We start from the raw sequence: 508,906 nt of genomic DNA on the forward strand, positions 1-508,906 counted from the left end.
AAAATTATCCAGGTGTGGTGGTTCATGCCCGTGATCTCAGCTACTTGGGAGGCTGAAGTGGAAGGATCACCTGAGCCCCAGGAGGTTGAGGCTACAGTGAGCCATGATTGTGCCACTGTACTCCAGCCTGGGCAAGAGTGTGAGACTTATCTCAGAACAACAACAACAACCAAAAAAAACTGGTTATTTACTAAAAGACCTTCATGTGAAAGTTACATAGAATACTTTTTCTCCGGGACCAGATGTGGTGACTCACACCTGTAATCCCAGAACTTTGAGAGGCTGAGGTGGGAGGATTGCTTGAGTTGAGGAGTTCAAGACCAGCCTGGGCAACATAGTGAAACCCCCATCTCTACTAAAAATGAAAAAGTTAGCTGAGCATAATAGTGTATGCCTGTAGTCCCAGCTACACATGAGGCTGAAGACGGGAGGATTGCTTGAATCCAGGAGGTTGAGGCCACAATGAGCTATGATAGCACCACTGCACTCCAGCCTGGGCAAGAGAATGAGACCCTGTTTCAAAAATAAATAAATATATAAAGAATACTTTTTTCTCCTAATCTCTCTCTCTCTCTCTGTGCTGTCTTCTCTGGTTTGCAACAGTCAGAGCAGCTATGTTACAACCACAGAACAAGGTTTTGCAACAGTATGGCCTTGAAATAGAATACTGCCCAGTTGAAAACTTAAGCAATCAAAATGGAATATATGAAACCATGCCTGCTAGACTTCGTGTGTTGCTTCTTATTAAGGAAAGCTATTGCCTTTTCAGGAGAATGTTACTCTTTAAGTGGCAGTTTACTCTCTCTATATCAGAGTTCTCAATTGCTGTAATATTCAGACATAGCAGTGCAACTAAGACATAATCCTGTTGTCTAAAGTGTTACTTTAGTCACAAAAATGCAGCTTCAGAAAATGTATGTGTGCAACTACTTGGTAAAAGTCATTGGTAAAAACTTACTGTAAATGTCTACATACCTGAACTCCATCAGCACGTGAATTTAACAGCTGCAATAGTGCTCTGAAGCCAAAGCCTGTTTGTCAAAAATGTGTTAATCTCTTTCTCTCTCATTTTTTTTTTTTTCAAGAGGCCTCATTACTCAGGCCCCAGATGACTTACTCGGGTTTCAAAGTGTTTTCTTTTTCCTCAGTTTTGATTCTGATATGAAATTGAAATGATAAATAGCAGCATGTGGGCCACCCTGATACCCTGAAAATTCTCCTTAGGCTACACATGGTTCATGATAACTGTGTAATATGCTGCCATTAGTACTGCTTATCTGGCCATCTCAAAATATTTTGTAAACACAGCATATCCACTCAAGGCCAGCCTAATGGGAATAACTCTTCCACATTTTCTCCATTCCTACATGCATAAGGTTATTTTTAATGTGGAAACTTGAAGAATTTTTTTAAAGTTTTTTTTTTCAGCAATTGTGGGTAGATTGCCCAGCTTCTTATAAATGTCACATGCCAGTGGCCAACAGTTCAGTAATAGGGCTTTCCTAACCACACACAGTGTGTCCAGCCAATCATCAGTCTCATGCTCTATCAAATAGTTTTAATTGTGTGACTGGGGGCACTATTTTAGGACAATTAGGTGAAACTGAACCCTCAGAATAAGCATGATTCCAGGGCAATATAGAATACCAGTTTCCTTTGCTCTTTTTTTTTTTTTCTATACAAGATTTTTGGTTTTTTGACTGGTTGGAATAACTTACTTTAGGTGATCTTGGCATTGGTTGAATTTTTCTATAAATTAAGATTTGTGTTAAGTAGTTTAATGGAAACTCATGCACCGAATAAGCTGTTATAAGCGCTCTTAAATCCTTCCTTATATAGCCCTTGAAGCTGTGAGGAGTTACATAAAATTGTCTTCACTTAATCTATTTTGACTCATAGTTAATGAAAAGTGATTGTTCACCTGTTACATATAACAGGACCAAAGGATGGTGAAAATTTGACCTGAAAAGTGAAGAATCTCTTGCATTTGTGACAGTGTCTATATAATACAAAGAAAAGTGAAGATTTGATGTGTACTCAGTTCTAGTTATTTTGAGAAACGGGAAAAATTAGTCTGGACTTTGTGGTCTAAATTATTTCATTTGGATTGGACTCTTTGGGTTTGACTCTTTACATTAAAAAAAATACTATTGCTCAAAAAAATGGCAATATGTCCATGTTGCTGATTCTCATCAGAAAAAGAAAGCAAATGAAAGCAACTATTGAAGTCTCCAGCAAGAATAAGCAACCACATATATTCCTCTTAAATGCATTCCAAAGCAAATGTAGTCATTCAACTTGCAGGAAAGAATCATACACTATGATTTTCATTTTGTTTTTCCCAGATTGAGGGAAAACTCTATTTGGAAGTTTATCTGCATTTTAAAGCCCATTAATAAAAAGGATCTGGAGTTCAACTCTTATGAAAGCTCACTATGATTCTTTAGCTAAAAGTTTCTTGGCTTAGCCTTAGACTTATGATTCAGATTATTCTCGGTCTGCTGGCTTAGTTCAGAAACCAAGCACCCTGTACAACTCTGAATTAGAAGTCACAAAAAAACCCACTACTTTTCTTAACTACATGTATTTTATAAGAAGATTACGCCTTCTAAAATTAGCTCTATGATGGTAAAACAGCTGGATGAAAAGGGAAAAATTCAGACTCGTTTTGCTGTTTTAGACATATAAAATTCAACCGCCTCTTTGATTCTTAATCTCCATATGTTTTACAGCTTTATAAGACACACAAAACTGTGGTACATATGTATTTGAGTGTGATATGTATGGGTTTTTTATTTGCTGCTACATATTAGCAATCTAAAAATAGAAATACTTTTCATTTTTTAATAATGAGGTTTCGTGCATAATCTTGTAAGAATGAGAATTGAACCCACTTTTTTTTTTTTTTAGCAAGTTTTCCTTTTGCCAAAAGATACTGTCAGAGACCCTGACATTGTATTTTTACCCAGTCTGAAAATCTTTGTCTTTTTTTTTTTTTTTGAGACAGAGTCTCACTCTGTTGTCGCCCAGATTAGAGTGCACTGGCATGATCTCGGCTCACTGCAACCTCTGCCCCCCGGGTTCAAGCAATTCTCCCTGCCTCAGCCTCCCAAGTAGCTGGGACTACTGGCTCACACCACCATGCCTGGCTAATTTTTTTTTTTTTTTTTGGTATTTTTAGTAGAGACGGGATTTCACCATGTTGGCCAGCCTTGTCTTCAACTCCTGACCTCAGGTCATCCACACACCTCGGCCTCCCAAAGTACTGGGATTACAGCCTGGCCAACATGGTGAAACCCTGTCTCTACTAAAAATACAAAAAAGAAAAAATTAGCTGGGCGTGGTGGCGCATGCCTGTAGTCCCAGCTACTCGGGATGCTGAGGCAGGAGAATTGCTTGAACCCGGGAGGCAGAGGTTGCAGTGAGCCAAGATTGCACCATTGCACTCCAGCCTGGGCAATAAGAGCGAAACTCTTTCTCAAAAAAAAAATATTTAATTTTTTTTTTTTTTTTGCAAATGCAGAGAGTATTGAAACCACTACCACAATCAAGACATGAACACACTCCATGAAAATTCCCTTGTGCTACCTACCCCTTTGTGATTGAGCCCTCACCCTACCCCCAAGCCCAGGCAATCACTTATCTGTACTCTGCTCCTATAGTTTTACCTTTTCCAGAATGTCATATAAATGGAATAGTACAATATGTAGTCTTTTGAGTCTGGCTTCTTTCACTTAGCAGAAGTTTTTGTTTTTGTTTTTGAGACAGAGTCTTGTTCAGTCACCCAGGCTGGAGTGCAGTGGTATGAACACTGCTCACTGCAGTCTTGACTTCCTGGGCTCAAGTGATCCTCCCACCTCAGCTTCCTGTGTAGCTGGGACCACAGGCGTGTGCCACCGTGCTCACCTAATATTTTTATTTTATTTTTTGTAGAAATGAAGTCTCGGCATGTTGCCCAGGTTGGTCTCCAACTCCTGGGCTCAAGCAGTCCTCCCACCTCAGCCTCCCAAAATGCTGGGATTACAGGCGTGAGCCACTGTGCCCTGCCTGCAAAATGCTTTGCAGATTCATTCATATTCTTGTGTGTTTCAAGAATGCATTCCTTTTTAAAATATATATAAAATATATACATATTTTATATACATATATATATATATATTTTTTTTTTTTTTTGGAGACAGAGTCTCACTCTGTCCCCCGGGCTGGAGTGCAATGGTGTGGTCTCGGCTCACTGCAACCTCCGCCTCCCGGGTTCAAGCAATTCTCCTGCCTCAGCCTCCTGAATAGCTGGGACTACGGGCGTGTGCCACCACACTCAGCTAATTTTTGTATTTTTAGTAGAGACAGGGTTTCACTATGTTGGCCAGGCTTTTGAACTCCTGACCTTGTGATCCCCCCACCTCAGCCTCCCAAAGTACTGGGTTTACACTGCACCCGGCCTAAAAATATATTTTTTAAAGCTTCTGCAAAAAAGATAATAGCTGGATACTGTGGCTCATGCCTGTAATCCCAGCACTTTGGGAGGCTGAGGCGGGCGGGTTGCCTGAGGTCAGGTGTTTGAGACCAACCTGGGCAACATGGTGAAATCCCATCTCTACAAAAAATACAAAAATTAGTTGGCATAGTGGCACATGCCTGTGGTCCCAGCTACTCGAGAGGCTGAGGTGGGAGGATTGCTTGAACCCGAGAGGCAGAGGCTGCAGTGAGCCAAGATCATGCCACTGCCCTCCAGCCTAGGCAACAGAGTGAGACCTTTGTCTCAAAAAATAAAAAAAAAATAGTAATTTATATTTAAAAAGAGGTGGTGTCTTACTATGTTGCCCTGGCTGGAGTGCAGTGGTTTTTCACAGGCAGGACCTGACTGCTGAAGAACTCATTCCTTATTTATTTTATCTTATTTTTTTGAGACAGAGCTTCACTCTGTTGCCCAGGCTGGAGTGCAGTGACACGTTTTTGGCTCATTGCAACCTCTGCCTCCCAGGCTCAAGCAATTCTCCTGCCTCAGCCTCCCGAGTAGCTGGGATTACAGGTGTGCTCCACCATGCCCAGCTAATTTTTGTATTTTTAGTAGAGACGGGCTTTCACTATGTTGGCCAGGCTGGTCGCAAACTCCTGACCTCAAGTGACGCGTCTGCCTTGGCCTCCCAAAATATTGGGATTCCAGGTGCGAGCCACCGCTCCTGGCCTCATTCCTTTTTTATTACTTTTGGCATTTCATCATATGGATGTGCTACAGTTTATCCATTCACCAGTTGAGGGACATCTGAGCTATTTCCAGGTTTTGGTTTGACAAACAAAGCTACCACAAACATTTGTGTTCAGATTTTCAGTGAACAATTTTAACTTCACTATGGTAAATACCTAGGAGTGAGAGTGCTGGGCCTTGGGTAATTCTATGTTCAATTGTATTTTTAAAACTGCCAGCCAAGCACGGTGGCTCACGCCTGTAATCCCAGCACTTTGGGAGGCTGAGGTGGGTGGATCATTTGAGGTCAGCAGTTCGAGACCAGCCTGGCCAACATGGTAAAACCCCATCTCTACTTAAAAATACCAAAATTAGGTGGGTGTGGTGGCAGGCGCCTGTAGTCCCAGCTACACATTAGGCTGAGACAGGAGAATCGCTTGAACCCGGGAGGTGCAATTGAATTCAACTCAATTGCAGTGAGTTGAGATTGTGCCATTGTGCTCCAGCCTGGGTGACAGAGCAAGACTTCATCTCAAAAAAAAAAAAAAAAAAGACACTGTTAAGAGAATGAAAAGACAATTCATACAGAGAGAGAAAATATTTCTCCCTCTCTGTCTTGCAGATATGCAAATCACGTATCTGAACATTTGACTTGTGTCCAGAATACATAAAGAACTCCCAAAACTTGACAATAAGAAAACAAACAGCCCAATAAAATAATGGGCAAAAGACTTGAGTAGACATTTAACCAAAGAAGAGGCATGGCTGAAAAACAGACACATGAAAAGTTGTTTAACAACTTTTTATAGAGGACCTCCAGCAAACTCCAACAGACCTGCAGCTGAGGGTCCTGTCTGTTAGAAGGAAAACTAACAAACAGAAAGGACATCCACACCAAAAACCCATCTGTACATCACCATCGTCAAAGACCAAAAGTAGATAAAACCACAAAGATGGGGAAAAAACAGAGCAGAAAAACTGGAAACTCTAAAAAGCAGAGCACCTCTCCTCCTCCAAAGGAACGCAGTTCCTCACCAGCAACGGAACAAAGCTGGACGGAGAATGACTTTGACGAGTTGAGAGAAGAAGGCTTCAGACGATCAAACTACTCCGAGCTACAGGAGGAAATTCAAGCCAAAGGCAAAGAAGTTAAAAACTTTGAAAAAGAATTAGACGAATGTATAACTAGAATAACCAATACAGAGAAGTGCTTAAAGGAGCTGAAGGAGCTGAAAGCCAAGGCTCCAGAACTACATGAAGAATGCAGAAGCCTCAGGAGCCGATGCGATCAACTGGAAGAAAGGGTATCAGCGATGGAAGATGAAATGAATGAAATGAAGCAAGAAGGGAAGTCTAGAGAAAAAAGAATAAAAAGAAACGAACAAAGCCTCCAAGAAATATGGGCCTATGTGAAAAGACCAAATCTACGTCTGATTGGTGTACCTGAAAGTGACGGGGAGAATGGAACCAAGTTGGAAAACACTCTGCAGGATATTCTTCAGGAGAACTTCCCCAATCTAGCAAGGCAGGCCAACATTCAGATTCAGGAAATACAGAGAACGCCACAAAGATACTCCTCGAGAAGAGCAACTCCAAGACACATAATTGTCAGATTCACCAAAGTTGAAATGAAGGAAAAAATGTTAAGAGCAGCCAGAGAGAAAGGTCGGGTTACCCACAAAGGGAAGCCCATCAGACTAACAGCGGATCTCTTGGCAGAAACCCTACAAGCCAGAAGAGAGTGGGGGCCAATATTCAACATTCTTAAAGAAAAGAATTTCAACCCAGAATTTCATATCCAGCCAAACTAAGCTTCATAATTGAAGGAGAAATAAAATACTTTACAGAGAAGCAAATGCTGAGAGATTCTGTCACCACCAGGCCTGCCCTAAAAGAGCTCCTGAAGGAAGCACTAAACATGGAAAGGAACAACTGGTACCAGCCACTGCAAAATCATGCCAAATTGTAAAGACCATCGAGGGTAGGAAGAAACTGCATCAACTAATGAGCAAAATAACCAACTAACATCATAATGACAGGATCAAATTCAAACATAACAATATTAACTTGAAATGTAAATGGGCTAAATGCTCCAATTAAAAGACACAGACTGGCAAATTGGATAAAGAATCAAGACCCATCAGTGTGCTGTATTCAGGAAACCCATCTCACGTGCAGAGACACACATAGGCTCAAAATAAAAGGATGGAGGAAGATCTACTGAGCAAATGGAAAACAAAAAAAGGCAGGGGTTGCAATCCTAGTCTCTGATAAAACAGACTTTAAACCAACAAAGATCAAGAGACAAGGCCATTACATAATGGCAAAGGGATCAATTCAACAAGAAGAGTAGCTATCCTAAATATATATGCACCCAATACAGGAGCACCCAGATTCATAAAGCAAGTCCTGAGTGACCTACAAAGAGACTTAGACTCCCACACAATAATAATGGGAGACTTTAACACCCCACTGTCAACATTAGACAGATCAACGAGATAGAAAGTTAACAAGGATATCCAGGAATTGAACTCAGCTCTGCACAAAGTGGACCTAATAGACATCTACAGAACTCTCCACCCCAAATCAACAGAATATACATTTTTTTCAGCACCACACCACACCTATTCCAAAATTGACCACAGAGTTGGAAGTAAAGCTCTCCTCAGCAAATGTAAAAGAACAGAAATTATAACAAACTGTCTCTCAGACCACAGTGCAATCAAACTAGGACTCAGGATTAAGAAACTCACTCAAAACCACTCAACTACATGGAAACTGAATAACCTGCTCCTGAATGACTACTGGGTACATAACGAAATGAAGGCAGAAATAAAGATGTTCTTTGAAACCAAGGAGAACAAAGACACAACATACCAGAATCTCTGGGACACATTCAAAGCAGTGTGCAGAGGGAAATTTATAGAACTAAATGCCCACAAGAGAAAGCAGGAAAGATCCAAAATTGACACCCTAACATCACAATTAAAAGAACTAGAAAAGCAAGAGCAAACACATTCAAAAGCTAGCAGAAGGCTAGAAATAACTTAGATCAGAGCAGAACTGAAGGACATAGAGACACAAAAAAACCCTTAAAAAAATTAATGAATCCAGGAGCTGGTTTTTTGAAAAGATCAACAAAATTGATAGACCGCTAGCAAGACTAATAAAGAAGAAAAGAGAGAAGAATCAAATAGATGCAATAAAAAATGATAAAGGGGATATCACCACTGATCCCACAGAAATACAAACTACCATCAGAGAATACTACAAACACCTCTACGCAAATAAACTAGAAAATCTAGAAGAAATGGATAAATTCCTCGACACATACACCCTCCCAAGACTAAACCAGGAAGAAGTTGAATCTCTGAATAGACCAATAACAGGATCTGAAATTGTGGCAATAATCAATAGCTTACCAACCAAAAAGAGTCCAGGACCAGATGGATTCACAGCTGAATTCTACCAGAGGTACAAGGAGGAATTGATACCATTCCTTCTGAAACCATTCCAATCAATAGAAAAAGAGGGAATCCTCCCTAACTCATTTTATAAGGCCAGCATCATCCTGATACCAAAGCCGGGCAGAGACACAACCAAAAAAGAGAATTGTAGACCAATATCCTTGATGAACATTGATGCAAAAATCCTCAATAAAATACTGGCAAACCGAATCCAGCAGCACATCAAAAAGCTTATCCACCATGATCAAGTGGGCTTCATCCCTGGGATGCAAGGCTGGTTCAACATACGCAAATCAATAAATGTAATCCAGCATATAAACAGAACCAAAGACAAAAACCACATGATTATCTCAATAGACGCAGAAAAGGCCTTTGACAAAATTCAACAATGTTCATGCTAAAAACTCTCAATAAATTAGGTATTGATGGGACGTATCTCAAAATAATAAGAGCTATCTATGACAAACCCACAGCCAATATCATACTGAATGGGCAAAAACTGGAAGCATTCCCTTTGAAAACGGGCACAAGACAGGGATGCCCTCTCTCACCACTCCTATTCAACATAGTGTTGGAAGTTCTGGCCAGGGCAATTAGGCAGGAGAAGGAAATAAAGGGCATTCAATTAGGAAAAGAGGAAGTCAAGTTGTCCCTGTTTGCAGATGACATGATTGTATATCTAGAAAATCCCATTGTCTCAGCCCAAAATCTCCTTAAGCTGATAAGCAACTTCAGCAAAGTCTCAGGATACAAAATCAATGTACAAAAATCACAAGCATTCTTATATACCAATAACAGACAAACAGAGAGCCAAATCATGAGTGAACTCCCATTCACAATTGCTTCAAAGAGAATAAAATACCTAGGAATCCAACTCACAAGGAATGTGAAGGACCTCTTCAAGGAGAACTACAAACCACTGCTCAATGAAATAAAAGAGGATACAAACAAATGGAAGAACATTCCATGCTCATGGGTTGGAAGAATCAATATCGTGAAAATGGCCATACTGCCCAAGGTACTTTATAGATTCAATGCCATCCCCATCAAGCTACCAATGACTTTCTTCACAGAATTGGAAAAAACTACTTTAAAGTTCATATGGAACCAAAAAAGAGCCCACATAGCCAAGTCAATCCTAAGCCAAAAGAACAAAGCTGGAGGCATCACGCTACCTGACTTCAAACTATACTACAAGGCTAGAGTAACCAAAACAGCATGGTACTGGTACCAAAACAGAGATATAGATCAATGGAACAGAACAGAGCCCTCAGAAATAACGCCACATATCTACAACTATCTGATCTTTGATAAACCTGACAAAAACAAGCAATGGGGAAAGGATTCCCTATTTAATAAATGGTGCTGGGAAAACTGGCTAGCCATATGTAGAAAGCTGAAACTGGATCCCTTCCTTACACCTTATACAAAAATTAATTCAAGATGGATTAAAGGCTTAAATGTTAGACCTATAACCATAAAAACCCTAGAAGAAAACCTAGTCATTACCATTCAGGACATAGGCATGGGCAAGGACTTCATGTCTAAAACACCAAAAGCAATGGCAACAAAAGCCAAAATAGACAAATGGGATCTAATTAAACTAAAGAGCTTCTGCACAGCAAAAGAAACTACCATCAGAGTGAACAGGCAACCTACAAAATGGGAGAAAATTTTCACAACCTACTCATCTGACAAAGGGCTAATATCCGGAATCTACCATGAACTCAAACAAATTTACAAGAGAAAAACAAACAACCCTGTCAAAAAGTGGGTGAAGGACATGAACAGACACTTCTCAAAAGAAGACATTTATGCAGCCAAAAAACACGTGAAAAAATGCTCATCATCACTGGCCATCAGAGAAATGGAAATCAAAACCACAATGAGATACCATCTCAGTTATAATACCATACCAGTTATAATGGCGATCATTAAAAAGTCAGGAAACAACAGGTGCTGGAGAGGATGTAGAGAAATAGGAACACTTTTACATTGTTGGTGGGACTGTAAACTAGTTCAACCATTGTGGAAGTTCAGTGTGGCGATTCCTCAGGGATCTAGAACTAGAAATACCATTTGACCCAGCCATCCCATTACTGGGTATATACCCAAAGGACTATAAATCATGCTGCTATAAAGACACATGCACACGTATGTTTATTGCGGCACTCTTCACAATAGCAAAGACTTGGAACCAACCCAAATGTCCAACGATAGACTGGATTAAGAAAATGTGGCACATATACACCATGGAATATTATGCAGCCATAAAAAATGATGAGTTCATGTCCTTTGTAGGGACATGGATGAAACGGGAAATCATCATTCTCAGTAAACTATTGCAAGGTCAAAAAGCCAAACACCACATGTTCTCACTCATAGGTGGGAATTGAACAATGAGAACTCATGGACACAGGAAGGGGAACATCACACTCCGGGGACTGTTGTGGGGTGGGGGGAGTGGGGAGGGATAGCATTAGGAGATATACCTAATGCTAAATGTCGAGTTAATGGGTGCAGCACACCAACGTGGCACATGGATACATATGTAACAAACCTGCACATTGTGCACATGTACCCTAAAACTTAAAGTACAATAAAAAAAGAAAAGATAGAAAAATGAAAAAGCGTGGTCTTAAATAAGTAGTATCAAGCTGGGAGCTTGTTATAAATGTAAATTGTTAGGCCTTCCCCCAGACCTTTTGAATCCTGCTTGTTTTTTTTGAAATAAAGGTCTCACTCTCTTGCCCAGGCTGGAGTACAGTGGTGCCATCAGGACTCACTGCAGCCTCAAACTCCGTGAGTCAAGGGAGTCACTACACCCGGCCAGGATCAGTTTCTTAAGTACATTCTTTAGAATTTCCTTTTATGAATATTGTGGAAGCAAAATCTCTCACTTAATTTGCCTTAAATGCCTGTTTTTCATCTTCCTTTTTGAACTTTTTTTATTTATTTTTTCTTTTTTTGAGATGGATTCTTGCTCTGTGGCCCAGGCTGGAGTGCAGTGGCTCAATCTTGGCTCACTGCAGCCTCCGCCTCCCGGGTTCAAGCAATCCTCCCACCTCAAACTCCTGAGTAGCTGGGATTATAGGTACACGCCACCACACCTGGCTAATTTTTGTATTTTTAGTAGAGGCAGAGTTTCACCATGTTGGCCAGTTTGGTCTTAAACTCCCGACCTCAAGTGATCCACCCACCTCGGCCTCCCAGAGTGCTGGGATTATAGGTGTGAGCCACTGCACCCGGCCAAAAGCTATTTTTTGGGGAGTAAAATTCTAACTTCGCACTTATTTTTTTTCTCTTGTGAAGTCAGCAGTCAATCAGCTTCTGAGATCATTTGTCTCTGGTATGCTGCTGTTTCACTATGTTGTGTTTAACTGAAAATACTTTTTTTTTTCAGTCCTGGTTGAAATTCAGTGGACTTCTTAAATCTGTGTTTTTAAACAGATTGGTCCTAAAAATTTCTTAGCTACTGTCTCTTCAAATATTACCCTTTTGGCCAGGGATGGTGGCTCACACCTATAATCCCAACACTTTGGGAGGCCAAGGCAGTAGAATGACTTGAGCCCAGGAGCTCAAGAGGAACCTGGGTAACATAGTGAGGCCCCGTCTCAAAAATAAATTTTTTTAATTAGCTAGGCATGTTAGCACATGCCTGTGGTCTCAGCTACTCGGGAGGCTGAGGTGGGAGGATCCCTTGAGCCCAGGAGTTCAAGGCTGCAGTGAGCCATGGTTGTGCCACTGCACTCCAGCCTGAGCAGCAGAGCAAGAACTTATCTTTAAAAAAAAAGCTGGGCGCGGTGGCTCACGCCTGTAATCCCAGTGCTTTGGGAGGCCGAGGCAGGTGGATCACGAGGTCAGGAGATAGAGACCATCCTGGCTAACACGGTGAAACCCTGTCTCTACTAAAAAAAATACAAAAAAATTAGCCGGGCGTGGTGGCGGGCGTCTGTAGTCCCAGCTACTCGGGAGGCTGAGGCAGGAGAATGGTGTGGAGGCAGGAGAATGATGTGAACCCAGGAGGCGGAGCTTGCAGTGAGCCGAGATCGCGCCACTGCACTCCAGCCTGGGCGACAGAGCAAGACTCCGTCTCAACAACAACAACAACAAAATTCCCTCTTTACCATTTTCTCTCTCCTTGCCTTCCAGAACTCCAAATTTATCAATATATGATAGATTGTCTTAATTTATCCTCCATATCTATTTACTGCTCTTTCATGTTTCCCTTCTTCTTGTCTTTCTTTACTGAAGACTGAATAATTTCTATTGTCATATCATTCAGTTCGTTTATTTTTCTGTTCACTTGTATGTAATCTGAGGTTAAACTTGTCCATTATTTTATTCATTTCTAGAAGTTCTATTTTTTTAAACTATTAGGCTATTTTCTGTAGTTTCCTGTTTTAAATAGGTATTTTCCTTTCCTTTTTTTTTTTATTTTTTTGAGACAGGGTCTCACTCTGTCACCCAGACTGGAGTGCACCCTTGACCTCCTTGGGCTCAAGCAATCCTCCCACTTCAGTGCCCCAAGTAGCTGAGACTACAGGCGTGTGCCACCACACCTGGCTAATTTTTGTATTTTTGGCAGAGATGGGGTTTCACCATGTTGCCCAGGATGGTCTGGAACTCCTGGGCTTAAGCGATCCTCTTGCCTTGGCCTCCCATAGTACTGTGATTACAGGAGTGAGCCACCATGTCCGCCTTAAACAGGTATTTTCTTTCTTCTTCTTTTTTTTTTTGTCAAGAGAATTAAATTGTTTATTGATTACATATGATAAGGGATGACACACAAACTTCATTCCCATCTATAATTTTATCTGGCACCATTATTCAATTTAGATACATTGCATAGGATATGCCAACAATCTTTTTTTTTTTTTTTTTGAGACGGAGTCTCACTCTGTCACCTAGGCTGGAGAGCAGTGGAGCGATATCAGCTCACTGCACCCTCCACCTCCTGGGTTCAAGGGATTCTCCTGCCTCAGCCTCTGGAGTAGCTGGGAGTACAGGCGCAGGCCACCACGCCCAGCTAATTTTTTTTTTTTTTTGTATTTTTAGTAGAGACGGGGTTTCACCTTGTTACCCAGGATGGTCTGGATCTCCTGATCTCCTGATCCGCCCGCCTCAGCCTCCCAAAGTATTGGGATTAGAGGCGTGAGCCATCACACCCTGCCAACAATCATTTCTATAACCAATAATTCCATGATTTTGCTTGAGTAATCCTTTTTAGTGATGAACTTAAGGTCGCAACAGTAACTATCAGTTCAACTACACCAAGGTTTCTGAAGACAACGGCTTTTCCACCCAAGCAGGTTGCATATAAATTCCAAATAGAACCTGGTGTCAGGCCAGGCACGGTGGCTCACGCCTGTAATCCCAGCACTTTGGGAGGCCAAGGCGGGTGGATCACCTGAGGTTGGGAGTTCAAGACCAGCCTGACCAACATGGAGAAACCCCGTCTCTACTGAAAATACCAAAAAAATTAGCCGGGCATGGTGACGGGTGCCTGTAGTCCCAGCTACATGGGAGGCTGAGGCAGGAGAATGGTGTGAACCCAGGAGGCGGAGCTTTCAGTAAACCGAGATCGCGCCACTGCACTCCAGCCTGGGCAACAGAGCGAGACTCCGTCTCAAAAAAATAAAATAAAAATACAAAATTTAGCTGAGCATGGTGCTGCATGCCTGTAATCCCAGCTACTCAGGAGGCTGAGGTAGGAGAATCGCTTGAACCTGGGAGGCGGAGGTTGCAGTGAGCCGAGATCGTGTCATTGCACTCCAGCCTAGGCAACAAGAGGGAAACTCCATCTCAAAAAAAAAAAAAAAAAAGAACCTGGCATCACCTGAAGGAATTCTAACTTCATGCTGTTGGAGAAATTTACCAAGATGGCTTCAGAGTAGACTAACTTTACACAGTACATTAAAAAAAACACACATTTATTGAGCGTCATGATCAGACTATTACATTTAGCAATGAACAGCATGGGTGCAAAAAAAAAAATCTACATTAAAACCCTTTGTTGGAATGCTTTATACTTTCCACAGAACAGAAACTAAAATAAGCTCTTATACATAATTAGTCACAAATACAGTCCTCGAGTTTTTTGCCCATCCACATGAGTATTTGTCTAAAACATGTCTTCTTTGTAGCAGCTAGGCCTTGCCACCGCTGTGCTTGGCTGAGTTGGTGAATCTATTGTAACCTGTAGCTCCACTGGGTCACTTCTCTGGCTTTCCTCTCCTGCTAAGCTTTGTTTCCTAATTAAAATCTTCTGCCACTGCCATAGCTACTGCTGCTACTGGAACCGCCATGGCCACCTTGGTTTCATGGTTGGGGAAAGTATTGGCCTCCACCACCATAGGGGCCAGAGCTTCTGCCTCCAAAGTTTCTTCCCTTCGTGGCTCTGAAATTTGAAGACGATTGTTGTAATTGCCAATTTCCACCACCCCCAAAATTGCTTCCATCATTACCAAATCCATTATAGCCATCCCCACTGCCACCATATCCACCACCACCACAGCTGTCATTAAAGCCACCAAGACCACTTAAATTTCCTCCATGACCAAAATTGTCATTCCCACCGAAACTACCTCCATGACCACCACCAGTTTCCAGAGCCACTTTGACCTCTGTGGCTGGCTGAAGCACCAGCCATCTCTTGCTTTAACAGGGCTTTCCTAACTTCACAGTATGGTATTTCTGAATGACAGTCTTATCCACAGAGTCATGGTGGTCAAAGGTTATAAAGGCAAAGCCCCTTTTCTTGCCACTGAGTCGGTCAGTCATGATTTCAATCACTTCAATTTTTCCATACTGTTCAAAATAATCTCTTAGGTGCTGTTCTTCAGTGTCTTCTTTTTTTTTTTGAGACGGAGTTTTGCTCTGTCGCCCAGGCTGGCGTGCAATGGTGCAATCTCGGCTCACCACAACCTCCACCACCCAGGTTCAAGCGATTCTCCTGCCTCAGCCTCCCGGAGTAGCTGGGATTACAGGCATGCGCCACCACACCCGGCTAATTTTGTATTTTTAGTAGAGACTGGGTTTCTCCATGTTGGTCAGGCTGGTCTTGAACTCCCAACCTCAGGTGATCCGCCCACCTCGGCCTCCCAAAGTGCTGGGATTATAGGCGTGAGCCACTGGGTCAGGCCCTGTATCTTCTTTAATGCCACCAACAAATATCTTTTTCACAGTTAAGTGGGCACCGGGTCTTTGAGAATCTCTTCTTGAGACAGTTCTCTGTTTCCACAGCTCTTCCATCCACCTTGTGTGGCCTTGCATTCGTGGCTGTATCCACTGCCTCCACAGGGGCCTATGTGACAAACCCAAAGCCCCTGGAGCGCTTGGTGCTTGGATCTCTCATTACCACACAGTCTGTGAGCGTTCCCCATTGCTCAAAATGGCTCCTCAGGCTTTCATTCAAAGCTCAACCCTCCAGTGAAGAGCTTCCTCTGCTGTTCTGGTTCTTTAGGAAACTCTGCCTTAGACATGATGGCAAGGGGAAGAGAGACTTTAACGATGCTCCCTCATGGTGTTCATGAGCCTAATAAATAGGTATTTTCTACTTTGTATTTTTTTTTTCTTTAATAAGTAAAATGATGACCAGGCACGGTGGCTCACACCTGTAATCCCAGCATTTTGGGAGGCTGAGGAGGGTGGATCACCTGAGGTCAGGAGTTGGAGACCAGCCTAACCAACATGGAGGAACCCCATCTCTACTAAAAATACAAAAGTAGCCAGGCGTGGTGGTGCATGACTGTAATCCCAGCTACTTGGGAGGCTGAGGCAGGAGAATTGTTTGAACCCAGGAGGTGGAGGTTGCGGTGAGCCAAGATCGCACCATTGCACCCAGCCTGGGCAACAAGAGCAAAACTCTGTCTCAAAAAAAAAAAAAAAAAAAAAGGAAGTAAAATGTTTTTTTCACCTTGTATATGTGATAGTTTAAATTTCTCAAATATTTGTAGATGTTTTCCATTTAATTCTATTGTATGTGGTTTCTTCTTTCTTCTGGTTTTCATTTATATAGTAGCATTTCTTTGAGTGCTTAATGTTTGTTACTATGAGCTGCTCAATTTTCTTAGAAAATAATTTGTGAGTTATTGAGGTACATTCCTCCAGAGAGGATTTGTATTTGTTTCTTCCATGCACCTGGGGCCTGCCTACTCAACTTAGAGTAACAGCTTCAGGCTTTTATGGACCTGTTTTGGCTGTAGATATCACAAGTCAGTCTTTCAGTGACAGTATTTTTTAGTACTTAGTTCTTCTTAGTTCCACAGGAAATTTTTGTGCAGTACCCTGAGGATGAATGGGTATGCTGGTTTTCATCTCCACCTAAAGGGTCCAAGCTTTATTGGGAGAATGGTCTCCTATGGGATTCTCCAAGCCCTGGGCTTTACCTTGTCTCTGGAACCATTGTGAAGCCAAAGCTGCAGTTCACCAGGTTGAGCAAATGCCCTTAGGGCAAGGTGATCTCAGGGCCATAGCATCAAACAACCCCAAGAGCATCATTTAGGTGAATAGAATCCAAATGGTGCCTCCTGGTGTTGTACACCTGGACAGTGTTGTCCATTTACCTGTCTGGATTCCTTCTTCACTTCTCTTTGACCTAATAATTTCTTTCTTTCTTGCCCATGCTCAATGCTTCTAAGAGGTTTAGGATTTTTTTTTAAATTCAGCCTTTTTAATTGTTTCCAGTGGGAGGTGCAGTCTGAATTCCTAGCCTGCCATATACCTGGAAACAGAGATCTCAAAACTCAACTTGATATACTCTACGATTTATAAAAATATCTGATAGCCCAATTTGTTCAATTCATAATTACCTTCTTTTTCTGGCACCAAAGCTTTAAGTAGGAATAGTTTGATGGAATCGGAAAGAATCCATAATCCATGGTACTTAACTCTTCCCTCATGAATATTGCTAACAAATGTATGGATTTACATTGAAATACCAAAGTAGCTCGAAGATCTCATAGTGACCACAGTTTTTAAAATAGTGACCACATTTTAAAATGCTTCTCAGAAAATGAGTACGTTAAACCAAAATCATGTGTGTCACTTGCATGGAAAGTGCTGTGTCTCCATAGTTACACTAAAACATAACAAGTACAAAGGGGAAATGTCTTTTGGTGGTTGATAAGCTAAACGGAAGTGAGTCTTGTACTATAATACTAGAAACGTTTTTAAACTTTCGCTCAAGGATGGAGGGTTTCATATCCTCCTGTATTACCCCTTGCTAAAACATAAGTAAGCATAGTTATGGAAAAAACACATAGGCAGTCATTGCTAAGACTCAGTGTATTGATGTCATGTAGAAAAACATGATACAGAGATCTGTTTTTGTGGTTTATTTGTCTTTTTTGTTTATAGTATTTGCTCTGAAGTATAACTCTATAAAATTTTAACAAAGACAAAGACAATCTGTCTTAGCCCAATATTATATTAGCCCTATTCTCCACTTGGGAAAAAGTATTTTATAACACATATCAAATCAGCCTTGGAGACCATAGCATCCAATTATGCCTAGAGTGTACTAGATATTCGATAAATGTTTGTTGAGTCAATTACTTAATGGACAATACATAATGGGTTGTTGTAAATAAAGCAGAGCAGTGACTAAAATGTTGACTTGGTCATATTATGGGAACATTAAAGAAGGAAAATGCCTGGGATTCAATGCCCATTCTAGGGCTCTCTGGTGCTATGGCTCTGGGTAATCCATAACCACCCGGGGCCCCAGTTTCTTCATTACTTGCTCTGTTCTTTGGTCAGACTGCATAGTCACTCCCTGTACATGCTGCATAATTTCCCAGTTCAGGGTCTTTGTCCTTACGGTTATCTAAAATGCCCTTGCCCTATCCACTGTATGACTAAACCTATCTAGTCATGATATCCTACTTCTTGTAATCCTTCTAGTATAAATACTCTCCCACCAAGCATCCTTGACACCACCCTGACTAGAAGCTAACTTTTCCTCTGAGCTATTTGAATAGCATCTTTTTTCTTTTAACTCAAATGGTGTCATTATTTAATACTTTATAGCTTATATTATGATCTTTTATGTAGATATCCATACTATACTGCTTCTTTGCTAGACTGAATGTTCCTAAGGGTAGAGCCCATGCTTGCTATATTTTTGTAGTTCTCCATAACACCTAGCAAAATACATTAGAGAGTATATGTGCTCAGTAAATATCTGTTGAATCTGAATATAGAGCATAATAATGCTTCTAATGCTTTTCTTTCTTTTCTTTAATCTTTCATTTTCTCTTTCTTTCTCTTCCTTTATTTTCCTTTCCTTTTCTTTCCCTTCCTTTCTTTTCTTTTCTTTCTTTTTGATAGGCTGTCACTCTGTCGCCCAGGCTAGAGTGCAGTGGCACGATCTTGGCTCACTGCAACCTCCACCTCCTGGGTTCAAGTGATTCTCCTGCCTCAGCCTCCCCAGTAGCTGGGATTACAGGCGCCTGCCACCACACCCAGCTCTTTTTTGTATTTTTAGTAGAGACAGGGTTTCACCATGTTGGCAGGCTGGTCTCAAACTCCTAGCCTCAAGTGATCTGCCTGCCTTGGCCTCCCAAAGTGCTGGGATTACAGGCATGAGTCACTGCACCGGGTCCAATAATGCTTTTGTTTTTCTTTCTTTTGTTTTCTTTTCTTTTTTTTTTGGCAGAGTTTTGCTCTTTCCCCCAGCTGGAGTGTGGTGGTGGGATCTCGGCTCACTGCAACATCTGCCTCCCGGGTTCAAGTGATCCCCCTGCCTCAGCCTCCTGAGTAGCTGGGACTACAGGCATGCGCCACATACTCGGCTAATTTTTTTTCTTATTTTAGTAGAGACGGGGTTTCACCACGTTGGCCAGAATGGCCTCTATCTCCTGACCTCCTCGTGATCCACCCACCTCAGCCTCCCAAAGTGTTGGGATTATAGGCATGAGCCACTGTGCCTGGCCCCAGTAATGCTTTTCTTGCTGATGATAGAGGGCTGCATCAAATTATAGCTTGAGGCCATTTATACCTTTTAGACCAATGATTGTGGAGCATTAATGGGAAATGCTGGATATAAATAAGTAAGGAAAATTGCATAAGCTATTTATCCATTAGTGGGAGAAGAAAAGAGAATACTTGGGTGGATCAGATCCCATTTCAAAGCAGAGATGAGTAGAAAGCAACAAGAGCAGCATAGGTTGGTTATTCTATTTTGGTCATTTAAGAAAGTTCTTTTCTCAACTGCCTGTTTTTAGACTATGCATACATGTGTATAGCTAGCATAGTATGTACCTGGTTTTGACAGATTCCCCGAGGACTTGAGCCAGAAGATGAATTGCATCTTTAGAATATGGTTAATAATTTCACAGACATAGTGTTGAGTGAAAGAAAACAAATACAATATAATATGTGCTGTCTGATTCTATTAATATGAAGTTCAAAAACAGGCAAAACTAAATTGTGGTGATAAAAGTCAAAATAGTGGTTATCCCTAGAGGTGCTGAGTAGTATAGGGCACAGAGATTCTTCAGAGGTGCTAGTAACAATCTATATGTTGATCTGAGTGGTGGTTACGTGGTACATACACATGTAAAAATATTTTGAGTTGTCCACTTAGAAGTTATGCACTTTGGCCAGGCTCGGTGGCTCGCACCTGTAATCCCAGCACTTTGGGAGGCTGAGGCAGGCGCATCACCTGAGGTCAAGAGTTCTAGACTAGCCTGGCCAACATGGTGAAACCCCATCTCTACTAAAAATACAAAAATCACCTGGGCATGGGGGTGGGCGCCTATAATCCCAGTTACTCAGGAGGCTGAGGCAGGAGAATTGTTTGAACCTGGGAGGCAGAGGTTGCAGTGAGCTTCTGAGATTGTGCCAATGCACTCCAATCTGGGAAACAAGAGCAAGACTCCATCTTAAAAAAAAAAAAAAAAAAGGCCAGGCGTGGTGGCTCATGCCTATAATCCTAGCACTTTGGGAGGCCGAGGAGGGCAGATTACATGAGGTCAGGAGTTTGAGACCAGCCTGGCCAACATGGTGAAACACAGTCTCTAGTAAAAATACAAAAATTAGCCAGGCGTGGTGGCAGGCACCTGTAATCCCAGCTACTCGGGAGGCTGAGGCAGGAGAATTGCTTGAGCCTGGGAGGCAGAGATTGCAGTGAGCCAAGACTGTGTCACTGCACTCCAGCCTGGCTGACAGAGCGAGACTCTGTCTAAAAAAAAAAAAAAAAAAGTTGTGCACTTTACTGTAGGTAAGTTATATCTCAATTTAAAAAAAGAATCCAAATTGCCTTCTGTATCCCTGATGAGCAGGTAAAGGATAGATTGGAGCTATGTAGTGTGTTTCCTGGAAAAATAAAGCAGACTTTTAAAAATTCCAGAGTTGTCTCCAGGAACCTGTGACCAGATGGCTCTTATAAATAATGCATCAAAATATGGTTAGGACTAGAAGAATTCATGATGTGTGATAAAAAGAAAACAACCAATGATCATATAGTTTACTCTTTTTGGCTTTCATCGCAATTTTCTGGAAGAGTCAGGATTACTAATAAATGGTCATGCAGCAAGAATGGAATAAGTCCTGCAGCACGAGGATACTTGCTGGCTGTGAAACCTTCAATAACTTTCAGGCTTTCTGGGCACTGGATGCTTCCTCTGTTAAATGGAAAATATTTACCCGCTAAAATATTTACCTGCTAAAGGAAAAATATTTACCTGCTCAAATATTTTACCGCTCAAATAGGAGAAAGGATCAAGTGATCTCTTAAGGCTCTTTCCAGCTTGTAAAATCTTTGGCTTGGCCGGGTGCAGTGGCTGATGCCTGTAATCCCAGCACTTTGGGAGGCCAAGGTGGGCGGATCACAAGGTCAGGAGTTCGAGATCAGCCTGGCCAATATAGTGAAACCCTGTCTCTACTAAAAATACAAAAATTAGCTGGGCGTGGTGGCACGAACCTATAGTCCCAGCTACTTGGGAGGCTGAGGCAAGAGAATTGCTTGAACCCAGGAGGCAGAGGTTGCAGTGAGCTAAGATTGCACCTCTGTACTCCAGCCTGGGCAACAGAGGGAGACTCTGTCTTAAAAACAAAACAAAACAAAACAAAACAAAAAAACAAAGACTCTTTGGCTTATGGAAATTGAAACTATAAAGAACCAACTGTGAGCCGAGTGCAGGGGCTCATGCCTGTAATCCCACCGTTTTGAGAGGCTGAGGCGGGCAGATCACCCGAGGTCAGGAGTTTGAGACCAGCCTGGCCAACATGGTGAAACCCCATCTCTACTAAAAATACAAAAATTAGCCAAGCATGGTGGCAGGCACCTGTAATCCCAGCTACTCAGGAAGCTGAGACAGGAGAATCGCTTGAACCCGGGAGGTGGAGGCTGCAGTGAGCCGAGGTCATGCCACTGCACTCCAGCCTGGGCAACAGAGCAAGACCCTGTCTCAAAAAAAAAAAAAACTGTAATAATAAAATCTGTAAAAATATGTAATAGGCAACAAACAATGTAGGTGGCCACACCAAATAGAGATCCAGGCAGAAAACACCTTTTCAGATACAGTGAGCTACCTGAAACCATTTGCTGTTGTTCTCTTGGGATTTCCTTATCCTTCAGCAAGTTTACCTAATAATACTTAAAAAAGAAAAAAAAAGAAAAAAAAGGTAAGGGAACAGTTTTAGACCCCAATCAAGGAAAGCATTAATTATATGGTGAGTTTGTCTGTTATGAGTTTACATTTGCAGAGACTAAATCCACTGCAGAAAGTGGTATTTTGTAAAATATATGAGCAGAGAAGGAGCACTAGTCTAAGTTTGGCTCAAAATCTCACAGCTAGGTGGCTAGGCGCGGTGGCTCACTCCTGTAATCCTAGCACTCTGGGAGACTCAGGCAGGTGGATCACTTGAGCCCAGGAGTTCAAGACCAGTCTGGCTAGCATGTTGAAACCCCATCTCTTCTAAAAATATAAAAATTAGCCAAGTGTAGTGTGGCCCACTCCTGTAGTCCCAGCTACTTGAGGGCTGAGGTGGGAGGATCACTTGAACCCTAGGTTGGAGCCGAGATCGCACCATGACACTCTAGCCTGGGCGACAGAATGAGACTGTCTCGAAAACAAAAAACAAACAAACAAAACCCCTCACAGCTAGAAGGAACTGCATGGCATCATCTCTGCTTTCAACACTAGTAAGCAAGTGTCATCTCTTCATCTCTATTTTTCTAAAGAGGCCAGTAAGGCTCCGTGAGGCTAAATGACTTGCCTATGGTCACACAACTGGGAGAAGCACAGAGTAAAGAAAACAACAGTTCTCAGGCTTCCAGCTAGCTATATCCTCCAGTGCACCATTCTGCCCCTTGTGGTTCCTTTCGGATTGACTTGAACTCCATGGAAGAGCCAGGATAGGCCTTCCACTGTGCTTCGTTTGAAAAGCAATTGAGAAAGTGGGAAGCTAGTGGAACTGGGAGTCAGAGGACCTGAGCCCCTCCACTTATTAGTGACTATGACCTTGGAAAATCATTTAACTTCTCTGAGATTCAATTTCCTCTTCTGAAAATAGCACCTCCCACTGTCACTGAAGCAGAGATAAATGATAGTAATTGATGAGAAAGTGCTGTGTAAATGGTAAACTAAACTACAGCTATTAAAATGGAGATATTCGGCCAGGGGCAGCTGCTCCTGCCTGTAATCCCAGCACTTTGGAAGGCTGAGTCGGGGGGATGAGCCCGGGAGTTTGAGACCAGCCTGGGCAGCATACCAAGACCCTGTCTCTTTTATAAAAAAAAATAGATAATAGAAGATAAAATAGAGAAATTCGTGTCTACTTAGTGAATTAATGAATTAGTGATTAGAAAACAATGATATAAGAAATAGAAAATACAAAAGAAAAAAGAAAAGAAAATAATGATACAAGATAAAAATGCTCAGTGGATACATGTTAACAGCAGGGCTGCTATTAGCACACATAAAATAACCAATGATCCTGTAACAGAAGCGTCCTTTGTTTATTTATCACAACAATCTAGCATAATATAATCACTTTTAATCTCTCTCAGGAACACTCCCTAATGTGTAGATTCTCGCTGTTAAAAGAACCTTTATGTGAGGACAAATGTCTCTATCTCCCTCCATACTTTGCATTATCAACCTTTTGACATTTGTGAACTCAAATGGGAAAAAAAATGTCCTGTTATTTTAATTTGCATTTTCCTGATTATAAGTGAGGTTTAGCATCTTTTCATCTTTTTATTGGAAATGTAAATTGATAAAGCTTTATGTAAGGCTAACGGACAGTACCAAGTAAAAAAAAATTTTTTTGGGAGGGTCACCCAGGCTGGAGTGCAGTTGCACAATCTTGGCTCCACTACAGCTGACAGCTCACTGCATGGCCTCCCAGGTTCAAACAATTCTCGTGCCTTAGGCTCCTGAGTAGCTGGAATTACAAGCACACACCACCATGCAGAGCTAATTTTTGTATGTTTTAGTAGAGACTGGGTTTTGCTATGTTGGCCAGGCTGGTCTCAAACTTCTGGACTCAAACAATCCACCTGCCTTGTCCTCCCAAGTGCTGGGATTACAGGTGTGAACCACCATGCCTGATGCTACAGTTGTGGGAAAAAAAAATTTTTTTCTTAAAATTTTCAGAGTTGCAAGATGAGTGAGTCTGGTTAAAGCTGAATTGATCTCATACCTGTCACTATGAGAGAAGAGAGACAGACCCTCTCATGTTGTTTTATACTCAGAAAAGGAAAGAGAAGCAAAACTAAAGGCGGGTAGCCTGGCGCCTAGGAACCAGACCCAAAACCTAGGAACCAGACCCGAAACCAGGCCTGGGCCTGCCTGACCTAAGCCTAAAATTCGACCCCTGACCTAGCAACTGATGTTATCTATAGATTATAGAAAGACATTGTAAAACTTCCTGGTCTGTTCTGTTTCACTCTGACCACTGGTGCATGCAGCCCCTGTCATGTACCCCCTGCTTGCTCAATTGATCATGACCCTCTCACGTGGACCCCCTTAGAGTTGTGAGCTCTTAAAAGGGACAGGAATTGCTCACTCAGGGAGCTCGGCTCTTGAGACAGGAGTCCTGCCGATGCTCCTGGCCAAATAAACCTCCTCCTTCTTTAACTCGGTGTTTGAGGAGTTTTTCCTGCGGCTTGTCCTGCTACAACTAAAGTGAAGAGGGAAAAATGTAGTAAAGAATCAAAATCATCTAAAATATCTATGTGCGTGTATATATGTATGCATTTATGTGTGTGTCTGTGTGTGTGTATATATATATATGTTTTTTTTAAGACAGGGTCCCGGCCGGGCGTTGTGGCTCAAGCCTGTAATCCCAGCACTTTGGGAGGCCGAGGCGGGTGGATCACGAGGTCAGGAGATCGAGACCATTCTGGCTAACACGGTGAAACCCCGTCTCTACTAAAAATACAAAAAATTAGCCGGGCGAGGTGGCGGGCGCCTGTAGTCCCAGCTACGCGGGAGGCTGAGGCAGGAGAATGGCATGAACCCCGGGGGGCAGAGCCTGCAATGAGCCGAGATTGCGCCACTGCACTCCAGCCTGGGTGAAACAGTGAGACTCCGTCTCAAAAAAAAAAAAAAAAAAGACAGGGTCTCACTCTGTTACCCAGGCTGGAGTGCAGTGGCTCAATCTTGGCTCACTACAGCCTCAATCTCCCAGGCTCAGGTGATCCTCCGACCTCAGTCTCCCTGGTAGCTGGGACAGCAGGCATGTGCCACCATGCCAGGCTAAAAATATCTGGATATTTAATATCATGTAGAAATTGACTGATTTTTCTTTCACTTTTTGTCCAGATATCAAATGGAGACAGATTGAAGTTCACTTCTCAAGCCACTGATTTTAATACACTTAAATAATTGTGTCCTTTGTTAATATTTTCTATTGAGCAGAATCCATTTCAATAAGAAAGTCTCTCCTTTTTGGCATTGGCTTTTTTCCTTGATCACAAAACTATTATATGCTTAATATGAAAAAAAGAAAAACATTGAAAGCTACTAAGAAAAAAAAAGTAATCCCATCATCAAAAGTAAATACTGTTCACATTTTTTAGATGTTTTTCCTTTTGCATATAGGTGCTCAAGGAACTGGGTTAATACTGTGCATATAGTTTTGTGTCTTTGTTTTTTTCAATTAACATTTTATTGTAAGCATTTCTGCATATCATCACAGATTCTTTAAAAATGTTTGTTGTGTCATGATGATATTCCAAAGTATGGATATACTATAATTTATCCTTTTATTATAGGAAATTTAGCTTATTTTCTTTCTTTATTTTTAACTATTATACTTAACCCTGTGAAGAACATTCTTATATATAATTCTTTGCTTCCATCTTTGATTATGCCCCTAGGATATATTTTAAGGAGTGGAACTACAGGATTGTGTAGGTTATTTTTCACTCCTGCCCCCACCCCTACCACAATCTCTGTCTTTCTTCATTCCAAAGAATTGCATCTCCAGCATTCCTTGCCCCTTGGCTTCCTTGGGATTTATTCAGGGGTGGCACCAGCCAGAGATCACATATGCTAGAAGAGAGAGAAGTCAGGGTATTTCCTCCTTACTCTCTTCCTGCTTTGAGCCAGCTAGCTGCTTACCCCTCCCCACCACCAACCTAGTCTCCTTTCTTGGGGTTGGATCTCTCCTCCACCATTCCCCACTCTTACTGGATTCTGTAAGATTATTTCCTCCCTCTGTTCCTTTATCCCTAGGAATGGTAACTGCTTCCCACTGTTGCTTTTCTCTTGGTGCCTTAACATCCCTGTTTACCCCTTAGCCCAGCCTACCTGTCTGTAAGTAGTTCTTTTATTAAAGTCTCTTCATTGCCAGGTACAATGCTCACGCCTGTAATCCCAGCAGTTTGGGAGACCAAGACAGGCGGATCACTTGAGGTCAGGAGTTCGAGACCAGCCTCGCCAACATGGTGAAACCCCCTTTCTGCTAAAAATACAAAAATTATCACGGGGGTGGTGGTGGGTGCCTGTAAACCCAGCTACTCAGGAAGCTGAGGCAGGAGAATCGCTTGAACCCGAGAGGCAGAAGTTGCAGTGAGCCTAGGCTGCACCACTGCACTCCAGCCTGGGCGATGGAGTGAGAGCCTGTCCCCCTGCAAAAAAAAAAAAAAAAAGAGTCTCTTCATTTGAACCATCCCGACTCAAATCCTTTTTCTTTTTCTTTTTGACGGGCTCACTGCAACCTCTGTGTCCTGGGTTTAAGTGATCTTTCCACCTCAGCCTCCCGAGTAGCTGAGACTACAGGTGTGTGCCACCATGCCTGGTTAATTTTTGTATTTTTAGTAGAGTTGGGTTTTCACCATGTGATATGGTTAGGCTTTGTGTCCCTACCCAAATCTCATCTTGAATTGTAATCTCCATAATCCTCATGTGTCAAGGGAGAGACCAGGTGGAGGTTAATTGAATCATGGGGGCAGTTTCCCACAGGCTGTTCTCGTGATAGTGAGTTCTCACGAGATCTGATGGTTTTATAAGGGGCTCTTCCCCCATCAGTCAGCACTTCTCCTTCCTGCCGCCACATGAAGAAGGTGCCTTGCTTGCCCTTCGCCTTCTGCCATGATTGTAAGTTTCCTGAGGCCTCCCCAGCCATGCTGAACTGTGAGTCAATTAAACCTCTTTCCTTTATAAATTACCCAGTCTTGGGCAGTTCTTTATAGCAGTATGAAAACAGACTAATGTACCATGTTGCTCAGGCTGGTGCTGAACTCCTGGGCTCAAGCAATTCGCTCATCTTGGCCTCCCAGAGTGCTGGGATTACAGGCGTGAGCCACTGCTCCTGGCTGAAATCCTTTTTCTTTTGGGATCCTGACAGACACAGCATTAAAGAGTACTTTTGAAATACATTTTAAAATACATTCTTGATAGATACTGTAAAATTGTATTGCAGAAAGGTCATATCAGTTTACACTCCCATTAGTAGAGTATGAAAGTCTGATGAGATGGGCTCTTGAGGTTGCAATAGATTTTTGAAGGCACTCAGTTTCCTGTTTGTTATCTAGTGCCTTCCTCTCTGATGTCACTCATATACAGAAGGTTCTGCATAGGCCATCTAAAGAAAAGTCATTCATGACACAGGTGAAAATATTGAAATAAGCAGTATTATATTATTTACAAACCTGAAATTCTAAGTGCAAGAAGAGACCCTGGATTGTGTTGTGAAAACAAGTCTTTTTGATCGATGTATAGGGAAGAACACATCCTGGCTGGGCACACAAATAGTGTGGTGTGGTTACGGAATGTCAGCTCACGTGCAGGTTACAGCGTAAACATTAACCTAGGAAACCAATGGGGATGCAGTGCTGGTACCCTTAAGGTCTTAGTACTCATGTTGTGGAAGAATTCCTACTTCATCTTCCTAGTCCTGACTTTAAGAGAACAGTTTTTAAGTACCTGTATTATGAGAAGGAGAAAGAATCCACAGAGACATCTTTGTGGACATTCTCTACTTCTATTCAAGTGAGAGGTAACCACTGGCATTTTAATCAATGGTTGCTAGAACGGGGCTGAGATTTTAGCTAAGTGATTCCCATGTTTATCCTATAGCTGACTGGTAACACAGGTAGAAACATTGTGCTTTTCCATTTTCTTACAAAATAACGAGACACCTAGTGGGCACAACATGAAAATACCGTCATGGGAGATGGTGAAGTCAGTCAATACCCAGGTGAATGATATTTAGTAACTGCCCCAATGTTTAATTCTACAAAAGTAGTTTGGGCCAGGCATGGAGGCTCATGCCTGTAATTCCAGCACTTTGGGAGGCTTAGGCTGGTGGATTGCTTGAGCTCAGGAATTCAAGACCAGCCTAAGCAACATGACGAAACCCCATCTCTACAAAAAATGCAAAAATTTGTTGGGCGTGGTGATGTGTGCCTGTAGTCCCAACTACCTGGGAGGCTGAGGTGGGAGGATCACCTAAGCCTGGGGAGGTTGAGGCTGCAGTGAGCCTAGATCACACCACTGCACTCCACTCTGGGTGACAAAGCGAGACCTAGTCCTCTTAGAGAAATACCCAGGTCCAGAAATCAGACCAACCATTGACTCATACTGGATAATTAAAATATACTTATTGTCATATATTTTAAAGCACTCAGAGTTTTCAAAGTTCTTTCAACATAAAGTTTCTTTCCGTAACACTAAGAACATACAATAGTCTCCCCCACTGGGCTGTGGGCTCCCTTAGACAAGGGGCCACACCAGTTTCCTCCCAGCACAAGCCTAGTGTGTAATATATAAAGAATACATAAAGAATAGGGGCTTTGGTAGCAGTTTGATGACTGAACTACCCTAGCAGGTGGGATAATTTCTGTTTTTTTCTAGGTGAAAAAACAAAAAATCAGGCCGGGCACAGTGGCTCATGCCTGTAATCCCAGCACTTTGGGAATCTGAGGTGGATGGATCACTTGAGGCCAGAAGTTCAAGACCAGCCTGGCCAAGATAGTGAAACCACGTCTCTACTAAAAATATAAAAATTAGCCAGCCATGGTGGTGCATGCCTATAATCCTAGCTACTCAAGAGGCTGAGGCATGAGAATCACTTGAACCCGGGAGGCAGAGGTTGCAGTGAGCCAAGATGGCACCACTGCACTCCAGCCTGGGCCACAGAGTGAGACTCTGTCTCAAAAAACAAAACAAAAAAACAGAGTGGAGAGAGTTGTCCTCTAGTTAAATAAGTATAAAAGCCAACCATGAACTACACCCTATATACCTTGACCTTTGCCCATGCCCAAACAGACCATGTGGAAAAGCCTCCTTGCTGACATAAATGCCTACTGGCCTTCCCCTCTGTTTTGAGTTACCAGCATCCATCTTTATTCCATCACCAGGGACCCTTTTGGAAGGTCATAGTATCTAACTCAGGAGTGGTCAATCCACGAACCAAGTGAGGCCCCAGTGGGAGGCCTTCTCAGAGGATCTTCCATGTTAGATCACCTGATATCATACTCTACTTTCATCTCATGATGGGGTTAATGCATTTCTATCCTCATAGCTCACATGCTCAATTAAGTAGCTGGAGTGTAGATGGAGTAATAACATACTTATGTTACCAAGGTTCAGCCAAGAGACTTATAAATCCCAAGGTGTCCCTGGCCAGACTTTGTCTTTGGAAAGTACATTATAAAGAGTTCTCATCACATAGCATGTAAAAGGGTCACAAATCCTGGGAGGTTACCTGGGCTAATGTTTCTCACATTGGGGTTCAGGGACCCTTGAGAGTTCTACTGATGAGTTCTTAGGGCCTTGACTTTATCTACAAGTATATTTTAGATTTCCCTCTATGATTATCTACAATTAACCTACACTTCTGGACCACCTGGCTAGCCACCACATAAGTGAATCTTGACACAAGGTTTCACTGTTCTGCACAAACTATTTAACATATTCTAGTACCCAGTAATCAACTAAAATAATATGTAACTTTTAAAATTAAAATAATATGTAACTTTTAAAAGTTAGATGTGGACTGAGGTTACAGTGGCTCATACCTGTAATTCCAGCACTCTGGGAGGCTGAGGCGGGTGGATTGCTTGAATCCAGGAGTTCGAGATCAGCCTGGGCAACATAATAAAACCCCATCTCTACTAAAAAAAAAAAAACAAAAAACAAAAAACAAAAAATTAACCAGGCATGGTGTCATGCTCCTGTAGTCCCAGCTACTTGGGAGGCTGAGGTGGGATAATCACCTGAGCCCAAAAAGTTGAAGCTACAGTGAGCCAAGATGGCATCACTGCACTCCAGCCTGGGCAACCAGAGTGAGACCCTGTCTCAATCAATCAAATCAAATCAAATGTAGATGTAATTCATACACCATAAATGCATCCTTTTAAAGTATACAATTTAGTGGTTTTTGGTATACTCATAAGATTGTGCAACCATCACTGCTATATAATTTCAGAGCATTTTCATCACCACCCCCCACCTCAAAAAACCCCAAACCCATTAGCAGTCCATTTCCCTCTCTCCCCAACCCCTGGCAACCACTAATCTACTCTCTGTCTCTTTGGATTTGCCTATTCTGGACATTTTATATAACTGGAATTGTACGACATGTGGCCTTTGTGTCTGGCTTCTTTCATTTAGCATGTTTTCAATATTCATCCATGTTGTAGCATGCACCAGCACTTCATTCCTTTTCATTGCTATTGTATCCCGTTGTTTATCCACCATTTAGTTGATGGACATTTGGGTTGTTTTCACTTTCTGGCCATTATGAATAATACTGCTATGAAAAACTTGTAATTCTGGGCCGGGCACGGTGGCTCATGCCTGTAATCCCAGCACTTTGGGAGGCCGAGGCGGGCGGATTACGAGGTCAGGAGATTGAGACCATCCTGGTTAAGATGGTGAAACCCCGTCTCTACTAAAAGTACAAAAAATTAGCCAGGCATGGTGGCGGGTGTCTGTAGTCCCAGCTACTCGGGAGACTGAGGCAGGAGAACGGCATGAACATGGGAGGCGGTGCTTGCAGTGAGCCGAGATCACGCCACTGCACTCCAGCATGGGCAACAGAGCAATACTCTGTCTAAGAAAAGAAAAGAAAAACTTGTAATTCCGACTTAAAAAACTGGAGTCTACAAGTCTTCAGATATGTTCTTGGGGCTCTGTGACTTCTCGAATTTGAGAAATACTGAATCAGACTCCATCGCTTAATAAAGAAAAAAATTGGTGAGGTCCCACTCACAGTTAATGGAAGCTTCTATGAGTAGATTTGTAGCACAAGCTGCTGTCGTTCTTATCTATAAGGAGTGGACATCTTGTTTTAGGGCCTTCCCAAATCATCTGTTCAATTCTTTCCAGGAGAGGGCTGCAATTAGCAGTATGGTTAACATTTAACTAATAATACTGATGTATGTTGGTTTAGCCCAGATGCTGGCAGCTTTTAATTCTCCAAACTCCTGGCCTGAATACTGATCATGTTTCCTCAGGCTAAAAGCCAGCAAAAAGAATCACCTGGCCAAACATCCCCATTCAGTCTGTTTTCCTTAGAATGGCCTCCCAGGGGAGCTCTCTGGGCAAACAAAGCTGTTGACCTAGTTTGAAGGCCTGGAAAATTATCATGTGAGTCACTGGGACAACAGAGCAAAGTGCCAGGCCCCTGAGAAACTGTAAGCACAGGTTTCCGATGTCATCTATGTCCTCATAGGCTGAGAGAGGAGTCCCATAGCGGCCTGCCACTTTTCACCCAGCTGCTCCTCCAAGTGGTTTCCAAGCTCCTTGGCCCTGTGCATGGTGCCGCAGGGGCCCATTCCTGTTTTCCTCCCAGCGGGCTCTGCAAACAGCAACTCAGAGAGTGACAGCTCAGTTGTAGGAAACCAAAACAAAACCGGATACTTAGCGGAAGTCCTGTGGTGTTGTTTGGAGCAAGGCCACAAGCCCTCTCTGGGAAGGAAGTGCTGAAGCAGCTACAGAAATTTCAGACTGAAGACCAGGAATCCAGAGGCAGTATTTTAGAGTAATACTCACATGAGTGAGGCAGGGCCTTGCAAAAGAGCACCTACACATTACTTAAGGAGTGTTTTATAATGTTTTGAAGACGCCACTTCCTAAATTACACAAAGAGCTAGAGAAACTTAGCCAGAAAAGCAATGTGGGTAAAACTGTTGTTACATTTTAGATGGGCTGGACAGTTTGTAGCCTAGATGTCAGAAAGAGTGCTAAAACCTCCATGGGTCCTTATATAACTTCCCTGGGCATAAAGGACTCCTTGAGAAGGGTGAGTATCAAAGCAGAGGCTTCTAAATATTCCGGATAGCATGAAGACAGAAGGAGTACATGTTGACAGGACTAGGTGAGGAGACAGTTCATTCATGGCTTTTTTTTTTTTTTTGGTAACACTTGATTTTTTCAACACTTATACTAGGGTCTTCTTCATCAGGAGGATGTGGATGTTTAACATATCATTAGGCCTCGGATCATTTAAATCCATATTTCGTGAGTGCTTTAAGAGAGTGAGTGATTATTAAATTCCTTCCGTTGTAGGAATGGCAAATGAAATCTCCTTAATGGTTTTAGAGGGTAAGCTTTTGTGCCTGGAAGAGCTAGAAGACAATTCAATCACCAAGTTTTGGTGTCTTTAGCCCCACTCCTCTCGTTCTCCTCACTTCACTTCTTTCCTTTTTCCTTTCTGCCCCTGTCTACTTCTGACAGAGGGGGTGAACAAACAGCAGATGTGCAGAAAGAGAGTGTTCACTTCCCACCCTGGTGCTGTTGCTGCAGACTGCTTTAGAGCTGCTGTCTCCTGGGCTCAGGCAAAGTGCCAGCATCAATCTTTGTCATCAAAATCCCCGTGTCTGCCCTGTGTGCTGGGTGCCCTGCAGAGCCAGCAGGCCAGTTCCAGGCATGCATTCAGGTAGAAGACTGAAGGAGGGACTAGAGAGGATATTCAGAATTAGACCATAAAGATGAAAGAGGGGCAGAATCAGGTAAAAGTAAATATTTCACCGGTCTGACTGTGTCTTACTGATGCATACAGTAGTGTGTCAGTAACGCTGTTCATTTCAACTTTTTGCAAGGATGGAAATGTTGTATATCCATGCTGTCTGATACAGTAGCTACACATGGGTACTGAATACTTGAAATGTGGAAAGCGAGGATGTTTTTGTTCAGTTTAATTTTTATTTATTTTTTTGAGACAGAGTCTCACTCTGTCGCCCAGGCTAGAGTGCAGTGGCGTGACCTCGACTCATTGCAACCTCTACTTCCCAGGTTCAAGCAATTCTTGTGCCTCAGCCTCCCTAATAGCTGGAATGACACGTGCATGCCACCATACCTGGCTAATTTTTGCATTTTCAGTAGAGATGGGGTTTCACCATATTGGCCAGGCTGGTCTTGAACTCCTGACCTCAAGTGATCCACCCACTTCGGCCTCCCAAAGTGCTAGGATTATAGGCATGAGCCACCACACCCGGCCCAGTTTAATTTTAATTAATTTAAATGCAAATAGTCATTTGTGGCTGGTGACTACTGTATTAGAGACACTAATGTTTCGTTGTTTGTTTTTTTTGAAATGAGGTCTCTCTGTGTTGCCCAGGATAGAGTACAGTGGTGCGATCATGGCTCACTGCAACCTCTGTCATCTCCTGGGCCCAAGCTATCCTCCCACTTCAGCCTGCTGAGTAGCTAGGACTACAGGTGAATGCCACCATGTCCAGCAAATTTTTGTATTTTTAGTACAGATGGGGTTTCACCATGTTGTTCAAGCTGGTCTCGAACTCCTGGGCTCAGGCGATGTGCCCGCCTCAGCCTCCTAAAGTGCTGGGATTATAGGTATGAGCACCCTCACCTGGCCAAGACACTGGTGTTTTAAAAGATAACAGAGAAACATAGGAGACCAGACATTAGTGTTGGAGTTCTGGGGTCAGATCCCAGCTCTTCTATATATATTTGTTATTAGCTTGTAAAGAAGACACTTAACCTCTCTGTACCACTTTTCATACAGGGGGTTAATAATGTTTACCTTGTGGTATTGTTATGATAGGTATGGTGGATGGAGGCTTGGATAGGAGGAAGGAGTCATTGACAAGTATACTCTATCAACAAAACTGGCCATAAGTATCCGGAAGAGGCAGAGGCCCAGGGGATGTGTACCTTTTCACAAACCAGGCAACCCTGGATTACCAATTGTGTTGCCAAATTGTTGCAGTTGCATTAAGATGTCACATTCATAGCTCTTTTTACTTTTTCAGTGTTTTCATTGGAATCTTTCACTTTTATTCTGAGAAACAGATGTTATAAGAAAAACTGTAGCCAAATTAAATTTAAAAGAGTTTAATTGAGCAAAGAACAATTTGTGAATCGGGCAGCCTCCTGAGCCAGAGTATGCTCAGAGACTCCAGCGCAGCCACATGGTGGAAGATTTATGGGCAGAAAGAGGAAAATGACAAACAGAAAAAAGAAGTGAGGGACAGAAACAGCTGGATTGGTTACAGTTCGGTGTTTGCCTGATTTGAACACGTTTGAACAGTTGGCCACCCTTGACTGGCCAAAATTCAATGATTGACACAAAAGTAGACTACAGCCTGTATGCAGCTCCATTTAGGTTATAGTTCATGATGTACAGAGAAACCTTTAGGCTGAACTTAAGATACGTAAGGAGGCAGCTTTATGCTAAACTTGATTTAACACTGGTAAGGCAAAGGCTATCAGTTGGATTTTCCAGATGAGAACACAGGACAGGCACAGTGGTTTACGCCTGTAATCCCAGCACTTTGGGAAGCCAAGGTGGGAGAATCACTTCAGGCCAGGAGTTTGAGACCAGCCTGGGGAGCATGGTAAAACCCCGTCTCTACTAAAAATACAAAAATTAGCCAGGCATGGTGGCACACACCTGTAATCTCAGCTACTCGGGAGGCTGAGGCAGACAAGAGAAAACTCAGTCTCAAAAAAATAAATAAAATAAAATAAAATAAATTCTATGGTTCTTCTATTTTTCCTGGGCTTTTCTCAGATGACAGAGCTCTTAAAGAAGGTAATTAAATAATTATAGGATGAAAGTATAAGCAAATGGATGAACTTGGGAGGTGGAGGTTGCAGTGAGCCAAGGTCATGCCACTGCACTCCAGCCTGGGCGACAGAGTGAGACTCCATCTCAGAAAAAAAAAAAATGCGTAACAAAACCTTCTCTCTGGAAGACAGCAACTGCAGTCTTTACCACCAGAGAATCTCATATATGGCTTCCACATGGCTGTGAATAAATGATTTTGTCCTGCAATCTCCTCCTTTGTCTGGCTGAGTTTATAAAGTGCTTGCTACTCAGGCATCAGGAGTATTTCAGCAGACCTCTGCACATCCATTTGCTTATACTTTCATCCTATAATTATTTAATTACCTTCTTTAAGAGCTCTGTCATCTGAGAAAAGCCCAGGAAAAATAGAAGGACCATAGAATTTATTTTATTTTATTTTATTTTATTTTTTGAGACTGAGTTTTGCTCTTGTCGCCCAGGCTGGAGTGCAATGGCACGATCTCGATTCACTGCAAACTCTGCCACTGGGGTTCAAGCGATTCTCCTGCCTCAGCCTCCAGAGTAGCTGGGACTATAGGCATGCACCACTACATCTGGTTAATTTTGTATTTTGAGTTAACTTCAGGTGATCTGCCTGCCTCGGCCTCCCAAAGTGCTGGGATTACAGGTGTGAGCCACTGCACCTGGCCAGAAGGGCCGTAGAATTGAAATTGAGGTAGGAAAACCACTTTCCCATCTTGGCATGCACAACAATGCCCCCTGTTGACTGAGGCATGCTAGCTTAAAAACAACAACAACAACAAAGAGCAAGAAAAAAAACAAAATAAAACAAAACAGTCATCCCGGCAATAACAACCAGCTTTATTGAGGTATAATTGTTGTACAATAAATTGTCCTACTTAAAAGGTACAATTTCATGAGTTTTAACATGAATACATGCTGGTGAAACCACCACAGTCAAGATAATGAACGTTTCTATCCCAGACAGGTTTTCCATTTCAGGGCAAACAGGGTGAGCACACCTAGTTCAAAAATATGTGGTAAAAGCTATACCCTCCTTTTAAAAATAATAGCACCGGCCCCTGCAGGGCCTTATTTATTTATTTATTTATTTTGTAGAGATAAGGTCTCCCTATGTTGCCCAGGCTGGTCTCAAAACTCCTAGGCTCAAGTGATCCTCCCACCTTGGCCTCCCAAAGTGCTGGGATTACTGGTGTGAGCCACCACACCCAGCTAAGGGCCCTCTTTATTTCAGTGTCTATTCTCATTGGAAAGAGAGCCCCCCATTTGATCTGTATGTGGCCTTTCCTCCTTCCTTCCAGTTACAAGGTTTGTCATTCTGTTGAAGGCTAACTTCTGCGGTGCTCTGGTTCTTATCCTCTTCCACCTTTCTAGAGATTCCTTGTTAGGGAGCAGTCTCTCTCTCTGCTGAATCATCCACTTATCTACTAGCTCCTTTTCAATAGTAAAAACAAACACAAACGAAACAAACAAACAAAATTAGTACCTCTTTCTGCCTCCCCCTTCCTCCCTTTAGGCACCCCTTGCTGTACCTCATGCCTTCTTTTCTTGGCCAGACTTCCAGAAATAATTGTCCAAACTCACTCTCTCTCTCTCCACTTCCTCACTTCCCTCACTCTCCTAAAGCCACCCCCGCCACCACCACCACACAGATACTATTCTTGACTAGGTCACTCACTACTTCCCTGTTGCTCAGTCCACTGGACCCAATTCAGTCCTTATCATACTCAAACGCTGTTGACCACTCTGTCCTTTAAAAAATAGCTTTGTTTTGGCCGGGCGCGGTGGCTCACGCCTGTAATCCCAGCACTTTGGGAGGCCGAGATGGGCGGATCACAAGCTCAGGAGATCGAGACCATCCTGGCTAATACGGTGAAACCCTGTCTTCACTAAAAAATACAAAAAATTAGCCAGGCATGGTGGTGGGCACCTGTAGTCCCAGCTACTCGGGAGGCTGAGGCAGGAGAATGGCATGAACCCGGGAGGCAGAGCTTGCAGTGAGTGGAGATCTGGCCACTGCACTCCAGCCTGGGCAACAGAGTGAGACTCCGTGTCAAAAAAAAAAAATAGCTTTGTTTTTACAAAAGCAATTGATGCTTTACAAAAAAAAAAAAGGCAAACAATAAATGAAAGCATTAGGCGGCTCCTCCATGGTTCACTCGGTCTCACTGCTGCAAACAGGGCCAGTACTGCAAGAACTCTCAGCGGCCAGACAGCCACCCAGTGCAGCTGCTCAATTCACAGAGCAGCCCCAGGAAGTCCCAGAAATTAGTCACTGTAGCCTTCTAATTTGGGGAAATTTTCTTTTCTTTCCTCTTTTTTTTGAGACGAAGTCTCACTCTGTTGCCCAAGCTGGAGTGCAGTGGTGTGATCTCGGCTCACTGCAACCTCCACCTCCCGGGTTTAAGCGATTCAACTGCCTCAGCCTCCTGAGTAGCTGGGACTACAGGCCCATGCCACCATGCCCAGCTAATTTTTTTGTATTTTTAGTAGAGACGGGGTTTCATTATGTTGGCCAGGCTGGTCTTGAACTCTTGACCTTGTGATCAGCCTGCCTCAGTCTCCCAAAATGCTGGGATTACAGGCGTGAGCCACCGCACCCAGCTGGGAAATTTTCATACTTGCTCTATCATAGACATTGTGGAAGCTATGGAAAATTTTTTTTTTTTTTTTTTTTTGAGACGGAGTCTCGCTCTGTGGCCTAGGCTGGAGTGCAGTGGCATGATCTTGGCTCACTGCCACCTCCGCCTCCTGGGTTCAAGTGATTCTCCTGTCTCAGCCTCCCGAGTAGGTGGGATTACAGGCACGCACCACCAAACCTGGGTAATTTTTGTTTTTGGTTTTTGTTTTTGAGACAGAGTTTTGCTCTTTTTGCCCAGGCTGGAGTGCAGTGGCGTGATTTCGGCTCACTGCAACCTCCGCCTCCCAGGTTCAAGTGATTCTCCTGCCTTAGCCTCCCGAGTAGCTGGGATTACAGGCATGCGCCACCACGCCTAGCTAATTTTGTATTTTTAGTAGAGACGGGGTTACTCCATGTTGGTCAGGGTGGTCTCGAACTCCCAACCTCAGGTGATCCACCCGCCTCAGCCTCCCAAAGTGCTGGGATTACAGATGTGAGCCACCATGCCTGGCCTTGTATTTTTAGTAGAGATGGGGTTTCACCATGTCGATCAGGCTGGTCTCGAACTCCTGACCTCATGATCTGCCCGCCTCAGGCTCCCAAAGTGCTGGGATTACAGGCGTGAGCCACCGTGCCCAGCTGGAAAAATTTTATATAAATACGTACATGCATACATGATCGGATGCAGTGGCTCACGCCTGTAATCCCAGCACTTTGGGAGGCCAAGGCAGGTGGATCACCTGAGGTTGGGAGTTCGAGAGTAGTCTGACCAATATGGTGAAACCCCATCTCCACTAAAAATACAAAAATTAGCCAGATGTGGTGGCACGTGCCTGTAATCCCAACTACTGGGGAGGCTGAGATAGGAGAATTGCTTGAACCTGGGAGGCAGAGGTTGCAGTGAGCTGAGATCATGCCACTGCACTCCAGCCTGGACCACAGAGCAAGATTCCATCTCAAAAAAAAAAAAAAAAAAACAGGAATGCCATCATCCAAACCAGGTGCTCTGGGAATGGGGTTGGCAGATTAAAAAAACAAACAAACAAACAAACAAACGTACATATATATATAAACAGAGAAGGGCCTATATTCAGTAACTCTTCAATTCTGGTCCTAAAAGTGGCTTTCAATCCTGCCCTAGAGATGACACAGTCCTGGATCTACGTAAGTAGCCCATGTTGGTCACTTCGAGCAGGAAGCCAGTCAGTGCATGGCTTTCCTGATAGCTACCAGTCGTGTTCCCCTCCTTAAAGCTTATCTTTAAGAGAATGACAGGAACGAAGCACACAGACAGATGGGATCTTGGGAGGCTGACCAAGTCATTTTAAAGGCTTATGCATTTTTAGACACATACAGAAAAATGGGTTTCTCATGACCAGTGTTTTTCACCCAACATAAGAAGGAAATAAAAGTCACCGCCAAAATCCCACTGCCCATAGCATCCATACCAATTTTGGTGAATATCCTTTAGACATCTTTATGCAGTATATATACCTAGAGGTATATGAATATAGTTTCACATATGTGAGATGATAATTTATATGTTATTCTGTAATTGCTACATTTACTGAGAATATGCAATGGGTAGATTTCCAAGTCAATAACCGTAGACTAATACCATGATTGTTAATGATCAACAGCTATTTGTAATATTTACAAACCATGATTTATGCAACCTTTCTCCTATTGTTGGCCATTTCGGTTGTTTGCATTGTTTAATATTGTAAACTACACGTGAAAAACATCCTGTGTTCTGCTTTTGTGCAATTTTCTCCTCAGGGTAATTTCTAGAAGTGGACAAGTTCAATACAATGGTGTGTCCATTTTATGATACAGTTACCTAACTGTCTTCTGGAAATTTTACTCCTACCAACACTGGATTTAAGGACATGTTTGCCCCACTGTCAACAACATTGAGTTTTATCAATTTCTGATTTTAGATATGGGTCTTGTAGTCTGATTCTGTTTTTGGACTAATTTAAATATTTTTCTTTCAATAACGGTTTATTTCATTCACATAATTTTAATTATTAGATGTGACTTTAATTCTGTCTTTCTGTTTTCTATTGTTATGCTTGCTTGGCATATATTGTTTTCTGTCTTTCAGTAAAGTATAAGTTCTTCAGATTTTTTTTTCTTCCGGTAATTTTGAGAGGATTTTACCTGCTTTAAAAAAGTTCTAGGCTGGGCGCGGTGGCTCACGTCTGTAATCCCAGCACTTCGGGAGGCCAAGCTGGGTAGATCACTTTGAGGTCAGGAGTTCGAGACCAGCCTGGCCAACATGGTGAAACCCCATCTCTACTAAAAATACAAAAAATTAGCCGGGCATGGTGGCATGTGCCTGCAATCCCAGCTACTTGGGAGGCTGAGGCATAAGAATTGCTTGAACCCCGGGAGGTGGAGGTTGCAGTGAGCCAAGATCATGCCACTGCACTCCAGCCTGGGTGACAGAGTGAGACTGTGTCTCAAAACATAAAAAAAAGATTTTTTAAAGTTCTGTAAGTGGACATTTGTGCCTTTCACATATACTTAATTTTGTTTTTCTCAAACAATGCAATATTTACTCCATTATAATAATAATCATAGCTAACATTAACTGTATGTTTACTGTGTCCTCGTAATAACCCTATGAGGTGGATGAAAATATGTTTTCCTTCCTTCCTCCAACTTGCTCATATCTCTAGGCTTGGGTCATCTAATCTGAGTGCTTTGTGTACTGCTCAAATTCCTTTGGCTGAGTGCAAGAAGATGAGGTGGGAGGATCCTGGAGCCCAGGAGTTTGAGTCCAGCCTGGGTATCAGAGTGAGACCTTGTCTCTAAAAAAAATAAAGAAAAATTCCTTTCTGCAGGGCATGATGGCTCATGCTTGTAATCCCAGCAGTCTGGGAGGCAGCACTCAGGAGGCAGCCATGAGAATCGCTTGAATCTGGGAAGCAGAGGTTGCAGTGAGCCGAGATTGTGCCACTGCATTCCAGCCTGGGCGACAGACCGAGACTCCTTCTCAAAAAAAAAAAAAAAAAAAAAAAAAACAAAAAATTAGCTGGCATGTTGGTGTGTGCCTGTGGTTCCAGCTACTTGAGAGGATGAGGTGGGCGGATCACTGGAGCCCAGGAAGTTGAAGCTACATTGAGCCGAGATTGTGCCACTGTACTCCAGCCCAGGTGACAAAGTAAAACCCTGCCTCAAAAGAAGACAAAATGAAAAAGAAAGGAAAATCCCTTTGGAAAGAAAAATCATACCCTGCTGGGGTCTGAGCTCAAGTAGCTCTCCCTTGCACTACTGAGCAGCCACGATTATTTCTGTTTAGAATTATTAAATGTCCCTCCCTCACTTCCACCCCCATAATCAGTGACATCCCAAAGACACTGTTTTTTAAATCAATCCAGGCTACTGTGCTATAGATTGCACTTTCACATGGATAATCCCATTCAGTCCTCATGGCAATCCTGTTAAAATGTCTCTAATCCCCCACATTAGTGACAAGAAAACTGAGTAAAATAGCTTGTGTGATTTGTCTTCGTGCTCAGTACTTGGTGGGTGTTCTTAGCTACTGTCCTTTGACTGATTGCCACATTTTACTTACTTGTTTTTTTGTTTGTTTGTTTTTGAGACGGAGTCTTGCTCTGTTGCCCTGGCTGGAGTGTAGTGGCACGATCTCGGCTGACTGCAACCTCTGCCTCCCGGGTTCAAGCGATTCTCCTGCCTCAGCCCCCTAACCCCTGTGGCTGGGATTACAGGTGTGTGCCACCACGCCTGGCTATATGGAAGAGTTTTTTTTTTTTCTTTTTTTTTTAAGAGGGAGTTTCGCTCTTGTTGCCCAAGCTGGAGTGCAATGGCGCGATCTCGGCTTACCGCAACCTCTGCCTCCCGGGTTCAAGTGATTCTCCTGCCTCGGCATCCCGAGTACCTGGGATTACAGGCATGCACCACCACGCCTGGCTGATTTTGTATTTTTAGTAGAGATGGGGTTTCTCCATGTTGATCAGGCTGCTCTCGAACTCCCGACCTCAGTGATCTGCCTGCCTTGGCCTCCCAAAGTGCTGGGATTACAGGCATGAGTCACCATGCCTGGCTGGAAGAATTTTTATGTGAAATTTTGAGCTCAAGATTTCTGCATCAGATGCAGAAAATTTTCGGCTGTGTATGTGTGTGTGCATGTGTGTGCATGTGTGAGTGTGCAGTGCCTGCCTAAGGACATGAATAAATTAGCTCTTTATTTCCTTTGGCATTATGTAGGCACAGAATTAGTAGAATGGTGTTCACGGTTTTAAAATCTGTCTCATTTTTCTCAAAGCTCTTTCAGCTCAGTTTTTCAATTTTGTTTCAAAGTAGTAAAAATTGAGTTCCTACTTTCATTCCTTTATGTCGTAAAAAGCAGGATTTGTTGTTTTAAATGAAATCAACAGTTCAATACTTGAGTACTTTTTCACGCTTTCTCTGTTGGCTGTTTCTGGTTTCTCCTCTGGGATGGAAGGCAGTGAGGCTTGAAGAATAGACTTGTTGTCTATAATTTAGACTTGATTGGAATGCAACGTGAATTATCCTTATGAAAACATAATGATTCACTGCTTGTTGGGGAATTGGAAACTATTGATCTATGTTCTGCCTCAGGAGATAATGCTTCTCTTTGCGAAGGGTGCATTATAGGGCTTAGTTTGGGTTTGCATTCTCTGTCAACAGGCAGACTACTGCCTACTTTTAAATCTAGGATACAAAGAAGTCTTCGTTAGCTCTGGCAGGTGAAATTTTGATATAGAACTGTATATATTCCCACATCTTTCCCTCAAATGTTAGCCCATTAGACCAAACTTTCCAGAAAATGACAGATTTATTTGTTCAAGACATGCACTGTCCAATAAGGACATCACTAACCACATTTCACCTTGTTCATGTCACCCTTGTGGTCAGTTGGAATTGAGATGCATTGTAAGTGCCAAATACACACTGAATATAAAAAAGATGTAAAATATGTCCTTAATAATTGTCATACGGATCATACATTGATTATGTATATATATATATATATATTTTTTTTTTTTTTTTTTTTTTTTTTTTTGAGATGGAGTCTTGCTCTGTCACCGAGGCTGGAGTATAGTGGCGCAATCTCCGCTCACTGCAACCTCCGCCTCCCGGGTTCCAGGAATTCTGCCTCAGCCTCCCGAGTAGCTGGGATTACAGGCATGTGCCACCACACCCAGCGAATTTTTTTGTATTTTTTTTTTTTTTTGAGACGGAGTCTCGCTCTGTCGCCCAGGCTGGGGTGCAGTGGCGCAATCTCGGCTCACTGCAAGCTCCGCCTCCCGGGTTCACGCCATTCTTCTGCCTCAGCCTCTCCGAGTAGCTGGGACTACAGGCATCCACCACCACGTCCGGCTAATTTTTTGTATTTTTAGTAGAGACGGGGTTTCACCGTAGTCTCGATCTCCTGACCTCGTGATCTGCCTGCCTCGGCCTCCCAAAGTGCTGGGATTACAAGCGTGAGCCACCGCGCCCGGCCTTTTTTTGTATTTTTAGTAGAGACAGGGTTTCACCATATTGGCCCAGCTGGTCTCAAACTCCTGACCTTGTGATCCACCTGCCTTAACCTTCCAAAGTGCTGGGATTACAGGTATGAGCCACTGCACCTGGCCTGATAATATTTTTGATATATGGCCAGGCATGGTGGCTTTTGGGAGGCTGAGGCAGGTGGATCACCTGATGTCAGGAGTTCGAGACCAGCCTGAGCAACATGGTGAAACCCCGTCTCTACTTAAAATACAAAAAAATTAGCTGGGCGTGGTGGCACATGCCTGTAATCCCAGCTACTTGGGAGGCTGAGGCAGGAGAATCGTTTGAACCCGGGAGGCGGAGGTTGCAGTGAACCGAGATCATGCCATTGCACTCTAGCGTGGGCAACAAGAGTGAAACTCTGTCTCAAAAAAAAAAATTTAGATATATATTAAGTTGAATTAACTATATTGTTAGTCTCACCTGTTTTTTTTCTTTTTTTGAGACAGAGTTTTGTTCTATCACCCAGGCTGGAATGCAGTGGTGTGATCTCAGCTCACTGCAACCTCTGCCTCCAGGTTTAAGCTTTTCGCTTGCCTCAGCTACCCACGTAGCTGGGATTACAGGCATGCACGACCACGCCCAGCTAATTTTTGTATTTTTAGTAGAGACGGGGTTTCGCCATGTTGGCCTCTACATGCTGGTCTTGAACTCCTGGCCTCAAGTGATCTGCCTGCCTCAGCCTCCCAAAGTGCTGGGATTACAGGTGTGAGGCACCGCACCTGGCCAATTTCACCTGTTTCTTTTTCCTTTAAAAAAGAATGTAGCTTTAACTGGCAGCTCTGGTGTAATTAAAACAACAACAACAACAACAACAACAAAAAAAAAACAGCAGCTACAAGAAAATGTAGAATTATTTTTGTGGCCTACATTATGTTTCTATTGGACAGTGCTACTATAAAGTGTCCTACAAACAAGGAAACCCATAAATTCTCTAATAAGAACTTCCTGTCTGTCATTCTTTTCCTGTACTCCCATTCACCATTTTTTTTTTTTCACAATGTCATGATTTTTGGTTTAAGTTAATGCTCTACTACTGCAATCCAGGCAAATGTATAGGGGATAGTATCTCACCTGAGTGAAGTCCAAAAGTCCGCATATAGATGAACATTGAATATAATAAAAATTGCCGTTGGAAATCTTTTAGGAAGGCCTCAAGCTGTCCCAATCTTTTATTAACTCTCACCCAGTTTTTCCCCTAGCATTAGGGCAGATCATTGTTTTTTCAGGTACTATTAATAGTTGGAGAAGTACTTGTTTGTGTTTGGTACAGTATTATAGCAAAATACAAATCTTAAATTCAGAATCCCCCTCAGCCTGGAGAGATGCCCGACTATGAGAAGCAGAAGGTTCCTGTGGGTGCCTGAGGTTTACACTTCTTGTTCATTTGGGGTGCACATTCACTGAGTGCCAGAGAGGAGGGCCTTGCCTGCTCTGTTTATTTCTCTCTCTTATCTCCAATCAATTTTTCTCTATTTCCCTAATTTTGTGTTTGGTAAGTTCCAGTAGTTGTATTTACATACCTTAGTATGTAAAGATCTCTTTCTTCCCCAGACTCTGTAGATATATGATTTGAAAGGTACATTAAAGGCCAAAAATGAAATTGCAAAGCTAATGTGAATGTACTTAATGCCACTGAACTGTACACTTAAACATGGTTAAAATGGTAAAGTTATGTTATATATTGCTGGGCACAGTGGTTCATGCCTATAATCCCAGCACTTTGGTAGGCCAAGTCAGGTGGATGGCTTGAGCCCAGGAGTCTGAGACCAACCTGGGCAACATGGCAAAACCTTGTCTTTACACACAATATATATATATATAAAATTAGCTGGGTGTAGTGGTGTGCACCTGTAGTCCCAGCTACTCAGGAGGCTGAGATGAGAGGATGGCTTGAGCCTGAGAGGTCAAGGCTGCAGTAAGCTGTGATTGTGCCCCTGCACTCCAGCCCATGCAACAGAGTGAGATCCTGTCTCAAAACAAACAACCAACCAACCAACCAAACCCAAAAGTTATGTGTATATTTTTTACTACAATTTTTAAAAGTCATAATGAAGCATAATTACATCTTGTGGGGAAAGAATGTGGGACTTTGACATCAGACAGAATTGGTGACTGGAAATGTCACAGATGAGTTCACTCTTTCCAGACTGCGGATGGGGTCATCCCTGCAGCCCTTCTTCTAGCATGTCTCCTTCAGCTTCCTATTCATTCTGTGGGCTGTTCAATATTCCTCTGACTAAGGCCCCCTTTTTGGGCTGAACTTAGCCAGTTCTTTTTGTTTGCAACCAAAATAGCCCTAACTGATGCACTAGGGTTCAGATCCTGGCTCTACCACATTTAAGCGTTTGCTCTTGTGTACATCTTTCTGAATCTTGGTTTTCTCAACTGCAAATTTGCCATCATAATATCTTCCTTACAGGGTAGAGCCAGGGTAAAAGATAGTGTATGTGCCTAGAATTGTAACTCATAGTCCAATGGGGTTAGAAAACTAACAAGGGCAGTCTCTCGTCCCCCAGTTTACACTGGTGAGTTATTCTACCAGAATGTCAAATGCCTTATGTGGGAAATATGGGATAATGAGGATTTCGTGTTTGTCAAATTTCTATTTGCTGCTGCGCTTCAACACTGTCTCTTCTATACCGATCTTCCCTCAGGGGTTGAGGGGTAACACCATTTATGACACTACAGCATGAAATAATGGGATGAGGGAAGGAGACAAGAATCTATCTCTCTGAAAATGTCAGATCAATGAATAATCAGATGGAAAATGTAAAAAATAAAATTTATCCAAAGGGGTTTATAGTGAAGTCTTTTAAAATAGCCGACATTGGCCAGGCGTGGTGGCTCACATCTGTCATCCCAGCACTTTGGGAGGGCAAGATGGGTGGATCATGAAGTCAAGGGTTCGAGACCAGCCTGGCCTACATGATGAAACCCTGTCTCTACTAAAAATACAAAAATTAGCTGGGCGTAGAGGCACACTCCTGTAATCCTAGCTACTCAGGAAGCTGAGGCAGGAGAATTGCTTGCAGTGAGCTGAGATCGCGCCACTGTAACTCCAGCCTGGGGGGACAGAGTGAGACTCCATCTCAGAAAAAAATAAAATAAAATAAAATAAAATAGCTGACACTGGAGAGAATGACTAATAACTGCTTTAGAATTTAGTTCTATTAAATAATTTTTGTTTTTTTTTTGAGACAGAGACTCACTCTGTTGCCCAGGCCCAGGCTGGAGTGCAATGGCACAATCTCAGCTCACTGCAACCTCCATCTCCCAGGTTCAAGTGATTCTTTGTGCCTCAGCCTCCCAAGTAGCTGGGATTACAGGCATGCACCACCACACCTGGCTAATTTTTGTATTTTTGGTAGAGACAGGGTTTCGCCATGTTGGCCAAGCTGGTCTCGAACCCCTGACCTCAAGTGATCCGTCCACCTCAGCCTCCCAAAAAGTGCTGGGATTACAGGCATGAGCCACCGCACCTGGCCTTAAATTTGTTTTGATGATTACTTCAGTCCATGTCACATTGTTGTTTATATGATAACACATGGAATTTTAATGGGCTTCTACTGCACTTTACCACACAAAGCAGGATGGGGATAAAAATGAAAAGACTCAGTAATAAAGCTCTCCAGATGTTGTAGCTTTTATACACTCTTCCTTTGCCCCCCAAATCAACCCTTACTGCCAATATCAGAATACTTAAAAGTGTTTTCGTTGAATTATTTATGTCTTTGTCTTCCTTAGGCTGCAAGTGCAAAAAGCTGAATGAAAAATGGAAAGGTTACTGCTGAAATATTTACAGATGGAAGGATGTGATGTCTAGAATTTGTTTCAAACAGTGAGTATGTGGGTGGGGCAAGTAGCTGGTGATGTAGATGGAATAGGACTGGTCACAGGTTAATGTTTTAAGGTGCTAGGTGCTAGTACATGGGGTTCATTATTTTATTGTGTCTATTTTGCATATGTTTAAAATTTGTCGGCCGTGCGCGGTGGCTCACGCTTGTAATCCCAGCACTTTGGGAGGCCGAGGCGGGCGGATAACAAGGTCAGGGGATCGAGACCACGGTGAAACCCCGTCTCTACCAAAAATACAAAAAATTAGCCGGGTGTAGTGGCGGGCGCTTATAGTCCCAGCTACTCGGAGAGGCTGAGGCAGGAGAATGGCGTGAACCCGGGAGGCGGAGCTTGCAGTGAGCCGAGATTGCGCCACCGCACTCCAGCCTGCGCGACAGAGCGAGACTCCGTCTCAAAAAAATAAATAAATAAAATAAAATAAAATTTGTCACAATACTTTTTAAAATTGGATAATTACACTACTTAAAATATGCATGTGTGAAGCAAAGACAGAACGAGAACAAGAAAAATAAAGTTATGTTGGGTTTAGAGTAGCTGAATTATAGGTGAATTACTTTTTAAAACTTTAATATTATTCTAATTTTATCTTTCAATAAATAAAAATCTGAAGGAAAAACACACACAAAAACTCTTTGAATGTAAGGACCAGTGGCATGCTGGATGTGGCTTGTTATCAGCTTGAGAGAACTGATTGTTAAATTTTCAGGAATTTTGCATCCTGGCTAATGTTATGTCGGCAGCTTGAAATTGACCATGGTAGGAGTATTTATACCTGGAAATTAGCAAACACTACAAATCAGTACTCCCAAAAGCCAGTTGTTAAACATTTGCCATTTGTGGGCTGTATTGTAAAGACTGCATTGTATACTTTCCTACCCCAAATTATCTAAAGGTCCTGAAATCAATGGGCAGGTACTTACTAATTTGTTTTACACATATTTAATGAGGTTCTACCATGGGCAAGAAATCATGCTAGGCACTTTGGGGGATACAAAGAATTATCTAAGAAAGGAGGATATCCTAAACTTTGTGTGAGAGCATGCATGTAAAAATTTATAATACAGGCCGAGCACGGTGGCTCACGCCTGTAATCCCAGCACTTTGGGAGGCTGAAGCGGGTGGATCACCTGAGGTCAGGAGTTTGAGACCAGCCTGGCCGACATGGCGAAACCCCAACTCTACCAAAAATACAAAAATTAGCCAGGCGTGGTGGTGGGCACCTGTAATCCCAGCTACTCGGGAGGCTGAGGTAGGAGAATTGCTTGAACCCGGGAGGTGGAGTTTGCAGTGAGCCGAGATCATGCCACTGCACTCTAGCCTGGGCAACAGAGCAAGACTCTGTCTAAAAAAAAAAAAAAATTACAATACAAATATGGCAATATAGGGGTGCTGAGGCAGGAGGACTGCTTGAGGCCAGGAGTTCCAGACCAGCCTGGGCAACATAGGGAGACTCCCTGACTCTATTTTTTTTTTCTTTGAGACAGAGTCTTCCTGAGTCACCCGGGCTGGAGTGCAGTGGCGCAATCTTGGGTCACTGCAGCCTTGACCTCCCGGGCTCAAGCAATCCTCCCACATCATCCTCCCAAGTAGCTGGGACTACAAGTGTGCCATCACACCTGGCTCATTTTTGTATGCTTTGTAGAGATGGGGTTTCAGCATGTTGCCCAGGCTGGTCTCAAACTCTTAGATTCGAGCCATCTGCCCATCTCAGCCTCCCAAAATGTTGGGATTACAGGTGTGAGCCACCTCACCCAGCCTGCCTTGACTCTATTAAGAAAAAAGAAAACTTGCCATTCAGCTACAAGGAATGTAGCTGGTTAACAGCCTCCAGCTGCTAGTGACTTTAGGCTCCATCTCAGCTTTCTAAAAAACACTGAATTGTCATGCCAGGTGTGTTGGCATATGCCTTTAATCCCAGCTACTCAGGAGGCTAAGGTGGGAGGATTTTTTAGTAAGTGAATTGTATCTCAATAAAACTGTTATTAACAAAAGGAAGGAGGTTGGGCATGGTGGCTCACGCCTGTAATCCCAGCACTTTAGGAGGCCGAGGCGGGCAGATCAGTTGAGGCCAGGAGTTCGAGACCAGCTTAGGCAACACAGGGAGACCCCATCTCTACAAAAAATTTAAAAATTAGTCAGGTGTGGTGGTACACACCTGTAATCCCAGCTGCTTGGGAGGCTGAGGCAGGAGGATTGTTTGAGCCCAGGATGTGGAGGTTGCAGTGAGCGGAAATCATGCCATTGCACTCCAGCCTGGCTGACAGAGGAGACACTCTCTCAAGAAAAAAAAAAAAAAAAAAAAGAAGGAAACAGGACAAAGATGTCAAGATGTCAGCACTAGTTCTATTTTTAAATTTTAAAAAATGTTTTTCTGGAAGGCCTAGCTAATGCAATAGGACAATAAAAATAACTTTTGAAAGAGAGTTAAAAACATCATTATTTGGAGGCTATTTGATCTACTGAGAAAATATCAAGAAAGAAAATAATATTAGTTCAGTGGAGTGGCTAAGTGGATATATACTATACACATGTGTGTGTATGTCTTAGTCTTTTTGTGCTGCTATAACAAAATATTGCGAACTGGGTAATTTATAAATATTAGAAATTTCTGTCTCACAGTTCTGAAGGCTGGGAAGTTCAAGATCAAGGGGCAGGTTTGATGTCTGGTGAGGGTTGCTCTCTCTCCTTTTAAGACGGCGCCTTGTTGCTGTGTCCTCCAGAGGGGACAAATGCTATATGCTCACATGGTGGAAGATTAGAGGGCAGAAAAGGAGCAAACTCTCTCTGAAGCCTCTTTTATAAGGACATTAATCCATTCATGAGGAGCCCTTATGACTTAACCACCTCCACAAAAGCTTCACCTTTCCATTCCACCACAATGGGGATGAAGTTTCCACATGAATTTTGGAAACACACATTCAAATCACAGCAATGTGTTTATAAACAGACACACACACACACACCACCTCTCCACATGCCACTTAGAAAAATACTTGATTCACAGTAATAGCAACAGCTGTGAAATACCTCTGATAAAACTTAATCTAAAATGTATAAGACCTTTACAGAAAAAACAAAAATTCTGCTAAAATAAATAAAATAAAACTTGAATAATAGACATATATATTTATGGAAGGGAAAACTCAATATATAAATCAACTCAAAAATAAATCACTTCTTCACATATTAATCTAAGATTGCAATGGAATTCAAAACAAAATCCCAATAGATATTTTAAAATTTGTCAAATTGTTTCTAAAGTTCATCTGAAAACACAGATGTGAGATAAGCCTAGAAAAATTTGAAAGAAAGAAAAGAATTATGAGAAGCACTGGCATGTGGGTAGAAAAAAATTAATAGAACAAAACGGAAAGTCCAAAAGCTAATCCATGTACTATGGAGTCTTAGAGTGGGAAATGAAGATATAAAAATGGCATTTCAAAACAATGGGATGGGCCAGGCATGGTGGCTCATGCCTGTAATCCCAGCACTTTGAGAGGCCAAGGCAGGCGGATCACCTGATGTCAGGAATTCAAGACCATCCTGGCCAACCTGGTGAAACCCTGTCTCTACTAAAATTACAAAAATCAGCTGGATGTGGTGGTGCACACCTGTAATCCCAGCTACTCAGGAGGCTGAGGCAGGAGAATAGCTTGAACTCGGGCAGCAGAGGCTGCAGTGAGCTGAGATTGCACTGCTGCACTCCAGCCTGGGTGACGGAGGGATACTCCGTCTCAAAAACAAAACAAAACAAAACAAAACAAAACAAAACACAAAACAATGGGATGGATTATTCAATAAATGATGTTGGGGCAATTGGATATTCATATAAGAAAAACTAATGCTAAAATAAATAAAACTTATATATGGAAAAGATTCCATTTAAAAAGTTAAAATACAGCCAGGCACGGTAGCTCATGCCTGCAATCCCAGCACTTTGGGAGGCCAAGGCAGGTGAATCACCTCAGGTCGGGAGTCTGAGGCCAGCCTAACCAACATGGAGAAACCTGGTCTCTACTAAAAATACAAAATTAGCCGGGCATGGTGGCACATGCCTGTAATCCCAGCTACTCGGGAAGCTGAGGCAGGAGAATTGCTTGAACCCGGGAGGCTGAGGTTGTGGTGAGCCGAGATCATGCCATTGCACTCCAGCCTGGGCAACAAAAGTGAAACCTTATCTCTAAAAAAAAAAAAAAAAAAAAAAAAAAGTTAAAATACAAAGAATGAACTGAAGAAAATATTTGCAACATGTATGATTGACTAGGATTTGATATCTTTAATTCTATAAAGAGCTTTTATGACTCAATAGGCAAACAATAAATATGCTGGTAGACAAACAAAGGATTGAACAGGCAATTCACACACACACAGAGGAAATGGCCATTAAACATTTAAAACTTCTCAACTTCACTTGCAAAAGAATACTGCTAATTATAATAAAAGATATAATTTTTATACGTTAGCAAAGGTGAAATTGATGGACAGGATAATATTCCATATTTTAAAGAATATAGAGAATCAGTGGGCGGGTGCCGTGGCTCACACCTATAATCCTAGCACTTTGGGAGGCCAAGGCAGGTGGCTCACTGGAGGTCAGGAGTTAGAGACCAGCCTGGCCAACATGGTGAAACCTTGTCTCAACTAACAATACAAAAATTAGCTGGGCGTGATGACACGTACCTGTAATCCCAGTTACTCAGAAGGCTGAGACAGGAGAGTTGTTTGAACCCAGGAGGTGGAGGTTACAGTGAGCCAAGATCGAGCCACTGCATTCCACCCCCCTCCAAAAAAAAAAAAAAAAGATAATCAGGAACTCTCAAGCATTACTAGGAATAAAAATTGGTACCACCATCAGGAAGGCATTTCTTCTAGAAATGTATTCAAAGGAAATGTTTAGAAGGAGGCTCACTACAACATGTTTATAGTATCAAAACATTGAGAAGATCCTAAATGTTTATCAATAATAGGTTGGTTAAACAAACTTTGGTTCATCCATATAACAGAGGTATATAAGAGTTTAAACTAGATCTGTATTTCTTACTATTGAAAGATTCAGAGAAAAAATGAGATTGCTCAACAGTGTATATTTCACTTATGTAAGAATTAAATACACATCTTCATATATTGTATATTAAAGATTCTGCAGGTTGAAGAGTCTGAAAGACTATATACCAAAATCTTAATGCTATTTGAGGAAAGAAGGGGAAGGTATCACTTGTATTTTCAGTTGCAAACAATAGAAAATTAGAGTCAAATGGACTAAAATAATAAGTGGAATATATTGGCCAAGTAGTCAAATGCCTAAAGGCAGAATGGGCTTTGGTGATGGGTTGACATAGGTGTTCAACGTGTGGTTCAGCTTTTTTTCCATCTTGCCCTTTGCCTTCAAGGTAAATGCCCCCCTTTTTTTTTTTTTTTTTTTTTTGAGACAGAGTTTCCCTCTTGTTGCCCAGGCTGGTGTGCAATGGCGCGATCTTGGCTCACCGCAACCTCCGCCTCCTGAGTTCAAACAATTCTGCCTCAGCCTGCTGAGTAGCTGGGATTACAGGCATGCGCCACCATGCTCAGCTAGTTTTGTATTTTTAGTAGAGATGGGGTTTCTCCATGTTGGTCAGGCTGGCCTCGAACTCCCGCGTCAGGTGATCCATCCACCTTGGCCTCCCAAAGTTGCTAGGATTACAGGAGTGAGCCACCATGCCTGGTGGTAAAAGCCTCTTAAAGACATTATATTGAGTGAAATAAGTTAGACATAAAAGTATAAATACTCTATGATTCCCCTTAGATGAGATACCTAGGGTAATCAAACTCATAGAGACAGAAAGTAGAATGGTGGCTGCCAGGACATTGTATAATGGGTATAGAGTTTCAGTTTTGCAAGATGAAGAGAGTTCTGGGGCCAAGTGAGGTGGCTTATGCCTGTAATCACAGCACTTTGGGAGGCCGAGGCAAGAGGATCACTTGAGGTCAGTAGTTCGAGACCAGTCTAGGCAACATGGTGAAACCCCATCTCTACTAAAAATACAAAAATTAGCTGGGGGTGGTGGCGGGTGCCTGTAGTCCCAGCTACTCGGGGGGCTGCACAGGAGAATCGCTGGAACCCGGGAGGTGAAGGTTGCAGTGAGCCAAGATCGTGCCACTGCACTCCAGCCTGGGCAACAGAGCAAGACTCAGTCTCAAAAAAAAAAAAAAGAAAGAAAGAAAATAGTTCTGGGTATATTTGTTACATAACAATGTGAACATACACTGTACAATGTAAAAATGGTTGAGATGGTACATTTTATGTGTCTTTTATCACAATTTTTAAGAAAATTACATTGCATAAAAAGGTATATTAAAAGCCTCATCCTAAGGCTAGCTCCCCCTGGTGGTGGGAGAGTTGCAGTACATTGAGGCGAGGCTACAGGTGTCACTAAGGTGCTGGGTGTCTCCCTTCACCCATCATGCAGCGGACTCAGGCTTCTCTCTCGTTGGACCATAATAGTATGTTTCTGGATCATGCACTCTGCTGGCATCACATTCTAGGGCTCTCTTTGGAAATTTGGGGAGAAACTTTTTTTTTTTTTGAGACAGAGTTTCACTCTTGTCACCCATGCTGGAGTGCAATAGCGCCATCTCGGCTCAATGCAACCTCTGCCTCAGTCCCCCGAGTAGCTGGGATGACAGGCACGCACCACTGTGCCTGGCTAATTTTTGTATTTTTAGTAGAGACGGGGTTTCACCATGTTGGCCAGGCTAGTCTCGAACTCCTGACCTCAAGTGATTCGCCCGCCTCGGCCTCCCAAAGTGCTGGAATTGTAGGCATGAGCACTGCACCTGGCCTTGGGGAGAAATTTTGGCTGTCCCAATAATTGGTCATTTAGAGGATGTGGGCCGGGGCATTAGATTTCTGATAATGTATGGGTAAACACATTACAGAATTTTCCTACATTCCGTACAACTTTTAATGCCCTGCTCGACATTAATGTAGACTTTTAAAAACTTGTGTGTAATAATTTGAACCTAGCCTCTCATTCCATTTTATATATAAATAGAAACTATTTTTGCATGGTTTTAATATAAATGGAATATCCAGATATGAGGCTAATGGGTAAATTGACAGAAAATAGTACTTAGCCACATTTGGAAGTTTACCAAAGTTGTTCACTGTTTCAGAAAATCATGTCTTCCACAACCAACACTTGTGGTATTTGAGTCACTGATTTAGCCCTGCATATTGCAATTCACACTGCATAATGCAATTCACACTGCATATTTTAACATCTCTGAAATCAGGATGTATCCTACAATCAATGACGTCTACGAAATATACTAGTGAATATTAGTCTGCATTTGAAGCTGTTGCATTGATTTCTTGCTTGGATTCTTATAACAACTTCCCAGCTGGTCTTCCTGCTTCCACCCTTCTTCTCCCCCTACAATGTTTTCAACAGAGCAGCCAGATTTTTCCTTTTAAAATGTAGGTCAGATCATGTCACTCCTCTGCTCAAAACCTTCTCATGTTTCACCAGTTTACTCAGAGTACGAGCCTTACAGTGGCCCGTGAGGCCTTTCAAGATCTGGCTTCTTTACTTCTCTGACCCATCTCCTACTTCTGCTTTTATTTATAGTACCTGCTCTAATCCACCTCCCTGGTCCGCTTACAGACCACACGCTTGCTAGACAAGCTTCTGCCTTAGGGTCTTCACATTAGCTATTCCACCTGCCTGCATATTTTTCCCCTAGATAATCGGTGTGATTCATTCCCTCACCTCCTTTAAATCTTTGCTCAAATGTACTTTCTAGTGAGGCCTGCCTTGACTACTCTATTTTGAACTGCAAGTCACTACCCACCTCCCTACTGCTCTGAACTCTTATTTCCTTTTACCCTGTTCTACTTTTAAAAAGTCACAACAGGGGCGGGCACGGTGGCTCAGGCCTGTAATCCCAGCATTTTGGGAGGCTGAGGTGGGCGGATCACCTGAGGTCAGGAGTTCAAGACCAGCTTGGCCAACATGGTGAAACCCCATCTCTACAAAAACACAAAAATTAGCCGGGCGTGGTGGCACGCACCTGTAATCCCAGCTACACAGGAGGCTGAGGTGGGAGAATCTCTTGGGAGGTGGAGGTTCCAGTGAGCCAAGATAGCACCATTGCACATTGTACTCCAGCCTGGGTGACAGAGCAAGACTCCATCTCAAAAAAAAAAAAAAAAAGATCATAACAGTTGTCATCTTCTAATGTAATATATAACTTACTTATGTATTATGTTGATTGTGGTCTATAACCACACCGCCCTGCTAGTATGTTTGCTCCATGAGGCAAGGATTTCTTTTTCTTTCTTTCCTTCCTTAATTTCCTTTCTTCCTTCTTCCTCTTTTTCTCTCTTTTCTTTCTCTCTCTCTTCTCTCCCTCTTTCTCTTTCTGTCTTTCTCTCTCTAACCCTCCCCCCCTTTCTTTTTTTGTTTTGTTGTTTTTTTTTTGACATGGTCTCACTCTGTGGGGCAGCTGGAGTGCAGTGGTGTGATCTTGCTCATTGCAACCTTTGACCCCCAGGCTCAAGCAATCCTCCTACCTCAGCCACCCGAGTAGCTAGGGCCACAGGGATGCACCACCATGCCTGGCTATTTTTTTTGTATTTTTAGTAGGGACAGAGTCTCACCATGTTGCCCAGGCTGGTCTCAAACTCCTGAGCTCAAGCGATCCACTCACCTTGGCCTCTTGGAGTGCTGAGATTACAGGCATGAGCCACTGTGCCCAGCCTAAGGCAAGGATTTCTGTCTGTATCCCTAGTAAACAGGGCCCAACACATAGTAGGTACTCAATAAACATTGTTACATAAATGGTGATTCTGTTAGGTGCAAGTATCTAATTACTTCATTATGTCTTCTATTATACTTGTGCTCCATCATTTACTTTTTTTCTTTTTTTTTTGTAGAGACGAGGTCTTACTACCATAGCCCAGGCTGGGCTCAACTGATCCTGCTGCCTCAGCCTCCCAAAGTGCTGGGATTACAGATGTGAGCCACCATGCCCGCCATCAAGCATTTACTTATTGAAACACATATCATTTTATAATGCATTATTTTCTTATTTATCCTTTATACTTATAGCATTATATTGATTTTTAAAATGTGTGCACTCACCTATGCAGCACTCAGAAGGTTCTCTAAAATGATGGTTGACATCTTTCTTCAGCTCTGGTGTTTTCCTATGTAACTTTTTCTAAGTGTAGTAGGTACTCAACAGCTAAAATAGGATGCATGATATGCACATGCCTGCATGGGCATACAAAGACACACATACACATATATAAAATAAAGAAAAAACTAAAATATCAGCAAGCTTGACTCCCAACTTAAAATTATGTGTGCAGGAAGGTATATCATAAGATCTATTGATAAGTCAGGATGGTAAAGACAGTGTTATGAAACGTTTGTTACAATATCAGGGTTTGGATGTTAGGATTGAGAACCTCAGGATTAGATAATTCCAGAAGCCACTCCTGGAGCTGTGGGTAGGGATAATCCCACCCAAACTGCCTGGCTGTTTTCTGGATGGAAGGGGTGGGGTGGTGCTGGGGAGGAAACCACAATGTTGGCAGCCAGGAGGAAATAAACTTCACTTTCCAAGTTTACTGTACTTCTATATTGTTAGTGTTATTTGAATATTTTACAATGACTGTTCATTCCTTTTGTAACAAGCAAGACCAATAAAGCTTTTTTATTTTAAAATCTCCTATAAAATACAGAAAACAGATAAACAAAATAATAAAAATCATCCGTAATCCTATTCTGCAGAAATAACCACTGCTAACATTTGATTTTTATAACCTTTTGTTTTCAGGCATGTGTGGACTTACATAGATATTTCAATGATGGCTCTGAATAACAGGAGTCATGCAGTTGGAGGTGTCATTTGTTAAGATTATTCTGGCAGCCACCAGCATGTTGGATTGAAGTGGGAGAAAACTGAGGGTAGAGTTAGGTTGTAACCAAACAGTGGAGAAGGAAATCACACCAGAGTGGTGGCTATGGGAGTGGAAATAAACATACAAAGAGATATTGTAAAGAAAGGAACCATAGGCTGGGCACAGTGGCTCACGCCTGTAATCCCAGCACTTTGGGAGGCCAAGGCAGGTGGATCACAAGGTCAGGAGATCGAGACCATCCTGGCTAACACAGTGAAACCCCATCTCTACTAAAAATACAAAAAATTAGCTGGGCGGTGTGGCACGCGCCTGTAATCCCAGCTACTCGGGAGGCTGAGGCAGGAGAATTGCTTGAACCCGGGAGGCGGAGGTTGCTGTGAGCCGAGATCGTGCCACTGCACTCCAGCCTGGGTGACAGAACACGATTCCATCTCAAAAAAAAAAGGAAAGGAACCATGTAGGTGACTTAGTGGTTAGTGTGTGTGAGAGTACTGATAATGATTTTTGGCATCTGAGTATTCCAACCTTGCATTCAAGAATATCGAAGATGAGAGAGGACTTTGCTTTTGTGCTCTCCTTTTTCTTTCTTGATCTTGCTCTTTCCAGAAAACAATATAGCGCACCTGTTTAAAATGTGAAATTTGATGAGTTCTGAGATATGTATACACCTGTGAAACCATTAGCACAATAAAGATAATGAACATATCCGTTATCCCAGCAAGTGTCAGCTGGGCTCAGTGGCTCACACCTGTAATCCCAGCACTTTGGGAGGCTGAGGTGGGCAGATCGCTTGAGCCCAGGAGTTTGAGACAAGCCTGAGCAATAGAGGGAGACCCCTGTCTCTACCAACATTACAAAAAAATTATCTGGGTGGGGTGGCATGCGCCTGTAGTCCCAGATACTTAGGAGGCTGGTGTGGGAAGGATCACTTGAGACTGGGAGGTCGAGGCTGCATTGAACTGTGATCTTGCCGCTGACTCCAGCCTAGGCAACAAACCCAGACCCTGTCTTCAAAAAGTCTTCATACCTTGTAATCCTTCCTGTCTTTCTCTACTCTGTCCCCAGATAACTACCAATTTGCTTTCTGCTTTCTGTCACCATAAGTCAGTTTGCATTCTGTAGACTTTATATAAATGAAATAATACAATATGTACTCTTTTTTCCCCTCTGGCTTCTTTCACTCAGCATGATTATTTTCAGATTCATTCACATTGTTATGTTTATCAGTAGTTGATTCTTTTTGGTTGATGAATAATAGTCTATTGTGTGGATTTACCAAAATTTGCTTCCCCATTCACCTGTTTATGGACATTTGGGCTACTTCCAGTTTTTTCTACTGCAAATAAGACCGCTATCCGAGAATTGCTTGAACACAGGAGGCAGAGGCTTCGGTGAGCTAAGATTGTACCACCGCACTCCAGCCTGGGTGACAGAAGGATACTCTGTCTCAAAAAAAAAATTTTTTTTAAAAGGCCGCTATGAACATTTGTGTACAGATTTTTGTGTGGATATATACTTTCATTTCTTTTGGGTAAATACCTAGGGGTGGATCGATGAGGTTGCACAGTAATTATTCCCCTGTTCTAAGCCTTGGCTCTACATCTAGAAGTGTCATCTTTATTTTTTTTTTAAGTGTTTTTTTATTATTAATTTTTTTTGCACACGAAACAATAAACATTTTCTAAAAATACATACAAACAAAAAGATGCGTATCAAACATATTAGGAAGGTTGCACATGGGAAGACGGGGAATAGAAATGGGGCATGGGAATTAAAGAAAATAAATGAGAGAGGGACTTTATATGGATCAATGATAATAACTCAATCCTCTACTTGACAAAGAAGGAGGAGAAGGAAGAGGAAGAAAAAGAAAGTGGGATAAAGGATCAGAAAGGGAGGAAAATAGAAAAAATTAGAGTATGACTCCAGGGTAGACCTGTTTTGTTGTCACTGGGTTGGTTGGTTGGTTTGTCTGTTGTATTTTTCATATGTTTCGCCATGTTGGCCAGGCTGGTCTCGAACTCCTAGCCTGAAGTGATCAACCCCCCTCGGCCTCCCAGAGTGCTGGGACTACAGGCGTGAGCCACCACGTCCAGCCCCCACATTGCTTCTGGCCTCCGTGGTAGACCTCCCAGACGGGGCGGTCGGGCAGAGGCGCTCCCCACATCCCAGACGGGGCGGCCGGGCAGAGGCGCTCCTCACTTCCCAGACGGGGCGGCCGGGCAGAGGCGCTCCTCACTTCCCAGACGATGGGTGGCCGGGCAGAGGCGCTCCTCACTTCCCAGACAGGGTGGCCGGGCAGAGGCGCTCCTCACTTCCCAGACGGGGTGGCCGGGCAGAGGCGCTCCTCAGAAGTGTCATCTTTATATCTTTATCTTTTTTTTTTGAGAAGGAGTCTCACTCTGTTGCCCAGGCTGGAGTGCACTGGCACAGTCTTGGTTCACTGCAACCTCTGCTTCTCGGGTTCAAGTGATTCTCCTGCCTCAGCCTCCCGAGTACCTAGAATTACAGGTGCCCACCACCATGCCTGCTAATTGTATTTTTAGTAGAGACGGGGTTTACCCATGTTGACCAGGCTGGTCTTGAACTCCTGACCTCAGGTGATCCTCCCGCCTTGGCCTCCCAAAGTGTTGGGATTACAGGTGTGAGCCACCACACCTAGCCTAAGAAGTATCAGCTTTATCTTCTTTTTGCTCACCTGACAATTTAGTATTGTGGTGTTTTTGTTTTTACATTACCAAAAGGTCTAGTATTTTCTAAATAAATGATTGAGAAACAAAAATGAGACTTTACTAGTTTTTTTCTCCTCCTTTGAGTGAGCATGGTTCTTATCCACATGGGAGAGTGCAGGAACTTGATTGAGTCCCATAGAGCCAAGGCCAGTTCACTCCTCTGGGAGGCAGTTGTAAACACACAGCCATATACAGAGGCACATGGTGGGGGTGTGGGGAAAGGGGAGGAGCTGGCAATCAGTACATAGTTAAAGAAATGACTCTCTAGTAGTGGGATTTCAGAGGCCAATGGAGATGTCTTTTCTGGGCTGGGTGTGGTCAAGGGTGAACAAGCTGATTTTGGTCTTGGAAGCCAGCCAGTCCACAGGAATTCTGGGAGACTGTCAGGAAAGAGGCAAACAGCCCCCAGAGAGACAGGGATCTTGTGAAGACTAAGGACCTCACAGGAGCCTGTCCCAGTCTTGCACCACTATCAGCCCCTTCATCCTAACCTTGTTTTTTGTCTTTATTATGATAAAATCTGAGATTTAAGTTCCTTTTAGTTTTATTTTCTTTGTGGTAAAATACACATAACAAAATTTACCATTTTAGCCATTTAAGTGTATAATTCAGTGACATTAGGTACATTTGCAATGCTGTGCAACCATCACCACTACCTCTTTTATTTTCTTTGAGATGGTCTCGCTCTGTCACCCAGGCTGGAGTGCAGTGGTGCAATCTTGGCTGACTGCAACCTCTGCCTCATGTGTTCAAGCAATTCTCCTGCCTCAGCCACCTGAGTAGCTGGGATCACAGTCATGCGCCATCACACCAGCTAATTTTTGTATTTTTAGTAGTGATGGGGTTTTGCGTGTTGGCCAGAGGTCTTGAACTCCTGACCTCAAGCGATCCTCCTGCTTTGGTCTCCCAATGTGCTGGGATCACAGGCTTAAGCCACCACACCTGGCCTAGTACATTTCTTTATTTGTAAATATGTATATTTTATCATTTTTTTCTTTAAGACTAGCTGATACTTTAGTTATTATAAACAAATGATCAGGCCAGGCGTGGTGACTCATGCCTGTAATCCCAGCACTTTGGGAGGGTGAGGCAGGTGGATCACCAGAGGTCAGGAGTTCAAAACCAGCCTGGTCAACATGGCGAAACCCTGTCTCTACTAAAAATACAAAAATTAGCTGGGCGTGGTAGCGTGTGCCTGTAATTCCAGCTACTCGGGAGGCTGAGGCAGGAGAATCACTTGAACCTGAGAGGCAGAGGTTGCAGTGAGCCAAGATCGTGCCACTGCACTCCAGCCTGGGTGACAGAACAAGTCTGTCTCAAACAAACAAACAAAAACCCAGCTAATCAAAGCAGAGAATTTTCCTGATCATGTGTACAATTTGTCACCTCATAATGTACTATATACTATATATAATATGGTATTATATATATTCTAATATATATAATATGGTATTATATATATTCTAATATATATAATATGGTATTATATATATTCTAATATATATAATATGGTATTATATATATTCTAATATATATAATATGGTATTATATATATTATATATTATATATATATATTCTAATATATATAATATGGTATTATATATATTCTAATATATATAATATGGTATTATATATATTCTAATATATATAATATGGTATTATATATATATATATTTATATATATAATATAATATGGTATTATATATATTCTAATATATATAATATGGTATTATATATATTCTAATATATATAATATGGTATTATATATATTCTAATATATATAATATGGTATTATATATATTCTAATATATATAATATGGTATTATATATATTCTAATATATATAATATGGTATTATATATTTTAATACATATAATATGGTGTTATATATATTCTAATACATATAATATGGTGTTATATTCTAATACATATAATATGGTGTTATATATATTGTAATACATATAATATGGTGGTATATATATTCTAATACATATAATATGGTGGTATATATATTCTAATACATATAATATGGTGGCATATATATTCTAATACATATAATATGGTGGCATATATATTCTAATACATATAATATGGTGGCATATATATTCTAATACATATAATATGGTGGCATATATATTCTAATACATATAATATGGCGGCATATATATTCTAATACATATAATATGGTGGTATATATATTCTAATATATATAATATGGTGGTATATATATTCTAATATATATTCTATATAAAAGATAAAAAATACAAAAGACAAATTTCACCTCTTTTTAAATTTTTTACTTATTTTTATTTTATTGGAGACAGAGTCTCGCTCTGTTGCCCAGGCTGGAGTGCAGTCATGCAATCACAGCTCACTGCAGCCTTGACTTCCCTGGGCTCAGGCTATTCTCCCACCTCAGCCTCCCAAGTAGCTGAGACTACAGGTGAACGCCACCATACTCAGCTATTTTTTATTAATTTTAGTAGAGATGGGATTTTGCCATGTTGCCCAGGCTGGTCTCAAACTCCCGAGCTTAGGCAATCTGCCTGCCCTGGCCTCCCAAATTGCTGGGATTACAGACAGGAGCCACCATGCTGGGCCAAATTTCACTTCATAAGGTCTGTCAACCTTTCTCTTTCAAAAACATTTTTGTTTTTTTTTTTGGAGACAGGGTCTTGCTCTGTTGCCCAGGTTGGAATGTGGTGGTATGATCATGGCTCACTGTAACCTTGAACTCCTCAGCTCAAGTGATCCTCCCACCTCAGCCTCCTGAGTTGCTGGGACTACAGGTACATAGGTGCCATCATGTCTGGCTAATTTCTCCATTTTTTGTAGAGATGGGGGAGTCTCGCTAGGTTACCTAGGCTGGTCTTGAACTCCTGGCATCAAGCGATACTCTTACCTTGGCCTCCCAGGCACAAGCCACCATGCCACATCTGAAAATTGTATTGTGAAATAAACCTAATATTATTACAAAAGTGCATAAAACTGGTATGTACAGTTTAACATACAGCTATAAAGGGAACAACCCTGTAAAAATCCTTTGAGTTAAGAGATAGAACACTGAGGCCGGGCACGGTGGCTCACGCCTGTAATCCTAGCACTTTGGGAGGCCGAGGTGGGTGGATCACTTGAGGTCAGGAGTTTGAGATCAGCCTGGCCAACATGGTGAAACCCTGTCTCTACAAAAATACAAAAATTAGCCGGGTGTGGTGGTGCATGCCTGTAATGCCAGCTACTCAGAAGGCTGAGGCAGGATAATCACTTGAACCTGGCAGGCAGAGGTTGCAGTGAGCCGAGATAGCACCACTGCACTCCAGCCTGGGTGATATACAGAGACTCCATCTCGAAAAGAAGAAGAAAAAAGAAAGAAAGAGAACAGTGAGATGTTTATTGAACAAATGGAAACCACTATGGAAGCCTTTTGTGTCAGGCTGGTGGCCCCCAGGCTCTGCTTTATGGGATACTGACGGGAGGAACGTCTGTCCCTGGGCATTCTTCCTGAGACCTAGGGAGTGAGGTTCGCTTTCTTCAAATGAGCTAGGACAGGGAGGTGAGGATCATGGCACCCTGCCCCTTTCCCATCATAGGCTCTGGCTTGGCATCTGGCTAATTCTTACAATAATAACTCATGGTTCTCAACTTTGGTAACTATTGACATTTTGGGCCAGATAATTCTTTTTCTTGGGAGTGCTATCCTGTGTGTTGTAGAACGTTTAGCAGTATCCCTGGTCTCTAGTAGATACCAGTAGCACCCCCAAGTAGTGACACTAAAAATGTCTCCAGATATTATCAAATGTCTCTGGGGACAAAATTGACCCCTGTTGAAAATCATTGCATTTGGCCAGGCACAGTGGCTCATTCCTGTCATTTTAGCACTTTTGGAGGCTGAGGTGGGAGGATCGCTTGAGCTTAGGAGTTCAAGACCAGCCTGGGCAAAGATGGCAAAACCCCATCTCTACAAATAATACAAAAATTAGCCAGGTGCGATGGCGCACACCTGTAGTCCCAGCTGCTTGGGAGGTGGAGGTGGGAGAATTGCTTGAGCCCAGCATACAGAGGTTGCCGTGAGCCAACATCGCACTACTGCACTCCAGCCTGGGTGACACGGCAAGACCCTGACTCAAAAAAAAAAACAAAAAAAAAAGAGAAAAGAAAATCAATGCATTCATAAATATTTATTATGTGCCATGTGTGATATTAACAGCTATACATATGTTACTTAATTCCTTCTTCCTGTTTGTCCCCATTTTGCAGATAAGAAACTGGGATTCAGCAGGATTAAATTATTGAAATTAACACAGCTTTAGTGAATGGCTGAGCTGAAGTATAAAAACAGCCTTATCAGTCCTCACTTTGTTTTAAACAAATATGTAAAATTACCTCCCCCGATGTGGAGGGTGAGATATATTTCAGGTCTTGCTTCTCCCCCATAGTCTAAGGCTAGGCATTTCTAAATTTATAATTCCAGGCTTTTTACTAGAGAGTTCCTTTTGATTTTCTTACCAACTGTATTAGTCAGGGTTCTCTAGAGGAACAGAACTAATAGGATAGACATATATATAAAGGGGAGTTTATTAAGTAGTATTAACTCGCACGATCACAAGGTCCCACAATAGGCCTTCTGCAAGCTGAGAGGCAAGGAAGCCAGTGCGAGTCTCAAAGCTGAAGAACTTGTAGTCCAATGTTCGAGGGCAGGAAACATCCAGCACGGGAGAAAGATGTAGGCTGGGAGGCTAAGCCAGTCTAGCCTTTTCATATTTTTCTGCCTGCTTTATATTCGCTGGCAGCTGATTAGATGGTGCCCACCCGGATTAAGGGTGGGTCTGCCTTTCCCAGCCCATTGACTCAACTGTTAATCTCGTTTGGGAACACCCTCACAGACATACCCAGGATCAATACTTTGGATCCTTCAATCCAATCAAGCTGACACTCAGTATTAACCAACACACCCTTTTTATTAGTTATGCTTGAGACTAAATTAAACATTAATGTCTTTTTTTTTGAGAAGGAATCTTACTCTGTCACCAGGCTGGAGTGCAGTGGCGCAATCTTGGCCCTCTGCAACCTCCATCTCCTTGGTTCAAGCAATTCTCCTGCCTCAGCCTCCTGAGCAGCTGGGATTACAGGACCTTAGATAAACTTACTATCACTTTATAGCAGCAGAGAAAGCACTGAAATTGGCAATGTATTTGTTTTCTATTGCTTCTATAACAAATTACCACAAACTTGGTGACATAAAACAACACAAATTTATTGCTTAAAGTTCTGTAGGTCACAGGTCTGACAAGAGTCTCACTGGGCTAAAATCAAGTTGTCAGCAGGGCTGTGTTCCTTCTGGGGGCCTTATGGAAGAATCTGTTTCCATGCCTTTCCCAGCTTCTAGAAGCCTCCGGATTCCTAGGCTCCTGGGCCCCTTCCTCCATCTTCAAAGCCAGCAAGGGCAGATTGAGGTCTTTTCAAGTCACATCACTCTGACCTCTTCTGCCTCCATTTTCCACTTTTTTTTTTTTCTTTGAGAACGAGTCTCTCTCTGTTGCCCAGGCTGGAGTGCAGTGGCGTGGTATCAGCTCACTGCAACCTCTGCTTCCCGGATTCGAGCGATTCTCATGCCTAAGCCTCCAGAGTAGCTGGGACTACAGGCACCCACCACCACGCCAGACTAATTTTTTGTATTTTTAGTAGCGACGGGGTTTCACTTTGTTGGCCAGGCTAGTCTTGAACTCTTGACCTCAGGTGATCCACCCACCTCGGCCTCCCAAAGTGCTGGCATTAAGGCGTGAGCTACTGTGCCCAGCCCATTTTCCACTTTTAAGGGCCTTATGACAACACTAGGCCCACCCAAATAATCCAGGATAATATCCCTAATTTAATGTCAGCTGATAAGCAACCTTAATTTCATCTGTAACCTCAATTCCCCTTTGCCACGTAACCTAACCTATTCAGTCTCCAGGAATTAGGAAGTGGACATCATTGGCAGGGGGCATTATTCTGCCTGTTATAGGCACACTTGCCCACAAGTCTAAATCGAGAGTTTGCATATAGGAGGTAGGAAGTGTGACAGTAATTGGATAAAGGCTTTTCTGGAATGACAAAATTCTCTTCAAATACAGGGAGGCCCTGCGACATGATATCTGGCAAATCACTTGAGTCTTAGTATCCAAATTTCCGCTAAAATGGAAATTACCATCCTTTGCTTGGCATGTTAAATGAAATACTTATGTAAACGGACTTAGATTAGAGGCCTACAAATAGGACTCAAGTTCTTGATGAATCTTGATGAGGAGGGTGGGCGAAGTACTCTAAATGAAAACAAGATAGATTGAGAGATTTCCGGAGAGGAGTGAGTGACAAGCGCCTACCCGTGCATGAAGCTGGAGGTAGAAAATTCCAGCAAAAGGAATTTTCAAGTTTCATTGAAGCTTTTGAATCAAGGTTTGAGAGCCCAGGGTTTAAAAAAAGGCAGTGAAGAAGCTCATTAAGACAATCCGCGCCAGGTAGCAGATAGTACCTGAAATGCAGTGGGAAATTTGTGAGGTCTTCATAGGCGAGGATTACATTTTACATCTCCATCTTAAGATGTGTTATAGTTGTTCAATTACTTAGTGACCAAAAAAATGAATTAAAGGTGTTGCTAAGATAAAAAAAAAAAAAAAGGCCAATTGCAGGTTCCACCGAGATTTGAACTCGGATCGCTGGATTCAGAGTCCAGAGTGCTAACCATTACACCATGGAACCGCCACGCATGTGTAGCTGCCATCGGCTCTCTAATCCTCAGAGAACCCCGCCCCCATCCACAAACCCACCACTCACAGGCGGTCCCGCCCGGTTCCAGCGAGCCGCTTCCGGGCACGGTAGCTCAAGAAATGAGCAAAAGGCCACTAAGACCATGGTAAGGCGTTCCAGGACTCAGTTTCCCCTTTGAGACTCCTTTAGCGACGAAAGTTTGAAGCCCCATGCATCTCGACTCTCCCGCACACCGCCCTTATTGGGCTCAGGGGCGGGGCGCCGCCCCCGGAAGTACTTCCCCTTAAAGGCTGGGGCCTGCCGGAAGTGGCGCAGCGGCAGGGAGGGGCTCTTCACCCAGTCCGGCAGTTGAAGCTCGGCGCTCGGGTTACCTCTGCAGCGACGCCCCCTGGTCCCACAGATACCACTGCTGCTCCCGCCCTTTCGCTCCTCGGCCGCGCAATGGGCACCCGCGACGACGAGTACGACTACCTCTTTAAAGGTGAGGCCATGGGCTCTCGCACTCTACACAGTCCGCGTTCGGGGACTCGGGACACTCCCGGTGGACCCTCGTGCCGGCCACCCCTGCACTGATGTAGGCCTCCCTCAACCCTTCCTTTTTGTGCTGTTCCGTCTTCTACCCAGCTCAGCCTCTTCTCCCCCGCTCAGACGGGTCCCCATCACATGCCGCTCTCTGAGCGACCTCTCCGTAGGCCTTCGCTGGCCTCAGAGCCCCTCCCTGCGCGTCCTTCCCCTGGCGGACTGCCTTCTCCCACATCGTCGAATTCCTTTCCCCGGGTTCTACGGCCCCGCCGCTCCTCCCACCATCTCTCTTTTCGGGTGTAGCGCCCCCTCCCCCTCGGCGTACACCCTTCCCAGCTCGCGTCCTCCCCCGAAGCCCCTCTGACGGGTTCTTCGCTTCCCTCTTGGCCTTGCCTTCGGTGCAGACTCCCACTACAGGTCTTTTTCTTATCTGCCACCTTTCCCCCCTCGAGCGAGCGTCTCTTCTGCATCTCCCCTCCCCTTGGACGGCCGCCCCTCTAAGCTTCTCCCATCCCAGGTCCAGGACCCCGTAAAATCTGAGCGGGCCAGGGGCCCACCCCCACCCTCACCCTCCTCCCCGCGGTTCTCGCGGTCCTTAACCTTCCCTGACCGCTCTCTCCCCCACTCCCCATTTGGCAGCTCTCTCTACCTTCCCTCCCCAAATCGTGTTTAGAGCTCCGTTGTCTCCGTTGCGACCCGGGTGGTGGGAGGGAGGGTAAGAGGGATCGCCCATCACCCACTCGCGCACTTGTCGCAGTGACCCGGCAGGCTGACATTACTTTCCATCTAGCCTTTTATTTTCTTGCCCTCCCTACTCAGTGGCACCCAACCCGGGATAACTCTTTACTCGGTTCGCGAGATGAGGTTGCGGATGGGTGGTGGCTGTTATCCTTGCCAGACCTGAAGGCCCGGTTCCTGAGCAGGAAAGGTTGTGCGCTGCACAAATACTAGCTTGCTTTATCTCTATGGACTGGTTGCTTCCTGCTGCAACGCTGGGAGGATCCAACAGGAAGGGAAGAGCCCTAGTTGGCCACATACCTTTCCCAAAAGGTTGGGGGTGGGAGGAAGTTGTGTGCTCTTTTGGTTACATTAAATATTTATTATAAGATACGGAAACATGTAGTGCCCTTGGACAGAACATATTGGAGGGTCAGGGTTGGTTAGAAAGAATTGCTTATTGGTTGAGTCCGGAAGGAATCCAGTTTTTTTTTTCTAATCAACGAAGATAAAGGGTACATTTTTCAATGAGAAGAGAGTACAGTAGATGCTTTTTTTGTTAAGTGAATGCACTCTCACTCTGATGCTGTTTCTCTGCTCCTGAATTGGGAAGGTAGCCATCAGTAGTGTGCCGAACAAAGATCATTACCACAGAGGAAGAAGCCATTGCTATTAAAGCTTTATTGTGGAGGGTGGAGTTTCAAGAGTGTTAAGCATGGTGACTGTTTCTGTCTTTGCCATTGGGTGCTAAGAATGATTGACTAAACCAAGCAGGAAAGATTTCTTTGCTTTCCCAATACTTTGCAAATCTTGTTATACTAACTAGCCTGCTGTTATACTCTTACCATCTCTTACTCCTCTGACCCAGAATATTCTACTGTATAGGGTGAATACTTTTGGTATCCACCCTCCCCCTCCATACTGGAAAGTACTTTCAGGGTACTTAGTTCATTTTACAAATACAAAACTGAGGCCTGGATTACAGAAAGTATACGACAGCATACCTTTTGCCGAAGGTATCTGAGATGATGTGAAATTATTTGAGTCTCTTGAGACTTTGGGGTTAAAGGTTAGGTTTGTGTTTTAAAATATGGTATAATGGTAGTGTGCCTTTATAAAGGTTGTCTTTGAAGTAATTAATTCAGAGCAAGATAGACTGTCAGGGTCTTTCTCCTGTTTGGTTTGAACTTGAATGTTGGTTATACAAGGTCCTTTTATTTTTTAACAAAGAATATTAAATATTCTGAATTGGCCTAAAGTATTTTAACTTTTTGATTAGACCATCCTTCTAGCAACAATTGAGAGCACCCAGCTTTGGAATCACGTAGACCTCGGTTTAGATCCTGACTCAGGTCTTATATTTACTTTATGACCTTGGAAAAGTTAACTTTTCTGAGTCTCAGTTCTCTCATTTATAAAAAGGGAAATATCTGCCTCTTAAGATTGTTGTGAGAATTAAATGAGACTGTTTGTAAAACTTTAACCATGAGGACTCAATAAATGGTAATAATGTGAAAGAAGTTACTGTGGTTTTGTCAGGTTTTGTTTTTTTTTTTGAGACAGGGTCTCGCTGTGTCCCCCAGGCTGGAGTGCAGTGGCACAATCAAGGCTCACTGCAGTCTCGGCCTCCTCAGGCTCAGGTTACCCTCCTACCTCAGCCTCCCTAGCTACTCTCTAGCTCCTAGGAGTAGCTGAGACTACAGGAGCACGCCACCACGCCCAGCTGATTTTTTGTTTTTTTTGTAAAGACAGGGTTTTGCCATGTTGCCCAGGCTGTCTCTCACTCCTGGACTTAAGCAATCCACCTTCCTCAGCCTCCCCCAGTGCTGGGATTATAGGCGTGAGCCACCATGCCTGGCCTTTGTCAGTTTTTTGAACCTTAAATGTAGGTTCAACTACAAGAGCATTTAAATATTATTAAAGAAACATAAAACTAGGAACTTCTCATGCATTTTATGTTTCCATGGGTTATGGTTTCATTTTGTTGTGCATTTTGCTGTTTAAGATAGGGTGTTAAAAATTCTGCTAAGGAGGATTTCTACTTTTTTTTTTTTTTTTTTTGAGACGGAATTTCGCTCTTGTTGCCCAGGCTGGAGTGCAATGACGCGATCTTGGCTTATTGCAACCTCTGCCTCCTGGGTTCAAGCGATTCTCCTGCCTCAGTCTCGCAAGTAGCTGGGATTACAGGCATGCACCACCACAACCGGCTAATTTTGTATTTTTAGTAGAGACGGGGTTTCTCCATGTTGGTCAGGCTGGTCTTGAACTCCTGACCTCAGGTGATCTGCCCGCCTGGGCCTCCCAAAGTGCTGGGATTACCGGCGTGAGCCACCGTGCCTGGCCAGATTTCTACTTTTTTAAAGCTCTTACAGGATATGAGTCACTTTTTTCTTTTTTTTTTTTTTTAACTTCAATGCTGATTATTTAGCCAATTTCTTGTTTATACAAGTATCCTACTTTAAAGTGAGGCAAGAATGATTTTATTTCAAAATGGCTTTATTGTACAGAGATTTATTCACTGAGACGGACTGCAGCTGTTTCTACTTAGAAGGTTTACCTAGCAAATGCAATAGTTGAGGGAATTGGAGTTAGTTTGCAACTAACCAGTTCAAGATAAAGGGATATTTTGATTAATAGGGGATGGAGTGGTTTAAATAGGAATGTATTGTGGGGCAAGCAGGACAATTATTCTAAATTACGTATTTGTTCTTGAACAGTAATGTGAGACTTTTGGTGGGAGGGAATTAGTTTTATTTTATTTAAACTTGACTTTTTATTTTTAAAACTTTAATTCCATAAGTATTTACAAACAATGTGGTTAAGGCCCTGTGGGACATAAGTAAGCATCAATCATGATTTCTATTTACAAATGTTGTGTGGTAGACACCAATCCAAAGTTCGATTTTCTGAAAATATCTGGATACATAGTCTATTGCTTAAGACATTTTCTTTTCAATCACATTGGAGGTCAGTGGTAATTAACCATCAGCTGATTGTCGGTAGAAATTATCATAGGAACTTTGCTGTCTTGCATCTTGGTAGTAGTTTTTCTTTCACAAGTTTTGGTTGAGTAACTCAGATTCTGCTGAATCTGGAAAAACTTGTCTAGACTTGAGCCTTATTGTATGCATTATATATGTATCTGTATTTTTTTTTTTTTTTTGAGGCAGGGTCTCCCTCTGTTGCCCAGGCTGGAGTGCCATGGCACAGTCATAGCCCACTGCAGCCTCAAATTCCTGTGCTCAAGAAATCCTCCTGCCTCAGCCTCCCAAGTAGCTGGAACTACAAATGTGCTCCACCATGACTGGCTATTTTTTTTTTTTAAGACTATCCCACTTACAGAAATAAAAATGTCTTTTTTGTAGAGATAGGGTCTCCCTACGTTCCCCAGGCTGGTCTCAAACTCCTGGGCTCAAGGGATCCTCCCACCTTGGCCTCTCAGAGTGCTGAGATTACAGGCATGAGCCACTGTGTCCTGCCTTGAACGCATTGTATATTAAAAACTTTTGAGAGGTTGGACTATGAATATAGTTGAAAGAATAGAAATATCTCCAAATTTATGAAAACCAGATTGAAAATTACCAGTTATTCTCTCAGGTGGTAACTTTTAGGGTTGAGGTACGGTCTTTGATGAATTATATTTTAGTCCAGTAAATTAGTTTGCAAGAGAAAGTATAAAACTAAATGTGGTTGAAGAGGCAGAAATTTTAATTAAACAATGGATAATTAATATGTATATTCTGCTTTTATGCATTTAGCAGCTTGATATTTAGCATTAGGTATTTGCGATGATACTCAAATACAGCAGATGTCTAGTTGATAACTTTTTTTTTTTTTTTTTTTTGAGACGGAGTTTCACTCTTGTTGCCCAGGCTGGAGTGCAGTGGCGCGATTTCGGCTTACTGCAACCTCCGCCTACTGCTTCAAGCGATTCTCCTGCCTCAGCCTCCTGAGTAGCTGGGACTACAGGCATGCGCCACCACACCTGGCTAATTTTGTGTTTTTAGTACAGACGAGGTTTCTCCATGTTGGTCAGGCTGGTCTCAAACTCCCGACCTCAGGTGATCCACCCTCCTTGGCCTTCCAAAGTGCTGGGATTACAGGCGTGAGCCACCATGCCCGGCCTAGTTGAGATAACTTTTTAAAACATTCATGAATTTTGAGTTATTTTCAGATTAGAGTGCTTTTTTTATAGCGTTAACATTAATTGGTTACATTAAGAAAAAAGTTCCATTACTATCTTTATGATGGTATAAGGAATTGAGATTGGTGAGATAATGAACATAATCATTAGTTAAAAGTGGAGGTCAAAAGGGAGGAAACCAAAACTTGAAAGTGCTGGAGTTGGCCAGGCATGGTGGCTCATGCCTGTAATCCCAGTACTTTGGGAGGCCAAGGCGAGTGGATCTTTTGAGCCCAGGAGTTTGAGACCCAGCTGGGCAACGTGGCAAAACCCCATCTCTACAGAAAATACAAAAAATTAGCTGAGCGTGTTGGCATGTGCCTGTAGTTCCAGCTACTAGGGAGGCTGAGGTGGGAGGATCCTCTGAGCCTGGGAGGTCTAGGCTGCAGTGGGCCCTGCTTGTGCTGCGGCACTCCAGCCTGGGCGACAATGAGACCTTGTCTCAAAAAAAGAAAGAAAGAAAGTGCTGAAAGTTTTTTTTTTTTTGAGACAAGTTCTGGCTCTTTTGCCCCGGCTAGAGTACAGTGGCACACAATCCAGGCTCACCGCAACCTCTGCCTCCCAGGCTCAAGCCATTCTCCCACCTCAGCCTCCTGAATAGTTGGGACTACAGGCATGCACCACTGTGCCTGTCTAATTTTTTTGTTTGTATTTATTCGTGTATTTTTTGTGTACTTTTTTGTATTTAAATTTTTTTGTGTGTGTAAGTGATTCAAAGGCCATTTTCTTAGCAAACATCCAGCCTTTTGTACTAAGAAGCAACAGTGAATGTATCCTATTAATAATAGACTATTAACTGAAACTGAGATTTGACTTCATATCCAGAATGGTGGACCTTGGAAACTAATGTATTAACTAATCATCCTATAAAATTGAAAGTGCATTGCTTTTGTGCATCACTTTAATAACTTGGACATTTTCTTCTGATATCAAATAAAAGCATGTATGTGTTTGCCACAGCACCTTTGACACCCTCTAGTTGACTCTCTAGTTAGAAATAACCATTCTTTGTGCTGCATTGGATTCACTGCCTCCTGAATGATTTCTTGCTGAATCAGCTGACTGAGGAAGCCAGAAAGATATGCATTTGATAATGTACTCTGTCCAAGACTGTCCAGAGGCCAGCTTATATCCGCTCCTGTGGCAAGGAGGGAATGTATAATGGACTCTCTTTGCCCTCTGACCAGAGTGCAGTGAGCTCTCAGTTTTTACCGTTCTTTCCACTCATACCACCAAATCCCAGTCTCTTTAGTAAGGAATGGTCTTATTCCTTGGCCTTATTTTTATATGTTTGATTTTCTAGTCCTGGTGTCTAAATCAATTAGCTAGTTTAGATAAGAAGTCTTAGTAGTCAAAAGTAGGAATGAACGTAATGTTTCCTGAAATGCTGATACCAATTTTTACAAAGGAAAAAATGTCTAGCTCAGATTCTATAAACGTGTGAACTCATTTTGAACTTTAAATTCAGATAGAAAATGTCTTAAAACAACTTAACTGCCTGTTTCTCCATTGTTTTTGAAATTCTTAAGTGTAATACCATCTTGAGTGAAAAAGAATCTCCATGTATCTAGTTAGTAAATAAACTGCTGCCTATAGAAATCACAGGAAGCAAATTCATCTAATCAAGACCTATTTTCAAAAAAATCATGGAGTCATAAGTGAAAGTATATGCCCTCCTTGCTTTGTTGTATTTTATTTTATTTATTTTTTTAAGACAGAGTCTCTGTGTCGCCCAGGCTGGAGTGCAGTGGAACAATCTCAGCCCACTGCAACCTCTGCTTCCAGGGTTCAAGCTATTTTCATGCCTCAGGCCCACAAGTAGTTGGGATTACAGGCGCCTACCACCATGCCTGGCTAATTTTTGTATTTTATAGAGATGAGGTTTTCACCATGTTGGCCAGGCTAGTCTCGAACTCTTGGCCTCAAGCAATCTGCCCACCTTGGCCTCCCAAAATGCTGGGATTACAGGCGTGAGCCACCACACCCAGCACTTGCTTTGGTTTTGACTCACAGTATGTCAGAATTATTAGTTTCCTAGTACCCCTGTTTATCTTTAGTGGCTTGGGCTTTTTTGGCAGACGGGTCTCTAACTTTGAACCAATCTGATAAATGCAGCTATTAAAAGTCATTTTAGTTTCTGTGATCTGTATGGTGACGTTTATAAACCCTATGCCTCGTATGTTAAATGTTTTTCATTTTGCCTAGGTCTGAGTCCTGAGGTCACACCCAGTCTTCGATGAGACGAAATATATTCATTTTGTCCTTCCCTATCCACTAACAGCCTTTGTTGTTTTCATTTCTGATACATTACATTTTAATATCATAAATTGTTCATTTAGTTTAGGATTTATCTTTGAAGTTGTTATCTTCTAAAGTAGTAACATTGGTATAGCATTGATGGTAATTAATGCCTGTCATCAGTGCCAAATGCATCTGAGATTAAAACTGCATGTTTAAGACAGGGTACTGTATCTGTGCTAAGCAGATGATGTGTGGAAGTCATGCAGGTAGAAACAGGTTGAAAAGAATAAATCGGTTTTACTGATTGGTAACTGGTCAAGAACATGCTGTTCAACCCCCTACCCCCATTCCTTTTTAAAAATCATATAGCTTATTTTTCTTGCTTTATTTACTCCGAGGCCAAACTTCATCCTGTTGAAAGCGTAGTGGTATTCTGAATGTGTTTGCCTCATTCATCTGACATTAAGTTCTTTGTCTTTCCAGTTGTCCTTATTGGAGATTCTGGTGTTGGAAAGAGTAATCTCTTGTCTCGATTTACTCGAAATGAGTTTAATCTGGAAAGCAAGAGCACCATTGGAGTAGAGTTTGCAACAAGAAGCATCCAGGTTGATGGAAAAACAATAAAGGCACAGATATGGGACACAGCAGGGCAAGAGCGATACCGAGCTATAACATCGGCGTAAGTCTCATGGTTTTTAAGTTATGCGAAATGGGTTGCCATCGAGTGAATTAGCTGACTTTTGGTATTGGAAAAAGAACTGTTGTTTTTTTCTTTTAAGAATTCTAGTATTAGGAATCCTTAGAAATTTATTTATAAGTATGTTTTTAAAACTCATAATCCATATTTTGAGTTCTTCCTGGTGTTTGCTTCCATCTTGTGGTTTTCTGATACTAAATATGTTTCTGTTTTCAGATATTATCGTGGAGCTGTAGGTGCTTTATTGGTTTATGACATTGCTAAACATCTCACATATGAAAATGTAGAGCGATGGCTGAAAGAACTGAGAGATCATGCTGATAGTAACATTGTTATCATGCTTGTGGGCAATAAGAGTGATCTACGTCATCTCAGGGCAGTTCCTACAGATGAAGCAAGAGCTTTTGCAGGTTAGTGATAGGAATTCCATGACATTTCTTACCATTGTGTCTTGTGGTTTTGATACCTTTCCAATGAGAGGAATAGGTTATAATAGTTTCAGAAAGGTAAACATGAATGCTTAGCAAGAATTGTTTTGAAAGTTTGTGATGACTGTATAGCTTTTTTTCTTTGAGTCATTAAAACACGAATATTTTGCCGCCAAAAAATGAATATAAACATTGTGTATTCTGTCTCTTTTTCTATTATGTTTCTGTGTTTACAAAGGCTGCTGTACGTGAGCTGTATGTGAGTGAAAGGCAGAGGCTCAGGGAGTGTCAGGGACCAACAGGGATGCAGCTGCTTAGGAGCTATAACTTTTTGGCTTCATAAAGAATTCACATGTCTCTTGCTCCTGTTCTGGTAGGGACAGCATGCCAGAAGACAACATTGTGCATTTGTTGCTAGTGAAAGTCTTGTGGCCGGGCGCGGTGGCTCACGCCTGTAATCCCAGCACTTTGGGAGGCCGAGGCGGGCGGATCACGAGGTCAGGAGATCGAGACCATCTTGGCTAACACGGTGAAACCCCGTCTCTGCTAAAAATACAAAAAAGGCAGGCGCGGTGGTGGGTGCCCGTAGTCCCAGCTACTTGGGAGGCTGAGGCAGGAGAATGGCATGAACCTGGGAGCGGAGCTTGCAGTGAACCAAGATAGTGCCACTGCAGTCCGGCTTGGGCGAAAAAGCGAGACTCCCTCTCAAAAAAAAAAAAAAAAAAAAAAAAAAAACCAATAAAAAAGAAAGTCTTGCCTTTGCACTAATGCTTATGCTGTGAATAACTTTGTATAACAGTTTTAATTTCCCGTGCAAGAATAGCTTTATTGTAAATAATATGGCTACACCATACTGAATACTATAGCCAATGTAGTTGATGGAGAGGATAGCAAGAGATGGAGATAACTGGGCACTTGATACATTTTTACCACATTTTAAGTGGTGCTATTCATTACTAGTGAGTAGTATTTAGGTGTAACGAGTATTTATTTTAATTAAGGAGCCAATTGACAATTTCTTACTTTTTTTTTTTTTTTTTGGGGAGCCAGGATCTCACTTTGTCACCCAGTCTGGAGTGGAGTGGCATAGTCAAGGCTCACTGCAGCCTCGACCTCCTGGGCTCAAGTGATCTTCCATCTCGGCCTCCTAAGTAGCTGGGACTGCTGGTGTGTGCCACCATGCTCAGCTAATTTTTTGTATTTTTTATAGAGAGAGAGGCAAAACCTCTCTCCGGGGTTTTGCCATGTTGCCCAGGCTGGTCTTGAACTCCTGGGCTCAAGCAATCCGCCTGCCTTGGCCTGCCAAAGTCCTGGGATTACAGGAGTGAGCCACCATGCCCAGCTCTCTCGCTATTATTTTTAATCTATTAAAGTGTAAATATTAAAGTGTGAGTAGGGTCGGGCATGGTGGCTCATGCCTGTAATCTCAGCATTTTGGGAGACTGAGGCAGGAGAAACGCTTGAGGCCAGGAGTTCAAGACCAGGCTGGGCAACATAGTGAGATCTGCATCTCTACTTAAATAAAGAAGTAAATAGATAAAGTAAATAAATAAATAAAGTGTAAATAGAATGGTGCCCTTACTGTCCCAGGAGTTGAGGAGGTCTTAAGTTTTAAAAAGTTCTGTTATTTTTCCTTTTGAGGGCTTGAGTATATCCTATTCCTTGTTTTAAAACTTGACAAGACTGAACTTTTGTGTCTCCCCTCAGAAAAGAATGGTTTGTCATTCATTGAGACTTCGGCTCTAGACTCTACAAACGTAGAAGCTGCTTTTCAGACAATTTTAACAGGTAAGACTTGTATTTTCAGATTACACCAGTAGGACTAGAAGTTTTAGGAAGGTAATTTAAACAAACTAATCAGTAACTAAACTATATATCAGCCGAGAGTGACTATCATTTGAGAGCTACTCTAGCAAAAGCTGTTTAGAGTGCAAAATTAACTACAACCCTTGCTCACTGAGCTTCAGTTGTCCTAATTCATCTGATTTATAGTGGGAAAAATACTTTGAAAATAATTCATTCACTTCCATTATTACTTCAGTCCAGGTATTCCATTCTTCATGGTCACAAAGTAATGTTTAAATGTACTTCTATAAGGTAAATATTGAGATCCCCGCTATAGAAAGATATAAATGCCCCTTTTTAAATTTAGTAAAGGAAAAGCTAGGGAAAAAACATTTTAAAAAATTATAGCGACAAAATAAAATTCTCCCATGATACAGAAGAAAGGTATCACTTGTGTGTTCTATATCATATCATGGGAAATAATTGGTAGATAAAATCAACCAATGATTGCATATAGAAAAGTTTTAAAAAGTAGTGGGAAAGAGATGGAGTTCATGCTGTTTTGGAATGTGAATGACCAGGTCGGCCTCTGAGATAAGAAGTGTTCACTCGGCTGGGCGCGGTGGTTCACGCTTGTAATCCCAGCACTTTGGGAGGCTGAGGCGGGCGGATCATGAGGTCAGGAGATCGAGACCACGGTGAAACCCCATCTCTACTAAAAATACAAAAAAAATTAGCCGGGCGTGGTGGCGGGCGCCTGTAGTCCCAGCTACTCACAGAGGCTGAGGCAGGAGAATGGCGTGAACCCGGGAGGCGGAGCTTGCAGTGAGCCAAGATTGTGCCACTGCACTCCAGCCTGGGCGACAGAGCGAGACTCCGTCTCAAAAAAAAAAAAAAAAGAAGTGTTCACTCATATTTATCCCGAAACTATTAGAATAACCAGATTTATTAGTAAGATTAGTCTTAATCTTCTGATGAGTACTTTGATGGGTTGTTTTTAAATACTTTTAAATTGTATGTTACTTTTAAGAACTCATGATTTAAAATGTGGTCTTAATATATAGTATAGTTTTACGTGGCATTGTTCTAAAGAGTCTATACAGAGATATGATTGAGTTTCCAATTATAATGTAACAAGTTTTGATTTATTCTTTGTATGCAGCCCCTGTATTAGAGATTAACAGATTTTAACTTTAACATGTTATCTTCTTTTACTGTAAAAATGTAAGCTTAAAGTCAAGGAGTTAAATGTAAGCATAAAGTCAAGGAGTTAAGATTTGGAAGGCTGACTTGGGTTCTAGTCCTGGCTCCTCCACTTACTATTAGTTATACAATCTTAGGCAAGTTACCTAACCCTTTTAGGCCTTAATTTCTCCATCTATAAAATTCATATATATTTTGAGGAGTTTTATTATTTCCTTTTTGAGAGAAGGCGTATATTTATAAAATCTTGTGATAGGATTTGACTTGACTTTTGTGACCTAAAGGTTTTTTGTCTCAGTAACCCTTAGCAAAGAATGGTCTGTCACTGCCCTAGACTTCAAAAATGAGTACCTGTAAAGTACTCATTTTGAATACTGTAAATTACTTATCTATCCTTGGTATATAGAGAACAGTTGGCAAATTAGTAGCAGAACAGCAGTTAAGGCATGAGAAAATTGGTGATTTATGTACCTATTTTATTATAATTGTTTTCTGTTATCAGAAGAATAGTGCTGGGGTTGTATAAGCAGTCTTTGGAACACAGTAGCTTTCCTTTAGAATGTTCTCTGTCAAAGTTTCACTGCATATTGTTTTAAGCAAGCAAGATTTGATTAAATATGCAGTATGTCTGCAAGTCCTTGTTTTCTTCATAGCCATTTGTGTGCATTTTATTAAGTCAACATGTAGAGTACTAGATTGAGACCCAGGAGTTCTAGGGCATTACATTTTTATCACTTTGCTTCTACTCCCTGTTTAACTAAAGTCACTGAACCTCCCTGCTCCTCAGTGTCATAGTCTTAAAACATGTGAATTAAATTACGTTAAAGATGTGTGAGCATTTTAAGGCCTCAGAAAATCTCGTCTGAAAAAACTTTTTAGACAGTCCTCATTGTTGGAATATTTTTTATGTTCCATCAAATCTCCTCTGCTATAATTCTGGCCCATTTATTGTGATACTAAGTGAAGATGAGCCCAAGTCTTTCATCTGCAGTTAACTATTTTATGCATCATTTTGTAACATTGAACTTCTGATCCACTCAAACGTGAACTAGTCGGTACTTAATATTGAGCCATTTGTCTTTAAAGATGAGAGCTGGGTGTGTTGATGCACGCCTGTAATCCCAGCATTTTGGGAGGCTGAGGCAGGCGGATCGCTTGAGCTCAAACATCCTAACACCTGTAGAACAACACAGATATCTGCTGCCACATGCAGTGATCTCAAAACTTCAAGACCAGCCTGGACAACATGGTAAAACCCTGTCTCTAAAAAAAAAACAAACAAAAAAAACACACACAAAAAAATTAGCCAGGCATGGTAGTGTGTGCACCTGTAGTCCCAGCTGAGGTGGCAGGATTGCTTGAGCCTGGGAGGTTTAGGCTGCAATGAGCTGAGATCATGCCACTGCACTCTAGCTTTGGGGGCAGAGTGAGATCCTGTCTCAAAAAGAAAAAAAAGATGAACATAGGGTTACTTTTCTTAAAATTCACTGTAGATTGAACCTTTGTTACAGCTTAATTGTTGCTTGAAAGCAAAGAAGACTTTAGTTTCACTTGCTACCACTTTTCCTTTCTATATTCACTATTTCCTCAGCTTCCTGCATAAATCTCACTGTTGATCTATAGGATCAGAGATCACTGCATGTGGCAGCAGACATCTGTGTTGTTCTGCAGGTGTGAGGATGTTTGTTCTAAACTTTCTTCCTCCTGTATGCCAGTGGAAGTGTGAATGCATAGAGAAAACAGTAAAGAGAACACTTTATTGCACTTGATTCTACCTTAAATGTTAACAGTCTTAAGGGAGTATTTACGTTGTGTTTTGATATTGCTGAAAGAAAAAATAGCTTTAAAATTTTTAAAAATTGAGATGGAGCCCAGTCTGGTCTTGAATTCCTGAGCTCAAGCCATCTGCTTGCCTTGGCCTCCCAAAGTGCTGGGATTATAGGCATGAGCCGCCATGCCTGGCCAAAAATTTTAAGTTGTAAAATTATATATCAGAAAATTTACATTGTTACTTCAGAGTTAATTGTGTTGTTGGTTTCAGAATAGACCCATGGCATTCTTGACACCCATGAATCTGAAAGTGACTCCATGAGATGATTTTGCTGATGGTATTTTTTAGAGGTAGTTTACTAGTATGAGAGTGAGACTGGTAGATTGCTGCATCTCTGAATTTCAGTGCAGCTTTGTCTTCTCTCAGGTTCACTAAAGGATGTTTTTAATGCATACCTTTTACTTTTTTCTTTTAACTTTGCATTTTGACAATTTCAAATTTAAAGAGGTTGAAATAATAGTAAAAAGAATTTGCAAATACTCTTCACCCATATTCCTCAGATGTTAATATTTTACCACATCTGCTTTGTCCTTTTCTTTCTCTTCGCTCTAAATATATACATATTTTTTTGGGCACCATGTGAGATTAAGTGGCAGACATGATGACCCTCATCCTTGAGTACTTTTCAGTGTATATTTTGTAAAAACAAGGATATTCTCTTTTATAGCCACAGTATAATTATCAAAATCAGAGAGTTAGATAATAGTGCCACATCAATGTTTAATTACAGACCTTATTCAGATTTTGCCAGTTGTTCCAATAATACCCTTATTAGCCAAAGAAAGTCCAAGATCAGATCATGCGTTTCATTTAGCAGTCATATCTCTTTAGTCTCCTCTAATCTCGAACAGTTCCTCAATCTTTTGTTTATTGACCTTGACATTTTTGAAGGGTACAGTCCAGTTATTTTGTTGTGTACCTCATTTTGGGTTTTTCTGATTTTTTTCCTCATGATTAAACTCAGGTTATACACTTTTGGTAGGAACACCACAGAAGTGTTCTCAGTGCATCATATCAGCAGGTTTGTGATAATTGGATGTCTTATTAATTACTAGTTATATTAACTTTGACCACTTCGTTAAGGTGATGTCTGCTAGGTTTCTCCATGTAATTAATATGTCCAGGATATCTTTTTAGTATGAAAACTAAATTCTTTTTTTTTCCCCTGAGTCTTGCTCTGTCAGGCAAGACTCTGCCTCCTAGGTTCAAGCAGTTCTCGTGTGTCAGCCTCCCGGGTAGCTGGGATCATAGGCCTGAGCTACCATGCCCTTTAATTTTGTATTTTAAGTAGAGACAGGTTTTTACCTCGTTGGCCAGGCTGATCTCTAACTCCTGGCCTCACGTGATCCGCCTGGCCTCCTAAAGGGCTGAGATTACAGGTGTGAGCCACCGCCCCTGGCCTTATTCTACTTTTGGTATGTCAGAAAATTTCCATAAAAAAGTTAAAGAGAGATGTATTAACTGAATTACTACGTTTTCCAAAATTAAGAACTAATTTCTCAGAAGTTGAAAAACAGTAAGCTGTAGTCAACTGAATATGTAAACTAACAAAAACAGACAGCAAGTCTATCTTTTCTTAGATTCTTTTGTGGGGGAAGGGGAGTGGCTAAAATTTGAGAAGGTTGACAGTGGTTCAAATGTGAAGAGGCATTAAGAAAAGACAACTAGGATTCAATAAAGACAGGCTACTAAAATTAAAATTAAAAAAAGGATATGGAATCTTTATTTAGATTTTGTTTCAATGAAAAAGGATGGGATGGGAGTGTGCCAAGGCTAAAGAAAAGGATTTACCCTTCAGTCATTCAATCAGATGAGTGGCTAAGGAATAAAGATAATTAACTTCATCTTTAAACTTTCCCTCTAGTCTCAAACTGGGAGGCTCTTCTTTTTCAAGTGTAAATTATGTGTGTATATTAAGATGAAATATGTAACCCACTATAAGTTTTAACTTCTTTATAAATTGTATTGAAGATTAAATTAGGAGAACCAAAACAAAAAGTTCTTACATAAAAAACAAATATATGTAAAACTGGAAGAGAGGGAAAGGCAGACTTCTCAAAGAACATAGAGAAGTAAATAATTAAAGAGATCTCATTAAAAAGCAAGAATTTGAGCAGTGTTGGTGTGTACAAGTACAGCATACTGTTTTTTAGAAATGGATTACTGCTGCACTTACTCCAGTTACCAAAAAGGATGTCTGCTAATAAAAATGCCACCAAAGCAATAAAGAGTGATTGGCTTTAAGAGGTTCCACAAGTAATTTACATACTTAAGTCTCTTGTGGCTGGGTGTGTCATTAAAAAAAACAAAACAAAACAAAAAAAAACAAACCAAAAACCTGATAAGAAAGTAGGAAGCAGGTAACTTCTAGCTATCTGATTAGAGAAGGTTATTTCATTGGGAGTTTTGTGGGGGCTGGGGGGGTAGGAACTTGCTAAACTAGATCTATTTCCTTCTTTCAAAGGCACGTTCTCCTTTAGAACCAAATGAATATACCAATTCCTATGCAGTCCCCCCCACCGATTTTTTTTTGGAGACAGGGTCTCACACTATTGCCAGGCTGGAGTGCAGTGATGCAATCTCAGTCTCACTGCTCACTGAGTGAGACTCTGTCTCAAAAAAAATAGGCATTCTCCTACATAATCACAATACCATATGTCGTATCCAAGAAATTTAACATTTATACAGTTTTTTTTTTTTTGAGACAGTGTGCTCTGTTGCCCAGGCTGGAGTGCAGTGGTGCTATCTCACTGCAACCTCCCCTCCCGGGACAAGCGATTCTCCTGCCTCAGCCTCCCAAGTAGCTGAGACTACAGGCGGGTGCCACCCCACCTGGCTAATTTTTTTTGTATTTTTAGTAGAGACGGGGTTTCACCATGTTTGCCAGGATGGTCTCGAACTCCTGACCTCGTGATCCCCCTGCCTTGGCCTCCCAAAGTGCTGGGATTACAGGCGTGAGCCACCTCGCTTGGCCCATTTATACAGTTTTTAATGTGTCATCCATATTCATATTTCTTCAGTATACTAATAATGTCCTTGGTAGATTTGTTTTTTAATTAAAAAATTCAAGATCCATTTAAAGATCACATGTATAGGAGCCAAGGGAAATGTCCCTATTGCCCTCTGAAGGTTTGCTGAAAGCTATCTGATATAGCTTTGGACCTTTCACAAGGTCCAAATGATAGGTAGAGGTTAGGAAGAAAAAGAATCCTGCTTTATCATTTTTATATCATTTAGATTTCTCTTGTAGGAGATCTAAATAGAAACCTCTGAAAGTTTGCTGGAAAATCAACTCACAAAAGGCAGATTAATTGGAGAAAAGGCATATGAAATTTATTAACACGTACACTGTACACTGGTTTTCTCTGGGGAGAACCAGAGAGATGACCCACCTCCCAATGGCATTCAGAGGCTTATGCCATTCTGGCAAAACAGGTTATGGGAAGGAGGAGAAAAGGAATTCTGTTGAGGGGATTACTGGGGAGGATCAATAGATCAGTGGACAGAAATTAATTGGTACATTATCTCGTGAAAGAGTCTGGTTAAGTGTGGTTACATTCTTGGTCTTACAGGGAGGGGAAGAAAAAACAATTGTCCCTTTCGGTGGGTCTGGATCTCAGGCAGATGAAGGAACTTCGGCTTCATCCTGTGCCAGGGAGAGAGGATGAGGGGGAGAAGGTCAGAGAGACCTTGAGGCTTCTTTAGTTCAGCATATCAAAGTGCCATTTTGGAGTATGGGTTTCTGAGCCTCAACAGATGGAATTGTTTTGTATCTGGGATGTTGAACAGAGTAGCCACAGGTTACTATTGAGCACTTGAAATATGGCTAGTTAGATGAGGAATTGGATTTTAAATATTATTTAATTAAAATAGATGGCTACTCTGTTGGATAGCACAAATTTAGAACATTTATCCCCATCTCAGTCTGGATTTATCTCATTATTTTCTCATGATTAAATTAGTTTTAAATATTTTTGGCAGGAATACGTGGTGTCCTTCATAGGAATACATTGTGTCTTTCCTAGACATCGTATTAGGAGGCTAATTGTGTTAATTTGACACATTTTTGGAATTATCTTGCTTTTTGAGAGTAGTGTTTTTGGAGGGACAACTGGGAGAGTAAACAAAAATAAGGTACATTCTCTGTTCTTAAGGACTTTATAATCTAGTCAGAGGGAACAACTTTTAGGCAGTGCAGTGTAAGACCAAACGTGTTACATACAGATACTTATTGTGGAGGAATTTAGTGACATTCATGCAGTTATTTATCACAACACGTTATATGTTGCAGTACAGCAGTAAGACAGACACAGTTTTGATCCTTACAGAGTTTAACACTTAGTAAAAGAGGCAGACACTAAATTATTTTTGATAAGTGTCATGAAATAAAAATAGAGTTTACATATAACATCTAAAGTTGCCTATTTTGTATCATTCTTTAATTACAATTTAAGTTTTGTTCAGGAGGTCACTGATAAACACATTATCTTTTTTTCCCTTCCAAGAATCCTTTGGGATTTTAGCATGTTTATTAAGATGTACTCTACCGAATGCGTCTGATAGTGCAAATTTATTTATTTATTTTTTGTGTGGTAAAATGTCATTGTGTGTAGGCAATTTTTTGTTTGTTTGTTTGTTTTTTGGGGTAAAGGTAGACTGAAAATACTCTTATGGTTTACTTCAAATCTAAGTCCATAAACTATGTAATGCTATGGGCTTACCTCTTTTTTTTTTTTTTTTTTTTTTTTTTTTGAGAACGAGTCTTGCTCTGTTGCCTAGGCTGGAGTACAGTGGCGCGATCTCAGCTCACTACAACCTCCGCCTCCCGGGTTCAAGTGATTCTCCTGCCTCAGCCTCCCAAGTAGCTGGGATTACAGGCACCTACCATCATGCCTGGCTGATTTTTGTATTTTTGTAGACAGGGTTTCACCATGTTGGGCAGGCTGGTCTTGAACTCCTGACCTCAGGTGATCTGCCTGGCCTGGTTTACCTCTTTAACCATGTTGGGCAGGCTGGTCTTAAACTCCTGAACTCAGGTGATCTGCCTGGCCTGATTTACCTCTTTAAACAAAGGTTTATTTGACTGGTGAACCTTTCCCTCTGAAATGGAAAAACCTTTGTTTCTTTTCTTACCCCAAGGGCAATTGTTAAAATAAAGGGTTGAATGTAATCATAATCAGTGGCTGTTTGAAAATAAAACTTTAAATTTATGTATTGTCTGTTCAGTTTCCTTATAGTCTTTGATGCAAATATATCTCCTACCTCTATGTATCTTTTATCCTAACTGTGATAGGTTTATTCACACTAAGTATTGTGGTTTCTTTTTTCCTTCAGAGATTTACCGCATTGTTTCTCAGAAGCAAATGTCAGACAGACGCGAAAATGACATGTCTCCAAGCAACAATGTGGTTCCTATTCATGTTCCACCAACCACTGAAAACAAGCCAAAGGTGCAGTGCTGTCAGAACATCTAAGGCATTTCTGTTCTCCCCTAGAAGGCTGTGTATAGTCCATTTCCCAGGTCTGAGATTTAAATATATTTGTAATTCTTGTGTCACTTTCGTGTTTTATTACTTCATACTTATGAATTTTTCCATGTCCTAAGTCTTTTGATTTTAGCTTTATAAAATCATCCACTTGTCCCGAATGACTGCAGCTTTTTTTCATGCTATGGCTTCACTAGCCTTAGTTTAATAAACTGAATGTTTGGATTCCTCAATTATTGTTTACTTTTCATCATGGAAGCCTGTCACTGTATGTAGGACATAATAGAACTTGATCACTTGAAGCTCAGACCTATTGGTCTTGATCAAATCAAACTAAGAAGACCTTAGAAATAAGCTACCATTTTGCCACAGAGCAGCTTATAGGTAATACACTCTTTCAGTGCAGTGTATATTTCCACAAATCTAAGAATTGCCCTATAAACATAGCAGGATTTTGAGAGCTTGAAACTTTTCCATTATTCTGGACATGAATTTCTAAAATGCCTTAATAGGTTTATGTAGTTGAGTAAATTTTGTTTTTTAATTTTTGTAAGCATCAAAGTTGATTAGAGAGGGGGGCACTTTTTCTGGAGAATTCTCTCAGTAAACACAAAAGATTGTTACGGTTTCATTAGTAGTATGGTTGTGGGGCCATAAATTAAACAGTGCTGCCTGGTAGGCTGGGAACTGAAGAGACTTGTGGAATTCCATCTCAGGTGCCTCTGTTGCAATGATCAGGCAGCCTAAAAGATTTAAATGATCTATAATAATTTCCAAGCAGTAGATTATGTGGCATTTTATTGCTCAGGCAATAACTGGTTTAATGCTGGTAGTGTCAAATTTTGAAGTGTTAATTTTGTCTTAGAACCTTCCAGTAAGTGAAATACAACCTAGTTTTATCACCATATCCACCAGCAGGCATGGATAATTATTTTAACAATGCTAATATTTGAGTTTTGCAGTATATTATGGAATATAGTCCAGTTAAATCTTTGGTTTCAGTATGTCTGAAGAATACAGTGAGAGGTTAATTTCTGCTCAAGTGGTACCACTTAAAGGCATGTATTCTTTTAGTATGTAAAATGAAATAGTACCTTGAGTTTAAATAGAATGCATTTAGGCATTGTAGAGACCTGAAGTAGTTTTCTTCCCCTACATTGTTGAAATCAATGAAGCAATTAGTTTCTCATTCAGAAATGTGCACACTAATATTTAGTTTTGCTTTCTCGTGGATAATATTAAGCACTTACTCTGCAGTTTCCTGGAAGTTGTGTCAACTGCAGTGATACTATTCAGGATGGTGGGAAATCCCCAAAATTATGTATGTGTGGGCTTGCTTAGATTGCTATATTTCACAGTTAATCTTTTGTCTCTTGCGGTGCTCATGATGTGTGGGGCACACGGAAGGCATTGCTGTAGTCAGTCATTTTGGTTTTCTTCTATAGCCATTTTATTTTAGTGTATTGGTTATGAAGATAATATTATCTATTTGTAAATTGCTACTTTGTATTTTATGCATGCTCTGTAATTTGATTTTTTTTTTTTTAGTTATTGATTTGGATTATATTCACATTCTAATAAACAGTTATAGGGGGATTATTTCTTATGCTGTCAGATTACGTTTTTCCTTTGAGTGCTTTGAATGCAGCCGTGGAATCCTGATGTAAAAGCATAGGTTCTTGTATTACTGAGTAAACATTGAATTGGGAGCATCAGTGTGTGAATTCAGCTTTGATTTTAGACCTGCAGTTCAATTATGCTTTTCTTGGAAAAGGTATGTCCAAAAACATTAGGAAAGCAGTGTGTATTTTCATATATAACAGTGTCACCAGACCCAGGAAAAGAATCCATCTCTATTTTATTGAAAGTTGGTGGTAAATTTTTTACAAAGTAAGGAGAAAAGAGAAAAACTAAATAGTGAATCGAAAATGAATAAAGTAACTTAGAATTTTTCCCCAAGTGTAGACTTAAATGTTGCTTTGGGTATGGTTGGATCTTGGGAGAATTCCAGGAAATATTAGGTATTAGAAAATGACTTTGATTGCATTTCAACAGGTGTCTTTATTCTGAGTAGTATCTTAGGAGACAGACTGTCTCAAGCAAGAAACAATACATTTTTAAATATTATGACAGTTCAGGGCTTTAAGGCAGTTTAGAAGTATTTTGCTACTTGACCTTGATTTTCAGTTATTTTAACTTTGAATTTTTCTTTTTTTTGTTTTGAGATGGAGTCTCACTCTGTTGCCCAGGCTGGAGTGCAGTGGCGCCATCTCGGCTCACTGCAAGCTCCACCTCCCGGGTTCATGCCATTCTCCTGCTTCAGCCTCCCGAGTAGCCGGGATTACAGGCGCCAGCCACCACGCCTGGCTAATTTTTTATATTTTTAGTAGAGATGGGGTCACAATGTTAGCCAGGGTGGTCTCGATCTCCTGACCTCGTGATCCACCCGCCTCGGCCTCCCAAAGTGCTGGGATTAAAGGCGTGAGCCACCGTGCCTAGGCTTGAATTTTTTTTTAACCTGTTATATAGTCTCCTGAATAGTTAGCCATGGTGCCTTGATTTAATCATATGTCATTGTTCTCAAATGCCATGATTTCTCTTTAATAGTAGTTGTCATTATGTAAGGGTAAGTTATTGCCCATTGCATTGAATATGTTAAACTGTAATTATAAGAAGAGGTGCCAGCTAGTGACCTTACATCAGTGATCTTTTAAGTTAGAAAAGTTAGACTTCTTGAGTTTGGGTTGCCCATCAGAGCTGGTCACATTTCTTTGATCATTGAGAAAATGAATATCTTAATTTTTGTCTTTGCTGACTTGTATTTATAAAATACAAATGCTTTTAGTGGGTTGAGCTATTGTGATAATCTCTTCCATCTACCTTAGAGAAGAAGCTGTACTATTTAGACGATTTTGGCCAACACTAGAAGCAAAATAATTCAAAGGCTGGGTGGATAATTAAGAACTTATTCTAACCTGTTAGGTTTCAGTTTGGGGGGCTTGCTTTGTTTGTTTTAACGAGGAAAAAAATATAAATTGATTTTCTGATGTCTCACAAATATCACAAACCTGGAAAAAAATTAAAACAAAAAATGAATTTTGTAAAAGGTTATGTATGACTTCCATTTGCTCTGTAAAAAAATGAACAAAGATTGTGAAAGGATCCTCTTCCACCACATCATTTAATAGGTTAGCGGAACAGATAGGGAGCTATGACACTAGCGCCAGAGAGAGATTTTTCTTCTGGTTGGGTGGTGCTGGTGCCACGCCCCTTTCTGGGATTTGACAGGTCTTTCCCACTCACCTATACCATATGCCAAATAAACTGGAGTTGTCATTCTAGTGTTTTAAAGAATGATTGGGTTCCCCCAAACTGTAGGAGGTTGATGGTAACAATAAAGTGATACAAAATGCTAATGTCATTATAATTTATGTAAGGGAGACCATTAGGCTGAGAATCAATATGATTGAGGTTATCTATTCTCCTGAAAAGTGAATTGGAGAATAAAGAAAGAATATTTGAAAGGATGTTGTGTACTAGGCAATATACTAGCATGTATTAGAAAATATGGTAAACTGTGTGGGTTAGAAGAGTGAAAGTAGCTGGTATGATAGAGCACTGGACTGAGTAACGAAGAGTTTCTTGTCATGGCTCTTGTGGTCATTTCATTTTTGAGCCTCACATTCTTCCAATTAATGAGGGTACCAGATTAAATAAATTCTGGGGATTCATCCCAACTCAAACTGTAATTCTCTGAATGAACTCTCTTCAATTAAAGCCAAATTATTAACATTCTAACTCAAGTTTAAATTTAATAGAGAAGTCAAAATGAGGTATACACTTTGTGGAATGTTTTTGGTCTTATCACAATTACCTGATTAAAATGGTGCCTTTATTTCCATGTTTACTCCTTTAAGTAAGATGAAAGCTTTCAGAACATTTGTTTGCAAAATGACTGTCAATATCAACAATATGCATCAAAGTACCATATATGCTAAGGGAGAGGAGCACTTGATGCGCTGCTATATTAACTGTAAATTGAGAACTGCTTGTTTTATGGCTTTTGCTGTTAAAAAAAAAAACTGCTGGCTTTTAATATGTACTTTAAAATATACTCATGTCTGGGAGAGAACTTTTAAAAACATTTTGTGTTTAATTTTTAAAAAATTATTTCTTTAATAGGAATCTACAAGAAGGTAGATCAATCCACAGGCTAGCTATCCAGTAGAACCAGTGATTAAATCCAAGTGTACAGGTTTACGTGTGCATGTACATGATATACATGGTATTTTGGGGTTGTTGATATAGTGATCTAATTATTAATAGTCAAAACATTATTTAAATTCAATTCTTTGACATTTATTAATTATAGGATAGTTCCTGACACAGGTGTGAGCACAAAATGTTACGTATATTGGCTAACTATGTTACTAGTACCAGTGATGGTAGTGAGAATTAGCAGCCAACAGGATTCCTTTACTATGTTTGAGTCAGTGGAACTTAACCTTGCTCCAAACCACAAAATCTCAGATCTTTTTAACTGTCATCTCAATGAATAATGTACTGTTTTTAGCACCTGTCCCCCTGTTGACAACCTCTAATCTCAGCATACCGTTTTCTCAGGTATTTCTAGGGAAGTGATACTGTTTCTTGTCATATCTTTTAAGAAGTTGCTGACCATTGTACTAGCCTCTGTGCCAAAGTCTTTCGTCATATGGGCCGAAGAATACTGTAGAAGAAGATCATGCCTGAGACGGGACAGTCTGGGAAGCCCCAAGAAGCAGCACTTTCCATAGGCTGTCTTCGATGTGAAACCAATTCTGGAGGAGGCAGTTGGTGTCCTCAGTTACTAGTTTTGGTCTACATTAGAGTGGATGCGTAAATAACAGGACCGTACTTTGTACAGTCCCCATGCTTTCTCTTACCCAAGGATCTGGAGGGCCATCTGCTAGGCTGGGCAGTGGCTTGGGAAGCAGAAGGTGGAATGAGGAGGGAATCTGACAACTGAAGCTAAAGACCAGAGCTTCCACTTTCTGTGGGTTTGGATTAGAGCACTGTTTAGTCTTTCTAGCTCTGCAAGCCCAGGGAAGAAAATACATAATCAGCACCCCACTAATCACCAGGGCTCTCCATTTATCTCTCCCCTTTGGTAATCACTACATTGTAAGATCCACAAGGGCAGGGAACATGCTTTTTTCATACAGGTTGAGCATCCCTAATCCAAAAATTCAAAATGCTCTAAAATTGGAAATGTGAGCACTAACATGAAGTCACAAATGGAAAATCTCACACCTGACATCAGGTGACAGGTCACAGTCAAAACGCAGGCACGCCACACACAGTTTATTCAGTGTTCCCGCAGAGGTGTACAGTAACCTTTCAATCAAAACAGCATCGTAGGTGGAGACTGAAAGCCAGCTGTTGGTGGTGGTGGTGGTGGTGGTTGTTTAACTGCTGGTACAGATTCTCTGGTGATGCTACTGTGCTGCTTAGTTACCCTGAACACATTCTTTTTCACTGTATTAATGATACATCATATTTTTTAAATACTAGTGTGAATAAGTGTAAGAAAATGAATTGCTTATTGGTAGCATAGAAATTAACAGTCACGAATGATGGTGTTGCAAACCATCACAGATTGTCCACATGGGTGGCTGAGACAGTGACACCTTTGCTTTCTGATGGTTCAATACACACAAACTTTATTTCATGCACAAAATTATTAAAAATATTGTATAAAATTACCTTTAGGCTATGTGTATAAGGTATATATGAAATGTAAAATGAATTGCATGTTTAAACTTGGGTCCCATCCCAAAGATAGCTCATTGTGTATATGCAGATATTCCAAAATTTGAAAAAATCCCAAATTTGAAACACTTCTGGTCCCAAGCATTTTGGATACTCAATCTGTATTTACATTCATAGTATCTATCTCCCCCTCCCCTTGACAATTCCATGTCAGGACAATTAGGGAGGGCCATCTAGAAGAGTGAGAGGGCTAATCTTAGGGTTCATTCTGGTGTAGCCTGGGGAGCTATGAGAATTACTATTCAAATTTTAAAGTTTTTTATTAAAAATTATACAGAATTATATATTACAATTATATAAGTATATACTTACATATAATTATTATACAAAAGTATAAAAGTACAATGAACCCCCTGTGTATCCATCCCTTCATAGAAAGATTTTCCATCTCCTGTTGCTGCATATTGATTAAATGGGCCTCTTCTTTCTTCCCTCTGGTTAAATGAATGGCTAATGTGTCATTCTTGAGTGTACAACTTGCAGCAATTGGCCATTAGTTATCATTCATAGTATTGAGTAATATTCTGAGACTTGTAATGCATAATCTTACACTACTGTCAGTAAATATCATTTTTAGTCTTAAAACTCTTGATTATGTTTTGTCTTTAACTGAGATGTCAACTCATAGCTCTTGAGAATTACCTATTAGTAATCTCTTCTGAATGGGTCTTCAGAATATGGGGGTTATATACATATGAGGATTATATACAAACCTTTGGAACTGTGAAGGAGGAATTTTAAACTTACTTGAATGAACTCAGTAAGCCATATTTTAGCATCTGTATTTTATTACAAAATTAATCCTGTTGCTTCTTTACCAGTTTGATCACAAGTTTATGTCTTTAAAGTTTGTAAAACAGATATACCCATAGTAACTATACTGGATGATAACTTCTACTAGTGGAAAGCTATTCACTGCATTATAGAAATGAAGTGGCCCTTACACTGGCCCTTACTCATTCCATATAAGTAAGTACCTTTGTGCCTCTGGAGCTGAGCACAAACTGTAATAGTTGTCTTTGAGTCCAAATATTTGTGAAGCTGAGAAACCCTCTAATTTTAGTATACTGAATGTATATGAGAATTTTTTTTTTTTTTTTTTTTTTTTTGAGACAGAGTCTCGCTCTGTCGCCCAGGCTGGAGTGCAGTGGCGCGACCTCGGCTCACTGCAAGCTCCACCTCCCGGGTTCATGCCATTCTCCTGCCTCAGCCTCCTGAGTAGCTGGGACTACAGGCGCCCACCACCAGGCCCGGCTAATTTTTTTTTTGTATTTTTAGTAGAGACAGGGTTTCACTACGTTAGCCAGGATGGTCTCGATCTCCTGACCTCGTGATCTGCCCGCCTCGGCCTCCCAAAGTGCTGGGATTACAGGTGTGAGCCACCGCGCCCGGCCCCGAGATTTTTAAATAAGTTTTGAACATGAATAAAATATGGTGCTCACATTCATTACTTTAAAGAAAGAGACTCCTCTGTCAAAAATTTGATACAAGTTTTTCACTTATTTTTAAGCATCTACTAGAATAATTTTCATTCTTCCAGCTGTTTAAAGTGCCCAAGCAGGATGTAGGTTAGTTCTACCCTTAAACTTAAGGTGTAGATTATAAACACGTTTTCCATTTGCGATACAACAGTAAGCATTCTTGTTAAATTAGTTTGAGAAATTTGTTTTATTTTGTACAAGGTACAATCCCTCTGCACAGTGAACATATATATTACAAATCTGTGATTTAAAAAAGTATTGCCATTTCATAGTCTCGTTAATACCACTGTACAATAATGGTTTTTCTTTCATTCATTTTAATTGTACACATATTAATTTTTTGAAAATTTAGTTTCTGAAAAATAATTGAACAGATCTTTCAAAGTCACCCATAAAATGCACAGTGCACATGTTTAGGCTGACCATGAACCTATTTGTGATGGTGTTAGACAGAAGTTTCTAACAGTTGCTTTGTAAGATTGAAATGTCTTTTACTGATAACTCTTCGATAGGTGAAGGCAGCTATTGTCACCATAATCACACCCTCTGCCTTTCCCTTCTCCTCTCTATTGCCTGGTTTGACTTGTATTACATTTCCTTAAAAAGTCATGGAATGCTAGAGCTGAAGGGTTAGTAGAGCTGTCTTCCCACTCTCTGCTTCTCCCCTTTTTATGCATAGAAAAAAAAGGGGCCCAGAGAGGGCAACTAACTTGACCAGAGTAACACTGAAATCTCTTGATTCAGTGCCTAGCCATTCCACCTCTTGCTGAATACCTTTGCCCAGAGGATAGTTGACAAAAGGGGCGAAACTTCAAACTTGAGTGATGCTGCTTGTTTGCAGTTTGCCAGGCAGCAGTTATTATACATGCAGGATAAGGGAAGAAGAGAAAACCTGGGACTGAGTTGGAAGTTTCTCCTTGCTGATCTGACATCTTCATGCTTCTTCATCCTTCCTTCACAAACACTTGCTGCCCTGAAATACTGAGGTAAGCTGCTTACCTACATTTCTTTCTACATATGTATGAGAAAGATTTACTTGGGTCTACAAAGTAATTTTCTAATATTTATATTTTAATAAGGCTTTTTTGGAAAGTAAATTTACTATTGCTAATCAGTTGCTCCCATGCACACATGCAGCATTCATGTAAGTATTATATATTGTCCTCTAACAGTAAAATTTGCTTATGCCTTGAGTGACGTGGGAAGGGGAGATGTACTCATTTATTTATTTTTTTGCTTTTTCTGATTATTGCACAAAATATTGTGTTCCATGGCAAGCTTCCAGTTTCTATCAAGGGTTTCAGAACTCTCATACTTCCTGTAGCAGTATTCCAGCTTTGCAGTCATTTAGTTCCTCTTTTGTATATCTTTTTGGAAGTGTTTTTTACTGGCTGGACTGTACCAGTGAATAGAGTGGTACAGGAGTAGCCATTAGCTTCCTAGGTTTGCCCTTTTTGGTTTTAATTCTTGTGAGAAACTTCTCTTTAGGGCTTGGGAGTTGACTTCATTTGGACTTATCTGAGCCTTAGTTTATCTATGTTCATAGTGGAAGGTATAGACACATCTGAATACTGGGATCTGGAGCATTGGCTCATTGTAATGCATATTGGGCTAGCTCAGTAAGTAGTAGTTTTAAGATAGAAGGTGGAAGGGCTTCATATCCTCATGCTGTTTACAGTAACATTTTTACATCACGTTACAGCAACTGGTTACAGTCCATTCTTTTTTTTGATCATTTAGTTCCTTCAAAAAGCATAATAATGTACTTTAAGCAGTGTAAACTTGCTGTATCCACATTTGTCCAATTTCCTGTATACTTTTAGGTTTCATACTATGTCAGTCTCAAGATTTATGAAGAACTTGAAAGCAGGTACTCTTTTTGAGTCAAGGGATGCTGACCAAATAAAATGAGGAGGCCAACTAGCCGTCTTTAGGGATACTTAATCCCGACCAGTCTATGACTGCTTACTTAAAGGATCATCTTAGAGCTCTGTTTTACATGGAATGATTCAGGTGTTGGAGGGACTAAGTAGATATGACAAAGCCAGGACTAACTTGTAATGTCCTTGAACTTTGAATTGGCAAAATTTGATAAAGCAGCCCTAGGAATCTTGTTGTAGACTGAAAGAGACACTGCTGCACTTTGGAAACGTGTGTGTGTGTGTCTATGTGTGTTTAAACCTATCACTTAGGGGGCAGAAGAAAAGTCTTGCTTTTTAAAATGGAAGTTGTCAGCATTAGACTACATAGATTCTGTAATCTTGGCTGTTGTAATTTGATGGACCAAACATATATGTACAGATATTTTAAGACTGTTCTGTTTAAGAACAGTTCATGTCTATGTACTAATTGTCTTCGGTAATAAAACAGATGTTGATGGTAACAGCAACCAAAAGTACATATACGTTTCAGGTGCTTTAAAGTAATCCTCTTCCCTCCCCAGTCTCCTTTTTGTCCTAGGAAGGTTAAACCTACATGTTTTTAAAATATCACGTTTCAGATAAATATAAATATATATGTCAGCTGTATTTAGCTGATGTTGATGAGTAGCTATATCTTAAAATGTTTTAAAAATCATATAATCCAGGGCATTTGGGGCTGAGTGGGTGATAGGATTTGCCTTTGAGAACACAATTCCCTGAACAATTATCCCAGTCCCACCTGGACGCTCTTCTTTAGTTCCAGGTGAACGTAATAACTAACTTGCAGCTGGAGCCAGTCTGTACCATTACTTCAAGTCAAGGGATTGTCTTCTTTCAGAGTCAGAATATTCAGTAGAGCACACTGCAAGAGAGAAGCTTATCCCTCTTAAGATTGCTTGTCCTGGGACGGCCCATTGGCAGGGCTCTGTCTTACTGGGAGGAGGTCATAATGACCAGGAATATGGCTGTTCCTAGGTAGGTCGTATGCATTCTGGATATAGCTGGAGTTATGACCGCAACCTTCTTGGACCACACTGACTGTGGGCTCTAAGAAATATAGTGAAAAATGAGTTCAGAGAACAGATTAGCTTTGGTTGCCTTGTTGGAGAGGAAGAGAGTTCTACTTAACTTGGGGAAAGGAGCTAGGGATTTATAAATCTATGACAAATATGTGAGGGTTAGGACTGAGGTTTGCTCAGGAGATGGAAAACTAAGCGAATGTGCTGTCAACATCCAAGCCTCTCGTCAACACCAAAGGACTTAAAATATCCTAGAGGTAGAAGTCTTACCAGTGAGCCCAGGGACATAAACTGGGAGAAGGTAGAAGGTGATTTAGAGACTTGTCAATGTCTCTGCTTTCTTTTTTAAAATGAGATATGTATCAACAATCAGTTGAGTGTGTGTGTGTGTGCGCACGCGTGTGCGCCCATTTCCCACCCCCAGTATTTGTTTCATACTAGTCCTGGTGTTTTTTAAAGCAGAGTTAGTACAATAATTTGACTTCCTGCATTAGCTAGGGGGGTAGTCCTAGGAAAGACACTTCACCTTAGAGATGCCTTTAAAAGCACATCCTCATGTGTGGTCAAGATGGGGTGAGTGGAGAGGGCTTGCTTTTACTTCAAATGTTGCACTATTGCCCTGATTTCACTAAGTTACTTATTTGAGACACCTACCAACTTCATATATATTTTTATTAGATGTCGACAAGGATGGCACATCTGTGTACGGAGACCCCATGTGCACAGGCGACTTCATTTCTACATAGCTGCTTTCTGGAAGCTTGCAGGTGAGGATGGGTGGGTCCTTAATTGTGGCGTAAGGGTTTTCACTGCTATTCAAGGAACAAGTACTAGAACTGCACACGGATTCTTTCATGTAATCTGCAAGGCAAGAGACATTTCTTAGGACAAGCAAGAATACAAGTCTTCATGTTAATACCAGAAGCAGACTGCAGTTGAGTTTATGTGCCTTCAGGATCCTAGGGCTGGAAAAGCCAGGATAATCCAAGATTTATTTACTTATTAAATGTGCTGAGAAGTGCTCTCCCAGGTAGGCAGAGTTCTTTTTCCAAATAAACTTACGTTTTTGGAGGAGAGGAACATTTTTGTTTTTAGTAGTCAGGTATTATAATTCAAGATATGCATAATATGCTTTGACATGTATTTAATTTTTGTAAATTCCTGCAAGGATTGCTGATAGTTGCATTTTATGAGATGAAGGCTCAGAGATATGAAGTGACTTAGCTAAAGTCACACAGCTAGTAAATGGCAGTGCCAAGACTTGAATCCATGCCTTTGGAGTCCTTGGCCTGTGCATTTTCTGTGATGATATTCTTGTGAATTCTTCTTTTTTGAGATGTTGCCTAGGCTGGTCTCAAACTCCTGGGCTTAAGTGATTTTCCCGCCTCAGCCTCCTGAGTAGCTGGTATTATCGGTACGTGCCACCACACCTGGCTTGAATTGTTTTCGATGACTGAGAAGCTTAGGTTCAGAAGAAGTAGGCGTGCATGTTTCAGCACAGATGTCAGCAATTTGACAGCCTATAAGTGGCAGACCCTTAGCAGTATCCCTGCCCTCCAGGAGCTCATCAGAATAGGGTAGACTGAAGTGTAATTGAGGTGTAAAAAGCACGTCAGTCTTAAGCTAGCCTTTGGAAAGTTCCTGTTTTCTAGCAAGCCTGTAACGTGTTCTTGGGTTGCTTACCCCTTTTCTTGTCAATGCTAACTGAAACCTATTTCAGCAGTATCTTTCTCATACTAGAGCTCATGCTTCCTCTCCTGCCACCTCTCAGTTGTATAGTTGTACCATCCCCAAGACTTCAGAGTACAAAAGGATGCAGGCTGGTTTCCAAATATGAAATGAGGTACTGTAGCTTCACTGGAGGAAGAAGGGTTCTTTAGTGACTGGGAGTTACGGAAGGAAAGGGGATTCCCTCTTTCAGCCTCTGTACCATTCTCCTTTTGGGAAGGATCACTGCCTCCTGCAGATAGTCCCAGGCAAGGCAGGATTTGTCTGGAAAGAGCAGTAAACTCTAATCTAGCAGCTCTGACCTTCATCTGTGAGGCTCTGCTAGACAAGGGATCTAGACACAAGCACTGAGTTGCTTGAGTTGGTAGAAGTGATCTAAAAGGCGTCTCAGCACTAAATTTCTGTGAAAGTAGCAGATGGTGAAATTCTTGGATGATCTGTCACTAGAACTACCACAGTTTGCATTTTGGGCTGCTATTTATGCTGTCTCCAATTTGTGAGAGTAATGAAAATGGTAAAAAGTGAAAGTGATAATGTAACTCAATGGATGACTTAGATGTACCTTGGGACCCTGAAAGCAGAACACTCCATATGGCCGAAGTAGCTAGATGTAGTGCCACCACAAGTAGTCTTATCTCCCATAAAAGGCAACTGGTTGGAAGAGGATTTACTTTTCTGTTAAAGTAGATGTCCATTCTGTTGATCTTTGTTTCAGCAGGTAGTATTTCCTCAATCTTGTACAAAAATATGTTCACCCATTAGTTCTTTCAAGTGTTCACACAACACTCTGTGGTATAGGTAGAGTAATAATTATCTCTCTCCTCCTCCTCTTATTGCTTATTGAGGAAGTCATTGCTTATGAGATTTAGAGTGGAAATTGACTTCCTCAGGATCACACTGCTTATCAGTAGCAGAGCAAACTGTAGAACCAGGCTCAGCATTTTCCATCACAATTTAGCCCAGAAGTAGGGAGGGATGTTGGCTTTAGTCACGTCTTAAGATTGTGGCCTCTTTAGCATATGACTCGAGAGAGAAGGAGAAAACATCCTTGCGAGACACTGAACGATCTCAGCTAGCACCAGCAAGGCCTAAAGGGAGGCCAGACAGGCCCAGATGCTGGTTGACTTTTACTTCAAATGCTGCGCTATTGCCCTGATTTCACTAAGTTACTTATTTGAGACACCTACCAACTTCATATATATTTTTATTAGATGTCGACAAGGATGGCACATCTGTGTACGGAGACCCCATGTGCACAGGTGACTTCATTTCTACATAGCTGCTTGGGCCCTTGACTGTGACCTGCCCAAGCCACATAAATTTGCCCCTTAGAGGGTAGTTTTTTAGTACAAGGAAGTGGTGGTAAGTCCAAGAACCCCAGCATGGCCCATCTGTCCCACTTTGGGTTCTCTGAACTCACCAGCCAAGGAGTAAGGCAATAAGGCACAGAGCTTCTGGTTTGGAAGCTGAGGACTAGTAGTATTTAAAGAAAGGCTATTGCAGCTGCCTCAACTGCATATTTTCTAACGTGATGAATAACCACTTTATGTAGCACTTACAGTCTTCATTCCAGTTAGGTCATTTGAAACTTGTTACGTAGTGAATAGGGCTGGGCAGAAAGGACTATTACTACTTTAGAATGAGGAATCTGAAGCTCAGAAAATTTGCTAGTATAATTCCTAATGTTAGTAGTTTAGTCAGGACTCAACCCCTATCGTCTCTTGATTGATACCAATCAAGATGTTTTCCCTCACTACGTGTCTTGTTATCCAGGGCTCCTGTCCGTATCTCTAAAGGCAAACTGTATCTGCAGCAGCTCCACCGTACTCTGAACTCACCAGCCAAGGAGTAAGGCAATAAGGCACAGAGCTTCTGGTTTGGAAGCTGAGGACTAGTAGTATTTAAAGAAAGGCTATTGCAGCTGCCTCAATTGCATATTTTTTAACATGTGAGGAATAACCACTTTATGTAGCACGTATAGTCTTCATTCCAATTAGGTCATTTGAAACTTGTTACATTGTGAATAGGGCTGGGCAGAAAGGACTTTTTTCTACTTTAGAATGAGGAATCTGAAGCTCAGAAAATTTGCTAATATAATTCCTAATGTTAGTAAATAGTATAGTCAGGACTCAACCCCTATCTTCTCTTGATACCAATCAAGATGTTTTCCCTCACTACATGTCTTGTTATCCAGGGCTCCTGTCCGTATCTCTAAAGGCAAACTGTATCTGCAGCAGCTCCACCTTACCCTTAACAAGGAATGTCTTTCATCTGTGGGGCCAAGCTCAGCTGAGAGAAAAAGGCTAAGCTCTTAAGTTTTTTTGTGGATATCCCATGACTGAGTTAGGGCAGTAGGAGAGCCTTGAAGTTCAATGCCTAAAAGAACCTCAGCCAGTTGACAGTGCCTCTTCTCATTTTCACCAGAAAAGTCAGGGCTACTTTAAAGTTTTGGGGAATCAATTGTTGGCTCTGGAGCAGGGGATGATCCTAAATGGATAAAAGAGAAGTTGATGTTTGTGGGGAGGGGCTAAGCTCAGGGGGAAGTATCTTCCATACAGGGGCAGAGGATGGAGCAGTGCATGTGTGTGTTGGCTGGTTGGTGAGAAAAGGGTGTTGAATTATGGACTCATCCGTACCCCATCTCTACTGGGACTGGACAATGGGGAAGGGCTGGGCAAGCTGGAAACTCCACCTCAGGAAGCCACTTTGTTCTCCAGCTGAGTCATCCACCTGCCTGCAAGAGGGGAGGGCAGGGTTGAGTGGAAGAATAACCAGTTGCTTTTAGATACTTCCTCATCCTTTTATAGCCCCACCCCTGTCCCAGTCCCAGCCCTTCAGGGCATTTTGCAAAGAAAGAGGAAGCATCAACCCAGGCTACCCAAGCTCTGGGAGTCACTCCTCCAAGGCTTGTCATTTGCATCAGGATTGGCAGCTTGGTCCTGTAATGCCCTGGCATTTGCTCTTATCTGGTTCCTGCCTCCCCACATAGTCATACACTATCAGAGACAGAGGGGGCTTCTGAGATGAACTAAACATTTTCATTTTATAAAGGGAGCATCAAATCCAGAGAGAGGCAGTGACTTTCCAGGGCCACCTTGTGTGTGGGATCTGAGCCCACCTTGGCTTCTAGGGGCATGCTAACCTCCACTAAGCTAAGGCCCAACTTAACTGTCAGGGAAAAACCCAGGCACCGAATATCCATCTCTTGCTTCTTGGCTTGCTACTACTAATAGAAGGCCACACTGCCTCTTCTCTTCCTGGGCCATAAATTAGCATCCTTCTCTTGATTGAGAGATAGGAGGAGGAGGTCTTGGGGTCAGAACACTGGCTTTAAAAAGTAATCTTCAGGATGTCATTGGGCTCCTAACTACCTAAGAGCCCAAGTTTATGCAAAGAGAGACTTGGAAGTTAGATGGCAAGGAGCACACAGGTGGGGAAAGTGGCAGCAACAGTGGGCTCAAGGATTGCAGCATCATAAAGGCAATAGAGAATAGCAATTTGAAATGGCTGACAAGGAATTGAACACGAGGCAGTTTGTTGCAGAATCATTGTGCTGGGTGGAGAAGGGGAAATAGAAGGGTGTTGAGCAGTGTAAGTGGTCTCCCTTAACCTCCAGGATGACAGTGAGTGGAGTTCTTCAGTAAGTAACAGGGGAAAGGGCAGGCATTGACTACGGCTTTTGGAATGTCAGAGCTTGAAAGGGCCTTAGAGATGCTGCTAGTACAGCCCCATCGTTTTATAGTAGAAGAAACCAAGACCCAGAAAACAGTGCTGTGACCTAGTCAGCACCATACAGCAAGAACTAGGACTACAACCCACATTCCTTAACTCCTAGGCTAGGGCTTTTTCCCACTGAGTTCAGAGAACACTGAGAGTCTTAATTCTTAGTAGTTCTGATTTGGTTTGGCCCAGTAGTTTTAGGAACTAGTTTCATTTGTGCTACAGACTAGCTTATTTAAATGTTTATTTGTGGGGGGGGGGGGGGGCGTTAGCCAATTAGTGGGATTTATTCCATATTTTGGTAAGTATTGCTATAAAGTTCTGAACTGTGACATTATAGTTTCCTCTTTTTCAGTTCTCTTATTCTGATGTATTGGTCCCCAACACCTGCTGGTACATTTGCTTACATAGCTCTCTCTTCTTTTTAAAGGATGATTGCAGCCAGAGTGGTAAAATAAGATCTGGCTGGCTGCCTGCTAAGCCCTCTCCTGCACTCAGAGGTCAGATATATGATTCTACAAAATGAGAATGAAATGTATGCTGAGGCAGAGACACTGCTTTCCTGAGCTTTGTTTTACATGTATGATTGCGAATCTGAAAGTAACCACCCTAATCACAATGTACAGGACAACACAGTGTATAGGAAAGTTGTGTGTTCCGTTACTGGAGTTTCTGGTCCTGAGTTTATTCATGCTTGAGTCATGTGTGGTCTTGAGCTAGAAAGGCCCTTAGAGATCTTTCTGCCCAATCCTCATACCTTTTTGAGAAAGAAACTGAGGTGCCTGGTCATAGTCATGAAATAGAACTGTTCTTTGTTTTCAGCCTTACCTACTGTTCCTCATTTGGATAGTTTAAGTCAAAACACACAGAAAATTGCCACAATAATGCTTCCAAGGGAGTAATGTCTGTTGGCTGCCTGGGGATGACCTTTTGTCCTCAGACAGTTCTCTTGGGCTGTGTATATCCTAACAAAAGCCGATAGTGACTCAGCCTTAGTGCTCTCTTGTTCAGAATGCAGCACTTACCACCACCCCCTACCCTGAGCTCACCCCACATCTAATGACCATCTCTCCCCAAAAGGACTGTAGACGACTAGCTGTTCTTGGTTAGGGAATGGTTGTGTCTTGGTGTATGTAAAGCTAGGTCTGAAAGACTAGAACAGTAATCAGGGACATCTGGGTCAGTCTAGACCAGTGTTTGGGGAATGAGCTGCATAAGGATACCCTGAGGGTGCTCTTCACACATGCAGATTCCAGGGCCCCACTCTAGATCTGCATCAGAGTTTTGAGGAGATGGGGTGTGAACATCTGTATTTTCAATAAGCTTTCCAGGTGATTCTGGTACACTGTTAGATTTAGGATATTCACTGGGACTTTTGCTGTCATATCTGTTTGGCTTAAGCACTTTTTTTTTTTTTGAGACACAGTCTTGTTCTGTTGCCTAGGCTGGAGTGCAGTGGCATGATCTGGGTTCACTGCAACCTTTGCCTCCTGGGATCAAGCAATTCTTGTGCCTCAGCCTCCCAAGTAGCTGGGATTACAGGTGTGTGCCACCACGTCCGGCTAATTTTTGTATGTTTAGTAGAGACAGGGTTTTGCCATGTTGGCCAGGCTGGTCTTGAACTCCTGACCTTAAGTGATCCACCTGCCTCGGCCTCTCAAAGTGCTGAGATCACAGGTGTGAGCCACTGTGCCTGGCCTTAAGCTGTTTTAAATAGACCTCCTAGACAAAAGAATAGCCCCATTACATTAGTACCACCTTTACAGTATGCAAAAACACTTTCCATCTGTGATTTTATTGGTTACTCATGATAACCTTGTTAGACAGTAGGACAGGCATTAGACAATAGGACAGGCAAAATTATCCCAACCTTGCAGATGAGGAAACTGAGCCTTGGAAAGCTCACAGTCTAAGGTCACAGTTAATAAGCAACAGAGTGGCAAGTGACAGAGTTCCAAAGCCCCCTATTTCACACATTCCGGCATTTAAACCTAGGGCAGGACCTGACCTTTCATCTTTGGCTTCACCTGTAGACTTCCTAGAGGGATGATCCAACTTGCAGTTCCCATGTGTTAGGGATTTGTCTTGGCTTCTCTGCTCTTGGAGGCAGAGATCTCTTGAGGTTGGAGTGCCATACAATATTAACACTGCGTATCATTTTCATTCCTTGTGCCCCCAGAAAGCCAGCAGGTGCAGGGTGGCATTCCTTGCTAGTGCAATGACAGGAGGCCTCTGGGGCAGGTAGATCAACTTTATTTCAGATTTTATAATCAATTTAACTCGTACTAATTGGTTGGATAATGACGCTTTACATTTCCGAAGACATTTAGTTGGCATCTATAAAAAACCCACAAGCATTTGCTAAGCAGGTGCAACTGAAATCGAAAGATGAATTCATTATTATTATGATTGCTCCTCCTGGGCACAGCTACCCAGCAGCCCCAAGCCCTGTGGTCTTTTAACCTTCTATGGGGGCAGGCACATGCAGTTTCTCTCAAGTGGAATTCCTGGCCATTTCAGATCTGCACTCTTTATCTTGCTAAGCCCTCTGTAATAAGACATCAGGATTGGATACTCTACCTTTGAAGCCTTTGTCCATAATGTATGTGTTCTGACGTCTATCCATTCCACAAGCACCTGTGTAAAAATAACATGTAAGGAAAGAAGATATGGGGGTGAGGTTTACTTAGACTGCTTGTGTTCTTTTTTTTCTTGCTTTCCCCCCCTTCTCCCCTACCCAGAAAATAAATAATTGTTTATTGCTAGAAAATGATTCTGGGGGTTTAATCCACCTGAAGTTGTTTTGATTATAGGAATTCGTAAAAGGCTCATAAGCTACAGTGACCCCCGGCATATTCAGCACTCCTTCCCTTTAACGTTCACCCTAGGGGAATGTCTTTCAGGAAGTAATAAAAGGCCATTCTGATGCCATTCCCTGCAGGTGAAACTGCAGACTCCAAGGGTATAGGATAAGGGGTGAAGCAGAACCAGTTCTTAGCTTGAGGGAAAGTTGTATGACATTACAAATCACAGTTCTGTTGGAATTTGGCATGGGTTTGAAGACAGTATTTATCACCTCTCAGCTCTGGTCCTGTCTGTCCTCTCCTGGATCCAAGGCTTATCTGAGGGTAGCCAGAGAGAAAGAGAGGGAGACAGGTGGCTGAGGTTCTTGATTAGTCATCTTTGTAGGATGTACAGACATTCCCTCCCATAGCCAGTTCTCTTAGTTACTCATTTTTTGGGGTGGGCCATTTGCACATAATGTAGAATTGTTTTTGAAAAGGATTACCAGTGTTTTCAGCCCAAGGATTTCTTTCTACCTTTCGGCTGTCAGTTTTTTCCTAGGCTCCAGCAATGCATGATGGCCCTGAGCCTCAGCCAGAGGCTTCAGGGACTAAGCTTGGGTTCTTTGCTGCTGGTAATCCCAGAAAAGAAATTGTTTGGCATTTCTAGGTTGGGACAGTAATGACTCTGGCTCAAAGTCAGAGCAATTTTTTCTTCTAGCTTTTAACTGAGGACACAGCACCAAGCAAGGCCTGCAGCAAGTACTTACTAAAATACAGTTTGACTCTCCTTGACTCTTCCCAGTTTCTGACACTGAAGACCATCCTGTTGCTATAGCTCCTCTACATAGAGTTCCCATGTTGAATTTGAAAGAGTCTACTCCCATCTGCCTACCTTCCACATATTACTGAGAGATATGGCAGAACCAGGCCCAAGTTTTTCTTTCAAGTTTGCTATTTTTCTTTCTTTTTTTTGAGATGGAGTCTTGCTGTGTCACCCAGGCTGGAGTGCAGTGGCGCAATCTCTGTTCACTACAACCTCCACCTTCCAGGTTCAATCAATCAATTCTCCTGTCTCAGCCTCCTGAGTAGCTGGGACTACAGGCATGCGCCACCACTCCCAGCTAATTTTTTTGTATTTTTAACAGATGGGGTATTATCATGTTGGCCAGGCTGGTCTTGAACTCCTGACCTCACGTGATCCGCCTGCCTCAGCCTCCCAAAGTGCTGGGATTACAGACATGAGCCACCGTACCTGGCCTCAAATTTGCTATTTTTTCTGAAAGGCGTATAGGTACCTGTGTCCTTCAGAATCATGCCTGCAACTGCCTATATGCTGGCATTAGTTCAGCACTTTATGCCAGACAAGGGCTTCCTTTGCCCTCCCTGAGGGAAGGTGGCTAGGGTATTAACTTTTTCTTTTTACAGAACAGGGAACAGGCCCAAAGAGCAACAGTGACTTATCCAAAACCACACTAGCAAGTGAGAAGCTGAGTTACACTTAGAGCCCAGATCTCTCCAAGTATTCTCTCTCATTGGACACCAGCCTGCCTGGGTCTAAGACAAATGCCAGCACATGCTGCTCTGGCTACACTAGTTGAAGAGTGAGATCTGTAAAGCAGGGAGAAATCTGGCCTAGCTCAGAGGATGCTCCCTTGTAGAAAGAGATACAGGGTGGTGGTGGTGGGGCTGTGTGTATGTATATGCTGGAATGGGAGAGACTGTAGTTGGTGGGGTTATTAAATGCCCTAGATACTGTCCAGGGGACCCACAACTAATAACACAGCCTCCTGAGTATAGGCGCAGGGTCCATGCAGCCCATGCCTGCTCAATGGGCAGATGAATTCAGAACCTTCACCCTTCCTAGTGTTACTGGACCCAGGGACCTGCAGGGATTGGTAGAGCAGCTCAGTTTCCTTAGAGTTCTAGAAGCCACCTAGAGCCTGAGGTCAGGCCTAGAGTTGTCTGGTATACCAAGGCCCTGCCCCAGGGTGCCCCAGAGGAGCCACGTTGTAGGGAGGCCACATTCTCTGTCCATTCATTGCACTTATTCCCATGATACCTTCTGTAACTCCTACCCACACGTTCCCATCTCAGGGCTAACTTTCCAAGTCTCTTGTGTGTGTGTCTCCCAAGCCACCAGGTTTCAGCCCAGGCTGTACTCAATACATGAGTACAGATGATGTTGGTTGATACATCCTGCCCCAGCCTCTCCAGATCCCTGTTTGACAACCCTACCCTGTGATCTGAGAAAGCTTGGCTTGGGCCACTGGGGTTTCTGGAGTCTCTGGGAGACATTGGACTTCATTGGTCAGAGAGCTAACTCCCTGTTATCCACTCCAACAGGGCCCAGAGAACCCCAAAGATGTCGCCATCCCCAAGTCATTTTTGAATGGTATAGGGTTGTGTATTGTGGCCTGTAGGGAGGGCAGTTTTGTTGTATCTTCTCCACCCTAAGTAGCCCGTTTGTCCACATCCACTGTTCACTGTGGGAACAGAATGGGTGATGGGGAAGATCCAGACAGGTTTCCATCTTTAGATAGGGGATTGAGCTAGTAGACATGTTGGGAGGGAAGAGGGCTTAAAAGGGAGAGTTCCGGGACCATAGGGTGGGGGTCAAGGTGCAGGGATGGGGATTAGGGCAGGTGCTGGGTCTGGTCTGGCATGAGGGAGTGGAGGGTAGGGCTGGGGTCTAACCTGGTGAGTGTGGCTCAGCGGGGCGGCTGAGGTGTCTAAGTTCAATGTAGAAGTCCTCGGGCGGGTACCTGGCCTCCAGGGCACTGATCTGGAAATGGGAGTCTAGTGAGAGGAATGACAGGGAGGAGCCATTATTCCCAGGGCCCTGGTATGGCAGGGGAAGGGGGTAGGAAGTACACAAGTGGGCCAGGGTCAGGGTGAGGCAGGCTGGGAGGACTTGGGGGCCTCTGTGTATAGCATCCAGAGGGGCCAGGGGCTCTGCTAGAGCCAAGGTCATCTGCCTTGTTTCGCCTGTCCTTCCCTTTCTCCCTCCCTCTGCAGGAATTAGCGCTCCTCCACCAGGGAGGAGGCAGGGGAAAGAAGTCCTTGAAAGGAGCACCTTGGTAGGGTCTGGGTCAAACAGAGGTTACTATCCAGATGGTGAGTGTGTCTTTTGCTTCCATCCGGAATCCCTACATCCTGGCCCTGGTTTTCTCCCTTATGGCCCCTGGGTCATAGCAGGGACTTAGCCCTAATATAGTAATGGAAAGGGATTCTTGGGCTTCATCCGCTTGTGAGAGCCAAAATTTCTCCCTGGGGGAAACCATGTTCAGGACTCATAACCCTTTCCCTTCAAGCTGGGTGCCTCTCAATATGGAAGAAGAAGAATAGGGTGGGACATGATGGTGGGGACCAGACTCAAACCACTACTGACCTAACACGTTCACATAGCTGTAGGGGGTCCAGCCTGCCGTGTCTCTGTCAAGGGACTTGTTACTGAGCTGTTTGGAGAGTAGGAGAGCCAGTTAATATCTAGTGCCCCAGGTACCCCTCCCCAGTCTTCACTTTGTGTAGCTTCAGTGCACGCACCCTGTAATAATCCTGACCCACCTGGGTCCTAGGCCGTTGAGAGAAAGGGCGAGCTAGGTGTTCCATGACAGGCCACCATGGTGTGGTTGATGCCAGTGGGAAGAGAACATACCCCACCCCAGCTGTTGGGCTGAAGTTATAGGGTTCCCAGGCCTCCTGGGGTAGCTTGAACCAAGCTGGCCCTGACAGAGGAAGCAGATTAGCTGGGGGGTGGGGCTGAGCTTTAGGAGAGGGGCCTCTGGTGATGTCTCAGCTGCAACATGAGGCCATCTCCAGCACAGAGGGAAGTCTTGAGGCTGCCTGCGATATCACTGTCACCTCTGCCACCTGATCCTGATCGGGGCTGAATGTGAGATTTTCCTTTTCCTGTGACCAAAGGAAAGCTTCAGAACAGAGTGTCTTGAGGCTTATATTGTAGTCCTTCCTTTCTCCGCATTTTCACAGCTGCCCTTCATATGAGGCAAGGATGGTCATTTCACAGATGGCGACCTGAGTCCTGACTTGTGTGCCTTGCTCGTGAACACACACGAGTCAGTGACAAAGCTGTGTCTGGAACTCAGGTCTCAGTTCCCAGTGCCATGTCCTTTCCATGTCATCACAGCTGCCTGCCTCTGCTGCAGATGCCCTATCTGTTAGGCTGAGTGGTCCTTAACCATAGAGAACCACTCTGGGCTCCTAGGCTGAGGTGATCCAGAGGGTCACCAAGTTGGCTACTCTGCAGTAATTCCAGCCCCTTACCAAAAGAGGGTGGATGGAGGCTGAGAGTGGCCTTGGGGTGTGGCTTGATAGTGGTTGCCATTGAGGCTGTATAGTATCTATGTTACTGTTGCTGGACCAGGTCTGTAGGTTGATGGTCATTCTCCATGGGACAGACAGGGAAGAAAGGACTCCTAGATCTCTAGGGCATAGCCCTGGACCGTGAAAGCCATGCTTTTGTCCCTGAATGGATATTATGGGAAGCTAGGAGTCCTGAGATTCCCACTCCCACCATGGCCCCGCTCCCCACTGTTTTGTGTCTATGGGCACAGGCACAGGTGGGTGTCCAGAGGTATGCAGCATGAGCCTCTCAGACCTGTCCTTGGGGGCTGTTCTTCCTCATTTCTTGTTTCCCACTCTGCCTGGTATGGGTCCGGGCACATTAAGGGAGCTCCCTATGTATTATCTACACATAGGTGCTGAGACATCCTTGCCCAAGGGCCTGTGACTATAAGAGGACATCTTGCCAACAGCTAGGGTTATGCTGGAAGCTGTCAGGGAAGGTCCTGTCCAGAAGGGTGCACACCTGCCATGACGACCTACAGAACTCACTGTCCACAGAACACTGGCTGTAGCTGAAGTTTGGGTTCCACATCCCTTGTTGATTCACATTGCAACAAACGGTTATGAGTGGGTACTGATGAAATGGATATGTTCAGATAAAAGAAACATTGTTAGGTGGTTATCTGAGTAACAGTAGTTACTCTATAATATGCCAGTTTCACACATTGTGTTGGTAGCATACTGCAGTGATTTGTGGTAGGTGGTCTAGTTGTTGATTGTTTTTTTTTTTTTTTTGAGGTGGAGTCTTGCTCTGTCGTCAGGCTGGAGTGCAGTGGCGTGATCTCAGCTCACGGCAGCCTCCATCTCCCGGGTTCAAGCGATCCTCCTGCCTCAGCCTCCCAAGTAGCTGGGACTACAGGCGTATGCCACCACGCCCAGCTAATTTTTTGTATTTTTAGTAGAGATGGGGTTTCACCATCTTGGCCAGGATGGTCTCAATATCTCGACCTTGTGATCCGCCTGCCTCGGCCTCCCAAAGTGCTGGGATTACAGGTGTGAGCCACTGTGCCCGGCCTACAAGGTGGTCTAGTGTTTTGATTACATGTTGACATGTGGCAAAAGTGTCTACATGATTATAGGTGATAAAGCTAATACATGATTACATGACTTGGTACCAGTTGGTTACACACACGGTGCAGGGGTATATGTTATACTGAGTGATGCTGTGGGTTGGTTACATGGCACTTGGCTCCACATAACATGCTGGCTCCATTACATGCCTCACAGAGTGTTTACGTGTACCCTGGATCGCAGGGTTGCTTTTAATGTATTGGTGGTCAGTTCTACATGGACCCTCCATGTGGGGGGAGTGCAGTTCCTTCCTGGGCAGAGGTGAGGGTTAAATGAGAGGGCAGTGAGTGGGGGCTGGGGAATCAGGGGCCCGGTACCTTGGTGGGGCTGTTCCTGTTCAGAGTGCTGGCCTGGCTGGTGGCAGGCGCCCCACATGCCAGTGCGTGGTAGCTGGAATTGGAAAAGCAGTGGGCATGGCTGCTACTTTGAGACAAATCTGGGAAGAGAACAAGGTGCCACATACCATCATACCCCTGCCCCTGGCATGAGATACCCCCAGTACTAATGCTTGCGCTGGGAGCCTTGAGAGAGCCCTGCAAAGACAAACAGGCAAGTACCCCATCCCCCAAGCTTCCTGGCATCCACTACTCCTACTGAAATCTGGAGAGCCTGATTTGCTCCTTCCCTTATGCTGGCCCTCCCTGCAGCATGCAGAATGCAGGATAGGCTCACCTGTGCCAAGGGGAGGCACCATCAACTGGAGCCTGGATGGGGCATGTTTGCTTTGATAGCCTTACATGTCCCTGAGTCCCTATTTAGGGCTGGACTCGCCTGCTTCCTTCTAGGGTCACATCCTGGTAATGAGATCATAAAGAGAACCTCACTCCTGACTCCACTCTTCCCTCCTAAGGATTCCAGAACCTCTCCATAGGGCCGGGGAATACCAGAGGAATGGCATAGGAAACCCTAGCCAACCTTCGCAGTATAGTCGTAGAAAATCTCCAAATCTGTTTGGGGGATGTCTGCTTTGGCTGTAGTGTGGCATGTAGACCAGGAGCTCCTTGAAGGCATGGTGTGCACTGGCCTGCCTCTGTCTATCCTGCAGTGCCTAGCATGAAGCTGGACATACAGAAGGCAACACTTAGCAGGAATGGGCTGAAGTGATCTGGGTTTTCTAAGCACAAGATGCAGGAGGCTGCAGATGAGCCACGAGCCACGTGCCATGGAGCCACCTGGATAGAGCTGTCACCTTGTGCTCACCCAGACAGGCTCAGCCTCGCATAGCCCAGGACTATAGGGCAATTTCAGAGCATTTTGGCCTCTACTGTTTAGCCAATATGAAGCAAAAAACCTTTCTTATTTCCAAGGCAGCAGTCCAGGGTTCAGGGGAAAGGAAGGATATCGCCCAGCAGCCCCCCCTTGACTCCACTCAGACTCCCAAATAAAATGCCTATTGGAGCTGTTAACCACATTCATGGATGCACTGGGCTCTGGCACACTTGCCAGAGGGACATTATCCAAACTTTCAGACCTCCCCTAAGTCAGGTACTATCCCCTTCCACTGTACTAATAGGACCCTCCTAACTGGGAACTGGGAAGGAGGGTTGTCCTGAGGCCTTCACCAGGGAAACAGAAATGGACAAGCTCTGGGCACTGGGCTCCAAGGTCTAGCCTCCTGAGGTGGTACAGGCATCAGGTTGGGGAGACGGTCCCCTGGAGAGCTTAGGAAAGTGACTGGTTAGTGTGGATGCTCCTGAGGCTGAAGGCTAGTGAGAAGGATAGGGAAGCTCTGGGAAAATGGCAGGAGGCTCCCAACCATAGCTGCTCAGAGCTAGGGACTCAGGAAACAATTTTCCCTTGGAACCCCAGATATCTTTTCTAGGTAAGCTCCTGCTCACCATCCCCACTGTCACTCTAGGGGAGACTGAGCTTCCACATTCAGCCACAGCAGCCAACCCCTACAGGCACAACCATTCCTGGGGTATGTGTGTGTGGAGGGGAAGAGGAGGGAGGCCAGGAACATGGCCCTTACCTGAGAGGGAGTAGTCGGTGCTGGTCATCCTCATGGCAGGTGTGTAGGAGACACGGGGAGCCAGGTCTCGGCCCTTCTCTTTCTGTCGCCGCCGATGCCAGGCAAATAGGCCCAGCAGCACCACAATGAGGAATAACAGGAGCATGATGCCTGTGACAGCACCCACCGAGTGCCGCTCTGCACTCAGTGCTGGGCTGATCTTGGTGTAGGGATTCAGCTCCTCCATCATGAGGGCAGCTGCGGGCAGAGGGAGGGCCTGAGCCTGGGGCTGGCCTTCTTGCGCTTCAGGTCTCCTGGGCCTGAGTTCAGATGCCTGTAACCCCTCTAATGTTAGGAGACCTGGTTCTGGCTTTGGCCCGATTCCTCAGTCCCTACGTGACTACCCCCAGCCCTCACTGTGCCTTCATCCCTAAAGGGGATGGAGTCCCAGGGCCATGACAAGGAGCAATTGTGACTGTGGATGTGAAACAATATTATTTTACTCTGTTCCAAAAATGAGTTAGCAGATATTAATTCATTTACCCTTCAGCCCTATGAAGGGATTAGTATTTTCCTTTCACAGATGAAAAAACCAATTTATCAAAAGGTTAGGTAATGTGCCCAAGATTACATAACCTGTAATTGGTGGAGTCAGGAAAAATTGAACACAGCTCCTCTCCCTGCTTCCTAATTGTGTGGCTCAGGGTCCCTGGCTTGCTCATTTGTAACATGGGGACAATAACCCCACCCTCCCCAGTCGTTGTGAGCACCAAGTGATAGACTGGCAAGGAAAGCTCTTAAGTACTGTGCTATTATTTCCAGGATTACTGCCCTCAGGACCCCTCTTGGTTGTGTATGTGAGGGCTGCCTCCACCCTCCATGCTGATGCTTAGTCTAGGAGGCTGTCCTGCCAGGCCCACAGTGTCTAGACTTCTCCTTGACTGTTGGCTGCTGGCTGAACTGAGCTGGCCAACATCACTAGGGAGGTAAATGTGCTGCAATATCGTTCTCAGTGATTTATCCTCAGAATGCAACGGAAATCTGTCTTTTGGCTCCTTTTCTATAATGTGAATAATTGAGAGCCCATTTTCATCCCCCATCTAGAACCAACATGTTTGCAGCACGTTATAAAGGCTTTTATATAACAAAGCCAGCATTTATTGGAGTGTTCACTTATGGGCCAGGCACCGTGCTGAGTCTCTTACTCATACTGTCTCAACTTGATTCTCACAACTGGACCCTGGGACTCCATCCCCTTTAGGCCCTATGAGGTGTTGTCCGACTGTAGTGCTAGAACCAAGGTCGAGCCCCTTTGGGCTCCTTGGCCTTCAGAGTAACCTTGTGTCATGGGGGAAGACGATTAATCTACTCTTCCCACTTTGCATGTGGAGTAACAGGCCTAGCAAAATCAAATAACCTACCCAAGGACACCTAGCGGGTAAGGCAGAACTAGAACTTGGCAGATATTCTAACTTGGTCTGGTGGCCTTTCCATAGTACTAGCTTGTGGCTACCCTTGCTTAGCTCATGGGAAACTTGCCAAGGGTGAGTCTAGGGAGGATGTGACTGAGAGACTGCCTGCTCCTTATGCCTCTCCAGCACGTGGAGCCTCTGCAGCCCACCCTATTCCTGCTGTCCTCACAAATGTGAATAAAGGGAAGTGTCATCAAATCCAGCTGTTCGAGTTGGAATCTCCCTAGAGCTTCCATGGGGCCCTTTGCACAGAGCCCAGGGGCTCTGCCACCTGTGTATTACCTTGGTCACACCTGATTCCTTTGAAGCCAGGGCTGCAGTAACAGGTGCCGGTGACATGGTCACAGGTGGAGTTGTTCATGCACTCACATAGCTGCTGACACCCATAGCCAAAGGTTCCTGGGGCACATCCTGTGTGGCACAAAGATTTAGGGTAGAGGACCCACTCACTCTCCACCCCTCCCATTCCATGTTTAGACAGCTATGGCGATAAGCCTGTTCTGCCTCCCACTGAGTGAAGCCTATTCCCTTAGCTCCTGTTGAGAGCATTTATAGCACTGAGTGGGGGACGCAGGGACAGAGGAGGAGAGAGCAGGGCCCACTCACCCCTACTTCCTCCTCATGCAGTATCTTCCACCTGCCATGCCCTAATCTGCGTGCCATAGGGACTTTAAAGAATAATAAAAAAAAAATCCTGCCTCCCACTATGCTCTCATTACCTGCTATGACCTCTGCCCTAAATGCACCCCCGCACCCCCCCACAACCGAAGGGAGAAATTCTTCAAACAATAATGTAGGCATGACCTTCCTCAGCATTTTTCCTTGGACGTTGTCCCCAAAGTCAAGGGACCAAGGGGTACAGAGCCCTGAGTGAGTGGACCTTGAAGCGGGAGGTATCCTCTGCAGGAGGCTGGGGCCCAGCAGCATCACCCAGGATCTGGGGTCAGGGCAGCTTACTCTGCTCACAGTGTTGCCCGGTGAAGCCTGTGCGGCAGGTGCACTTGCCACTGATGTGGTCACAGCTGGCGCCATTCTGACACTGGCATACGCGCCCACAGTCCTTCCCAAAAAATGCTGCTGGGCAGCCTAGAGAAACAGGATTTCCAGTCACGAGAGTTGCTGCTGGGTGGGGACAAGGGGTGCAGCGAGAACCAGACCTGTCTTCTGTCTTTTTTTTTGCTGAGCATAGGATGAAGACTAGTGAGACCCTGCAGCAGAGCTGTCTTCCTGCTCAGGATCTTCATGCTGAAGCAGTAGGGGCGAGGTGATCCTTGCCTTTCCAAGACAGAGGGGCCTTGGAACCACAGGCCAGGCTAGGGTCTACTTCCTGTGTGGACACAGGCTGCTCCTCCCCACTCTGGGCCCCACAGTCCAAGGAAGGTCTGGTCTTGGTGATTGCTGGGGTACCTTGCAGCCCTGACCTTCAAGGACTTTGGGCTTGTCAGTCCCCTGAATCCAGTCAGGTCTGGAGCTGCCCCTGCAGAGCTCCTCAGTTCTCATGGGGCAGGAGTCAGGTACCAGTCCTGGGGCCGCCTTCCTTCCTCCCTCCCTGCTGGTCTGGACAATGCCCACAGTGGCCAGTAGGCTGCAGCATGGTATTCTAAGTGGCTGGGAGACCAGGAGGTGGGGCTTACGCTGTGTGCAGAAGAGTCCAGTCCAGCCAGGGGTGCAGTGGCAGGCCCCGTCCTCGGTGCTGCAGCTCGCCCCGTTGTGGCAGCTGCATGCGTGGAAGCAGGCAGGGCCCCAGAACCCGGGTGGGCAAGCTGGGATGTTGGTGAAATGCAGAGGGTGAGGGGAAGGCAGAGAGGGGCAGACGGAGAGGGAGAAGAAGGGGGAGTACATGTCAGAGCCAAGATGCCAAGATGGACCTGGCTGACATTTCCTGGCTTTCAGGGGCTTCATGCACTGTTCCCAGAATTCCTGCACTTACTTCTCGGATTAGTTACCCAGGATTCCCATTAAGCCCAGATTCTCTGCCCACTCTCCAAGTCTTTGATGACTGACTCAGCAGGGCTCTATCACTCTCCTCTCAGGGGACTGATTTGGAGCATGCAGGTAAACACTGTGGCTTACCGTGTATGTACTGTGTGTGCTTCCCCGTGAGAATGGGGACTTTCCTAGGGCAGGAGCTCTCTTCTCTCAGTTGGTGAGCTCCTGACAATGGAGCCTATGTCTCCTCATCAGAATGGAAATTCCCTCAGCCATCTAACTAGGACTTCCCCAAGGGTACTGGCTAGGTCTCACCCATCAGACAAGGAGCTCCACAGGGTCTCTGTCCTTAGTTTGGGGGCTTCTGGAGAGGGGCTGTTCCCTCCACATCAGATTGGTGCACTTTACATGAACAGCCTTAAGGACGACATTCACATGGGCCACCCAGAGGGCACTGTACCCTCCTGAGGTGGCTGCCCTGGCCTCATCTCACTTCCCTACTCTCAAACTCGAGTATGCTGTTGCCCCTCCTCTTCCCCATCCAAACTCAGGGGCTGCTGCTTGTGCGGGTGCTGATGGAGTGTTAAGTCTCAGAATTCATAGCATTAATGGTACTATCAACAATATCAATACCTTTGATACCAGCAGTTAATACCAATGATCAATCCTAATAATCCATCATGTTAGGTATAGAGCTAAATGGGGCTCATTCCTACATGCAGAAGGAGATTTCATCCCTGGAAGTGGAGGCACCAGGACAGAGAGGTTTTGGGCAACAAAGGGAGAATTTTTGGGCCTGACTGCAGGTAGGGGCATTTCCAGGTGGCAGCAGCTTACCCTGTGAGCAGTCCTTGCCAATCCATCCAGGAAAGCACTGGCAGGAGCCGTCGATAGGGCTGCAGGTCCCGTTGTTGGCACAGGAGCAGAGCTGAGCACAGTCCTGCCCAAAGTGTCCTCCAGCACACACTGTGGGCACAGGGCAGCCTGGCACCCATCTTCCCACCTGTGTTCCTCTGACCTCCACCCACAGCCTCATCCCTAGAAGTTCCCAAGCCACAGCCATGATCACTCGGGGGTCATGGATCTGGATTGAAACCGCGCCCGCCTTGGTACCCTCATCACCGTTCTCCATTTGCACATAAATGAGTTGCCCCTCTCATGCCTACAGCTGCATTCTTCAGAAGGCTCTATTATGATTGCCTTTAAGAACCACCTGAGGCCCATGGAGGTAGAATCACCTGACTTAGGTCTCACAGATGAGAAGTGGGAGGCTGAGCACTATACTTCTGGACTCACAGTCCAGTGCTCCCCGTACTGTTCCACAGCCTTCTGCTTTCCATTACCACTTTCACCAACATCATGATTCCACAACCACGAGGGTAGAGAATGTGTACAGCTGGACAGAGAGGGACAAATGCCATGTGGCAGGTCTGCCTGCGGTTTAACTGTTAGAGGACCAGCCCTGAATGTCTGTCCCTGCCCGCCTCTTTCCTCTGACGTGTCGCTCAAGCCTCTCAGCTCAACATCTTCCTCAGGAAAGCCCTCCTGAGTTCACAAGGCCCTCTCCATCACTGGTATTTCCAATTTGAGTCACTTGGAGGATTTTGGTCACGGGCCTTCCTGGAGGAGTCACTCCTTGGTCGCTGGAGGAAGAGCTGGTTTCCTCAGTCAGGCTGCAAAGCTCTTTTAGGACTAGGTTTGAGTATTTATTGAGCATTTAACCTTTTGTTTCCCCGTGCAATTCATCCCCCACCTGCTTCCTGCAGCTCGAGCTCTCTAAAGCACAGCTTTCTTCATGGCACTCCTATGTCCTGCTCAGAGAGCCTCAGTGGGTTCCCCATCACCACAAAATAAAGTCGATCCTGGAGAGCAGCACAGAGGATGATGGGAAGGTGTTGATTCTTGAAGATACATGACTTCCCTAGGGCCCAGGTCTCTCACATCTTGGATTGAAACCCTCTGCTTTATACCACACTGCCTCATATTGGTAGTTCATCCCCAGCCAGACCGTGGGCTGCTAGTGGCTAGGATCTGAATCTACTCAGTACCTCTCCTGGACATGATTGGTAGTTGAGACAAATAATACAGGCAGCGTGGTGGACCAGACTCTCCAGTCCAAAGCCTTGGATTTAGGTCTAAGTTTTCTTTAGGTATTCAACAAACATACGCATGACACTTAAATGCACCAGACACTGTTCAATGTGCTTCACAAATACAGGCATACCTCAGAGATGTGGGTTTGGTTCCAGACCACTGCAAGTGAATATTGCAGTAAAGCAAGTCACACAGATGTTCTGGTTTCCCAGAGCATACAAAAGTTATGTTTATATTATACTGTAGTCTATTAAGTGTGTAATAGCCTTATGTCTAAAAAACAATGTACATGCCTTGATTAAAAAACACTTTATTGCAAAAAAAAATGCTGACACAGACACAAAGTGTACACATGGTGTTGGAAACATGGCACCGACAGGGCTTGCTTAAGGCAGGGTTGCCACAAACCTTTGGTTTTTTTGTTTTGAGATGGAGTCTCGCTATGTTGCCCAGGCTAGAGTGCAGTGGTGCAATCTCAGCTCACTGCAACCTCTTCCTCCCAGGTTCAAGCAATTCTCCTGCCTTAGCCTCCCCATATAGGCACGTGCCACCACGTCCGGCTAATTTTTGTATTTTTAGTAGAGACAGGGTTTCACCATGTTGGCCAGGCTGGTCTCAAACTCCTGACCTCAAGCCTTGGCCTCCCAAAGTGCTGGGATTACAGATGTGAACCACTGCACCCAGCCAAACCTTTAATTTGTAAAAAAAAAAAAAAAAAAAACAACAACAACAAGCAAAATGCAGTTTCTGTGAAGCACAATAAAACAAGGTATGCCTGTATTTAGTTCACTTACTCTTGGAATACTATTATACAGTCTCATTATTATGCCTTATCATTAACTCTGCTTTATAGATGAGAAACTGAGGCAGGTTAAATAACTTGCCCAAGGTCACACAACTAGGAAGTTGTACTGCTTGCTGGCTAAGTGCCTTTGAGCAAATTCTCTGTTTCCTCATCTTTGAGGTAGGAATGGGAACCCTCACCGACTGTCCTAGGGCCATGGTTAGTAGCTATGGCAGGCTGGCTGATTTGGGGCCCTGTGCTTCTCCTGGCAGAAACCTTAGCTCTCTTCCAGGAAGTTCCAGTGCCAAGAGGGTGACATGCATCTCACCTGTTTGCAGCTCAGGCTCCAGCTTTTTGAAAAGCAGGCTGCCCAGCCTCTTCTTTCCTACCTCTGGGAGGTGCTTGATTTGGGGAACCCATCCCCAAGTCCTGGCCCTCTGTGGGGAGTAGGGTGCCAGAGCTGCTCCCCCTACCCTACCCCCAAAATGAACTCTGAGCTTCTCTAACAAGACAGTCTTATCTTTGAAGTCTTTCTCACATACACGAGGCCAACAAATTTACCCACAGAACTGCTAATACGATCAATCTAATCCATTAATTGGTCAACTTCTTAGCTGAATCAAGAGTAAGGCAAAGAGAGGGGCAGTGGACAGAAGGGGGCTGGTGAAAAGAAAACATCTGGTTATGTTTAATCTATGTTTAATGGTTCTGCATAAGCAGTGTCTGTAATTTGTAACTTGCTGGAAAGCCAGTCATTAGAAAGTGTCAGTTCAATTTTTTACAAGGTTTGAGACTTAACCAGGGCAGATGGCCATTAATAGCAAACTCTATTAGATCTATATGTGGGAAATACTCATTAGACCAGTGGGCGATAAATCAGACAATGCAGTATCTGAGAGTTACTCCTCGGGCTGCATGGGTCCTAATTTAGACCTAGACTATCTGTATTGATGACCGAGTCTCCTATGTTTAATAAGTAAACCTCGACATGTCAGGTTATGATTAAAACATCCTAGGAGGGCTGCAAGTAAATGAAACTGTCACATATGTTTCCCTGGGGCTCAAACTTCTCATGACCTCAAAGCATCATGTAGTAAACTTTCTACTCATACATACATATTAACAGCCCACACACTTGCAAAAATAGCCCAGCTCAGCAGTGATTATTCATCAAAAGAATGGGTTCCCCTGGGAGGTAGTGAGCGCTCAGTCAACAGAAGTATTTAAGCAGAGTCCAGATGAGATTTCTTGCATAGATGACCTTGAAGTTGCTTTTAGCCCTAAGTTTAACTTATCCTAAACTCTATTCACTCTTTTCAGGTTAGAATGCAAGTTCTGGAACCTTGTGTTCAAACCGTTCTGAAGGCCCCAGACTACCTTCTGAGCCCCATTTCCCACCCCCAGCTACCATATCCATCAGCTGTTCCCTATAGCATGCCCATGTCTCTGTGCTTTGTCCAAGCTACTTCCTCTACACAGAATGATTTTCTTCCTTTTCCACCTTTCAAGCTAAGGCCCAGCTGAAGTCCTGCATGGTCCATGGAGCCTTCCCCCAAATCCACACTGTCTTGTCCTAAGAAAGCCAGGGATGGCAATAGGCAATGATGTGTGGAGGCAGCTCCTACCTTCTCACTGGTTGTTCAATATTTGGGAATTTTGTGAATGATGTTAAACCACTGGTACCTTAAAATCAGCCATGGTAGGAATATATTTTAAAAATCCGCAGAGGTTACAGATCAGGGGTTTTCCCCCACAAAGAGCTGGTAGGGCAGAACACCAATGCAAATAAGCTTTATATCTCTTTTCGACTCCTGCTGAGTGGTAGCAGTTCTTGGAAGTCGGTATTGTGAAGGATTCTGAGGTCAAGTCAGGAAAGCATGTGGGGAGGGATTAGGGATGGTGGCCTGAATATGACGGGGAGAAGGGCTTGGAAGTTGCCATCGCCAGCCAAAGCCAGAGCCAGCTCTTCTGCACTCCCACAGCATTCTCTGCCTTTACCCTTGGCACTCGGCACAGACCACATGGTGCCACTTCTGATGCAGATCTCTACGCTTGTTTCACTTTTCATCCTTTTAGCATGCATGTTGGAATCAGAATATGTTTCTTCCACTTGCTAGCTGCGAAATCACAGACAAATCATTTCACTTCTCTGAGCCTGTTAACTGCGTTAGGGCCTTTGTCTCATGCCATGTGGGGCTCAATTCTCATAAAGGCAGCCCAAGTCCTGAAGAGGGAAGGAGCTACCTCCACAGCGTATGATGAAAATCCCCAAGCCCTTCCTTCCCTGCCACTTTCCTCCCAGAACCTCTCACCTCCCCGCCCAGTACCTTCCCACTGGAGACAGTACCTTGGTTGCAGAGAGCTCCAGAGAATCCTGGGAGGCACTCACAGATGCCGCTGATGTGGTGGCAGGGCCCGCTGCTGTGCACGCAGAGGGGGCATGGCTGGGCACACCCGTGGCCATAGAACCCAGGGGGACAGACTGAGGGTGAAAGGAAGATGGTGGTCAGCAGCCCAAGAGACCCCAGCCAGCCTAGCTACCCTTCCTGTTCCACACTTCTCAGAAACATGGGGAGACCTGCATCCTTCCCACATCTTGGAGGGCACATCCCTTTCTGCAAAGAAGAGCTGTGGTGTGGCCCTGTTTCCATTGAGTAGCTGGGCTGGGCCCCAAACCTGGGGACAGAACTGCAGAGAGAGAGGAGACTAGAGGGAAGGAAGAGATGGGGGCTGATTCAAGAGCCCAGCCGAGTCTCTCAGGCCATGGCTAGTTCCAACTGGAGAGGGCTAGGGAGGATGAGCCCTCTAAACTCTTCGGGGTCAGGGGATTAGCCTTACTTCTCTGGCATAAGGGTCCTCGGAAACCAGGGGCACACTCGCAGCTCCCATCCTCTGGGGAGCAGGAGCCTCCATTCTCACAGCTGCAGGAGACGGAGCAGTTGGGGCCCCAGCGGCCAGGTGGACACGTGCTGTCACAGTGGATGCCTGTGGGCCAGAGGCAGACTCAGGTCAGTGGTAAGAGAGGTGAGGGTGAAGGGAAGAATGGAGGGAAGGGGGACAGTGCAGTATGAAGAGGTGGAGGCAAGCGTAGTGCATCCAGGAATGTAGAGGAGAAACCCGGCTGAGGCTTGGCTGGTCATGGAGGATTTTCAGGAAGAAGTGATGTCCAGAGCTCTAAAAGTCGAGGAGGAATTGACCAAGAAAATGAACTTATATGTACAAAGAGCAGGAGGCAGGAGAAAGAATCACATTTTGAAAGAAATTACAAATAGCGAGTGTGGCTGAACCACAAAGTGCAAAATGGGGAACGGCAAGAGATGAGATTGTGGGAGTAAGAAGGGACCAGATCACAAGGGCCTCTTCTGTATGGCATCCAAGAACAGGACCGGGAGAAACCAACTATGGGCAAGTAAGTGCCAGCTGGGAGTGAGCCATATGCCCACACGTTAGCCCAGGAGCCACTGGTGCTGCTGGGTCCCTGCCAACCCACCCAGGGAGGGGCTCAGAGAGTAGGTAGGATCTTTTCAGATTCTTCTGACCAGACTCCTCAGCGCAGTATGTGTGTCATTCATACACACAATAGAAACCAGTGCTTTGCAAAAATTCCATTTACTGTCACTATGTATGATGGACTCTGATGTTTTCTTTGTACTATGATGTATTCGATTTCAGCTTTTAAAATGCTAGTTGTAACCCAACAATTTGATTTAATGACCCTCAGTTTGACAGAGGCTTATGGGGGAATGGATGGAATTTCTCAATAAGAAAAAGGAACAAAGTCTATAGTCTTTTTGGGCTCAGGTAGAAGAAATGTGTGTTAGGTTCCCTACAGCCTGAAGGTGAAGAAGGAATTTTAAAAGGCCTGAGGCTGGATGCCCCAGCTCTGGGGTAGGTTTTCTTCCCAGGCAGAAAGGCTTCCAGTCTGACATGCATTAGGGAAATGGAACATGTGAGCCCAGGAGATTGGCTTGGCTTCAGAAGGTGAATATCAGAGGCTCAGAGAGGGGCAGAATTAGCTGAAAAATCATGTCTGCCTTGTTATAAGGACAGCGATTGTGGGAAAGAGAAAGAAAGGAGAAAGACACTCATGCCTAGTGAACAGAGCCAGCCCTAGCAGCAGCAGGAGAGCAGTGGGACCAATTTAGAGGCAGACTGGAATTGTACAAGCCCACCTGGGCTGGCAAGGAGAGGGGAGGGAGGGTGGAACCGCCGGAGAGGGGAGAGGGAGGGGGATGCAACAGGTTTTACTCATCCTCCTGTTCCTCAGTCTAGCCCAGCATCTGTGCTTCCTCCCTGTAATGTCTCAGTTTTGCAGCAGGGTAGAGGCTTCAGATGCCACTCTCTGGGAAATGGTTGCGGGTGGGTAGGTGGGGTGGGGGGGGCAAGTGGTTTCCTCCCCAGGGAATGGGATCTGGCAGCCATATTTGCCATATTTTACCCATTGATGGAGGTCTCTCCCAGTGGTGTTTCAGGTGCCCAAGAGGTGAACCCTGGACAGGCAACATAGATTGACTAGAGGGAGTTTGGGAAAGTGGAAACCATAAAACTGTTCAAGGTTTTGGATCCATCTTCAAGTTTCTCCTTTTCCTGGGCATAACAAAACTGTGATCTGCCACAGGGCTTTTTTTTTTTTTTTTTTTTTTTTTTTTTGGAGACAGGGTCTCACTCTGTCACCCAGGTGGGAGTGCAGTGACGTGCTCATGGCAACCTCTGCATCCCAGGTTCAAGCAATTCTGCCTCAGCCTCCTGAGTAGCTGGGATTACAGGTATGAGCCACCACCACAGCTGGCTAACTTTTGTATTTGTAGTAGAGACAGGGTTCCTCCATGTTGGCCAGGCTAGTTTTAACTCCTGGTCTCAAATGATCCGCCTGCCTCAGCCTCCCAAAGTGCTGGGATTATAGTCGTGAGCCACTGCGCTGGCCTAGGATTTCTTTTGCCTATGGTTGTTGGAAACCCAGGATTCAGACCACAGGCCTAGGGACAAAGCTGTTCCTCGCACTAAGGTGGAGCTTTGCTGCCCACAGGGCCTCCAGTTCCACTGCACACCAAGCACTCTGCCAGCTGACCAAGGCACATGTGTCACACGTAGACACTGCTCTTTCCTAAAACTATAGGTATTACTGTGTTCATAAAACACAGTGTATGTGAAAGCACCACTGAATTCATGGCAGCTGGTTGCTATTGTGTTTATCCCAGCCAATGGCTATTAAAAGTATAGCTACTCTCATTGTGGAATCGTTAGTATCTTCATGTCAAAAGGGGTCCTCATTTATGGAGATTGAGAACCGTAAGTGTACCGTGTTTATTCTCAGACTGAAGGTGGCTGCAAAGTCCCACTGGGTTCTAGGACTTTGCAGTTATTATATTCTGGGCCTGTTTCTGTGGGAGTAGGGCTCCTGTTTGTGGTTCTTATATGTCCCAAGACCTTCTTGGAGCTTAAGACATGGGATCTAAGTGGAAAGAAGGGTCAAAGATTTCCCCATATGGAGTGCCCAGTTCCAGAAGCGACTTACTGATATGATCAAAGGGGCTGGCCTTGGCCTTGTGGGAGGCTCCCAGCTATAGTTTCTGAAGAAGCAGCTTCAGTTACCTTCCTGGGCCCCAGTTTTCCCCGCAGTTGTATAGGGATAGTCCCCCTCAGAGGTCCTTTCCTTTCTTACTCTAGGGAATCCCCTTGCTCTATTTTTCAGGACTCCTCCCCACCCCCACATCTATATTGGTGGGTAAACCTAGGCTAGGAATCCATACATGAAGATCTCTAGTTCATGCAATGAAGCTAGTAGCCACTCAGCAGCCCATATCCTTCAGGGTCCGTTTAGGGCCCTCCTTCTCCAGGAAGCCTTCTTGGATGTCTGCCCAGGGAGACAAGCATCTCTTTGATAATCAGCAGCATACAGCTGTGTCTCCACCTGTTACTTGAAAGCTTCATACACGAGTCCTGTCTCTCCTGTCAGCAATTTGAAGACAGGTACCATGGCTTACTGACACTTCTGACTTTGCTTACCTAGGTGCTCCTCATGGACAGGATGCCATCGTGGTCATTTTTGCATCTTTGGTGCCCAACACAGTGTTTGGCACACAGTAGGTACTCAGAAACTGTTGCTTTTTACCATTTACTGCTGAGTCTGGCATGGTGCTGGGCACAAGTTAGCTGCCAATATAAAGGCTTGGTAATTGCTTGAGTCAATTAATGCTAGTTGATTGAATAAATGGTTCCCCCTTAAGATACAATCCTGAGTCTCTCATCCTGTTGGCCCTAATGTCCTGAGACCCCAGACAAACTTTTCCTTATCTGTGGCATGAGAAGGTTGGTGGAGATAATCTTTAAAGCCTCCATCACTTTAAGGGGAAAAATCATGAATGATTATAGGCCAACTTCTTCCAGTTTATTTCAATAAACATTTAATAAGCACATATTATGTGCAGGGCAAGATGAATAAGACAAAATGCCAGTTTTCTGTAAGCCTGTGGCTTATGAGGGTTAAGGGGAGACACGTGCACAGCTTAGGGCAGCCCCAAACCTGTGCCAAGCCAAGGAATAAGCAATGTGCCAGGGACTGGGAAGTTAGTCACAGATTTTTCTTGCGGCAAAGGTGAGTGGGGAGGGCTCAGTGGGAGGCCCATGTGTGTCTCTCATTGGCCCCCTTCTGCATGACAAACCTCAGGGTATCAATCACTTCTTTGAAAAGACTTCAGGACCACATTTGGGGAAATTAGGTTTAGAACAGCAGAGGCCTTGCTGAAAGCTTGTTCACCAAAGACAGAATTTTTAAGCACTAGATGTCATTAAAATCTTAATCGGCTCACTCAAAATTAAGGCAATGAAAAATTAAAGTTGATTTCCACTTGGCTCCTGCTGAGATTCTAGGGTGCCAGTGACCAGGGTAGAGCCTTATTCTTTACTGAGGAGCAGGAGCCAGCAGGGCAGGGGAAGCCAGGCTGGAGATACTGCAGAGGAAGCAATGTCCCTGGCTCTTGGCTGCTTAGAAACTTTCTGGTTATGAACACAGGCTGTGCAGCAACCTGATGTTGATTATTTATCTGAGAACCTATACTGCCAGAAATGACTATATTTCTTTCTTTCTCTTTGCTGCTCATCACCTTGGGACTGGCTAGTAGGTTCACTCCTGAAATGCTTATTAAGCACTTCCTGTATTCATGGCCTGCTTTTACTGAGCACTTACTATGTGCCAGGCACTGTTAGCACTTTATAGGTAGTAACTCATTTAAGCTTCAAAACAACCCTGTAATTGCAAGGATAATTGTCTGTATTTTATGGATGGAGAGTTCAGGCCCTGAGAGGTTAAATGACTTGCCCAAGGTCATAAACCCCAGCAGTCTGGCTCCAGAGCTGAGTTCTTAGCTACCGTGTTATCCATATCTCAGCGTGTGGCAGGCAGTGGATACAATGGCGAATAAGGCAGATGCCTCTATAGAGCTGATGGCCACGTTAGGGAGGCAGATAATAAACAGTTACCACAGTTGTCATTGAACTCTGATTTAAGTACCACAATAGGAAAAGTGTAGGGTAGAAGAATTAATAAAGGGGATGCTTTTGTCTTGGTCAGGTTGGGGGTGGGTATTGTAGCAGGGGAAGTGCCTTCCCAGAGGAAGAAAGCTTTACACTGAAATCTGGTAGACAAGGAGTTATCAGGTGAAAAGGGGAAGGAATGATCCAGACAGAGGGAATGGCATGTACAAAGGCCTGGAGGCAGGAAGGTGGTTGGCTTCCTGAAGTAGTAGACTGTGGCCCTGGTGGCTGGAATGTAGTGAGCCACAAAGTGAACAGAGTGAGGTGGAGGAGTCAGGCAGAGCCAGAGCCAGATCCCGTGGGCCATGGGCCATGGTAAGGATTTAAAATTTTATGTAAGAGTCATGGGAAACCATTGAGGCATTCTGAACAGGGACTGAAACAGCACATCTGGGTTTGGAAGGCTGACTCTGGCCACCAGGTGCAGAATGAATGCAGCTGGGCAAGAGCGGAGGCCAAGGCAGTGCCAGATGCGGGATGGTGCCCAGCAGACCGTGTGGTGGCAGTGGGATGGAGAGAAGTAGATGGATTCACCTTGTATTTAGGAGGCAGGCTGACAGGATAGATATAAGGACCAGGATTCTGAGACTGGACTAAGGAGAAAGGCCCTTGTCCCCTTCTCCATCATATTCTCCAGATTGAGCACTTACACCCACCATATGTCAGCTTTTGACCTACTGGAGTGACTCCAGCGCTTCGGACAGAGCTTATACCTAATAGATGTTCAATAAATACTTACTTGAATTAAATGGAATGGAGAACTGGAACCCAGAGCAGATAAAGGGAAAGATGCATACTCAGGTATCAAGAAGAAAGATATTGAAGAAGAAAGAACGGTCAAGAGAAGTAGAATACCAAGAACCCAGTTTCACAGTACCTGGGTGGTGGCACAGCAAGGGAAGGTTACCTGTCCATCCGGCCAGGCAGCAGCAGTGGCCTGTGACGGGGTCACATCCATCAGCATGGCTGCAGTCACAGTGTTCACTGCAGTTCAGCCCAAATGTGCCATCCTGTGGAAAAGACAGGGAGAGAAAGATGATCAGACCCAAACTTCCAGAGGTTTGTATACTTCTATGGATCTTTTCTTTAATTTTTACTTTTGGAGGGTCCAGTGAGATCTACTGGATCTTGATGACAAAACTGAGCCAGAACCCCACAGGGATGCAGGGAGACTGGGGCTGGGGCATGATGGGGACACGTTTTGTAAGTGGGGATCAACACAGCCATGAAGACACCCTGAAGAATTATTTGGCTGCATTAACAGGAGTATGAGGTTGGGAGGGAGGTGATACTCCTGCTCTACTTTTCAGTGGTCAAGCTCAAACGCCTGTAGTGATCATTAACTAAAATTGTAAATGAAAGTGCACTTTGCAAATTGTAACACATTGATCACCTGTGAGGAATGACTATGCCTTATTCTTTGTTGCTGGGGAAGAAGGTAGTCACCAATTCTTATATGCTCATTAGGTATCAAGAGCCTCATATACCTAATTTTTCTTAATCCTCACAGCAATTCCATGATATTATTCCATTATATTCCCACTTTAAAGATGCGAAACAAGGTTAGAGAGGTGAAGTAACATGCTCAAGGTAACAAAGGATGTGACAAAGCCGATTTGAACCCAGGATTGCAGGACTCCAAATTGCTCATTAGGGACTGCATTGCTCATCCAGCAATATCATATCAGTGGGTTTAACTTATTTGTGTCTCAGACCTGTAAGATCCAGTGATTAAGTCTGGGTGGTTATTATTGAACAGTGCTTGCTTTAGTCACCACACTCTCTGATCATAAAAGTACAGACTGTTGGAACCAGAAGCAAGCTTCGACATTATCTACCAATGAATGGCAACTCTCATGGATTAGTAAGGGCTGTCTTGTAGCACTGGGTTGTGAAGGAATCTGAAGCTGCATTTGAGCTCGAGTGCCAGAGTCAATAATGTTTACCAAGAGCAGCATGGGAAAAGTGATGCCATGTCACCACATCTGCCAAGTATTTGCCATTTTATAGACGAGAGGGATGAGGGCCAAAGTAGTAAAATAGCCACAGAGAGGTTAGGACTAGGACTGTGACCTAAATCCAAGTGCCCCATCACCTAGCTTAGTGCCCTTCTCTGTGCACTCTTGTGGACAAACTAACACCAGGGAAAGGGCGTGAGGGGATGCTGAGCCCCACCTGTCCCTCCCCACCCTGGCACTCACCGGGCAAGGCAGCTCACAGGTGTCTCCCAGCCAGCCAGGGGTGCAGGAGCAGGAGCCGTCTATGGGGCTGCAGGCTGCCGCATTGGCACAGGTGCAGCTCTCGTTGCAGTTCAGGCCCCACGTCCCACTGGGACACGGCAGGGTGCAGTCCAGGCCCTGCCACCCTGAGGGGAGGGAAAGGGACTGTCACTTCTCCATCCAGGTCCAGTGTGTCTTTCTGCCCACTCCCCCCAGCTCTGCACACAGCATCCCACCCAAACCACTGCTTTCCTGAGGGCTGGGTTAGAACACACATTCCACACAGAGTTCAGAAATACAACAGAGCTGTTAGGAGAGCTGGGGCTAGAACCCAAGTCTCCTGCCTCCAGGTGCTCACTGTTTGTGCTGCAGGCAGATGATCCTACCTGGAACAGGCACCAGCTCAGGTGGGGAGTGCTGTCTCTGCCCAGGGTGGAGTCTGGCAGCTTATCTCAGGGCCCTCTATTTGAGGGATGGCTGATTCTCCATTCTTAGGCTGGTCACTGGCCTCTTTGCCTACCACACCATTTCTCCCCTTCCCTGTTCATGGTGGGGGCTGACCCCTGCAGGCTGCACATCCCAGGCTCCCCGTCAGCTGGCTCCCAGCTGGGCTGCCTGTGGGAGACCTTCCCACAGACTGGAGAGCGGGAGCAGGAGAGACAGGTGTGTCCTCTCCCTCTTTCTCTGCCTGGGGCCTCAGGTGGTGGCGCAGCCCCTCTCTCCATGTCCCAGCTCTCACCAGGTGGCCCTCACTCCCAGGCTCTGGGAACTCTTTCTTTTGTCCCTCCAACCCTAGGAGTGATAGCAGCATCTCCCACAGGTGTTAATGTGTCTAGGGGTTGCACACTTTCCCTGTGTGCTCTTCAGCTCTTCGAACAACATTGCAATGAATCCCCTCATTACATTCCTGCTATTGAAATTCCTGGCATGGGTTTTCTTGCCTGGAACCCAACCAATATAGGCTCCCTGACCTTGCATGTGGGTGGGGTTGGGGCAGCCCCACCTGAGACCCCTCAGCTGGCAGCACCACCTGGGGAGTGTGCTCATATGTGGGGGATGGGCTTGGGAGAGAGGGCACATTACCTTCCTTGCAGGTACAGGAGCCATCTACTGGGGAGCAGGTGCCACCATTGTTACAGCTACAGATGGACGAGCAGTTGGGGCCGTAGGTTCCTGCTGCACAAGAAACAGCACAGACCTCTCCCTGGAAAGGGAGGGGGTGAATTTTGGATCAAAGGTTGCTCCACGTTGGATGGCTGTGGTAGGCAGGATAATGACCCCTGCTGCCCCCAACATGTCCATGTCCTAATCCCTGGGATCTGTGAATACGTTACCTTACATGGCATAAAGGGACTTTGCAGGTGTGATTAAGGACCTGGGGATGGGGAGAATGTCAGGGGTGCAGGGGTTATCCAGGTGGGCCCAATATAATCACATGTCCTTAAGAGTAAAAGATGACCAAAGAAGGTAGGTCAGAGAGATACACCACGAGGAGCCCTCCACCCGCTTGTGCTGACTTCGAAGATGGAGGAAGGGGCCATGAGCTGAGGAATGCAGTGGCCTCTAGAATCTGGGATCAACAGCTCTTTTACAGCTACCAAGAAAATGAGGGCCTCAGTCGTGCAACCAGAGGAACTGAATTCCGTCCACACCGTGAGTGAGCAGGAAATAGACCCTCTCCTAAAGCTTCCAGGAAGGAACATGGCCTGCCGGCACCTTGGCTTCAGCCTCATGAAACCCATGCCAGATTTCTGACCTTCAGGACCGTCAGATAATACATTTGTGCTGTTTGAAGCCACTAAATTGTGATTTTTTACAGCAGCAATGGAAAACTAATATAACCCTTCTCAGTTATTGGAGGGGTCAGGCCTCCAGACCACAACACCAGGGACCTTGACTCCAAAGTCTGTATTAGGTCGAAGCAGCACCAAGTCTAACCCGTTGTCTCCCAATCTGATTTCTCACCCATAACCCCATGACATGAGTAGTAATATCCCATCCGCATTTGCCTGAGCCTCAGAGAAGTTAAATGTAAATGATAGCCAATGCATATTGAGTCCTTTCTCAATATCATGTGCCACACACCATCTCATTTAATTGTCACAGCACTCATAGGAGATACAAGCTACTGCCTCAGCATTATTCTCACCTCACAGATAACTGCATGGAGAAGTTACTTAACTCTGCCAAGGTCACAGAACTAAACCCAGTTGCTCCTTGCTGGAACCCAGGCTGGCTGCTTAACCATTACGTTACCAGGGATCCTAAACTGGCTACCCTAGAAAACATTCTGAGATAGAGATTAGTGAGCTCTTGAGAATAATCCCGATAAGGGATAAGGGAGGCGGTCGAGGCTGAGGAAAAGTTGAACCAAGGCACAGTTACAGTAACTTCTGTGGATCTGGCAGGAAGCTCTGAAGCTGAGATGACCCCTGGAGTTGTCCCACATGGGGGTAAAGGGAGGGAGATCCTTTATGCCTCCATCAATCACTGGCCATCCACTGGGATGGGGGAAGGGGCCATAACTCCTCAGGTGAGTTGGCTGACTTGGAGGGCGATGTCTATAGAGGGCCTCACCTGGGAGCCACTAACTTTCTGGCAGCTGGGGAAGAATGAGTGCTTCTGTCCTGAGGGGTGAATCTGGGCATCCACTCTACTGGTAAGTGGGTACGCTGTTAGCTCCAGTAAGGAATTTGGACGAGGGGCAAGTTACCGGGTAGGGAGACCAGGAATGGAGGCTTCAGAGGCCTTGAGGGGTGGGAGCATTTAATCAGAGAAGAGTGGGGTAAAGGGGATCCAGGTGGGAAGAGGGTTGTGGATAAGAGTGCAGAAGAGTATGAGCTGGGAATGCACTAGGGGTGGCTGAAGGGAGGAGTGAAGGAGATAGGTAAAAGGGGGGCTGGGAGTCTGGAATGCCAGGGAGGGAGTTCGGGCTTTCTTCCCTGAGTCCCCCAGGACATGCTTCCCCACTGAGGAACCTACTGTGGGGCTGTCTATGCCGGAGCAAGTGGTCACTGGATGTTGAATTCCCACCTCCAGCCCCTAGGGAGTGTCTCCAGCCAGCGTCTCAGGCCTTACACCTAAGCTTTCCATAGGAATCCTGATAATAAATTTGTCTGGGCTGGGAGACCAGAGCTTGTCTGGGCCCCACTAGCTGTGTGACACTGGATATGTACTACCCGTCTCTGAGTCTCAGTTCCCGCATCTCTGAAATGACAGGCTTGGCATAAAGGAGCTCCCTTCTCAACTCTAAGGGTCCAGGCATCTGGCTTCACTCCCATGTGGGCCACAGAGAGAACCGAGGGTGTGGGTCTTTGCCACGGAGAGGCTCCTCTCCAGCCCTTTTCTGCTTCTGTCTCACCCTTGGGGGCAGGGAGTGTGGAGTCCTTCCCCGAAGGCCCCACAGTTCCTGCTCTTTCCCCCGCCAGTCCCCAGCAGGCCTGACCAGCTGGAGTCTGTCAGCTTTCCCATTACCCAGAAAACTCCAATTTCTCCAAGATGATAAACAGCACATAAGAATCTGACCTCTGAGGGCCTTGGCCTGGGTGCAGACTACGGGCACAGCGTATGCCTTTCTCTGCATGAATCTGCTATCAGAGAGAAGGGCTTTCTCTCCCAGCGTCCTCATTAGTGTCCCCAACCCTAATCTCCCAGCAGGGCCTCAGGTTGCCTGTGATCCCTGTTGCAGGTCTGCTGATGGGGCTCAGAGAGGCCTCCTGCCCTGGCCATGATCCATGGGACAGGATGCAGGGAGCCAAGCTCGACACATCTGCTCCCCACAATGCTGTATCAGTTTCCTCCTAGAGAAGTCTCTGCCTGGTCTTTGCAACAGTCCTGGGAGGCCACTGGGCTGAGATGGCTTTCTGCTTCCCAGAGAAGAAAAGGGAGACTCTGAGAGGGGCAGTGGCTTATCCAGGACCCCTGGTGTGTTAGTGCCAGTGAAGGTTAAGGAGAAAGAACCAGATCTTCCATCCTGAAAGGCAGCAGGGGTGAGAGATCAGAGGATGGACTCTGGTACCATCCTGCTTCCACAGCTTATTCACCGTGTGACCATAGGCAATTTACTAAATCCCGAGCCTCAGTTCCCGCATCTGTTAAATGGGAATTAAAATGTCCCCTTCTCATAGGATTAAGAGGATTAAATTAGTTATTATTTGTGTAGCAGTTAGAATAGTGCCTGATGGGTAGAAAGCACTATACAAGCTATTAGTGCAAAGATACAGCATCGCTTAGGGAAAGAATACCTTGTTTACCATTTTATCACCTTCTCTGGGCTGGCTCCCTGTTCCCCCTCACAGCTGACACAGGCTGGAACTTTTGTCACCACACACTACAGGTATGGTCTTGGAGGATGGAATGACCATTCCCTGAGGGTCACTGTTCCAAACACTTTGCATTTGTCAGTTCCTCTGATATTGTGAAATATATATTAGGTCTTCATCCAGTTTCCTGCCAAGCAACTCCTGGAATCCTTAGAATCTCCAAAGTGCGGTTTTTTTTTTTTTTTTTGAGTCAGAATTTCACTCTTGTTGCCCAGGCTGGAGTGCAGTGGTGCGATCTTGGCTCACTGCAACCTCCACCTCCCGGGTTCAAGCGATTCTCCTGCCTCAGCCTCCCGGTAGCTGGGATTACAGGCATGTGCCACCACACCCAGATAATTTTTGTATTTTTAGTAGAGATGGGGTTTCTCCATGTTGGTCAGGCTGGTCTCAAACTCCCAACCTCAGGTGATCCACCCACCTCGGCCTCCCAAAGTGCTGGGATTACAGGTGTGAGCCATCGCACCTGGCCAAAAGTGAGGTTGTTTTGTATGCTAATGACCGATGGCTGCTTCAGGATGGGGACTGGTCACCAGAAAGACGAAGGCAGGATTAGAAAGTTGGGACTTACAGCTCCACCCGCTGAAGGGGGAAGGTATAAGGAAGAGGGGCTGAAGTTTAAGTTGATCACCAAAGGCCAGCGATGTAATCAATGATTCCCATGTAACGAAGTCTCCATAAAAACCCTAAAGGACAGGGTTTGGAAAGCTTCTGGATAGCTGAAATATGGAGGTTCCAGGAAGATTGTGCACCTGGAGAGGGCATGGAAGCTCCATACCCTTTCCCACATGTCTTGCCCTCTGCATCTTTTCATCCATATCCTTTGTAATATCCTTTATAATAAACTGGTAAATGTGTTTCCCTGAATTCTGTGAACCTCTCTAGCAAGTTAATTGAACCCAAGGAAGGAGTTGCAGGAACCCCGATTTATAGCCCGTCAGTTAGAAGCACAGGCAAGGCCGGGCACAATGGCTCACGCCTGTAATCCCAGCGCTTTGGGAGGTTGAGGCAGGTGGATCACGATGTCAGGAGATTGAGACCATCCTGGCCAACATGGTGAAACCCTGTCTCTACTAAAATACAAAAAAATTAGCCCGGCGTGGTGGTGGGCACCTGTAGTCCCAGATACTTGGGAGGCTGAGGCAGGGGAATCGCTTGAACCCGGGAGGCGGAGATTGCAGTGAGCCAAGGTCACACCACTGCACTCCAGCCTGGGTGACAGAGCGAGACTCTGTCTCAAGAAAAAAAAAGAAACACAGGCAAAACAGCCTGGAGTTTTTGACTGGCATCTGAAGGCAGGAGGGTGAGCAGTCTTGGGGCCTGAGCCCTCCACCTGCGGGATCTGATGCTGTCTCCAGATAGATAGTGTCAGAATTGAATTGGAGGGCACCCAGCTGATGTCTGCTGCAGAACTGATTGATTGCTTGCTGCTGGGGAGAAATCCCCACACATCTGGTCACAGAAGTCTTTTGTGTTGATTGTTGTTGAGTGGGAGAAGAGAAGAAACTGTGTTTTTTTCCAGTCAGCTCCTAATAGCAAAAAGTCCAAATGGGGAATCAGACAGTTTCTAAAGTGCACAGCTCTGCCCTGAAGGGGCAGCTAACTTGGCACAGCTAACTTCGAGCACTCTGCTCTTCCATCTCACTGTCCCGGCCCCCTGGCCTCAGTACCAATGCATACCGAGTTCTAACGCCTCAACAAGCACAAGTATTACACTAACTGTTAAAGTTTTTTGTCAAATTCCCTAACTTCTAGCCTCTGATCTGAGGGTGAGGCCTGGTCTATAATTGACTGGCCAGTCTCTGGTGATTGATGTTCATAGCAAGCCAATCACGAGCCTATCTCAGGTTAGACTATCAGCTCTGCCCACCCCAGCGTATCCCCTGGCCCAAGGTGTAGTGATACCTTTTTGCTTTGGGGGACCACTAACACACAAGCCTTAATCATGATGGTCTGTGTGGGACCCAAGTCTACATGGGTCGGCATTGATGTCCACACGTGCTCAGGCAGTCAGTGTATACATCTGTGTGTTTCTGTAGGTGTTTGCCTTGGGTATGTCTGTGTACATTTTCTCCTGGGTGTCTTCCCTGACACTCCTCTCCATCCCACCAGCCCTGCCCTGGTGGGAATTGGGTGCATACATAGCAACCTTCATCCTAGCACCGGATGGTTGTGGTTGGCTCAGTGCCTCCCTCCACCTCAGGCCTGTGAGCTCCGTGGGGATGGATCTGATTGCATTCATGTCTAGATTCTCAGAGCTTGGGCCCCTGCTGGTACATAATGGATCCTCGATAAATGTTTAATTGAAATGAGATGTTTGTGTGTACATGCTGGCTTCTACTGTGGACAGGAGCAGAAGGACTGGGCACTTCCCATATGCTTTCTCTCGTATGCCAGGCAATTCAGCAAATGTTTGCTGAGTAAGGGCCAACTCTGAGCTAGCCATGTCGCAGGCTCCAAGGGCACAGAAGAGACTGGGACCCAGTCTCTGGCCTTGGGCAACTCCCAGGCAGTACCCACACAGGTATACTCCTGCCTACATCCAGGTACGTTTCTTTGTCCACTTATTTACTCTCTGCCTCTCCCAGAGAGACTAGAAGCTTCATGAGAAGAGGGGCCTTACCTGTCTGGGTTCCCCAGTATGTGGCACAGAGTATGGGAATTTTGTAAATAATGTGTGAGTGAGGGGCCCTGGTAGGCTGGGTTCTGTGGTTCTCATCACACACAGGCAACAGAATATTGTCTAGTCTAAGGATGGGTCCCACGCTAACACACTGACTCTGAGCCTCCATGGGGCTCTTGTGAGAAAGGAAAGCCAGGAGATCCTGGTCTATGCTTCCATGCCTCACCCCATCACCCCCTGCCCAACTCTGCCTACCAGAGAGTGAGAAGCACAGGCAAAAATTATCCAGTTGGCCTCTAGAGCATCCACTCTGGGAGACAAGACCTTCTGAGCTGAACAGACATTAGAGATAATCAAATCACTATGAGCCAAAGTGGGCCCACAAGCAGAGCTGGGACTTGCAGGCCACTGCTCCCAGGGAACTGGCTGCAAGGGTTGTGCTGTCTACACCTGCCTCCTCCTGCCTAGAGCCTGACCCAAACCAGCCTTCAGTTCATGTCAGTTGATCTTGTCACACACTGGAGAAAAGGCCAGGATGAGAGCCAGAGTTGTGAGCTGGGGAGTTTGCATTTGGCATGTCATGTGCTTTGCTTAGCCTAGCAACTCTGCCCACTCCCCCAGCCAGGCCTGTCCCCTAAGGTCCTTTATTGAGGTTGTTCCCCTAAAATCACCATCCGGAATTCCTGCTAGAAGTAGTCTATCTACTCTTCTGATAGACTCATGTTAATGCAAGATAATGTACAGGCCCCGGTTTCTGTATCAGTCATCTGAGGCTATTGAAACCAGTCTCCCCAACTTTTCACCACTAAGGACTCTTTTTAGTATTCTCCCCCTACAAAGCTCTCTCCGTTTGAAAGACATTGCAGTCACTCTGGGCTGGTGTCCAAGGCCAGTCACATATTGGACAAGTACAATTTGGCCAGTGACCGCATGCCATGTGACTCTAGTGGCAGCCTCTTGTCCACCAATCATGATCTAGATATTCCTATGATGTCACCTATGACCAATCAGAGCTTCTGATCAGCACACACTAACCAGGGATATCACATAATTTAATTCTAATTAAAAGCAAAAGAAAAACCTTGGTATTTCAGTTAGCTTCATCACAGTTAATAATACAGGATTTCCCGTAGGTTTTGTGAAATGTACCAAACTGCTCTTGGCAACCTGCTGCAGCCTTTACAAGTGTCTAGCTGGGAACCACTGGCTATGTCATCTCTAAGGGCCCTTTAGCTCTGACTCTGAATATCTTCTTGCCTGGACTGGGGGTCTTAACCCAAAGGTGTGAGGAATGGTAGGAAGGAGGGCCAGAGATGGGGAGTCCTCTTGGGCCTCTAAGAATCCCACCAGCTGTGGTCCGCCTGCTCTGCTGATGCATGGCCTGGGCCTGGTCACACACCTGTCCTAATGGTGGGTAGATAGCCCATAATGCAAGAGCTGAAAGGGACGCTGGGAATCACCCGGTCCAGCTGCCTTGTTTTATAGGTGAGGAAACTGAGGCCAAAAAAGGGAAAGTGACTTGCCCAAGATCACACAGCCAATGCAAGGTGAACATTCATTTGGAACTCAAATCTCCTAGCTCCCATGTCAGTTACAGGATGCTAACAGCCCAAATGTGGGAATTCTGGGTTAGCCTGTGCCATCCCTGTTGATATGGAAAGTGCACTTGACACCCAAGCACAGAGCAAGACATCCAGAGGACATGGCCCTGATCTTGAGGGAGCACTACCCACCAAGGCCTAGATGCTCTGACCCTTTCTTAGCACGTGGAAGTTGATGCTTGGATGTCTTTCTATCTTCATCTATCCCCATCTCCCCAATCCACACCACCCACAGGGCAGGTCCCCATGCTTCTGCTGGGGATGCCTGCCAGTCTTGTTCAGCATCTTTGTTCTATGAATGCAGAATGAATGTGAACCCTTCCTCCCATCCAAAGGCCTGTTAATTATAGATGCAGTATTGGCTATTAACATCTTGAACTTGATTTGAAAGCACTACTAACAAACCCTCAACGCTGGTCCCACTAAAGATGCAAATCGCTCCTCTACCTTCCACCTGCCTCCATGCATAACGTGACGGCACAGGCCCAGACCCCGGTGGGTAATGAGTTATACATTCTATTAAATTTGTTTCAAATATCATTTATTGAATTTTCTCCCCTGCAATATGCTGCTTTGTAGTTTGGCCCTGTTTGGGAAAATTAATCAACAGCTGAGCTTCTCATGTTGATCATCTGTTTTCCTTGCAATGGACAGGAGGTTAATGAGTATTTTTTGGAGTAATTGGAGGAGGATGGAATATGGTTGACCCTCCCTCACACAAAAGAGGGAGGCAATTGTGTGACTTTGTCTTCTAGTCCCCTTAAATATGCTCTGTGGGTAGGAGGCAGTGTAAACGGAGTGGAACTGAGTTCTCTAGGTCCAGGCCAAGGTGGCATGAGCCTGCCAGCCTGTGGGAGCTCAGCAGAGATCACTCTGGGACCAGCAACCAAGGAAGTTGGCCTGGCTCAGCTATCCTTTTGTTGGAGGGGTAGGTGGGGTGGGATGGCTCAAGGCAAGAATGGGTCCTGGACCTGGGGTCAGAGTACATAGGTTCAAGTGAGGCAAAAGCACTAGCCCAAGGTGACTTCATTCATTCATTCAATCTGTGTTTCTTGAGCACCTATGACAAGCAAGGCACTGTGATAAGCCCTGGATCTTGCTAACCATTACACTAGACTAGATGAGACCTAAGGTCCCTTTCAGCTCCCAATTTTTTTTTTTTTTTTTTTTTTTTGAGCCAGAGTCTCACTCTGTCGCCCAGGCTGGAGTGCAATGTCGCTATCTCGGCTTGCCGCAAACTCCACCTCCCAGGTTCAAGCGATTCTCCTGCCTCAGCCTCTTGAGTAGCTGGCATTACAGGCGCATGCCACCACACCTGGCTAATTTTTGTATTTTTAGTAGAGACGGGGTTTCACCATGTTGGTCAGGCTGGTCTCAAACTCCTGACCTCGTGATCCACCTGCCTCAGCCTCTCAAAGTGCTGGGATTACAGGCGTGAGCCATCGCTCCCAGCCCTTACTCTTTAACTCTCCCCCAGCCCTCCCACTTCCAGGGCAGGTTTCCCTGTTACTGCTCCTTTGTGTCACTTACCACAGTTGTAATGAAATAATCATTTAAAAAATTCAGCTCTCATTTACTTGATTGCAAGTTCCATGAGGATAAGGATTGAGTCATTTGTGTTCAGTACACATGGGTTGAATTATTCAGACATTCAGGAAATGTTTCTTAAGTGCCAGTATGTGTCAGACACTGTGCTAGGTCAGGGGATACACAGGGAGTGGAATAGAGCTTGTCGGTAATGTCTAGTGGCTAGATGGGGTGGGGCATAAAATGAGGCTGCAGCATGAAAGGGCACAGGCTAGTCTCGCCCTACTTCCATGGGTTCTGCAGGCGGCCTGTAGTGGCTCTGGTTGCTTCTGTTCATCACCCCAGCCATTCCTGGAGTTCCAGAGCTACTAATGGGGACTGCTTTTGGTGTCCAATGCCGCATCCATGCCAGCAGCACACAAGAGTTGCATGCTTTACTATTTACAAAGCCCCTTGCCAAGCAAGTGCCTGCTCCTTGTCAAGCAGAATGCCAGCCCTGGGCTGCTGCACTCTCCTGCCCACCCTTGTCAGTCACACCCCACTCCCAACTCTAAGAGCTAGGACAGTGGGACTCCCAAGTGGGGAGCCTCATTTGTAATTTCCTAGGGAGAAAGAGTGACACGTGGCCCACAAGGCAAACAGAATAGCTTGTCCAAATGCCAGCCACGGCAGCCTCTCCAACGTAAAGCAAACCTCGCTGGACCTAATTAGTGCGTCACTGATAAAACAGCAACTGACAGCAGGTGCATGTTGGGGAAAAGAAACTCTGCATAAGGTATGAGGAACAGAGAGCCACAGGGATGAGAAAGAGAGAGACTTGGAGGCCACTTGTCATATCCATCCCTGACCCTGCCTTCGTATGCTGAGGGAGAGATGTCCACAGCCTGTGGGGCTGAGTCATTCTGTCTGGCTCCCATGCAGGTGGAAGGAGGAGAAAGGTTAGGATTGGAAGCCCCTGTAATATTCACTCTCACTTACGTCTGTTAAAAATGAATAGGCTGCCAGTGATCTGAGGTTACTCTGTGCAGTTGTGTAGGGTGTGCACTGCACAACTCTAGAGGTTTTATTCAAATGACAGTCATTATAGATTTGTGTATATATTACATCAGTTTTCTGGCAGATGTCAGTAGAATGTCTTGAGAAAGGGGTAACTTATTCTAATTTGCACAAATATGTGATATGGCTCTGACATCTCAAGGGGCCTCTTTGGAGGAGCACAGACACCTTCCAACAGTTCCCAAACAGACACCAAAACATTTCAGAGAGATCTGGCTGGGTGCAATGACTCATGCCTGTAATCTCAGCACTTTAGGAGGCTGAGGCAGTGACTGCTTGAGGTCAGGAGTTTGAGACCAGACTGGCTAACATGGTGAAAACCTGTTTCTACTACAAATACAAAAATTAGCTGGGCGTGGTGGCAGGCACCTGTAATCCCAGCTACTTGAGAGGCTGAGGCACGAAAATAGCTTAAACCCAGGAGGCGGAGATTGCAGTAAGCCAAAATTGCCCCACTGCACTCCAGCTTGGGTGACAAAGTGAGACTCCATCTCAAAAAAAACCAAAAAAAAATTCAGAGAGACCCAAGAGGCAGTCCATGTGGCCAAGAAAAAGTGTTTTAGATCAAGTTGAGGCCGTGCCACTTACTGGCTGAGTCATCCAGGGTGCTCCTAAGGACTCAGCTGCAGTTCTCGTGGAGCAGTTTCTTTTCTCCTCTGTATTGATGCTTTTGTGCTACCTGTAGCCCCTTCTCCTTTTCTAGCCATTCTCTTTCCTGAGATTCTGTACTGAGTTTAGAGAAGGCATTACTGGCTAATATGGACTTACTGAGCAAACTCATGAGAGGTATTTGTACCTTATTAGGAGACCCAAAATCTAAAATCTCTGGAGATGTTTGCACAGTATATGCATGATGGCCAGCCCCTGGAGGGAGTGGGGAGCAGGACCCTGGTCCTCACCACTGACCACACCCCTTCACCCCTCCAGACAGGGCTGGCCCTGTGGCTTAGGGCAGACCCACACATCCCTAGTGCTGATGACAGGAGAAAGGAAACTCCATATTTTTCACGCCCCCCTTGGTGACAGGCTTGTGAGAGGCACTTTTTTTTTCCTCTTACCTCCTTTTGTTCTATAACAGCCCTGAAGGGAGAGAATTCCCTTCCTAGAGAGAGAACTATCCTAGAGAGGGTTTGCAAACCAAGGCCGGAGAAGTCCATTTGCCCCAGGTCACAGCATGGGAAAGGGAAGGGGCAACTGATTCCAAAGCCCAAGTTCTCTCCCCTGGACCAGGCTGCCTTGACTGCACACAGGTTGGAAGTGATGGGGATTCAAATGTCCTGAGCACATGCAATGTGCCCGGCTTGCTACCAGGTGCCTGTGATGTGTAATTTCATAATCTCCTGTCCTACCCGTTTGTTGTTAAATGTATGTTGACAATGAAGGCAGAAATGGCTTATGGGGGCTTATGGTGGGAACTCTTAGGGGGGCATTTGTTCTTATGTTGTTAGGAAGCTCCTGAAGTACAAAAGGTTTCAAGACTTTAGGGTATAAAGCTAAGATGGCGGAATAACAGGCAGTGGGAGTGAGTTAGTATTTAATAATGTATATCCTTTGAATGAGAGAAAGCTGGTTTGATGATGATGACGATGGTGGTGGTGGTTGTGCTGCTGCTGCTGCTGACCTCGGATGCTATCAGCATCCCACATCCAGGCAGGTCTCTGCCCTTATTTAGAAGGAAGAAGCTTCCTGCTGCAGCTTTGATTCCCCGTGCCTGGCCTCATCTCTCCCTGCTTCCCTGGGGCTGAGCCCTGTCCAGAGCTCTGTGGTTCCTTAGGGGCTGGGGGTGAGGATGGTTATGGCCCACAGGGATTCAGAGCATCTCTTACAGGTCTGCTGGGACCTGCTCCCTCTGAGAACAGAATGAAGCTTCCCTGCAAATCCTGGGCCTCAGTCTTCAGGGGTTTCTGGGCAATCATTGACAGCATATGACCCTAATCAATCTATGTTAGGTTTCATGATGTCCATAGTGCTAAAAAACAAAACGAAAACAAAAAACAAAAAAACAACTTGGCTTTTTTTTTTTTTAGACGGAGTTTCGCTCTTTTGCCCAGGCTGGAGTAAAGTGGCGCGATCCTGGCTCACTGCAGCCACCGCCCCCTGGGTTCAAGCGATTCTCCTGCCTCAGCCTCCCGAGTAGCTGGGAGGCACATGCCACCAGGCCTGGCTAATTTACTAAAAGTAGAGATGGGGTTTCACCTTGTTGACCAGGCTGGTCTCGAACTCTTGATCTCAGGTGATCCACCTGCCTTGGCCTCCCAAAGTGCTGGGGTTACAGGCGTGAGCCACCACGTTCAACTCAAGCCTTATCATTTTTAAGTGCCAAAAAAAATTGCCTCTAAACTTCTGGGAAAACCTACGTTGGGTGTTGAGGGAGGTCTTTCTGGGCATTTAGAGGAGTGTGTGTGTGGACCATGGAGGCAGGGAGGGGCACAGGCTGGCAACTTCTCCACGTGCATGTTCTGCAGGCTGTTTTTGGTGAGTTTGTGTATGTGTGCTAGCGGTGGTATATATTCCTGATGTATTTCATGTGATTAACACATGTGGGCCTTATGTGTGTCATAGGTACTAGATGTACATGTGCTCTGCATGTATGGAGAGCAGGTTAGGGATAGGATTTGGGCCTGCTGTCCCAGTGTCCTGGTTTGCATGGTAACTTAGAGGGTCACCCCCTATGTGATCCATGTAGTATGTGAGTTTGGTATCTGTGTGTGATACGTATTGGTGGTGTGACAGCTGTGGGGCAAGCTTAGCATCTGCATGTCAGACATCTGGGCTGATCCTGGCCATAGAGCCCCAATGGCGATTTGATCATAGTGGCTTTGAGCATGGTATGGGTCAAAGTCAGGGAGGGGTGGGTTGGATCTTTAGGGTATATATGCATGTGTACTGTAAAAGAGCCCAGCTCCCTAGGTGAGGGCTGTGTAGTGTGGACTTGGGGCAGTGGCCTGCAGAGCCAGAGTCTGACAATAGTGATGGTGACAATGTCCCAGGTGGGAACCGGACTGTGGGGGACAGAGGGTCCTGCAGAAGCTAATAAGGAAAACTAGGGTCCAAGTAAAATGCGGTGCATTCACATTTTAGGGGATGCTTCTAAACTACCTGTGCATTTATTCAACACATATTTACTGACACTCTGTGCAGGGGACTGTGCCAGGCATGGATAGGCTGGGGGTTAGGAGGTGGCAGGGTGGGGAATAGAGTAGGCACACAGGGATGAACTGGACAGACCCTTGGAGCTTTCTGTTTAGTAGATGGGAGAAAAACATCCACAATGTGTTACCAGAGTGGGTATGTCAGTGTCCTATGGAAAGGCTCTGTCCCATAGGGAAGAGAGCAAGAAGGCTTTATAAGGAGGTGGCAACTGAACGGAGACTGGACGGTGCACCGGCAGGATTTGGCTGAGGGGGATGGAGAGCAAAGGTATTCGGGGGAAGGGGCAGACTGAACAAAGGCGTGGCAGTGGGGCCACACGTGGGTTGTGGGGGCTGCAGGGTAAGGCAGTTTGGATTTGCTGCAGTTCAGGGGTTAGGGAAGGGTGATGAGAGGCAGCAGCAGGAGCCTGGAGGTCAGGCTGGGCCCAGCCAGGATGGCCTTGAGCGCCAGGTGTGAACTTTGCTTGGGAAATAAAAGAGGGCCTCCTAGAGCAGGTGAGTGACTCAGTGTTCCAGCCTGTTTCAGAAAGGTGCCTGGGCCCTTCCTCTCTGGCTGAGAGTCTAGACTCCAGCAAATCCAATTGCTTATTGATTGTGGAATCATTATAAAAACAATTATAGACTGAATGCAAAGACAGCCCAGAATGTAACACTGGAGAGGCTTTTACTAGAGAACAAAAAAGGAGTTGGGGTGGGGACGGCTGCCTCTACTGTCCATAGTGTCCTCTGGTCCATCCTCATCCCCAGCTCCCCAACTCATATAAACTCTCAGGTTTTTTTTTTTTTTTTTTTTTTGAGACGGAGTCTCACTCTGTCACCCAGGTTGGAGTGCAGTGGTGCCATCTAGGCTCAAGTGATTCTCCTGCCTCAGCCTCCCGAGTAGCTGGGATTACAGGCGCACACCATGCCTGGCTAATTTTTGTATTTTTAGTAGAGGTGGGGTTTCACCACATTGGCTAGCCTGGTCTCGAACTTGTGACCTCAAGTGATCTGCCCTCCTCGGCCTCCTAAACTGCTGGGATTGCAGGCGTGAGCCACCGTGCCTAGCCCGTTGGGTTTTTAAAGCTAGTTTCCTCTAGATTTTTCTGACCCTAGAGGTTTCGCAGTCAAGTTTTCACAGAGTGCTTCACCACACAGAACATGGGCCTGGAATGTGCCCTCCATGAAGGCACCCAAGCCCGGGAAGGGGCAGGTTTGATGGAAGCTCAGGGCAGAACTCCCTGCAGGGCAGACCTGGCGTGGGGCTGCAGGCCTGAGGGAGGAGAGGGGAGCAGGGCTACTGAGGGAGATGGGGTGGGAGGGGTCACCCTGGGGAGCAGTGAGGGCCTGAGGAGGGGCTCAGCCCTGGGCTGGGGAGTGCTGAGATGCACCAGAGACTATGTAACCTTGCCACGCCAGTTTACTTATTTGTAAAATGTTGGTGGCGCCATCACAGCCCTCAGAGGGCAGTGACAGCACATGAGATGGTGATTTGTATTGGAGTGTTTTGTATTGGAGAACAGTGATGTGGATGGACAGCGTGGTGACTGGGTACTCCATCCCCGCCACCACCTAGGGAATGGACACCTCCCCTGAGCTGCCTGAGAGGTGCCTGATTCCCCCATCATTTGTCAGCCATTTCCAAATTCAGCTTTCCTGGCTCCATCACCCCCAAGGCCACAGTTAAGGTTTCATCCTGTTGGGAGCAGTGAGGATCACTCTGGGTTTACCCGCAGCTCACAGGCAGGGGCAGGCGGGCGTGTCAAGCTCATGGACTCTGCAACCTGACTGTTGGGTTCAGGTCTTGGCCCTGGGGCTTTCTGGACCTTGTGCAAGGTGTTAACCTCTCTGTGTCTTAGTTTCCCTATCTGCAAAATGGGAATTACAATAGTACCTTCTTCCAAGGGTAGTGGTGAAGATGAAATAAGTTAACATACATAATGTTCTTAGAACAGTGCCTGGCCCAGAGTAAGTGCTATAGATGCTTTCAGCGTTTTATTATTACATATGACCCAACAGGAACTAGGCCCACTGCAGGTGCAAGAAGAGGCTACGATTTACCTACTCTGTGCCAAACACTTTTGTAGAGCTTGCCCTGTCTCATGCTCACAACCATCCTCCAAGAAACATCCACATGCGAGGCGAGCAAACGGTGAACCTGCCCTAAGCCACCCAGGAGGTGGAATGGCAAGGCTGAAATGCAAACTCAGGTTTCCCTGACTCAAAGTCCATGCTCTCCCCACTCTGCCAAGCAGCCTCCAGTGAAGACATGTGGGGAGGATGGAATCCAGCATCTACTGAGCACCTACTACATGCTCTATCACCCATGCTGGAGTACAGTGGCGTGATCTCGGCTCACTGCAACCTCTGCTTCCCAGGTTCAAGCTATTCCTGTGCCTCAGCCTCCCAAGTAGCTGGGATTACTGGCACCCACCACCATGCCCGGCTAATTTTTGTATTTTTAGTAGAGATGGGGTTTCACCATGTTGGCCAAGCTGCTTTCGAACTCCTGAGCTCAGCTGATCCGCCCACTTCGGCTTCCCAAAGTGCTGGGATTACAGGTGTGAGCCACCGCACCTGGCCTGCATGCTGGTTCTTGTTCTGTGACATCACCATCTCCCGACACAGAGAATGGAGGGCAAATACAGTACTGTTTTGTCACACCCCTGCTTGAGACGGCAGTGGCTCCCTCTTGCCTGCTGACTTAAGCACAAGACCCCACCTTGGCATGCAGGGCCCACCTGCTCTGCTCCCACTCTTTTCCTTCCACTCCCTACACCCTCCTCGACACCTGTGCCTCATGGCCAGGGAGCCCCTGCCTGGCTTCCCTGGGCCTGTCTCAGGGAATTATATCTCCCTTCTCAGAACTTTTAGGAGAAGCAAGAACATTAATTTTTTAGTGTTTTTGGGAGGTAACTTTTAAATAGATTTTTTTTGTTGTTTTTTCTGTTTTTTGCATTTACCCCTATTGTTAGTTTTCTTATTAGCCCCACCTTGAAATAATTTATTCATGACCTTTTTTTTGCAATATCCTTCATTTTCCAGACATAATCACATCTTCTGGCAGGAATCCCTTCCCCTCCTGGGGTTGATAATTACTCTTGCAGATGGAATTATCGGCGCTAATGACTAAGGGAGAGGTGGCTGGGAGGGGCTGGGCTAGGGGGCTGGGGAGCTGAGGCACTGAAGCTTGAGCGCAGGGCTAGCAGGAACTTTCTTTGTTCCAGGCCTGCAGATTTTGTGGGGGGACTAGAGCCCGTGGGCTCTTCTGCACAATGAGGGTGCAAACGCTGACCCCCAGCCTCCTGGGGCTGGTGTAAAGCTCCAGTGAAACAGCCTGTTGAGAAGGATGGGTAGAATCCCAGAGTGCAAAGTGGGGATGCTACAGCCCCACTCTATAGGGTTGTTGTGAGGATTAAACACAATGTATATAGAACAGAGTGCCTGGCCTAGGGCCCACTGCAAAATATGAGCCATCATCAGCCCCATTTGGTTGTCTACTTTCTCCAGACCTTTCAGGTAGCCTTCTCTGATTTGTGGCCCTATCCCCACCCTCTAGAATTGGTGAGGTCAGACCCAGGCCTTGGGCTTTTGCTAGGACTGGGAGCCAGCAGAAGCCCCATCTATGCTAGAGACTTGGACAAAAAGAAAACTGGATATACTTAAAGCATAGATGCCTCAGATCTGCTCTAACAGCTTCTTTTGCTGCACAGGTTGCTGCAGCCACTAGGCCTGAGACAAAGCCCCAGCCTGGATCCCAGTAATGAGGGCACTGATAATAAGGACATCAGGAACATGACAGCAAGAGGGTGGTCTGAGATGGCAAATGTTTATTTTTTAGAAGAGAAGAGTCAGCAGTTTTCCCTAATAAGCTGTACGATGGGGTCCCAGAGGGGGAAGGCTGGACTCATCTTAGTGACATAAAACCAGTTTTTCCTACTTTGCTCTGCAAATTAATTGACAACATGACTTAACCTCCTGGTGACTCCCCTTATGCCCCCACCGACCTGCCACCCCCACCATCCCTCCATGCCCAGGGAAACATCAGTAGGTGTCTGCTCTGGGTACAGCAAGCTCATGAGATGGAGGTAAAGGTGGAAAGAACAGTAGGCTGGGAGTCATGTCGCCTGTATTCCATCCCAGCTCTGTTACAATACGCTGTGTGACCTGAGGGAAGTTCACTTTCCCTTTCTGGCCTTGCTTTTTTTTGCTGTGCACTGTGGAAGCCCTGAGCATTCTTCCAGCTCCACCATTATGAAGACCAATTCCTGTTTTACAGCATTACACCCTGCATCTCGCTCAGTGGGCCTACCGACCCCGAAGGGCTGGCATTATTAATCCATCTCACCAATGAGAAACGGGCTCTAAGAGGCTGTGTTTCCTAAGGTCACACAGCTACTGAGTGACAGATGTGGGATTCCAACCCGGGACTGTGTGATTCCAAAGTCCATGTCCTTTTGCTTGCAGTGTGTCTTGTCTCCACAACCACATAATAAACCTTGACAAACATTTACTGAACATTCACTACGTGCTGGGCTTTGTTCTACATATTTTATCTAATTCAATCCTCAGAATAACACTGCAGCATAGTGCCATTAATTATCCTGTTTTATTGATGAAAAAATGAGGCTTGAGAAGCTTAAGTAACTCCAACAAGACCACACAGGAGGTGATAACAGAGCTGGGATTTGGGTACTGGAGTGTGTGTGTGTGTGTGTGTGTGTGTGTGTTTTATTTTTGGATGACCATTTCTGCTATTTTGCAGTATTTGTACTCCTCTGTTCGCACAGGCATGGCAGCTAGAGGGTGAATTCCTCATTCCCGGTGCTGCATTCAGGAAAATCTTTTACTACAGTAATTGGGAAATGAGTCAATAGTGGGAGGTGAGGGGATGAGAAGCTGGTTTTCTGTTCTTAGGGCTAACAGCCTGTAGATCTCAGCTTGATGAAGAATGAAACAATTAGAAAAGAAAATGCACACACATGATATCCACGTCACCTGGCTGTCATCTTCAGTCTGCATTCTCTACTGGTCACACTTCTCTCATTCCCTAGTTCCAGCTTAGAGCTACCCAAGAGGCAGACACGCACTCTGCCCAGCTGGGGGAGGCCAGGGGAGTGTAACGTCTTTAAAGGACATTGGAAACCTTGGAGGGAAATTCAATCACTGCTCCACCGATCTGAATTTTCATAACTCTTGCTCCCCGCTCCCACCTTCCCTGGTGAGAACAGCTGAGGTTTCTGTATGACCTACCAGTGGCACAGAGAAAGGGGAGAAAAATGAGGAAACAAATTTGTTCATTTGGGTGATGGAGTGCCCGCTCCCCTCGCCAGCATGCAGGGTTCAATAATGGCAGACAGGGCTTCAAAAAATTGCAGCATAAATAGATGAGCCCTTTAAGATAATACAAATGCTGTCATCCTGGGGAGAAATATGGGCCCTGAATCTTATGGGGGGGGACACTCTCTCCTCTGCTTCCCGCATTCCTGTCCCCATCACAGTGGAGCTGAAAGGGAGCATCTGGGCTGAGGAATGGCCAGAGGGCCCCTTATCTCCCAGCCACATGGGATCCATGCGGGAGGAGGCAGCCGGAAGGGGGTCTGAGAAATCAAGTCTTTGCAGCCCTGGCAGTGACCTCACAGACGGTTCACTGCAGGCACCAAGGTGGCAGTAATTAGTCCTACAGCAGTGGAGGAGGCTCCATCAGTCTGGCCACCTAGGTGAGGCCTTAATTAAGGAAAGGAAGGCTAGTCAGCAGAGGAGCATGGTGGGGCCAAGAAATCAGCCTTCTTCCCCCATGTGAGGAGGAAGTCTGTTCTCGGTTCTGTGGCTGCTCTTGAGAACCTAGGAGCCCTTGGCAACCCTGCCGTTCCCAGCCAAGGGAAAGATTCAACTAACTGCTTCCTTCCTGTCACCCCCATTTCCATCTCTACCCCCAAACAGGGCATTCAGGCCAGGACCAGTCAGCCTCTTCAAGTGAGAGACCCCTTGGTGTAAATAACAACAGCAGCAGCAGTAGTGGCATCATCATCATCATCAACAGCGATAATAGCTAATGCTTGTTGAAAGATTACTAATATGCTAGACGTTCTAAGCACTTTATATTTGCTAATTAATTTAGTCAGCCCAATAATCCTACAAGGCTATGTTATTATTCCTTTTTACATATAAGAAACTAGAGGCAGGCTGGGCTTAGTGGCTCACGCCTGGAAACCCAACACTTTGGGAAGCCAAGATGGGCAGATCTTGAGAGGCCAGGAATTCGAGACCAGCCTGGGCAACATGGCAAAACCCCATCTCTACAAAAAAAATCAGCTGGGCATGAAGGTGTGCACCTGTAGACCCAGCTACTTGGGAGGTTGAGGTGGGAGGATCGCCTGAGCCCAGAGAGGTCAAGCTGCACAGTGAGCCAAGATCACACCACTGCATTCCAGCCTGGGCAATAGAGTGAGGCTTAGACACACACACACACACACACACACACACACACACACACAAAGGAAATAAAAGAAACTAGGGGCACAGAGAGGTACAGTATCTTGCCCAACGTCACACAGCTAATATGCAGCAAAGCTGGTGTTTGAAGGCAGAGAATTTGGCACCAGAGTCTGCAAACCACTACACAAAATTTCATAAGGCAGAAGCTCATGCCACTGCTCAAAGAATCTGGAGATGGTGTCAGGGGTCAGCTGCTCCAGTCCCGCTGTATCTGCCTGTTTACATAAATTTCAGAGAAGCCAACAGGTAGAGTCAAGTCCCGCCCTACTGGCAAGGCCTCTTGGGAAATGCCATGAATTTCCTTACTGTAAAGCTCAGGAATGTTCCAGAAACTTCTACTTTAAGGGCATTGGGTCTACTAGGGATTTCATTCATTTCAGGGAGTTTGCTGAGCAAGATATTTGTGTGGTAGGCATTGTAGGCTTGTTAGGAGGTCCAGGGTTAGAGGGAAACATGTTGTTGTCCTTAGGGAGATAGAACCTGAGTATGAGCCATACACAGTGGAAACAAAGGGATGGAATGGTTAATTCCAAAGAGAGGAGTATTCAGGGAAGGCTTCATGGAAGAGGCAGCCTTTGATTTCCTGAAAGGCTAAGAAGGATTTTCATAGATGTGATAGTGACTATGGGAAGGGCATTCTAGGAAGAAGGAGAGGTTTGAGAAAAAGCACAGAGGCCCCAAAGAACATATAGTAGTGCCCCCTTATCCTTGGTTTCACTTTCCATAGTGTCAGTTACCTGAGGTCAACCGTGGTTTTAAAGTAGTTTGTGGCTGGGCGCGGTGGCTCACGCCTGTAATCCCAGCACTTTGTCAGGCTGAGGCGGGCGGATTACGTGAGGTCAGGAGTTCGAGACCAGCCTGGCCAACATGGTGAAACCCCGTCTCTACTAAAAATACAAAAATTAGCTGGATGTGTTGGCACATGCCTGTAATCCCAGCTACTCGGGAGGCTGAGGCAAGAGAATTGCTTGAACCCGGGAGGTGGAGGTTGCAGTAAGCTGAGATCACGCCACTGCATTCCAGCCTGGGCGACAGAGCAAGAGTCCATCTCAAAAAAAAAAGTAGGTTTGTGCAATACGATAAGAAATTTTAAGCCTGAGATGAGAGGATTGCTTGAGGCCAGGAGTTCCAGACCAGCCTGGGCAACATAGTGAGACTCCATTTCTACAATTTGTTTTTTTAAATAGCTGGGTGTGGTGGTACATGCCTGTATTCTCAGCTGCTCAGGAGTCTGATGCAGGAGGATCACTTGAGCCCAGGAGTTTGAGGTTACAGTGAGCTATGATTGTGCCACTACAGTACAGCCTGGACAATAGAACGAGGCCCTATCTCTAAAAGAATTTTTTTTAAACATAGTTTGAGAGAGAGAGAGGCCACATTCACATAACTTTTACAGCATATTATTAGTTATTACTGTTAATCTGTTACTGTGCAGTATATACAGAATTCAGTACTGCCCACAGTTTCAGGCACTGGAGGTCTTATAATGTATCCCTTACGGATAACGGGGACTACTGTACTGTGTGTGTGGGGAAAATGAGTTATCTGTGCTGCAGATTGTGGCAGGACTTAGTGGGAGATGAGATTAGGGTAGACTAGTTTCGAGGGCATGTTACAAAGGCCTGGGATTTGAGGTTGATTTGGTGGGCAGTGGGGAGCCACAGAGAGGGGTGATGTGATGCCAACCTGCAAGTGGATGGACAGCTCCACTTAGTCCCCTCATCCACAATTCAGCTAATTCCCTAGCTCAGCGGGGTGAGAAGAAAGGTCCTCACCTCCTGGATAGGATCATCCTCACAGAGACAGGTATTCCAGGACTCCCTGGATAGGATCATCCTCACAGAGACAGGTATTCCAGGACTCTGCTGGTCTGACCACTCTGTCATGTGACCCCTCACTCTGCCTTCTCCCATCCCTGTTCACCCTGGTGTTCTGTCTTGGCAAGGACCCTGGATTCTGAGAAGGCACAGAGTAGCCTTGAAACCATGGCTCATGAGGCTGTCCAAGGTGCTGAAACGATGCCGTTTCCACTTGTAAGCACTCCCACTGGAATGACTAGCTCCCACACCACTGTTTCCAATGGGCAGGGAATTTCATTCCCATTTTATAGATGAGAAATAGAAACCCAGAAAGTTAGAGCTAAAGCTACAAACTCATTTCTTGTTTTCTGGTCCAGGGCTCTTTGCCCCCACTGGGCAGCCATAGTGCAATTTCCCAATGCATACCCCAGGTGATTCTGTCACTGCTGCCAAGCGAACATGTAAGATGCCCAGGCTCTCTTCCCACCCCCATCTCTATCTCCATTTCCCCAAATGTTGAGAGGCTTGTCCACTCCTACAGTGCCCCCTGAGGCTGACCATTCAGGGTGACCCACAGGTGCTTGGGTGGACCTGCCTAGAACAGCAGTTGTGCACATTCATGGCTCTGATCCATCAGGTATCCCTGGGTACAGCTCATCCCAACACCCTCCAACTGGTATCATGGGCATGGGGGAAGCAACGTTCCCCCACTACTCTCATAGCTTACCAGTAATTGCTGCCATTTCACCAAGTGTCTGTTGTATTTCAGGCACTGGCTTTGAACTTTTCATATAATGTTCCTAATTCTCACAAAGTCTTGTTTTAACAGATGAGGAAGTTCCATGTCAGGCAGGATAAGTGGCTTATTAGTAGTCAGTGTGGGGACTGGAGAGCTAGGATTTGAACTTAGATTTGTCTGGTTCCATGGTCACCCTTCAATCAAAGCTCATCAACTAATATGAGAGTTCAGTGTCTCCCACCACCACTGGCTTTGTGATCCCAGGCAAGTCGCTAATCCTGTTTGAACTCCAGCTCCTCATCTGCAAATTGAGGAAAGTGAAAGTGCATCTCCATGGGCCCTTGTGAGGCATAAGTCAGATGAAGCATGCAGCCAGGATTCAGTGAGTGTTCACTGCTAGTGTGAATGTGATTATTACTAGAACACAGGTTCCTGGATGGGGGTCTGATTAGTCTTTCCACATCCCCACCTGCCCCCTATGTCCTAGCAGAGGAAACATCCAGTGTTTCACATTTCAGTGAACAGGATTCCACTTCCAATGTCCTGGGAAGGAAGTGGAAGTGTGTGAAGGCCAGTCCAGAGCCCCAAGCAGGGCCTGCTTCTGCCTCGTGTCCCTGTGCTCTCGGGGGTGGAGACCACGTGACTGGGGCGGGCATGCCACTGAGCTCACAGGTGTGGTTCTGCACTACTTCATCAGCACTCCTCACGTTTATGTTGAGCCTGAGACCATTCTCAGCCCCTAGAGTCTACTTTCATAAAGCTGTCCCAGTATCCTCCCTAAAGACCCTGGGCAGGGAGAGCTGGGGTGGGAGGGGACAGCTGAGGATGCAGTTTCACATCCACTGTCATGGGGGATACTCACATCCAATAGCAGGCAAAACCGATTTACTCCTCCCATCGTTCAGATAGGGAAATGGAGGCCCAGCAAGGTAAAGTGACATGTCCAAGATTACTGAGCCTAGAATGAAGGTCTCCAAACACCCAGAAAAGGGCTCCTTTAATTAGTCCTTAACTGACTACCCATCCTAAAATCATTCAAGGATAAAGGCAGTGTACATACATTCACAAACCAAGCAACCAACAAAGGCATTGCTAATTATTACTGACTGCGGGACATCTTGAGGCAGAGTCTCTGCTGAGTCTGCTCTGCTGATTGCCCCCACTTTGACCAGAACTGGCTAATTGTGGGAAGTTGCATTCACTCAGAAGCTGGAGTAAGGACAAGAGTAATGGCTTCCCCCTCAGGGCTTGATGCATACAGGAGTGAGTCATGCTGGTTGAGAACAATGAACTGTTCTGTAATCACCTCCTGCAGCCCCTGCCCAAGATCCAACAGAGCCCCAGAAGAGCCTTTCCAGGAATAAGGAGGCTGGGTGGGAGGAGATGGATGGGAATTTGCTGGGTCTCGCCAGGGCAGCTTGACTCACAATCTGTCTTAGCCCTGAGCCCCAGGCAGGGGGCACTCCACAGTGAGATGACTCTGGCATGCACCTGTGCCCCAAAGTTCAAGGACAGGAAGTCATTTGCATCTCAGGTGCAAGGAAGAGAGGCAGTGGCCTGGCCTCCAGACTGTTGGAGCACTGGGGACAGTGAGCAAACAGATGCTCGTCTCCCAGGCCTTTCTGGGGCCCCAATTTTCCCTTGTTCTGAGGAGTAGTGAGTAGGCAGGCAACTGGGGATAAAGAAGGGGGGACAGGGAGGCAAGACCCACAGCAGACACATAGACAATGTATATGACCAGACTGTACAACACTCAATGAGCTTCCCACTCCTATGTATGTGCATACCTTCTTGCTCCTACTTTTCCCCCTTTCCCCCAGAACAGTGTTTCCCGACTTGATCCATGGAGTCCATACAGTGGACCATCTTAGAAGTTAATAGGTTCTTCTCTCTCCCTGTGTACGCCCCATCCACAGATGCCCAAAGTCCTAGAGCTATGCTAGAAGCCAAGCTGGGACAGGGGTCACCCATGAGCAGTCTGGTGCAGTCACCTTCAGTCACCTGACCACTTGGCTAGGTGAGATTTTTTAATCCCAAACAATTATTCTCTCCTACCCAAATTCAAAATCCAAGGCATCTCCATTTTACTGTGGAAATTACAGCAAAAAATTTACACTAACAAAGGTAAATTAAAGAGAAAACCAGACTTCCTTCTCTTTCAAAGATGCCGAAGAGTTCATTTACACCCAGTTTTATCTGCATTGGGGAGGAAGAAGGGGGATCGTACCTGTTTTTTTTTTTTTTTTTTAATCTTAGTTATGTGTTTTTACTTAAACAAATACATTTAGGCCAGAAGTGGTGGCTCATGCCTGTAATCTCAGCACTTTGGGAGGCCAAGGTAGGCGGATCACTTGAGGCCAGGAGTTCAAGATCAGCATGGCCAACATGGCAAAACTCTGTCTCTACTAAAAATACAAAAATTAGCTAGGCGTGGTGGCACATCCCTGTAATCCTAGCTACTCAGGAGGCTGAGGCATGAGAATTGCTTGAACCCAGGAGGCAGAGGTTGCAGTGAGCTGAGATTGTGCCACTGCACTATATTTTATACTTTAAATATATTTTAAATATATATACTTTAAATATATATAAATAAGAATGTATATATATAACATGTAATCAATATAACAAAATTATTGAGATATTTTATATTCACCTTTTCATACTAAGTCTTGGAAATCCAATGTGTATTTTCCACTTCATATCTCAATTCAGAACTAGCCACATTTCAGTTTGAACAGTGTTTTGTTCTGGGCCTTGCTCTGCAGACCAGGGGCAACCTGGCTTTAAAAGACATTGTCACCAAGCAAACCCTCACTTGATCTACAAGAATTCCTTGTGGATCAGTGGACCTCCATCTTAGCAGCACATTGGCCTCAGCCAGACCATGCCTAGACCAAATACATCACAATCTCTGGGAGTGGGGCCCGGGCATTGATGTTTATAAAGCTTTCCTAGTGATTTCAGTGTGCAGCCCAAGTTGAGACCCATGGCTACATATCAGCATCCTACTCAAAGTGAGGACCACTGACCAGCATTATTGGTATCACTTGGGAGCTTGTTAGAAATGCAGAACCTGAGGCCCCATCCCAGACCTACTGAATCAGAACCTGCAAGTGAACAAGGACCACAGGTGCTTAGAAAATTTACTACTGCCTGAGAAGCCTGCTAGAATGCACTCTATATATCCCATCTTGACACCTGATAGCAACCTTGCGAGGCAGGTGTTATATTTCACAGGTGAGGAAACAGAACCGAAGAGAGGTTGAATCACTGGTCCAAGGTCACACAATTGGTGAGTAGGACAGCCAGGGTGCAACCCAGGTCTGGTTCCAAAGGCCACACTCTTTCAACTGCACAATTGTACCACTTCCTACAGCACAATTAAACATGGCCATAGAGAACCCCTGAGTGTTTGGCTCCTTGAGCCTGCTGGGAATGCCCTGCCTTTGAACAGGATTCCACTTCCAATGTGAAGTTCCCCAGAAACAAACCTCATAAAGACCAGCATAATTCATGAGAAAATACAAATTGTAAACAAACATAGGGAAGATGTTCACTCTCCCTCGTAATCAGAGAAATGCAAATTAGAACAACATTGAGGAACCATTTTCTACCTATATAATTAGCAAAAATTAACAAAATGTTAGCAAAGTTATTCTGACATAGGTACATTCATACACAATTGGCGGTGTAGATTTATAGAACCCTTGAGGAAAGTAATATGGCAACATCCATCAAGAGCCATAAATATATTATGCCCACTGACCCTGGGAATTCAACCTAAGGAAATAATTCAAGAGGGCGGGGCGGGGAATGCTATTTGTATGAAGACGCTCACTGCAACATTCGCTGTTAACACTGGAAACAACTTAATATTCAGCAGTAAGAGAATGGCTGAGTAAACTGGGGGTACATCTGCTCCTGCAGTGTTATGCAGCCATTTAAAATGATAATTAAGCAGCCCAAGCAGCAACATAGCAATGTGGGTGAAAGAAAGCAGAATGCAAAACTGTCTCTGTACATTGTGGTTTTTCTGATGTAAAAATATTGCGTGCATAAGGATATGGACAGGGAGGAGCTGGGCACAAAGGAAGGCAACCTTCAGAGTTGGGGGTGATGGAAAGACTCCCTCCTCCTATTATTTTTAGTATTACAAACCCTGGCCCTTTGAGAACAGCTTCAGGGGCTCTCCCCTCATGAAGTCTATCTCTGAGGTGGACACAAGGAGGCAGCTGGGTGCAGGGCCACATTCCTGATTGCACCAGGAGGTGAGGGGAACTGGCCCGGTGGGGGTCAGGAAGGCCACGGGAGGCCCCTCCCATCTTACCATGAAGCCCGGAGCACAAGTGCAGCCCCCAGTGATGCTGTGGCAGTCGGCGCCATTCTGACAGGTGCAAGGCAGCTGGCAGCCATCGCCATAGTAGCCAACAGGGCAGGATTCATTGCAGTGGTGACCAGACCAGCCTGGCTGGCAGGTACAAGCTCCAGTTACTGGGTGGCAGCTGCACAGATGAGAGAAGGGTGAGAAGACAGCTCGTTCTGGGAAGCAGCCATGTCCCTGCCCTCTGTCTACCCCAAGCCTGGCTTGCCTAGGGTAGCGGGATCAAAGCACCTCTGGGATTAAATTGCTCAATGCCTTTTCTGTTTATCAGAAGATGCCAAGGCCACATGGTCTCATTAGCACCCAGAAGCTGAGGCTCAGGGTGATTATATGACTACCCTGAAGTCAACAGCAAGGAGAAGACAAGAGCAGGATTAGAACACAGGTCTTCTGACTCCCACGCTAGTCTTCTTTATAATTCAGACACATGGAAACCAAAACAGAGAGTGGCCTTTTAGTCCCTTGGCTTATAGACTATGCGGTCCAAGGCTTCATCCATCCCTCACCTAAGGTGAATGCCTAGTGTGGGAACAGGATGAGAAGGTAGCAATGATACCCCAGTGGCTCTCCATATTGTAGGTGTTCAATGAATGTTGTGCTGAGTGAAAACAAGACTTTGGGCCAGATGTGGCCTCCTCTCTCTGGCAACGTCTGCCCTGGAGAGAGCAACCCCAACCTATGCTTTGCCAGGCTCTTTAACAGTGAGGAAGCTCTTCTCCATCTCCTGTTTAGGCTAGAGAAAGGACCATTCGGCTAGAGGCAGGGGATCCCTGGCATGACCTCCAGAGATTAGGGCAACCTCTAGCTGGCAGCCATCTGATCCAATAGCCAATGTCTGTTCATGGTCAGCGGGATGCCAGTTGTAACCATGTGCTGTTTAGAACTCCTGCAGGAGCATAATTGACCTATGGCCCCAGTGCTGAGTCTGAAATCCAGAGGCCACATTTCCCCTGGGCTACTCCCAGCTGGAGCACAGCAGGGATACTAAGGTGGGCACACTCTTGGGAGATCTGGGACTCCTCTGATGATTACCTTGGCTTTAAGATACCCCATCCTGACAAACGTTTTTAGAACCGTGCTGTGGGTTAAGACTCTTTCTCCCAACTTTCCTTCCTTCCTTCCTTCCTTCCTTCCTTCCTTCCTTCCTTCCTTCCTTCCTTCCTTCCTTCCTTCCTTCCTTTCTTCCTCACATGTGATCTGTCAGCTCTCCCAGCCTCCTCAGCTTCCTCCCCACTTTCCCTCACAGATGCTTCCCCTAGTAAACCTCTTGCTCTTGGTATCTGCTTCTGGAGGGGCTCAGACTAACACACCAAAAAAGTACTGGGTGGTAGAGACAAGCCTTTTAGATTCCTTGTGGCGTTGGCCTCCCTGTTCTGGAGCCCAGCTCCGGAGATAAGGTAAAGAGAAGCATGCCCTGGGCTGGCAGGGGGAAGTCTTGGTTCTGCTAACTTCCATGGGGCCTTGGTGCTTTGCCCCGTTGGACCATTGATGGATCCCCAACAACACCTGGCTCATATTCACTGCCCTGGTGAATATTTGGAAATGAATACAGCTTCCTCTAAATATAATTATCTTCCATTGATTCTTTATTCTTTTCTGCTGATTTATCATCTGTCTTCTCCACTAGGTTGCAGCTCCATGGGGGAGAGCCGTTTGTCTTGTTCCCTTCTCAGGGCCCAACGGAGTCCCTGGCACACTGCAGGTGCTTAATATATATTTAGAAAATTAATTAATGAGCAAACTAATTGTGTGAAGCCTAGCCAAGCTGTTTCTCTTCTAGGGACCCTGGTTTTCTCACAGAAAATGAGGGGGTGGACAGGAACAGGCAATTCCTGAATAATAAGTGCAAGTAGCTAGTAATCATTTCAGAAAAGTGTTTAGTCTCATTAATCATCAAGTCTAAACAACAATTGGACACCACTTTTCCTCCATCAAAACAGTGAAGTTGCTTTAAAATGCTGGTAAAGATTTCAAAACAATCTGAGATTACATATCAGGAGACTTAAAAGTATTCAGACTCTGGTCTTGTAATTCCATTTCTAAGACTCTATCCTAAGGAAATAATCATAGTTGTGGAGAAAGATTTATGCACAGAGATGTTCCCTGAAGCATTATTTATAACAGTGGAAAATGGAAGCAATTTAAATAATAATAAATAATATGTGACCAGGCTATTGAGGCACCAGGCACGTTATATATGTATTTCTGATTGTCAAATAAGCCTGTGAATTAGGTATTTGATCCTGTATTTCACAGATGGCATTTAGAGGTTATGTGACTTGCCCAAGGTCACATAGCTAAGACAGTGAGTGGCAAAGCTGGGATTCAAACCCAGGTCTGTCTGGCCACATTTTGTCCACCGCCTCATGCCACCTCTCACCACAGGGTATTGGTTAAATGAATTATGACATCCATATGAAGGAATGCTAAGAGATGTATTCAATTGTTTCTCAAAATGTTTAACGATATAAGGTTAAGTGAAATAAGCATTCTGTATACAAAGCCATTTCTATCAATGCTGCATCTGTTGGCTAAATCAAATATTTCAAATATGAAAATATATCAAATCTAAAATATGAAAACAATATAGACACCGACAGATTTACCCCAAAATGGCTTTTGAGCTATCTCTGGATTGAGAAACTGAGTGATGCTAAGTTTTTTCTTTAAATGTCTATGTATTCCCTAACTTACCAAAACTGAGCATCTATTTTATTTATAAACAGATGTAAAGCAATAAAAATTGTAAATATCTAACAAAGAAGAATGGGTGTAAAGGATGAGTGTTCGAAGACTTTCTGACCTTTACAGTTTGAGAAAAATTCCTCTCTGGGCCCCAAGGCACTGGAAGGGGAGACAGCGACCTGCATGGGTATCGTGGGGAAGGCGTGCCCCTTGGTGGCCCTGATGCTCTGCCAGATGGTTTTGGAGCACTCTTCTCTTTAGGTTGGATCTTTCCAAGAGCTTCCTTTGAGGTTTAGGGTTAGCGCAGAGAGACTGGCTCAGTCATGGTTGTGGAGACTGACATGCTTGAACCTAGGAATGATCTGGCAGGTCTTGGCTGCAGCCATCAGCTCTGCTGAGCATTGGAGATTCTAAAAGGTCTCAGGCACCTTTCTGCCTCTTCCATCAATAGATCCTTCTGCTGTCTCTGCCTAGCAAATGGTCATGCTGGAGTTCACCCATTACACGCTCTTACTTTGGTGAGGGCACCACCTTGTGAAAAGCACACTCCACACACAACGAGCTAGCAAATGCTGACCTAAGTACTCTCTGCATTTCCTGCTTTTGATCTCTGCTGCCATCACTTTGGCTGCTGAGGGATATGTTAGGCACTAATTTTACTCTTTAATCTGAGAACCAGAAGGCTCAAAACCAAATCTAAAATCATTCCTTTTTTTTCATATCCCTGCAATTCTATTTCTAGAAATGGGATATCTACTTTCTCAATTTGATTACTCGTCTTATAGAAACTCCAAAAGTCCCTTTGAAAAGAGGATGGAGAGTGACAGCTGACTGATCATGATAGAGAGCTGTGATCTCCATGCTTGGAAACTTTGTCCCTCAGCAGAGTGACTTGCACAGCCCCTCTCCCAGGCATCCCTTCTTCCTGGCGGTGGTCCCCATTCTCTTGAGTCACATGGCAGGCCAGGGACTGCTGTTTTTTTGGCTCAGGCAGAAGTTACAGTCATTGGTGTTTAGTCTGGTTCCATTCTCTCTGGTTTTTTCTTTTCTCCCATTTCCCCCAGACATAGATTAATCACAAGTTAATAGGAACCAAAAGCTGAACAATATAGGAATCCTTCCAGAGTGGATTTTTCTGCCTTTCTTTCAGCTGCTATGAGATTTCTATCAATGCTGCAACTGTTGGCTAAATCAAATCTTTCAAAGGTAATACACGATCATGGCTGCTGGAATTAGTCTATGACAACCCAATTGTGGAGGGGACATTTAAGAGCCCTGACACACAGATGCTTTCTTTCTCAAGGTTATTCCTGTATAAAGGAGGATGGTTTCTTTGTGTGTGCTACAAAGAATTGATAAAGGGAATGAAGAGTTGGAGAATCTCACCAGCCACTTCTTCCTTCCCAGGGCATGGATTCAATCTCTGTGCAGCAGCCTTGCCAGAAGGGCACAGAGCAGAGAGAGGCTGGAGCTGGGTGGCTAGGGCTTTCTTTGGCTGGGGGCTGGGATTACTTTGTCTCCCTAGGAAAGATGCTCAAGACCTTGCACACTGTTGTGGTGGGGGCTTTGTTGTAAGTTCTGCAGAAGGCGGGGAGCTTTGAGGCTAGGCTTCTAGGGATCCTACGTTCCTTCTCTCAGGGAGTTGGGTGGAAGCTTCACTTTCAAAGACCACAGGAAAACATTTCCCCCACTGGGTTGATGAAAGGTGATGGACAGATTGGGAAACTTATGCATAGAGAGGAGAAGGACGTATATCTTATGTGCATATATCAAGTGCCCTTATTACGGACACTTGCTTAGACAGAGATAGGTTTGAGGGCAGGACTCAGAAGTCCCAATCCCCACTCAGTACCTGAACTTTAACTGTCTTAAGATCAGAAGTCACAGAGTCATTCCTTTGCTTTTCTTGAATCTCAAGAGAAGACTCTATAATGGGCCAAAAAAGGCTCATGGGAAGAGAGGGGCTGCCCTCCATCCACATAGAGGAAGAGAGCTGTTTTCTGCTGTCCATAAGAACAATGAAGTGCAGCATGAGAGAGTTCATTTAGCCCAGAGGCTCTCAACCTCTGGGAATTTTTCCTGCCCTACCCCACCCTGGGACATCCGGCAATGTCTGGAAACATTTCTGATTGTCAGAACTTGGGCAGTGGAAGAAGGGTGCTACTGGCATCTAGTGGGTAGAGGCCAGGGATGCTGCTCAACATTCTACAAAGCACAGGACAGCCCTCTACAACAAAGAATTACCCAGCCCAAAATGTTCACGGTGGCAAGGTTGAGAAACCCTAACCTCAACTGAACAAAAACTTTGTGCCAGGGCCTCAGTCACTGGGCCAGTGTACCAAGGGAAAGGGAGAAATATGTTTTTTTTTAAAAATAGGGTTGACTTCAGCTGATGGGTAGAACCTCCTAGAGGGATCGGCTGTTTAAGATGAGTTCAGGGACTCCTCTTACTGAAGGCCTACTCTGTGCAGGCACCGTGCAATGCTGAGGCTAGAGGCCACAGGGATGGACAAGCCAGGCTGCTGGTGCCCTCAAGGAGGTGGTGATGCAGACTCAGAGGAGACCAGGCTGGGGAGTAGACTGGTGGGCACACTCAGAGCCCCCACTCTGAAGAACTGCTACTCCCTCCCAGTCCCTGAAACATAATACGTTTTAAAGACAGTAAAGCAAATAATCATCAATATTGGATGGGCTGAGATTAGCGGGAGAGAAGAGGGAGTCCTTTCAGATTAATAATGCATCGAGGACTCCTTCAGAGGAAGGATGAATTATACAGGGCATGGTTGCCCAGGCACAGGGGGAAAACAATAGCCCTTTAATTTGGGGCTTGGTTAGATTTCTGTGGCAGGAGCTCCCTGCATTGGACCCCGGCATCAGTCTTGCTTCCTGTCTTGGAGAGGGTCCTCCCTCAGCTTCCCAGCAGGAGCAACAGATCCTGGAATATTAATATTTAGACACATGGAATAGTCTGAGCCAGCTGCCCAGTCCCCTGACCAGCCATATGCGACTTCTGTAGTTAGTGCCTTGGGGCTCTCACTCTACTCTCCAAACCCCGCCCAGATGCCACCTCTTCTAGGAAGCCTTCCCTGACTAGCATCACATAGTCCTGGGTCACAGTTACTTGGGCACGTGTTGGAACCCAGCAGGGCCAGCCACATGTATTTCATCAATTCTAAGATGTACTTCTCCTCTACATTTTCACATCTCTGATATTGGGTATGCTATACAATCAATGGTATGTCATGGTTCAGTTGATAGAATTTTCCTAGTAGTAACCCAGATAAAGCTATGCCTCACTACTGGTATTGTCTTGTATTTGAAGAAATATGGTAGAAGGTGCTCAGTGTTTCCTCCTCATAGCCCAGCCCTGCAGGCGCTCAGTGTTTGCTGAATGAATGACCAAGTGAATGAATGCTCAGGTCATGGACAGGCTAGCTCCACTGGCTCTAGCACCCACTCTGGACAGTCTCCTTCCCGGGCCTTCCACCTCTGCCTCACACCACCCCAGCTGCTCCACTCCAGGGAGGGCGGACCTTTTAGTTTAACTCATAACACTTGCTGAGATGCCTCTGCTTACAGTGAACGAGGCTCCAGAGTGATTTGTGAAAGATCAAAGCCTGGAAACAGAGGGGCCAAGGCTAAGTCCTGGCTGTCCCAGTGACAGGGCTGCAAAGCAGAGGGATTCTCTGTCTGCCCTGCAAACAGCAGCAGCACCCACGCCCAGGGTGGCCGGTCTTCCCTGGGTTGTCCGTAGGCCTGAGGGAGAAGGGATGCTCCCCGACGTTTGTCACCCAGATAAGAGGCAACCACGATAAAGGGCTGTGGGGGCATTTATCCAGGGCTGACAGTCTCAATTGTTACCTGGGGCAGTGCCAGCTGGTGTGTGAAGCGGGCAGGGAAGGGAGCTGGGAGTAGTAGCCCAGAACAGCTCTGGCTTCACAGGTTCAGACTCCTTTGGAAGTGGGGGGTAGAGGGACAACTTCTGCCCAGATGTCCCCAAGCCACAAAGGACACAGAGTGCTGGGGGAGGGGCTGGCCCCAAGTTCAGACCCTGATAAAGGGCTGCCCCTGTTGTTCCCGCTCCTCTACCCTTTCCAGGGCCTGTTGGGACAACCCTTCTTAGGCCCTGGATAGCCCTAGTGATTTTTAAGGTCCCTTCTAGTCCTGACCTTCTGCAGTTCAAGCCTCTACTTCTGCCTAGTGGCCCTGTCTCTGGTTGGATGCCACGCAAATGGAGGGGAAATATTCTCCAGGACAATGTGCTCAGAGCTTGTGGCACCCGAGCCCTGCTATCCTAGCCTCCAGGGTCACGCAGCTGTGCTCCACCCCACCTCCTTGCTGTCTCCTTGCTCCCATGTGTGGAGTCTCAGACAGGCATGTTTGGAAATGCAGGTAGCCAGGTGTGGTGGACAGAGGTGAGTGATCTGGCTCTAGTCCTGACTGTGGCTATGTGGTCTTGGCTTCCCCTTCTTTTCATCAAAGTGATTCTCAGGGCTCAGTGCTGAGGTCCTAGCCCTTTCCCTACCCTGTCTGGATGTCCGTGCTAGAGGTGGGGGGCCACATCCTAGCAAGCCTACTCTCTACCTGAGCACCCCCCGCCCTTGTCCCGGGCTCGCCCATTCCCAGCTCTTACCTGATGGTGTTGTCAGCGTCACAGGGGCAGGGCAGGGTGCAGCCTGGGCCATGCAGGCCCTCCGGGCACAGTCGCTCCTGGCAGCGTGGGCCCTTGTAGCCAGGCTGACACTCGCAGGCACCCGTGGTGGGTGAACACTGCCCCCCATTGTGGCAGTCACAGCGCTGCGAGCACTGGAAGCCGAAGGTCCCGAAGGGGCACTCCTCTTGGCACCTGTGGGAGAGCAGAGTGGGGCTGAGGCTGTGGGCCATGATCCCTCACCTGTGCTTCAAGATCCTCCAGGACGTGGTCCTCCTGGCCATCTGGCCCAGGCCTGGTGTGCTCCACCCTGCTCACAGCCTCCTCCCCTTTTCTCTCTTCTCCTCCAGGAAGTAGTCCACGGTTTAGTTCACCCCAGTCATTTCTGCCTTTCACGCCAGGTCTCCTCAGTACCCCCAGCACTGAGTTTGTACTACCATATTTTATTGATTCCAAGCCTAATAATTTTTAAAAATTAAAGTTGTGGTGAAATATACAAGTTATGGTTTAAATGTTTCTCTCAAAATTCTCATTGAAACTTAACACCCAATGCTACGGTATTAGGAGGTGTGGCCTTTGGGAGGTGATTAGGGTATGAATGGATTAGTGCTCTCATAAAAGGGGCTGGAGAGAGCCAGTGAGGTTCCTTTTTTTTTTTTCTTTTGGCTCTTCTATTCTTTTTGCCTTCTGAGGATACAGCCTTCAAGGCACCATTTTGGAAGCAGAGATCGGGGCCCTCATCAGACACCAAACCTGCCGCCCCTTGATCTTGAACTTCTCAGCCTCCAGAACTGTGAGAATCAATGTCTGTTATTTATAAAATACTCAGTCTCGGGTATTTTGTTATAGCAGCATGAGCAGACTAAGACAGTACACCCCATAGAGTTGACTATTTTAACCACATACAGTCAGTGGCATTAAGCACATTCTCACTGTTGTGCCACATCCCCACCACCCATCTCGAGAACGTTTCCATCTTCCCAAACTGAAACTCCGCACCCATTAAACAAGAAACCGTTTAGGTAGGTTTAAAAACACCTTGCTTTTTTTGTTTGTTTGTTTGAGATGGAGTCTCACTCTGTCACCCAGGCTGGAATGGCACGATCTTGCTGCAACCTCCGCCTCCCAGGTTCAAGCCGTTCTCCTGCCTCAGCCTCCCGCGTAGCTGGGACTACAGGCGTGCACCGCCACGCCCAGCTAATTTTTGTATTTTTACTAGAGACGGGGTTTCACCATGTTGGCCAGGATGGTCTCAGTCTCTTGACCTCATGATCCGCCTGCCTCGGCCTCCCAAAGTGCTGGGATTACAGGCGTGAGCCACTTTGTTTTTAAAATATATTTTTATATCTCTGAAATTAGGTAAGTCTTGTAACTGGTGACGTGATAGTTTAATTGCCAGTGTTTTTCATTCTTTGCAGCATATGAAACAATGATGCATCTTACAATCAGTGGCACCTTAGATTTGATGAAATGGGGTGATTTTGTTTCTATACAGTATCTCTGGTTTTTGAGCCTTTGGGCAAGATGTACAGTCTCTCTTGTCCTACTGGGAGACATATTCTCCTCCCTGACTGCGGATTTTCCCTCGAGTAGAGGAAGCGTCTTCCTGCATTGGACTATAGAATGCCCTGTGACAAGCGCTATTTTCCCTTCCTTGGAAGAAGGTCCCCTCAGGGTAGGGGCTGAGTCTCTCCCATCAGCCTGTGAGCCCCTAAGGAGGAAGCCTGGGACCCCCTTTGTGTCCTGTGTGTGTCTGGGCTAGTACTTGGAGCTCCCAACATAAGGATAATTATTCAACTTCATTTAACTCACAGCCATGGGTGTGGCTCCTCTGTGGGCGAGTGTGACCCCACTGCTGACCACCTGATTTCCTGAATGTGCCTCAACACCCCTTACCCACCCCTGGGCTCGTTCCCAGGGGATGCAAACTTACTGTCACAGCAACTAGATCCAGATAAGTCAAGGGTTAAACCTGGGGAATAAGGGGTAAAAGAGGGGGACGACTTCTGGCATCCCAAAAACAAATGGAAATGGCCTCTGGGGTTCTGGGATATCTTTGTTCCAGCACTGATTCAACAGTGCGGATAATGGAGAACTAACCTAAAGCTCTGACATCCTCTTCTTTTTCATAAAATGGGACGATACTCACTAAACCTCATCGGGTTCTGTAAGAATTAAATGAGATAATGTGTGTAAACATTTTAGAAAGGCGCCCAGACCATAATTGGGGCTCAATTAGAAAAGTTAGTTATTTTCATTAGTACTCATGTTAATATTGTTTTCAACAGTTCTTATAACAGAGCCCATCTGACCTTCTGGCCTTAAATTCAGGCATGAAAAAGCCCAAAGGGAAAAATTCTAAAATGTTAATAGTAGAGTGGATTTGAGGAGTTAGTGTTTTAATTATCATATGTTTCCATTTTCCAGGTTTTCTGTATATCTTCTACAGTAATCAGAGGGGAAAAGCAATTAAAAAAAAAATACAGCTCTAACTTCTTTATTATGCATTTTGGAGGATCGTGGGGGTGGAAGTATTCTTCTACAGACAGGGCAGGGAGATTCTGTGTCTGGGTGACTCAGTTGTCTATGGTGAGGGTGAGTGGCCAGACACTCGTGGATGTGGCAGGGCCAGCTAGCAAGTGTGTGGGGGATGACAGCAGCCGGTGTGTGGGGCACCAGCCTTGGCAACTTGAGACTGGGGTGTCCTTGTCTGTCTTCTGTGCCCTTGTTGCTCTGCGCCCACAAAGACAAGGAGAAGAGCACAGTGACTGGGGTCCGGCCTTGAGTGCTTCCTTCCCAAGAAGATGCCACCAGCTCTCCCCTCTCAGAGCCACTGTGGCAAAGGAGTGATCTGGCAGAATAGTGGGGCAGGAGGGGTCATGATGACAACACCCCTGGGCACCGTATACTGAGGGGCTTCCAGCTGCTCGGGCCCCAGAGCCTGTCCCCAGCCCCTGGAGTGGCAGATATTCTCATCACTCTCACTTTGGAGTTAAGGAGGCTGCCATGAGACAAGTGAGGCAACTGCTCCAAGCTCACGCAGCCTGCATGTGGCTAAGATGACCCCAGATTGTCTTTCTGCAAATCTTGTCATATGTCAGCCAATCTGAGGCCTCATGAAGGGAAAGAGAGCAGAAAAGAGAGGGAAGAAGAAGCAAGAAAGAAGGTGATGTCTGGAGAAGGAATGGAAAGTAGAAGACAGAAGGAGGGGACGGGAAGGAGGGAAACTGAGGCAGAAGGGGAGGAAAAAGAGCAGGTGAAGACCTGAATAATCACTATCTGAATTGCCAGCCCCTGTTCAGCCTGCAAATGGATTTCTCCAGAAGTCACTGTGCTTTGCTGGCCTCGAATGTCGCAAATGTCAGGTGAAAAAGCTCAAACCAGATACCTCCTGATACCTGTTCCTTTTCAAACATTCCTGCTCCCTCCTGCTGAGCAGGACTGGACAGACCCCTGAACCCTAAGCTCCTCTGAAGGGCAATTCCCTAGCCCACTATATTTTTGGGGTGCCTGGATCTACAGCCCCAGAAAAACAATCTGGAAATGAAATATTGACAACCTAATTCATTTACATAATCAGCCTCTTTTTTTTCCCCTACTCACAATTTAAACAACTTATTTATTTAGAGATCAAGCAACGACGGCTAATGAATTTTACACAAAGCATGCTAATAACGGGGCCTGCGGAACAGAAGGGTAATCACAGCAGGAATTAGTTTTCTACTTAAACATCCTTCCTTTGCACCATATCAATCTAATGTGTCTGATATTGCCATTAACAACCAGATACATTGCTCAATTAAATTACAAAATGAGCTGCAAAGCCCTCGTTACATTTCGTGTTTAATTTGCACTGGTTTCTGCCTATCCGGGGAGGCCTGCATTATTACATCCACTCAACTTTAATATGCTCGTGATGATTTGGGGTGGGTTAATGCAGCTGTCACCTACGAAATTAATGGAGGTAATTTTACAAAATATTAAACACCAGGCAGCCAGTTTAGGTGAGAAGCCCAAACGCTGCCTGGCCTCCTATTGAACTCTCCTGTGGTTGATTGGCAAAGCTTGCTGGAGGGCCCCTTGGCTTTAGGGGTTCCTCTCTGCCCAGGATCATGGACCAGGCTCCAACAAGCAGAGAGATTTTGGATTATTTCTCCGTTTGGCACATCTTGACAGGGAAAATCGAGAGCACCAATGAACTAGGGTCTACTGGTGTGGAGTCCAGCCGGCTAGAACCCTGGGCCTGCTCATTTCCAACAACAAGCGGGCGGTTTGCACTCTCCTGAGAAAGTGGACTGACAAAGGAGTCCTGTGCTGGCTTGAGGGTCTTCCTGATTCCAGTCCATACTGGCTCATCCTGAGCATTTCCTTATTTGGGGAGATGGTGAGGATGGGAACATGCACTCAATGTTTCAGCCCTCCCTCCCACGGATCAGGGAGGGATGGATCCCCAGATGCCACACCCCACGTTCTATGCTGGGGAAACTCACGTTGATGAACACTGGCTCACAAAGAGATCAGATCTGGCTTAAAAGACTTCCAGCCGGAGGCAAATACGCCCAAGGTTAATGGACAATCTCTTTTCTGGACATCACTAAGGATTTGGGGCTGATTCTAGTGAGAACTGGAGGAGCCCCGATTATGTCTATTAGAAATGGAGGGATTCATTTGTTAACTCAGCCTCCATCCGGGCTTCCTGATGTCACCCAGGCAGGGAATAATGAAAAGTGTTTCCTCATTTTGTCTGAGAAGAGTATAAAATCCAGGAGCCAGAAATGAAACATGGATCCCCACAGAACCAGGCATGGGGTGTGGGGGCTGCCTCTGTACAGCCCTTCTCTGCCTGAAGAGACCCATGTGTTCAAGAGTGAGAGGGAGGAGACATGGCCCGGGTTCTGTGGGTTTCAAATATCTTTTTCCAGCTCCCAATCTCCTCACCATCACACACGCCGGTTGCCGTTTCTCCCTTTTCCTCTGCACCTGCCCTGTCATCATGGCCTCCTTCTTCCAGCTGTGGCACATGTGCACATATGGCAATTCCCCAGTTCTGTGTTTTTTTGATTATCCACTCTGCAAGTCTGGTTTCATTCCAGGACATTGGCAGCCTCCTTCAGTCTGCTCTTAAGCCACAGGCCTTCAGAGGATGCCAACTGATGCCAGTATCCTTTTGGTGGAACCCAAATTAGGACTAAAAATCCCCTTCCAGAAGAAATCGTGCAAAACGTATGAAGTGATTTTGCACTCTCAGCTTCCTTGGATTATCTGTGCCATTGCCTCCCTCTATGAGTGCAGAGTAGAGAGTGGGGGCAGGTGCTCACCTGCTTCCCTCAGGTGAGCCCATGCAAATTCAGGGCTTGGGCCACTAGGCTAGAGAAGAGGGTGTCTCTGCAGGCCGAGGGTGAGGAGGGATCAGGTGCCAACTCTCCCTAGCAGGAGAGCTCAGAGTGCTTTCTGAGGAAGGAACTGGAAGGCTGGCAGAGAGAGGGCTGGGCTATGAGCTGTTCTCTGCAAGGCTCCTGTGAATAATATGAGTAAAATGGACAGCAAAGATAACAGTTAACACTATCCTTACCTGTCCCCCATGTATCCAGCTGTACAGTGGCACTGTCCAGTCACGTGGTCACACTGCCCTCCATGGTGGCAAGGACAATCCTGGCTGCAGTTCTGGCCAAATGTCCCTGGTGGGCAGGGCTGGGCACACACTACTCCCTGAAAGAAAGGTGGGAAGACATGCATGGTGGTGCTCCAGAAATGCCAAACTTTCCTGGGAATGGCGCAGCTGCTGTGGCTGCAGGGACCACCCAACTTCCCAGAAGAAGTTCAGACAGCTGGACACCAGGGCTCCAAAGCCCTCCTCTTAGAGATAGGAGATGGGAGATGGGAGACTGAGGCCAACTTGCTCATCCAATTATTCAGCACAATTTAGGAACTGCCTATTGCATACGAGGTGCTGTGTTAGACACTAGGGGTGATTTGACTTGATTCCTGTCCTCCTAGTCTACCACAGAGAGAGCCAAAAAAACCGCTAAGTACAAGGCACTAAGTACTCTCACATGGGCACACAGTGAAGCCCTGAGGAGACACAAGGAAGGAGGCTGAGTAAACATGCTGGTATGGAGACGTGCACTTTGCTCAGCTGCTTTCTCAAACCCAGCTGACATGAGAGTCAAAGGGGTATAGGTATAAACCCACAAGGAGCCAGGCGTGGTGGCTCACGCTTGTAATCCCAGCACTTTGGGAGGCCGAGGCGGGCGGATCACGAGGTCAGGAGATCGAGACCACGGTGAAACCCCGTCTCTACTAAAAATACAAAAAATTAGCCAGGCGAGGTGGCGGACGCTTGTAGTCCCAGCTACTCGGTGAGGCTGAGCCAGGAGAATGGCGTGAACCCGGGAGGCGGAGCTTGCAGTGAGCCGAGATTGCGCCACTGCACTCCAGCCTGGGTGACAGAGCGAGATTCCGTCTCAAAAAAAAAAAACAAAAAAAAAAACCCACAAGGAAAAGAGGAATAGGAGACAAAGGATGTCCCACACTGGAAGATGGAAAAGCAGGTGGAGGAGCGATAACTGCTTTGGTTTCTGCTTCCTGGGCAATGTTAAGTGCCTGCAAAGGGAGTGTCACAATGCTGGATGATGAAGTCCTTTGTAACCTCAAAAAGCTCAGGAATTGGAGACACTGGGACCCTCTGAAGGTGAAGGTGCAGGTATGATCAAAACAGGACTGTTTGAAAGTTTATAAAATAAGGAATTAGACCCTCAATCTCTGCCCCCACCTTGAATAGCAGCCAGGTGAATTGTCCAAGTCTTTCAGAGAGGTTGGTGTCACAGGCTGTGGACAAGGGACAAAGGCACAGATGAAGGTGGAGGTGGAACTCTCCTGCTGCTCTCTTCCCTGCTGTGCTCCTAAAGGCTGACTGCCAGACTGAACTCCCTGTGGCAGGAGGTTGGAGGGTTCCTTTCTAGGGACACTGAGGAGCTCAAGAGAAATGACCTAAAGATATTGATAGCTGAGGGTCCCATCAGTCAACATGCCTGACATCTCCCTCCACCCCCAGGTGTCCAATTAGCTTTTCTGGGGCTCACTGTAAAACAGGAACAGATGGCCAAAGATCACCAGATATTTGAAATAGGCCCTCACATCAAAGAGAAACACTGAAATAAACAAATAGACAACAGGAACACAGAGGAAATAGGAACCATGCCTAGAGCAAGGAAAACCTAAAAAAAGAGAAGGAAAAAAGCCTCCATCATAATTAAAATGAACATGCTCAGCTACCTGTAAGAAAATATTGCACCTATGAAAGAATAGAGTGCTATAAAAGAGGATATCCAGAGCATAGGAAAGAGGTCTTGAAAATTAAAAATAAAATGGCGGAAATTAAAATGTTGCAATAGAAGAGCCAAAAGATAAAGTTGAAGAAATCTATAAAGTACACCAGAGAGAGAGAGAGGGAGGCAAAAATAGAGAGATGAGATTAAAAATAATAGAGAAAATATAATGAAATTAGAGGACCAGTTCAGGTGGTCTGGCATCTAATTAACAGGAGTTCCAGACAGCAGAACAGAGAAAATAGAGGTAAGTAAATTAATGGAAAATATAATAAAAAGAAATTTCCCAGAATGGAAGGATGGAGAACGTGGGTTTCTGAACTGAAAAGGCCTACAAAGTCTCTATCAAAAATATAAAACAAGACCCACATCAAGGCATGTTATCGTAAACTTTTATATCTCTGTGGATAAAGAAATGATGTTCACAGCTTTTAGAAAGAGGAAAACAGCCTAGGTGTGGTGGCTCATGCCTATAATTCTAGCACTTTGGGAGGCTGAGGCGGGAGGATCTCTTGAGCCCAGGAGTTGGAGACCAGCCTAGGCAACAAAGCAAGATCTCATCTCTACAAAAACAAATAAAAGTAAAAATACAAAGAGGAAAACAAACATACAAAAATCAGGAATCAAAAGGTTTTAGACTTCTTAACTAGAAGCCAGAAGACAATGGAGCAATGCCTTAAAAATCCAGAGGAAAAAAATCATTTCCAAATTAGAATTCTACACCCAACTAAACTAACACTCAAGCAGGGGACTCAATAAAGACATTTTCAGATTTGAACAGCCTCAAAAAGTTAACCTTCCATAAACACTTTCTAAGAAAGCTATTGGAGGATTTGTTTTCCATCAAAAAGAATTACCCAAGAAAGCTGGGCATGGTGGCTCACGCCTGTAATCCCAACACTTTGGGAGGCTGAGGTGGGTGGATCACCTGAGGCTCCAGACCAGCCTGACCAACATGGAGAAATCCCATCTCTAATAAAAATACAAAATTAACCGGGCATGGTGGCACATGCCTGTAATCCCAGCTACTGGGGAGGCTGAGGCAGGAGAATCGCTTGAACCTGGGAGGTGGAGGTTGCAGTGAGCCAAGATCACACGGCTGCACTCCAGCCTGGGCAACAAGAACGAAACTCTGTCTCAAAAAAAAAAAAAAGAATTACCCAAGAAAAAGAAAGGCATGATTCCAGGAACTAGGGACTCCAACAGAAGACAGAGGTGAAAGGAATCCCAGGATAGCAGTGAAAGGAAGCCCCAGATGACAGCTATGCTGCAGGCCTGGAGAACAAAGAGTTCAGACTGGAACAGAAGATGCAGGCTTCTAAGAAACTTGCCTCAAAAACAAAACAAAAGCAAAAACTGGAGAGACTTCTAATGGGTCTGACCTTATTGAGAGGAGTTTGAGAGCTCTGTCAGAGAGTTCAGGATAAATTAGTAACAATACACATGTATATTAACATAAATATTAAAAAATAATTTAACCAAACTGGACATGGTGGCACCTGTCTGTAGTCCCAGCTTACTCAGGAGGCTGAGGCCGGAGGATCACTTGAGCCCAGGAGTTCAAGGCTGCAGTGAGCTATGATTGTGCCTGTGAATAGCCACTGCCCTCCAGCCTGGGCGACACAGCCAAATCCTGTGTCTTAAAACTTTTTAAAATGATTTAACCACAAATTGTAATATAACTTCACTGGGAGGGTGGGAGACGGGTTGCTTGTGTTTGTATGTGTGTGTATGGCAGAGCTGAATCTTATTCTACGGCAGAAAGTCAATGGATTCAATGACTGTCTAAAGTGGAAAAGTCAAGAAACGGCTATAAAGCATGTTATGTAGAAAAATGGAGGGAAATGCCAGAAGAAATATCTAAAAGATTTGAAAGTAGCTCCTTTAGGGAATAGGATTTGTAAATGGAGCAGGGGACTCCCCTCACCCCCACCCCCTGTATTAGCCTTGTGGTATTATATAACTTAAAATTACATGCATGAGTCTTAGGTTTTTAACAGATCTGAGCCTGCTCTTGTCTCCTGCTGCCCTTCCAGCCCCGTGCACACCCGACAGTCATTTCTCTTATGGAGATCAAGGATGTTCCTCCAATTAATTAATCAATTAGTTCAACACACAATTATTAAGCACCAATAATCACCAACCCTGCAGAAGCTAGTTTATTCAGGAAAATTGTGCCAGACCAGAGTCATCTTTCAAGATCATCCAGTTTACTTGTAATGAGTTAAATAGGAGGCCGTTCAGCTCAGACTCTCCTCCACACACAAGTCAGAAGTAGGGGGGCTAAGAGGAGGGGCTGAGGCGGGAGGGGAGGGGGTAGTGAGGGGCAGAAGCAGCCGAGGACAGTGTGAGAAAAGGGGAGAGAAGAGTCACTCAGGCCAGGTGCGGTGGCTCATGCCTGCAATCTCAGCACTTTGGGACGTCAAGGCAGGTGAATCATTTGAGGTCAGGAGTTCAAGACCAGCCTGGCCAGCGTGGTGAAACCCCATCTCTAGTAAAAAATACAAAAATTAGGCGTGATGGCAGGTGCCTGTAATCCCAGCTACTCGGGAGGCTGAGGCAGGACAATCAGTTGAACCTGGGAGGCGGAGGTTACAGTGAGCCAAGATTGTGCCACTGCACTCCAGCCTGGGCAACACAGTGAGACTCCATCTCAAAAAAAAGAAAAGAAAAAAAGAAGTCACTCAGAGTGGGGGTCCTTCTTCCTCCTGGAGGTGTGGGGGTACTCCAGGCACGGCAGGGGCCTTTCTCAGTGCACATTATAAGTTCTAGGTATTCAAGAGGGAGGAGAAGTCTTTCTGGCTTCTATCTGACTCGGTCTTCTACAGTCCCGGGCTGGATAAGGACACTCTTGGAAAAACTTTTTTTTTTTTTTGAGACGGAGTTTTGCTCTTGTTGCCTAGGCTGGAGTACAATGGCGTGATCTTGGCTCATGGCAACCTCCACCTCCCGAGTTCAAGCGATTATCCCGTCTCAGCCTCCTGAGTAGCTGGAATTACAGGCGCCCGCCACTACGCCCAGCTAATTTTTGGTATTTTTAGTAGAGATGGGGTTTCACCATGTTGGCCAGGCTGGTCTTGAACTCTTGACCTCAGGTGATCCACCTGCCTCGGCCTCCCAAAGTGCTGGGATTACAGGCATGAGCCACTGCGCCCAGCCAAAAAAACTTTTTTTTTTTTTCTAAGAGATGGGGTCTCACTCTGTCATCCAGGCTGAAGTGCAGTGGTGCCGTCCCAGCTCACTGTAACCTTGAACCTCTGGGCTCAAGTGATCCTCCCATCTCAGCCTTCTCAGGAGCTGGGACTGCAGACTCATGCCACCACATCTGGCCAGGTTCCTGTCCTTTTTAGTGCTTCTCAGACACAACCAGTGCTCTCTGAGTTCAGTAGAGAAGTCTGGTACATAGAATGCATCCTTCCGGCATTCCCTAGGGAAATCAAGCATCCTTGAGACTTTTTGGTGAAGTGGGTGAGCACCTCTTTCAGCCCCTGCTCAGGATTTCCAAACTGCAGGCATCCAAGCCCGCCGAATCTCTAGTCCTCTTCCCTGGTTTGAGCTCCTGGGGCCTGAGAGAATTTGATATCTTGGAGGTCCTGTTGCCTGGTGTGGTGGGAAGAGCACTGGGTTCAAAGTCATGATTTGGGCTCAGATCCCAGCTCTGCCTCCTCCCAGATAGGTGAGCTAGGATAAGTCAGGTGATCATTCTGAGCCTTAATTTTCTCATCTATAAAATGGGAGTAGTAACTCCTAGTCTTCCAGGTGGTTATAAAGACGAAGTGAGATTAGAGATGTGAAGGAACCTAGTACAGTGCCTTAAACAGGGGGCACTTAATAGTAATTGAACCAAGTTGACACCTGATGAGGTGGCACATGGTGGGAGCCCCATGTAACCTGAGACTGAGAAGAGTAGAAGAGAACCGTAGGAGTCATCACCCACTGCTGGCTGGAAGAACAGCCTTTTGGGGAGAGGCAGGGGGAGAGAGCAGCCAGAGAAGTCAGCTTAGGAGAGGGCTATGGCCTGTGGTTTCTCTCCTGCTGCTACGAGCTGAAGTGTACCCCTTCAACATTCCTTTTTTTTTTTTTGAGATGGAGTCTCTCTCTGTTGCCCAGGCTGGAGTGCAATGACGTGATCTCATCTCACTGCAACCTCCACCTCCCAAGTTCAAGCACCCTGCCTCCTGAGGAGATGGGATTACAAGCATGTGCCATCACACCCAGCTAATTTTTGTTTTTAGTAGAGACTGGGTTTCATCATGTTGGCCAGGCTGGTCTTGAACTCCTGACCTCAGGTGATCCACCCGCCTTGGCCTCCCAAAGTGCTAGGATTACAGGCATGAGCCACTGCACCCGGCCAACATTCCTATGCTGAAGTTTTAACCTCCAGTACCTCAGAATGTGACTGTATTTGGAAATAGGACCTTTACACAGGTAATCAAGTTAAGATGAGGTCATATGGGTGGGCCCTCATCCAACATGACTCATGTCCTTACAAGAAGAGGAGACTAAGACAGACCCAGAAAAAAGACGACATAGAGACACAGGGAGAAGATGGCCATCTACAAGCCAAGGAAAGAGGCTCAGAAGGAACCAACCCTGCCGACACCTTGATCTTGGACTTCCAGCCTTCAGAACTGTGAGAATCAATTTCTGTTGTTCAAGCCACCTAGTCTGTGGCACTTTGTTATGGCAGCCTCAGCAGATTCATGTACTTGCCCTGTGGTCAATTGAGTGTGTATCTCCAATTGTAGTGGGATCTTGGACTGCTGTGGCATCTAGAAGGTTGGACATGGGGTAAGGTGATATTTTCTGTTCCTCTCAGAACTGGTTAGACCAAATGGCTTTGTCAAAATCTGGAAAACAATTGCACTTTAAGAGGATCTTGGTGCTGGGTGCAGTGGCTCACGCCTGTAATCCCAGCACTTTGGGAGGGCAGATTACAAGGTCAGGAGATCGAGACCATCCTGGCTAACACGGTGAAACCCCGTCTCTACTAAAAATACAAAAAATTAGCTGGGCCTGGTGGCGGGTGCCTGTAGTCCCAGCTACTTGGGAGGCTGAGGCAGGAGAATGGCATGAACCTGGGAGGCAGAGCTTGCAGTGAGCCAAGATCACGCCACTGCACTCCAGCCTGGGCAACAGAGTGAGACTCCATCTCAAAAAAAAAAAAAAAAAAAAAAAAGGAGGATCTTGGCTAAGTGGAACATAAAAAGAGAAGGGGCCAAGATGGTGAAAGGACTTAAGGCCATGCCAGCTCTCCTGGAGGGGAGGCAACTCAGCCTCACCAAGCATCTGAAGGCATTTCTAATGATCAGTGATGCCCCAGGGTGGCATGGACACCCTCAATGGACAGTGAGCTGTGGTTGGTGTGGGTACTGTGAAGGTGATCCAGGCCACAGGCTGGGAAGTGGGGCTCCATGAATCTTCCTTCTCAAACCTGAGCATCTGTGATGCTAGGCCTCGGCCCCAAAACCTCTCTCTCTCTCTTTTTTTTTTTTTTTTGAGATGGAGTCTTGCTCTGTCACCCAGGCTAGAGTGCAATGGCGCAATCTTGGCTCACTGCAACATCTACCTCCTGGTTTCAAGTGATTCTCCTGCCTCAGCCTCCGAATAGCTGGGATTACAGGTGCCTGCCACCATGTCTGGCTGATTTTTTGTATTTTTAGTAGAGATAGGGTTTCACCATGCAAAACCTCTCTTTGGCCCTCTAGGATAACTGGTCCTATTTCCCAGCTCCTCAGCCTCCTCTCTTCCAGTCTTTGTGTGTGTGTATGTAGGCACACACACACTGTATCCAGTCCCCAACATAAGACTGCGAACTCCTAAGGGTGGGGGATGTCAATCCTATTTCCTCCTGCCTCTCTGTCTCTAGTGCCCACTCACAAGAAACTACTCAGACCTGGTTTCTCTTTGAAAGGTCTCAGAGCCCAGAAAAAGAGGGGAAACAATTCCCCAGGCTCTTTGCAAAGACCCCTCCTGAAGCAGGCTTCATGTTGGGCTAGCAGAATATCCTGTGGGCATGCTTAGGGCCTGGTGGCCAGGAATCTCTGAGGAGGGGCCTGGAGGGCCAGAGTTCCTGGCAGCTCCTCTCTCCAGTTCCTCCACACAATGGCCTGGGTCTTTGGGGAGGTGCATGGTATGAATAAGCAATCTCTATATCCCTGAGTTGGAAAATGTGTGGTTGAAGTCACATAGGGCCATTGGGAAGTCAGGCAATGGAAGATGCTAAAGTGGGGAGCCTTCTCCCCAGTATCCATTCCTTGGTCCCAGCTCTCCCTGGGAGGAGCCTCAGGCATGAGTGCAACTTCATTATATGGTGACTCTGCATGCGCAAGGGGTATTAATAATTCATACAAATCTGCAAGTTAAATGCTATGTCAAAAATAGAAATGCAATTGTCTACAATAAAATTAAAAACATAAAGTCCTCAAATCCAAAGGCTTCTATCGACAGAGTTTCCTGTCATCTGGAAAAACAAACCTCTTGCTGTGCTGGGGAGAAATACAATCCCTCCATGTGTTTGCTTCTCACCTTCCCCCTCTTCAACCACCAGAGCCTCAGCAGTGTCTCCAGAGAGGCCTTTACAAGCAAAGGGATGCTGTGTGCTTGTTCTGCCCACCACATCCTGATACAACCTCTCTGCTGCAGCTGGGCCTCTGAGGACCCAGCCTGCTGGGTGGATTTCTGAAAGCTGGTTGGAGATGAGCGGGTCTTTCCAGAGACTGGTTCAGGGTGGAAGAAATGGGCAGGTATGGGAGAGGTGGTGGCAGTCCCTTTTTCTTCCTCAGAGGAGACAGACAGATGGACAGACAGACACCAAGGGCTGGGAGTCAGAAGACTTGGATTCTAGCTCCACCTCACTCCTAACCACCAGTGTGGCCTTGGACAGGTCCCTTACCCTCTCTGAGCCTTAGCTTCTTCATCTGAGAAAGGAAGGTATTGACGGACCAGTGGGATTCAAATCTCTTAAAGCTGGGAAACCCTATTTTTATGTGAAATCTTACCTAGAGCACCTCAATATAGAAACTAGATTAAAATGGAGAGGTGGGGGTGGTGTGGGCACCAGAGTCCTGATGATTAGGCTCCTGCCCCCACTCTCCCTCAAGAAACCCTAGGGTTCTGTGAAACACAGAAGGAAGTCCTATGGTCTCGATCAGTTCTTTCCAAATGCAGACCTGCAGACAGGACGGGCTGCCTCAGAACCATCTGAGGAGCTTATTAAAAACAGAGATCCCCCGGTCCCAGGAGGTCACAGATGCAGCCTGGGAATCTGTATTTTAACCCCCCACCACCCCCTTATCAGCTCTGGTATGTAGTCAGGTTTGGATACTGTGGGACCAAGTGGTCCCCAAGGTCCTTTCCTCCCCCAAAAAAATTCTGACAAGACTGTGCCTGCATCGATGGACCCTGCAGGTGTCCTCCCATCTGTCCCTGTGACCTCTGCATTCACAGCCTCCTAAAATATCCTGCTTCTGCTCAGCAGCCCTTTCCTCTCTGGCTTTGCAAAGCCTCAGGCCCCAGGGGAGGTGGTGGACTGTGTCGCTGAGCTTCCCCTGAAACGGAGCGTGTTACTGGAGAGTCAGAGGCAGGGACGCGGCCCAGGAAGGTCAGCTTCAGCTGACTCACTGCCTCTAAGGGCTTGGTCTGCGGGGGAGGCACTGACAGGCAGGGTGTGTTGGCTAAAAGGAGGCTTGTGGAGGGTCTGTGGCACCCAGGGATAGAAATCAAGCCATCGTAGAGGGCTTCAGAGTTTGCAAAAGACTTTGGACATGCACAGCCTCACATGAGCCAGCCTCCAACCATGGCAGCTGGGCAGGGCAGGGCTTACTGTTGTTATATCAGTTTTGTACTTGGGGGAAGGGAAGTAATTGAGGCTTTTTTCAGGGTCAACACTGGCTGTGAGACCTGAATTTAGGCCCATGAGGTTACAAATCTTATCCTCCTTTCCCACAATGGTTTTTCCCAGACATGAGACCTGGGCTGCTTCAGCTACATCAGAGTCACCTGCAGTACCTGTTAAAATACAGATTCTGGGGCCCACAGAATCAGAATGTGTGTGTGTGTGCAAGCGCAGGGGGCGAAGTTAGATAAATTCAGGTCATCCATACCTGCTGTTTCTCCTCTTTTCCCAGCCTTTTCTGCCACCTCTGGCCCAGGGCCCATGGCAGCTCATGTGGGTGCTCACGCCGAAAGACAGAGCTAATCTTACAAGAATAATTCAATTTCTTTGCACACGAGAGACCACGGGCTCAGAGAGGTGAGTAACTTGCTTCAGGCCACACAGCACTTAGAGATGGCAGACCTGGGATTCAAAGCTGTGTCCACGGCACCACTGGCAGTGTTTAGTGATGCCCTATGGCGATAAATAGGAGGGAGGGTATTCAGAGTGGGAGAAGAATTCAGCTTTTTTTTTTTTCTTTGACAGTCTCACTCTGTCACCCAGGCTAGAGTGCAGCAAATTGATCTTGGCTGCGACCTCTTCCCCCGGTTCAAATTATTCTTGTGCCTTAGCCTCCTGAGTAGCTGGGATTACAGACGTATGACACAATGCCTGGCTAATTTTTGTGTTTTTAGTAGAGATGGGGTTTTGCCATGTTGGCCAGGCTGGTCTCGAACTCCTGACCTCAAGTGATCTGCAGGCCTTGGCCTCCCAAAGTGCTGGGATTACAGTCATGAGCACCACGCCCGGCCAGTTTAGCTTTTTAAGGTGTGTGTGAGTGACGAAGGCTCAGCCCTCCAGTGCCCCACCCAGATCCTTTGGGCCCACCTACCGTCCAGCCTGGGGGGCAGGCACACTCGCCAGTGATGTGGTGGCAGGTGCCCCCATTCTGGCAGGGGCAGCGCAGCTCACAGTGAGCTCCATGGCTCCCAGGAGGGCACAGCTCCTCGCAGCTGCATGGAGAAGCAGAAGTGTTAGACACAGCAGCATTCAGATCAGGTGGCAGGGCCTCAGTGCTCCAGGGTTCCCTAGGAATTCCTTCACAGTCAATGGATCTGTATTAGGCACAGCATCAGCTGAGCTGCAGTCCTGCTCCCTGCCAGGAGGGGGAAGCAGGGCTCAGACTGAATACATTGGAATGTAGGGTGCTTGGGCCAATACTTGTGGGATGACTTAAGTGTTCTTAGTGTAAAGAAGAGTATTCTGGGGAGGAGGATGAGGAAGGCTTCCCGAGGAGGAAGACATTTTACTTGGGCCTTAAAGGTGAAGTTAATTTCACCAGGAGAATGGAAGGAAGGGCATGCCAGGCCAAAGTCATTGCATTAATGAAGGCACTGAGAAGTGCTCATGGATCCCATCTTCAAGCATCTGCCTAGATTCAGAGAGGGGAAGAATCTGGAGCACATTCCTTCCAGGCTCAGGAAGGCTCCCAGCCCCCATGACAGGCTCATGTGCAGGGACTGAGTGCTGTTGAAGGGTGGGGCAGGATTTGCATGGGGTCTTGGTCTTGGGCCTTCATCCAATGGCCCTGGCCTCTAGCTCACTAGGACTTGGGAGCTGGCCAGACATCGGGGTAGGGAACACCCTCAATCAACAACGTCTCTGTGGTCAGAGTCCTTGGCCACCCCTCAGGATCTAGGCTGTTGGAGAGGCCACAGATCCTGCTACAGGGTTGGGAGGAGAACTTCAATCTTGCCTCTGAGGGGGTCTCAGCTAAGCAGTCTTGTAGGTCTCCTGTCAATACTACTCTCCGGGGAACTGGAATGAGGGGCTGTTTGGTGTCGGGAGAGAAAGTAGGGGAGAGGAACAGGCGGAGTAATCCTTCCAAATCTGTACATGGTATCTGCCCAGGACCCTCACCCCTCTCTGTCCCAAATGCCCTAGAAGGGAAGGCCCCAGGTGAGCAGCATCATATGGGTAAGGTCAGAAGAGACTTCCAAGATAAGGGCTATCTCTGCCAGGAAGGGCCTCCTGGGAGGGTTTTAGGGAGTGCCCATTCGGGCAGTCTCAGGAAGGACCAGTCAACGCGGTCCTGGAAGGAAGGAATCTGAGACCTGTGTGGGTGAGGCCTGGGCATTTAGACTCACAGGAGATTTCACAGCCTAGACTATCCCGACCCTCCTGGTCCCACCACCCAGCCCACCCACAAGGAGCCCAGGGCTGGGCGTGCAGCTGCGGTGAGGGCAGCCACTCCAGGCCCCGCCCCAGCCCCTCCACTCCCTCCACCCTCCCCACCCAGGCACCCTCCAAGTCCCGCCCCTCCAGGTCCCGCCCCTTCAGGCCCCACCCCCTCCAGGCCCTGCCGCGGGACTCACTAGACGCCGGTGTAGCCAGGCGCGCAGAGGCACTCGCCGGTGCGGGGGTCGCAGCTGGCACCATGTTGGCACTGGCACGGCAGCTGGCATCCCTTGCCGTGGGTGCCAGGCGCGCAGAGCTCCTCGCAGCGCCATCCACGGAAGCCGGCGGCGCACACGCAGGCGCCTGTGATGGGGTTACACAGGGCGCCGTTCTGGCACTGGCACCGGTTGCTGCAGTGGGGCCCCCAGTGGTCGCTGTCGCAGCCTGCAAGAGACGGGGCAGTCAGGGATCAGGAGCCCTGCAGGCTCTCCTTGGGGCAGGGGCCAGGAACCAAGGCCCATGCGGCCTTCCCATCTTTGCAGCACTCCTCCCTGGACAGGTGGCATCAAGGGTGCCTGGGTGGAAGCTTTGGTGCCTCATAACCTGCATCAGTTCTTCCACCAAGCCATGCAAATAGTCACACAGGCTAAGAAGGGCAGAGCGTTTGTTTCCTCAAGGCAGCTTCAGAACCCATCTCCTGGTCCGGCCATTCTCTTCCAACCAAATGGCTGCCCTAAACCCCCCTCTCCTGTATTGAAATTCCGGAGCCACAAGCTGTTTACATCCCTCTTTGCTAAGCTCTTGGTCGGCTGCCTGTTTCTGTTCCTTTCTGCCGGGTCCTTTCTTTTCCCGTCTGCCACCCCTCTTCTCTGTGACCCTACCCCTCTTCTTGGGACCTGCGGGACTCAACCCATTCCAGCTCCCATTTCTCTAGCTTTCCTGCCCCCTTCTCCCTCTTCCCTACACGCATTGGTTTTCTCACCTTTTGCATTTCACTCACTCTCTGGGAATATTTCCTCTAACTCCCTGCCCCTCCCCTGGCTCCATCTCCTTGTCACCCTTTTCATCTCTTCCTCATGCTTCTTCCTTTCAGTAATGCCTACGCCCCCTGGTTGCTTCAGCTTCAGTTCAGTTTCATTACTTTCCAAGCAGCCAGCTTCAGAAGGAGCAGGAAAAAGAAAGGCTCCCCTGGGAAGTAACAGACAGCCTTCAAGATCTTTACATGTAATTAAATGTTTCAAAGAGAGATAGCTGAGCCCGTTTTGCAGAAATTCACACTCTATGGGTACGGAAAGGGGCTGAATAGCAGAGCCCCAGAGAGGTCACCCAGCCTGCTGCCACCTTTCACTCTGACCCTCACCTGATGCATACGGGACACACGATAACACGATGTCCTCAGTTATAGCCTCATTCACTCAAATTCTGGGGTGAAAGTGGGGTGTGGAGTTCAGGCATGGACAGGCACACATAATGTTCTGGGAGAAGTTAGATGGAAAGAATGATTGCTCCCAGCTAAGGAGACCAGGCAAGACTTCTTAAAACAGAAGCCATCTCAAGTGGGCTGTAAAGGATGTCTCACTTGTCTGCCTAATAGGGTGAGCAACCATCTTGCTTTCAGCACCGAAAGTTCCACATTCTGGGAAATCCCTCAGTCCTGGGCAAACTGGAATGGCTGGTCACCGAGATTATCTGTTGCTGTTTGTGCTCCAGGTTTCTAGGGTTTAGACACTCAGAGAGGAAAGGGGGCAGGTGAGTGGGACTGGGAAGGTGTCACTGAGGTAGGCTCAATATAAGCAAAGATACAGTGGCGTTCAAGTGTTGGGTGTGTACAAGGGTACAAGGTTCCAGTGTGGCCAGTAAGTGCATGTGGTCTTTGGGGGCTGAAGGTTGGTGGAAGGATCAGCCCCACCAGTCCCCGACATGTCCCTCCTACCTGCTGACCAAGGTCAAGTGGTCAATGCCATGGAGCCTGCCCATCATCCTTTAGCAGACAGAATCACCAAGGCCTGGAACTCCCATTACCCTATCTTGGTTCATCCCTTCTTCATCTGTGCCCCAAGTATTCACACACACAAACTGAACTACCAAGTTATGAGTGAGTCTCACCCTATATTTTCCACCTGCTATTACAGTGAGTAAAGCAAAAATTAAGTCCATTTATAGCTACAGCCTCCACTCACATTGAAAAAGGTTCACAGAAGGCTGGACACCTGTAATCCTAGCACTTTGGGAGGCCAAGGTGGGTGGATTGATTGAGGTCAAGAGTTCAAGGCCAGCCTGGGCAACATGGTGAAACCCCATCTCTGCTAAAATACAAAAAATTAGACGGGCGTGGCAGTGTGCGCCTGTAGTCCCAGCTACTTGGGAGGCTGAGTCAGGAGAATTGCTTGTACCCGGGAGGCAGAGGTTGCAGTGAGCCGAGATTGCACCACTGCACTCTAGCCTGGGCGACAGAGCAAGACTCCGTTTCCAAAAAAAAAAAAAAAAAATGCTCACAGGACAGACAGTGACTGAGTATCCAGCAGTCCAGCACCTCCTACCTCATCCTTTCTTTGGGACACACACTCAGTGAGCAGAAGGACTGGCAGAATTATCTATGGTACCATTTCTCTTTTAGTTGCCAAGCACATGTAGTTGAATTCACATAGCTTATTGTCCATATGTTGTGACTCTATTATGATAATGACAACCACATTTTACTTATTTATTTATTTATTTATTTTGAGACAGAGTCTCGCTCTGTTAGGCAGGATGGAGTACAGTGGTGTGATCTCGGCTCACTGCAACCTCTGTCTCCTGGGTTCAAGCAATTCTCCTGCCTCAGCCTCCTGAGTAGCTGGGATTACAGGTGTGTGCCACCACGTCTGGCTAATTTTTGTATTTTTAGTAGAGATGGGGTTTCACCATGTTGGCCAGGCTGGTCTCAAACTCTTGACCTCAGGTGATCCACCTGCCTCAGTCTCCCAAAGTGCTGGGATTACAAGCGTGAGCCACCACGCCCAGCCAGACAACCACATTTTAAAAGCTCCCTGTGTGCCAGGCACCATCCTAGAAGTGCTACGTACATGACTAAAATTTAATCCTCACAACTGTGTAAGTTAAGTTTTCTTATTTTCGCATTTGACAGTTGGAGAATACACGGTCAGAGAAGTTAAGTGATTGCCTGAGGTTACAGCAAGAGCAAGCCCAGGTCTCCTGGTTCTAGCTCTCCCCACTGCAGGTCTTTGGGACACTTTCTGGAGGATGAGTCCAAGGAGTGAAATTTAGAGGTGGCCTTGGGGACAAGGTGGCAGCCACAAAGCACAGATCAGGGATACCACAAAGACTAGCCACTTCTTCTGTGTTCATCACTGTGAACCACCCCAGGATCCAGCACAAAGAAGTTCCTTCCTTTGTTGGGGCTGCAGTTACTGCCCTGAGACCTTGGTTCTGTATGAAACTGTTGGAGCCAAAAGGCAGTTTGTTCTCAGTGCATCCCAGGGCATACAGTTATGCTTTGCTTATCAAACAACCTCTGTTCTTTCTGGCACAGCCAAAACCCAGTAGGAAGCAAAACTAGCCGCCTGATAAGGAAGCCAGAATATTGTCATAAAGTCCACATGGTAACACTTGGGTGTTTTCATTCTTCTGCTTGTCTGTTCAAAAACATTTACCAAGGACCTGCTACTGCCAGAAAGCACCCTGCCCTATTGGGGTGCACAGTCTAGTGGGGGCAGAAATGCTGGAGCCGCATTCATGGTACACTACGAAAGTGCTCTAATGAGGGCGGCTCAGGGCATTATAGAAGGACATGTAAACACAATTCTATTAAGCCTGGCACTCTGCTTTCTCACAACACAAACTGGCATGTGAGTGTGTGTGTATATGCACATGTGTATGTTTGTGTCTATATATATATATATATATATATATATATATTTTTTTTTTTTTTTTTTTTTTTGAGACAGAGTTTCGCTCTTGTTGCCCAGGCTGGAGTGCAGTGGCGCGATCTCAGCTCACTGCAACCTCCGCTTCCCGGGTTCAAGCGATTCTCCTGCCGCAGCCTCCCGAGTAGCTGGGATTACAGGCACCATGCCCAGCTAATTTTTTGTACTTTTAGTAGAGACAGGGTTTTGCCATGTTGGCCAGGCTGGTCTCAAACTCCTGATCTCAGGTAATCTACCTGCCTTAGCCTCCCAAAGTGCTGGGATTATAGGCGTGAGCCACTGCACCTGGCCAATGTCTGCATGTTTTATGGGGGCTCCTAAAAAGTATGTGAGCAAGAGCTCTGTGTCATAGTAAGAAACTATGGAAATAGGAAACATTTATAGATGGAAAAAAGCAAAGCAACTTGGAGCCATTAATATAGGGGAAAATAGCCTCTCATATCTAAATTGACAGGAAGAAGTTACATTCAATTTAGAATATTCTGATTAAGGAAGCAGAGAAGTGTGTAATTCATTCCAGAGAAATTTCCCCCCAGAGTGATTAAACAAAAAAAACAATGTTAGGGTTCACAGGGATAAGCTTCAGTTATCTGGAAAATTCACTTAAAACACCCCATTCCCCAGCAATGACAGAGAAATGAGGCAGAGCTGCAGCGAGTCAATTATCAACTCTGCTGAAGGTGACTAAAAACTACCGTCATTATAATTACAAGAGGACTTTGCATTCTTTCACAGAGAATCGAAACTCTTACCAGTTTGGCCTTGGAATGTCACCCCTCACACATTTCTTTTTTTCTGTCCCAGGCTCTCCTTCCTAATTATATTGGGCTTTGGTTGATTTTTCTTTTTTTTTCTTTTTTTTTTTTTCGAGACAGAGTCTCAACTCTGTTGCCTAGGCTGGAGTGCAGTGGTGCAAACTCGGCTCACTGCAACTTCTGTCTCCTGGGTTCAAGCAATTCTTGTGCCTCAGCCTCCCAAGTAGCTGGGATTACTGGCTGATTTTTTAAGTGGCTAGATTGCCTCTAGGCAGCTACTGAGGGCTGAAGGGCACCCAGAAGTGTGCGGCCCGGCTTGTTCTGTTCCTTGAGGCTGGGCAACTCACCCCCTTCCCCTGCTGACTGCTTCAGACTTTGGGGTCCAGGCTTAGTGTGCCCCTGGGTCCCCAAGAGGGGAAATGGCTTCACCACTGTCTTCTTCACTGACAGGCTTTTAAATTTGTAACTACAAATTTAAAATCAGGCAGTTACTAATGCCAAGTCATGAGATAAAGGTGCAAAGTGAATTTTCTCATTTAATTCTCACAACAACCCATAATAATAGCACCTACTGCAGATGGACATGGTATGCTGGCAGCCAGCCTGGGCTTAAACAGCCAGCCTTGAAAATCCACAAAGAGGTGAGAGCAGAGACTGATTTTCCACAAGTGCCTTTGTCAGGGACTGGTTTATGTGTGAATGGTGGGCATAGGTCCTAGGTTTTCCATGACTGGCCCTATTTCCCATAATTTTATTCTCTTAAGAGTATCTATTGTTTACTCAGATTTTTTTTCTATTGTGGTAAAAGATATATAGCATACAAATTTCCATTTTAATCATTTTTAAGTGTGTAATTCATTGGCATTAATTACATTCACAGTGTTGCACCAACTATCAGCACCATTTCCAAACTTTTTCATCACCCCAAACAGAAAAACTCTGTAGCCATTAAGTAGTAACTCCCTAGTTCCACCCCTACCACACTGGTAACCTTTAAGCTTCTTTTTTTATTATTTTTTTGACAGAGTCTTGCCCTGTCACCCAGGCTGGAGTGCAGTGGCGTGATCTTGGCTCACTGCAACCTCCACCTCCCAGGTTCAAAGGATTCTCCTGCCTCAGCCTCCTGAGTAGCTGGGATTATAGGCATGCACCACACCATGCCTGGCTAATTTTTGTATTTTTAGTAGAGACGGGGTTTTACCATGTTAGCCAGGATGGTCTCGATCTCCTGACCTCGTGATCCGCCCGCCTTGGCCTCCCAAAGTGTTGGGATTACAGGCATGAGCCACAGTGCCTGGCCTTTTTTTTTTTGATGGAGTCTCGCTCTGTCACCCAGGCTGGAGTGCAGTGGTGCGATATCTGCTCACTGCAACTTCTGTGTCCCAGGTTCGAGTGATTCTCCTGACTCAGCCACCTGAGTGGCTGGGACTACAGGCGTGCACCATTACACTCAGCTAATTTTCCTATTTTTTTGTAGGGATGGGGTTTCACCATGTTGGCCAGGCTGGTCTTGAACTCCTGGGCTCATTGATCTACCGGCCTCGGCCTCCCAAAGTGCTGGGATTACAGACATGAGCCACTGCACCTGCCCTCTGTCTTTATGAATTTGCCTGTTTAGATATTTCTAGATTCTAAATGGAATCATACAATATCAGTCTTTTGTATCTGGCTTATTTCACTTTGCATAATATTTTCAAGGTTCATCCATGTTGTAGCCTGTATCAGGACTTCATTCCTTTTTATGACAGAATAATATTCAATTGTATGGACAGACCACATTTTGTTTATCCATTCGTCTGTTGATGACACTGAGTTGTTCCACCTTTTGGTTATTGTCTACAAGACAACAGTGAACACTGGGATATAAGTATCTTTTAGAGTCCCTGAAGACAGTTAATTAAAGGGACACAACTAAATATGTTTTGATGCCGTTATGGACTGTACTAGGAATAATAAATAATGCGGCCGACCATGACTTTTCTGACTTCGCTACTGTATAGGAAGGTTTAGGTGCCTGTGCCCAGTCTGCTGCATTAGCCCTGGAGTCTCTCTGGGCTGGAGGAAGACAGGAGCTAAGGTGTGTCCTTCGTTTGTGATTACCCTTTACTTTCCCCACATCCACTATCTCAGCGGGACACGAGAAGAGCTGTCAGCAGTGCTGATGAAGGTGCCTGGCCAGTCCTTCTCCCAGCTACCAAAGAACCCCCTCCCAGCTGCTTGTAGGATTCACTTCTTCAGAGAGTGGTTCTTGGCCTGGCTGCAGATCAGCATCACTGGGGCAGTTTTAAGAAACACTCTTGCTTGGGCTCTACCCATGGCCATTCCAAATGAATTGGTCTAGGGTGGTAGGGCCCAAGCATAGGTCCCTTGAAAAGCTCCCCAGGTAAGAACTCTTTTTTCCCATGATCTCTGTTCTCACTGGTCCTCTCAGGGAGATGTGCAGGAGGATGCTGGGCTGGAGGTGGGGTGGGAGAGAAGGTTAGTCCTTCCCATTCCATAGACAGGAATCCTGAGACCCAGCAAGGAGGAGGAGTCAGCCTCTGAATTGAAGGTCAAGGGATGGAAACGAACCTGGAAGCCACTGTCCCTGAGCTGCCCCAGCTTGTACTAAGGACTGGGCCAAGGCCCCTACCTCCCTTCTCCTCTCCAGCAATGGGAAGGCCTGATTTTGATGGAGTCTTGCTCTGTCCCCCAGGCTGGAGAGTGCAGTGGTGCGATATCTGCTCACTGCAACTTCTGTGTCCCACGTTCAAGTGATTCTCCTGCCCTCCCAGAAAGGTCTGTGGCCCCCCGTCTCCTACCCCACCCGCAGAAGCAGCAGCGAGAGCTGACAGGTCACGGGATTGCTCCTAAGTTTACAAAGCAGTAGGCAGGGAGGCAGAGATAGAGCAGCAGCCGCCGGAACCCATTCCGGCTGATAAATAAAGTGACTTCCCAGTGAGCGAGGCCATTTGTCAACTGACTTGCCCCAGTAAAAGCACAGTCAAGTTCTCCGAGGCTGAGCCCCTCCACTCTTTCCAGGCCTAAGCTGCAATTCTGAGGGAGCACTGAAGGATGGGTCAGAGCCAATGCTGGGCACTCCTGGGCAGCCTGCTCCCCTCTCTGGGCCTCTGATTTTACATCTGTAAAATGACAAGTTTGGATCAGTGGTTCTTGCCTGGAGTAGGTCACCCTCCCCAAGACAGCATCTGGAAATGGGAGAGGGGGAATTTAGGTTGTCGCAAATAATCCCAGGGACAATTGTACACAATTTAGAACTGTATCCTGGCTGGGTGCAATGGCTCGTACCTGTAATCCCAAAACTTTGGGAGGCCGAGGAAGGAGGATCACTGAGATTAGACATTTGAGACCAGCCTGGACAACACAGTGAGACCTTGTCTCTACCAAAAGCTAAAATTATCCAGGTGTGGTGGTGCACACCTGTAGTCCCAGCTACTCAGGAGGCTGAGGTAAGAGGATCACTTGAGCCCAGGAGGTTGAGGTTGCAGTGAGCTATGACTGTACCACTGCTCTCCAGCTGTGCAGCAGAGACTCTGTCTCTAAAAATAAGATGAATAAAATACAAATAAAAAATGCCAGAGATGTCCCCATTAAGAAATACTGGGCCAGATGCGGTGGCTCACACCTGTAATCCCAATACTTTGAAAGGCTGAGGCAGGAGGATAGCTTGAGTCCAGGAGTTCAAGACCAGACTGGGCAACATGGCAAAACCCCATCTCTACAAAAATTATAAAAATTAGCTTGGTGTGGTGGCATGTGCCTGTAGTCCCAGCTACTCAGGAGGCTGAGGTGGGAGAACTGCTTGAGCCTGGGAGGTCTGGCTGCAGTGCACTGTGGTGGCGCCGCTGTACTCCAGCCTTGGTGACATGGTGAGACCCTGTCCAAAAGCAAGCAAGCAAGGGAAGAAAGGAAAGAAAAAAAGAGAAAGAAAGAAAAGAAAAAAGAAGGAAGGAAGGGAAGGGAAAGCGAAGGGAAGGGAAAGGGAAGGGAAAGGGAAGAGAAAGGGAAGGGAAGGGAATGGAAGGGAAGGGAAGGGAAGGGAAGGGAAAAAAGGGAAGGAAGGAAGGAAGGAAGAAAGAAAGAAAGAAACAAACAAACACAGTAGGTAAATGCTGGAGACTCTTCAAGTCCCAATGCTGTGTGATTCTATGCCCTGTTGCCAAATGTCCCCACTTGAGAAACAGGCCAGAGGACACAGGGATAGGAGGTGTGTTTGTATGAAAAAGAAAAATTGGAGGTGGTTACCCGAGCTCTGAGCTGAGCTATCACTCAGTTTCCTATCTTTCTGCCACTTAGATTGTTGGAATTAAATATTAATAGACCAAGGTAGATTAAAACCCAAATCTCCTGACACAGTCCCTAAGCCTAGAAGATGCTGACAGCACAGGATTATAATGATGTATCATTAGCTCTTAGTGATCTATTTATTACACTTGTTACTCGGTGTTACTTAACCACACCATCTATACCTCCCTTAAACCTCCAAGGGGAGGCTGGGATTCACAGAAGCTGCAGCTCCATGTCCCACCCATCTCCTAGGGTGGCAGGGATGGAGGAATGAGCACATGCATGTGGGGAAAACCCTAACCCTGAGAGCTTACCAGGGACCAGCTGCATTCTAACATGGGTTGTTTCCTCTAATTTTCCTACTAATCCTGTGCCAGTTATTCATACCCTGCCTCATTCCAAAGAGGATCTGAATTAAACCATGTGAGATGTGATAATGATTCCATTTTCCAATGAGAAAACTGAGGTTCAGAGACATTAAATAACTAAATCAGGGCTTTTCAACCTCAGCACATTTTGGGCCAGAAAATTCTTTGCTATGGGGAACCATCCTGTGCATTGCAGGGCATTTAGTGGCATCCCTGGCCTCTACCCACGAGGTGCCAGTAGTACCTCCCCAACACACATACACACAATTGTGGCAATCAAAAATGCCTCCAGATATTGACAAACATCCCCTGGCAGTGGGTAACATCACCTGATTGTGAAAGGTGAAGTTGAGAGTCATATATTGGCTTTCTTTACTGCTAGGCTTTAGAAGTCATCTTGTGTACCCTCCACATTTTACAGGTCAGGAAACTGGGCCAGAGAAGCTGAGTGACTTGCCTGTGACCACGCAGCTAACAAACTGGACCGCTGCATTTGAAACTAGCTAGCTGTATCCATCTAGGGCTCTTTGCCTCCCATCACACCAGCTATTACGAGATGAGAGGTTCAATGTCAAACAATTATCAAGCACCTATCATGTTAGGGGCTCAGAAGCCTGCAGTCAGTTTGAGAAACAGACAAGCAAATGGGAAACTGTCAGAACACGGGGTGATGAGAGGGGCTCTGGGCAAGCTGCCTGCTAAAACTGGGGAGGGCGATCTGCTGTCAGGTTAGAGACAAGGAGGCCTGGGAGCGGGCAGTGTCTCAGGCAGCAGGGCAGGAGGGGGAACAAAGGCCATGGGTACATTCAATACCCTGAGCAGAGGCAGTTGCTGCAGCTCATTACCTTCCTCATCTCTATTGCCATAGCTTCCACCACAGCTCCAGGCAGCCAGGTCCATTTCAACCAGGAGTATCACCATCAACATTTCAGGAGGGAGTGGGGAGATTCAGGAACAGTTTTATCAGAGCCGGGCATCTCTCTGCAGATGGCTGAATCGAAACCGACACTGAGCCCCTGCTTCAAATATCACTGCGCCTGCTTGGCACTGTACCATTAGGACCCCGTTCCTCAGGGGCTGCAGGAATCCCTATTAAAATGCAAACAACCCCGTTTGTGCCTCTGTGTGTGGGGGCGGTTAGTCACATCCTGAGGCACTATCAGCCATTAATATCTCAGTTATCTCTTAATATCCAAGTTGCAATTAGCAGATCTGGAAGCCAGATTCAGCAGGGTATGTGTATGTTTATTAACCTGCTTTAGGAGAGAGGAGGTGGGAAGATGGGAAAGTCAAATTTATCAACTTCAGGGACTTTATCAGGGACTTTTTTTTTTTTTTAATCAGCATCTGCTCTGGATGTAGAATGCCACAGTATTGTGTGGACAGATAATGGGAAGGAACAGTAAGTATGAGAGACTTTGCAGGTGTGATCTTGTCCAATTTAAGCCACAACTGCTCAGGATAGCTATAGTTATCCCCCTTCACAGAGGAAGGAACCAAGGGCAGGTGTGGTTAGGTGGCTTGCCCACAACCTCACAGCAAGTGTGATCTCGGGCCTGTTTCTGAGATGAGGACATTTAGGACTTGGGAGGCACCGCAGAGCTGGAGCATTGGAGTTCTTTTATACCTTGTTCAGAAGAAGGTATTGACACCCAGAGAGCCAGACGACCTGTCCAGATCACCCATGAGAGGCCGGAGAGGAGCAAGGCTCCTGGAACTCCTGCCAGGTCTCCAGACAGTGCTGATCACAGAGGCTGGTGCCACCTACCTGCGCTCCCGGCAGGAGCACCCCGCACTGTCCTCCCTGCTGTTCTAGAGTCCAAGTCAGAACTCATGCATCACCCCCAACCTCTGCCCTGTGGCATTTATCCCAGCAGATAAATGCAACTCAGTGACCCCAGCACTTTCACCTTATACTATACAGCAATGAGGTCTGTGAGGCTCGGGGTGAGAGGTAAACTGCAGTGGGCTGTCCCAGAGGGACCCAGGGACCCAGAAAGCTATCTGTCCTTAGCTCTGCTCAAAGCCCTCCCCTCCACCCACAGGCTTTTAATGAAGGCCCAGCTCCCAGCGGCCCAGCTCCTTCTGATCTGTTTGCATCACTGCCTTTGAAGCTTCCCAGCCCCAAAGACCATTTATCTCCACAATTTGCCAGGAAAGCCTCATAAATCATGTCTGTGCACAAAGGAATTACCTCTTTGGAAGAGCCTTTCAAAGGCAGCTGGCAGAGACACCTGGGCTAGCCTTGTTGGTCCTGCACCCTCCCCGATGTGGCCCCCTCACTTGCCTTTTGGGGTCCCTGAGCAAGTCTCAGGCTGTGTGGGGGCGGGTAGGGGAGGGAGAGGGTAGGGATCAAGGGGAATTTGGTGATGCTTCCCCAGCCATGTAGGCTCTGAGGGAAATGAATTCACAGTCGGAGTGGGCAACGGCACTGGAAGTTGTGGGGTCCAAGCCCATTTCCTGTGAGGAGTGAACTCCAGACATGACCATTTTCCCATCATTCCCCTTCCCCACGACTTCCTTCAAACCATGAGGTCTGGTCTGGAGGAGGGAGCCTCTCTCTATCTCTGTCACGGGCTATGGGCAAGGCACCACCTTTCCAGACCTCAGTGTCCCCCTTGGCAAAAAACAGGATCAGGCCAGATGATTGTGTGCCAAGCTGTGCCCATGGAGTTCAGAGGAGTCCTCTGCCTGGAGCGGGGTTGGGCTGTGATGGGGGCCCTGGACCTCCCATCTCCAGGGCTCCAGAGCTGCTGTGTTTTCGACCTGGATCCTCACACAGGGACAAAGCACTAAGCAGCTAAAAGCAGGGAGGGTGTGCAAAAACCTAATTTCTGCCTTTAAATGTCTGTGTTTAATTCCTCTCACACTCAGAAAGTTCTTCCCTAGGTCTCACTGAGGAAGTTCTCGCTGGAAGTTCTTTCTTCTCCATCACACCCTCACTGAGCAGCCACTTCAGGGCCCGGCACCGAGAAGGATGCTTGTGGGGAGGCAGTCAGAGTGGCACTGTTCCTAAGGGACTTTCTGCCTGGCACTGCGGGCCACACCCCCACTAAGAATAAGCAGGAAGCAGAGACAGGAGCAGTGCAAGTGGAGGCTGTGCAGAGGCCCGGCTCCCTGGTAGGCCCACGGAGCATTTTGGAATGAAGGCCTGCCTGACCTGTTGCCCTATTCATGCTGGAGATGGGGGCCTTTCTCACCAGGTGGGAAAGAGGAATGACAGAGGAGTTGTGTTGAAGTGACTCCAGCAGCTTATCTGTGGGTTCACAGGCACGAGGGAGAGGTGAAGCAAGTCAGGGTGATTTGGACCTGGGCACCCCGAGAGTCAGCCAGAAGGGGGCCGTGGGCCAGGGGCAGGAGGGACCTGGGATCCTCCCTCTGGGCTGCTCATCCTGTGAGTCGATGCTGCACCCCAAAGGCCTGGCAGGAGGCTGTTCCCACCAGCAGGTGCACTGGCTCTGCTGATCGTCCAGCATTCACACCACCACTGTTCCAGCCAAAGGGATTCATAGTTGAGCCACCTTTCATTTTGGCAAAGGCAATATCTGGAGCCAACTGGTGCTCCCGGTGCTTGGAGTTGCTTTGGCCTAGGTCTACTAAGAACTGATTGGATGTAGGGTCCAGACTGGGTGGGGCTTAAGTGCAGCAGCTAGAGGTCACAAGAGATGCTGAAGGCTGGGCTTGCTAGAGGTCAAAGTGCATTGGGAGCTTGGGTGTGGTGGGGAAAGGGTTAATCTACCCAGGATGGCCTTGTGTAATAAGTGGGATTTGATTTGGGATCTTGAAGGAGGAACGGGATTCTGATGGGTGGGAACGCAAGGGAAGACAGTCTGAGTGGAGGGGCCGGTAAGAGCACAGGGAGGGGGCGTGCAGGGCTGGCAGGGCAGCCTGGAAAGGTGGGTACACAGCCTGGGTAGGCTGCAGAGGGCCTGGGAAGGCTACATCACTGCTTCCCAAACTCTTCATGGGGAAAGACCAAGTGTGTTGTTTTGTTTTCCAGTCCATCATACTGTCCTCACTGAGTGTGACTCCTATGATGTTCATACCACCTGGGACTCATCATGAACATCTGACAACACCCAAGTTTGTCTATACTCTGCTCAGTGAGAGGAACCCTCCAACCATGTGCGTGGCTGTGACAGCAATGTCAAAATTACTATAAAGGTTGCTAAACGTTTACTCTCAATTTCTTACTTATTTCATCATTGGCCAGTAATAGCCCCTAGACTGCATGTCTAGAGAGCACACTCTGAATAGCACTGGGGGAGGCGCAGGTCAGAGGAGAGCTGAAGAGCCCATCAAGACATGTTTGCAGGTGGTTTTTTCTGCACCTAGGCAAGATTCCTGTCCTTTCTGTCTCCTTCAGGAAGTCCTGTGAACTCCCAGAAGCTGCTGTGCTACTTAAGGGACCAGGCACTTGGGGATGATAAATATAACCAAGGATGATATTCAAATGACTTCCTTACTGGCAGAGCAGGGTGCCCACCAGCTGCCTGGTGGGTTGGCGCCTGCTGGCTGCATTCAGGACATCCAGGGCAGTGGCAGCAAACACACAATGAGCCCTACTATATGTGAAGCACTGTCTGAGTGCTTTACAAGTACTATCTTACTGCACCCTTCCATCATCTCCATTTATAGGTGAGCAAACTGAGGCACAGAGAGGTAAGGGACCTGCCTGAGGAGAGCATCCAGATGTCACCAGAGTCCTGGGGAAGCCTCCACCCTCCCTGCCTCTCACCCCATCTGGGAGTTGTGGACACTGGGGTCCTAGTCCAGGCCCCTTTGCTGACTTTCAGGGTGGCCTTAGGGAAGACACATCCCCTCTTTGGCGTTTAGTTTTTCCACTGTAAAATAAAGACACTAGCACCAGATGCTCCTTGAGATGCCTTCCATCTCTCAGAGTACCTGGGGGAATCCATAGGGCAGGGATGAGAAGAGCACGTCCAAAGCAGGAAAGCAAAGTGTGGGGTGCGAATGAGTACTGGGCACCTCCGCTCACAGCTGCCATTGAATGATAGGCAGAAATAGAATTTCCAAACCAATACAGCAAATGAGCATTTGCCTCACTTTATATAGCCCTTCTTCCAAGTTCTTGTGCAATGAACTTGCCCTTTAAATACTGTAGGAAACTTGCTATTAGCCCTGTTTATCTCTAGCACACTTTTTTTTTTTTTTTTTTTTTTTTTTTTTTTTTTTTTTGTCTCAGATGGAGTCTCACTCTGTTACCCAGGCTGGAGTGCAGTGGTGCGATCTTGACTCACTGCAACCTCCGCCTCCTGGGTTCAAGTGATTCTCCTGCCTCAGCCTCCTGAGTAGCTGGGATTACAGGCGTGAGCCATCACACCCAGCTAATTTTTGTATTTTTCGTAGAGACAGGGTTTCATCACGCTGACCAGGCTGGTCTCGAACTCCTAACCTCCAGTGATCTGCCCACCTCGGCCTCCCAGAGTGCTGGGATTACAGGCGTGAGGCACCATCTAGCATACTTTTGAGCTTCCACAGCACCTCTATGCTGACCAGAGCAAACACTGGCATTCCCACTGGTCAGATGGATAGCCCGGGGCCCAGAGAAGTGAAGCAGCTTGCCCAAGGCCACTGGTCTGGTGAGTCGGACAGTTGAGACCCCAGGTCCACCCAGCATTCTCCATGGTGCCACTTCCCCAGTGGAGTCACTTCACATGGGCCCCACCTATAGGTGGGAAGCACATCGCTTTGGGATTGGGGACTTCCTCAACTCTGTCTTGCTATTTATGTTATTTGTGTCATGGTCCATTTGTCCCCAGGCAGGGGAGGGACTTTGAGAGGATCTCCCAGCTGAGTCTGCCAGTCAGAGGACACTCTATCCATCACGCTGGACAATGACCCCTGGTTTCCCTGGAGAGAGGAGGCCTGAGAGTGAGTGACAAATGGCCATTCTGTCTATTGAGAGTTATTATCAAAGGATGGGACTGGATGCTCCAGGGATCTGCCAGGATGAAGCCGAGGAACGACACTTCTGCTGCGGCAGCAGGAGGTCGGCTTGGCGGGTAATTTACTCATTCACTCAACAAGACTTGATTGCTGTGTGCCAGGCACTGGGGATTGAGTGGGGAATAAAAGCACCATGGTCCTGTCCTGGAACTCACAGCCCAGCAGCAAAGTGAGACAGTAAGCAAAGCAAGGCCTTTATTCCTCTGCTCAAACACTACATCTTTAGAGTCTTCTTGGATTACCCTTTCTAAGCTCTCTCCCCTATCCTGCAGCTTCATTTTTTTCTTTAAAGCACTTATTCTATCTAATATGATGTAATCACTATATTGCCTATTTTCATCCTTTTGTTTACTGTCTGGTATTCTTACTAGAATGTCAGCTCCATGAGGGCAGGGGCTCTGTTTTATTCACTGTTATATCCCCAGCACCTAGAACAGTGTCTGGCATATAGTAGGTGCTCAATAAATATTTGCTGACTGAGTGAATAAATTAACAAGTAAGTATATAATTATAAGTTGCAGTAAGGGTATGGAGGTATAAACAAGAGCTTGATAGAAAACAATGAGAGGGACTTCCTTTCAATTGGGAGGCCAGAGAGGTCGCTCTGAGAAGGTGACCCAGACACTGCGAACCGAAGAATGAGAAGGGGATGGCCATGGGAAGAGCAGGAGGTAAGAAGTGCTTTCTAGGAAGAAGGAAGGGCCTGGGCAGATGTCCCGGGGTGGGGAAAGGCTTGGTAGAGTCAAGGCATGGGCACAGTGCCCAAGGGGTGGGGGGCACTGTGAGGGAAAGGTGGCTCTAGATGAGGTAGAGAAGGCAGGTGATGTGTGGCCACAGCAGGGAGCTGGGATTTTAAGAGCAATGGGAAGCACTTTAAGTGCTCCATCATGAATTCACAAAAGCAGTAAAGCAGGACTTCCCTGTGGCAGGACTTGCAATCCTGGTCTAAGAGGGAGACAGTCCCTCTCTGCAGCTCATCATTGTCCCTGGTAGGCCAGTGCCAGCTTGCTTAGAATGAGAGAGAGAGAGAGAATGAGTCTTTCCACTCCTCAGATTTGTTCATGACACTGCCCAGTGCCGGTGAGATGCACTCCCCTGCCAGGTAAGAAAGACACAGCCAGGGAGGAGCCAGGCGAGGGCAGGAGGAGCAGTTGGGGCAGCTCAGTGCATCCAGGAGATTCAGAAAATGTGCTGACAGCTGTACACAAACCGAGACTTCTTAAATTACAGCGCCCCTCTTTAGGAGCAGCGGAGGCCTCACTAAATATAGTTCCCCTCATTGTTATTTATGTCTCTGGGTGCCAAGCGATGATTCCTGAAATCTTTCTTACCCATCACTAAAAGCGGGTGCTGCGTTTGTCAGAAGTTGGAGACGTAAGAGGGCAGGTCATGGTGGTGGTGGGTTCCCGCATACAGCTGAGAGTTATGGTAGGAGGTTCGGGGGTGTGGGGAGGACCAAAGCCATTCTGGGAGCTGATGGCCTGGTCAGTCACCCAGCAAGGAACACAGCCAGCACTTGAGCAAATGGTGTGAGGTTAATGACCCTTAGGATTTCTCATGACCTCAGGCGTGGCCCGCAGCAGCAGGAGGCTTCATTAAGCAGGACATCCACATTTTATGCTGCTGGAACATCCTGGGAGCTCTTAGGGGTTTGGGACTTTGGAGGGAATCTAATGACCTTCACTTGGTAGAAGTGGCCCAGGCCTCAGCACCCCCTCATTCTGTCTGACGGGGCCCAGCCTCTTCCAAAGGACTAAGCTTGTCCTCCATGTGGGTGTCACTTCTTTTTTTTAAGACAGGGTCTCGCTCTGTTGCCCAGGCTGGCACACAGTGGCACAGACACAGCTCACTGTAGCCTAGACCTCCTGGGGTCAAGTGATCCTCCTGAGTAGCTGGGACTACAGGCACATAACACCATGACCGGCTATTTTTTTTTTTTTAATTGTAGAGATGGGGTCTTCCTACGTTGCCCAGGCTGGTCTCAAACTCCTGAGCTCAAGCCATCCTCTGGCCATGGCCTCCCAAAGTGCTGGGATTACAGGGGTAAGCCACTGCACCTACCTGGTATCACTTCCTTAAAGACCCTGCAGACCCTACATGAGGGGGGCTTCTCCATCCTCTAAAAGCCGCCTTATCCTTAATTAGGCTCAGATTAATGCTTCCTCCTTAGAGAAGCTTCAAGAACCTTCCTGCTTCCTCCACCTCATGTGCCTGCTGCTTTTTGCCTTGGGTTAAGGTGGATGCTGACCCATCAGGCCCCTGAGCTTTGGAATCACACAGACCTGGGTTCAAATCCCACCTCTGCCTCTTACCACCCATATGACCTGAGGAAGCATTCGCTCCTCGGGTCTCAGCTTCTTCATCTCTCCTATAAAATGGGGCTCTTGTGTGCCTGATAGGGTTGTCATCAGGATATGGTACAAAAGTACCTTATTCAATGCCTGGCAAGAAGGAGGTGCTCGGTACTACGTTTCAACAAAACATTCAAGAAAATGTGGAGATGAATGAATGAATAAAGTCAATGATCAAGGCATCATGCGATATGCAAGTAAATTAATTAGGTAGCGGAATTACTGTCAGGATTGACAGTAGGTCATTATCATCATCTGCTGGCTGTAAAAATGCCTTCAGGGGAGGCACTTGGTTTGGGCTTCCCCAGAAGCAGACCCTGAGGTGGCTCCAGGAAGCCAGGAAAAGGAAAGGGAAAGGGGCAGTGCACAGGGAAGGGAAGGGAGATGAAGTACAAGTGCCGCTTAACCCACTGGACCTCTCGGAGACTATGAAGGTCACCGCCTCAGTTATCTCAGTCAAGGACACGGAAGCCAGGGCATTTATCCATCAGCCTCTCTATCCTGTCCTTGGTGAAGGGCAGCTTAGGTGTTGGGTGCTCCCCACTAGCTCTGTGTGTCCTTCTGTGGTGGAGTGACAGATGCTTGTTGGGGGCAGCCTTTGGTGTGTAAAGGTGAGCACCGAGGGGTCTAGGGAATCAAGAGCATCTGCAGGCTGGGCACGGTGGCCCACACCTGTAATCCCAGCGCTTTGGGAGGCCGAGACAGGAGGATGGCTTGAGGCCAAGAGTTCAAGGCCAGCTTGGGCAACATAGTGAGACCCTGTCTCTACAAAAAAATTTTTAAATATTAGCTGGACATGGTGGTACACACCCTAGTGCCAGTTACTTGGGAGGCTGATGTGAAAGGATTGCTTGAGTCCAGGAGTTCCAGGCTGCAGTGAGCCATAATTGCACCACTGCAGTCCAGCCTGGGTGACAGAGAACTGTCTCTTAAAAAAAAAAAAAAAAGCAGAAGCACCAGCTGCAGGGCCCAAGTCTGTTTTGTTCCCCACTGTATACACAATCCCTGACATAACATGCTGTCTGATGTGTATCGGGGGTTGATATTAATATTTGTTGACTCAATGAATAATTCATCAGCAAACTCCATACAGGAAATGGTTAGAGAAGCTTAGGGATGACAAAATGACATGGTCCTCAGGTCTTCACAACCTAGAGTGGAGAGGCGGCGGCACTATTCCACAAGAAAAAAGACAACGGATAAATCACACTAAAAGTGAGAAGCCAAAGCCCCCAGGAAGAGGTGAAGGCACTTGAGGTAGGAGGAGGAGGATAGCCTCAGGGCTGGGAAGGCTTTAGGAGGAGATGAGACTTGGTGGGGCCTGAAGGGAGAGTGGGCTTAAAGGATGGGGTGGGGCTTGGGAGAACAGCATAGGCAAAAGGCTGGAGGCAGAAATGGCATCGCAGGTGTGTGGGAAACACTTGGGCAGGAGACTCTGCTTGGAGAGTCTCTAGGTTCTCTAACCTGTCTGGCTCAGAGTTGACATGTGGGGACAGAAATTTGGCCTCAGAGGACGTCTAGAGTTAGGATTGGGAGCAGCCACCATCAGTGTGTGCCAACAAGTGCATGTTGGAGAGGCTCCCTGCTGCTCTCGGATGCTGCTGGGAAGGCTGGAGAACCTCCACACATCCACACGCCCCCATGGAAGTTTCTCTGTGTCTATTCTATGCAGTGCACAACCTGAACATCTGTACCTCGTGGCTCTGTCTGGCTGGTATAAGGAAGGGAGGAGAGAGGAATAAGAGGCACTTAGAAACTGAGGAAAAATGGACACTTCCCCAGGCTGGAAGGATTGGGAGCCCCTCAGGTCTCCAGCCTCTGCACTCCAGAGCCGGGTAGAGGATGCTGTCACAGCCAAGCATTGGGTTCCCTGGAAGCTAAAATACTAAAATGGTGGTCGTCACTCTGCTGCTCAGCCCCACCCTGGGAGGACAGGAGGCTGAGAAGCGGCTTCCCTGGTGTTTCTCCTCTCTCTCTACCTGTCTCTATTTCCATCTCGGTGGCCTCACTCTCATTTTCACTTCCTTTACTCTGCCCCACTTATCTTTCTCTCTCATCTCCCCTCCCCCTGCACAATGGCTGGGTCCTGAAGAGGTGGAGGTGGGAGGACTAGGTGAGGCTGTCCCAGACTGACATGCTGGGAGATGTAGGGGGGTCGCTGGGAGGCCATTTGAACTGGAAGTTTGAACCAAAGGGGGTCCCAGTGGGCCTCCCCAAAGTGTGGGGTTTTCTTTTCTTTTCCTTTTAAAACATTTCACTTTCAAAGGAAGCCAGGCCCTGAGTGAAAGGAGCAGGATAAACTCAGGTGCACAATCAAAAGGCCTTTGAGCCTGGGCTGAGAGCTCTGCGGTCCTCTCCTCTTCTGGGTCAGGGCTGGCAGGGGGATGGGGGACCTTTCAGTGCCTAATTGGCAGCTAATTGAATACTGGGGGTGGGAAATGGAATCGCCTCCCCTCACACCACAACCCCAAGCAAGTTGTTGGGGATTGGGTGAGCACAGATCTTTCCAACTCAGTGTAAAAGTGGATCTGTTACAGGTTTTCTTGCCTGCGTCTTGGTGGTGTGGAGACAGCCTTCTGTTGCTTAATGAGCTCATGGCTCAAGCTGTCTCCAGCTGCAGAGCTTGCAGAGGATTTCAAGGCAAAGTTAACACTGTAGTTAGTTCTAGCTGGCTACCGGTCATCACTCAGGCTCGAGAGAGAGAATAATCTTATTAAAATGAGCAAACAGGAGGTAGGCTCCTCAGCAGAGCTCTCTAAGGATGAGGACGGGGGTGGGGTCTGGTCACTCACAAAGCCCAGGAGAGCCCCAGACAAGTTTTTGCCTCATGGTTTAAAGTGGACCAAGGAGAACTTGGAAATCACTACTGTAGGGGCCGGGCCTGGCCTGGGCCTGAGCTTGGGTCTGGGCATTAAGGTATAGGGATTTAGAGCATGAGCTGTGGAGGCCAATGGACCTGGGTCAAGTCCTGCTTCTGCAGATGACCTTGGACAAGTTACTAAAACTTTCTGTGCCTCAGTTTCTCCCATCTGTAGAATGTAAATAATAATAGCACTGACATGGTAGGGTAGTTGCAGTAATTAAATGTTTTTACACAGTGCAAGCACACGATAAATGCACAATAAATTGTAGCAATTATGATTATGAAGGACCAGGGCTGAGCAGGCTGTTTGCAGACCTCAGAGTCAAGAGTCCCATAGGTGACTCAGAGAGGATGAGGAGGAGGATGTAAGTATAAAGTATTAGAACTGCAGAACCTGAGCAATCAGCTAGTCCAGTTCTCCCTTTTTGGGGTGAAGGGGCAGAGGTTTAGAAAGGGAAAATGATTTTTTCAAGGTCACAGGATGAACCAGGGCTGAGCCTAGAACAGTTCTCTTAAGTCTAGGCCTGTTTCTTTCTTTCCGTTCTTTTTTTTTTTTTTTGAGATGGAGTCTAGCTCTGTTGCCCAGGCTGGAGTCATGCAGTGGTGCAATCTCAGTTCACTGCAATCTCTGCCTCCCCAGTTCAAGCGATTCTCCTGCCTCAGCCTTCTGAGTTTGCTGGGATTACAGGTGCGCACCACCACGCCTGGCTAATTTTTGTATTTTATTGGAGACAGGGTTTCACCATAGCGGCCAGGCTGGTCTCAAACTCCTGACGTCAAGTGATCTGCCTGCCTTGGCCTCCCAAAGTGCTAGGATTACAGTCGTGAGTCACCACGCCTGGCCCAGGGCTGTTTCTGTCAGAGCATCTGAGCTGAACCACAGTCCTAGATATCCCCCTGTGCTCGTCTTTTCCCTGCCATGTGCCAGTGAGTTGTGGAGGTTTTCCTTATTTGTCATGTTTTTCTTAGGTCTCATGAAAGCAAATTTTCTATCCTTAGGGGTGGCTGAATGGAGGGTGGGGAGGAGAAGATGGCCCGGGATAAGCCAATGAAGCCTGAGAGTTGCCTTATCTGCCAAGCAACCCGACAGCACCAGGAGAAAGAGCAGCCGTGGTGGCCACAGACTGTTGTAACAGGCTCCCAAACCAGCACCCCACTTCGAGCCTCCTCCTTCACCCCACCTCTGCCCACCCCAGAGGGGTCTTTCCAAATGACTAATCTGGTGAGGTCACTGCCCTGCCAACAGCCTCTCCATGGCTTCTTTGTAAATCAAGGTTCAAGTCCAGGTGCATGGCGGCCTAGCATTCAAAGCCCTCAGTGCTCAGGCCCAGCCTTCCCACTGCCCAGTCCCTCCATTAACCCCTTCATGCCCAGGTTCCTGGAAGCCCCTGCCTTCCTGTGCCTTAAACTTCACCAAAACTACTCCTCCTGCTCCTGCACCCACAGTCCTGCTCCACTCCGTCCCATGCTAGACCTCCGACAAGGCAAGTCCATTTGATTTCCCTTATTATTCAGTTATCTTGGCCATGACTCAAATTTCTCATATGGAAAAGGGGGTAGGCTGAGGAACTTTTCCAGTGGTGATTTCCCTGATATTTCCACTTGCAAAAGGGTGACTTGGTATCTTGGAGCTGAGGGGGAGAGCTAAAAAGGCAGAGAAACAACCCAAACACCTGTAAAATGGACATACCAATCCATGTCCCGCCCCACATTGAAAGCTGGAATGAAAGTAAAGATAATAGCTGTAAAAGTGCTTAGGATCACCCCTGAGCTCTTAAGTCCTCCCCCTAGACCTTGTTTTCCTCATTTGTTAAATGAAGGGATTGAAAAAGGTCTCTAGGAACTCTTCTGTCTCTGACATAACTTTCTGGATGAAGGATCTTAACAACCATACAGATGACCCCTGGGAAGAAAGGGAGGATAATTCAACCAGGGAGGGGCACAGAGAGGGGGCTTCAAGTATTTTTGTAATATTTTCTTTTCTTAAAAAGGATCTGGGGCAAATATAGAGAATATTAATATTTGTTCAGTCTGAGTGGTGGGTGTTTTTCATATTATTTTCTCTATTTTCCTGTATGTTACAAATATTTAATAAGTTTAAAAAGAATTTGGTGAGCCTCTTCTCAACAGCCACCATTCCCTGACCTCCTGCACCTCCGGAGGTGCTGTCTCTAAGTGCAAACTATGCATCAACAGAAAGGACTGAATTTGGGGGTGGTAAGAGCCCCACTGCAGGAGGTATTCAAGTAAAGGCCAGATAGGCACTCAATATTGTGGGAGTGAATTCTACAGTGGGTGAAGGTTGGACTCTGTGACCTGAGAGGACCTTTCCAATTTTCAAGCCTTGTAACACCCAGGGCTAGCATATTTCTGCAGGCAGCGGGACCCAGGGTGCTGTCCTAGGGTGCTGTCCTTGGTGCTGAATTCCACACCAATGAAATTTTGAACACAGACGTTGGAAACTAGAATAATAATCTTGTTACTATAAGACACAAATTAAGCCAGGCATGGTGGCACATGCCTGTAGCCCCAGCTACTTGGGAGGCTGAAGCAGGTGGATCGCTTGAGCCCAGGAGTTTGAGGTTGCAGTGTGCTATGATCATGCCTGTGAATAGCCTCTGCTCTCCATCTGGGGCAACATAGCAAGACTCCATCTCTTAAAAAAGAAAAAAAGATACAAATTAATGGTTTAATTTCCAGGACATCCTTGTGATCGAAATGACAGGAGGGGATTCTGGCATTTGTTCTCCTGAAACTTCTTCTCCCACCTCCACTTTCTGCTAGTCAGTGCTTGTTCTTTCACAGCCTTAAACTGAGAAATACAGAACTGGGAGCCAGAAACTCAGAATTGAGTTCAGGTTCAGTCACTGATAGCCTTTGTGACCCAGAACAAATCCCTTCACTACAGTGAGTCTCTGATTCTTCATCTGCCAAGTGGAGATCATTTTACCAGGTGACAGAATGCTAGAAAACATGCTTGTGAAAACACTTAAGTGCAATACTATAATTAGACATTGGCAATACTGATATGATTCGTGCTCCAGTAAGTATGCAGTGGAATGATCTCTCAAGGTGGGAAGCAAAAAAGGCAGTGAGTGTGGAGGCTTGAGTTAAGCTGGAAGAATCCTTGAGAAAGTTTTAAGAAAAATGATCCAGTTGGCCTCCCTATGGGTAAACAAAAACCTTTTCAAATGGTGGCTGGTGACATTTGTAAGCATCACAGACTTTCAGAGTGGAGGTGGGCAGTGACACATCTCTAAGTGGGAAGGATGATGTCACAGCGTTCGTACTCATTGAGCTGAGGGACAGTGTCATCATGTCCAGGAAATGGGGTCCACCAGGGATGGTATAAAGGGTTAGCAGACTGAGGGTCAGAACCCACACTCTAGCCCTGGCTCAGCCACTAACACGTACACGCAGTGAAGAGTAGCCGGGCTCAAGTGCAACTTACCCACTGACTAGCTGTGGAAAGTCATTTCACTTCTCCAACCCTCAGTTTTCTCTAGTGGAAAGTGAGTTTACTAAAATCGGTCCGCCGAAATGGCTGTAAGAGTAAAGCGGAATCAGATGACGAAGGGCTTGTTAACCAGAGGTGCTGTACGATGTTTGGTATTTAATCTTTCTAAGCCTCGGTATTCATCATCTGCAAAGTGGAGACAATAAGACCTGACCTCATAGAGAGGTAAATGGGATAAAGATAAGGTGAGTCGCACGTACACCCTATTTGTTGTTGCTGTGAGGGAAGAGAGGCAGGCTGGGACTAGGGAGAGATGGGAATCAGGATCCCGGGGCTCTGGCTGCTGTTCTAACACAGGGTCTCTAGAATGAAGAATGGGACTCAGTCCCTGCCAGCTCTAATGTTTTATGCACCTAGGCACCAGGCTTTTCCTTGAGTTCCCTGAGCCCACAGAGCTAACGCAGTGCTGGCCTAGAGCCCTCTGAGGGGGATGAGGAGAAGCCAAACCATTCCATTTTCATTTCATCTCTGCTTGGCAGGGCCAAGCATCAAGGTCTGGAGAGTAAACAAACTTTCTCCTTCCCCCATTCTCCACGTGTGGCTGAGCTCTAAGGGCATGGCTTATACATGGTGGGCCCAGGGATTCCAGACAGAGACTGTAGGGCTGTGAATTCCAAATCCTCCTGTTTTGTTGAGCTCCCCGCTCTGGCCTGGCTCGCTCTCTGCTGCTGACATCCTCGACAGGAAAATTAATTGCTACTGTCATTCCGCTTTTTGTTCCAGTCTATATCCCAGGAATAAGAGATCTGAATGACATTAAATAACCTGTATATAAAAGCCCTTTCTAAAGAGCAGTGCAGTGAACATGGAGAGGTGGGCTTTACGGCTGGGAGAGAGCCAAGGGCAGCTCCCTGCTGGCAGCCCCTCCAGTCTCCAAGAAAGGGGAGCCTGCACATGTGGACACATAATGGGAGGGAGACCTTCATGCTTTCCCTGGGAAGCAGAGGAAATTGAGCCCGCTGATCCAGTATTGCAAACAAACACAAGCCCCCTCCCTCTCCCTCACCCAGGGGCTTACCTCACCACATTCTTTCTATTAGCCTGGTTTGAATTCTTCCTCTCTTGGCTCAGTGGCTAACAGCAAGGCTAATTCATGTTCAGATTCAGTGGCTGCACGCTGTTGACCTGCCTGGGGCTGAGGGTCCACTGTGCCAGCACTGAGTGTGCTAACTTAGGAAGACTCATAGGTCAGCACAGGTGTGTCACCAGGCACTTTGGCTAGCCCTGCCTACCACCTTATGTTGATGGCAGCATTTACATGCATCACTAGCAGCATGAGGCTTATGCAGTGTTTAGCCTTAAGCAACAGCCAAGCCCACACTTAGGACAAACTCAGGAAAATAAAGTCACACATGTATACCACGTAGCATATTCCAGAGGCAAGTGAAATGACTCCCCCTCAATCCAAATATTTTGATTCCCTGCTAGGGCTCCGGTCAGGGAAAAGTGAAACCCTGTCTCTACTAAAAAACAAAAAATTAGCCCAGTGCGGGTGTGTGCTCAGGCTGGAATGCTGACCCGGGAGGGCTGAGTGGGGTGGATCACTTGGGACAGAGAGTTCAAAAAAAAAAAAAAAAAAAAAAAAAAAAAAAAAAAAATAAAAGACCAGCCTAGGAAAATGAATAATTCCCTGTGCATGCTAGGGTAAACAGCAAACAAAAGAAATGATGGCCCAGGCTGGGTGTGGTGGCTCACGCCTGTAATCCTAGTACCCTGGGAGGCTGAGGTGGGTGGATCACTTGAGACTAGGAGTTCAAGACCAGCCTAGGAAACATGGAAAAACCTTATCTTTACAAAAAATACAAAAATTAGCCAAGCATGGTGGTGCGTGCTGGTGGTCCCAGCTACTACTTTAGAAGCTGAGGTGAAAGGATGGCTTGAGTCTGGAGGCAGAAGCTGCAGTGAGCTGAGATCGTGCCACTGTGCTCCAGCCTGGGCAACAGAGGTGGACTCTGTCTCAAGAAAAGAAAAGAAAAGAAAAGAAAAGAAGGCACAGAGGGCACATTCTCATTACCCCTTCACCCAGGCAGTGACTACTGAGCATCTGCTAAGTGCCTAGCACTTGTTTAGGCACTGTGCTGCTAGGGGGCAGGGGTGGGCAAGGGTTGGGTGTTGGAAAGAAGCATCAGTATAAACACAGATCAAGCACAGTCCCTGGCTGCATGGAGCTGTGGCATGGTTGTCGGGGTTTCAGGTCCTCTCTGCAGCACCTCTTCCTGCCTCTTCCAAGGAGGATGTATGGGACAGTGAAGTGTCCACCATGCAGACCAAGAGCCCAGGGGAAACACAGGGTCATCAACTCAGAGGCTGTAGAGGTAACAAGAACCACACACTTCACTGTGGCCAGTGGTTTTCAACAATGTTGAAATGATTTTTTAAAATCAGGGAACCCTGTCTTCTAGTGAAACCACAGATAGAACCACAAATACAAGATATACAAAGGTAGAGATGTTGTAGTTGAAGCAGGGATAGGAGTCAGGAAGGGGTCCCTGAGTCCTACCCTCTTGGCCCTTCCTTCAACACTTTTTCTAAGCACAAGGGGAAAACCATCAATTTTCCCAGTGTCACTTGAGCGCTGTGCTAAGTACTAAGTCATTAACGATGAAACACACATGCATGCACACACATACACACACACACACACACACACACACACACAATTACAGCCTAGTCTAACTCCCTTCTTTTAAAGATGAGGATGCTTTTGCCCCCCAGGAGGGACAGTGACTTGCCCATGGTAAAAGAGTTATAGGGCATGGTGGTTCATGCCTATAATCCCAGTACTTTGGGAGGCAAAGGTGGGAGGATTGCTTGAGCTCGAGAGTTCCAGACCAGCCTTGGCAATATAGTGAGGCCCTATCTCTACAAAAATTTTAAAAACTAGCCAGGCATGGTGGCATGTGCCTGTGGTCCTGGCTACTCAGGAGGCTGAGGTGGGAGGACTGTCTGAGCCCAGGAGTTCAAGATTGAAGTGAATCATGATCACGGCACTGCGCTCCAGCTTGGACAACAGAACAAGACTCTGTCTCTTAGAAAAAAAAAAAAAAAGAGTTAAAGGGGCTATAAACTAGTTGCCTGGAATCCCAGTCCAGGGCTCCTTCTATACCATTCTGCCTCTATCTTACCCCATCTCCTCTTCTAGGACCCATGAAATAGCAAAACCTAAATTTCTGTTTCAGCCTGCCTGCCAGGTGAGCTGGAGGCTGCTGAAAAGGAGAGCAATGTAACCTGAAGTTAATAAAAGCTTTTCACTCTTATATTCTAGGAGGAAATCCCTGGTTCATTGGAGTCTGTCTACTTATGGTCTTAATTACTTGAATGTACAACATCTTGCAATCTGTGCCTAGGGACTCTTTGAATTGCAGATTAATATTCAACTAGCTGGAATGATCTTCAGAAGGAGGCTTGTGGTAATTAAGTTGGTTAGAGAACACGTTAACCTTTTTTTTTTTTTTTTTTTTTTTTTTTAAATAGCACATGAGTGCTATAAATTACCAGTAGAGGAAAGACCAGTCCCTTAACAGTACTTCTTGGGAGTCACGGGGGTGGGGAGGGCGCAGAGGAATGCGTGTCATTCTGGGAAGAGGAAGTGTCCTTGGGGATGCTTCCTAGTGGCTGGGAGGCTCTGTCAGGCTGACTCACATCTATGACTCAAGACTTTATTTTCCCCAAGACCGAGTGACCCCTTCCTGGGAGGATAGGTGTCTTAGGGTGAGTGGTAGGGGTAGGTATTTCAAAAGCAGAGGCTGGGGCCACTGAGCAGAATCTAGAAAGTGAAAATTCTGGGTCACATAGAGTTTTCTTTTTTTCTTTTTTTTTTTTGAGACAAGAGTCTCGCTCTGTCGCCCAGGCTGGAATGCAGTGGCACGAACTCGGTTCGCTGCAAGCTCTGCCTCCCGGGTTCATGCCATTCTCCTGCCTCAGCCTCCCGAGTAGCTGGGACTACAGGCACGTGCCGCCACACCTAATTTTTTTTGAATCTTTAGTAGAGACGGGGTTTCACCATGTTAGCCAGGATGGTCTCGATCTCCTGACCTCATGATCCACCCGTCTTAGCCTCCCAAAGTGCTGGGATTACAGGCATGAGCCACCGCGCCCGGCCCACATATTGTTTTCTAAAGAAAATGTGGGTAGGGGGGAGAAGCCTTGAATGACTTTGCCCAAAGCTGTAGGTATTTCAGAAAATAATTTTTAGTACCAGTGCAGAATAATCTTCATATTTTGGATGAGGTGCTCTTAGTGTGGTGTTGTGTATGACAAACCAGCATAATCCAATAGAGAATGGGTGTCCAGTCTTTTGGCTTCCCTGGGCCACATTGGAAGAATTGTCTTGGGCCACACATAAAACACACTAATAACAGCTCATTAGCTAAAAAAAAAAAAAGTGCAAAAAAAATCGCATAATTTTTTTTTTTTTTTTTGAGACAGTCTCACTCTATTACCCAGGCTGGAATGCAGTAGCATGATCTTGGCTCACTGCAACCTCCGCCTCCCAGATTCAAGCAATTCTCATGCCTCAGCCTCCTGAGTAGCTGGGATTACAGATGTGCACCACCATGCCATGCTAATTTTTGTATTTTTAGTGAAGATGGGGTTTCACCACGTTGGCCAGGCTGGTCTCGAACTCCTGGCCTCAAGTGATCCACCCGCCTTGGCCTGCCAAAGTGCTGGGATTACAGGCATGACTCACTGCACCCAGCAAAATCTCATAATGTTTTAAGAAGGTATATGAATTTGTGTTGGGCCACATTCAAAGCCATCCTGTGCTGCATGCGGCCCATGGACTGCAGGTTGGACAGCTCTATTGAATAGAGTGTAGGGTTTGTCACAAGTGATTTGCTACTAATGTAGTACCAAGCTGGTGAATAATTTATTTCTCATACTAAATAACAGAGTGTCAGTGTTGGATGTGCATGATAACTTCCCTCTCTATCACTTGCATGTCTAGATGTTTTCTTAAATGGGAAAGAAAACATGGGGTTCCACCATTAGGAGCCACTGAGATTGCCTATAACCCACAGCCAAGTTAACTGGGCCCCAGTCCATGCGGGCAGCATGTGGAATAAGGATTGAGAAAACCACTTTCAAGCATGGTCAGAAAGTCCACTCTTGACAAGTGGGAAGCCATTGGGTGTGGCAGTGGGGAGTGGGGCACACGTGCTGGGAGGGAATTCCTCAGCTAGAGCACTGGGGACCATGGAGACTCTCTATGTGGCAGCCACACTCATTGGCACAATACAGGGTGTGTGTAAAGGGGGCCTGGCAGGAGCAGTCACAGTTGGTATGGAAATGCCGGGTGGGGCAGGAGCTGCTCTGACCCTCCAAGGGCTTCAGTCTCAGCACTCAGTTGAGGACAGATGTTCTCAGGGATTGCTGTGCCCACATGTGGCCACCGTAAGATTTCAGAGGATCCTGAGGGAGCAGTGAGGAGGGAGGGGACTGAGAAGGAAGGTGGTATAGGAGTGGGAGGCAGGTCAAAAGAGTCCTTGCCAGGGAACCAGAAGGCCTGGCTCCCTTCCTGGGTAAGCCGTTGCCCAGCTATGGGACTTGGACTAAATCACTTCTTCCCTTCAGACCTCAGTGTCTTCATCTATAAAAATGACACTGGGACAAGAAAAAGCGAGATGCGGAAAGCTGTGTGTGGCCAACCACTTGTGAACATCGAGAAGTCAGAGGCAGAACAACCTCGGACTTGAGAGCCCTCATCTTCCCACGCCCCACCTCCAGCAAGCCTCCAGTGACCCCAGACAAGTCACTCGGGCAAGTCGCGTAACTCTTCTGAGTGTTCACTTCCCCATCTGAAGAGGATCCTAATAGCACCTGCTTCGGAGGGTTGTCATGAGGATCAGACAAAACGATGCATGTAGCGCCCACAGTGCAAGCAGTGAGAATGAACCCCTAGGGAATTTAGCTATTATTATTATTATTATTATTATTATTATTATTATTATTAAACAACTTAAATGGCCAACAATGGGGAACTGGTTAGGCAGATTATGGTATATCCAGAGAATACTATGCAGCCATTCAAAAAGATAATTTTGTGCAAATAAAGGAACAGTTATGCCATGATGTTGAGAGAAAAAAGAACACAATAGCACATAAAGAAAGCAAAATAGGGCTGGGTGAGGTGGCTGTAATCCCAATGCTTTGGGAGGCCAAGGTGGATCACTTGAGCCCAGAAGTTTGAAACCAGCCTGGGCAACATAGTGAGACCCCATCTCTTTAAAAAAAAAATTAGCCAGGCGTGGTGGCATGTACCTGTGGTCCCAGCTACTTGGGAGGCTAAGGAGGATTGCTTGAACCCAGGAATTTGAGACCAACCTGGGCAACATTGTGAAACCTGATCTCTACCAAAAACATTATAAATATAAAAAGAAGAAAGCAAAATAATGAGCAGAAATATATTGTTCTCCTAAAATCCTTACTGTTTTTCATTAAAAAATGTAAGTATTGGGTGAAATGCTTCTCGGGGGCCTCCAGCTCGGGCATTTGGAGACCCAGGGCTCTCTCCACTCCCTAGTTAGTGGCAGGTGCTGGAGCTAGGCTCTTGCGGTGTGGGGGAGTCTGGGACTCATGTGGGATGACAGACCCCAAAGCTAGAGCCAATGGGATGTCTTCAAGCGCCTGCCCATGCAATGTCAAAGCGGCCCAACTCACTCCTCCTTTGCTTAATTTGTGTCAATCGATTTCTTATTTTTAATTAATAATTCTAATTATGATGCAGCAAATTTACCCAACGGCCATGACTGAATTAATCAGGGTCTATTGATTGGGCCTGCAGAGTTATCCCACAGTTTCTGACATTATCGATTTCCTGTTGGGAACAAATAAGAAAACACAAGGACGGCAGATGCAGCTGTCATCTCTGTGGTGCCCACAAGCCCTAAACTGGGCCCTGAAGCACCTGCCCTCTGCTCCCTGCCTGCCAAAAGCCACAGCCATCAGGGCTACCAGGCAGCAGCGCTTCCCCTAGGAGCCCTGGGGAGGCCACCCCAGACTTTCCCAGCTTTCTCTAGGAAGCAGGGCCGGTGATGATGATGGGCCAGCTCCCACACAGGGGTTCTGCAGTAAGGGTCAGCCAGCTGGACTGGGCTTAGTTTGGAACTCTGCTGCTGTATCAGTGGGTGGAGATTAACTTCCATCTCATTGTCCTTTTTGTAGTAAGAACCTTGGAGATTCTCCTCGTTCGCCCTGTCATTTTACAGATAAGGAAAGCAAGGCCCACAGAGGAGCAGGTCTTGCCCAAGACAGCTCATGAGTCATTGCCCAGGTGGGGCTGGAAGTCAAGTCTTTGTCCTCCATGCCCTTTCCCATCCACATGGAAGCTGAGCTGGAGGAGACTGGAGGGCAGCGGCAGAGTTCATCTTGTTCTCTGGCCTCCATCGTCAGTCAGGGAAGCATGGCGGTACCCAAGTGGTCTTGGTGAGCCAGCCCTGTCTGCTCTTGGCCTCACCCTCCCACTTGGGCTCTATGCTTGCTTCGCCATTATCCTCTGTCTGGGCCTTAAGAATTCAGGCCTCCCACCCCCACCCCAGGTCTCCAGGCCCCACACCTGCTCTTGATATCAACATGACAACTTATGTTGCACACCTGCAATCCTGAGTCCTTGGGGATCCAGAGGGAGCCCCCATTTCCTGAGTGACTTCTCTGTGCTGGGCACCTGACATGCACATTCTAATCTAATCTCCACAACTCACTGAAGAACAGATGTAGGAGGAATCTGAGGCTCAGAGAGATCAACTAACATGCCATATCCCCACAGTGAATTGAGGGCAAAGATTTGAAGCTGGGCTGTCTTACTCCAACACCCATCATGATTCTTTTGAAGGAGAAAGAAAACAAGGACACCCAAGGGCCGTATAATAGTGGGGACTGTATAGGATGCATATAGTCTCATGACAATGCAGAGGGGACACCACGTCAGTAAAGAGAAGAGTGAGACTTTGCACCTGGCAAAGGTGGGAAAGTATGGGGAATGAATAAAAGTAGTTCCAGTCGGATACAGGCTGGCTTAGGCAAGTGAAGGCAAAGAGAGACTGAGGCTGGAGGAGCAGTTAGGGGCCAGATCATAGAGGTCTTATCAATTTCAACAGGAGAATCTGAACTTCCTTTCTGGGGCCAGGAAAGTGACTGTAGGCTTTGAGAAGAGGAGGGCCATGGTTGGCGTGGTGGTTCTGGGACTGTGATCTGATTACAATGGGTTTGAGTGAGGAGAGGCCAGAGGAAACACAGAGGCCATAAGAAGTTAGGCAATGGTCCAGGCACAAGCCAAGGAGACCTGGAACCAAGGCAGTAGTGATGGGGATCGTGAAGAGAGAAACACGAAAAGTTGAGTAGGGGTGATAGCACCTGCAAGAGAGTGACTGTGGGGACTCCTAGACTTTGCTGTGTCTGTCACTGGATTAGGGCCCACACTAATCCAGTATGATCTAATTTTAACTTGATTACATCTGCAAATACCCTATTTCCAAATAAGGTCACATTCACAGGCTCCAGATGGACATTCATTTTCAGAGACACTATTCGATCCAGTATATAGGAGAATAATATATCTGCCCCTTAGGGTGGCTCCTTCCTAGGGCTAAACAAGATTTGGTTATGTCAAACAATGACCTGGCTTCCATTGTTCCTCTTCCAGGCACTGAGTTTGCTCCAGAATTTCCAGCCAGAAAGCCTCAGAAAGACCATTTGTAAAAATAAATCTGGGAGGGAGAGTGATAGGCACCAAAAACCGCTTTGAGATTCCCAGGGCACCCCAGAAGAAGAGTGCTCATCATTCAACAAATGTCCTGGGGAGGCATCTCCAGGGACAAAGAGCACCCTACTCCCACCCCACCCCACCCCACCCCACCATTCCCCGACATGGGGATGCCAATTTCTGTGAAAGGCAAGAAAATTAAACAGCTGAGAACTCTTCGCTTTCATCATCATGGGCTTCCTGTTACCATCACTGCACCTGTAGCAACTTGTAGCCAGTGACAAGGGATGAGTTATGAGGTCAAACAGCCCTCCCCAGAGAAAATAACCACATAGAGATGTACGCTTCACAGTTGCACTTCCCTTGGAAGCTTCCTGTTGCCAGCTGTAACCTAGCCAGGGATGTGCTTGTACACGCTCAACAACCAGCTCTAGAGGAAAAAAAAAAGTCCTGATTTGTAGCATTTGCCAATTTCCATGGTGTAAATCGTCCTACCATGATTGCTTTCAAACTTATCAACATGAAGTAACAAAACATGAAGTTGCAAAGAGATGTGCACACTTGACTCTCATGAGCTAGTGCAAGACAGCACCACAACAGCACTGCACACAGTTATCTGTGGACCAGGGAGCCATGCGGAGGGGTCTACATACCCAAGTCCCCTCTCCCCTCACCAGCCATTGCTCTTTTGGATTAGTCACCTCTGCAGTGGTCATCAGTCAAGTGGAATGAGCTTAGAGGTTTCAGAGCCCACTGTAGGAGGTGAGGGTCATCTGAGCAGCTGTGATGATGCAAAAGTTTCTCTGGGCTAGATCTGAATCCAGATTCTGCCACTTACTAACTGCATAATCCAGATACTCCATCTAACCTCTTGTTGAATGTTAATCACTCATTTAATCATTCATTCAACAGTTTTTGACCATTCACTGTGATAGGGTTATGGGGAAATAAAGATGAAAGATAAAACAGTCCCTGGGTCAAGAAACTCATAATCTGGTGAAGAAAGTCATAAAAGTTACAGTGTCATGGGGGTAGGTGTAGTTTCCTCATCATGAAAAAGGGGATAAGGAGTCTACTCCCAGAAAACTGAATGAGAACACACATAGCAAGCTCCCAACACAGTATCTAGAACAGAGTAGGGGCTCAGCAAATGTTCCTGGGAATCTAGGAAAGCAGACCTAAGGTGAGTAATTAGATTAATTTATTCATCCAGTAGACAGCGCACACCTGCCCTGGGAAGGCGCTGTGCTAGGAGCCCTGGGAACTGCAAGGTGGCCACTGGGCTACAGCCTGAGAGGACGATGAGAAGATTCCACCTTTCCCCACCCTGAATCTCTGCTCATCCACTGATGATCTTATTTTCCCTGTGCTACTGTGTGGGTGGGGTTCAGTGGGGTGGTGGGAGTTGGTGGGGGGGCTCTGGTAGATTCATCAGAGCCCACCTACTTGGGGTGGGTGGGTAGGCATTGGGATGGATGTCTTGGTGAGAGGAGAGAGACCCTTCCACATTCCTAGGTATCACATGATAGAATGGGAGAGGGCAAAGAATTAGCTTTTTATAGAATTATCTTTTCCTTCTATTTAACTAATTTAAAAAAAACCCACTCAGCTTCAGTAATCGTCACTATATGGACAATCTTGTTTCAACTATATCATGCCCCCGCTTCCCTCCTCCATCCTGTAGTTTATTTTCTTTCAAGGATCAATTAGGATCATTTATAGAAGAGTATCAGTTATTTGCTGCCAGATTTGCAAAATAACCCTCCTCTTGAGTACTTTTCCTGCAATATTTGTACACTGCCATCAGAGAGCAGCAGCTTGCCTCGTTTACATGGTTCAACGAATTTTATGTGAGATCAGAATCACAACCCCGAGTTTTCTAACGACCGCAAAACAATTTGTCATTCTATTCTAAAACAAAAACAAAGACTCTCCTTTCCATCCATTGTTTTTTTTTTTGGAAGCAAGGAGTTAAAATTTAAACACAGTGTCTCCTCTTAGCAACGCCCTTGACAACCTGCAACACCGACAAATTGTCTTTAATCCAAACTGCCTTCTTTTACAAAGCTTCCAGCTACAAATCCAAGCTGACAGCTGAATATCACCTTCAAAACGACACGTTTAAGTGAGTTATTATTTGTAAAGGCCTTAGAAGAGTGTCTAGCACATAGTAAGTGCTATACAAGTATTTGAGGTTTACTTTTATTCACTTAATTTATTATAAATGTAAATTCATTCAAATGCCGTGGGAATTAGCAATGAATGAATCTTCTTCATGCTGGTTTACTTGTCTGCTCCCTGTGAATGGGGAAAGGGATGCCTATAGAGACAGGAAGTTTTCCCAAAGGTGGCCTAACTTGGGCAGGGACTGATTTCCCTTCCCCTCTGATACCTCCATGAGGGGAGATTCCGAAGCTCTCTCTGGTTCACCCATGGTCATCTGACTCAGAGCAGAGCCAAAGCTCCTAATTGCAGGGATGTTGGACAGGGGTTATTTTTTGTTCCTTTCCTTCCCAAGTTAAGCCATGAAGAGCTGCTGGAGAAGCACAGCCCGGGTGAGTGCGATCGATTAAATTATCATAAGCAGTAGGGGATGGAGGAGGGGGAAGCCATACAGGCCAGGCCCATGATTACTGTAATGGAGCTGTCATCTGCAGACAGATAGCAGCCTATCAGGCCTGGCAGAGATGATCAGGATGACAGGCAGCCTGGGAGCCACCTCAGGGAACTGCTGGTGCTCCTGGGTCCTCAGGATGCTACTAATGATGGTGACAATAGGGACTGCCGTTAACTGAGCACCTTCTGTGGGCCAAGCACATTTCATCCTTTAGCATCTAAATGGATACGACTGTGCCCACTTTTCAGAAGGAAAAACTGACCGAGCGCCAGATGACTTACTCAAGCTCGTACAGCTTGTGAAGTGAAGAACCTGGACGGGGCCAGGTCTGTCTAGCCACCATGTTCCCTCCCATAGCTGGTTTTTCTTACCATCAGCACCCGGAATCCTCCCGCCCTGCTGGTCTGACCCGTCCTTCCTCCCCTCCCAGGATGCCTCCCCCAGGAGGTCCCTGCTTGCTCCCTGGTGTCTGAGGGTCACACCTTTCTGCTCAGTACCCACAGGCTCGGCTCCACTTGCTAGAGGGGTCTGAGGAGCCGAAGCCCAGAGGCTATTTGCTGATGTTTTTGCTCCAGGCACAGAATGACCAAGACCTGATGATCTTGGGTCGAGAGAGAGGTTTCCCAAAGGGAGCACTGTGGCCTAAGAGTGAGTGAGCAGGAGTGCTGGGAGAACCTGATTTGTCAGGCGGCCTGTAGAGCACAGGACTGGGGGCCTGATCTAGGGGCTGCCAGGAAGACAGAGAGATGAGAGGCAGGCCCTCAAGGACAAGACTTGAGAGGGTTTCAAGGAAGGAGCGGCTTGCAGGGCAGGCAAAGAGCCTGATTGTCACACTTCAGGGGAGGAGCCAGGTGGACTTGAAGTCAGAAACAGTCAAGTCGTGAATGTGCGAGGAAGCGGGGAGGAAGGGCACTGGGGTGCCAACATGTGTGTGATGGGGCAGTGCCCACCCTGGCAGGGTCCCTCCAGCCTCAGGAAACAGCAGGGCAGTCCACAGGATGAGGCTGGCTGGGCCACAGAGCCGGGGAGTCTCCCTTGGGTGCCTGTCTCAGGGTCCATGGAGCCCCCAGTGCAGTTCAGAGTCTGCTCCTCCCATCTCATTCCAGTCACTAAGCAAAGCACAGACCAGCCAGCCAGTGGCCCTGCCCATTTGGGAGAGTCCTTCTGCCTTGCCCAGCTGTACTCTTCAGGAGAAGTGACACCTGTGGCTGGGCTCCTTCCTCTAGGCTTTCCCCTCCGACTCCTCCCTATGAAATAAGAGAGTGGGGCTACAAGCAGCCCAGGGTGGCCTGGACTCAGCCCCGCTGTGGTTTCTGTGCAGCGCATGCAGAGTAGGGTGAACCCCAGATGCCCACCCTAGGGCAGGGAGTGGAGACAGAAGACCCTGGCTGTATCTGCTGAGTCAGCCAGCAGCCCGTGACCATGAATGACTGTGTGGGAGAGGGTGTGCGTGTGCAGCTGGTGAGTGCATGTGTGAGTGTGTGTGAGCGGGTGCCTGCCTATGTGTGGGTGAGGGTGTCTGCGTGTGCAAGTGTGCACCTGTGCATGAGACTCTGTGTGTGAGTGTGTGTGGGGTTGTGGAATGGTGCTGAGTGTGAGGTTAGGAAGAAAAAGAGACCTTCACAGACACAGCCAAAGTGATACTGAGACCAAAAGAAACATTTGGAGAGAGACTGACCCTGGATAGAGACCAGAGGCCGGGAAGCCAGAACGAGATGTGTAGAGAGGGAGAGAAGAGAAAGAAACCAAGAACGCTAAGGTGAGGAGGAGAAATGCAGAAAGAAGAGAGATTTGGCAGAGAGGGCAGAGTCATCTACACTGCCCCCCAGATGGGGACCTGTCAGATGGCTTCGGAGGTCCATCTGACAGTGAGGCCCGTCACCACAACTCCAGGCCTGTGGGACTCTCTGTGGCTCCACACGTCAGGCTTGGTCCCTCATAAGTGGCAAGGGGCAGGGAGGCTGAGAAAGAGGGGAGGGAGCAGAAAGTGTGGATGATTTTGGTGACAGGGCCTGTGCGTGGGAAAAGGAGCTTGACCTCCTGACCCTTCCATTCTCGGCCCTCAGACCTCCCAGAGGCTGCAGACAGCACTCCCCTTGCCAAGCACCAACCCTGACATGACATCCTTCTTCTGCTGAACGAAGTCTAATTTACTTGGGGAAAAAAAACCTTCTGTGGCCCCCAAATCAAATCACTCAGGGAGGGAATGGGGTTGAAAGGAACCAGGGGAAATAAATGTATTCAGCAAGTGTATTTTTATTCCAATAAAACTTGGTTCAATAACCCCCATGAATATTTCATTTGCAAGAGGCTGGCCCCTCCTGCGGCCGCGCTGGTCTTAGGCCGATTTTGCCCTCCCCCCTCCCGGGGACAGCACAGCAGCTCTGAGGGAGGCTGGGGAACCGCAGGCCCCTTCCAGCCCCGCAGCCAGCAGCAGACCGGCCCCTCCAGGGGGCCTGGCGCTGTTTCTGGAATGCTGCTGAGAGATGCGGATGGAGAACTGGGTTGGAATACTGCTTGCTGGGTGACCTTGGGTATGTGACCTCACTCGCTGAGCCTCTGTTTCTTCTCCTCATCTTACGATATTCTTATGAGGATCAATAAAGATACAACATGAAAAACCTCACATGCATCACTTATACCATTCTTCCCACGGACTTACAGCCAGGGTGTGGGTTATCCAGGAGCTTTTATCCCTCCAACAAGCCTACCAGCTTCCGGCTTGGGCTTGTAAGCTATTTCCACGGCTACCCATTTCCTTCAATCCTTTACCTGCCCATTCCAAGACAGCCCATGGCCACTGCGGTAAGCACACGGAGGTGGGGTTGTGATGGAGCTAAACTGGGGAGGGGATAACGGGCAGCTGTTATTTTGTCAGCATAAAGCCACCGCCCCTGCCGCAGCTCAGGTCCTGTAGGTGGTCCTGTAGGAGGCTGATTCTACCCTTGTACAGCACAGGGCCCAGGCCCCTAGGATTAGATCATTCAATTTCCTGGTTACAGTGATTGGTTCTGGAATGGGCATGTGACCCAATCTGGCCAATGGGATTCAATCCTGGAACTCTAACAGGAACAATTGGGTAAGTAGGTGTTCTCTTCCATTTGGGCTGTTAGGCTGGGAGACTGTGGTCCTGGAGCTGTTGGTGTCTGTCTCTGCTATTACTTGGGAAGAGAAGACTTCAGAACAAATCCAACACAAAGGAAAACCGAGGCCAGGTGCAGACAGATTGCTGACAACATCATCTGAGCCCCTGGTGTGGCTGGGCCTGAAGCAACATCCACCTCTGTTCTTTCCAGTCACAAGAGGCAACAAATCCCCATTTCTGCCTAAACCTTAGGTTGGGTTTCTGTCTTTTGCAATAAAAAGTATTGTTTATGGTATCTGAAGTCTGTCTTTCCAATTCACTAATGAAAGCTTTCTTCCTTCCCAGGGAAATGTCTGGGGAAAGACTGGCATTAGGTTGAAAGAAATGGTGAGACTTCCTGCTGGCTGGTCCCAGTTCCCCCAATCCTGGAGGTATCTTTGAGAATTACAGTGCCAGCCGGGCACGGTGGCCCACGCCTGTAATCCCAGCACTTTGGGAGCCCGAGGCGGGCAGATGACGAGGTCAGGAGATCGAGACCATCCTGGCTAACATGGTGAAACCCCGTCTCTACTAAAAATACAAAAAATTAGCCAGGTGAGGTGGTAGGCGCCTGTAGTCCCAGCTACTCAGGAGGCTGAGGCAGGAGAATGGCGTGAAGCCGGGAGGTGGAGCTTGCAGTGAGCCGAGATCGTGCCACTGCACTCCAGCCTGGGCGACAGAGCAAGACTCCATCTCAAAAAAAAAAAAAAAAGAATTCCAGTGGCATCAGAAGTAGTGATGTTGGGTCTCCACACCGTCCAGGAGGACACTGGTCCTGAGAAATTCCCAACCTCTCGTGGGGAGGTGATGCAGGGGCCTGCAGGGACAACGCTTGGGGAGCCCGCCCCTACCTTGTCTGGTGCTCCTGCTCCTTGACATTGTCATAAGTCAATCAATCAATAAACAAAAGTTAGAGGAAGGTTGGGCTCAGGGTCAGGAAGCCATGGGCAGGCCAAATGTTCCTCTCAGCCTCCGTTTCCCTGTCAGCCAGATGAGAGGGTTGGACAATGTGAATTCAGACCCAGCCCTAATATCTTTTATATGTATGAGTCTTTATTCTGTTTTAGACACTTGGAATAAAAAGAAATCTCTTAACCCTACAATCTCTTTGGGAATAGAAGCCATATGTATATAAACAAAATAAAACAAACCAAAAAAATCAATAATACTGTCCTGAAGGTGGAGTCTGAAATAGAGGAGAATTGGCCAGGGTGGTTTGCAAGCTCCTTCCTGGCTCTGAAAATCTGTGAGAAGGAAAAAGGCTGTGTCCCAGGGAGACAGAAATTCAGCAGCCAGTGCCCGAGGCTCAAGCCCAAATGCTTTTCTACAGGACGCTCTGGGACTGGCAGAGTTTCCCAGATACCCCTGCCCTTCCATGCTGGTTTGGCAAAGTGTGGAACTAAGACCCAGGTGGGCTGGTGTGAGTTGGCGCTGGTGTGAGTTGGACATCTCAGGACGGGGAGGGGAGCCGAGAGAGCGAGGGGAACGCTGGCACTTGTGGGGATTTCCTCCTGCTCTCTGTTCACTATTCCATTTGCAAGAGTTTGCAAATTTCAAAGTGGTTTCTGGCAAGAGAGCAAAATGTCTCTCCAGAGTCTAAGGATGACTTGCGGCTGGAGCTGGGGGACAGGGCAGTCCAGGGAAGGGCTGGCACAGGGAGGAACAAGCCATGTGAGGGCTCATGGGTCAGCCGGGATTAAGGGCATGGGGGTGATGAGAAGGCTCTGTCTAGCCAGGCAGGTGGTGGGTCTGGAGGCTCCACAAGGTCCAGGAATGAGGATATAAAGACCCATGCAGTGAGAACAGAGGGCCACCCTGGCCCTGGGTCATGGATGGCTGAGCTCAGGGCTCCTTCCTGAAGACAGAGCCTGCATGTGGTGGCAGCCAGGACAGGTGTGGGCCCTCAGGTCTGCTGGTGATTCTATCAGATGCAGTCTCTCAGCTTCATGTAAGGTAATGCAATAAATTTCCTGCAAAAGAGTGCCCAGTGTGGTCTCTGGGCCTACCTGCAGTGCTGATGGTCACGCCCAATGGTCTCAGGCAGCTGTGCTTTGACCACACTGTTAGGTGTCAGACGTTTTTAAGAATCTGATGAAAGTGTGGACTGTTTCTACCAAAATGTGCACGCACGCAGGCACACACACATATGACTTTGTACATAATTTCAAAGAGTTCACGGTCATACTGTGGCCCAGTGCATGCACTCCAGGTTAAGCATTTCTGTTTGGGCCCAGCACAGTGGCTTACACCTATAATCCCAGTACTTTGGGATGCTGAGGCAGATGAGTCACTTGAGGCCAGTAGTTTGGGACCAGCCTGGGAAGTATAGTGAGATCCTATCTCCACAAAAAATTTTTTTAAAAATTAGCTGAGGTGTGGTGGCGCATGCCTGTACTTCTAGCTACTCAGGAGGCTGAGGTGGGAGCATCACTTGAGCCTGGGGTTGGGGGTGGAGGGTGGGGGTCAAGCTTGTAGTGAATTGTGTTTGCACCACTGCACTCCAGCCTGGGCAACAGAGCAAGACCCTGTCTCAAAAAAAAAATTGGTTGGGGGCAGTGGCTCATGACTGTAATCCTAGCACTCTGGGAGGCTGACGGGGGGGTGGATTGCTTGAGGTCAGGAGTTCAAGACCAGCCTGACCAACATGGTGAAACCCCATCTCTACTAAAAATACAAAAATTAGCCGGGTATGGTGGTGGGTACCTGTAATCCCACAGGCTGAGGGAGAATTGCTTGAACCTGGGAGGCAGAGATTGCAGTGAGCTGAGATTATCCCACTGCATTCCAGCCTGGGTGACAAAATGAGACTCCGTCTCAAAAAAAAAAAAAAAAAAAAAAAAAAAAAATTTGTTTGAAGCTCTAGGTCCCTTGGGCTCAAAGAAAAGCCCAGATGGAGATTCCACTCCTTCACCGTCCTCTGGATAGAGGCCAGTAGCAGCTGCTTCTTGCTCTGAATTCCAGGGTGCGGTAAACTGCCCATCAGCTCAGGGCCTGGGGCTGGAGCCTGCCTGGAAGAAGCACAGCTATATCCATGAGCCTCTAAACATGGCCCTGCAGGGTAACCCAGTCTGCAGGAGGCCCAGCTGGGGCTAGAGACTGTAACCATGTGCCCGGGCCACATGCAGACCCAGTGAAAAGGCAGATGAATGGGTGGTCAGGTGTGAGGACGTCAGCCAAGGCTCCCTGCCAGGGAACACAAGGCATCTGTGTGGCTTTATAAGGCACTTTATGAATCCCTCTTAGCTGGCCTTTTTGAATGAAGACTCTTCTCAAAGACTCACAGCCCCAGTTGCAAAAAGGCTCCTCTGTCTTTGCTCGCTGCAGAGTCTGCACAGACCCAAGTGGGGTCGGCGTGCCCGTGAGTGTGTGCAGAAGAAAAGCCACTGAATCAATGGGCTGGATTACAGACCCTGCTGCCGTGGGCAGATAATTGCGGTGAAGCACCAGTTGCTCAGACCAAATGTCCTTACCCTGCACTGTCAGAGAGTGCCAATCACAGGGGATTAAAACCAGCTGGGGCACAGCCCTGCCGAGAAAGACTTGAGGCTAGGCTGGCAGCCAAGAGTGGAGTTGGGGATGGTGAGGGTCGGTCTGGAGGCTGCAGGGGGAGGGGTGCATACAGGGTTGCCAGTGGCGGGCTGAGGATGGGGACAGCTGGGGCTGGGACCAGGGCAGGAGAAGTTTGGGACAGAGGGGATGGAGGTCACCAGCAGAAACCAAGTGGGTGGGCTGAGTAGTGGGAAAGAACTGCAGGCTCAGAGTGGGGCTGGCTTGTTCCTGGGGAACCCAGAGCAGAGTGAGGAACCAGATTCTGGATCTTGCTGACCCAGCAGTCTCTGTACTCCTGGTATCCAAACCAAAAGCTGGAAGAATTTTAAAAGCCACAAAGGCCTCCATTTAGAGTTCAGGTGCTTTGGGGAACACGGCTGCCCAGAACAAGTCCCTCCATGGGGGCAGCCCCACCAGCTCCAGAATTCTGAACCTGCAGTCAGCCCTGGGGCGCCCGGGGCTGCGCTCACACATTCTGTCAGCTGACCTGCACACAAGCCTGGGAGGTGGGGATGTTACCTTTGGGATCTCACAGGGGAGGACACTGAGGCTTGGAAAGAAATGACTTTCCCAAAGTCACACAGCTGGCCAGAGGCACTTCCATGAGCCTCCTCATCTGGGAAACAGGTGTGCTAATATCTGCCTCAAAGAAGTAGTAATAACACATTGACTGTGTCAGGCACTGTGTTAGGCCCTTTACATGCATTATGTTGTGGCGTCATTTCCAAAATGCTGTCAGGCTGGTGGTATTGCCCCATTTTGCAGATGTGAAAACTGGCTCAGAGAGGTGAAGTAACTCACCCAAGGTTACTATATAAGTGTCCAAGCCAGGACTGAACCCCTGGTAGCTCTGGCTTCAGAGCTTGTGAAAATCAAATGAGAAGGGGCTCTGTAAAGGGCTTTGTGGATAATTTTCAGGGATGGGGCTGGGACAGGGGCACTGTGGGCGCAGGGAGAGGAAGAAACAGGATCTCAGCCCCTCCCAGCTCAGCTAAGAGAGGCCAGAGGCGAACTGGGTCCTGCTGAAAGTGGACTGGGCACCTATTTGGGTGGAGTGGGGGCTGTGGTGTGTGTTGGTTGGGATAGTGTGACCGGCCCCTCCCTGGCCTTGAGCCTCCCCCACCCCTGCTAATGGCCGTCAGGGGAAATCATCTGCAGGAGATCAAAGCTGGCCCAGAGTGAGCCCCTCACTGGATAATGAAGATGAATTCCGGCCAGGTCTGCCCAGAAAGAATGTTAACTAAATGAAGATGACAGTGCAGTGACTGTGGAGTTTGTATCAGGGCCAAATTGAACTCTCTCTTCCAGCGAGTCTATGCAAAACCTGGGCCAGTGCCCAAGAGAGGGGGAAAACACACCCGCATTCTCCTCTCCTTGCACCCTCCTTGAAGTCCCCTGCTGCTGGCGGCCACCCAAGGGAGGGGCTGGTCCCAGGCTGATTCCTGGGTCGGGGGGCTCCACGTGGCCCACTCTTGCTTGGCTTATTGAAACTCATGCTGGGCCCCTCAGTCAGCCTAGAGGCAGGGAGGAGGGAGAGGGGCTGGGCTGGAGAAAGCGCCAATGGGAGAGACTTGAGGCAAGGAGGTCCACTACCTCTTCTAGGTCTTTACCCTGAGGACAAGGGTAGCACAGTGGAGTCAGACCTGTGCTCAAGTCCTAGGTCTTAAAAGCCTAAGTGACCTTGAGCTAAAACCTAAAATCTCCAAGCCTCAATTTCTTAATCTATAATATGGTAATGATGATGAAACCTGCCACCCAGATCCACTCCTGTTAATGCTTTGTGAGTCCTTAGAAACGGACCATACCTCCTTTTGCCTGCAGGCCTCTCGGGACATTCTCCTGTCTCTTAATTCGTTCAGGCTCCCCTGAGGCTGAGTCTGGGCTTGCAGACTTACACTTTTGTGAACTTCTAATCCAGACCCCAGGATCTGCTTCCCAAGCTCTGGGGTCCAGCATCTCTAAACCCCACAATGATGGGGAATTCCTGGCCCACCATTTCCTGAAGATGATAATTAACAATGCCTCCCAACTGCACAGCATAGAAAACTTAAAAGGAGAAAAGGGCAGGGCAGTCAGGAGAGAAAGGCCTGACCACCATCGGTTAGAACATCCAAGCCGGGCGCGGTGGCTCACACCAGTAATCCCAGCACTTTGGGAGGCCGAGGCAGGCGGATCACGAGGTCAGGAGATCGAGACCATCCTGGCTAACACGGTGAAACCCCGTCTCTACTAAAGATACAAAAAAATTAGCCGGGCGTGGCGGCGTGTGCCTGTAGTCCCAGCTGCTGGGGAGGCTGAGGCAGCAGAATGGCATGAACCCGGGAGGCGGAGCTTGCAGTGAGCCGAGATCGTGCCACTGCACTCCAGCCTGGGTGACAGAGCGAGACTCGGTCTCAAAAAAACAAACAAACAAACAAAAAAACAAAAACATCCCGGACTAGTGGCTCCTCACCTTAGTCCCACATTAGAATCACCTGGGGAACTTTAAAAATGTCAATGCCGAGGCCCCACTCCAGATTGTGATTCAGATCTCCGGGGATGGAGCCCTGACGGGATTTCCCCCACTCCCCAAAGCTCCCCAGGTGATTCTAATGTGCAGCCAGCATGCAGAAGCTGTCTAGAGACAAGGCTTTTTCAACTTTAATGTGCATGAGAATCACCTGGGAGGTCTTGTTAAAATGCAAATTCTGATTCCGGAAGTCTGGCGAGGAGGCTGAGATTCTGTATTGCTAACAAGCTCAAGGTGGTGCTGATGCTGCAGGACCGGGGACCACACTTTGAGTAGCACTGCTTGATGAAGGGACCACGGCTTTATCACCTTTGTTCATTGCCAGCCCTCTGGCTTCTCAGGAAATGCTCGTGGAATGAATGCACCCATAATTGAGACAGTGCAGGATGTGGAGCCTGATGACCTGTATTTGAAGCCTAGAATTATTATTTTTTGGGATGGAGTCTCGCTTTGTCACCAGGCTGGAGTGCAGTGGCGTGATCTCAGCTCACTGCAACCTCGGCCTCCCTGCTTCAAGGGATTCTCCTGCCTCAGCCTCCAGAGTAGCTGGCATTACAGGCGCATGTCATCACACCCAGCTAATTTTTTTTTGTATTTTTAGTAGAAATGGGGTTTCACCATGTTGGCCAGGATGGTCTTGATCTCCTGACCTCATGATCCACCTGCCTCGGCCTCTTAAAGTGCTGGGATTACAGGCGTGAGCCACCACGCCCGGCCGAAGCCTAGCATTATTGCTCTAGCTATGTGGATTTAGGCAAGGTACTTATCAACGGTGGCCTCAGCACCTGCATCTGTAAAACAGGTATGCTCTTACTGCCCCAGGAGCCTTATAGGATCAGTGGGAGAATAAAATGGTGTCATTTATATGAATGTAAATTGAAAATATCCCTTTTTTCTTCTTTTACCTGGAAGGACACATATCCCACCTGCAGTGACGTCTTGGTGCCTGTGATCCACCTGATTATCTCTGGTAGCCCTCATGCACCAGCACTCCCAGTCCTGAAATCCAGTGGGCACTGGACACGCTAGCTGTGGAGACCCTTCTGGGCCTTGCCAGCAAGCTCCAGGGCCCTGGCCAGGCCAGCAAGCTCACTCAGAAACAAGCACACTTCCAGATTGATCAGCACACAAAGACTCAGAAGACAGAGGTTCAAATTCCGACTTTACCCCTTCCAGCCACAGGCTGAGTCCACACTAGGGTTCCCAGTAGCTCTTGTAAACAACTTATCACCCTCTTCTGAGGCAGCACTGGGCTGTTATGTCTGAGTACCAGTGGCCACGTCAAGCTGAACCCACTGGCAGTCACTGTCTCACACAGACAGGGCCCTATGATAAGGCAGGGCCACCTGGAACTCATTCTGCTCCATCACTGTGCACCATACCATTTGCTGAGATAATGGGTGCCCCATGCATTCTTCCCATTCACAATGACCAAGCCCCAGCTTCCCCCTCTGCCCCACTGCAGGTCTACTTCCTGTTCCGTCACCCCCTATCTCTGGGCTACGACCCCGGCAGTGCCTCAGAACCACCTTGAGAGTCTGGAGCTTCAGATCCTGGGCCCCTCGATTGATGATTCAGATTGAGCAGATCTTGGGTGGGGGTGGCAAGAATCTACCTTTTCTTTTTCAGCTCCCAGTAGTTCTGATGCATGATCAGGGCTGAGAATCACTGCCCTCTATGCCCTCCTCTCCCGTTGGCCTGATGTCCCCTGGAGAGCATTGGGCTTAGGATCAGAAAACCCAGGCTAGCATTCTTAAGCTCTGCACCTTAAGCGGTGACCAAATGTGAGTTATTTAACAGACTTGGGCCTCAGCTTCCTCATCTGCAAAATGGGGACAGTGAAGACAATTGTCTTGGAGGAATATTCAGGGTCAAAAAAGATCAAGAGGGAAACCCTCTGAAAAGATGGACGTACCACACAGATGCAAGGTGCTCTGACAACTGTGATGTCAGCACACCCACCAGCCTCCTCCCAGAGTCCCCTGTCTCAGCTCCCTCTTACTGGGTGCAGTAAGATGTCTCTGCATCCAGTCTTACTGTACCCAGTCTCCTCTTCCTGGTGGTCAGTTGTGTCTCTGTCTGTTCTGGACTGCAAGCTTGAGGACTGGGACCTTGTCTTATCTCTGCAGCCCCTGCAGCACCCAGCACAGACCCCGCCACATAGTAAGTATCCAATAAAGCTCTTTCATAACACAGAAAATGTCCGTCCTTGTTAGAAAGCCAATAAATGCAAATTAACACAACAGGGAGGTCCTATTTTACACTTCCTAGATTAGCAATTTAGGGAAACAAATAACATGCACCGCTGACAATGTTATATTGAAACTGGTACACACATTACTGATAACGTTGAAAATAGGAATGATCAAATGATCATTCTGGAAAGCAATATGGCAATATATATCAAGGGTCATAAAATGCTCATGCACTTTGACCCAGTAATCCCACTCCAATGTAATACTGTATCCAATGGAAATCATTCAAGAGAATAACAAGTATTTATATGCATGAAGATATTCATTGCAACATTACAATGGCCCCAAATGGAAAACAACCTAAATGGTCAACAATAGGGGAATTGTTAAGTAAATTATGGTATATAAACCCAACGCACTATTATGTAGCCATTGAAAAGATTTATGAAAACTATGTTATGTGGAAAAAATGTTTATGGTAAAATGTGAAATAAAAAACTTAGAATGTAAAATTATATGTGCATTATAACTACATAATAAAAATGCTGACAAGGATCAGAAGGACTATGCAAAACGAAATTAATTACTGTATTAAGGTGGAAGGGCTAGAGGTGATTTATTTTTGTTTTTAAACAGTTCCTGTAATTTTGTTATAATGCCATTTTCACAATGCAAAAGTTAGATAGCCAAATAATAAATGTTTGTCAAACAACTACAAGGAGAGAGAGAGAGGAGGGGAGAAGGGTGATGTTTGGGGGTCTCTGAATCCATCCCTGTCTCTATCCCAGAGTATCTTGAGAGAGTTGCTCAAATGAACAGTTGGATTCTGGATGGAGCTTAGCCTTAGAGAAGTGTGGCCAGGCAAACAGAATTGCCTTGTTTTATTTGGGTGCCCTCAAATGATTCTGGGTACTTTTGGGGAGAGGTTGGATTTTCTCAGAAGCCCACGCTACCCTGTGGTGTTCTGATGGGGGTTGAGCCAGGGAGAGGTGCAGAGGATGTTCAAGTTCAAGGGCCTTGTGGCATTCGAGGTCTTCTCTGCTGGAGCCTTGCCCACAGGAGGTAGGCTGAGCCTGGGTGAGGAATGAGAAGCCTTCCTCTTCACACCCACCTTTCCTGACCTGTAAGCCTTTGGAAACTATACATCCCGTGTGCCTGAGACAGTCCCAGTTTTCACCTGCTGGCCTGGAATAATTATTAATAGCGTCTCAAAAGTGTCCCATTTGGGACATGGTCACATTACTCAAACCTGTTTACAGCAGGAAAAGAGGAGAGGGAAGCTGCTCTGTGACTGATGAACGGTGGTGTGACGGTGGGGTCTTTCCCCTGGGGGGTGCAGACCCAGAGATGTCAAGAATTGTTCTAGGTGGGCCCTGGGCCACCTGCCCCCTACTCATGACTTCCATGAGTTACCTCTGTCCTGGGAGCTGAGTGGGGACCTCTGTGTCTTCCTCTCCCCCTCCCAGGCCTTCCTCTTTGCACATTTCTCCACCAACATCAACGCCCTTCCTGGGGCTTCTGGCTTCCACTGCCTATGACTCTTCCCTCCTGTGCTCCTCTAGGCTGAGCTGTCCCTTTCCCTCCTCTGGACCTCTCCCTCCTGGTAACAGATATTTTCAGTTTTAATCAAGTATTCCTCCCTGTCTCCCCAGCACCAGCTCATCCTCTGCTAAGCCAGTCTAACTCCTTTTTCTATTCCTGGGGACATTTTTCATCCATCCTTTCTCCAACCAATGTTATCTCAGCGTTAAGTGGGATCATAAGTCTGCCCAATGTCATGGGAATTCTCAGCAATCTTGCTTCTGACAGTGACAAAGTCCCTCAGGCTCAGACACCTGAGCACACACAGAGAGAATCAGACATGACTTCTCGTGCACACAGGCCACACGTCGGCAACTCATATGCTATGTACATGCCACATGCAAAATGACAGGTATTCACATGACGTATCCAGCCCATACCACATTTCCACATCATACACAGTGCATATATATCAGAAACCTCACATGTAATACCCACCCTTCATGGACCCGTGCTATGTCAATACACATGACATATCCCATACATGTTGTATACATGCCTCAGACCACACATCCATTACCTCACTCACACACACAGTCCTCAACCTTTTTATTCTTTTTTGATATGGAGTCTTGCTCTGTTGCCAGGCTGGAGTGCAGTGGCATGATCTTGGCTCACTGCAATCTCCACCTCTTGAGTTCAAGCGATTCTCCTGCCTCAGCCTCTGGAGTAGCTGGGACCACAGGCGTTCACCAACACGCCCAGCTAATTTTTGTATTTTTAGTAGAGATGGGGTTTCACCATGTTGGCCAGGCTGGTCTCAAACTCCTAACTTCAGGTGATCTGCCTGTCTCAGCCTCCCAAAGTGCTGAGATTACAGGTGTGAGCCACCATGCCCCGCCACCCCTCAACTTTAATATACAGGCTTTGGAGTCCCTGCAGTGTCAAGATCCTGCTCAGGAAAAAATGCTCAATTCCTACCACAGAGGCCACGTCCCCCGCCAAGCTGCACAAGGACTTCGGCAAGGAACATCCATTACTGCTAACGAGCATTACATGCCTAATTAATTCCCAGGCTTGGTCTGAGGATTCAACCTGGGGCCTGATTTCCATTCAGGGAAAATCAAAGGGAAATGTAAGAGGGCTCACATGCTGTTTAGTAGGATTTAGGTCCTGCCTGTACTTGCCCATTCTGTACCCAAACCCAAACCACTGGGATTATCAGCCTGATAGGAGAAAAACAAATACCTTGTCCAAGCAGAGGGAAGTGCAGTTTCCTTTCTGACCACCTTTCTGAAGCATCAGGGCCAAATTCTCAAAGTTAGGATGTCTTAGAAGTCTCTTTTGATGGGGTCTGTCTTCTATCCAAGTAAAGGTCCCTTCACTTTTTCCATGAAGCACAGCCCATCCTTGGTACCCTCTAATTAATATCTGATATGCCCCAGTGCATGTTCTTTGATGTTGGGTAGATTTGCTCATTGGCACACAGTCAGGACCTTCTATACCCAGTCTGGTTTCCCTCTGTGAGATAGGGCACAGAATATGCAAGGATGTTGTCTTGGGAGGGGAGGGCCTGGGTGAAGGGTCAGCAAAGTTGAGGTCTTCCTGGCAAATGTCACTTTGAGATCACCACACTCTCTCCCATGGAGGCTGGGCTGGGGTTCTACCTCAGTCCAGCACCAGATCAGAGGTGGAGCACAGGATAACCATTTCCCATTCCAAGTGAAGTACTATCCTCACATTCAGGAATTTACATGGGGGATGGAGGGGTGAAGACATCCATAAGGCAGTGAGGAAGAGTGGTGGGGAGGCTGAGCTTGGGCAGAAAGCTGATCTGAACTTAAATCCGCATTCTGCCACCAATTCAGTGTGTGATCTTGAGCAACTACTTATCTTCTCTGGGTGTCTGCTTCCAAATGTGTAAAACGAGATTATGACAGTACTTTCTGCTTTGGTTTGAATGTGTCTCCCAAAGTTCATGTGTTGGAAACTTAATCCCTCTGCCCTCCTGAATGGATTAATGTTGTTATTACAGGAATGGGTTCATTATCTTGGGAGTGGCTTTGTTATGAAAGTACTCATCTGTGGCCTGTTAGGAACCAGGCCACATGGCAGGAGGTGAGCAGCAGGTGAGTGAGCATTACTGCCTGAGCTCTGCCTCCTGTCAGATCAGTGGTGGCATTAGATTCTCATAGGAGCACACACCCTATTGTGAACTGTGCCTGCAAGGGATCTAGGTTGCAAGCTCCTTATGACAATCTAATGCCTGATGATCTGACATGGAACAGTTTCATCCTGAAACCATCCCCTTCATGGAAAAACTGTCCTCCATGAAACCGGTCCCTGGAGCCAAAAAGGCTGGGGATTGCTGCTTTACCACATGCCTGTGCCATGCTCTTGGACTTCCCAGCCTCCATAACTATGAGCTAAATAAACCTCTATTTTAAATAAATTACCCAGTCTGTGGTATTCAGTTATAGCAATAGAAAACAGACTATGACAGAAAATTGATACTGAAAAATGGGATTGTTTTTATAGCTGATACCTGAAAATGTGTAAGGGTTTGGGGACTGGCTAATGGGTAGAAGCAGGAACACTTTTGAAGTGAATGCTGGAAAAAGTCTGCATTGTGAACAGAGCATTAAGGGTGATCCTGGTGAAAGCTCGCAAGAAGAGAAGACTGGAGAAAGTCTGGAACTTTTTAGAGATTACTTAAATGGTTGTGACCAGAATGGTGATAGAAATAAGCATAGCAACAGCCACTCTGACAAAGTCATAGATGGAACTAAGAAGCAAGATACTGGAAACTGGAGCAAAGGCCATCCTTGTTATAAAGTAGCAAAGAACTTGGCTGAACTATGCTTGTGCTTGAGAAGATTATGGAAGGCAGAATTTAAGAGTGATGAGCCAGGATATCTGGTGGGAGAAAAATCTAAGCTGCAAAGCATGCAGCCTGCTGCATGGCTGCTTTTAACTGATTACAGTAAAGTAAGATAGGAAAGACATGATTTAAAGACAGAATTTTATGATTATAAAGGAAGCCAATGTGGGCAGATCACGAGGTCAGGAGATCGAGACCATCCTGGCTAACACGGTGAAACTCCATCTCTACTAAAAATACAAAAAATTAGCCAGGCGTGGTGGCAGGCACCTGTAGCGCCAGCTACTCGGGAGGCTGAGGCAGGAGAATGGCGTGAACCCAGGAGGTGGAGCTTGCAGTGAGCTGAGATGGTGCCACTGTACTCCAGCCTGGGTGACAGAGTGAGACTCCATCAAAAAAAAAAAAAAAAAAAAAAAAGCAGAGAAGAAATATTTGGAAAATTTGCAGCCTGGTCATGCAAAGAGGGAAAAGGTAGGTTTTGGAGATGGCACCTAGGTGTGGCCAAGAGATTGTTTGCTGAAGAGATTACCATACATAGAAGACACCAAGACAATAGGGAGAAAGACCCTGAATAACATTTCAGAGATCTCTGAGGCTGCCCCTCCCATAACAGGCCCCGAGCTCTAGGAGGGCAGAATGGTTTTGGGGGAAGGGCCCCAGGGTGCCCTCCACAGGCTCCATGCCCAGAGCCAACTAGGGTCTCTGCTCCCTGAATTCCAGCATAGCATAGTGCTCCTTGGCTGACCCAGTCACAGCTCAAGCAGGCCCAGGTGCAGCTTTGGCCATCACTCTGGAGGGAACAGGCAGTAAGCCTTGGTGGCGTCCATGTGGTACTAACTCTGCAGGTATGCAGAGTGTGTGCACTGTGGGGTCATGGTGGCCTCCATCTAGATTTCAAAGGATGTAGCAGATGGTCTGGGTACCCAGGTGTAGGCTGATCCCAGCAAGGCTATGGGGATGGGGCTGTCTGAGGCCTTAGGGGCCCAACCCCCACACCAGTGTGTCCAGATTGCAAGACACGGAGTCAAAGGAAATTATTCTCCAGCTTTAAGACTAAATGTAGTTTTCCCCATTGGTTTTGGATTTATTTGTTCTTATTTTTTATTTTTATTTTTTGTGAGACGGAGTCTCTCTCTGTTGCCCAGACTAGAGTGCAGTGCCATGATCTTGGCTTACTGCAACCTCTGCCTCCTGGGTTCAAGCAATTCTTTGCCTCAGCCTCCCCAGTAGCTGGGATTACAGTTGCCCGCCACCACGTCCAGCTAATTTTTTGTATTTTTAGTAGAGACAGGGTTTTACCATTTTGGCCAGGCTGGTCTTGAACTCCTGACTTTGTGATCCACCCGCCTCGGCCTCCCAAAGTGCTGGGATTACAGGCATGGGCCACCATGCCCAGCCTGAATTTACTTGTTATTCCTTTCTTCTTGCCAATTCCTCCCTTTTGGAATGGAAGTGTCTGTCCTATGCCTGTCCCACCATTGCATTTTGGAAGTAGATAACTTGATTTCACAATCTCACAGCTGGAGGGAATTTACCTCAAGATGAAATGTGCCTTGAGTCTCACCCATATCTGATTCAGATGAGACTCTGGACTTTAGACTTCTGAGTTGGTGTTGGAACAGTTAAGACTTTGTGGCTATTGGGATGGAATGAATATATTTTACATGTCAGAAGACATGAATTTTGGGGGTTGGGGTGGAATGCTGGTTTTTCTTTTTTTTTTTTTTTTTTTTTTGAGACAGAGTCTCACTCTGTCACCCAGGCTGGAGTGCAGTGGTGTGATCTTGGCTCAGTGCAACCTCCATCTCCCAGGCTCAATTGATCGTCCCACCTCAGCCTCCTGAGTAGCTGGGACTACAGGGACATGCCACCATGCCTGTCTAATTTTTGTATTTTTTGTAGAGATGGGGTTTCACCATGTTGCCCAGGATGGTCTCAAACTCCTGAACTCAAGCGATCCTTCCACCTCAGCCTCCCAAAGTGCTGGGATTGCAGGCGTGAGCCACTGTGTCCAGGCAAATGCTATGGTTTGAATGTGTTCCCCAAAAGTTTATGTGTTGGAAACTTAATCCCTCTGCCCTCATGAATGGATTAATGAGTGTTCTGCCCTCATGATGAATTAATGGATTAATGAGGGCTCTGCCCTCATGAATGAATTCATGTCACTATTACAGGAGTGGGTTCATTATCGCAGGAGTGGCTTTGTTGTAAAAGTGAGCTCTCGCTGGCTCTTTTGCCCTCTTGTCATGTGATGCCCTCTGCCATGTTATGACACAGCAAGAAGGCCCTCACCAGATGGCAGTGTCATGCTCTCGTACTTCCCAGCCTTCAGAACCACAAGCTAAATAAAATCCTTTTCTTTATTAATTACCCAGTCTGTGGCATTCTGTTATAGCAACAGAAAATGGACTAAGACAATACCTCAGGGGGTTGTTGTGTAGTTTAAATGAGCTGAGGTACCTACAGTATGCAGCAAAGTACCGGACACAGAGTAAGAACTTCATAAGTAGTATTATGGTAGTTGTTTTATTAGTAGTGTATTATTTCTTCTAACATTACTGCTACTACAATCACCACGACTACTACTGCTGCTGCTGCTGCTGCTGCCACCCTAATGGTCCTGTTGTGTTTAAACTCCTCAGTGTTGCAATAACTGCACAATGTGGCCTCACCTTGTACATTCAACCTTTATTTCCCCAAAGTGATTCTGCTTGACATGGGCTGATAGCCCACACACATTCCCATCTCCGTGCCTTTGCTCATGAGGTCCCTGGCCTGGGAGGCCCTTCTTCCCCTTTTACCTAGCCAAATTCTATTCTTCCTTCAAAGCCAAAGCTTTTATCCAGCTTCCACCATGAACCACACCCACCAAAGGCAAATATTGAGGTCCTTCCTTATGCATTTCTATGGTGTTTATGATGATGGTGAAATGTTTTAAAGACGCAAAAAAGTAATGAAACAAACACCCATGTACCCACTACTTAGATTAAAGAGGAGAAGACAAATTGTCAGTACAACCGAAGTCTCCTGTGTTCACTTCCTGAATGTGCTTCTCTTTTTCTTCCTAGAGGTAACCAGCATCCTGGATGTGATGTTTATCACTGCCATGAGTATCTTTCTGTTTTTAACACATGTATATATCCACTATCAATATATTATAGTTTTGCATGTTTTTAAGCTTCACATCTACGGGTGAATCTGTGGCTGATGGCTTGTGTCCTCCGAGTCACAGGCCCTCAGCCCACCTGCTTTCAGCACAGCTGTGGGGACAGCTCAGAGCACCCCGCCAGTGGCCCCACTTCAGCCCAGTGTCCTTTCTGCTTTCCTGCCTTGGGCTTTCTCCTGAGTTCCAGAAGGCTGATCAGCCTGTGCAGGCACAGCCAGAGGGGCCAGGAGCTGGCATCCCTGGGGACAACCTTCAACCAATGGGAAAAGGAATCAGTGATAACCACCCCAGGTCTGTCCTTCAGAGGCCATTTCTCAAGTCCATGCTGCGTGATTCTTTGGAGGGACTCCAGCTGCCCACAGCAGTGACCTACTCAGTCATGCGCCCTTTACTGGCTTTCCCCTTCTCTATCCTCTCTCCCTGCTCCCTCATTCTCCCTCCCAAAGAAGCTCCCTGCACACTGGTTCTGCCTTTGGGAATCCAAGCTAAGGCAGTATTGCTTTTGCTCTCTACATTGCTTTGCAGAATTATCCATGTTGCTCCATATTACTCTATTCATTCATTTTCACTGCCGCACAGCATTCTGCAGAACTGAATATATATCCCCATTCCGGGTGATGGACATTTGTGTTGCCTCCAGTGTTTTGCTATTACACACAGTGCTGCACTGAACATTCCCATCCAGGTTTTCTGACAGCCTCAGTGTTTCCTATTGGCTTTTTGACACCGAGTCACACCTGCCTTGACTGTCATTTCATCTTTGGAGTCCTTGTCTTCCTAACTAAAGGCAAGCCCTGGAAAGTAGAGGAAGGAAAGGGGTGGGGAGGCAAATTAATTCATTAAATAAATTGAGCAGACAGCTGGGAGCCTTAAACATAAGCTGAATTCAGTTTGGTACCCAGCTTGGCATCACCATCCACTCCCAAAGGACCACTCATTCATTCATGTAGGAAGTATCTATGCGCCGGGCACATTAAATGGGATAACAAGCGTCTATCAACTTCCCCTTCCCCTCTCTAATTCCTCCTTGCATTTTTTTCTTTCTTCCATACTTCCCTGGGGGATCCTCCCAGGCCTCAGGGACTCTTGCAGAAAGGGAAGCGCAGAGGCAAAGGCCCTGTCCCTGGCTGGGCTGCTATCCTTGCCAGCAATAACCTACGCTATCTCTTAGAACAACATGCTGGTAATGACATTTCATGGCCTGTTATCCTGCATGCAGATGGCCTGCGAGTGGCAGCTCCAAGTGCTTGTTGCTAGTCAGGCCTCAGTGATGCTGGGAGGGTGATGGGGAAACAGTCCTCGCAGCATCCAGCCCTCCCATTACACCCCACCTGCTCTGGGAAGGCATCCCTGACTCCCCCAGGCGCCAAATCCTGTAGGATTTAGCATTTCCGTCTCATACTTACCATGAGTCAATGAACCAATAAGCATTTACTATACACCTACTACAGTTGGGATTACTAAACCCACTATCTGCCAAAATGAGCCTGTCAGTTTTCGTATCTGAGCTCTACTGCTTTCTTAGTGGATGGTTTCAGGCAGGAGACTTAATCTTTCTATGCCTCAGTTTCCTTAGCTGTAGATAAGAATGGTCCCTGCTTCATAGGGTTGCCGTGAGGGCAAAAGCAGTAATCATGTGTAGGTCCATAGAGAAGCACCTGGCACGTAGTAAGTGCTCTTTGAGGGTGAGCTCTTATAACGTGGAAATTCTCCTGGCCCCATCATAGGTTGGGGTGAGGGCAAGTGGGTGGAGAAATGCAAGAAGCTCTGAAACTCATTCGGGGCAGCTCTCTTCCATCAGAACAGGTCTCTCCCACCATCCTGGCAGCCCTCGGCAGGCAGGAGTTTATTTCCCTTATTAGACTAGATTTTCCCAGGAAAAGTCATCTTCCTCCTCAGATGAGAGGCTCTCCAGCAGCAGGAACAATGTCCTCACCAGTCTGGCTGCTGCCCACTGTGTCTAGCCTGGGGCTCCCCACCGCCACTTCTTCTCTGGAAGAGGAGGTGATCAGGACAAGCACAGGAGGCACCCTCAACCCTGACATTCCCATGGTCACATGATACCTGGAGGTTTGAATAATTAACAGGAAATGTAAAAACAACTGCTTGAAACACTCAAAAAATTCTTTTTATTATCAGCCAAAGGTAGCACTTACCAAAGCAGTTTTATATGTAATAAAATTTCTTTATTGTTTCAGGCTTGGCTTAGAGAGGCAGAAAAGGAGACAAGCCGAGAACCAGGGAGAGCAAAGAGAAGAGTAATTAACAAGATGAACAATGGAAACTTCCTAGAAGCACCAGGAATGATAAATTGAGGTGCATACCTGGCTTCTCTTCAAAGATGGGGTGACGGGGAGAAGCAGAATTTCTGAGCCCAGGTTTGGGGAGATGTTGATACTTTGGTATGGAGGAAAGAGCAGGGCTCAGGGGAGAGCTGGATTCTTCTCCTGGTTTTGCTGTTTGACCATGGGCATGTCACTTCCCTGCCTGCCTCTGAGCCTCCATTTTCTCCTCTATAAAATCGTGGGATGGTTTAAGGGAGTGATGCCCTAAAGTCCCCTCAGTGGCTAAGGCTTTGCATCTTTGTGATGTTAGAATCTATTTTTCACTATTTCCTCTCCTTTCACACCAGGGATAATAAGATCATAGTTTTTTTTGCAGCACTTTAGTTTAACTAGGCTGTTCAAGCACATCCCATAAAAACATGGGTGGTGTCCCGGGAGAACAGTAATGTCTCCATTTTACAGATGAAAAAACAGAGGCCCAGGCAAGCTAAGTCCCCATTGCTTCAATTACAACTACTAGCAGCCCAAGGTCACACCTATTATGAAACAGATACCAGGCTGAACCCCGGTTCTGCCTCTGAGTCCTGTGTTCTTCCCACCTTATAATGCAGTTTCCTAGGGCAGATGATGAGAAATTGAGCCAAGTTCACAAATCCAATCACCTGGGTCTCACTGGCACCTGTGCCGAGCAGCACCTGGATCCAAAGCAGGAGGGGAAAAAAGAAGTGGGCATTCCAGGGAAGGCTTAGTTTAACCCTTGGGCACCTGTAGGGCTTAACAGTTCACTCAGGGCACATACTCCTGCCAGTGCAATCTAGGGAATGGTTCTCAAATTACAGTCCCCAGACCAGCAGCACCAGCAGGACTGTCTCCTGTGAGCTTGCTGGAAATGCGGTCTTGGGCTCCACCTCAGCCCTACCGAAGGAGAAACAAATGATAAAATGGGTCCATTTTCTACAGGGTAATGAGGTGACTACCTATGCGATAGAATTTTAGGGATGCCAGGAATGGGATGCATCACTCCACCGAAAAACATCTCCCTTGAGCAGATATGAAGAGACAGAGGAACTTCCATTCCACAGTGAAGAGGCCAGCAAGGATAAATGCTCCCAGGAATGGAACTGCGGTGACCCCACCCACTCCCAGAGGTGGCGGGAGAGGCTTTGCTCAGAGCAGGTCCTGACAGCTGAGGAAGGGAGTTCAGTGATTCTTGGTCTCAGCCTAACTCCAGCCTGGGGACCACGTCTCCTGCCGATGGGAAGAGGGAAGAGAATGGACATGTGTGTTCGCTCTCTAATGTGCTGAGCACTGAGTTAGACCTTTTACTGTTATCATTTCATTTGGTTCTCACAGATGAAAGGTAGGTGGCATTCTCCCTACTTTACAGACAGAGAAACAGACACAGTGAGTTGAGTAGACTGCCCAACGTATCTCAGGTTACGTTAAGTGGCTGCACCAGGGTTTAAGTTTCAACCTAGGTCTCGATTTCACCCCTCCCACCCCTGCTTTCTCCACCGGACTACAACCTCTAGGAAGCCTGGACTGTCTCAAAGCCTGGCGCCTCCAGACAGAGCAGAGGTGAGCCATCTGGCTGAGGATTCTGAGCTGGATCAGGTGGCGATGGGGTGACGGTTCTGAGCCGGGTCAGGTGGCAATGGGGTGACAGTCAGCCTTCTCTCATCTTTACCTCGTAGCAAGTGTCAGTTACAGTGTCTGAACTGCTGGTCTTTCAATGATGTTCGCTGGGGTTTAAGAGGTGAAAATGCCACATGTGGTATCAGAGGGCTTACTGTCCAACTAGGAAGACAAATGTAACCCTGTCGAAACAGTTACCAATGGCAGACAGTAAGTGGCTAGACACCAAAGTGAGTGGTTTAACAATTCAGAGAGGCGAAAGAGAGGTGAGTGTGACCTGGAGCAGCTCAGGAGGGCTTCCTGGGTGAGGTGGCAGGTTACAGGTTAGATCTTCGGCCCTCAGATTCAGCACCTGTGGTGGTGGTGGCTGCAGAAAGTGAGGCACTTCAGACTGCCTCTTCATCAGCGCACTAAAACAATTCCAGATGTTTCACTAATGCATCCCCGGCCTCTTTCTCACATATAATCATCTTTTAATGACACACACTAATGCAGATTGGGTACACCGGGAAGTATATTTCACAGCGATATGTTCTCAGTCTTTCAGGTAGGGCCCCCTCCAAGTCCTCCAAGGTGAGGAAGCTGTCTACAGCGGTGGTGGGAGGAAGGTTCATGCCAAGGGCTGGTTATGTGGGCACAGAGGTGGCAGTGCTAAGTGGGAAGGGTGAAACCAGTGGATGAGAAGGGGAGTGGAGGGCATCCAGGGCCTGTCCCTCATCTGGCTTTTGGAGCACTCACATCACGGCTGTCATCACTCACTTCTACGGTTGAAACCTCTACTAGACTGAAGCTCCAGGGAACAGGAACACCATGCATGGTTATGTACGTTGTGCACTGCTCAAGGTGCCTGGCCAAGGGGAAAATGGGGCTGAAATCTAGTCCTCAACTGTCCTATTATAGAGCCATATCCACTCAGAGGAAGGGACTTTTTTTTTTTTTCCAGTTTTCACAAAGGGGCCACTTAGGCTGATAGTAGCCCTGCCTGAGACCATGCCTGTTTGGTCCTGGCTATATCTCTGTCTCTCAGTACATGTTTGGTGCATAAATACATGAATGAAAATAAATAAATGAATGAACATAAGCAAGAATCCATGAATGACTGCATGGCAAAAAGAACTCTTTGAGATGGGCAGGTTTGTTATTCCCAATTGGTAAATAAGAAGCTGACTTTTGAAAATTGGGGCAGGAACTGTGGCTTGTATTTTTCTTGACAATTTCCACGCTTTACAGTTCTCCCCGTCTAAGCTGGATACAGCTCTGGACACAGAACAGGTCTTTGGTAAGTTGATCGACTGGGCAAGAGATAAACTGTGTTTATTAAGGCCCACAGACTGCTGGGCAGAAAATGCAAGCTCTCTGCCTTAGGCTCGCTACAGAACAAGATGAAGAACTTCTCTGGACCCCAGCTTTCCTGTCTGCAGAGTGGGGATACCCACAACCCCTACCTCACAGGGTTTCCATGATAGTGAATGGAATTGTGCATGAGAAAGCGTTCTGTGCTCCACAACAACTGCACCCAGGCACTGAGGGTCGCCTTGCGCTGCACATTGCACTAAGTGCCTCCGATGTAGTGTTCAAAGGTTGGCAAACTGTGGCCTGTGGGTCAAATCCTGCCTGCCGTTTGTTTTTGTAAATAAGGCTTTATGAATCACAGCAGGCCATTCCTTTGTATGCTACCTGTGTCTGCTTTCGCTCTCCAATAGCAGAGTGGAATCGTTGGGACAGAAACCTTGTATGTGGCTTGCAAAACCTAAAATATTTACTATCTGGTCCTTTACAGAAAAAGTTTGCCAATCCCTGTATTAACTCATTTAAGCCTTCTAACTACCCTCTGAGTTTAGGGCTCATAATATCATCACCCCCATTTTACAGATGAGAAAACAGATGAGACACAGAGTAGCTAAGTTACTTGCTCAAGGTCACACAGCAAGGAAGTGGCAGAGCTGGGATCTAAACCAGGGTCAGCGTGAGTCCATGCTCTTAAAAACCAAATCATCCTGCCTCTCTTGACCCTTAAGCAGCTTTTCGGATCATAAGGGTTCATGTACAAGATCCTAGACCCCAAGGACAAGGAGGGCTCTAGCTCAACAACTTAGAGCCAATTAGAAGGAGGTATTTGCTCATGTAGCAGAGATAGAATGCACAGATTTCTTTCCCTTTTCTTTTTTTTTGAGACAGAGCCTCACTCTGTCACCCAGGCTGGAGTGCAGTGGTGTGATCTCAGCTCACTGCAAACTTCACCTCCCAGGTTCAAGCGATTTTCATGTCTCAGCCTCCCAAGTAGCTGGGATTATTGACACGCACCACCACACCTGGCTAATTTTTGTATTTTTAGTACAGACGGGGTTTCACCATGTTGGCCAGACTAGTCTCGAACTCCTGGCCTCAAGTGATCCGCCCACTTCGGCCTCCCAAAGTGCTGGGATTACAGGCATGAGCCACTACACCTGGCCAAGAATGCACAGATTTCACTACCCAGGGGACGTGGTCAGGGCTGAGCTGTGAATGGAGGCCAAGAAAGGTTCAGATAAATTTCTGGGGAACAGATATTTTCCCAGGGAGCTCAGAGCACTGGGGGTGGAATATATCAGTTCCCCAGCGCTGCTGTAAAAATCCACCACAAACTGGGTGGCTTAAAACAACAGACATTTATCAACTCACAGCTCTAGAGGTAGAAGTTCTGAAATCCCAAATCCTGGCAGGGACACACTCCCCCTGAAACCTGTTAGGGGAGTCCCTCCTCGCCCCTCCCAGCTTCTGGTTTGCCGGCATCCTTGGCCTTCCTTGGCCGCTGCATAACTGCAGGCTCCGCTTTGGCCATCTCATGGGATACCCCATTTGCGTGTCTTTACACGGCCTAGGACTGCAGGGCATGCTGGATCAGGTGCCCAGCCTCCTCCAGTATGACCTCATCTTAATTTAACTGATGACATCTGCAATGACCCTACTTCCAAATAAGGTCACATTCAGGCACTGAGGGTTAGGACTTCAATACGTTTTTTTAGAGGGGACATAATTCAGCCTGTAACAGGGAATGTCTCAAAACTCTGAGAGGCTGTCTCAACCCTTCCGAGTCAGGGACCCAGCCAGAGACAGAAGAGAGTCCTTCAGGCAAACAAGGCGGGCTGGGGCCGTGGCTGTTTCTATGGTAAATATTCTCTTCTAGAGCTTTCCTTGTCTTCACAGATTGAGCGCTCTTCAAGGCTGGGTCTGAGTCTTATTCCCTCTGACTCCAGCAGGTGCAAGCACATAGTAGGTATTCAACAGTGGTTGGCAACCCAATGGTCATGTCTAAGTGTCCCTCAGTGCCACTGTCAGAAATGTAGCAGGGCCACAGGGCTGACTAGCTCTGTGGGTCCTCTTGGGCTGAAATCAGATGCAAAGAGCTGGGCCTTGCCAGGCCAGCTGGGATGCTGGGGGCGTCCTGGGAGACTGAACTGGCCCCATCTGCTCTCCTGGCAGGACTTCTGAGGGATGTCTGGGCAGAAGCCATGCTAATACCACACTGCGCGGGCCAGCGGCCCTTCGCCTGTGTGTTTGCATAGCAAATGTAATTATGCCCGCAGGATGTTGACACAAAAGAAGTCATATTTGAGAAGGCCTTATCAGCATCCAGAGTCCCAGATGACCACAACAGAAAGGTTTTCACACATTGCAATCTAAGGAACGTCCTACCCAGAAGAACTGGCCCTGCTGAGAAACCAGACTCTTTAGAAGCTGTATTGGGGCAGTGACAGGCACGAGGAACCTACTGATGTCCCCACATGGGACTCTGTCATTTATTCACTCAACAGACACACCCAGTTTCTAGTGAACTGAGCACTGGGGAATTGAAGATGAAAAAGACCCAATACCAGCCCCAGAGCGGGAAGGATGCACAGAAGTAAGTAACCACATAAATGCTGAAGTATTTACAGATCAACTAACACGATGCCTGGGCAAGGGGGAAAGGGAGCGGGGTAATCATGACGTGGGAGTCATTATATTATTCTTTTACTTGTATATATATTTGAAATGTTCCTCAATAAGGCTTTTAAGAAACAAAAACTGAAAAGATGCAAGGGGTGCTTGGTGTAGTGGGTAGTGGGTGGAGGAAAGTTTTGAGAATGCTTCCCACAGGAGGCAGTGATCTGGGTCTAATCTGAGAAAGGAGAGAAAACCTCGACCCTTGGGGAGCTTATACAAAGCAATGAACATCTCTGTTATGGCAAGGTGATGTGGAAGGAAGATAGTCGCTAGCATCACCCAGACCTGAGTTCGAATCCCATCCATAAATTAGGGAAAATAATACATACCTTATAGAGCAGTTGTTGGTACTAAGGAAGGTAATAGGAGAGGAGAAATGCAGTGGACCCTGAATTGTGATCATTTCATCCATCCCTCCACTCATTAATCCATCCATCACCTGCTCATTACCACACTGTGTTCTCTCTGTGCTCCAGTCCACACTGTGAACTCCTTCAAGGCAGAAAGGGAGAATGTACGTCTTTCTATCTCTGATGCCACACACAGGGCCAGCACCCCAGGGGTGTGCCCATAATTCTCTTCTCAAGAGTAAACAGGTGATGAGATGTCCTCTTACTTCTGCATTAGGGGGTCACTTTTCTTAGAAATTGAACTGGCGTGCTGGCTCATGCTTGTAATCTCAGTATTTTGGGAGACTGAGAATTGCTTGAGTCCAGGAGTTTGAGACCAGCCTGGGCAAGGTAGCAAGACCTCGTATCTACTAAAAATAATAATAATAAAATAGCCAGGTGTGGTGGTACATGCCTGTAGTCCCAGTTACCTGGGAGGCTGAGGCAGGAGAATTGCTTGAGCCCAGGAGTTGGAGGCTGCAGTGAGCTATGATCACATCACTGCACTGTAGCCTGGATGACAGCAAGACCTTATCTCAAAAAAAAAAAAAAAAAAAAAAAAAAAAAAAAAAAAAAAAAAAAAAAAAAAAGAAAGAAAAGAAATTGAACTGGAATGTGAGGAGAATGGAGAGGTGACGTCTTAACCATAAGGCTTGTGTCCACAGAATGAGATGCTGGGAGAAAGTCTTAGCAGTGCCCTGCAGCGGGACAGACTGGATTATGAAGCTTAAACAGTGCAAGATGAAAAATATATTAAGTCAGGATAGTCTGGGTCCTGCTGCTATAATAAACATCCCCCAAATCTAAAAGCCTTAAAATAACGAAAATGTATATATGACTCATACAAAATCTACTGTGGGTTCAGGCAGCTTCCCAGGGCGGTTGGCCTTCATGAGCAATTCAGCAATCCAGGCATTTGTTTTGTAGCTCTACTATATCTACCCAAGGCTTCCAGTTTGCCATGGCAGGACAGAGCCTCCCATACCTCCCCGCTCTCCTGTGGATGCCTAGAGTCCTGTGGCTGTAGAACCCAGCAGGGCTTTTGTCCAAGGGTCCTGAGCCATAGGCTTGGCAGGAGAGTGGGGAGGGATGGGGAGTCTGCTGCTGCCTGCCTGCCTGTCCACTTAAGGCACTTTCTGAGGGCTCGCCTGCCCATCCCATGCCCTGAACTGCCCTGGGCAGTGGTTGCTCTGATTCAGGAGCCCTTGGCTCAGCATCTCAGCTTGATATCAATGCCCACCCAACAGCCCATGTGCTCTACTCCATTTCCCCTTGTAGCCAGGCAGGTCTGGAAGACTGGTCCTGGCCAGCAGGCTGTGAATGGAGTGACATGTGTCACCTCCAAATGAAACACAGAAGAGTGGGTGTGATTCTGACATATACCCTAACTCCCTCAGCCTCTAACAACTGCAGTGCTTTATGTGGGCAGGGTGCTTTACAGTTTGCAAAGTGGTTTACAGTTGGCAGGGCACTTTCTTCACCTTTATCTCATTTGAGCCTTCCTACAACCCTGTGCAATAAAGATGACTGTATCCTGGCTAGGCACGGTGGCTCATGACTGTAATCCCAGCACTTTGAGAGGCTGAGATGGGTGGATCACTTGAGGTCAGGAGTTCAAGACCAGCCTGGCCAACATGGTGAAACCCTGTCTCTACTAAAAATACAAAAATTAGCGTGGTGTGGTGGCGGGCACCTGTAATCCCAGCTACTCGGGAGGCTGAGGCAGGCAAATTGCTTGAACCTGGGAGGCGGAGGTTGCAGTGAGCTGAGATCACGCCACTGCATTCCAGCCTGGGTGATAGAGCGAGACTCTGTCTCAAAAAAAGATTACTGTATCTTCATTTTGCAGCTGTGGCAACTGAGGCTCAGAAAGGTGAAGGGACCTGTTCCAGGTCACATGGCAACTAAGTGGCAGGAAGCTGACTCCTCATGCTTTCTTGCCTTATTTTCTTCTTTCTCTTCCCCCTAGCTTACTACCTCCCCCTGCAGCCCTTAACGTACACCCAGGATCCCAAATTGCCATCTAGACTATCCAAACTTTCCAAATATCCCACATAGCCTTTGAGAGTTCTTAATCTAATGGAGGAAGCCCACCCCAGACTCCAGAAGGGTAGGCACCCAGGCTGCAGTGTGGGCACCTCGTGGCCAGGCTTTCTCTAGAGCTCAGCTGAAGCTGAAGGGACGGCAGAGCTGGGTGGATGGTCAGACTTTGGGGACAGGCACTGCTGAGCATCCTGCAGATTCTCTGCAGCTGCTGCAGGCTGAGGGCCTCAGCTCTTGGCTAAGATTTCTCACGCATGCTTAGGCTGAGTGCCGGGGTCAAGGGGGCTTCCTTGTTTGCTTTGTTCTTAAAGGATTTGCCCATTTGTAGCAGACACTGTGCCCACTTCTAAAGAGAGCCCAGAGCAGCGATGAGGAGAGATGCAGCCCCTGAGCCTCAACACCCAGCCAAGCCTGACTTTGCCAACACACACAGTAGGTTTTGCTGGCCTCTGTATCTTTGCCTAGGATGTTCCTTATCATAAATATTTTTCCCTTCCCTCTGCCCGAGGCTCATCTGTGTACAATCTGCCAGTTCCCCTCCTCACTCCACTCCCCAGCATCACTGTGAGGAATGGGGACAACAAGGGCAGGGAGGTCCCCAGGTTCCCCCTGCAGGTGACACACTGCTCTTTCAGGAAGTGATATTGTCAGTGAATGCACAAAATCAATACATGTGGATTTCAGCGCATCCCATGAAGTTCACCTCTCAGCAGATTCTGAAAAGCTGGGTCAAAAGGGAGCCACGTCAGGTGTTGTGCTGACCTCTGCCTTTTAAAGGAGGACCTAGGAGGCAAACACCCTCCCCACAGATGAGGGATTCAGTGAGGTCCTCTCCAAATGCCTGCTGTGTAGAACAGGCATTTAAAAAGCTGCCGGGCAGTTGTCAATAGCATGGCATAGTGAAAAGAGCTTTTTTGTTGTTGTATGTTGTTCAACAAACAGAAGTGGGATTAAATCCCAGCTTTGCCGTTTCCTAGCTGTGTGACCTGGGGCCAGTTACTGAACATCTCTAAACCTCGATTTCTTCTACCACTTCCTAGCTAGGCAAGTCATATGTCTTCTCTGAGCCATGGTTTCCTCATCTACAAGATGGGACTGACTCTACCCTCCTCGTGAGCTTATATTAAGGATCAAATGAAATATAAGCACACACCTACAGCGCTGGGAATAATAAACACGAACTCCCCTGTCTTTATGATGGCCATGAATAGCCTGTTCCATTCCATAAAGAATAACACCTGGTGTCTAGAAAAGACACCTTCTTCAGGTCCTTTTATGTCCTCACTGTTTTTAATCCCTTTTTCCACAAACTCCATCCAAACCACCAGTGAAGCTGCTTGAAAAGGTGAGAACAAAAGGAGCTGACAGCAGGCAGGAGGCCCAGTGGATCTGGGGGAGTCTGGGCCGAGCGGCTCTTGCAAGATGCCAGCCAGGCTGCCTGCTCTACAGGGATGTCCCCCAGGTCTGGGGCTGAGAGATGGCTCCTTGGCCTACATGCCCTCCCGTGGGGCAGAAGTGTGGTCTGAAGTAGAAGGTGTCACACTGGGCCTCGGGTGGAGGGGAGGCCTGAGGGAACATTGTTATCTCCATGGACCCTGGGAGGAGTTTTTTCTTTTTCTTTTTTGACAGAGCCTCTACCCAGGCTGGAGTGCAATGGTGTGATCTCAGCTCACTGCAACCTCTGCCTCCTGGGTTCAAGTGATTCTCCTGCCTCAGCCTCCCTAGAAGCTGGGACTACAGGCATGTGCCACCACGCCCAGCTAATTTTTGTATTTTTAGTAGAGACGGGGTTTCACCATGTTGGCCAGGCTGGTCTTGAATTCCTGACCCCAAGTGATCGGCCTGCCTTGGCCTCCCAAAGTGCTGGGATTACAGGCGTGAGGCACCGTGCCCCGCCAGGAGGAGGGTTTGTTTTACTAACTGTTCATGGAGAAGGCTCACAGGAGCAGGGATTAGAGGACCCAAGGAAGAGCTCTGTGTCTCTCTAAGCCTCCCGATCCTGCACTATGTCACCAAGGGGGTGACCCAGTAGGTGCCCTTCTCTGGGAGGTTCAAAGAAAAGCAGAAACAGCCATTGGTGTGGATTTCAACAAGGGACAGATGGCTTCTCTCTGCAGCCCAGGGGCTCTGCGGGCTCAGCAGCCATGTGAGCAAGTCTGCTTCTGAACCCAGGCACCCTGACTCCCTGCCCACAAAACACCTGCCCCACAGCTCACTCTGATGACCAAGGGAAGCAACACACACAGAGACATCTTGTGGGCTGGTCTGCAGACCCCCAGCACCTGGCCTGTGCTGGCTGGTAGACTGAACCTCCTGCCTACCTTGCCACGCTGGTGGGTGGCAAAAACAGAGGGAAAGGCCTGGCCCTCCAAGGGTCCCAGATGGGCAAGTGAGTCCACAGGGGGCTAACTTGCCCCACAAGTGACATTGTTAAGTTCTAGGCAGCAGAATTGACAGATAAAATCCTAATGCTATCCTCTTGTAGAAACTTCTGGGGCCCTGTGCTGAGCACTTCACAGGCATTACCCCCTCCAGACCTCAAGGCAGCCTTGGGAGGGGCACGCTTTCTACATACTCATTTTACAGCTGGGGAAACTGAGGTTAGATGACCTTCAGCCCAGCTCTCTCTCCTCTCAGAACAGACCACCAGGGGTTTGTCCTATAACGAGAGGAAGGGCTGCAGAAGAGAGCTGGGGCCAGAGTGGGCATTCTGGGGGAGGCAGCCACAGTGCCCAAATTGCTTCCCTCAGCCCCGCAAAGTCACAGCATAAGCTGGAGTCAGCCCTGCCTTTGGAACTGGGTAAGCGTTGGCTCCCAGACGGGCTATTATTTCCCGGACTGACTGCAAACCAGGCGAGGATCCACTCATTCTCAGGAGGGTGGGATCTATTCCCTATTATCTTCCTCATCACAGCCTGTATTCTAGATTCCAACTTTGGGTTTTAAATTGCATTGTTCCTGGGGCTCCTGGGTCAGGGGAGGGGTTGGGGTAGGGGGAGAGGTGACAAAGCAGAAAGGCTGGTGTGTTCATAGTTCTAATTTACTGATAGCAATTAGCTTCCTAAAATGGCTGACCTTTCAACCTTCTGCCTGCCTTCACTGGGGGAACTATTGACATTTAGAATCTATCTGCAAACCAAGTGCTGCAGTGAGGGAAGCAATGTTTTTTTAATGGGGACTTGCGCCTGTGGAAGCGTTCTCCCCACCCCATGCCATCTGCATACTTTACAGGGTATAGGTCAAGCTGCATGTTAACGGGTTTGCTGGCTTTCTGGAAAAGTGAGTGCCAGTGATTATGGGAATTATTACATATGTGGTTTCCAGATGCATCTGTTTTTGCATCCTTACACCCTCTCTCTGCTCTGGGAGAAGAGGCAGAAAGAGTGGCATCTGGGATGGGGCCCAGAGCTTCACTCTCTTGGGATCTAAGGGGGTAAAAGGGTCCTTTTCCCCACCTGCCTTCTGGCCAAGAACGCACCCTTCTCCCAGAGCCGATGGCACCTTCCAATAGTCACGGTGTCTAGCCCAGCCAGGGCCTGTCTGTCTCTGTAATCTATTCATCCACTCATTTATTCATTCATTCATTCAAGCAACTAATTATCAAGGGCTTCTTATGGGTTGGGCACTAGGTACTGAGGATCTAGCCTCTGCCCTCATGGAACCTACATTCCATGTTAAAATTTTTTAAAAATATAATTGAGGCAGGGTCTCACTGTGTTGCCCAGGCTAAACTACAGTGGTGTGATCATAGCTCACTGCAGCCTTGAACTCCAGGGCTCAATCGATCCTCCTGTCTCAGCCTCCTGAGTAGCTGCAACTACAGGTGCACATCAGCATACCTGACTAGAGCCCCTACATTCTAGTGGAAAAGACAGAGGATAAACAAAAGAACTAAATACAATATGTGGAATATCAACTGTGCAATGTGGGAGAGCAATATGTAGGGAAGGGGAAGAGGGGGCTGGGGTAGAGACCTACACTTTTAACACAGTGTCAGGAAAAGCCTCAGCAAGGACACATTTGAGCAAAGACCTGAAGCGAGCAGCGAGCCATGTGGAGGCAGAGGAAACAGCCAATGCAAAGGCCCTGAGGTTCCTGAGGGACCTGCCACGTGCAAGGGGCAGGAGGGAGGGCAGGGGGACTAGCGATGAGCGAGAGAGGTGGGTAAGGATCACACGGGGCCTTAGACACCCACATGAGGCTTCGGCTCTTACCCTGAGTGTGATGGGAGCCATTGGAGGCCTCGCATGACCTGACCAATGTTTTAAAAGGCCTACTTTGAGAGCTGCCTGGAGAGTAGCTATTGGGGTTAGAGAGAATAGATGGAGAGCAGTTAGGAGGCTCTGGCTATAATCCAGGAAGGAGGTCATTGCAGCTCCTGGGGAGTCCACACATCTTCCCAGCCAGGGCCCACCCTGACCATCAGAAAGGTCACACACAATCCCATATGTGCCAGAGATCAGCCAAGCTCTCACCCTGGAATTGCCGGGCCATTTCAGAGGCTGGCACTGCCCTCTGGGGGTTTAAAGCCTATCTTGGGGCAAGAAGATGCCTGAGTTAAAAGATAATTAGCCTTACCTGGCAGCATTTACAGAGAGCTCTTCCCGAGGGAATGACTGAGGGCCTCCAGTTCAGAGGAGCATGGCTTAGGCATTTTTCTGTGACAGATATGAGCCCCAAAGGACAATGATTACAACAAACACTATGCCTCATAGCACCTGACCATACAAAGTGCTTTCACCTCCATTATTTCATGGGAGTCTCACAACAACCCCACAAGTTAGGTATTATTTTATTATTGTTAGTATTATTCCCTTTTTGCAGATGAAGAAACTGAGGCCTCAGCTGGGGGAGCAGAGAGGGAGTACAGGGAGTCAAGACTGGGAGATGAGTGTGGGCGGAAGAAGGGTGGACCCTGGAGAGTCCTGGGTCTCATTGCTTCCATTTTCCATGCCAGACAAGTCCATTCAGACTAAAGAGGCTGGGATGGGAAGCAGGAAAAAAGCCCAAGACTTTCAGGAAGTAGACTCTGAGACCTGGTCCACCCCAGACCTACCAGGTCAAACACCCCCTTTTCCCACAGAAAAGTCTGTCTCAACTCCATCCAGGGAAGAAAAAGCACAGAGGGAAGACAAGAGTTGGCTTATCCCAAGTCAGCTCTCTCTCAAAGGCTTCCCCCTGCCCATTCCACCAGATGAGAGAGTTCTGCCCAGCCGCCTCAGATTTGCCATGCCCCAGAGTTGTTAAATGAAGGTGCTAGTGGCAGCCATCCCATCTGCAGGGGCTGGAGCCTTGGGGCATGCTCGGTGGCTCCGTGGCTCTGTGTGGCTTCTGCCCTCACAGCTGACCAGGGCTTAGAACTCAGAGGGGAGGGAGGGAGGAAATGACCGGGAAGGGCTCGCCGGTCGATTTCGGCATCTCTGGCACCTGTTTGTTCAGGTGCTCATTTAGACTCCAGAGAAAGCGAGTGCTGTGCAGTCTCGTGGAACTTCCTTGGGAACTTGAGCCCACATTTATAAGAGATTTATAAGAACAGTGTAGACATGTTTGCTGTTTTTTCAGCCCCTCCTAAGTGATGCCATTATGGCGGCCATAACTCTTATTTACTCCATCAGCAGGCTTCTGGCAACAGCACAAAAATAGATTAGGAGAATTTATCTCATACATGCATCATGAGGAGGCAACAGAGGTGCACAGGTGAGATTTATGTGGGTGGGGGTGAGTATCCATCATCCCCACTTTCCCATTAACGCTGCTCCTCAAAGACAGGCATTAGCCTTCTTAATCAGAGCAAAGTAATTGTTTAAACTTCCTCCCTGCAACGGGCTCATCACTCCTCATTGCTCTCCAGGTGGCGCTGTGCCTGGGGTGGGGGGCACGGTGTTCGCTTTCAGAGAACAGCAGCATGGATGGTAAATGATGATGGTGAGATGATGGCCCAGCCGTCCTTGTTACTTCCCCTGTTACTCTGGTATGGGCCACAGTCAAGGAGCTCCACAGAAGGGACGCTTGGGTGTTTGGGAAGAGGTCTGTTTTGTGACTTGAAAGAGCTCTCAAAAGCACAGAGGTTCTTGTCTCCAAATTCACCAGCCTCAATCCTGATTCACATCCTGGGCTGTGCTGTGACTCTGTTTCAACTTGAAGCGCCTTTTCCCCTGTCTATCCCAGGCCTGCCTGTTCTTCAAGGCCCAGATCAAATCATGCCTCCTTCTTGATGCTCTCCCCAGCTGCTGGCAGAGAGGGCTAGGAGAAGTTACTCTGAGCTGAGAGAAAGATAAGGGGCCAACTCCCGAAAATACCATCATCCAGGCCTCCCCTCAGTGGCTGTGAGGCTGCACTAGGGGGCTTCTAGGAGCCTTCTGAGGCCCTCCCATCTTTCAACAACTAAACCATGTTAGAAGGTTCTCAACTCTGGCTACGTATTGAAATTCCCAGGGAGCTTTCAAAAATACCAAAGCTTAGCCCCACCCTTGACCAAATAAATTAGAATCTCTGGTGACTGGGCATCAGTATTTTTAATGCCCAGGTGATTCTAATATGCAGCCAGAGTGGGAAGAATCAACTTAGGATCTTGATGACCCAGTTTATAATGACTATGGTAAATGCCAAATGGATGGACGCATAGGTTGATGGGTAGATGAATGGACAGGTGGCCGGGTACATGGATGGATAGATGGATGGATACATGACTGGCAGGGTGGATGGGTGGGTTAGTGGGTGAATGGGTGGGTGGGCCAGTGAATGTGTGGATGATAAATGGATACTCCCTTGTAATAGTTCACTACTTTCACTGGATTAACCTTGCCTTCTCATTAAGACTTTGAGCTTCCTTAAGGCAAGGATTTTTCATATCCTTTGTGTTTTCCACAATGCTTAGCATAGAGCCAGATATAAGTGTGTGAAGGAGTACTAACATCCTTGCCTGTTAAAAACACTAGACGAGGAGATGGGGGCTTAAATATTACATCTTCATTGATTGCGACTTTAGTTCAATTAACCTGCCTTAGATTTCTCATGCTGTTAGTAACAACATGGCAGGGTCAAGTGGCTCAGATAATTTTGAAATGTAGTATACATAGGGGAATGGAGTTATTGTTATTATCATTATCATTATTTAGTTCCCCAACCCAACAGCAGTTTTCCCAACCTCCCTTGCATTGCTGGTAATCAGCAGCCATCCTGCCTTCCGTAATGTTTTAGTTGCCACCCTCAGGGCCCAGACCCCTGCTCATGAAGACATGGCCCAGACACTCTGGGAACCCTTGAAACCTAATACTAATCCTCTCCATTCCCAGCCAGGGCCAGGACTCAGCTCCCCCTCCCCTGGCACATTTTTTTTTTTTTTTTTGAGACAAGGTCTCACTCTGTTGCTCAGGCTGGAGTGCAGTGGTGTGATCATGGTTCACTGCAGCCTCAACCTCCCTGGGCTCAGGTGATCCTCCTACCTTAGCCTCCCAAATAGCTGGGACTACAAGCATGCACCACCATGCCTGGCTAATTTTTGTAGAGTCAGGGTTTTGCCATGTTGCCCAGGCTGTTGGTCTTGAACTCCTGAGCTCAAGCAATCTGCCCAGCTCAGCCTCTCAAAATGCTGGGATTATAGATGTGAGCCACCGTGCCTGGCCTCCCTGACCCCTTTGATCTCCACTGGAGGCCTTAGCCTTTCTTTTGCCAGTTCTCCCCTCCTGGCCGGCACCCTTGCCCTCTTGGGTCCCCAGTTCCCAGCAGCCTTCCTGGCAGGGCCGCCTGGCCCACCCCCTGTCTCCTAAGTGCCTGCCTGGTTGGGTTGATGCAGCAGCTCCTAGCCAGCTGCTCTCCACTGGACAGCAGTCCACCCTGCACTCTAGCCAACCATGTGCAACACAAAAGCGATCAGGTCCCCTCTTGGTTTAAAATTCTCTGCAGGCTCCTCCATGAGGGCCTCTCACAGCCTGATCCTAACAGGCCCCTCCAGGGTCAACTCCAGCCCCTCACCTCCACCTGCCCCACAGACTCTCCAACATTCCCAGACTACCTGGGCCCTTTCCTGACTCCTGGCCTTTGAATGTGCTGCTCCCACTGCCTAGAATGTCCCTTCCCCACTCTGGCTTCTTCACTTGGCAAACTCCAATTCGGTCTTTTAAAATCGCCTCCAGGGGTGTCTGGATGAAGATTTCCTCCATTGGCCTGGGCAGAGTGAGCGGCCTGGAAAATGGAGTGAGCACACATGTTGAACACTTGGGCTGCAGAGGTGCTCTTTTAAAAGTATCACAAGAAAGGTCAGGTAATGGAATTAGGGCCTCACTCTACTATATAAAGTCTTCATTTTAAACACACAGTCATTGAGGGGCGCTCTTAAATAGGGAAATATCTTGGGAAATTTGAGGCAGTCCTCAAACTTGAGGAACAGGCAGGATTATGAGGGTGGTAAAGGGAAGATTAAAGGTGGAAAGGAAGGAAAGAGAGGAAGGGATAATAAAGAGGATGAAATACAAAAGGGAAGAAGGGAATAGTCCAGAAAGTATATGTCTACATCTCGAGATTATAAAAGAGGCTATTCTCTAGAAACCGGTAGTAAATTAGATGCTATTATTGGTGTAGACATGGAATCTGGAAGAGTACAGACTTAGAATCTGGGTGACTGGGTAGCCATCCCTCCTGTATTGAACCACACAAGGAAGACTAACCAAGTTAGCTCTTGATAAAATACACCCACAATTCCACCGGCAAGTGCTCACTGCCCTTAGACAAGATTCGTGGTCAAACTGTACCAGTTTAGCTCTGATAAGGCTGCACAGTACTGAACTTTTAGATTATTTTATGAGACGTAATGCATAAATACTCTGGGCCAGTGGCACTAAGGATTCAATAAAACTATCGAGATTCGTAGGCCCAGGATAAAGCTCGTATAAAGTTCATGTTCTTTAGCTAATGCAGCTTTCAATTATGCTCACCCATTTTACACTGTAAAAGATGTAGTGTTAATCAAACATTTAATTTGCAAGTGTTTTTCTTCGTAAATGTCATGTACAAGGAGATATTCAGACGTGATCCACAACATAATTGCACGAGGGTGCCTCATTCGGTAGTGTGTGTTTGTGCTGGTGTGTCAGAATCGGGGGGACAGAAACAGCCTCTTTGGTTCTATCTTTGGTTCTATGTATTTCTTTTCTCATTTCAGAGCATAGAGCGTTTGGAAAATAAACCAGCTGCTATTTATAATGTTTGGTAACATTCGGGACTCAACACAATTTTCACGTAAAGATCTTGCCCGTGACACAAGCTCTGTGATTCAAGAACCAAGTAAATGGAAGGGACCAACTTGTTGTTCAGTTACTAGTTATTAAATCACAATGGTGGGAAGCCTCACACGGCTGCACTGCTTAGGTTTTACAGACAGAACAGCCTCAACATGATTGAGGAGGCTCTGCAGCTGGGGGGTGGTGGTGGTTTCCATCTCTCTCCTAGAGACTGGCCAGGAGAAAAGAGAAGCCCCAAATTCCAGAGTCAGGAGAATGGGCTTTCTGACCATTAGAATGACACTGGATGGAAGGCTTTGGGAAAGCATGGAGGCAAATGGCTCTGGTACAGTGATCCAGGCCCTTAGTAATTGAAATATGGTCCTAAACCAGCAGCATCAGCACAATATGTGAGCGTGTTAGAAATGCAGAGTGTCAGGCTCCACATTTCACCCCCTTCCCCAGCTGCTATTGGGAATCTGTACTTTAATGAGACTCCCAGGTGACTGATGGGTGCATTCCAATGGGAGAAATGCCGGTCTAGTTAATGCCCTACCCAATCCTTCCAATCACTGGAAGCATCTGACCCATTTGATTTCTTGCTGTTCTGGGCCTAGAGAGAAGAGGAAAGGGCTGTAGAGGGGGCAGGGTGTGGGGTGCTAAAAAGGAGCAGGACTTAACCTTCTGAGCCTCATTTTACCCTTGTAAAACAGGAGCTCAAAATACCAGCTCCAGTCAGCATTGTTGTGAGGATTATAAACAAGATAATGTAGATATAGTGCCCAGCCCTGCACCTGATACAGTAGGTACTTAATAGCTATTGATTCCCTACCCACATGAGACCGACATGTGGACAGTCATGCAAGCAAGAACCTTAGCCCACCCCCGATATTCAGCATTGGGCCTACAACTCATAATTCAGGCAAGAACATCTTCGTCTTTTGAGAAGAAAGGAAACAAAAGCCAGAGAAGAATGCAGGGCCCCCTCAGTGGTATGAGGCTACAAGCACCGATAACATAGAAAGGTAAGCTCAACATGAGACCTCACCTACCCAGAAGGGGATAGAGTGAAGAACTAGTCTAGCTCTTAGGAAGCTGGGGCTCAAGACTTGACTCAGCCAGGAACTTCCTGTGTAACATTGGGCCTCAGTTTCCCTCACTGGGAAACTGACAGGGTGGGATTCATCACCTCCAAAGTCTCCCATCACCCTGTCATTCTCTGATTTTGCTTAGGGATGCCAGGAGCAGCTTTCACCAAGCTGCATGAGGGCTTTTCTCACTGGGAAAATTAATTCAGTCCTCAATGTTGCAGTCTATAAATTACTGGCCAATCTGTTTCAGAAATATTAAAGGAGCATTTATAAATTGCCCCTTCCATTCAATGCTGCGAAATAAAGATCTTGGGGCCTTCAGATGTTTATCTTACTTAAAACCACAGCAGGAATCAATCTCCCCCAGCCTTCACGGGAGAGAACATCATTTCAGGGGGTTGCGGGGAGGATGTGTCAGGGTGACTCTCCCCTCCCATTCCCCCAACTTCCTGCTCCTGAGAATTCACTTTCCAAAATTCAAACTGGAGACTTTCGGTGAAGCAAAATGAGAGTAGGGAGTCAGGGAGGTTGGCTGGTGGCAGGGAGGTTGGCTGGTGGCAGGCAGCTTGGGCTGGGAAGATTCCCTTGAGCAGCTCTTGAAGGGCAGAGGGCAGTGGTGCTGGCTCAGAGACCCTAAGATCAGGGCTGCAGAAGTTAAGCTGTCTTTTGCGGTAATTGATTTTGACAGCATAACAAGTTAATTCGTCACTGTTTTGCAAGTTCCTTGAGAATGCATTGGTAAGCAGCGTCCCATAGGATACCTTGTAATCACTTGTAAACTCGAATTAGGTCTCCCAGTTAAATATTGTTGATATCAGGTAGAGCTGGGCTCCTACAGTGACTACAAATGTGCTGATTTCACCTTTTCTATTACGTCAAGGACATGTTCTGGCTAAAAGTGATGCAAGCAGATGAAGGCTGAGTTATAGGCACCATAATTAGAGTCATCACACTAACTGGAAATACCTTTATAGGAGGGGTGGAAAGGTGGATCAGGTCCCCTACCCTTAAAATACACACTTATTCTCCTCTCTATTATTATGATTATGTTTAGGCTCACTGACATTTCATCATAAAAAATGAAACAAACTAGGATTCAAAAGAACTCTTCAGGGCCCAGCTCTTAAGTAGAATTAATACCTGAATGAAAACCCCCTTTCAGCAGGGTCTTCCCAATGCTTTATTATAATAGTTTATCAGGAACAGTTATTTTAATGCCAGGCCATAAAGACGAAATCAAGTGGTAGCTTTATTTCCCAGGAGTTAACTATGAATTGCCGCACAAAAAGAATTTAGAAATGACATGGGGAACAAATATAGGAAAAGAATTCTTTAATATTAGCATCTCCACAATAGGGTGCACACTAAGGCTTAATTAAAATGCACAATTGTTCTCTGATGTTTTTTATTCTTGGTGGTTTCAATGAGATGGGCTCACAGATGGAAGCCAGGGCCACATCCCTGCAAGATGGGCTGACAGCTCTTGATAAAACACCACCTCTCAGCCATATAACAGGGCAACGGCAGTAAATGGATAATATCAGAATATAGGCTGTGCGGAAGGCAAATGCAACTTTACCTAAGAGCCTTAAAATGTTTTAACTACCATTTCCATCAAGCCTGGAAGTTTGAAATGCGGCACTAACACACTTCTTCGAGAAGCTGTTTTCTTTCCACCCCCAGAACTAATAAATCCAAAAGGCCTACTTAGGCTAAGACAAGCCAGGAGCTGAGGAGGCAGTTTCAGGAGCTGTTGATAACATCTCTCCAAGGGGTTGAGAGGCAGCTTTGGGCTGGGCCCCGGAGCACCCCAATACGGTCAGGCAGAGACAGATCTGGGGAATGGTTTCAGGGCTGAGGCATCCCAGTTATGTACTTCCCCCAGATTCCCCCTCCATAGCTCTAGAGGCTCTGAGGAAGGGATAAAGGTGCCTCTGGGTGCCTCAGTCATTCCCTCTCTGTAGGAAGGCATCAGGGGTCACTTCATGCTATCCTCCCTCTCTGGGGTGGCCCTATTCCAGTGCATCCTGCTCCCTACCAGGAAGCAGGAGGAGGAGGTGGTGATGTCTCCTTTGATGACATGCAATGCTGTTATTTAGCTGATACACATTGAGATGTCTGTCCCAGTCATGAAAGTCCTGAAATATCTCCATATTAGCTGATAAAGAACCATTTCCCCAAGCCCTGTAGTGCCCTGAGTCTCCCCATTACCCCAGCCCACCCCAGCCCCTTCACTGGACCTCCCCATCCAGGACTCCCAACCACTAGGCAATTAAAGGGTTGATCCTTCCCCTGCTAGGAGTCTGGGGGTGAGTAGGTCAGGGCCCCATCATCAAACCCCAGTGACTGTTGAATATTTGGAACGTCACCCCTAGTTACCCTGGAGGAGCCTGCTCCAGATTTGGCTCCATTTAGAAACCATTGCTCTAACCTTAACTCACATGGAGGACCAATGGGAGGGTGTGGCTTGGTGGCACAGCCGGGGAGAACCCAGCCCAGAGCTGTTCCCTCCTCCGCACCATCCTCACCACAAGGAAGTTCTCCACTAGCTCTAACCTAAGTCTTTGTTGCACTTTCTCTGGCTCAGTCCTGCCAGCCTCATTAGAGCCCCGCTACCCCTTCTCCCAGCCCGTAGCATTCCTGCAGAAGAGGAAAGGTGCCCTGCTCAGCAGGTCCTCATTCTGCTAATTGGGTTTTAATGGTCCTAGGCAGAGGAACAGGGGCTCATCGGCTGCCATATTTGCCCCACAGTCCAAGTGAGGATGTCAGGAAAAGTGGGGTGTGTGGCTTAATGAGCAACACCTGCAGCCCTCATTACCCATGTGCTTCTGACTCAGCGAAACTCCCAGCCCTCCCGCCCCTGCCCAGTCCCAGAGACCCCCCACAGGGCTAGCCAACCAGTTGCCTCAGGTTCTTAAAGCCAGAGAAATATGAACTGTGCCGGCTGAGGAGTGGAGAGGGTGAGCACAGGGAGAGATCCAGTGATCCCCATTTGTCAGGGCCAGGAGAGGCCCAGCACGTCCCAGAACCCCAGGGACTCCCCTGCCTACTCTACCTACGGTAGAACCGCTCCTTCTAGAAGAAGCCTGGCTCTCAGGCAGGGAGCTAACATGCTGATTTATTTACCTAATTATAGTAAAACAAACAAGCTGGAAACTAAGGCAAATCTGCTGTCTTGCTCGAAAAACAACCACACCTCCCTGGCCAGGGTTCCTGGGAAGGTTGGGCAGCACAGAAGGACAGGGAAGTGTCTGAGGGGGAACCTGGGAAGGGACAGGTCAGGCAGTGGGTGGGGGAGCATTAGGATTGTGGGATGGGGGCAGGCGGGGAACCAAGGGACAAGAGAGACAGAGGGATGGAGAGCAGAGGGATGAAGGATGGCGGAACAAAGAGATGAGGGACTAGGAGATGGGGCCCGGGACAGGAGACACTGAGAAAGGGGAGTGGGGACAAGGGCTAAGGAGTCAGAGGGATGGGGATGGAGGGGGAAACAGAAGGCAGGAAGGTGGAGGACAGAGAGACAGAGACACGGCAAAAGCTGCCCCAAAAGTGGTGGCAGAAGGAAGAGATGGAGCAAGCTCCAAAGCCTCAGGTCAGGAAATCCAAATCCAATAAAATCCCAAACTCCTTTCCATGCCCTTGAGACCCCCAAGCCAAACACAGTCTCTCCCCTTGCAGAACTAGCTCAGTACCCTGCTACTGCTGCTCTAAGCTGCTGCCCATCATTGAATGACACTGCATGCTCCATCCAGCCTCCACGCCTTTGCGCAGAAGCCTTCAAGGGATGTAGCCTTCTCCTCTCTGCAGTACCTGTTGGAACTGTCTTCCTCCTTCATCCATGTCAAAGGCCACATCCTCTGTGAAGTGTACCCTCCAGGCAAATGACCCTCTGTCCTCTGGGACCCCCCAAGGCACTTGGCACCCCCATGGCTTCAGCCTTGGATGTTGGTTAACCTGGTGTGTCTGTCCCTCCCTCTAGACTGTGAGCTCCTGAGGAGAGACCACATCTGTTCATCCCAGTGTCCTCCCAGCACCTACAGCACTAAGTGAGCAGGAAAGATCTGTGCAGTTGAACTAATTGTGGACAGAGACCTAGGAATATGAGAGGGAAACTGGCAACAGATGTGAGGATATGACAGTCTAAAGGGACAGAAACAGAGACCCTCATGGGGCCTGGCCTCTGTGGCTTGGAGCATCTGGGCAAACCCACCTGCTGTGCCCAGGGCCCATGGCGTTGGCTCCTAGCTGTCCTGAGGAAGCCTAGGGCTGGAATGGGGACTGGAGGGGCAGGGATTCCCCAGCTAGGGCCAGGGTAGCAGTGAAGATGGGGAGCCCAGTTAGGAGGAGGAGCTGGTTACAGAGACCTGGGCCTCAGGAAGGACTAAAACAATGTGACTCCCAGGCACCTCACTGAAACGTGGTGACCGAAGGCTGTCACCTCAAAACCTGGGGACCTTTTGGATCAGGGCCAAGGGGTAAGTCCTGACTCTGATCAGAGGACCGGGGAGAGTGGAGCTGCCCCACCCTGACTTCACAGAGCAGGGGCTGAGGCCCAGGGAGTGCAGGGAGTCACTGCAGGCCATCCCAGGCATTCCGGCCAGGGCAGTTTTCCCACCTCACTGTCCCCTTCTCCTAACATGGGGCTGGAAAGGCTTGACCCCCACATGTCAGCCTCAGCCTCCTTTACTCGATCACTTCCATTTCTCTTGAGTATGGGGCATGGCTCCAGGCATGGGGAGATGCTGGAGGAGGCAAGAGGAGGCCCCACAGCTGGCTGATAGCTGCAGCAGAGACAGAAGGCAAACGCATGACCTACTCAATAAGATGATCACAGACTGTCATCAACGTCTGGCTGGTGAGTAGGGGCACAGTGCATGGGGTAGGGTGTGCTAGAGCCTCTTTTTTTGAGCTTTTTTTTTTTTTTTTGAGACAGGGTCTTGCTCTGTTACCCAGGCTAGAGTGCAGCGGTACAGTCATAGCTCACTGTGGCCTCAAATTTCTGGGCTCAAAAAATCCGCCTGCTTTGGCCTCTCAAGTAACTGGGACTACGAGCATGCAGCAGCAATGCCCAGCTAATTTTTTAATTGTTTTGTAGAAACAGGGTCTCCCTATGTGGCCCAGGTTGATAATCAAACTCCTGGGCTCAAGTGATCCTCCTGCATCAGCCTAAGTAGCTGGTACTACAGGTGCACACCACCACACTTGACTAATGTAAAATTTTTTTGTAGAGACAGAGTCTTGCCCAGGCTGGTCTTGAACTTCTAGGCTCAAGTGATGCTCCTGCCTTGGCCTCCCAAAAGCGCTGGGATTACAGGTGTGAGCCACTGAGCTGGCTTGCAGCCTCTTTTTGGTCAGGTGATCCGGGAAGGCCTCTTTGGGAAGGTGACATCTGATATATGAGCAATCAAATGTCACCTCTGCAAAGAGCAGGAAGAAGCTCCTTCCAGGCACAGAGAGCAGCAAGCAAAGGCCCACAGGCTAGGGTGGCCCCCATGTTTGTCCCCTCCCATCTTGAGTATGGGCTGAACTTATAACTTGTTTCTAACTAATAGAATATGGCAAAGATGATGGGCTGTCCCATGTTAGGATATGAGGAAGGCTTTATTTTGCTAGCATGCACTAGAAAGACTTTTCTCCCTTACTGGCTAGAAGTAAGTTGCCACGTTGTAAAAGGCCAATGGAGAGGGCCACATGGTAGAGAACTGTGGGCAGCCCCTAGGAGTTGAGTGTAGCTCCTGACTGACAGCCTGCAGGAGGATGGGGCCCCAGTCTTATGGCTACAATGAGATAAATTCTGCCAACAACCAGAGGGACCCTGGAAACAGATCTTCCCCAGTCAATCCTCTGATGAGACTGCAGCCCACTGACACCTTGGTTGTAACCATGTGAGACACTGAGCAGAGAAGCCAGTTAAGCTGTGCCCAAACTCCTGACCCACAGAAATTATGAGATAATAAATGTAGGTATTTTATGCTACTAAATATGTGGGAGTTCTTTCTACAGCAATAGAAAGCTAATAAGGTGAGACAGTGAGCTATGTAGATATTCGGAGGAAGACAATAATTGCAGGTAGAAGACACAGCCAGTGCCAAAGGCCCTAAGGCAGGAAAGGAACCCTATGGAGGTCAGCATAGCTGGAGCAGGTATGCAAGGGAGCAATTGTAGGAGATGAGGTTGAGTGGCATGATTGAGTGACATGGAGGATTGTTTTTATTTGTGAAAGTGATAGACATTTTTGTTAAACCATCCCTTTAAATTATGGAAAAGAGTGTATTCAGATGTGAGTTTTAAAAATACGATCTACAAAAACATCTAGGTCAGGTATGTGTATTCTGAGGAACTAAGATGTCACTGAACGATAGTTAGAGTGTTAAAAAGGCATATTTTCACTGCTGTGAAATTTCTCTTTTATTTAAATGCTAACAAGTTACATAATTTCAAACAAATGGCTTTGTACCTAGACAAATTGATACTTTTATTTGGAAACACTCCAGGACAGGCTTGAAGCTTTAAATATCATTTCTAAGTGGCCCCTGGAGGCTTTTCAGCAGAAGAGGGATGCGATCTGACTCATGTTTTAGAGTTCACACTGGCTGCTGGGTAGAGAATGAGATGGATGGGGCAAGGTCAGATGCAGGGAGGCCAGATGAGAGGCAGTTACACTAGTCTTGGTGAGCAATAAGAGAACTTGCCAGGGGTCCCTTCCAACTAACCAGCCCTAGCTCCATCTCTGATGGGCCCCTGCGGTGGCCTGCAAAGGCTGGGGAAGTGATACAGCCTGGCCTTCATTCTTGGGCAGCAGAAATTCCAGGCCGTAGTTCCAGCCCCAAACCATGCTGCAGGAGCACCTACTGAGTGTGTGCACCGCCTCTCCCCACAAGTCTTCATTGTAAGTCTTTCTGCCTGGATACAAGGGCCCCAGGTGGGGCTTAGGAGAGACAGACACCAAACTATTTTCAGGGAGCCTTTCTTGATTAACTCCCGAAACTTGGAGTATTTCTTAGCCTGCAAGCTCTCTACACTTGGGAGTTCTCCATTAAATTTGCGTCAGTCAGATTAAAATCCATGGAGGAAAGGGATAAAGGGAAGAAAACAAATATTTGTTAAGAACCCACTCTTTGTCAGGCATTGCTGGGAGCAAGTACTTCTTAAGTGAAGCTTGTGATTGGGTATGACTATCCTCACCTTTTTCTAATGAGGAAACAATCTCAGAAAAGTCATATTATAGGTTCAAGGTTGTACAGAAACTGTCAACTCTGCAGGTGGGATGTGAACCCAGTCTGTCTAACTCCAAAGCCCATGTTCAGAACCTATCACCACACCTGCCACCTAGCACTTTGATGAAAAGCCATAGCAACAAAACAAAATACTGGCCGGGCACAGTGGCTCACACCTGTAATCCCAGCACTCGGAGGCTAAGGAAGGCAGATCACTTGAGGCCAGGAGTTCGAGATCAGACTGGCCAACATGGCAAAACCCTATCTCTACTAAAAATACAGAAAGTGAGCTGGGTGTGGTGGCACATGTGTGTAATCCCAGTTACTCCGTAGGCTGGGGCAGGAGAATCACTTGAACCCAGGAGGTGGAAGTTACAGTGAGCCGAGAGTGCCACTGCACTCCAGCCTGGGCAACAAAGCAAGACTCTGTTTGAAAAAAAGAAGGAAAGAAAACACTGTATCAAACAACTTCAAATCCCATTAAATAACACATTTTCCCCAGGTAATACTCACTACAACAGAATTCCAGGACAATTAATTAATTAGGGCCATCTCTTTGAAGGGTAGGGGTTTGTGGGATGATTTTTTTTCTTTTTTTTTTTTTGAGACAGAGTTTCACTCTTGTTGCCCAGGCTGGAGTGCAATGGTGTGATCTCAGCTCACTGCAGCCTCCAACTCCTGGATTCAAGTGATTCTCCTGCCTCAGCCTCCTGAGTAGCTAGGATTACAGGTATGCGCCACCATCCCGGCTAATTTTGTATTTTTTTTTTTTAGTAGAGACAGGGTTTCTCTATGTCAGTCAGGCTGGTCTTGAACTCCCAATCTCAGGTGATCCACCAGCCTTGGCCTCCCAAAGTGCTGGGATTACAGGTGTGAGCCATCACTCCCGGCCTTGTGGGATGATTTTCATATGGTTTTTTAAGTGCTATTATTCCATCGTCTTATAGACAGGGTCTAGATTCCTCTATCAGGCTGGGAGCACTGTGAGTCAGAGCCTGGAGCTCCCACCCCAACCTGGGAGTGTCTGGAGGGCACCAGGTCTCCTTCTAAGCCCTCTTCCTCCTGGTCCATGCAGTGACATGCCGATAAGCCCCGATTCACTGGCCCTTATGTCCATAGAGACCCAAAAGGTTTTAAAAGCACAGTCACAGCTCAGAGGCAAGAGGGGAAGTAAATGCTGCCATGGGTGGGGCAGGAGGGGGATGTACCCATTGTCAGGGCACAGGTCCCTAACGTCCCACCAGAACACCTAATATTCTTTGGCAGTTATCAGAAATAAGATTGAAAAATGAAACTTTGCAGCATACACAATAAACTAGGAAATGATGGAACATAAACCAGGATTCTATTTATTCTATGATGGGGGGAAAAAAAACAAAAAGGTCCAGTTTATCTCCAGGAACAAAATAAAAAAGAAAGGGGAAAATGGCAAGCGCCATCTCCTGGTAAACCTCCCATGGCCAAGTTAGACGCGATGCCACCCCCTGCACTTTGGTGTCCTCTGCTCTGCGTGTCTGGATCTGAGGGTCCACTGCACTGGGGTCCGCACCGGTTAGGGGAGGGGCTAACTCACTTCCAAGTAGCGTTTCCCTTGTGGAGACTCAGACCAGCTCCCTTAAAAGACACAGCCCACAGCCGTGGTCCTTGGGCAGGTGGCGGTGGGTAGTGAGGTGCCCTTGAAGTCCCACTGCTCAGCAAACATTTCCTGGGTCCGACAGGACACTGCCGAGTGTGGCTTAATGGCCTCCCGCGGCTCTTTGCATTATTGATTGCAATACCTGCTTAGAAGCTTGAAAATGAGATTTTTTTCCCCCTATTGATTTTCCTGTCTTTTCTACTTGGCAAACATCAAGATCTCCCCTGACTTTTTACTGTGGAGGGTATTTAAGGAGGGCCCGGCGAGGTGGGGGAGCAGTGGGGTTTCCCTCACCTTCTAGGGAACTTGGACAGTGTCCACCCAGGTCTCCTGCCACAGAGGGGCTGGGGCCTGGGGTGAGGGCTGTGCCTGGGCGGTGGGAGGACAGTTTGTCCTTGTGTTCTTGCAGAGGCACCCAAGTTAACAGGATTTGAGGCTCGAAAAAGCCATTTCATCCATCTCCTGGTTCACATGGCTCTGAACAGGGACCCAAACTGACAGCAAACTTGAAGGAAAGGCACTGGATAGCTCTGTGAGTTTGGCCTCCCTAAGAACTTCCCAAACGCTAGAAGCGGAAGCCTGACACGGAAGGCTTCTGCCAGCTCAGGAACAAGATCATGAGCAGGGTGCCAGGACATTTCCCTGAGGGCAGCAGCAGGGGAGGCAAGAGGAGGCCGAGAGACACCAGGGACTCAGGGTCAGGGGAGCATGGATCTTAGGGTCCCGGCACAAACATCAGAGCCCCCCATTTGGTTGCTGACCTCCCTCCCCACCACCTCCCCACTGCTGGCATGCTGGGATCCATCTAAGGCAGTGTTTCTCTAGAATTGCTGGAAGCCCAGGGGGAATCTATAGGAATTTTAAATTTTTATGTGGCTATTTCAATGATAATTTTAAAAACAACAAACATCAGCATGTTGCGCAAAACCTGGAAGACCACATTATAACCGAGCACCAGGCTGTCCTCCTTGGCTGCTGGCCCTGGGTCTATCTGAGGTGGGGCCCCACTGTATTGTGCTAGTGGCCTGCATCCAAGTGGGGACCCTGCTCACTACAGGTCTGTCTGAAACGCACCTGCTGCACTGTGGTCACACCAAGCTCCACGGCCGCGAGACCCTGCCATTTCCTTGCCACACCCCTAGTGGGGCTGGGAGGTCTCTGGATGCCAGCCAGAGGGCTGAGCCCTGCCTCCTTAATGCACCTCCCTGATCAGCCCACTGGGCTGAGGCTTGGAGACATCCCAAAAATCAAGCCCCACAAAAACAAACCATTGTGTTTCCATTTTGCTGCAGGGAGGGTGGGGTCAGATGATGCTCTGTGGCCCCAGCAATCAGGATAGAGACCCCCAGAAAGGAGAGGCACCATCTGCCTGCCGCCCGCAATTGATTCCAGTTCTCCTCCGTGTGAGGGTGGAGCGTGGTCACAGGTGGAGCTAATCTGCCTGCGCCCAGCTGCACCACCTTGCTATCTCTCTGGGCTTCAGTTTTCTCATCTGTAAATTGGGGATCATATTCATCCCTAACTCATAGGTTTGATGTGAGGATTCAATGAGTTAATACAGATAAAGTGCTTAGAACGGTGTCTGGTGCATCACAAGTGCAGGATGAATGAAAGCTATTACCTACACAATGAACTAGATGGATTTATGAAGCTTCGCCCAGGTCTAATGTTTGATGACACCTCAGAGCCAGTCTCGAGTCTAATGTTTGACTAAATCCCTGTACGTTGCTACTGCAGTTATTATTACGCACACAGTGGCCACCAACAGTAATGATGCCTAATGCCTCAGTAAAATGCATTCCTATCCATTGTCTACATCTGTCACCTTATTAGAGCCTCAGGACAGCCCTGAAAAATGAACATTACTGTTTCCACTTTACAGATGGAGGAAATGAGGCCCACAGCAATTACAGGACTTGCTGGAGGCCTTAAAGCTGTTTTTGGATCATAAAAGGGACCAGAATCCGGCTCTCCTGCTGTAGCCCCACGTTCTTTCCCTGCAGCATCCTACCTGTGGCAGGTGGGACCCTTTGCCTTTGGCCAACCAGACCTACAACACCTGAGCCCTGGGAAGCTCCTTTTCTGCTGAGGCTCCCACTGTGGGGAGGAATGACATCAAATAGCCTTTTATGGCTCCCATAACCATGCTAACAAATGTCTTGCTAGCAGCAGTGGCTGGAAGCAGATTAATGTCTCTGTGGCCCTAACACTTCTCCAGCCCTCTTTGCCTGTCAAGTCATTACTGGCTGGTTTATAGTCATGAGGCCCTTTTCCAGTTAGCTAAATTGTTTGCATGATAAAGAGACAGCAGGGCTAAGCATTCCAAGCTCCTTTCCTCTGGTGTTGCTGGCAAGGACTTAACGCCTTGCTTAAGGGCAGTTAGGAGCACGGGTTCTGGAGTAAAAATGCCGATGCCACCACTTACTAGCTGTGTGGCCTGAAGCCAAATGCTTCACTTTGCTGAGCCTCAGTTTTCTCATTAGTAAAATGGGAGTAATAATAGTTTTTAAGGGTTGTTGAGGATCAAGTAAGCTAGTTCATGGAAAAATAAAAACCCCGGGTATTAATATATAGTTAGCAGTCAGCCCATATTAACTCTTATTATCATTATTCTTATAAACTGTGAGCCCCAATAGGGCAGGGATCCTGTCCTGTGTACTGCCTGGTGCATAGTAGGTACCTGATAAATAGATGTTTTATGAGCAAATGAAGAATGGGAATTTAGAGCTGGATATAGATACCGGGTTTCTCTGCAGTGGCACTACTGACATTTGAAGTGGGATAATCGTCGTGTGGGCTGTCCTGCACACTGTAGGATGTTTAGCAGCAACCCTGGCTACTACCCATCACATACCAATAGTGCTCTTTCTCCACAACTGTGACAACCAAAAATATCTCCAGACATTGCCAAATGTCCCCTGGCATTAAAAAACCATTGATCTAGTGAAATTAGTACCTAATTTGAAAAATGAGAAAGTTGAGGCCCAGAGAAAGTAAGTGACTTGCCTGAAATCACAAAGCAAGTTAGTGGCAGAGCTGGGGTTCAACCCCAGGGGCCCCAGTTCTAAGCCAGCGCTCTTTCCACCTTGCCCTTGTCTCTCACGGCCCACTGTCCAAGCCTCTTCCATCAGGCCATTGTCATGGACTCCAGAATGGAAGAGGCTGGTTGCTGCTGCTCTGTTCTTCAGGTGACTGAATCAGGGGAGGTCATCCTGAAATGAGGGTGCTGGTCATGGGGGAGAGAGGGTAGCCAGCTGTGCAAAGTCCCCTACCCTGGTGACAATGCATGAGGCACAACCTCTGTGGTAATGAGGCACAATGCATGGGTAAAAAACAGTGTCTGCCTGCTCCTGGGTGCCCCTCACTCACAAATTCACTCATCAAACATGGGCCCCTACTATGAGCCAGGGACACAGCGGTGAGACACCAGGGAGTGGCAGTGTGCTTGGTCACTGGGTGCTCCTGGGTCAGACAGTCTGGACTGAATCCTGCATCTCATGGCTCCTTACCCTCTCTCAGCCTCAGCTTCTGCATCTGCAAAATGGGAATGATAATGGTATCTAGTAGGATGGTGCAAAAGTAATTGCAGTTTTGCCATTAAAAGTAATTGCAAAAAAGTACTTAGAGACCACAAGGGCAAATATCCCTTACCGTCCAAGTCTGTTTGGTCCTGAGCTCGGAAAGAAGGAAGGAAGTTGTCACAGTGAGTGATTAATCCAAAACTTTATATGTGATGCTTTTCTCTTTCTGAATTTGAATACCAAGGGTTTGGATGGGCAGGTGCCTGTACCTGCCATGAAGTAAGGAATAGGAATTTGCCATGAGGTTTAAATGAGTAAACCAGCATGGACTGAATACTTTGTCAAGGCACCGTCTAAGTGCTTTACATGTAACACCTTATTTAACCCAGACAGAAACCCTGTAAAGAAGGTACTGTTAGCTCCATTTTATAGAAGGAGAGATTGAGGTCAAGAAGGTCATATTACTTGCCCAAGGTCCCGCAGTCGGGACCATGGTGATGCTGGGATAGGACCATCCTGCCTCCAGAACCTGTGCTCTTAACTGCCACAGAGTCAGCATTTAGTCCAGACTGCTACTGCTTCTATTATTATAATATTATCCTAGGTGATGGAAAGGTTTGGCCATCCTGTCTTTAAGGTATTTAATATTTTTCATAGAAAAACACTAGGATGAAAAATGCTACTGTTCTAAAGTACAAATTGGCAAAGTTTTTCTATAAAGGGCCAGATAATAAATATTTTCTGTCTTTTGGGCAAGACAGTCCCTGTCACCACTACTCAACTCTGCTATTACAGTGAGAAAGCAGTCACAGGCAATCCAGAAATGAATGCGGTTGGCTGTGTTCCAATAGAACTTTATAAAAGCAGGCAATGGAATAGATTTGGCCCATGGACCATAGCTTGCTGACCACCACTCTAAGAAAACTGGTTTAATTAGGGAGTGGCCTAGGCTCCTCTTTCCCTTTTCTCCAGCCAAGGGAAATGACCTCAGCAGTCTGGGGAGGACAATCAGGAAAAGACTGGAGTGAAAGTCACTCTGTCTGGGCTCTGGGGCGGTAGTCTTCTCACCCAGAGGGTTGGCCCTGAGGTTGCCCCACAGGCAATGAGGGCTGGGGAAGCCCAGCTTTAATCTTCGGAGATGTTGGTTTAGAAACAGTCTGGGAGCTGAGAAAACTGTGTCAGGCTCAGCTGCCCCTTCAATCAGAGCTTGCAGTGAGCAGCCAGAGAGGTGGGCTCTGGAAATTTCCTAGGCACACCTGACCTGGGCATTACCTGCCCCACTTTAACACATCTCCAACCAAAGGCCAACTGCCCAAGCCTGTCCTGGCTAGGTGGCGGGTGTCCACGTGACAACCAGGACCAGTTTGGCAGGAAAGGATTAAGCATTAAGCCTTACGGGATCACCAGTGAGCAAGCAAAAATGATGTTCAACAATTGCTGGTTGAAGGGTCTGTAATCCTGTATTCTACAAGAGGCTGGCTCTGGTGGTCGGGGGGTATCTTTGTAAAACACCATTTACCAAATCTGCAGAGCTAGATAGGTAATGCTGGGCTAAGGTGAACGTCATCTTATGCAGGTATGCTCTTTCAAATTAATCTCCCTCCCCACCCCCCAGCAGCGGGGAGGCCTTGACTACATCACCTCTCGGTCTCCTCATCTCTGGAATGGGAATAATTTGCAAGGCTGTCGAGGAAGTGGGGGCATTAAATGAGGTCAATGTCTGTGAACGCCCAGCCCACAGCCCACCACATAGTAAGTGCTTCACGGTATTCATTTCTTTCCCTAGACTTTAGTGTGGTCAAGCAGTTGTGGAAACCAAAGTTTACAGGAAGATATTAAAGGGGAAAACATGGAATCGAGGAGAAAACTATACATTAGTTTAATCTCTCCACCCCTCAAGAACTAGAAGATAGCTCTGATTCATTTCAGCTGTGGCATATCTCGGTGGGACTTAGAGACTGTGTTGTCCCATATTCTTCATTCTATTCCACGCCTGTTCTGTGCCAAGCATTGTATGGGCATAAAGAAGGAGATAAAAGCTCCACCCAAGGTCCACCTTATAGAACCGTCCTCTCTCTCCCCGCCCTCACCTCCTGCCCTGTACACAGGTATAGGATAACACCTACATCATCTTCAGGCCCTGATGACTGTGCCTGTCTCTCTCTCCTAGACTCTATGTTCCTTGAGGGGAGGAGCTGACATTGTCTCTGCAGTGCCTAGCCTGGAGTCTGCCCTCCAAGAGTCTCCACCATGGGGTGCAGTGCCAGCCTCTGAGGTCATCAGCCAATCAGCTTCCAAGGTGCATGGGAAGACACTGGATTTCTCGGTTGTTCTCTGCAACCCTTGGCTGTGACCCATGTCAAGAGAAGTTTAGAGCTGAGAGCAAATGTGGAGAAGGTGGCCCTGCTAATCTTTATTTGCTAAGCAAATTGTATTGACTTATGAAAGAGAATTGCTCATTTCAATGGCAGACTGGCCTGTGTGGCGTGTGCTCTCCCCAGAAAGGCCCTGCAGCTGCATCGGGGATCTGTCATTTCTCATGATCTGTACCATCCGGGGCTCGGGTTCCCAGTTGGGGCTGTGACCTGGAGCCAGGAGACATGCAGTGCACAAAAGAGGGGAAACCTCAGTGATTTCCTTTGGCAGCAGCAATGGTAAGGAAAAAAATCCATGCCACTTATCTGCTGCCAATTCTTAAAAGAAAGCTGGTTCCAACTCCGCATTCCTCCCTGCCCATAGTTCTTTTGCTGATGGGGCAGTATGTGTCATCTGCATTTCTCCAAGAAACAACTCCGTTCACTCTGGTAATTAATAGGACACACGCGCCCACCCAGCACCGGCATCTGACGGAATAAATGAGCACCACTGGGACCCAGGCACTGCTCACAGAGCCCACAGCTCCTGCCAGAGGACTCCCTTCTAGCGCTCTGCTCTCCAGGAGCCCTCCCCTGCTCATCCAGGCAGGAAGGGGCTTGTGCCTTCTCTGAGCTTTCAGGAAGATGCCTTCGTCCCCAGCCACCCCGCCCTATAGCTCCTTGCGTGGCGCATGATCACACCCACTAGATAGAAGGCATTGTGTGAGTAGGAAGATGCTCATCCATTTGTAAATCCTCTGCAGAGCCTGGCAATTGTCCCCAGAGTGTAAAACAAATTTTCTTCTGCTGAGTCAAAAACAGACCAAGAATGAGGGCTGACGAACACAAAACTCCCCTAGTTTTTGGCCTGGTGGCTCCTCCTTGCATTCAAGTCTTGGCTCAAATCCTCCCACGAGCTCCCAGGATGGCCTTCCCTGACCATCCCACCTCACACACTTTAACCCGTCATGCTCTTTTATTTTCTTCTTAGCATTTATCACCAATTGAAATTACCATTTATTTATATTCTTGTTAATTGTGTTTCTGTTACTGAAGGGTAATATCCATGAAAGCATGCACCTTCTCTGTCCTGTTTACTGCTGAATCCTCAGCATCTAAAACAGGTACGCAGTAGGCATCTGATACAGATTTATTAAATAAGTGACATGTATTCCTGAGTGAGCGAATGAATGAATGTAATCAGTGCTACAAGTCCACTTTACCTGAGCCTTCTCCCTGCTGGCTTTTGGAAAACCTTGGGAAGCTGGTCTCCTCTGAGCTCCTCCCTAGGCAGCCTTTTCTAGCTTTGCAGAGCTTGGACAACTATCATCCACAGGCCCTCATGCGAGCTGTAGGGTCAAGGCCCAGGAAGGTTGCCTGGCTCGCTCCAGCAGCGGCACTAGAACCTCACCTTCCTGACTTGCTGTTGCCCCACTGTCTGCAAGGCTCCAGTCTCTGCCTTGCCCTATGGGCCCTTTGATTTAAGGTGGCAACTTTTGCAGTGGAACAGCAGAACCTTAATAAGAAATCGGCCAGGGCTGTTGGATGGCAGATAGTTGGCACCAGCCTCAAGGTCAGAAGGAGTTATTTTAAACTATTCAGATTTACTAGGAAAGGAATGAGTCAGAGGAGGATTTAGGGGCTGGCCTCCCAGCAAGACATGTGGCCATGTCCCCAAGCAATCTAAAACAGACACTTCCTGTGCAGTGCACCCCCACCTCCGCCTCGCCAGCCTGAGATGAATGGCGAGGCCTCTGGTGTGAGGAATTTATTGGGAGCTGGTCAAATAAATCTGAAGTCTGGGATCTGAGCAGAATCACACCCCCCTTCTTCCCTGGTGGAGCCCTTGCTGAGGATGGGCGGTGGAAGCGGCTGTCCCTGAGAGGCTGTGCCCTTCCTTGTGGGCAGGCTGCCTCCCATCTCCCACAACTTCTGGGAACCCAGCCCTCCTAAGCTCCTGTGATGAATTAGACCCACCTCTTCACTCCATTTGTCTCCTCCTGGGCACTGCCATCCAGGGAGCATTTCACCATCTTAGCTGCAGTGCCTCAGCGTACAGTCCTGAGCTGCTTCGTCATCTCTTCTTTCCCATCTCCTTTCCAGGGTCTAACAGATCACTCTATCCATTTTTCAATGCCCATCATGGTCCTCACCTCCTCCAGGGAGCCTTTCCTGGTTCCCCAGGGAGACACATGGTAAACTTGGGCTCCTCTTTGTGGCATGAATGTTTACCTGCTTTTTATGGCAGAGTTGGGTGGGCAGCCTATTCCCTTGCTGAGCTCCAAATTTTCACTGGTAATATTTCCCCTTCTTTGCTGCCCACCCCACACCTCACACCTGGTATTGTCAGACCCATAGTGGGTGCTCAGTAAATATTTGTTGAACTACATTAAGTGAACACCTGAGTTTAGGACAAGCCAACATATTTTCCCCCACATGAGCTTGGGTGCCGGACAGGTGGACAAAGAGGTGTCAAAGGCCTTTTTCTTTTGCATATGGACTGTTTCAGGTATTCTGTAAAGTTTAAATAAAAACAACCATAGTGTAGCCATCAAACAGATCTTAACATCTTCCAGTCTTGCTACAGATGTTTTCATTTTAGATGAAAAACATCACTCGGTTGAAATTCCTTGGGTATCCCTCCCTAGCCCATCCTCTCCTTCCCCAGGGGTAACCTGAGCCTGACTTTGCTCTGGTGTGGATCCTTTCTATGTCTGTATTTGTATTTTTATTACATATGAATGGACCGATAAATAACATATTCATTATTTTGCATGCTTTTACACTTATATAAATGATACCATATGGTATGTATGAAGCTCTCTGCAACTTGCTTTTTTCACCCAATATGATATATTTGAGATTCATCCAAGTAGACAGGTATAGCGCTAGTTCATTCATTTTAACTGCTGTGGAGACTCCATTGTATGAATATATTACAATGTATCCACTTCCCTCTTGAGGGACCTGTAGCTTTTCACCATTATGAACAATAATGCAGGCTTGTGCCTGTTGGAGAGGCTCTCTGGAGCAGAGTTTTTCAAACTGCAATTGTAACCCAGAGGAGAGTCATGAAATCAATATAATGGGCCATGATTACCATTTTTAAAAGTTAAATCGAAGAGATTTTAAAATATCAGTGTGTGAAAACGTATGTGCTGGGACATGACATGAAATGAATTTATGAATCTAGGTTGTGGTAGAAAAAAGATTTGAGATGCATGGCATTCTGGGGTTGGTATTATCTCCAGCTTTATTTAAAGTTACCAAACTGCTCCCTAACATGGTACTGCCAATTCACTCTCACCAGTATCATATGAGAGTATCCATCTCCCTGTGTCCTTACTAACACTTGGTATTATCAGGAATTGATTTTCCTCAATCTGTTGGGGGTCATAGGGTGGCATCTTAGTTTTAATTTGCATATCTTTGATTCCTGGTGAGGTCAGCATCTTTCCATACACTTATTACCCATCAAAATATGCATGCTAAGTACATGTTTATGTTCTTCACCAGTGTTTGAATTGGGTTTCATCTTATTGATTTGTAGGATTAAAAAATATATTCTGGATATTAATCCTTGTAGATTGCAGGTATTGCAAATATCTTCTCCCAACCTACAGCTTGCCATTTTACTTCGTTTAGGGTGTCAAAAGGCCCTTGCTAGCTCTGACATCCTGATTCACAATGAAGCAAAAGGGAACCCATGTTAGAGAGGCCCTCTGGGGCAAGGTCTTTCACATCCCCTGAATATATCGGGCCCCTAATAAATGTTTGGTGACTGTAACTTACTCACTAGAGAATTCTATCAGATTAGGCCAGCACAGATCTGGGCTTACAGCAAGGGCTCTGTGGAGACTTAATGATACGGTTTTGCTGTGCTACGAGAAAAGTTCCAACGTCCAGCAGAGAAATCAGAAGCAGGATATTTTCATTGCAAAAAGGGCACTGGCTTTATGGAAGGATTTCCTGCAGGATGCCTGTAAAGTATGAGTTGATTTAACTCAGAATTCAACTCATGTCCGGTGTTCCAGGCAGCAGACTGGGATCTCCAACAGGTGGCCCCAAGCCTCTCGACTCTCACCATTCCTGTGAGCTTACAGCAGCACAGTGATCCTTCATATTTTAAAGATGGGCCAAGAAAAAGTAAATGTCTTGCCCCAGATCGCATTAAAGACAGGGGACAGAGTGAAGCCAGATCCCACAGCCACTGATGGCTCGGAGAAAAGGTCGAGACCCAGAACAGTAGGTGTTTTGAAGCAGGCAGATCCCTGAGCTCTCAAATATAGGAGAATGAGCTAAGCCACCTTGGGAAGGAGCCCATTACCTAGCTCAAGGCTACGTTTAAGTCCAAATAGCTGCGTATGTATCCATGAAATAAAGGGAATGAGATGAAGGGCAAAAATGATACTTGGCAGGACCTCTGAAGAGGAACAGGAACAAGAGCTTCTGTGACTCAAAGGTCACTTGCCTGGGCCGAGAGGTCCTTGGGGCAGGGACAAGGGCAGGATCTTATTCATCTCCATATGCCCGGAACCTAGCATAGTGTCTGGCACATGGAAAGGGCTTAAGAAATGTCTGCTGAATGAGTGGATGAATAAACAGATGGATGTATGCATAGATGGACAGATGGATGGAAGAATAAAGAGATAGATGGATGAATGGACAGAGTGATGGACAGATGGATGGACTGATACATAGTTGGACAAGGGGATGAATGGCTGGACTGGCAGACAGGATGGATGGATGGATGGATGGATGGATGGATGGATGGATGTTCCTCATCTGGAATAAGGATTGGTCTCAAAAGAACTTCTCAAGCAGGCAGCCAAACCTGATAATCTTGTCATATTACTAAAGATCTTTGCAAAAAAAAAAAAAAAAACCCACACACAAGTGGCATAATTACGAGAAATAATTGCTTCTAATTGGGCTGAATTATTCTGGCCATATAGTAGACATATTTTTAGAACTTTATTAATTATTCAATTTGAGGCCATTTACCCAGCCCACCAGAATGGGCTTTCCTTATTAGAGGGTGACAGATTCCCCAGTTCTGCCGCTGCCTCTGTTGCTGTGGCACTGTTGAACAGTGACTGCCTGCTTTGGGGCAGCACCAGGGTCTGAGGACTGGATGTGGAAGGTATGGCTGCTCCCGAGAGGCAGGCTGGGAGTCAGAGATGTCAGGAGGCAGTAAGGCTGTACCAGGATATCTCCCTGGCCGCGCCAGGAAAGGCAGAGGGAGGTCAGGCCAGGACATGTCCAACCTGGCCTCTGTGGGTCATCTTCTGCCCAGATCCATTCACCAACTCTTAATCACAGAAATCTCCCCCCATCCAATCTGTTTCCTTCTCAACGCCAAGATAGCCCGCCGTATGTTCTTCAGTAGCCTCCAGTCAGGGATGAAGGAAGTAGAGCAGTGCCCAGCTACCCAGAGGGACTGGCCGGGGCTCCAGGGGCAGATCAAAGCCTTCAGCATCCCCTCTCTTCCCATACCTAGGCCCAGAGCTGGTCACATGCTACTTAGGAGAAGAAAGAGTTAAAAGGTTGCCCACCAGGAAACACTGCAGAGTGAGTAGATGAAAAATAAGCCTTCAGGGGCTCCTTATGCCCACGGAATAATGCCAGAGCCCTTTGGGCTGTTGGTGTGACAGCACCATGCCATCTGCCCTGGCCCACCAGTCCAGCCTGGCTCCCACTCCTCTGGGTGACTCCGCTTCAACCACACTGACCTGCTCAGCACTGGCACCTTTGCTATGTGGGTGAGCCTGCCTGGAACACCCTCTCTTTCCATATCTGATGACTGAAACCTCACATCTCATCCTTCTTTGAGCTCTGCTTCTACCATGTTTTTAGCATCATTCCCATCTCTCCACTAGATATGATCTCTGCTTCCTCTGAAGGACCAATTTGACTCCTGGCCTCATATTTCAATTCTTGGGGCACATGTCTGGCCCCCTGCTCCCCATAAGTGGGAAGCATTGGAAGATCACATGATATGGCTTTGAACTCTCTCAAGCATCCAACCCAGAGCCCCATAATCGTCCCTAGTCCCACCTCCACCTCCAGAAGGAACAAAAGACACGATAAAACAGGAAAGCAAGTCCACCAGATTCCATGTAACACTGTGCTTAGTGCCTTCCATGTGCCGGGCAGCATGAGGGGCTCCAGGTCATAGAGACAAGAAAGATGTGGGCCCTGCATGAAGAGGCCTCACGGGATAGGGGTGAGAGGGAGGCAAACACAATCAAACCATAACCGCCCAGGGTGGCAAGGACCGCACGGCCATGTGCAGAGTCAAGGCCCCTGGGAATCAGGGAACCTTCACAGCAGGGGTGCATCTGTGCTGGGCTTTGATAGCAAAAGAGCAATGGGTCAGTGGATGAAAGAGGGCAAGGGTGGGAATGATGGGAGGGAGATGAGGCTGAAAGCCAGGCAGGTGCCAGATCCAGAGGGGCCAGGAAGGCCTGGCCGAGGAGATGAGCACTTCCCAGCAGGCGATAGAGAGCAGGGACATGGGTGTGGCCCAGTTGGCATTTCAGCAGCCTCCCCACCTCCCAAGTGTGGGAGGGGTTGGGGAGGGAAGGCAGAGGGCATCAACCAGAGTTTCAAGGGTGGTCTCCAGGGACAGACTACCTGAGTTCAAATCCTGCTGCTGCTGCATATGAGTACCTTTGGGCCAGGTACTGAACCTCTCAGAGCCCATTTCCTCCTCTGAAAGATGGGGATGAGAATAATGAACTACTTTCTCTAGGACAGTGTGTAGAGGAAGTACTGGATAAGTTAGGAGAGAAGCCAAAGCAAGAGCAAAGCCCAGTCTCCTTCCCTGTCGGCCTCAAGTGCCGCCTCCTCCACAGCCCTGTATCGTGGCGGAAACACGCCCGAGTGGAGAGCTCACACTTGCCGTGGCCGAGTGACCTTGGAGGATGACTGGACTTCCCAGGCCTCGGCTCCCTAACCCCACCTTCTGGGGCTGCGTCAGGATGAAAGGAGGTCTGCAGTGGCACGCAGGTGGGCCGGGGCTGACTGGCGCTGACCTTCTTGGGGGCAGGGCTCCCCCATTACCAGGCTCCTCTCTGGCCAGGATGAGAAGCACCTTCTCCCTCTCCTTCCCCTCAGAGTTCTAGGCACATCCTGCAGGCTGATGGGAGCAGGTGGGTGCAGTTCGTGAGTCCCCTCCTGGAGACCCTGCCCTCGGGCTGCCACTGGAAGTGCAAGTCCTTTTCACGCCTGTGTGGGGCTGGGGAGGGGTATCCGCCCCGTTGCCAGCATGCACACACGACAACACCAGCTGGGCTCCCGCCACTCTATTCTGCTTTTGTCACATTCGAGGTGGGATCTCCACTGCCCACCTGTTGCCAGTTCTCGAGGCTCCCTGTGTGTCATTTATTTATTAGTTTTGTTCTCAGGGAGCAGATGGCAGGAACTGAGCTGGGCAGAATGTACCTCCCTCCCCGCTTCCAACACCCCCGAGTACGCAGTTCACTCACAGACCTCAGGCTATCCCGTTTCTGGCTTTCTCAGGTCCAAAAATTCAGGAGGAGCCACATGTGCCAGGGCCCTGCCTCACCCCTACCTCCTGCTCAGATGTGACTGGCCTCAAATCTTCCCTGGTCTGAGGGGCAGTGGGCAGCGGGGAAGGGGTGAGACTCTGGGAGACTGCCCTTTCTCAAGGATGGGGAGAGCAGTGGCCCCACACCGCCCCCTGCCCCATGGCCTGCCTGCCTTCCTGCCTGTGAATTTTCTTGGGGGGACAGATGAGGATTTGTCTGGGATTTTCTTGGGGGGACAGATGAGGACTCTCAGAAGGTCTCCCCTCCTTTCCTGGTGGGCATCTGTTGTGCTGAACCCCTATCAACTCCAGTGGGGATGGCACCAGGTTCAAGAGGCCAAAGAAGAGACCCAGAAACAGCAAATGAGACACGGGGTTTTACTGGGGGCTTACACGCAGAGGAGAGCCCAGCAGTGGCGGGCTGGGCAAAAGAACCGCAACTGCTTGTAAAAGGCATGCAGTTGCTACAGCATTTCCACTTAGCACCCTAACAACCTCCACCTGGGAACCTTCATTCACCACCGCCCCCCCCACCAAAACTCAGGGCTCAATCCCCTGTACAGCCAGTGTTCCACCAGACAGGCCTACGGCTCAGATATTCCTCATAGACAAGGAACGAATCTCCAGGTTGGCCACTCTCGGATTCCCTAGCTCAGAACACACATTAGGGTGCATCTGCCATACAGGGTCATTCTTGGGGTGCACTTTGGTGATTGCTATCAGGTGCGTTTACCCGGCAGCAGCATCACAGGAACATGAGTGGGTGGAGGGTAGAGATGGGGTGGGGAGGACCAGCTGCCTTTGGGCCAGTGTTCTGGGGTCTCCATGGGCTGCCCCTACCCAGCCTGATCCTCATCCTCACAAAGGTCTGGGCTCCCACGAGGGTGGGGCTCCCCAGCACCTGCTTCCTCTCCTTTCCCATTTCTCCTGGGAGGCACTGTGGAAGAAACAGAGCATGGGAGGGAGGAGACTCACATCTCCGCTGGCTTCCAGAGTGTCACCAAGGCTGGAACATCTCAAAGAGAAGGAGACAGAGGCTGGGGGATGTGACAGCCAAGGGCGGAGAGATGGATATCAAGGCTGGCAGACCCAGGTTCTTGCTGTCCCTCCCCTGCGGCCCACAGCCCCCCAGGACTCAGGGGCTGGGCAGTCTTTTACCTGTCTCATGGTCTCTTTCAGGCTCGAGCACAGGCTCCTCACAATTGAATCTGTCCTCACACTTCTGACCCCATGACCTCGTGGAAAGCCTCAGACAGACCCAGCCCTGACAGTCACCAGATGCGGGACCTCAGGCCATCATGTAACCTCTCTGTGCCTCAGATTCTCTTTCTAAAAGGGGGGACCACGGCACACATCTGGCTCCTGCCTTCCACCATCCTCCCATGATGGCCTCCCCAGGCCATCCAGGTCCCCCTCCCATAAAGGCAGAGCCTTTCCTCTCCTGCCTCCTCCTCCTCCCTCCTGTCTGTGCTGGTGGTTCTGGCTTCTGCTCAAAGTTCTTGGAAGATGGAAGCTATGCTCTCCTCATCTCTGAACCCCCCATTTGGTCCTGAACCCCGGGCACCGTTGGCCTTTGAGAAGCGCTCAGTAAATGTGCACTAAGGGGAAGTCAAGCATGGAGAATACTGAGTCAATGAGGCTGGTGGTCCTGGCTATTGAATTCCTTTTTGTTCAAAATTAGAATTCCAGGGTGAATAGCAGCTCCTCTTACTCATAAACCTTGAAAAAGCATTTGCTGCTACGTACACAGCTCCCTTCTGTCCTCGTCACGGTGACTGCGCCCCAGTGTGTGGGGCTGACACAGAGCCCACCGTCCCGGGAAGGCCCACAGGCACACCAGATGCCGGCAGAAGGCGGCCCAGGCGGGTCTGCCAGGGGCCGCGGGCTCGGCAGAGCTGCACGCGAGGAACAGCAAGTATAATTGCTTTGTGGTGATTCATCTGAAGTTGCTTTAACCTTGACAGCCGGCTCAATGCAGTGAAAAAACAACTCCAGAGAGAGCTGAGGCCTCCCGGCTGGCACAGCGCCCTCTGCACACCCACCGCACACACGAGCTATACCTGGACAGCATCAAGCTCAGCAGGAGCTCCCACCTGGAGGGGGCGAGGCTGCCCCATCCCCCTCATGCCCCGCCTCCCCATCCTCTCCAGGTCTGGGAATGAAGAGAGAATCAGGGTGGCCATGAGTGGGGTGGCAGGGAGGGGAGACGTCCTCCATCAGGGGGCAGCGGGGAGGTCACCAGGACCCCGGATTAGGTGAGCCAGTCCTGGACTTTGACTCCTTAGAAATAAAACATCATGAGCTGTCACAGTGGAAACAGCCATGCTTACCTTCCCACTTTCTTTTCTCTTTTCTTGAGATAGAGTCTCACTCTGTCATCCAGGCTGGAGTGCAGTGGCACGATCTTGGCTCACTGCAACCTCTGCCTTCCGGGTTCAAGCAATTCTCCTGCCTTAGCCTCCCAAGTAGCTGGGATTACAGGCGCCCACCACCACGCCCGGCTAATTTCTGTATTTTTTAGTAGAGACAGGGTTTCACCATGTTGGCCAGGCTGGTCTCAAACTCCTGACCTCAAGTGATCCACCTGCCTCGGCCTCCCAAAGTGCTGGGATTACAGGTATGAGCGACTGCGCCTGGCCCTTCCCACTTTAAAGATGAGAAAACTGAGGCCCACAGAGAGGAGAGGACCAGGGTTCCCCAGGGCAGAGCTGGAACAAAGCCAGCTTTCCTGTATGGCACAGGACTTCTGCTATGAACTGAATGTTCAAGTCCCCCCTAAATTCATGTTGAAACCCTAATCCCCAGTGTAGTGCTGTGTAGAGGTGGGACCTGTGTAGAGTCTGTGGGAGGTAATCAGTCCCTTGAGAGGGCACTGATCTAAAGAAGAGACATGAGGGACACAACCCCCTTCTCCACTCTGGAAGACACCGTGAGAGGCAGGCCCTCGCCAGAAACAGAGTCAGCCAGAACCTTGGTCTTGGACCTCCGAGCCTCCCGAACTGTGAGAAACACATTTCCGTGGAAGCCACCCACTCTATGTGATCCTTGCTACAGCAGCCTGAACTAACCAAGGCAACTCCCACCCCTTCAGGGGCAGCACGGAGCTGAGGGAAGAACACAAGTTCTGGGTTCTGATCCCAGATCTGCTGCTTGATAGTTGGGTGAATATCAGAAGTGACTCCACCTCCCTGAGATTTGATTTCCTCGTTTGTGGAATAGAATAACACATATGTCCTCCCCAGGCTGCCGGGCAGTTGAAATGGGACAGTTGGCCAGGCATGGTGGCTCACGCCTGTAATCGCAACACTTGGGAGGCTAAGTGAGGACGGATCACCCAAGGTGAGGAGTTCGAGACCAGCCTGGCCAACTGGCCAACATGGTATAAACCCCATCTCTACTAAAAAAAAAAAAAAAAAAAAAAAAAAAATATATATATATATATATATAAATTAGCCAGGTGTGGTGGTGCGCACCTGTAGTCCCAGCTACTGGGGAGGCTGAGGAAGGATAATTGCTTGAACCCAGGAGGCAGAGGTTGCAATGAGCCAAGATCATGCCACTGTATTCTGTATTCCAGCAAGAGGGAGTAAGATTCCATCTCAAAAAAAACAAAACAAAACAAAAAAAGGGCGGTGGGGAGGGACTGTTTACGTGAAGCATTTGCACACAGTGGGAGCACAAATCACCATCACCTTCCTCCTCCAAATCGTGGCCCCTCATCATGCTTCTTTCTTCCCGCCTCCCTCCCCCTCTCACATTCATTCTCCTTACTCCCTTGCTGGGAGGAGCCCTAAAGTTTTGGCAGTGGCCCTTCCCAGCTGACCCATGTGGTGGGCCACACACATCCCCACCTGGCCCTGCCCATCTCCTTTTGGGACCCTTCACCTGTCCCAGGCCAGGGGCAGGGACTCAGGCCCACATCCTATACCTTTGCTTTTCCCCCTGTGTCCTGGGCTACCAGGCTGTGGTATTGCCATTTTCACCAGAGCGTGTCCAGGGGCCCCTGAGACAGACACTCCCTGATGTACTTTCCGAATCAGGCAGTTGGCAGGGTTGACATCCCTGGAAATCCCCAATCCCAGTGCCTGGCCTGACCTGTAGTCATAGGTTTTGGGGCTATACCACCAGGCCTCCCCAGGAGCACAATCATTTCAGGTATGAAGGTCGAGATCATCTTTTTGGTTTTTCAATAAATGCCAATTGTACATTTCATTCTATTATAAATCTGTATTTGTTTTAACGTAAGGAAATGTTTAAACTATCAGGTAACTAATGTGCCATTTACATGGTAAAAAATTTAAACTTTGCAGCTTCAAGAGTCTCTAGCAAAAGTCTTTTCAATAAATAGTATTGGGGAAACTGGATATGCACATGCAAAAAAATGAAATTGAACCTTTCTAAAAAATTCACTCAAAATGGATCAAAGACCTAAATGTAGGAGCATACCTATAAAACTCAGAAGAAACCACAGGGGTAAAGCATCATGACATTGAATTTGGCAATGATTTCTTGCATATTACACTAAAAGCATAGGCAACAAAAGAAAAAATAGTTAAATTGGACATCATCAAAATAAAAAAAAACTTTTATATATCAAAAGACATGATCAATAGGCTGAGGCAGGAGCATTGCTTGAGGCCAGGAGTTTGAGAACAGCCTGAGCAACATAGTAAGATCCCATATCTACGAAAAAAATTTTAAAAATTAGCCCGGCACGGTGACACATGCCTGTAGTCCCAGCTACTCAGGAGCCGGAAGCCAGACGATTGCTTGAGCCTGGGAGATCAAGGCTGAAGTGAGCTATGATCGTGCCACTGCCCTCCAGTCAGGTGACAAAGTGAGTTCTTGTCTCTAAAAAATAAAAATAATTTTTACAAAGGGCACTATCAACAGAGTGAAAAGGGAACTCAGAGAATAGGAGAAAATATCTGCAAATCACGTATGGTCACGTGTTGCTTAACCATGGGGATATGTTCTGAGAAATGCATTGGTAGGTGACTTTGTTGTTGTACAAACATCATAGAGTGTACTTGCGCAAACCTAGATGGTATAGCCTACCACACACCTAGGCTCCATCATCTAGGTTTGACTACCATCGTATATGCGGTCAGTCACCGACCCAAACATCATTATGTGGTGCGTGACTCTATCTAATAATTGGTTAATATCCAGAATATATAAAGAACACCTATAACTCAACACAAAACAACCTGATTTAAAAAAGGGTTAGGGGATCATGGCAGATGGGAGGCAGGACTAGATTGCAGCCCCGGACAATGCAGCGGCTTGCAGTGTGAATTTTAGCTCCAGATCAACTGCAAGAACAAGCCAGCAATCCCGAGAGGAACCACAGACCTTCTGAAGGAAGCCGACTCCTCCTGCAGGACCCGGGAGACACCCCAAATACTGTGAGTGCCCCAACTGCGGAAGTGGGAAAGGGAGACCCTCCTCCCCTGAACACACAGCCCCACTGGAGAGGCTGAAGTCTGTTTGTGGGAGAAGTTTCTGACTTTACCAGGAGCTGAGTCAAGTTAGAGAGCTGAGTAAAATACAGGGGTAGAGGAAGCAGCAGAAAGGCTTAGGGGTCCCCAGGCAGCCCATTCCTGCCTGGCACCACAGGGATCCATCAGGAGGGTGGCCAGAGTAGCAGGGGGTAAAACTCCACAGAGAGAAGGAATTCTCTAGCAGGAGTTTGTAACAACTTGAACGGGGCGAGAAGCCTCCTGGCCATAACTTGGGGGAGGGCATGAATCCGGTGTGCAGACCTCACAGGCGAGGGAAGAACTAAAGCCCATTTCTTTTGCAGCTGGGAGGCAAATAGTCTTGGGCAAGTTTTCAAGCCCATTTTGCCCTATACCTGGAAACAGACTCCAGGCTGTTGGGGGAAGGTGGGGGGGCAGGGTGCAGCATGGTGGGAGTGAGGCTGGCCCTTTGATTTGCATGGGAGCTGGGTGAGGTCTCTGACTGCCGGCTTTCCCCCACTTCCCTGACAACCTGCATGACTCAGCAGAGGCAGCCATAATCCTCCTAGGTACACAACTCCATTAACCTGGGAACCTCACCCCCATCCCCCACAGTAGCTGCAGCGAGATCTGCCCGAGGAGAGTCTGAGCCCAGACACACCTATGCCCACCCCCACCTGATGGTCCTTCCCTATCCATCCTCATAGCAGAAGACAAAGGGCATATAATTTTGGTTGTTCTATAGCCCCACCCACTACCAGTCCCTCTCCACACTACCACAGCTGATGCTTTCTGGAAAGCGCCACCTCCTGGCAAGAGGCCAACCAGCACAAAAAAGGAGCATTAAACCACCAAAGCCAAGGACCCTCACGGAGTCCACTGCATCCCCCGCCACCTCTACCAGAACAGGCACTGGTATCCACGGCTGAGAGACCATAGGCAGTTCACATCACAGGACTCTGTGCAGACCACCCCCAGTACCAACCCGGAGCCGGGTAGACTTACCGGGTGGCTAGACCCAGATGAGAGACAACAGTCACTGCAGTTTGGCTCACAGGAAGCCACATCCACAGGAAAAGGGGGAGAGTACTACATCAAGGGAACACCCCATGGGAAAAAATAATCTGAACAACAGCCTTCAGCCCTAGACCTTCCCTCTGACAGAGCCTACCCAAATGAGAAAGAACCAGAACCCTGGTAATATGACAAAACAAGGCTCTTCAACAACACCCCTGAAAAATCACACTAGTCCACCAGCAATGGATCCAAACCAAGAAGAAATCCCTGATTTACCTGAAAAAGAATTCAGGAGGTTATTAAGCTAATCAGGGAGGGACCAGAGAAAGGTGAAGCCCAATGCAAGGAAATCGAAAAAATGCTACAAGAAGAGAAGGGACAAATAGTCAAGGAAATAAAGAAAACACAATCAAAATTCAGGAAACTTTGAACACACTTTTAGAAATGCAAAATGCTCTGGAAAGTCTCAGCAGAATTGGACAAGTAGAAGAAAGAAATTCAGAGCTCGAAGATGAGGTCTTTGAATTAACCCAATCCAACAAAGACAAAGAAAAAAAAAAAGAAAACAGGAACAAAACCTCCAAGAAGTCTGGGATTATATTAAAAGACCAAACCTAAGAATAATCAGTGTTCCTGAGGAAGAAGAGAATTCTAAAAGCCTGGAAAATATATTTGGGGGAATAATCAACAAAAACGTCCCCGGCCTTGTGAGAGACCTAGACATCCAAATACAAGAAGCACAAAGAACACCTGGGAAATTCATCACAAAAAGATCTTTACCTAGGCACATTGTCATCATGTTATCCAAAGTTAAGACGAAAGAAAGAATCTTAAGAGCTGTGAGACAGAAGCATCAGGTAACCTATGAAGGAAAACCTATCAGATTAACAGCAGATTTCTCAGCAGAAATCCTACAAGCTAGAAGGGATTAGGGACCCATCTTCAGCCTCCTCAAACAAAACAATTATCAGCCAAGAATTTTGTATCCAGCAAAACTAAGCATCATATATGAAGGAAAGATACGGTCATTTTCAGACAAACAAATGCTAAGACAATTCACCATTACCAAGCCACCACTACAAGAACTGCTAAAAGGAGCTCCAAATCTTAAAACAAATCCTGAAAACACATCAAAACAGAACCTCTTTAAAGTATAAATCACACAGGATCTGTAAAACAAAAATACAAGTTAAAAAGTAAAAACAAAAACAAAATCAAAGTACACAGGCGATAAAGAACAGGATGAATGCAATGGTACCTCACATTTCAATACTAACACATTGAATGTAAATGGCCTAAATGCTCCACTTAAAAAATACAGAACTGCAGAATGGATAAGAACTCACCAACCAACTATCTGCTGCCTTCAGGAGACTCATCTAACACCTAAGGACACTCATAAACTTAAAGGGGTGGGAAAAGGCATTTCATGCAACTGGACACCAAAATTGAGCAGGGGTAGCTATTCTTATATCACACAAAACAAACTTTAAAGCAACAGCAGTTAAGAGAGACAAAGAGGGATATTATACAATGGTAAAAGGCCTTGTCCAACAGGAAAATATCACAATCCTAAACACATATGCACCTAACACTGGAGCTCCCAAATTTATAAAACAATTACTAATAGACCTAAAAAATGAGATAGACAGCAACACCATAATAGTGGAGGACTTCAATACTCCACTGATAGCACTAGACAGGTCAAGACAGAAAGTCAACAGAGAAACCATGGATTTAAACTATATCCTAGAACAAATGGATTAACAGGTATATACAGAACATTTCATCCAACGACCACAGAATACACATTCTATTCAACAGCACATGGAACTTTCTCCAAGATAGACCTTATGATTGGCCGTAAAATGAGCCTCAATCAATTTAAGAAAATTGAAATTATATCAAGCACTCTCTCAGACCACAGTGGAATGAAACTGGAAATCAACTCTAAAAGGAACCTTCAAAACCATGTAAATACATGGATATTAAATAACCTGCTCCTGAATGAGCATTGGGTCAAAAACAAAATCAAGACAGAAATTAAAAAATTCTTCGAATGACAATAATGACACAACCTATCAAAACCTCTGGGATACAGCAAAGGCAGTGCTAAGAGGAAAGTTCATAGCCCTAAGCGCCTTCATCAAAAAGTCTGAAAGAGCACAGATAGATAACCTAAGGTCACACCTCAAGGAACTAGAGCAATAAGAACAAACCAAATCCAAACCCAGCAGAAGAAAGGAAATAGCCAAGATCAGAGCATAACTAAATGAAATTGAAACAACAACAACAATAAAAAATACCAAAGATAAATGAAACAAAAAGCTGGTTCTTTGAAAAGATGAATAAAATTGATAGACCATTAGCAAGATTAACCAAGAAAAGAAGAGAGAAAATCCAAATAACCTCACTAAGAAATGCAACAGGAGATATTACAACTGACGCCACAGAAATACAAAAGATCATTGAAGGCTACTATGAACCCACCTTTACGCACATAAACTACAAAACCTAGAAGCGATGGATAAATTCCTGGAAAATTACAACACTTCCAGCTTAAATCAGGAAGAATTAGATACCCTGAACAGACAAATAACAAGCAGTGAGATTGAAATGATAATTTAAAAATTACCAACAAAAAAAAGTCCAGGAGCAGACAGAGTCGCAGTAGAATTCTACTAGACACTCAAAGAAGAATTGGTACCAATTCTTTTGACACTATTCCACAAGGTAAAGAAAGAACTCTTTCTAATTCATTCTAAAGCCAGCATCACCCTAATACCAAAACCAGAAAAGGACATAACCAAATGAGGGGGCTGGGCGCAATGGCTCACACCTGTAATCCCAGCACTTTGGGAGGCTGAGTGGATCACTTCAGGTCAGGAGTTCAAGACCAGCTTGGCCAACATGGTGAAACCCCGTCTCTACTAAAAATAGAAAAATTAGCTGGGCGTGGTGGCATGCGCCTGCAATCCCAGCTACTACTCAGAAGGCTGAAGCAGGAGAATCACTTGAACCTGGGAGGTGGAGGTTGCGGTGAACTGAGATTGCACCACTGCACCCCAGCCTGGGCGACAGAGCAAGACTTCATTCTCAAAAAAAAAAAAAAAAAAAAAAAAAAAAAGGAGGAAATTCCGACACATGCTGTATAGCACAGATGAACCTTGAGGACATTATGCTAAGTGAAATAAGCCAGTCAGAAAGGGACAAATACTGTATGATTCCAATTATATGAAGCACAGAGTAGTCAAATTCACAGAGACAGAAAGCAGATTGTTGGTTGCCAAGGGCCGGGGAAGGGGGCAACGGGGAGTTAGTGTTCAGTGAGGACAGAGTTTCAGTTGGGGAAGATGAAAAAGTTCTGGAGATGGATAGTGGTGATGTTTGCACAACAATGTGAATGTACTAATGTTACCAAACTGCACATTTAAAAATGTTAAAATGAGTAATTTTATGTTATGTGTCTTTTACCAGGACTTTTTAAAGAAAGAATTTGTAGCCAACACTTAGTTTGAGAAGCACTGACCTTAAGGGTCCCGAGCTAGTTTAGGAGTGTAGGCATATTTCTGAGCTGGCTAACATTCTATTTTAATCTGCAGATAGCTTAAAACAAAGTCGGCCTGGGGTCCCACACACCATTCAAGATAAGAACGCACTGGACTTGGCAGAAGCTACAGCTGGTGATGGGCCAGCTTGGTTCCGGCTGCCTTAATCACTCAGGCCTCTCTATAGTCCTGCCTGTGCCCAGCGTCTGGGGAGTAGGGGAGCAATTCTGCAAGACAGCAGGACGGTGTGTACCGGGCTTTGACTTATCCTGCACTTTGTCCTAAGTGCGTGGATAAAACCAGTTTGGTGGAATACACGATGATGTGGAACATAGTGGGAAACGGAGGAGAAGGCTTCTCCCTCATCTCTACCCCAGGCCTTCTGGAGGGGAGGCTCAGGCCCAAAACCAAAATGCCATTCTGTAGTCTGGAACCCAAAATGCAAAGCACCCTGGGACAGGAGGCAGAGAAACGGGACCCAGGAAATAGAATAATTAAATCATACAATGAAAGCTTAAATTTCCAAGTTAATTCTTGGGCATCATTTATAAAAGTTAACAGGGCATATTTAATTTAGGAATTGGCTCACGTCCTTCTCCGTACAGCTGAAATCTCATAAATGAAATATACTGGATCATTGCCCAGTGTGGAAAAAAAGTTATGAATAATGTTTCTATCTCAATCATTGTCAGTGCTTTAATATTCCTAATTACTTTAAAAAGCTAGATATTCAATATAGGAAAACTTTTTTCCTTTTTATCTCCACTTGTGAGATTAGTGCAATTTAATAAGAGTCACTCCGTCGTCTTTATTCAGTATAAACTGACATTTCATCCTTTTACTCTTCATTATTATATGGGATGGAGGTTTATGACCAGGCATGCAGCCACTCCATTTCCCCATAGTGGTCCGTCTAACAGCCCAGAATTATCCGATAGTTGGTGTGTCAGCTCACCAGGCAAATCAGTATCATCTCTCTTCCTTTATGGAGCAGAAAGAAATTAGTCCAGGCCTTAAAAAAATTCAGCTAGGGGGTTATAAGTCAGTAAAAGAATGAGAAGTCCCCACCCCAACCCCAGTACTAGATTTATCCCCTTCACTACTGTCAAAGTCATAAATCCCTTGGCAGCCACAAAGGGCAGGGCAGGGTAGGGGCAGGGAGTTGGATGATGGATCTTCATAACCCTCCCTGCCACTTCCAGGAATTTATCCTAAGAAGAAATTGGGACAGGTGGGCAAAGATATATGCATAAGAAGAATAACTGTAGCATTTTTACACAGGGCCACAATCCAAAAATCCTTAAAAAGTCCAAAACATATTTTAAAAAATTCAGCACCAAAATCCATTTAGAGGCAAAATCTGCATGAAACCGATTTGTGGTTATATATTGTCTTTGTGTCACTAGATGTGATCAGTCATATGTCACTTCAGAAATATCACTGTTTCACCTAGGGTGCTGCCCAGACCCCATGGGGGCATATGTCATACACAACATACTCACCACATGCTTTCTAAACTCTGAAAAATTCTAAATTCTGAAGCCAACAGGCCCCACGGATCTTGGATAAAGGATAGTGGGCCTATGACAGTGAAGAATCAGAAACAACCTCAATGTCCATCAGCAAGGGACTAGTTAAATGCATGTGGTAATCCATAGAATGAAATTCTGTTAGGCCATTACAAATCTAGAGGAGATTCACATTTATTGACAAGAAAATGAGTGCATGACATAAAGTTTAATTTAAACAGCAAGTTATAGACTAGCTCACATATTTGATCTAAATAATAAAAGTTATATCCAGATCTAGCCCAATGTACAAATGTATAGAGGAATGGCAGGAAAGATAAGCACCCAAATGCCAGCAGTGGTTATCTCCGGGGTGGAGAGTTAACCTTTTTTGTCTAACTTTTGCCACAGTTTGATTTTTCTTTTTAACATGAACAGGTATAACCTAAGAACCAGAGAGAAAAAAACAAACAAGAATGATGCTTTCAATTAAACAAAACCAAAGCTTCTCTGAAAGGGAGTCACACGTGTAGACCCCATTCGGTGATCCCCAGAGACCACACTGAAGAGGGACCAAGATACTTGTCTCCACAGATTCAGGCCCATAAAGACCCTAAGGCACTGCAGAAAGCACACTGGCAGATAGACCCCAAAATAGCATGTAGCAAGCAGGCTCAAATTACTTGAGGAAAGCTGGTAACAATTTGCGTCCCATGGCTGACTCCTCTATCTCCACAGCAATATCTCAGGGCCACATCTTTTAAGCAGAGCTCACTTTTCCCTATGAACAACCATGTTTTCTCATGACAGATCAATTTCAATCTTGGGCTATATTAACAGAGGTTGAGCATCCAGAAGGAGGTAGAGTTATAAGTTACAATTGTATAAATAATTAAGAGTTCAAGTTCAGGACATAGGTTTTTGCTTGGGTGATAGTCCCAGACTTACCATTGACTGTGTCTGCTGGAAGGTCTTTAACCTCTCTCAGCTTCAACTTGCTCCTTTGTAAAATGGGGATAAATAACAATTCCCATACTATAAGTTTGTTGTGAAAATTAAACAAGTAGGTAAATAAAGCACTCAGTACATAGTAAAATTCAATATATAGTAGCTATCTCCACTATCATTTTTCCATACTGGTCACACCAAGCTTGCAGTTGTGTGGTCAGATCTAGGAGTGAGCATTTAAGAGAAATAAAGGCCACGGCCAGTGGAGAGAAACCAGATGGGAAAGGTGGTCCAGATGACATCAGGTGAGAAACAAGGGAGCTTGGAGAAGAAATACTTGGGGAGGAAAATGATCACTGTCTTCTAATACCTGACCCATTGGAGGGTCTCTGGTTTCTTCTGTGCAGCCTCAATGGCTATTATCAACTGCTCCGAGATGAGCATTTCTATACACACAGACTGTGGTCTTATCCAGTGAGCTCCTTGGAAGAAATTCCAGGCACAAGGAGCATCATGGTCATCCATCACCCTGCCCTGGACTTTATTATGAGCAAGAACCAACCAGTAGAAGCTAAAAGGTAGATTTCCACTGCAGAGAAGGGAAAACTTTCCAACAATGAGAATGGGCTTCCAAAAGAGGTAGTGAGCTCCTTGTCAGTGGAGGTACTCAAGCAGAGGTTGGAAAGCTCTTAGCAGAGCATCTAAACGTTCAGTGCTCTGAATGACACTGAAGGTGAGAATCTATGAATTGCTTTAATTCAATGCTGCTGTCCCTCAAACATGGTTGGAACCCCTTTTAGAACCTCCCATGGGTTCAATAGCACATGCCTTTGAGTAGATCCAAAAGTCATGGCTCTTCAACCATGAGGGTGGATTTAATTGAGAGGAAAGAGCTTTTGGGTTGCTCAGCACCAAGTCTGGTGACTGAATGGGAGGAGTTAAATCAGACAGCCTAGTTCTGTGCTGTAAAGTAACAGGTCTGTTTCCCTGCTTGCTTGGTAAATTCACCCTGGGGGCAAGTCATACTCTAAACTGCCTAGTCCTGTTCACCAAATGCCACCTTTGTTCCATCTCTTTCATGAGGCCAGAAACCCTGAAAAGACACAGACCATGTCTAAAAGACCCTCCAGGGCCCTCCCCACAGCCCAGCACAGTCCCGAGCATAGAACGAGCACTAAACACAGTTGCACTCACCGGTAGTTTCTATATACTCAGGGCCCCAGGGGACCCAGGCTGTATTTCAACCTCCAATAGGCTGCCCTCAGCATTATAATCCAGCAGCAGCAGGCAGACCCATCCCAGAAGGGCTGACCTAATCCAAGTCAGATATTCCTTCCTCAAAGATTCCTTGTAAGCCAAGTTACGCAAAACAAAACACAGATAAGGGCAGGGGAAGCCCAGACATTTTACCCAGTGTGTTTTGCAGCTCAAGTCCACAGAAAGACTGGTTGGACATCTTCCTTTATTTAGCTCACCTGTGCCTCAGTTTACCTTTCATTGTCTGGCCCTGTTTCGCAGTCATGGCTCACTCAAAGCAGTAGCACAAGTGGAAGGAGGAGGTCACTGTGGTCACTGGAGGTTCCAACACATTAGGGGGTTTCTTGGATACCTCAAACAGATCATAGACTCCCTGAGCCAAGATGATCACCCAGGCTCAAAACAAAACCACATACTGGCTTTGGCCAGAATGTTCTCATGCACTGCATAGACAGAGAGGCTCCAGTCAAGGCCTTTGGGAAAACAAACAAACAAAAAAACGTAACTAGATGTTTCCACTGCAGCAGAGAGAGTGGGAAAGGACAACAGCACTACACTGGGCCAACGTGGACCCAACATTCTCCCCTCCAAGTTTTCATGACTATGGTAGTCAGGTGTGGGAGGGGGAACATGGAGATGGCTCCCCAAGATGGGAAATAATCAGGCTTAGATCCCTAGTGGAGCCGCTTGGCTATGTTATCCCCTCAGGTCACCATAAAGAGACTCTACTCCAACTCAAAGCAGGAGGAAATGTGGGCTTCAACCTTAGTCAAGTCCTCTTTGAAAATCAAACAAGACCATGATATTAACCAACCCTTGACTGCATAATGTGCCAAGTCATCCGTAAATATTCGAGGGCAATAAACTAGAGGGAAAAGAGGATTCATCTTCATCTGGGTTCTTGGCAGAGAAGTCCCTGAACAGCTGCCAGGTATGCCTTACCCTCTTAGTGGCCAGCCCCACAGTAGAGACAATGCACCATGCCACTGTGGGTCACTGGGCCAGCCCGGAGAGCATCCACCTCACCCCAGGCTCAGTAGGAAGGCTTCCCTGGAGAAGGTGAAACATCCACCCACAAAAATGTAGGAACACAAGGACCTGCTCCCATGAGTGTCCTGTTCTAATTTTGGGGACACAGAGACTTCCCAAATGTCCACCAGTCTCACAAATCAGTTCCCCTGAGCCTCTGTGGGCACCCACAAAACTGAGCTTTTGGACCAGTGAACCTGGGGACCAGGGCTAGACGACGGCGACCTCCTCGGTGTGTGCTCCTAGGCACTGTGTCAATTTCACATCAACCATCAAAGACCATATCTAGAGGTGTTCCATCAAAAGTCAGAGTTGTCCACATGATCCCACAATTCCCTATACATACAACACACAACGCCCCCACAGACCCCCACAAGTCACCATCCCTCAAGTGCCACCATGTTTTAACTGCAGGTATACTTCCTCCCTGATGTTCGCACAGGCTTAGGCAGCCCATCCCAAGTCGCCCCAGCACAACACAAAAAAGGTGGCATGCACACACCACAACCCACCCCCCTACCAAGTCAGAGCCAGGGGGCCTCCTGACCACCAGACCCCAGACTCACCGCTGGAGCAGTCGGGCCCTCCCCAGCCAGGCTCGCAGTGGCAGGTATCCGGGGAAACGCAGCGGCCGTGCACACACTCCTCCGTACACAGGGCTGAGGGGACATGGGGAGAGAGAGGAAGAACCAGAACAAACAGTGAAAACCAACCATCTGGTCAAGGAGCATAACCCATTTTGTCACAACTCCCTGGTGCACAGGGATGCTCAGAACGCATCACTGGCTTGGGGGGAAAATCCAGCTACACCTGACCTGAGTTATTTAATTAACTCCAGAATGGATCCTACAAGAGTACATTTCATCCCAGCCTCATTTCCTAAAATGAAACCCAAGTTGGAGAAGCGGTAACTTCGTTGGCTTTTCGAGAACATTTCCTCCAACGTTTAACAACAGAGACTGCCGCAAACCTCAGCTTGTAAATCCACACCCCTGCTCTCTTTCCCTATCTGCTTAGGAAATGATCTGTCCCTTGTATCTTCTGCTTTCCCCAGTTTCCTTCGGCAAAGGCCCCAATATGTATCAGCCTGCCTGAAAAGAAGGTCCCTTCTCACTTTTCCCCCTACCTTTCTGCCCTCCTCCCCAAATGTCCCTATTTTGGGGCTCTCAAATGTCAGCAAATCTGCAAAGTACACACATGCAGAGGAAAAAAGCAACAGCTAATTATAAGAAAGTAATTAAGAGAGACATCCACGATGATGATAATTGTAATTAGAAAGTGCCTGGCAATTTCTTATCACGCAGTTGAATGCTGCGGCCTCCTGAGGTGGGAGGTGACAGCGGCAGGCAGTTTCCCTCAACCACTCTGGTGCCAAGGCTTATTGACAGCAGTTTGAGGAAAGGAAATTATTTTTCTCTTTCTTTGACAGAATCCACATTTCCTCAAGGTCATCTTTTGCTCCTAAAAGATCTGCCCAACCATCTAAGCCATCAGTGAAGGATTACAGAAAGCCCCCATGTGCCACCTCCACCAAGTCTGAAAGCTCAGGGAATCAGCAGTTACCATCAACCCTGTCAATTCCTTAGACCAGATCTAGATGGTTTTTTGTTTTGTTTTGTTTTTCCTGAAAGCAAGAGACTTCTCTCTGCCCAGTACTGGCCTGGGCTAGGGGAGCAGATGGTCCCCTTTGATGGCCTCCCACCCCCTGCCTGGCCTAAATGCCCACTGGGAAGATGCTGTTGGGTTAAACAACAAGGCTCATTTATGGCTGGTGTGGTCCTCTGGCCCCTCCTAAGCACAGAAACTGACCCCGAAGCTGCTGCCTTAGCTTTGCCCAGGCCCCAGGCAAGGTAGACCCCAGAAGAGCCATTTCATATGCCCCACTGGTCAGTGGTCTGGAGTCAGCCTGTCCACTGCAAGCCTGGGATGTGGTGTGTCTGGAGATCCCTAGCACCTGGGTCCTTCTGATTGCTACAAGTAGCCTTCAGGCAGGGTTGTGGTACTTCCCCAGTGCTGGAGCCCGCTCACTTGCAGCCCTGGGAAGCGGCTTACCCAGTGCTGGAGAACCCAGTGGGCCTTGACCCCAGGGAACAGCTCCACTTAGAACCACAATGTGCTGCTCATGCGGCAGCTAGCGAGACTGTCACTCCTGCTGCTGGGGCTCCCCCTGTTCTCACTGGACTTTCCAAACAAGCTCAAATGGGTCAATGTCCCCAGGACATACCAGTGTCCATCCTCTGGCTCCCCATGGGATGTCAGCCCCTCAGCCCAGCCAGCTCCCAGCCCTGGCCTCAGCTGCTCCCTCTCCCTCATCCCCACTCCCTACAGGCTGAGGTCCTCGCATGCTCCACAGCTGGGCCCATCTGTGTTACAGCTTGTCACATTAGCTCACTAACACCACCACTGCTTTCTGACTGCAGAGAGCAGGACCTGGATCCCTGGGGTCTCTGCGGAGGGCGGTGAAATCAAGCAGTGACTTGTGAACCTGCCGAGTGTCAGGGCTCGAAGAGACTTAAGAGAAAATCATGTCCTGGCTCTTTGTTTTATACCTGGAGAAGCTGAGGCCTGAGCGTTCATGGCCCCTTGGGCAGTGTGTGGCCTCTCAGCCAGGGAAGAAAGAGCTTGGGGTGGCTCCTAGAGCTAGAGGCCTCTGAAGGTGGAGAGAGCCCAAGGCTGTGGGGACTTCACATTTTGCCCAGGCTGGACATCCTCCCCCGCCCACATGGTTCAGGGGCTGGCGATGGGGCCGTTCCAGAGGGAACAGCAGAGGGGTGCTGTGACAGGCCCACAAGAGGGTCAGTGGTGACCAGAGACAGAGGGTGGAGGAGCTGCTTCAACATGCTCAGCACCACACAGGTTAGGGATAGGGTGGAGGGCAGGTAACTTGAGAAGGAAGAACCCCCAATGACCTGCCTGCCCCCTGCTTCCGATCCTAGAGACCCAGCCCATCCACCTACCTCCTGTGCCTTCTCCAAGCTGGGAGGGAACAGCCTTCTGGTGCTCTCAGCAAGCTCCACATTGCACTGCCTTTTCCCTTGGTCCCTTCCCAAAGCCCCAGAGACCAGCGGGACAGTCTGCAGAGCACCGCCCCCCACACGGCAGACACAGACCTCAGCTCAGTCCTGTATCCAGCCCCTGGATCCTGGTAAGGACTCTGCTAAGGCAGCAGCTTTGGAGTCAGCTTCTGTGCTATGCATGGAGGACGGTCATCCCACAGTCCCTTAGCTTGACCCCAGGGATGCATGTGCATCTCCCTCCTTTCCTCATCGTCCTGGTATTTTGCCTGCACTATTGGCTTGTCAAAACCTCAATCCATTCATATTACATAGGTGTTGTTTAGACAGTGTTGTTTGAAACGTGAAATATTGATAGCAAATACCCGAGGCTCAGGCTGCCATATTCAGCAATTGGGCCACCGCGTGTTTGGACACCTGGTGGGGAGGGGCTGGGGGTGCTGCAGGGAGAGTCTCCTAGGGAGGATGGAGGTGGCCATCCCTGGCGCTGGGGCGGCTGACTCCTTTGCCAGCAGCCAGCAGCCCGTCTCCAGAGGCCTGGGGTTACTCAGCTGCTGCTCCTAGAGCGTGTGGGTCCCCTAAGCTCTTTCAGACCACAGACCCCCATGCCAGTGACTGCCTTGGAGGGGCTGGGTTAGGGTGCTGCCACCCTGGCCTCCTTCTTGGAAACTTACAACTCTAAAGAGGGTGTTTTGTCAAGTCCCTCTTCACACTGCTGCACATCCATCTGCTGTCACGGACAGGGCAGCTGGATGGGCTCTGACAGCACCAGCCGTGTGATGGGGCCAGCCACTCGCCCTCTCCTGGCCCCACCAAGAAATATGAACTGCACTCTCACCACCCTGCCTCAGTCCTGCTTCTGACCTCCCAGCATGCTAGAAGCCTTCTCAGCAAGCAGCAGGACACACAGGGGTTGAGAGCAGACTGCATCCAGAATGCCGGGTCTGGCCCAGGGATGTGCCTTAGCAGCTCTAGGCCTTGGATGAGTTACCTCCATCTCTGTGTCAGCCCCATCTCTTCAGTGGGGGACGGTGGCAGGAAGGGCCTCACAGGCTGTGTGAGGACTGAATGAGTAGATCGAGTGCCCAGAGGAGGGCCTGGGGTATAGAAAATGCTGTGTGAACCTTGCTGTTGTTACTAGAATCTCCTCCGTCCTGAGAACAGGCTCCTGGTGAGGTTCGAGCCTCTTCCATCCTCCACTCACTCCCACCCTTCATGGAGGTCCTGGACACGTGACGGGTGGTCTATAGGGAACTGCAGACAGATCCCTGGTTGGGGACAGTGCTGCTGGAGGGCAGCGCCATCTCCAGCCCTGGCAGGCAAGGACAGGGTGGTAGACAATGTGATGATCTAAGTTTAAATTCCACATCTGCCACTTACAGTTACAGGATCATAAACAATTGACCTTCCATGCCTCAGCTTTTCCATCTGTAAAATGGGGACAATAGTATGCCTACTTTATGGGGTGCTGCAAAGATTAAATGAAATAAAACACATAAAGTTCTTAGACCAGTGCCTGGCATGTAGGCACATAGTAAGTACTCAACAAGCATGAGATGCTATTGCCATCTCTCTCTCTCTCTCTCACACACACACACACACACACACACACACACACACACACACACGCTGTGGGATGTCTAACACAGCTGACAGCTGCTGCCATTTGTTGCCACTTCCTATGCACTACCATTTTCTGAGCACCTACTATGTGCCAGGCCTTAGGACTTTCACACACACTCCCTCAGCCTCTGGCATAGGCCATCCCAGCACACGTTGAGGGAGGTAACTGTGTCGGCACTGTCTCTCCTTTGAGGATCTCCAGCTCCTGGGGGACAGAGGCTGCTTCCCACTCATCCTTTTTAAGCCCTCATGCTTTCTGGTACACAGTAGGTGCTCAATGCTTGTCAGCCCCACACTCACCTGCCCCAGGAAAGAATACCACAGCTCATGTGAGAAAGGCATGCTTGTTTTCCCCAAGCTCAGCCTCACAGCTGGGTCACAGAGAAGTCACCAAATCTGTGGACCTGTCCCTTGTCCCAGGCTGTTTCTGGCCCTGTGGGACCAGGGTGATCAGGGGTGTTGAGGATGGTGGCGTGAGGCTGCAGAACAAATCCAGCCTTGGGTGTCAGGCAGCCCTGATTTGTGTCTACAAGCATCTCCCTGTGATATCAATAACTCACCATCCTCTCTGGGCCCTGCAACTTCACTAGGAAATCAAGATTAAACCAGATGAGGTTTTAAGTCCCATACAACTAAGAATCCCCTCAATCTGTCCTCCTATCCACCCCCTCCAGGACACACCTGGGTTGCTGCCATTGCTCTGGTTCCCCTTCCTGGCCCCCAAGCCCTGGCCCCTTTCTATCACAGGGACCTCTGCTTTCTTTCCTCTATTCCTTTGGAAAGGTGCTGGATAAGGAGCCAACTCTGGGTTCAGGCTCTTGTCCCTAAAACAAGGGTGCCCTTAAAGACACCTCCATGGCTGACATCCCTCGATGCTTCTCTTCTGACCTAGGACTGCACTGACTCTAGCACACCACCTCAGAGAGCTGGAAGCTTGAAACATTTCCACTGAGCTCCCCTAGCCCTGGGTCACCTGGCCACCAAAGCCAGGCACAGCCTCCATCATCCAGCCGAACCAAGAAGCCAGGAAGGGTGAGGTTCCTCCAGCCACCCTGTTTGCACATGATGGAGGGTGAAAGATTTTTCCACAAGAACCCCCCATCCACAGGAGGAATAACCAGCCTTTCTCTCGGTCTCCACGGCACTCAGTGGAGGGTGGTTGCCCATTTGGTGGGATGTAGCACACTTGACCTCCTGCCATTTCTCCTTTCAGTGTTAGTCCAGACCAGTAGTGGTCTGGACCAAAAGAACCCCACACCACCATCCTCAAGACCCCCGGCCACCCTGGTCCCACAGGGCCAGAAACAGCCTGAGCCAAGAGTCAGGTCCAGAGATTTGGTGCCTTCTCTGTAACTGAGCTCTGAGTCTGAGCTCGGGGAAAAGAAGCATGTCTTTCTTGTGAGCTTTGTGAGGGTAAACCCAGGGTCTGAAACATCCCTGTTATCTCCCCATGGGCCATGCATTACAGACACTCCACACGTGGCTGTTGGTGACTCCTCCCAGTGCCCATGCCTTGCAAGTGATGTTGACAAGCCAGGGAGGAGGACTGGGAGGCAGAGGGTGAGATGGGGTGGGGGACAGGAGGCTGTTCAGCCTGGAGAAGGAAGTACTAGGTGGGGGCAGGTCATGGTCAGCTGACCAGGCTGAAAGCCCGATAGAGATGTGGGAGCCATTCTGTCCCGGACAGAATAGGGACCCAAGGGAGCAAGTGACAAGGGAGCAGATATCAGCCTAACCCAAGGCAAGACTTTCTAACACCCGAATGGGTTCAGCAGTTCACAGGGCTGTTGTACAGGTAGGGAGCAGGCCACCACCATCACGCAAAGGATAGAGGACTGACATGCACGCGCGGCAGGGCGGGGGCGGGCTCACTCTGCCAATCGTGGGGGATCCAGCTGGCTGCCTATTTTTGTAAACGAAGTTCTGTTGGAACACAGCCACGCCCAGTCATTTACATACTATCTACGGCTGCTTTTGCACTACAAGGACAGGGTTGAGTGGGTTGCCACCGAGACTGACATTTCGCAAAGTCTAAAATGTTTACTATCTGGTGCTTCATGGGGGAGGTGGCCCCCTGTGGTAGAGGGCTCCTGGTCTGGTGGGAGACAGGACTAAGGGACATGGAAGGTCTCTTCTTCCCCTTTCTCCCCTATCATTTACTTACTCCCTGGGATGACCAGATGACAAAACAAGGCCAAAAAAGGCGCTTAGAAAATACGAAATGATGCCAGTCCTACTTTCTAAAGTGGCACTGTGAGTCTACCCAAAGGAGCAAGGGCTGTCAAGCTGGGAAACAGAACCTTGCAGCAGCCACGCATGCTGACTCAGCACTTTATTCCACCCCTCTTTCCTCCTGGGAGCTGGGGACAGGGAATCTGGAAGACTTAGCAAACACTCGTATTGCAATCGATGGTCTTATTCAGGTAGACACTAGGGACAGTGCGGTGAGTGCAAAAGAGGAAAAGAGGCCAAACAAGAAGTCCTTTCTTGGCCTGTCACTTGTCAGGTATTGAGTACACACAGCCGCACTGAGTCCTGGAGGTGGGGGTTAGTACCACTCCATTTATGGTTGGGAAACTGAATCACAGGAAAGGCTAAGCAACTTGTGCAAATTCACATAGCCAGCAACTCAGTGTGCTAGATCAGAATTTCTTCACCTTTTATCCATTAGAGGCTTTTTAGACTTTTTTTTCCCTCATTACCCCCTCCCATGAAATTCTAGTAACACAGATACACTGGATATCTGTGCCTTGTATATAATCAGCTTCGGAACTCATTTTTGCCACTGGCAAATGCACATGCTAGAGATTCTCCATTTGTCCTGTTCACAACGTTCTCCTTCTCCTCCACCTTTCTCTGTGCCCAGAGAAGCTGACCTGCATGGATGGCATTAACGGGCTTCCTGGCCTCTGGCTTCTGGATGGTTTTCAGCCAATGGGAAATAACAGCAGGAGATGGGAGGGCGGGCAGGAGGTGAGGCTGGGCCATGGGTGGCAGTGGTGGTGGTCCTTCTTCCCTCCAGCTAAAGGTTCCAGGGACTGCTTCCAGTCCAGGGGTGGTTGTGGCTCTCCTCAATTTCTAGCCCCGAATGCTGCACCATTTCTTACTGGTTTTCCTTAGCCCCTCCCCTGCCTTTATAAATCATTTTATTATTAAACTTTCCTCACTCATCCTCCTTAACATGCCATCTGGGCCTGGGCGCAGTGGCTCACGCCTGTAATCCCAGCACTTTGGGAGGCTGAGGTGGGCGGATCACGAGGTCAGAAGTTCAAGACCAGCCCAACCAACATGGTGAAACCCCGTCTCTACTAAAAATACAAAAATTAGCCGGACATGATGGTACATGCCTATAATCCCAGCTATTCGGGAGGCTGAGGCAGGAGAATCGCTGGAACCCAGGAGGCGGAGGTTTCAGTGAGCTGAGATCACACCACTGCACTCCAGCCTGGGTGACAGAGCGAGACTTTGTCTCAAAAAAAAAAAAAAAAAAAAAAAAAAAAAAAAAAATGCCATCTGTTCCTTGGTTGGGCCTCTAACTGGTCCAGGAGCCAAGCTGAGGTTTGCACCCACACGCCGTGATGCCAAAAGCCTGCTCGCACAGGGTAAGATGAGTAAGTTCCAGCAGCCGATCTGTCACTGACTTGCTGTGAGAACTTAGCTCATCCCCCTCCCTCCCTGGGGGTCTGTTTGTCTGTCTGTGAAATGAAAGGGTTGGATGACAGGATCTAAATGTTCCCTCCAGCTCTGGGAGTAAAAGCCTCCATGATAACAACTGCCAACTTCTTTGGCTGACTGATTCAAGCTAAGTTTGAGAGGAATTTGTTCCACAAATGCAGGCATAGAGCTTGGCCCTGGAACAAACGTGTTCAGAGGTGCAGATGGAAGGCCAGGGCATCAGTCCTGGGGCAGCAGGTGAGCTTGCATAAGCAGGCTGCGACCCAGGACGGCGATCTTGGCACCAAGCAAAGGTGTGTGTGCGTCAGACTTGGGGTCTCCTCTGCAATCAAGCTGCTCAGATAACACTGGCCCTTCCCTAACCAAAGGTGGCCCCATCTGCTGTCCCCAGCTCATGGAAGCCCTCTGAATCAATTCGCCCTTCTATTGGCCCTCCACCCAAGATGACCCACAAGTCCCTGAGGTGTCTGTGTTCATATATTTTGCCTGGAAGTTTGCAAATGGTCTTACTAGTTAATGGAACTATAAAAATTACTTACATGAAAGGGTCAGGATAAATAAAGACAACTTCCACACCCCCTGGCCAACTAGCCTGACATTCAGCTAAGATCCAAGAAGGCTGGGAGGTCAGGGAAAGGGTAGTAGCCTCCCAGAATCCTCCAGAGCCACCCCCGAACCCAGTCTCCCCAGTACTCCAAGGCACATTGATCAGTCTGCCATTAGCATTCTTGGCAAGAGGCCTCAGATCAGGGTGTCATTGGATTCAGCTTGGAAATAAAATGACCTACATCTACATGGACCCAAGTGCCAATTCTGAGGTGACATGCTTAGCATGAGTGATTCTGCCATGCCCAAGGTCACACGGCATGTGTGTACGTATTAGTGTGTGTCTGTGCCTGTAGCGGGGCTCGGGGAGTCACTAAGGGAAATTCTAAAACACTTCATCAGATGTGTACCACTCGTTCTTTACAGTTCCCAGCCCTCAGTCCCCTCCATAGCCAGGCAGAATAAAAATGGCTGGTCCTTTCCTCAGCCCATCTAGAGTTGGCTTTTAATTGCTGTGGCCACATTGGGCTCCCATATATGAAGAGACAATTATTGTTTTAACAAGCAGCACTTCCCCAGCAAGGCTAATAAGGTAGAAGGAGATTAAGGGCCAAACACCCTCCTGGGTTGCGGGACTGGGGCCTGCAGGGTGTGACCCCCACCCAACCCGGCCCAGAGCCACTCCCCATCCCTCCCACCCCCCTGCCCTTTTTTTTTTTTTTTTTTTTTTTTTTTTTTGATATGGAGTCTTGCGCGATCTCGGCTCACCGCAAACTTTGCCTCCCAGGTTCAAGTGATTCTCCTGCCTCAGCCTCCCGAGTAGCTGGGATTACAGGCACACGCCACCAAGCCCGGCTAATCTTTTGGTATTTTTAGTAGAGACGGGGTTTCACCATGTTGGCCAGGCTGGTCTCGAACTCCTGACTTCAAGTGATCCGCCCACCTCAGCCTTCCAAAGTGCCAGGATTATAGGTGTGAGCCACCGCCCAGCCTGCCACTCTCCTTTAATTTGGTGGTGCCCTTGCTGATTTGTATTCCAAGGCAGCATAGCATTAAAAGCCAAGGTCCCTGCTCTGCCACTCATTAGCTGCATGTCCTTGAGCAACCTCTCTGGTCCTCAGTTTCCCCTTCTGTAGAATGGCTGTTGACTTGGTTATTGCACAGAGTAAATGAGTTAACTCATGCAAAGCACCAAGTACCAGGGGTTAGTTGTAACTGTTGCTTTCTTTTTAAAATGTTGCTGTTATTAATATTCCTCTTCCCAGGACTGGGCTGGGGAGCTGGGGTACCATGGCCCCTGAGCACGCTCAGGCTCATTTCCAGCTCAGAGGATGACAGAATGGCCTGCGTTAGGCAGGGAGGGGGTGGGGAGGAAGTGGCCCTGGTAAAACTAGAGGGGCTGGGACTGGGAGTGGGGAAGGAGACACAGTCCAGGGTCAACTCACTGGTGAATGATCATCTACCAGGGCAGCACTGGGCACAGCCCTTTCCGTTTCTGGTCCTCAGAGAAGAGGAGCATGGAATGAAAGGAGGCCCCAGTCCCACCTTCAGGCCCTTTGTCTCATGGAGCGCCAATGGTTGCGCTTTGAGGGGGAAATGTGAGCTTGCCCCTCAAGGTCCCCCTGGCCCCGCGCACCCTCTGCCCATTCATGCAGTACCATGTACATGTGCATTCACTCCACCAGTGTTTACCGGGCACCTCCTGTGGGCTGGGCTCTGCAGGCAGGGGTTAGAGAGAGGAGTCCAAAATATAGAGAGGGCCAGGCCTTGCCCTGCCTCCTGGTCTTCTGGGCGGTGAATCCTCCCCCTACCTGCTCCTGACCCTTCCCCTAAAGAGCAGGGGCCTGGAGTGCTGCAGGGAGAATTCTCTTTTTCCGGCACCGCATAGAGAGCTGTCCAAAGAGGGACAAGGGACGCACTCCAATTCGCACAGGCCAGGATGTAAGGTCAGAGAACGGACCAGGAGCCAGGCTGTCTGGACTCAAGCTTGGATTCTGCTACTTCCCGGTTGTAAGCCGCAGGTTACTCAGGCAAGTTATTTAACCTCCCTCAGTTTTTTTCACCTGTGAAATATGGACAATGGTCCCTTACCTCACAAACTCATTGCAAGACTAAATCATTAACACTTGTAAACTACTGAGAACAATGCCTGGCACATGGGAACCTCACTATTTTTTTCAAAGTCATTCATTCCTCTGAGCAGTCACTCACTCCAAAAGCATTTATTAAGCACCTACTATGTGCCAGATGCTGTGCTGGGAATACCATAAGCAAATAAGTCACAGTTCCTTCTTTCGCAGGAACTGATGGCAGGAAAGGGAGACGGCACCTGAATGAGTGGGTGAGCCACTGGGTGGGTGGGTGGGTGAGCAAGCGAGCGTGTGGGTGGGTAGGTGAGTGAGTGGGTAGGTAAGTGAGTGAGCGTGCGAGCCAGTGAGTGAGTGCGTGAGCAGGCAGGTGAATGAGCCAGTGAGTGGGTGAGCCAGCGAGCAAGGGCACTGGAACGTTACTGGTGCTGAAATCATAGCCAGTTCAGAGTGCAGGATGGGCCCTGAGAGAGTAGACACTTCTTCCACAGGTCGGGGACAGGGGAAGACATAGGAAGAGCTTCACAGAGAAAGTGACACTTGTCTGCGTGACTCCTTCAGCCTCCTTCATCAGGCCCTCACTTCTCCAGCCTGCCGCTCCCTGACGACTGCCCTCTCATCTTTGGCAGTGGAACTTCAGCTTGTGAGTGAGCCCCTGCCCTCCTCACACTGGGCCTTCAAACAGCCTGGAACTCCATCCACAACCTGCATCTCCAGCTCTCCCACCACTTACTTGTGTACATTTCACATAAACATGGATGCCACTTCCTCCAGGAAGCTTCCCCTGACTGCACTGCCCACCCCCTCCCCACAGGCTGGATGAGGTCCCCTCACTGCTCCCACAGTATCTGGTTTGCCCCATAGGCCACAGCACTGACTTCTCTCTACTACTTGTCTGTCTTCCATACCTCCATGAAGGCAAGGAATGGGCTATGTCCCAGCACCTAGCATGATGCCTAGCACATGGCGGGTATTCAATAAATATTAACACATGCTGAACAAATGAGTATCTGAATCTGCAGAGGCTCCCTCTCCCCTCTAATTGTACTATCGTGAGCCGTGCCCATCTGGCTGGAGGTGAATATGTAATTAAGCTATAAGACCAGGGCAGTGCTGAGCCCCAAATCCCTAGATGGCAAAATGCTCTTTAGAAAAATTCCAGTGACTCTCCATCAAAGCCTAGGCTCTGGCCTCCCCAGTCTGAAGCCCTGGGGGCCCTCTGTCATCAAATGCCAGTGTCAGATTACAAACTCCCCTGAGTACCTCCCCTGCAACGCTACTAATCACCCCAAGGTATCAGCCTGCCTCATCTCAACATGGCTTACCTGTTAATAATTGTTTATCAATTAAAATTGTCAACCTGTCAGAACATTCCTATTGGGTTTCCACATAAAGAAATCACATCCAGCCACTGGGCCTGATAAAAGCTCCAGCGTTGCAGTCAATTCCCTTAATCGATGCTTCAGGCCCCAGATCTGCTCGTGGCCGGCTCCTGGTACCCCAGCCTTCCTTGCTTTGCAAAGGATTTTCTCGGCCAAGCTGTTCGAACCACCAATACTGTATTCCTGCAAGGAGCAACAGCTTTTCAACTTGTTAATGATGTTGGAGCATACGGCCTGAGTCAGCAACCCCCCGCACGCCACCCAAGAAAATCTTTTTCTGGGTCTTTTTTTCCCCATTTGACAGATGCCAGGCTTTCTCCAGAAAGACACATTCCAACTGATTGATTTTTTTCTTTGGGAAATTGATCCTTACCACCTACGAGGAAGGCAAAACATGAGGCTTGTCAAGCATTTTTTTAATGCTCTGATTTAAAAACTCATCCCCTGCTTCTGCCTTGCAACTTGCCTTCCCCAAAGGAGCTGCCTCTTCTCAAGGAGACATATGACAGAGTCCAGAAGGAGATGGCACTGGGAGGATGGACAGAAGGATGGATGGTGCCCACCACCTGCCCTCCATCGGGGAGGCTCCAGGCAGAGGGAAGTGGTTAGGCACCTGGGATTCAGGTTGGACAGACCTGGGTTTGAGTCCCAGTTCTACTGAGCCAGCTATGTTACCTAACATCACAAAGCCTTGTGTTCTCCATCTATAAAGTTGGACTGATCGCATTACCCAAATAGATGATAGTGAGGGAGAAATAAGATAACATCTGTGAAGTGTCTGGCAGAGTGGGCTCCCAGCAAGGGCCCCAGAAATCCCAATTCTTCCTGTCATCATTGGCTTTGGAGAAGGCAGCACACCTGTGAGACTCAAGCATGCTGAACTCAGGGACTTCAGCAGACTCAAAACCAAGAGTCTAGGGACAGAAGAGGCCAAGTAATAACACAGTCCCCACTTCCACCACCCCATCTAGTGCTTGCAGACCCTCTCCCTCATCTCATGCCAAGCCTCTACCGAGATGCTTCTGCTAGCAGCAAACACAGGCACTCTGTTCCAGCCTAACTCCATTGCATTCATGTCCTCAAGTGAAAATGGCTCTCTCCAACCCCTGGGCCTTTGTACATGCTGTTCTCCTCATCCCCCACCCACTCCTCTTCCCGCCTCCTCACCTGGCTAACTCATCTCTCAGGTGTCACTTTAAATGTTCCCTACTTTAGGAAGCTGTCCCTGGCTACCTTCAATAGGTTAGATGTTCCTGACTCGTGCTCTCCTAACATCTCCCCTACCCCATCATAGGGTCACATGTCACTGTTTTTGTTTGATTGTCTTCAACACTGGCTCAGGAGCCTCTGAAAAGGGATGCTGTTTCTCTTACCATCATCCCCTCAGCACCCAGCTTGGTAGCGGCACACGGCAGAAGCTTAATAACCATTTGCTGAATGTGTCAATGAGCGAATCAATGAAGCCCCTTTCAATTATAAGCAGCTCTGATTACTACAAGCTCTTCGCTTCACTGAGCTGAAATCTGCCTCCTTAAACTTCCACGTATTGGCAGCAAGTCTGCCCTTTCCTGCTCCCCAGACACATTTCATTTTGATTCCATGTGACAAGCCTTCAGGGGATTTTTCTCTATTAGGATGAGATAGAGTGAAAGGAACCCACGGCTTCTAAGCAGGGTGTGGCAGGGACAGTGCCCACCTGTGAAGAAGTGTTCTCCCTTCAAAGTTAGCCTTTTGTCCTGGGGTCTGCAACAAGGCTGCTGCCACCATCCTGCTCCACGAAGCCCACCCTGTTTAGGAAAGCTGTCACTGCTGCATCCCCAGCAGTGAGCAGCCTGTGGTTCCACTGGTTTTAAATCTTATTCCAGTGAGAAGCTAAATCAGGAGCTACTTAGCACCACTGATTTAGCACTTTAATAAACTTAACACAAAGCGGATGTGAGAGGCCACTGTCAGTCACCCCTCCCATCCTGCCCCCACCTTCCCTCCCAGCACCTTTGCCCAGCCTGCAGGCCCCTAACTTCCCTTGCAATCTCAGGGAGTTTGTGCTTTTATGAATTGGTCCTTATCAAAACCACATCCTTTTCATGATGTCGGCTGTATTTGTTTCTCACTGAGTTGTGTTTATGAATTCCCTGCCTCCCCAGGAACTTGCACTTCTTCTCTGAAAAGACCCTTTAACACCCCTGGCCTGAGAGTCTAGAGTCCTCCGCCCGTCCACGCCCCAGCTCTGTGGCTAACTCGTCATGTGGACGGGTCACACTCTTGGCCAGAACAGTGCAGGAGGGGGCAGGAGGAGACAAACTCCCAGAGTCCTTTTGCAGCCTCACATTCTGTGAGCTGGGGATGTTCAGTTCTCCCCTAACCAGAGCTTCGTGAAGTTGATTTCCATTCCCCCCAATCCAAACTACCCCCAGGGTCAAGCCCAAAGAGTTTCCTTACATGTCCAATAACTCTATTTGAACATTTAATGCTTTCCCTTTATTTTTAAATAACTTTATTTTTAAAATCACCTATCACACTGCTTCTAAGCCAGGATTCAAACCCAGGACTGTGCAGCCCCAAAGCCCGCGCTCCCCCCAACTCTCACACGCGGCCTCTCTAGCAAACCCAAGCCTGTGGGGCAGCTAGATACAGAAGCAATGCTGGCCCACAGGCTGGGTGAGCAGGGAAGGCTTCCTAGCAGAGGAGGAAACCCCCAAGTGCAGTGGCATGAAGCACCTCATTGGGCAGATTGAGGTTTTGGAAACAGAACCCTGATCAGCTCTCTCCTCTGAACTCCAGTGGTCAAATTAGGGTCACCAAGGCAAAGGACATGCCATCCTCTTAGCCCGTGAGTCTTAGGGTAAGGGGAGCAGACATTCCATCCTGTCCCTCCCTGGCTCACCCTGCAGGATGCCCCTGCCCATCACCCCCTTCCCACTCTCTATCCCTCATCCGGCCCTGCAGCTATACAGAGAAACAGCTTTGCCTACCCTGGGGGCCCCTGACTTCCCTTGCAGTCCCCGGGCATTCGTGCTTTTATGAATTAGTTGAGGTGAGGATGGGCAGGTGCTCTGTTCTCTCCTTAGCATTTCAGCCAGGGGTCTGACTCTGTGTCTTTGGGAAGAAGCACCACCTCAATATATCTGAACTTGAGAGAATGACAAATGTGTAAGGTCATTTGCTGCAGGACTGTTTACAATAGCAAAAGCCTAGAAATAACCTAGCTTTCCATACTCAAGGGAAAGGGTAAATCATGGTACAGCCACACAATGGAATAGTATGCAGCCACAAAAAGGAATCAGAAAGCTCTTCGGGTACTGAAAAAGTGTACAATGCTAGAGCTAAAGTGAAAAAAAGTACAGAACAGAATTTAGAATATGTTACCATTTGTGTAAGAATGTTGAAGTATAGGGGAAGAATATATGTGTATATTTCCTTATCTATGCATAAAATATCTCCAGAAAGATGCCCCCAAACTAGTACCACACATTTCCTCCAGGAAGGGGGGTCTAGAAGAAAGTTTATATTGCATTCCCTTTTATAACTATTAAAGTTTGAGCCAGGAGAATGTGTTGCCTGTGCAGAAAATAAATACCATTAAAACTACAAAAAATAAGGCACATTTTCCTGAAGGCCTCTGCTAACACAGAAAAGCATCCTCTGGGAGAAGAAACATGCTAGCATCCATAAACTTATCAGTCTCAAGTGAGCGTAACTGTTACTAAGGCAGAGCCCTGACGGAAGGAGAGTTGGGATTGGTGAGGAAGGTTTGTTCTGGTCAAGGGGCCAAACCTTGACCACTTCTGGAAGGTCAGTTCTGCTGCTGAGTTGGGGCCTGAGGCATCACCTCCCCAGCAATGACTTGGCCTCTGTCACACCTTGCTTAGCCCAGCCCAGGACAACAGCAGGTCCCTTGAGGCTGGCAGAGCAGGGGCGGTGGCAGCTGCAGCAAGGTCCCAGTGGCTGCTGGTCTCAGCACAACATGGTGAGCCCCCATAAAGCATAACTGCACAGAGCCCCAAGATGATGTTTACTCCTGTAGCACACTCAGAGCAATATTGATCTCTTCAAATAAGATCCCTGTTTTCCCTTACTCCAACTTTCATCAACCTAATCTTGGAAGATGCCTTCTCCCTTCCTTTTCCCGTTTTTTTCCTTCTCTTCCACTACTCTTGTTTCCTCTTTCACTTTCCCTTTCTCCTCTTTCTTAATTCACAGCCCTGCTCTAAGCACCTCCCCTGGGCCAGGGCCAGGCACAGAAGCCACAAAGCTGGCCCCCTCCTCCCTCCCTCCATCCCTCCCTCTTTTTCTCCTCTCCTCTCTTCCTCCCTCCCTTCCTTTCTTCCTGTCAGTGATGGTTCTTCATCCAAGTCTGCTCACTCTGGCTCTTTGGGGGGTTGGGGCAAAAGGAGGGAGAAACAGATGGGGGCAGAGGCTGCAGGATGGGCCAGCTGGCCCTGTCATCTCAAGTAGAGCCCCCCAGGGGAGACGAGAGTCAGAAGGATGCAGGCAAGGGAGCTGATGGGCTCCCCAACTGGCCCAGCATCAGCTCTTGAGAAGCCGCTGCAGCCCAGCAGATAGCAAGGTGCCAACACCGCAAGCATCTTTGGGTCCCGGGACTCCTTCCTCTCTCCACCCACAGTGGAGCAAATTCCCTGCTGGAGTGCTGCACTATCCTCCCTACTGCTGCCCATCCACGTTCCCACCTTTCTTCTAGGTGCAGCCCTTCCCCCTGCTCTCAACACAGCCTGCCCAGTACCACAGCTGGTCATGCAGCTGCCACTCTCCTTTGTATCACAGTTCTGGTGACATCTGCCTCCTAATTAGTCTCAAATTCCTTAAAGAGGGAAACCAGGCCTTCTTTATTTGTGCCTCACTCTCTTCTCCCAACCCTGACCTATCACCTAGCACAGTTACCTGGGGAAGACACTTGGCAGGTATTTGCAGAAAGGAAGAAGAAAAAGGATGGAGGGAAGGAAGGAAGGAAGAAAAGGAGGGATGGACAGAGCGGGAGAGGAAGGGAGGGAGGGAGGAAATAAAGACAAAACAGATTTCTCCCTCTGAATTTTCAGAGCATATAATAGTTGCTATTCATCTGGTGCTTTTTAATTTCTAAAGCACACTTATGTTTATCATTTAATTTGCTTTCCCAACTCCTCTAAGAAGTAGGCAAGACAGCTGTGTTATTGTCTCCACTTTAGAGATGAGAACAGTGAGGTTCAAAGACACGAAGGACTTGACCAAGGTCATCCACGCCAGATCTGGTCCAGAGCCCAGAGCTCCTGGCTGCATGCCCCTGGCACTTGGCATAGCCTCTCTCATTACCTGTGGCATTCTCTGGGCCTGACTCCTAGAGCAGCTGGCATGATTAATTGCCTCCTGGCATGTGGGGGGCTCGTCTAGTGGCCTGGGCTATCAGCCACTGAAGGGCAGAGACCCCTGCCTGCCGTTCCTCCCAGTCCACAGGCACAGCCCAGAGCCTGGCATTGCATAGTGGCTGGTGGACCCTTACTGGTCACTAAGAACCTTAACCCCCGCCAGGCCCTGCAGTAGGGAACAATGGCGGGATGGGGGCCAGGGAGCCTGGACTTCATACCCTGCCCGAGATGAGCAAGCCCACCGTGCTGCTGGCTTCTCTGGTGCCTGAGAACACACATGTCTAGAAACTAGAAAGCCTGAGAGGCGGGACACTTATTTTTTTCCTGGGGGCAGAACAGTAGAGGAAAGGTGACAAGGAATTCAGCCCTTAAACACATAACTAATGTTGCTTCTTCCACCCCTGCCCCAGAGCACCTACAGAGGGCACGAATGCCACACACTCAACAAAACATTTTACCAAAGCAAAAAAACAATATCGGGCCCACAGTGGCAGCGTGTGGGTTGCCATGGAGTCTGACAAATCCTCGGACGCCAGCAGTCAGGGCTGCAGCCCACATGCTCCCACGGCTCTCTACACACCACGTGCAAACACACCCCAAGGCCAACGCGCCACATTCTTCCAGGGCCAGAACTAGGGCCTCCCAGATGGCAAGATCACCCAACCCGGAGTCGGGAAATCTCGTGGTGTGACCCAGGTGAACTTCACTTCTCAGAGCTCCAATTTTCTCATCTGGAAAATGAGAGTGATGAAGCTTTCCTGTGCCACAGATAGCATGACATATATGTGTGCAAGTGCTTTGCAGAGAATACAGAGTGTGGTAGGAGAGTCGAGTGGCTAGACTGTGGACTCTAGAGCTGGGGTTCCTGTGTTCAAATTCCAACTCCAGCACTTATAGCTAGGCAACCAGCTAGTTACTAGGGCAACTCACTCACTGCTGGATAAGACGTTTCCCCACGTGTGTGAGAACAAGCAGCTGACAGGCACCATGGGAAAAGGCCACTCTGGCCTTGGCAAAGAGAAGAGAAAGGGTGGAAGATAACCCGAGGGTATGGCTCAGGCACCAGGGCAACCTTCTACCTGCCCAACACTTCACATTTCACAAAGCCCCCTCTTTCCCATGATCTCACTTGCTTTTCTGCTCCCGTCTCCACTTGCAGTCCAAGAGTTGGGATGATTTGTCAGACATGAACAGATGAGAATCCTAAGCAGCTCAGAGGATGAAGGTGAGTTGTCCAAGGTCACACAAAGGCAGTGTCACAGCCAGAAGCCAGTACAGCAAAGCCCGCTTTGGCCAGGCACTGTGCAAGGCACGGGGGTACCAGAATGTGCCACGGTCTTAGCTCTGGGAAAGTCACATCTAGAGAGGGAGTCAGGAGTCAATGAAGCATCATCCCAAAGCATGAGTCCCATTCCCACAAGGCAAGGGTGTGAGCCCCAAGGGAGTGAACACAAAGTGCAACAGCCACCAGGACACAGCCCGATGGCCTGGCAGTCCCAGGGCCAAGCGTTGATATCTGCAGCCACAATGGTGCCTGCACATCCCTGAGCCCCTGCTCCAGGCTCCTGCCTGCTTTGGCTCCAGTCCAGCTGGTGATGCTGCGGCCACAGGTTCTTACTCTAGTTGGAGCCCCCAGGGGATCTGGCTGTGCCCACTTCTTCCATTCCATCCCTGCCACCTCCTCCTCCAGCCCTCTGGCCACCAGCATCTTCTAGTTGCTTAGGAACACAAAACTCTTTTCCATCTCAAGGTCTTCACCCATTCAATTTCCCCTGCCAGGAGTTCCCTCCCCACCCCCAGGCTTTACTTCTGAATCCTTCAGGTCTCAGCTCATAACCCTTCCCTGATCCCCCCAGCTTCCCATCTGAAGGAGGTCTCCCTGGTGTATTAGCTCTCAGCACCCCATGTTCTTTTCCTCCATGCCATCCATTGAAAATGTCCTCAATTTATTTGGGGATGGCTGTTAACAGCCTCTCTCACTAGGCTGTCAGTATCATGGAGACAGACACCTCATCTCTTTTGTTCACCCCCAACATCCACCTCCCAGCCCAACAATGAGCTCAGTGCACAGTAAGCACTCAATACTTACTGCCCCGATAAAAAATAAGTGAAGATGTTATTTAGCCATTTGAGTGGATTTGCTGAATGGATGACTCTCTTGTCTGAAAGGATGCAGTAATTACTGTCATAGGGACACCACCAAAATAAACACCTTTCTTTTCCAGCCTCTCTGCCTCCTTGGGATTAAATGCAAGTAATATCTCGTACTTGTGTGTAACAAAGTAAAAATCTGACTCCTGTTAGATCCCACACTTTACCTTTTTTAGGTAGTAGGGAAGTGCTGTTATCCTTGGGATGATGCCCAGGGAAGGGAAGTGATTAGCCCAGCTTCACACAGACATTAACAGAAGTATGGAGAACAAAGCGGGGCTGTCACCTTCTGCCCTGATCAAGCCAGACCTGCAGCCCTTTTTACATTTAAGAGGGAGAGCCTGGGAATAATGACTTGCTGGGCTGTGAGCTCCCTGAATGAAGGGTCATGTCTGTTTTATAAATTCCTGTCTTGTCAGCACCTAGCCAAGAGCCTGGCACATAAGAAAGAGGTGCTTGAAATTCCGTTGTGAAATCAACAAATGATGCCAGCCCTGGAAAAGAAAACATTGGCTGGGGTGGGGGCAGGGAGAAGGGAGACAGGTTTCTAAACATCTGAAAAGTTACTATGTGAAAGAGAGAAATCATTTCTGGGACCAAAATAAATACCTTTCTTTTACTAAGAACAGTCCAAACCCACATGGGCTCCCCTAGGAGACAGCGAGTTCCCTGTCAACCAAGGTAATCAAACTGAGCCTGGACAAGCATCTCTGTGGCAGCGACAGCAGCAGGGCCTCCATATTGCACAACCTGTGAGGCCCGTTTACATCCAAGAGTGGAAATGGTGGCCCAGAGGCTGGGGTAGAAATTAGCATCTGAAGAGCTGCGCCCAGGTTCAGAGACCTGCAGGGTCCCACCTAACTCTGAGAATGTGTGATTCTCTGGTCTGCGTGCAGAGAAGGACCAGGATTCACCCCCATGTCTCCTGATTTGCAGCCCGGTCCCATGGACATGAAGCCTGGGGTTATGGATCAGAAAGTCTCAGAACTCAGTTTTGAGCCTCAGCTACTCCATTCGACTTCTGGCCTTTGTTCTCCCAATGACTTTGCTTGGGGTCAGAAAACGGAACCTCCACCCATAAATCCACCCCGATGCTCACTGTCCCCTTGGGACATCTTTCCTTTCCTCCTCCATCTGGGCACAATCTCACTCACACATCCCCAAGTCTAGCCTGAGGTGCTGGGGCAGCTGTCTCCCTGAGAGCCATCTCCCAGGTGCCCCTACCTTCCCCCTGCACATGGGAGTCCTTGTGCAGAGAGAACAAGGTACAGCTAGAAGGGGCCCAGCTGGGCCCAGAGACAAAGGAGAAGAGGGAGGTGGCTGCCTGGGAACTGGGTGCCAATTCCCAGCTGCCTCTGAAGGTCATTGATGTAGCTGCCTCCCAGCCTCCCCTCTCAGTGGGTCCAATAAGAGGACTCTCAAATGGTCTCCACCCAAAGAAGAGAGAAATTCATGAAGCAGAAAGTGGGGGTGGCAGAGGGGAAGTCAAGCAGGAAAGTGATTCTGATCTCCAGCCAGCTCGGCTTTAGTGGCCAGGGGCCGTCGTCACAGGACACCAGCACAATGGGCTCGGATCCACTAGCTTGTGCCCAGGGCCGTCTCTAGGGAGGCGAACCAAAAGAAAGTGACACCCAAAGACTGAATCAGCCTTTCTGCTGCCAGAGGTTAATGAGCAAGGCTCCCTGCCTTTCTGGGGAGGTGCCGTTTTGATTTCCCCAAAGCCCCTTCCTGGTAGACACTGAAATGGTCAACAAACCCTACTAACTTTTGTTAACCCCACAGGGACATAGAGACATTCAGACTCAAACCCTGCCTTGGGGACCTTCAGGACTTCACCAAGGAGGCACAGGGGGTGAACAGGTGACATGACTTAATGCCACATAGAGCCCAGCAGGTGACTAGCAGGGGCACCCTGAGTTTGCTCTGGGCTTCCGGAGAGATCTTGGTTCCTTCTGGCTGGGAAGACGGTGGCCTTTAGGCTGTGCCTCACCCCACAAGCCAGGGAGCAAGGGGCAAGGCCAGAGCCACAGGCTGCACTCCTCCCTCCTGGGACACCCTGGTGCTGGGCTTGGGCAATCCACCCAAGGCCAACCTGCTCAGATCGGCTGTGATGTCTGGATTGTGGAGACTGTAGTTGGGATGTCCTGGTAATAGAAGGTGTGGGGTGATCGGGATGGGGGACACAGCTGGCTTCAGATCAATTTTTTTGTTTTGTTTTTGTTTTTTTGAGACGGAGTCTCACTCTGTCACCCAGGCTGGAGTGCAGTGGCACAATCTCGGCTCACTGCAACCTCTGCCTCCTGGGTTCAAGTGATTCTCCTGTCTCAGCCTCCTGAGTAGCTGGGATTACAGGCGCCTGCCACCACACACACCAGCTAATTTTTGTAATTTTTAGTAGAGACGGGGTGTTGCCATGTTGGCCAGGCTGGTCTTGATCTCCTGACCTCAGGTGATCCACCCACCTTGGCCTCCTGAAATGCTGGTATTACAGGCATAAGCCACAGTGCCTGGCTCAGATCAAGTTTTAAAGGTGGGAGGGGACCAGTACCCTTCATCTGTGTCAATCTCCATCCGAAGGAGCATGAAGAGAAATGTCACCTCCCCAGGGAACAAAACTACATTTTAGCAGGAGCCTTCTGGAGACCAGGAAATCACCCAGTGGCATCTCCCTAATGGGAAAATCTCTGGCTTGTCAGTGAGAGAGATATTCAGAGGTTCTGAGACATAGCAATTTGTACAATGCCTTTTTCCTCAAAAGCATACCCTCTGCTAACACCTCATTCAGAGATCTGCCTCCTTCCAGGTCTGGCACAGTTTCTAGGAAAGAGGCTTGGCTTTGGAGTCAAGCAGACCTAAGCTTGAACCCTATCTCTTCTGGTTCCCAGCTCAGTGACCTCTGGCTAGTCACCTGACTTCTCTGTGCTTCTGCTTCCTCCTCTGTGAACTGGGAATAACAGGGCCCACTGCGAAATACTGCTGTAAGAATGGAGGAAGAAAGGCCAGGCACAGTGGCTGACGCCTGCAATCCCAGCACTTTGGGAGCCCGAGGCGGGCAGGTCACCTGAGGTCAGGGGTTGGAGACCAGCCTGGCCAATATGGTGAAACCCCATCTCTACTAAAAATACAAAAATTTGCTGGGCATGATGACACGTGCCTGTAATCCTAGCTACTCAGGAGGCTGAGGCAGGAGAATCGCTTGAACCTGGGAGGCAGAGACTGCAGTGAGCCGAGATCGTGCCATTGTACTCCAGCCTGGGTGATAGAACGAGATTCTGCCTCCAAAAAAAAAAAAAAAAAAAAAGGAATGGAGGAAGAGCACCCCTCGTGGGGCCTGGCGCTCCACGGGCCCCACTACGTGACTCTCCTCTCTGTGCCCCTGGATATGCAGCACTTGCTCTGGGAGGCCACCAATAACCACAGGAAAAGAGTTTTATCACTGGGATGAAGACACGCTGGAATATAACCATCATTCCAACCAGCTGGGAAGGAAGGGAAGGGAGAGGACCATTTGGGGAAAAGGATATTAACGGTTCTAGCCAACAGAAGTCCCTCATCACCTTTAATTCTCCCAGAGGAAGCCTGTCCAGGTTGAGTTAACTTCTGTGGGAAGGAAAAGTGGCTCTGGCCCTTTTAACCTAACACGGATCATAGAGCAGAGAAAATATAACAGCCCCAAATCACTAAGCACTCTTCAGCTAGATTTTCCCAGCCCTACCAGAGGCAAACAGAGGCTACAGCTAAAGGAATGACATGTATACTTTCTGGAGGAAGTGGAAGGCCCACCTGCCAGGCAAAGGCAGTGGAGATCCTCAGGGAGCTGGCAGGGCATCTGTCCATGTGACCTCAGAGGCAGGCCCTGCCTAGGGCAGACAGATTCAAGAGGTGGCTGCCGAGTCAGGGTTTCTGAGGATGGATAGCCATGCAGTGGGTCAGCACTCAGAGCATGGGGACATTTCATCTCTCCATCATCGACCCACTTGACTGCTGTGCTGGTAAGTTGCTGCAACATACGCATGAAAATTGCAAGTCTCGTAATTCACCCAGATGGTGGAAGTTCCCAAATTGTTCCTTCTCAAGAGACAGCTGTTCCACCGCTGGGCCATATGGCTCCCTTTGCTCCGTACTCTGCTCTGGGAATTAAACCACTTGCCATGAGCAACTGCACAGATCTTAGAACCATCTCTTGTTTTTAGCAGGTAATTAAGATCTCCAACAGAGGCGTCCACATTGTACCATGCATGGTTTGTACACATGTCAGAAGCTGTGTTTTAAAACTTCATTAAGGTAAACACAGGAAGCTGGTGGGCGAGGCATGCCGGCTTTGCTTCCTACTCAGGGGTAATGTCTACCATCACAGATTCAGAAAAGGAAGATGCCCAGAAAGTCAGCTAGCCATTTCTCTGCTTGCAGCAGGGCTAGCCCTCACCACACCCAGACAAGCCGCAGAATGCTGGGCTGGAAGTGACCTTGAGAAAAATGCTATTTGCCCTCTGACAGAGGCTTGCTTCATTCCAGACAGATGGAGACAGACAAATCTTACACATATATTTCACCATTTGAGCTGCAAGGTTATTAATCACTAAGACCTGGGCTTTAGGACCATACTGGCCTCCTCAGCGGAAAATCAAGAACACCGGCTGCCAGAGACCGTTCTTGTCACAGGTACGCTGGCCCTTTGGACCCCTCTCTGCAGTTCTGAATAATTGTTTCTCTCTGGGACACCTGTAGGCTGACCCCCAGGACCTCGATGATACAGATCTAAAATGTCCATCTTTGCTCTCTAGGTGGGAGTGGTGCGATCTGTGCATGTCCATGTCCCAGAGCAAGCAGAACCATGACTAGGCTTCTCCATTCAGCAAGCTGAGCTCCTGCACCTCATTTCCATGATGCAGACTATGAGCTTGGCGATATTTATTTGCTGTTCTAACCATTTTAAACATTTTTTTTTTGAGACAGGGTCTCGCTCTGTTGCCCAGGCTGGAGCAGCCATCACAGCTCACCGTAACCTCCAACTCCTGGGCTCAAGCAATCCTCCTGCCTCAGCCTCCCAAATAGCTGGAACTACAGGCATGCACCACCACAATTAGCTAATTAAAAAATTTTTTTTTTGGAGAAACAGGGTCTTTCTCATATCAGATCCCAGGTTGCCTAAGCTGGCCTCAAACTCCTGGCCTCAAGCGATCCTCCTACCTCAGCCTTCCAAAATGCTAGAATTACAGGCATGAGCCACCACACCTAGCCTAAACATTTTCTTTAGGTAGTCAGGGAGGTGTCTTGTCCACCTCCCAATTCTATGCTTATACACCCAGGGTTCCTTCCCAGAACTGAAAACTTGTTTCCTTTGGCCCTTGGCCTAGCAGTACAGCTTTCTGTGCGTTATCATGCTGTACTGGATAATAAGAGCTGACACTCAGCACTTACTGTGTGCCATACACTGTTCCAAGCACCTTACATGAATTTATTCATCTAATCTTCCCAAGCCTTTTCACAAGTGGAAAGCACTGTTATTATCCCCATTACACAAATGAGGAAACTGAGGCACAGAGGGAATAAACAATAGGGTTCCCCAGACCAAGTTGCATCCCAACAGCAAATGAGAACTCGAATAGGAACTGAGTGGGACAGATGGCTGGATAGGGGATGAGGTGACCGCACACAGTGGGGGTCAGACCGGCAGCTGCAGCCATATCCCATCAGCTAAAAACTGTCCATCCTCAACCTCCAGAGATGCCAGACACAGAAGCTCCCAGTGCAGCCTTGGAGCAGCTAAGTCTGCAGGCTACTGGCTATAACGGAATGGTTATTATGAGCGTGAAAATGACACCAGATGCCTAGGTTTGACTTCCCAGTTCTAGTGCTTCATTCCTGTGTGACCTTGGGCAAGTTACATAACCTCTCTGTGTCTCCATTTTCTCATCTATTAACTGAGCATGTTAATAGTACCTACCTCACAGGATTGTGAGGATTAAATGAGTTAGTAATGAGGCCTAGCATATAGTTTGTGCTATGTGTTAGCTATGTTGATGATAATGGAGGAGGAGGAAGAGGGAAAGAATAAGAGGATGGGAGAGGAGAAGGCAAAGGAGGAACAAGAGGAAGAGGAGAAGAATATTGTTATTTCTACTGCCAGCCGGTCAAGGTGGGGGTGGTCAGGGGCTGGTGAGGACAAAGCCCCATCATATTCTCTTGTGGCACAGGGGCTACTACTCCTATTTTGTAGATGAGGAAAGGGAAACTCAGAGAGTAGAATGGCACATCGAAGTCTTTAGCTAGTTAAAGTGCAAGGCAGGCCTGCAACCCATGGTCCTTGAGCCTAAGCTAGAGCTTAGACACTCTACAGCACAGACCCCCAGCCAGACGTGGGGGCCAATTCTTTTAAACTTAAGGTCCTGGGGGATTTCACAGCCCCAGCTTTTTCTGCATCAGTGCCCTGGAAACCCAGCTCCACTGCTTCCTAGCTGTGGGCCCTTAGGCAGGTGATTTCACTCCTCTGAGTCTCAGCTGTACACATGTAGAGAGTGAAATGCATTACTGCAAAGTCACTGTAAGGATAAAATGAGATAACGTGTGAAGGCCTGACACCAAAAATGGGAGCCCCTCCTTTGTCCCTCCCTCCCTTTGTGAAGGCAAATGTCCTCCAGGAAGGTCTTCATCTAGAATGTGCTCCACATGGGGCTGATGGGTCCCAACAAGCTTCTCTATCTTGTCTGGAGTTATAGCTTTCACAGTCTGGTCACTGTTAGCTCACCTTTCCCCTCTGCCCACCCCAGCCAAGCAGTTAAGTCTTTAGGAGAAACTGTGAAGGCCTGTGACAGCCTGTTTGGGGATGCAGTCTAGGAAGAAATGGCCCTGCCCCGGGAAAGCTTAGGAACCTCTTTCCCTCTTACCACAGTTACCATGAAACTATGTACGTCCACCATCTAGAAACAAGCCAAATGGCATTTCCAAGGATGGTTCATGATTCTTTTCTTATCACTTTGCCTCTCTTAGGTTCTTCCTTCAATTCATTAAGAACGGCAATTGCATTTTTCCATTTTAAACTTTTCCATTGGTCTTGGGTCTCATTAACTTTGCCCATTGGCTTCAAAATGAGAAAAACCTCTGCTCTACAGTCAGCACAATTTGAACTCATTTCATAGAAATTCAGAGCTGATAGGTCTTCTTACATTACAGATAAGAAGCTAAGACCCAAGGGAGGTGGAATCCTGCATCCATTCACACAGCAAGATGATGGCCGAGTAGGTGAATTCCATCTCTGAAAGCCAGGTCAGGGCGCACATCTAACAGCATCATGGGGGTTTCAAGCCTGAAGGGGGTGGCTCCCTGCTAGAGGCAAAACGCGAGTCCTCTCAACCTGGGTTCACTGGCCTCCTCCTCCTCCTCCTCCTCGGAGCCAGAAGCCAGTGTTGGGGAGGCATCTCAGACAACAAATGCTGCTTAGTGCCCGGGTACCGCAGAAACCCCTCCAACCAAAACTGTCCCATCAGGCACCAGATGGCATTTGACTTTGGGGCTGAAGACCTCAGCTAGATTCAAATCTGGCAACCCACAGAGAACGTAGCCCCAAACCTGGATCTTGCCTCAGGGGTTTCCATGCAGAGATGCAATTAAAAAATGGGGAGCAAAGGAGAAGCGTGTGCTCTGATTAGGAAAAACAAGGGCGGCCACTCCTACAAAGCCACAGGGCTCATCCCAGCGCTTGCACCTGCTCCTTGATTCTAGGGTCCAGATAGAAGAAGGAGGCCCAAATAAAGGAAAGGAAAAAGCAAGAAGAGGAGGAAGACAGAGGCAGAAAAGGGAGAAGGAGGCCCTGCCTGGCCTCCCTTCTGCAAGGCCGGGCCCTGCCATGGTCCCCTCCCCAGCATTAATCCTATAGTAGTGCTTTATGTAAGTCCATTGTGCAAGAAGATTAAAAGGGACAGGCAGAACAAAGCATTGGTCTCCCTAACAAAGACCCCTCCACTTAGTAAATTAGGAGCTCTTTCTACCTGACACACTTTTAAAGGGAAATCTTCAATTACCATGTGCTGGCGGGGCAGGGCAACAAAAGGTCTGTCTGGTGACTTTATTCTCAAAGCCCCGAGCAGGCACTGAAATGGTTTTATGTAATAGAGATACTAATCTAGTCCATATAATTTTGAGAATCCTTTATGGAGGACTGAAGGGTGTTTGAGCCCTGCGGCTGTTTCAAAGAGAATTTCTGCAGCTTATGCATTTACCTCGCCAAAAGCTTAGCTGAGCAAACAGAGTCCTCTAAATCACACTTGCTGTTGATTTACTATCAGGCCTCCTCAGTTTGTTTGGTGGATGGAGCCTTGTGGATAAACAGAGACAAGTCCCTGCACCTGGCCACACCAAAGGGCTAGGGGCTGCCTTTAAGTTGCCACCACTCTGGCTCCCAGATTTGGGAGTTTTCCTCTTTCCAGCCAGTGCAGGGTAAAGGCAACCAGAGGGGCAGTTCTCTGGCCAGGGAAGGGAGGAGGCCTCCCTGGCTTCTGCCCTTGGTTCCAGGTCTGCCTCCATTGTGGGAATGAGATTGATGGTGTCATTTGGCTCCCCTTCCCCACCCCATCAGGAGCAAAGAAGCGATTCTGGCTCCCTTGGTGACAACTCAGCACCACTAGCTGCTTAAAGAGGGAAAGGAGAAAGGAGAGTGGGAAACAATGATGGGGAAGGTGACTCTCAGGAGAATCTAGGGAGAAGTGAAGGCACAGACTCTTCAAACATGCCAGCGTGCAGTTATGCACTTGGTACATAGGTTACTGGGGGCTTTTTCATGGGCAGACATGTAATATACACATACAGCAAGTAATACATGCAGAACATACATGTGCACACATGTGTGGGGGGGCATTTTGCACACAGCAAAACCCAGCTCTCATTAATATACATGTGTGTATGCAATAATAAAAGCCATCACTTCCATAGCACCTTCCACATGCCTGGCACCATTCTGAGCTCTTTACATACCTTCACTTACTTAATCTTCCCAGTGATGCCACAAGGAAGGTACTATTGCTACCCTTTTTTACAGGTGAGTAAACTGAGGCACAGAGAAGCTAAGTAATTTGCCCAGAGTCACACAGGGAGTAGGCAGCAGTCTGGCTCTAGGGTCTATGCTGTTAACCTTGATATCAGCTGGTATAACATGCCTGCACAGACATCCCTCACGTGGATTGGGAGCAGCCTCCACACATGCAGACTCACAATCCCATATGCACCACATCGACACACAGCCAGACATCAGAGCAGATATGCCCCTTCCTCAGAGGTCCAGACATATCACATCTGCAGCGTCAAATGAGGGATTCCAGTTCAACTAAGACTTAGACTAGGGTGAAAGATACTGAATGGTAAAATACTAAAATATTCCTCTTCTCATTGGTAAATGGTTGCTTACCCTTCCAAGACCCCCACCTTCCTACCGTCCAGCAAGTACAGGGTTAACGGCTAGCCACACAGGGGGCCTCCAGGACCTATTCCATTCTAACTTACTGATGGGGTGCCAAGCCTGTAGTTCAATGTTTATATTCCTACCCCCCAGGTATAGACAGGGAGGGGACAGTGGGATGTGTGCCTGCAACGAGGGACCCTGCTCTCAGGCTCTCCACTGGGCTTGGCCACTCTCAGGTCAGCACAGCGTAGGGAGTGTCCAGCTCCCCAGCCAGTCCCCACCCCGCCTACTTGATGGACAGCTGAGCAAGGCTCTTGAAAGACAGGTCTCCAAAGACATTGAAGTGGCCACTGGGAGGCAGTGGGAGGCTCTGAGCTGGCATTGTCACCCTCGCTGGGGCCACTCAGCAGCCCTCACTGAAGAGCAAGCATTAGAGGAGATTTGGGGACCGGCAGGCCCATTGTCCACAAAAGCCCATTAGTGGCCAGGAGGGAGGAAGGCGCTCAGCAAACCAGGAGGCACTGCATGAGGAGCTCCATCCTCCCACGTCCCTCCAGTCACTGCTGCCCTACGTCCTGGAAGCTCAGCTCTAACCCAGAGGTGGCCTCCTGGGTTCTGAGACAGTAAGCTCAGTCCCCACAGAGCCCCAGAGCAGGGTTCCCAGACTCTTCACACACATGTGACATGGGTACAGATACCAGAACTCTGCGAGGAGCTTTGGGAACCTGAGGTCCTGGAGGGGAGGATAAAAGAGGGGAGGGCCCCGTCTGAAGCAGGCCACCCTCCACTCTGGACTCTCAGGACCCTGCCCAGAGACTACTCCTTTGGGTATCCCTCGAGGGTCCCCTGGAAAAGCCAGCCCACGCATCCTCGTGGTCAACCAGCCTGCAGTTCCAGTGCTGGGCACTACAGATACAGAGGGGTCCCACGTTCTGGGCCCTCAGGAGCTCATGGCCGGTGGGAGAAACAATAAACACATTGACAATGGGACCTGGAGTGAAAGGGACTGCAATCAAGACAGGGCCGGGGCTGGGTAGGGAGGTGTTGAGTGGGGCTCCCCGAGAATGTTAGGCTCCACACTGAGTTTGCAAGGACCACTATGCAGAAACTGCGAGAGCAGGATGGGGGGCTCAAGGAGGCGAGGGCAACCTGCACGAAGCCCCAGGGAATGAGAGAATGTGAACTCAGGCAGCTGGGTGGGTCGCAGAGGCTCAGCAGTCAGGTAATGCGACCTTCAGGAGCAAGACACAGAATCACGAGTGTCATGTGAAGGACCCTGGGGAACACACCCGGAGTGGGCAGCCCTGGACAGAGAGGAAGAAAATGTCAGAAACCACAGCCGTGGGGCAAGGCAGGAGTAGAATGGATTGGAGGTGCCTCCAATTTTCCAAGGCTATTTTCTGAGCCCCTACTATGTGCCTGGCACATTGTGACCCACTGTAGACTCTACAGTGATCTGTGTTGAGTGTATAGTTCCATTGAGGAGATAGAAATTTTAAAAATGTATATTCTATGCCAGGTAGTGATAGTGCAAAGAAAAACAAACAAAACAAAACAGGCTAAGAGGGTACAGAAAGATGTCAGGGAGGAGGCCACCACTGCAGACAGGGCGGTCAGGGAAGCCTCTCTGAAACACAGTATTTGACTGAGTGAAATGAGGGACGGGCCATCTGGTGCCACGTGGCTATCTGGGGAAGAGCATTCCGGGCAGAGAGAACGGGAACTGCCAAGGCTTCCTGTGTGCAGGAGGAGCCAGGAGGCCGGCGTGGGAGGCACAGAGTCAGCTGGGGCCAGGCTACGTGGGGCTTGCAGCATCAAGCAGCAAACGCCCAACAAGGACCAGACATCCAAGGTATGAATTCAGAAAATCAAAAGGGGGCCGTTGGCAAGTTCCCATAGAGAAACTGGCACTTAGACTGGGCACAGGGTAACCACTTCATGGGCTTCAGCTGGCCCAGGAAAACCCAGGAAGAGAGCTTACATAAATGCCTGACTGCTTCTGACACAACCAAAGGCTTCCCTTCAGAGGCCGCCCGGTGCAGATGGCAGAGGCTTAATTACAGCCGCAGCTGGTGATTAAGAAGCGATGCCTCAATCCTCCCATGGCTGTATCAGCACGAGGGGCCCTGCTGGCACTCGCTGAGGGTGGAGGAAAGTCCTGCCAGGGAAAGTTAGAGCTTGGCCAGCAAAACCCAGCCACCAGACCCCAGGTCTTCACCCCCTTGACCAAGTCCTTGAACACGGCCGTCCATGGCTCACCCATCCCTGCACACCCCCCATAACTTGCCTTTCACCGCCTTCACCGGTGGTCCATGCTGCTGCCCCTAGAGCAACCACTCCCTGACACCACCTCATGGCATCGCCTGCTACTTAAACCCTTTGATGACCTCATGAGATTGTCCGGGCAGTGTCCTGACCCCTCTGCTGTCTCCCACCTCTCGCCTTTGCTCACGCTGCCCCTCTGCCAGACGAGGCCCTCCCTCACAAAAGTAAACCAAGAATAATAGCTAAGTTTTACTGAGCTCTTCACATGCCAGGCCCTCTACTAAATGCTTTATTTGTAGCAACTCGAATCTTCGCAACAGCTGGAAGAGGTAGGTACCCAATGGGGCTCTATTTTACAGATGAGAAAGCCGAGGTATGGAGAGGCAAAACAACGTGCTCGGGGGCACACAGCTAGCAGAGGAAGTGAGTGGAGTCACTCTCAGGCCGGCTGAGTTCTGAAGCTCCATCTTACCCACTGCCCATCTCTTGTTCTCCTGGTGAATTCCTACTCATCTTTCAATTCAGCTCAAAACTCACCTCCCTGAAGGGGTTTTCCTTGACCCCCTTTCCTTCCATCCCTAGATAAAGTTAGTCACCTCTCCCTAAGGGGTCTGTCAGTGTTTGGGGTATGAGGCTATTTCACTCACTCAACTCAGTGGTTGGTCAGTGCTCAGTGTGGGACACCATGCCTGGCCCTGGGGAAAGCCTTGCAGAGACTTGACCCCTCTGCCTCAGGAACTCACTTCTGAGTGGGAGAGATGGACAGGCACAGCAGCTTCACAACCAGCAGGACAAGGGTGCAGAGGGGCCCAGGGGTGGCAGGGCCAAGGGAGAGACAGGATGGTGGGTACAGAGTACTTGTAGCAACCACCTTGTGGCTCCCAAACAGGCAGAGTTCCAGGGTGGAACAGGAGGAATCCAAAATAGGCATTAACAGAAGGGGGAATCCAGAGAGACCACCAGGCATTGTGGGTGCTCAGACCATGAATTCACTCTTTCAACAATTATTTATCGAAGGCCTGACAAGCACTAACACCCGGACAAGGACAAATCTTTGGTAGTTACATTTCTCATTGCAAATGAATTAATTGACATCAGGGTTAAGCATCAGTATTTATGGGTTTGGTCAGTGTGAATCATCACCTGGGTCTCAGCTACTCTGAACATTCTAAATCAATGTTCTAAGCCCACCGACTGGGGACCAGACCACGGTGGCTGCATTAACTTTGACCAATCAGTGGGGCTCTGTCAGGGGTGGATAGGCAGCCATGACTGCCTTGCCTCCCTATTTAAACTGTGCTTATCCTTCTGTGATGGCATCTCTCCCACTAGACCATGTGCTTCTTATTCATCTCTGCATGCCCAGGATCTAGTAGTACCTGCAAAGCATAGATATCTAATAATAATAAATTGTGATGGATGGATGTTGTTCTTCTAGGCAGCAAAGCTCAGCACCAGGTGTTGGTGACCCAAGGGAGTGATGTCAGCACTGTTTCTGGTGATGGCAGCAGGCAAGACTCCTTGGGGAGACTCTTAGAGGGTTAGCAGGGAGTTTTTACCTAGCAGCTAGGGAGAGGCTGAGTTTCAGACAGGCCCCACCATGCTGCTTACACATATGCCCTTTCCTCCACCCCCCATGCCCTCTTGGCACCTTGATCCTGGCACTTGTTAGGACCCACCTTAGCAAAAATTTGAGCTCAAACCAGTATAGCTTCAGTCCCCTCCCCCTCCCCTGCCCTCTTGAATGACCCCACTTCTCTCTTCTGGCCACAGGTTTCCCCTACTCAGAGAAAACCCACCATAGGAGGGGAAAGTACAGGATTTGAAGTCGCACCCATCTGAAATCCGGGCCTGCCACTTATCCATGTGGACAGGTCACTTAGCCTCTCTGAGCTTCAGTTTTCTATCCTGTAAAAGGGCAGTAACAATAATGCTCAATTCTCCAGTCTACTGAGCAGATGATATACTGTAGGTGAAAGCGCCAGCAAAACCACCAGACATTACACAATTGTCATTATTATGGTTGAAAGTTAGCAATCACTCCAAGAAGGCATTGAATTAAACGTCACAGGGGTTGGTTATAAAGCCCCCATTCCACTTCTCTCTGTAAAACAGGGTCAGTTTCAGCGATATGGAGAAAGTGCTAATGTAACTCCTCATGCTACAAAAGTGCTCCCAAAATATAGTAAAAATATTTTTAAATGCATAGCTGAGCTCTAAGGAGAGCAAGGTAAATTTCTAAGTGTGGGGGAACGGGGGAGTTTATAGGAGAGCAGAATGTGAGATGCTGAAGCCAAGGTAGCTCAGGGTACATTAGACCTGGCTACAGCCACCACCCCCCACCCCCAGCGCAGGCTGGGAGCCAGGGACTTCACACCCACACAAGGGCAGACTTGGCCTTGGAAGTCGCCAGCTCCATGTAGGGGGGATTTGAACATGCTACCCACCAACCTAGAGATAAACAAGGTATTCTGGATGGAGAAAAAAGTCTCCCACAAGAAACAAAAAGCCAGGTTAGGGGAACAGGCAGTGACTGCTGAATGGGTATGGGGTCTCCTTTAGGGGTGATTAGATAGAGGTGATATTTGCACATCGTGAATATACTAAATGCCACTGAATTGCACACTTTAAAATGATTTTATGGTATGTGAAATTCACATCAGTTAAGAGAAAAAACACCCAAGCCTTTACCAAACACAGCATAAAATCCCAAACCAGGCTACCAAAGTAAAGGGTGATCTTGAACCGGGGGAAACCATTAGAGTGCCCAACAAGAAAATGTAAAACTAATGTGTAGGGCCCCTGAAAAATTCGGGGCATAAGGGAGGGAAGAAAGGGCTAAATTAATAGTAAAAAAAAAAAAAAAAAAAAAGTACAACCTGTACAAGGAAAGAATCTGCCCTAATGGAGAATCAGCCGGCACCACGAACAGGAGAATTGATACTCTAGGAACTTGAGCTAATAGAACTAATCGCTCGAGATAAAACTATCTGAAAGAGACTATAAAAGAAATGTGTTTAAAATAATTAAAGCAATAAAAGAAGGAATGGAATTCATAATGAAAGAATAGGACACGACAGAAAAAGCACAGCATATCCGAAAAAGAACCAATGGCACTCCTAGAAATGAAACATGAAACTGAAATTAAGACCACACCAGATAGATTAATTAGCAGAACCACAGCATCTAATAAATGGATCTAAGGAAAATGTCCAAGGTGCAGCATGGAGAGATAAAGAGACTGAAAATGAGAACTTAGGAGAGACAGAAGATGGAATATGAGGATCCAATATATTGGAGCTCCAACAGGAGAAATTAAGAGAATGGAAGAAAGGAGATTTTTGAAGAGGTATGGTTGGCAATTTTCCAGAATTGATGAAGGACATGAATCCTTAGCTCGAAGATGACATATACCTCCGAGAAGCAAACAGTATAAAACAAACAAAAACCCCAAAAAACTCCACACCCAGACATATCCTAGGGAAACTGCAGGGCAGTGCAAAACAAAGTCCAGAACACAATGGAACACCACTTCTCAAACTGCTGGAAGAAAATGACTGAAAGCCTAGAATGTCACAGGTAGCTTAACCATCATTCAAGAGCAAAGGCAAAATTAAAGCATAAGACAAATAAAGCATAGGAGCATTGGTCACTCACAGACCTTCCCTGAAAGAACTAAAGAACTTTCAAGAAGAATGAGGCTGAACCTAGGAGAGTGATGCAAGAAGAGATGACGAGCAAAGGAATTATGAAACATAGGAATTCAATTTAAATTTAAACAATAATTGTGGAAAGCAACAGCAATAATGAAACAGGAATACCTAATTTGGCACAGAGTTGACGTGTCGAATTCACTGAATTAAATCTTACACTGCCTGCTTCCCTGCCCAACCCCCCACCAGAATCCTCTCCCCTCAGCCAGAGCCCATCCATGAGGCCAATCTCCAGACCCTCAGCTGCTGGCTCCCTCGGCCACCATGTGCAGACCACCCCCTAGGGTTGTCACAGTCCCTTTCCCTGGGGCCAACCTATGCTCCCCAAGCCAGCCGGGCCCATCAGCTGCATACGTGCCTGGAGTTTCTGGTGGATCCCTCCACTTCTGGATTTCCTGAAAACCACACTGCAGAGGGTGGCCTCTGGCATTCCAAGCCACCACTGAAAGGGCCAGAAGATTTCACCTGGAAGCTTGAGGGAGTTCATTTGCTGTGGGGGAAAATATGTCGACCAAGAGGAAACAGGAGATGGGAGATTGAGCAGATAGACTCCCCCTGCTTGCCCGCTGCAGTGAGGCATGCTTTCTCCCTGCTGCCCATCAGAAGCGCTGAGTACTTAGGGGATGCACCTGCTGGGCCTCTTTGTAACAGATTCACAAACTGAGTCAGTAAAGAAACCGTTGCCTAATGGTTCTCAAGTGTAGTTCCCATCCAGCAGGATCACCTGGGAACTTGCTAGAAATGCAAATTCTTGGGCCCCACCTCAAATCTTCTGAATCAGAGACTCTGGGACTGGGGCCCAGCAGTCTGTGGTATAACAAGTCCCCCAGGTGATTCTGGTTCGGCAGCTCACGTCTGAGAACTGCTGGAGTCAAGCACACAGAATCTGTCTCATATTGTTATTAAGTGTTTACCAAAGACACATTTGAATGAGTTGTGGTTTGTGAGCACCATGGCCATCTGTATGGGACTTGGGATAGGAACTAATACTGCTCACTAAATGTTTGTGACCCTCTGCCTTCAAGACTAGTTAGAGCCCTCTTCTCTCTGCCACAGCAGCTAGCAACATTCCAGAGAGTTGCTGCTCCATCACGTAGGGGTGAGGCTGACAAGGAGCAGGCCTTAGCTAGCCCACGGCGGACACCTGATATGAAGAAGAAATTAAACTTCACTGTTTCAAGCCACTGGGATTTGGACGTTGTCTGTTACCGCAGCAAAACTCAGTATGCTCATAACTCAGTCCTGTATCATCTGGTTTGATACAAGACTAATATTTTCAAAGAACAGAGCTTCCCAAAATGCCTCAAACTCTACCACATACGTGAAAGTCTGCTTCTCCAAGACATAAAACTAGCTCCATATGCAGAGGCAAAAATGCCTCTGTCCTGAAAGAAGGAAGAAAGGGAAGCTTGGAGGGAGGGAGGAAGGCAGGCAGGCAAGCACTTCTGCCCAGTGATCTCTAGGAAATATTTCACACCTGGTGACCAAAGTGGGCTAGGACCCAGCTGTAGCTGTAGATACTGGAAGTGGAACAGGGTATGAGTTGGGCAGGGGTGGGTGGGAAGCTCTGGCACGGATGGTTTCAGGAGGGCTCCCAGATGAGAATAGCAGTTCAAAGCCAGAGGAAATTGTAGAGAGAGGAGAAAAACAGTGTCCCCCTGCATCTGTATTGAGCTCTGTGCTTTCCAGGATACTCTGGGTCCCTGTTCCATCTCTTCCTCCTTCCACACACAGGGATGGTCCGTCCTATGTCACAGCTGCTCCACAGAGGCAAAGGACTGGCCCAAGATTGCACAGCAAGTTGGTGGCTGAGTCAGCCAAGGCTTTCACGCCCGGGCCTGCTCCTTGTCAGCCTGCAAGAAACAAGCCTCTCAGAAGGTGACTCTGGAGGGAGGATGACATCCTTCCGCCCCTGCCCAGGGCACAGGTGATGTTCTTGTGCAGGATCCAGAGAACTCTCAGCATCCGATGTGTTCTCACCAGGTTCTGGTGAAGTTGGAGGTTCTCTGGCCTCTGAGCAATCAGGAGGGATGAGTCGGGGGGCAGGGCTGCAGGCACCAGTCCCCGAATGCTCCCAGGCTCACAAGCCTCCCATCTGTCCCCCAGTGCCCTGGCGCCATTCTTCACCCTCTCACTACCATTTCTCCCTCTCACAAGCTCCCTCACCCTGGGGGTCTCCATTCTCTCATGGGCAAGTGACAAAGGCAAAGCCCATGCGGGGCTGGTTGGTGCCCCCTCCCTTTCCTCCCATCACAATAAACAGGAACAGGAGGATGCTGGTAACAGCTGACACCAGCCTCTCCAGATTTCCTATGTGAAAGTCTCAAGCCGCAGCACCTGAGACACACCCTTATTTGGAGATAGGGTCTTAAAAGGTAATCAAGTTAAAATGAGGTCATTAGAGTGAGCTCTAATCCACTATGACGTGTGTGCTCATAACAAGGAAATGTGAAGCCACGGGAAGAACACCATGTGACAATCAGAGTCCTGCTGTTGCAGCCAGGAAACTACCAGAAGCAAGGAGAGAGGCTGGAACAGACCCTTCGCTCAGCCCCAGAAGGAAGCAGCCCTGCCAACACCTGGATCTCAGACTTCTGAGCCCCAGAACTGTGAGACGATAAACCCCTGCCAGTGAAGCCGCCCAGCCTGTGGTACTTTGTAACAGCCACCCTAGGCAATCGACATACCCAACCCAGCCACCTGCACCCCCCCGCTGCAGCCCAGGTCTGCCCTCTGGGGTCTGGCCAGCCTCCTCACCGCCCACCTCCATGCCTTTGCTGATGGGGTTCCCTCTCCCACCCACCCCTGACGGCGTCATTGCAACCCTCGAGATGGAGCTCAAGGCCCCATGAAGCAGGTGGCAGCATTCTCTCCTGCCGCTCTCGTCTGTCTCTGTCTAGCCTTTTTCACATCCAGTCTCTGGGCTGTTATGGAATGATTTTGCTGAGTGTCGGTCCCACCTTCCCATCATGAAAGTAGATTCCACAAGGGCATGGGCTATTCGTATTTCTAACTCTTCTCTTCTATCTCATAGCACAGCACTGTGGGTGGGCTATAGTAGGTGCTTAATAAATACTGGCTTGAAACACTTTTCTAATATACCCTGTAACATACTCTAAGTCCCCTCCTTTGACTAGGCTGAAAACTCCTTGAGGGCAGCAACTGTCCATCATCTGTATCTATGCCCCTGCATCTTGCGTAGCAAGAAGTAACAAATATATGCTGCATGGGTAACATGAACATGTGGCAGAAATTATTTACCATGCAACAAGGACCCTGTAAGGGTTTCAGGGGATCCATGAACCCAGTGAACCCATGAACCCAATGCAAGGGACTTTGGGTGTTGGTATGTTTATATAGGTACTATGCATTTTCCCAGGGACAGTGTTCATGGGCCTCTTTGAGCAACTGAAAGCCAGGACTCAAACAACGTGGAGCACCAATGCCATGGAGGAGGGAACTGACATTTACTCAACCCCCACTCTGTGCCTGGTGAGTGCAGGTGTTACTACTGCCATTTTACATGAATGAAAACTGAGGTTCAGAGAGGTAAAGCCTTGCCTGGGTTCGTGAAGAGACAAGCAGCCTGCCCAAGCCATCCACGTGCAGAGACTCTGGAGCCAGACAGCCTGGATTCAAATCCAAGTTCTGCCACTTTCCAGATGTGTGATCTTGGGCAAATTACATAAGCTCTGTGACTCAGTTTCCCCATCTATCAAATGAGAGAAATAAGGATACCTTCCTCATAGGGCTGTTGGGAGCAGTAGATGGATCAGCATATGTAAAGGGATCAGAATGGTGCCTGGCATGTGGCAGGTGCTGGGAAGAGGATGAAGACGCAGAGGAAGAAGCTGGCAGTGGCAGGGCAAGGATCAAACCCAGACCCCTGTGAATCCATGTCATTACTACCAGCACCCAGGGTTCCACACATCCCATCTCCCCGCCAGAACTCTCCTGTCCCCTCCTAGAAGTCTTCCATCCCGAAAGTGGCTTTTTGAGTTTGATTTCCTGGTGGACCGTCCTAGGGTCACCTGGCCAGAAGTTAGTACCCGGTGGTTACATAAGGAGTAAGTCGGAAGGTATCAACTGCCCTTGCCTGTCAGCAAGACTGGGCCTCCTGTGCAATCAGGACACTTAGCACTTCTGCCCTGCTCTTCATTTTCCAAGAGCTTTGCCACCGTTCACTAATGGAAATTAGAAAGGAAATGTGCTCGTCCATTCCTGGATCTCTGTACTGACATCCAAACTGCCTTCATAATCTCCCTGAGTCCATCACTGTGCCCTGAGCTTCGGCAGGCCGCTTACATCTGTCTCTGAGGCTTTGTGAGTCCCGTGTCCTGCCCCTGGCCTGATTTCGCACTACTCCATGCAGACAGAGCAGCAGCAGGAAAGCCTGAGTCCTGATCTCACATCTACACCTGGGTCTTGGTTACCCCATCCCAGGTGAGGTACTGACCAAGGCCTTGTCCTAGCTCAGTCCTCTGCCCTGCTCCTGAGGAATGGCCTTTTAGGTGAACTGCTTTGTATCTTTCCTACAAAACCACCACTACTGAACCCATTGGAGGGTACATTTTTCATTCATTCTTGTAATGCAATTAGAATTGAGTTTCTCCAGCATTGGGGGAGATGTAACAACAGTAGGAGAAAATTGTCATTTTATTCCCAACATCAACACACCCACTCTGCCCAAATTTTCCCTCTGGTGCGAACTCTCTCTACCCACTCGAATGGCAAAGAGAATACTAACAAGGAAACTTGCTCTCCAAATGAAGAGGCAGAAGCTTTGGGGGTGGAATCTCTTCTCAGTCATTAAACGAGGGCCTCCCAGCTCCTCTGACACTCTCCTGCAGTTGAGGGAACCTTCCAAGGCCCGCTGGAAAGGCCACTGGCCCCATGTCACTGGGTCAGAGGTGAGTGGGGAAAGAGTCCCTTAGAACCCAACAGGGACCCTACAATCATTCTCCCAGAGAGGTTAAGTGACTTGCCCAAAGCCCCATAGCTAGGAAGCCCAGATCTACAGGCTCCTGCTCCGGGGTGCCTCCACTGAACCACGCTGCTCTTCTCCCAGAGGGCCTGCAGCTGCCAGCAACTCAGCTCTTGTCTTTCTTAGGGGACACTAAGGCTTACATTTTCTGAGCTGCTCTTAACAAATAGGAAAAGAGGCAATGTTTGTCTTTCATGCACACACCTCTTCTCCAATGTCCCCCAAATCCTTTTTGGAAATCCTCCGAGCTCCCGGAACCACTCCCTCATGGTCCGTCTCACCTTTGCCCCCATCCTTTTCTTACTGTGGTTTTGACATCCAACAACCCAGCCTTCCTTCCTCCCTTTCCCATTTCCACCCATCCAGCTGTCCATCCACATACCCATCCATCTCTCCTTCCATCCAGCAAAGCTGTCTTGAGCACCTGCACATCTTAACCCTGTGCCAGGCACCCAGCACTTCTTCTCCCTTGCTCCTCAGAGTGCCCACTCCAGAAGGAGCCACTTCTCCCCTATCCCCCATCAAGGCCTTGAACTCACGGACTTCCATCCACCCTGTAAGGAGGTTGATCTGATGGTCCAACCCTTGCTACTGTATTTGCAGCAAATTCATTATTCCTTCTGAGCACCGGTAGCAGGCAGGGACTTCTGGAGCCATCTGGCTGAGGACTGCTGCCTAGGGGCCATGGATATCAGCCCTACCTCCCCTCCCCTCCTTTCGCCTCTCCTCCCTTCCCCACTGAGGCCAGAACAGCAGCAGCCCCTACATACGTATGCAGAAGTCTCCATTCTCATAGTAGCCAGGGCAGCACTGGGACCTCCGCCGGTACATGGTCCGGAGGCCTCTCCGATACGCCGTCTTATAACTGATCCTAAGGCACAAGGGAGAAAGCCACTTGAAAGTATTGAAAATCAATCCCTCCCGTTTAGAATGATATTTGTGTTAAGCTATATTGAGGATGCCATTCAATAATTACTTTAAAATGCATGGCGGCTTCAAATATGAAGGAACACAATAAAGAAATCAATAGTGGGATTTGGGCTGTTGTGATGCAGAATGTATTACACGGCACTTTCTAAACCTGCTGACTTTTCCCCAATCACTTCTAAATAGAAGGGCTGCAGAAGATACTTTTTGGAGTGACACTGTGGAGGGCAACCATGAACTTCTCCTTAGTTCCTTAAAACACCCAGATTCTGGACTTGAAGAGCCCATGGGGTGACCTGGATAGAAGTCAGGACCTGAGGGTTTCTGTGCCCGCCCCGTCCCACCCCTCTAACAAGCCAGACTGCTCACAGCCCCCTGAGTATTGGTCCCCCCCACTTGGAGAACTGAGGCAGGGTCAGCAAAAGGACCCTTTGAGTCCAACTCAGTCCGGAGAGTAGATTAATCTCCCCCACACCAAAAATAACACCTCCGGGAGAGGAGCCTCGCATGCCATCCCTGGGAAGGCCCTGAACCGACCCCTTGCCCAGCAAAGGAAGAAGCTGAGGCCCATGGAGCTGCAGCACTGGGAGTCAGACACCTGGGTTCCAGACCTTATGCTGACACAAGTGTGAAGACTTAGCCCCATGCCAGAGAGACTATGAGCAACATCTCATTCCATTCCCTGCAGCAGGCGCCATTACTATTCCCCTTTATTTTATTTCTTTCCCTTTTAGAGCTTTTATTCTATTTTTTTATGTTCCCCTCAACTCCCCACCCTTTGTTTTATGAATAAGAAAACTAAAATTAGTGAAGTTAGTGACCAGCACAGCTAATCAGGGTCAGAGCCAGGATTCAAACCTAGCTCACTCCAATTTCAAAGCTGCTAGGCTTAACCTACTGCCCTCTACCAGGTTTCACAGGGTAGATTCTGGCCTTACAGATGGCCACAGTGAAGGAGTAAGTAAAAGGAAATACGGAGTCCTTAGGAGGAAATCAAAATAGGGTATTCATAGGCAAAGCCCCTTCTTCACATGGAGAGTCAAAGTGGAAGAGATTTGAAGTGGCCACTAGAGACTAGAGAGAGGAAGTGACCTGCCCAAGGTCATGGAGTGGAACTTGGACCCAACCCCAAGTCCTTGGGCCTTGAAGCCAGACCTCTTTCCACTTTTCCATCAGCACCTAAGGGGAGCTTGCCCTGTGGACTCTTCTCAGCAGCACAGCAGCAGGGTCTGGTCATCAGAGACACCTACAGACTATGTTCCATGGAGGGTCGGGCTGGCTTAGGAAAAGAGTCCTATAATACAGGCTGGGACAACCCTCCCACACCTTAAAGCCCTCACTTCATAACAAATGACAGTGCAGAACTCTGGGGAAATCTGTGATATTTGGGAATGTCGTAAGCTAAGGTCATTCAACTTTGTCAAAAACCCATAATGGAAGGAAAGCTGGCCTCAAAGTAAAGCTACTTCCCCAGCACAGAAGGCAGCTCCCGGCAGTTTCAGGGGTTGTATAAGCCTCTCAGGTAAAGAATGACTCAGAATCCACTCAGAGGTCATCCAGCCTGTTCTCCCCAGCAAACAGGATTATCCCCGACCCCCCCAACGGGGGGTGATCTGGGCATCATTAACGCCCCTCAGGAGAGCGTTGCCACCCATTGTTTCTGGCTCACCCATCTTTGTTTGTCCCTGTGCAGGTTGGAAAGCAAGAGAGGGAAGCAAGGCCAGGTGCCAGGCTGCTCTCAGGGGAAGGATGCTGGGTTAAAACATGCCATTCCACACCAAAGCAGACGGAGGGTGCAAGCTGTTAGCATGCACACTCTAGGTCATCAGGAAAGCTGCAAGGCGACTCAATAATTTAGCAAAATAATTCATGTTCTAGGAATACAGCCTATTTTAATAAGCAGCCACCACCTCAGTGGTGATGGATGGCAGCCCTAGCCTTCAAGTACCCAAAAGGGCCACACCCCTGAGCAAACTTGGCTCTCACAATGGGCCTGCCACGACTTTGGGAGAAGCAGCACTACTATTTCTGCCTCTGTCTTTGACCAGGGCCGCAAGCAGCCAACTCTGGCAAAATTGGTGGGGTGAAAGAGAGCATTTAGTCCCATCTCCTCATTCCACAGTCAAATGCTAGAGGAAGGGGATGCAGTAATAGCTGAGTCACTCCTATTGGACCACCTTTCTGCAAATAGCAACTATAAAATCTAGGGGAAAATATACAAAACAACTACCTGAAGGCACTTGAGGGAGGACAAAAGCAGGTGGATACTGGAGGCAAGTGGACATTTGAGAGAAGGGAATGGTGCTGGGCAAGTTAGCACAACAATGCTCCAGGCAACTAAAATTCAGACAGAAAACACACAAACTTGCTCATTTGAAGAACCACAGGACAAGTCCAGGGTGCACCCAGCAGGTAGCAGGTGAAAGGGGAAACCTTAGAGAGGTGAGAGCTACAAAGAGGGAGCCCCAACATCTTTGTAAAATCCCTGCCCAAGTGTCTGGCCACTGATTTATCCTTATGGAGGACATATTCCAAGCAGCCTAGCTAATGCTAAAAATATTAAACTTTCAGAGTTTGGAATTTGTGTTTAGCCAAGTAACCAGGCCGCTAAAAAAATAAACAAACAACAACAACAACAAATTAATATTCTCTGGAGGAACATAACAGAATCTGGTCTCCACATGTCATTCATAATGCTCACAATATAATCCAAGATTACTAGGCATATAAAGAAACACACTGGCCAGGCGCGGTGGCTCACGCCTGTAATCCCAGCACTTTGGAAAGCCAAGGCGAGGAGATCACAAGGTCGGGAGTTTGAGACCAGCCTGGCCAATATGGTGAAACCCCATCTCTACTAGAAATACAAAAATTAGAAGGATGTGGTGGCGGGTGCATGTAATCCCAGCTACTCAGGAGGCTGAGGCAGGAGAATTACTTGAACCGGGAAGGCAGAGGTTGCAGTGAGCCGAGATCACGCCACTGCACTCCAGCCTGGGCAACAGAGTGGGACTCTGTCAAAAAACAAACAGACAAACAAACAAAACACCAAAAAACAAGAAACTCCCCATGCAGAAAAAAAAAAAGCAATCAGTGAAGACCAACCCTGAGATGACCCAGATGTTGGAATTAGCAGGCAAGGATTTTAAAGCAGCAAGTATAGCTCTGCTCAATGTCTCACAGCCAGTTAGTAGCAAAACCTCAAAGAAAACCAGGACTTCGGCTTCTCAGCACAGAACGAGTTTTCTCATCCATGTTGCTGCCCAGCATGATTCCTGAATTATCCTCAAAGAGGAACTGGGCTCATAGGAGAAGCAAAGGAGAAATCTGGAATCAACAGATATTCAGCAACTAGGAAAAGGGCCCACCCTGGGGTCTCTCCCTTACTCCCTTATTTACCCTTCAACAGCTAGTCTCTCACCCTTCAAATAGTGTCACTTCACATGTGGCTAATATCTCACACTTTCCTCCATTTTCCCCTGTATTTTTCAAAGTAATTTTCACATTCCTGACCTCCCTGGACACTGCAGGGTAGGTAGAACAAGGATTATTAAGGTTTTTTTGTTTCATTTTTTGGTTTTTGGTTTTTTTTTTTTTTGAGATGGAGTCTCGCTCTGTTGCCCAGGCTGGAGTGCAGTGGCGCGATCTTGGCTCACTGCAAGCTCTGCCTGAATGGTGGAGTTCATGCCATTCTCCTGCCTCAGCCTCCCTAGTAGCTGGGACTACAGGCACCTGCCACCATGCCCGGCTAATTTTTTGTATTTTTAGTAGAGACGGGGTTTCACCATGTTAGCCAGGATGATCTCGTTCTCTTGACTTCATGATCCGCCCGCCTCAGCCTCCCAAAGTGCTGGGATTACAGGCGTGAGCCACTGCGCCCGGTGGGATTATTAAGTTTGATGAGTACACGGGGAATCCCAAAGTAAAGTGTCTTTCCAGGGTCATCCCTTAAAGCATGTTGTTTCTTCCTTCCTCTTGCCTTTCCCTGAGTGACGTGATAACATATGATCTGCAGGAGGGCTGCAGACAAGGGTACAAGACTGACAATGTGCAGTTGTCCATGTTGAGCACTGCTAAGGAAAGCCTGGCCAAGGTGCCGAGAGGTTGCTGAATTCTAGCCTGCACTCTGTTCTTCAAGCCAGATGCCCTGATATGGGGCTACATCTGCTCAGGGCAGGGGGCTGTCTTAGGTTGGGTTTTCCCCCAAAGGCAAACCCTAAGAAAAGGATTCAAGAACAAGTAGTTTATTTTGGAGGCAATCCTAGGAAGTACTGGTAGGAGGATGGAAAAGTGAGACAGGGAAGTAAAGGCAGCCAATTTACGGTATATTATTGAGCAGGTTACTTCTACGGGCAACTGGGGTTCCATCACTGGAGACTTCTAGGATACATGTAGAACATGGCTAAGAGATGTTCCTGCCATCCCAAGTGTGACGAAGTTGGGGTAGTTATCCACCACCTCCCCATCTCCCCATCCCTGGTTGAGGGATGCCCTCAAGAGCATTAACTCTCCAGCACTGCTGGCCTGTCTTACCCACAAGCTCTTTTGGCCAGAAAGAAGCCACCAGCAGAGCATCTTGGGTGTTCAGAGTGGAGGCGCATGACAACATCTGCTCCAGTGGCCTTTTTCTAACTTGTACAGAGGCAAGCCCTGAGAGCCCAGTGCCTTTTCCCTGCCCCGTCATCTGAGAGAGGTACTCACCGGTGCCTGGTGCACTTGAACCAGTTGAGGATGTCTGTGCATCGTGTGTAATAGATCTGATCGAAGGGGTGTGCATACGATTCCTGGACAGTCACAGCATAGCTGAGAACCAGATGGGAGATGGGAGCCATGATTAGCACTTGGGAAGCTGAGCTGATATTCCCCAGGGCATCTGAGCCCACAGCCCTGAGGCCAAGCTCCACAGCCAAGTGTCCGGAGGTTCTAACCTCCTCCCTCCCAACTATCCTCCCCCTGCCCTGAATGCCCTCATATTCCAGCCTCCCCGACCCCAGGTTGGCCCCAGGACATATTTACTGACCTTTGGCCCAGATCATTTTCTAAAATTTGAGTTCATTTGTTCATTTAACAGAGAATGAATAAAGAAGCAGGGGGTAGTTTTATTCTGTGTGGCTCTGGAAGGCAGAGCCAACAAGTTTAAAAATACTTTATGTGTTTGTTCATATCTTTATGGTTTTCAAAGAACATGCTTGGAAGCTGGTCTTTGCAGCAACTCTATGAACTAAGTGGCCCCATTTTATAGAGGAAGACACTAAGGCTCAGAGAAAAGTGACTTGCCCAGCTCACACTGCAGTATCAATAGCTGCTAACATTTATTGAGCACCCTGTGTCAAGTGTTTTAATACATTTCATTCCTCACAATCTTAGGCAGGTGGAATTGTTCTCGCTTTACAGACCAGGAAACTGAGTATCAGGGGGCCTAAGTGGCTTCCACAAGCTCCTCCAGTTACTTTCTACTCTATTCTGCCTCTGGTATAGCTGGGGGTACACTGGGGATATGTCCCTGATAGAAGTGGTTTCTTGTCATCCTGCCTGTTAGCTGTAAACCTGGACCAGCAGGTGGAAGCCACGGGGAAGCAGATCTCAGCTTAACCAAAATAAGCCTTTCTACCTGCCGGCCCCTGGCAGCGGTTGCATGAAGTGGCATTCAAGCCAGGATGCTGAAGTGAGGACTCACGTTTCCTAAGCAGGCTGGAGAGAGGACCTCAGCTGAGATCTAAGGAATTAATTTCTATGTAGGTTGGTATTATTCAGTGTTTTTCCCAGAAGGCTCACTGACCTGGGCCAGATGGCCAGGTCCAGGCTGTAAAAGCACGTCTGCCTTGCCTGAGGAAACTGCATTGGTTAACTTGCAAAGGGGCTGGGCAGGCCAGCTCCCCAAGTGGGTCCACAGTAGGCTCTCTGATGCCTGAAAGGTCAAAGGTCTGGCATCCAGAAGGAGGAGGCCAAAAGCAGTCAACAATGCTCAGAGGCCTGGGTGGTGGGAAATTCTGTTTCTCTGAAGCACTGGGGATGTAAGGAGGGCTCTCGGTGTGCCCCCACCAGCTGGCACACCTGAGATATGCCTCAGAAGCACACATCTAGGAAAAAAATAGCCCAAACCCTGTTTATCTCCAGGCTTGGGGAAACTGAGGCAACTCAACCCTCACTCCAGCCACCCAGAGTCCTCCTCCAACTCTGGGATCGCATGATTCTTTGCTCCAGCACATCTCCTGAATACCTCACTTAGAGCAAGAGGATGAACGGGGAGCGTGCACGGCCCCTGGAATCCAAACATGGGGGCAGTAGGAGGGGCAAGTTTGAAGCCTGTTGCCTGTTAGCAGCATGCCCTTAGATGCGTTATTTGACTCATATAAGTCTCTGTTTCCTCACCTGTAAGTCTAACCAGGTTGTGTGGTTATTGTGAGGATTAAAGGAGGGCAGTAATCTCTCAGGGCAGTGGGAAAATAAAACAAGATATGCTATACATGTAACATGCTTAAACAGTAAGCGTTTAATAGATGTTGACAGGCAATGATTCACTTCCTGTGCTAGGCACTGAAGGATCTTTCCTCCCTCACCAAGGTGGGGGAGAGAGGGAGCAAGACCAGCACACAGAATGGATTCCCCACCTTTGTTAAGCACTTGGGGGTCCAGCCTCCCTTTTCAGCCCTAACATAGACCTTGGATGCCCAGAGAGAAGCCCAGCAGAGGGCTGGAGGGGGCAGTCACGGGGTAGAGACCAGGCTCTGCAGGATGCCCTGGGCTGAACGAGTCTGGCAACGAGGCCTCGTACCAACTCCAAGTTCTCTGACCCGAAGTGTGTGCCCCTGGTTTCATGGCTGGGTGGCTTAACACTGCTCATTTGCCAACATGCTAATGAGGGGCCAGATTAATCTTGGAGAGCCAGGCTTTACTATCGGGGAGAGGTCTTTACACTGGGTTTTATGGTGGAGGGGCATAATTAATAAGGAGCCGCCAGAAGCACTAATCCAGCTGAGAAATTCTCCCTAAGCGGTCTCCAGGGACCGGGGTGTGTTTCTGGAACAACACAGGCTAGATCCATCCATACATAACTTACAATGGAGCTCAGCTGGAAAGACTGAGAAGAAGAAAGCACCTGGTGTCACCAGGCATTGCCCACAAGGCTTACCCCTTGGGGCCAGAGAAGCCCAGAGAGTCCCCAGACCTCATTCTAGCTGTTAGATTTCACTCCTTGTCTTCCCATCCAGGCTGTACCCTTGGCTGATAGACTAAGAAGCCTGAAATGCCAGCTTAGTTCAGCTCAGTTCAGAATATTTTCACATTCCAAATGTATTCATGTTGGGCAGGTGTACAAAATTAGTGAGTACAAATGGGGCTCAGACAGAGAGAGAAGTCAGAAGGGGCCCTCCCTGTGGGGGATGCTCCCTGGAAGAGAGGGACTCTGGATAGAGCCACTAGGGCAGGCAGAGGTGAGCAGCTGCAAAGGAGGCACTCGAGGGGCTGTGAGGCAGCAGAGACAGTAGCAGGAAGCAGCTGTGTCTTAACAGGACCAGAGGGATGAAAGGGGTCCTCTGAGGCTGGAGTCCAAAACCCACAGAATAATGAGGGGCTCTTCCCAATACCTCTCTGACCCACTGGGAAATAAAGGTTTAAATTCACCAAAGCCAGAACAGGCAAGGGGCCTGAGTAACCTCCAAATCACGTAGAAAGCTTATGAAAAATGCAATATTGAATCAGCATCTTGGGGATAGGCCGCAGGAGACTTTTTCATATGTACCTCCCATGAGTCTGATGTGCACTAAACTCCATCATAACCAGTTCCTGCAAAGCCACAGTTGTCAACAAGAAAAGACAGTAACTGATGCTTATGGTCCTCAAAGCACTTTCGTGAAACTGCTGCCCTTGATCTTCCAACGAGCCTGTGAGGCAAGGATAATGATTCTCCCCACTTTACAGAGGTGGAAGTAGGCTCAGAGCTGTTCAGAGACTTCCCCAGAGTCACACAGCTTATAGGTGGAAAAATCCAGATTGAAATGAACTGAGGTCTTCTCATGATGGATCTTGTTTTCTTCCCACTTTACCAAAAAGGGACACACCACAGTACTGCCTTTTGCTCCATCCTCAACTTTATTGGGACACCACGCACAGGATCTGGTCTCCAGGGATCACACAAGTGCAGACACTGTCCCTCTGCCTCCTAGCTGATCCTTCCTGACCCACAAGTGTCCAGGCTACCCCAGAGCCAGGTCCTGCCTAGCTGAGGTGCCTTTCCCTGCCCTAGGGCTGGGCTATCCACCCTCACGGGCATGAAGCACGGACCCCCCTTCCGAGTCCCCCGCCTTTCTTCCTCTACCATTCACTTCTCCCATTGGGCCCTCATCTTAATTTTATTCATTTGATTTATTAACATGTAAGTAGCAGAGTCATCCTGGTCAGCATGGCCAATCAATTCCGGGGTTTAATTCGGTTTTTCCCTGATTGGGTCTCTGGTCACTGTCTTTCTGCTCACCAAAATCAATACTTTAACCTTGTGCTTCAAAGTCAGGCCGTCTGCAGGGACCTGGCCCATTCCCCCAGGACCTAGTGCCGTAGCTGGAATGCAGCCTGCTCTTCCACTGCAGCTTCGGCCACCCTTCCCCGGCAACACCCTGCCCCCACCAGACCGGAAGTAGTAGGACCCCTTCACCCGTCCACCTCAGGGCAGGCTGCTGGGGCCACACATCCAAGCTGCCACGTGGCTGCCAGTCCTGGGAGACCAGGAAAGGCGTCACAGCATCAGAGAGCATGCCACCTGGGACCACAGTCCGCATGCCCCCACTTACTGCACCCCATCTGGCTGTGGACAGGGACTGAGCCCCTCTGAGTCTCTACTTTCTCATCTGTGCAATGGCTGGGAAGTGCTAGTGCAGGGAGGGGCAGGACAGTGCGTCGTAACTGCAGTTAATGTAAGTTGCCTCCATCCTGACCTTCTGGACAGAATCTACACTGCTCTGTCCTGTCTCTCAGCATCTGGGCCATCTCCCCAGCCAGGCTGCAGACCCTTAGAGGGCAGCTCCTGGATCTCCTGACTGCCTCTGTCCCCTACTGCCATGCCCAGGGCGATCCCCCAGAGAGTGTCTGGCCATCTGAGACCCACACCTTACCTCTCCCAGTGGCTGCACACGTTGGGGTCCTCAGGGTTCAGGGCAAGGGTGGCTTGCAGGAAGGAGAAGGCAATGAGCCCCGTCAGGGAGAGCGCCATCCCGGGCCCTGCACAGGAGAACAAAGGAGGCTGCGTCTGTGATCAGACCATGTTCCTGGCAATTACTTAGTTTCCCATCGTCGTGGGTAATGAGCATTTGATATTTCACATTGCAGGCTTTGACTAACACCGTAACAGTTCACCGGTTCTGAGTAACAGGAGAGTGGGAAGCCTGAGTCAGGAAAAAGTCCAAATTCTAGGCCAGGGGTTCTGAATGTTTTTTGACTCAGGGACAGCTCTGAGAATCCAGTGAAAAGTATAGATGTTCTCTCCAGAAAAATGCCCACAAGTACAAAATGGGCTATAATTGCAGGGTGTCCTCAGGCCCCCGGGCCCATCCTTGGACCCAGGGACCCCAGATCTGGACTGCTTTAAAGGGAATGCCCTCCCCGTTCCCTTATCCCTCATCATTGACATTCTTTGCCCATCTACTTCCTTTCCCCACTCCCTCCTGCCAAGAAGAAAGAGAAAAAAGATGTCTGATGTGGACCTGAGGGGGGAATGAGCCAAGAAAACCCTGAGCTCTGGGCCCACAAGCCATGGAAGACGGACCTTGCATCTTCTGTCTCCCATGGGGTATCAGCTACTTCTGCCCAGAGTGATGCAGTCGCACGTGCCATTCCCACTGCGGGATGCCAGGCCTAGACCACCTGGTAAGGGACCGTAAGGAATCAGTTTGCAGGCTTTGATCCAAGCCCCTGAAGTGATAGCCTATGGCAGGTATATGCCTACGTGGGATGCCAACTCCCTTGCTTCACTAAACTAGGGGTCCCCCAACAAGGGGATCCTCACAGAGGGCAGACAACCTTTCGGGTGGGAGTGGCTGAAATGCCTCCTGAGGTTCCTTCCTGTCCTGGCACTCCAGGACTCTCTGGTCCTCCTGCCTCAGAGAACTTCTAGTCCAAGGGTTGCAACCTGGTGGGTCGCTGACCTTGAGGGGTGCAGAGGAGCTGGAAATCATACGCACCCAAACATCATCTGTAGGCTGAATGAACGCTGTGACTCAGAAAGACAGAACTATTTTTCATGTGTACATAGATGCTATCATGATTTATTTAAAAGCTTTACTGAATTCAGAGTAGCTTTTCTTCTTAATCAACAACACTAAAAATTGCAACTTCCAATAACTGGGGGTAGGGGTGTTACAGAAAATATTTTGACATTGGAAAGGGGTCGCAGGCTTGAAATGGTTGGGGATCTATCCCACCGGCCCTGGGTTCGCAGATGAGGAAGCGCTCAACCTACTTAGGAGAACAGATAAAAGCCGGCATGTATTTTGCACACACCCCCATTTGTACCCTCAGGGAAGCTAAATGGAGTGCCTTTCTTCTGAAAGGTTAAACACTCTCCTTCGCTCCACAGTAATTTCCTTGTTAAACTCTTTCTCAGCAGCTCCTTCAAAGATAAACAAATTGTCACCAATTCTGTATAACCGTGGGGGTCTAAATTAATGATTAATGAGGTGTTTCTGTTTGAGATCTGGAAATCTGACTAAATCATCTGACTAAAATGCAGATTTAGCCAGATTTCAAATGGATGCATTCTGAAAATCAGAGAGAGGGGAGCGATTCTAGTGTTTCTGCTCAAGGTGCAGAGTCCAGGAGTATGCAAAGCATAGCTGCTCAGAGCTCCCCACCCACTCCCCGCAGCCCACTGCCCCAGCCCCGGAGACCCAATCAGCACCTCAGAAGGCTCCACACAAACTGGAGTCTGTGCAACACCAGGGCTGCAGAGGAGCTCAGCGATCATTTCAATCCATTCTCCTCTGGGAGATTCAACCAAGAGCGGAGAAAGAGCCTGCCCCGGACATGGCATTGAGCTATGCGGAGAGTCAAAAGTGGAACAAGCATCTTCTTCCAAGTGGGGTTTGGGCTAATCAGGCACCAAATAAAGAAATAAACAATGGGACACAGAGTTCCAGAAGGCATGGAGTCTGAATGCCAGCTGTAGGGGATGCCTTGCCTTGTCTTGATTCTCTCTGTGGCCCTGACTCATTACTTGGGCCACTCCTATAATCTCCAGCATTCTCCCGAGAGAACCTCCTGACAGCATCTTCAAACTTATTACACCAAGAGTATCAAAAGATGAGGCCACCTGGACAAGAGAAGATTGTTCCTCTGGTCCCTTTTGACCCATGTGATGGGAGAGAGAGGTAACTTGGATCATTGCTGTAATTTGTGAGATTTTAAAATCCTCATGAAAAGAGAGAGAGAGAGAAAGAAAGAAAGAGAGAAAGAAAGGAAGGAAGGAAGGAAGGAAGGAAGGAAAAGGAAAGGAGAAGGGAAGAAGGAAAGAAAAGAAAGAAAGAGAGGGAGGGAGGGAGGGAGGGAGGAAGGAAGGAAGGAAGGAAGGAAGGAAGGAAGGAAGGAAATTCTCTTTGTCTCCGATACTTCACTCAGGCGCAGTGAAGAAAGAAGCCGTCACCACATGGGGGCAACTCATCCCCATTAACTTTAATGAGACTTTCGCAGGATCTCTCTGAGGACAGATCCCAAAGACATATGCTTATGAGATGACTGAGGGAAAATCAATTCTGCTGCAGTGGTTATTAGGCCGACACCATTTGGAGTGACAGAGGTTAACATATTAGGCACCATCTGATTTAGAGCATTAATAATTAAATAAGAAAATGCCCCTGGTTTCACTTCAGGGGAAGAGTCCATGTAAATAGATCTGCTGGTTCTCCTCCCTCTGGTCCAGCTGTCTACATACTAGGGAGCAGAGGAAGTTGCAGAGGTGGAAAATTTTCTTTCCTTATCGGGCACCGTGGCTACTTTACAAACCCTGATGGACAGGGCAGGGCGGATAAAGGGAAGAGAAAGTGCCCAGGAGGCGTACCTCTCACGCCTGCAGACAGGGTGTTGTCAGCCCACATGGCCACCCACAGGCCATGGCCCAAACTGAGCACTTTTGGCATACCACCTGCCCGGGCCTGGGCCGTGCTGTGGAGGACATAAAGAAATAAGATGCCATCAGCTGCAGTGCACTTGAGGACGCTCAAAGCAGCAAGTGACTAAGTCCCACTGGTGGAGCTGTGAAAGCCTTTGTGGAGTGGGTGGGACTTGGACTGGATGGCGTATGCAAAGGTGGAGGCTAGAGAAAGGGCATTTCTGGGTCAGGTCCAGCCCAAGCAGTGCATGGAGGCAGGAATGTGCAGGAACTTTGGAGGAACCAGACAGCAGACAGCTTGCACTGGGCAGCATGGGCACCTCTGGAGGGCATTCTCTACAGCTGGGTTCTGTGGAACACCAGTCCCATGAGACATTGATAGAAATCTCTCAGACAAAGATCTCCAAGGGTGAATAAGCTCAGGAAATGCTGCTCGCTATGTCCTCATCCTAAATATTCAGTCTAAGCATTTTAGCATAGCTTAGACTCTGAGAAGACCCAAAATAAAGAGACCATTTGACTTTTTGTTTCACCCAATATTTCCCATGGAACTCTTCCCAGTGACACAGCTCTAAGAGCGGCGTTCCTGATGATAGCGGCTTAGGAAACTCTGCTCCCCTCCCTCAACACCAAGTCTGAAGAAAGGCCTGGTGCATGTCAAGCTGTGTCCTGAGAGTCTGCATGCACTTGTTTATTCTAACACTCAAGGGCCTCTTATGCCTGGCACCTGGTGTTAAAGGAAAATGCTGCCGGGTTGCTTAAGGGACACTGGCATCATAGCAAAGGATCCCTCCTCCTGTCCAGGGCTTCTGCTCCGGCCTAGGTTGGCTTTGCTGGCTGAGCAGATCTTAGAGATGGCAGCATCCTCTGGAGGCCCCTGCCTCTGCCTAGGACCCTGCCATCACTAGCACCAGCACCTGTGGAGGCCAGTCTCTCTCTCTGGTGGCAGCACACACCTGGCCAGACACTAGTTGCTCACATTAGCCAAGATGCATAAATTGGGGCAGAAGGCAGACAGACAGATGGCCTCTGCCCTGGGATCAGCTGTTACAGCCTTAAGGTCCATCTGTGCTAAAATCCTACCCTACCTGCCTCACTTCCACCACTGGCTTCGTTCTCCTGACTGTGCCTAAATCTTGGATGCTGGAGCCTGGAGCCTGGCCCACGTGCCTGCAGCCTGCTCTCTGTCAATCCCAGTCCATCTTCCCATGATCCTCTGCTTCTCAACATATTTGCACTGGCGGCAGGAGTGGCAGCAGTCAGACACTATTTTGTGGGCCCAGGGAAGTTCCCACTCCCACAACAATGGGGATCTATTATAGTGGCTGTTTAGAATGCTGTGCTGAGGAAGAGGGGCTGAGTGGGAAAGCATGCCAGGATTGATTAGTAATGTCTGTCTTGAACTCTGGGGAGGGACAACACAGGTGCCATGTACCGTGCCTATATTGCTGAACAGGTGTTACCACTTTGGAAATTTCTCCCCTCCTATATTTACCACTTAGATATGGCCTTGGCTCTTCCCTCTGGACCCTAAGACCTAAGGATTATTTCCTTCCCCTTGTACCATGCCACTAGAACATATACTTCATGAGGGCAGGGGTTTCCATCTCTTGTGTTCACAGCTATGTCCCCAGCCCCAAGAGCATTTCCTGCACATACAGCGGCTCAAGACATCTTTGTCAACTGATTACTGACTCTGCAGCCAACCTCCAACCCAACCTCTCAACCATCCCAAGCCTCAGGATCAGCCACATTGCTTGTGTCTGGCCTGAGAGGACACCAAAGACCCATCCCAACAGCAGGTCACACTGCACAAGGCATTCCGTGTTGTGTTAACATTGCGCTTGCAGAGACACCAATCTGGTGGCATCAGATACTGTACAGTGAGCACCCAGGACATCCTGAGAGCAATTCAAAGACTTCTGCCTGGACCACCCCATCAGCACCAGCGCATATCTGCTCCCCACACAGCACAAGGCTGGCATTGAAGCCCAGGCAATCGCTCAAGCTGCAGTTGGGGACTGGGTGTTCCAGACGCCTCATGAAAAGGCGCTTTCAGGTCTGGGAAGCAGCAGAAGCAAACCCCAAACTGGAGCTGATAAAGCAAACGCCTCACATTTCTCCCAGCATGTGGGTGGAGAGAGAGCTTTCTATCTTCTAATTATAGAAGATACACACACACTTCTCTACTTTTTTCTGAATAAAACAAAAAGCCAAGTTTGCACACAGTGGGGCAAATGCCAAGGTTATCGCCCCGTCTAGTGGCCTTCCCCTTCCTCTGCCCTGGCTCTCTCAGCTGGCTCCCAGTCCCCAGCCCTCTCTATTTACTGGCCTTGCTAGGGCCTGATTAGTGTGAGATGAAAAGAGGAGTTGGATCGGCCCTCATAATTAAAAAGCTTCGTCCTTTGCCTTGATGAAGCCTCCTGCCCTGCAGCAATCCCACCAGGGGTTGGGTTTATGTTGAATGCTTTCTAATCTTCCTGTACTTAAAAAAAAAAAAAAAAAAAAAAAAAAAGTTTTAAAAATAAATCCACAGCTCTTAATCTCCAAAAGAGTGATTCCCTGACTGCAGGAGCACAGCAAAAATTCTCAGCGCCAATGTGGAGTCTCTGCCAGGTGCCTGCCCCCTGGGATAAATCAGAGGAGATTGGAGTCACCTCCTGAGACAAGTTAAATGTCCCCCTCCAAGTCCCTGCTCCACCACCCTGATAAATTCTGCTTTCTCCTTGCCTGGGAAGCCTCGGGCTGCAAATCCTGAAAATGGTACCATGAGGGTTGCAGCCACCATTAATCAGGGTCAAGAGACTGTCCTGTCCCCTGCACGCTCAAGCCCAGCAGAGAGTAAGTGGCCCTGACATCAGTCAGGCCCAGAGAGAAATCACAGCCTACCCTGGAGCAGAACGGTAGAAACCGCCAAACTAATAAAGCACCAGCCTCCCTCCCACAACAGGCACAGCCTCTGAATTCTGGGCCCCCAAACCACCTCCTGCCTGCCCCAACTCCCAAGCAGGCAACATCTGCACCTCCAGCCTCCAGCCCCTCCGAAGATGAAGGGAGAAAACTTATCTATGTTCTTAGGCCATTCCATTTCTCACAAAGCAATTATCTCCATCTTTCCATTTCTTTGCAAATCAGGACACATTCAGCTGGCCTGACCAACCCCGACGCCTGCCTGGCCCCTCCCCACCCGCAATCTGCCCACTCCTGGCCTTCTCAGCCACCCTCTCCCACCTCCTCCCAGGGCTATGGAGTTCTCATAACTGTAGGTGTCCCTCATGCCCTGCATTAAATCATGGTGACATCCACAAAACCTCTGAAGACAAGTCAGCCTCCCAGGGCCCTTCAGCTCCATGGGGATTTGTCCCCATTCCTGCCCCCTTAAAGAAAACATTCCTTAAACAACAAGGTGCAGCTACAGGGGCCCAGGGGGGAGGAGGGTGCTGAGGGAGGGAGCGCTAGAGAATGCCTGGAAGGCCAAGCCTCTCATGGGAGCTGAGCTGTGAGGATGATGGGCCGGACAGCAAGCCACATGGTGTCCGAACTGGCACCGACACAAACCTGGGAGCAGAAAGGGTCCAACACCTCATCCTCTAGAAGGGGAAACTGTTCCCTGAAAGGGAGGTGACTTGCTCAAAGACACACGAAAACTTGGTTGCAGTCTTCATGTGAAGGGAATGGTGGAGTCCACCTGACTTGGGTTTGAATCCTGCCCTTGCCTTCCTGGCTGTATAACCCAGTAGAGTCATTTACCTGCTCCAGGGCTGAGTGTTTCACATCTTGCACATTAGGGAAGACCAACTTCAAGGGCTGTTAAGATAGTAAATGAGAATGCAGGTAACGTGGTTGGCCCACGGTCTGGCACATAGATGGTACGCAATGAACTATTAGTTTCCTTCCCATCCACATCCTTCACCTCAAAGACTCTTCTAACTCTGTAATTTTAGAGTTTCTAAGGAACTGGAAGAAAAAAAAAAAGACAATGACAGAAAAATCCTCTGCTGGAGAATCTAGGCATGGCTGTATGTTTTGGGGGACTCCTCGATCAGTCCTAACTGTACAATTATCAAGGCAGATCTCATCTTTCATCCATCCCTTCAGCAAACATTATTGAATGCTCACCAGTCACTGTGACACAGAGAAGACTCAGGAGGGGGCCCTGCCCCAAGCCCCTGAACACTTGCTGGAGGGGAGGTGGGAATGGCTAGGAGAGGGTAGTAGACCCAGGATGTGGCTTAATTCAAAGCACCGAGGCCCCTCCCTGCAGGAAGAGGCCTCTCCCTGCAGGAAGCCTCGGGCCAGTGTGATGGGAAATCAGAGCCCTTTGTAGGGATAGATGCTAATGTCCCAGCAGGTCCCCTGTGTGTTGAGTCTGGCCCATCTCCCTTCTAGATGCCTCTGGATCCACTCTTGTTCAGAGCTGCCTCTGAAGGGAGACAGAACCTTTCACAAGCTCATCCAGCCTCCCAACTCCATCCTGTCGGGGCTCAGAAAGCCATACTTCCCCTGCCCTTGGGTCTCACCTGTTGAATTCAATAGGGGAGTTCCCCTCTGCCACCTAAGTCACTACCTTGCTGTGTGACCCAGGAAAGGTTGCTTAACCTCTCTGAGTTTCACTCTGCTGGTGCACAGGGCTCGAGTCAGACTACATCATCTCTTGGGCCCTTCCAACTCTGTAAGCTTACCTACGAAGTATCGCCCTGCCCTGCCCTTCCCCTCCTCATCTTCTCCTCCCTCTTCACCCCTGCACTTCAGGTTTGCACCATCTCCCAGCTGCAGGGAGATAATGCAGAGGAGGCAGCAGAATTGGATTCTAGTCTTTGATCCTAGAAAACTCATTTAACTGCCCTGATCCTCTTTTTCCTCTTTTACAAATAGGAAGGATGAGAGAACAACAGTTTCTTGTGAGGATTAAACAGATAATGCAGGTGTTGCCCTGCAAAATGCAGCCCAGTGGTGAAACCCGGAGATCAGTATCGTTGTGATGGTCAGGATCCTTAGTTGCTGCCCACCTCTGTGTCCAATCTTCGGCACCCTTTGAAGATGGGCCTCTTTCGTGTGCTCCATTCCAGCCAAGAGCCCACACTAGGACAGGATCTCACCTGCCACACCTCAGGGGCCACCTCTCCCCAGTCAATAGACCCCCTGAGTCTGGAGATAAACTGAAGAGCCTGGCTGTCAGCCCACAGACATGGGCATCAGACAAGGGTAGCCTCTCCAGGTTTCCTTAGAGAACCTTCCCGACCGACCTAGGCCAGGGAATTCTGAAGCCAGAAACCAATTGTTTCAAAGTTTGAAATGCCCTACCCATGTTCTAGAAAGAGGGTTGTCAATATAGATAAACATGTTTTAACATATATCTTTAACCCAGCATTCCATTTCTGCAATTTCGTGTTTAAAAACTGGCTGGGGCCAAAGACAGGTTCAAGAATGTTTGTTGCATTCTCTCTTGATAAAGGGATATTTGAGCCAGGCACAGTGGCTCAGGCCTGTAATCCCAGCACTTTGGGAGGCCAAGGCAGGCAGATCACTTGAGGTCAGGAGTTCAAGACCAGCCTGTGCAACATAATGAGATCCTGTCTCTACAAACAATACAGAAAAAAAAAAACAGCCAGGCATGGTGGTCTATGCATGTAGTCCTAGCTACTAGGGAAGTTGAGGTGGGAGGATCACTTGAGCCCAGGAGGTTGAGGCTGCAGTGAGATGTGAGCATCCTACTGCACTCCAGCTTGGGTGACAGCCAGACTCTGTCTCCAAAAAAAAAAAAAAAAAAAAAAGAGAGAGAGAGAGAGAGATGCTTGCTGCAGCACTGAACTGAAGCAACCTAAATGCCCATGATGGGGCCTTTGCTAAATAAATTCCACCAGGTCTATATAACAAACTATTATGCAATCATTTAAAATATTGATGTGGAAAAGTATGGAAGCCCATACACCAGGGCATTAATAATATTTGTCATCTTTTGGGGAAGGGATGGAAGACTTGTGCTTTCTAAGTCAAACATTTTTGTTACATTAGTATTTCTTACAATGGGCATTATCATCACTATAGTCAGAAAAGCAAAGATATCTTAAGATTAATATGTGTAAGTTCACCGACACGGGAAGATGACCCTAAAGTCTTATTATGTGAAAAACGCAGGTTACAAAGCAGCATGAGCATTATGATCACATTTATGTAAACTGCGTGTGCACAGGCATATGGTGTGTGTGTGCCGACAGTGAGGGAGCAAGGACAGGAAGATGCTCAGAGGATGTTAAAAATGTTAACAAAGATGTCTGGATGATGATATTTTGGGTGACTTTCTTTCTTTTTTTTTTTTTTAGAGACGAGGTCTCACTGTTGCACAGACTGGTCTGGAACTCCTGGACTCAAGTGATCCTCCAGCCTCACCCTCCCAAAGTGCTGGAATTACAGGCATAAGCCACCGTGCCTAACCAGCTTACTCTCTTCTCTATACATTTTCAGTATGAGCAGGTCTCAATTTTAAGAATTCAAAAACCAGCCAGGCATGGTGATGCATGCCTGCAGTCCCAGCTACTCAAGAGGCTGAGGCAAGAGGATCTTTTAAGCCTCAGAGTTTGAGGCTACAGTGAGCTATGATTGCGCCACTGGGTGAGATCCAACCTGCGGTGAGACAGCAAGATCCTGTCTTTAAAAATGTTTTTTTTTTTAACCACAATAAAGCCACCTTCATTTTGAAAACAAAAAAGGGAGGGCCCTAAAGGCAGCTCCTCCACAGCTTACCCTCCTCCAGGCCCAGATTCTCCCCCTCTGCTCCTTGGGGCACATTTTCCCAAAGAGCAGGGGTTCACAGAGGGCTTGAGCCCTAAGCCTGCTACCCCTAGGGACACAGGCCACTCGGGGGAGCCTCCCAGGCAGCCCTTGAAGCCATCTGGCTGCGGCGAGATTGCCATCACGATGGTGTGGTATGTGTCCACGCTGTGATGGTATACTCATGCTATGAGGAAAAACATTATGCCGTTTCAAAGACCCAAAATGATCTCATGACACAGAAAAATAGATGTATAATGCACAATTTTGTCAGCTCTATTCAGAATAATAAATGAGTCAGGTATTCAGATTTTTAAAGCAATTTATTGAGGCCCTTTGTCCATGACACTGATAACTTCTGGCTTGCAGCCCGGTCGGGTCATGGCCGGCACTTCACCTCCCTCCTCTGTTCTCACACTGGCTCTGCTCTTCCCTAGAACGGCAAGCACAGGGAGCCCTGGAATCTCAGGAGGTTTCTGAGTCCTAATCCCAGCTCTGCCTCTTACCAACTGCATGGCCTGAGGATGGTCATTTAACCTCCAGGGCTCCCAGCTTCCTCTTCTGCAAAATGGGGTTAGTAATAAACCTGACTCCCAAGGTTGAGATGCCAAAGAGACACAGGTTTATGAAAAGGGCCTGTGAACAGCAGAGCCCCAGGGAAAATATCAGCATGGCTGGGTTTGGCATTGTCCTCTCTGATGGGGCATATGGGGTGCAGTACAGATACTACTGGGGTACACAGGGGGAATGAGTGTATTAGGGTCCTGGGCCTGATAAGGACTGCCTCCCGGGGGTGGGGCAAGTCTGCCAGAAGGGAAGAAAGGAACTGAAGGTGAATTTCAGTAAGTCTGCAATTTGGCCCAGCCCAGGCCCTGCTGACCTGCAGTCTAAGCTAGTGATGATTCCAAGTCTGGACCAGAGGCCAATTTGGCTGCATTTCTGGCCTAGGCTGTGTCTGACAACCATCTCACAGCCACAAGCATTTGCAATCAAACAATTCCTCTGAACTCTAATTTCCTGGAGGAGCAAGAAGCTCACCCACCTTCCAGAACTTCAGCACCCTATATGCCCTCCCAAAGGAAAGACCCACTAAAAAACAGTACTGTGGCCAATCAAAATCTGTCCCTCATTTCCCCAGGTTTAATTTGGAAAATGGCACATAAGTCCCAGAGTCATTGTGTGCCTGGCCTGATTATTCGTTGTTTATTTCAGTATTTTCCAGGAAATTGTTCATTAAGGATAAAAGCACCTGCTTACTGTAAGAGAGCATTACACAAAGACTCTGTCGTGGGAGCCTGGAAGAGCATTAATTAATGAAGTGAAACTGAACAAACATGCTATAAATTAAAGGTCTGAAAAGAAATACCCTGGCATTTAGTGGATTATGAAAGAAGGATGAAATGAAACCTCATATTTTTAGACCACAGAGGGGTAAAAAAAAAAAATGGGAGGGAGAAAATTACAAAAGGTGGCCGAGGTAACGATCTATTTCTGGAGCAACTGAAGCCTGTGCTTCCATTAAGAGAATTATCAATCAATTCCGTTTTGTCTGGGGGCATATACGCACTGTGTGTGCTAAATTAAAAAGCTTAACATGTCAGCGTAGTTTCTTCTGAGGGTTCCGTGGAAGAATGCCAACCAAGGCATTTAGGCTTCAGAGAGGCAAGGCAGGTTATGAGGAGGAAGTCAGGGGGACTTGAGCCATGTCACTAAGTCAGGCCCGGCAAGGCACAGGCCACCCTGAGAACCAGCGTCAAGAGAAAATGTAGCCAAACCCCAATTAACTGGAGCCTTCAGTTAATTGGAAGGTGGCCAAAACAGCCGATCACACTCCCCGGTGCCAGTCAGGCTCAGTCCTCACCGGCGCATTTCAACCAAAGCCAGTGTGGTTTTTTCTTCCCCTCTCCTGAAAAGCAGCTTTTAGGGCTAGCTTCTGATAACTTATTCAGCTTAACTTCCCTCCCTTCATACCCACTCCTGAACAAGGGCAGGCCTTCAGGAACAATGATCCTGAAGTCATGCAAAATCCCGATAAATCCAGAGAGATTTGATCCTATTCATCATACTCCACTTCCCTGGGCAGGAAAGGAAAAGGGCACAATTGCAAAAGCGTTTTGGTAACAGGTGTTGGAACTACAGAAAGGTTTTTTCTGCATACCTTCCAACTCAGTAGGAAATACAGAAATATGAACCACCCATTCCTTATTCCTGGAGGCAAAATGGAGGCAGGGGCAGGTTTCCCGCCTAACTCCAGTTTCTCTCAGCTGCTTTCTGTTCCCTCCCCAGGCAGGCCTGGGCCCGTGAGGTACTAACCCTCAATACACTGAATCACCCCTATGCAGAAGGCAGGACGCTTGCACCAAGTCCAAACCATGCTTCCCCAATGTTCTAATTCTGTGGTGTGCCCACAAATTTCTAAATTTGCCATAATACATACAGGGACTCAATAGGGTAGGAAGAACGGGAGGCAAGCCAGAAGCTTGCTAAGCCATGGGAGGCCTCTAACACAGGTATGTTTGGCTGTGCCAAGAGGGAAAGAGGAGGAAGAAAAAGGAATAGGGGTGGGGAGCGAGGCCGGTGGGAGGCCAGCCTGGCAGGCTTGGGAGAGCAGGCATCTGTGGGCCTGGGTGTGCACAGCTGGCAGGAAGCGGGCGTGGAAGTCTGAGCTCAACCAGGTATTGGATACTAACGCCATATTCGGGGACTTGTGAGCCCTTACTAAGAATACTTTGTGAATATTCCTTGTTGGATTAGAACCTAGATGTAGCCTTGGTTGAACACTGAGTGTGCTGTTCACTCATCAGCCACTGTGCACCTTACTGAGCACCAGGGCAAAGGAAAAATGGGTGGTTCCCAAGAGCTTGCACCGTGCCAGGTGCCAGCCTTGGTACATGGCCAATTTCAGCCCTTCCAGTAACTCCATCAAGTAGGCATTATGATCTCCTCTTGCAGGTGGCGAAATGCAGGCTCGCGTGGGTGACCTAGACACAAATTCAGGACTACCGGCTTGTCCGATGCCATGCTTCTGGGATGTCTCTGTCCTGCAGACTCAGGGGTGTGTGTGTGTGTGTGTGTGTGTGTGTGTGTGTGTGTGTGTGTGACAGGGATAGGCTCATCTCTTTGGATCAGAGCTTCCTCCATGCTCACGAGATTGGAGCAGCAGAGGGGAGGATGTTAATGCTACTGTGAGAAAAGAGAAAACGACTGGCTTGGAACTCAGAAGACAAGCTTGGGCTGGCTGTGTGACCTTGGGTAGGAGGCTGCCTGCTTGGTGCTTCATTGTCCTCTGTTAGCTGAGAGGAAGCCTCTGTCAGCCAGGGTTTCTCCCACCTGAACCACAGCACCCCGAAGAGGATTAATGGACAATTTTCTCAGTTCTCCCAAAGATGGTACATCCTACATGCACAAGAGAAAAGTCAATCTGCTACATGCAGTGGTCACATTAGGGCATGAGGGCAGGATTCTCTCCTGAACCTGGCTGAGAAGGAACTAGGTGGCCCCTAAGGTCTCTTTGGCTCTGACCTCAGGAGATGGGCTGCAGATGAGGATGCCAGACCTCCTGAACCATGTTAGGTCACAATATCCCGTGTGTATTTCCCTCCTGTCATCCCTTGGCCTAACATCATCTTTAAATGAGCCAATTGTGCCTCAGCTGTGCTTTGAAGAATCTAGGGAGAGACTGAGGATAGGCATCAAAAGGGGATAAGCCCTACTCCTCACTCCCCACCCTTAGGGCAAGCACTGTGTGTTCTGGGTCCGGGGGGATCGGCAGCAGTAACTGGCAAGAGATCTGAATAGGAAAGGTGAGCTTGGGGATGAAGAATTAAGCACATGATCCCCCTGCGCCTCCCCTACCTTAGAGGATGTGGAGTTTATTTTATTACACAACAGGTCAGTTCCCCAGCAACGCAGAACAGTGGTTTGTACCCCAGGTATAAGCAATGCCCCATCCTATTCTGGGCTCCATCCAGAAAATATTGTTCTAACAGCTTAAAAAGTAAGAGCACTCCTAGACCTCCTTAATTTTAGGCTTTGCTCAGGGAGCCCCTGCGATGGGAACTGGGAAGGGACAGCAAGTTGTGGAATTCTCTACCACTTCCGCACGGCTCTCAAGAAACAGCAGTAGCCGTGGCAATATCTTTGCATCAAAAAGGACATATCTAGACAGAATAGGCGCCCGCCAGACTCTGGATCATTCCACAAAGTGGAGATGAGGACAAAATCACCCCGAGGGAGGAAGGCAGAGGAGACATTTATTTCAAGCCAATTTCACCCACTGTGGAGCAATCACTAAAGCCAAATGGTAGAGCTGTGCATATATATGTCTCAGTGAGTAAGTGTGGGAAGAGTGAGTGAGCCGGCACAACCGCCAGCCTGGCGCAGCTGCTACAGGGAGGCCCTGCAAGGGGACAGCATCTGCTGATGAGACTGTCTGAGTCCAAGGACGGCCTGATCTGAGCCCCCAGCCAAGGGCCAGGAGAAACAGGCCAGGGACAAAAAAGCACAGAAGTGGGTCTCTTGCCCCAGGTGTGCTAATAATCAGCTGTGTGACCCCAAATGAGTCACTGCACCTCTCTGGGCTGTTCTCTGATGAGGAGGAGCTAGAATCACTTCTCAAGCAGGTGGTCTCACTTGAGAAGAGGACATGGGCCTGAAGGCCTGAGTTTGAGTTTTCCAGCAGCACCCATCAGCCATGGGACTAACAGAAGAACCTTAACAGCTTCTCTAGGCCTTAGCTTCCCCATTTATAAAAGGTGGTTGACTGACAGTCCTGCAATTTGCGAGCCAAATCAGGATCCTAACTCAGGTCTCTTGCAGCTCTGGAAAGTTCTACAGTGATTCTAAGCAAAAGCAGACATGAGCAGGGAGGGGTGTGTCCTAGTGCTCTCAGCATCTGCCACAGTGCGGATATCAATAAACATTCAATAACTAATCTATGATTGGATCAATGAATCAGTGAACAAGTTCCTGCATTTGCGAGAGGGAACTGAAGACAGTGGTGGTGGGAAGAGACCTGCCCAAGGTCACACAGCTGATCATAGCAGAGCTAACCCCAAATCCAGCACTCAGCCCACTCCACCATGCTCCCAAGAAAGGGAAGGGAGGCCCTGAGCAGCACCTCCAGTGGGGGCTAGGCCAGGCCGAGGCAGCCTGTGGACAGGGGATGAGATTCCCCTTGGAGCAGGCTGGATTAGGCCCCAGAATCCACCAGCCCCTCAGTCTACTCCCTGTCCAGCGCATTCACCAAGCCCCTGTCCCATGGGGTGCTTCTCCTCCTTGGGTGCAGAGAGAAGGGCTGGCTGCCCAGCAGCTGGCCAGGCTCTGTCCCTGGCACCTCCTTCAGGCTTTCTTACAGGTATTTACTTTCCTCCTACAAAGATGTGCACAGAGGAGGCAACTAACGACAGAGGCAGAGCGGGATGCCTCAGGAAGGCTTCTGGAAGTTGACTTTCTTCTCTCCAGGGACCTCTGCTGGGAAGTCACAGCCTGATCCTATTCTGTTCTCTCCACCTGCTTCCCTGGGCCCTCAGAAACTGTTTTTCACCAGCCCTGTCTCCCCAGGACTCAGGGGACTTCGGCAGAGACCATTCCTTACCTTCTAGTGAGCTTTTAACAAAGCACACCCTCATTCACCGTGTCCTTTGATCCCAGAAGAGCCTGTTACAGATGAGGACCCCGAGGTGGGACTCAGGAGGGTAGGGAGTTTCAGTGGCAGAGTGGGGACCAGGAGGGGACAGAGGGGGCAAGAGGCACTTCAGCCTTTCCTCTGGGTCCTCCTCTGTCCAGGAGGAGCTACAAAGGCAGAAATCAAAGCTCCCCCATCAGAAAGCTCAGGGCAGAGGCTCCAGGTGGGGATATAGGGAGGGGGAGACACTCCTTCTGGAGGGAACATCTCGCTCCCACTCCCAGCACACAGGGACACTAAGCCACTGCGCCCACCCTGGCTGCGCATTAGAATGGCCTGAGGAACATTTTTCAACTCTCAGTGCTGTGACCTCATTCCCAGCCAACTAGGTGGGAGGGGTCAACTAGGTGTGGGTGGAGCTTGGGCATTGGTGTTGTCTAAAAGCTCCCCCAGGTGATTCCAGTGAGCAGCCAAGATGGAGAACCACCCACCAGAAGCTCCGAGAGCAAGGGCATCAACAGCAAAGCCCACCAAGGGGATGACCTTGTTCTTTCTTCGTCTCTTTCTCCCTTCCCACCCCACAGCACAGGTACCCAGCAGGGGTACCCCCTTCCTGCCAATATCCTAGTTCTTCCCTGGAATCACAAGTATCCCCCAACCCATCGAAGTGTCAGTGGGTGGCAGAAATATGGGTCCTCTAAGCCATTAGTGAAGTTGCCTGTTACATCCAAAAGGCCAGCTAGGCCCAGGTGAAAGGGAAAGGCAACATCACTCTAACAGGAATGCCCACTGACCTCTCCCCTTAGCAGCTATACAGCAACAGGCACAGGGCAGAGAGGTTCATAGCTCCCCCAGCCACCCCGGGGCTGGTACAAGTGCCCTGGGCACCAACCACCACCACCTGAGCCCAACCATAGACTGTCAATGAACAAACCTTTACCTGCACCTCTGCAGGCAAGTGCCCTAGCATCCATGGCAGATCCTATTTGTAGAGACAAATCTGTTCATCCTTCTCTTTACCCATCTATCTCCTCAGCCGTTATGTACTGAGTACCTCTGATATGCCAGGCACTGAAGATACAACAGTGAATGAAGTAAACACTGTTTCTCCCCATGGAGCTTATCCACTGTAAGCCCCATTATACAGATGAGGGGAATGAGGCTCAAAGAGGAGTGATGGCGGAGCAGGCGCCGATCCAGAATTCATGGACAGCCCTGCTGTAGAATACCTGCCCAAGTCCTTCTCTCCAGTCCCACAGTGAAAAGCAGCCAGACCCTCCTGCAAGGATAGGAGAGCAAAACTCACTTAGCAGAGGCCCGAGCCCCAGAGCCCCGAGGTCTCTACATCTGATGGTGTCTGTTCTCCCTCCCTCTCCCTCTTCTAATGATAACTCTGTGAGCTGCAATGAAATTCACCTTAATAAGCACTCATTAGAAATATGCTAATGGGGAGGAAGCTGATATCATATGCCCTAAAACCCAAAGGGAAAAGGAGGTAAAAAAAAAAATTCAATATTGAGTTTTGTCTCATTTCAAAGCCACTTACAAAGTGGCCATAAATCTTCTGTGAGACGTGACATAACGAGGAGCTGCCAGCAGCTCGGATGTTAATAATTAGCTATAGCCAGGTGCTGAACTGGATGCATTTGGCTTCGGAGTTCTTACTACAGGGAGAGAGAGGGAAGGTGCATAGACTAGGACCCGGGGGCCATCCCCAGCCTCACACCTGCACATCTAGAAGGGTAGGGGGCTGGGCCGAAGCTTGTGGCTGTGAGAGGCTACAATATGTGCCAGAAAGACAAGGCTCAAATAACGGAGATGGGGATGAGCACACACACTTTGCTGGGTCCCTGGCAGGACCATGAGAGGGAGGCATCTGGCTCCGTGTTGTAGTTAAGGAAACGTGCTCTGGAGTCAGAGCCGATCTGAACCACAAACCAGCTCTGCTAATTACTAGCTGAGTGACTCCGGACAAATGACTTAATCTTGCGGGGGATCTGTTTCCTCACCTGCAAATGGAGATAGCAATCGTATCCACTGTGAAAATTAAATGAGATAATTACACACGGTATCTGGAACATTGTAAAAACTCACCAAATGTAACTGCTATTACCATTGGGCACACAGTAAACAGAAGCTACTGTTTACACTGCTGCTTCCTTCAGTTTCCTTAAACCTCTCTTCATAGCCATCCAGAAAAGCCCCTGGGTGTTGTGTCATATCCTTTTTGGGTTTTTAATTTGCTGGGCGATTTTGGGAAACTGACTTAACTTCTCTGATCCTTAACTGCCCGTTCTACAAGTGAGGATGATAATTCCTGCTCTGATCTACCTCTAGGGTGGTTGTAAAGATCAAAAAGATAACGCAAGTGAAAGTGTTTTGAAATGTATACTAAATGATACATGTTCAGGGAATTATCCTCATTCACCTCCAGCAGGAAGGCTGTTCTAGATGCCATGGTTTGTCTCCCCTCTCCCGGCTGCAAGGGACTCTCTCTCCCAAGACCTCACAAGAAGAATCTACATTTCTTCTAGACAACAGTGTCAGCAGACTACAACTTTTAATTCCTACACATGTCTAACTGAAGTTCCCAGGAGAGACGGAGATAAACCAAAGGCCACCATTTGGATGGGATGGCCTCATCATCTGGAACGAGTTGTTTTTCATTCCCAAGAAGACACGGATTGGTGCATGCCTTCCCGCAGCTCTGCCACATGTGACCCCCCATGCACGCCAACACCTCCCAAAGAGGTCTCTATCCTGATCAGTGTGGGGACCCCGCTGAGCCCAGGCTTGGACGTTGGATCCGTGTCAAGTTGTCATGAAGTGTCTAAGGGCTCTCTCTCAATTCTGTCCCGATCTCACTGTGGACACAGCGACCTGTGGGCTGGCATCAGTCCACGGAGGCACACGCCGAGTAGCTGGAAGGCAGTGGGGGCAGAGGGACAAAACGGGGTCCTCGGCCTGGGTCCTGCGTTGTCTGCATTGTCGGTGAAGGTAGGCACCTTCTCAGGGGGTGTCTTATTGCCTCACCCTCATGCCTGCTCTTTGCCCATCTCCTCTGCCTTTGTTTTATCTTACTGCTTCCTACAGGTTCCCATAATGTCCCCACTCGCTCACTCAGTCCCACTCCTGAAGCCATTCTCTCCAAGGCAGGCATAATGTGGACACCATTCCTCACTGGGGATTGGGGATACATGGTAGCCCAATTGCAGCTGCTAGGTCCCTGGATTGTCTCCTGAGTCTCTTCCGCTGCCACTGACACCCAAAGGTGAGCCTCAGGCGTGTCACATGCTCCAAAGCCCCAGTCCGACTGTTGTGGTCCCTAAACCACCACCTCCCACAGAAGCCCAGTCCATATCAATCTGGCTCTCACCCTAGTCCCTCCTCCTAAATTCTGACTCATGACCCCTCCCCAAATGGCACCTTACATGGTTGCGCAGCCCAGGGCCCTTGCCAGCCTCCTCCCAGGGAGTAAAGCCATGCCCTTCATCCAATCATTCACTCAAGACAGAAGCACATACTAAGTGCCAGGCATCAGGCAAGGCCCTGCACATGTAACATATCAAGTCATATTCTAACGGGAAAGAGAATAACATTACCAGGAAACCACAGCCCCTGTGGTTTGGTCTCCTCCCCTTGGAGACCTAGACTTCAAGGCCATTGCCACGGTTGCTGGGAGGGAACACTGGCCAGAGGAAGGGGCACACATGCTGAGACCTGAAGGAGGCAGATGTGCTAACCAGGTAGGGCAACAGTGCTCCGGGCAGAGTGGGTGCCAAGGCCCGGAGGTGAGAAAGAGCGGGTGCACCGAGGCAGCAGAAGTGGCTCTTTCTAGCTGGAACAGAGTTTGAGGGAGCAGGTGGTGCCTTCTGAGCTGGAGGGGGGCTCAGCCCCAGAACACAACATATCTTGTGAGCCAGGACTGTTCTGAGATAAATGGGCAGCCATTCAAAGGTTTTAAGCAAGGGACCAATCTGGCCAGAGTTGTGTTTTCAAAAGGTCCTTTTCTGATTAAAAATAATTTTTAAGTGGAAAAAAAGTGAATGCTCATTAATAGGGGAATAATATTTTAATGATGGACATCCACACCATGGACGATTTGGCAGCCATTAGGAAGAATGCATGGGAACAATATTGGCTGACTTGGAGGGACTGCCAGGAGGTACTGTAGACGGGGAAAAGGCCGAAACCATCTAGTACAGTCCTGTATTTACGAAGCCAACAATTGCCTGTAAATGTGTACATGTGTGCATGTGTGTGTCCGTATATGGCTCTTAGTTATATGATACGAAGTATACGTGGCAAAATGTTGGCAAGGGCTCCCTGAGTGGGCAGGGGGCAAGGATGTGATGTAGGGAAAAGAAAGGAGAGGCAAACTAGGAAAAAAAAACCATTTAAAAGATTGAACTGAAAAATGAGCTTGAGACAATCCCACTCAGGTGAGATTATTTACGCAGAGACCTTCAGGTCTTATCTGCCCTGTCCTCTGGCCAGTGCCCCTTCCCAGCCTCCTTTGGCAATGGCCCCAGAATATCAAAAGCAGTTAGGAGAAAGAAAAGTCAGCACTCTTCCACTGGCTGAGATGAGGAAAGAGGGATCAGACGGGGTGGGGCTGGGGCAGGAAGAACGGCAGGAGGCTGCCACAGTGGTCTGACGTTCCTGTTAGAGCAGAGGCTGCTTAAGGCAGGAACCACCCGTCCCACCACTTCACTCCCCTAGGGTCCCCCAAATGGCTGATTCCTGGACATGGCTCTGCCATTGAGTAGTAAGAGGACTTTCAACAAGCCAACCACCTCACCGTTTGGGGCCTCAGTCTCCAGAGCTGTAAGGAGATGCTGAAAAGACCAGAGAAGAGGAGGCGGGGCAGACACCCAGGACGGGATGGAGTCAAGGGTCTGCGCCCGGCAGGAGCACCTCCAGCCTCCTGCTCGCCCTTTGCCCCTGGCTCCCACTCACTGATCTTTTCTGGCCCCTCATCTTCCTTTCCTGCACAACCATGGCCACAGGCCCAGGCGCCCTGGAGATCCACTGACAGGGAGCCTCTACTGGAAGAATCAAACTCTCCAGATATGTTCCAAAAGCCACATAGAGGAAAAGTCCTCTGTGGCATGGCGGGTCATAACCCCAGACAGTCTAGATGGGCTTGGTTTCTGATTCTGCCTTCCTTGTGGCCTTGACCATCACTTGATCTCTCCAACCCTTGGTTTCCACCTGCAAAGTGGGAATGTTAACAGATCCTACTTCAAGGGGTTGTTGTGAGAACTGAATGAATCAGTGCATGTAATCAGCCTAGCCTGGGGAAGAGGTGTTTCTAACTATTATTGGTGGTGGTGTCCATGGATCTCTCCAGCCTATCTTTCCACTCTCATGCCCCACTCCACCTCCCCAGCAGTTACCTTCCTGAGCTCTGAGCTGGACAGACCTCACTCTTCCCCCATCTCCATCAGCATCACACAGAATACAACCCACTGGGGTTCAGACAAAATGTACTGAGTGAGAAGCTGACTGTCATGCAGTTACAAAGGTTAATTGCAGGATTCAACAAAAAGAGGGAGGGAGCCTGGCCCACTCATAAATACAGCCAATTAAGAAACAAGCATCATTTAGTAATTATACCACTGATAGAAATACACCATCCACTTAGCAGTTTTAGAGCCCAGTGGGGAGGTTCACCTGAGACACTCCTGATGATGGCCACACCAGGGCTTCCCAGCCCCACCAGACCTCACTGGAGCCATCACTCAGCACTGGGCTCTTCAGAAGCAGCAAGTGGCCTTGGGCCTAGAAGAATGCCCATTCCATTGCTCCCTGGAAGCAGTGCCTGCTGGACCCCTCGAGCTGTCCATTAACAGCATCTGGCTAATTAAAGCGAGATGCTACATTTCACTCCTTGACTGAGTCAGAGCTGTGGCGGGAGCCTGGGAGAAGCAGCCCCCACATCCCAGCCGGCTCCCCCTTTCATGTGGCTCTGGGGAGACAAAGCTTCTCTGATCCCTTTGAAAGCTGTGGTCCCACCAGCCCCCAAGCAGGGAGCCAGGCCACCCAGGGGAGAACAGCAGTTCAAAGCCAGCCTGGCGGGCATGGTGGGGTCCAGTTGGGATCAGGAATAATTAGGGCATTCCAGACCATAAGAATCAATAACATAATTAACAAATATTGTGCTGTTCCTCAGAATCTTGCTACGAATTATGCTGTCTTTGATCATACAATGTTCCCTGACTGTTAATGACATGTAATATTAATTACTGGAGAAAGGGAACTACTCAGAATGAAGACTTCCTTGGAGAATAATTAATATTCTTTGAGGAGTCGCAGAGCCTGGGAGGGGGGCTTTTTCCCCCAATTGTGATGACGTTAACTGCAGTAAGCCCACCCTCCCTGTCCATGGGCAAGCAGGCCTATCCCTTAAGGAAAGGGTGACTTACAACATAGTAGGCATGTTAGAAAGACTTATTAGCAGAAGGAAGGAAGGAAAGAAGGAAGGAAGGAGGGGAGGAAGGAAGGAAGGAAGGAAGGAAGGAAGGAAGGAAGGAAGGGGTTCACCTGGGAATCTGTTAGAATTTTAGCACATGAGGACAAGAACAGTCTTTGAATCATTATCTAGTCCAATCACCTCTTTTTTCAAATGGGGAAATTGAGGTCTAAAGAGAGGAAAGATCACACCACTGCACTCCAGCCTGGGCAATAGAGCAATGCCCTGGTCTTAAAAGAGAGAGAGAGAGAGAGGAAAGAATTTTCCAAGGCCACACCTCTTGTCAGTGACCAAGGGTGAAAACTCAGGTCTCAGACAATCATCCCATCCCCTTGCCACCACGATCACCCTGCTGAGCTCTGTAGAAGGTGAGAAGGATTCAAGGGGCAAGGAAGGAATGTCAAGGGACAAGGGCTGGGGAGGACCCCTTTTTGCCTCTAAATGCATTCAGAATATTTCAGGAGTGTCCCACCTCCCACCTTTGACCTACTTGGAATTCCCTGAGTAGGAGAGGAGTATCCTAACCAGCTGAGACACCCCCCTAAAACACAGGCTGCATGCTGGAAAGCCACAAAGCCCTGACCAAAGTCCCCAGAAAGGTCTCCTGCCCCTCAGGCTCCTCCCTAGACCAGAAGGGAGGACAGAGCAAAGAGAGGACCAACACAACCTTCTTCCTCGGCACCCACAAACGATCCCTGCCTTCTCCCTGAGCCATGTGGGGCTGAGCCACCTCGGGGGGAATTTAGACAATGCACCCGAGGGAAGGTGGGGATGAGGGAGAGAACCCTGAGTGTGGGGTTGGGACACTGGCTCCAAGTCCCACTCTGCCACCAGTCACGCACAGATCCCTCCCCATCTCTGGGCCTGGGTTTCTTAATCTGTCAAGGAAGCTCACCACACCAGACAATCCCTACATCTCCTTCCAGGCCGATATCCCTAGATTCTGAAATGATAGGAGAAATCCCAGTCTCCTGATCTTCTAAGGAGTCCTCAGTTTCCCTTCCTGCTTCCTAGAGCAAAGACTTCTCCCAGGAAGAACAGGTCATTAGCTTTGGTTGACTCTTGTTCCCAGCAGACAAGAGCTCCCAGTAGCTGTGGGAGGGTCATCCCCAGGGAGCCCTAGACCCACTTCCCCCTTCTTCCTGGGAGCCAGAAACAAGCTCCCAGCTCCATTCACAGCAAGACAGACCGCGGACCCTGGGAGGGTAGGATAAGAAGGGGAGCAGGGCTGGCTGCCTCCCCATCCCGCTGCTGCCCAGATGCTCTTCATCAGTGCCTGGCTCCCAGCCTGAAAGCAATCACAGGCATTGAGTGGCACAATGGCCTGCCATGGGGCAGGGGGGCAGGGTGTGCAGGCAGATGCAGCAGCGCCGCCCCTCACCCCTCCCACCTGCCCAGCTCCAGGTTCCGAGGCCCCAGCCTTGACAACCTCTCCTCCTACTTCCTGGGTTTTCATTCCAGGAGCTCCAGCACCACCTTGCCCACCTGCTCCTCCAGCTCCCAGCCCAATATGGGCACTGCCAGCTTCTCCAGGAAACATGGGCCTGTCACCAGGGATGGAGAGGTAGTGTCTCGGTGGCCCCACTTATGAATACAAACCCATCTTGGTCTCAAGTCTCACCTTTCCCTCAATGCATCCCTAGTGCCCTCAGAGGGTAGGAAGGGCAAGAAAGAGGGATCCTGGTTTTCAGAGACAAAGATAAACAGTGTGAGCAGCTTATGAAGGAACTGGGCATGGATCCCAGACTCCCCCCTCATCCTCACCCTTCCTCTCACTGATTCAGGACTTTGCGGTGTAAGTCACCTCTCAGCATCACCTTCTAGGCAGATAAAACAGAAATTATTCTATAACTCGCTTATCCAGAAGCATGGGCTGACCCTTGATATCTGACCCCTGATATCCGAAAGGCCTTGCCAGGGGTCCCGTGGGCAGGACAGGGTTTGTCCCCTGAAACCTTCACCCCTTGGCCCAGTGGGAGTGTGACCATGCTTCTCTCTGGACCATTATGTGGATGAGATCTCCATGGAGAGAAGTACTGGTCTGAAATCTCCCCTTCCTTGACAGGAGAATGTAGAGTGAGGGGCACATTCCACCATGAGACTCTCCCCCTGCTGTCCTCCCACTATGGCCTGTGGATACACACGGCTGGATGGCAGTGGGTGGCCAGCATGCTTCCTGAGGCCAGCCTGCCCAATTGGCAGTGGTGACCCAGAGCCCAGGACATGGCCCCAGGACCGGGCATGGGAGGGTATCCAGGCTGAAGGAGGCTGCCCCTCCCCGCCGAAGCCCCTGCCTGCTCACGTGCAGCCCTCCTCGGCCTTGCGTGTACCACCATGCCGGTCCCGCCTTGACAGCCCTCTCCCCTGCCCTCTGCTCCTTCCCTTCTCCTCCAGGACCCTGCTCCAACACCTCCAGCCCCCACCTTCTATCCCTCAATGGAGAGCCTCTAATGGACACACCATCCTTCCACACTTAGTCCTTTTTGCTTCCCACCCAGACTCTAAACTTCTCACAAAGGGCCCCGGTTTCTGTGGCTCCCACACTCCCCACACTACTAACAGAGCTCACTTGGAGCCCAACAGGTGATCAATAGAAGCTCTTTAGTGGATGGGCTGGTCCCATCTCAAGGCAAGCTCTCCATGGCTTACCCAATGCCCATGAAAGAAAGCAGTTCTGGGCCAGGCGTGGTGGCTCACACCTGTAATCCCAGCACTTTGGGAGGCCGAGGCGGGAGGATCACGAGGTCAGGAGATCAAGACCATCGTGGCCAACATGATGAAATCCCATCTCTACTAAAAATACAAAAATTAGCTGGGCGTGGTGGCGTGCACCTGTAGTCCCAGCTACTTGGGAGGCTGAGACAGAAGAATCGCTTGAACCAGGGAGGCAGAGGTTGCAGCGAGCCAAGATCATGCCACTGCACTCCAGCCTGGGCAACAGAGCAAGACTCCATCTCAAAAAAAAAAAAAAAAAATAAGAAAAAGAAAGAAAAGAAAAGAAAGAAAGCAGATCCAACTCATGATGTGATCCAAAGAAGCACTTCCTGCTCCATTTGGCCCTCATACCTGACACCCAGGTGCGCCCAGGCACAGAGGAGTCACTTCTTAGCAGAAGGCACCCAGAGCATGGCGAATGATAGGGTCTGTGGCTTTAGAATCAGGAGGCTGGGTCCAGCTCTGGGTCTGTCTTCCCACTCTACTCCCTGGGCACTCTGCTGCTTCTCTGAGCCTCAGTCACCTTACCTGGCAGGGAAGCAGACAGGGTCACACAGGCTCGTGCCTATTAAGCACCTGGGCAACAGTGGGCCCTCCCCAAATGCAGCTCCCCTCATCCTCCCACTGGCTGGCTCTGGGTTCCAATCTGGGCCCTGGTGACGGGCATCAACAGCTGCAGGGGGACACTGCACCACTCCCCGAGGCTGGCCACCCCTGCAGCTGGACTGCCACTAGCCCCTCAGTGGTCTGCTTCTCCAAAGACAGGCAAAAAAACAAAACAAAAAAAAAAAAAACACCCTTCTCTGACACCCACCAATGAGCAGCTTTGCGTGAGACAGGCAGCCCAGCAGTGCCAGCAGGCGTGGCTGGAGTAAATGATAGTGTAACCCTTGCTACCCGAAACAACAACATCATAACTGTCAGAGCAATTTTCCACATCAGTAGTTTAACACCTGAACTGTTGCTGCACTCCTTTCTCCCTCCCCACCCTCGCGCTTGCTTGCCCACACTCCATTCTGCTGCACTGAAGTCGGCCCAGCTCTCAGCCATCTCTTCTGGGATCTGCAGCAAATAGTACTTGCCCCACAAGAGCCAAGGGGCTGCGAAATTAATCAGCACATGGGCTCTTCGGAGGAGAGAGGGAAGGAAAAACCCAGGGGCTCAAATACCCAACCCAGCATCTGTCAACATCTGGGTTATAAATAATCCAGGGATTTAACAGTGATTCCAACATTAGATGCCTTCAACACCCCGTCATAAAGATGCAGTTATTAACTTTTATTTACTGGGATTGTGTTTATTTTCCTAGAATGAGAGGCAAAGTGCTGGAGGGACATGCGAGACAGAGACACTTCTAAAATGCCGTCTGTCTGTTGGAGACCTGCCAGAGAAAGACACACACACCTGGGTGGTAGTCAACATCTTTAACAACTAGGGGGGCAAAGGAACCAACCAGCCACCCTCCTGTTGGGCCAGGAGGTAACCCTTTCAGTTGATGAACCTCGGTGGGGTCTCAGTGGGGGAAGGGAAGGGCCCAGGTGGTAGGGAGGCAGCTATGTTCCAACCAATATGCAAGTGTTTCAATATTTGCACAACCTTGACACATGCACCTTCCTACCCTGGTTTCTCTAGCAGGTTTTCCCCAAGGAACCATCAAGCTCTCTAAGAGCCAACAAGATTCCCTTCAGGGGAAACCGAAGGCCAAATTACAGTCGCAGAGCCAGGATGTCAGAGTTGGAAGGGATCATATTCAGATGCCATTGGCCAAGTCTTCAGTTGACAAATGTGGAAACTGAGGCTGCTCAAGGTCGCTGTGTGACTTATGAGCAGGGCCCGAATGAGACCCTGGCCCCTGACTTCCTGGTCAGTTCTCACTGCCCTGGCTCTGTGCCTCAGTGTTGCAAGGTCACCCACTGTGCAGTAATCGGGTGGGTTGGGAGACACGCATGGTGATGCCCCCCCACCCCCCACTATGGGGTAAGGGCTCAGAGGCAAGACAGGAGGGAGAGCCCTCGGCTGTAGAATTTGCCTCAGAGTGAGGGCGGGGAGAGTGGGGCAGGAAAGAGGCTGGGTGGACTCTAAGACACCGAGTTCTTTGAGCCTGGGAAGAAAACATACCCCAAATTTAGGATGTGGTGCAAACAGAGGTGAAGGGGTCAAGTAGGCATTCCCTTGCTGACTTCCTCCAGTCTCCTGGCCTTAAATAGCTTCTATTATACAGGGACCACTCCCAAACTTATCATTCAAGCTGGGCTTTGTCCAGAGCTCCAGACTCGTGTTTCCAGCATCCTACTCAGTCTCTCCACGTGGACGTCTAATAGAAACCTCGATTTAACATGATCCAAACCTGATTTCCCCCATAAGCCTGTCCCTCTTTCAACCTCTCCAATTTCAGTGACTCAGGCCAAGAAACTTAGCCTTGATTTTTCTCTTTATCTCACCTCCCTCATCCCAACCCTCAGGAAATTCTGTAAGCTCAACCTTGAAGATGGAGCCCCAGTCTGTGTTCTTCTTCCCCACTCCACTGTTTGCAGCCCACTCCTGGCCACATCAGCTCTCACCTGGATTAGAGTAATCGCTTACTCATGGGTCTTGTTTCCACCCTTGCCCCTGAGTCTGTGCTCACTTTCACAGTGAGCACAGCTTTTCCAGGCATGTGGTGGGAGCCGGTGATGGTCCTCAAGCGGCACAGACCCACCGACCCACCAGCCTGGGATTTGCTGCTTCCCATCTGGGACCCTGTGGGGAAGCTGCTGAGTCAGTCTTCAGGGAAGGAAGTATGGATGAATCAAAGGGTCTTGATGGCCACACCTGCACTTGGGGACATATCTGATCCCCTCAGCCAATGTGGCCTGAAGTCCCAAAGTCTCCAGGTTGGAAGGAGGGTCAGAGGCCCCTGAACCAACTTCCTGCCCAGCACAGGGGTCCTCTCACAGCAGCCTGGAAGTGAACGTCCAGGCATGGCCCAGACACCTGCACTGCTGAGATCTCCCCTACCCCTGGCTGGTTCTGATAGCTCCCACCACCTTTCCGCACTTTGGTTCTACTGTACTCCATGGAATGTTCATGATTAAACATCAGTCCCCCTTCTCACCAGCACGGCTTCCACAGAGAGCTCCAAATTTCAGAATTAAAGCCACCAGCGCCTGGTGGGTCATCGGTCCCACTTGACCCCTCCAGGGAGCCTCACCTTGCACGTCCCAGACCTGTTCTTAAAGACAGCCACAGCTGGAGATCCAGTGGTGGCCCTGTGCTTGGCCACCATTCCCTGTGTCAGGACACGGCAGAGTCCGGCCCCCGAGAGGAGGGAGAAGATGCTGCTCCCTGAGTCAAGGCTCCTGCCAGCCCCTCGGTTTGGAGCCTTCTTTCCTCTGTGGCTGTGCACCCTGTCTGTGTCCCCTTCCAGTTCCTTCTGCCTTCGTTAACCACGGCTAGAGACTAAAGCAGGCAATTCAAGTCCTCCCTAGGCTGGTGAACTCACAGGTGCACCATCTCTGGGTGGACCTATACCACCTCTGGATGGTGTCTAAGATGAGAGGACTTTATCATCACAGTCCAATTCCCTCTGTACTGAGAGAACACAGCAAGGCAAGAGGAAATGACTTGCCCCAGGTCACAGAGCCAGGCAGAACCCCCTAAACCCCAACCTGTCCCTTCCCACAGGCCTTGGAACCCTGAGTCAGGTGCCTCCAGTATGAGCAGCCACCCACCAAAGCTCTCTCTTCTTCACTGACCATGCTTTGTGGGGAAGCCCAGACTCAACCAGACCCCCACTCCTCCTAAGCCCTTGAGGCTTATGACTCTCCAGCTGTGGAAATGGGACCAACGCCTTACTCACAGGTTTTAGAGGAGAATAAATGGGACCAGAGATGTGCCAGCAGCTAACAGCTCCCGGATGAGAACATACGTGGTATTGACAACCCCACATGGACAACAGTACCTAGGCCATGTCTAGTGACATCTCCACGGGCAAACGCAGCCAGCCTCCCTCCTCGCTCCCGAGGGAGCCATTCCACCCATGCTCTGCTTTCCTGACCACAGCTAGCAGGATGCTATTTATCCTTTGCTAAGAAAACAAATCAGCTCTGTTCTAATTAGTCAAAGTGAGCAAGGGAGCGCAAGGTCCTGACCTGCCATCATCCCACACACCCCATGTCACAGCAGCTACAAGATCTCACTTCTGGATCACAACAATCCCATTGCTGATCACACAGGAATCAACTCTGAGGGTGGAGAGAAGGGCACCTACTATGTGGAAGGCTTTGTGCCAGGTATTCTCTTTAGCCCCACAGCAGCCCTGGGTCCAGAATCTCCTGCCATCTTCGTCCCTGTCTCCTGCACTACTGTCATTAAGAGGGGACATTGTTAGAAGCATTTAAGCAGGACTCCCAGCCCCCTAGCACCTGTCCTGCAGATGCCTGACAGAGGAAGATAAATATATTTATAATATGAAGCAAAGGGAATAACAAAGAGTATATATAGTTGTCTATGACAAAGCTGACAAGCCAAAGCCAGCAGCTTTAATCAGTTCCCAGCTGAGCCCAGGAAATCTACAGGAGCACAGCTCTGACCTTTTGGGCCAATTTCTAAAGGGAAGGTTAAAGTTTTGCTGCAAAGTATTTTTTTTTTTATTTTAAATGAAAGAGGGGTGTAAGGTTGAATATACGTGCCAACCTCTGAGGTGGTAATAGGAACACAGGCACAGGATTTTATTTTAAATTAATCCATGAATGCACCTCCTGATGTTGCCCCTTGAAATGTTTTGTTCTCCTGGTGAGACATAGCTTTTCCCATTTGTCAGATGAAATGTTCACTTGCGTGAATGACTTGCAAATGGGCTGAAAATGTATGTGGCTGCAGATTCCCAGATTCATTTTTGATAATAAAAAAAATTGCTGGAAAAGGGACTAAATGTTTAAAATCATTTTCACCCCTCTAACCAGAAGCACTGCTGGGGACACCTGCAAATCCTGAGCTGGCATCACCCACAGGAATTCCTCTTCCTGTGTGCAGAGTGGACAGTCAGGAGCTTCATGTGGAGAGCTAATGCAATTTGGTTTAACAGTAGTCAACCATTTAAAAATTCTCCTATTCAAAAGGAAGGCTTCACCAGATCACAACCCCCTCTTCCCATCAGATGGAACCGTGTGGACTCAGCCTCAGCACAACTTCCTCAGAGGCTGCCTGCTCTGCCCCTCGGGCTGGGAACAGTGCTGGTGGTGCCAGGTCCCGGAAACACCTGCTTGCCTTAGGCACAGACAGCCCTGTGCACCCCTCTGGGGTCCCAAACCTGGGTGCACATCAGAATCATCTGGGGTTGCATGGAGGATCCAGGGTTCCTGGGCCCCCACTCAGCCCCACTGATGGGAATCTCCAAGCATGGGGCCCAGGAAGCAGGATTTTTGAAAGCTTCTCCAGAATCCTAATGAGTAGTCAGGCTAGGGAAGCACAGGCTTCAACAGCCCTGAGACGGTAAATGGCAGAAAAATCACTGGCTCTCAAATATCTCCTTCACCTTTGGGTACCTGAAACCTCCCCCTTCCAAGGCCTGTTTCCATAGCATCCACATGAACCCACATTTTAAAACAGGCCAGACGACCAGCATCCAGTCTCCGCTTAATATCTCAAAGTCCTCCATGCAGTAGCTTCCAAACTCTGTGTCTTTAGACAGGCTGAAATTGCACCTCTTTTAAAATGTTCTTACTCTTAAAGGGACAACATTTTAAACTGTTGTTTACACCTTTGTCTCAATGAGGTTCTAATTTTTGCTTTGAGAGTTGATCTTCCTCTAGACCTTCCACGTGCCTGAACTTAGCTTGAGTAATAATGATTCTAAGTCTGTCAGGTTTACAGGATGTTTTCACAACCATGATCTCATTTGATTTCAAACAATTGTCTCACAGTTGTTGCTGCCTCCACTTTCTAGATGAGAAAACTGAGGCTCAGGGAGTTTAAGAAATTTGCTTGAAGTCCATGCAGTAGAACTCAGGCTGCGGGGGCCGGTGGCTCAGGGCTCTTTCCACAGCAAGGAGCGTTTCTCCCCTGAGGCATGAACCTGCCCTACTATATACCCCAGCCCAGTGGCTGCAGAGCTCTGCTTGAACATCTCCAGTGACGGGGAGCTCACCACTTCCTATTCTCAGGTAGTGGGAGACTGTGTTATACAGGCAGGGAGCTCAGGACAGCATTAGCTCTGAGAAGGTGGGGATGGAGGCATTGGGGGCTGGTGAATTAGTGACTCATACAATGCCCAGAGGGCCTTGTCTTCCACTTGATGGCCAGCGTCCGGCTGTGGTGGCACCCACTGTGCCCATCTTGAAATATTTTCCTTCCCATCCTCTACTGCAGACCTGTACACAGGAGCCACAGAGGCCAGGGAAAGACCAAGACCCTCCAGAAATGAATGACCCATTCCTAGTCCTGGGGTCTGGGGCTGTTTAAGATGCTTGGAATCCAACGTTTTACACATTGGAGAGGAAATCCTTTGAGGTTTCTCAGCACCCTGACTTGGCTCACAATAGTGGTCACTCTAGGCACACCCTCTGCACAACCCAGACCATCATTCCCGGCCACAGAAGGACACTTAGTGACCTCACAGTGTGTGGGAGGATGGGAAAGGCAAGATTCAGGCATGAGCATTGGTGCTAGAGGGGCCATGATGGCACTTACTCCAGACCAGGAAGATAGACCTGGGGCCTGGAGACATGGTCTTGGCGCAGTGGTACCTTCTGGGGACCTTTTGGGGAAGGGGGATGCTGAGGAGCTGGGAGAGAGCCCTGGTGGGAGGGATGGCCATGGCCTCACACCTGGGCTGGATTTTCAAAGGGTTAATTGAGGAAGGCCAGTGAGGCCCTAGAAGAGGGTACAGCAGTCACCACAACCCACATGAGCTCTCTGCGGACAAGGCGAGTTGGAGTAACCATGATTCTTCTAGATTAGGAAAATGTAGGAAACAGCATAAGAGATCTTCTGAAAGGTTTTGATATCTCTTACGAGGTGGTCATTCCCGCTCCCCATTTTTCTTTGCTAATGGAACTCCAATCTGTCCATGTGATAGATGGAGACCCTTTCACCCCAGGAGCCAGCACCAGCCCCAAAGGCTGAGTTAAGATTGGAGAGCTCATCCTCCTTGGGTAGCCATGGTGTAAGGATGGGCACATGTTCCTGTTCTGGGAGGGAGAAGTAGGCTAGAAAGGGCTTTGTTTCCTAAACAAAGGGACAAAGCCTCCTGAGGAAAAGCCCTCCTCTCTCTCTCACCACTTTCTGCCTAGAACGTGGATGTGATACCTGAGGGGGCAGCAGCCACCTTGTGATCACGAGGTAACAAGCCAACATGCGAAGGACTGGAGAGTCAAAGGAGATAAAAGGCCTAGTTCCCCAGTGACACCATGGAACCACTTCACCAGCGTCAGACACTCAACCTCCAGATATCTTGTCATGTGAGAAATAAACACTCCTATTTGTTTAAAATACTCTAGTTGGTGGGTTTTACTTTTCTTAACTTGCAGCTGAACTCTGTGCTGATATCATATCCATGAGGGTAAGGTAGAGTATAATTTCTAACGTCATTCATTCATGCATTCAATAAGCATTTATTGAGTGCCTACTATATGCCAGGCACTGTTCTAGGCCCTAAGGGGACACACACACACACACACACACACACACACACACACACACCCTTGCCCTAGGAATTTATTCCTGCCCTTCTGCTCTATTCTACTAGGGAGGAAGAGGTGATTAAGAACATAAATAAGTAAATGATGTATCTGTTATGTGGTGATAAGTGCTAAGGTGAAAAATAAAGCTGGGAAGGGAATCCAGTATGCCAGAGCTAGAAGCAGGATGGCAGCTTAAACAGAGTGGCCTGGAGGACCTTGCTGAGAAGCTGAAATCTAAGGCCAAGTAGGTGAGGGAGAAGCCACGCAGGGATCAGGGGAGGAGTGCCCAGGTGCAGGGAAGAGAAGTCTAGGTGTGCCCACGAGGACAGCAAAGCCACCCTGGAGGCAGGCCCGTGTCTCATGATATGAGGTCACAGTCCTAGCCCTCAGCCCTAGGTTCTTCAACTTTTTCTCAAAGACTGGGACAAACACCTAAAGTATATAATCTCACAAGATCCTTGAATACGTGAAGTCAGATGGCATCAGATGAGGATCTCAGAAAATCTTGACAGGCCGGAGCAATGTACTGAGTGGGAGGAGGTGAAACATAATAGCGATAAATGTAAGGGGCTGTGCTTCTCATCCAAGGGATCAACAGCACAGCAAAGACAGGCAGCCACGCAGGTGAAGAAAGAAGCTCAGGAGTGCTCTCTGGCAGGAAACCAGCAGAAGGATGTGTTCACTTGAGAAGCTGGTCACATAATCTCCACTTTTTTTTTAGACAGGGTCTTGCTCTGTCACCCAGGCTGGAGTACAGTGCTGTGATCTCAGCTCACTGCAGCCTCAACCTCCCAGGATCAAGAGATCCTCCCACCTCAGCCCCTTAAGTGGCTGGGACTACAGGCGTGTACCACCATGCCTGGCTAAATTTTATTTTTTTATTTTTTGTGGAGACAGGGTTTCACCATGTTGTCCAGGCTGGTCTCAAACTCCTGAGCTCAGGCAATCTGCCCTCTTTGGCCTCCCAAAGTGCTGGGATTACAGTCATGAGCCACTGCGCCCACCCACCACCGACTTCTTAATGAATATGATTTACGTGAGGATGAGCACTCAGAGGGACAAACACTCATTCTTCTGCTTCTAGGCACTCAGTGAGCACCTACTATGTGCCAACCATGGTTCTGGGAAAACAGAAGTGCCCTCACGGAGCAGCAAGCCAGCAGTTACACCACCAGTGGCTTTCAAGTCTTTGAAAACAACCCACAATAAAAAGTATGCTTTGCCTCATGACCCACTACCCACAAATACATGTGTGCATATACACGCGGAACTGAAACAAAAGCTCCACAAAGCAATATTTACCTCTACTACAGAGGAGCCAATCTAATATTTTCTATTTTTCTGAGATGAGTTGAGGCCCACGGAATTGATCCTATGACACACTTGCTGCCAGCGACATGAAAAACACTGAACCATGTGTGATAAGTGCCACCATATGGGACAAACAAGTGCTGGGGAGCAAAGACGGGATCAGGGCCAACCACCCTGAGAAGTAAGGTTCAGGCTAAGCCCAGAAGAGGGGCTTGGGGACAACCAGGCAATTTTAAAAAGAGAGTGGCCTGATGGCAGTGATGGTCATGAAATAACGTGAATGTGCTCACTGCCACCAAACTGTACACTTAAAAATGGCTCCAGTGTTAAATTTTATGTGATATATATTTTGCCACAATATAAACATTATTTTGACTTGTAGAAAGAGAGAGAATGGCCCACAATTTAAATGCCTTTAAATAGGGTAGTGTTCTGTTGCTTTAGGAATATTATGCAGCACTGTAAAATAAGAAACTTCCCACAACCAAAACGACGTTATGCCAAGCACAAGATGCTAGAGACAAAATAGTGCTTACTGTATGATTCCATTGGGAGAAGTTCAAGAACAGGCAAAAGTAATCTACGGTGATAGAAAAAAAAAAAACAAAAAAAAAAACCAATAGTTACCTCTGGGAGGGGAGAGGGCATTGATGCCAAAGGCACAAAGTAGCCTTCCAGGATGATAAAAACGTCCTGTATCTTGGTCTGGGTGGGGCCACACAGGCGTATCCATCTGTAAAGATTCCTTGAGCTGTACACTTAAGACTTGTGTACTTTACTGCTTATCAGTTGTACCTCAACAGGAAAGGAAAAGTGAGAAAATATTTTTTCGAGGAAAAGAAATGAGAGAAAAAAAAGAAATCTAATTGAATTACTTCTCAGGTGGAGGTTAAGTTCAAAAGTCATCTCGAAAGGGTAACATTGCATATAGTCAAAATCACCCTGGCAAATCTCCTAAATCACCCACAGAGATTTGTATATGTAGGTATATTCGATCCTGCAACATACTGCTCATATACCCTGAAGTTTGAAAGCCACCAGATTCAACCGAAGCCTAGAACAAAGAGAACATGGAGACCTAGATGCTGAGGCCTGCAACCCCCAACGTCTACAGTTACCGCCACACCCATGTTGGGAAACAGAGGGCAGTGGGGGAATCTGGAGCTCCTGTCTACCCATCCAGGCTCGCTCCATCCTGCTTTAATATTCAGCCACCACAATATGTTTTGTTCTATAGAATTGATTTGTGAGAATTAAATGAGCTGGGTTCTGAAGCTAGCAGAGAAGTTGCACATAACCATTACTCTATCTTTAGGCTCCTTCTATTTGGCTCCAAGGAGAATAAATAAGATGGAAACCCTAGGAAGGCCGATTTCAGCTTGGGAGAAGAAAGGGCTTGTGAACTGAAGTGGACGAGCGCTCCAGCGATGGACTGGGCAGGCAGATAGTGAGTTCTCCATCAGCAGAGGGAAGGCACAGGCTGAAAATCTGTCGCACTAGGTGACCTTTATAGGCCCTTTCCTGCCTGGAAGTTCTGAGCTGGCCAACCATCCTGTCTCCCCGTCCTGGGCATGTCCCCTCAGCTCACAGCTGCCTTGACAATGAGATGTGGAGCTGGCTAGAGGAACCTGCCAGAAACTCCAGGTGGCTGTCCTAATAGAGGATTGTTCTGCCACCCCTGAGGATTTACAGCCTCCCTCCTGAGTTACGGGAAGGCGGGCGGAGCCTATAAAAAGGATCCATCCTGGCTGTGCAGCGCACGGGGCATCAATCAGTGACAGCCTGGCCACTGGAGCAGAGTGAAGATCAGTCCGCTGGGCCTCACCTATAAATCCTCCCCACATGCACGGGAGGCACAGATGCGTCATATTTGAGAAGAGCTTGTGCCATCGTTTTAATTCCAGCGATGTGGGTGGAGGGCAAGAGAGAATAAGGAAGAAGCAGGCCTAAATGTAGCTGTCCTCTGAACTCACCTCTCACCCAGGCCGCCAAACCTCCCTCCCTCCAGTCCCATCCCTAAGCAAACGGTGTTGAGTGGGCAGATGAGAAAAGGTTGTCTACCTGGGGGCAGGGTTGTTGGATTTGCAGGGGTGGGGTGGGGTGGGGGTCCAGTGTGGCCTGAACAAAGCTAAACCAGAGGTGGAGCCATCACACCTGTTTCTGGAGGCTGGAAGTGCACCCCCTTCCTCCATCTTCTATTAGTGGCAGGGAGGTCTGATGGCAGAAGTTCAGTGGATGGACAGAGAAGGGCCAGGCTGCCCTGGACTCAGAATTGTTGCACTGCACAGCTCGGAGTGATTTTCACCTCATCACTGTGCCAACGGAGCTGTGCAGTACACAGCCTGGATCGCTGCACGTGAGGGGCCTGCTGGATCTACATCACAGGTCTTTCTTCTTGAGAATAGGGTAGTGGAGAGAATATTAAACCAAGAGTTCGGAGACCTGGGCCCAAGTTCTAGCTTCATCCCTGACTTGCCATGGACCCTGGGCAAGTGCATTACTTCTCTGAGCTTTATTTTCCTCACCTGTAAAATGGGGACAATAATCCTGTCCCACTGGACCTTTCTCACCAAGTCTGGCATGTCTCCTGTGGGCCTCGTGGAGTTTTGGACAGAGGACAGCTTCTTCTCCACATGACCCCTCCAGGATCCACTCAGACCCCAATCCCAGTTCTTGGCCAGCCTTTAAAAATTACCATGCTACCTTTCTGGAGGCCACTCCCTTCTGGGACAGAACCTACGAGAGCTGACAGGATTTATAGCCATGCATAAGGTGCCCCATAATTTCTGAACTAAAAAGCAGTACATTTGTCTGACAACCAGAGAACATTTGAAATTGGAACTGTCCCAGAAACCCAGGGCCATCTGTTTGCCAGTTCCAGGCAGGTGACTGCAGCTACTAACAGCTGTCCCCACCAGGGAGGGGGCTCAGGGGCAGGAGGTGCAACTGAGCACAGGCAAACTTCAGTGGCAGGACTGCTGGTAACTGGCTGGGAGACTCCTGGACAGCAGGTTGCCCTCTCTGAGCATAGCCGGGCTCATCTCTCAAACTAGGGCAATCCCTACGACCAACCCCTCACAGCACATTAGAAACAGTATTTTCCAAAAGCTCACAATTTTTCAGGAATCTGGGCTTAGCTGCTGAGGGAAATAAACCAGAAGTGAGGTGGGGCGGCACAGGGGCCTGGACTCGGCGTCTGGCAGGCACGGGTTTGAATCCTGCTTCCACCACCCCAAAATCCCATGACCCTGGGCAAACTATAAACCTCCCCAAGCATCAGGTCTATCATCTGGGAAATGGATGTGAAGCCACAAACTCGCAGAGTTGGTGCAGAGTGGAGAGAGTACACGTGAAGTCCCTGATATACGGCAGGTGTCCACAGGGCAGCTGACCTTGTCAAAAAGCTTCAGACCATTTTACTCAGGAGAGTAGAGGCCCTGGGGAACTAGTCACCACCACCAGCACAGAAGAGAAAAAGGAACATCTTTTTTAAAACTCTCTTGGTCCTTCTCTTTCCCCCTTCCTCTCTCATTACCTCTGCCCTGCCCCAGCTCTCAGCCGGTGTCTTCTGGCCCCTCCTGATCCCTGGGGAGCCCCTCTTGGGCCTCGCCTCCCTCTGCCCTCTCAGTCTCTTCTTCTCTCCTCTATTTCCTATCTTTTTTCCTCTCCCACATTTCTCCTGTCTCCCAGGCAGGTGGGGGACTTATAAGGAAAAGGCAGGAAGAATGGCTCCAAGCTCCCTTCAGAGGCCCCCATGACAGGAAAGGAAGTGAAGACCGAAGGCAGGGTCTCCCTCCGTCCCCTCTCCCAGTCCTGCCAGGCCAGAGACACCTTGCCCAGGCTTGGCTCCACTCAGGAACGGAGGTGGACTCCTGCACCCAGGACAGACCGTGCCCACAGCAAAACTGCTCCAGGTGCCAGGTAGCCCCGCCGGGCAGGGTGGCTGAGCTCTGAAGAGCAGGAGGAGGAAGTCACAAAGCCCCTCCAGCTGTACACATATCCCCCACTCCCTGGGTGATCTCATCCATCCCTGGGCTTTAAATGTCATCAGACGGTGCCCATAGTTACATCAGCAGGGCCCTTGCCCCAAGCTCCAGATCCATATTGCCAACTGCCTACTTGACAATCTTCCCTGGGATGGCTGGTAGGCTTCTCAAACTAAACAGGAATAAAATGGAACTCTATGCCCCCTTGCTCTCCCCACCCAGGGTTTGCCACCATGGGGAGCTCACCACCATTCATACTGATGCTGGAGTCACACTGATTCCTCTCTCTTTCCCACATCCCCACATCCAGTCCATCAGCAAATCCCGCTGGCTCTGCCTCCAACATGCGTCCAGAATCCCATCGCTGCTCAGACCCGGATCCATGCACCAGCATCTGTCATCCCAGGAGCACCCCCACTGGCATCCTGCTTCCCCTCTTCCAGTCTACCCTCTACTCAGCAGCCAGGGAGAGCTTTAAAAATATAAATCAGATCACACTGCTCCACTGCTTAATACCTCCCAGTGTCTTCCATTCACAACCGGGATAAACCCAAACTCCTCATTAGGCCCAAACGCCCTTCATGATCTGGTTCGTGTCCTCCCTGGCTGCATCTCCTTGTTCCCTTTGCTCCAGCCTGATGGTCCTCCTGTCTGTTCCTCCAGCAAGCTCGTTCCCAGCTCATGGCCTCTGATATACTTCCTTTCTGCTTGGAAAACTCTCTTCCCAGATCTGCCTCTGGCTGGCTCCTCCTTGTCATTCAAGTCATCGTCTCTGAAATGCTCTCTCTGACCCTGTCTACACTCACTTTGGCATCCCAGGCCCTGGCATGCCACCTGGCACACAGCAATCCTGGATAAATAAATATCTTCTAAATAAAAGTACAAGTGAATAAAGGTTTCGATTCTTACAGCTACAGGGTGGAGAACACAGCAGACTCAGGCCAAACTGCCCCTCAGGATGTGCCTTTCAGGTTCCCTGCTCCTATCCTTCCTCCCCTGGACACATTCAGCTTGGTCATGGCCCTTGAGGTCACAGTTGATGCAGAGTTCCAAGGGGCATCCTCTCTCCTCTCCTGAACACTGACTTACAGCCCTGCCTTTCATAGCCACATGGCTCCAGTGGGCAGGGCCACCATGGAGCTGGGCATCTTGATAAAGGCAAACAGCCCCAGGATGATGGACCATGGCTCCCACCCTGGGGGTAAAGAAAGAAAAGTGCCCAAGCCCAGGGCCAGCCAGGGCAGAAGAGGTTGTGCCCCAATACAACCCAGAGGGAGACTCCATCCTACTCTCATGAGGTTTCAGAAACCCTTGGTCCACATGCCCTTCTGCTGCTTCATTTTTACACAGCTAAAGAAGGCCCATGGATGGCTGGGCGCGGTGGCTCACACCTGTAATCCCAGCACTTTGGGAGACCGAGGCGGGCGGGTCACCTGAGGTTAGGAGTTTGAGACCAGCCTGATCAACATGGAGAAACTCCGTCTCTACTAAAAATACAAAAACAATTAGCCGGGCATGGTGGCGCCGGCCTGTAATCCCAGCTACTGGGGAGGCTGAGGCAGCAGAATCGCTTGAACCTGGGAGGCAGAGATTGCAGTGAGCCGAGATTGCGCCATTGCACTCCAGCCTGGGCAATGAGAGCGAAACTCCGTCTCAAACAAACAAACAAAAAAGAAGGCCCATGGGTAGAGAGAAGAAATGTGAAATCTGTCTGAGGTTACATAGCTAGGAACTGGAGCTGAAATCTCCATCTACAGCCCTAACTTCCAGGCAGGTCAAACTGCACTGATATGCTCAAAACATGGGTAAGTTTTAACCACGCTGGTGCCTCTCAGACTTTGTGAGGCCGGGGGAAGGGGCAGCAGCTCTGACGAGGCCATCACTGGCCTAGCCTCAGGGGATGTAGCCTTTTCCCCCGAACCCCTGCTGGGCAGGCAGCATTCTGCAACAGCCTCCAAGATGGGCCTCCGGCATTCCCCTAGGCCAGGCTCCTCCCAGCAGCCAGAGGAAGCTTCAGAAAACCCACATCTCATCCTATCAATCCTTGCTTATACGCTCTTCCTCCTATCAAACCAAAATGCTCACGGTGCATTCCAGGCCTGCCAGCTCCTACCTGATGGAGCAACCTCACCTCCAGCTCATCTTCCCCTTGCTGACCACATTCCAGCCACTGTGGCCTTCTCGGCCTTCAACTCCCCATGCGGCCTTTGCACATGCAGTTCCCTCTGCCCGGAATGTTTTTCCCTTAACTCCCTTGCCTTGGTAACCACTGCCTCTCCTTCAGACTGCATCAAATGGTTATTCCTCTGATGCCCTCCAGCCCCTGCCCAACTATCAGGCCTGCCCGCTGGACACTGTGTGACCCTCTCCTCTGCAGAACACCCACAGTTGTGTGTGGTTGTGAGATCAGTGATGATCTGCTCCTGCACCATCCAGCATGGTGGCCACTGGCCACATATGGTTACTGAGCACTTGATGTAAATGTAAGTTACTGAGCACTTACAGCTCAGTGACTTGCAGATGGGGCAGATGGAGAACACCTGGGGAGGGAAGCCACCAGTCCAAACTGAGATGTGCTGTTTCAAATATCTCCTTAATTTCATATATAGGCCACATATTGAAGTAATAATCTGATACTATTTTGGATATAACCAGTTAAAGAAGATACATTATTAAAACAAGGCTAGGTTCGGTGGCTCACGCCTGCAATCGCAGCACTTTGGGAGGCCCAGGTGGGCGGATCACCTGAGGCCAGGAGTTCAACATGGTGACCTGAGATGAACCTGGCCAACATGGTGAAATCTCGTCTCTACTAAAAGTACAAAATTTAGCCGGGCGTGGTGGCGCATGCCTGTAATCCCAGCTACTTGGGAGGCTGAGGCAGGAGAATCGCTTGAACCCGGGAGGTGGAGGTTGCAGTGAGCCAGGATCGTGCCATTGCACTCCAGCCTGGGTGACAGAGTGAGACTCCAACTCAAAAACTAAAATAAAATAAAATAAAAGTCACCTGTTTCTTTTTACTCTTTTAAAGTGGCTGCTTTTTAAGATTTAAAATTTTAAGATTTAAAATTCCACATATGCTCGCATGTGGGGCTAGCACTTTATTTCTGTTAGACTGCGCTATCTGGTCGATGCTGCCTCCATCACCCCAGGCCTCTTCTGTTCAGCACCATGTGGTCTCACGGAGGTGCACAGACTGCAGCGTCCTGCCTGATGCAGCCACTCAATACACATTCGCTGAAGGATTAAATGCCAGGCTGCCTAGTCTGATTTCAGAAGGGAAAATGATGCAAATGAGCCACCTGATCTCCCTGGCTTCAGCCTCCAGCCTTCGACCCTCCACCGTCTGCCCAACAAAGGCCCAGGCCCAGACGTCTAGACTCGAGAGGCTTGGCTGGGACCAGCAGAGCCAAATGTGCAGGGAAAGGATGGTCCTGACACTCAGTGAGGGAGAACAGAGTCAGTTTCTCTCTCTCTCTCTCTGAAATATCATTTCTCATGGTTTGGAATGAAACCCATTATTCCCAATTAACCTGCCGTGAACCCACGTACTTGCTGGCTTGCCCATAATTATTCATCCATAGTAATAGCTAAAGTAAATTCTGTCTGTCTCAGCGAGCACTGACATCTCCTTTGGGAAAAACTTTCAAAGATGCCACGTCCTTGGTTCCTTATCTAAAGCTTCCCTGCCCCATTTTGTTTCATTTTCTTTTTTGCAGCTAATCCTTGTGAAGAAGGCATCGCAGACCAGGATAGCTCCTTCTCGACCCTGGGTGGTTGGGTGAGACGGCCAGTGCTGCTGGGTTCCTTCCTACCCGCAGGCAGAGCAGGAGCACCGCGGCAGCTGGACCATCCCGGCGGGTCACACACTCGCAGTTTGTACAACTGGCCGGTCCTTCTCCAAGCTCCCTTCACCCTGCCATCCCAGGAACTGGACCCCATGAGTCCACAGAAACTGTGCATAAAGCGTCTTTCTGCACAATTTATTTTGGGGTGTCAGATGTAATTTACTAAGAGAGCGTCTGCCAAAAAAAAAAAAAATCCAGAAGGAAACCTAACTTGTCATTTTAAATTAAGTGTAGCTCCTTTTGTTCATCTTTCTACCTAAAAGGCTGCACTAAAGACAGAGTAACCTCTTCTCTATAATCACAATAATAATAGCAACAGGAAGAAGGCCTGAGTCAGAATCTGGGTGCGTGTTAGGAGAGATGGGGCAGATGGAGAGCACCTGTGGAGGCCAGGGTGGTGAGCTGTGCCTCCTTCCTGACACCACTCAGCCTGCCGGGGGTGTTTCCAGAGAGGAGAGCTCTTCTGGACATTTTGCGTTTTGTAGAAGAGATTGGCTAAGCAGGTGGTGGGGAGGGTGGGGGAATTGTGTGCAAGACACTCATAGCATGCTCTATTTGGGGCCATTTCTTTCTCCCATGAAGACAGCAGAGTCTCTGACAGGGAAGACTACAGGGTGGACAATCTGAGCTGAATCCACTCAGTAGCTGCGATGGGTTCAGGCCCAGCCTTCTGGCCTACCCAGGCATGTCATGTGACCTCTCTGGGCTTCAGCGTCCTGTCTGTAAAATGGAGATCAAATCCTTCTTGCCAAGTGAGTTGAGTAAGATAATTTTTTGAAAGGAACCAGTAGCTTGTGATGTTCTATACAGATGTAAGAAGTTCTTATTATTGTCGTCATCCCTCATAGAATGGGAGGGGGACCTTTGAAGTGGACACTATAGTGCCCCTTCCCCCATTTGCTGTGAGGTGGGCTGCTGAAGACCCCCACTCCCCATCCCCACCTCCCTCCCCACAAGCACGGCCCTCAGCTGACTGCAGCCCCTGTCCAGGAGGTGGTCAATTCCCCTTCCTGACAGCTCACGGGCAGTGACTGCCTAATGCCAGAGGCTGGCTCACTCCCCACCAGGGCACCACTCGGAGGTCCAGCTCAGGCTCCAAAGCCCTCCCCCAGGAGACCAGCCAAGGTTGGACTTGATGGATGTGAGGCCACGTCCTCGCCCAGCTCCTTCCTCTTCCCACCCTGCCGCCCTCCCTCCCTTTCAGGTTTCTTTCTGAAAAGCACCCAGGAAGTCACAGGTCCTTGGAGCCTTGTCTCAAGCTCTGCTTGAAGAAGCCGCTGAAGAGACTTCCTGCATGGTGAAGGCCGCTGTTCCTGCTGTGGCTCTTGTTGGAGTCACGGTGACCACAGCACCAATGCAGGATGCCATGTCCTGCCAGGGGAGGGGGAACACCAATATTTCTGCCAGACCTGCAGGCTGGGGCAGGTATCTGCTCAACCACGGGGGCGGTCAAAAAGACAGAGGAGCAGGGAAGCCGGGACTGGGAGGAGAGCTAGGCTCCCACCAGTGGTGCGAGGCAAGGCCCACGCCTCTAGGATGCTGGTCCTGCTGGTCCTGCTCCTGTGAATGCTGGAGCAGACGCAGGATGATGAAAACGCCCCTTGCTGCAAGTACTCCAAGATTCCAAGGACAGTCAGGACTGCTGGTCCCTCACCCCACATGGGGCTGGGGACATCAGTGGGGGTCCCTGAAGAAGGGAATGGAGAGGTGGGGGGAGGAGGCACACCTGCATTCTGGGTCACCCTGTGCATGTCTCCAGATGCTCTCTCAAGCTTGTCTCTTTTTCTCTCTTTCTAACCTTGTCTCTTTTTCTAAAACCACATGGGACTCCTCCCACCTGACTGCTCCCAAAAGCCGATCTGGGAGAACCCCCATACAACCCTCCCTGCTGTCTGAGACGGGGCTGCCCAAGACTCACCACCTGCAGACTCACCACCATGCACATTTTCCTCCAGCTCCCCTCTCCCCCAGCGCCCACTCTCTCCCCGCTTCACCTTTTGTCAAGAGCTCTTTTCACAAGGTCGTCATTACCCGCTAATTGTCCAAAATTTCATTCCCTCATCTTTCTTGGTTAAGGATTGATTTAAGGAATGAGTTCAATATCCCTGCCGTCTCCAAGTGCTTATTAATTCCCGGCGCCTCCAGCTCCCTGCGCAGAGCCTGGCTCACCTCACACCGCTTCACCTCACACTGATTGGTAAAGCCCCGGCTTTTAGGCCTGCAGGATGGGAGGCCTAATGTGCACTAATCTATCATTACTTCACACGGCTGGCAGAGTGACGGATGGCGGCAGTGGATGGCTCAGTGAGGGAGATGGCCCTCCGCCTCCTCCAGGACTAGGCTGGACTCGGAAGTTTGCTCGGCGGGAGAACGACCACCACCTTTAACAGGGCAGGCAGGGGAGGCACTGTCTTGCAAGAGTGGAGACCCAAGACATCAGCAGGAATCAAAAAATGTCTCCCCTCACCCTGCCTCCCTCCAAGAGCTGGAAGGCCACCTAGTCCATTGCCTCGTGGGCTGGGTATTGTCCACTCACCCCTCACCTTCACAGCCCTGCCTGCTCCGTGGCCTGGTGGGCAGAGCTGTGTGGACAGCATCAACGGGCAGCCTTGCCCTCTGCTTCTACTTGCATTCAGCCAATGAGGAGCAGCAGCAGATCGGAGGGAGGGGAGTGAGGCTGGGTGTTTACTGGACTGGGCTTTCCCCGCAGGGCTGCCACAGGCTGCCTGTGTCATGAAGGTCACAGCTCCCATCAGGTGATCCCCCCTCTCTCCTAATGCTCCCTTCCCTCGCCCCTTCAGGTCTGAGGCCCCAGCAGTCCCACTGTCACCCACTCCAGGGGCTGCACCACCCTGTGTTTCCCCCATACTCTGCCACAGCTTTGTAAAAGTCCCTTTATTCAGCTCCCATCAAATTACCCAGCTTTACTGTGCCATCTGTCTCCTGCTGGAACCCTATGGGAATCCTGACGAATACCTCTCATTTTACCAATGAGGAAACAGGCTCAGACAGGACTGCGGCTTGCCCTAGGTCACACGCAGTCACGGCAGGGCTGGCTCCAAAACTCAAGTCTTTTGACTGTATCTAATGAGACTTCACCAGCCTGACTTTTCTGCATCCCTTTTCCGTCCCTCCTGACAGCAGTATGCAACTCTTTTTATATGGGCTACCCTGGGAGGAGCGTGTTCAAGGTGCTGTCAGGGCTCAAAGAACCTGCCCCAGCCCAGAGACAGCAGTGCTGATGCACCTCAAACACCCCCCTCCACAGCACCTTCCAGATGTTGGGGGCATCCGTCTTTCAGTGGCTCTGCAGCCTGGAGCATCTATTCTTACAGTCTTTGTATTTGTCCCCTCAGGCAACAGTGCACCTATTGAAAATGCCAAACCCATGGCGTGAACCCGGGAGGCGGAGCTTGCAGTGAGCCGAGATTGCGCCACTGCACTCCAGCCTGGGCGAAAGAGCAAGACTCCGTCTCAAAAAAAAAAAAAGAAAAGAAAATGCCAAACCCTAGACCATCTCTACCACAAGCAAACCCCAACCAAACCAATAGATCTGGGGTCCAAGTTTCCACCCAAAGCCTCTCTTTTTTACAGAAGTCCTTCATGACAGAAGGCGATTTTTTTTAAATTTTTTTTCTTTTTTTTTTTGAGATGGAGTCTCGCTCTTGTGGCCCAGGCTGTAGTGCAGTGGTGTGACCTTGGCTCACTGCAACTTCTGCCTCCTGGGTTCAAGCGATTCTCCTGCCTCAGCCTCCTTAGTAGCTGGGATTACAGGCATGTGCCACTACGCCCTGCTAATTTTTTGTATTTTTAGTAGAGATGGGGTTTCACCATGTTGGCCAGGCTGGTCTCAAACTCCTGACCTCAGGTGATCCACTTGCCTTGGTCTCCCAAAGTGTTGCATTACAGGCATGAACCACCACACCCAGCCAACAGAAGGTGATTATTTAGTCAATAAACTTCTACTGGAGTTTCTCCTATAGCTGTGAACTGCCTCCCTCCACCATTACCCCTCCCCTCCCCAGGAAGGAGACCAGTGAGGTCCACAGGGACAACTCTGAGCCCTGTGAGCTGTTCACGAAGGGCCCAATCCACCTTCTACCATCACAGGAGTCATTCACTGCAGGGAAAAGGCCCTGGCCACCTGCTTGCTGCAGAGACCACCCTTGGACAGTTTGCCACAAATCAACAGCCCATCCTGGCAACTCAAGTCAATATTCTCTTCGATGGTCAAGTGCCGCTGCTCCAGAACAGTCCTCAGTGGGGCCGACCCTGCCTTCCTCTATAGCCTGAGACACATGTTCCCAAATGTCCTCTCTCTCCTGAGGCAGAATCCTCTCCCTGTGTTTCAAGGCACCTGGTGATGGGTCATCTGCTCACCACTTTGTGGTCTACACTCGACACTTCATTCTGGCTTGGTCTCAATTATTTCACAGGGATTGAGAACCCAAGAAAACTGCCAAGTCCATATATACCTGGCCCAAGCCTAAAAGTCATCAGCAAATCCTATTTCCATGGTCACCTTGAGATGGAATAGGCTATCACCTAGAAAGCCTCCCCAAAGGGAAGGATGAGGCCAGAGATCAGAAAGGGGCTGCAGAGAGATAGAGGTGGGGCTGTTCTATTATAAACCTCTGGTAACAGCCCTATCTCCGTCCCTCCCAAGAGGGGAATTAAGCATGTGCCTGAGACTTAATCAAGAGAAACTCACCCTGGTGAATTGAGGCATGGTGTAGGGGAAACCTCTGGGCTGGGGATCAGGAGACCTGGATCCTCGCTCAACCCTGCCGCTTAGCCCTTCTTGCCTCCTGACCCCTCCTGTAACACGTGGGGTTGGTTGGATCAGATGAGCTTTAGTGCTGTAAGTGATATAACTCTGCATTTTTCCAGGGAGAAGGAGAAGCAGTGTCCTTTAATCCTGGTACTGCATTCCGGATGACCCCAACCCCATAATGCTCTTCCTAAAATAGAGCCACAGGGAAGAAGCCCAGCCCAGCCCCACCTGTTGGGCTACCTTAGCTGTTGGAAGGAGCTGCTCTGAGGAACTGACATAGATCATTCCAAAAGGAGTCAAAACCCCCAATCCCTTTAATTTGTAGATACCTTTGGGTGGTATGGTCATTTTAACAATATTAATTCTTCCAACCCACGAGGATGAGATGTCTTTTTGTATGTGTCCTCTTCAATTTCTTTCATCAGTGTTTTATAGTTTTCATTGTAGAGAATCTTAATTTCCTTATTAAATTTGCTCCTAAGTATTTTTTGTAGCAATTGTAAATGAGATTGTTTTCTTGATTTCTTTTTCAGCTAGTTTGTTATTGGTATATAGAAATGCTACTGAGTTTTGTGTGTTGATTTTGTATCCTGCAAATTTACTGAATTTGTTTATCAGGTCTAAGAGATTTTTGGTGAAGTCTTTAGGTTCTTCTATATATAAGATCACATTGTCTACAAAGAGTGACAACTTACTTCCTGTTTTCCAATTTGGATGCCCTTTATTTCTTTCTCTTGCCTATCTCTAGCTAGGATTTCTAGTACTATGTTAAATAAGAATGGTGAAAGCAATCTACAGATCCAATGCAATCTCTATCAAAATACCAATGACAGTCTTTACAGAAATAGAAAAAAAATCATAAAATGCGTGTGGAGCCACAAAAGACCCTGAAGAGTCAAAACAATCCTGAGCAAAAAGACAAAGCTGGGGGCACCACACTACCTGACTTCAAAATGGACTGCAAAGCTATAGTAACCAAAAAAGCATGGTATTGGTATAAAAACAGACATATAAGCCAATGAAACAGATTAGAGAACCCAGAAATAAATCCATGTATTTGCAGCCAACTGATTTTCAACAAAGGGACCAAGAACATACATTGGAGAAAGGACATCATTATCAATAAATGGTACTAGGAAAACTAGATATCCATTTGCAGAAGAATGAAACGAGAGCCCTATCTCTCATCATATAGAAAAATCAACTCGAAATCTATTAAAGACTTACATGTAAGACCCATTACTATAAAACTACTAGAAGAAAACATAGGGGAAATACTTCAGCATATTGATCTAGGTGAAGATTTTATGGGTAAGACTTCAAAAGCACAGACAACAAAAACAAAAATAGATGAATGGGACTATATCAAACTAAAAAGTTCTACACAACAATGGAATCGACAGAGTGAAGACACAATCTATAAAATTGAAGAAAACATTTGCAAAATATTCATGGGACAAGGGACTAATATCCAGAATATATAAGGCACTCAACAACAACAACAACAAAAACACATAATCCCATTAAAAACTGGGCAAAGGATCTGAACAGACATTTCTCTAAAGAAGATACACAAATGACCAATAAGCATATATAAAAATGCTCAACATCACTAATCATCAGGGATTTGCAAATCAAAACCACAGTGAGATGTCATCTCACCCCAGTTAAAATGGTTATCATCAAAAAGTAACAAATGCTGGTGAGGATGCAGAGAAAAAGGAACTCTTACAAGCTGTGGGTGGGAATGTAAATGATGACAGCCATTATGGAAAACAGTATGGAGGTTTCTCAAAAAACTAAAAATAGCACTACCATAGGATCCACCGGTCCCACTGCTGGGTATTTATCGAAAGGAAAAGAAATCAGTATGTTGAAGAAATACCTGCACTCCCATGTCTATTGCAGCACTGTTCACAATAGCCAAGATATGGAGGGTAGGGAGGCTGGGGTGGCAGGGGGATAAAGGAGATGTCTGCCAGGCATACCCTCTTTCATACAGTAGCCTCATGTAGCTATTTAGACCTAAATTAATCAAAATAAATAAAATTTAAAACTCAGACCCTCAGTCACACTAGTGACTCAGCCATGTTTCAAGAGCTCAACTGGCACACACGGCTAGTGGCTACTGCAATGGCCAGTGTTGACAGAAAACATTTCCATCACTGCAGAAGACCCTTTGGACAGTTCTGGTCTAGAAACTAACCTTTGTTTTTGGGAAGTGCTTCATCTTGCATCACTGATTTTTTCTTGCTGCTGAGCCAGCCCATTTACTCCAGTCCTCTGCTCTGGGGAGGGTCCCAGATGGTTTTAGGATGAAGCTGGGCCAGACGACCAGGGGTCGTCTGGATAGGGGTTCTGTCTGCCTGAGAGATGGCCTTGGGTGTTTCAGCCACCTACCAGATCCTGAGAGGAACAGTCAAGCTAACAATCATCTGGCACCTGAGAGAAGTTCCCCACAGATCTTAAGCTTCAAGCAATGACAAAGTTCACAGGCCATGCCTAGGCCAGCCCACTCCCTCCCTTACCATTTGATCTAACCCGTGGTAACTCCCACCTTTCAAGGATACTATACCTTGGGTGGGCGTAGAGGAGAAAGAGTCAGAGAACATTTTAGGGGCTCCAGGATTTGGGAGAGTTCTGCAGACATGACCAAAGGGAGCTCAGAAAACCCCAGAGGTCATTTTGGGGTCCTCATCTTCCCCCAAATTATTCATATATATGGCTGGGAAAATCCCCACAAGGAGTTAAAAGCCAAGAAAATAACTTTGTTCTGATATCATAGATGCATGACAGGGATGGGGTGGGGTAGTGGGAACCAGACAGCTAAATGGGTTATCGAGAAATTACAAGAGGCTTTAAAAAGTAGAAAACTTACCATATGTCAAGCCTATAATGTATAGACAATAATTATTTTCCACTGAATTTTTTTATGTTTAATTTTGTGGTGACTATCTCTTTTACATCATGTATTCAGCAATCACTCTTCTCCTTGCTTAATATGCACAGTAATCTTTCTCCTCCAATGTCACATATTCAATAATTCCTCTCCTCTGGTTCCAGGGGGTGGGATGAGGGGAACGGCACATTTTAAATTAGTAACGGCTGTGTTTTTGTTTTTTTTTTTTTAACTTTACCTCCACCAAAGCACTGTAAGTATTGTGAGCTCCAGAAAGCAACTCAGAGCACAACACCATGTCTGCCCCCGTCCCCAATTCCATTGCCTTTTTCTTCTTCTTTTTTTTTTTTCTTTGAGACAGGGTCTCACTTTGTCACCCAGGCTGAAGTACAGTGGCGCAATCACAGCTCGCTGCAGCCTCGACCTCCTGGGTTCAAACGATCTTCCTGCCTCAGCCCCTAGTGTAGCTGGGACTACAGATGCACGATACCAGGCCCAGCGAATTTTTGTACTTTTAGTAGAGATGGGGTTTCACCATGTTGCCCAGGCTGGTCTGGAACACCTGAGCTTAAGCGATCTGCCTGCCTTGCCTCCCAAAGTGCTGGGATTACAGGTGTGAGCCACCATGCCCGGCCCTTCTTTTTCACTGATTGATTGATTGATTCAGGGTCTCACTCTGTTGCCCAGGCTAGAGTGCAGTGGCACCATCACATCTCACTGCAGCCTCTACACCCCCACCGCCACTCCACTCAAGCAATCCTACCTCAGTCTCCCAAATAGCTGGAACTACAAGCTAACCATGCGCTGCTAATTTTTAATTTTTTGTAGACAAGGGAGTCTCATGATGTTTCCCTGGCTGGTCTTGAACTCCTGGGCTCAAGCGATCTGCCTTCCTCGGCTTCCCAAAGTGCTATGATTACAAGCATTAGCCACCGCGCCTGGCTCTTCACTGCCCTTTTGAGGGCTTTTCTCTGGTCTGCCTCAGCAACCAAACAGGCCAGAGAAGGGAGCGCTGGGCAGTTGTCCAGCTCCATCCCAGTTAACACAGGACATGAGACCTCTAAATGAAAACTTGCTCTTCCTATTAATACCTGTTTGCAGTGGTCTACCCTGGTCTGTTTAGGTCACGGCCAGCTCCGTTTGTTGCTGTCCATGAGGCTGTAGCACCTGAATTCCCCAGATATTGTTTGGTTCTTCCCCTGAATGTGGCATGCACAGCAGTCAGGAGAGCAAATCCGGGACCTAGGTAAGACAAGCAGGTGCCTAGGGCATAAGCATTTAAGGAAGCCCGCACTTTCAGGTGCTGACCCTGCATTTGCAGACCCTGAGAGTGAGTGCCTCCTTAAATGTTTCAGCCCTAGGTGTCCAGCTTGCCTTACCCAGATCCTGGGTCCCAGCCCTTCAGAGGAACCAACCCCTTGCCTGTCTGAAAGTCAGAAGCAAAAGAGAGAGAAGGCGAGTGGGGGTGGGGGATGGACACAATACCAAGAAGAACAAGTGATTCGGAAAAAAGTTCATTAAAATGCTTCAACAGACTCCAAACTCTGAGAGTTTTGTTTTTGTTTTTGTTTTAAGACAGAGAGGAACTTAGCAGGAAATCAATCAACACACATGCTGATAACTTATTCCACGACAAAAAAGAAACAAAAACCCCATAAATTCCTATAGCCTCCGGGTAGCCAGTGTCTACTGCTGCTAATTAATTTTCCAGAACTTTCACTCTCCGGATATCTCAAAACAGGGTCAATCTGTCAGACCCAGGAAGCATCACAGCCCCAGCTCTAGGAGGTTGGTGATTCTGTTTTGTTTTGGTTTGTTTTTGAGATGGAGTCTCTCTCTGTCGCCCAAGCTGGAGTGCAGTGATATGATCTCAGCTCACTGCAACCTCTGCCTCCCAGGTTCAAGACAGTCTCCCCTCTCGGCCTCCTAAGTAGCTGGGACTACAGGTGCACGCCACCACACCCAGCTAATTTTTGTAGTTTTAGTAGAGATGGGGTTTCACCATGTTGGACAGGCTGGCCTTGAACTCCTGACCTCAGGTAATCCGCCTGCCTCAGCCTCCCAAAGTGCTGGGATTATAGCCGTGAGCCGCTGCACCCGGCCGGAGGTTGGTGATTCTGGAACTTCTGCCACACATGGGAGGAGGGGAGCAGAAGAGCCCAAAGCAACTCGCAGAGCTTCAGGAACGGGCTCCCACCTGTGAAGCTCTGAATCTCCATTCACCCTGCAGTGCCACCATGTCCCTGAGCCTGCTTGGGCCAAGAAGAACAGCATGCGAGAATGTAGAGACTGCAGCCAGGAAAAACCTACCTCCCTATCTCAGTTTCGCCAAACGCAAAATAAGAAGACTGTACTCAACCCGGTTTCAGGTTCCCAAACCCATGTTACCCCACCCAGAATTAAAGCCACGTGGATACTTCACTAATCTATGAACTCCTTGAAGACAAGGATTGTCTTATCTCTGCAACACTGCCCCTGCCACCACTCCCCGCCCTCCTCCCCCCTCCCCCCCCACCGCCAAGACGCAGTGCCTAACACCCTCTGACACACAAACCATGCCTAATAGAGGACTGCTGGATTGCTCTGTGGAGACAGAGCCTACTCACTCCTACTCACTCACTATCAGAACGAGGCAAGGGTTTGCCAAGCCACCAATAGCTGGGGGACCTATGATCCAGAAACCTTGCTCCCAAGAGTCCCTTCTTCCTGCCAACTCTGTAAGCTCATTGGTATCTCCCAAAGGAACAAAAAAGGACAGAGATCTGACTCTGTAAAGTTATCCACAGTTGAAAAATTCAAATTACAACTCCAAATAGCCTGTGACTGACAGTCATCTTCTGCACTCTGAGCCCCAGAGGAACAAGCAAGCCACTCGTAGCCAGGGCTCTGCCCTGACCCCACTCTTCTAAGAGAATGTGAAGGAGCTAGAACATTCCCCAGGACTCCACAGCAGATGGGCAAGCAGTGAGGTTCCAGGCAGCTGCACCCCTAGGACCTGAGGTTTGGTCACCTTCCTGGGTGCCCTTCTTGAGAAGGTGACTGGATGAACCAAAGACCCTCCATGTCCCTTCTCAGGGAACCTCAATGCCGCACATAACACCCTCCGCATACCCCATCCTGAGCCAGCCCCACAGAGCCAAATGGTGACGCCGTTTTCCTTCACAGAGACCCAGGAGCCCTCACCTCACAGGCGGAAGGACACAGTCTCATCCCCCTCCTGAGAGTGGCTTGTAGTTTCCTTTTTTATTCATTTTTTTTTCTGTTTCCTTAAACAGTATGTGCCTAGAATGAATACCAGGCTCTCTCTGGCAGAAAAAAAAAAAAGGAGCATGAAGGAGAAATGTGAGAGCGGTAATCCATTGTAACACTTTAGGGGAAACTGCAAGCAATTTCCATTCTATTGATCCTCCCTGGGCATCAAAGCCACACTGAGTTTATTTGGAAAATTAAATTCTGGAGCATGTAGCATGAGGGGGCTCTAGTTAAGTTGTCTAACTCTACGGCCACAATTTAATTACATTCTCACTCTGCCTCCCATTTAAATACAGCAAAGGAACTGGGCTGCCTGGTCCAGGCCCCTAATCGGCCCTGGCTGTGACCCTGTGCCCACAACAGAAGAGCCTTTTGCATCTCAATTGTCCTCAGCTGACCACTCACCAGCTCCTCTGGCTGCGCTCATTTACATCTTATGCGATTTTTAACAGAATATATTCGTTAAAATGTAAATGTTTGCTAAAGTAACCTAATTTTAAGCATTTGCTCCTTTTCCAAAGGGAAGATTTTTATCTTAACAAAGATCTGTTATTATTAGAAACAAAGTAACATATTACTTAGGCAAAAATTAGATACAATGTGTTACCCATTTGCGGAAGAAGCTAAGAATCAATGTCTGATTGGTGTTGCGTGTTGTTATCAGACTTTGAAGATTCACAGAATTTGTGTTGTTGTTGTTGTTGTTGTTGAGACAGGGTCTCACTCTGTCGCCCAGGGTCTGGAGTGCAGCGGCACAATCACTGCTCACACGGCTCACTGCAGCCTCAACCTCCCAGGCTCAGGTTTTTGTTTTTGGTTTTTTTTTTCAGAATTTGGAGGTTCACAGAACAGTAAGATCTATGCACACTTGCACGCACGCACGCATGCACACACATTCACACTTTAGTTAGCCTGGCAGAAATTTGTCAGCTTTTTATTTAGCCACATAAGGACTTTGTGGTCATCTTCTATTCTCTTCTACTATAACTTCTACTATCATCCCAATTTCCTGAATACCAGGGATGTAGGATGCCAATCTTAGAAAGAATAGTCCTTACTAGTGAGTATGTTTAGCTTCATGAAGAACTCACCATGCTGTTCTCATTTTCCTAATCTCATCTGTGGAAACTTAGCTGCAGTCTAGCACAGGTCCACAGACCACCCTTGAGAACCACAGGCATAGACTAATTTTTCTTAATTAAATTTTTATTTAGGGCCAATGCTGGGGGAGGGGCACTGTGTCTCTGCCGCTTATCAGCCCCGGTAATTGAGAGCAAAGTTCTTTTCACAGTGGTCCAGAGGAACTGACCTCCCATCCTGTGAGTTCCATGAGTACTAATCTGTTTGCTCCTAAATGAGGAAGGGCTCCACTGAAGTTCTCCTAGAGGAATGTCCCCTTGGGCAACCAGCCAGGCCTTCTGCCCAAGCCCCACCAAACCAGCACAGAGCCTGGCATTTGGTAGAGTCTCATTAACAGTTGCTGAATCCCTCTGAAAAGTCATTGGGCGGCCCCCTCCCTCACAGTGGAACTCCTCCCATATTTCCCAGCCTCCTCCTCTGCAAGGCACCCCCTCTAAGGACAACAGCAGGTGGAATAGGGAAGGAGATAGACATGCCTTTTGATGATCTCGGGACCAATGGCAAATAGAGTCTGCCAGTCCTCATACGCCTCCAAGGGCCTGCTCCCCATCCTCTCACAAGCCCTGAGATTCCTTTGAAGGAAGTAACTTTTCCTGCCAGTTGTAGGTGCCACAGGTAAACAGGAATGACAGAACCACGGTGTGTGGGTGTTTGATCCTCAGGGCCCACACCAGAGGGAACATCAGCAGTATTTGACAAGCTGACTGGCTGTCCCAAGAATAGAACTGTCATTAAGCCAACAGGGAAATCATTACCTGATCTATAAATGATCACACAGGAGTAAGAACTGTCATTTCCTTCTGAGGAGTTTGCAGAATCGGGATTTTAAACAGACCTGCAAACTGGTGCAACACTGAGCTCCCTGGAGCAGCTGGTGTATTATTCACAGGGAGAAAAAAAAATCAGAAGTTAAGGCACTTCAGGAGCTCAAGGGAAAAGAGAAGGCCTCAGGGACTCTGACTATCAAAGGGTTTCAGGCCATCCCTGGTGTCAGCTACAAACTTAACTCAAAGGAAAACATAACTATTCAGATCTTCTGCCTGACAGTTTAGAGGCCTGCAAGTCTCCATGGTCTTTCCACTTGCAAAATAAGCAATGGGATTTTGGGCTGCAGGCAACATGGGTCATTTAGTCTAAGACACTTCTTTTACAAAGACAGAGACTCAGGTTCCACCCACGGGGATGAAGCCGCTTATGGTAGAGAGAAGCTGGAAACATCTTTAGGTGTCCCTCACCCATGAGGAGTAGCAGGCAGTGGAAACACTATGGAGAACTCACCATCAGTAAAGAGCCGCACATCGGATGTATGCAGAGCAATATGGTTGATCACAATAAGGCGGTGCTAAGTGAGAAAAGCTGAAATGGAAGATTTGTAGCACAATAAAATGTATGTTAATTTAAAACACACACACAGAATGACACTACATATTTTACAGTGATACACTATTTGCATATTTTAGAACATATTCCAAACACTTCAGAGTGGGTGTCTGCGGGAGTGAGGAGAGGGGAAGGAGAAGATACACACGGTGGCTGGGCATGGGGGCTCACGCCTGTAATCCCAGCACTTTGGGAGGCTGAGATGGGAGGATCACCCGAGGTCAGGAGTTCGAGACCAACCTTGCCAACATGGTGAAACCCTGTCTCCAGTAAAAATACAAAAATTAGCTGAGCATGGTGGCTCATGGCTGTAGTCCCAGCTACTCGGGAGGCTGAGGCAAAAGAATCGCTTGAACCCAGGAGGTGGAGGTTGCAGTGAGCCGAGATCGCGCCACTGCACTCCAGCCTGGGCAACAGAGCAAGATTCAGTCCTGCCACCAACACCCCGTGCCACCCACACCCCCCTGCCAAAAAAAAAAAAAAAAAAAAGAAAACGGATGCCACGAAGCAAAAGAAAGGCCAAACAAAAGCTGTTCATGACAATGAATTATTAACTAAGTGTAACTGACTCAGCTCCCTCCACCTGAAGTCCACAGACAAGGAAAGAATGTGAGGTCCAGAGAGCTTAGGACAGGGCTTCTCAGACACCTGGGGATCGGGGATCCTGTGAAAATGCAGATTCTGAGTCAGGAGGGCTGGGCAGTGGGGATGGGGCTGAGGGTGTGCCCTTCCAACAGGCTCCCAGCTGATGCAGATGCCGTGGTCCCATGGACCTCACCTTGCGCTGCAAGGTCTCAAGAGACTTAGCCAAGATATAAATTGAGCAGCAAAGTCCAAATAAGATTCTACATGCAGTGTGGATGAATCTCAAAATAATTATGCTGCATGAAAGAAGACAGGCAAAAAAAGAGTACATATTCATAAACTATGCTTCCATTTATATAAACTTCTAGAAAATGCATACTAATATATAAAAATGAAAGGCAGATCAGTGGTTGCCTGGACGTCGGGCTGGGGGACAGATGAATTAACAAAGAAAACTCTTGGGGGTGATGGATATATTCACTATCTTTATTATGGCGATGGTTTCCTGGGTGTATACATATGTCAAAACTCATCAAATTGTAACGCTTCAAATATGTGCAGTTTAATATGCATCAATTATACCTCCACAAAACTGAAAACAAAAAAAGAATCTAGGTGGCCTTCCTCCCCACGCATCCCACACTGAAGATGCCTGTTTCCACTTAAAGCTGAGCTGAGCAGCTTTTCAGCTAGCCTGTGGTCTCTAGGGCTGGAACCCATCCCCCTCCCTCTTCCACAGCTCCCACTATCTCACCTGGGCCGCCCTAAGAATCCGTGCCCCGATTTCACCTTCACCCTCCGTTCCTCATCCATTCTCCACAAAGCAGTCAGAGTGATCTCTTTAAATTACAGATGTGACCACACCACTGCTACCTCACACCTCCTCACTCTCCCCACATCCCCAAACCACCCCCCCCATCGCTACCTGCCCACCCCCTACCTTAAAATCCTTCAAGATGGAAGGGTATAAAGACCAAAAGGTGCACCCTGCCCTGGGTGCCTCCCACCTACTCCCCCTCAACCCCTTTTTCCACCCCTCTCCTCTCACTGTCCACCCCTGCCTCGCTGACTTTCTAGGAGTTCTCCCAAAGCACCATGTTTCCATCTGCTCAGGATCTCTGTCTATAACTCCCACCCCCAACCCCCTTCTCTTGCCTGGTGAACTCCTACACATCCCCCGTCCCAGCTCAGCTCTCCTTCCCTCAGGAGTCTCCCCACCTGCTTCCCAGCTCACCCAAACCAAGGCAGGCTCCTTTGCTTTACGTGTTCCTAGAGCTGTGTTCCTTCCCTTCCAAGCACTCACTCCATCTGCATGCATCTCTCCCATGCAGCCCCCCGAACGAGTGTTTCATTCCTGCTTGTCTCTCGCGCTGCACAGTACTCCCCAGGAAGGGCACCGGGTCTGTTCTGCACCCAACACAGCGCCTGGCACCCAGGATGTACCCCGTACATACTCATTTCTTGAAAGAATGTTTAGCGAATCCTCCAAAGGGGCCATGGTCATCCCTAAGCAATGACATCTCTAGGATGTGGGGACAGCAGCTCATTTACAACCCCTGCTCCCTGCACCCTCCTCCCACCCTGCACTGCCCCACCAGCCCCTGCTGCCTCAAGTTGTGCAGAGAAGACCCACAACCTGCCTGTTCCAGCAGGAACTCCTGCCTCCCTCACATCTACCCTGATCCTTACCACTCCTCTCAAAGCCACTTTGCATAAAGTAAATAGCACATTTGCTTTTGTGGGGTTTTTTTTTTCTTTCCACAATTTCAACACTGCTCTGTTTGGATATAATCATTTCCTTTCTGGGCTTGGATCCCAAATTCTGGCAGTGCCTTAAGGGTAGGAAGATAAGTGTCAGAGGACCATCTGGATTTAGACAAAAATCCCTCCAGTAGGGCACACGCACTGGCCTGAGCATGTGTGTCCACCAAGCCTCTGGACTTGCTCCCCAGACCCTGTCAAAGACTCAGGAGATGGAGGAGGTCACCCCAAAGTGTGGGGAGGTGGTAGGGGAGGTGTCAGGCAGCAGAGACACCAGGATGGCAAAGGTCAGGGGGCAGTGGGTCAGATGCCCGGCCAGCAGCCAGGCACCAGGTAGACCAGAACATCAGAAGCAGAGCCAGGGAGCAGGCTTGGTCCTTGTCAGAACTTCAGAGCCCAGGGCAGTCCTAGGAATTAAAGAGGCAGGGCCAGGCAGGGGCTCAAAAAGTCAAGCACACAGCCAGGCACACAGCTCAGAGGGTCTGGAGCTCCAAGCTGCTAGTTGCCTTCACTCCTGCCCTTCTCTATGCCATAGCATTTGCTCATCATTTCCCCGCCTTAATCCTACTGAGGCATCAGGACCACTTCAGCAGCTACTGGGGAGAGGTGGGGGCAGCCCCCGGACTTTCCTTCATAGGGTTCAGCTTCGCCTAGACAGATGAGGACATGGAAAGGAATGGATGCCCACAAGCCCCAGACCCAGGTTGACCACTCCCCATAATTTTCAGGCTTCTCTATCACTTTAGATGTCACTGGAGAAGGGGAGGAATTTAACAGCATAGACCCTCTGGGAAGCAGAGAGGGTGACTCATGGTGAGCTGCCCCTGCGGTCTGGAGTATGACCCAGGAGCCTAGAGTTGTTGGAAGAAGAGCAGTTTTTGGAGCTGGGCAGCCAGCGGTGGTCTGTCTGCCCCGGGACTGGCCAGCAGCCTCTGGGCCCTCTGTGGGGTGCCGGGACCTCAAGCCTTAGAGGAATCCCTTCTCTGCCCCCAAGCCATTGGAATTTGCCCTGTGGGGAAGAAGCTGGCATCATTCTCTGAGGGCTTAGAGCTCACCCAAGACAGTTTCCAGAAAGGATACTGGGACGGAAACAGGCCAGCTACACATATTAGGAGATCACCTTCAATCAAAGGCACCTGACAGATGTCTAGCTATGGGAGCACTCCCTGTCTCCATCTCTCGAGCCCCGGGCTGTGTCCATCACCGAGTGGTCCTGATCCAGCTAAGTCAATCACCCCTGCTGAGCCTCCACCCACTCATCCCGTGGACGGGGAATCAAATGCAGAGGTAAATGCCGTTTGTGTTAACGACAAAATCTAACTAAGAGATGGTCTAGACAGGCTTTCTCTCTGTCCTGTTTGGCCATGAAAACAGACATGATGATCCACATTTATAAAAGGGGAAACCAGGATTCAGAAAAGTCAAGAAACTTGCCCAGGGTCACAGAGCTACTGATGGCTGAGCCAGGCCTTAAACTAGAGGCAGCACCGGCTTTGAAGTGAATCATATCTATAATTTTGTCTTAGCTCTGCTGCCTACCAGCTGTGTGTGGCCTCAGGTGCATTATTTAACTTCTCTGAACTCCAGCTTCTTCTCTTAACAAATGTGTTAATTATGACCTATCTCTCAAAATGCAAGGAAGGATGAGCTAAGATGAAACATATGAGAGTGATGGTACATGGAAAGCAGTTAATGTTTGTTCCTTCTTTCCAATTCCAAATCTTAAAACATATTGTTTTGGGATAATTCCAACAGAGAGGTTACAAAGGACTTTCCTGGGGAAAGGGAAGCATTTCTCGAGAGAAATTGGAATCTAGGAACACGCCTGGCCAAGCACTTCTCTGTCTTCAGTGACGCCAGCTCCTTTGTTCCCATCCCTCTCTCTGTGAAAGGACAGAAAGAGCGGGCCTTCCCAGATACCTGTCATGTCCTTCCACACAGAGGGGAGCCCAGCTCCGTGTCCACTGGGGCACCCACCTGCTCTCTGTGGGTCAGTGGCTGAGCCCAGGCCTGCCTCTGAGGGTGGAAATCCTGTCGACAACCCCGAGACTGGCCACAGCTGGAGCTTCGCAACCAGGAACCACCAGGAGGGATGCTGCCCCTCACATCCCCACCTCTCATTCCAGCAGGAAGGCTCTGGGTGGAGTTGGCATTATGGCAGTCTTGTGTACTCACACGCAAAGCACAGTCTCTCCCACGTGGGACTCATTTCCCTTTATCCACAACCCTCGGAGGGGAGGAGCAATGGAACAGAGAGAAAAATGCCAAAAGATTGGCCAGGGTCATAGGGCTTGATCTCAACAGCCCAGAGCTCAAGCTTCAGTCCATTCCCATGTGCGATTCCAGCGTCCTTAACGAAGAATCCCTGCTTCCTGAGGATCCCCCAACTGGCGTCATACCTAAGGCTTCCCTAAATCAATGTGAACTCCATGATTTTGATAACTGAGCTGTGGTTATGGAAGAGAATGCCCTTGCTTTTAGGAAATACACATTGAAATGTTCAGGGGTAAAGGGGCATCTCGTCTGCAACTATCAAGCAATTCAGGTATACGCATACACACACTTCCAACCTCGACACTACTGACGATTTGGGCTGGATAATTCTGTGCTGGGGGAAGCTGGAGGACTGTCCTGTGCACTGTAGGACATCGAGCAGCATCCCTGGCCTCTATGCACTAATGTAGTAACACCCCCCACCATGCCCCATCCTTACCCCCAGGCATTTGAAACAACAAAATTGTCCAGAGATTGTCAAATGTCTCCTGGGGGACAAAATTGCTTCTTGTTGAGAACCACTGGGGATCTATATATATATGAGAGAGAGAAGGGTAAAGAATATAAATTCTTGGTACTGTTTTTGTCTTTCCTGTAACTTTCCTGTAAGTCTGAAATGATTTCCAAATAAAAATTGTTTAAAAAAAAAATTTTATGAATACTTAGAACATGAAAAGAGGCCGGGCACGGTGGCTCACGCTTGTAATCCCAGCACTTTGGGAGGCCGAGGCGGGCGGATCACGAGGTCAGGAGATCGAGACCACGGTGAAACCCCGTCTCTACTAAAAATACAAAAAGTTAGCCGGGCGTGGTGGTGGGCGCCTGTAGTCCCAGCTACTTGGAGAGGCTGAGGCAGGAGAATGGCGTGAACCCGGGAGGCGGAGCTTGCAGTGAGCCGAGATTGCACCACTGCACTCCAGCCTGGGCGACAGAGCGAGACTCCGTCTCAAAAAAAAAAAAAAAAAAAAAAAAAGAACATGAAAAGAAAGAAAGGAAGAAAAAAAAACCTTGCCAGGTTACAGTCCTCTCCGTGTCTGCCCCTAGGCCCTGACTCCCTTTGCTCACAGGTCAGGGATCCCACAGTGGAGGGCATTTAACTGCGGATCAGACCCTGCTAGACCTTCCCGCACACACGCTCTTGGAAGCCCCATACTGGCTTGATTCTGGTTTCCCCCCTCTGCAGATGGGGAGCCCAGGGCCCAGAGGGAGGGTCCACCTTGCCTGAGGCCCTGCAGCTGGGAGCACCAGTAGATACCAGTACCTGAACCCAGTATGCAGACTCCTGGCCTTCTTCTCCCCTCCACCTACTGGCCCTTGTCCACCCAGTGAGCCTAGACAGCCATCTGGTGTTTTCCCTAGCCGCCATCAAGCACCCCACTGAGCACCAGGTACCAAGCACTGAGTGGACACCTTTGCAGAAAATCGAAAGTTAACCACATGTGCAATTTTTTTCTTTATCCTCCTTTCCTAAAGGGGGTTGCAGGGCTGGGCAAAGTTGCCTTTCAGATGCTTTCCAGTCAGCAGATTTTGCCTCCTACCTTCGCCTTACAATCTGTGATGATTCTGAGTGGAGCTGGCTAGTTGCCATTTGAAGCAAATTGGTTATCCAGGAAAAAGCAAAAGAAAAAACTTTAAACAAACAAATAATACAAGGAAAGCCATGGGGGAGGAGGGATGAGGAGAGAAGGAAAGTAAATTGCACAAATGCAAATTAGAATTATTTAAAAATTAAAAGTTACTTTAAATTATTTAACCTAATTACTGCCCCGTTCTCCCAGGGAGACAGTCACTTGTGTTCTGTGGAGCATGGAGGATTAAGCGGAATCCTCTGGCACTAGGGAGGGGAGGCCAAGGAATCCAAGCTTCAAAACCCCTCAGCATGCTGGGGTGGGGTGGAGGCTGAGGGGAGGGGGACAGATGCCAGCGGGAAGGGGACGTGTAATAAACATAATGAATGTGGGCATCACACTTCATGCTTTACAGAGCACCTGCTCATTTTCTTTAATCCTCATGACTGCCGGAGGGGCCTGCGTTGTTATCCCCATTGCACACATGGGGAAGCTGAGGTTGAGGCCCAAGGTCACACAGGTGATAAGCAGTAAACCCAGGCCTGGAGCCCTGCAACCCTGGGGCCTGCAGGAGCCCTCTCAGCTCTGCTGGGCTAATCCCCACGAAGGACAATGAGAGGGGGTGCAGGAGAGGGCACCGCTGGAGTCTCATCCTGCCTCTGCTGCTTCCCTGCTGAGTGATCTTGGGAAAGAAACCTCACCTCTCTGAGCCTCAGTTTCCTCATGGAAAAGATGGAGATGATACTTCCCACAGGGCTGTTGAGAGGCTTGTGGGGGACAAGATATCTAAAGCCCCTGGCACTTAGTAGGTGCTCAAATAATGGGGCCTTAGAGTTCCAATGAGCAACAGGGGAAAGATAAGGGGCATTAAATCCCTACTGAAAGCAATCATATTCTTCTCAGGAGGCTGAAATGAGAGGATCACTTGAGCCCAGGAGTCAAGGCTGCAGTGAGCTATGATTGTACCACTGCACTCCAGCCTGGGTGATAGAGCTAGACCTTGTCTCCAAAAAATAAATTGTATAAAGCCCAGTGACCTGTTAAGCCAGTAGTTCTCAAATGGGCTGCATACTGGAATCATCAGGACGCTTTCAGAACTCCTGAAGCTCATATGGGCCCCCAGAGCAATCAAATCCAAATCTCAGCATGTCTAAGCTCTCTGGGTGATTCCAATGTGCAGCCACAGTTAAGGACTTCTGCGCTAATCTGTCTCCATTAGGATGTAACACAATGGCATGGATAATAATGCAGTTGGAAGGATTTAGGGTAGACACTAAATGGGGCTTTTCTTTTCTTTAAATTGTTTTGTAGAGGTGGGGGTCTTGCTATGTTGCCCAGGCTGGTCTCAAACTCCTGGCCTCAAGCGATCCTCCCATCACAGCCTCCTGAGTCACTAGGACCGCAGGTGTGAGCTTTTCTAGAAGCCAGGTCCAATGGAATATGTAGAGTGTCTATGGGGATTGGTAAGAGCCGAACTGAGCCCTTTGTGACCAAGGAAGGAAACAGGAGGAGGGGGCAGGGGCCTTCCAGAGGTCCTCCTCAGACACACTTGAGACTAAACCAAGCAAGGTCCCTGATAGGTAGAAAGGGAAAGGAGTGGAGGAAGAGGGTTTGTGGGTGGCCAAGAGATAGCACCCCTCAAAATGCCCGACCTGTCTGAGATCCTTGCCCACCTGAGACCTCTAGAGGTGACCTGACAGCCTTCACCCCACCATGAATCTCGGGACACACATGCCCTCCCTGGCGCCTCCATTCACCCCCCACAGCACACTAAGATTCACAATACACTCCATGCTGTGTCAGGCCCTGGGCACTACCCAGGGCTTCAATTTCCTTTTTATTAGTCCAGGAAGGGTCTAATTTGCATGTCATTTGCATAAATTTGCTTGTTTCAGTTCAAAAAAGACCCCAACTCCAAGCAGGTGAGATAAAATAAATTGGCTTATTTATTGTCCCTCCTGCTGCAATTGTATTCCAACCTAACATCAGGCTTCACGGAGTGTTCACAGGGGAGACTTTATTAAACACCGCAGCCTGGAGAGAAACTGCTGGAGGTGAGGACACAGCCCGGCTGGACTTCCAGGGATGGAAGAAAAGCAAGTTTCTCCCCCCAAATCAGGCCAGACTTAAGATGGAAGGCTGCCTCTGAAAAAGGAACACAGTAGATTCACTATTTTAACTATATCCCTTCCCCCCACCAAAAAAAATAAACAGCAAAAACCCTACTTTGCTATCCCATCCTGCAGTGGGGACCACAGTGAAGTCTGATCCCGGGCTGGAGGGAGGGCCGCTCTCTGGGCTGGCCATTTAATTGATTATCGACACATTCTCAAGGCCAAAGCACAAAGGATTCGGCTGACTTTTAAGGTCCCTCCTGACTAAGCTTCTATACAGGGGTTTCAATGGATGCTCTGCATCACATAGTTGGGTGGAAAAATCCATTATCTTAACCCCTGGCACCAGGATGCCGCTGGGGGAAGAAAGCCTTTGATACATTGTCTGGGGGACCTGGACCCTGAGGTTCGGGTTTGGGGGGGGGTGTTAAGTCTGGCAACCGCAGACAGAGCAGCACTGAGGCAGTGCCAATGCAGGGCACTCATCCGCTTTCCCCCAGGGGAGAGGAAGGCAAGATGGGGTGGGGCACAGGAGCGATGAGGGGTGACTAGTGAGAGTACCTGGTATCACAGTGGCCTCAGAGCAAGCCATCAACCCGGTTCAGATGCCCCCTTGAGGAGGGCATGGGAATGACACTGTCTTATCTTGATTTCAAAGGTCTGGGGGACCCCAGTGGATGCCTGGGTTATAATCTTAATAAAAAGACCTACTAGGCAGGGCCTGGTGGTTTACGCCTGTAATCCCAGCACTTTGGGAGGCCGAGGTGGGTGGATCACAAGGTCAAGAGATCGAGACCATCCTGGCCAACATGGTGAAACTCTGTCTCTACTAAAAATACAAAAAAAAATTAGCTGGGCATGGTGGCGTGCGCCTGTAATCCCAGCTACTCAGGAGGCTGAGACAGGAGAATTGCTTGAATCCAGGAGGCAGAGGCTGCAGTGAGCCGAGATCACGCCACTGCACTCCAACCTGGGCGACACAGCAAGACTCCGTCTCAAGAATAAATAAATAAATAATAAAAAGACCTACTAAATAAATGGTAGTTCAACAAGTATCGAGGGCTTACTCTGAACAAGGCATTATGCTGAAATCTTCATAATGGCCAGGCGCAGTGGCTCACACCTGTAATCTCAGCACTTTGAGAGGCCGAGGCGGGGAGATCACTTGAGGCCAGGAATTGGAGACCAGTCTGGCCAACATGGTGAAACCCTGTCTCTACTAAAAACACAAAAAATTAGCCAGGTGTGATGTTGTGCACCTATAATCCCAGCTACTTGGGAGGCTGAGGCACGAGACTCCTTTGAACTGGGGAGGTGGAGCTTGCAGTGAGCCAAGATCGTGCCACTGCACTCCAGCCTGGGCGATAGAGCAAGACTCCATCTCAAAAATAAAATAAAATAAAATAAAGTAAAATAAAATCTTCATAATGAGCCTAGGATATAGGTTTTATAATTACCCCAATTTACCAATGAAAAAAACTGAGGTTCAGAAAGGCTACATAATTTGCCCAAGGTCACAGAACTAGAAGGTAACAGAGCCGGGATTTGCCCCTTAACCATCACTATATACAATACTAGGCAGGCTTCTCAGCCGTCCCATAAAGGCAGGAAGAGCACCATTATTGGAGATGAGGAGCCAGCATTTCTGTGAATCTGATTCACCTAAAATCATCAGCTAATAGGTAGGATCTTCTGATTCCTGGCGTGGAGCCCTTTGCACTGTATCATTTTGCCTCCATCTGCGATGTCACCAACATCAAATGATTCTATAATTTGGTACTAGCCATTCATTGGCAAAACGGTACCTGGCAGTGGTGTGATGGAGAGGAATGGGTCAGCACCAAGGCAGCGCCAAGGACATTCCCAAACATCCCAATCTTCCCTAAATTGGGAAATAGTCACTGGAATGAACCAAACAATCCCTGGATCGATATAAATCCTTAAATCCATTTCTGTTTTCAGATTAGTACCATGTGTTAACAAACTGTCAGTATACAAAGGCAGAACCCATGCTAAATATACCATTTTAACATTTTGTGAAGACTCCTAGGTACTTCTAGTTATGGAAAAAAATCCTGTTCTTTGACTCCAAGCCCATTATGAGTCCACATGTTGTGCTCGCATCCTCCCTCTAGATGTCTGGGCTCAGACTGAAGCCAACTCATTTGTGTTCATATAGCTGCACAGTGATCACCTGGACCCTTTCAAAAGCTTTCCACTTCGTTCATTGATTCATGCAGCAGAAATCTGTTCAGCACCTACTAAGTGCCAGACGCTGTCTTAAGCACAAGAGGTACAAGGTTAAGTAAAGTAGGTGCAGACCCTAAACTCATGGAGCTTACAGTCCTCTAGGAGAGCAATATAATAGAATAATTAGATATGTATATAAGTACTAACTATAATACATTTACAGTTAACTCATGAACTTCAAAGGTCCACTTACCCACAGATTTTTTTCTGACCAAACATAGATCAAAAATACAGTATTTGTGGGATGTGAAACCAAGGACATGGAGGGCTGACTTTGTACACGTGGGTTCTGTAGGTTCAATTACAGAACTTGAGTTTGTGTGGAATTTGGTATACGAGGGAGTCTGGAACAGTATATGTCCCACATATACCAAGGGAAGGCTGTATGTTAGTTTGCTCAGGCCGCCGAGCAAATTAATATATAGCCTTATATTATATTATATTATATTATATTATATTATATTATATTATTCTGTTATAAATACATTGCTCTCCTGGAGAACTGTAAGCTCCATGAGTTTAGGATCTGCACCTACTTTGCTTAATGTAATAAATACCACAGAATGAGTAGCTCAGACAGAAATTTATTTCCTCAGCGTGAAGAGTCTTTAAAGAACTAAAAGTAGATCTACCATTTGATCCAGCAATCCCACTACTATGTATCTATCCAGAGGAAAAGAAGTCATTATACAAAAAAAGATACTTGCACACACGTTTACAGCAGTACAATTCGCAATTGCAAAAATAGGGAACCAGTTCAAATGCCCATCAATCAATGAGTGTATAAAGAAAATGTGCTATATACACCATGGACAACTCAGCCACAGAAAGGAATGAAATAATGGCATTTGCAGCAACCTGGATGGAACTGGAGACCATTATCCTAAGGGAAGCAACTCAGGAATGGAAAACCCAACATCATATGTTCTCACTCATAAATGGGAGCTAAGCTGTGAGGACACAAAGGCATAAGAATGATACAATGGGCCAGGCACGGTGGCTCACGCCTGTAATCCCAGCACTTTGGGAGGCCGAGGCGGGTGGATCACCTGAGGTCAGGAGTTCGAGACCAGCCTGGCCAACATTGTAAAACCCCATCTCTACTACAAATACAAAATTATCTTGGTATGGTGGCACATGCCTGTAGTACCAGATACTCAAGAGGCTGAGACAGGAGAATCACTTGAACCCGGGAGGCAGAGGCTGCAATGAGCCAAGATCACACCACTGCACTGCAGCCTGGGCGAGACGAGCAAGACTCTGTCTCAAAAAACAAACAAAAAGAATGATACAATGGACTTTGGGGACTCAGGAAAGAAGGGGGGAGGGGGAGGGGAGAGGGATAAAAGACAACACACGGGGTAGAGTGTACACTGCTCGGGTGATGGGTGCACCCAAATCTCAGAAATCACCACTAAAGAACTTACCCATGTAACCAAACACGACTTGTTCCCCCAAAAAGCTATTGAAGTTAAAAATAATTAACATAAAAATTAAAAATTAACGTAGTTTCTAAAAAAAATAACAAACATAATGCAAAGCCAAGTTTTGAACCACGTTTGTGTGTTTGGGCTTGTCCTCACTTGCTGCTCTTGACAACCCTGTTAAGCCTGGGATAGCCTGCTAGGTCGTAAGTGGCACGTGGTCTAGTTATGTCCATTGTCCTTGAAAAAAAAAAAGAAAAGAAAGAAATGTATTTCCTCACAGTTCTGGAGGCTGGAAGTCCAAGATCAGGGTGCCTATGCGACTGGTTTCATTCTGAGGCCTCTCTCCTTGGCTTGTAGATCCCATCTTCTCTCTATGTCTGTGTCTTAATCTCTTCTTATGATGATGCCAGTCATATTGGACTTAGGGCCCACCCATATGAACTAATCTTACACTACTTACCTTTTTAAAGGCCTTATCTCCAAATATAGTCACATTCTGAGGTATTGGGGGTTAGGACTTCAACATCTGAATTTTTGAGGGACACCATCAGTCCACAACAACATTCTAAGACATAAAAGTTCAGGGATATATAACAGTAAGAGCAGATAACAGGGACTCTGGGGTGTCACTGAAGGTCTCCCTAAGGAAGTCACATTTGGGTTGTGTCCTAGCCTCGGTTCCCCCACAAGCAAACCTAAGACAAAGGTATGTGTGCAGGTTGTTTATTTGGGAAGTGATCCCACAGGGCAAGAGAGAGGTTCAGGAGGAGAGGAACAGGGAAGGAGGGACAGCAAATATAGCTACAGGCCAGCGCTGCAGGCAACTGGGCTCCATCTTACTTGGACTCCTAAGGAGGGTTCCAGAAGGTCCATCAGGGAAATGAGACGGGGAAGCATTTATCCGTCACTGCTGTCCCCACTGGCTAGGGACAGCCACACTGCTGGTGTTAACCCCTGAACTTCTACACTAGCACGTGGGTTCCCTCAGAGGTCTCTCACCTGTGTCAGAAAAGCCCCAGGACAGGAAGCAAGAGGTATATGGAATGGGCCATGGTGGGGCCCTATCAGGCTGCATCTGTGCAAAGCTGGTCAAAGCCTGTGTGGAACTGGTCACCACAGCAGGGGCTGGAGTAAGACATGGTGGGGAGAGGATGTGAAGTGAGGCTCAAGCGTACAAGCTTGAACTGTCCGTACAAGCTGTGAACTGCAGGATGAGTAGGAGTTAACCAGAGCGGGGTAAGTGGTGGGAAGAGCTTTCCAAGCTGAGGAAACAGTGTGTGCAAAGGCCCTGAGGCAGGAGGGCACATAGAGCACTCAGAGCACTAAATGAAGGCCAGTATGGCTGGAACCGGGGGAGAACCAGTGCTGGGAGATGAGGCTGGGAAAGCAGACAGGTGGTACATGGTGCCAGCCCATATTCAGGATTTGGGGTCAGGCGCGGTGGCTCACGCCTGTAATCCCAGCACTTCAGGAGGCTGAGGCGAGTGAATCACCTGAGGTCAGGAGTTTGAGTCCAGCCTGGCCAACGTGCAAAAACCCCGTCTTTACTGAAAATACAAAAATTAGCCAGGCATGGTGTCGGGTGCCTGTAGTCCCAGCTCCTCGAGAGGCTGAGGCAGGAGAATCACTTGAACCCAGGAGGTAGAGGCTGCAGTGAGCTGAGATTACGCCACTGCACTCCAGCCTGGCAACACAGTGAGACTCTGTCTCAGAAAAAAAAAGTTGGCGGTGGTGGGGCGGGATTTGGGACATTATCCTAAGTGTGATGAGAGCTACTGAAAGTTTTAAGCAGGGGTAGGAAGAGATCTGTAGCAGATTTCTGTTTAGAAAGGTCACTCTACCTATTTAGGTGCAGACAGGTTTAGAGTGGGAAGAACAGCTCTTTCATGATTTCCCTGAAGTGTGGCATTCACTCTATCTACTTTCAACCAGGAATTAAGGTGACTAAGACCAGAAACTACTGCCTGTGGCAACTGTAGGTGTATCATGGCTTAAAGTGGTTTCCTGGAAAGGAAATGGTTAAGAGGGAATGTGGGGGGATCCTGGGAAAGAAACATGACTGGTCAAATCCCCTAGTAAACATGCTAAAAACAGACGACAGACCTCTGAAAATAAACCAATGGTGTTTGCTAACAGTGAGTCCTTATCTGTAGAATGCTTTAAGCAGATGTACCTCATTTATATGAGTGTCTAGGATTGCTTATGGTAAATAAATATGGAAATCTACACATTTACGGAGCATGGATCCCTTTTGTCACATAAGCTATGTAACTATCTGAGTATACACTGGAGATTTTTCAAAACTAAAATAGCTCTCTTCTGTGTAAGTAATGGAGCCACATACAGTTCTTAGACACTTCTTATGTAAATCTGGGCAGAGTAAGTTCTGATGTGAGGAAAAAAGGCTTGGTGAGATGTGTAGTGGTCCCAGACCTCTGTCTGTCTCATTTGTGCTTCCTGATTACTTATATCCTTGAAATTATTAGTAAATCTTAACACTGGGCAAGATCTCTGATTCATGAGAGTCTGATATGATAATCCCAGGCTCTGTGATGTCTCAGTAGGACAGTATATTCACTCTCATCTCCAGGTTCATTCCATGCACATTTTCCCTGCCTTTGGGGCCACTGCTCTCATGGAGCTGATGTTTTTTGTTGTTTTTGTTTTTTGCTTTTTTGAGATGGAGTCTCGCTCTGTCGCCCAGGCTGGAGTGCAGTGGTGCGATCTCAACTCACTACAACCTCTGCCTCCCAGGTTCAGGCCATTCTCCTGCCTCAGTCTCCTGAGTAGCTGGGACTACAGGCACGTGCCACCACGCTGGCTAATTTTTTGTATTTTTAGTAGATACAGGGTTTCACCATGTTGGCCAGGATGGTCTCAATCTCCTGACCTCGTGATCCGCCCACCTCGGCCTCCCAAAGTGCTGGGATTACAGGTGTGAGCTACTGCACCTAGCCCGATGTTTTTAGGTTCCAACTACATCTATACAGCCTCCAAAATGTCTTTGTCCTTCACTGTGTCCTAATGGGTAGCTTACATCCCAGCAGGAGTTCAACATTTCTTCCAATAAGGACCTCTTTAACGAATTCTCCTGAGCCAGCCCCCCTTAACAAGGCCTCCAGGTTTCAAGAAATTTTGCCCACAGAACAAGTTACATTTATCAAGAAATAATTGAAAGCTGGGCATGGTGGTGCATGCCTGTAATCCCAGCTGCTTGGAAGACTGAGGCAGGAGGATCGCTAGAGCTCAGGAGGATCGCTAGAGCTCAGTTCAAGACCAGCCTGGGCAATACAGTGAGACTCCATCTCAATACGTAAATACATAAATAAAGAATTGAAATAGTTTTTTCAATTTTAATTAAAGCATTCATAACTACCAGTCAGGAGCTCTGACCAGCATGAAGACTACCTACCATGTGAACTTGACAGTCTCAAATAGAAGCAGAGAAAAATGCTCCCTTAACATAGACAAACGTTCAACAGAGGCAAGGAGATTCTTTTGGAAATTCTGGGTACACTTCTTAAAGGGACCCTGGGTGGGAAACCACTGCTATGTATCTATTTCTTTATACTCAGACACTTCGGCCCTCATCTACCGTTTCTCTGATCGTGCACAAACCTCTTCAGTTTCCCCCATAGCTGGTTTGTTCCCACCTTGGTACTTACCACCCATGTGATCTCAATGTCATCAGCAAGCCTGAAGCTCATTCATCGAAGTCACTTTCTTTTTTGTTTTGTTTTGTTTTTTTTTTGGAGACGGAGTCTCACTCTGTCACCCAGGCTGGAATGCAGTGGCGCAATCTCGGCTCACTGTAACCTCTGTCTCCTGGGTTCAAGTGATTCTCCTGCCTCAGCCTCCCCAGTAGCTGGGACTACAGGCATGCGCCACCACACCCGGTTAATTTTTTTGTGTTTTTAACACAGACGGGGTTTCATCATGTTGCCCAGGCTGGTCTGAAACTCCTGACCTCAAATGATCCACTCACCTTACCTCCCAAAGTGCTGGATTACTGGTGTGAGCCACCACGCCTGACCTCCTTTTGTTTTTAAAGACTGTGTCTCACCATGTGGCCCAGGCTGCTCTCAAACTCCTGGGCTCAAGCCATCTGCCTGCCGTGGCCTTCTAAAGTGCTGGGATTACAGGCATGAGCCACCACTTCCAGCCTGAATGCTGACTTTCAAATCACGTGTAAAAAAATTAAATAATCATCTCTGGAGTAAGCCACTGGGTGTGACTCTGAATTCACCCAGAGGCCCTTTCTCTCCATCTGGAGGTTCTCCTAATTGCACTGGGGCCCCACAACCTCTGCCTGGCCTGGCTCAGCCCCTCACCCTTGATAGCAGGTGTTCTCCAAAGGGGCAAATGGGTCTGTGGCATGCAAGGGGAAAAAACAAATCTCCTGTTTGAATTATTTTCTCTAAATGGAGAAAAATAATTTTATTAAATATTTAGTGTTCATTGATAAGTAGTACATATATACTTCATTCATAAATTGACGTATACTGGAGTAGAGTTCAAAACTACTTTTATAAAGAGCAGTGGATAATCCAAAAAATGTAGATGCCATTGCTGAAAATCTCCCTATTCCCCACCCTCCTCTCCTCCCAGTCCCAGTGCCCTGGGTGTTTTTCTAGCCTCCACGTCCATCAAGTCTCCATTCCGCTGCTATTTGCTGTCAATCTCTGGCTTGCTCTCCTGCCTTGATGTTTCAGAGGCTCCAGTAAACTGACTGGCCATCAATTGGGCCAGGACCCTGCTCCCCAAGCCAGCCCAGAGGCTCCCACAGCCAGAATCAGTTCCTGGGCCCACAGCCAAGACCAAAGCCCCAGATCTCTACTTATGTGGGTAATTGTGTAGTTAAGACACACCAACACTACCACAAAAATTAAAAAATTCTCTGGGCATAGTGATGTGTTCCTGTGGTCCCAGCTACTCAGGAGGCTGAGGCAGGAGGATTGGTTTGGCCCAGGAGGTGGAGGCTGCAGTGAGCCATGATTGCACCACTGCACTTCAGCCTGGGCAACAGAATCAGACCCTATCTTAAAAACAAAAAACAAACAAACAAAAGAAGGTACACTAACAATGTAAAAAAAGTCCCTTGAAATATTACATAATACAGTCCAAACTAGAAACAATCTAAATATCTACCAGTAGGAGTTTGGCAAAAAAATAAAATAAAATAAAATATGGTATATCTACAAGATGATCTATCAGCAGCCAATTACAACCTTCTAATAACATTAGGAAATTCTCAAGCTATAAGATGAAATGCAAAAGCAAATCTATATACAAATCTGTATACGGTATAACCTCAACTATGAATATATCAATATGCACAGAAAACAAGCCTGGAAGGAAACATACCAAAATGTTGCCAGAAGCTTTCTTTGCCTCCTTCAATGGTTCAACAATTCTCCAGTGAGGCTCCTTATGTGTGTGGCACTGAGCTAGGCCCTGTTTTATGGAATCACAGCTGATTTTGGTTTTCTACTTTATACGTTTCTGAGTTTTTGTAGTTTTCTGTAAAGAACAAGTTTTACTTTTACATTTACACAAATAAAACAGAACCAAACAGTGGTTTTCTTATGAGAGCTTGTACTGTAAACCCAAAGACTGTTTTTAAATCTGAATTGTATGTATTGATTCCTGCTTGCTTACATTTTTTCACTCCTTGTAAGACTCTCTAGGGGATAATTAGGTATGGTTTCTTCGAGAGAAATGATGATACTTTTCCTAGGTAGTTATTTTCTCTAGTAATTCAGGGGTCTTACCTCATCATCAGTTGTCCTCATCCCTCCCCCCACCTTAGTTCCAGGGAGGTGACAGGAATGACAGAGTCTAGGCTACCCAACAAGGAGGCTGTGACAACAGCAGCCACCTCCATCTCCACTGGAAGAGTCAAAAGAGATTATACTTCTACATGAAGGAGTGAAGTTAAACTTAAGGCAAAACTTTCCTATTAGCATGGCTGTTAAACCACAAACTGAGGTGATTCCTGACTCCAGCAGGGTGCAAAAGTGGGCTGGGTACGAGCAAGTTCACTCTGAGGTAGGGGTTGGTGAATCGCCTCTGAGGCCCCTTCTAGCCCTAAGAGCCCCGCATGCTTCATGGAGTCTTGGGTGAGGTCAGGTTGTCCCTAGAAATTATTGCCACTGAGATCCAAAGTACCCCTCAGACCTCCCCACTGCCAAACAGAAGTATTCAGACACAAGCCCAAGGCCAGATGGCTGGGCTGCCCCTGCATGTACACCCCATTCAGAAGGTAGGGTGGCGAGTAGAGTCAGGACCACACGGCCTCCATGTGACTCAGGATCATAAGGAAAGGGTCTCCAAAGGACCAGCCCTGGTGTGTGATGACAGACCAAGACCAGAAGCCCTCACCACTTGGGTAATTAGGTCCTGTAATTCCGCAGACCCCACTGAGGTCCACGCTTCTCCCCCATCCCACACCAAGGCCAGCTCACCCATCCCTCTCACCCCCTTCTTCCTCCAGGCCTCAGCCTCAGGAGCACAGCCCCTCCTCCACTGTTATCTTTCTCTGCTCCTTCCTCCTCCTGCGGAATGTGGGGCTGGAGAGGCTGTTTCGAGGCTGCAGAGGAAGCCCCCACCCACAGTTGCTCTCAGAAGGTTGTGGGGGTAGGGAGGGATTGACACGGGGTAGGAGACACCAGGGGGAAGAAAGGGTAGGATGAAGCACACGGCACCCAGGGGTGCTGAGGCCAAGCAGCACTGGACAGGGGTGATGCTCACGGGATGAAGGGGTGATGGAGGAGCTGTGAAACCACAGCTAGAAAGGAAAGTGTAACAAAAGAACCACTGCTGCTCTGCAATGATGCCACCTCTCCCTGCTGACACCCTGACATGTGGCCTGCCATTAAAAGCCTGCCTCCAGGCCGGGTGCGGTGGCTCATGCCTGTAATACTAGCACTTTGGGAGGCCGAGGCAGGTGGATCACAAAGTCAGGAGTTTGAGACCAGCCTGGCCAATGTGGTGAAACCCTGTCTCTACTAAAAATAACAACAACAAAAAAAAATTAACCAGGCATGTTGGTGCGCGCCTGTAGTCCCAGCTACTCGGGAGGCTGAGGCAGGAGAATCACTTGAACCCAGGAGGCAGAGGCCGTAGTTAGCCGAGATTGTGCCACTGCACTCCAGTCTGGGCGACAGAGCAAGACTCCATCTCAAAAAAAAAAAAAAAAAAAAAACCTGCCTCCAGACCTAGCTCTTGATCCCGGTGGGGTGGGGTGGCTTTCTCTAGTGTCCCAGGAGAGCAGAATTCTAGGAAAGAGGAATGGCAGATGGGGGCTGAAGCCATGGTAAGTGCTGAGACCCCCAATGTACATTCATGCATGCATGCACACACACACACAAGTGATACACACACACACACTCATCACACATGCATGCACCAATACCTTACCTGTGCACACCCATCATATATGTAGACAAATATATGCATACACAACCCCAAATGCATACACACACCACACATGCAGCCACCAGCCATTAGAGTAATCAATGCCCAGTGCCTGCTTGGCAGCCCATTTGAACCCCTGTGTTTTCACAATGAAATATTTAATGGCAGTAGAGAGCAATCACACCCGTGGTGAGCAGGCATGACGGCCCTCCATGCTAAGGTTGGGCTCCGTTCTCCTTGGTAACAGCCACTCAGGCAGAATGAGGAATGGGCAGCACTCTAGCCCCTCCGGAGGGAAGGAGCACGCTGCAGCTGGCCTGGCAGCCTGCTCTTCAGTCTCCACGACCCCTAGGGGCAGCCCTGGCCCAGCACACCTGCCTCTGGTCTCCCCAACATCCTGCTCACCCTCCTTTCCCTCAGTGTCTCTGAGCAACAGCACCCTGATCCCCAACTGTCCAACCAACACAGAATGTCGAGGAAGTCCTTCCCTTTCTGGAAACCTCCTTCATGCCTGTGGCTGGATTTCCTTCAGGACTGGTCAGTTTCTTTCAGGACTGCCAGGCAGGACTCTGCTCCCCTTTCCAGAAGCTCTGGCCCCCACAGGCAGGTAAGTAGCCTCTCAGAGGGCGATGATGGTCTGGCCCATTTGGCATCGAGGCAGCATGTAGAAAGCAGGTATGAACCATGTCAGGAAAACACGCCACTTATTTCAGCCGTGCTGACCTGGTCTTTCCACCCTCCAGGGCCTGAAGGAACTGGCTAGGGGCATTCGGCTGTAAGACGGGTGCTATTCTTCCACCTCCAGCCTACACTCTCTCTTAGCTACAGAAAGCTCTGCACAGAACAGCTACCTCATCCTCAGTTCACCGTCCGAGGAGAGGAGTTTCCAGAGCCTGGACTCACAAAAGTCTGGCCCAGTACTCACATACCTCAGCCCCCTGCCCCTGTGCTCACCCCAGCAATCCCAAAGCACCTTCTGCCACTCCAGCTGCCTGAGCCTGTGCACTCAGCCACCCCCAAGTGGGGTAGGAGCTGAGACCTTCATGGAGGTCGGAGAGCATCGGGCCACTGATTCCGAGGGCCTGCCTCACATGCAGGCCACCATGTGGTATTTACGAGCATGATAAATTCTTTGCAGTGGAAGGGAACAGTCACTTTGAATTGCACTCACCACTCTGGCTTCTCAAGAAACAGCATGAGTCAATTTTTGTTCTTTCATTTGGAACTGGCAACTGAGGCCTTCTTGTCACACTCTGGGGTCCCAGGGCAGGAGCTGGTGTACAAGGTCTAAGTTGTCCTAAATCTAAACTCTGAGTATGTGAGGGTGACCTCTCAGGCCCTCTCCTGCACCACAGCTTACCTGCTTACAAGAAAGACAGGATCGCAAGGAGAACTCTGACCAGAGGGCCCCAGAGAGAAACTGAGTCAGAGAGTCCCAGCTTTGACCCCCTAAGCACCTTTGCTCCTTTCTACCCTCTCCACCAAAATCAGCCAAAACAAAACTCTTCAAAGGTCAGAAACCAACCCAGGTTAAACAAGACAAAGAGACCAAACAACCAATGCAATAATGAATGGCTATAAGAGACATTTGGGTGACAATAGAGAAAATTTTAATATGGATTAGATACTGGAAGATATTAGAAAATTATTAATTTTTTCAGTTGCAATAATGTTCTTGTGATTATGTAGGAAAATGCGGGGATTTTTGGAGATGTATGTTGACATAGGAGTGAATATCTTGATATAATTTATTTTAAAATGTTTCTGTTGGCCAGGTGTGGCGGTTCACGCCTGTAATCCTAGCACTTTGAGAGGCCAAGGTGGGAGGATCACTTGAGCCCAGGAGTTTGAGACTAGCCTGGGCAACACAGTAAGATCTCATCTCTATTAAAGGGGAAAAAAAAGGTTCTACAAAAAAGATAATAGTCAGATGCTGTGGCTCGCACCTGTAATTACAGCACTTTGGGAGGCTGAGGCAGGCAGATCGCTTGAGCCCAGGAGTTTGAAACCAACCTGGGCAACACAGTGAAACCCCGTCTCTACAAAAAGCACAAAAATTGGCAACATGTTGGGGCACACACTGGTAGTCCCAGCTACTCAGGAGGCTGAGGTGGGAGGATCACTTGAGCCCAGGGTGGGACAGAGGTTTCAGTGGGCCGAGATTGTGCCACTGCACTCCGGCCTGGACGACAGAACAAGACCCTGTCTCAAAAAAAAAAAGAAAAAGAAAAAGAAAAAAAAGAAGAAGCAGTTATAAACAACATTTCCAGGCCTTGTGATACCAGTAGCAAACCTAGATTTTAGCTGCTGAGTGACGTGTGGTAGAAAAGGCATGTGCGTTGGGTTCAAGGCCAGTACAGGCCCGCCTACCTGCCTGAACCTACTCTCTCTGAGCCTCAGGTTATTCATACCTGTAAAGAGGGAATAATTAAACCATCCTTACCAAGTCATGAGAACTCAATAAACTTGCACATGCAGAAGCACACAGCACCCAGGGGCCTCCATCAACATTCATTCTTGTCCTTTTCTGCATTTCCCTACTTGGGAAGACCACCGGTCTAGCGAGAGACAATGAGACTCAAAATTTAAGGAAGGATTTCCACTTCCAGGGAGATGAAGTAAGCATATTTTTCCCTATTCCTTCTGCTAAGCACAACTAAAACCCCTGGACATTACACGTAAAACAAACATAAGAAGACTGTGAAAGGTAGAGGGAAGAAGCCAAAGCAACTAGGAACTTTAAGCCCCAAGGAACAACATGGCAATGTGTTCCTTGGGTTGATTTTTTTTTTTTTTTTTTTTTTGCTTCATATATCCCTGATTTGGAGCTGAAGACACTAGGAACCCAGAAATGCCAATAGGAGCATACACAAAAAGCACCAACAAAATCCTGCTCTCTCTTGCCAGAGGACTAAAAAAGGGGCAGCTTAGCAAGACAAGAAACTTTTAGATAATAGCCACTCAGTCAGACACAGTGGCTCGTGCCTGGAGTTCCAGCTCTTTGGGAAGCTGAGGCAGGAGGATCACTTGAGGCTAGGAGTTTGCAATCAGCCTGGGCAATATAGCAAGACCCTGTCTCTATAAAAAATTTAAAAACTTAGCCGGGCATGGTAGCACGTACCTGGATAGTCCAAGATACTTGGGAGGCTGAGGTGGGAGGATCACACGAGCCCAGGAATTTGAGGTTACAATGAGCTATAATTGCACCACGGCAATTCAGCCTGGGAGACAGAACGAGATCCTGTCTTGGGGGTGGTGGGGATAATAGCCACTCAACTCCAACCAAACACCAACTGTAGGCCCACAAGCAAAGGCCAAGAGGGAAGCCCAGACTTCTCTCTTCTCAAGGTTTTACAAGGCACCTCAACACACTCGCTGGTGGTATCAGAGAAGACCAAGAAAGGAGCTGAAACTTTCACCTTCTCCAGCTAGTAACAAACTGCTCCCTGCAGTGTCAGTGGAGACCATGTGGTGAGGTGGAACTCCTGCCCCTGCTCAGTTGGCACAAGTAGGGACCCTCACTTTTTGGTGTCAACAGAGGACAAGTGGGGAATCTAGATTTCTACATCTACCTGTCAGTAACAAAGCAGCCCCACCTCCTTCCCCTGCCAGAGTTGTCAGACAAAGTCAATTGACACAGAGGTTTAATTAAGATATACAGTCTCATATTATAACATGAAAATGTCCAGGTTTCAATACAAAATCACCCACCATACCAAAAACCAGGAGAATATCAAATTGGATGAAAAAGAACAATCAATAAATGTCAACTCCAAAATGACAGAGATGTTAAAAATTATCTGACAAAGATTTCAAAGCAACCATTACAAAAATGTTTCCTTGAGCACTTATGAACATGCTTGAAACAAATGAACAAAACAAAAAACCTCAGCAAAGAAATATAAGGCATAAAGGACAAAATGGAAAATATAACTGAAATAAAAATCTCAGTGCATGGACTCAGCAGCTGAATAGAGGGGCAGAGAAAAGCAGCAGTGAACTGGAAAACGAAACAACAGAAATTACCCATTCTGAATAACAGGGAGAAAATAGACTTGAAAAAAATGCAGCTTGAGAGGCTTATGGGACTATAACAAAATATATAACATCTGTGTCATCAGAAGGAGAGGAGCAAGAGGAAAAAGAAGAAGAAAAAGAAAAAGGGCTAAAAGAGTACTTAAAGAAATAATGGGAGAAAACGCCATCAATTTGGCAAGAGACACTCACCTGCAGATTCAGAAGCAAACCCCTAACAAGACAAACTCAAGGAAATCCATTCTAAGATGCATGATTATTACACTTCTGAAAGTTAAAGATGAAAAAGATTGAAAGCAGCCAGAAGTTATTTTTTAAAAAGAACTAAACAGATATTCTGGAGTTCAAAAAGTACAATAACCAGAATAAAAAACTTACTAGAGGCCAGGTGCAGTGGCTCACACCTGTAACCCCAGCACTTTGGAGGCCAAGGTGGGTGGATCATGAGGTCAGAAGTTCGAGACAAGCCTGGGCAACATAGTGAAACCCCGTCTCTACTAAAAGTACAAAAAAAAAAATTAGCCAGGCATGGTAGCGCACACCTGTAGTCCCAGCTACTCAGGAGGCTGAGGCAGGAGAATCGCTTGAATCCAGGAAGTGGAGGTTGCAGTGAGCCGAGATTGCGCCACTGCACTGCAGCTTGGGCAACAGAGAGAGACTTAAAAATTAAAAAATTAAAAAATTTAAAAACTCACTAGAAGAGCTCAGCAGCAGCTTTGAGCAGCCAGAAGAAAGAATCAGTAAACCTGAAAATAACTCAAGTGAAATTATCTAGTCAGAATGGAAAAGAATGAAGAAAAATGACAGAGCCTCAGAAAGCCATAATACACCATGAAGCATGTCAATACACACATAATGGGAGTCCCAAAAGGAGAGTAGAGGAAAGGCAGAAAAAATATAGAGAGAAATAATAGCTGAAAACTTCCCAAATTTAATGCAAAACATTAATTTACACATCCAAGAAGCTCAACAAATTCCAAGTAGGATAATCGCAAACAGATCTACACCTAGACACATCATAATCAAACTGTTAAAAGACAAAGGCCAACAGAGACTCTTGAAAGCAGCAAAAGAGAAGCAATTCGTCCTGTACAAAGAAACTCAGTGAGATTATCAGCTGTTTTCTCATCAAATCCATAGAAGCCAGAAGGCAGTAAGATGTATGTCTTCAAAATGTTGAAAGCAGAAGATAGTCAACCTAGAATTCTATAACCAGCAAAACTATTATACTAAAATGAATAAACTAAGACATTCTGGATAAACAAAAACTGAGAGAACTCATTACTAGCAAATCTTCCCTACAAGAACTACTAAAGGAAGTCTTTCAGGCTGAAATAAAAGAACACTAGATAAGTAACTTGAATCCACGTAAAAAATAAAGAACGTCACTAAATGTAACTACATAGGTAATTATAAAAGACTGTATAAACCTCTTTTTGTTGTAACTTTTTTTACCTATATGATCTAAAAGACAATGCCAAAAGCAATAGTTACAAATACCTGTTGATGGGCACACAATGCATGATGTAATTTGTATGACAATTACTGGCATAAAGAAGAAGGAGAGGTCGGGAATGGTGGCTCATGCCTGTAGTCCCAGCACTTTGGGAGGCCAAGGCGGTGGATCATCTGAGGTCAGGAGTTCAAGACCAGCCTGGGCAACATGGCAAAACCCTGTCTCTACTAAAAAATACAAAAATTAGCCAGATGTGGTAGTACACACTGTAGTCCCAGCTACTGGGGAGGCTGAGGCAGGAGAATTGCTTGAACCTGGGAGGTGGAGGTTGCAGTGAGCTGAGATCACACCATTGCCCTCCAGCCCAGACAGCAGAGTGAGACTCTGCCTCAAAAAAAAAAAAAAAAAAAAAGAAGCAGCAGAGACTGGAACTATATAGGAACAAAGTTTTTGTATACTATTGAAGTTAAGCTGTATTAAATCTATGTAGAGGAAATATTTAAGACAATTATATTATACATGGGGAAGTCTAAAGGGATATAAAGAGAGATAAAGTTTCTACACTTCATTCAAATTGGTAAAATGACAACACCAGAAAACTGTGATAAGTTTTGTGTATATAATGAAATACCTAGAGCAACCATTTAAAAGGCTATGCAAAGATATACTCAAAAACACTATAGATAAATCAAGACGGAATTTTAAAATATTAAATAATCCCCAAGAAGACAGGAAAAAGAGGGAAAAGAAAAACAGAACAAAACAGAAAACAAAAATAAAACGACAAATGAAAAACATATCAATAATTACATCAAATGTAAATGTTCTAAATACACTAATTAAAAGAGAAATTGAAAAAAAAATCAGAGTTGAGGGACAGGAGAGGATGAGATTGGCAAAGTGGATTTAAAAACATGTCCCAGCTGGGAGTGGCGGCTCATGCCTGTAATCTCAGCACTTTGGGAGGCTGAGGCAGGCGGATCACCTGAGGTCGGGAGTTTGAGATCAGCCTGGCCAACATGGTGAAACCCCGTCTCTACTAAAAATACAAAAATTAGCCAGGCGTGGTGGTGGGCACCTGTAATCCCAGCTACTCAGGAGGCTGAGGCAGGAGAATCGCTTGAACTTGGGAGGTGTGCAGTGAACCAAGATCATGCCATTGCACTCCAGCCTGGGCAACAAGAGCGAAACTCCGTCTCAAAAAAGTAAAAAATAAAAAATAAATAAAAACACGTCCCAGCTAGAGTAGCTAAAAAACAAAACAAAAAAATGATGAAATATTGACAAGGACATAAAGAAACTATATCACTCATACATTGCTGCTCGGAATATAAAAGGCTACAGCTACTCTGGAAAATAGTTTGGCAGTTTCTTTAAAAACTAAACATGCAGGCCGGGCGCGGTGGTTCACGCCTGTAATCCCAGCACTTTGGGAGGCTGAGGCGGGTGGATCACAAGGTCAGGAGATAGAGACTGACCTGGCTAACACGGTGAAACCCCATCTCTACTAAAAATACAAAAAATTAGCCGGGCGTGGTGGCGGGCGCCTGTAGTCCCAGCTACTCGGAGAGGCTGAGGCAGGAGATGGCGTGAACCCAGGAGGCAGAGCTTGCAGCGAGCTGAGATTGTGCCACTGCACTCCAGCCTGGGCAACAGAGCGAGACTCCATCTTAAAAAAAAAAAAAAAAAAAAAAAAAACTAAACATGCAAGTACCATATGAGCAATTACACTCCTCAGCACTCATCCCAGAGAAATGAAGACTTGTGTTCACACAAAAGCCTATACAAGAATGTCGATAGTAGCTTTATTTGTAACAGCCAAAAACTAGAAATAACCTGGATGCCCTTCAAAGAGTGAATAGTTAAACAAACTATGGTACAATCATACCATAAAACACTATTCAGCAATAAAGGGAACAAACTATGGATAAATTCAACAACCTAGATAAATCTCCAGAGAATTATGCTAAGCGAAAAATGCCATTCATAAAGGTTACATACTATAGGACTCCATTTATATAACATTCTTGAAATGAGAATATAATAGAAATGAAAAGCAGATTAGCAGTTGTCTGGGGTTTAGGAAGGGGTAAGGGTGGGAGGGAAGTGAGTGGAGCCATAAAAGAACAACAGGAGAGATCCTTGTGGTGACAGAAATGCTTTTTTTTTTTTTTTCCTCTCTTCTCATTGCTGTCACTCAGGCTGGAATGCAGTCGTGCGAACATAATTGCAGCCTCCATCTCCTGGGCTCAAGTGATCCGCCCACCTCAGCCTTCCAAGTAGCTAGGATTACAGATGCGTACCACCACACCTGGCTAATTTTTTACTTTTAATTTTTAGTAGAGATGAGGTCTCTCTATGTTGCCCAGGCTGGTCTCAAACTTCTGAGTTCAAGCGATCCTTCTGCCTCAGCCTCCCAAAATGTTGGGGTTACAGGTGTGAGCTACCGTACCAGGCCTGGAAATGTTCTATATTTTGACTACATTCATGTCAATATCCTCGTTATGATAACTGTACTATGGTTTTGCAAGATGTGACCATTGGAGGAAACTGAGTAAAGGGCATAATTTCTTCAACTGCCTGTGAAGCTACAAATATCTCGAAATAGGAACTTAACTCCAACAAATGTAAAGAGGTGCTCACTCTCAGGGTGTCCAATGGCAGGGTCAGCACCTGAGACTGAGTGCTTCCTTAAGTGTTGACCCTAAGTGCCCTGCCTGTCTCACTCTAGTCCCAGCCTTGCCTGGGAATGACAGTTTCTTAGGCCCACTTATCAGGATTCTAGAACGAGAGGATCAAAGTTTGATCACTAAGGGGAGCAGGGGCGGGAATCATCTCGATGCTCCACCACCAACCACTCCCAACCACCCCAGGCCAAGTATCTTGCAACGTGAAAGCTCGGCTGTATGGAGGATTCTGGATAAGGAAGCATGGGTGGAATGATCCCCTGCACTCAAAGGAAAACCGACTGCATTCTGCAGAGACAAGATTTTAAAGGGGAGAGGGACTTTCAAGATCATCTGGGGAAACTGAGGCCCAGGAAGAGAGGCTACCCTCCCAAGGCTAGATTCCTGCCTGGAATTCTTAGCGCAGCATGTCCTCCTCTCAGAAGCAGGAAGCACGTTAGAATGAAAGGCAAACATGGCAACATCTCTGCCTTCTAGGTAATTCCCAGCAATGAATATCGCCAGGGCCACTGGTTCCAGGAAGAGCTGGACTTGAGCCCCCAGGACAAGGGGAAGAAGCAAGTCACAGATGGCAAGAAAAAACTAGCAGTCAAGGATGAATTTAGAGTACGGTGTCAGCCCTGCCACACATTCCTACTTCTAGCCTGCTCTGGACCAGCTGCCCTCCTAGGCAACCAGCTGCCTACACTCCAGAGGTAAGAAGAGAGGGGCTTTGGCCCTCCCAAAGGCCACTCCAAGGTGCACCTCACCAGAAACCTCCAAGCACCTCCTCTCCCACTGCCACCTCCCTTCCCCTTCTCCCACTGCCCCTCCTTTCCCCCATGTATGAGGTATCACATACATATTAACTTGTTTTCTTTGCATTTTTTTCCTCTAAGACAAGCCTCTGCCATTGGCCACAAGAAAGAAAATCAACCGGCCGGGCGCGGTGGCTCACGCCTGTAATCCCAGCACTTTGGGAGGCCAAGGCGGGCGGATCACGAAGTCAGGAGATCGAGACCATCCTGGCTAACACGGTGAAACGGTCTCTACCAAAAATAAAAAAAAATTAGCCAGGCGTGGTGGTGGGCGCCTGTAGTCCCAGCTACTCAGGAGGCTGAGGCAGGAGAATGGCATGAACCCAGGAGGGGGAGCTTGCAGTGAGCCGAGATGGCACCACTGCACTCCAGCCTGGGTGACGAGTGAGACTCAGTCTCAAAAAAAAAAAGAAAGAAAATCATCCAATGTGAGCTGCACTCAAGGAAGCCGAGGGTCTCTCAGCCAGTCACCGTTCCCTCCCCAGGAGAGGCGCCCCCAGGCAGAGGTGGCAACCAGCCCAGTCACAGGGCTCAATGCCTCATTTTGATTGATCAGTGCTATGATGTGCTAATTGTCAAATATTTTGACTATGACCCTGAGTAAGACACTCTCCTGACCCACATGGTACACAAGGAAGTCTCATGAAAGCGGTAGCCCTCACCCTCTCCTGGGTATATTCGAAATGCTATGCTAAGGCTCATTTCATGTTCCCTTCTCTACATAACTACCCCTGTCAGAGAAGTCACAGAAAAATATACTGACTCATTACCCTAAGGACCCAAATCACTCATACAGACCACAGCACTGACCTAATGAAATAAAATCAAAAATCTCAAGACTCAAAGAGACCACCAGAATTTCTCTCAAAAGCATTTAGTTGAGCAGAGTTGCTCTCAGCTCCAGTTCTCGCCGGGCTCCTGCGACCCTTCTGCTTGTGGCAGGGCGGGACTGTGGGAATCCACAAGCAATGTGAAAACACACAGGACTTTACAATGGTGGGAAGACATCACCACAACAAGTCCTGAAGGGCAAAGAGAAGAGAGAAGCAGAAGGGTCACAGGAGCCCCGCGAGAACTGGAGCTGAGAGCAAGGGGGACTGTGAGGATGCAGCCACTGTCAGGCCCCAGGCAGGGGGAGACACCCCAACCTCCCTCTCCTCCCGCCTGCCAGTCTCCCGCAGGGCCTCCCGTTGGCCAAACCCAACCCAAAGACAGAAAGCAAGGGAGCCCACACAAGAGCAAGCCTCTCCAGGGCATAGGGCAGGGCAAGGAAGGGCAACAAAGGGATGGGTGTCGGGGAGCAAGTGGCAATCAGAGAGACCCAAAGGGATGGAGGAGCCCTCTCACACACAGCCACTTACACACCACGGCCGAACCCCAGGCCCGGCACACAAAGGTGGGACTTGGCACCCACCTATCATCTCTCCACCCTCTGGATTGTATTCTCCCATCCCCATCAGCACAGGCTGGGTGCATTGTGGGGGGACTGGCTGCAAAAGGGAAGCTAGGGTGCCCTCCCTGGCCCTATCCTAGGCCTCTAACAAAGAGGGAAGATAAAGGAGGCTTCTCCTCCTAGCATGACCAAACCCTCAGAGCCCTAGAGCCAGGCTGGGCTGGCCCCTCACTCTGCCAGGATCCCAGTAGTGAAGGTAATTACATTTATTTTCCTCCTCTTGGCACAGAGCCCCCCAGTAACACAAGAATGCACTTCCTTCCACCCCCACTGCCAACTCTTTGCCTGGCCTCTGTCCGCACACATGGCATCCCCATGTCAGGGCCCATCCCCAGAGGCTTGCTGGCAGATGTCCTGAAGTGGCAGCCAGCACAGAGTCCCCACTGCCAGGGACTTCCTGCCAGGGACTCCCCCCAGCCATACAGGAGCACCAGCAGTTGGGACTCAAGTTGAAGGCTCCAGCAGTTTACCTTAAACCATGGAACACAGAAGGTATCCAAAGGGAGAAAGAGCTGCGGGGTCCGGACAGTGGAAGCAGGGAGGGCCAAGCTGTGTGAACGGGGTGAGCTCCTCATGCCCCGCCCGGGCTTCCAGTCCTGTAGATCTGCGAGGGAGGGCCAAGAAGCTGTTTGGTGATACTGGAGAATTGTAGACAAAGGACAGGCAGAAAGGAGAGGCCGCAGGAGATGAGGCCTGCAAATCCCTGCACTGGGGAAGTGCTGGTGAGCCACAGCTGAGACCTGAAATCAAAAATCAAATCTGCCACCTCATCCTCTCCTGCTGTCTCTGGCCCCTCCTTGTGAATAAAATAAATGAAATCAGCCAACTAGATACTTGAGATCATAGCTCATTAAAGCTGAAAGGGATGCCAGAGATAAGGCCAACCCTTCAATTTATGGATGAAGAGACCCAGAGAGGGGAAGCAATGTGTCCATGTTCACACAGAAAGATGGTGGCAGCATCAAAGCTAGCACTCCTCAAGTGTCCAAATACGGAGCACCTACTATGTGCCAGGGATTCTTCCAGATGGTAAGGACACAGCAGTGAACAACACAGACAAAATTCCCGCCCTCGTGGAGTTGGCAGTCTCCAACTCAGCCCAACAGAACTTTTTGTCTGATAGTGATATAGGCACTCCTGCTTTGTGCTGATTACTGTTTGCATGATATATCTCCTTTTCCATCCAGAAACTGATTTTTTTTTTTTTTTTTTTTTGTAGAGAAGGGGGTCTCGCCATGTTGCCCAGGCTGGTCTTGAACTCCTGGCTTCAAACGATCTTCCTGCCTCAGCCTCCCAAAGCACTGAGATTACAGGTACAAGCCACCACACCCAGCCTTGAATTGTTTATTTTATTTACTTTTAATTTTTTTTTTTTTATTATACTTTAGGGTTTTAGGGTACATGTGCACAATGTGCAGGTTTGTTACATATGTATCCATGTGCCATGTTGATTTCCTGCACCCATTAACTCGTCATTTAGCATTAGGTGTATCTCCTAATGCTGTCCCTCCCTCCTCCCCCCACCCCACAACAGTCCCCGGAGTGTGATGTTCCCCTTCCTGTGTCCATGAGTTCTCATTGTTCAATTCCCACCTATAAGTGAGAACATGCGGTGTTTGGTTTTTTGTCCTTGCGATAGTTTACTGAGAATGATGTTTTCCAGTTTCATCCATGTCCCTACAAAGGACACGAACTCATCATTTTTTATGGCTGCATAGTATTCCATGGTGTATATGTGCCACATTTTCTTAATCCAGTCTATTGTTGTTGGACATTTGGGTTGGTTCCAACTCTTTGCTATTGTGAATAGTGCCGCAATAAACATACGTGTGCATGTGTCTTTATAGCAGCATGATTTATAGTCCTTTGGGTATATACCCAGTAATGGGATGGCTGGGTCAAATGGTATTTCTAGTTCTAGATCCCTGAGGAATCGCCACACTGACTTCCACAATGGTTGAACTAGTTTACAGTCCCACCAACAGTGTAAAAGTGTTCCTATTTCTCCACATCCTCTCCAGCACCTGTTGTTTCCTGATTTTTTAATGATGGCCATTCTAACTGGTGTGAGATGGTATCTCACTGTGGTTTTGATTTGCATTTCTCTGATGGCCAGTGATGATGAGCATTTCTTCATGTGTTTTTTGGCTGCATAAATGTCTTCTTTTGAGAAGTGTCTGTTCATGTCCTTCGCCCACTTTTTGATGGGGTTGTTTGTTTTTTTCTTGTAAATTTGTTTGAGTTCATTGTAGATTCTGGATATTAGCCCTTTGTCAGATGAGTAGGTTGCAAAAATGTTCTCCCATTCTGTAGGTTGCCTGTTCACTCTGATGGTAGTTTCTTTTGCTGTGCAGAAGCTCTTTAGTTTAATGAGATCCCATTTGTCAATTTTGCCTTTTGTTGCCATTGCTTTTGGTGTTTTAGACATGAAGTCCTTGCCCACGCCTATGTCCTGAATGGTATTGCCTAGGTTTTCTTGTAGGATTTTAATGGTTTTAGGTCTAACATATAAGTCTTTAATCCATCTTGAATTAATTTTTGTATAAGGTGTAAGGAAGGGATCCAGTTTCAGCTTTCTACATATGGCTAGCCAGTTTTCCCAGCACCATTTATTAAATAGGGAATCCTTTCCCCATTTCTTGTTTTTGTCAGGTTTGTCAAAGATCAGATAGTTGTAGATATGCGGCATCATTTCTGAGGGCTCTGTTCTGTTCCATTGATCTATGTCTCTGTTGTGGTACCAGTACCATGCTGTTTTGGTTACTGTAGCCTTGTAGTATAGTTTAAAGTCAGGTAGCGCGATGCCTCCAGCTTTGTTCTTTTGGCTTAGGATTGACTTGGCGATGCGGGCTCTTTTTGGTTCCATATGAACTTTAAAGTAGTTTTTTCCAATTCTGTGAAGAAAGTCATTGGTAGCTTGATGGGGATGGCATTGAATCTATAAATTACCTTGGGCAGTATGGCCATTTTCACGATATTGATTCTTCCAACCCATGAGCATGGAATGTTCTTCCATTTGTTTGTATCCTCTTTTATTTCATTGAGCAGTGGTTTGTAGTTCTCCTTGAAGAGGTCCTTCACATCCCTTGTAAGTTGGATTCCTAGGTATTTTATTCTCTTTGAAGCAATTGTGAATGGGAGTTCACTCATGATTTGGCTCTCTGTTTGTCTGTTATTGGTGTACAAGAATGCTTGTGATTTTTGTACATTAATTTTGTATCCTGAGACTTTGCTGAAGTTGCTAATCAGCTTAAGGAGGTTTTGGGCTGAGACAATGGGGTTTTCTAGATATACAATCATGTCATCTGCAAACAGGGACAATTTGACTTCCTCTTTTCCTAATTGAATACCCTTTATTTCCTTCTCCTGCCTGATTGCTCTGGCCAGAACTTCCAGCACTATGTTGAATAGGAGCGGTGAGAGAGGGCATCCCTGTCTTGTGCCAGTTTTCAGAGGGAATGCTTCCAGTTTTTGCCCATTCAGTATGATATTGGCTGTGGGTTTGTCGTAGATAGCTCTTATTATTTTGAGATACGTCCCATCAATACCTAATTTATTGAGAGTTTTTAGCATGAAGGGTTGTTGAATTTTGTCAAAGGCCTTTTCTGCATCTATTGAGATAATCATGTGGTTTTTGTCTTTGGTTCTGTTTATATGCTGGATTACATTTATTGATTTGCGTATGTTGAACCAGCCTTGCATCCCAGGGATGAAGCCCACTTGATTATGGTGGATAAGCTTTTTGATGTGCTGCTGGATTCAGTTTGCCAGTATTTTATTGAGGATTTTTGCATCAATGTTCATCAAGGATATTGGTCTGAAATTCTCTTTTTTGGTTATGTCTCTGCCAGGCTTTGGTATCAGGATGATGCTGGCTTCGTAAAATGTGTTAGGGAGGATTCCCTCTTTTTCTACCGATTGGAATAGTTTCAGAAGGAATGGTACCAGTTCCTCCTTGTACCTCTGGTAGAATTCAGCTGTGAATCCATCAGGTCCTGGACTCTTTTTGGTTGGTAAGCTATTGATTGTTGCCACAATTTCAGAACCTGTTATTGGTCTATTCAGAGATTCAACTTCTTCCTGGTTTAGTCTTGGGAGGGTGTATTTGTCGAGGAATTTATCCATTTCTTCTAGATTTTCTAGTTTATTTGCATAGAGGTGTTTGTAGTATTCTCTGATGGTAGATTGTATTTCTGTGGGATCAGTGGTGATATCCCCTTTTTCATTTTTTATTGCATCTATTTGATTCTTCTCTCTTTTCTTCTTTATTAGTCTTGCTAGCAGTCCATCAATTTTGTTGATCTTTTCAAAAAACCAGCTCCTGGATTCATTAATTTTTTGAAGGGTTTTTTGTGTCTCTATTTCCTTCAGTTCGGCTCTGATTTTAGTTATTTCTAGCCTTCTGCTAGCTTTTGAATGTGTTTGCTCTTGCTTTTCTAGTTCTTTTAATTGTGATGTTAGGGTGTCAATTTTGGATCTTTCCTGCTTTCTCTTGTGGGCATTTAGTGCTATAAATTTCCCTCTACACACTGCTTTGAACGTGTTCCAGAGATTCTGGTATGTTGTGTCTTTGTTCTCGTTGGTTTCAAAGAACATCTTTATTTCTGCCTTCATTTCATTATGTACCCAATAGTCATTCAGGAGCAGGTTGTTCAGTTTCCATGTAGTTGAGCGGTTTCGAGTGAGTTTCTTAATCCTGAGTTCTAGTTTGATTGCACTGTGGTCTGAAAGACAGTTTGTTATAATTTCTGTTCTTTTACATTTGCTGAGGAGAGCTTTACTTCCAACTATGTGGTCAATTTTGGAATAGGTGTGGTGTGGTGCTGAAAAAAATGTATATTCTGTTGACCTGGGGTGGAGAGTTCTGTAGATGTCTATTAGGTCCACTTTATGTAGAGCTGAGTTCAATTCCTGGATATCCTTGTTAACTGTCTCGTTGATCTGTCTAATGTTGACAGTGGGGTGTTAAAATCTCCCATTATTATTGTGTGGGAGTTTAAGTCCCTTTGTAGGTCACTCAGGACTTGCTTTATGAATCTGGGTGCTCCTGTGTTGGGTGCATATATATTTAGGATAGTTAGCTCTTCTTGTTGAATTGATCCCTTTACCATTATGTAATGGCCTTCTTTGTCTCTTTTGATCTTTGTTGGTTTAAAGTCTATTTTATCAGAGACTAGGATTGCAACCCCTGCCTTTTTTTGTTTTCCAGTTGCTTGATAGATCTTCCTCCATCCCTTTATTTTGAGTCTATGTGTGTCTCTGCACGTGAGATGGGTTTCCTGAATACAGCACACTGATGGGTCCTGACTCCTTATCCAGTTTGCCAGTCTGTGTCTTTTGATTGGAGCATTTAGCCCATTTACATTAAACGTTAATATTGTTATGTGTGAATCTGATCCTGTCATTATGATGTTAGTTGGTTATTTTGCTCATTAGTTGCTATAGTTTCTTCCTAGCCTCGATGGTGTTTACAATTTGGCGTGTTTTTGCAGTGGCTGGTACCGGTTGTTCCTTTCCATGTTTAGTGCTTCCTTCAGGAGCTCTTTTAGGGCAGGCCTGGTGGTGACAAAATCACTCAGCATTTGCTTGTCTGTAAAGTATTTTATTTCTCCTTCACTTATGAAGCTTAGTTTGGCGGGATAGGAAATTCTAGGTTGAGAATTCTTTTCTTTAAGAATGTTGAATATCGGCCCCCACTCTCTTCTGGCTTGTAGAGTTTCTGCTGAGAGATCAGCTGTTAGTCTGATGGGCTTCCCTTTGTGGGTAACCCGACCTTTCTCTCTGGCTGCCCTTAACATTTTTTCCTTCATTTCAACTTTGGTGAATCTGACAATTATGTGTCTTGGAGTTGCTCTTCTCGAGGAGTATCTTTGTGGCGTTCTCTGTATTTCCTGAATCTGAATGCTGGCCTGCTTTGCTAGATTGGGGAAGTTCTCCTGGATAATATCTTGCAGAGTGTTTTCCAACTTGGTTCCATTCTCCCCATCATTTTCAGGTACACCAATCAGACGTAGGTTTGGTCTTTTCACATAGTCCCAAATTTCTTGGAGGCTTTGTTCATTTATTTTTATTCTTTTTTCTCTAAACTTCCCTTCTCTCTTCATTTCATTCATTTCATCTTCCATCAGCGATACCCTTTCTTCCAGTTGATCGCATCCGCTACTGAGGCTTCTGCAATCTTCGCGTAGTTCTCGAAACTTGGCTTTCAGCTCCATCAGCTCCTTTAAGCCCTTCTCTCCATTGGTTATTCTAGTTATCCATTCTTCTAATTTTTTTTCAAAGTTTTTAACTTCTTTGCTATTGTTTTGAATTTCCTCCCGTAGCTCAGAGTAGTTTGATCATCTGAAGCCTTCTTCTCTCAACTCGTCAAAGTCATCCTCCATCCAGCTTTGTTCCGTTGCTGGTGAGGAACTGCGTTCCTTTGGAGGAGGAGAGGTGCTCTGTTTTTTAGAGTTTCCAGTTTTTGTGTTCTGTTTTTTCCCCATCTTTGTGGTTTTATCTACTTTTTGTCTTTGATGATGGTGATGTACAGATGGGTTTTTGGTGTGGATGTCCTGTCTGTTTGTTAGTTTTCCTTCTACCAGACAGGACCCTCAGCTGCAGGTCTGTTGGAGTTTACTAGAGGTCCACTCCAGACCCTGTTTGGCTGGGTGTCAGCAGCGGTGGCTGCAGAACAGCGGATTTTCGTGAGACCACAAATTCAGCTGTCTGATAGTTCCTCTGAAAGTTTTGTCTCAGAGGAGTACCCGGCTGAATGAGGTGTCAGTCTGTCCCTACTGGGGCGGTGCCTCCAGTTAGGCTGCTCAGGGGTGAGGGACCCACTTTAGGAGGCAGTCTGTCCGTTCTCAGATCTCCAGCTGCGTGCTGGGAGAACCACTACTCTCTTCAAAGCTGTCAGTCAGACAGGGACATTTAAGTCTGTGGAGTTTCTTGCTGAGTTTTTGTTTGTCTGTGCCCTGCCCCCAGAGGTGGAGCCTACAGAGGCAGGCAGGCCTCCTTGAGCTGTGGTGGGCTCCACCCAGTTCGAGCTTCCTGGCTGCTTTGTTTACCTAAGCAAGCCTGGGCAATGGCGGGCGCCCCTCCCCCAGCCTCGCTGCCGCCTTGCAGCTTGATCTCAGACTGCTGTGCTAGCAATCAGCGAGACTCCGTGGGCATAGGACCCTCCGAGCCAGGTGCGGGACACAATCTCCTAGTGTGCCGTTTTCCAGGCCCGTTGGAAAAGCGCAGAATTAGGATGGGACTGACCCGATATTCCAGGTGCCGTCTGTTTCCCCTTTCTTTGACTAGGAAAGGGAACTCCCTGACCCCTTGCGCTTCCCGAGTGAGGCAATGCCTCGCCCTGCTTCGGCTCGCGCACAGTGCGCTTCACCGACTGTCCTGTACCCACTGTTAGGCACTCCCTAGTGAGATGAAACCGGTACCTCAAGCAGAAATGCAGAAATCATCCGTCTTCTGTGTCGCTGGGGCTGGGAGCTGGAGACCGGAGCTGTTCCTATTCGGCCATCTTGGCTCCACCCCCTATTTACTTTTAATTAATTTTAATTTAAATAACCACATGTGGCTAGTAGCTACAACATTAGACAGTGCCATTTCAGAGGATTCAGCTCAGCAAGTTCTCTCCACCCTGCCAGGAGCTAAGCTGACCAGCACCTCCACCCAGGGCAACACTGCCAGTGACTCTCCCATGGAACTTTCAGAGGCCCCAAGATGGCTCCCCAACCAGAGAAACCCACCCCTTGGTGAGGAAATGGCCGCCAACCCTTCTCCTCTCCCTGAGACCTCAGAAGCAGTTAGATATGCCCAGAATGAGCCGGCCACTTTTTCTTTTCTTTTCTTTTTTTTTTTTTTTTTTGAGATGGAGTCTTACTCTTGTTGTCCAGGCTGGAGCACAGTGGCACAATCTCGGCTCACTGCAACCTCTGCCTCCCGGATTCAAGTGATTCTCTTGCCTCAGCCTCCCAAGTAGCTGGGATTACAGGTGCCCACCACCACGCCCAGCTAATTTTAGTGCTTTTAGTAGAGACAGGGTTTCACCTGACCTCAGGTGGTCCGCGCCTCAGCCTCCAAAGTGCTGGGATTACAGGCGTGAGCCACTGTGCCTGGCCAGAGCAGGCCACTTCTGAGGACAAACTTCATCCCTGTCCTTGCTGTAGGTGGTTTCTTGCTCCCAGCCTGACCCCTCCCAGTTCTGGTCCTCATGCTGCAGGGGAAATGACTCTCGCAATGTGATCTGGGAGGACTTGGGCAGGGGGCAAGCCCTTGCTTTCCTGGCTGAGGCCTGTATAACAGCAGCTGGAATGACACAGCAGAAAAAGAAGGGCAGGTCTCTGGGAGGAGAGAAGTGGTGGTTTGATTAATTGAGATTACTTATAGGTAAAGCCAGCCAGGTAGGATCCATTGGTGCCAAGGACTGTTCAGGCAGAGACACTTCCTCTCTCCTGGGAGCTCCCATATACCCTCCTTCTCACTGCATCATCTTGTGTGTGCTTATTTGCCATCTCACCCCAAGACCAGCCTCTCCTCAAAGGAACTCAGGACGCTGTGGGCACCCTTGCCACACACAGGGCATAGGCTGCCCCTTCCTCCTACAATAACACTGCACTCAAGGCCCAGCTCAGAGCTAGAGGGAAATGAATGTGTGTGGAAAGAAGACGGGGGTAAGAGGAAAGAAGGGAAGAATAGGGGAGGGGAAGGGTGCAGAGAAGGAAAAAGAAAAGGATTGCTACCCTAGGTCAGCAGTGGTCCTGCATGGCAAGGGCTGAGGAGCAGGAAGGAGGCAGAAGCACATGGAATGCACAGGGAAAGAGTCCTGATGTTCTCTTTACCATGGAGCTCTAATGTCTCCTCCCACACACTTACACGTGCTCTCTGCAGCCCTCTGTATTAAGACCACAAAGCCTAATCTGAGTTCTAGTCTCAGTGCGTTTTCACTTTTTATCTGCTGGGCTCTTGACAGTATCCCAGCATCTTTACCTTCCCTCAGCCATCGCTTTGTATCTTCACAATGGTCTCTTAGACCTGAGCTTAGAGGGCAGTAGAGCTGTGAGCCCAATGCAAGGAGTGGGAAAAAGAGGAGGAGAAAGAACAGAGAATGGAAATGCCCCCAGAGGGACCACCTGAGCCCTGGGAACCTCCACATTGCACAGAGCACACCTCCACTTTAATTTACACATCTTATTTCCTTTTCTTACCAAATAAACTGTCACAATAATACAGGAGCTGATTCAATTCAAGCAGAGCTGCATAGATCACATCAGAAAATGACTGATAGTCTTGATGCAGAAATTGCATTTATCATACAGGCAAACAAAGTGTGAAGACATACACTCAGGATCAAGGTTTTGTCTGTACCAGAGTGTACAATTGACCCGGACCCCCCCACCCCCAAAAATGAGGCATCAGCACAGGTTCGAGACAAGATTGAAATGGGGAACAGAAGGGTCAGCAGAGTTGGGGGCCAGGAAGACCAGTGGGTTGGGATAAACAGTTCAGTGAACGTTGGGAGGGGATGCTCTCCAGACACCAGACCACAGTTTCCACCTCCACTGGCAGGAGGGAATGAGGGAGAGAGGGCTGCACCCTAAGAGGACCTAGGAATGGCTCCACATTGGAAATTCATGGCAAATTACTCCTATAATTTACTGGTCTGGCTGGAGAAATGCATCTTTGAACTTCACTGAGAGACTTTGAAAACCATTCTCAACCGAGGCTCTCCAACCCGTCTGAGATGAATTAAAGGGAATTATGCACATAAACCCCACAGATCAAGGGGACACCCACTCTCCTTCAACTGCCTGCAAGGTGATTAGACAGAGTTCATAGCAGAACAGGCGCTCAGGCTGGAAAAACAAAATAAAATAAAATAAATTTGAAATGCAGAGATTGATGGCTTCTGTCACAAAGTCTCTCCAAAGCCACAGGCTGTAAATTGAAATTTCCATTGATGCTGAGGCAAAGGTGATAGCTCAATGGCAGCTGTTGGCCTGGAGGAGTCTTTGGGGGAAGGATTCCAGATCCTTCTTAAAATTATGCACTGTCCAAGCTTGGGGGACTGCAGCCATCATGTAGGGGGATCCACATCCCAGGGAAGTGGCTGTGGTTCTTAAGGATGCCCTATCATTGCCCTAAGAAGGAGACATTGAGGCACAGAACTGCAGAAGGGTCAGGTCACATACAAACTCCCTTCAGCCAGAGATCTTCCTAATCTGGGCCCTGGGCGTCTCACAGCAGCACTGTGCCCAGTACCCTGCACACAGCTGGTACTCAGCCATGTTTGTGGAAGACAAGATGCTTCCTGCCTTCCAGGGCCCTGCTGAGCAACCCACCCCAACTTCCACCTTCTCTGGCATAGCACAGGTCCCAGGCAAACCAAAGAAGGGAGGCAGCAGAGAGGCAAGTCCTAGTGCTGCCCAGACCCTGGTCCAACCTGGAAGCAGCTGACAGTCAGAAGTACAGAAATCTGGGCTAGATTTTCTAACCCAGAAATGGACATATCTCAGGCTGGAATATTTAGGGAGAAAGGAGAAGGAGGGATGTGTTGAAGGCTACAGTATGCTGCCCAGATCCCCCTTCAGGACTGAGGCACTCATTCCCAAGTCACTCTCTAGAATTATCCTCAGCCACAGAGAGCCACTTGGTCAAAGATACACCCCAAAACTGAGGGCAGCCACCTCCAATGCCTCTAAAGAGAAGGTGCTTTCAAAGGCTTGGCCCTCTTGCCTCAAGGCAGGGCAATTCTGCAGGGCCATCTCCAGAGCACCCCATGGGACTGGCCGAGGCTTTGGTTGCGACCACACTGCAGCCCAACTTCTCTTTCTGCTCCTTTTGCTTCCTTCACTTCCTCCAGGTGTTGATACCAAGAGCACTCCCTAAAAATCTTGCTGCATGAAATCTCCACCTCAGAGTCTATTTCTCAGGGAACCCAACCTAAGTCAGGGGGCATGTCTAGAACAAGACAGACAATCGAGCTATCCACAGAAGGCACCTCAGAGACCAGCTGGTCCGACTCTCTCCTTTCACAGATAAGGAGCCTGAGGCCCAGAGAGGGAAAGTGGCTAAGAGAGAGGGTCCACCTGCGCAGGGACAGCCTCCAGCTCCCTCTCACACAGACTACGCTTAGCAGGAAGATGAGTGTGGAGATGGGCCCCTTTGGATGTGGTGTTTAACCAACATCTGCTTCACAAAAGGACGGCTATGCAGCTGAGGCTTGTGATGAGAACTGACTGCCCACTCCTCCCCGGTACGGAACTTGTTATTTGATGTTAAAAAGACCCTCTGTGTCCTCACTAAAGTGTGGGACTTTCTTTGTAGAGGTGGCCAACATGCAAATATGTGTTCACATCTTCCAGGGCAGAAGTACCTGGCCAGGGGATTAAGGCACAGGAAAGGGAATTTTCATGGCCAAGATGGAGACAAGCCTGATGTTGTGGGTACCACAGAATTTGGAGTGACATGAGACCCCTTGTTTCATCTAATCCTTCATGTCAGACCCAAGGGGACCCACAGAAGGGAAGAGATTTGCCTCTGTCCACACAGCCAGTCCCTGGCAGAGTTGCTTCTAGAACTCGGGCCTCCTGACTCCACACTTTCCCAGGAACCATCCAGAAAGCTGAGGCCCCAAGCAAACCTCCCCAGAGAGAGGCTTGGGCCTCAGCTGAGTAACGGAGAAGGGTCAGGTCCCTGTCCCTGTTCACCCCACAGCTTCTCTGTTGTTTTGTGGGAAATTCGGTGCCCTGAAGCCAATAACTTGCTGGGTGATCTCTCGGCAGCTCTTGGCACATCTCCCCGGCATCCTTCTCAGAAAAGGGCACAAGCACTGCCATTTTACAAGATTTATTGGGAGCCTCTTTCTTTCAATGAAGGAAAGAGATACTTGTATTGGTTTCGGCTGGGTTGTTACAGTCGACAATCACCTATATGTCCCCAAAATTTAAAAATGGGGGAAAAATCACCCAGCATTTACATCAATGTGGTTCATCCCTAGAGGGAGATACATTAAAGAAAGGAACAAAATGAAAGCTAACTGATGAGTTGCCATTTTAAGACACTTGGTTCAATTAAGCTAAAAGCCTGTTCCCAAGGCCACAGCGATGATCCCCAAATGCTGCCAACACACCCGCATGCCAGAGCAGGACTCATGGGGCCTGCAGCCAGGGCTCCCCAGCAAGAGTCATCATGCTCTAAAAGCTAAGGAAGAGACCCTTGCAGTCTGCCCCCAAACTTTATTTTCCCATTTAGGACCCACTCCTCGGATCCAGGCTTGATCCCTGTGGCACCCAGCCAATCAAACCCTCCCTGCTCCAAGGAGTTTCATGTGGAGATGGAGGCACTGGAGCGGGGATGAAGGTTTTACTGCCAAAATGTGGAATTTTTGTTTTCGATTGTTTGCTTGCCTGTCCACTTGCTTCACAAAAGGTGGCCCCCTGGGAACTGATTAAAACAAAACAAAACAGGTGGCCCCTAGTGGGAAGCCAGGGCCTGTTTTGGCACTAAGTAGCCTCAGTTTTCTCATCTTTAAAATAGAATGTACTTGGACCATGAAAACCCGGATGTTAGCCCCCATCTGTTGATGGCTTGCAGTGTGACTTCAGACCAGTCCCTCGGCTTCCCTGGGTTTCAGCTTCCTTAGCAGTAAAATCAGTCTGAAGTACCTGTTTACCACATCACACTGAAGCTTAAAAATGTTGGAAGAGAAAAGATAGCCTTTCCAATAAATGGTATCAGAACAACTGGATATCCACAGGCCAAAAAAAAAAAAACAAAAAACACCCTAACCTAAACCTTATCTACATATAGATAGAGATAGAGACATAGACATGTCTATAGGGAGAAATGTAATGTTTATATATTTAAATTCAAAATGGACGGTCTTAAATGTAACATGTAAAACCTTCTAGAAGAAAACATAGAAGAATATCTCCTAGGGCAAAGAGTTCTTAGACATGACACCAAAAGTACAATTCATAAAAGAAAGAATCAATAAATTAGAGCTCATGAAAATTAAGTTCTCCGCAAAAGACACTGTTAAGAGAATGAAAAGACACTCTACAGAGCAGGAGAAAGTATCTGCACATCACATATCCAACAAAGGACTTATATCCAGCTGTGAAAGAACTCTCTAAACTCTACAGGAAGAAGTCAAAAAGTCAATTTTAAAAAAGAGTAAAACACTTGAACTGACACTTCACCAGAGAGGACATACAGATGGCAAATAAGCACATGAAAAAAATGCTCAACATCATCAGCCATTAGGGAAATGCAAATTAAAACCTCAATGAGATCTCACGCAGAATCTCATATCAGCATAGCTAAAGCACAAACGCCACCACACCCAATGCTGGCAAGGTTGTGGAGAAACTGGATCACTCATACATTGCTGATGGGAATTTGAAATGGTATAGCCACTCTGGAAAACATTTTGGCAGTTTCTTAAAAAATTAAATGTGCTTGGCAACTGGCACTGGTGTTCAAAAAAAAAAACAAAAAAAAGTATCTAAAATACAACCCAGCAATTGCACTCTTGAGCATTTATCCCAGAGATAATCTCATGTTCACATAAAAATCTATATGAGAAAGTTTATAGCAGCCTTATTTTAATAGCCCAAACCTGGAAATAGCCCAGATGTCCTCCAATGGGTGAATGGTTAAACAAGCTGTGGTACATCCATACCACGTATATTAAGTTGAATAGTGTTCCCCAAAAATTCATGTTCACCCAGAACCTCAGAATGTGACTTTACTTGGAAATAGGGTCTTTGCAGACATCATTAGTTAAAATAAGGTTATCCTGGATTAGGGTGGGCCCTAAATCCAATGACTGGTGTCCTTATGAGAAGGCCACGTGAAGACTATGTGCCAACAGAGGCAGAGACTGGAGCAGTGCATCTCCAAGCAGCACCAAGGCTTGCAGGAAGCTGGAGAGACGCAAGGAGGGATTTTTTCCCTAGAACCTCCAATACCGTGATTTCACACTTCTAACCTCTAGAACTGCGGGAAAACAAATTTCTGTCGTTTTAAGACCCCCCCATCCCCCGCCATGTGGTATTTTGTTATGGCAGCCCTAGAAAATGAATACACTGTGGAATACTACTTAGCAATAAAAATTAATGAATTGATAGCACAACAATCTAGGGAATTACACTGAGTGAAAAAAAGCCAATCTCAAAAGATTACTGCATGATCCCATTTATGTGACATTCTCAAAATGACAAAATTAGAGTGATGGAGAACAGATCTGTGGTTGCCAGGGGAGGAGGAAAGGAAGGGTATGACCATAAAGGAGGAGCACAAGGAGGTTTTGTTGGGTTTTTGTTTTTTGCTTTGTTTTGAGACAGGGTCTCGCTCTGTCGCCCAGGCTGGAGTGCAGTGGCGTGATCTCGGCTCACTGCAGCCTTGACCTCCCAGGCTCGAGTGATCCTTTCACCTCAGCCTCCAGAGTAGCTGGGACTACAAGTGTGTGCCACCATACCTGGCTAATTTTTTAATTTTTATAGAGACAGGGTCTCACTATGTTGCCCAGGCTGGTCTCAAACTTCTGGGCTCAAGTGATCCTCCTGCTTCGGCCTCCCAAACTGCTGGGATTACAGGCATGTGCTACCATGACCGGCCACAGGAGTTGCTAAGAGTTTTAAATCAGCAATTCCGATTGTGGTAGTGGTTACATAAATTAATGCATATGACAAAATTCACAGGAACATACACTTCCCCCAAAAAGTGAGTGCATGTAAAAACTGGTGAAATGCAAGTAAGGGCTGCAATTTAGTAAGTGGTATTAATGTCAATTTCCTGGTTTTGGTCATCATCAGGGTGAAGGCTGGGTGAAGGGTACCCAAGAACTCTCTACTATTTTCGCAACTTCTATGTGAGTCTAAAATTATTTCAAATTAAAAAAAAAATTTTTTTAATCCACAGAGGGGATGGTGTTGGCCTGAGTCCCACGGTGGGGTAACAGCCTGCAGGGACCAGCCCCCAGGCCTCCCAACTGCATTCAGTACTTTTGTCTTCCTCTCTGCAACTCTCCTTGGGAGAGGGCTGCCTGGGTCATGGGCTTGCAGCCACTCCAGCACACCTGCCTCCCTCCCACAATCCTGAATCCTGCCCATCCTTCCGGCCCCAGCTCAGTCCTGCTTCTTCTCCCTTGGAAGCTTTCCAGATTATTCTAGCCTGCAAGGGTCCCTCCTTCCACTGACAGCTGCTTCTACCCTCCATTGCCCTTGGTATCTACAGACCTCACATAATTTCACAACCGTCAGGGGACCTCGTTCACCTTTTCCAGTCAGACCACCAGCTCCTAAGGACTCAGACCATACCACCCTCCCCACAGCCCTGGCACAGCTGAGCACTTAGAAGGCAGAGAGAAGTGGGGAGGGAGGGGGGACAGACCTTTCTTTATTTGAATATATGTCTCTCCAAATTCTGTCCATATTTTGTCTGATTTATGGGGGGACTCCCTTATCTTTTTCCAAACTTCATGGGATTTAACATTTTTCCCTAAAGAACAATCTAACAAGATCTCTCTTCCTACTATAATTTTGCCTAACAACCCCCTGAGAATTAAATTTTGGGGTAAAATTCCACTTTTAAGTTGAGACTTGCTCCCTTTGTGACTAACTGAGATGCCAGGATCAAACCAAGTCTGCAATCCCATTACATAAAGCCACATAAAAGCTGCCCCTGCTAACAGCACTTTCTTGATTTCCTCAAGCTGGCCGGCTATAAGTATTCCTAATTGTGCTTGTTAAAAAGTGGATTTATGAATCCCAATTAGGCCGCTTGCACTTACGCGGCAGCAGTTTTCAATACCACCAAAACCTCCCTTCTTCCCAAGATGAAATTATTTTTGGTGGGTGACAGGATAATTACTAAAACATAAAAGGACCCACCCGGTACCACAGCAGCAGCTTCAGCAATTCTGTTAGGAGGCCTTGAGGACAAGCAGGGTTTTGATGGCAAATTTAAACCCAAGTTGAGCGTCCCCAACTCCGTGACCCTCAGCACACAGGTATATCTCCTGGCTCTTTCTCCTTGGACCCAGCACCAACCCCCAGATGCCCTGCCTCATCATTCATCCTGCTCCTGATTTCTCAGCTGCTCCCCAACTATACCATGGGCCTTCTCCAGAGCAAATTCTTTCACTCAAAAGGCCTTTCCTCAAACCTACTCTCCCCCATCTCCCTTGAAGTCTCAGCTCAAATGGTCTCTCCTCCAGGAAGGCTTCCTTCCTTGACGCCTGGTCAGATCCACTCAGCAGCAGCCACCCACAGCCTCTTGCACCTATTGCTGTTCAAGTATTTACTGTATCTCTCTGACTCCTTGTTTGCCTCCTACACAATTGTGTTTGTCTTGTGTTCGTCTCCTGCACAATTAAGGAGCTATAAGCTTCCCAAGGGCAAGGACTGGGTCTCATTCATCTTGGCTTCCCCAGTGCCTGGTATGTAGTAGCCTGGCTCATTCGCTCATTCATTCATCTTCTTAGAACCTAAGTTTAAAATGAGCAAAGGATCTGAATAGACACTTCTCCAAAGAAGGTATATAAGTGACCAATATGCACATGAAAAGATGCTCAACACCACTAATCCTCAGGGAAATGCAAATAAAAACCACTTTGAGAGAACTTCTTCAAACCCACTAGGATGGTTACAGTCAAAAACTCAGATAATAGCAAATGCTGATGAGGATGTGGAGAAATTAAAATCCTCATACACTGCTGGTGGGAATGTGAAATGGTGTAGCCACTTTGAAAAACAGTCATGCAGTTTCTCAAATGTTCAACATAGAGTTACCATATAACCCAGCAATTCCACTCCTACGCATGGACCCAACATAAACAAAAATATGTGTCCATGCAAAAACTTGTACATGAATTTCGTAGCAGCATTATTCATAATAGCCAGGAAGCAGAAACAAACCAAATATCCAACAACCGATGAATGGATAAATAAAACGTGCTATATCCACAAAGTGAAATATTATTTGGCAATAAAAAGGAATGAAGTACTAACTAGTTCATGCTACAACATGGATGGACCTTGAAAACATGCTAAGTGAAAGAAATCAGTCACAAAAGACTACATATTGTATGATTCCATTTATATGAAATGTCCAAAACAGGCAAGACCATAGAGACAAAAGTAGGTAAGTGCTTGCCAGGGGCTGGGGAAGGGGAAATGGGGAGTGACTGATAATGGATATAGGGTTACTTTTTTGGGGTAATTGTGGTGATTATATCACAAAAGTGACTGTGGTGATGGTTGCATAACTGTGTGCATATACCAAAAACCATTGAATTGTACACTTTAAAATAGTGAATTGCAAGGTGGATGGATCACTTGAAGCCAGGAGTTCGAGACCAGCCTGGCCAACATGGTAAAACCCCACCTCTCCTAAAAATACCAAAATTAGCCAGACGTGGTGGCATATGCCTGTAATCCCAGCTACTCAGGAGGCTGAGGCAGGAGAATCGCTTGAACCTGGGAGGCAGAGGCTGCAGTGAGCTGAGATGGCACCATTGCACTCCAGCCTGGGCAACAGAGCAAGGCTCAGTCTCAAAAAAAATAAAATAAAAATGAAATAAAATAAAAAATAAAATGGTGAATTTATGGTATGTGGATTATATTTCAATAAAGCTGCTACAAATCTTTTTCTTGTTTTAGTCATTTAGGCACTCACTATGTGTGGAGGGTGTGGGTTCATGAAGGACTAAGCCCTAGTGGCCTGAACTCCTGTATGTCCCCCTCCTTGGGGTGGCTGAGTGTTGGGTATTCTTTCACTACTACAACCTCCCTCAAGAGGTCAGCCCCTGCTTGGCCCAGGAAGGACAGTACAGGTGACTGGCCTCTTTTTTCGATCAGTCATGATGGGGGCAATTTAATCAACAACAGGACATTTTGCTACTTCAAGACATAATATAATGTAGTGGTTAACTGCAGTCTCCAGAACCAGACCACTTAGCATCAATCTCAGTTCTGCCTATTACCAGCTCTGTGACCTTGGACAAGTTACTTCACCTGTCTGAGCCTTGGTTTTCTCGTCTGTAAACTGAGAGGATAATAACATTATCTACCTCATAGGGCTGGTGTGTGTGTGGATAAAAGGAATTAATGCATATAAAGTATCTGGCCGAGCACAGTGGTTCATGCCTGTAATCTCAGCACTTTGGGAGGCCGAGGCAGGTGGATCACTTGAGGCCAGGAGTTCGAGACCAGCCTGGCCAACATGGCAAAACCCCAACTCTACTAAAAAACAAAGAAACAAAAAAACTAGCTGGGCATGGTGGCACATGCCTGTAATCCCAACTACTTGGGAGGCTGAGGCAAGAGAATCACTTGAACCCCGGAGGCGAAGTTTGCAGTGAGCCAAGATGGCGCCACTGCACTCCAGCCTGGGCAACAGAGTGAGACTCTGTCTTAAAAAAATATACATATATATATATTACATATATTTAATATATATTAGATATATTATATATTATTTATTATATTATATATTTATATATAAAGTATATATTTATATATAATATTATATAAAGTATATTATTTTATATATACATTTTATATATATATATCTCATATCTCATATATATATAAAGTACCTGTCATAGCATAAGTGCTATCCAAGGATTAGCTGTAATATTTCCCTAGATGGGGGAGTGAATCTCATTAATTGGTTTAGTGATGGGCAAGGCTTACAAAATGCACATTCATCTCAGTCAGCACCCCCAAGCACTCATTTCTCCTTGAGTTGCACAGTTCTTTCCCCCACCTTCTCTTCCCTTAGCCCAAGCACGCCAGCCCCTCTCCTCCTGGGAGGAAGGGTCTTGCTGGAGAATACAGGCATAGGAAAGAACGCAGCATGTGTGGTCTGGCCATTCCTGAGACCCTGAGACAAGGAGGCAGTGTGCAGCAAGGCCCAGGCTGGGCAAAGCAGCCAGCCAGAAGGGCCTGGCCCTGCCATCTGCTCTCCCAGCCGAGGTGAGTGGCCTGGCATGGATTCACACTTGGTCATGGCCCAGCACCTCTACCAAGTGGCCATTAGGGAGCAGAGCCAAGGCTCAAACCTGCAGGAGCCATTTCCCATAATGGGGAAGAGGCAGCAGCCCTGCCTGAAAAAGAGGCCTCTTCAGCATGCTTGCCCACCGCCCACACTCCATTTTGCCTAAGTGTGGCAATAAAAACCAGCTCTCTGCCCAGAAAGGCAATGGCTGAGGATGCTGTTCTCCGTAGGTAATATGGCTTTCAGGAGCCCTAGTGAAGAGTGGGGAGACCAGCGCTCAGTGGGTGGTGCCACCCTCTACCTTACCAGGCTCCTTAACTAGGTCTGGAAAATTCAAATGCTTCCTAATGATGCCCTTTGGAGGCAGGAACCTAGTGGGCTTAACCCATCTGGTCACATCTGGTGGACACACTCACACACTGGCGTTATGTTTACAAGCACACGCTCACATATGGTCCTGCACACTTGAGCACACACATGCACATCTAAACAGCTTACATACATATACAATCATAGACACATGCACACACCCCCATGCGCTCACACACGCACACTGTCATACACACACTTACATGAACACATGTATACTCATATGAAGGCATATGTTTACAAGCACACACTCGCATAAGATCACACAATGAAGCATGCACACAGCACATAACAGCTTACATACATACACAGGCACATGCAAACATGCTTATATGCACACATTCACTCCCACCCACTGTCATGTCCACACCCACACTCACACTCACATGAACACACATACATACAGCAGCCTCTTATCCACAGTTTTGCTTTCTACAGTTTCAGTTACCTGTGGTCAACCACAGTCCAAAAGTGTTAAATGGTAAATTCAATAAATAAACAGTTCATGAGTTTTAATTTGCGTGCAGTTCTGAGTAGTGTGATGAAACGTCATGCCCTCTTACTCCCTCCAGCCTGGGACATGAATCATGCCTTTGTCTATAGTGTATCCACGCTGTAGACGCCCCCTGCCCATTAGTCACTTAGTGGCCATCTGGCTATCAGATTGACTGTCAGTGGTATCTCAGTGCTTGTGTTCAAGTAACCCTTATTTTACTTTTTTTTTTTTTTTTTTTTTTGAGACAGTCTCGCTCTTTCACCCAGGGTGGAGTGCAGTTGCATGATCTTAGCTCACTGCAACCTCCACCTCCCCATTTCAAGTGATTCTCCTGCTTCAGCCTCCCAAATAGCTAGAATTACAGGCGTGTGCCACCACACCTGGCTAATTTTTGTATTTTTAGTAGAAACAAGGTTTCACCATGTTGGCCAGTCTGGTCTCAAACTCCTGACCTCAAGTGATCCACCACCTCAGCCTCCCAAAGTGCTAGGATTACAGGCATGAGCCACTGCACCCAGCCCCTTAATTTACTTAATAATGGCACCAAAGCCCAACGGTAGTGATGCTGCTATATTGTTATAATTGGTCTATTTTATTATCAGTTATTGTTAATCTCTTACTATACCTAATTTACAAATTAAACTTTATTATAGGTATGTACGTATAGGAAAATACAGAGTCTATATAGGGGTCGGTACTGTCCACAGCATCCACTGGGGGGGGCTTGGAACATGTCCTCCGAGAATAAGGGGTGACTACTGTATACTCACACCCTCACATGGGCACACAAACACACGTGTGTTCACACACATCCTCTCGCACATGCACACTCACACATGTACCCAGAGGCAGCCCTCCAGCCCGCCGGGGCTCCAGGCTTTGCTGGGAGGACAGGTTGCCGGCAGCCAGCAGTCAAGTCACAAGATGGTCTTCTCGTTTGCCAGGCTCTTCTCCTCCTTCAGAAAATCACAACCCGGGCAGGATTCCCAGGGAGGTGGCGTGAGGCGTGGAAACACAGGTCCACGGAGGCCTCTGAAAAGCCTCGTTCTGGAAGACATCTCTGAGGATTTCTACAGCCCATGGGGAGGACTAGGTAGTAATGTTGACAGCATGGGAATATCTTTTATTAGGTCAATAGAAAATACGCTGCGGTTCTGCGGTTCATGGAGGACACCTTACCTCACTGAGTCCCTGCTGTGCTGCTTACTGACGGGATCATCCTGAGCCTCAGTTTCCTCCTGGAGCTGCTGTGAGGATTAAACAGGATAACGCATGGGAATTGCTGAGCCGAGTGCCTGCCACGTAGTAAGCCCCAGTAAATTAGACCTTTTATCCTCAGCATTATTATTAATATTGGATATTAATAGTAATAAATCCCATAGCAATCCTCTGAGGTATTATTTTCCCCATTTCATACAAATGAAAACAGAAGTCCAGCACTTTAAATGATTTGTATCCAAGATCACGCGGCCAAGTGGGAGAACTGAACTCGGGCCTTCCTTCTAACACTAGGAATTCTTTCCACTTCTCTATGCCCACCACCCACCCACATACCTGCTTCTCCTGGGACGGGACCCCCACTGAGCTTCTCCCAGCTTCTCAGCATCTCCTGCAGAGAGGGCAGGAAGGGACAGGAGAGGAGAAGGAGAAGACAGCATCTTTCTTCCCCAGTTCAAGCCATGGAAGCGCCGGGCTTCTGCTGTTTGGGACGTGCCCTGAAATGGCTGTGATCTTATATTTCTTGGTTCCCATTCCACCAGTGGTCCCCAGCCCACTTAGACAGTACATTCTTTCTTGCTTCAGACACCATCTTCTAAGCCCAGCCAGCCAGCCTCTGGGTGCCCCAGCCTTCCTGTCAGACTCCACCACCTCCCCACTCCAATGACACCTGCCAGGGCATCTGGGGTGAGGCCACAGAATCCCCCAAGCCCAAGAGCTAGTCCAGGTTCCTATTCCTGCCCTGGGCCCTAAGTCACCTTGTTACTATGGGCAGGTCACTTCCTCTCCCTGGGCCTCGGTGTGCTCTCTGCCAAATGAGGGGGTGGAAAGGTCCTTTAAGTTTTAACTTTCTCTGGGGCTGAGAAGCTGCAGAGAATCTCAAAATCCAAGGCAGCCTAGTGGGGAAGATCCTTCGAGACCAGGGGAGCTTAGTAAATCATATCACAGCAGGAAGGCTCTTCAGAAAACACCACACACAGCGGGCGTTCAAGTAGGAGAGTCAATAAAGAGACAGAGCCCTGCCCGAGGGCTTACGAAGCCTTGTCCCCACCACCAAGACTACGGAGACAGCCAGACCTGCTCTTCCTCCTCCACTAGGTTTCCTTTTAGAAGGAAGGCTTCTACTTGTGACAGGCTATGGAGCCCCAGAGAAAGAGGCAGCCGGGGAGAGGGGGTGCCCATGCACTCACACATGCACACAGACACAGAGGAGCCACACCCAGCAGGACAGAAAGCCAGGCCAAGAGGCCTGCAGGGCACGAGCTCTTGGGCCCCAGAAATAACAGCCCCTACCCCAGAGAGAGGACGGCCCCCCATTATCAGACCAGCATCCCCACACGACAGAACCATCTCCTACCACAAGCCAGCAGAGGGGTTGGGACTCATCACCTTATCACACTGTTGCCAGTGCTGGATGGTTTCCACGTGTTTCTCCAGAGCTTCTCTCCATGATTCCCTCTGCTCCAGGCCTAGGAGGCTGAGAAGCATGGGCTTCACAAGAGGAGGCCCCCTTGATCTCTGGCTTCCAGTTGGGTTGGGCAGTGGGGCACGCCACAGGACGTCCCAGAGCTGGAGAAGTCTGGGCTGGGTCACTGTGATTTGGCTGCCTCCATCCCAGGAGGCCCTGCTCCTGTCACAGGCAGCCCTCTCTACACAGTGCCCTCTCCAAGTCCCTGCAGACCTGGGAGTGGTAACTGCTCCCCACTGGTGCTAGCGTCAGGGTGCTGCACTACCCTTTGCTGATTTTCCTGCACTCTGCCCTCCCCTTTGTAAACAGTTCCTTTATTAAGCACTCATCAAATTGCCCGGCTTGTGTTCACCACTTGTCACCTGCCAGGATCCTGATATATCACTCAAGAAAAAATGTTCTTTGTCAAATAATGATGACAAATCCATCATGACCAGAAACAACAAAGTCAAGCAGAAACAAATTTTGGGTTAACTGGCCTTGCACCCTCTGAGCACAACCAAGCTCTCTGTGGTATGGTTCCCCAGCCCCAATGCCTGCCAGGGCCAGAGCAGGACTGTCTGCAAGCCCCAGGCTCCCGGTGGGCCACGGCGACCTGGATATGCACGTGTCCCAGCCGAATGGGGAGGCCACCACTCAGCTCCCTCGACTGTTGCCAGGCAGAAGTGTGGGCCTGGAGTTGCAGATCTTCTCCAGGAAACTGGAAATACATTTTTTAATGTAAAATCTTCTCTTGGCTCACATGTTTTCAAAGCAAAATTCAAGCCAAACATCGGTAGCCAAGAGAGAGCTGTTTGTTCCCCTACAAGTTATAATCTGGGACTGAAATTCCATCTCCTACATAGACAATTCAGTAGGATGACAGCTTTGGTGGCCCTGCCAAGGCTGCACACTCTGAATCTCTGAGTCTCTGTCTGCTCTGGGGAAGGAAGAGGAATGGCAAGGCTCCCACAGGGAGGAAGGGCCCTTGGCAAAGCCCAGACAATAGAGAGAGCTGGGTAGCGGGGAGCAGCCGGGTGGAGGCCCCAGGACAAGGACACAGAGCTGGCCAAGATGGAAAACTGGAATTTAGGTGATTAAAATGAGGGGGCCCCATTGAACAATGGGGCTGGCCTCAGAAAGGTTGGGGTTACTCTGGATCTATTTGTTTGGTCTCAAGCTCTGTTTGTTTTGAGGCTGCAACAAATTCTGTCTGAAAGTGGCAGTGGTGCGAACTTCCTGTCCTGTTGGGAAGTGCTGGCAGCAACTTTACCTCCTACAAGAGAGGGAGATTCATGTCATTCACAAAGGTCCAGAATCTGTCCTCCTTAGGACCACCGCATCACTAGGGTTTAGGCGGCTGTGTCCCGGAAAGGGCATCTCATCCCTCCAGCTGCCTCCGAGCCCAGGCAAGCTCACAAATTAGCAACGTTGAGGGGAATCTCTCCAGTGAAGGAAAGCCTCCGGCTACATACTCCCTGCCTGCTGCTTCTCTCCTTCCCTGAATTACTCTAGAATTGTCTGCTCCCTTGTCTGGCAGCTGCCCACGTTCCACCAGGAACTGTGAGGCTGTTTTTCAAACCTTCTATCTTACCTCCCCCACTAGACTGTAAGCCCTCTGGCAGCAGGGCTGGGTTATAAACGTATTTCCCCTCAGGGCTCAGCCCAGCTTCTTACAAATGGAGGTCTATAATAGCCACATTACTGGGCATTTTTGCTGGTGGGACTAGAGACAGTAATAAGAAATTATAAGCATACTAATAATGATGACAGATGCCTTACATCTGCGCAGCACTTTGAACTTTAGGAATAAGAATAATAAAGTTAATAATAATAATGATAGATGTCTTACATTTGTATAACACTTTGAAGTTTGCAAGGCACTTTCATAGACTTAATTTCACCTCATCTTCAAAACCATTCTTATAAAGGGGGAGATGAAACAAGATAGGCAAAATGCAGGTAATTGCTGAAGCAGGTGATGCGGACGTGGGAGTGCCCTATACTGTTCTCTCTACCTGGGGTCTCCAAAACTTTTCATTGTAAAGAGTTTTTAAAAACCCACTCTAGTATGTATGTAAGTGATGGAAGAGGCATTATTCTCACCCATATATTCTAAAGCTGAAGAAATGGAAACCCAGAGAGGGGACTTGGCTTATCTAAGTCACTCAGTTTGTGTGGACCCACAGAACCAGAGAGGCAGCGTTCCCATTCCTGGCCAAGTGGTCTCCTTCCTACAGCAGCCTTGCCCATAGTGGGTCCCACATACCACTTCCTTAGGATGTTAAAAGGGTTCTGTAGAGAATAAGATCTCATGGTTAAATAAGTTTAGGAAACACTGGGTTAAAGAAAGCAATCAGGTCCATTTCCCGTGGGCTTTTTGGAGACTTTATAGAACATTCTGCAGAACCGGTGTTCCGCAGAACACAGGCTGGGAAATGCAGGCTGCGTCAGACCTGCAGGTAAAGAGGAGCCCTACTCCACACCCCAACCCCCACCACCCCCCAGGGCAGGGCTTTCCAGAGACTGGAACCCTGGCCAAGTGAAGTCTGCATGAAGGAATGTGCTGCAGATGAGCCCCGCTGAGGGGTGAGAAGTAGGACACATAATCTGCCCATGGAGAGGGGACGGTTATAGGGTGTGATACGGCCTCTAGATAATGGCGGGGTCAGAACAGCAGTTGTCAAAGACGCCAAGAAGGCACATGAGGCCCTTCCTGGGCCCTGCCCTCCAGGCTCCCAAATTACATCAGGGCTCCACAAAGTTTCATTCTGGAGAAGGGAGAGGAGCTGTTTTTCCTACACAGGCTGCCCCTGAGCACTCTACAGAAACAGATGCTCCGACCCTCTCCTGAGCCATGAACTGAGCTGCTGATTCAAACTCCCGCCCCTCCCTTCCTTGCTAATCCTCACCCCTGGACCCTTTTGTGCTCACACCAGCTTCTCTGGCAGCTTCACAGGCCCTCTGGGCAGCTACAGTGATGCTTAATCACTAATGAAGCATAGGTTTTTCCACCTTCCTCTCCACCCTTCTCCCCCTCAGTAGTGAGGCCTTGGGTCATGGAAGAGCAAGTAAGAGAAAAATACAATTTGCTTTGTGGAAGCTGGGAATACACGTGTTTATTATCCTCAAACAACAACAATAACCCTCACCTAGCTTTGACCGTGTGCCAGGCCTTGTGCTGAGTGTTCACCCACTCTCAATCCCCCCAACAACCCTACAAGTTAGGTTCTATTTCAAGCCCATTTTACAGATGGTCAAACTGAGGTACACAGAAGCTAAAGGATTTGCCCCACATTGCTGAGATGATGGTGGTAGAGCTGAGCTTTGAACCCAGGCAGGAGGAGTCCACAGGTGCTGCTCAGAACCCCTCCACCAAGCTGCCCTTGGCAGGCAGCCTAGGCCAGGAGCCTGCAGAGCTGAACATCCCCCAGAGGCAGGTCTCAAGGGTCAAAGGTAGCCCTGAGGCAGCCAGCCTGAATGCACCAAGACCTACAGGCTGTAGAGACCTTCTCTGGCAACCCTAGCAATTTCCCAGACCCATAGTTTAACCATTTCCCATCATCTTCTCTCCCTACTCCCAGTCCTGGCCACCAGCCCTTAGGAGGCTTTTACCTATAGCTGGATCGGCCCCAGTCAAGGCAGACAGTAGGATCTGGAATGAGCTGTGCTGCGAGAGACTCAGCATTCCAAGTCCCTGGGGAGCTGTGGACAGCCTTGTGCCATCTGAGCTCTGCCCTCCTCTTTGCCCCTGGCCTGTTGGCTTCCTCTAAAATCCTAGACTCCTGCCTCATTTCCCAGCTGGCACTCCAGGACCTTAGGGTCTGAATGCTGGCCTTCATTTTCTGCTTCATCATACCACCCGCAAGAGAACAGACCCTGCTCCTTATACCTCCAGTCTCTGATTAGGGTCATGCATCAAATGAAATGAGCGCTTACAAGGGAAAAGGAAAGGCAAGGAGTTTTATCGAGGCCTACTGTGTGCCAGGCCCTGTGCCAGCCAAGTGCCATACTTACCTGCCTTATTTACTTAACTCACCCAACAACACTACAAGGTGAGTAAAAGTAACACCATTTTACAGATGAGGAAACAGAGGTTCAGAGAGGTTAACTAGCTTCACCAATGTCACACTACTAGGTGAGTGGAGGACCCTAGTCTGATATGAAAGCCCAGGTTACGAACGAGGATGCCATGGGGCTATGACAATAACAACACCACCTCAGTTTCCTAGTGTTAACAAAAGGCAGGTGTGACCCTAGAGAGATAATACCATGTCCATTGTACACAGTACTGTTACCCAAACAGGTTAAGCAGCGTGCTCAAATCACTGGGCCGTTCATAACACCAGCATAGCGTATCCTATGTGCCAGGCATCCTGCTAAGCACTTAGCATACATGTCACGTTTCATTCTCTCAACGCTATAAGAAAGTCCTATTATTATTATTTTGTTTGTTTGAGACAGAGTCTAGCTTTGTCACCCAGGCTGCAGTGCAAGAGCATGACCTCAGCTCACTGCAACCTCCGCCTCCCAGGTTCAAACGATTCTCGTGCCTCAGCCTCCCAAGTAGCTGGGATTACAGGTGCCCACCACCACACCCAGCTAATTTTTGTATTTTCAGTAGAGACAGGATTTCACTATGTTGGTCAGGCTGGTCTCGAACTCCTGACCTCAAGTGATCCGCCCACCTCAGTGTCCCAAAGTGCTGGGATTACAGGCAAGAGCCACTGCACCTGGCCAGAAAGTACTATTATTATTATTCTCACTTTACAGATGGGGAAACTAAGGCTTAGCAAGCTAAAACAAACGACCCAAAGTCACCACAGCAAATGCCTGTCCAGCAGCCGTGCCCTTTCCCCATTCCCTGAGTGCCCCACTTCTGTCTAGGTGGCCACTTCTCTCCAACATGACTCAGGGAAGCATAACCCAGTGAATCTTCCTTACTCTGACCCAATCATGGTAGTCCCTTTCATCATGCTAGTGACTGGTTTAGGAAGGAGCACGTGACCCAGTTCTGGCCAGTAAGATATGAGGAATGCCTGCCAAAGGTCGTCTGGGGAGAGTTTCCTTGCTCTTAAAAAGAGATGTCCATTAGAGAGACAGGCAGTCCTTTGTTTGACTGGACATTGTCATTTCTTTTTTTCTTTTTTTTTTTTTTTTTGAGATGGAATTTTGCTCTGTCACCCAGGCTGGATCTCAGCTCACTGCAACTTCCACCTCCCGGGTTCAAGCAATTCTCCTACTTCAGCCTCTGGCTAATTTTTGTATTTTTAGTAGAGACCAGGGTTGCGCCATGTTGGCCAGGCTGGTCTCAAACTCCTGACCTCAGGTGATCCATCCATCTTGGCCTCCCAAAGTGCTGGGATTACAGGCACGAGCCACCGCACCCAGCCAGACATTGTCATTTCTGAATGTAATGACTGGAACTACCACAGCCATGTCACCACCATGAGGCGCTATTGCGAGGATGTGCTAACACGCCGAGAGGAACAGCCAGAGAGGCGGAAAGGACCTGGATTCTTATTATTTAAGCCTCTGATGTCATGCTTTTCTGTTACTTGCAGCTTAACTGATATAGCCAAAGAGAATGTCAACTTCAGTCCTCTAGCTATAGACTCAAAGCTAGACCATTTGAGTGCAAGCCCAGAGCACGTATCTATATGCAAGACTGAAGACTGGGTATCAGGCTGTCAAACTAGACAGACCCAGGCATGGTTCCGCCCCCTAGACCTTGGGCCCACCTGGTTTACTCCTACATGGAAGACACAGGCCAGGGCCCAGGCCCAGGCCCACCACCCAACCCTGAATATGATCCCTGAAGGACAAGGATCACAGCCAGGTCCCTACAATGGAATGCAGATGTCCTACAATGGAGGGAAGATTCTGGAGCCAGCCTCTGCCCCTTGGGAACCAAGTCTCATTTCATTCTCCATTTCCACTGCCTTCCTCTGCTGCTGCCCCATAAATCTCCAGTTTATTAATCCTTTACACGAAGCAGTCGGTGCAGGATCCTGATTTACTCCCTGTTCATAAAACGCTGAGAAATTAAAGATGAAAATTACCCAGAAGGACACCGAGCCTCCAGTGGGGAGTCCCAGAGGAATCCCTGGCCCTGAACCAGGTCCTCTCTGCCCTTCCTACCTTCGGAACTCAGGATCTGGTGATGTCATTTCACTGTCCTCAACCCACAAGAAGCAAGGGCTCTTTCCTATGCTTCCACACCCTCCACCCCTACTCTGCACAAAGCAGGAGAGGGGCCGCCACGCTTTCCCTGAAAACCCATTTCAGAGTCTCCTATTTTTTGAAGATTTTCCTCTTCTTAAATCCCTTGTGCTACACATGGCGGAGGGTGGGGAAGGTGCAGAGAATCAAGTTAGAGACAAAAATTAGGGAGCTGATTAAAGCAATTCAAAGGTCAAAATATAGCAGGGCAAGGTGGCTTATGCCTGTAATCCCAGCAATTGGGGAGGCAGAGGGAGGAGGATTGCTTGAGTCCAGAAGTTTGAGACCAGCCTGGGCAATGTAGGGAGACCTCATCTCTATAAAAAATTTTAAAATTAGCTGGGTATGGTGGCATGCACCTTTATTCCCGGCTACTTGGGAGGCTGAGATGAGGGGACTGCTTGAGCCTGGGAGGTCGAGGCTGCAGTGAGCCATGATGGCATCACTGCACTCTAGCCTGGGCAACAAAATAAGACTCTGTCTCCAAAAAACAAAAAAAAAAAAACAAAAAAAAAGTCAAAATCTGTAAAGAAACTCCAGAGACATGGCCAAGAGGGAGAATGGAAACTGACTACCTACCCAGGGCTGTCAACTGCACGGGATCATCCTCCTTCCTCAAGCCTCTGAGCAACACCACTACACCCCAATACCTGCCAAAACCCTCCAGGCACTCAGAGCAGTGATGTTCTCTAAACTCCAGAAGAGCCTGGGTCCTCCTACAGGATCCTGGAAGCATCTCAAGACTGCCCAGGCTCCCACATCTCACAGTCCACCCCAAAAATTGCCTACCAAATCCCACCTCTTCCCCACAGGTCAAGGAGAGCCACAGGCAGGCATCAAGTCTCCATATCAAGGACAAGGACTATCCTGGTTCAATGTGACAACAAATCTTTAACTCTACTACATGCCAGGGACAGCACTGGGTACTGGCTCCCTGTTTGACCAAGTCCCTCCTCCTGAGGCTTTCACTACAGTTTTGAGTGTATTAGACTATAATAAGCACAGAGAGTCAGAACAGAAAGACAAGTCACTCAGCCCACCAGAGGGAGGGGAGTTCAGGGAAGGCTTCCTGGAGGAGATGGTGTCTGGGTTGAATTGTGGAGGATGAGTAAGAGTCAGCCACACAAGGAAGGTAGGAAGGGCTTTGCAGTCAGAAAACAACATATGCAAAGACACAGAGGTGTGACACAGCACTGTGTGTTCTGGAGGAGGGAGGACCAGAAGCAGCTTGGTGCTGCCCAAGCATCAAGTGCAAGGTGGATTATAGAGGATGGGGTGAGGCTGCTGGGCCTTGACTGTGCTAATGAGTTTTGACTTTACCCCAAGGGCAACGGGAAACTGTTAAAGGGTTTCCGACAGGCAGGGACATGGTCCAGTTTGCACTTTAGAAAGATCCTTCTGCCTGCCACAGGGAATGTGGACTGGGGAGGGAAAAGACATCACAGGCAAAAGGGAGAGAAGGCCCAAGCCAAGGCAAAGGACTCCTGAGCAAGAAGCAGCTCTTCAGTCTGGAGGCACAGGCTGGGTCCACCCTCAATACCATTCAATACCACCAATGCAGTGGATAAAGTCTGGATGGGACAAGGAAGAATGAGAGGGAGTCCTGAGAATTCCATGGGGGTGTCGAAATGGCTGTGCTGGAGGGAAGAAAAGCAGCTCGAATCCTAGTCCTCTGGCCCAGGAAGGGTCCCCAGTGAGTCTCCGTGCCCCCTGGCTGCGGTGGCTGTTTGCAGGCAGCTTCCTGTCCCCAGCTCCTGCCCCTGCTCAGCATCCAGCTTCTCTGCCTGTCCCGGTTTGGGGAGGACACAACCCAGTTCATTTCCTCCACATCAGAACAAAGGGGCAGAGGAGCTGAGCCAAGATGGGCAGCCCACTGGAACACCCTGGGAAGAACAAGACTGCTGTCCCCACCATCTCAATCTTGATATTCACCTCAATCATTCTCAGGCCCCTCCGCGTGCCCGGCATGGGTCACATGCCACTCCCTCGCCCAGCACCTCCTTCCCTTGTCCACTGGCAGCACCATCCAGGCACCCCTGGCTGTTGGAATCCTGGTGCCTGCATGCTGACACCCATCACACCTTGCCACACTAGTTACTGTGTCTGTCCATTTCCACCAGACACAGTGCCTCATCCAGGGACCACGTTATCTTCATTCCCAAGTCCAGCGCTCTCGTGATTCACAGGAGGGCCTGGGTGAAGCCTGGATGAAGAAACTCTCAGATGGACCCTGGATTGTGGTTTCTTCTCATGGTGTCTTATCTGCCAGAGAAGGTGTGTGCCTGATGACAGTGGGGTCCCACACCCTGTCTCCTTCCAACTCACTCCCTGCAACAAAAGACCACCTAGCTGCCAAAACAATACCCTTAAAATTGATGGTCTCACCATTTCACCTCCAAGTAAGGACGTTAGCAGCATGTTTTAGTGCCTAACATCTGCTGTTATCTCTAATTCTCAAATATTCCTGCAGAGTAGTGACTATGGCTGCCGTTTTAAGGGGTAAGAAATGCCAAGGCCACCTTCCAGGTCCACCGTCCTATGGAGAAGCCTGAGATTATGGCTTTGGGCAAGTGGGGCTGCCTCTCTGGCCTCTGTTTCCCCATCTGTAGAGTGGGATAACAAGAGGACCTCCTTCCTGGAGTAGTTTGGGAGAACTGAATGAGTAATCCTTGAAGACACTGGCACGTGGCCATCTCCCGCCAGGCTCAATGCTGTCTGGTGGGCAGTCTGCCACACAGCAGGCACTTCCTGCCTCCACCACCCCTTCCCATGGATGACCGGGAGAAGACCACTCCTGAATGATAAGTGAACCAATAAATCAATGTTTTATCTAGGTGGGAACAAATTATAATAGGAAGCTTTTGAGGTTGGTATCTTCTGTGGCATTAGATGTATTTTAATATCATTAATTATGTATTAAGTGTTTGAAAGGAAAAGACAGCAATATCCTATAGGATGTATTTGCATGGTAATAGAGGACTGATTAGATGCAATATCTATACTGAGGCTACTGGGATTCAGGTCCTGGGGCTTCGCAGCGGCGGTAAATCACAGCCACAAAAATCTCTGCAATAGTAAATAATAGTATTCGAATTGCTGGAGGGACTCTCAGCGCCTGCTGATGAGAGCTGGGCTGCCACCCAGCCAGGAGGGTGTGAATAGGGCCAGCCCTGCATCCCCACTGCTAGGAGCCCAGTTTTCTGGGTGGGAAACCCCCTCCCCAACCCACTTTGAGCTGAGCTAGGCCAGAAACGCCTGCCCACCCCAGTCCACAGATGCCCCAGAGAAAGGCTGGAAGCTGCTTCCTAAACCTGGAGTCTGCTAAAGGCTTTTCTGCGATTCCCTCCGGGAGTCAGATGCTCGAGTAAAAAGAAAATGCATGTGTTGCTTCTCAAACTGCAGGTTGTGTGCCCCTTTCAATGAGGAAATGGGGAAGGTTGGAGGAGACCCCCACACTCACTCTCGGGGAGATGAAGGCCACCAAAATCCCTGTAGTCTAGAGCCCAGGAGCGCCGCCTGGAGGCAGTAGAGATGGACTCCTACCTCAGCAGTGGTAACAATAGTGTTTCACTGTGTGCCAGGCCAGGTTTAAACCCACCGCATGGATTAACTCATTTAACCCTCACAGCAGCCCCTGAGATAGGTTCTATCATAACCCTGACTGTACAGGTGAGGAAACTGAGGCATGGGTGTCTCCCCTAGATATCAGCATGTCTCACACCCTCCCCTCCTCCAGGTATAACTTAAAGGCCACCTTTTTATTACAGACCTTCCCTAACATTCTTTTTAAAACTGCAACCCCACCCCCACCCATCACTGGCCTCTTCACCTGCCCTGCTTTTCGCCACATCGCTTGTCACCTTCAAATAAACCATCTACTAACTTATTTGCTTAGAGTCCGGCTTCCTCCATGAGAATGGAAGCTCCACAAGCGAAGAGATTTGTGTCTGTTTGTCTTGCATTGTTCACTGCTGCACGCCCAACGGCAAGAACAGTCTGCCACACAGCAGGTGCTCACTAAACATTCATTGAATGAGCAGAGGTTGAGTCACTTGCCCAAGGTCACCTGCTTTTAAATGGCAGAGCTGGGGTTCGAACCCAGGCACTCTGGTCTCTGACCCAGTTCAGAATGATCTCACCTCACTCAGGAAGGACATTCTCCTCTCTGATTAAGACCTCTACGGCTGTCATGGGGGACCCAGCCTCCTCACTGCTGAATGAAACTCCATAGGCAGTGGTGAGCTAGGAGCCTTTTCTGTTCCCTGAACTGAGTTAGGAATGCCAGGTCTTCTGGCAACAACCCCCATCTGAATCTTTGTGGACAAAGACATGTAGATCTGAGCAAGGACCCTCTCCAAATAACTTCTGTCATTACTGAACACTGAGCAGTCTCTCACCTGCTCAGGAACCGCTGATGGTTCCCCACTGCCTGCAGGGGAAGGCCCAGACTCCAGCATGCTTATTTGCTCTGGGTGGGAGAGCAAATAAGTTAGTAGATGGTTTATTTGAAGGTGACAAGCGATGCGGCGAAAAGCAGGACAGGTGAAGAGGCAGTGATGGGTGGGGGTGGGGTTGCAGTTGTAAAAAGAGTGTTAGGGAAGGTCTGCAGTAAAAAGGTGGCCTTTAAGTTATACCTGGAGGAGGGGAGGGTGTGAGACACGCTGATATCTAGGGGAGACACCTTTGCTCAGTTTCCTCACCTGTACAGTCAGGGTTATGTCCAGCAGGGCCTTGCACCTGGCCCCAGTCGGGAATTGATTCATTGATTAACGATGGCTGAATCAGACCCTACATATGCACTTTCCCAGATTTGCTTGGCCCCACCTGCCTCCCAGACCATCACCTACTTTCTGGGTGGAGAGCTAGGCCACCACTGCCAGTGGTCTCATCTAACATCACTGGCTGCCCCAGGCTCCCCCAGGGTGAGGGCCGGGCTCTGGCACAGCCTGCACTGCACCCTCCTCAGAAGCCACAGCAACTTCCATACCAGGGTCCACCCACTGGCCATGTGGAGCACTGGATGCTCTCACCACTTCTGGGCCCAGGTGAGGCACCATGACACAGGGCATGGAATTGGGCTTCTCCAGCGGCTTCCCAACAGGGTCAGGTGATATGACCCGGAGGTGCAAGGGAGTCAATGCTCCATGGGGAAAACTTGGACCAATGAAATACCAAAGATCTAGCAGATAAACTCCATCCCTTGTACCTGCAACAAACTGTTCTGAGTCAAGTGGCTCCACTCAGCCTAACAGGAGCCATCCCTCATGACTAAGCAACCAGCTTTCTTTTCTCCCGAAATGGCGGCTGGCATTCGCTTTTCCTCCCTCCTTGCCTCACTTTCCTTTTTCCTCTCCCTCTCCCTGCCCTGAGCTGCACCCCAGCCCCCCAATAAAGCACCAGCATTAAGACTTCCCTCAAGCTCTGTTTTCTGGGGAACTCAAAATCTGCTCTGCTGTGGATGGGCCTGGGTGTCCAGCAGAGCCTTGCTCAGAGGAAAGACACATGAGAGAAGATGAATGACTTGACTTTGAGAAGATGAGATCCTGCCAGCCCTGGAACCAGGGGAGAGTGGGGGCTGAATTTTCGGAGACACAGACAAGGATGCGCCTGCTTCCCCAGCTGCCTTTGCAACACTTCCCCTCGTGGGAAGGCAAAAGCAACCAAGTTCCCCTAGAGCTGGACTTACAGAAAGGCCACGAAGGGACTCAGGCCTGTTGCCTGTCACGCGTCTGAGGTGTTTCCAGTGAACAATTTATATGAAGCAATAAAGACCACACCCTGGAACCTCTGTTTTCTAATACACCCATGGGGACTGGCAATTCAGACATTCACCAAGTCTTTGTCTTTGCTACGTTCCAGGCACTAAGCTAAGCCTTTTACCTGCCTTGTTCATTTGAGTTTCACAACCCTATGTATTATTAATCTTCAGTACTATTATCACTCCCCTCTTACAGATGAGAAGCAGGGTGCTCAGACAGGTTGGGTAGCTGGTCAGAAACCATGCAGCTAGTGCATGGCAGAGCCAGGACTCAAATCCACATTGAAAGAGGAGATGTCTTGCATGTGGTGACCCATAAGGAAGACACTTTTTGGGTACAGCCCTCCTGGGGAAGCTTTTTGGATTTGTGTCTTCCGTAGCATCAGAAATATTATTAAGTATGTATTAGATGTTTGAAAGGAAAAGACATCTTTGCCTCCTTTGTTTCCTATAAGGCCAGCCCAGCCCCATGGCCCCTCCCCAGCCAAGGATGGGTATAGAGACATTGAAACATCCACGGTGGTCCTTCCCTAACAGGAGTAAGTCATGGGGACTTGGCAAGCAGACAATAGGCACAAGTTGGACTGTATAATTCCCTGCCCTCTCGGGATCTGGGCCGAATCAACTATCCCTGGGTGAGAAAATCTCCCCCGCAGCTGCTCCTCCCAGGGCCCAGGGTCTCTACCCACTGAACCAGGCCCGCTGCGTGGAAGACTGTCACAGTGTCCCCCACGCTGGAGGCCCAGGGAGGTGCAGTGGACCAGGAGGAAGGGCTGATGGAACAGCAGAGGCTTCTGGGGCTTCTATCCTGCCCTAGCCTCCCGGTTCTGGGAGAGTGGTCTGCACCAGAAAGAATAAAATGCAGAAAAATTCTTAATATAATGACCTTCAAGAAGAGCAACTACATTTTACCTTGAAAACTGCAGAACCGAAAGCACAGTCTGTATAGACAATGCAAATGATATGCAAACACGAATGCAAATAGACCAGGGGCCCTGCCACCGCGGAAGCATTCTTAGGCCCCATGTGCCTCCAGTGGGAGGCAGAGGAAAACGGACAGAGGGCAATTAGGAAGGGCTCCAGGAACTGCAGGAGGCTTTTTTGCGGGGAGGAGGACACCACAGAGACCTTAGAGGGGACCCAGGTCCCGGGCTCCTGTGCACTGTGAAGCTTCCCGACCCCCTGGAGATCTCTGGGAATACCAGCCCTGCAATACACACACACACAGAGCATTCATGCAGTCATGGAAACACTGACACACAGAGACACAGCTGCTCACAGGCACAAACCACGCTACTCAACCCGACACGCAAAGACACAAGCACAAAGACACAGACGTCCTCACATCCCTATCTATACCACCACACTCAGAAATACACACATGGATAACAGCAGCACATACACAGACAACACAGAGAAACACACCAATCTAGACACAAGTGGAAACACAAACACAAATACAAACATAGCCATGCTGACAACTGCAGCCAGTCAAATGAATCTATCTGGAAAAGAAAGAAATTTAGATATCCTGAATGCCTTTGTGTGAGGCATGGTGCAGAACATTAAACTTCATTTAGTCTTCACAAAGCAGCACTAACAAGTAGGGGCAAGCCGGACATAGTGGCTCCCATCTATAATCTCAACACTTTGGGAGGCCAAAGCAGGAGGACCACTTGAGCCCAGGAGTTTGAGACCAGCCTGGGCAATGTAGGGAGACCCCATCTCTACAAAAAAAATAAAAAATTATCCTGGCATGCCAGTGCACACCTGTGTTCCCAGCTACTTGGGAGGTTGAGGCCAAAGGATCGCTTGAGCCTGGGATGTCGAGGTTGCAGTGAGCCGTAATTGTGCCACTGCACTCCAGCCTAAGCAACAGAGTGAGACTCTGTCTAAAAAAAAAAAAAGAAAGAAAGAAAAAGAAGAAAAAAAAGAAGAAAGGACAGATAGAAAGAAAGAAAGAGAGAGGGAGGGAGGGAGATAGGGAGGGAGGGAGGGAAGGGAGGGAGAGAGGGAGAAGTGATTGGTTATCTCAGTATTACCCCAATATTTACTGACAAGGAAAAGGAGGTCCAAAGATGAGCTGATATGCTCATGCCTATCCAATAAGCAGTAGGAAAGGGCAAGCGAGAGACCCAACTCTTGATGATACCACAATGCTGCACCATTCCCCTCTGCCCTCCTCCCCATACAAGTGGGACACAGAAGTTACCGTCAACTCCTTCCTCTTCCACCTCGAGGTCCTCTCCCACCTGGCTTCCTTGGAGATACTTCGGCCCTTCTCTCTCCTGCCCTATCATGCTTCAGCCAGAGGGTACTCTGCAAGACAACCTCACATTAATTCTGGCCTATGTATAATCTAATTTGGAAATCTACTGAGAGAGGAAGGAAATCATTTATTTCAATGGAAATGGGACACAAGCCTGAATTTTCTGTTGCCACTTGTCTCTGGGTGAATGATCATAAGAGAAGAATGACTCTTTCCCCCAAAGTATACAAACTTTAAGCACTACCCTGCCTACCCCCTTCTACATACACACACACACTCAAAAAGAAATGTGCTTTTCAGAGCAAAGAATAAATAAGTGTTCTCACTTCCTGCCATTAACTCACCGTGGCACTCTGGGCAAGGCACCTACCCTCCGGATCTCGGCTTCCCCATTTGCCCCTGAGAGGCAGGAGAAGCTGATTCCTGAGGCTGCTGCCGTGCCCCAACCTGCATGCTCCCTGACTGTACAAGGGTCCCAGGTTGACAGTTGCCTATGGTGTTTCCCAGAAATGTCCCCTGGCATTGAGGACTCCCTGCCAATGCTGGGATCAGATAGGGGCTAAGGCCTGGGCCCTGGCTAGTGAGGCAGGACAAGGTCAGCCCAGCCCCAGGGTGAGGACTCACCCATCATCCCTGGACCTCCGTCCTGCCAACCGAGACACTCTCCATCCATTTGGTAACTGGAACTTCCAGGGGTGCGGAAGGGAGGCAAGCTGGGAGCAGGGGCAATCTTAAAATATAACAAGGCCATGATCACTGGAAGTGAGCTGGAAGAGTTGTGAGATGCCAAATTGTTGGTTTTGAGTGTATTTTAGGGCCTCAGACTCCCTTTCCAAATTAATATTCATGGAAACTGGCATGCCATTTATTTGCATATGTAGATTGTTGCTCATCCTCTGCAGGAGGAGAAAGAGTTTTGGGGTGTTTTTATTTATTGTATTTATTTTAAGCTTGGATGATAAACCAGGCAGGTCAGGCAGGGGAAGGACAGGTTCCAAGGGCAGGAGTGGGTTTTAAATAATTTTTGCCCTGAGGAAAGATAGGCCCTAGATACACAGGGGTAAGTCACCTCTACCTTGACCTGCAGAATCAATTTCAGAACAGTCCTTCCAAGGTCATACCATGAAGCCCCTACCTCAGGAAGCATGGCCGCCTCACGTGGTCCACATGGCCTCTGGAAAACCAAGCCTGTTGTTGTCACTCGAGGTTACTAACCATCGGGAGGCAGGCATCAAGTCGGGGTGTGAATTGGGCCAAGCCACTTGAACTCTTTAACACCCTGTTCTGAGGACAATAACCTGCTCTACAAAGTAGTTGTAAGACACAGTCTAGAAAATACATGCACCTGAGAAGTGTCTGCTCAACCGCGAGGCCCTAACAATGGTGGTCCTTACTGTGGTCTCACACCTCATCTCTCCCGCAGTAAACATCACCCACTCCTCCCAGACACCCCCAAAGAAGGCTCTATGTCCTGCCCACTGTCATCCAAGGCCTTCTGGAGACCTGAGGCCCATTAGTAAGTCCTCTCCTGCTCGTTACTGGCTGTACCCCTCTTTTCTGCACCAAGTAACACATCTTACCTGTTCCACCAGAAAGCTCAGAGTCCACTGCTAGAATCTAGAGGTTCCTGAATTATTCCAAAGTCCTGGGGATGCAGCAAAGCAGTGGGCACAGTGGGACACAAGGAAAAAGAGACTGGGAGAACAGGCACCCACAGGTCGGGAGAACTTCAGGAAGATGTATGCAATAGAAAACATAGAGGAAAGAAGATGACCCTGCCCCTCGCTCCTCTCCTGCTGGCTGAGTGAGCATAGGAAGCCACCCAACTCTCCCAGAGCCACGCTTTCCTCATCTGCAGGATAACACCAAGAATCCCGACTTCACAGGGTGGTTACAAGGCTCAGTTAAAATCTTTCCTAAAAATCACCTAAAGTAGTACCCAGCACAGAGCAGGAATTCATTAAATTTAGTCCCTTCCCCCAATTAAGGTTAAGAAAAAAGGGTGAAGATCAACTGATTTCTCGGGTAAATAATCTATTCCTATGATTTATTAATCCAATAAATACTGAAGTGCTATGTGCTTGCTGGCCACGACCCTGGGTGTAAAGACAGATACAGCCACCCCTACTACCTTGGGTCCCAGGGGTCTTATATCTAACTGGGAAGACAATAAACATACCAATAAAATGTTATCAATGACAACAGCAGTATATTACGTACCAAATTTGTGGTGTAGGCAATAACTGCTACAGAAGTTCACGGGAAGGAAAGATCAATGCTTGGATATCACTGTGGGCTCCAGTAGTGAGGGGTGGTCACCTGAGGATGCAGGACTAACACTGGTCTTAAAGGAAAGGGTGATTTGGATTAAACACAGGGAAACACAGAACTTGAAGCTGAGTCAGCCATAATGGTAAGTCCTAGCAGTGAGCAGGTAAGGACTGGGGGGCAGGATGCGGGCAGATTGTCGAGACATTCAACTATTTGAGGAATTTGGGCTTCATCTGGTAAGTGCTATGGAAGAAAATGTAAAGTAATGAGTTGATTAAAACAATGTTTTAGGCCAGGCACAGTGGCTCACTCCTAGCACTTTGGGAGGGCAAGGTGGGAGGATTGCTTGAAGCCAGGAGTTTGAGACCTGCCTGGGTAATATAGCAAGACCTATCTCTACAAAAAAAAAAAAAAAAAAAAAAATTAGCCAGGCATGGTGGCATACACTTGTGGTCTCAGCTACCCTGGAGGCTGAGGCGGGAAGATAGCTTGAGCCCAGGTGTTCAAGACCGAAGTGAGCTATGATCGCACTACTGCACACCAGCCTGGGCAACAGTGTGACCCTGTCTCCAAAAACAAACCAAAACTAATGCTTCAATATGATATGAAGGGGAAAGAGATGAGAGGCTGGAAAAATGGCTCCCAGAGCAACATATGGGATTTGCAGCCATGGATTCTGGACTCATTGCAGAGACTCTACCCCTCAGTAGAATTTATAAAAGCTATCCCATTTACAAAGCCCCCATAGACTACTCCCAAAGACACACATCCCCACATACACCTATGCACTATGCTCTGAGGATGGCAGAGTAGGAGGCAGTGCCATCACCCAGCATGAGATAGAGAGGACCTGAGCAAAGAGGATTTCTCATGTCAGAAGGGAGAGAACATATCCAAGAAACATACTAAAAACAAAAGGCAGCCGGGCACAGTGGCTCACGCCTGTAATCCCAGCACTTTGGGAGGCCAAGGTGGGTGGATCACCTGAAGTCAGGAGTTCAAGACCAGGCCAACACAGTGAGACCCTGTCTCTACTAAAAATACAAAAATGAGCCAGGCATGGTGGCGCATGCCTGTAATCCTAGCTACTCAGAAGGCTGAGGCACAAGAATTGCTTGAACCCGAGAGGCAGAGGTTGCAATGAGCAGAGATCGCGCCATTGCTCTCCAGCCTGAGTGGCAAGAGCAAGCCTCCATCTCAAAAATAATTATTTTTTTTAAAAAAGCAAGTCGATGCTTGAGTATTGCAAGCAGAGTGTATGGAATGGGGACAGGGGTACATGCTCAGGCTTTGAGCCCAAACATCTGGGAAGGTGGTTTTGCCAGCAACAAAAGTGAAGAATCCAGAAGGGGAGATGACTTGAGAAGTGAGAAAACCTGAGATTTCAGTTTAGGCATATAGGTTTCATGATGGCAGTCAGGCATCCAAATACTGCTTTTAATAATAATAATATCTGCCCAGTGCAGTGGCTCACGCCTGTAATCTCAGCACTGTGGGAGGCTGAGGTGGGTGGATTGCTTGAGCCCAGGAGTTCAGGACACCAGCCTAGGCAATATGGCAAAACCCCATCTCCACAAAAAAAAAAATTTTTAATTAGCTGGGCATGGTGGCAACACCTGTAGTCCCAGCCACTTGGGAAGCTTAGGTGGGAGAATCATTTGACCTAGGGAGGTCAAGGCTGCAGTGAGCTAAGATTGCACCACTGCACTCCAGCCTGGGCAACAGGAGTACGATTCTATCTCAAAACTAATAATAATAATAATAATATCTAATCAAGAGTTGAAACGTGGCTTGAGACATGGAGATTGATGCATCATCCAGGACTGGAAACCAGGAATCCAGGGCTGGCGAGGGAGTCACTGTGGCCTCCCTCCCAAAATCATGCTGGTCAGTACTGACTGTATTTGGACTGACTATCAAAGACACTGTGATTGTAGAGATAAGGTTTTTATCTTGACCAAATGGTCCCATTTTACCACTGAGAAAAAAAAAAAAAGGCAAGAGGAAGCAAGTTGGGCAGAAAGATTTTATAACCTATCCATACTTAAGTGCTAGAGTTTCAGTATGAGCCATGAACCACCTCCTCCAGGAAGCCTTCCCTAGCTACTGTGGCTCCCATTGATGTTATGCTCCTCCTATAATGGTGGGTCTGCAAGTCATGATTATTTATTCTCTAGTTCTGTTCTCCATTTGATATTCTTGATGGTCTAGTCCTCACATGTCCCCTGCATTAGATGATTATAAATTCTTTGATTCAGAGATCAATTTACAAATAATCTTCTACTGTCTTGTACTAATCAAGTATAATTGTGGTGCTAATTCAGATTTATCTTCCCAATAGATCCCCATCCTAGATTCAGTAAACTGAGGCACAAGAGGTGAAAAACAGGGCTTAAAACGAGTAAAAAGATAATTCAAACCCATGTCTTGAGCTCTGTGGCAGCCACTGTTAGTTACTCCTTTCACCCTTCCAAAAGAATCCTAATTTTTATCCTCTCTGAGGCCCAAAACACAAATCAAGGTTGTTCTAGGCCAAGCCAGGTGCTGTGGTTTGCATCTGTGGTCCCATCTACTCAGGAGGCTGAAACAGGAGGATCACTTGAGCCCAGGAGTTTGAGGCTGCAGTGAGCTATGATAGCAGCACTGCACTCCAGGCTGGGCAACAGAAGGAGAGCCCTTTAAAAAAAAGATTGTTCAACCGGGAGCAGTGGCTCACGCCTGTAATCCCAGCACTTTGGGAGGCCGAGGCTGGCAGATCACCTGAGGTTGGGAGTTTGAGACCAGCCTGACCAACATGGAGAAACCCCATCTCTACTAAAAATACAAAATTAGCAAGGCATGGTGGTGCATGCCTGTAATCCAGCTACTCGGGAGGCTGAGGCGAGATGGCACCAGCCTGGGCAACAAAAGCGAAACTCCGTCTCCAAAAAAAAAAAAAAAAAAGATTGTTCTAGGTCAATTACAATGATTTCCTTCTCTTGCCTGTGGTTGGCTTAGGCATGACACATGATTCACAATTCTGGCCAATAAGACAAAAGGGAAAGTCTGCTGAGGGGCTTCTGGGTAAGACGACTTCCTGCATTTTCTGCCTCTGCTCGTGATTGTGAGGATATAACACCTGGAACTACTGCCACCATCTTGTGATCCTGGGAACAGGAAAGATGAAAAGCATCCGGATCTTTGATGATGCTGTTGAACCACTGAAAGAACCAACTATAGGGCAGACATAGCCCAGACCTCTCGTTATGGGAGATACTAAATTCCTTATTGTTTCAGCCAGTTGAATTCAGCTTCTCTGTCACTTGCAGCCTTCATTCCCACTCCAATCAAGGGCTTTTGTCACAATGGATACCTGAGCTAACCATTATAAAAGATATATAACTAGTAAAGTCCTGGCCCCTGCCCTCATTGTGCCTATCCCAAGGTTGGACATTCAATAAGTATTCGATCTATATTTGATTAATTGATCTTCCCCTTGCTCATCAGGTACAGGGGATATATTCCCTGAAGGCATCTTTCTTCCCTTTACTAAGCCTCACTAATTATCTTTAAGTTTCAGCCTCCCATTTTGACTGTGGTCTCAACATTACTGACCAGGTCCTTCTCCATGGTCTCCTCCCACCTGTGAGGATCAAACTAAAAGCAAGGTACTCACATTTGGCCCAGAGAGACCATCAGCGAAACTCATCATTCCTAAATATTTGTTCTTTGAAATGTCTTTTTCAATTAGATCTCACCCATATGTTTGAGAGTCAGGCTGAATTTCAACTTCCTGCTCCAGAACAGACATGTTGAGCCTGCATAATTACTGCAGCCAGCTTTATTTGCTATAAAAACATGGATTTTTGCTCCCTCTCAACTATAAAATAATCGATAAATAGAATCCAGATGAAAAATGCTGGCGTTTAGGAGAACAACTCTTTTATGGTTCTTTTCTTTTGGGACTAATTAACACAATGGGGATAAAGTATGCTGTTACATTTACCTGGCCAGCTAAGTTGAAACACAAACTCTCCTCTTCCTGCTGAGATACAGCTTCATATCAGAAATACAGGAAGACAGACAGACAGAGTTTCAAAACATTTTGAGATGCTCAACAAACAGACCGGTGAACCTGTGGTGTAGACTTCCTTCAGCCCCTCTCTGTTCACACTGGCTGTTCAGTTGTTTCCCCCCACTCCCAATTCCTTAAGAACACACTGCATAGTTACTGTCAAATGAAACACAGTCCCATTAGCAGGAGAAGCAATCTCTCTTTCAGTCTCTTAATGAAGAAGACATGTTTTTTTGGACAATGACCACCCAGGCCATGAAAGTTTCATGAGGGGCTCTTGGAGTGGATGACACCTTTTCAATTATAACACTGCTATAAAAAACCCCCACAGAGCCACTGGGCATGGAGTCTACATCCAATACACGACACCTATTTATTCCCTAATTATATTGCAATATATTCTCTCTGTGTGTGTGCTGATGAAGATAAAATATTCTTTTAATTCTATGGCCTCCTGGAGGGGGAGGGGGAAGGGATGTACATAGCAAGTCCTATGAGTTCCTAGAGCTAAATCACAGACTTCATTCCAGGCTTCCCCATCTTATAACCTCAAAAAATCATTCATTTTCCCTTGTTCTACCACACTGGTTCTCAAAGTGTGGTCTCCAGTACTAGAGAATCAGCATCACCAAGGAACTCTTATTTAGAAATGCAAATTACTAGACCTACTCCAGACCCACTGAATCAGAAACTTGGGAGTGCGGCCCAGTAACCTGTGTTTTCACAAGCCCTCCACACTGAAATCTGAGAATCACTAGTCTGCAAGGAAGAAATGCTTTACTAGGAAGAAAAGAGCAGCATTTTAAATTGAATCCTGTATCAGGGAACACCTGCATTCTATATGGGCTGGGCCCCTCTTACTGCACAGCTGTCCCAATCTACAGATTCAGGGCTCCATTTACTCATCTGTACAATGGGGCTCCAGAGCACACCAAACAGCTGTGGATGTTGGAATTTAAGAGGGACATGGTTACCTGGCACCAGTCTCTATGGATACCTAGCAAGATCATAGTTGCCAACACTCACCAGCTCCCTTCCTGGCAGAAGCTCTGCACAGCAGTTCTCCAATGCTGCATCTAAGGTCACCACTGCAGCTGCCTTTGGGTTACCCCTGGCAACCAGGAGCTGGGGTCACGGAAGCCCACAGAATCTCCAAATCTCACAGCCAACAGCTTCAAACCTTTCACCTTGGAGCCTTGAACCACTACAGGGGAGGTTCAGAATTCTCTATTATATTGTCCCATTTCAGGACTTCTTCAGACATCATTGTGTATTTGCCTCTGTTCTACGACTAGACTTTAAGCCTATGGAGGACAGAGCCTAGAATGTCAGCATCACAAGGTATGGGACTCTTCCTGTCTGATTCATCACTGTATCCCAAGGGCCTAGTCCAGTGCCTGGCACAAAGAAGGAGCTCAAGAACTATTTGCTGACTACGTGTTCCTGCCTTTCAGAAGTTTGGAACAGTGAAGTAGCTAGAAGTTATGGTTGGGAAGAGGCAAAAGGGCTGGGCGCGGTGGCTCAGTCTGTAATCCCAGCACTTTGGGAGGCTGAGGCAGGGAAATCGCTTGAGGTCAGGAGTTTGAGACCAGCCTGGCCGACATGGCAAATCCCCATCTCTACTAAAAATACAAAAATTAGCCTGGCATGGTGGCCCACATCTGTAGTCCCAGCTACTTGGGAGGCTGAGGCAGGAGAATCACTTGAACCCAGAAGGCAGAGGTTGCCATAAGCCAAGATCATGCCACTGCACTCCAGCCTGGGTGAGAAAGTGAGACTCCGTCTCAAAAAAAAAAAAGAATGAAAAAAGAGAGAGAAGGGGCAAAAGAATGAGAATGATTGACACCCCTGGGAATGATGAGAAAGGAGAAAAGAAGCAAACGCCAGAATACTGCCCATCTGACCCCACCACACTTGGCTCATGGGGAACTGACTTGCCAGCCAATTGCTCACCCTAAGTCTAGGCCTAGAAGACCCCTGGGGCCAGGTTCTGAGCTTGAGCTCTGAGCAACTGGCTCTTCTAGCTTCTCTAGTGATTCTCACACAAAGGCCCAATCAATGCTCATTGACCCTGACAGTGCTGTGCTTTGACCAGCCGCTTAACCAGCTTTCCTGCCTCCTTCTTAGGACTCAAACCCTGTATCCTGACCACCCTCCTTCCCCAACTGGAAACCTACCCGAGGATCAGCTCCTAATCTTGCCTTCTTCAGAGACTATCCCTAATCCAGCCCCTCCGGAAGTGATTTCACCTGAGAATGCCTACATGCACTCACTTCCTACAAAACAATGGCTCCTCTTTCCCTATGGGTTGCACCTGATGGGGCTGAGCCCTGTGTGTGGGCTCCATTTACCCCCAGAGCTCGGTGCAGGGACAGAACAGGTATGCAACAAACTGTCACATAAGTGATTTATCCTGGGAGATGCTCCCAGCACAGCACCTAACCCGAAAATCCACTAACCTCTGCCTCTAACCTCACACACACCCAGCCCTCGAGTCTGTCAAGGATGTGCAGTGGCCTGACTGGGAACACTTGTTCTGTGCGAAGAAAGCAGTAAAGTTAGTGTGGTATACTAGAAAAGGCCCTGACCCGGAATTCAGGAGACTTGGTTTATCTACTCTTCCTCCCGTATAGCAGCTCTAAGCAAGACCTTTCACTTCTCTGGACCTCAGTTTGCTGATCTGTGAGTGGGAGGAAGTGGCGAGACTGCAGTCCTAGACCTCGAATTTCTAGCGGCTTAAACAAAATAATGAGCAACGGTGAGAGCTGGTGCATGGTGTGCACCAGGAAAATCCGCCAGAGGAGCAGAGGATGCTCAATGTCTGCTCAACGCCCTCGGGTCACCCCGCCCAGTCTGCAGGGAGTGACGGCAGAGGGACCCTCTCCGGAAAGCCTTGAGCTTTTGGTACCACTAAACTCCCTAAACCTCTCAAGAGAATCTCCCGACAGCACTCCAACAAAGAGGGCTGCTGGGCCGGGGCTCCGCTGGCTCCGAGAAGCCGCAGAGGTCGGCGAATCCGGCCCCTCCGACTCCGGGAACGAGTGGGACGGAGCCCCCAGCAGGGTCCGATTGCCCCAGCAGGCCGCGGCGCGCCGCCCCCGCCCCCCCACCGGCCCGGGCTTTAACCCTTGTTTCCCCGGCAGAGCGCCGGAGTGGCGCTGGTGCCGGGGCGCGAGGACCCCAGCCTGAGGGAGCTGAGATGGCCAGGACCCCAAACCATCCCAAAGGCCTCCTCCAACCCGCCGCAGGCCCTGTTCTCTCGGCTCTTGGCGGGATGGAGAGTGGGCGATCCTGAAGCGGAGCCACTTCGAAATATTTTTCCGGAGAACATGACCACCCGGGAGACAGTCACGCTGGCCTCGCAGCGCGGGCTGCGGGGCACGGATCCCGAGACGCGGCTGCCGCGGGATGGAGCCCACGAGTCCAGATCCGGGAGAAGCCGCCCGGGCTCGGGGGCTCCGGGGACCGCCACGCCGAGGCTTGGCGCTCCCGGGCTCAGGACAGGTGACGGCTGCATCCCACTCACGGACCTTGACGCCCTCGAGGAACGATTCTGCCTATTTTTAAGTGGTATTTTTTCTAACAGATTAGGAAAATAAACCAAGTCCAGGAGGAAGGCGGCTGCGCTCGGCAGCTCCAAGGAGCCACAACCACCATCCATTTCCCCACCTCCAACACTACCGCCCACGGCTGGGCGAGAAGTTGGGAACTTCGGGACCACGCTCCAGGCGCGCGCAGAGAGTGACTTGCTTCTCCTTTAACTTTGGGAGCCAGGGTCGCAGTCTAGGGCAGGAGGACCGTCCTGGGAGCCAACCAAGGCCGTCCAGGTCCTGGACTTCCCGGAATAGAGTAACGGCGACGGGATGGGAAAGAAATATGGGGATACACGTTCCGCCTCGCTTCTCCCAAAAGCAAAAGCGTGCGTAGCACTTGCTGGGGCTTGGCGGCCGCGAGGCGCATAGCCGGCCGCCGCCGAAAACCTGCTGCGTCCCCGCAAGCTCTGCTTCCCGACCCCGACGGGGAAGGCGCCGGTGCAGTGAGTGCAGCCCGCGCACCCGGGGCGGCTTGAGAGCGGAGTCCCCAGACTCAAGGGGGCGGACGGGCGCCCTCCCCGGGACACCAGCGCCGCGCCGCTGCTCTCAGGTCTTCCCCCGCACGTGGAGGCGCCGCGGACGCTGCATCCCGACTGCGGCCGGAGGGCTGCGCCTGCCCACACTGAGGCGCCCCACAACCTGCCGGACCCCCTGGCGCTCCTGCAAGCCCCGGCATCCACCTCCTCCCGGCGCCAAACTCGGCTTCGGCAGCCCGGACCCGGGCAGGGCGGCCGGGGGTCCGCGGAGCTGGTGGAAAGTTAGTCGCGGGGCTGCAAAGTCCCCTCCCCAGGGCCGGAACCCCCACCCCCGCGTCCCCTGGTGCCCCCGGCGTCCGAGACTCGGCGTCCTCGCGGTCCCCACCCAGACACCTACCTGCTCCCGCGGCCGGCCCAGGGCTCGGCCGGCCAGTCGCGCGGTCCTGTCCTCCGGAGCCCGAGCCTGGCTAGAGCGCCAGGCAGGAGCGTGGGGCCGCGAGCAGCCGGGAGCCGGGCGGCGGGCAGCGGGCACCGGGAGCGACTGAGCGAGCGAGCGAGCGAGCGGGCGGCTGGAGCCGCGGCGGCTGCTGCGGAGCCAGCCCCCACCCGCTTCGTCCCTTGGCCCCTCCCTCTGCTTCCCTCCCAGCCTCCCTCCTCCCGGCTCGCAGCTCCCTCCCTCCGATCTCCCGCACACCCCCCTCATTTTCTTCCTCTTTCTCTCTCTTTGGTCCTTTCAGATCCTGCTGTTTCGCGCGCTCGTTCGTTCTTTTTCCTGTCTTCAGTCTCTCTCTTCAGCTTGCCTTTGGATTCTCCTTTTTCTCCCATTCATCCCTTTCCAGCATCTCACCTCCCTCCTCTCCACTTTCGTTCTTTTGCTCATTTCTCTTGCTCCCTCTTTTCTCTATTTTCTATTTTCTCCTCCTGCTAACCTTCTCGCGCGTCTACTCCCCTTTCTCTTCCCTACTCCCCCTTTCCCTCCTGGGGGAGTGGAGCGGCCTGCGCGCCTCCCCCTCTATGCTCTCGATGGGAGATCCCGGGGATGGGAGTGGGGGTCTGGGGGTTAAAGGGAGCCAGGGGCACCCCCAGGCCGTGCTCCTAACAGGCGGAGGGCCGAGAGGGAGGGGCAGGGCCGGAGATAGGGACTCAAGACAGGAGCTCGAGAAACGTCTTGGCCGGGAAAAGGGCAAGAAAAGCAAAGAACTCAAAATGTTAAGACCCAAGTCGGGCTGAGCCGTGCCTGGTGAGATGAGGAAACTGAGACCCAAAGAGAAGAGGGCAATGAACTTGCCTTGCCAAGGTCTACTCCTGGCAAGGTCGAGACCCCCACCGCTCCTCGCAGCCTGGGACTGGGCTCCTGCGCTGATGCGGGAAGTGCGAGGGCGCCTGAGGCCGGTCAGCTCATTCTGGTCCCTTTGCCTGCCTCTGCGCCCAAGTCCCGGGGGCCATGGGGAGGAAGCCTTCCTCCTCTGCTACAGCACCTGGGGCCGTCTGGCTGCCACACGACACTCCTAGTGAGGCCAAGCCAGATGGGGGTAAAGACCTGGCTCTTAAGAGTGGTACAGGGACCCCCCTTTCCTCCACCTCCTACCCCTTTCCAGGAAATGTGGGCTGACTCCTGCTTACACGGGATGGGAGTGGCGGCAGGGTACTTTGCTCGTGGGGTTTGCCTTCTTTTGTCCTTGAACTAAAACCGGAGAGGAAAGGCCCAGGGTTGGAAAGGTGGTTATACACACCTGGGGAGATGAATTTTTGCGAATAAAGTAGGCCTAATGCCTGAGACTGGGAGCTGTGTGTCTGTCCGTGTGTCTGAGCACCTAGCCCACCCTGGCCATTCTGGGTCTGATGGAGCAAGTCCCTCCCCTAGAAGCTTTTCCTGGCACTTCCTCATTTCAGCCCAGTGGAGTCCGGAGGAGAGACGTGGGGTCTGCGTTCCTATGGAGTCCACACTGCAGCCCGACACCATCAGGATTCTCCTAGTTCCACCCCTAATTTCTGGGGCCAGAAATTTCTGTGGTACACAACAAGAAGCAGAACCAGAAGTACAACCAGAAGCAGAACCTCTGCTCAGCCCCTGGGTAAAAATCTACTTTAGGGTGCTGGCAAAACTCTGCACAAATATTCTATTCATTCCTCGCTTTGGGATATCAAATCAAGTCAATAAAGCCCGGCCTGGGCCTCTGTGGTTCACACCACAAAACCAGAAGAAGCATCTGCTCAAGGCTGAGACTCGGGTGGGGCACGTGGAGTGCTCACCCTCAGAGTCTGCAACTGAGGGTGAGCGCCTCCTTAAATTCTCCCCTCAGAGCCTCCCTGCCTCACCCTAGTCCCGACTGCAGACAAATCTGAGGGCTGCTGTTCACCAGCTGTCTGGCCTTGGTCCATGGCCGCCCCCATGCTGGCATTATTTCCCCACCTGACTATGAAGAGGCTGAATTCAATGTTCACTAAGATTTTCTTCAGCTCTGAGGTGCTATAGTTTGTGGGTATCATAGATGCCAAATTTGTATGCCTGCTCCATCACTTACTGTGACACTGGGCAGTCACTTAACCTGTTTCCCTATCAGTAAAATGGGAATGATGATAGTACTGTGAGCTGTGTGAGGATTAAACCACATAATGCACCGAAGCACAGTTCCTGACACAGAGTAGCACTTGACTACCGTGAGCAATTAATACTGCACAGGGCAGGGTTTGGCATATCTTTCCTTCATCTTCACATTCCCATTTTCATTGTGCGTTGTGATCCCCACCATGCCCCAGAACCCTCCCTCTATGTGGTAGCCATCCACTTATAAGTCTCAGACTTCAGTTCTGATAGGTTTGGGAAGGTGGACAGGTCTTCCCATCTCATCTCATCTCGATGACCGACAAATAGGAAGCAACTCCCTCTCCCTCCTCTTATACACTCACACCTGCCAGGCTTGAATTGCGTGTCTGAGGATTGCTGGCCCCCTCCACGCCAGGCTGGGGATTGCCTGGTTTTCTGCTACACTCTAAAAAGCCATACCAATCTATAGAGCTGCACCTTCCCTACCCAGATGGCAAGGCTCCAAGGACACATGTCCCAACAGAGCCAGAAACACTTTTAGCAAGCATCTCTGAGGTTGGCTGGGGGTCATGTTAGAGCCCAGGGTCCATCATTCATTTGTCAGTCTCTGAGTGCCTACTTACAGGAGGCGCCACTCTGCACAGCCCACTGCCATATCCACCTTCAACTAGCTGCAACAAGTTCATTTTGGAAGCTATGCCATCTAAAGCAAGGCTACTCATTGCAGGGCGTATTTGAGATAAAAATCCACTATTCTGTGCTATAAACCCTGCTATCAAAAAGTTTACATACCTGGTTGATGCTGCCAGAAAAAAAAAAAAAAAGGCAAGCTTATACTCTGGAGTCGGAAGACAGTAAAAAAAAAAAAAAAAAAAAAAAAAAAAAAAAAAAAAGGAGCAGAAGCAGAGTAGGGAACCTGGAAGAGGAAGCCTGAGTTCAAATCCTTGGCTCTGTCACATGTTAGCTATATGACCACAAGCAAGTGCAATTGCACCCTCTGCACACTTTGGCCTGGACAGGGGTGAAAAGTAAGGAAGCCAAAACTCTGGTGCCTAAGGTGAGAGGACCTCCTCCTCTTAGAAATAAATTATTTGAAGGCTAGGACACTGGACAGAGGGTCCAAGGCTCAGACCACAATGGTCTTTCCTTCAATCAAGTGTGCAGGCAGGGAATTCTCTTTGTTTTCCTGCTCTCTCCCTCCATTCCTTGATGGGAGATCACCTTTCCCTCTCTATCTTCCTGCAGAACTCTGACTCAAAGCCCCAACCAGGAATACCCACAAAGAAAACCCAGGGATGACTGGAATTTGTTGAATGACTGAATGATTTCGGAACTGGCGGGGTCTTTTAAAACTTCAAGTGGAACACAATATGTCAGAGTGCTTGGGGGAGGAATGTCTCCCTCCCCACCAGACTCTAACGTATTTGGGGTCAATACCATGTCTTATTTACCTTCGTATCTGATACAAAGCCTAGCATAGGGCCTTGCCTTGTTAAAAGAATAAGTAAAATATCTACAATTTAATAATAAGATACACACGTGATATCATTTAAACTTCATGACAATTCTGTATAGTAGGCATTATTATTTCCCTTTTACAGAGGAAAGACTGAGGGCCAAAAAAAGTAATTTGCCCTAGGCCACATAGCCAGTAAATGACAGAACCTGAATTTGAACTCAAGCTTGTTCTAAGCTCTTTTCTCGATGCTGTAGTGTCTTGCACTATGGGACTGGGACTTGGGTAAGGCAACCTAGGGAGGCATTCACTCTCAGGAGCCGAATGCACATACACAAACCTGAAAGTAACCTTCGAAAAATGCCCCTAAAGAATTACAGAGAATTTTGGGATCCCTGTGGTCCTAGCCATCAATGAGGTGCAGAGAAGAAACCATTGCACAACTGCATTACATCTGCTGATAGAACATACACTGATACAATATATGCCAGACACATCTGCAAATATACCCACACACAACCCGATACACAAATTACTGGGAGATGACAACCCAACACACCTACACACACACCAACACACCCCAAACATCCCCCTGCACACACAAATATAACACAATTCCTGCACTCTTAAAAACGGGCAGGAGGCAGAGGATCAGAATAAGACACAGTGGCATGACTCTTTTCACAAGCTTTTTATGAACTCACAACCACCAATCGAAGTCTTGATTAACTTGGTTGTATTTATTAAATCGTGTTCAATATTTAATAACTTTGAATATGGATTGAATATTTAATGAGATTGGTGGAGATCTATTTGTGTATAAATGTCAGAAGTGCCAATTGCTTTGAATTGAGAATTGAGTCTGTGATTCATTCTCAGTAGCTGGTACTGGAGAGCTCTCCATTCTACATTTTCATGGATTTATTTAAATTATAGGTTATCATCATGACATTATTACACTATTATTTATTATGATGCTCCACTATTATAACATTATTAGGCTGTCCCAGAAAATGTGGCATTTAGATATTGAATTTCCTTGCATCCAGTAAAACCTGGATTGGGGTCTCTTGGTCTCCTTCCTCCATGTTTACTAGGAAAAGGGGCCAAATATGACACTGTGAAATGCATGCTGTCTTAAGCCCTCAGTCCTCCCACAGGCACAAGATGATCTGGAAGCAATTTCTGTGTTATACTTTGTCCAAGACTAATTTGTCCAAAAGAAGAAACTCTACTTTGTGGACTGAAGACAAGCAACATGAATTTCTGAAACTTTTTTTACAGAAATAAGAGAATTGGATGCAAAATGCAATTTTCAGAGGCATCATGGGGATTCGTGAAAGTCCCTGGAAGATTCGAGATTCAGGAACTCAATGAATAAATTTAACTATCCATAAGTGTGGATTTTACACAAGGTACAGTTATATATTAATGATGTTCTCTGGCTAATAAGTAATTACAAAATGTAGTTTGTTAGGGGTCAAAGTTAAATCATTGGAAACAGCCCTTGTGCCACAGCAGGCTGTTGCCTGGCAGGATATAAACTGCTTACTCACAAGAGAGACCAAATGCATTCTCCACCAAATAACTCTCATCACTGACACACCTTTGTCATATTTTGATTTGCTTTGATTTGGGGTCCAAAGCAAATGTAAATAAATGCTACCAAAAGAATAATGATTATAACACCACCATTGGGTGGAGAGTAGCCTTCTGACTGAAATCAATGTAATCACACTTTTTGGATACTGTTTTTTATATATGTAAATATATATATTTATATATATTTATACACACAGGGTATGTGTGTGTGTATATATATGTATATATACATGTATACATATATATGTATATATATACATGTATATATACGTATATGTATATATACATGTATATATACATATACGTATATATACATATATGTATATATACATATACATGTATATATACGTATATGTATATATATGTTGTATATATGTATATGTATATATATGTTGCTTGTATATATACATATATACATATATGTATAGATACATGTATATATACGTATATATGTATAGATACATATATGTATATATACACATCTATGTATATACGTATATATACATGTATCTGTACATATACATGTATCTATACGTATATACGTATGTATACATATATACATATATACGTATATATACATACACACACATATACCCTGTGTGTATAAATACATATATATGTATATATACAGGGTCTCACTCTGTTGCCAAGGCTGGAATGCAGCGGTGTAATCATGGCTCAAAGCAGCCTCAAACTCCTGGGCTCAAGTGATGCCCCTGCCTCAGCCTTCTCAGTAGCTGAAACCACAGGTGTGGCTACCATGCCCAGCTAATTTTTTTTTTTTTGGTAGAGACAGGGTCTCACAATGTTGCCCAGGCTGGTCTCAAACTTCTGGCCTCAAGCAATTCTCCCACCTCAGCCTCCCAAAGTGCTAGGATTAAAGGCCTGAGCCACTGTGCTCAGCCACTGTTTTCATTTTATTTGCAACAAATAATTAGAAAAATTTGCACCTCTAAACACTTTTCTTTCTTCTCCTCACCTTCAATACTCGACCAACTTTTAAATTAAATTCTGCCTGATACCACACCAGTTTATTTGCCCATTCTGAAACCCCCATAGTGTTCTGGGCTTCCTGATTTTTTTTTTTTGAGACAGAGTTCGCTCTGTTGCCCAGGCTGGAGTGCAATGGCACGATCTTGGCTCACCGCAACATCTGCCTCCCGAGTTCAAGAGATTCTCCTGCCTCAGCCTCCCAAGTAGCTGGAATTACAGGCATGCACCACCATGCCTGGCTAATTTCGTATTTTTAGTAGAGACAAGGTTTCTCCATGTTAGTCAAGCTGGTCTTGAACTCCTGACCTCAGGTGATCCACCCGCCCTGGCCTCCCAAAATGCTGGGATTACAGGCATGAGCCACCACGCCTAGCCGTGCTTCATGATCTTATTTATGCTGTTCTCAGAGCCTTAATGACTTTCCCATCCTCTTTAAAGCTTGGCAAACTCATCTTACCCTTTAAAATTCTGCTCAACACTAAGGCCTTCCTTGGTGCCTTTACCCTACCTGTTTACCTACCCTGATTGGCACTTTTCTCACTGTAGTTTGATTATATGTTTACAGATCTACCTGCTCACATTGTATGGTGAATACCATAGTCATTTTAGTATCTCCAGTGTCTTGCATAGTGCCTGGTCTAATGGTGGGTGGATGGATGGATGGATGAATGAATGATGGACGGATGGACGGACTTGGAAATAAAAACATACGGGTTTTATTATACTTGTGGCTCTTTATCCTTTCACTTGGGTTGAACAGGGTGTTGGAGTAGGAGCCATCTTATTTTCCAGGAAGCTCATAATGCCATTCATTCTTAGACTCAAGTCAAAGCTCAAAGGGATTAGCTACTCCTTTGTTTTACAGACAAAGTCATCCCCCTCATGGTTTCCCAATAACACGTTTTCATTCAACAAACATTTATGAAGTTCTTACTATGTGCCAGGCTTCCTGCTCACTGTCTTGACTCACAACCAAATCACTAAATCAACCCAGGTGGATTTCTAGGAGCAGGCAGCATCCAGGAACAACCTCTTCTCTCCAGCACTGTTGGCAGGTTCCTTGCAGAAACCAACAGACTTTGGGGGAAGCAGAAGAATCTCCTCCTCGAGAAGGGGTCTGGGACTCTGGCTGAGTGGTAGCTTGACTTGGCAAATTCTTAGCTTTATATAAGCACCTCAAATCCTTTGTGGAAGTAGGTAGGGTATCAACACAATTCTCAAACATTAAGCAAAATGTCCTCCTCTTCTTCAGCTTCCTCTGCTACCACTCCCTTCTCTACATTTTTCCTCCAGCAATGCTGAAAGAGGCTTGTGGGCCCTGTGCCCACTAGAACACAAGCTCCATGAGGAAGGGACTTTGCTTTGTTTGCCATTATACATCCAGCATCTAGAACAACACCTGGATATAATAGGCCATCAGTGAGTATTGGATAAGTTAATGAATGATATGTCATATTTTTGTCTTTGCTAGTGATGTCTTCTGTGCTTGGAATGACCTGTTTCTTCACACTAACTCTTACTCATCCAGCAAGACTAAGTCAGGCATATTCTTTCCTAGACAATCCTTCCTGAAGCCCCTGGGTTGGACCAAACACCCTTCCTCTGGGTTTCCTGGCACCATGTGCACTGGCCTCTCTTTGCACTAACCACAACGTACTGCATTTATCTGTTATGTGTCTGCTCCCCATTCCAGACTTCGAGCATCATGAAGACAGGAACCATATGCTATTCATCGTCATACCCTCAGCTCCTTGTCAAGGTGTCTGGAACACAGAGAGCACTCTATAAAGATTTGTCAAGTTGTACTGAACAACCCCAAGTGGATGCAGATTGGGTCACACCAAATGTGATTGCTGATTCATGTGGTCATTTGGCAAATATTGATTGAGTGCCTATGATGTGCCAAGCACTGTTCCTAGCCAACGCTAAGCCAAATACACAAAAATAATGATAAAGTGAGTGCTTGTCAATTAGATACAACCCAGGTATTTTACCAGGCTAGTTAATTGGTGTGTCGAGTCAATATGAAGACTGTTTTAAACTTCAACTTTTGCTATAATATTATTTAAGCCTAGACAGGAAATTCAGGGTTCCAATAACTCAATGCTCTCTCTTTCCTGGGCTTCAGTGTCCACACCTACATGGTGGACATATACTGTAGCCCCCCATGAGATATTTTGATATATGTTTATACAGGATCCTCTGAAATTCCTTGCACATTTTTAAATCTTAGCAATTTGCCTAGAAACACTTTACAAATTGCATTAAGTATTTCAAGGCTTAGAAAACACAATTGCACAAAATGCCTTTGTATTTAAGATCTCATGATAAATAAAAAATTAAATTCCAATCAGCTTTCGATTCAGTTGAAATTCAATGTGCCTTTAAAAGCCATGTATTGATTTATTTGATCATACCCACGACCTATGTTACATTTAATAAACTTTTATTGAGCCCTTTTATTGTATCATGCATTGTTGTAGGCACTAAAGAAAACAAAGATTAATGAGATGTGATCTTGACCTTTAAAGAGCTCCAAGTTTGGTGGGGGAGCCTGAAACACAGCTGACCTACTGTAACATGTGAGATTGAGAGATGTTGCGACCCAGGTATACACAAGATGCTATGACAGCATAGAAGACCAACACGTTCATTTTGTCTGCAAAGGTATCAGGGAATGTTTGATAAAAGTGGTGACACCTGAGCCAAGCCTAAATAGATGAGTAGAATTTGGCACAGTGAAAAGAAAGGACTAGAGAGAGGGGAGTGACATGGCACAGTGATAGGAGGCACATGGCACACTCGAGGGATACGTGCCATGGGCAGCTAGAGCAAAATGTGACTGCCAGAAAAGAGAGAGGAAAAGGTTGGAAAGGTGAGCTGGGCTCTGATGGAGGAAGATATTGATTGATAACAAGGTAGAATTTTATTCTGGATATAATGGAGAATATTATTAAAGCTTAAAAGTTTTTAAATTGGCCGGGCACTGCGGCTCATGCCTGTAATCCCAGCACTTTGAGGGGCCAAGGCGGGTGGATCATGAAGTCAAGAGATTGAGACCATCTTGGCCAACATGGTGAAATCCCATCTCTACTAAAAATACAAAAAATTAGCCAGGTGTGGTGGCAGGCACCTGTAGTCCCGGCTACTCGGGAGGCTGAGGCAGGAGAATTGCTTGAACCCGGGAGGCAGAGGTTGCAGTGAGCCGAGATCACACCACTGCACTCCAGCCTGGCAACAGAATGAGACTCCATCTCAAAAAAAAAAAGAAAAAGTTTTTAAATTATATGATGCCTTTATGCATCTATTATATAAAAAGACATACATTATAATACTCTGTCATGCACACAAAAATGAATAAATACCAATACTATTTGATATGGTTTGGCTGTGTCCCTGCCTAAATCTCATCTTGAATTCTCACATGTTGTGGGAGGGACCCAGGGGGAGGTAACTGAATCATGGGGGCAGGTCTTTCCAATGCTGTTCTCCTGATAGTGAATAAGTCTCATGAGATCTAATGGCTTTATAAAGCAGTTTCCCTGCACAAGCTCTCTCTCTTTGCCTGCTGCCATCCATGTAAGACATGACTTGCTACTCCTTGACTTCTGCCATGATTGTGAGGCCTCCCCAACCGTGTGGATCTGTAAGTCCAATTAAACTCCTTTCTTTTGTAAGTTGCCCAGTCTTGGGTATGTCTTTATCAGCAGCGTGAAACCAGACTAATACACTATTTGTCTTTTATGAAATGAAATATCTACTCTGTACCAGGCAGGTGCCTTGCTAAGATAGGAATTGTTGCATTTTATCTTCACAAAAACCCTGAGATGTAAGTGTCATGATGCCCATTTTACAGATGAGGTAATGGAGGCTAAGAATAGTTAAATCTCTCAGCTAGTCTGTAGTGGACCTGGAACTTGAAATGTGTCTGACTCCAAAGTCCGTGATCTTAACTTTTAGGCTATGGCTGCAGCTTGTACAAACAATAAACAGATTCACGAATTAGAGGTTTACATAAAATTATTTTTAGCCTTAGGACATATCAAAAGCCTTAAAATGTTTACACTCTTAAACCCAGTAATGACAATTCTGAGAACAAATCTTACAGAAAAAATCGGAAATTCACCCAAAGATGCATGTATAAAGATGATTATTGCAATGCTATTTGTAACTGAGAAAAGTTGAAAGCAACCTAAGTACGCAACATTAGGAAAGGGTCCCTTATAAAATGGTGTATTATTTAATCGTTAAAATTTTGATTGCATGGGATAGAATTATATAATCTCAATCTGTAAAGAAAAAATGCACCCTAAAAAAATGAAAAAGAAACATTTCACAATGTAATTAGCAGTGGCCTCTGGGAGAAGTTAGAGGTGATTTTTTTCTCCTATGCATTCCAAATTTTCTATGCTTGAACACCTCATTCTTGAAATCAGGAAAAGATACAGTTAAAAAAAATCCATTCTGTGTCTTGATTACAGTCATGTCAGCTGGGTCAGCCTGGACTGTCAGCAGGATGAGAAACGTAACAGCAAAATCACCTCCCTGGCCCTTGATCCTACAATGTCTGGAGATCAAAATATCGACCAAGCTGGCACCCTGTCAGTGACACCCAAGGGTCCAAACTCAAATCATTTCACTTATTCATAGTCGCTCATGTATTCAAAGAAAGCAAAATAATTCATCTCTTTATTTTCTTTATACTGAAAAGTTGCAGAACTTCATTTTAAAATCAAAAATATACATTGCAATTTTCTTGCAATTTGTTAAATTAACACATTTGTTAAATATTATGTTTGTTCTTAGCATGACTGTTAATTATTCAGGGGAGGTGGAGGGATGGAAAAGAAAGAACAAATCCAGAACTTTGGGGCCCAACCTGGGACACCAACTGTCTGGTTAAGTGCTGAAACTCATTGTCAGACTGTGGGGCTTTCTCCGAGGAATTAGAGTTAGGCTAATAACCCAATTTGGAATAATTTAAAGCTCTTTCTAGGGAAGTTTTTGACTCAATTGGGCTCATTATGCATAGGTTTAATGCGTAACAATTTGTTCTTGAAAGCTAACATTATTGTTGGCAATAAAGATAGGAAGTGGAAATAAGCTTCCAATATGTAAAGCAGATTTATTTCTCGTTTCATATGGACTTGTTCCGGGTCTCTGCATGTGAATCACACTGTGCTCCCTGCAACAAGATGCTGTCCATGCAGTTGGTTATGATAAATGGCCTGTGATTGTGAATCTGATATTGGTTTTCAATATTGAATTTATCATTCTGTCCTCTTAACAGCTATTAAATACTTTTAAGAATTTATCCATTTGCCTGATCCACCTGTGATTTTTCAATATGTAAAATTTATTGGTTTCCTAGTTTTTTGGGATTTTAACAGCCGACAGCATCATTAATAACGCTGAGTAATGGAGCTGACCTCTTTCAAACCTCCTTCCCTTCCACTACTCCAGAACATCCAAATTGAATCAAAATGGATTTGATGTGGGAACCCAGAAAGAGAACAGCAGCGGTGGGGTGCCTGACTCGAAATGCAGCTGGTGCAGGCCAAGCCACACACTGTCTGCTTCGACTCTTCACCTCCAATCCCCGGGCAAAGGGAGCCAGGTCTGGGCTGCCTGGGCCTTCCCAGCCTCTGCCTCCTCCTCCCATTGGATGAGCCAGCTCGGCAGCCTTCCTCACCCTCAGCTGCCTCAGTTTCTTCAGTATTGGGTGATTGATGGAAATAATAATGCTGCTTGCCTGGCTCCCTCACGGACAGCGCTTTGTGAATTAATGAAAGCACACAGACTGTACACGCAGAAACTCCCTCCCAGACAGCTGAATCGCTGCCCTGGAATTCTCATGAGCTTGACAGGGAGGGATCCTTGCCCTTCACCGTGAGGACAGTGCAACCAGAGGCTGAAACAAATTAGGCCCTTTGGCCTGGCGCTGTGGCTCACTCCTGTAATCCTAACTCTTTGGGAGGCCAAAGCAGGAGAATCGCTTGAGGACCAGCCTGGGCAACACAGTGAAATCCCTTCTCTACTAAAAATACAAAAATTAGCCCAGTGTCATGCTGCAGTGCCTGTGGCCCCACCTACTTGGGAGGCTGAGCGGGGAGGATCACCTGAGCCTGGAAGGTGGAGACTGCAGTGTGCCGTGATCACACCACTGCACTCCACCCTGGGTAACAGAGCAAGACCCCGTCTCAAAAAAAAAAAAAAAAAAAAAAATCAGGTTGTGTGGAATAACAGCAGAGTAGGACTTCCCCTGACCCCTGGTTCTGTATGTTAGGACCACCCATGTATGTTGCCCCCTGAAATGCATGAAGCTAGCTCAGAGCTTTGGGTTATGCCTTTGCTGGTTTTTTGTTTTTGTTTTTGTTTTGTTTTGTTTTTTGAGACAGAGTCTTGCTCTGTCATCCAGGCTGGAGTGCAGTGGGGAAATCTTGGTTCACTGTAAGCTCAAACTCCTGGGCTCAAGCAATCCTCTGGCCTCACTCAGCCTTGCAAGAAGCTGAGACTACAGGTGTGTGTCACCATACCAGCCTAATTTTTTTTGTTGTTGCCCAAGCTGGTCTTGAACTCCTGGCCTCAGGCAATCCTCCCATCTCAGCCTCCCAAAGAGTGAGGATTACAAGTTTGAGCCACGGTGACTGGCCTTTTGTTTTTCTTAAACCCAGCCTACAAGGCTACATCTCATGGCTCCTGTAGTACTCACTGTGTTAATGGGACACAGGCACACAGACCTACAGAACTGAGTTCTCAAGGTCAGAGAACATGTTGACCACCAGCCACAGGGGTTCCCTTAGCTGGAGGCCCAGAAGGGCATGAAGCCAGAGCTGTGCACACATGCAGAAGGACAAAGAGCCTCAGGGCAGGTGGGGGGAGTGGGCAGAAGCTTCCCTGAAGGGGGATCTAGCTGAGTTTCCTGGTCACCCTTCTCAGGATGACTCCATGATAAGCGGCCCCCTGCTGCCTCCAACCTATGGATAATTGAAAATTAGGCCAGGCATGGTGGCTCACACCTGTAATCTCAGCACTTTGGGAGGCCAAGGCGGGCGGATCATCTGATGTCAGGAGTTTGAGACCAGCCTGGTCAACATGGTGAAACCCCGTCTCTACTAAAAATACAAAAAAATTAGCTGGGTGTGGTGGCAGATGCCTGCAATACCAACTACTCGGGAGGCTGAGGCATGAGAATTGCTTGAACCCGGGAGGCAGAGGTTGCAGTAAGCCGAGATCACGCCATTGCACTCCAGCCTGGGGGACAAGAGTGAGACTTCATCTCAAAAAAAGAAAAAAAGAAAATTAACCACCCCCTCCCCGAAGCCTAATTTCATATTCTTGGGGCAGCACAATTGACTTCCAGTCCAATGGAAATATATTTCCTTGGAAGTTTTGTCTATTCAAGGATTATGGGCCAAGATCAAATCTATCAGAAAAAAAAAAAAAACAGAAGCTGTCAATAGAGTCACTGACAGGTGAAAAATTTCCAAAGGGCTCCTGAGACAAGAGGAGACGTGATTTCTACCAAAAGCCACAGGGCCACCTGATTCCAGACCTAGTCTAGGAGGCAATAACAGATAAGGCGTTCAGTTCAGACCAAAAGCCAAGTCCTCAAGCTCCCTCTGCAATGCTCCTTCTGCAGTGCTCCTTCTGCCCTACCATGACACGATTTACAAACTGCTAGAAAGGAAGATATGCCTTCCCCAAATCCCAGATATTTCAGAACCTTCTGTAGACTCAGCTTTTACTACCAAGGTCTCTCGTATACTTTTTGTGTCAATGGCTAACAGCAAAAGGTAATTTTAATCTGACAGATGTTTATTGAGTACCTATGAGTGCCTATGTGCTTGGTGAACTGGGTGAACTCCTACGGAGACACACACAAACAAATAAAATACATTCTCTGCCATCAGGCAGGCCTGATAATGGCACTGCACTTAACAATCAATTATGAAACATTTACTGCACGCCTGGCACTGTGCTGGATGCTGCAAAGGACACAAGGAAAAGAATCATGCTCAGTCCCTTCCCAAGGAGCTTACCTTATTGGAGAGAAAAGATCTTCATATACAAACCATGACGACTCATAATGAAATGTTTAGATATGTGGTGGAGGCAATGAGTACAAAAGAATTGGAAGGATCAGTGTAGGCTCCAAATAATCAAGGTAAACCTTATGGAGTTGGAGGTAATGGAAAAGGATCATGAGAGAAGGATGGGTGAGGACAGTGAGGATAGGACAGACGTGTGTGTGTGTGTGTGTGTGCGTGTGTTGTCAGGAATTATTATCTTTATCATTCAGCCTTCAAATATCTGCCCACCCTTTCAGGTACTCCCTCACACATATCCTACAAAAGAAAGGGTCAACAAACATTAATGGAGAACCTGCCTCATGCCAGGAGGCGTTTTGCACTTAGCATCCATTACCATATGCACCCTTCCCAACCACCCTGCCAAGTAGACATCATGTCCCTCTTTTATAGAAGAGGACACCAGAGTTCAAAGGGTAAGTCATTTGCCCAAGACTGCTTCACCAGCAATTGGCCAAGCTGGGACTCAAACCAAGGTCTTGGCCTCCAATGCTCATATTTTCTACCATTGAATCACATGGACTCTAGGAAGAAGTGGCAGTACCCCAAGAACACAGTGCTGGACCAGAATCTAAAAGGAAGAGGAGGAGGAAGGGAAATGCCATTAATGACTGTCAGGCCAGGTGCTATGGTGGGCAAGAAAGAGCAACCAGTAGACCATTCACCTTTGGAGACAGCCACTACTGCATTCCCTTGGGACATTTCCTGGAGCTGCCATCCCAACTCTGACTTCCCACCATGATGGCTGCTACTTATGGCAAAACACCAGTCCTCTAAAGGATATAGGGCTCTCTCCTGCAGCAGCTGGAGTCCTCACTGAGGCTTATTATCCTTCATCCAGAGCAAGGCAAGCTTAGTTAGGTTTGGTGCCCAGACCTGGGCCATCTCAGAGCTATGTTATCTTCCAAAGTATGGGAGGGAAAAACCCTCACTGAATCAGAAAATATATCTTTTCAGTACTTAAATAAGTCCTGTTTTAAGCCAAAATCAGTGTAATTAAATAAGAAAATAAGACCAAGTAAACCTCCCACTGTCATTAATTATGAGCAAAAGGAGAAGGAAGAAACTCTGGTATAGTTTATTTAAAAGGTGCAATCCTGAAGTCAGACAAAAAAAAAGAAGATAAGAGAGAAAGAATAATTAAAATGAAGGTATCATTATTGTTTCTTTAAAGGATCTCATTGGACAGAGGGGTCTGATTGACAGACAAGACACATGAGGTTCTCAGAGTGACCGTTCTGAAGATGAATATGCAGGAGGCCCTGGCCTCTAGGACCTCTTGCCTACCTCCCACAGCCTTTCTAAGCAACAGGGAGAGTAGGAAAAATACCAAGGGGCAGAGTCTGCTGGACAAGGATCCTGCCCCTGGGCATGTTAATGTCAATCATAAGAAATGCTTAAGTCTCTGAAGCTCTCTTGGCATACAGGGGGTGAAGCTACTACAGTTCTATTATCATCGTTATGGCTGCTATTATTAACATTTATCCAGTACCAACATTTTACTTAGCACAGCACAAAGTGTAAAGGAAGATGCAGCATCTGCTTTGAAAATAAACATCTATGCTCCCCCACAGATTTGTGCCCTAGCAGAGGAACCAGCCTTTAGCCACTCAGGGACACTCCACAGCCCCACCTCCACCTCCAACTCCAACACTATGTCTCCATGTTCCTTGGGCTACTACTTCAGGTCTTCTGGAATCTGTTCAGTGTTCCAAGGCCCTGGCTGGGTTGCATGGCCCTCTGTGGCCGAAGTCAGGGTTCAAAGAACCAGGCAGAGAGCAGAAACAGACATGAACAACCAGGACTCTGAGATAGAGCTAGAGCAGGCAGGGTTCATGGCAAAAGAAAGCACCGTGCTTTCTCACGACTCACGTGTGAGTCCAACTAAATGCTTCACTTAATGTCACCACTCTACTGCTCCAGTCGCCTTGTTTTTCTTATCACCTCATCATGCAACCTCACACTTTACGAATCCTCTCATACACTTTAAAACTCAAGACCCACACCATGGTAAATTTTATCTGTACAAGTCTTTGGAACACGAAAGCATTGACAAGTGTCCATGGCCATCTAAGAAATGTACAAATATTATATATACACATCAGTTCCTTAAGCAAAAGTCCCACTTCCCACTGCCAAATGTTATTTTTTACAGCAGCTCTGCAAGATGAGTGAAGGCGTATATTTCACCAGAGTGAGCTACTTTTTATAGAGTGGGGGAAAAAAAAGAAGCCCAAACGCTTTTATTGCTTTCTAACCAACAAGATTTCTGGATGCAAATGAATGAATCACCTCTGTGACGATTGGCTGCCTGACTTTCCTTGTCACACTTGGAGCAGGCTCGGTGGATGTGACTTGTATCCTCATGAGTCCAAGGCAAGACAAAGGACTGACATTGCTACCAGTGAGTTATGAGATTTGTCTTTATCAGTGAAAATAAGGTCATAACGCAGCCCAGCCATCGCCTATTATATGTGGGTTCCATCTACTTTTCTGTATAATGTGATCCACTGTGCAAGGTGATTTGGAGAAGCCCAGTGAATAAATTAGTCATTTTTAAAAGCTGCATTAATTCTTTAAGGCCACCAGGGTAGCTTTTAATGTATTGCTGCCATTCTTCAGTAGACACTGGTCTTCTTTTGACCTGCATTTTGATGACAGTCTGATGAAAAAAGTAGCTGGGAAGATTCTCCTAAGTATATTTAAAATTAGAGGCTGGACGCAGTGGCTCACACCTGTAATCCCAGCACTTTGGGAGGCGGAAGCAGGCAGATCACTTGAATCCAGGAGTTCAAGACCAGCTGGCCAACATGGTGAAACCTCATCTCAACTAAAATTACAAAAATTAGCTGGGTGCAGTGGAGCACACCTGTAATCCCAGCTACTCGGGAGGCTGAGACAGGAGAATTCCTTGAACCCAGGAAGCAGAGGTTGCAGTGAGCTGAGATTACACCACTGCACTCCAGCCTGGGCGACACAGCGAGACCCAGTCTCGGAAAAAAATCAAAATAAAATAAAATTAGAGAAAAAAAGTAATATGGTGACTGACCCACAGCTGGATCCCAATTATAAAGCTAACCAATCATGGGATTGAGTTCCTGGCAGCTATTTCTTAAGAGAATGCATAACAAAATCATTCATTCATCCCTCACCTGTTAATTGTGATGTAAAAAATAATAAGATCGGCTGGGCACGGTGGCTCACACCTGTAATCCCAGCACTTTGGGAGGCCTAGGTGGGCGGATCACTTGAGGTCAGGAGTTCAAGACCAGCCTGGCCAACATGGTGAAACCCCGTCTCCACTAAAAATACAAAACTTAGTTGGGCATGGTGGCGCACGCCTGTAGTTACAGCTACTTTGGAGGCTGAGGCAGGAGAATTGCTGGAACCCAGGAGGCGGAGGTTGCAATGATCTGAGATCACCCCACTGCATTCCAGCCAGGGTGACAGCGAGACTCTGTCTCAAAAAATAATAGGAAGAAGAGGAGGAGGAGGACGAGGAGGACGAGGAGGAGGAGGAGGAAGAAGAGGAAGAAGAGGAAGAAGAAGAAGAAGAAGAAGAAGAAGAAGAAGAAGAAGAAGAAGAAGAAGAGGAGAGGGAGAGGAGAGGGAGAGGAGAGGGAGAGGGAGAGGGAGAGGGAGAGGGAGAGGGAGAGGGAGAAGGAGAAGGAGAAGGAAAGAAGAAAGAAGAAGAGGAAGAGGAGGAGGAGGAGGAAGAGGAAGAAAGAAGAAAGGAAGAAAAAGGAGGAGAAGGAGAAGGAGATGGAGACAGAGACGAAGAAGAAGAAGAAGGGGGGGAGGAGGGGGAGGAGGAGGAGGAGGAGAAGAAGAAGAGGAAGAAGAAGAAGAAGAAGAAGAAGAAGAAGAAGAAGAAGAAGAAGAAGAAGAAGAAGAAGAAGAAGAAGAAGAAGAAAAGAAAATTCAGCATTAGCTTAGCCTATGGAGTGATTTCTCCGTGGGAGGCACTGTGTGGACCTCTGAAGTCTCAGTTCTTCCAAAAGCTTGAGAGGGGTCAACATGCTTTACATTATGGAAGTTCTTCAAGAGGAGAAGAATGATGAGGAAATTCATAGGTGTTTTCTGAAACACTGCACAAGTTGACACTAAATCTCATGAAAAATGATGCTTTTGATGTGCAGGATTTAAAAAGATAAAAATAAAAGATTCTGAAAGTGGTTTCTCTTCCACACAGCCTTTGGTCTAGAATTTGCACATTTGATTTTCCTGTAGCTACTTCTGCAAAAACAAGCGCACCTACTCACTGTCACAACACAGTAGGCTAAATTTTCTCAACAAATATATTCTTTGTTCTCTTCTACAGTAACAACAAAGCTTTGAGAGTCAGCAGAGGGCAAGGGAAATACAGAAAGAACACAGACACAGGGCTTGATCTTCAAGGAGTTCAAATACGATTCACTGAATAAATAATTACTGAGCATCTACTATATGTAACTGCTTTACTCAGCTAACTGTTCTTTTCAGACACAAGCAAATTCATGGGGAAAAACAACTGAAAGCCTTTTCCCCCCCAGTATAAAAAGAATCTAACCCATTCATTCATTCAACATGTGTTTGTTGAAAACCTAATACAGTATGTGCCAGGCATTGTTCTAAGACCTTGGGGGAAAGTAAACAGAATAAAGTTCCTGCCCTCGTGGATCTTACACCCAATGTGGGAGACAGACAATAAACAAACACAGACATAACATATGCATATCTTACACATAATATACACTTATAATGAGAAGAGCATAATACAGTGAATTCTGGATCCCAACTGCCTCGGTTCAAACCTCACCTTTGTCAATTACTAGCTGTTGAACTTTAGAGAACTTATTTAACGTTTGATGTCTGTTTTTCTCATCTGTAAAATGGGGATAATAATAATACCTAATCCACAGAGCTGCTGTTAAGATAGTTATGTCAGGCCAGGCGTGGTGGCTCATGCCTGTAATCCCAGCACTTTGGCAGGCCGAGGCGGGTGGGATCATTTGAGGACAGGAGTTCGAAACCAACCTGGCCAACATGGTGAAGTCCCATCCCTACTAAAAATACAAAATTTAGCTGGGCATGGTGGCACACACCTGTAATCCCAGCTACTTGAGAGGCTGAGGCAGGAGAATCACTTGAACCTGGGAGGTGGAAGTTGGTGAGCCGAGATCACGCCATTGCACTCCAGCGTGGGCAACAGAGCGAGACTCCATCTCAAATAAAAAAGAAAAAAAAAAGATAGTTATGTCAATATATGTAAAGTGTTTAGAACCAAAGCAGGCACATAATTAGTACTATTATGTGTATGTGTGATTAATATAAATTCTCCACTTATCAGGTAGAGATAAGAGAATGAATTAAAAATAAAGGGGCCTGGCGCAGTGGCTCACGCTTATTATCCCAGGACTTTGGGAGGCTGAGGTGGGAGGATCATTTGAGCCCAGGGGCTCGAGACCAGCCTGCACAACATAGGAAGACCCCATCTCTACCAAAAAAAAAAAACCTAACCAGGTATGGCACTACTTGGGAGGATGGGGTGGGAGGATTTCTCGAGGCCGGGAGGTCGAGGCTGCACTCCATGATTGTGCCACTGCACTCCAGCCTAGGGCAACAGCACAAGACCCTGTATCCAAAAAAATTAAAATAAATTTAAAAACAAAAAAGGACATAGAGGGGCCAGGTGCAGTGGCTCACGCCTGTAATCCCGGCACTTTGGGAGGCCAAGGTGGGCAGATTACAAGGTCAGGAGTTCGAGACCAGCCTGGCCAATATGGGGAAACCCCGTCTCTAATAAAAATACAAAAATCAGCCAGGCGTGGTGGCGCACCCCTGTAGTCCCAGCTACTCAGGAGGCTGAGGCAGGAAAATCTCTTGAACCCAGGAGGCATAGTTTGCAGTGAGCCGAGATGGCACCACTGTACTCCAGCCTGGGCGACAGAGCAAGACTCTGTCTCAAAAAAATAAAAAATAAATAAAAAATAAAAGAAGGACGTAGAGATGATAGGGGGTGCTATTTAGATTGAGTGGTTAGGGAAGGCCTCTCTGAAGTAGAGGACATTTGAGCAGAGGCCTGAATGAAGTGAGGGCACAAGTCATGTTAATAACCAGAGAAAAGCATTTTTGGCAAAGGGAATAACAAGTGCAAAATCCTTGAGGCAGGGTCATGCTTGGGGTGACAAGGAACAGCAAGATGCTAAAAATGGCTCAAGCAGAGGGAGGGGGAAGAATGGCAGGAAATGAAATTGATGAGGTAGCTATGGGCCTGGTTATATGATGCCTCGCAGGCCATAAGGAGGGATCTTGGATGTTGTTCTAAGAGGAATGAGAAGTCAGTGGAGTGTTTTGAGCAAGGGAGTGACAAAATGTATGTTTTAAAGTCTTCTGCATATGGTGGTTCCTTAAAAAATTAAAAATAGAATTACAATATAATCCAGGAATTTTACTTCTGGGTATATACCTAAGAAAATTGAAAGCTGAGTCTTGAAGAGATATGTGTATACCCATGTTCTCAACAGCATTACTCACAATAGCCAAAAGGTGGAAACCACCCAAGTGTCAATCGACAGATGCATGAATAAACAAAATGTGGTCTATTCATACCATGGAATATTATTTATTTATTTTTTTTTTTGAGACGAAGTCTCGCCCTGTTGCCCAGGCTGGAATGCAATGGCGTGATCTCGTCTCACTGTAAGCTCCGCCTCCCGGGCTCACGCCATTCTCCTGCCTCAGCCTCCCAAGTAGCTGGGACTAGCCACCATGCCCGGCTAATTTTTTGCATTTTTAGTAGAGATGGGGTTCACCGTGTTAGCCAGGATGGTCTCGATCTCCTGACCTCATGATCCGCCCACCTCGGCCTCCCAAAGTGCTGGGATTACTGGCATGAGCCACCACACCCGGCCTGGAATATTATTTATTCTTAAAAAGGAAGAAAGCTGCTGGGCGTGGTGGCTCACGCCTGTAATCCCAGCACTTTGGGAGGCAGAGGCAGGCAGATCACTTGAGGTCAGGAGTTCAAGACCAGCCTGGCCAACATGGCGAAATCCCATCTCTACTAAAAATAACAAAATATTAGCCCGGCGTAGTGGTGCACACCTGTAGTCCTAGGTACTTGGGAGGCTGAGGCATGAGAATCGCTTGAACTCGGGAGGCAGAGGTTGCAGTGAGCCAAGATTGTGCCACTATACTCCAGCCTGGGCAATAGAGCAAGAATCTGTCTCAAAAACGAAAAACAAAAAGGAAGAAAATTCTGACACATGCTATAGCATGGGTGAACCTTGAGGACATTATGCTAAATGAAATAAGCCAGTCACAAAAAAACAAATACTGTATAATTCCACTTATGTGAGGAATTTAAGAGTTAAGTTCATAGAAACGGAAAGTAGAATGGTGGTTGCTGGGCCTGGAGAGAGGGGCAAATGGGGAGTTATTGTTTAACAGACACAGAGTTTCAGATTTGCAAGATGAAAAGCGTTCTGGAGATTGGTTGCACAACAACGTGAATATACTTAACAACACTGAACTATACACTTAAAAATGGTTAAGGTGGCTGGGTGCAGTGGCTCACATCTGTAATCCCAACACTCTGTAATCCGAACACTTTGGGAGGCCGAGGTGGGCAGATCACCTGAGGAGGTCGAGACCAGCCTGGCAGACGTGGCAAAACCCTGTCTCTACTAAAAATACAAAAACTAGCCAGGCGGGGTGGCGCACGCCTATAATACAGCTCACAGCTTTGGGAGGGTGAGGTTGCAGTGAGCCAAGATTATGCCACTGCACTCCAGCCTGGACCACAGAGCAAGACTCCATTTCAAAAAAAATAAAAAACAAAACCAAAAAAGGTTAAGGTGAAGCCATGCACAGTGGTGCACGCCTTTAGTCCCAGCTACTTGGGAGGTTGAGGCAGGAGCGGACTTGAGCCCAGGAGTTTGAGGCTATAGTGTGCTATAATTGCACTTGTAGAGAGCCACTGCGCTCCAGCCTAGACAACACAGTAAGACCCTGTCTCTAAGAAAAGAAAAAAGGTTAAGACGGTGAATTTTATGTTATGAGTATTTTACCACAATTTTTTAAAATCTTCTGGAAAATAGATTGGTGACAAGTGTGGAATTAGGGAGACCCCTTAGATGTTTTAGTTATCTATTGCTATGTAAAAAACTAACCCGTCGGGCGCGGTGGCTCACGCTTGTAATCCCAGCACTTTGGGAGGCGGAGGCAGGCGGATCACGAGGTCAGGAGATCGAGACCACGGTGAAACCCTGTCTCTACTAAAAATACAAAAAAATTAGCCGGGCGTGGTGGCGGGTGCCTGTAGTCCCAGCTACTAAGAGAGGCTGAGGCAGGAGAACGGCATGAACCCGGGAGGCGGAGCTTGCAGTGAGCCAAGATTGCGCCACTGCACTCCAGCCTGGGTGACAGAGTGAGACTCCGTCTCAAAAAAAAAATAAATAAACTAACCCAAAACTAAGTGGCTTAAAACAACCACCATTTTATTATCTCTTATTATTCTACAGGTCAGGAGGGCTTAGCTAGGTGGTTCTTCTGCTCCACTGGAGGACAGTAAAAAGTTGTGGGGGCAGTAAAAAGTTGGGCTCAGCTGGGACTCTGTCACTCCATGCAGTCTGAGGCCTCTTCCTCTTCATGTGGTCTCTTCACTTAGAATCTCCGGCAGAGATACTAGTACCTAGACTTCATACAGGTAGCTCAGGGGTCTCAGAAGTATAAAATCCTTCTCAATACTTAGGTCAGAAACGCACAGCATCACATCCTCCACATTCTACGGGCTAAAATGAGTCACAGGTGAGCTGAGATGTCCATGTTGTACAAGCAGTCCTCGAGGACTTACTCAAGTCCTCGAGGACTGCTTCATTGAGGACCATCTTTGTAGTCCAGCCATACAGGAGACCACTACAGCAATCCAGGTGACAAAGAACGAAGGCTTACAGCAGGATAATAGCAGCAAAGGTGATAAGAAATGGTTGATTTGAAATGTATTTTAAAGATAGAATCTGTGAGATTTGCTGATGGTTCAGATACGAAGTAAGAGGAAAAAAGGAGTCGAGGATGAGTCTAAGTTTTGGGCCAAAGCCACTGAATGAGTGGTGGTTTCACGCATTAATCAGGCAGCAAGGCATCACCAAAAGCTGCAGACTTGGAGCCTTGGAATCAAGTCCTTCCTCTTTTGTTTAATTCCTATATTTCCCTAGTAACTCCATCTCTCTGGAGTTCTCCTTCCTGATCTGAAAGATGAGGATGATAATACCTGCTCACCCTGTCCTGTAAGGTCATTGCAGGATCAGATGAAATCTTGAATGTAACTACAATTGTCTTGAGTTTGTTACACATGCAGTGGCCACAGAAAAACCACCACCTTGAAATTACAAAATCCAGTTCCAGTCCCAGGTCTGTCTTAGATTTGCTGAAGGAACTTGGGCAAGTCGTTGAACCTTGCCTTGATTGTCCCTTAGCTGTAAAATCAGACAGCCCACTATATCTTCCCTAACTATGCCAAAGAAATTTTTGTGAAAATTAACCACAAAAACATGAAACACATTTTTGAAAGGGCATAAAATGGCAAGTAAAAGGTATTATTATTGCATCCCTAGTTACAGACCCCATATCTAGGCTCAGGGAAAATAAAATCCTTGGAGTCTATAAAATCCACCCATTCTCATTTGACCCAGGGGTTCCAGGCTTGGCTTAAGGAGCAGCCAAGGGAGAATACCATTCAGAGGTGCTGTAAAATACAACTCATAATTGCAAGTCAATCATACACATGGCATGAGGGTTGGTGAGTTATTCATCATAATGGAATACAGATAACAAGCTTATACTTGTAGCACTTTGACTCTAAGGGAAATTGTTTTGTTGCTTGATTTTTTAATGCACTGGAAAACTAAGGGGTGAAAGTAGCAGGTCACGTCACAGAAGCAAAGAAACCACAGGAACTGAGGGAATAAAGGCCCAAATAAACAGCTCTCTTCAAAAGCGAGTGTGTGGGCTAGGCACAGTGGCTCACGCCTATAATCCCACCACTTTGGGAGGCTGAGGCGGGTGGATTACTTGAGCCCAGGAGTTTGAGACCAGCCTGGGTAACATGGTGAAACCCTGTCTCTAGAAAAAACACAAATTAGCCGGGCGTGGTGGCTCACGCTTGTAATCCCAGCACTTTGGGAGGCTGAGGCCGGCAGATCACAAGGTCAGGAGTTTGAGACCAGCCTGGCCAACACAGTAAAACTCCATCTCTATTAAAAATACAAAAATCAGCTGGGCATGGTGGTGCACCTGTAATCCCAGCTACTCAGGAGGCTGAGGCAGGAGAATCGCTTGAACCCAGGAGGTGGAGGTTGCAGTGAGCCGAGATCACACCGCTGCACTCCAGCCTGGGCGACAGAGCTAGACTTCGTCTCAAAAAAAAGAAAAAGAAAAAACACAAAATTTAGCCAGGCGTGGTGGTTCATGCCTGTAGTCCCAGCTACTCTGGAGACTAAGGCAGAAGTATCATTTGAGCCTGGGAGGTCGAGGCTGCAGTGACCAAGATAGCGCCACTGCACCCTAGCCTGGGCAATAGAGTGAGACCCTGTCTCAAAACAAAACATAAAAAAGTGTAAAGTGAGTGTGTGACATGTGTGGCCAGGCCAGGTTCTGGAACCCAGGGCAAGGACAGCAGGACAAGAACTTCAGCATCTCCAGTAGCCACAGAGAGCTTTTGGGTTTTAAGGTCTCATATGAAAGACACTCACACACAGAATAGCCTAGTATTCAATTCATTCTCTGTAGAAGAACAAAAGACTGAGTCAATGCTGCAGGGATGTGAACTTGGTTTCGGAGGCAGTGGGGAGCGGCCGCCTAAACACTAAACCATCCCCTTCAGGCAGGGAGCACATATATACTAAAGGATGGGGAAAGCAGTCATTCCTTTTAGAAAGAGTGCTTCTGTTTTCATTATCATTTAAGGCTGTAGTCAGTGTTGAACAATAATAAGAAACTGGCATGGGGAAAAAATGCACCCAAATCACAGGCATACACAATAAAAATGCTATTATAGACTTTTGCGAATATAAATAGTTTTTTAAATGAGGCTGCTAAGACTGGCATCCCAGATGCTACCTGAAAAAGAGTCATGTTTATATATTCCAGCAGTTGCACCAGTCACCAGTCTCGGATTGCTACCACAGAATGGACTGGGTCATTCTTTTGGCATGAATATCAATGCAGACTGGTTGTGGGGCAAAGAAGGAAGACGTGGATCGAAGTGGAGAGAGCACAAAGGGCAGAGAAAAGGGACTTGATGCTCAAAGGGGAGAAATTGAAGAGGACAAAGGAATAGGAAGAATAAAAGGCAATAAGGACTGGCTTACTGGGAATCATGCTAAACTATACAGCCTCAATTGTACCTAAGCACGGGCTTCACTTCTTGATTTTGTCTTTGCGTTTAGCAAAAATCCCAGATGGTCAGGGTGCAAATTTCTTTGCTTTCCTCTGTTCTGGTGAAGGCACTGCAATAATAAATGAGTACTCAGCAGAAGCATAATAATGCTGGCTTTATCAGAGTAACCCCATGTACACATGAGCTTGTAGATGTCAAGGGGGCCTAGTCCTGGTCACAAAGTGGGGGCACATTGGTATTCCATGTGGAGGTCAAACGTCAATGTGAGTGATGTAAAGTGGGCAAAAGGAAGGGCTTCCTGACAGTGGGGAGTGGTGAACACAGGAGGCATAGTCAGAAGAGCTGGTGGAATCCCAGAGATACGGGTCTGCCCAAAGGAGGAGATACAGGCTAGAGCAACCTCTGCATTCCCTTTTGAATTGTCCAGGTACAAAACACCTACTCAACTGGGCAAGGATGCTTGGTGGGTGGTATGCTGGACCTGAGAATACTGACCACCAGCTGGAGAAGGCGCGGGGGGCTTGAACATCTACAAAGTGAGTTTCAGCATCCTCAGTAGATCCTATCAGGCACTGGTGTTGAGTCCTTAGGGCATGAGTAAAGAGATGAGCACATGCAGGTGGAAACCACCAGCCAGCAGTTGAGGAAGTGGGACTGGAACTGGATCACGGCTGTCTCTAGAAAAAATACAAAATTTAGCCGGGCATGGTGATGCATGCCTGTAGTCCCAGTTACTCTGGAGGCTGAGGCAGGAGTATCGTCTGAGCCTGGGAAATCAAGGCTGCAGTGACCAAGATGGCGCCACTGGATCATCTGGATGCCCCATCAGGGCCTCTAAGCAGGACTCAAAACAGTCTGCTCTTCTTGCCCTCTCCCAGAGGACCTCTCTCCACACTTGGCTCCTTAAGCTAGTGGCACCACCATTATCCTAGTTTCTGGCTCCAAACCTAGAGTCACCCATGCACCATATGCTGTTGCTGCTGATGCTGCTGCTGCTATTGCACCCCCTCCACTCATTGCAATCTATCTTCCACCAAGTCCTTAGGACTTCTCTCCCCTCCATCCTTTCTTTTCAAGCCCTTCTGGCCTTCTCAAGCTTAAGTCATTTCTCCCCGGCAGAAGCTTCCCCTTCTTCTCTCATTCCCTTCATCCTTCCAGATCACCCTGGCATCACCTCCAGATTGATCTTCTAATACCATTCCTCTAGCCGAGGATCATACCATTCCTCAGCTCAAAAGCTTTCCAGGGTTCCCCAGTGCCTACAGGACACATCCTGCCATTTGAGACTCTCCCCAGTCCTCCTGCCTGAAACTTTCTAACCTAACCCTCTGTCACAGCCAAAGCCACCTTCCATTTTCCCATTGCCACATATCTGCTGCTGTTACAATTTCTGCTCTGCCTAGACACGGTTTAGTCACCATCTCCACTGCTTGGCCTCACCCTGCTTGAAATATTTCTCTTCCCTGAATGCACATTACACTTAGAGTCTCTACCATCCTTCTGGCAATTTGTCACTCACTACCTGTGACATCTCATCTGTTTTACATAACATTGTGCTATTACTTAACGTTTTGTCTCTTTCCCCACATCCCCATCGGGTTGGAATTTTTTTGGTCTGCAAGCACCATACAGGTTTTAATTTTTTATGTGCCCTAGCCTAGTACCCTGAACAGAGTAAGTGCTCACTAAATATTTATTAATTTAGGAGAGGGGAACCTTACGAACATTCTTCACTGACTTCCAAAAGGCTTTAGCCCCCATTGAGGCAACACTCCCCATGACCCAGGGCAAGCATCCCACCTCCTCTGACTTACGGCTCAGCTCCAGTGAAAAATTCAAGAGCTTTTCTAGAAATGCCTGCCACAAGTCAAGGTAGCTGCCAGCAAGGAGATTTCATGAAGGTCCCAGGTTTTAACCCAATAAGGTGGAGGCTAATTTTGGCTCATGACTCATTAATCTCCACAATTGGGGTTAGGAAGACAGGCCCTGCGGTCATATTGCAAAAGCACATCCTTACCCGCCTCCCCCCGGGTACAAACATTCCCCACTGTGCACAGACACAGGCCAAGGCAACATAATCATCCATGGCACAATTTTGAAACTTCGTTCCCAAATAGCCCGTGGAATTGAATTTCTGATATCTGAGTGCATACACGGATGTGCATTTTCCATTACTTGTTTAAGCAGACTATAAAACATCACTATTGAGGAGTCACCAATTGATGAACAGGTCGCAGGCTTCGAGTTCATGGGTTGGCTATTTGGAACTTAGAAGTGCTTTTCCTTGAAAGCAAGAGTGCCTGGGTTTTCCAGCCAACCTGCACAAGCCCATTTAACCTTTAATGTACTGCATTATAATACCATAAAGTGATTTTTATTCTATTCATGAGGGGGTTGCAAATGTGAATGCCCGAAGTGGCCAGGTGGACAATACATACGCAAGGAGAGTCAGACCAGGAACATAGGGCATGATGGACATTGCATCTAAAAGTGGCCACCAGCCACTCCAGGCTGCTTCTAAAAGGGGCCACCAGCCACCCCAGGCTCCAGCATTGGATGGCTGCCCTGGGAGAATGCAGACCCAATGCAGCACATTGGGAGAAGCCAAAAACCAAATTTTTATGTGAAATAGTTGGCAATTAATTTGAAAAAATTTTCAACTCAGTGCAAATGAAACAAGATCTATCAGTAAGCTGAAATTGGGCCAGTCTTGCAAACTCTGCTCAATAATGTTGCTTCTGTGGAGAAAATGCATTTTAATTTCTACAACTCAACACCAGAAAAGCATTTTCCCCTCTTCTGGCTCTTCCTGGGCACTATCCCCAAGGTAAGGCACTACCTTGTGTGAGAGAAGGCTAATGTCTCTGTGGTTCTAAGAACCCAAGGTCCCTCGCTGAGTTTGAGGACGTGACCTCTCCACTCCTTCCTGATGTGTCAAGGTCGTTGGTTCACAGGTTGTGTGCAAATTAGGACCTGCCTATGTTCTGCTTTTGTGGTGGTTGTGGGGATTTATTATTGCTCCACTGTTTTTGTCTCTGTTTTCTTCTGATTATAAATGTTACATAAGTTCACTAACAGCAAATCTGGAAATTTTTCTCTCCTAAAAGTAATCACTGGTTTTTATTACTGTTGTTGTTGCTGTTGTTTTTAGAGACAGAGTCTTGCTCTGTCGCCAGGCTGGAGTGCAGTAGTGCAATCTCAGCTCACTGCAACCTTTATCTCCCGGGCTCAAGTGATGCTCCTGCCTCAGCCTCCCGGGTAGCTGGGACTACAGGTGTGCACCACTACCCACAGGTGATTTTTTGTATTTTAGTAGAGACGGGTTTCACCATGTGACCCAGGGTGGTCTCGAACTCCTGAGCTCAGGCAATCCACCCACCTCAGCCTCCCAAAGTGCCAGGATTACAGGCGTGAGCCACCGCACCCAGCTGTAAAAGTAACCACTGTTGATGATTTATTTTTTCAATCTTTCCTTTTAGAAATTTTCTCACATTACACAAGTATTGTGGGTTGAATGATGCCCCTACTTCAAATACTTGTGTCCCACATCCTAATCTCTGGAATCTGTGAATAAGACTTTATCTGGAGAAAGGTCTTTGCGATACAATAAAGTTGACGATGTTGAGATGAGAAGGTCACTGGATTCTCCGGGTGGGTGAGTGCCTTTATAAAAGGGAGACACACAGACACACAGAAGAGGAAGAAGCAATGTTACCAGGGAGGTAAAGGTTTGAGTGATGTGGCCACAAGTCTAGGAGTGCTGACAGCCCTGCAGCTGGGAGAGGCAAGGAGCAGGTTCTCCTTCAGAGCCTTTGGAGGGGCACAGTCCTGCCAGATTTTGGACTTCCGGCCCCCAGAATTGTCAAAGCACTAAATTCCTGCCTTCCCAAGTTGTGGTAATTTGTTACAGCAGCCCAGGAAACCAATACAACAAGTAATACACGATAAATGTAGAATGTAATTAATTCAAGCAATACAGGATTACACCAAGTAAAATGGGAGCAAGTCCCCTACATGCTATACAAATCCCATTCTACTCTGCCATGAATAGTAACTGTTTCTAGGCCTTTTACTATGGACTTCACACAGACACACAAATGTTTATATATATTTTATGTGCTTTTTAAACAAATGAGATCATAGTATTCTGCTACTTGCTCTTTTTAAAATTCAGTATTTCTTGGGGATATTTGCATGTCTGAACATAAAGATCTGCCTTATCCTCCTCATTAACTGCAGTATATTCTATGAACATTGCCTATGTCATTGTTTTCATTAATTCTAAACTTATGAATGTAACAATATTACAATAATAAATCAAAGTTGACTTGCTTGGCTACAGTTGAAGCTATTTCTCCCCTTTTCAATCTACACATTATAATACCTATCTATGTGTTCACCAAGGATTTCTGGCTCTCCACCTGCTGCCATTGGAATTGGGTGTGCCCAAGTGACTTGCTTTGGCTAGTACTGTGAGCAGGTCACTTGTGTCATTTCCTATGGGAAGCTTGTGCTCAGTTTGCCTCATTCTTTTTCCCCTGCCAAGCAATTGCAGAAGCACTGAGAGGGTGCTCACCATCAGCCTAGGTCTCCTGGTGAGCTCAACAGAGCAGAGGGACATATTGCGTGAGTGAGGAATAAACTTTTGTTGTTTAAAACCACAGAGACTGAGGGCTTTTTGCTACTGCAGTATAACCCAACCAATCACAACTGAGTATATATATAACTGATATCATATGTATTTTTATATATAGAATATATATATATAACTAAAGAAACCTTAATACAAGTATTTTGACAGAGAAAAGTGGTTTATTACAGCCTGCTCAGTATTAATCAACAATATTACTTTGTTTTTTGTTTTGGTTTTGTTTGTTTTTGAGACAGGGTCTCACTCTACCACCCAGGCTAGAGTGCAGTGGTGCAGTCACCACTCACTGCAGACTTGGCCTCCCCAGGATCAAGCAATCCTCCCATCTCAACCTCCTGAGTAGCTGAGACTACAGGCATGCACGACCATGACCAGCTAATTTTTTTGTATTTTGTAGAGATAGTGTTTCTTTTTTTTTTTCTTTTTTTGAGAGGGAGTTTCACTCTTGTTGCCCAGGCTGGAGTGCCATGGCGCAGTCTCAGTTCACTGCAACATCCGTCTCCCAGGTTCAAGTGATTCTCCTGCCTCAGCCTCCCAAGTAGCTGGAATTACAGGTGCCCGCCACCATGCCTGGCTAATTTTTGTATTTTTTTAGTAGAGATGAGGATTTTCCCATGTTGGCCAGGCTGGTCTGGAACTCCTGGACTCAAGTAATCCACCCACCTCGGCCTCCCAGAATGCTGGGATTACAGGTGTGAGCCACCACACCCGGTATCAACAATATTGCTAACAATATAATTTTACTTCCTATTTAGTCATTTTTCCTTTTTACATTTTCATTAAGATGATGAACTTAGTGACAAAGGAAATGAAACACTACATTTTCAATATCACAAATATCACACTAGCCATAAATCAATAAATGCGTTTGGTGAATATGCAAATTCATGGCATTGCTTTCAAGTCTAGTAAATGCCATTACGCTCGGCGTCTATTAAAAAACAATGGGTTTTGGCCGGGCGCTGTGGCTCATGCTTGTAATCCCAGCACTTTGGGAGGCCGAGGCGGGCGGATCACGAGGTCAGGAGATCGAGACCACGGTGAAACCCAGTCTCTACTAAAAATACAAAAAATTAGCCGGGCGTGGTGGCGGGCGCCTGTAGTCCCAGCTACTTGGAGAGGCTGAGGCAGGAGAATGGCGTGAACCCGGGAGGCGGAGCTTGCAGTGAGCCGAGATCGCGCCACTGCACTCCGGTGCGAGACTCCGTCTCAAAAAAAAAAAAAAAAAACATGGGTTTCAGGTTGTTTTCTATAGTTTCACGTATATTTGAAATAACAATGCTCTGTGTGCTCAAAGAACACCCCTTCTCTATTGCTCAGATTGGCAGGTGCTGTTAGCTTCACTGAGGGGGAAGTACTGTTGTCTGATCAACAGTGACCTCAAGCTGATTAAAGAACATTGTTTGTAGAACTGGAGGGGGATCAAAATGCTTTCCGTTCTCCAGGTTAGAAAAGATAAGGCCCTGAAGGCTTAAATGGTAAACATGACAAGAGCCTTATGGATTCAGTGCAAGATATCTAAGATCCAAGCCCTTTCTCTTCAGGGAGGAAGAATATTTTTTAATGATATCTCTTTAAAATGTCACATTTAATAGAAAAAAAAAGTGCAAAGGAAAGCCCTCTGCATCCCCCACCCAAACACTGCAATCAGAGGAGGTTCCTGAATCACGGCTCTCACCCTGTCACAATTCTACATGGAAGATGAGCAGCAAATACCCACAGCCTCCCACTCTCCCGGGCTTGATCACAGCAGCCAGACGCACAATGAAGGAGGCCTCTGATGATGATGACATTCTATTTAAAATTCAAATCTTCACAAAACGCCAGGTTTCCCATCACCTGGTATGAACAGTCTTTAAGAGAGGATCCTAAGCTGGAGGATACGGCCTCATTCCTCGCAGGTAGGAAAAGGGGTGGAACGAAGAAGACTGTTCTCACCCACAAGACCTCCCAGCCTCACTGCCCTCTCCAAGTGGGTCTTGTTTGTAGAAATGGAAGGGGATCAAAGTGCCTTCGGTTCACTACCCTCTCCCCAAGTTCATCTTGTGATAGCAAAAGCGGCTGGGCACTGTACAAGGATTCCTGAGTGAATTCTGGGCCAGGTGTAAATCAGTGCTACTGAAGATGAACAGCCTGTGAGTTAATATATATTGGCAGAGTTCTCTGCCCCTCAGCTTGAACTAACCGAAGCAGCATTCACCATCATGTATTTACTTTTGTCTAGCCTCTGGATTACCAGCCTGGTTCTCCTATTCCTTTTTTTTTTTTTTTCCTTTTTTGAGACAGTCTCACTCTGTCACCCAGGCTGGAGTACAGTGGCATGATCACAGCTCACTGCAACCTCCGCTCCCTGGATTCAAGTGATTCTCATGGCTCAGCCTCCTGAGTAGCTGGAATTATAGGTGTATGCCACCACACCCAGCTAATTTTTGTATTTTTAGAGAGATAAGGTTTCGCCATGTTGGCCAGGCTACTTTTGAACTCCTGGCCTCAAGCGAGCCGCCCATCTCGGCCTCTCAGAATGCTGGGATTACAGACATGAGCCACCACACCCAGCCTCCATTCCTTGTTTAAGAACATTATTTATGCTGCTCTCAAATACTTAACAAATACCATAGTTTTAAATATAATTTATTGAGTTCAAATGATTATTATGCATCATGGTAGGCAGAATTCTGAGATGGCTCCCAAAGATTCTTGAACCCTGGCATACACATTTTTCCTAGTTATTCAGTCAAAGGCTAATGTAGGTGCCACTCTGAAGAGATTTTGTAAATGAAATTGAAATTTTTTAGATTTAAAAAAAATGTCCCAAATCAGCTGACCTGAACATAGGAGATTATCCTCAGTGGGCCTGATCTGATAAGGTGAGGCCATAAAGTGCCTGGCTTCCTCTGATGAAAGAGATTGGAAGTGTGCAAGGGCATGGCAAGGAACCGCAGGGGCCTCCAGGAGCTTTGAGCACTGCTGGCTAACAGCCAGCAAGAGAACTGTGGCCCCGGCCCTACAACCACAAAGAACTAAATTCTGCCAAAAACCATGTGAACTTGAAAGAAGACCCCAAGCTCCAGAAGTGATTGCAGCCCAATCGACACCTTGATTTTGGCCTTGTGAAACCCTGAGCAGAGAATCTAACTCGGCCATGCTCAGACTTCTGAACTACAGAAACTGTGAAATAGGCCAGGCATGATGGCTCATGCCTATAATCTCAGCACTTCAGAAGGCTGAGGCTGATAGATCACTTGAGCCCAGGAGTTCAAGACCAGCCTGGGCAACATGACAAAACCCTATCTCTACAAAAAAAAAAAAAAAAAAAATACAAACATTAGCCAGGAATGCTGGTGTGCACCTGTGGTCCCAGGTACTTGGGAGGCTGAGGTGGGAGACAGCTTGAGCCGAGGAGGCAGAGGCTGCAGTGAGCTGAGATTGTGCCAGGGCACTCCAGCCTGGGTAAGAGAGCCAGACCCTGTCAAAAAAAAAAAGAAAAAAAGAAAAAAGAAAAGAAACTGTGAGATAATAAATTACTGTTTTTAAGCTGCTAAATTTGTGGTAGTCATGCAATAATAGAAATCCAGTACAATCAGATATAGCATATTTGCTCTGGCCTAAAATGTAAAGAAAGTTAAGTACAAATGCAATTTTAAATTTTATACCTCATTCTTCTTCCTTTAGAACCAGGTACAAAAGAATAGAATGTCTTTTCCTTTATTTATTAAATAATAAAATTTAAATTGGGTCAGATGCAGTGGCTCATGTCTGCAATCCCAACACTTTGGGAGGCTAAGGTTGGTGAATTGCTTGAGGCCAGGAGTTCGAGACTAGCCTGGCCAACATGGCAAAATCCCATTTCTACTAAAAATACAAAAATTTGCCAGGTGTGGTAGCGTGCACCTGTAGTCCCAGCTACTCAAGAGGCTGAGGCATGAGAGTCACTTGAATGCAGGAGGTGGAAGTTGCAGTGAACTGAGATCACACCACTGCACTACATTTTAATACCTCATTCAGATGTATCCAAAACCTAGAACTTTAGGATCATTACTAAGTACTCCTTATTCTCTTTTTCATTTTTCATAACTTTCCTATTGTAATTATAAGGTTTTAGAATTCAGTTTATCAATATAAGATGTAAAATGGGATTCACTTTCCCAAGTTCAAACATATACAGTAACAAAATAGCAAAATAGCCAGGCGCGGTGGCTCATGCCTGTAATCCCAGCACTTTGGGAGGCTGAGGCGGGCGGATCACGAGGTCAGGAGATCG

At 47.3% G+C, this 508,906-nt stretch overlaps 2 protein-coding genes and 1 non-coding gene across 19 annotated transcripts; 1 reads left to right on the top strand and 2 right to left on the bottom strand.

Annotated features, from left to right (window-relative positions):
- Nucleotides 1–66,462: 66,462 nt before the first annotated feature.
- On the bottom strand, nucleotides 66,463–66,534 carry TRNAQ-CUG. The gene has a single exon. It is a non-coding gene; the product is annotated as a tRNA-Gln (tRNA).
- A 300-nt stretch (nucleotides 66,535–66,834) lies between these two features.
- RAB11A (RAB11A, member RAS oncogene family) lies at nucleotides 66,835–87,345 on the top strand. The gene is made up of 5 exons (XM_003267114.4): nucleotides 66,835–67,024; nucleotides 74,690–74,885; nucleotides 75,120–75,313; nucleotides 77,039–77,119; nucleotides 85,485–87,345. Exons 1-5 carry the CDS (start codon nucleotides 66,985–66,987, stop codon nucleotides 85,622–85,624), a joined length of 651 nt encoding a protein of 216 aa, XP_003267162.1. The 5' UTR covers nucleotides 66,835–66,984; the 3' UTR covers nucleotides 85,625–87,345.
- Nucleotides 87,346–93,096: 5,751 nt separating this feature from the next.
- MEGF11 (multiple EGF like domains 11) lies at nucleotides 93,097–474,455 on the bottom strand. Of its 17 annotated transcripts, none has more exons than XM_030814596.1 (26): nucleotides 474,323–474,371; nucleotides 342,115–342,220; nucleotides 337,709–337,810; nucleotides 332,851–332,951; nucleotides 292,453–292,545; nucleotides 180,108–180,354; nucleotides 178,625–178,745; nucleotides 168,101–168,237; nucleotides 162,511–162,723; nucleotides 155,139–155,313; nucleotides 128,602–128,722; nucleotides 127,501–127,664; nucleotides 126,207–126,309; nucleotides 120,605–120,751; nucleotides 120,114–120,248; nucleotides 115,726–115,854; nucleotides 114,594–114,722; nucleotides 113,917–114,045; nucleotides 113,242–113,370; nucleotides 111,509–111,745; nucleotides 109,854–109,972; nucleotides 107,492–107,558; nucleotides 106,798–106,899; nucleotides 103,898–103,954; nucleotides 96,524–96,730; nucleotides 93,097–95,897 (listed from the first exon to the last, which is right to left on the bottom strand). In XM_030814596.1, exons 2-26 carry the CDS (start codon nucleotides 342,210–342,212, stop codon nucleotides 95,737–95,739), a joined length of 3,423 nt encoding a protein of 1,140 aa, XP_030670456.1. In that variant the 5' UTR covers nucleotides 342,213–342,220; nucleotides 474,323–474,371; the 3' UTR covers nucleotides 93,097–95,736. The 17 variants fall into 17 exon arrangements, 16 of the variants coding, with proteins under 16 accessions (XP_030670456.1, XP_030670457.1, XP_030670459.1 ...); XM_030814601.1 differs by lacking the exon at nucleotides 93,097–95,897 and adding an exon at nucleotides 104,394–104,439 and having other exon boundaries at nucleotides 96,523–96,730; XM_030814602.1 differs by lacking the exons at nucleotides 93,097–95,897; nucleotides 96,524–96,730 and adding exons at nucleotides 103,572–103,654; nucleotides 104,394–104,439.
- Between the last annotated feature and the right edge of the window lie 34,451 nt (nucleotides 474,456–508,906).

The sequence above is a fragment of the Nomascus leucogenys genome, chromosome 6, assembly GCF_006542625.1.
Source record: "Nomascus leucogenys isolate Asia chromosome 6, Asia_NLE_v1, whole genome shotgun sequence".
Taxonomy (NCBI): Eukaryota; Metazoa; Chordata; class Mammalia; order Primates; family Hylobatidae; genus Nomascus; species Nomascus leucogenys.

What these genes read in the sequence shown, in the direction of transcription:
- RAB11A (XM_003267114.4), top strand. Translation starts at nt 66,985, where the DNA reads ATGGGCACCCGCGACGACGAGTACGACTACCTCTTTAAAG. An exon ending in GTACGACTACCTCTTTAAAG is followed by an intron (nt 67,025 to 74,689) that starts GTGAGGCCATGG and finishes TTGTCTTTCCAG; the next exon opens with TTGTCCTTATTGGAGATTCT. An exon ending in TACCGAGCTATAACATCGGC is followed by an intron (nt 74,886 to 75,119) that starts GTAAGTCTCATG and finishes TTCTGTTTTCAG; the next exon opens with ATATTATCGTGGAGCTGTAG.
- MEGF11 (XM_030814596.1), bottom strand. Translation starts at nt 342,212, where the DNA reads ATGGCGCTCTCCCTGACGGGGCTCATTGCCTTCTCCTTCCTGCAAGCC. An exon ending in CACCGACTACTCCCTCTCAG is followed by an intron (nt 109,973 to 111,508) that starts GTAAGGGCCATG and finishes TTCTCTTCCCAG; the next exon opens with ATTTGTCTCAAAGTAGCAGC. An exon ending in ACAGGAACAGCCCCACCAAG is followed by an intron (nt 107,559 to 109,853) that starts GTACCGGGCCCC and finishes CTCTCCAAACAG; the next exon opens with CTCAGTAACAAGTCCCTTGA.